At 45.5% G+C, this 513,508-nt stretch overlaps 1 protein-coding gene across 3 annotated transcripts; it reads left to right on the forward strand.

Annotated features, from left to right (window-relative positions):
• The first annotated feature begins 11,982 nt into the window (after nt 1-11,982).
• On the forward strand, nt 11,983-391,738 carry PIWIL4 (piwi like RNA-mediated gene silencing 4). Of its 3 annotated transcripts, XM_029602363.1 has the most exons (21): nt 11,983-12,111; nt 14,476-14,567; nt 31,489-31,594; nt 69,763-69,888; nt 82,145-82,359; nt 84,461-84,582; nt 88,135-88,215; nt 119,098-119,295; nt 130,324-130,435; nt 142,289-142,415; nt 162,702-162,819; nt 198,218-198,329; nt 219,224-219,408; nt 232,239-232,311; nt 252,976-253,176; nt 269,416-269,519; nt 299,990-300,060; nt 336,167-336,320; nt 363,340-363,465; nt 380,619-380,766; nt 391,006-391,738. In XM_029602363.1, the coding sequence occupies exons 2-21, from the start codon at nt 14,481-14,483 to the stop codon at nt 391,120-391,122; spliced, it is 2,583 nt and encodes an 860-aa protein (XP_029458223.1). In that variant the 5' UTR covers nt 11,983-12,111; nt 14,476-14,480; the 3' UTR covers nt 391,123-391,738. The 3 variants fall into 3 exon arrangements, with proteins under 3 accessions (XP_029458223.1, XP_029458224.1, XP_029458225.1); XM_029602364.1 differs by lacking the exon at nt 363,340-363,465; XM_029602365.1 differs by lacking the exons at nt 198,218-198,329; nt 219,224-219,408.
• Nucleotides 391,739-513,508: the final 121,770 nt, after the last annotated feature.

A 513,508-nucleotide genomic window follows, 5' to 3' on the forward strand; every position in this document is an offset into this window, starting at 1 on the left:
AGCAAGTTGCCACATCTCTTGCTTTCCATCTCCCCTTTTTCTTATTTGCTTCCCTTTCCTTTCTCCCTGCTCCTCTAGCCTTCCAGCTCTTATGCATTCACCTTTCCTTCATCTCAGAGCCATAGGTGCCAGCTCTGTGGGTGCAGTGAATGCTTGGCCCCCCCCCCGATATTACGCAAACTCTTTCACTGTGTCCAGGGAAGGGTAATTTTTTGTTGGCACCCATCATTTTTAAAAGTTGGTTCCCAGTGGGGGAGTGGCCAAGATGATGCTGGTGAGAGGCGTTGGTGTGTGAAGCTCCGACAGCGTTGTTTTTTGTTCCTTTTCTGATACTGCCTGCTGTTGGTATTTGAAAGATGCCGCATACAAAACGTAAAGGCCGGGTAAGAGAGGGAGCCCCGACCCTGCTGATCCAGACAATGCTGACAGGCTTCCAACCTCAGACGGAGGTAATAACCCCGGAGTGTCCCGCTGAGCAGTTAGGTGGAGAGCAAGCACCGCTGCTCTTGAGAGATACCACGCTAAGTCCCGGGGCTCCCACAACCCCTAATCCACCAGGTGACGCTGAGACCGCTGTGGACTTTGGCTCAAGACAAGGACGGATGGCATCGCTGGAATTGAGCCCTATTGGGGAAGCTGCAACTGGAGAAACTGTGCCATCAGAGAGACCAGGAGGTTCCCTTCATTTCCTCCCCACAAGCGGAGGTTGACTTTGGCTCAGACCGAGCTGCAACCAGCGAAATAGAAGCTGGATTGGCAGTGAAGATTTCTCAGTCTCAAAGATCTCCGGAAGCTCGAGGTATTTCTCTACCGCAAGTTATAAATATAACAACTATTTTACTGAATGAAAAACCTAAAGTTGTGACTATGGAGTTAATATGGCAGGCATTAATGTCGACGCAAAAGGCTTTATTAACTTTGTCTTCAAATATAAAAGAAATGCAAACAACTTTATACAATTTGACCCCAGAAATAAACAAACATACTGTCAATTTGATGAAAGTGGATGAAGAAATAAACCAGATAAAGCAAGTACAGTCTTCTATAATTCAAGGAGAATTTATGTTGGGGAAAAAGGTGGAAAATATAGAGAACTCTCTTAGGTATAATAACAAGACCGACCAGAAATCAATACCTAGCCACCCTAAGCACACCCTCGCTCAAACTGCACAACCTTGCCTCAACAAAAGCTCGTTCGCTTTCTTTAGCCGCTCCCGCCCTATGGAATTCTATGCCAGTTAGCCTATGCCAGGAAGTCTGCACAAAGAAATTCAAGCAGAAACTTAAGACCTGGCTGTTTAAACTGGCATACACTGACACTGGCTAAACACCCCACTGGCTAAACACCCCCCTGAACCTCTCTAGCCCTCACCTCTCATTCCTCACCCTCTCTATGTCCCGCTCCCCCCCACCTTTTCCCCGTCCCCTTCCCCCCCTTTTATTGAACCTATCCTTAACCCTATCTCCCTCCCTGTACATACCCTCTGTAAATACTATAAATATTGTAATTTAAGCTCACGTTAATCGCCTTTAAGCTAAGTTTAAGTGTTCTCATCTATCTGTATAAGTTACCTGTTTTATATGACTAGTTCCCTGTAAAGCGCTACCATGCCAAGTTCATGTTTCATGTAAACCGATGTGATGCTCAGAGTGTATGTCGGTATATAAAAACTTCCAAATAAATACATAAATAAACCTAAGGATATTGAATTTCCTGAAGTGTAAAATGATTTCCCCGAAAGAACAACTAAAGAATTATTTTCAAGAAATCTTATTATCATCGGATATGTTGCCAAAGATATTGAAGGCATATTTTTTTTACCAAAGAAGAACAAGCAAATGGAAATTTATTACAAGAGGGAGTGTCATTAAATGTGACTGAGTTAATAGAGTCTTCCTATAGATCTCAAATAGAAACGCGAGGGACTTTATTGGTGAAATTTCAGTCATCGGAAGATAGAGATGATATATTAAAATTATACTTAGGTAAAAGATCCTGTTTATATCTAGGGGAAAAATTATGGGTATACCCCGATGTCTCTAAAGAGACCCAGACAAGACGTAAAAAATTTCTAGTGCTTGCAAACCAGGCTAGCACCTTCGGGATTCAGATAAACATTAGATTTCCTTGTAAATGTATAATGAAAGTGAATGGAGTAAGATTTGTTTATTATGAACCTGAACAGATAGAGAAATATTTAGAGAGCAGCAGGAGTCATGAGACAGAGCAATATCATCTTCTTCGATGTAGGAAATGTGTTTACTCCTTGAATCTCTCAACTTTTGGTTTAAATTTATGTATGATTCCTTGCTTATAAATGGAACTCCCCCCACTATTGTTTGGTAATAGGGAGTCTAGATTATTTTGTTGAAGTGTAATTTATAGAATGTATGTTTTCTTTGGATAACATATTTAATGTTATATTATGTACTCCTGAAATATGATTATTTTCTGAATTTGATTTGTCAAATTTGAAATATGCAAAATAAAAATTGAAAAAAAAAAAAAGTTGGTTCCCATGCTCAGGGCCTCTTTTCATCCTTTTTTTTCGCCTCCTACCTCGCCCCATCATCCTTCCTTTCTCTGTCTCATGAACGCACCTGTGCCTCGTGCTTTCCTTTTGCTCGTTTAACTTTCTTTTTACAGAGCTATTGGATTACAACCTGTGGGCAAAACTCTAACCACCTTCTGTGTGAGCACCATATTCCTACACCTAGGGGCACTGCTAGGTACTTCAAAGATTCGGAGCATGGGCCCATAGGTCCTCTCTCTTTCACCAGGGTTGCCAGCTTTTCCACAGACCAGAAATGAACACTTGCTTTCATTAGTATAAATTTGCCACCACTGCCCCCTGATTGACTCTCCTTTCTGTTCCTCTGTTCCGTTTATTTTAGCATCTTCAGGATAGTGGCAAGGGCAATCTACCAATGGATCAATAGAGGCAACAGGGCCATTAATGAGAAGTGCACTCATTAATCAGCTTGAAACGCCATATGAATGACAGAGCATAATCTGTATAGATGTATGCATTCCATGAACTGTGTGTGCACATGGGTATTACGGGCACGTTGCTCATTTTTCCCAATGTTATGGAAATACGAGTGCATCAATCTTCCATACCCTTCACTGATCTTTTCTTAAGGTGCTCTCACAGCTGGCCGAGGGACCCAAGCACAGCACAGAATAGTACAGGACACAGCCACTTAAATAAAGCCTCTGGGTTACAATATTATAGAACTCAAAACAGCACTAACTGCCAGCAATCAAACAGAAACAACCCTATCTATAAAAAGAAAACATTTCAAATATTATACCAGGTCCTAAAATACCAAAACATCTCCTATTAGGAAAATAGAGTAAGCCAAACTACTATAGATCCCTATGTAGAAACTACTACTCCTGGGGTAATTCTGTGCAAAAAAATTGAAAATTCTGCACCAAAACATTCAAAATTTTGTGCATGTTCTAACTTCAGCAAAATTCTGCACATTTGTCAAAATAACACAATATTTTTGCAAATTATCATTCTTCATTTCAGTATTTATATTTTTCTCACTTAGCAAGGGTCTGTAGCACGATAGATAGAACAAGGTAACACCATCCTGCCAACCCATCCTGAGTTGAATGTGCCCCTCTTACAGTGGTAAGAGTCATGTTCTCCCTTGTTTTCACTCTTTCTCTCAGGTACGAAGCTATGCTGTGCTGCCTCACGCAGAATTTCCCCAGGACTAAACTGCATGCTAGCAGAATACCTCACCTTGAACGCACTTACAGAACACAGGCAGACCCTCACCAAATTCAGAATAAAGATACCATATAAATAGAAACATGCAGACAAAAACTGAGCTGGAAACTGCAACAAGCTAGATTCTGTTTTCAGGGCAACAATAGAAAAAAAAAAATAGCCATCATTTGTCATAAAACAATAAAATCAAGAAATTAAATCATCATAATAGTAGAACCAGACTAATAAAATGAATTATTTCAAAACAGAATAGCATCCAATAATTAAAAACTCATATACAAATTTTTTAATTACTTTATTCATTTTCATTGATCATGTTTAAACATCCTCCCCCCCCCCAAAAAAAATACAGCTTTACATTCAGCATCCATCCATCCCCATCCCCCAAATCATCAGTTCAGTTAAGTGGTAATCTCCTGTCTAAGTAATCTAGTAACTTTTCCATGGACTGTAGCTCCAATTATTAAAACAACAAATTTAAAAGCCCTGCCATTATAAGCAATATATGTACACTATAGCCCACATTAAGTAAGTGATGTAAACAAACTCTCAGAGGTGAGAGAGAGAGAGAACAAACTTCTATAGAAGCTGATATGTAAGTTTACTATTTATAACACAGTAAGAGTGGGCACTATTAACTCAGGGTGAATTTGGTGGAGGGTGGAGGTTTTGGGGGGGGCAGTTTTACATACAAGTAAGATGTATGAACCGCAAAGTTGACTTCAGTGAAGATTTTTCTGTCATTTGGATTTATGAAAAGGAAAATAGGAGTTGTTTTGTACAATGTACCCTCTACCTAGCTTGATGCACTCTCTACCTAGCTGCAATCAACTCCTTTTTTACCTTTCATCATTCCAAATGTCAGAAAATCTTCAGATGTCAACTTTGTTGTTCGTACTTCTGACTGTGTATGTAAAACTGACCCCCAAAACCTACCCTGCCTCCCAAACCTCACCCCGAGTTAATAGTGCCCCCTCTTGCTCTGGTATAAATGGTAAACTTACATATTGGCCTCTACAGAGTTTCTCTCTCTCTCTCATTTGCAATAAAAACCTTTTCAGTCAGAAACGCGCCTGTGGTGGTTTACTCAGCGGGCGATGCGAAAAACAGCACGGGTGCGATAAATGTATTGCGCATTGCGAAATTACCTATGTGGTGCGAAATTAGCCTAACCACCCCCCTTTTTTTTTATTGTGGGCACTATTTAACATTATATTTATAACATGTTGATGAGAAAGTCTGATACTTCACTTTCAATGCATATCCAGCGTAGCTCTCTGCTTCAATGGCAGAGGAGAACGTCTGATACTTCACGCATATCCAGCATAGCTCTCTGCTTCAACGGCAGGGGAGAAAGACTGATACTTCACTTTCAATGCATATCCAGCGTAGCTCTCTGCTTCAACCGCAGAGGAGAAAGTCTGATACTTCACTTTCCATGCATTTCCAGCATAGCTCTCTGCTTCAATGGCAGGGGAGAAAGACTGATACTTCACTTTCAATGCATATCCAGCGTAGCTCTCTCCTTCAACGGCAGGGGAGAAAGACTGATACTTCACTTTCAATGCATATCCAGCATAGCTCTCTGGTTCAACGGCAGGGGGGGATGAAGAAAAGGGGATCTATACAGACAACAACCAAGGACTGAATTACATAGTCTTGGTAAACAAATAAGCATGGGTGTAGCTTGCTTATTGCGGCGGTTAATACCCCTAACTAATTAAACTATTTCACTTAGATACAGTTCCAACACTACTCTCTACATTAATGGCGGGGGTGGAAGGGAAATAGAACCAAAAGGTTACTAAGGGCCAAGAGTAACAGATAAGTATGAGAAAAAAAAAATGTGAAAGCTTGCTGGGCAGACTGGATGGGCCATTTGGTCTTTTTCAGCTGTCATTTCTATGTTTCTATATTTCACATGTTGAATAATGAACTTCTTCCTTTATGTGTCAAAGCCAATATATAGTCATGCCATATTTCTAAAACACAGTCATATTGCTTATCAGATACATTTTTAGCAGTCTTATGTTCAAAGACTACAAATCTATGTAACTGCAACTTCCACTGAAGAACTGTCGGTGCCTCTGTTTGCAACTAACATTCCAATATTGATTTCTTTGCAACTAGAAATGCTTTGCTCAAAAAGATTTGCTTCTGTTTTTTTTCTCTCTAGGTGTTATCTCATCAAACTTCTCGAAAAGACATAATCTCGTGGAATGGGGAAGTCACATAGAAAGTATTTGAGATAAATATTTCAATATTGCAGACCAGAAGTATTTCAATTATCAGCAGTTCCAAAAATTATGGAGATAATTCCCTCTGGAAGCCAAACATTTGATGCACTGGTCTGAGGAAAGAAGTTGTGCTTTACATACCCAAGGCTGTAGGAACTTATACTGCATCTCTCACAATGCTACGTTCTCTGAAGTCTCATTAATCTTACTGAAGCATATTTGTAACTCCTCATGTGCCAACTGTACTATGGTATCTTCATGCCACTTTTAAACAAAGTTGAAAAGGGTTCTTGTGATTTAATTGAATGAAGCGCTTTCATAAACGCCACAGAGGAACCTTCCTTAGTATCAGTAGTAAAAAAAAATTGTTCATAACTTTTTTGTCTCCCCCAATTTTTATCCAAACTAAAATAATCTTACTTACAGATAAGCAAAGAAATCCTTATTAGGCAATTGGAATTTATCAAACAAATCTTAAAAGAACAGGGACCACCTCGCCTGTCTATGGTTGAGGTGCTGGGCGTGACGAAGGTATTCTAGGTTTTTATGGTCAGTAAAAACCGTAATCTGATGTTGAGCACCCTCGAGCCAGGGTCTCCACTCTTCGAACTAGAAGCCAAATGTCCGATCTGGATGCTTTATTTGACAGAGACACAAATCTTTGGACAAGCCCAACTCAGGCCGAGTTTCGCCCTCTTACAATGGGGCTGCATCAGAGGCTACAACATACAAACAAATGACATACTAAAAAACAAATATAAATCATAAAAAACATATTTATAAAATAGACATATAAAATGGTAACATCCTTAAGTGTGGTGTGACATTTAAAACAAAGAAGTGATGTATAAAACTGTTTATCTGGGGAAATATGGAATATTAGTGATTAAAATGTATTGCCTTTACCTCAGCTTTATCATTTTAGAATTTCTGAGTGTCCGGGTTGAAAAAAATTTTTTGTACATCAAATGGTCTGAAATATGCGAATAAGAACAAGGTATTAAAATAAATAAAATCATCTTTACAAAAAATACTTTGTATTTGTGATTATTCAATCTCACAAAAAAATGTGCACCTCTGGCAGATAGTATTATCCTTTGCCGCAGTAATATTAGATAAAACGCTCTTCAATACTGTAAAAGATATTCAAAAATTCAAAAATAAAAATAGAAAAATCTATGTCTCTAAGAAATGTATATATATGCCATGATCACGCAACAGCCTATTTTGTATCCATACTATTGAAAAACAAACAGCAGGGAGTTGCAATAGTCCAGGTTAGAGAAGATGAGCAATTGAAGGGCCGTTCTGAAGTCGCTGGGGGAAAGGAATGGTTTAAATAAAACTGTGGGCTAAATTGTGGTTTTGGGTTTGAGTGATTTCTAGTGAGGGTTTGGTTGAAACAAAGTGTAAATGAGTAAGAAAATGAGACATATCAGGAGTGAAAGGTATCATTAACTATAGAGAACAAAGAATATGGGATTAGTATTTCTATGATTATAGTTAGTCATTATGGCTAATGGTATGTGGGCATTCTATCACATATCAAGCATCTGATGGTAAAATCAGAAATATTAAGAAAGGCCAATGATATCTCCAAAGCTAAATTCTGAAGGATTAATGTTTCATGCTTATGGCATATGTTACCATAATTATCATAGTGAATGATTCTAATGCTAAGCATGTAAAATGTAACATATAAAAAAGAACCTAACAAACCCTAAAAGGTTAAAGTAAACAAACCACACAGTCTTTTGTATAAAATGTTCATAACTATAACCATGGTTATAGTCCTAAGAAGTAGAGATGAACATGCAGCATAGATGGTGTTTTGTGCTTGCATCAGGGCTTGTAGTAAAATATTCATTCTGATGACAAGACAGGCAAGCAATTCACAACGTGTCCCATGATCTTTCAGCAGGAGTCTTGCAGCAGGCTGCAGTACAGATAAAAGTGCAGGGTGAAAAATCCAAACTTTAACACTAAAATCTAAGCACATGCTCTAAACTCTTTGAGGTAGATTTTAAAAACATACGCACACGCGTACTTTTGTTCGCGCTCCAGGCGCGAACAAAAGTACACTGGATTTTATAAGATCCACGCGTATCTTATAAAATCCGGGGTCGGCGAGCGCAAGGGGGTGCACATTTGTACCAATGGTACCGGTAGCCCCTGTGACATAGTAAGGGCAAAGGCTATTGGAGCCATTTTGAATACTGGTAGCCAACGGCCCAAGTGCAGGAGATCACTCTCGGACGCCCGCTGGACCACCAGGGACTGATGGCAAGTCTTGGGGGGGTCAGGAGGGTGGGGGGTTGTAGCTAATTAAATTTAAAGGGTTGGGATGGGGTTTTTTTTTTTTTGGGGGGGGGGTTCCAACAAAGAGAATTGCTAAAAGTTTTCTGATCCAGGGAATGGCCAGAAATGGCCCTCCCCAGAACCAAAAACAAAATGGGGACAAAAAAACATTTTATGCCCTCCCCTAATTTGCTCCATAAGACACATAGACGCCCGGGAACAGAGCCGGTTTAGCAAACCATTTTATTTTATTTTTTTAATTTTCCAGCTCTGAATCCTAGGTGCGTCTTATGGTCAGGTGCGTCTTATGGAGCGAAAAATACGGTAAGTGCTGGCCTCAATAAATTGGTTGTCTATAAAGTGCCACCCACCTCTTGTCATTTTTCCTACAACAGACTACACAGCTGCTATACCTGTGAAACTCTCTGTTGAGTTTCTTCCACTTTCCTTCTAATATCAACTAGTACTACATTAACATCCTCGATCTGTTTGGGTATTGTACCTAATGTCTCTTCCAGCGCTTTCACTACTGCAACCATGACTTCAGCTACTTGCATATCCATATAGTCTGGGCCATGTGCGCTAGGAGACCTACCTGCCATTTTAGGCTCTGCTTGCTTCCCTGCTGTTTTCTCTCTTTTCTGTGTTTTTGTAGCCATATCTGAGCCTTGCTTAACAATGAAGTTATCCATACACTGCAAGCTTAGCTAGGGACAAGTCTTTTATCCAATTTTCACTAGGAGGACAAAATATTTCGGCTGATATCATGAGAGACACCCTGGGTAGGCTTACTCTGCGTCTTTCCTGCTCATTGTGTCACATGATCTCCTTCATATACAAATGTTTTAAAATATCTCAAAGACCAATAAAAATATTTCAAAATGGCAAGCAGATCAAATAACACCCAATAATTAAAACTGTATAAGGATTAAAAAATACCCTATTCTCCACATCTGGGTACTTCTTTTTTATTCATTTATTTATTTATATTCTGCTTTTCAGACACTTCAAAGCAGATTACATTCAGGTACTGTAGGTAATTCCCTATCCCCAGAAGGTTTACAATCTAAGTTTAAACTTAAAGCAATGGAAGGTGAAGAAAGTTGCCCAATGTCACAGTGGCAGTAGGATTTAAATCCTGTCTTCCCTGATTCACAGCCTGCAGCTCCAACCACTAGTCCACTGGTTAGAGCAGCAGGCTGTGAACCACCATCTTTGTGTCATCTGTAAATTTCATTTGCTAATTACATACAGGCCGATACAGGCCACTCTCCTGTGATCATGATTCAGTAAATTAGGGCCCGTGATAAAAAGAGGCGCTAGGGACACTAGCGCGTCCCTAGCACCTCTTTTTGGACAGGAGCGGCGGCTGTCAGCGAGTTTGACAGCCGACGCTCAATTTTGCCGGCGTCGGTTCTCAAACCCGCTGACAGCCATGGGTTCGGAAACCGGATGCCGGCAAAATTGAGCGTCCGGTTTTCAACCTGCGAGCCGATTTCAAAAATTTTTTTTAAACTTTTTTTAACTTTCGGGACCTCCGACTTAATATCACCATGATATTAAGTCGGAGGGTGCACAGAAAAGCAGTTTTTTTACTGCTTTTCTGTGCACTTTCCTGGTGCTGAGAGAAATTAACACCTACCGCCGGAGTGCACTGTACGGTATCGGCCCAATAGATAGGGGAGCGACTAGTAACCATATTTGCAGATGACTCAGAAATATTCAGGGTAGTTAAAACACAGGCAGACTGTGAGGAACTACAGAAGACCACGTGAGACTGGAGACATGGGCATCCAAATGGCAGATGAAACTGAATGTGGACAAGTGCAAAGAGACGCACACAGGGAAAACAACCCCAGTCTCAGATACACAATCATGGATTCCATTTTTGGAGTAACCACCCAGGAAAAGAAATGATGAATAAAACAAATGGAAAAATTCATAATACCTCTGTATAGAACAATGGTATGGTCGCACCCTGAGCATTGTCTGCAATTCTGGACATCCCATATCAAAAAGGGCACAGCAGAAATAGAAAAGGCACAGAGAAAGGAAACAAAAACAGTCAAGGTGCTGCAACAGCTTCCACATGAAGAAAGGCCAAAAGAGATGATTGAGAGGGGACATGACAGTGGTCTACAAAAAGTGAGTGGGATGGAAGAGTGGAGTGGAAGAGTGGGGTGGAAGAGGCAAACAGGGAATAGTCATTCACCCCCTGAAACAAATGCAAGAACCAGGGAACACCCCCTGATGGCTTTCTTTCCCCATCTTCCTGGAAATCTGCAGGCAGAAGCAGCTCCCTGCTTGGGCCCATACAGTGTCTTTCATACACACATGCTTGCAATCTCACACACTATTTTCTCTCTGATACACACACACACACACACACACTGTCACATGCTATTTTCTCATACACACACATCCTCTCACATGCTATTTTCGCATACACACACACACTGTCACATGCTATTTGGTCACATACACACACACTCTCACATGCTATTTTCTCATACACACTCACACACACACTGTCACATGCTATTTTCTCATACACACACACTGTCACATGCTTTCTCATACACACACACACACACTGTCACATGCTATTTTCGCATACACACACACACTGTCACATGCTATTTGGTCACATACACACACACTCTCACATGCTATTTTCTCATACACACACACACACACACACTGTCACATGCTATTTTCTCATACACACACACACTCTCACATGCTATTTTCTCATACACGCACACACACACACTCTCACATGCTTTTCTCATACACACACACACTCTCACATGCTATTTTCCCATATACACACACACAGTCACATGCTATTTGGTCACATACACACACACTCTCACATGCTATTTTCTCATACACACTCACACACACACTGTCACATGCTATTTTCTCATACACACACACACACTCTCACATGCTTTCTCATACACACACACACACTCTCACATGCGATTTTCGCATACACACACACACTGTCACATGCTATTTTCTCATACACACACACACTCTCACATGCTATTTTCTCATACACACTCAAACACACTCTGTCACATACTATTTTCTCATACACACACACACACACTCACATGCTATTTTCGCATACACACACACTCTCACATGCTATTTGGTCACATACACACACACTCTCGTGCTGTTTTCTCATACACACTTACACACACACTGTCACATGCTATTTTCTCATATACACATACTCTCATATGCTATTTGGTCACATACGCACACTCTCTCACATGCTATATACTCACACATATACATACATGCGCTGACACACTTTCACTCTCGCTCTCCCTGAAACATGAAGGGTTTAGGCAGCAGTAGCCTCTTTTCTAGAGCGATGCAGGTAACCCTACCAACGCAGCAGCAGCCCGCCTTCTGTCGCGCGCCTCGAAGACAAGTGCAGTCTCCTTTGCAGCGCGGGCCTCGCCGAGAGCAGCAGCTCCCTCTTTTCCGTCAGCAGGGAGCACAAGCGACCTCGACTCTCGAAGCAGCACAGCAACAGTAGTGCCAGCAGAATACGTCCGGGCCACGGCTGACACTCGGATCTTTGGGTTGGGGGCATGAGCTCCGCGCTAACCACGCCCTTGCCTACACCTCTCGCACACTTTGACAGCGCAGGCACGGATCTTACGCTGGGTGATTGACAGGAAGCTTAGAACGTGGCTGGCACGTGCCGCGAGCGGAAGGCGGAGTAAAGGGGTGGAGCTCGCACGGTTGGAGTGCGGTCAGCAGAGAGAGACTGAGGTGCTGGAGGGCGCTACGGAGGCTGAACGCGGGTGAGTGGGGTATGGTGGGAGATAGGGAACCGGGTGCTGTCCGACCCGTCGAGTGAGAAACCTGTCGTGGTCTTAGGGCGCACAGGAGGAAAACGGTTTGTGTATTTTACTTCTTGGCGGGAAGTATGCTTTAGTCAGTGGCTTTCGGGAGGTGGAGGGGCCAAGGCTCCGGGGCTGTAGGGGACTCTACTGAAAACTCCGGGCTCTACTGCAGAATCATGCCCGGATACAAACGTCACCTAGGAGGGCCTCGCGCGGAAGGTATGACGAAGATGCCGTAGGACCCGTGCAGAAGACGGAGCAGGGGCGTCCTTCCCGCGAAGAAGGAGAGGTCCTTCGAAATCGCCGCGGATCCCATTTCGCTGCTGCCGTGAGGCGGCCTGAATGAGGAGGAAGCCGTGGAACCCCATCCACTTTCTCCGATACCATTAGACGGAGAGGCACCAGTGAGAGGGAAGTGTGAGTTTGAGAGAGAGGGATCTTGTGTTTGTGTGTGTGTGAGCACGTGCATATGAGAGAGGGAGTGTACTTGTGTGCGAGAGCATGCACATATGAGAGAGGGAGCTAGGGCCAAATGATGACCTGCTGGTTGGCTTCTGCTCTAGGCCAACAGGAAGAAGACTGTGACCGCGGGGGAAGGGTGAGTCATATGGTGGGTTGTGACTTTAGGTGAAAGAGAGAGGGTAAGTGATTGGGAGAGAAGAGAGGAGAGAGAGAGAGAATGGGAAGAGGGTGAGTGACTGAGGGAAAGGAAAGAGGGTTAAGTGACTGAGAGGTGAGTGAAAGGGAGGGAAGGGAGTGAAAGAAGGGGAAGAGAGGTGTGAGAAGGAGGGAATAAGGGTGCATGTGTGTGTATATGAGAGAGAGGGAAATAGAAGAAAGTTTTTGTGTTAAATCCTCTCCTGACCCCCCCTCCCCCCCCCCACTCCCAACTGCCCTCCACTAATCCAGGACAATTTTAGGGTGACTGGAAATCCAAAGTTCCCAGATATGGAGAGGGGAACATTTTTTATCCTTATAGTTCTACTTATTGGATATTGTGTGATATGCCAGCTGTTTTGAAACATTTAATTGATTTTTTGGAAATGTTTAAAGTTGGTTTTATCCTTATTATTTATTAGATGCTATTCATCATCTGTTTTAAAATATTGTTTTTATTAGTATAGTTTATTAAATCAATGGATTTTCTTGGTTTTGTTTTATGAGGCATGGTGATGTTTCTGTTTTTGCATTATTACACTGCATATAAGTTTGGCTGGGAGGTCTGGGAAGGGAGAGAGGCTGGGGAGCCCAATTGCTGGGGACTGGGAGGTCTGAGAGGGGAGAAAGTGCTGGGGAGCAAGACTGCTGGGGGCTGGAAGGGTAGAAGAGTGAGTGCTATTGCTTCTGTTTCTCTGAGATAGTGGGAATAATTTTATTTTCTCAGTGTCATTTTAGAGAAATGTGCATGTGAAAATTTCTATATTTTTATAGTATAGGGAAAATGCAGTTTTTATTTCTCTGGTGTTATACTGCAGGCAAAGTATGGCTTTTTGGGATTTCCAATTTTGTCTCAATGTTTCTCTTTTTAATATGTGGTCAGTTATTCTGTATTTGGTGAGGGGACAAGCAATGCACTGTAATGAGACTAAAGTGATGTGAGCAGGTCTGGAGAAAAGGACACATTTTCCTTTTTTTCTCCTGATGGTAAGAAGTACAAAAATTTGAAATTTTGGAAGAATTTATAAATTTTACATCACAGCCTTTGACTCTATGGTTGCCAACTGGCTTCAGATTTTCAGGACAGGTTGCATGTTGGAACTTATTCTGATTTCCTCAAGAAAAGCAAGACTATAAAGTATCTGCATGCAGGGGAGTAAAACCAAGACTGGATCAACCTGTCCTGAAAATCTGGAGCCAGTTGGCAACCCTATTTGACTCTTGATCTTATTCTTTATCAGAGAATGTTTTTATTTGCTTGAAAGTATCACAAGGAAAGGGGCAATGCTGGGGGCTTGACTGCAGGCAGGAAGCTTTTACCCCATAGGTTGTTCATAGCAGTCTGTCAGTTCATTTCTTTTCTGGGTTTTCTATTAGTGTGACTTTTTTGCCCTTAAACATTTCTAAAAGGTGGGGGTAGGCAACATAAATGCATTGGTTCCTGGGTGCTGGAGACCCTCGGTACGCCTCTGTAGCAGCAACAAGGGTCCTGTTTCCAAAATGTTTGGAGAATAGCAAGATCCCACCATTTCTTTAGGTGATGGGAACAGTTGGAGCAGGAAACGGGAAGGTGATTATAAATTTGAAGGAATCATTTTGCATCTCTTGTGTTACATATCTGTATACACTTAGTGACACTAATCTCCTGTGTCTTTGTCCACGTAGGTACCATGGAAGGTCGGGCACGAGTACGGGCTCGTGGACAAGCCCTTTGGGAGGATACCCCCAAGGCTGGACAACCAGCATCCCCTAAAGCGGTTTGTGTTACATTTACATACAATTATGCTTTATCCAAAAATTAGCTTTTTAGACATTTATAGTGAAATTCAGCATTTATATTGACTATTAACATGCAAAAATGAACTTTGCAAATAAAATAAAAATGCATGTTTTATGTACAGAATCTTTTATGTGAATCAAAACCCAATGTATTTAAAATGCTAAGGAGATCAATATTCAAAGTTATTTAGCTGAATACATTGTGAGTTATTTGGCTAAATTCTTACTCTTGAATATTTAGGGAACTTATCCGGCTAAGATTTAGCTGGATAAAAAAGGGGCAGTCTGGGGCGGAGCTAAGTTATCCTACTAACTTAGCCAATTTTCAGCTGTATCCGGCTAAGTTAGCCGGACAACTTTAGGCCTGTCTCAGAGCAGTCCTAAAGTGCCGGATAACTTAAAACTTAACTGGCAAAAGTCTTTAAAAAATGTCGTATGGGCCGGTCGGCCTGACTCCCAGCCCGACACCCAGCCCCCCAATTCAAAGTTTAAAAAAATATGCCACCCCCAACCCTTCCAAATAATATTTTAAAAGAAAGGTAGTGTTGGCCCTGGGCCCTCCTCCCCTTCCCGGGTTGGCAACATCTGAAATCAGTGCCCCCTCCATTCCCTCTATTCTTGCCTCTAATCCTCCCGCCTACCTGGTACCTTAGCAAGCCCCTTTCTGCGCTATCCCATTGGCTTCCAGTGTTCTGACAGCAATGCTGTAAGTATAAGCTACTGGCATTGCTGTCAGAACAATCTCTGACAGTAATATTGGTAGTTTATGCTTCCAGCATCGCTGTTAGAGCAACAAAAGGTGCTGGGACTGCAGGACGAGCATACTATGATCCCAGCGCAGAAAGTAATTTGCTAAGGTACTGGGTGGGTGGGAAGATTAGGATATGAAGGGGAACAAGGGACCCATTGATTCTAGATGTTGCCTAACGGGGAGGGGGTGGGAGAGTGGGGAAGCCAGGGCTGACCCATCCTACTTTTCATTTTAAACAGTATTTGAGGGGTGAGGATCCGGGGCTTGGCCTAGCAGGGCACATTTTTTATACTTTGAGTGGAAGGCTGTGAATTGGGCTGGCAGGCCCATGCAATACTTTCTTTTTAAAGTCTGTTGCCACTTAACCAGCTATATTGGGATTTCAGTACTCCCTTTCTACTAGAGTACTGTGTACTACTTTTGTTTCATTGTTACCCAGCAGATTGGTACTTATTAGCCTTTGATTAAAGATGCCAGCTAGCTTGCTATGAAGTTGGCATCTACTGCGCTAGGTCTGCTTCCATTTTTGTGATTATCAGATTATCAGTGGAACACTTTTTGACCATGTAATTTTTCAGCCAGAGTACAGCATTTGCATTTTTCAGCACAATGTACCTGCTATCCTAAAAGTAAAATGCATTGTGTACACAGTAATTATTTCATTCCAATACACATTAAAAGAAAACACTTTATTTTAAATTTGTTCTCTTGAAAATAGCAAAGCTTGTTTTTTTTTATAGAATGCAAAAGAACATTTTGGCAGTATAATTTCTTTAAATGGCACATGAATGTTGTGCCTTGTAATATTTTTTGGTTGGCAGAAAATTTTCTTGAAATGAAGTGTTGCGTTGGAGGTGGACCCTTAGCCCGAGGTGGGGTTGATGCTACCCGCAGGGCAAGCCCTACGGGTCCTCACCATCGGGAGGCAGAACTGGCTGGAAGACTGAGGCCGACTGGAGCTTCACCAATACCAGCCCACGTCCCCCGCAGGTTGAGCCCTGGGGTGCTGGGGCCGGCTGGTCTTAGGCGGGCCTCCGTCAGACGACTCCCAGTTGAAGAGGTGGTAGATAGCCAGGGACCAGCAGAGGTATCAGGAAGACTGAAGCAGGTCCGGATAAGCCAGGGATCCGGAGGGCCAGGAACAAGAACGGGTGGTGCCTGGGTAGTAGTAGGCTGGAGCCTGAGATGACCAAGTCCAGGAATATATCAAAAGGCGTAATGAAGAAGAGGCTGGCATCAGGGCAGGCAGCTGAATAGGCGAGGTACCAAGTTCAACAGAGCAACGGTCAAAGCCGGGGATCAATCCAAAGTGTAGTCCAAAATGTAGCAAAAGTCAAAGCCAGACATCAGTCCTGAGCGTGGTCCAGACGTAGCAAGGGTCAAAGCCAGAGTCAGTCCTGAGCGCGGTCCAGGCGTAGCACTGGTCAAAGCCAGAGGTCAGTCCAAGCAAGGCTAGGAAGGGAACAGGAACAGGAACCTGGAACAAAGTCAGGAACAAGCAACGAGCACACGACAAGCATGGAGACCTGTTTTCAAGGCAAGGAACTAGTGGCGGGCCCTGCCTTAAATAGCAGGGCCTGGTGACATCATCATCCGGGGCCGTGGTTAGTTTCCCACTGCAGCCCCTTTAAAAGATGGCACGGTGCATGTGCGCGCGCCTAGAGGGCAGCAGGACACTGGACAGCGGCGTCTCCCTGCGGGACACGAGGGGAGACCCACCGGGAGCTAGGGAAGTCCGTGGTGGAGCCAGGAACGGCCGAGGAGGCAATGGAGGCTTGGGAGCATAGGCGGCTGCCCACAGCCGTGAGGGCCAGGACCGGGAGCTGGGCGCCGGAGGAGAGTAGGCCCGGTCATGGGCCTGCCGCGGATGGGACACGCAACATGAAGTTTTTGAATTTTAAGCATATTAAATACATTTTGTACTGAGAACATTATTTTGAGCTGGATAATTTTCTGCTCTGTAGTACACTTATGTACTTATCCCTGTTAAATTCTTTGGAAGTGTCTAAGTTGAGATTTTAACATTTTATCATCCTATTTAGTGGATGGGGAGTGGGTGGTTGGAGTCACAATCTTATCAAACAGATTATGCAGGAAATGTTAAGCAAACTGTCTACCTCCACTGTATGCAAAGCAAAACTGGATAGTGCCAAGGATGTTATAAAGGAGTTTGAGACATTACTACATAACCTCAGGAACCAAACTGAGAGTCTACCTAGAGATGATAAGAATTGCCTTACTGAGTCAGCCTGAGGATCATTGTACTGAGTATCCTGTTTCCAGCAGCTGCCAGTCCAGTTCACAAGAACCTGGCAGGAACCCAAATTGTAGATAGATCACATTTTGCCAATGCCCAGGAATAAGTAGTGGGTTTCTCCACGTCTGTCTAGTTAATAAAGGTTTATAGACTTTTCTTCAAAGAATTTGTCCAAATTTTTATTAAACTAGCTACACTAACTGCCTTTACCACATCCTCCAGCAATTAATTGGAGCATAATTTTGAGTTGTTAAAAAAAAAATTAATTTCTCTGATTGTTTTAAATGTGCTGCTTACTAACTTCATGGAAGGGCCCTGAGTTTTGAAAGAGTAAACTCCTGATTCACATTTAACCTTTTCTACTCCACTCATGATTTTATAGACTTTAGCATATGTGCCTTCAGCCATCTCTTCTTCGAGCTGAACAGCCATAACCTCTTTAGCTGTTCCATCCCCTTTATCATTTTGGTCGCTCTTCTCCGTACCTTTTCCAGTTCAGCTATATCATTTTTTGAGATGTGGTGACAGAATTGTACACAGTACTTCAGATGCAGTATCACCATGGGGTGATTTAGTAGTATTATTGACATTCTCTGTTTTATTCTCTGTTCCTTTTCAAATAATTCCTAATATTCTGTTTGCTTTTTGATTGCTGCCACACACTGAGTCAAGGATTTCAAAGTGTTGTCCAAAATGGTGCTTAGATCTTTTTCCTCTTTAAGCTTCTACGTTGTGAACCACGCGCTTTCTCCTTTTAGTTCCCCCTTGTAATGCAATGTAATCTCTGAGTATCATCGTCCCTAATCTGTTACAGTCATTATCCCAGGACAAGCAGGATGCTAGTCCTCACATATGGGTGACATCGGTAATGGAGCCCTATGTACGGAAAAAACTTCTTTAAAAGTTTCCATGAAACTTTTGAATGGCACTGGAGTGCCTACTGAGCATGCTCAGCATGCCATGATATTCCCTGCCACAGGGGTCTCCCTTCAGTCTTCTTTTTTCCGCGAAGCAATTAGCATCGCAGGCTATTGGAGTCCTGAGGTGATTTTCACCTACTTAAAAAATTTAGAAAATTTCGGAAAAAATTACTTCCACCGCAGGGGTTTCCCTAAGTATCTTTTTCCGTTTTCGTTTTCCGGCCGGGACCGATATTTTTAGGTCATCGCCGTCGACGGCTGTCCGGCGCCATGGCCTCCGGGTTTAAAAAATGCCCGAACTGTACGCGGACGATGTCTGTCACCGATCCGCATTTTGAATGTGTTCTTTGCCTAGGCAAAGACCACAATATTCCAACTTGTAAATCCTGTGCAGAGATGACTTCCAAGGGTCGTCGTCTCAGAGCAGAAAAAATGGAACAACTGTTCAATATACAGTTGCTTCCAAGGGCCTCAACTTCAGGTCAGTCATCGCCTGCAGGATCAGTCCGACAAGCTCTTCTGATAAAGACTTGTCCGGAGGCGGGAGATGCCTCAACGCCATCCCCTTCACTGTCATCGAAGGCATCGACTTCAGGTAGCGAGAAACAAAAAGAGAAACATTGCCACCAGCATCGAAGATGCCTAGCACCGATGACCGGGGACCCATCGTCAGGTACGGCCTCACCCGCGAAGAAACCCCGGACGGGACGGGAGCAGAGGCTTCGAGGCCTACAGACCCAGGGCGATCCCCACCGATATCGGTGCCGGGCTCCGTACCTCCTCAGGGCTCTGAGGAGGTATCGGCATCGCCAACACCGCCTCCCTCCATAGCTGCTCTGATATCACCAGCTATGAGAGTGGAACTTGACATGTTTTTACGTCAAGCGGTGCAACAGGCTCTGTGCGATGCGATTCCGCCTCAGCCATCGACACCTCCATCGATACCGAGCCTGATGCCGAGGGATCCGTCAACATCGATTCCGGGGGCACCGATGATGCCATTGGAACCGGTCCCGATGCCTACTCCGGTACCCTCACCGGTGCCACCAGTTCCTACACCGATGCCAAAAGAAGATGTGTCGATCCTCCATCCGGTCCTCTCCAAATTGGACACACTCCTGGATATTTTGTCCAATAAAGTACCAGAGGAGCCCGTTCCAGGTCCATCTGGCATACCGAGACCTCCAAGGCCTCGTTCTCCACTTCTGCCATCAGGGCCTAGGGAGCCACTTACTCATCACACTCCACGAGAGGTGCCTGTGGACACCAGTTCTGAATATTCTTCGGATGAAGACATCTTTTCAGAACCATCTCCACCAGATGACCACAGGAAGTCACCTCCTGAGGACCTCTCCTTCACAAATTTCGTTAAAGATATGGCTGAAACCATCCCCTTTCCCATACAAACGGAGGTGGATGCAAGGCAAAAAACCTTGGAGGTCCTACAGTTCGTGGACCCTCCTAAAGAAATGCTGGTAGTCCCTGTCCATGAAGTTTTCCAGGAACTGCAATACAGAATTTGGGAGCATCCAGGATCTGTGTCGGCAGTAAACTAGAGAGCAGAGGCAACTTACTTGGTGCAGCCTATCCCAGGATTTCAAAAAACCCAGTTGCCTCACCAGTCAGTTGTCGTCAAATCCGCCCAAAAGAAGGCAAAAAGACTAAAGTCCCATTCCTCTGTACCACCTGGGAAAGAGAGTAGGTTTCTGGACAACCTTGGACGAAAAATATTTCAAGGTTCTATGCTGGTGTCTAAGATCTCATCTTACCAATTATATATGAACCAGTACCAAAGGAACCTTTGGAAACAGGTTCAAGAAATGTCTCTCTCTCTTCCCGAACAGTATCAGGAGCCTTTCAACAATATTATTCACAAAGGCCTTGAATCAGGGAAACATGAGGTCAGAGCCACCTATGACTGTTTCGAGACTGCGGCAAGACTTTCAGCATCTGGTATAGCTGCAAGGAGGTGGGCATGGCTCAAGGCCTCTGATCTGCGCCCAGAGGTACAGGAACATTTATCAGATCTGCCTTGCTTGGGGGATAACCTTTTTGGAGAGAAGGTAAAAGAAGCTGTGGCAACCATGAAGGACCACACAGAAACACTAAAGCAGTTATCTTCACTACCACAAGATACACAGCCTTCTGCAAGGAAGCTTCCAAGACGGGACACTAGACGGCCTTATTACCGTCCACGTCAATATTACCCCCCAGCAAGTAGGCCCAGAACTGGCCGGCCATCTCAACGCCAACAGCCTAGACAAAGGCCTGCAAGGGCTCAACCTCCACCACAAACTGCCACTACATCTGGTTTTTGAAAAGCCCCAGAGAGCAGCAGCCAGATCAACCCATTCCCAAATATGCCAGTAGGGGGTCGAATAAAATACTTCCACAGCATTTGGACCTCCATCACCACCGACCAGTGGGTGTTATCCATCATAGCCCACGGTTACAAACTGGATTTTCTTACTGTTCCAAAAGAAAACCCACCACTTCCATCTTGGACAATAAATCAACATTCCATAATTCTTCAAACAGAATTATCCACCCTTCTGAAAGCCAGGGCCATAGAACCAGTTCCTGGACCTCAAAAGGGCAGAGGATTCTACTCCAGATATTTCCTCATTCCAAAGAAAACAGGAGGCCTTCGTCCCATTCTAGACCTCAGAAATCTCAACAAATTTCTCAAAAAAGAAAAATTCAGGATGGTGTCCTTAGGCACCATTCTACCGCTTCTTCAAAGGGGAGATTGGCTCTGCTCTCTGGATCTTCAAGATGCCTATGCTCACATCCCTATCTTTCCGCCTCATCGCCAGTACCTGCGATTTCGGGTAATGGATCAACACTTTCAATACAAAGTGCTGCCATTCGGCCTTGCATCAGCACCAAGAGTATTCACAAAGTGCATGGCGGCAGCAGTGGCACACCTCCACAAACAAAGAGTGCACGTGTTCCCTTACCTGGACGATTGGTTCATCAAGAGTCAATCAAAAGAAGGAGCTCTCACTTCTCTCAAGCTCACTATCCATGTGCTTCACTCCTTGGGATTTCTCATCAACTACCAGAAATCCCATCTGTCACCAAATCATCTTATACAGTTCATAGGTGCAGACCTAAACACTACGATAGCAAAAGCTTTTCTTCCAAGAGATCGAGCTCAAACACTTGTCCTTTTGACTCACAATCTTCGCAACCAATTCCAGGTAACAGCTCATCAGTGCCTAATCCTTCTAGGGCACATGGCTTCCACGGTTCATGTAACTCCCATGGCCAGATTGACCATGCGGCTACTGCAATGGACACTCAAAGCACAGTGGATACAAGCCACTCAACCAATGTCCACGCCCATTCATATTACACCAGAACTCAGAGCTGCACTCATCTGGTGGACATCAATGAACAACTTGCTCAAAGGCCTACCTTTCCAGCAACCAGTTCCACAAGTAACCTTGACTACAGATGCATCCACCTTAGGGTGGGGAGCACACATTGGTCATCTAAAGACACAGGGCAAGTGGACAAAACTCGAAGCTTCTTTTCAGATAAACCTCCTGGAGCTTCGAGCTATACGCTATGCGCTACATGCATTCAAGGACTGCCTATCACACAAGACTGTTCTGATACAAACGGACAACACAGTAGCCATGTGGTACATCAACAAACAAGGGGGGACAGGTTCCTACCTCCTTTGTCAAGAAGCAGCACAGATTTGGGACTGGGCCCTAACACACTCAATTCTTCTACGGGCCACCTACCTAGCAGGCATCCACAACACAGTAGCGGATCGCCTCAGTCGTCAGTTCCAACCACACGAATGGTCATTGGATCCAACAATAGCATCCAAGATCTTCCAACGCTGGGGTCAACCGACGATAGATCTCTTTGCATCCCAGCTAAACTACAAAGTGAACAATTACTGCTCTCTACTCCGACAGCAGAACAGCCTACCAAAGGATGCCTTTGCTCGCCATTGGAATTCAGGCCTGTTATACGCGTATCCACCGATATCACTCATAACCAAAACACTAGTGAAACTACAACAGGACAAGGGGACTATGATACTCATAGCCCCATATTGGCCTCGACAAGTATGGTTCCCCACACTGCTAGATCTCTCAGTCAGGGATCCAATTCACCTGGGAGTAGCTCCCAACCTCATAACTCAGGAACAGGGTCAGTTGCGCCATCCCAATCTTCAATCCCTGTCCCTGACAGCATGGATGTTGAAAGCTTGATCTTACAACCTCTCAACCTTCCATCCACTATATCTCAAGTACTTATAGCTGCACGTAAACCTTCCACTAGAAAGAATTATTCCTATAAATGGAAACGGTTTACATTGTGGTGCACTCAGAAAGATTTAGATCCTTTCACCTGCCCCACTACCTCACTACTAGATTACCTTTACCATCTCTCAGACTCTGGTCTTAAGACATCATCTGTAAGGGTACACTTAAGTGCAATCTCAGCTTACCATAACAAGCTGGGAGATGCACCTATCTCCACACAGCCTCTCGTCAGTAAATTCATGAGAGGCCTAACTCACATTAAACCTCCAGTTCATTCCCCAAGCATACAATGGGACCTGAACGTAGTATTAACCAGACTTATGCGTTCTCCGTTTGAACCCATAAATACCTGTGACCTTAAATACCTTACTTGGAAAACGGTATTTCTCATAGCCGTTACATCAGCTAGAAGGGTCAGTGAATTACAAGCACTAGTCACATACGAACCTTTTACAAAGTTCCTCCATGACAGGGTAGTCCTACGTACACATCCAAAATTCCTTCCTAAGGTTGTCACGGAATTTCACTTGAACCAATCAATAGTTTTACCTACATTCTTTCCTAGGCCTCATTCCCACCAGGGTGAAAGAGCCTTACACACTTTGGACTGTAAGCGTGCGTTGTCCTTCTATTTAAACCGCACAACAGCCCAAAGGAAATCCAGTCAGCTGTTTGTATCCTATGATCCAAACAAACCAGGTAAAGCAGTGGGTAAGCATACTCTGTCAAACTGGTTAGCAGATTGCATACAATTTTGTTATGAAAAAGCAGGCCTTACTCTGCAAGGGCGAGTAAAAGCACACTCAGTAAGAGCGATGTCAACCTCAGTAGCACACCTTCGCTCTGTACCTATTCTGGACATTTGCAAAGCAGCAACATGGAGTTCTCTTCACACCTTTGCAGCTCACTACTGTTTAGACAAAGAAGGAAGACAAGATTCAGCCTATGGACAATCCGTCTTAAAGAACTTGTTTCCAGTGTAATCCCAACTCCTTCTACATCCAACCTGCTGTGATCTTCGGCTGATTCATTTCAACAACAATACTTCACTGTTGCTCACTTCAAAATGACTCAGCCTCTAGCTTGCTAATCACCCATATGTGAGGACTAGCATCCTGCTTGTCCTGGGATAAAGCAAAATTGCTTACCTTGTAATAGGTGTTATCCCAGGACAGCAGGATGTAGTCCTCATGAAACCCACCCGCCACCCCGCGGAGTTGGGTCCGATACGTTTTATTATTTTATTTTTGCTAACGCTTATTGCTACAAAACAAGACTGAAGGGAGACCCCTGTGGCAGGGAATATCATGGCATGCTGAGCATGCTCAGTAGGCACTCCAGTGCCATTCAAAAGTTTCATGGAAACTTTTAAAGAAGTTTTTCCGTACATAGGGCTCCATTACCGATGTCACCCATATGTGAGGACTACATCCTGCTGTCCTGGGATAACACCTATTACAAGGTAAGCAATTTTGCTTTATGTTGAATTGTTGTGATTTCAGTTTTGAATTTGCTATTTGATTGTGTTATTTACTCTTTTTCAAAACTGTACTTTCGTTGCCCAGTTGGCATTTGATTCCCTGCCCTTAATTCCTTGTTACAATGTATTTTCCACTCCTTTTGTTAAAATGTGAACTGGCATGATGTTTCACACTAATGCCGGTATATAAAAGCTATTAAATAAATAAATAACTCTTAGTATGGAACCTAACATCATGTAATTGAAGTTTGGGATACTTTTCCTTATGTGCATCACTTTGCACTTGTCCACTGAGAGGGTTTCCAGCCCTAGAGAGGACTTAGTAGAGCCCAGGGGGAGAGGTAAATTTTTTCATTTGAATACCTGTGGCAGTTTTTGACCAAAAAAAAAGAAACCACCGGATTTGAGTCTGAATTTCTTCTGACTTCTCCACTGCCCGTCCCTTCTCTGGCTATTTCTTAAAAAAAAAAAGACTTGCAGTGCTGAGTGTTTTCAGGACTGAGGAGTGGCAAGAGGCTGGTGAGTGCTTCTTCTCGGGGTAAGTTGTGTGAAGGAGGGTGCATTTGAGCTGATTTGGAGGCTCTCTGGTTGTGTTGGGGAGGGGGAGGAAGTGGGCCTGCTCATGGATAAAATCTCAGTGAGGCTGTGGAGCTTGCAGCTGGAGGCCCTCCACTTGTGCTGCAGGGTCACTGTACACATCCTGCATCTGGGCGTGAGAGATCCCTGGAGAGTTGTCCAAGGCCTCGGGAAGGTTGGCTGTGGTTTCTGTCACTATGGGGAAGTTTCTTTCACTGCCTTGTGATTGAAGCACATATAGGGGGAAACAGTCATTTCAGTGGTTGAGACGGGAGTAGCCACCATTTTGGAATCATCTCCCGTGGATGCCACCTCTTCTCAGCAGTCTTCAAATACTGCTGGGAACTTTGGGCGTCCCCCGATTTGTTCCCATAGAAGAGTTGCTTCAGAAGGATCTTTATGTTATAAATCACTACACAGAAGCTACAAGCTTGCAGAATACCCTTACCTTGGTCACACATGCAGAACACAGGCCCTGACCAAATTCAGAATAAAGTGACCATAAAATTAATGTTTTGGGGTTTTTGTTTTTTTTTTTTTAACAGAGTATGACTTATTGCTGTTTCCAGTTCAGTTTTTGTCTGCACATTTCTAGTTATACATTCCTCAAGAAATATAAAATAATTGTAAAACTATACTAATAAACAGAATAATGTTTCAAAACAACTGATGACTAGAATAAAATCCAATAATTAAAAGCTAATATAATTTATTACAAATTCTCCAAATACCAATAAAATATTTCAAAACAGCAGACAAATCACATAATACCAAATAATTCGCCCCAGAAGCAGCAGAGGGTGCTGAAGCTCTGTCCTCGTGGTCTCCTTCCTTTGGGTCCACGACCAGTCTCTCACACACATACATACACATACACACACACATATCAGTTAGACCCTACGGCCAGTCTTTGTCTCTCACACACCAGTCACCTCCCTGATCAGTCTCTCTCTCACGCACACACACAGTCACTTCCTTGACCAATTTCATTCTCACACACACTACAGTCACCTCCCTGACCAGTTTCTCTCTCACACACACACACACACACACACACACTCTCTCTCTCTCTCACATCAGTCACTTCTTGACCAATCTCTGTCACACACAATAATCACCTCCTTGACTAGCCTCTCTTTCACACACAATAGTCACTTCCTTGACCAATCTATCTCTCTCACACATACACAAGCTACCTCCCTGTCCAGTCTCTTTTCCACACATCAGTCACCTTCCTGATCAATCTCTCACACACAACAGTCACCTCCCTGTTCAGTCTCTCCCTATTTCGCACACCAGTTATCTCTCTGACCAGTCTTTCTTTCTCATACACACACCGGTCGCCTTCCTGACCAGTCTCTCTCTCACACCAGTCACCTCTCTGACCAGTCTGTCTACATACACACACAAATCACCTCTCTGACCAGTCTCCCTCAATCACACAATGCCCTCTCTTATAGACACACTCTCAATCAACACACATGCTCTCTACTCTTACACACATGCTATCAATCACACACATTCTCTTTCACTTTCAGGCATACTGGCTCGCTCTCTCTGTCAGTCACTATCCCACCCCGGAGCACAAATGACAGCTGCAGCAGCCTCTTCCTGTGGCCCAAGAAAGAAGAGCCCCATTGGCTCTGCCTCATCTAGTTTAATCGCTGGCTGATTGTCATTTTGCACCGAGCCTGCGCTGCTCCAATTGTGATCTCTGACTGCTGCTGCAGGCCAATGCTGCTGCTATTTTTGAATGCAGCATGGACCTTTCTTCTTTCTGCGCACCCCACTGCATGGCCCTTCCTTTTCTGTGTTGGGAGCAGGAAGGAGAAAAGCCGTGAGGGTAAAACAAGAAGAAATAGATGCCGGAAGTCCTTTAAAATGTTTATTGTAGTGGAGATGTATTAAAATTGCCTGACTCTGGCCGAGTCTTGCCACCTAATGAGTGGCTGCCTCAGGGGCTGTATACGTTAGAATTTGAGGAATCAAGTAGAGGTCATGTTAATTTAAATTTTACATTTTGATGCAACGAGTGGAGACTTGTCATCCAGCTACGGCTTAAATGACATGCCCCTACTGTGGATGATGCAATCAGTAATATTTCTTCTCTAAATTTATGTTGTCTGAATGAACACGTGGTCCAGTATCATGTCAGAAGGTGATTTAAATTAACATGACCTCTACTTGATACCTCAAATTCTAATGTATACAGCCCCTGAGGCAGCCACACATTAGGTGGCGAAACTCAGCCAGAGTCGGGCAATTTTAATACGTCTCCAATACAATAAAACATTTTATTTCATTTTTTTTTTCATAATTTCAATTATAAATATTCAATTTACATTGAACATCTCAAAACAGGAAATAAGTTTCTTTAGATTGCATCCCATTTGTAACAATTTACCACACAATAACTATTTCTTATTTCCTTATTATAAAACAATATGGGAGATCCAATACTAGAGCAATTTTAAATTACAAATCAATTTTTTACCAAAACATTATGAGAGTTGGCAAAGTTATATTATTTCTCATTCCAACTATATGGAGGGTGAAGTTCTGGTCTCATCCCCTTGGTTCCGACGGGCCTCCAAGAACTTCTCTAGCTGCTCCGACTCATAATACACATATCTTCTACCGTCAATACACATTATACATTTATACAGAAACCTTATCACTAATTGTATACCAAAAGTTCTTGCTTGATTTGCCAAGGCTAGGAATTTTTTTTTTTTTCCGTCTTGATTGAGTTTCTTTAGAAACATCCGGATAAATCCGTAGTTTTTCTCCCAGGTATAGAGAGGTCTCCTAAGTAAGCAGGATGGCAGTACTCACATATGGATGAATACCAAGCTACAGGCTGTCTGAGCAGGACAAAGCAGTAAACCACATAGTGCTGGAGCACTATTCCTTCCTTTGCCTCAGATGCAGCCGACCCATCAGGGGTACAAGCTGGAGAAGAGTTGGGTTCTACAAGGAAAGCCAAGATAAAGACTGAGACACCTCATACATAGCAGGGATGCCTAAGGCAGGGGAGTGATGCGAGTGCAAGCAGAAGCAACAGCGCATGACGGAAAACAGAACAAGCAGGGTTTCTGACAAAAACAGTGGATCTAGATCCTCCTGGATACAAGTAGCAACCAGAAATGAAAACAAGAGAGAATCTAGGATGAAAACCATATAGTTTCTTTGTTGCAAAAAAAAAACAAAAAAACCCCCGAAAAAACAAACTGGGGTCCAAGAGCCCTCCAGAAAAAGACTGTCAACCATTGACAATCACAGGTCTGGAGAAGAGTGCCCAGGTATGGCTGGTAGGCCGAATGGGCAGAAAAAAACCCACATCATGCTTGAAGAACAAGCGGTAAACCATGGCAGAGCATGGGACAGACATTACATGCCAAAGCATCAGACCTAGCTGACCGCACAGTACAGCGTCAAGGGTTTCAGGGGATGAGAACAATCCCTGAAAAAGACCTGTAAAAGCTTTCCAGCAGGGAGATAAAATAGGCCTGAAGCTCACTCAAGAGCACCTGCCAAAACCAGTTCATCTATCCTGTCACAGGATAGCAAGGGGAGCAGTAAGACCATTTGGGCAACCCAGAGAATGAGAAACACTAAGGCAGTATCTCTCCCTGCAGGTATATGGAGAGATACCACAGGCTTCTCAGATTCATCTCCACACCCCCCGACAAACCAATCAGAAGTCCGAAGGAGCAAAGAACACAAGGAGGCAGAACAGTGAAGCGCCAGAGCAAGCATAAGTCGCCCACTTGTCTATCAACCCCAAGTGAACAACTCACTGCTAAAGAGAGTAGGGAGTATCCCACTGAGATGGAGCCCTCAGTCTTCTTGAAACAGCAGAAACAGAGCGATTGCCCCAAGGGAGAAGTCCCAAAGGTTCAACCAGGAGACGGGAAGCTGGGGAGAAACACAAACCCCGGTCGAACCTGATTGTAATACCAGCCCAGAAACCCAAAGAGCATCATGGCAGGCCAGGGCGATCTTGGGACAGAGTACCAAGTCACCCAGCTACATAACGTAATTGCACACCTCAGCAAAGATGCTAGCCTTCTCCCGGTTTCCGGGTTTTCTGCACCCTTTATATTCATGTTTTTACAATGCCTTGCATGCGGTTTGCAGTGCCTTGCATGTGAACGACCTTTACCTCATTGTGCCAGAATACATATTTTCCTATGTCCTATCTTAACTTCTGGAGGAGAGTGAGACAGCTGGAGGATATGGGAAGAGAAGAAGAGAGAGAGTTGGGGTGGGGTTGGCGAGAAGAGAAGAGAAAAAGGGCTGCTGGGGTGACTGGAGTAAGGGAGTGGGTAATGTGTCTCTGTTTTAGTCCAGGCCTGGGAGAAAAGTGAGATGGCTGGAGGGTGGTGCGGAGAGTGAGAGAGTTGGGTACAGAGAGAGGAGCAAAAGGGTAGGGGGGGACTGCAGGAAGAGGGGATTGCATCTAAGAAGGGTGAAAGGGGGAGGGAAGTGGTTGTGGCATGGAAGAGGAGAGAGTGAGGGTTGCACCATGGTGGAGTGAGAGAGTGTGCACTTACCAGAGTCCAAATCAACTTTCATTCTTTTCAGTCCCCTTCCTGTCAACACAAATACAGGTGACAAATACATGCAAGTGAATTTTGTCCCTTTCAACTAAATACTGGAGTAATTTTAGAATCCCTGGTTTCTGTGGACAGATCCATTTGAACTTTGATAGTAGGTCGCTGGTGGTGGAGTTAAATACAGTTGTAGATTGATATATTCTAGTTTTGTAGTTAATCAGGCTGAGATCCCTTGGATGGTTTCCTTGTGGATGGTGTTTTGGGTAACTATCTCTTTCAGGAGTGTATGTTGCAGGGGGATGGGAATGAACGATTCCTCTGGTGAACTCTTGATCTTGTAGAACTTATAGTCCACATGTTCTCTCACACTTTTCCACTTGTATTGGGCTTTCTCCACCACCATGGATGTCACCTCAAAGCTATCAACAGTAGTACGAGTTTGACTCCATATATGCTGTTGGACTGTACTATCAGTGGTTTTAGAGTGCTCCCCATGAGGACATGGGAAATGTGAGACCACTTCTAGAAAAACCTATACTCTTCTGGAATGGCAGTTGCTGCTGGCCTTTTGTTTTTGTTTTTTTACTTTTTTACTCGATTGCCAGCTCAGCAGACCTCGATTTGGAGCTCAGCAGACCTCTGTTCCCTAGAGCCTAAGAACTGGCTGAGGTCATTCATGTTTATTGAAAGCAGTTGGCTGGTCTTTATTTGTTGAGGTATCTGTATTCTCCTCAGTCTCCCTGAAAGTGGGGTCTTGGTTTGCAGCATTCATTCTACTGTTCTGCAGAAAAAAATGAAATTAAGTGTATGGAAATTCATAGCATGCAGATATGTACAAAAATGTGTTTGTTGTTTTATGAAATGTAATTGAAATAGTACCAATCTTAGTATTGAAGTTGAGGTTTTAACTATTGCATGTTACTTCTCCAGATTCCTCAGGAATTCTTTTGGCTGTTTTTTTTTTTTAAAGAGGTGCTTACTTAGGTCTGGATTTATCAAAATGCACTAAATATCACATGCGATAGGAAAAGGGGTGTGTTTCATGATCATAGGCTGTTTATTGCAAAGTGCGCTATCTTAGCGCTTTGCATAGGTATTAGTGCAAACTGTGATAACTTTTTTGTGCTTTGCGATAAGTGCCAGAATTGTTGTGTTTCCTACCTACAACGAGAGAGAGAACCTAGCTATAAGGCTGTCATCCTAGTTAGGTATTTTTTACTTCTATACGAGGTCCACCTAGCTACTCGAGGTGAGGTTTAGGTATTAGTGTAGGGGTTAGGGGCCACTTTGATATTCAGAGTGCGACGTACGAACAGAACAGTGCACTCTTGTGAAGATTTGATGACCTTCGGAGTGAGGAAACTCACCCAAAGATGAGATTTGTGCAATGTTCTCTCAACCTAACTTGATGTACTCTCCAAGTTAGGTTGAGAGAACATTGCACAAATCTCATCTTTGGGTGAGTTTCCTCACTCCGAAGGTCATCAAATCTTCACAAGAGTGCACTGTTCTGTTCGTACGTCGCACTCTGAATGTCAGTGGCCCCTAACCCCTACACTAATGCCCAAACCTCATCTCGAGTAGCTAGGTGGGCCTCATATACAGGTATAAATACCTTCCTAGTATGAGGGCCTTATAGCTAGGGTCTCTCTCTCCCCCCCTTAGTGTGAGGGCCTGATAACTAGTCTGTCTCTCCTTTGCAAATTGTGAAGTCAGCCCACTAGGCAACAAACTCCTCCCCTTTTTCTGATTTGCATCGCACCATGCGTTAAAGGTGCTTAACGCATGTGAAAACGCCATATAACACTTTGATAAATGACCCCCTTAGTTAAGTAGTTGTAGCCTGTGAGATGGGAAGCCCTAATTCTGTTTAGGATATGCATATTCCTGAGCACTCATTTGTAGTTTAAATTCATCTGAGTCACATGATTCCATGTTTGCTCACATTTATTTATTTGATTTTAGCCACATGATAACACATCTATATATAATGAAAAATTTTCCTTTTTAAATGTATTCTGCTGGACAGCTAAAATCCAGCCTAATTTGTTGTCTTATCTTAAACAGAGCTGTTCTGGATATAGTGAGCCCTTCTCTTTGGTGACCTCACAGGGTGGAAATGAAAGTTCAGGTGGGAGTGGCCGCCCAGTACCATCAGTCACTGCTCAAAGAAGTAAGTGTTTGCAGCACATAATTATGTTGTCAAACTGTAAAATGACTGTACTTGTTTGTAGTTACTTATGCTGTAATCTGCCCTGAGTTTGTATTGGAAAGGTGGACCATAATTTCAACTATTTATGTGTTTGAAACTCAGCGAGCAATAGTGCCAATTGTCAAGGCTTCAACTTCAGTTGTGCATCTTAGATGAATTCTGAAAGTTTATTAATCTTAAAAAGTACAAATAAAAATAAAAAAATCTTTCATTCACTTACTTCGTGCTTTGGTAAAGGTTTTGAAATGGGGATTCTGGGATTCATTGAAAGCGAGGGAAAGGCTCAGATAATACTGTTATAAGTTATTTTTTGAGATTATTCATAATATTCGTTCTGGCTGTGGGATTTAATGATTTTGGTAAATAGATGTCAATATCTGTTGTCTTTATATATACCCCCTGATGAATCCCCGTTGGGTGAAACAAAAAAGGGCTTTATTGTGGTTCTCCGAATACTGGTATTTCTGCATTTTTTATCTCAACGCTGCTTCTATCACAGAGGATTTTCCTCAGTTTCAATTAGATATTTAGCACCATTCATTGTGGTTACTATCAGCAACAGAATACTTTGAATTTTGGACTTATAACAATTTGTTTATTTCCAAAATTCATCCATTGACTATATTGAAGTATTGAGGAAAAGAACAAATCATGAACAAATGCCCGACTGGCCGAGTTTCGCCACCAATGGTGGCTGCCTCAGGGGCTTATTAATCACAGAACAGTGTTCAGGTGATGGTCCGGATAAGGTCAAATGTATACATACATCAATCGTGTATGGTGGCGAAACTCGGCCAGAGTCGGGCATTTGTTCATGATACTTTACGTCTCCAAGATTAAAAATTGAAAAAGACTTTTGTGGCATCCACTATTTTGTCTTTTCCTCACGGCTTCACTGGATCGGCTACCCTGCTGTTTTTTGGGCCCATCCCTATATTGAAGTATATCACGCTATTCAAGTTAGCTGCCATGTGAGATTGACCACCTGCAATCGTTCTTTGCTATTTGTATTTTGAAAAAACTGCTTATGTGTATTTTTTTTATGTGATTTGATGTTATGCATGTTATTTGTAAAAATTAAAAAAAAAATTTTGCTTTTAAATAAATGCAGATTTTTAATATATGGATATGAATTAGCTCATTAGTGGTCTTTTTGTTTTTCTATTAAATATTGTTTCACTCACAAAACACTTTAATTTTTTGTTTTTTTTGCCTATTGTTTCTTTCACTAGTATGTATATATGTATAAATTATACATTGGTAATATATCACAGAAGGTACATTTAGTTTCCTAATACAATTATTCCTACATCACACAAAGGAAACACTTATTTGCTTTATTGCAAATAAACCATTTATTAATACATTATTGTATACAAACAGCACATAATTTAAAACTACCCCCCATATTCCCACTTCTAATCTCATTCGCACATCCACTCCAATCATACAATACTATATTCTTAAAACCCATAATTTCCAGATGTCCAACACCATAGGATCCTATTTGTTTCGCCCACCCAAGGATTCCTCAGGGACTATATCTCACACCTTTTACATAAATTGTCCACATTCAGTGCTTCTTATATTGATTACTTCTTCTCTTGCAATATTAGCAGTCACCCAATGTTCTTCAATCATTTGTGCACTGAGGGCCGGATGTTCAAAGGGTTATGCGTGTTGGGCCTATTTTCAAAAGGTAAAGCCCCAGGATGCGTGTAAGTCCCGGGGCTTGCAAAAAGGGGCAGTCCAGGGGTGGGAGCGTGGCCAGAGGCCTCTGCATGGCCGCTGTGCCGGGGATCGCTGGCCGGCGCATGCAACTTACTTCAGGCCCAGGGCTGAAGTAAGTTTTACAACAAGAAAAAAAAAGAAAAAGGTGGGGAAAGGGCGGGGGAGGTAGCGGAAGGGAAGGGTGGGGTGGGGGGGGGGGATAGAGAATGGGGGAAGGCAGCATGGCTCGGAGCGGGCTCGGCATGCGCAATGTGCACAATTGTGCACCCCCTTGTGCGCGCACATGTTATAAAATTGGGCGTACATGTGTGCGCGCCGGGTAGCGGGCACACATGTACGCCCGCGCACACCTTTTAAAATCTACCCCTTAGATTCCATGTTCCATATTCTCCAAATCCCCTAACTCCATTAATGAGACGATTGATATATGTTTTTCCTCCAAATCTCCTTTCAAAACTGAAGTCTGCCAAAACTATACAAGAGCAAAACTGTTCAAATCACAATCAATAATACACACTACCATTGTGCACAACCCACTCATACTAACCTACATATTCTTACTCACAACAATTTTACATACCCAATTTTTCATACAATAAATTTCTCAACCACATCCGGTCCCGTTCCACCAACCGGATGCTGTGCCATGAATCTCACTGCTTCTTCCGTTACCCCAAGCACACATGTTGCTTCTTTAAACATCTCTATATAAGAATATAATTTTTAAAAATTGCTATTACAATTTTACAAAACCAAAAACTCAACCCCCTCATTTGAGTTATTCATAATAAAATTGCGATAATTACCTAAGCATTCCACATCCTTTAACTTCCAAATGCGCATCCCTAATATTTCCTCCCTGCTATTTTACTCTATAAGGAAGAAAATATTTTTGTCATTGTAATATATAATCAAAACTCCTTATAGAAAAGCTTTCCACAAACTATGCCTCATCAACAATTACCTTCTCTACGCAGCTCCTTTCACACTGTCACTATCTCAAAAATGCTGCACCTGCGCTCCACACTACTTCCTCCCATTTTTACACCACCTTTATTATGCAAAAATCCCCAAGATGCATCACTCCTCCTACAGATTTTAATCACTATAGGGGGTCATTTATCAAAGTGCTATATGGTGTTTTTGCATGCAAAAAATGCCATTAATGCATGCGAAAACACCATAATGTTTGGTGTGATGCAAATGAGAGGATATTGGGGTGGGAATTTTGGCCGAGGCTCACAGTTTTGTGAAGCTGTGTTGCATAGCTTTAATGTGAATTTTAACTACACCTTTTTTTATTTGTGTAAAGCTGTGCAATAGGGCTTTATTGTGGTGTTGTTTTGCACATGCCATTTTGGAGAGAGAGACTAGCCATAATGCCCTCCCGCTAGATAGGTATTTATATCTCTATGGGAAGCCCACCTAGTCACTTGAGGTGAGGTTTAGGTATTAGTGTAGGGGTTAGGGGCCACTTTGACATTCAAAGTGAGATGTATGAACAGAATAGTGCTCTCTTGTGAAGATTTGATGACCTTCGGAGTGAGCAAACTCACCCAAAGATGAGATTTGTGCAATGGACTCTGCTGGTCTCCTGGAACAGAATGCGGGAAGCTTGTAATTCAGGGATATTGCGAAGAGGTCTATTTACAGAGTGCCCCAAAATTGGAAAAGTTCCTGTACTCTCTCATTGTGTAGCAACCATTGGTAGGTTTCCTGGAAGATAAACAGTGTGGAGAAACAGGGGGTCTATGTGCACTGTGGTTCCTTGTTTTGCCCTGGGACTTGTGTTTTCCCCAGAAAAAGCTCAATTCCCTTAAGCCAGCCTGCAAATAGTGTTGTGAACTTTACAACAATGGAGTTCAAAAGGAGGCTTGAAATGCCTGTTTGACCCAGTGAGGCTTGAACCCAAATGAATGTGTTGCTCTTTGATGGGGGCAGCTCGAAGATAAAGTCAGTAGAGATGCTTGACCAGGGTTTGGTGGGAGCCGGAAGAGGTTGGAGGAGTCCCCATGGACGGCCAGTCGGGGGTTTTTGCTGTGCACAGATGGGGCAGGAGTCCACATAACTGCGGGAGTGTTTAACCATGCTAGGCCACCACTAATGTCTTCTTAACATCTCGAGGGTCCGAGCCTGGCTAGGATGGCCAGCCAACTTCGAGTCGTGGGCCCAGCGGAGGACGCGCTCCCGGAGATGGTGTGGGACCATAGAGGCCACAGAGGCCATAGAGGCAAAAAGTCATAATAAAAACTTTTTAAAATATATCCAAAGCAAGAAACCTGTGAGGGAGTCGGTTGGACCATTAGATGACAGAAGGGTTAAAGGGGCTCTTAGGGAAGATAAGGCCATTGCAGAAAGACTAAATGAATTCTTTGCCTCCGTGTTTACAAATGAGGATGTTGGGGAGATACCAGTTCCGGAGATGGTTTTCAGGGGTGATGAGTCAGACGAACTGAACGAAATCACTGTGAACCTGGAAGATGTAGTAGGCCAGATTGACAAACTAAAGAGTAGCAAATCACCTGGACCGGATGGTATGCATCCTAGGGTTCTGAAGGAACTCAAAAATGAAATTTCTGATCTATTAGTTAAAATTTGTAACCTATCATTAAAATCATCCATTGTACCTGAAGACTGGAGGGTGGCCAATGTAACCCCAATATTTAAAAAAGGCTCCAGGGGCGATCCAGGTAACTATAGACCAGTGAGCCTGACTTCAGTGCCGGGAAAAATAGTGGAAACTATTCTCAAGAACAAAATTGAAAAGCATATAGAAAGACATGATTTAATGGAACATAGTCAACATGGATTTACCCAAGGGAAGTCTTGCCTAACAAATCTGCTTCATTTTTTTGAAGGGGTTAATAAACATGTGGATAAAGGTGAACCTGTAGATGTAGTGTATTTGGATTTTCAGAAGGCGTTTGACAAAGTCCCTCATGAGAGGCTTCTACGTAAACTAAAAAGTCATGGGATAGGAGGCGATGTCCTTTCGTGGATTACAAGCTGGTTAAAAGACAGGAAACAGAGAGTAGGATTAAATGGTCAATTTTCTCAGTGGAAAAGGGTAAACAGTGGAGTGCCTCAGGGATCTGTACTTGGACCGGTGCTTTTCAATATATATATAAATGATCTGGAAAGGAATACGACGAGTGAGGTTATCAAATTTGCAGATGATACAAAATTATTTAGAGTAGTTAAATCACAAGCAGACTGTGATACATTGCAGGAGGACCTTGCAAGACTTGAAGATTGGGCATCCAAATGGCAGATGAAATTTTATGTGGACAAGTGCAAGGTGTTGCATATAGGGAAAAATAACCGTTGCTGTAGTTACACGATGTTAGGTTCCATATTAGGAGCTACCACCCAGGAAAAAGATCTAGGCATCATAGTGGATAATACTTTAAAATCGTCAGCTCAGTGTGCTGCAGCAGTCAAAAAAGCAAATAGAATGTTAGGAATTATTAGGAAGGGAATGGTTAATAGAACGAAAAATGTCATAATGCCTCTATATCGCTCCATGGTGAGACCGCTCCTTGAATACTGTGTACAATTCTGGTCGCCGCATCTCAAAAAAGATATAGTTGCGATGAAGAAGGTACTGAGAACGGCAACCAAAATGATAAAGGGGATGGAACAGCTTCCCTATGAGGAAAGGCTGAAGAGATTAGGGCTGTTCAGCTTGGAGAAGAGACGGCTGAGGGGGGATATGATAGAGGTCTTTAAGATCATGAGAGGTCTTGAACGAGTAGATGTGACTCGGTTATTTTCACTTTCGAATAATAGAAGGACTAGGGGGCATTCCATGAAGTTAGCAAGTAGCACATTTAAGACTAATGGGAGAAAATTATTTTTCACTCAACGCACAATAAAGCTCTGGAATTTGTTGCCAGAGGATGTGGTTAGTGCAGTTAGTGTAGCTGGGTTCAAAAAAGGTTTGGATAAGTTCTTGGAGGAGAAGTCCATTAATGGCTATTAATCAATTTTACTTAGGGAATAGCCACTGCTATTAATTGCATCAGTAGCATGGGATCTTCTTAGTGTTTGGGTAATTGCCAGGTTCTTGTGGCCTGGTTTTGGCCTCTGTTGGAAACAGGATGCTGGGCTTGATGGACCCTTGGTCTGACCCAGCATGGCAATTTCTTATGTTCTTATGTTCCTAGCTGGTACTGTGTTGGTAACTGCAAGGGATATGCACGCTGGGTCAATGTTGTGCCTAGGAATCTCGGGCATATCTTCTGGCTTGAGGGAGCGAGAGAGAGAGCATCCGCTCGGGTGTGCTTTGCTGCTGGACGGTAGCGGACTTCAAAGTGGAAGCGTTCAAAGAACAGCGCCCAGTGGGCCTGTCTAGGATTCAGTAGTTGGGCTTCCTTTAAGTGTTCGAGGTTCTTGTGGTCTGTAAATATCGTGAACTTATGCTGTGCTCCTTCTAACCAGGGACGCCATTCCTGAAGGGCCAGTTTCACAGCTAACGGTTCATGATCCCTAATCGTGTAGTTTTGCTTTGCGGCAGAAAACTTGTGTGAGTAGAAGGAGCAGGGTACTAAGACCCCTTTGGAAGAATATTGGCTCAGGACCACCCCTGCTCCAATGGCGGAGGCGTCAACTTTGACAATGAAGGGGCGGTTAGGATCTGGATGACGTAGACATGGTCCAGTGCAGAAGGCCTCTTTCAAGGCATGGAAAGCAGATTGAGCCTTGGGGCTCCAAACTTGAAGGTTACTACCTTTCCTAGTCATGGCCGTGAGTGGAGCAGCTAGCGTGGAGTAGTTAGCGATGAAGTTTCTGTAATAATTTGTAAATCCAAGGAATCTTTGTAAGGCACGGAGGCCTACTGGCTGGGGCCAATCTCGAATACCTTGGAGTTTCTCAGGGTCCATGGTGAAGCCACAATTGGAGATGATGTAGCCCAGGAATGGAAGGCAGGTCTGTTCGAAAATACACTTCTCTAATTTTGCGTAGAGGTGGTTGTCTCTGAGGCATTGGAGGACTGTTTGAACATGTGAGCGGTGGGTCTTCAGGTCTTTGGAAAAGATCAGTATATTGTCCAGATATACCACGACAAATGAGTGTAGTACGTCCCGGAAGATCTAATTCATCAAACGCTGAAAGACCGCAGGGGCGTTACAAAGTCCGAAAGGCATTACTACATACTCGTAGTGGCCGTCCCTCGTATTGAAGGTGGTCTTCCAGATGTCCTCTGGCTGGATTCGTACAAGATTGTATGCCTCTCGGAGATCTAACATACGTGCCGATACAGTACAGTGTCCTCTGATGGAGCGCACTGTTAACCAGCCATTGGACGTGTGTTTTCCCTTACCCCTTACTGAATAAGGGGTGGAAAACACACGTCCAACCCGCCGAACCTAATAGCGCCCTCAACATGCAAAGGCCCCATTAGGTATTCCTGCGCGATTCAGAAAGTAAAATGTGCAGCCAAGCCGCACATTTTACTTTCAGAAATTAGCGCCTACCCAAAGGTAGGCGCTAATTTCTTCGGGCACCGGGAAAGTGCACAGAAAAGCAGTAAAAACTGCTTTTCTGTGCACCCTCTGACTTAATATCATGGCGATATTAAGTCGGAGGTCCCAAAGGTTAAAAAAAAAAAAAGAAAAAAAAATTTTGAAGTCGGCTGGTGGCTGTCGGGTAGAAAACCGGACGCTCAATTTTGCCGGCGTCCGGTTTCCGAGCCCGTGGCTGTCAGCGGGCTTGAGAACCAACGCTGGCAAAATTGAGCGTCGGCTGTCAAACCCGCTGACAGCTGCCAGTCCGGGCCAAAAGGAGGCGCTTGGGACGCGCTAGTGTCCCTAGTGCCTCCTTTTGCCCGTTTCTACCGCCGGACCTAATTTAAATACTGAATCGCGCGCACAGGCGAGTGGCCTGTGCGTGCGCCGGGAGAGCAGGCGTTCGCCCGCTCTCCCGTGGACTTTACTGAATCGGCCCGTTTGTAAAGATCTGAGCTCCTTGTAGGCGATCAAATAGTTCGCTAATGAGTGGCAGAGGGTAACGATCTTTGCGAGTCACGGCATTTAGCCCACGGTAGTCTATGCAAGATCGTAAACTGCCATCTTTCTTCTTCACGAAGAAGAATCCGGCTCCTGCCGGGGAATCGGAGGGTGTTATGAATCCTTAAGAACATAAGAACATAAGAACATAAGAAAATGCCATACTGGGTCAGACCAAGGGTCCATCAAGCCCAGCATCCTGTTTCCAACAGTGGCCAATCCAGGTCATAAGAACCTGGCAAGTACCCAAAAACTAAGTCTATTCCATGTTACTGTTGCTAATGGCAGTGGCTATTCTCTAAGTGAACTTAATAGCAGGTAATGGACTTCTCCTCCTCCTCCTCCTCCTCCTTTATTCAGATTCTCCTTAATTAACTCTGACATCACTTGGGTTTCCAGAAGCGAGAGCAGGTAGGTCCTGCCCTTGGGAGGCGTGGTGCCCGGTAGGAGCTCAATGGGACAATTGAATTTTCGGAGCGGAGGCAGGATGTCAGCATTTTGTTTGGAAAATACATCTTTGAAGTCAGAATATGGAGCAGGTAACCCGGTAAGGTTTGTAGAGTTCAGAACGGTAAGCGCTGGAGCCACCTGTCGCAGACAACGGTTATGGCACTGGGGTTCCCATTGAGTTAACTGCAGGGATTGCCAGTCGAAGTGGGGTGCGTGTACCTGGAGCCAAGGAAGTCCTAGGATTACCGGATGTGTGGAAAGCTTCAAGACGAACAGAGAAATTTCCTTTCATGGAGGGTTCCCACGGTGAGGTGGAAGGCCACGGTGCGATGAGTAATGCGTCCGGGGAGGTGCTCTCCCTGGATTGATATGATGTGGAGAGGTACTTCCAGAGGTTGAAGTGGGATCTGGAGTAGTGTGACGATATAGTCCAGAATAAAATTGCCACTCGCCCTAGTGTCCACGAGTGTGGCAGTGGCAAAGGAGCGTGATTCCTTAAAGAGGGACACAGGGAGTAATAATTGGGGGCCAGTAACAGTAGCACCCAAGCTCGGGACCCCTGCCGGGCTCAGGCTCTGCAGTTTCCCGGGCATATGGGGAAGGATTGCAGGAGGTATCCGGAACCACCACAATATAAGCAAAGGTCTTGTTTCTTATGTTGGAGGCGCTCTTCAGGAGACAAGCGCCTGCAGTTAATCTGCATCAGTTCCTCTGGTGATGGAGGAGGTGCTGGCAAGGCCTTCAACTGGAGACTTGTAGCATGAGCTGGGTGTACGGCAGGAGGCCGGAGGACCTTTACCTCCTGGTGTCGCTGATGTAGGCGATGGTCAATCTTGCCAACTAGGGAAATCAGGTCTTCAAGAGATGTGGGAATCTCACGAGCAGCCAGCTCGTCCTTGAGGGCAGGAGACAGGCCCTCTAGATAGATTGCCTGTAGGAAGTCCTCTTGCCACCCCAGTTCTGTGGATAATGTTCTGAATTCTACCGTGAATTCGGTGAGCGAATGCAAGCCTTGGTGGAGGTGAAGAAGATGTTGACCCACAACTGCCTGTCGGCCGGGATCTTCAAAAGTCTGCTTGAAAATGGAAATGAAGTGGGAGAAATGGCAGAGGATATCATCAGATCGCTCCCAGAGTGGGGATGCCCATGCCAGGGCTTTCCCTTCAAGGCGTGAGAAGATGAAGGTGATCTTGGTGGTCTCACTCAGAAACAGTGAAGGCTGTAGTGCGAATTGCATAAAACATTGGTTGATGAAGCCTTGAGAGAGGTGCGGATCCCCATTGAAATGGTGTGGAGCTGGAGGGCCAATGATGCCCGCGGGGGCAGGGTTTGTGCCAGACCCCCTAAATTGGCCATAACAGAATCCTCTGGTAGAGACTGTAGTCTCTCCACAGATGAAGCCAATGCTTCCATGGTTCGCTGCTGTTCTCGGACATGAGCAGCTAGGCCAGGGATGGCCTGCAAAGTGGGAGACTCCTCTGAGTCCATGGCCTTGGCAACCTGTTGCGCTGGAGGTGGACCCTTGGCCTGGTGCAGGATTGGTACGGTCCTCTGGTCGGACCCAGAGAGCGCCTGCCACCAGGAGGCGGAGCACAGGAGGAGACAGAGGCTAGCTGGAGCTTCACCAATAGCAACCCCGGTTTTCCGCAGGTTGAGTTCTTGGGTACCCGGGCCACCTGGTCTTAGGTGGGCCTCGCAGGGCCTCGTAGAGAGGAAGCGCAGGGGAGTGCCCACCACAAACAAGGGTGCACGGTCGATGTCCAAGCAAGAATGTCCAGAGGTCACAGGAGGCCAGAATAGAGTGTCCGAGTGGATAGCAAGGATCAAGGCCAGAGTATCAGTCCAGAATGGTCAGCCGAAGCAGGGGTCAGTACCTGTAATCAGTCCGGGAGTAGTCAGGTCAGGCAGAGGTCAAGTTCCAGGCAGCGGTCAGACGTGGTCAATGGACAGGCAGAGGTCAGTTCCAGGCAGCGGTCAGACATTACCACGACAAATAAGTATAGTATGTCCCGGAAGATCTAATTCATCAAACGCTGAAAGACCGCAGGGGCGTTACAAAGTCCGAAAGGCATTACTACATACTCGTAGTGGCCGACCCTTGTATTGAAGGTGGTCTTCCAGATGTCCTCTGGCTGGATTCGTACAAGATTGTATGCCTCTCGGAGATCTAACTTTGTAAAGATCTGAGCTCCTTTAGGCAATCAAATAGTTCGCTAATGACTGGCAGAGAGTAACGATCCTTGCGAGTCACGGCATTTAGCCCACGGTAGACTATGCAAGGATGTAAACTGCCATCTTTCTTCTTTACAAAGAAGAATCCGGCTCCTGCCGGGGAATCGGAGGGTGTTATGAATCCTTTATTCAGATTCTCCTTAATGTACTTTGACATCGCTTGGTTTTCCAGAAGCGAGAACAGATAGGTCCTGCCCTTGGGAGGTGTGGTGCAGAGGTCGGTTCCAGGCAGCAGTCCGACGAGGTCAGGAGCAAGCAAAGGTCAGTACTGTGAGATCAGTCCAAAGGGGTACTACCAGGAATGGAGAGACGCTGGAACAGGAGACACTGGAACAGGCAAACTAGAGACATCGGCGTATACGACCCGATTGCCAAGGCGAGGAACAGGAAGCAGGGCCTCGCCTTAGGCCGGATACTTATGTGACATCATTGGGAGGTGCCCCTGCGGGTTTTCCCACTGTTGGCCCTTTTAAGGGCTGCAGGTCGGCCGTGCGCGCGCCAAGGGACGGGGCTGAGGACGCCGAGAACACGGAGCCCCGACGGGAGCTCTGCTGTGAGGCCTGCACGGGAGACTGCAAGCAGGGGAGCCTGGGACGCCGCCAACTGGCTGCAGAGGAGGAGAGCCCGGAGCTCGTGGACGGGAGAGTGAGGTGAGTTTGGCTGGCCGCGGAGCGGACGTGGCCGAGACGCGGCCGGGACACGCAAGAATAGTTGCCAAACGGATGGACACACACATTGCTTTGTCCTTTGGGCTCTAAATGTAGTTCTTGATCAGCTCCCGAAACCACCATGTGACAGCACACCTAAAATGTATTTCTTGGAAAGTTTTATTTTTAATAACTAACCTCTGCCTGAAAAGGAAGCAGATTGCAAGCACTGGTCTCATACTCTCCTTATCTTCAGTTTTTTTTTCCACAATAGAGTAGTGTTGAAAATTGTTCCTAAATTTTTTCCTAAGGTAGTTTCCTAATTTCATTTACATCAATCCACTGTATTACCAACATTTTTTCCAAGACCTTACTGCCATAAGGGCAAGCAGGCTCTCCACACATTGGACTGCAGAGGAGCATTAGTCCTCTGTTTGGAAAGAACAATATCCCACAGGAAATCTTAACTACTATTAATTTTTATAATCCCAAAAGAGGGATTTTTCTGTAACAAAGAAGACTCTTTCAACTTAGATCTCTGATTGCAACTCCTATTTATTTATTTATTTGTTTTTGTATACCGGCATTCGATCGAGATATCACATCGGTTCACATAAACTGAACAGCAAATAAGACATGGGCTGCTTATTTTACAGTATAACTTAGAACAGTTAACAAGGAACTAATTATTACACATGTGCCAAGGAAACTTGGTGGCTTGCATATTGGAACATAGCTTAGGAACAGTTTACAAAGAACTGGTTTTTTTTTTTTGAAATTTACGTTTTTATTAGTTTTCAGCGGTGACATACAATCAACCAACATATTGAAACACACAGGATATAAAAATCCATTGATATCACAGCTGTCAAACATGCTTACAATTGAACCGAACTAATGAATCAACCCAAAGAACTGGTTTTTATAGGGTGCAAAGGCAACTTGGAGGATTGAGGATTTAAGCATGACAACTTGTTTGAGGATAAACTTTTACCTACTGCTTCAATCAGCAGGCCAGAATCTTCAAAATAAGGTGAAAGCCCATTAGCTAGGGCTGCAGCAGTATCCTTCGCACAGCTGCACTTTCATTGATAATGTTTGCAGAACTGCCAGTTGGTCTTCCATTCATATGTTCACTGCTCATTACTGGCTAGATTATAATTTTTTTTCTGCCAAGACAGCAATTTTGGTCAAGCAGTTCTGCAAAGCTTATTTAAGTAATTCCTTCATCTGTTCCAGTATGGATTGTGGACCCTTGGCCCGAGGCGGAGTTGGTGCTACCTGAAGGGGTAACCCCCCCCCAGGTCCCCACCGTCGGGAGGCGAGGCCGGAGAGATGTAGGGGCCAACGGGAGCTTCACCACTATCAGCCCACGGTCCCCGCGGGTTGAGCCTTTGGGTACCGGGGCTGGTTGGTCTTAGGTGGGCCCCTGTGAAGACAAGTCGAGAAGACGTGGATGACTGAAGGTGAGGTGGAGTCTGGTCCACGGCCAGAGGAAGGAGGCTAGAGAATATCACAGTCTGGTCCAGAGGTCGAGGCAGGTGGAAAGCGGCAAGGTGAAATCTGATTCAAGAGGTCAGGGGCTGGCGGCGAAATAGCAGGAAGAAGTCTGGTCTGAGGTCAAGAGGCTGGGAGATCCGTCCAAAGGGGAAAAGGAGAGAGGCTGGATAAGGTGGACTGGAAGGAAGGGCTGGAGGCTGGAGGCTGGAACAGGCAGGCTGGATCAGGAACGCAGAAACAGGAACCCAGAGCGAGGAGACCTGTTGCCAAGTCGTTGGGTGGATGTCTACCGCCAGTTTATATAGGGCAAGAGCCCTGACATTATCTGAAGGGGCCCGTGATGTCTTTCCACCGCGGGCCCTTTAAATCCCTGCAGGCGGCACACGCCTGGGGGAAGGACCAGGAGAGGAAGGAGTCTGCGGTGTCCCACGTGCTGGTCGGTCCGGGGTGGCCCCGGCGGCGTAGGAGAGACATCAGCCGCGTCGGGAGGAGCTGGGTGCCGCGACCCGAGAACCAAGGGTTGGAATGGAGTATCGGAGAACCGGGGAGGCTGGCTGGGTCGTCCCACGGTCGGTGAGTGTAACACAGGCTTTCAATATGGGTTGCTGTGATCTCCTGAAATGCAAACTAACAACCCAGTCATATGCAACTTTCAGCTTGGGAGTCCCCACATATATCCAGTCCCTAGGTTAGTGATATTATACTCCTTGTCTGAGCTCAGTATTTTCCTGTTAACTGAGTACTTGAATGTTATGGTCCCGACCCGCAGAGATCCGCGGGCCAGTCCCCCACCTACCTCTGGACACCTCTCAGCGGCAGCAGCGTCCTTGAGGCCTGCTCGGGTCTGCCTAGCTCCTTTGCATGGCGCTCCCACTGCGAGGGAGGCGCCGCCAACGTCCTCAGCTCGCCCCGCCCCTCTAGGCGTACGCACACGGGAGCACTAAATTTAAAGAGGCCAGCGCGGGAAGAGACAGCTCCGCCCCCGAAGGACGTCAGATGCCGGCAGGGATTTAAACCCTGCAGTCAGCTTTACTCCTTTCCTTGCAACGAGGTTAGCTTCTCTGAGTATGCTAGTTATTGTTCCTGCCTTGCTTCCCTTCCAGCACTTCAGCTCGTCCTCTGGCATCTGACTTTGGCTCGTCCTCTGGCTTCTGACGTCGCTCATCCCCTGACATCCTGCTCGCAGCCTGCCTTGACCTTGGTTCATCTTCAGTCTCTGCTGTCAGCTGTCTGCCCTGAATACTGGTTTTTTGTTCTTCCTGCTCTTCGTCTTCCGAACTGCTCCGTCCAGGAGGCCTCGCCTATGTCCAAGCGGCTCGGGTCCTTAAGGCTCCTCCTGGGGGGACCTCGGGCTTCCAGTGGTGAAGTTCCGGTTGGCCTCCTGGTTTCAGCTTCTCCTCCTCTCCATACTCCTGGACTACTCTTTGGATACTTGGCTCTTCCTTCAAGCTTTCCCAGAGAGCTAAAGCAGGAAGAACAAACATCCAGCCTTGTCTTACCACAATAATGTAATGCTCACATTGAGTCAGTTTTTTGTTCCAAGTTGTTACCTAAGTTGATCTTAGTTGTTTCTTAATATAATATATTACACTGTATTATAGTTCTTCTGTTCATTATATTATATTTGATATGTTCCATGTAAACCGCCTACCCGGCGATAGCTATATCTGTTAAATGTGAACCGGAGTGATATGTATTGTATACAGGAACTTCCGGTATATAAAACCAATAAATAAATAAATAAATAAATAAATAAATAATACTCGCCCTCAGGAGACCACCTGTAAGTCCAAGCGGCCCGGATCCTCAAGGGCTCCTCCTGGGGGATCTCGGGTCTCCAGTGGTGAAGATTTGGCTGGTCTCCTGGCTTGAACCGCCTCCCAGCTATGACCTCCACTGTGGGCCTTCCCACCGTGCGTCATCATCAGTTCTAGCCGGCTCAAGGGTCCATGAACTCAACATTGAATGGTTAAGAACATAAGATATGCCATACTGGACAGTCTTGGATCCAAGATGGCGCTGTAGAGCAGTCTGTGGGAGTCTCGGCGTTTTTTGTTTCCTGACTAACCTGTTTTGAATGCCACATACAGCCTGGAAGTGTCGGGTGAAGGAGAGGGCTGACCCCGCAGTCCTCTCGGGAACTCCTATTTCAGGACCTATGGACGCCCATGTTCAGCGAGCAAGATTGGAGGCGTTGTCCTTGGGGGAGGCGGCAGGAGGAGAGCTACCGGCCTCGCCCCCGGACCTATCAAGATCTCTATCCTCGATCTTTAGGGCTCCACAGGCAAACTCGGTAGCCTTCAGAGCCTGGGGTGAGCCGACGGCGGGGGCGATAGCTGAAGGTGCAGACACCCCTCAATTCTGCGCAGGGTTGGAACACCCTATAAAGCTTGGAGGAGAGGCTGGAGATGACCCTAGTGTGGGTAGTGCTGGCTCATCGATGAAAGGAGGAAATCAGAAACAGCCTGAACAAGTAATAACTATGGATTTGAACCCACTAAGTAGGATTGCTGGGCCTAATCTGGTAAGACCAAGTTTAATTAATTTGGACACGATTTGGGAAGCTATTGTGAATTTGGGAACCTCCATGGCATCGCAGTTTAATCCAATAGTGGATAAAGTTAATAATATTGAAGATAGAATTGTCATGTTGGAGAACTCAAAAATTTCCCTCTTAAAAGAAACTGGGGATTTAAAACAAGATATAAGGAAACTGAAACCTATCCAGGATATCCTTATAAAGGAGAATGAACAGCTTCATGCTAAAATTGAAAATTTGGAGAATGTAATACGAGAGAAGAATCTTCGTTTTATCAATTTTCCTAAGCTCCCACACATACCGGTGAAGGATATGTTCAGAAAATATCTCTTAGAAATTCTTAAAGTAGTGGGAATTGATACTACAGTTTTGTTCTGCCTCCTGTACGATGAGTGCCTTATAAAATATAGTATACTCGCTGTTTAAATACTGCTCTTTCCTTAAATTTCCTTTGGGAAATTTTTCTTCAAATCATTATTTTTGTAATTGGATCCATTATTGTGGACTTGTAGAATTGAAGAAGTATGTATTTAATTTCCTATTCTTTTTTCAATGTTATAAGTATGCAATTTCCTGGTCTTCTTTCTTTTTCCGATCAAGATTATTTTCTTAAAACTTTGTAGTAAATTCCATAAATAAAGAATTAAAAAAAAAAAGATATGCCATACTGGGTCAGACCAAGGGTCCATCAAGCCCAGTATCATGTTTCCAACAGTGCCTAATCCAAGTCGCAAGAACCTGGCAAGTACCCAAACGTTAGATAGATCACACGGTACTATTGCTTGTTAATTACCGTCAAAGCAGTTTATGGATTTATCCTCTAAGAACTTATCCAAACCTTTTTAAAACCCAGTTATACCAACTACTGTAACCATATCCTCTGGCAGTGAATTCCAGCGCTTAACTATGCGCTGAGTGAAAAATAATTTTCTTCTATTTGTTTTAAATGAGCTACTTGCTAACTTCATGGAGTATCTCCCTGGTCCTTTTGTTATCTGAGAGAGTAAATAACTGATTTACGTTAACTTGTTGAAGTCCTTCCATGATTTTGTAGACTTCTGTCATATGCCTCCTCAGACGTCTCTTCTCCAAACTGAACAGCGCTAACTTCTTTAGCTTTTCCTCATAGGGCAGCCGTTCCATGCCCCTTATCATTTTGGTCGTCCTTCTCTGCACTTTCTCCAGTGCAGCTGTATCCTTTTTGAGATGCGGTGACCAGAGCTGCACACAGTATTCAAGGTGCGGTCTCACCATGGAGCGATACAAAGGCATTATGACATCCTCCGTTTTATTTTCCATTCCCTTCTTAATAATTCCTAACATTCTCTATGCTTTTTTGATTGCCATAGCACTCTGGGCCGATGATTTCAATGTATTATCCCCTATGACGCCTAGATCTCTTTCCTGGGTGGTAACTCTTAAGATAGAACCTAACATTGTGTAACTACAGCAAGAGTTATTTTTCCGTATATGCATCACTTTGCACTTGTCCACGTTAATATTTATGTTCATCTATTGTTAGTAGTTATGTTTCATCTTTATATATTGTGATGTCGGCTTTGCTCCATTACCATCTGCTGGTAGAGGTGCATAACCCACTGATGTGGATTAACCTGTCATCATTAAAAAAAAAAAAAAAGGAAATCATCAGGTAAGTAGGAATTTCTCTTTCGGTGCAGTTCAATATTTGCCTGTATGGATGGTGCCTAATTATGTTTTGTTGAAACAACTGCACAACAGCTGAGCCTTAGTGAGGTGTTCCTGGGTCTGCTAATAGTATTCAGTCTGAATGACCTATTTAGCATGAATTTTGAAGTACTTAAAGATTGAGACCTTAGGGCCGGATTTTCAAAGCCCTATGCACGTAAATCGGGTTACGTGCGCCAGGCCTATTTTCAAAAGGCCCAGCGACATGCGTAAAGCCCCGGGACGCCTCGATAGATGAAATAGCTAGGTTGAAGCTTTAACAAATGGTGCTACTGCTCACAAGTTATAGCCAAGAAAAGGCATGGAGTCTTTATGAAATTCGCACTTGGATAGTTTGGTGTAGAGCCGGTGTTCACGGAGTCGGTGTAGTACTTGCTTGATATCCTCTAGATGAGTGGACAAATCCTAAAAAAATATCAGGATATCATCCAGGTATACCACGACACTCTTGTACAACAGGTCCCGCAAGATGTCATTCATCATGTTCTGAAATATAGCGGGTGCGTTGCACAGGCCGAAGGGCATTACCAAGTACTCAAAATGGCCATCTCGAGTGTTGAAGGCTGTTTTCCATTCATCGCCACTGCGAATGCGAACTAAGTTGTAGGCCCCCTTCAGGTCAGGTTTTGAGAATATTTTGGCCCCCTGAAGCCGGTCAAACAGCTCTGAGATTAAAGGCAGGGGGTAGCAGTCTTTAATCGTGTTCTTGTTCAGACCTCGGTAATCGATACAAGGACTAAGGTACCGTCCTTCTTTCCCACAAAGAAGAAGCCTGCGCCGGCTGGAGACTTCGATGGTCTAATAAACCACTTCTGTAAATTCTCCTCGATGTATTCGGACATTGCCTTGTTCTCAATCGCTGAGAGTGGATAGACACGTCCTTTAGGAGGTTCAGTATTGGGTTTCAGTCTTATGGCACAGTCATAGGACCTATGCGGAGGAAGAATGTCAGCAGCTTCTTTGGAAAACACATCACTGAAAGATGTGTATTGGGGCAGCAGTCCCGGCATCACTGGAGTTGTAGGCATGCAGATGACAGGAGCAATCTCCTTAAGGCACTTTCCATTACAATCTGGGCCCCAGCGGGAGAGTTCCAAGGATGCCCAGTCAAATTGGGGTTGATGCGTCTGCAACCAGGGTAACCCCAGGATGATAGGGTGCATGGCCTTCTCTATCACAAAAAAGGGAATTGACTCTGTATGGAGAGCTCTGGTGCGAAGAATTACTGGTACAGTTTGGCAAGTCACATCACCCGGTAAGGGCTCCCCAAGGATGGAAGATAGGAGAAGTGGAACCTTCAAAGTGACGAGGGGAATCCTCAAATGTTCCACTAGGCGTCGAAGAATAAAGTTGCCTCCTGCCCCTGAATCCACCAGGGCAAGAGTTTGAAACTCAGACAGTCCGCAGATCAAGGAGACTGGGAGAGAGAGCGGAAGAGAGGGCGTTGTAAGGCCTAAGAACAGTCCTCCTGCAGGACTTAGGCCCGTCCATTTCCCGGACGAATTGGGCATGTTGGGACATCGTGACTAGCCTGCCCACAGTACATACACAGACCATGCCTCTTCCGAAGTCTTCTCTCTTTCGAAGTCCAAATGACTGTGACCAAGCTGCATCGGTTCATCTCTACTGGCAGCAGGAATTACTGGAACCATCTGAGGTGCAGGTTTAGCACTAGCCTCCTTCTGACCTGGTCCTCTATTAGACCGGAGTTCTTTCACCTTATCACGAAGCCGGTGGTCGATCCTAGTAGCCAAAGCCACCAGTTCATCCTGCGAGTCAGGTGTTTCACGAGTAGCCAGCTCGTCTTTCAAGCGAGTATCCAGGCCTCTGAAGAAGAGAGTTTTCAGGCATTTGGGGTCCCAGCAGAGTTCTGTAGCAAGAGTCTTAAACTTTATTGCAAAATCAGCCAGTGGTCGGTTGCCTTGCTTCAGGTCCACCAGAGAAGAACCGGCAACGGTCACTTGGGCAGGATCATGGAAACGGATTTGAATAAGTCCAAAAATCCATCTGTATCTTGCAAAATAGGATCCTTGCGTTCCCACAGTGTAGAGGCCCAAGACAAGGCCCTTCCATCAAGATAAGATAGAATGTAAGTAGTCTTGGCAAAGGCTGTGGGGAAGTGAGAAGGCTGTAACGCAAAATGCATGCAGCACTGGTTTAGAAAGCCCCTGGTCTTCTGAATCTCTCCCGAGAAATGAACTGGAGCAGCCAGCCGAATGGCAGTCTTTAAAGTTACTTCAGGTAACTGACATTCATTACTGGAAGTTGGGTCTTCTATGCGTGCAGCTGATGAAACGCTGACGTGAATTTCTCCAATGCGTCTTGCTGTTCCGAAATGTGCAGGGCAGGCCCGGAATGGCCTGCAGGGCAGTTATCTGTGCAGGATCCATGGCGTTAGCAATCTATTATTGTTTGTAAGGTTTTGGGTGGACCCTTGGACACTGTGGCAGATGACCACGCCTACGGGGGGGAAGTCCCGTGAGGGGCCACAGGTCAGGCTCAGCTTTAGGATACACAACACAGAATTATCTTTTATTAAACAGAGTTGAGAAGCCACCAGAGGTGGCAGTAGTGAGTAGAGATGAAGCCCAGCAGGGCTTGTAGTCCCTCAGGACACTGGAACAGGGATCCCTCAATACCTGTGCTGTAGTGGAGAGAAACTGAGATAATGAGTACAGTGGAGCATACACAGGGTTCTGGTATAGAGCCTCGTTGGTTGATTACTCACACAGCGGTTTCTCCCGGAAGGTAACACAGAAGCTGGAATAGAGGCAGGCCCTCGAAGAGCGAGTACCTGGTTCCAGGGGACAGCTCTGAGAGAATATAGATGGTAACTCACTGATGGTGTAGGCAGCGGTTTCTTCCAAGCAGAATGAGCTCAGGCAGCAAGTCCGGGAACATGGGCCCTCGAGGAGCGAGTACCGGTTCCAGACAGCGACCTGAAAGAAAAGAGAGAGGCCCCCAAGGAGCGGGTACCCCGATAGAGTACGTCCAATAAGGAGAGGCAGAGTAGCTAGGTACGGAGAGCGAATCCCATCCATAAGGAGTCCCTTGCTAACTCGATTAGCTAGCAAACAGAGTAGGCTTTTGTATCCGGGATGAATGAAGTCATCACAGGGGGAACCCCCTGAGGTTCGCGCCAAAGAGAGAATAAGAAGCAGGGCCACATGGCGCGTGCGCCCTATGGCAGCTGAACAACATGGCAGGATGCAGCGCCTAAGCCGGACCGGGGACGCCGGAGAGGACGGCAGGCAGACGCCGCGGCAGCCAGACGTCCATCAGCCGCGGGAGGAGTCGTCAAAGAGGTAAGGAGGGTGGAGTGGAGACGTCGGGCAGCGACAGTCGTAACACTGGTAGACCTCAGCTTGTTCCTAACCTCCCTGCCGCCTGCCAAAGACCTCAGCTTGTTCCTGACCTGCCCGCCTGCCTGCCGCCTGCCAAAGACCTCGGCGTGTTCCTGGCCTGCCTGCCTGTCGCCTGCCAAAGACATCAGCTTGTTCCTGGCCTGCCTGCCGCCTGCCAAAGACCTCAGCCTTCTCTTTGACCTTGCCTGACCTCTGGATCTTGACCCTTGCTTCGTTGACCACTCCTCGGACTGATTCTTGGACTTTGACCTTGCTCGCCTGACCTTGCTTGATTCTGGCTCTGTCCCTAGCCTTGTCCTCACCAACTCTATTCCCTAGCCTTGTCCTCACAGCTCTCTTCCAACCTGTCTCCAGCTTCGAACCCGATAGCGCTCTTCCAGTGTCTGTGGGCACGCCGGACTCTGACTCTCCCAGGAGACCCTGTGAGGCCCACCTAAGTCACAGCGGCCCGGGTCCCTACAAGCTCCTCCTGGGGGGACCTTGGGCTTCCAGCGGTGAAGACCTACACTGCCTCTGTCTTCTTCCGTGCTCTGTCCCCTGTGGCCAGTCCCTGTACTGCCACAGGACAGGGGTCTACCCCCGAGTGCAACATATTCAAAGACAATTAACTGGATAGCTCACAACTTACTTTGCTAATTGCTAAGATTTCAATGCTGTTGTTAATTGGCTAAATTTTAGCAGAATCATCATTATCCGACTAAACATAAACACACATAGAAACATAGAAATGACGGCAGAAAAAGACCAATCGGCCCATCCAGTCTGCCCAGCAAGCTCCCACACTTTTTCCCATACTTATCTGTTTCATCAACTACCATGATCAGGGCCCTTGTTGGTAACTGTTTAATTCAAATTTCCTGCCCTCCCCTGTTATTGATACAGAGAGTAATGTTGGAGTTTAATCAAGGGTGAGCATAAGGCTTAATGGTTAAGGGTAGTAACCTCCATATCAAGCAAGTTACCCCGATGCTTATTTACCCTGACTGCACAGATCAATGCCTTGTTGGGTGTAGTCTGAATGTAATCCTGTTTTCCACATTTCCCCCTGCCGTAGAAGCAGAGAGCAAAGCTGTTTATGCATTCAAAGTGATGTATCAGGCTTAATTGGTTTAGGGTAGTAACCACCGTAATAAGCAAGCTACCCCCATGCTTATTTGTTTAATCAGATTGTGAAGTTCAGACCTTGTTGGTAGTTATCTGAATGCAAATCCTCTTTTCCACATTTCCCCTTGCCATTGAAGCAGAGAGCAATGTTGGAATTGAATTAACCGTGCAAAGGCTTATTGAGTAAGGGTAATAATCACCAGGTACTAGTCTCCACTCCAGTAATCCACCCCCATGGCTCTTCTCTTCATTCCCCTCCTCTAGCCTTTATGGATGCACAGTGTTTATCCCATGCCCCTTTGAAATCCTTCACAGTTTTAGTCTTCACCACTTCCTCCGGAAGGGCATTCCAGGCATCCACCACCCTCTCCGTGAAGAAATACTTCTTGACATTGGTTCTGAGTCTTCCTCCCTGGAGTTTCAAATCGTCGCCCCTAGTTCTGCTGATTTTTTTCCAACGTAAAAGGTTTGTTGTTGACCATGGATCATTAAAACCTTTCAAGTGGGGGGCGCTGTTCGCTGTTCATGAAGATGGCTGCTCTAGTCTGAGGCTCTGCTCTAATTTCAACAGGCACACTAAATTCCACCCGAAAATACCTTTAAAGGTGGCAATTAACGACAGCAGCGGGCAGAGCACGCGAAGCGGAACATTTTCATCTAAAAAAAAAAAAAAAAAAAAGCGGCTGGATCGTGGCGAGACAGCGAGACAGGGAAGTTATTCATCTATTCTAAAAGTTCCCCCGGTCGCCATCTTGTCGCTGATTCCTCGACGCGGGCCGGCTACAGCAGAAAGACTGAATGAGTGTTTGCAGTAGCGAAATTTACAGGCTACAAGAGACATAGGATCTGCTGCAAATAAAACAAAAATGAAGCCCTCACCAACGATGTGCTAGGCGCTGCGGGCTGCCCTGACTGCCTGGCGCTAAAACGCCGTCCCCCAAGTTACAGTACAACAGCGTGAGGTAAATCTACATCAATAAATTTGACCCACTTATATGCGGAGAGGGAGGTTTGCCGCGAGACAGGGTGGCTGCACGTGGTTGAAGCTCCAGCCCTGCTTTTTACCCGATTCACTTTTGCCTTGGAAGTTCTCATAAAAGGAGTGGAGAGAGGGGAGGAGAGAAGAGAAAAAAAAAAAAAAAAAGGAAGGAAACACAAAACTGAGTCTTGTTCCAGCATTGGATTGGGCATGAATAGGTGGAAAGCTATGGGGGGAAAAGGAGAGCTGACTGCCGCGGGACAGGAGAGCAGTTAATGTTTTGAAGCATTGCTCTGCTTCTGCCGGGTTGCCATTCTTGCTGCAGGAGATAAGAATTACAGCCCTCCAATTAAGAAACCGGTCGCGGTGTAGGATCGGGCCATACTGGGGGGATCGCAGGTGTGCTGTCTCGCGGTACATCGAAGTCCCCTCTCTGCCTCCTTCCCGCCCGCCATTTAGCCGCGGGAAACGCCATAAACATTATCAGGGCGAAACGGGCTGGCTGAGGAAGTCAGGGACTAGTGCACAACTTTCTCCCAGACTACAGTTTGAGTCATCCTAAATTTATACCACCCAGTCTCCTTCTGCAAAGACTGATCAGGCAGGAAGAGATACCTTAAGCACTTCAAAACGTGGGGGGAGGAGGAACATTAGAAGTCCCTGCTGATAATGACCGCATGATCGTTGAGCTCCCGGTCCCCTAGTGACAAAAGCTTCCTTTAACGGGCGAAAAGGAACAAACAAAAGCAGCAGCAGCACCATAAAAAACTTAAATAAAGTACAACTAGGGGCTTACTGTTTTGGAGCGGGCACCGTGGGAGGAGCGGGTGACCCGCTGCTGAGATAACACGCTCTTCCCCTCCCCCTTCTCTCCTGACAAGCATCAGAGAAGCAGGAGATAAACAGAGTTGATCGGCATAACTAACTGACTTTTGGAGACTCCTGTCCTCCTGCTCCCTCCCTCGAGAGTGTCGTGGGGGCGACAGGGTTGAGAGGAGTCGGAGAGGAGTTACGGCTGACAAAGTACTGCAGCCATAGATGTTTGCTGCGTGCAAAGCTGGCTGTCACAGCCTGAAGCTCCAAAAAGAAATTTCATTTTGTTCCGGCGATTACCTGAGGTAAAAAGTCCCAGCAAGCAGGCAGTTTAAAATCACTAGCACGGGACCCGGCTGTTCGCTGTGCAGGAGGAGGGCTGCTTGAGTCTGAGGCTCTACAACACCTATAAACGACGCCCTAAATATACGCAGCAAATACATCTACAAGCGGAGCTTAATTGCAGGAACAGACTGAGCAAGTGCTGTGGGGCATTTTCGTCTCAAAGGGGGGGGGAAGGGAGGGAGAGAGAGAGGAGAGGAAAGAAGAAAATAAACAGAAAACAAAGGTCAGCACACATTGAGATGAAAAAATTGAGCCAGGACTGTTTGCATATCTGAGTCCTCTAATCACCATCTTGCAGCGTCTCCGTAGTGGGTCAGCTGCGGGGGGGGGGGGGGGGGGGGGCTGACTACTTGAGTGATTTAAAGTAGTGTATTCTACTAGATAAAAGGGAGGGAGGAGGAGGTGACATCACTTCCCATGCCGGCTGCTTCTTAGCGGGGCTCTCTGCCCCCGGAGCGGTTTTTTTTTTGGTTTTTTTTTTTTTTTTGCCAACCAAACTGAAAACCCACCCAAATCGCAGCGTTTCTTCACGCTCTGCAAGCGGACAGCAACCAGGACCATGGCGCAAAAAAAAAAACCCGTGGATTTTGCTAAGTTCTCCTACATGAAAGGGGGAGATGCCTCGGAGCTCCAGGACCCTAAAATGTCGGCGGCGGCCGCGATGGAAGACACGGAGCATGTGGATTCCGATCCGGACTTCCCGGACTCGGAGCGCCCCCTTCGCTCAGAGATGCGAGCGTGGTTTATGGAGCTGCGGCGTGATATTAAGGGGTTCAAAACAGAGATCACAGAAACACTCCAGGAAATGAGGGAGGATAACGCAGCCCTGGGCCGCAGAGTGGACGAAGCAGACCTTCGCTTGGATGAACACGAGGAGCGATGGCAGCAGCAACAGCAGGAGGTCAAAGCCCTAAAATTAACACAAACGGAATTGGAGGACAAACTTGAAGATCTGGAGAACAGATCCAGGCGCTGTAACTTAAGATTTAAGGGTATTCCAGAAACCGAGGAATATCAGGACTGTACATTAATTATTCAAAAAATTTGTCTTTGGATTCTGGGGACTCCTGAGAGTGGACCTGGGGACACTACATCTGACCCTGGGATAGAGCGTGCCCATCGGTCACTGGGACCTAAACCTGGCAATAAGGCACGTGACATTGTCGTCTGCTTTCATTCCTATGCTTATAAGGAAAAGCTTGCAGCAGCGGCTAGGAAGCAGCGGGTCTGGAGTTGGGAAGGGAATGAAGTTTCTATCTATGCAGATTTAGCTTCCAGCACTCTACGCAAGCGAATGACTCTTCGACCGGTTACCACTGCTTTGGCTCAGGCATCCATTCGCTATAGATGGCTGTTTCCTTTCAACCTTTGGTTCCAAGTGGATGGGAAATCTTATAAGGTCCGTAGTTTGGATGCAGCGGTGCAAGCCCTGAAGGCAGCGGGCATCACAGCGGACATACCTGTGCCAAAAGAGGTGGCTCCTTCCAGTTCCAGACCAGCAGCGCCACGCTGGCAACGTGTTACCAAGGGAGGCCGCAGACTTCGACGGAATGCCAGCGACATCGGGGTGGCGGAGACTCTCACCTGATATAACTAGACAGTTTGTTTGTTGAGGGTCTTTATGACTGTTTCAAAAACTGGTTGCTTATTCAGTTTTGCTTTAGCATATATGGTCAGTTATACCATATGGTGGGTACATTCAGTTACTGTTATGTTTGCTATTGTTATTGGATCATTTGGTGACCGCTCCGGGGGAGGGGTAGAATCCACTACCCGGCATGGTTTCTTCCTCCATATTCCTCTCTGGAGGGAGAGAAACCCTCCAGGATACTTGGTGGGAGGGGGGGAGGGGGAGGGGGGAGTTGGGCTTCACATTGAACGGTTTCGCACATATATGGAGAGTTGTTAGGTGGGTGGTATGGTCTGGGGTTCCCCTTATATTGGATGGAGTTAAGAGCCTTTTTATGGCACCGCAGGGTTTGAATTTTCTTTTTTGGCACAAAACATGCTGGCCTCTTTGGTTCCTGGCATTGGGTTATGGGTTGGGTAGAGGGGAGGAGATGGGATACTAAGAATATGGCCACAATTACTTTCCTCTCCCTTAATGTTAAGGGTTTAAACTCTGGTAGGAAAAGGAAACTTTTATTTCAGGAAATGGAAAGACTATCAGCACACGTGGTTTATGTACAAGAAACTCACCTTCTTGAGCGCTATGAGGGCCTATTACGTTCTGACAAATATCCGAATCAATTCTGGGCGGCAGCAACACCTGCCTCTAAATATTCGGGTGTGGGTATTTTAATACACAAAGATATTCAATTTGAGGTACAGAATATACTATCTGACCCACAAGGCAGATACCTTCTCCTTCATGTGGTTTTGGGTGGGGAGTCTTATACACTTTGTTCCGTGTATGGTCCTACTTCTCAGAAGGAAGCTTTTTATACTAAATTGCATAAGATATTAGCAGACCACATGGAAGGCAGTGTTATCCTGGGTGGGGACTTTAATTTGACGCTCAATCCTCGGATTGATAATTCGGCGGGATCCAGTTCTGACCCGGCTTTGGCTCGGAGGGCGTTTAAACAGGTGATCACGCTTATTGCCGGGGTGGATATCTGGCGTTCTCGCTTTCCTACCTCTCGTAGCTATACCTATTTCTCATCCCCGCATAACAGCTATTCTCGCTTAGATATGTTTTTGCTTGATCGGACTAAACTTAATACAGTTACTGCGGTAGATATTGAGCCCATAGTTTGGTCCGATCACGCACCTATCTGGTTTAAACTAACTACTGGCCTCGCTGACTCAGGTCAACGTTATTGGCGGCTGAATGATTCGCTGCTGGAGGATGATACCTTCCAGAAGCAGCTGACTCAGGAAATTCAAGATTACATCCGTCATAATGATACCGGGGAGGTGGGAGCTGGGACCTTATGGGACTGTTTAAAATGTGTAATCCGAGGTTCCTGTATTGCGCGGGCTTCATATGTTAAGCGACAACGAGAGCGAGAACGCCAGAAGCTTTTGATGTCTTTATCTAAGTTGGAGCGGGCCCATATGAGGGATGGAGCTAGTTCTACGTCCCGGGGCCCCATTCAGGAGTTGAGGGATAAGATCATGGCGTTAGATTCAGCTCGTATTGCCCACCACTTGGAATTAGCCCAACAGCGATTTTTTGAGGGTGGGAATAAGGCAGGACGGTATTTAGCTCATAGCCTCAGACGGAAGCAGGCACAGGCCACTATTTCAAAAATTAAGGATTCTTCTGGGGGGCTCCTCACAGATAATATCTCCATTAGGAGTTGCTTTCAAAAGTTTTATTCTGATCTATATTGTGGGGACGCTGACATACCGATAGCTTCGATAGAGACCTATCTTTCTCGGATTCCCCTCCCTACTCTGACGACGGCTCAGAGACAATTTTTAGACAGGGACATTACCGCTGTAGAAGTACAGGAAGCTATCGCCTCACTTAAACTGGGAAAATCACCAGGCCTCGATGGGTATACTCCACGGTTTTACAAATTATTTGCTACAACCCTTACCCCCTTGCTGTTGAATTACTTTAACTCTTTGAAGGCGGGGTCTACCTTGTCTACACAGGCCAATTTAGCGGGGATTACGCTCTTACTTAAACCTGGCCGGGACCCCTCAGTCTGTGGTTCATACAGGCCCATTTCTTTGTTGAACATTGATGTTAAATTACTGGCCAAAATTTTGGCGAACCGTTTAAATTGTTTTATAACCCAATTGGTGGGGGTAGATCAGGCAGGTTTTATCCCTGGGAGAACTACGGCTGATAATGTTCACAAAATTATGGACACTATCTGGTATGCCCAAAAACACATAATCCCTGCCGTGGCATTGTCGATCGATGCGGACAAAGCATTTGATCGAGTGCACTGGCCTTATCTTTTTCAAACCTTGGAGTATATGGGATTTGGCTCCTCCTATCTACAGTGGCTGGGGCAGCTTTATCATTCCCCCAGGGCCTGCTTGAAGGTAAATGGAGGCTATTCAGCTCCTTTTGAGGTGGGAAGGGGGACTAGACAGGGTTGCCCGCTGTCCCCTCTACTCTTTGCTTTATTTCTTGAACCGTTTGCTATTTCTATTCGTGGAAATGCTGATATCTCCGGAGTGACTATAGGTAATATTTCTACTAAGATATCCCTCTATGCTGATGACATTTTGTTTACGCTCTCCGACCCAGCCAATTCCCTTGAATCAGTTATTGCTGAGATGGAGACTTTCGGTAAGGTCTCTGGTTTCACAGTAAATTGGGATAAATCAGAAGTTCTCAATATCAATTTACACTCCCGTACGGTCCGTCTACTTCAAGAGCTGTTTCCCTTTAAGTGGGCCAAAACGCAAATTAAATATTTGGGCATTCAGCTCAGCGCTACGCACGATTTGCTTCCCATTAACTATACTCCGCTTTGGAACAAACTATCTAAGGATATGGAAGAGTGGAATCGCTATCAGATATCCTGGCTGGGTAGAATGGCTGTCTTTAAGATGACTATACTTCCGAAATTATTGTATCTTTTTCAGACACTCCCAGTACTGGTTTCTGTGTCTATGTTAAAACAGTGGCAAAGACGGTGTATGGCTTTTATTTGGGCAGGAAGGCGGCCCCGGGTAGCCCGCAGGGCACTCACACATCCTAAAAGTAGAGGTGGACTGGGCGTACCGGATTTGATCCGTTACTACCGTGCTGCTCAGTTTAAAAAACTGGTTGACCTGAACTCGTCTCGCAGACAGAAGCCATGGGTTCTTATTAATCAGGAACTTCTAGGTACTGTTCCTCTTGGTAGTCTTATATGGCAGCCCAAGCACACCTGGGTGGTAGACCTGGGTGCGGTGTTACCTCCCTCTACGCTTCTGCTGCTTTATTTGTGGCAGCATTATGGTACATTCCTGGTGGGAAATAGGGAATACCATCTCAGTACACACTTATTCCACAATAAAGCTTTTCGTCCAGGCTATGAGAGCTCGGCTTTTTTAGCTTGGAGGAAACGGGGCATTACAACATGGGGACATATTTGGGGTTCTGCAGCTTTTACGTCCTTTTGCTGATCTTAAACGAACTTATGACTTACCTGAATCAGCAATATACTCTTATATGCAACTAGCCCATTTTGCCAAGGCCAATATGCTTTCATCTCACTTTGCTCAGGAACAATCCGACTTTGAGAAGTTATGTGAGAGGGCTCATAGCTACCCTAAAATATTATCCAGACTTTATCAATTGTTATTGGTACAAGACCCCCCCAGTTATACCTTTCAGAAAGCTTGGGAGCAGGACCTTCGGGTAAGCTGGTCGCCCCGGATATGGAAGTCTATTTTTCAAAGTATGGGTAAGGGGCATATTGCTGCTTCTCTTATTGAGAACTCTTACAAGATGTTATACCGCTGGTACAAGTGTCCTTCACAGATACACAAATTCATGCCTCTCTATCCAGATGTTTGTTGGCGAGGCTGTATAGAGGAGGGCACGTTTTATCATATGTGGTGGACCTGTTCCCAAATTCAGGTGGTTTGGAGGCAGGTCTTTCAATGGCTGAGTATTCTTTTTCCAGGGCTGCCATCTCTCACACCGGCACAGGCATTGCTGGGTCAGGCACCCCCAGGGCTGTCGCAGGACTCCAATCAGTTAGTTCAGTATATCTCCACTGCTAGTCGTTGTGAGATAGCGCGCTTATGGAAGGCTACTAGTATTCCCAAGTTAGAGGACATTCAACACAGAGTGCGTAAAATCTTTTTATTATCCAAAATCACAGCATTTAAACATAAGAAAGTCTCTCGCTTTACATCAATTTGGCATCCCTATCACACTTGGCTTTCTAGTGTATCCCTGGGTATTCCGACTTAAATAGTGAATGTGTAGCGGAAATCCTTTGGCTCCTTTAATCCTCTTGGGGGTAACCCTATAGGCATATCTATTCTCTCTGGTGTGACACCATTTATACTATGTTTGTGCAAATTTTGACATTGTAACTGTGAAGCATGGGGGGTGGGGGGTGGGGTGGATTATATAAATTCAATGTGAACAACTTCGTTGCAAACCTTTGATGTATAACCTACAGCAGATAACGGTTTTGTTTTCATATCCGGGCTGTTTCTTAAGCATGTTGTTCTCCTGATTATATGGTCCGGTCTGTAGGTTGCTTTATGTTGTTGTTTCAATAAAAATCTTTAAATTAAAAAAAAAAACCTTTCAAGTATCTGAAAGTCTGTATCATATCACCTCTGCTCCTCCTCTCCTCCAGGGTGTACATATTTAGGTTCGTAAATCTCTCTTCATAAGTCATTTTATGTAGACCATCCACCATTTTGGTTGCCCCTCTCTGGACCACCTCCATCCTGTCTCTGTCCCTTTGGCAATACGGACTCCAGAACTGAACACAGTACTCCAGGTGAGGCCTCACCAAGGCCCTGTACAAGGGGATCATCATTTCTTTTCTGTTACTAGATATTCCTCTCTCTATGCAGCCCAGCATTCTTCTGGCTTTAGCTATCGCCTTGTCACATTGTTTCACTGACTTCAGGTCATTAGACACTATCACCCCACGGTCTTTCTCCTGCTCTGTGCACACCAGCCCTTCACCCCCCATCAAATACAGTTCTTTCAGATTTCCACACCTCATATGCATGACTCTGCACTTTTTGCCATTGAATCTCAGCTGCCATATCTTTGACCACTCTTCCAGCTTCCTTAAATACCGTCTCATTCTCTCCACTCCTTCTGGCGTGTCCACTCTGTTGCAGATCTTTGTGTCATCCGCAAAAAGACAAACCTTACCTTCTGTCCCTTCTGCGATGTCGCTCACAAAGATATTGAACAGGACCGGTCCCAACACCGATCCTTGCGGCACTCCGCTTAACACTGCTCTCTCTTTTCAGAGTAAGTTCCATTTACCATCACACATTGTCTTCTGTCCGTCAACCAGCTGAATAAGTAATGGATGTTTTGGGTGTGTTGTGGGGTGGGAACAAGTTAGCCAGGAAACTTATATGGTTAACTCCAAATCAAGTTCTCTGTAAACTATTATGTTACCCCCTCCAAGTTACTGCACCCTGTTCTTTGTACAATGTTTCAAGTTCTATGTAAACCGATATGATGAACCCACAAATACCGGTATTAAAAAACTTTAAATAAATAAAATAAAAAAATAAATATTAGGAGTTAGCCAAATACGTTTTACAACTAACTCTAGCTGTGCCGTCAAGGAGGTTTAAGTTTATCCAGCACTGACTTCTAATAATTTAATCTTTATTGATTTTTAGTTTCATAACAAAGAAATTTATCAACGTTACATATATTTCACCCAGATTACAATAAAGACAAAATAGACATTCTCTATCCATTCACACAAAAATGAATAATACAAAGAAATTATACATGTATATCTGGGGACATGTACATTGAACCATCTATATTTTAAGAAATATGGGGAGATCAAGGGTGACTATAGCAGATTAAAATAAAGAAAAATTACAATACAAATATTATTTGCAAAATATCTGTGAGTTTTGCCAAAACAATTTACTTAATTCCAGCTACTTTAGGATTCTCTCTAGGATTGCACAAGGGAATCAAGATGTTTACGTAAATGCTCCGGGTCTGTAAAGATATACTTTACATCTCCACGGGTTATTAGGCATCGACAAGGAAACCGCAATATAAAACGTTCTCATCTCTCCACTGCTTCTTTCCTTAATTCTAGGAATTTTTTCCGCTTAATTTGTGTCGACCTTGCTATGTCGGGAAAAATACGTATTGGCTGACCAAAAAATTTCACATTTTGATATTTGAAATACAGTTTTAATACGTTATCTCTCTCTATCCTTGATGAAAATTGAACTATTAACGTTGCTCGTTGAGCAATATCCATTTCAAATGACTTTTCCAAAAAATTGGTAATGTCCAAAGTATCTTCTTCTTGTAATTCTTGATTTTCTCTCTGTTTAGAATCTCCACTTCCCCGAGCATGTAACATTTGGTAGTAAACAGTTACTATTACTGGGATATTTTCCAATGAGAATTTTAGAATATTCACAAAATAAATCTTCAACAATTCCAGAGGTGTCTGCAATTTTGTTTTGGGAAAATTCAAAAATCGCAAATTTGCTCTTTTAGATATATTTTCTTGAAATTCCAATTTATTCTGAGTCATTTTTTCCGATCTTATAAGATTTCCTTGTATTTTCTCTATTTCTTTCATTTTATCTTCCAACATTGTTACTTTTTGTACAGCCAAATCCACTTTTTCTTCCACTTTGGTAGTTTTATTCATAGCTTCTTTCACAGTTAGCGTCAGTGTATTTATAGATTTTTGCATTACAATCAAGATGTTTTTTATTTCCTCCAGCGAGGGAGCTAGGGCTGCAGTTGAATTAAGAAGAGAAAAATTGCTCATAGCAACTCCTACCTCCAAAAGTCCTTCGCCACTCGACTTGTGTTGTTCCGGGCCCTGCTGTTGGGCCTCCTTTTCAAGGTCCCTGGAGCCCGATTCCTTCGGGCTCTCCGAGGAGAGGTTTCCATCTTCTCTCGGGGTACCTTCCTCTATGTCGGTTGTTCTCCTTGGTGGGTCCTTGGTGGGTCCGGCACCGCTGGATATCCCGGGCTCAAAGATGTCTCAAAGGTTTGGGGGCTAGGCTGCTGCTCCAACCCAGCCCCAGCGACTCCAACATCCGGGTCTAAGTTTGGCGTTTGTGCGAAAGCAGCCTCGATCCGCATCTGTTTCAGGGAATCTGGAGTTGAGGTAATTTCACGCACCCGTGCCTTCCTCTTAGTATGGGGCATATTAAAGTTAAATTTCAACAAGAAACTTCAAATAAGGAAAAGTTTACTAAGAGTCAGGAAGAAAAATGTCTAACGGGTCAGGAGCTGCGATCTGCACACCCTCACAGTTCGGCGGCTATCTTGATCTCCCCCTAATACTTTTATATGTAAATAATACTTGGAGGGGTTTGGAGAGGGAGAGGGGGCCATAGTCTGGCAGGCTGCTTTTCATTAACATTGAAAGGTGGGCAGGGATTTGGGCTGCCAGACTGTGTACACCTTTTTAAAAATTTTTTAAAACCATTGCTTCTTAACCTGCTATATTCTTTTGAATATAGCTGATTGACTAAAGTTATCTGGCTACCTGTAGATGGACAATTTTAAACCTAACAGCGACATTCAAAGGAAGGCTGGTTAGGTTTAAATTTATCCAACTAAAAGTAACCAGATAAATTTATTTGGGATATTCAGCGAGATATTTATCTCGCTGAATATCCAGTATAATTTATCCGGCTAACTTTAGCTGGCTAAGTTATCCACTCAATGTCTTTTTGAAAATTGACCTCCAAGTCTTCTGAAGAAAGGCAAAATAAACAAATCAAAGGATAGCCTTCTGTGCAAGTCTGATATACGCAAGGACCTAATGTCAAAAAGATTCATTCTTTAGCTGACAAAAATCTTTAGAAACTAAGACTTGCATTTTTTTTTCTTTATTCCCCTTAGCTGATATTTTGTTTGCACGTACAGCCAAAAATATGATGGTAGATCAGGGTCGACTAAGGGGCTTAGCTGCTTGTCAAAAGGTATAAGATCTTTTCAGTGCTTGACAATCTGAATCAGTCTGCCTCAGGTAGCTAGTAACAGAAAATGGCTGTCATTTGACCTTTCTGACCTCTGTGAAATGAGTTGGTAGTTTCTATAGTGTTCTTAGTGCCTGAGTATCCACATGAAAAATTAGTTATCGTTGGCAATTTGAGTGCAATTGATAGGGGGAATAAAGAAACTTGTCCTTGCTGTCATTACTAGAAGTGGTCCTTCAGAACATGGTTACCTCATTTTGACTCTGTGGTGTACAGAAACGTGCCCTGCTTTTACCCCATGCGGCACCTGTTCTGTGACTTTATGTAAGACTTCAATTTCTAGTGTTATAAATAGATAATTTTATTTATTTTAATTAATTTATAAGGTCTGCAATGTCTAACAAGGTTTTCTCAAGCCTTCGAATGATGTTTTAATATGCTCATGTTAAAATGTCATGGTAATTTCTCAGTTATTTTAAATTTGCTTTTGGTTATGTATGTTTTGTTATTATGCATCCCAACCTATTCCTCACAAAAACCACTGTATTCTAGTGTACCGTAATGTGTGTCCACAAATACAAATGACTGGTACAACCAGTAAATCTAGAACTAATACCAAAATCTTTCGCCAGATATATATGTGGGCCCCTTACTCCAAGGGTCTGTATAATATCACAGACGCTGTTTCGGTCCAGGGTCATAGAAACATAGAAATGACGGCAGAAGAAGACCAAACGGCCCATCCAGTCTGCCCAGCAAGCCACGCAGTTCATCCATTTATTTATTTATTTTTCCCACCCTTTTTCTCCCTCCACCCTTTTTTTTCCCCACCCTTTTTCTCCCTCCCACCCATCACTATTGGCTTCCAGCACCCTCCGGCCCCAACTCCCTTCCACCCCTCCACCATGCAGAGAGCTTCCAGCACCCTCCGGCCCCAACTCCCTTCCACCCATCCACCATGCAGAGAGCAGCACTGTATCCGCATCCCAGTGAACATCCAGCTCAAACAGGGGTAGCAACCGCCGCAACAAGCAGGCCACACCCCTGCCCCATACTCCTACCCACCCCTGCTTTGTTTGTTTGTTTCTTGTTTTAGTTTTATTTGGAGATGGCAGCCCTCTGTGAAGGCGGAACACCAACTACTGGCCACTGGCATCCCGCTCCGTGAATGCCTCTGTGGCTACTGCCGCTCCGTGCAGTGTTTTGCTGCCTGAAGGTGGAACACAAACTACAGGCCACTGGCATCCCGCTCCGTGAACGCCTCTGTGGCTACTGCCGCTCCGTGCAGTGTTTTGCTGCCTCCTCTTTATTTACGCCCACTAGACTTGATGGATCCACAGTGTTTATCCCACGCCCCTTTGAAGTCCTTCACAGTTTTAGACTTCACCACTTCCTCCGGAAGGTCATTCCAGGCATCCACCACCCTTTCCGTGAAGAAATACTTCCTGACATTGGTTCTTAGTCTTCCTCCCCGGAGCCTCAGCTCGTGACCTCTGGTTCTGCTGATTTTTTTCCTACGGAAAAGGTTTGTCGTTGTCTTTGGATCATTAAAGTTTTTTAAGTATCTGAAAGTCTGAATCATATCACCCCTGCTTCTCCTTTCCTCCAGGGTGTACATATTCAGATTCTTCAATCTCTCCTCGTACGTCATCCAATGAAGGTCCTCCACCTTCCTGGTCGCCCTTCTCTGTACCGCTTCCATCTTGTCTTTGTCTCTTTGTAGATATGGTCTCCAGAACTGAACACAGTACTCCAGGTGAGGCCTCACCAAGGACCTGTACAAGGGAATAATCACTTCCCTTTTCTTACTCTATATTCCTCTCTCTATGCAGCCCAGCATTCTTCTGGCTTTTGCTATCGCCTTGTCGCATTGTTTCGCAGACTTCATATCATTAGACACTATCACCCCAAGGTTCCTCTCCTGCTCCGTGCACATCAGCCTTCCCCCCCCCATCGAATACAGTTCATTCGGATTTCCACTCCCCATATGCATGACTTTACACTTCTTGGCATTGAATCTCAGCTGCCATATCTTCGACCACTCTTCCAGTTTCCTTAGATCCCGTCTCATTCTCTCCACTCCTTCCGGCGTGTCCACTCTGTTGCAGACCTTAGTGTCATCCGCAAAAAGACAAACCTTACCTTCTATCCCGTCCGCAATGTCGCTCACAAAGATATTGAACAGGACCGGTCCCAACACCGATCCTTGCGGTACACCACTTAAAACCGCTCTCTCTTCAGAGAAGGTTCCATTTACCATCACACATTGTCTTCTGTCCGTCAACCAATTTGCAATCCAGGTCACCACCTCGGCACTCACTCCTAAGCTTCTCGTTTTATTCACCAGTCTCCTGTGCGGAACCGTATCAAAAGCTTTGCTGAAATCCAAGTTTATGACATCGAGTGCTCTTCCTTGATCCAATTCCTTGGTTACCCAGTCAAAAAAGTCAATCAGATTTGTCTGACAGGATCTTCCCCTGGTGAATCCATGTTGCCTCTGGTCCATCAATTCTCCGGACTGTAGATAGTTCACTATTCTCTCTTTCAGCAGTGACTCCATTACTTTTCCCACCACCGAAGTGAGGCTAACCGGTCTGTAGTTGCCAGCCTCCTCCCTGTTCCCACTCTTGTGAAGCGGGACCACCACCGCTCTTCTCCAATCACTCGGCACCACTCCCGTTTCTAGGGATCTATTGAACAGGTCACACAGCGGACCCGCCAGAACATCTCTGAGCTCCCTCAATATCCTTGGATGAATCCCATCAGGCCCCATGGCTTTGTCCACTTTCAGGTTCTTTAGCTCTTCCCACACATTTTCTACTGTAAAAGGATTTTCATCTATTCCACTTCTCTCTAGTTTCTTGTTGTGTAGAGATGGTCCTTCTCCAGGTCTTCTTTAGTGAACACAGAGGTGAAGTATTCGTTTAATATTTCTGCCATTTCTTCGTCTCTCTCCACACATTGATCATTACCACCTTTCAATTTCACTATACCACTTTGGACCTTTCTCTTTTCGCTGATGTATCTGAAAAATGTTTTGTCAACATTTTTTATCTCCCTGGCAATCCTCTCTTCTGCTTGACTTTTTGCCAACTTGATTAATTTCTTTGTCTCCCTCAGTTGATACAAATATTCTTCTTTGTGCTCCTCCCTTTGGGATCTTTTATATTTCTTGAATGCTGTTCTTTTAGCTTTAATTTTGTCAGCCACCTCCTTTGAGAACCAGATAGGTTTCAATTTTCTTTTGCTTTTCTTTACATTTCTAACATATAGAGCAGTTGCCTTGGTGATTGCTCCTTTTAGATTGGTCCACTGCTGATCCACATCTCTCTCGTTCTCCCATCCTTTAAGTTCTTCCTCCAGGTACTTCCCCATTTCCTCAAAGTCTGTGTTTTTGAACTGTAAAACTCGGGTCTTTGTGGTTCTTTTCCCTATTCTTTTAGTGATATTAAACCATACCGTTTGATGATCACTGGTGCTGAGGTGGGCACCCAAGTGGACATCAGAGACCTTATCTGCATTAGTGAGCACTAAGTCGAGTATTGCTCCTTCTCTCGTGGGTTCCAACACCATTTGTTTGAACAAAGATACTTGTATGGCATCCACTATCGCTCTACTATTTTTAGTTTCTGCAGATGGGATTTTCCAGTCTACATCTGGCATATTAAAGTCACCCACAATCACCACTTCTCCCTTCTTACCTATCTTATGGATGTCTTCAACCAGATCTCTGTCCAGCTCTTCCTTTTGGTTTGGAGGCCTGTAAACCACTCCAATATAAATGGACGCTCCGTCATCTTTTTTTAGGTCGACCCATAGAGCTTCTTCCTTACCCCAACTTCCTTGCAGCTCAGATGCTTGGATGTTGTTTCTGACATAGAGCCACACCTCCCCCTTTTCTATCCTCTCTGTCCTTCCTTAACAAGTTGTAGCCTGGTATTGTTGTATCCCATTCATGAGAATCTGTGAACCATGTTTCTGTGATAGCAACAATGTCCAATTCTGCCTCAGTCATTAGGGCCTGCAGATCTGGGATTTTATTTCCCAAACTATGAGCATTTGTGGTCATAGCCTTCCAGGTACTCTCTTTAAGGTTATTGCTTTTCCTGGACTCCTTATGAGACTTTAGTTGAGATTTGTTATTCACTTCACTCTTTCTTTTTGCAGTTGTGCCACTGTTGACAGAGTTATCCATCTCAATTAGATTTTTCTTTTGGTTATGAATCTTGACTGGGTCACCTTTGCTTTAATTTATAACATCATTTTTTTGTTTTTTATAGTTTCTATAATAAAATCTCTAAAGTCTCAATGTACTCTTATTAATTCTCACTTCTTCTCGCTTTTCTCAAAACATTCACACTGTCCACAAATATAAAGAGGAGCTCTAATACTCATCTATTCATATGTTAGTTGGTCACCCGACTTGATCATGTTTCGGACAAAAAGTCCTGCTTCAGGGGTTACCCTTCGATATTCCCGTTATATGAGAATCGTCCCGTATTCACTAATAAAACTCGAGCCTTCTTGTCTTCTGTTTTAATAAATGCGAGAATTGACTGGGGCAAAACGAGCCTTTTTGTCTTCCATGTTGACTGATGCAACTTGAGCCTTCTTATCTTCCTGGCTTTCGTATCCGTCCTTAATTCACGTCAGCCCCATTGAGCTGCGTGTGCTCAAGACCCTTGGAGTAAGGGGCCCACATATATATCTGGCGAAAGATTTTGATATTAGTTCTAGATTTACTGGTTGTACCAGTCATTTGTGTTTGTTATTATGCATGTCAAGCACTTGAGAAGGTTAAATGTAATCTGCACTGAAAAACTTGTTGGATATTTGGTACTAAATTTAGTGTCAAAATCTTTAAAAAAAAAAAAAAAATTACAACTAATTAATAAATCTGAGAATGTCCAGCAGTGTGTTTGAATGCAGTGAAGGTTGTTTCATACACTCGTGATCCTGTGATTTACACTGCAACTAATAATGTGTCTTACCTATACAGTTTACTACCCAACATTTCATGTGCTTTTGTGACCTTTCTCCTTACCAAATACATTAAGAAAATATTGCAATGTTACTTTGGGAGGCTCTGTGTTTGATTTTATCTGTTTATTTCTCACCAAGGAACTCTGTCTGGTGGCATGGGCGAGTACATAATTGCTGAGAGAGGAGGAAAGATGGGACGCAACTTTTATGATTTGGGGATCAGTACCAGAATGAACATGGCACACGTGAAGGAAAGCAAATCAGGTAAAGTTGACTAGTGTCTTTTACTTTTGTTGCACATAATGTTGCCTGAGTGTTCAGAGTTTCTAGATATGAAAGCAATGTATGAAGACTTGCTGCTCTTTTGAATGAAAACTGCAGATTTAAAGACAAATTTTAAATGTTACACCTGCAAAAATTAGCATGTGCATGCGGAAGTAGTCGCTGTGCGCATATTCTATATTTTATAATAAAAAGCCCAAAATACAAGTAAGCACATATATTCAATTTTGCACGTGAATATACATGTGTAAAAAAAAGGGCAGTCTAGGGGTGTTCTGGGACAGAGCCAGCAGGTGTGCATTAAGTTGCTATTTTAAAAGACATATATGCACATACCTTTTCCAACTTACTTGTCTATTTTCACACCTGCTAATTATATGTTGTAAGTGATAATAAATGTATTTATTGTGTAGTACTTACTGGGGAGCAAGTCTAGGTAAACCTTTGGGAGTTCAAGCTGAAGAAATAGGAGGGTCTCGGTGGCTTGAAGAAGGACTGGGCAAATTAATGGAGTAATTCCAAGAATGCAGACAGATGGACTCAGGACCAGTGGATTCAGGACCAGTAGGTTATGCTCCCCTGCCAGAAAATGGAGACGGAGCAAGCTGACATCATAGTATATATACTTCTGCAGGGACCCAGCCTGCCAGTATTTTTCGTCTTCAGCAGATAGTGGACGTGCATCTCCCTATGGGGATTGCTTCGGGTTATTTGAAAGGAGAAATTTGAATTAAGAAAAAGAAAATCCCACTCTCCTGCAGTGATACCAAAAGATCCCTCCCCCAGTTGAGAATTCCTGAGGTGATTTCTGCGGTCTCTCAGAGGTGTGCCTTGGCCTGGTAGTTGGGTCTCCTGGCATGGACTTAGCTGCTAATTCAGCTGAAAGGCAACAGGTGCAGGAGGCCGAGCGCGGCAGTGACGGCAGATGCCCTCTCCCCCTGCAGCCAGAGACTGTCTCTGAATTCAGCTGGTAAGTGCTGAGCTCAGGTAAGGTTAAAAAAAAAAAAGAGAAAATGTACCTTCCGAAACAGTCACTTAAAAATAACTAGAGTGGGACTTAGTGTTATTGTAGAAAAGTGTTGGGAACAATCAATACACATACAATAACCCAGAGCTTTTCACACGATGTGAATATTTAGCGACGCTGCACCACCAAAAATATTTAGGCAATGACCTTCATAATAGGCTTCCTCGTTAGGGCTTTCGCCTATTCAACTCGGCCTTATGCATAATCATAGGTCATGATGTTGAAGTTATTTTTTTCAAGAAAGTTTTCTTCTGCAAATTAAAAGTAATAAAGTCAATGACTATTTCAAACTCTGACTGGCATTATTCCATATATGTAATCCATCATTTAAATGGTTAGACTTATCTTGAATTGTTGCCCTTTTTCAGTCCAAAACCATGATAGTGTTCACAGTGCTGACGGGTCATGACCTATGATTATGCATAAGGCCGAGTTGAATAGGCGAAAGCCCTAACGAGGAAGCCTATTATGAAGGTCATTGCCTAAATATTTTTGGTGGTGCAGCGTCGTTAAATATTCACAGCCTTCCGAAACAGTGACAGACGGAGATGGTTTTAGGACTTCCTCCGGTCTCCGTGCTCGGCACACAGTCTCAACGTTCGTTCCTGCTTCCGTTGGGGTTGGGGAACTGGGCAGCCTGACGGGTTGAGCAGCTCCAGTGGGCTAGGCCCCACAGTTAGGCTTTTGGATTGCACGCTGCTTGGTAGGCCGTGGTGGTGTTTTTGCATGCTCCTGTGTGTGTTTTGCTGCCCTCTACAGGCTGTCGGTATGCGCAGTGCGTTGGCTCTGCACACGTGTTGTGTGCTGTGTTTTGGGCGCGCCTTTTGCGCGCACACGTTTTGAACTGATTTAAATGCTTTCACTTAGCACACAAATTGTGCATGTGCCTTGCCGCGCCTACTTCTTCAGCACATAATTTTTGTGCACATAAATTTTTGAGCGCGAGCCAATCAGATGCATATTTACTGCTGCGATGGCACCGGTAATCAAGAAGCCTAAACGCATTTCTCTTTGTGTTGCCTGTCATATTAGGTCTTCTTAACTTGACCTGTCTTCTAACATGTGTCATCACTCTTCTGATGCTCAAAGGGAGTTGTCTTCCTCGGATTTTGCTAAGCCTCGCTCCTCCCATTTTGATGATGGGATGGCTTTGGCTGGAGAGACGCCAGACTTTGGTTTTCCCTTGACTGGCTCCTCTGCAGGAGAGGGCAGTTCTGTGAGCCCCACTCCAGCTCCTCCTGGGCATAGTCTGAATCCGTCTGATTTTTCTTGGGTGAATTTTGTAAAGGCTTACAAGCTTTTCTTCAGGCGCAGTCCTCTGTTTCACCCAATCCTGTCAAGTCGGATCCTCAGCCAGTAGCTCGTCCTCCTTCCAGTCCTATGCTAAAGCGCTGGAGGTTGCCTCGGCTCCCTGCAGGTATTCTCGACAGGAACCCGGAAGGCACTGATGACAAGGTAGATCCTGATTTCCTGGAAGATGGGGAAATTCCTCCGGGACTGGAACCCTATTGAACCATGTTGCATTTTTTTTTTCATAGAGATGAACTGCTGGCCCTGATTTCCCAGTCTTTGAAATGGCTTGGTGTTCCTGGTATGGATGCCATGTCAGAGCCGAAGAAGAATCCCATTTTGGTTTCCTTGCAAAAAGCCTCTTGTATTTTCGCGGTGATGGACACCATTCAGGAACTGATTGATCTTGAATGGGACACCCCAGAGGCAAATTTTAAAGGGGTCAGACGTTGGAAGGCCTGTACCTATCCCGCTGTGAGTGTTTGCGTTTTCCCAAAGTGGATGCACTGGGTTAGGAGGATTGAGGCTATTCTTAAGCAAGCCTTTGAGGCAGTGGCGATGAATTTACAGATCGCTTCCTGTTACACCCTAGTGGCATGATCTTGTCTGCTTCTCTCTCAGGAGATTTATGATTCTGGAGGGAATTCCAGAGTGGTTATGGAGCCCTCTGCTGCCTTTTTAGCAGACCAGGCTATGATTTTCTCCGTACCTCAGCCAGAGGAGTGACTTCGGTGATAGCGGCCAGTTGTCAGCTCTGGTTGTGAAATTGGTCAGCTGATGAAGCCTCCAAAGTTAATCTTACAAAGATGCCCTTTAAAGGTTTGCTCTTTGGGAGCGAGTTGGAGAAACTGGCCAGTAAGTGGGGCAAATCTCCGGTTCCTCGGTTGCCAGAGGATAAGAATCAATTGCAGCACCCCTTTGCATGAGGGGTCATCACTGGGATTCCAAGCAGTTTCGTCCCTATAGAGGGTCAACCTGAGTCCATCTATCTACATGCTAGGAAATGGAGAAATTACTTACCTGTTAATTTTGTTTTCTTTAGCATAGACATATGGACTCTTATACACGTGCGTGCATGTTTCAAAGTTATCCTCTTTGTATTTCCTGCATAAGAGTTCATTGCTCTAATTACTGGGCCATCAGGTGGTCTTCATCCATTTGAAATTCTTCTGTTCTTGCTTCTCAACATGGTTTCCTGCAGATGCTGAGACCTTTTACTGCACAAAACAGGACTTATCCACCGATGTATTAGTTCTTATCTTCTAAGATAATATAGGACCTTCTTTCGATCCATTTGCAAATGCTTGATCTTCATGAAATCCTAATCCACTGAGGCAATCACAGACCGCAGTATTTGAAATTAAAGCAATCCTTCAATGAAAAATTATAACTGAAACAAACTACAGTTCTCTGCATGGTTCTTTCAGGAGCTACTTGCAACAGATTGTAGGCGGGCACTGACTTCTGGGGAAACCTCTGCCAAGAAATAATGGTTCTGTGCAGATTTTTTTTCTTTATTACTACATATTTTATATTTCCAAATAACACAGGTTGATTTTCAAAGCAATTTCTGAGGGTAAAGTGTTTTACCTATGTAAATTGGTTGTCCGAAAATTGCCTATGCTCAGTGTGGCTATAAAAAGAAATGCATACTTTTAATGATATTGGGAAGAGGTGTTCTTACTGATGTTTAGATTGGGGGAGGAAAAGTATGCACGTAGATTGCATTTTCATATTTACGCGTGTACTTTTCCAGTAAAATTCTACACAAAAAAGCAGGTACAAGTAAGCATTCATTCTTTGTAATCACGGCAATTTATAAAGGGAGAGTGTGCATGTATTTTGGTTTTGAGAATTGATGCAAAACCCATTGGTAGAAAGTACATGTGGTTTTTGTCTCAACTTGGATGGTTTCAAAATTGCTCCCAGTATAATCTTTGACTTTGAGTAATAATTTAAACTACAATATAGAAAATGTAGCTCATAGATATAGATGATACACCAAACCACCCACTGCACTCACGATTGCAAATTGTGCCAGCCTCAAGGAAATATGCTTCATAAGCACCAGAAAAAGAGGGATCTTTTGAGTTTCAGCCCCCACTTAATGGAACTCTCCCTCACCAGACACTTACTGAAAATCTGACTCTTTCAAACAGCATTTAACCCATAGCGACAAGCAGAATTTTGATCCCACTTCCAGTCAACTCTTTGCAGAACTTTCCCTTTCTCTCTCACACCCATTGGAAGAATTAAAATGTATATAATTGTTGCTGTGCTAGTACAGCTCTGTGCCTGTGTAACTCTATACCTATGTAACTATAACCTATTGACACTGTGCTCATGGCCTGTATTTGCACATGCAAATCTTAGAATGTACCCCTCGATTTGTGTAGCACACTTTGAACTCCTTGGCTGGAAAAGTTTGAAACAAATAAATGATAGTAATTTTTTGGTGTACAGTTTCCCTACTGGTATAATGTTACACCATAAAGCAGTGGACCACTGTCTCATCTAGAGCTTTTCACCGTCACTGCCTCTTCTGCACCAGCTTATTCATCAGTTTCTTTTCCTGCCCCAGCCCATATTCACCATTCTCTCTACCCGCAAGTCCATCCCTTCACTCCTCCTCTCCCCCTCCCCCTTCCCCATTTTGGGCCTCCACTGTCTTTTGCTCAGCTCACTTCATCAAAAGCAGAGATGCTTTTGAGGCTGGTCCTGATGCTGATTACCCTCAAAGAGTGGCAGGTGGGCTAGTGACAGCAATAGTATTCAGTGAATCAACATAGGGTCTGTGATCTGGCACACTCACAGATCCCCACAGCAGCTCTGACCTCACAGGGATTATCCCAAGATAAGCAGGGTCTGTGTTTTTTAGCATAGGTTGTGATTATTTTTATTTGATAAATAACCTTTGGCTATAAATTTCCCTAAGTTCTCATATTAGATAAATAGTGCCCTAAAATTTTTATTGCTTCATCAATATGGTCTTGATATTTTGGCTCAAAAATCGGGCTTATATATTGATAGTAACATAGGGGACTTTACATTTGTGTCCAGTAGGTAAATACTGAAATGTGTGGGGTTTTTTTTTAATAATCTTTTTATTTTATTGCAAGTGTGAGCAAACTGACATCACACATGACAAAATATGTCCAATTCTTGAGTACAAATAATATTGAAAACAATATATCATAAAAATAAATATATAAATAGATTAGCAAATTACATAAGACCTTGTTACTCTTCATTATAAAATTTCAAGAACGGAGTCTTGATTCGCTTAAACTTTGGTTTTTTTCCATTTTACTCAATGAGAAAGTCTTTCTGTAAAAGCTATTTCTCAGAATTGATGTCACCTGTGTGTAATTATAGGAACATATTTTCATTGAAGTGCTAGTATAAAGTGTGCTGCCAGCAGTATTTGCAATTGAAAGAGTCAGTCCAGCATCCAAACAAATCCAAAAGAGGGGAAATATCTATTGGATAATTGATCAATCTAGAGATTTCCAGTTTAACCTCCCCTAAAAAGAAGTTGTACATATATATGACCTCCATATTTGAATGTAAGACCCAGCCCTACCACAGCTCTGCTAGAACAAATTATATCCATCTACTTAAAAATTAAAAAAAAAGCTGTTGGAGTTTTGTAAGTTCTATGTACAAGCCTAATCATTAATTTGACCCTCCATAAACAGACATTTTATGCATTGTCTTCCATAATTTTCCCCAGTCCCTTTCATCTAAACTAAGACCCAGATCACTGTCCCATTTGTAACCTCCTATCCGTCTAGGTTCACTTTCTGACTTTTGGGGAGCCTGGGGTAACTCAGGCTCCCCAAAACAAGATCTCCTGGGTTGTGGGCTGGGGGCAGGCATATCTGCAGGGCTAAACTGAGCCGAGGACACCCTCCCAAAAACCTTCACAAATTCACTGCCACTACAGATGGTGTGCTCCAATGAAAGATAATTTATTTAAATAAACTATTCAATCAATCCCAAGATAAAAAAAACAACACACACACACTACCAGAAAAATCAGCAGTTTCACTCTCAGTCCTTTTCCTAGAGTTCAGAACAATTCAAATCACCGTTCTATGTACAACTTTCTCTTCAGCCTTGAACTAGTCCCAACTTCCTTAGCATTCAAAACAGTTTAATTCCAATTTGTTACTCACAGCTTTTAGGATGGCTGCAAGGCAACTCACTCCTTCTATAGATGGAATGCAGCTCTCCAACCCTGCTCAGAGACTCCAATCAGGTACAGGTTCCTTTCTGGTTCTGATGGTCCTCTTTACAGTTTCCTTAATTCAGTCTGTAAATTCTCAGATTAACTTCTTTAGATATCTCTTCACATTTCTCAGGCTTCCTAAGACACCTGTGGGGTATCTCTGCCCAAATCCTCTTCCTTTCCCCTGCAACCCTGGGAGAGGTTCACAACTGCCTCCTCCTGGCTTGGTGACTCTGATGGAGCCCTCTTCCACGTCTAATGGTAATATACCATTTCCAAACTCCAACCCTTAGGGTCTGAACCAGTCTGTTTGTCAGAGAGTTAGAATACACTCCGTCTGACCATTGCATGATCCTACACTTTCTGGAACCTTTCCCCTTTCATAATACCCTTGCCAGTTTTCCTTAGGAGGAAGCACCAATCTCTCAAAAATTATACACTCTGCATCTTCTTGTGGCACACTCTGTGGTATATACTGTCTAGGCCAAATTTGATTTTCAAAATAAGAATAAGTTGGGCTTGTGAATGCTGAGTGGATTTTAAAAGCCGCCCAGATACGCGCGTATCACCCGTAATGTGCACATCTCCAAAGATTCCAAAAGGGTCAGAGTGTGGGCATGGTCTGGGTGGGGAATGGGTGTTTCAGGGTGTGAACTAGAGTTGTGAACATAAATACGTACCCCGGCGTGCACTGAGGTCCCCTGCTGCGTAACTTTACTTCTGCTGTGGATGACCTGTAAGTTAAAAGGTAAAGAAAACTAAGCAGATCTGCAGGGTTTTAAGAGACTGGGCTAACTGGGGGGAGTGAAGACTATTAAACCAGGGAGGTTTGGAAGACCTATATCTTAACTGGGCAAACTGGGGATTAACTGGTAAAACTGGGAATGGCATTGGTGAGCACCCCTGTTAGAATCCTCAGATTTAAGTGGTAGAAGTGGGATTTGCGTGCACATGTGTGTGCGGCCAGACTATTTTATAACATGTGCGTGTATGTTATAAAATGGCTGCATCCCTGGGCGCGGGCCGATGTATGTGCGCAAATGTGCACCAATTTGAAAGCTTCTGTCTCTGTTTTCAAAGAAGAACAAGGAAGCCAAAATTCCCTTTTTAAAGAGTCAAAGGAGGTCAATAAAGAAGCATCACAAAGCTGCCAAAGTAATCTCTACTCCTTAGCCTGCTATTTACATAGACTTGGAAAACATGTATAAACATTTAGGGGCCGATGCCAAAAAAACACCCTGCCTATCAGGGGACCCGGAACCACACGGGCTAGCACCGCCAGGGGTAACCATCTGCGAACTGACGGTCGTCCATCCCGAGCAAATTTGGCTCGGGAGGATCTAGCAGGTGCAGTTGACCAGCAGGGGAACGACTCCACTCTGCCCCCAAGGGACACCGCTGTGGATCAGGGTGAGGTCCCTCCAGACGTAGATATGGGCGACGACGATCAGGATCCAGTAGAACCTAGTACGGAGGGGGATCACCCCCTCATAGTCCAGCTGTTGAAGAGGGAGAAATTGCGCCCCCTTATTCCCCAGGTGCTTGAGGAATTGGGGATAAGACCCTTGCTGGAAGATTCCGACAGCGAGGGAGTGAACCCAGTCTTAGATGGTCTCCGGGGTCAACCTAGTGCTTTTCCCATCCCAAAGAAGATTCAAAAGCTCATCAGCTGGGAGTGGGAATCCCTGGAGGCGGGGCTTAAGGTCGACCAGGTGATGCAAAAACTCTACCCGATAATGGAGGAACATTTAGAATGCCTCAGGGAGCGTGTTTATGTTGGATTAAAAAACCGCAGGACCCTTCATCTTCTGGGACTTTGTCAACTTCTCAGGTGGCTTGTCTGGAGGCGGCGGTAGCATATGTGGCGGATACCTTATATGACTTGCTGCATTAGGTGGCTCGGACTATGGTCTCCTCACTGGCAGTTCGGCGACTCCTATAATTCCGCAGTTGGGCAGCGGATGCTTCCTCCAAGTCACAACTGTGCAGTCTGCCTTTTTGAGGGAAGTTGCTGTTTGGAGAAGATTTGGATCAGCTGATGAAATCTCTGGGGGATTCCAAGGGCAATAAACTGCCGGAAGATAGAAAGCCCTACAGGAAATCATTCGTCCCTCAATCCCGTTTTCGGGATTTCCGAAAAAGCAGGTCGGGGTGGAGTATTCCACCCTCTTGTTCCAGACAGACCTCTTCCTGTACACAGTCCTTTCGCGGCTCCAGTCGTCCTTTCAGAGGTGGTTTCGGTCAGGGAACCAGAACTGGGAAGCCTGCCCAATGAAATCAGGCCCGCCCACTCCTCGGACGGGAAGATCGGGAGCAGGTTGTCCCAATTTGGCTCTCAACCTAGCTTGATGGACTCTCTACCTGGGTAACATCAAGCTAGGTTGAGAGAACATTGCGCAAATCTCATCTTTGGGTGAGTTTCTTCACTCCGTGTTATGGTTTAGCGGTGTTTGGGTGGATTCTTGGGTACTGTGGCAGATGACCATGCCTACGGGGAGGAGCCCCGTGGGGAGCTACAGTACTGGGCTAGACTCAGGATGCACAAACACAGAATTAGCTCTTTTATTGTACAACTTGATGCGTACCACCAGAGGTGGCAGTAGTGAGGTTATCCAGAGGTTGCAGTCCCGGGACCCTCTGCAGAGGGAACTCATCTCACCACGTTGGTGTAGGCGATTCCGTTGTAGGTTTCCCAGGCAAGGCAATGCTGTAGATGAGACAGACTGAGAGTTAGATTACTCACTAGATGGTAGCTGTAAGGTTGGCGATTCCACCAGGCTGAAGTAGATGGTACAGGCACCGAGGCAGGGAGAGCAGGCCCTCGAGGAGCGAGTACCTAATCCCAGTAAGGCACCTGAAATGAAGCAGAGGGCCCCCAAGGAGCGGGTACCCAGGTTAGACAATACCCCGAAGGGCAGAGAGAGAGCTTCCAGCGGCAGCACGGAAGCGGCAGAGTAGCTTAGACCGGCCGAGACCAATCCTTGCTAACTCAATGAGCTAGCAAACAAGTACAGGCTAAATACCCAGATGGCGTGATGTCACTTGAGGGGGATGCCCCTGAGGTTCGTGCCATAGCTGGAATAAAGACGTGGGTAGCGCGTGCACCCTAGGAGGCCCTTGGGAGAAACATGGCGGGAGGCAACGCCACAGCCGTTCCGGGGACGCCAAAGAGTGAGGCTTGCAGATGCAGCGGTAGCCATCTTCCCAAGGCTAGCGGGAGAGCTGAGAAAAAAGTGAGGCACAAGGGTTGAAGCCGTCTGAGACCAACGGACGCAACACTCCGAAGGTCATCAAATCTTTATAGTTAAATATAATATATTTAACTATAAATAGTTAATATATTTAACTATAATATATTTATAGTCAAATATTTATAGTTATTTATAGTTACTGCCTAGTTCGATGTAAACCGAGTTGATTTGATTTGTATCAAGAAAGTCGGTATATAAAAGCCTTCAATAAATAAATAAATAAATACATCTTCACAAGAGAGCACTGTTCTGTTCGTACGTCTCACTTTGAATGTCAAAGTGGCCCCTAACCCCGACACTAATACCTAAACCTCACCTCGAGTGACTAGGTGGGCCTCCCATAGAGATATAAATACCTATCTAGTGTGAGGACATTATGGCTAGGTTCTCTCTCTCTCTCTCTCTCTCTCTCTCTCTCTCTCTCTCTCTCTCTCTCTCTCTCTCTCTCTCTCCCCTGATAGCTAGGTTGGTATGTAGGAAATACAACAATTCTGGCACTTATTGCAAAGTGTGAAAAAGTTATCACAATTTGCACTGATAGTGCTTCACATAGGTATTATTGCAATAAACAGCCTATTACCATAAAACACACCCCTTTTCCTATCACATGCGATATTTAGTGCATTTTGATAAATCCAGGCCTTAGTAGCCGCACTGTTATGACAGTCTGATAGTTGAGCCACCCTGGCCTCTCCTCTCCACATGTTTTTTTTTTAATTCTTAATTTTAAAAAAAATGTTTTCAAAATACATAGTCAAATCTTGACATTTATGAAATATCGAACAAATAAAGAAGAAATAAAAACAAAATAGTAAATTTCTGTCATACAGAAAAAATAGAAGCAATTGTTCTAATGAGACCTCTATTAAATGGGGGCTGCACAGCAAATGAAATTAGAAAAGGAAATATGACCAGAAAAAACATCATAATACCGCTGTTTCATGAAGACTATTATTAATATTAAGTGGAAATAGGTATGGGACCCTCTCTATTTTGCAGAAACCCCTCTAACTGATTGGGTTTGAAAAACATATACTTAATGGTACCCATTTTAACTATATTGTAAATTACTCGCACTTTTTCAAAGTCGACAAATATTGCAAAATAATTGTAAACTCTACGTCAACAAATTGGTTTGTTGAAATATTTTAAAAAATTTTTGGAACCGGATCCCATTAAACAAAATCCCGTTATTTATACAAATGTTTTATAGACCTTCATAACATCCCGCAGTCTTTTTGAGCATCTCTGCTCTTTGTTTAAGCTGCTTATGGGATCATCTTTAATCATAGGTCTTTGATTCACCCGTGTTCAAATTTGTTTTTTGTTTTTATTTTTTTTTAGACAATTTTTCATTTAAATAAAATGTGCATACGGTATTAGAGTCTTATTTCACTTTTTAAGTGATAAAATTCAAGGTACTTCCTTTCCGATGGTAGCAGAGTACAGTTCATTCAGGGTACTTCCCTTCCGATGGTAACAGAATACAGTTTGACGTGACGACATTTCGCGTCCAAAGCTGCCTCAGGAACTTCTCTGGCTGTATGTCAATTCTCCATTGTTGAATGGGATGTTCTCTGTTACATTTTAATTCTTTAGGGCCGCGAACGTATACATCGCGTCGTCGCGCACCGCACCTCTCTCTCTCGCTCTCTCTCCCAGCCCCCGAATCACACACCGCTGCAGGACCATGTAAGAAGGCTCCTCTAAAGTCCCCGGCAGATAACGTCAGGGTCGGGTTTAGGCTGCCCATGGCTGGGGCTCCATCAGAGCTAGTTCCACTTGGCTCCCGGTTGGGAGTCAGGGCCTCCGCTCACCTCTCGCTCTCTCCCAGCCCCCGAATCCCATGTTTTAATAAAACATAAGAGCATATGACTCTGCTGATCACTTTTTAATAAGAACATAAGAATATTTGACTCTGCTGATCACTGAGCAAGACTATTGTGAGAGGATAAGCTCCACTAAGGTTTCTTACCTTAAAACAGCTCCAGCAAATGTAGCACCAGTACTAGGGTGCAAGTATTGGTTGTAGGATATAAAAACATATTTGGTAGATTAATAAGTGCTGCTCTTAACTGTGTTTCCTATTGAAAATATTTTTAGATTTCAATCCTTTTCATAGTGGGGCTCAGCTAATTCGAAGTGTCTGGCATTAAGGTGCATTTGCTAAAAGTATTGCATCTAGTTTGCTGTTTTCTCTGTAAGATATTTTCTGTAATAAACGGTGTATAAGCAACAAAATGAGAGATAAGCCTGAGGGAAGTGAGCGATAAGATTGGAGATCAAACAGGGACAGCAGTATTGCAAGAGGAAGGGAAAATGAGCAGACTAAATTGCGCTTGTGGGGTTTTTCCGGGTAGGATCTTGTTCTATGTTGCTGTGTATGTATATATTCTATTCGTGTAATTGTTTGTTTCAATATTGGTGCATATTCCTCAGGATCTAGTGGCATTCCTCTGAAAATGGTCACAAACCTCTTTGGTTTGGGTTTGCCTAGCAATTGGCGGCTGTTCCAGTACCACGTGACATTCAGCCCAGTTCTTGAATCCAAACGCCTGAAGATTGCTTTGATCTACAGCCATAGTGAGTTTCTTGGTAAAGCCAAAGCATTTGATGGAGCCATTCTTTTTCTTTCCCACAAACTGGAAAATGAGGTAAAATGCTTTGTATTACCTTTGTGTTAATCTTTACTTGCAAAAGTAATTATTCTGACAACTAATTTTCTCAGTTATTGAATGATATTTTTGCAGGCAGATTATAAAGGTTCAGAGAGTTGGCAGCATTAGGGTGATTTTGTGGGAGTTGTTACTTTGTGATAATGTTATTTAATGCCTAGAAGGAATCATCTGGTTTTCTGCAGGCCTCAAAAAATCTACCAGAGGCTATGGGAGGGAAGGTGGGGGAATCACTTATTTGGCAACCTTACTTTATTTCCCCCATCTCTTTCTCCCCTTTAGGCTGTCTCCTAGTCCACCTCTCCATCTGTCTCCCCTTACATCTTCCCACCGCTGCTCCCCAATCTTTTAACCCCCCCCCCCCCCCCCGCCCTCTGTAACTTCCCATCAGCCACTTATCTGTCTGCCTCCTCATCCCACACATCCTTTCCCCTCCATGTGGTCTGTCAACTCCTCCCCAGCCCCCCAGAGCAGCTGGAGCCCATCCCTGATGCGCCTGACACTACAGGCTCTGCTGGTACAAGATGCTGCCATTTACAAATATACAAACTAGTGTGTCTCCATCTCCATCTCCTGGTAGGGGAACATAACCCAGCTGTCTAGGTTGGTCTAGGGGGACTCAAGGAAATCAGCAGGTAAGACTAAATTTCTCTATTAAAATGCATTGTAGGACTAAGGGACATTTTTAATATTACTAATATTTGAACCTTAGATGGGTTCAAAACTTAAATTGCTGGCTACAGTGTTGCTGTCAGATACAGTCATTAGAAAGAAAAAGTTTTAGCACAGCATAAATGTTGGTGAAATGAATAATTAGTGAAAAATATTGAGGGCAATATTGAGTTTCTGTGCAGCTTGACTAGTTATCTGGCTAACTTAGCTCATATATTCAGCCACACAGCAATGCTGCTGAATATATCCTGCTATCTTAGCCTGGATTCATCATTCAGAATGATGAATCCTGCGAAAAGGGGGGGGGGGGGGCAGGCCTGTGAAAGCCCGCAGCCTTCGCACCATGGCGGTGCGATTTTGGCAGCTGCGGTGTGCCGGCTTTCACACTGAATAGCGCCACCGTGAAAGGTGGCGCTATTCGGTGTGCTACTGTCTACAATAACGTTAGTAACATTATTGCCGGCAGCGAAGCCACCACCGACTCCGCCCCTCCCCGCCACGACTCCGCCCCACCCCGACTCCACCCCACCCTGACTCCGCCCGCAGTCTAATTTGCATGCTATAGCAAGCAAAAAGGACCTTATCACATGTGATAGAGGCTTATCACACGCGATACGGCCGTATTGTGTGCGATAAGCCTTTGGAAAATAACCCCCTTAGTTAGCTGGATATGTTTATTTGGCTAACTTTACGATAGTTCTATGGCCCGACCAGACTTACAAGGTCATTCTTTATTATGTGATGTGCCAGTATCGTGGTGGTATTCTAATTAGGGGAAGGGGAGGAGTGTGGATGGGATTTGGGTGCAGTTATCTCCCGGCATTGCTGTAGGCGATAATGTTTTTCACATTATTGCCAGTAGCACCGTGAGAAATAACTACACCTTTTCCTGTGGTGCCATGGGGGTGATAGTGTGCAGCGCGGCCACACTGCAGCAGGCGAAACCGCACCTCCATGATGTGGCCGGCTGCCCTTTATCACCCCTCGCCCCCTTTTTTTTTTTTTTTTGCATCTCATCATTCTGTTATAAATGAATCTAGGGGTTAGCCGGATAAGTTATCTGGCTAACTCTGAATATCCTAGTTAGCTGGATAATTTAAGTTGGCTCCTCCCCGGAACGCTTTCACCCCGCCCACCACTTTGCTGACTATTTAGCTGGATAAGTAGTTATCCTGCTAATTGGCGACTGTTCAGCAGGGCTGGATATTCAGCTGCCGCTGCTTAGCCAAATAAGTCCCAACTTATCCAGCTAAGTAGTGCAGAATATCACCCTCAGTCAATTTAAGTCTTGAATGTTTATCTGTATGCTCATCTTTAAGAAAACCTCCCTATATAAGAAAATGCTGTTTGAAGCTTAAAACTTACACAGTCCCTAGAACTATAGTTAATTAAACATTTTTTTCTAAAGGTCACAGAGCTCTCAACTGAAACCAAAAATGGTGAGACTGTAAAAATAACCATCACGCTAATAAGTCAGCTTCCACCTGGATCCCCAGTGTGCATTCACTTCTTCAATATCCTTTTCAAGAAGTAAGTTGTTGCTTCTGGTTCTTAATGTTCTGATGAGTAACAGTGAAAAAGATAGAAAGTTTTTGATATCTAAACACAGTTTACAATACAAATTATTATGTAAATAGTTATTGTTATGGTTAAGCGGTGTTTGGGTGGATTCTTGGGCACTGAGGCAGATGACCATGCCCATGGGGAGGAGCCCCGTGAGGCGCCACAGTACTGGGCTAAATGCAGACACACAAACACAGAGTTAGTTCTTTTATTAAACAGCTTGAAGTGTACCACCAGAGGTGGCAGTAGTGAGATAGTCTGGATGTTGCAGTCTCAGGACCCTTGGCAGAGGGAACCCTTCTCACCCCGTTGATAAAGGGGAATTCCGGTACAGGTTTCCCAGCAAGGCAGCGCTGTGGATGAGATAGATTGAGCATTAGATTATTCACTAGATGGTTGCTGTTAGTATGCGATTCCACCAGGATAGAAGAAGTTGGTAGCGGCACTGAGGCAGGGAGAGCAGGCCCTCGAGGAGCGAGTTACTGATCCCTGTAAGGCACCTGAAATAAAGCAGAGGGCCCCCAAGGAGCGGGTACCCAGGTTAGCAATACCCCGAAGGGCAGAGAGAGAGCTTCCACTGGCAGCAAGGGAAGTGGCAGAGTAGCTTAGACCGACCGAAACCAATCCTTTGCTAACTCAATGAGCTAGCAACAAAGTACAGGCTATATACCTGGATGGCGTGACGTCAGTAGAGGGGAACACCCCTGAGATTCACGCTAATGCTGGAATAAAGACGTGGGTGGCGTGTGCGCGAGCACCCTAGTAGGCCCTTGGGAGGAGCATGGCAGGAGGCAGCACCATAGCCATTCCGGGGACGCTGGAGAGGTCGGCTTGTAGACGCGGCGGCAGCCATTTTCCCAAGGGAAGCGGGAGGAGCCATGAACAAGGTGAGGCAAACGGGGCGAAGCCGTCTAGCACCGACGGACGCAACAGTTATTAATTTTGAGGATAGTTTTGAAAGCCATTTCTACAGGTAAAACAGTGCCGTGCCCATGGAAATGGGTTTTTACAAAATAGCCCGCCCGATATTCAGTCAAATGTTTGTGCTTATAGCCTGTACGCACATAAGTTTACCTGCGAATGCATTCCGAGAGGCAAGAGTGGGGAAAGGTTTATATTTATGTGCATACTTTCACATTTTTAAAAGAGTAAGAGTATTTTTCCCTTAAAAATCTATTTATACACATTAGCTGGAGCAAGTGTGTATGGGTAGTTTTCTGGGATAATTTTCAAAGGAAAAGTATCATATTTTTTGCTCAATAAGATGCACTTTTTTTTCCCCAAAAGTGGGGGGAAAATGTCTGTGTGTCTTATGGAGCGAATATAAAAAAAAACAAATCAAAATCTAACTACAACCCCCCACCCTCCTGACCCCCCCCAAGACTTGCCAACGACTTGCCAAAAGTCCTTGGTGGTCCAGCTGGGGTCCAGGAGCGATCTCCTGCACTGGGCCGTTGGCTGCCAGTAATCAAAATGGCCAAGATGGCACCGGCCGTCCATTGCTCCTACCATGTGACAGGGGCCGACCAATGGTGCAGGTAGCCCCTGTGACATAGTAAGGGCAAAGGGCCATCGGCGCCATTTTGATTACTGGCAGCTGATGGCCCAAGTGCAGGAGATCGATCCCGGACCCACGTTGGACCACCAGGGACTTTTAGCAAGTCTTGGGGGGGGGGGGGGGTCAGGAGGGTGGAGGGTTGTAGTTAATTCAATTTAAAGGGTTGGGATGGGGGTTTTTTTTGTTTGTTTTTTTTCCCCACAGAAAGAGAATGATAAATGTTTTCTGATATGGGGAGTGGACCGGAGTGGACCGAAATGACCCTCCCCAGACCTGAAAACGAAATGGGAACAAAAAAGATTTTTATGCACTCCCCTAATTTGCTCCATAAGACATACAGATGCCCGGGAACAGAGCTGGTTCAGCAACCTTTTTTTTTTTTAATTTTCCCCCTCTGAATCCTAGGTGCATTTATGGTCAGGTGTGACTTATGGAGCGAAAAATACAGTATATATGGCAGAGCCAAAACTCTTGAATGGAGCATCTGGAAAACAGATCTGTTTGGGCAGGGCACTATTTGAAGGACTGAGAAGTAGTGATAACTACAGTAATCGTGTCCAAAATATAGTACTTCATTAAAATTGGAACTGCAGATACTATTTAAGTGGTCTTGCAAACACCTCTCATTCATCTGCTCACCCAAGGACAAATCAGAACTAAAATTTTGATTGTGTCTTGAATAAGTGGAGCAATAAAATGTAGTAACCCATATAAAAAATGAAATAATCAGACTGAGCCATTAGCTGTGTGTGAGACCCAGATTTGATTTCAAAACTCAGATCCTTGCCTCTTGAGCTGATAGTCATAGTCCACAGGAGAGAGGGAATCTGGGCTATTGTACAGCAGTGATACCTGCAGTCTGGTTTGAGTGCACCTATGCTAGTTTCCAGAAGAGAACTGTGGTCAGTACCTCTCATCTAGAGGGCTATCACTGCAAAATGACTTTTCTAGGAAGGAGGGAAGAAAGGAATTTAAACAATGGGTTAAATTCCTGGATAGCCTTCCTGGATAGCCAGTGGTAGAATCCAAACTGTCCAAACTGTTATAACAACAGTTTGGACAGTTTCCAGTTGGACTAGAAGCTCATAGAGTTGGAGGACATTGCCAGGCAAAACAAAAAAAAATGAAATTAAGTTATAAGTACAAGCTTTTTGTCCCATCTAAAAAATTCCTGGGTAAAAATTTAAGACATCACATTTCTTTTTAACAGTCAAAAATGTTCATTCTGCCAATTTTAGGGGTGTTGATTACAGATCTAGTAGTTGCTTTGGTTTAGGCATTGTTCTGAGGGGTTTGAGACATTCATTCTTTTTACCTGGCAGTTTTGATACATTTTTAAAATGTCTCTTTCTCCATATGATGAATTAAACTATATTAATGGTCATATTTCTGTTTAACATTCTCAGTCTGTTCTATTGCTAATATTTCATGCTTGTGTGAACTGTTGGCATACTTCTAATGAAAAATAAACAAAACAGCTGGTTTGGAGCGAAACATGGTCCATGTCGGCAAGTTTTTGAAATAAGTACTGCACCATTTCTTGGTATTGTTTAAGGTCTTTTGAGAACAACAGTGCACCAGTAATTGGTGATTTTTTATATTAGCACAGATTGCATTGCCAGTTTTAAGGCCAGGTTGAATAATACTGCCCATTGAGATGCTGGACTTTCTATTTATTATTGGAAATTTGAAATGTTTTTTTTCACCTATGATGGCTGTAAAAGCATTTTTGAGTACAGATGAGTCTTGATTTGAGTGCCTGAGTCTGAGGTTTTTCCTTTTCATATTTATATATCCAGTGAGATGCAGTCATTTTTGATACTTAGAATTTTGAATAAATTGTTTTTGACAAAATTTGTTAGCCAGTGGTGTTAATTTTATTTTTGTATTTGTTCCACTGGGAAAATGTTTATACTTGTCTTTTATTTGACATTTTTAACCAAACCATTTCATATTTCTAGGATTTTGAAAAAGCTGTCCATGTACCAAGTTGGAAGAAACTACTACAATCCCTCTGATCCTGTGCATATTCCCCAGCACAGGTATCTTTACTCTTTTATATTATTATTGTAAAATGTATTTATTTCCTTCCAACCTACATAAAAATAATTTATCATAAAATTATACAATATAATTTAACATCAAATAACAAATAAAAACAATCAATACTCACAAAATACATTACCAGACAGCAAAAATCCCGACAGCAAAATTTAACATACTCATTTTATCAAAAGTCTTCCTTAAACCTCCAACCATACTCCATTAATCATGAATCACATCATTCAAAAGCTGGGTAAATAACCAGGTTTAAAAATTTTTTCAAAAGCACAAAAGATCTCAGTAAATCTCAATGCTAGAGACAGAAAATTCGATTTTTGGAGCTACCACCAATAATACTCTAGATAGATGTCTTTCCAACTTGATCTCTCTAATTGTTGGAAACATAAGGAGATCGAGTTGAGAGGAACATAGTAATCTTTGTGGCACATACTTCAAGATTTTCCTTACAAGATACTGCAGTGTCTGTTTATGAAAACTCTTAAAAAGCAACATCAAAAGCTTAAACTGAAAACAATATTGAATCAGGAACCAATAAAGCTTCCGAAGCATTAGGTGTAATACAGTCATTCCTTTTTATGCCCCAATTAGTCTAGCCGCCTTGTTTTGAATAAATTGCAACTGGGCTAGCAAATTTTTTGGGAGCCCAAGAAAGTGTTATGGCTATGGCTGCTGTGCAACCGCCTCACCACCAGGGGTCCCTCTAGAGCTGGCTCTCCTGACAGGCCCAGTCTATCTCCCTTCTCCTCTCTATGTTCTGGGCTTTCCCTTATAACCCTGCCTGACAGTTCCCTCAGGGCTTCGGCATCGAGCTCGCCTGGGCTCCCTGCTCTAGCCTTCCTTGCTTGCTGTGCGTGTGGTCCTTTGACCTTGCTTTGCCTAGCCTTGCCTTGCCTTCGGGCCTTTTCTCTTGCCTTGCCTTGCGTGGCCTTCGGGCCTTCTGTCTTGCCTTGCCTTGCCTTGCGTGGCCTTCGGGCCTTCTGTCTTGCCTTGCCTTGCCTTGCGTGGCCTTCGGGCCTTCTGCCTTGTCTTGCCTTGCCTTGCCTTGCGTGGCCTTCGGGCCTTCTGCCTTGCCTTGCCTTGCGTGGCCTTCGGGCCTTCTACCTTGCCTTGCCTTGCCTTGCCTTGCGTGGCCTTCGGGCCTTCTGTCTTGCCTTGCCTTGCGCGGCCTTCGGGCCTTCTACCTTGTCTTGTCTTGCCTTGCGTGGCCTTCGGGCCTTCTGTCTTGCCTTGCCTTGCCTTGTGCGGCCTTCGGGCCTTCTACCTTGTCTTGTCTTGCCTTGCCTTGCGCAGCCTTCGGGCCTTCTACCTTGTGCTGTGTATGGTCTTCGGACCTTCTGCCCTGACCTGCCTTGCCCTGCTTACTGTGTGTGGCCTACGGGCCTTCTGTGTGTGTGTGTGGCCTACGGGCCTTCTGACCTGCCTTGCCCTGCTTACTGTGTGTGGCCTACGGGCCTTCTGACCTGCCTTGCCCTGCTTACTGTGTGTGGCCTACGGTCCTTCTGTGTGTGTGTGGCCTACGGGCCTTCTGACCTGCCTTGCCCTGCTTACTGTGTGTGGCCTACGGGCCTTCTGTGTGTGTGTGGCCTACGGGCCTTCTGACCTGCCTTGCCCTGCTTACTGTGTGTGGCCTACGGGCCTTCTGACCTGCCTTGCCCTGCTTACTGTGTGTGGCCTACGGGCCTTCTGTGTGTGTGTGGCCTACGGGCCTTCTGACCTGCCTTGCCCCGCTTACGGTGTGTGGCCTACGGGCCTTCTGTGTGTGTGTGGGCTACGGGCCTTCTGACCTGCCTTGCCCCGCTTACGGTGTGTGGCCTACGGGCCTTCTGACCTGCCTTGCCCCGCTTACGGTGTCTGGGCTACGGGCCTTCTGTGTCTGTGTGGCCTACGGGCCTTCTGACCTGCCTTGCTCTGCCTCCTGCCCTGACCCAGCCTGAACCTAGACACTGCCATCTGCCGCCTGCCCTGATCCAGCCTGAACCTAGACACTGCTATCTGCCTCCTGCCCTGACCCAGACCCTGCTAACTGCCGCCTGCCCTGACCCAGCCTAGACCCAGACACTGCTACTTGCTGTCTGCCCTGACCCAGCCGGGACCCAGACACGGTTTCCAGCCATCCCTGTCTCTCCCCACCTGGAGCCACCCTTTTGGGTGGTGTTCACTACCCCTGAACTCAGCCCAAGCGTAACAGAAAGACTATATTACAGTAATCTATTCTTGAGATAACTAATAACTTGCATAACCAGTCTTAAATCTTGTGACAAATAATATTGGATTTGGCAAATTAGCCTCAGATAATAATATGCAGCCTTGGCTACTAATGATATGTCATCATGCATTGTTAAATCAGATTCAAGCCATACCCTCAAATTTCAAACCAATCCTAGTAGGTGTTAGCTGTTGAATAAACAATAAAATGGAATAATCAGGCTTTAGATGGGGTGGGCCAACACAACATTTCTGATTTTTGAGGTTAACTTGAGCCTGTTTTCTTGGCACCGGTTTGAAATTTTAGACAAACTTATTAGTAAAAATTTGTTCCTCAAGAATTCACTGGAAAAAAATTAGCAAATTTTCTCTCATGCATATTCATTGTGGATATCCTGAAAACTCGGCTGCCTGGGGGTCCCCAGGACAGGGTTGGGAACCACTGGTCTAAGCATTGCAAAAAAAAAAAAAGTACAATGTAAGAGATTTTAACAAACTACACACAGAAAGCATAAAAATATTAAATCAACAAGGGGAAATCCAGCGCCAAGAAAAAAACTGCCCATCAAAACCATCTGAAGCTTCTCAATCCACTGCAGAGCAACACCCTCCCATTCTATGCAATGTTAGCTAAGGCAGTAAAATATTGTTCTCTACCATATTAAATGCAGCAGTAAAATCTAAAAGAACTATAAAAGCTTCTTCCCTATGATCTAACCTTCTATGTAAATCATCTATGTAAACAATATGGGGTAGGTTTTAAAAGATGCGTGCACGTCCATGTTCGTGCAGTTCCCGGCGCGCACACATGGATGCACTGATTTTATCCACAAACCAAGGAGAGAGGAGATTCAACTCACTCACCAAATCTAAGCAACGACTCTCAATGAACTTGTTATCCAACAATTAATTTCCCGGCAAATGACAATATCATAAAGATTGTTGCTCTAGTGTTGTAATCTGCAGCCTCTCACCACGCAATGGGTCGCAGGCCGTTATCAGCTTACAGAGCTTAGTGTAGTATAATCATTTACTGTCATTTGTCCACCCACCAAATACCTTTATTCAATAACCCATCTTATAAAATTATTACTATATTTCTCAAATTGTAAACTTTAACTGAACAGAAACGTTCTTTAAAAGTCAAGTTCATCACACATAGGAATACTTAGCCATAAATTTTCATCGAGCAGCTACAATGCTTTGCTGTTCAATTTCAACATCCCAACATGTTTCGACTGAAATATCAGTCTTCTTCAGGGGAAACGTAATATCTCGAATCAGGCCAACATATTCATTTTATCCTAAAAGTTAAAAACCAAAAATTAAAAGGACACACTCAAAGCAGACCACACAGCTAGAAATCTAAGCTAAACCAATGAATAGTATGAAATTCATTGTTGCAACATATAGAAATATGCTACACTTACCCGGACCAAAGTTACAGGTCTCTCTAGAGATTCAAAAATGGCGCCTCAGCGTTCTAGTTGGTCACTACAGTCGTACTCACGCTGAATTTAAACACATCCCATCCATTCCAGCAACCGGAAATCCGGATACTCTGTGCCCAATAAACTACATTGCCCATAATTCTATGCTCTTAAACCACCCTAATTTCTTTAAAAGACCGACCAGTCGATGTCTTTGTTTAATCCTTCTGGATCCACCGTGTTAAAATAGTAGATCCATTTTTGCTCTCTTTGAAGAAGATACCCATCAAAGTCTCCTCCACGATTCTTAGGCAAAGGTTTTTCTATTACAGCAAATGTGAGATCATCAAACGTGTGAAAATGTGAAAGGCAGTGCTGCACTACCGGCGCTTCTACCTTACCACGTGTGATGGCGCTCCTATGTTCGATCATGCGGGTCTTTAAAGAACGTATGGTTTTACCAATATATAAACGAGGGACACGGGCACCATAACCCGTAGATCACGCCTTTAGACTCGCAGTTGGTGAGAGAACGAAAATGAAATTTACCATTGCAAAAAACGGTTAAAACACTGCCAGCAAAAGATTGAGTGCATACAGTGCAATTCCCACAAGGGAAGTGTCCATTAATACCAAGGTCTCTGTTCTCTCCATCACCCTTTTCATCTGCGAAATCAGAATGTACAATCATGTCCCTCAGGTTTCTTCCTCGCTTAAAGGCAAACCTGGGAGGTTCATTGAACCCTTCATGTAGATGTAAAATGTGCCAAAAATTTTTTATGATGTTCTGGACTTTATAGACTTGGGAAGAGAAAGGCAATACACACACCAGCCTATTATTGTCTTGTTGAACACTCTTAGGCAGAAACAATAAATCTCTGTTGATCCAGCGTGCTCGCTTATACGCCTTCCTAACAATCTGAGGAGGATAACCTCTTTGTTGGAAATTCTGGCTCATCACTTGGGCTTTCGATTTGTACTCTCTAATGTCTGAACACAATCTTCTTAACCGCAAAAATTGACCGTAAGGTAGATTGTTGCGTAAATGATGAGGATGACAGCTGTCATACCGTAACAACGTGTTTCTGTCGGTCGGTTTGCGATATATAGAAAATTTGAACCCCATAGGTTGTAACGTAATTGAAATGTCCAAGTAAGCTACTCGGTTCTTATCAAAAGTGTATGTAAACTTCAAATTGGTATCACAACCTTCCAACCATTCCATAAATACTGTAAATTCATTAAGTTCACCCTCCCATACCACCAGAATATCGTCAATGTATCGTCTCCATAATTTTATATGGTTGTTAAAGGGATTGTCTTTCACAAATTTTTCTTCAAAATTCCCCATATAAAGGTTAGCCACATCAGGTGCCATTGTGGCACCCATAGCCACCCCTTTCCTTTGGAGAAAAAATTCATTGTTAAACATGAAAAAATTTTGTTCCAGGGCTATACGTGCCAGATTGACTAAAAATGTAGATGGAATACGAGATGCCAGTCCACTCAATTTGGCTGCAATAATTTCAATGGCCTCTTGCTGTGGAATATTCGTATAAAGCGAAACCACATCAATTGTAGCCAGCGCCAAACGGTTATTGGGGAATAATTGTGCCGTCAAAAAATCTAACTGACACATCAAATCAGACGAGTCCCTAACATATGATGGGAGTTTACTCACCATCGGTGCTAAAAATTTGTCGACGAAAATAGATAGTGGTTCCAACAGTGAACCCCTGGTAGACACAATGGGTCTACCAGGTGGATTCACTAATGTCTTGTGAACTTTCGGCAATATGTATAATACAGGTATCTTTGGAAAATCAACTGTCAAAAATCTCTTCTCACGAGACGTAATCCAAAACCTAGAAAAGGCCATTTCAACCAAACAATCAATGTCTTTTTTCATTTCTATGGTGGGGTCTTCTGATAGTCTAGAATAATAAACTGGATCGTTCACCTGACGCATCACTTCAGTCCGGTATTTCTCTACGTCCATTACAACCACCGCTCCACCTTTATGACAATTGAAGAATCTTGTTTAAGTTCAATTAATGCACTGTGTTCAGACTCAGAAATATTAGATTCGTTTATGAATACCAACTTCTGTAGATCACGTATCTCTTTCACCACTAAATCTCTAAACGTACTAATAGCAGGATCCATGATACCCGGGGGACACCACTTAGTTTTAGGAAAAACTATTGAGGAATCACTCTGCCACACATGATTTTCAAAATAGACCCTAAGCCAGAGTTGGCGAATGAATTTATACAAGTGTTTCTCGACTTCAAAAAGATCAAATCTTACAGTTGGTACATACGATAATCCTTTCTCTAGTACAGCTATTTTCTTATCACTTAATGTACAAGAAGATAAATTGATTACCGTTGACTCACTTAATCTTGATCCTGTTGCGAGCGCGTGACTGGACGGGATCGAGTTTGTTGTTGACTCGTTTTGGATCCTCGACCCACAAACTTGGAGTTTTTTTGCTCTTGAAACTTCACTCGTCTATTCTGTTTTCCATCATTGGAATTTGTGCCGTCTTCACCAGACGACGACGATGAACTTGAGTTCTCAAAATTGCGTGATTTTTTATTCTGGTTGCGCTTATAATTCGGTTGCATCCAGTAATACACAGAACCCTTATTATAATCGCGTTCATTGCGTAAAAATTTTTCCATTTTAGTCTGTTTGATTTGTCCTGCCATAGCCTCTACTGCCTTCTCGGTTTCATCAAATTTAAGCTCAAATTCCTGAGCAGGCAAAAATGGATCTACTATTTTAACACGGTGGATCCAGAAGGATTAAACAAAGACATCGACTGGTCGGTCTTTTAAAGAAATTAGGGTGGTTTAAGAGCATAGAATTATGGGCAATGTAGTTTATTGGGCACAGAGTATCCGGATTTCCGGTTGCTGGAATGGATGGGATGTGTTTAAATTCAGCGTGAGTACGACTGTAGTGACCAACTAGGACGCTGAGGCGCCATTTTTGAATCTCTAGAGAGACCTGTAACTTCGGTCCGGGTAAGTGTAGCATATTTCTATATGTTGCAACAATGAATTTCATACTATTCATTGGTTTAGCTTAGATTTCTAGCTGTGTGGTCTGCTTTGAGTGTGTCCTTTTAATTTTTGGTTTTTAACTTTTAGGATAAAATGAATATGTTGGCCTGATTCGAGATATTACGTTTCCCCTGAAGAAGACTGATATTTCAGTCGAAACATGTTGGGATGTTGAAATTGAACAGCAAAGCATTGTAGCTGCTCGATGAAAATTTATGGCTAAGTATTCCTATGTGTGATGAACTTGACTTTTAAAGAACGTTTCTGTTCAGTTAAAGTTTACAATTTGAGAAATATAGTAATAATTTTATAAGATGGGTTATTGAATAAAGGTATTTGGTGGGTGGACAAATGACAGTAAATGATTATACTACACTAAGCTCTGTAAGCTGATAACGGCCTGCGACCCATTGCGTGGTGAGAGGCTGCAGATTACAACACTAGAGCAACAATCTTTATGATATTGTCATTTGCCGGGAAATTAATTGTTGGATAACAAGTTCATTGAGAGTCGTTGCTTAGATTTGGTGAGTGAGTTGAATCTCCTCTCTCCTTGGTTTGTGATTAATTCAGGAGAGGTAGTTGCTTCATAATAATTGATTATTGCACTGATTTTATAACATGTGCACGCTGGCACACGCATGTTATAAAATTGGGTGGCCGCATGCACTTGTGCACTGGATTTTACAATCCGCATGTGCGGGTGGCGCACACAAGGGGGGTGGTGAACTTTTGCAATTTCCGCACGACGACGCAATCAGGCTGTTACACCTGTCGGTCGCAGATGGCTGCGAACACTGTTGCTCACCTCTCTTTACACTTCCCTGACTCCATGGAGTAGACTGGCAGCCTTCGCCAGCTGCTGACGGCCTGCCTCTACAGCTCCCAGGCCTCCCATGGTGGCATGGACGCTGCTGACCGCCATCTTGCCATTGGGATTCTTTAGGTGCGCGCACGGGCCAGTCTTAAGCACGTCATCCGGAGGGGGCGTCCCCTCCGGATGACGTCATCCCTTCAGGATATTTAAACCAGCTGGCCATGCTTACTGATGACTTGGCAAAGAGAACCATCCTTGCTAAATCCGCCTTGCTCTCAGAGGACCTGTGTTCCAGTTCCTGTTCCTGGCGTAGACGTCTCGGGTACCCGCACCTCGGGGGCCCTCTTCTCGTCTTTGGCTATCCGCTCCTCGGAGGGCCTGTTGCCTGGGACCCTGCCTGCCCCGCTCCCCGGGGCTTTCCTGGAACCATCACTACTCTCTTCGTGAGTACCCCGCTCTGCGGACCACTTCCTGTTCTACCGAGGACCTCTGGCGTACCCCGCTCTGCGGACCATTACCATCTCTACGGAGGAATCCCTCGGACGTATCCCGCTCTGCGGGCCTTTACCAACTCTACTGTGGACCTCATTGGTGTTCCCCGCTCTGCGGTCTAGTGTCACCTCTACTGAGGATCCTCACCAGTGTACCCCGCTCCGCGGACCATTACCATCTCTACTAAGGACTTCATCGGTGTACCCTGCCCTGCGGGTCACTACCATCTCTACTGAAGACCTCATTGATGTACCCCGCTCTGCGGACCATTATCAACGCTACGGAGGTATTCACACTGGGCTTCCCCCATTCCACTGACCCTGTGTCTCTGGGTCTGTGAGACCTCCTCTCTGGCACTCCCGCTCCACGGGTAGTGCGTCTATCTCTTTAATAAAGACTCTAGACTGATACTGTGTCTGACATCACTGAGACCTCGCCTCCCAATGGTGAGGCTCACGGGGCTCCTCCCTGTGGGCGGTACCATCTCTCACCTCTGCCTAGGGCCCACATACTAACTAAATCCTAACACAGGCCATTTCCAGTTCCCTACCCCCTTACCTAAACTGCTTCCCTCTTTCCCTCTCTTTCCCACCCCCTAAACCTTACCGATCTATCTTTTTTTTTTGATTCACAACTTACTTCATGGCCGGAGCTGAAGTACGTTGCACGCGCTGGCCAGCTGCTGGCGCATGAGTGATCAGGACAGAATACAATGGCGCTGCCTTGGCCCGCCCCTTTGAAGAGGCCTAGCACTTGTGCGTGTACCGGGGTTTTTCCCAGGACAAGCAGGATGGTAGTCCTCACATATAGGTGATGTCACTGGACGGAGACCTATCACAGAAAACTTTCTGTCAAAGTTTCTAGAAAGCTTTGACTGGCACACTGAGTGCAGTGAGCATGCCCAGCATGCCATTATTCCTGTGTCCACAGGGGCCTCCCCTCAGTCTCTTTTTTTCTGTGCTGCAGTTTGCCTCGTGTTCAGGAGCTCTGTGAGAGATTTCTCACCACCTTTCCTTACGGAAATACTTGAAGTTTTACTTCACAAATAATTTTTCATAAGAACATAAGAAACATAAGAAAATGCCGTACTGGGTCAGACCAAGGGTCCATCAAGCCCAGCATCCTGTTTCCAACAGTGGCCAATCCAGGCCATAAGAACCTGGCAAGTACCCAAACACTAAGGGGCGGATTTTCAGAGCCCTGCTCGCGTAAATCCGCCCAAAACCGGGCGGATTTACGCGAGCAGGGCCCTGCGCGCCGGGAAGCCTATTTTACATAGGCCTCCCGGCGCGCGCAGAGCCCCGGGACTCGCGTAAGTCCCGGGGTTCTCCGAGGGGGGCGTGTCGGGGGCGGGCCCGGTCGTCGCGGCGTTTCGGGGGCGTGTCGGCAGCGTTTTGGGGGCGGGTACGGGGGCGTGGCTACGGCCCGGGGCGGTCCGGGGGCATGGCCGCGCCCTCCGTACCCGCCCCCAGGTTGCGGCCCGGCGCGCAGGAGGCCCGCTCGCGCGCAGGGATTTACGCCTCCCTCCAGGAGGCGTAAATCCCCCGACAAAGGTAAGGGGGGGTTTTAGACAGGGCCGGGTGGGTGGGTTAGGTAGGGGAAGGGAGGGGAAGGTGAGGGGAGGGCAAAGGAAAGTTCCCTCCGAGGCCGCTCCGATTTCGGAGCAGCCTTGGAGGGAACGGGGGTAGGCTGCGCGGCTCGGCGCGCGCCGGCTATACAAAATCCATAGCCTTGCGCGCGCCGATCCAGGTTTTTAGCAGATACGCGCGGCTCCGCGCGTATCTACTAAAATCCAGCGTACTTTTGTTTGCGCCTGGAGTGCAAACAAAAGTAGGCTATTCGCGCGCCTTTTAAAATCCGCCCCTAAGTCTATTCCATGTTACCATTGCTAATGGCAGTGGCTATTCTCTAAGGGGCGGATTTTAAAACGAGCGCGAATAGCCTACTTTTGTTTGCGCTCCAGGCGCAAACAAAAGTACGCTGGATTTTAGTAGATACCGCTAAAATCCTGGATCGGCGCGCGCAAGGCTATCGATTTCGTATAGCCGGCGCGCGCCGAGCCGCGCAGCCTACCCCCATTCCCTCCAAGGCCGCTCCGAAATCGGAGCGGCCTCGGAGGGAACTTTCCTTTGCCCTCCCCTCACCTTCCCCTCCCTTCCCCTACCTAACCCACCCGCCCGGCCCTGTCTAAACCCCCCCCTTACCTTTGTCGGGGGATTTACGCCTCCCTCCGGGAGGCGTAAATCCCCGCGCGTCAGCGGGCCTCCTGCGCGCGGGGACGCGACCTGGGGGCGGGTCCGGAGGGCGCGGCCACGCCCCCGGGCCGCCCCGGGCCGTAGCCACGCCCCCGGGCCCGCCCCCGGAACGCTCCCGACACACCCCGAAAACGCCGCGCGGTTCGGGCCCACCCCCCGACACGCCCCCCGACACGCCCCCTCCGAAAACCCCGGGACTTACGCGAGTCCCGGGGCTCTGCGCGCGCCGGTAGGCCTATGTAAAATAGGCTTACCGGCGCGCAGGGCCCTGCTCGCGTAAATTCGCCCGGTTTTGGGCGGATTTACGCGAGCAGGGCTCTGAAAATCCGCCCCTAAGTGAACTTAATAGTAGGTAATGGACTTCTCCTTCAAGAACTTATCCAATCCTTTTTTAAACACAGCTATACTAACTGCACTAACCACATCCTCTGGCAACAAATTCCAGAGTTTAATTGTGCGTTGAGTAAAAAAGAACTTTCTCCGATTAGTTTTAAATGTGCCCCATGCTAACTTCATGGAGTGCCCCCTAGTCTTTCTACTATCCGAAAGAGTAAATAACCGATTCACATCCTCCCGTTCTAGACCTCTCATGATTTTAAACACCTCTATCATATCCCCCCTCAGTCGTCTCTTCTCCAAGCTGAAAAGTCCTAACCTCTTTAGTCTTTCCTCCTAGGGGAGTTGTTCCATTCCCCATATCATTTTGGTAGCCCTTCTCTGTACCTTCTCCATTGCAATTATATCTTTTTTGAGATGCGGTGACCAGAATTGTACACAGTATTCAAGGTGCGGTCTCACCATGGAGCGATACAGAGACATTATGACATTTTCCGTTTTATTCACCATTCCCTTTCTAATAATTCCCAACATTCCCTACACGGGTCTCCCTTCGCGTACATTTAATCGACGCTCGGTGAGTACTATGCCCTGTTTTTCGGTCGGTTCCTGTCACCTCACTAACTGTTTTCCCGGCTTATCAATCGAATTGCGGCCTCCCTTCTCCCTATGTTTTCATTTTCAGTTAGCCCCACAAAGCCTGCGAGTGTCCTCCTGCAATCCTCCACTGGGTTATTGGGGCTAGAGGGATAGGGACGTCCACGGTTACCGTTGCCACCAGGGCCGCTATCGAGGCCATCGATGCTCTCATCGTTTCCATCCATGCCTCCATCGATTCCCTCTGCCTTTGTAGCGGTCGATGCCCCCCATCGATGCTGTGGGTGCCTCCATCCATGCCATCCTGCCTCCATCGATGCCCCCATCGATTCCATCGATACCCCCTTTGGTTCCATCGATGCCATCGATGCCCGCATCGATTCTCTCAGTGCCATCGGTGTTTACATCGATGCCACTGATCCCTCCATGAATTCCATTGATGCCATCGACGTCCACGTCGATACCATCGATGCAATCGATGTCCGTATCGATGCCATCAATGCCATCGATGCATGTGTCAATGCCATCGATGGCAGTGTCCATTCCATCCATACCATCGACGCCTTCGTTGATGCCATCGATGCTTTTGTTGATGCCATCGATGCCGCCGTCAATTTTGTCCATGCCGCCGTCTATTCCACAGATGCCATCGAAAACATTGGTGCTTCCGTCAGTGTTATTGGTGCTCCGCCCGTGCCATTGATGCCATCGACGCCTTCAGTGCCGCCATCGATACCGTCAATACTACTGGAGCACTTAAAAGCAATGCCCTTGACTAAACTAAACGCTCCATACTTCGGGTTCTTAACCAAAGCCCCATATAATCCTAGGGCACTAGACAGTGCCAGGAGCAGTGCAGGCATGGTGATAGTCCGTCACCACTCACCATCCGAGACAGCGAGGGCATCCACCTCAGTGCTGGGGAAAGACCGGGCTGAGCACCGTGGCAATCATCGTCACCAGCACGGTGACCGTCCGCCACTGATGCAATCTAGGACAGCGGTGGCATCTTACTTGGTGCTGGAGAATGACCGGGCCGAGCTCCGAGGGATACTTATTCCGTACTGGCGTCAGTGTCCATTGAGCCAGTTGCGAAGCGGGCCAGGGTTCATGAGTCCTGTGCTCCTCTGCACCTGAGGCGCCGAGGCATTCCCCACTGACACCAGTGCCGGGTACTGAGCCACCACAAAATAATGTGGAAGCTCCAGTAACGCCTGCCATACCAGCTTTCAGAGTTGAGCCAGATGTTTATGTCCCTCAGGCTGTCCTCGATGCCTCCCGAAATCCACGGAGCCATCGATATTCACTGACTCGTCTTTCTGCGATCCACCACGAAGGACGGTAAGTACTCTAATCCCCCTTCAGCAACAATCCCATCGAGAACTGGTTGCTAAATCGGGCCACATGGTTTCGGAAGGTTCTAGGTCGTATTCTCTTCCAAGAACCATATTGGTGTCAAATATCGCTATTGCTAGCTATGTTGGACACAACACCAAGAGAGAACCTCACTACCAATAATTTGAGATTGCATCGAGACGTCCTCCCTTTGCCAGCAACGGGACTCCGTACTCAATAATTCTCTGGCTTCTGGTTCCTAATTACGGCCCGAAGTCCCAGATACATAGAAACATAGAAATGACGGCAGAAGAAGACCAAACGGCCCATCCAGTTTGCCCAGCAAGCTTTGCACTTTTGTTTTTTTTTCCCTCATACTTATCTGTTTCTCTTGGCTCTTAGTAACCTTTTGGTTCTATTTCCCTTCCACCCCCACCATTAATGTAGAGAGCAGTGTTGGAACTGCATCTAAGTGAAATATCTAGCTTAATTAGTTAGGGGTAGTAACCGCCACAATAAGCAAGCTACACCATGCTTATTTGTTTACCCAGACTATGTAATTCAGTCCTTGTTGGTTGTCTGTATATAGATCCACTTTTCTTCATTCCCCCTGCCGTTGAAGCAGAGAGCTATGCTGGATATGCGTGAAGTATCGGTCTTTCTCCCCTGCCATTGAAGCAGAGAGCTATGCTGGATAAGCATTGAAAGTGAAGTATCAGGCTTATTTGGTTTGGGGTAGTAACCGCCGTAACAAGCAAGCTTCTCCCCACTTTTTTGTGAATGCAAATCCTTTTTTCCACATTTCCTCTTGCCGTTAAAGCTTAGAGCAGGGGTAGGGAACCCTTGGCTCGCTAGCCAGATATGGCTCTTTTGATGGCTGCATCTGGCTCGCATACAAATCTCCTAAATCAGTGTGTCGCCACACTTTCCAGTCCCCCGCTGACCCAGCTGCTCCCCGGTCCTCCTCTGCCCGGGCTTAAAATGCTGTAAGCCCGGGCGGAAGGCGGCAGAATAGCTGGAGTCGGCGGCACCGGCGTGCTCTCTTCTTCCCGCCCCCCCTCCCCTCCGCCGCGGCCCGGAAGAGGAAGTGGTGAGCAGTGGGTGCGTGCGTGGGAAGAAGAGACCACGCTAGTGTGGGCAGCGTTGGTCCGACGAAAAGAAGACTGTGCAGCGCGGCTCGGAGGAAAATAAAGAAGAGCTTCAACCGCGGCCGATGGGACTCCTCCTCCGCCCGGGCTTAAAATGCTGTCAGCCCGGGTGGAACGCGGCAGAATAGCTGGAGTCGGCGGCACCGGCATGCTCTCTTCTGACAGGATCTTCCCCTGGTGAATCCATGCTGCCTCTGATCCAGCAATTCTCCCGACTTTAGATAGTTCACTATTCTCTCTTTCAACAGAGACTCCATTACTTTTCCCACCACCGAAGTGAGGCTAACCGGTCTGTAGTTACCAGCCTCTTCTCTGTTCCCACTCTTGTGAAGCGGGACCACCACCGCTCTTCTCCAATCATTCGGCACCACTCCCGTTTCTAGGAATCTATTGAACAGGTCACATAGCGGACCTGCCAGCACATCTCTGAGCTCCCTCAGTAGCCTAGGATGAACCTCATCAGGCCCCATGGCTTTGTCCACTTTCAGTTTCCTCAGCTCTTCCCATACCTTCTCTACTGTAAATGGAGTTACATCTACTCCACTCCCCTCCAGTTTCTTGTTAACTAGCGATGGTCCTTCTCCAGGGTCCTCTTTAGTGAACACAGAACTGAAGTATTCGTTTAATATTTCTGCCATTTCTTCGTCTCTCTCCACACATTGATTCTTTCCACCTTTCAATTTCACTATACCACTTTGAACTTTCCTCTTTTCACTGATATATCTGAAAAATGTTTTGTCACCTCTCTTTACGTCCTTGGCAATCCTCTCTTCCGCTTGACTTTTTGCCATCTTGATTAATTTCTTTGTCTCCCTCAGTTCTACCAGATATTCTTCTTTGTGCTCCTTCCTTTGGGATCTTTTATATTTCTTGAACGCTGTTCTTTTGGCCTTTATTTTGTCAGCCACCTCCTTTGAGAACCAGATAGGTTTCATTTTTCTTTTGCTTTTCTTTACTTTTCTAACATATAGATTAGTTGCCTTGGTAACTGCTCCTTTTAGATTGGTCCACTGTTGATCCACATCACTCTCATTCTCCCAGCCTTTTAGTTCTTCCTCCAGGTACTTCCCCATTTCAAGTCCGTGTTTTTGAACTGCAAAACTCGGGTCTTTGTGCTTCTTTTTCGTATCTGTTTTGTGATATTAAACCATACCGTTTGATGATCACTGCTGCTGAGGTGGGCGCCCACCTGGACATCAGAGACATTATCTCCATTTGTGAGCACTAAATAGAGTATAGCTCCTTCTCTCGTGGGTTCCATTACCATTTGTTTGAACAAAGCTACATGCAGGGCATCCACTATTTCTCTACTATTATTGGATTCTGCAGATGGGATTCTCCAGTCTACATCTGGCATATTAAAGTCTCCAACAATCACCACTTCTCCCTTCTTTCCTATCTTTTGGATGTCTTCAATAAGATCTCTGTCCAGCTCTTCCTTTTGGTTTGGAGGCCTGTAAACCACTCCAATAAAAATGGATGCCCCATCTTTTTTTAGGTCGGCCCATAGTGCTTCTTCATTGCCCCATCTTCCTTGCAGCTCAGATGCTTGGATATTGTTTCTGACATAAAGAGCCACTCCTCCCCCTTTCCTATCCTCTCTGTCCTTTCTTAAAAAGTTATAGCCTGGTATTGCCGTATCCCAGCCATGAGATTCCGTAAACCACGTTTCTGTGACAGCAACAACATTCAAGTCCGCCCCAACCATTAGGGCTTGCAGATCTGGGATTTTATTGCCCAAACTACGAGCATTTGTGCTCATAGCTTTCCAGCTTTCTTCGTTCAGTTTACTGCTGTTCCTGGATTCCTTTTGTGACCTCTTTAGTTGAGTTTTGTTATCCACTTTTCCCTTTGCATTTGTGCAAGGGAAAAGATTAGTGCCTCTGATGACAGTCATCCATCACAGTGAGCTTTTTTCTTTGGTTTTTGATCTGGAATTTCTGTATGCATTGGGTTTCTGCTCTCTTTTCAGATAACACTTCAATCTTTTTCTCAAGAACTTCTTCAGTATTTAGTACAGAGAAGGCATTTTGTACTTGTTGCACTTGATACAGTGTGTGTCTCCGGTTCACAGGTCTAATTCTTCCAGAGCCCACTGTAATACTGTTTTCTGAGTTCCTTAATGCCCTGTGTGAGTGTAGGGGTAGAGTTGTGGGCTTCAAGGCTGTCAATAACGGGTGTCTGTGGGTCACAGGTCTTATCCTACTTGAGCCCACAGTAAATCTCTTTTTCCTTGACTTTTGGTTATTCTGTGGTAATGGGAAATTAATTCCTGAATAATGTAAAGTGGCTGGGACTTTCTTTATTGAAGCTAATTCAGCTTTAACTTCAGCCAGTTCCTTTTCCAAGGTAGAGAGTTCTGAACAAATGGGGCAAGCCTTAAGTTTCCATATGATTACCCTCAATATAAAGGCTCCACAGCAGTTACATTGAATAGTCCTCATTTTTGTAACATTGATGGATAACACTTAAGTAATTACCAAATTACCAGCCTATAAAGGTGACAAATTATGTATGCAGGCCGAATATATCAGAAACAAAACCCCAGGGGTGGGAGAGAGTTAAACAGTTATCCTTGGTCAAGGTTGCTCTCAGGACCCTGTATATGCTATAGGGTTTGACAATAGCCTCCCCCAGATTGGCTTACTATGTTAAACCTTTTTACTTAGCTGGACACAAGAAGCTTTAGTATTTCCTGTGTTCTGGCTGAACACATCCCTCAAATGATCTAATTGCCCCCTGCTGGGTCTGTGAGTCTGCTGCCCAAGCTGGTTACAGCAAGGCTGTTTCAGTAATGCTTTCAGTTTTGCTTTAAAATTCACTCCACATCAAATTTTGGCCCCAATGTTTATATCTAGACAAACAGTGATTTTTAATAACAGCTATATGTAGTTAAAGATAGAGATTAAAGTGTAGAGTGATTATAGAGACAGGAGTATCACAAGAGGAATTTATTTTTGTTCTTTTTTTTTTTTTTTTTTTTTTAATAATTAATCCACAGCAAAATTAATATACAATCTCAATATCTAAAAGCAGAGAGAGAGAGAGAAATATGAAGTACAGACAGCAATATATTCTATCACAAAAGCACTCTGAAATTAGAAATTAAAAATATTCCTTATCTGTTAGCTGGATGCTTGAACAAAGTCTATTCTGCTTAGACACAGCCCTCCAATGTGCTGTCTCCTGTCTATTCACAGCCCTTAAATGATCTAATTGCCCCCTGCTGGGTCTGCTGGGTCTAGCTGATCTGCTAGACACAAGATCCAGCAGTCACTGCCTCAATTGCAAGCCCACCTCGAGCCTGGCGACAGCTCTCAGCGTTTTCTTGTACAGCAGACAGAGATGCGGGTAAGACTTTTACTGCTCGCGCTCCCGCATGAGACCAGCTGATATCCAGATTACATCAGCTCCATCAGTTGGACAGCCTCCTGGTCTCTCAACCTTGCCGGATATCAGAGCGGCCATCCCACTTAGTACCAGGGCTTGAGGAACAGTCCCCCGGACGTTACAAGGCGGGGGGGGGGGGGGGGGGGGGGTTGGGGTGGGGGTGGGGGTGTTAATCCCACTATTCCTTCTTTCAACAGAAAGCACATGCTCTCCGCCCATCCTGGACCTCAGAAATGTCAACAACTTTCTTCAGAAGGGACAGGTAAAATGGTGTCTCCCGTCACCATGCTTCCCTTACTGCAATAAGTGGGTTGCCTCTCTCCTCTAGTCTTTCTATGTGCTTCATAGTGAGTCAACAACATTCCAATGCCAAGTTCTGCCGTTCGCACTAGCTTCGACAACTTGTGTATTTCACCAAATGCCTAGCAGAGACTGCGTTTCTCAACGGAGCAAAACATCATTCATGTTTTTCCTTGCATGGACAACTGCCTAATAATAGTCAATCCAAGCAAGGAGCTCTAAATTCTCCAAGACTCACTATAAATCTACTACATTTCCCTGGGATTTCTGTTTAACTACCATAAGTCCCATATGGAGCAGTTCTGGGCACTACAGTCGCAACGAACTTCCTGCCCAACAACCGCGCAGTCATCCTGTCAAATTCCTACACATCTCTGCTCGCATGCAACATAGCCTCAGACCCTCAATTCTTTCATTGATGGGCTATGGGGTTTTTCACTATCCACTTCACTCATATGTCCAGACTGGCTATGAGTAAGATTCAGTGGATTTTCAAATATCAGTGGCTCTAAGCTGTTCAACCGCTTTCGTCCCTGATCCATATTACTGATCCAGAACCAAATCCTCAGATGATCCTGGTCTTAGTTGCATTTACTTAGGGTTGAAGAGTTTGAATCCACATCTTCCCAACCCAATATGTGTCTATTCTGCTCCATACAGAGTTTCACATCAACTTCCTGGAGCTTTGGGCCATGAGTTATGCCTTTTATGCCTTAAAATACTGCCTCTGCAACAAACTTTTGTGCATATAGACAAATAGCATAGTGGCAATGTGGTATTCCAACACACAAGCACGCACAACCTCTTAGCTGCTCTGCCAGGAAGCTGCGCAGCTCTAGCCTTCGGCCCTTGCACACTCCATGCAGTCCCGGACCACTTATCTAACAGACTTACCGAACGCACTAGCAGACCTTCTCCATAGATGTTTCCATCCTCTCGATTGGTCTCTGACTACATAAGAACATAAGAAAATGCCATACTGGGGCAGACCAAGGGTCCATCAAACCCAGCATCCTGTTTCCAACAGTGGCCAATCCAGGCCATAAGAACCTGGCAAGTACCCAAAAACTAAGTCTATTCCATGTAATCATTGCTAATGGCAGTGGCTATTCTCTAAGTGAACTTAATAGCAGGTAATGGACTTCTCCTCCAAGAACTTATCCAATCCTTTTTTAAACACAGCTATACTAACTGCACTAACCACATCCTCTGGCAACAAATTCCAGAGTTTAATTGTGCGTTGAGTAAAAAAGAACTTTCTCCGATTAGTTTTAAATGTGCCCCATGCTAACTTAATGGAGTGCCCCCTAGTCTTTCTACTATCCGAAAGAGTAAAGACTACATATGTAGCGAGCAAAATCTTCTACTGACCTTGCCCTCTGCGTCCAAATCGAACCATACTGTGGACAGATTCTACTCCCTACACATGTATCGGAATGCGTTCCCATGGACGCCTTTGCTTGCTCTGCAACAAAGGCCTCTTACATATGTCTTTTTTGACACCTCTCAAAGCCAAAACTCTCATTATGCTACAACAGGCCGGGGTTCACTATTTCTCAGACCCACATCCAGACCGCGACAAGTATGCTTTCCCATACTTCTCAACCTATCACTCCAGTAACCAATCCACCTGCTCACAGGTCAGTCTCATATCACAGACTCACTGGTTAAGCCGCCTCTATGTTTACTGGTTACGGAATGGGGCCTACATTTAGTGCTAACAAGATTCATACGTTCCCCGTTTGAGCCTTTGCATTCCTATAACTTTAACAGTCTGACATGGGAACTTCTTTCCCTCGTAGCCATCACGTCTGCTAACAGGGTCAGTGAATTACAAACCCTTGTTGCATACTCACCTGACACTGTGTTCCTCTGTGACCGAGTAGTCCTATGTTCTCACCCTCATATTCTTCTTAAGGTAGACGCAGCCTCTCATCTTACTCAGAATATATTCTGCCCACTTTTTCCCAATGCCTCTCTCTTACCAGGGCGAGAGGGTTTTCCACTCCTTGGACTGAAAGAGTGCACTTGCATTCTATCTATACCACACTACACTCCATAGGAATTACACCTAACACTTTCCTTCTTTGACAAAAGACAAGCTGTGAGTTCAAGTGGGCAAACAGACTCTCTCCAACTGACTAGACTGTATCGAATTCTGCTATAAGGCACCAGGCCTTCCTTTCTAGGGGTGAGTGCAGACACATTCTATAACCGCCATGACAACATCAGTACCACACTATTGTTCAGTACCAATTGCTGCTATTTCCTAGGCTGCGACTTGTAGCTATCTTCACACATTTGCAGTCCCCTACTACTTATCAGTGAAAGTCTGTCAAGACTCTACCTTTGGCCAACCTGTCTTGAAAAGCTTTCTTCCACGATCCTTAAGTTAGAGCGTCTGGACCTGTTCTGTAGGTCCTCCAATTTTAATTGAATATCCTCATACTGGTTCTGTATTTCTTGACTTCTATGGCAAGCGCTGCCATCTTCAAAACCTGTCCTTCTACTATCCCTTCAGTGTCCTCCACCCTGCTGCCTAAGTCTCACATGTCCTGCCGGATGACTTCCAAATTAGTATTTACATCTTCTTTGAATGATCGGATATCAGCTTTAATTTCTGCGAACCATTTATCAAAGTCCTATTTAGTGTGGGAGTTCACCGCTGCACCATTAATCATCTCCACCAGTATGCCAGGGTCTGATTGGGCCTGCATATTTGTTCCTAACGGTTCTTTACCCAGGGCCACATACTTGGATCCGTCGGCATCATAGGAATAGCAAGCGAGGTCCACCGGTTTTTTTTTGCTAGCCATAACCTCTAAAGTTCTCTGCTTCCTATGCTGTAGTTCTGGGAGCAGCAGGATGAGATTCTAGACCAAAAAGCTTATAGTTGCTGCCATGGGAGGGAGAGACGTAGGGCTAGACGTCCATCCTGCTTGATGATGTCACATTCCTCTCTCGTTGAGATTTTAAAGTCCCCTTTTGAATTTTACTGATTGGATGCTTAGATTTCCCTTATGTATTTTACGGTGTAGATGTTATGGCTTAGATTTTGCTGTTTAAATTTGACTGCTTAAATTTTACTGCTTAAAGAATGCTCCTTTAAGTTAGCTGCGGAAATGTTGCTGCTTGGATTTTGCTGCGTAAATTCTGCTGCGTGTATTTGGCTGCGCAAATTTTTCGGCTTATATTTTGCTGCTGAAAGTTTGCTGCGTGGATTTTGCTGCTGCCTATATTATGCTGCTTGAAGATTACTGCTGGTAATTTGCAGCCTGCAGTTTGCTGCTGTAATTTTCTGCGTGGATTTAGCTGCTGATACATTACTGCTTAAATCGTGCTACTTGGATTATGCTGCTTGAATCTTGCTGCTTATAGTTTTCTGCTGCTGAAAGTATGCTGCGTGGATTTAAATGCTGCAAGTAATGGATGACGATCAAAAACTGTGACAGCCACGCTGCTGGGCCACAGGGAACAGCTCAGTCCTGAAAAGTTACCTGCTTTGATAAGGTCTGGATTTAGTATTTAATATTGACAGCCCCCTGCAGGAGAGCTGCTCTTCCCCAGTGCAAGGTGATAGCTAAGTGCCTGTAGGTATGTTTCCCGTTCTGGTGCCCCTGCTGGGTTATGTGTTCCCAAGATGGCTGCCCAGAAGAAAGCTGACTTATGCTGTCACTCTCCCTCAGCTCCCCTGCTGCTCCACAGTCCTCGCTGCTGCCTTTAGATGGTCTGCAGTCCCCTTCTCTGGTGCAACCCGACCCTGCATCCTGAATCGCGATGGTAAGGGCCAGGAGAGTAAAAACGCCCCGTTTTTACAATTTTAAAGTGTGGCTGGAAAGTTTTCCCGCGGCTCCAATGGCAGTTGATAGGGGGAAAAAGCAGGAGCTTTGGGTGCTGGCAGCCTGCTCGTCCCTCAGCGATCAGCTCTGCAGCAAATTTATTTTTATTTGATTGTGAATAAATGAAAGCTGGAGGCCGCTGCTTAAAACCTGCTGCCCAGGCTAACCTGCGTCGGGAGGCAACGCTTTAGTTTCACAGCTAAGATGGCGGCCGAGAGGGCAGTGAAGTAAGAGCTGTACTTATTGGCAAAACTCCCGACCCGCAGCGAGTATCACCTGTTGTGTCCAGCGATTTTTGCCTGCGATTCTTGCCCAAGCCGGGGCTGTGTTTTAAATAAAATTTCAGCGATTTTTTTGCGGCAGAGTTGTTTTTTCGTGTAGAGGCAGGGCTGGAGCCTCAAGCACAAGCAGCCATTCCTTCTTGCAGCAAACAGCGCTCCCTTCTGAGATATTTAAAAGTTACTAATTCCTTTAGGAAATTGGATCTTTTATTTGTCCTTTTCAGTGGTTGAGCCGATAGTGAAGCAGCTTTAAAGGCATCCATCGCTCGTTGGATTAAAGAAACAATTGGTTTGGCCTACATTACTAGGGGTGTTTCTCTCTCCATAGGGCTGAGGACACATTCAATTAGAACATGGGTCTGCAACCTTTCAAAGAAGAAGAGCCATTTTTTAATTGTGTCTTTGATCAAACTATCTTGAGAGCCACATCACACACTTGAATATTAATACATCCCCCACCCACGATACATGCATACATATAGAGTAATTTTCAAAGGCATTTACAAGCAATTGTAACCCCCTGGGCAGGCTGGAACCCTTAGACTTGAACCAGGGGCACACAGAAATAGAGATGGACTCTCTCTGTACCCAATTCTACACAGATAGTTTCTGCTTATGAGGCCCAGAGCTCCCTTTGGGAGCAAAGCATAGCTTCAAGGCCCTTTTGCATTCTCCAAAGTACACAGCTCTTTCCCAGTCTTTGTATAAGCACTGATAATCTCCACAATCTCCAGCAGCAATAAACACAAGTACTATGTGGTTTCCAACTTCTTTACTGATAGATGATAAACTGATTAAATAATATTTAACAGCAATTACAAATAAATTTTAAGACCTGCGCGTGGGCGCACATGTGTGGACATTTGCTGGCACACTCACATGGATGCAATGATTTTATAACATATGCACATGTGTTATAAAATCAGCTATGTACATGTGCGCACAATTTTATATTGACCAGCGTATCTGCAAGCAAATGGCGACTAGAGTGCGTAAGTGGGAGGAATTTTAGTAAATACGCATGCCAACACAATTACCTGTTTCCCCAGTTCGTTCTTAGTTCGCCCCAGTAAAGGGGAGGACTTCATAAACCCCCTAGCAAAATCCATCCCCTCTTCACTAAATCTCTGTGCACATTCCTAGCTAGTTAGAACTTTCCTTCTGTAAAGAAACCAGAGGTTCGTTACACATTTAAACTGTTTTATGCATGTAATTGGCTCCTTAGAAAATTTGCCTGTCTTTGCTGCATAAACATATGCACATAACTCAGTTTTGTGTGCATTTTTGTGCACACAAAAAAGAGCTGCTCTGGTGGCAGAGCAGAGCTGGAGTTCAGAAAATTTTGCAAATGGTTTAGATTTTGGGGAGTTTGTGTGCACATTTTCTGAGAATTTTCAAAGTGTATGCACTTAAAAAATTTGTGGAAAGTCTGCAGTAAAAAGTACCTGCAGACTTGGATGTTTTTGAAAATGACCCTCTCTGAGAGCAATTTTCAAAGTAATTTCTGTGGGTAAAAAAGTGTTTGACCCGTGTAAATGGACTTTCTGAAAATTGCTCATGATCTATGCAGGTAAAAGTATGCATGTTGTCCCATAGTGCACATACTTTTGCCTGCATAATGCAGAGGTGTTTTTCACAGGGCAAGCAGGATGGTAGTCCTCACATATGGGTGACATCACAGGATGGAGCCCAATCACAGAACACTTGTGTCAAAGTTTCTAGAACTTTGACTGGCACCTACTGGGCATGCCCAGCAATGCATCAACCCTGCATCCAGCAGGGGTCTCCCTTCAGTCCCTTTTTTTTTCGCGCAGCAGTAGCCAAGCGGGTTAAGGAGCTCTCTTAGAGATTCCTGACAAGAATTTTCTTCACGGAACGTCTTTAAAAATTTTTCAAAAATTTCTACCCCATAGGGGTCCCCTTATCGATATCAGTACTCCGCGGTCGAAAGGTAAGGTTTTACCCCTTTTGCAGTCTATTCCCGGCAAGGCCTACCGGCCATCGACAGCACCGTGGCTAAATTTTTGTCGAAGCCATGGCGTCGGGTTTTCGTTGGTGCTCCGATTGTCCTCGGACAATGCCCATCACAGACCCACACAGAGTTTGTGTATTTTGCTTGGGGTCCGGCCATGATACCCTATCTTGCACCAAATGTGCCCAAATGGCGCCGAAGGGCCGAAAAGCCCGCTTAGAAAAAATGGAGTTGCTTTTTAATTCAAAACCCCCAACTCCATCGACTGTTTCGACTTCATCTGGGCCGGTGCCATCAACCTCTCGCCAGCAGCGGGACACCGGTGCTGCCCGACCGGCATCGACTACTCCGAAGGTGTCGACATCTTCCTCATCGCCTCAGGAGAAGGACCGAGGAGAACATCATGAAAAGCGTCAACACCGGCATCGGAAGGCTCAATCCGCTGTTATCAGGCAAGCCCTCGGCATCAGCGTCGACAGAGCCACCATCAAAGAAATCCCGTCTAGAGAAGGCCCCATCCTCCTCTGTTACTGGGTCACTGAGTCGTTCCCCCACCTTCATCGGTGCAGGGAACAGTGACTCCACTTTTACCGGTGGACCCTCTGGCTATGCCTCTATTGCCTCCTACTCTGGAGCCGGGGTTACTCGCCCCAGGCCTCCATGAGGAATTGGATCAGATGATCCAAGAGGGCATCGGAAAAGCACTGCAGGGATTCCAACCTCCATCGACGCTGGTACCGGTACCTGAACCGTTCACCGATCTGATTCCAGGGGCGCTTGCACCACTACTGGGTAAACTGGATGCATTGATCGGTGCCCTTCCACCACTGGTACCAAGGGCACTGGTATGCCTTTTTCCTTCAACGCCGATACTTTGTCGTCGGTTGGCAAGGGAACACCGATACCCATACCACCATCTGGAATCCTGCCACCGTCTCATACATCTATGTCACCATCGATGCCGTCGATGCCTCTCCCAATGCCGTCGATGCCCAGGCCTGGTCCTTCGGGAATAATGCCATTTCTTCCCTCAGAAGATCCTCAGGGAACTGGTGATCAACCGTATGATCCTTGGACTGATGATTCGTCCCAGGATACAGATGATCAGCCTTTACAGCCCTCTCCCCCTGAAGAGAGAAGGCATTCTCCTCCAGAGGATCTCTCTTTTATTAATTTCATTAAAGAAATGTCTGAGACAATTCCTTTTCAGCTTCAGACTGAAGAGGATTCAAGGCCCAAGATGCTGGAAATGCTCCAGTTCCTTGATGCCCCTAAGGAAATCATGTCTATTCCTATTCATGAAATCCTAATTGATCTTCTAAAGAGAAACTGGGAACACCCAGATTTGGTTCTGCCTGTCAACCGTAAGACAGATGCCACCTATCTTGTGCAGTCAGCTCTTGGATTTCAGAGATCACAACTGGATCATCACTCAGTGGTTGTGGAATCGGCCCAGAAAAAGGCACGGCGTTCCAAACCTCATTCCTCCATACCTCCAGGGAAGGAGCAAAAATCCCTGGATGCTTTTGGCAGACGGGTCTTTCATGGCTCAATGCTTATATCTCGCATTGTTTCTTACCAGTTATACATGACAGTAGACTAAAACTGAACCCTACTAGAACCGAACTACTTAACATCTGTATCTTGTTCCACAATAGGCTCTCTATCCAACCTATCTTTCAATGGTACTTCTATTCCGATTCAAAATAACGTCACTAGTCTAGGAGTGATCATTAACTCTGATTTATCGCTGACAAAACACCCCCTTACAGTCATAAAAAAATCTTTTTTCAAACTTCATCTTTTGAAGCATTTATGTCCCCTTTTATTTCCTCAAGATTTTCGTACAATATTTCAATCATTAATATTCTCAGGTATAGACTATTGCAACGCCCTCTACATCGGCTTGCCTGACTCCTCAATACACCCATTACAATTAGTACAAAACTCAGCAGCCAGAATTCTTGTCAGTTCATCTCGCAGAAATCATATCTCGCCTATACTTGCTTCCCTTCACTGGCTTCCGATAAAATTTAGAATCATGTATAAAGTTTTAACAATTATTCACACTCTCATCCATAATACTTCTTCTATGTGGCTTTGTACGACACTATGTATTTATAAACCAGCTAGACAACTGCGATCTTTGTCAAAAAAATCTCTTAGATGTCCCTACTGTCAAATTAGCAAGACTTGAATTTACTCGGAAAAGAGCTTTCTCTGTTGCAGGCCCCTAACTTTGGAACTCTCTACTGGACTCCTTGCGACTTATATCATCATTGCAACAATTTAAGCAATCCTTAAAAACATATTTGTTCCAAAAAGCTTTTAGTATTTCCTCTTCAAAATAATCATTCAATACACTCATTTATAATTATTATCACAACTGTTTCCCATTAATTCATACCAATATTTCATTATGGAAGTGTCTTTTTTGTTTGTTTTGTCTGCTTAAGAAAAAGGATGTGTTTAAGCTTTTTGTTTGATTATTGTTTTTAGTGACAATTTTTATTTAAATTATGTATGTTTTATATTGCGACAATGAAGACACATCAGGCAGGATTCATGGCAAAAAGGAAGAGAAGGGCCGACCACTCCCGTGGGTCCCTTTTTATTGTACATACATCCATAGCATATAATGTGCCATCACATCATTGGCTCCCCTCTCCATAGCATACAGACGTGTCATTAGACCATTGGCTCAGGGGGTGTGTACAGATCATTTCATTGGCTGCTGAAGCTTATACCATATATGTGTCTGTCTTTTGCCTGCAGCTGAATACGCGGCAGCTAGGTATCCTCTCCTTAGGCAGTGAAGGTTAATTATAAGCTAGAGAAATACGTGGCAGCTAGGTATCCTCTCCTTAGGCAGTGAGGGTTAATTATAAGCTAGAGATTTAAGATGTGCTAGTCTTGCTGCATTCAGTGCAAAGGTCAGAGAGAAGGGAAGTTAGAGTTAACCCCTGACATGGCCTGCTGGCAAAGCTCATAATTCCCCACAGTTTTAAATATGTAAACCGTTTTGACTAAATCTATTTGTAAAGGCGGTATACAAACATTTTTAAATAAATAAAATAAATGACTCAGTATAACAGAAACCTTTTTAAGAAAATCCAGGATTTCTCTGAGTCTTTACCTGATCAGTTCCAGGATGACCTGAATGCTCTAGCTCAAAAAGGCCTGGATGCGGGCAAGCATGAGGTCTGTGCTGCGTACGACATATTTGATACTGCCTCTACTGTGTCCGCAGCGGGGATTAGTGCACGAAGATGGGCCTGGTTGAAATCTTCAGACCTAAGACCAGAGGTACAGGACAGATTGGCTGACCTGCCCTGTACTAGTGATAATCTCTTTGGAGACAAGATCCAGGAGACTGTGGCGCAGCTAAAAGACCACCATGAAACGCTGCGTCAACTTTCTTCAGTATCTGCTGATTTCTCATCCACCTCTAGGATATTCAGGCGAGATTCTAAGAGGCCGGCTTATAATCCAAGAAGGTATTATCCTCCGGCTTCCCGAGGTCGCCCTTCCAAGCCTTATCAAAAAGGTCAGTCCAAGCAATCCCGACCTCAGAAGACCCAACCTGCTCCTCAACCAGGACCAGCGTCAGGGTTTTGACTCTATCCTGGAGAGCATAGGCCAACCTCCTCTACCATCTGTACTGGTCAGAGGCCGATTGTGCCACTTCATCAACATTTGGCACACGGTCACCACCGATCAGTGGGTACTTGCAGTGATCACCCACAGTTCCCATCTCAATTTCCTGACTGTATCGGCGGACTCCCCACCTCGACTGACGTGGGGATCGTCCGACCACTCTCTCCTTCTGGAATAGGAGGTTTCAACCCTCTTCCACTCACAGGCAATAGAACCAGTCCCCTCTTTCAACAGGGGCAGGAGTTCTATTCCCGGTACTTTCTAATCCCAAAAAAGTCAGGTGGCTTTCGTCCAATTCTGGACCTTCGCGTCCTAAACAAGAATCTACAAAGAGAGAAGTTCAAGATGGTAACCTTGGGTTCGCTACTTCCTCTTCTACAAAAAGGAGATTGGCTATGCTCTCTAGATCTCCAGGACCGCATACACACACATCTCAATTATTCCATCTCATTGCAAATTCCTGCAATTCTTGGTCGGTCCTCGTCACTTTCACTATCGTGTCCTACAATTCGGCCTAGCGTCTGCTCCACGAGTATTCACCAAGTGCCTCGTAGTAGTTGCCGCCTTTCTCAGAAGTCAGGGTGTCCATGTTGCCCCTTATCACGACTCAACCGGCCGCATTGGCGTCCTTGCGTCTCACTCTTCATACCCTGATCTCCCTAGGGTTTCTAATCAACTATCCCAAATCCAAGATAGTTCCATCTAAAACCCTAGCCTTTATAGGGGCCGACCTAAACACAATACAGGCGAAAGCTTTCCTTCCTTAGGATCGGGCTTTCACCCTAGTCTCTCTGGCGCATCATTTACAGACTCGAGTATCCTCAACTGCTCGTCACTTCCTCATACTGTTGGGCCACATGGCGTCTGTGGTGCATGTCACTCCGATGGCCCACCTAGTCATGAGAGTTATGCAATGGACCTTAAAATCCCAGTGGTTTCAGGGTTGTCAACCAATGCCCAACATTATTCATGTTACCACACAGCTCCGACTATTGCTGGCCTGGTGGATGCAACACTCCAGTTTACTTCAAGGCCTTCCATTTCAAGCTATGGAACCTCAAATTACCTTGACAACAGATGCCTCCAACCTAGGGTGGGGTGCTCATGTCAGCGACCTGCAGACTCAGGAAATCTGGTCTCCAGAGGAAGCCAAACACCAGATAAAATTCCTGGAGCTTTGGGCAATCAGATATGGCCTCAGAGCCTTTCAGGATTGCCTTTCAAACAAGGCCATCCTGATTCAAACCGACAATCAGGTGGCGATGTGGTACATCAACAAGCAAGGGGGAATGGACTCCTACCTCCTGTGTCAGGAAACTACACAGATATGGTCGTGGGCCCTTTCCCACTCGATGTGCCTCACAGCCACCTACTTGCCGGGCGTGAATTGCAGGCATTAGTTACCTACCTACCTTACACTAAAATTCTGCATGACAGGGTAGTGCTCTGCACTCACCCTAAATTTTTGCTGAAGGTAGTGTCGGAATTTCATTTTAACCAATCTATTATCCTACCTACCTTTTTTCTCAGGCCCCATGCAAACCCAGGAGAACAGGCTCTACTTTCTTTGGACTGCAAACATGCTCTAGCCTTCTATCTAGACTGCACGTTGACACACAGGAAAACCACTCAATTGTTTGTGTCTTTCAATTCCATCAAATTGGGAAATCCTGTGGGAAAGCAGACCCTCTCCTCCTGGTTAGTGGACTGCATTTCTTTTTGCTACCAGCAAGCAGGCATTCTGCTACAAGACCGTGTAAAAGCACACTCTGTCAGGGCCATGGCGACATCAGTAGCGCACCTACGTTCGGTGCCGCTTGCTGATATTTGTAAGGCTGCTACCTGGAGTTCTCTCCATACTTTCGAGCACATTATTGCTTAGATAAGACTGGCAGGCAAGATTCCATCTTTGGCCGGTCTGTTCTACGCAATTTGTTTTCAGTATAACTTCAGAAACATTCTTCCACCGACCCGTTCAGGGTTTAGGATGCCCTCCTAATCAAATTTCCACCCCTGTTGTTGTGCCTATTGCATGTCTTTGGGTGCATTTGGTGCATTGCTCGGGCATCCTCAGCTCGGTACTCACCCATATGTGAGGACTACCATCCGGCTTGTCCTGTGAGAATGCAGAGTTGCTTACCTGTAACAGGTGTTCTCACAGGATAGCAGGATGTTAGTCCTCACGAAATCCACCCGCCACCCCGTGGAGTTGAGTTCGCTTACGTTTTCTTATTTTATTTTTCGTATGTACTTTTACTATAAGACGAGACTGAAGGGGGACCCCTGCTGGATGCAGGATTGGTGCATTCCTGGGCATGCCCAGTAGGTGCCAGTCAAAATTCTAGAAACTTTGACAAAAATGTTCCGTGCTTGGGCTCCATCCTGTGATGTCACCCATATGTGAGGACTAACATCCTGCTGTCCTGTGAGAACATCTGTTACAGGTAAGCAACTCTGCTTTCTGGCATAATGCAGAGGTGTTTCCAGGAATGAAATTAGGTCAGGGAAGGTAATAACACACGTAGTTTGCTTCATAAAATGTACCCACAGAAAAAGCAGCACAAATCTCTGTGGGTACTTTATCCTATGGCAAACCCTTTGAGGTCAAAACTAACTGTGATATTTACATCATTGTAGGGAGTTTAATTATTGCCCTATAATGTAGATACCCAAACCCTAATAGATACAGTATATAACATATGGCAAACTAATTGTGACTGATGTAAGAGAAAGAATGTGCGGGAGAATAAAATTCCTTTCACAATATTGTCTCTTCTGTTTTTTTTTCACACAGCTCCAGTACTTTTCTCCCCTAGCAATTTCCCCTAGCTTTCTTTTCCCCTCTGCGCACAGCCCCATTTTTTTTATTGCATATCCCCATTCCCTGGACTCTTCCTTACCTGCAGTTGTAGCTCTTAAAGGCCCAGCCCTCTTTTACTCCGACAGTCCCTGCTCCTACAACCCCTCCAACTAAGAACTGCAGTTCCCTCAGCCCCCCCCCCTCCCCTCCCTCTCAAGTAATATCTGAGGTTTTCCCAAGCTGCCCATCACATTCAGGTAAGAACTGCTTCCCACTCTAGCCTCAGCTGACAGACTAGTTTTTACTTCTGTTATCCGCTGTTCTAGGTGACAGTAGAAACAAAGATTTTTTCACAGGCAGGCTAACAGCTGCATTTCCAGTCACTGCACTCCTGTGAAACACTTTTTGCTGGGTTAACAGGAGCTGCAGATGGGATAACCTGTGGTGTCCCATTAAATTGTAGGTAATCTTGTAGGACTTGGAACTGCAGCCTAACAGTGCAGGCTGCATACTGTATGTTTTGCAGGAGAGGAGCATCAGAAGTTCAGCTGCTAGTATAAGATAATGGTCTCCTCTTCTGCTAATGAGTAGCAAAGAGCTTCATGGATGTACTTAAAGAACTGCATACAGCTCAGGAGCCTGATTGCAGACCCCAGACATGGGCTCAAGCTTTCTTTTGGTCAGAGCTCCATTTGATCTCTGCTTTGGAGATTTGTAGGGTGGCTACTTGGGTTTCCTTGTATTCCTTCGTAAGGCATTGTCACTTTTCAGTGATTTAGATACTACAACTTCTCTAATTTTGTTGTTTCCTTGATGAGAAATTTGTATCAGGATTAGATCCTGATGAAGTAATTCAGATGAGTGCATTACTCAATGAACTTTAATTTTATATTTTCTGTACTAAAATACTACCTCACTATCTTCTTTTCCTTTAGATTGACTCTGTGGCCAGGATTTGCTGTTTCAGTCATGCAGTTTGAGAACAGCCTGATGTTAACTGCTGATGTGAGCCACAAAGTCCTACGTAGTGAGACGGTTTTAGACTTCATGACCAACATGTATAATAGAATAGGCCCACAACAATTCATAGACACCTGTCAAAAGGAGCTTCTTGGTCTTATTGTTCTGACAAGGTAAAGAGAAAACAGGACCTTATTATAGTGTTATTGCCAGTGGCTGCACAAGGCATTTCACCTCAGTTGCAGTGGCTTCCATGTAGTTTGTCTTTTCTACTCGTAGGTAAAGCCTTGGGGCATCAGATTTATGACAATTGCTTAAACTTCATTTAAGAAAACATCATGTTTATCTGGCTTTTCTTATATATTGTTGATTCCTTTCAGTTAGGCTTGGTATGACTTTTTTATTTCCAGAAGCTATTGTCATATGATTGGGTGAAATTACTTATCCTCTTTTCAATGTATTAAAGATTAAAAATGTGTTACTTTATTGACACCTGAGTTTATGTATGGTGAATCCCAGCATCACAGCCAAACCATAATCTGTAGCTAGACATAATGTAAATATTATACCTTCAAATCACCTGTGTTGCCCAAATTACTTGAGTTTCTCAAATTACTTACTAATAATGTTCATTCTGTGATTACAACAGCTTAGTGCAATCACATAAACCACCCTCTTCTCTTTCTGGGAATAATTTTGTATTAGTTTTCTTTTATATACTGCCACATCAAACTGGTGCTCAGGGTGGTACAGTGTGGTTCAGTATAGATGGTAACAAATAGTATTACAGTAATGGTAATACAAATAACGGTATAGATCAAGAAGATAATGGTAAAATGAATTTCTTTGATATTCTTTAAACTGAATGGTATTTGGTCATGTTACTTGGATTGCTTCCTGCACATACTCAGTTTATGCTGGAAAGCTTTCCAGATACACTGATGAAGATGAAGATGCAGGCTGTATAGCACACATGTGTGACTCCAGTGAGCAGCTGTCATCAAAGATTGAACTTTACAAGTAAGTAATTTGACTTTTACTGAAGTTGATGAATATCTTTCTATTGAACATTTTTCTGATTCTTGAATAAAGCCTATTAAAGGGTAGATCTAAAATAATGGAACTCTGTTTTTTAATAGTACAAGTTGAGACCCACTAATTTTTAAAGAAAGGTTGGAATGCTTAGGTGAAAAATGAACAGAGTTGTATTCAGGAAAGTATATTAACAAATGCAGGGCCTCATTTACTAAGCATTTTCCCCATAGACACCGAATGAGAGAAAAGCCTTATTAATCAGGCCCACAGTTAGTGCTGGACTACCTTCTCAAATAGACCTGGGAAACTTATTCCTGTCAGGGTTTTCTTTTAGCCTGTCTTTTCCCAACTACCCACCACCACCAATGCTTGGGCCCTTCTGTTTTCCTTCTTCCTCTGGCCATTCCTTGCCAAGCCCTTGGATCCTCCCTGCTCCCCCTTCCCGCCAATGCCTTTTGTCCTGTCACTTCTTTTCAGATCCTCCCTACACCTATATAGAAACATGATGGCAGAAAAAGACCGTTTGGCAATCTAGTTTGCCCATCCACCCAGTTAATTTATAGGTGGATTTACTAAGCTGTGATAAGACCATATCATGAGTTAAAGAGCATGTAACGTGTTAAATGCTATTTATTGTATGAAAGAATAAAAGATTCCTCCTTTCCTCCCAGGAAAATGAGCTGCCTTGCATGCAAATGCCTGCGTAAAATTGCCTGATGCATGCAAAGCAGCTTATGCATAGGCAGTATCATGGTAATAAATTAACATGGCTAGCTTAGAAAAAAGTCATCCACATTATTTTATTGCATTTAAGGGAGCTGAGTTACTTTCCCGAGAAAGCATCGGGATGCTAACGTGAGTCCCCGCTGCTCCTATGGGAAAATAAAAGGGCTAGTGGCCCAAAAAAATAGCCTTCCCCCAAATAAGGAAAATCGCCTTGGGGGAGGGGTCGAAGGCAAGCCCTGCCTATCGTGTCCCCGTCCCGCCACGTACCAAAGTGGCACTGGTCCTCCCAGAATTAAAAAAATGACATGTGGAAACAAACCATTCCCCATCCCCTCCCTTAAAACTCAAAAAATAAGTCCAATGTCATAGCCCCCCTTCCCAAAAAATTGACCCGACTGGTCTGGTGGAGAGCAGGTGGACCCCTACCCTTACCCCCTAACCCCAGTTTCTCAAAATGAAATCTTTGATGCTCAGTGGAGGGCCCGGAATACCTTGCCTTTTCTCTATCAACTATATAACTATATATATAAAACCCTTTTTTTCCCCCATTGTGACCAAACTTTATCTTTAAATTGCATTTGTTAAAACTCTAATGTCATTCTCCTAATGTAAACCATTATGATGGCAAAACCGAATATACGGTATACAAAACATGTTAAAATAAATAAATATAGGTGTGCATTTATCAACAGGTCCCTTGCTTGGGGGCTCTTCATCATTTGTTGCAGTGGATTGGAACAAATTGGAGGTATTAAACCAGGAAGCTCCTCCTTCGAGTCAACCAGAATCTCCTCCTGGTTCATCGTCTTCATCATTAGAGTCCTGGGTTACTGACCCTATACTGACAAAGGTAAAGGTATAGGGTCAGTAACCCAGGACTCTAATGATGAGTCTATGGACATACTCTCTGATCCTCTTTCAGATCCTCTGGACCACATCTCACTACTGGAGGATCTGACCTATTCTAAGTTTGTGGAAAAGATGGGTATTTCATTGGACATCTATGATTGCAAAGATAAAGACCCCCAATCCAAGTTCCTGGGGCTTCTTCAAATACTGGACACTCCAGTTGAATCATCAGCCCTTCCAGTTTACAACATTGATAGTGCTATACAGATAAGAATGTAGGAAACTTCCATTTCAGCCACCCCCAACCACTAAGACGTTAGACCTCTAATTCAGAGTCTAAAATCACCAGGCTTTGGTGTTGTCCAGCTGCCTCACCAGTCTGTAGTAGTTGAATCTACTATGAACATGCATGAACATAAGATATGCATACTGGGTCAGTCCAAGGGTCCATCAAGCCCAGTATCCTTTTTACAACAGTGGCCAATCCAAGTCACAAGTACTTGGCAAGTACTAAACATCAAATAGATCTTACCCAACAACAAGCAGTGGCTATTCCCTGTTGATTAATAGCAGTGTATGGACTTCTCCTCCAGGAACTTATCCAAACCTTTTTAAAACCCCGCTACAATAACTGCCTTAATCACATCATTTGGCAATGAATTCCAGAGCTTAATTATGTGTTGAATGAAAAACTTTTTTCCGATTTGTTTTAAATGTGCTACTTGCAAACTTCATGGAGTCCCCCCTAGTCCTTGTATTATCCGAAAGAGTAAATAATTGATTCACATTTACCCGTTCAAATCCTTACATGATTTTGTAGACCTCTGTCTCTTCAGCTGTTGCTTCAGCTGTCTCTTCACCAAGCTGAACAATCCTAACCTCTTTAACCTTTCCTCACAGTTCCATGCCCTTTATCATTTTGGTTGTCCTTCTCTGTACTTTCTTCAGTGCAACTATATCTTTTTTGAGATGCGGCGACCAGAACTGCACACAGTATTCAAGGTGCGGTCTCACCATGGAGTGATACAGAAGCATTGTGACTTCGTCTATTTTATTTGCCATTCCTTTCCTAATAATTCTTAACATTCTGTTTGCTTTTTTGATCACCACAGCACACTGAGGCAATGATTTCAATGTAATATCAATTATAACGCCCTGATCTTTATCCTAATATGGAACCTAACATCATATAACTAGAGCATGGGTTATTTCTCCCTATATGCATCACCTTTCACTTGTCCACATAATATTTTATCTGCATAAGGACACCCAATCTTCCAAGTCTCGCAATGTTCTCTTGCAATTTATCACAATCTGCTTGTGATTTAACCTGTGGCGTAGCCATGGGCGGGCCATGGCCCACCCACTTTTGGCTCAGGCCCAGCCAATCAGGTCTTCCCAACACCAAATGAGGTCTGAAGAATGGCTGCTGCGGACTGAAGAAGAAGAAGCCCGCCAAAGCAAGACTGCCATGGGAGTCCATCCCCGTTGTGGTGAAGAAGGTCCCACTGAAGCAAGGCCGTCACGAGAGCCCATCCCTGAGGCGGCAAAGAAGATGACCCATTGATGTAAGGCCTCAGTGGGAGCCCATCACCGCAGCAGTGAAAGAGTGAACTCGCTGGATTAAGGCCGCCATAGGACTCCATCCCTACAGCGACAAAAGAAAGGGTTTGGTGGTGAGGCCCAGTGCTTGCATGTGAGAATGGGAGCCTGAGTGTGTGGGTGTGTGTGAGAATGGGAGTCTTAGTGTGGGGGTAAGAATGCAAGCCTGGGTTGTTTGTGTGTGTAAAAATGGGAGCTTTGGAGTTTTGTGTGTGAGAATGGGAGCCTGGGTGTTTTGTGTGTGTGTGTGTGTGTGTATGTAATAATAGGAGCCTGTGTGGTTTGCGTGTGCAAGAATGGGAACTTGTGTGTGTGAATGGAAGCCTGGGTGTATATGTGTGTGTGAGAATGGTAGTGTAAGTGTTTATCTGTGTAAGAATGGGAGCCTGGGTAGTTAGTGTGGGTATGTATGAGAATGGGAGCCTGTGTGTGTGGGGGGGGGGGGGGGGGGGAATGTGAGCCCGGGTTTTTGTATGTGAGAATGGGAGCCTGGGTGTTTTTTGTGTGTGTGTATGTGTTAGAATGGGAGCCTGAGTGTGTGAGTGAGAATGAGCTTGTGTGTGTAAGGGAGTCTGTGAGAGAAAGCACGAGACTGTATGTATGTATGTGTTAGAGAGGAAGGGAAGAAGATAGGATAGAGAAGAAACCCTGGAGAAAGAATTAAGAAAAGATTTTCAAGGGGAAAGTGGAAAAAAGAGACTAGGAGCAACTGATTAGAAAAATAAAAAACAATAAAGGTTAAAAATCTTTTTGATGTTTTAGCAATTGGAATATGTCATCTTTGGGTTTGTGCATTTCTTATTTTTGTTTTTTGCTCTTTAAAGTTCCACTGTACAGGATATGGTTTCTCAGGCTTTCTATTTCAGTTTTGTTTGCATGTTTCTATTTCTAAATTTGTAGTCCCTTATTTATGTATTAGGTAAGGGTCAGTCTGTGTTCTTCCTGTGTGTGACTGAGATACAGTATTTCTGCTAGCATGTAGTTTCTCTGTTGGGATTTGTAGCAGTCCGGCTTGCCCCAGTAGGTGGTATATTAATGTTCTAGGGTCTGGTATAGTATTTAGATTGCTGCTTTTTCATAGGGTTGTGCTTATTTGAGTTCTGAGAGTCAGTGCTGTGATTGTATGGTATGGCAAGGATCTAGGAGACTTGTTTCAGGGTTGTGTATTACTTCACAAAATGTTTAGCAGTGGAGGGAGTCTTTTTTTCCGTTGATACGCAGGCTGAATTAGCCATGCTGCATGGTTTACATCATCAGGATGCACTAGGCAGAGATGTCTCTCAAAGCATAAAGGTTTTGCCCTACTGGGCATGCACGATAGCTCCTGCACAAGTGAGCCTTCCAGAAGTCTTCTCAGTATTTTTTCATCCACGCTTTGCACAGATGTGGATTCTGCCTCTCATTTCTTCTTGCTTCAGTGACCTCAAACAGCACTTTTCAGTACTATTATGTCTCAGAAGAAAACTGCTGGGTTCAAGAACTGTAGTGGCCATATAATGTCCATCACGGATGGCCACAACTGTTGCTATTTGTGCTTGAGCCTGAACCAAGATCAAACCAATTGCTGCAATTACAGCAGAGTGTCCCACAGGGCACAGAGGCTGCGACTGGGAAAACAGCAAGGCTCCAAATGGAAGAAGCCTCCAGACAGTCATCTGCTTCTCCTTCAACATCATCGGGAGAGATAAGAGAACCTTCTCGCTCTGCCCAGTTCTCTCTGAGACAGCCTTGTCCTCACCAGCAAGAGCTTCATACGGCTTCTGCAGGGATGCTTCCCGTTACAGGGCAATGCTGCATGGGTCACAAAATGACACATCAGGCAATTAATCTGCCTGTGTCGAAGCCGACCCCCAATGCCAAAGCTGACACATAATGCGTCAAAGGCACACTCTCCACCGAGGACCATGCATTAGGCATTGACAACACCACATTCCGTGCTGAAGACGGGGCACACGGTGCAAAGATTAATCGTGGCGCTGATGATGGTGCACACGATGCAAGTGATGGTGCACATGACAAGTACGGTGCAGCACACAAAGCAAACTGTGCCAAAGACACATTTGACGCATGCAATAAAGAAGACTGTGCAAAGGATACACATGACATCTCAAATGACACATAAAACTGTGCACGCAGAGCAAAATATGGCGCATGTTCTGCACCAAAAATCCAAGGCCCCGAAACCGCCCTTTTCTTAAGAGGAGGAGACAAGGAATGAACTCTTCTCCACCTACAGAGGAGAATCAGTCCCCAGCCCATTCTTCTCCAACCTCAAGCTCAACAGTGGAATGCTTTTTCACTCCCACTTCTCCAGAGCCTGTTCATGAAGAATGGCAAGAACCCATCCCACCCTTGGGTACTCCCAATCCATTGGACATATTAGCGGCTATTCCATCACCAAAAGTTCCAAGGACTGCGTATTGTCCCATCACTGCGCCACAACTGCTACCACGAACCCAGGTTCCATTGTTCCCGCCTAGCTTATGGCAGCAAGAGCTCAGGTTGCCTACTTTTCAGCCCATCTGCTCTATTTTTCCTCTTATACCAGTCTCTACATGGGATAAGGAAGACATGGAACAAGGAGACTCTATTCACCATTCTCCTAATAGAGGTTCTCAACAAGTGATGGATCAAATCACTGACATTGTCTGCAATTTTTTCTCTTCTCTATTTCCACAAGCCACGCCTCCCACGTTTCCCTAAGTGTATCCCATATATTCAATGGAGACGATACCATCGGAGCTGGGGATGCCCCAGTCACCAAGACCTGTCTCTTTCAAACATCACAGGAGGAGCTCCCTCCTCCATCTCCACCTTCTAGGGATTCTTCACTATTATCCCCGAGATCAGAGAGTCTTATGCTACCATGCCTGGGGGAGTCTCAGTTTGTAACACAAAATATCCATTCAACTCCGTTTATCCCAATTTATTCCCACAAATGTACTTCTATGAGATCCTGATTTTTTTCTTTCTATTTTACTATGAATTTTGTTATATTTACCCCACCACTTCGTGATTTTATTATTTTTCTAAAAAAATTTTAAAGATGGAGGTGGATGTCTCATTCAATGACTCACTCAATTAACTTCAAATCCATTAAGTTAATGTTGGTCCAAATCATATATTGTAATCATTGACATTCCGCCCTACTATCCTATTTTTTTTATTCAAAAATCTAAAAATCCCATTTGTTTCTTTTAACTTTATTTCAATCTAGCAAAGTGCTTAGTTAAATTTCTTAAATTTCTTTCCCGTCATTTACTTAACTTAGTGCTGTATCATCTCTGTTCAGTGTCCTCCCAACAAGGCCTTGTTTTGAAACATCCAAGTTTCTTCTTCAGGGGAGATAATGATACGATGTTCCTCCTTCAAATGTTATCTTGCACTGCGATGGTTTTTCCTCTTGTTCCTATCCCTACCTCTTTTATATTCTTCCTACTACACCAAAAACAACCAATCAGATCCTCCTATTCAACCACTTCACGATAGCCAATCAAGCTCTTCATTAAGTCCATAATGAATTACTGAGTTCAATCTAAAAATCCATCTCTGTTCCTGATGATTTAACCTAGCTGCATAGTCTCCTCTCCTTACTGATTGCATCACTTGTTCAATCACAGTCCAACGGAGTTCGTCAAACTTATGTTGTACGTCTAAGCAATGTTGAGCTATGGTTGCCGATACAGTTCCAGTGTTCAAACGTGAATGGTGTTCCACCAATCTCGTTCTTATCTGCCTATTAGTCCTGCCAACGTACACTTTTGGGCACGGACATATTATAGCATACACTACATTTGTTGATCTACAATTTGTTTGATGTCTTCTTTTGACATGTACTTTAGATACCGGGTCTTGCCATGTTTCTCCTTCTATTGTCTGTTCACAAAAATCACAACTACGGCACTTTTCATTTTTGCCCTTCGATGTTGTGTTTCGTTTGTCTATATCGGTATGTACTACTTTATCCCTAATATTCGACCCCCGAGTTGTTACAAAATGCCTTCCAGCGGAGGGGTGGAAGCAAAAATAGTAATGGAATTCAATAAAGCCTGGGATAAAGCACAGAGGATCCCTAGTGGCAAAGTGAAGGGAAAGCTAGAGAGCAACCGGGGTCTTATAATGCCAGAATAATGGGATCTTTATCTGCCATCTTATTCTGTTTCATAGAGGAGGTGCTGTCTTATTTTGTATCAGTAAGACTTAAGGGTACATGCTAAAGTGTATTTTTCTGCTTTTCTTTCATTCCTCCCTTGGCACTTGTAGGGAAACCCACATTATCATTTCCAGCTAAGAGGAAAAAAGGAGCCAATTAAATGCTATTTGGTGATACATGAGGTGGAGCACACTGTCTTGCCAAATTTTCATGATTTGTGGTACTAAATTATACCCATGGACAGCAGATGTCATCTCCAAAGCTAAATTCTTGACAATTTTAATTTCAGATAGTAGCTATTGTATGGATTATCAGCGAGGCATAAGAATCTTATCTCCACAATTTACTCTGTCCAAACCTCTAATGGGCCAGTCTACTAAATGTTTTCTCTCATTTTGTGTCTGAGGAAAATGCTTACTACATGGATTCCTTAATGATGTGTTAGCTTGACCTTATGAGTAGAAAATACCACAAAAATATTCTTCATGAAAGTTATTTTCACTTGCATTGTTTTAGATATGTTCTGTTTATATGATGCAGCTTTTGATAGAATTTTATGGGTACAAATTGGTTGTGCAAATACATTTGTTATGTTTTTAGTTTATTCAGACCATTTCAGTTCTCATTTTCACTGAATCACCCTCCTTACCTGAGTCTTCAAAATACTGTTGTTTATTTCTGTTTGTCCATTTATTATCTGGCCAGCCAGTCAGTACCCCAACTCCAGTCAGTCAATCTGCAGCAGTGAATGTGGAGGAGGCACATTATTCCTTTCCTCCCTAGAGGTGACCTACTGTCAAGCACTTCCCTGAGACTTCCTGCCTGGCAGAGCTCAGCTGGAGCCAGTTAGTAGATGCAATGATGGCAAACCTATATTTTTTCTTTGCAAGCAAAGCAAGTACTTTAGTAGCCTTTAGCTGATGCTGTGATTTTGATCTTCTAATTATGTTTTTTTCCATTTTTTTACCTCTGTCAAAATGCTGATAAAGACACCAACTCATAATTCATACTGTTTGCTTTCTAATTCCTTTGATCTCTACTTGATCTACCTATAGGAAGCCATTGTTTCTCTCACTTCTTTCAGTTGGGCTGCCGTTGATCTGCATTGTGCCCTAGAATCCTGATTTTAACACTTACACATTTACCTTTAATTATTGGCACGTCAATGTTTTTAATTCACTTTCTTAAGTTTGCTATGTAGCTGTTTGTGCTAATCCATTACATGTACCAGTGCAGTGCCTGCACGTAGTTCTGATGAGGATTTCTATGGCAGCTATTACGAGAGTGGATCCTTGGGCCGGCGGAGTAGGGAACCAATGGGGAGGAGCCCCAGAGGGCCCTTCCGACGGCAGGCGAGGCTATAGGAGAGCCGAGACCCTCTCGGGACCTTCACCACTACCAGCCCTCGGGTACCGGGGCCGGCTGGACTTTTGTGGGGTCTCAGGCTGGAGGTGAACTAGTCTGCAGGCAAGGACATAGGTAGAGGGCGTACCTCGTAGCGAAACTGGCAAGGGTCTTGGTAGGCAGCGTATCTCGTAGTCAGGCAGGCAGGGGTCTTGGCACGGAGAGGCAGAAGACAGGAAACAGATAACAGACGGCAGATCCAAACAGGAACTGGAGCCAGGAGTAGCCAAGGCAAGGCCTGAGAAGCAGGCCCTGGCTTAAATACCTGCAAGTTTGGGAGGAGGAGTCCGGGCCCTCCCGCGGTGACCCCCCTGAAAAGGGGTCAGGTGGCACGCACGTGTGCCTGGGAAGCAGGGTATCAGGAGGAAGGCCAGATTAGGAGCTGCCGGCATGCCGTCCTGCACGCGGCGTCAGCATGACGGTCCGGAGGGAGGGCTGCGGTGCGGCTTGCTGGCTACGAACTCCGGCTGAAGCAAGTTTCCCGGGTCCGAGGAGACAGAGTCGGCCGAGCCAGTAGGTAGGTGGGGGGGGGGGGGTCTGGCTGCGTCCCATTCGGCCGACTTTTGCAACAGCAGCTCCACAATTTATGTAGATTCATAATGATGAGAAAGGCAGAGTAGGAGTTTTTAAAATGTAAGTCAAAGAGTTTATACCCAGACAGAATCTGAGATTTGAATATTTCCCCATGCTACCCAGCTAAATTTTATCCTGATAACTAATTACCTGCCCAAAATTTTGCCAGATTAAAAGAAGCAGTAATGGAGGAATTCTGGAGAGTGGTTACTGGCAAACAAATTGACGAAAGTTTGCCTGCTATGTCTGGTTGGGAAAAATACCTGTCCTAAAATTACCCTAAAAACTTCATCTAGATAATTTAACCAGTATATTCCACTGAATATCTGGATTATTACCCAGGTTACATTTCCACTCTGCGGCCCACAGAATATTGACCTCTTAAGAGGAAAATAGGGATTTTAACCCTAGTTTATATCTGCCAACTGAATTTTCAACTTTTTTTGTTTAGTTTGCTAATGCCATTGCTATAAATCCAAACTTCCTTACTTGCTGCGAACACAATTGATCCTGAAAATAATTAACAATGAATATAATGAAGTTATTTTTATGGTGGAAACAAGGAGTTGTACAGAAGCTCTGCAGTTATAAGGTAGTTTCTTGACATAGTCCAGCAATATATATCCTTTTATTTCTTAAATATGTAGACAGTAAATATATTATTATAATAATTAATTATGATTTAGAAATTTCCACCTGAAAAGGAATTCTATTTGAAGCTAATTCTGTGAGCACATGTATACTCAAATTTTGTGTGCTTGCTGCATCTACTTGTTCGTTGCTTGACAGAGGCAGCAAAATAATATATTTTAGAATTCTTATGTATCTGGAAAAAAAAAACCCCCTTATTTTTTGTCAGGTATAATAACAAAACTTACCGGATTGATGACATGGATTGGTCTGTGAAGCCAACTAATACATTTCAGAAACGTGATGGTACAGAAATAACCTATGTGGACTATTACAAGCAGGTAAGCTGTGTTGTTGACATCATTAATGTAGTCAAAAGCCAAAGAAGAACTAGTGGTATGAATGGTGCCTTTTGACTGCTGTATATTTTCATTGTAGTTGATAATCTTCCTATAGAAGCAGAAACATGTATTTTATTTAATTTTTTTTATTTGCAATGTGTACATCGCATTCAAGAAAAGTTTATTTATTTATTTGTAAACTTTTATATATCGAAGTTTAGCAAAATAAGTCATTCTATCAAAAGAAATCAGTCTATAATATAAAGGAGGGGCAAAATCATGTTTCAAAGAAAATATCAATTATCACAACTTACATAAAAGTCAAACCAGGAGTAGAAGTAGGTATAGCAGATGAAGCAGGGAGTATTCCAGCAGTTGGCTTAGAATTCAGGAACATAAAGGTCCATACGTAGTCTGTCAGCCAATCTGCATTCATTTCCAGTCTAAGCCCCGCCCACTCTTTGCTCACACCCCTCCCACCCCTAACTCCACCCACACCTCTTCCACCCCAAGGAAGTCAATGGAGTGGCCCCTCCCATGTCCAGCCCCAAACCAAACCCCCTATGATGTCACTGGTATGACCGCTGGAAGTCCAACCGTCATCACACCCCCAAAAATGCTCCCTTCCTGGAACGTCATCAGAAATGTCCCTGTCACTTTTAATGATAGAGTTAGAAGCAGGTTTTTTTCTAGCCCCTCTTTTTTAAAAGTTACTAGCTGTGTCGTGACAGGAAGCTTTCTCTCATTCTGTACACAGTGACAGGGAGAATCTCTTTCTTCTCACAGGACAAGCAGGATGGTAGTCCTCACATATGGGTGACATCACAGGACGGAGCCCTGTACGGAAAACTTTTCTGTCAAAGTTTCTACAAAGCTTTGACTGACACTGGCACACTGAGTGCACTGAGCATGCTCAGCCTGCAATTATCCCTGTGAACCACAGGTGTCTCCCTCAGTCTTCTTTTTTCTGCTCTGCAGTAAGCATAGTGGTTAGGAGCTCTGAGAAATTCTAACACTTTTTCCACACGGAAATACTTAAACTTCACAAACACTTTTCCCTGCATGGGTCTTCCTTTGCGTACGTTTATTCAACGCTCGGTGTGTACTATGCCCTGTTTTTTTGGTCGGTTCCTGTCACCTCCCTGGTCTGCCAACCGACTGCAGCCTTCCCTCTCCTTATGTTTTCAGTTAGTACGGGTACACATAGCCTGCAAGTGTCCCTCTGTGACACTCTGGTTATTAGCGCTAGTGGGACAGGGACTTCCACGGTTTCCGTTGCCGTCAGGGCCCCTTTCGAGATCAGGTCCTTCGATTTCTTCAGTACCCTCGCGCAGTCGATGCCCCCATCGCTACCATCAGTACCCTCTTTAGACCGTCCTTGTTTCTTCGACTGACCTCTTTTGGACTCTGGCTCTGACGCTTCACTCGGACACTCTCTTCTGGCCTGCTTGGAATCCGACTGTGGCCTCCACTTGTCTAGACCCACAGGCGCTGCCTGTTTTGTCTGGAGAACCTTCCTGAACTGTTGCCTCCCTGAGGTCTCCGGAGCTTCCAGCTCGGGTCTAGTCCATCCTCTCCGCATCAGCCGCGCACCCTTGCTTGTGGTGGGCACACCCCTCCGCTACCTCTCTGGGAGACCACCAGAGGCCCACCTAAGTCCAGGCGGTCCGGGTACCCAAGGGCTCAACCTGCGGAAACCCAGACTGTTATTGGTGAAGCTCCAGTTAGCCTCTGTCTCCTTGTGTGCTCCGCCTCCTAGTGGCAGGCGCGCTCTGGGTCCGACCAGAGGGCCATACCAATCCTGACGCCAGCCCAAAGGTTCCACCTCCAGCGCAGCAGCTAAGCCCTGTTTTAAAAAGGGGGCTCAAGTTAGTCTGTCAAATACTAAAGGGAAATTTGAAAAAGGTCATGCGCAAACATGGACAGATGAGATATTTATAATGAATGTCCTAAACAAGGGGCTGAAAACAGTGAACAAGATACAAGATTATGGTGAAGAAGCCGTTCATAGTTGTTTTTATCCTCAAGAATTATTGAAAGTCAGCCCTCGACAGGATAGAATATACTGCATTGATAACATTCTAAAGGTAAAAGTGGGAAGTAGGAACAAGCAATGTTTTGTGAAATGGCGGGGGTGGCCTGAAAAATGTAACAGTTGGATAAAAACCATCAGCGATTTTAAGACGTTTGATTTGAAAAGGCCTTATATCATAAAAAAAGAAAAAATGAATGAAGGGGGTTTATATATAAGATGCCTAGTAACATCTCTGTGGGGATATTTCCACAAAATTCCAGCTCTTATTTCACGATACAATTAGCTAAGCCTTTGGACTCACAGGGACCTTAGGAAGTTGGGTTGGTGGAAATACAGTTCCCACATACATGGGATAATATTAAAGAAGGAAAAATTTGATTCCAAAAAGTCGTGTCACCTATTACTTGAGGGAATCATTACAGTATAACTGCTAAATTCAATAAACAATGAATGAAAACAAACATTAAAATGTATCACAAAAATGTAACATCAAATGTACGGTGAAATTGAGCTGTTACATATATTGTCATCTGACACAAACATTGAGAACTAACTCTATTGTAAAAATCATTCACACACATGCATTTACACTTGCAAATACAGCTACAAAGTACAATATGAGAGTTACACCTTACTGTGAAAACATATGAAAATTGAACAAACAGCAAAAAGCTCAAAGTAGAACTTCTCTCTTCTCAAATAGAACAACTGTATCACTTCAATCAAATATAACAACGTTTCACTAGAAGATAATGTGATTAAACATCAAGAAATAAACAGTGTAACAAATTGTAAAATGTTTAAACATTATTGCCTATTTTATAATGCTACAAAAAAAACTCCTCAATGCTAGATTGCAAATAGATGTCCTAAATAGGTAAACCAGGTCTCAGTGTTTGCAGCTAATAAATTGCGTCCCACATCACAGTGTTTCAAGTTGATGAATTACTTCCCACTGTTACAGACTGATGAATTACATCCCAACAAAGATAGAATTCTCTTTGTTTCACCACATGGGTTTCCTCGGGATATTTATCAACAGGCTTAGATTATGGTGCAGTTGTCAGGCAATATCAGATTAAGGCAAACCTAAGAAAAATTGCCCAGCACAACTGACATCTATATATGGAATACAAATATACACTGATTAGCTGAAAAAAGAATAAGAAATAAATTGAATGTAAAACTATTATCTTTTATCTTGTATGTCTTTTGTAGTCATGACAGTATATTCAAAAAATATTTAGGAGTGAAAACGATCTCTCCCTGACTATCTGAAAAATAAAATTTATGATTATTGTGTTGATGCATATTGTATTAGAGCTGTTAAATCATAAAATCAATGGATGTACAATTTTACCTCTAGTTCATGGATTGTTTAGAACAGGGGATGTAACGCGGTGTGGCACAAAACTTCAATGCAGTTTTAGCTGTTGTGTCCAATTACAACATAGTATGAAATGTTTAGAATTTCAAAGTACTTAGAAAATCTAATGGCTAAACAAAAAAGAAAATAATTGAATTTACAAATACTTTCAAGAGAATTTAAGCAAATATAAAGAATACTCCAGAGGAAATGTCGAGCCCAGTACTCACCAACTTCTGCCAGAACATAGTGCTTCTAAAAAAAACGCCGCAGCTGTATGTTGAAACAAGGCTGTATTTATATAACCGACGGCCAATTGGAACCACAAGAAGCCCTGTGTCATAATAACCAAATAATGGAGCTTAATAGAATAATCACTTGAGTAATCAAAAAACAAAACTGAAGACCATGGGAAAAATAAAAAGTATGGCAAAATAGAAAACTGACTGCCATTACAAAAAAAAACCAGGAAAGTGGATACCAAAAAATTGAATAAAACAGATGACTGCTATAATTAAATGAAGGTTGAAAAAAAGGGATAATAAAACAATGTGCAAAAGATGCCGTGTACTAAGCACTCCATTATAAAGCAGTGCACTCTATAAAAGTGCATAAGAATACTCTATAGTTCTGCATAAAATTTAAAGATGATCTTGTGTGACCAAAAGGAAAGAATTACAGGGGGAAAATCATTGATTAAAGTTCATATTAATGATAGCCATTCTATCTCATGATTGAGTCCAAAAGGAGAAAGAGTATTCCATTGGAAAATAAATCTCTGCTCGACCTGTACTAAAGTCTTGGAAATATCTCCTCCTCGAGTACTATCTGTTGAATCACAAAAAAATTAATGTCAGACTCGCAGTGTTGCATAGTGGTCCAGTGTTCTACTAAAGGGGCTTGTTCTTTATTGGTACATATGCAGCTTAGATGTTCTTTAATATGAGTGCCCATATATTTAATTGAAATGATACAATTGTTCTCTTCTCAAATAGAAGTTCTGCTTTGAGCTTTTTGCTGATTGTTCAGTTTTCATATGTTTTCACAGTAAGGTGTAACTCTCATATTGTACTTTGTAGCTGTGTTCGCAAGTATGAATGCATGTATATGAATGATTTTTACAATAGAGTTAGTTCTCAGATGTTTGTGTCAGATTATAATATATGTAACCGTTCAATTTCACTGTACATTTGCTATTACATTTTTGTGATACATTTTAATAAGTTTGTTTTCATTCATTGTTTATTGAATTTAGAAGTTATATTACAATGATTCCTTCAAGTAATAGATGATAATATTAAAGAAGACCATAAGTATGTTGTCACCCTGGGAGAAGGAAGCATGGAGCATGAAGCATCATTTTATTGTACGAAAAGGGTATTCAAAGCCTAGTGGACCAAATGAGCCATGACATGAATAGTCTCCTTAAACCCATGCCACCACAAATCTTTTATGACCCCAATATCCAAAGAGTCAAATTAATATCAGAGGACAATGCAGTAATTTCTGCAGAGGGTGATTTGGCGACCATTTTGGGGCTAGAAGCTAAAACGAATATGCAGCGCTTGCTATTTCCAACAGATACCATGGGAGGGTTTAATATGCTATACCTGTACACAGATATTGTAGAACACCAGCTGGTAGGAGATCATTTTGTGCAGCTACTTTGCTGTGTTCCCACTAAAACGGGTAAGGATGAGTTTATCACCTTCACTTATAAGCCACATAATGTCCTTGTGAACAAGCAGCACACAGACACCTTAACGTTTGAAATAGTCAGACCAGAACCAACACATCTCATTTAGCTATGGGAAATTGATCCTTAAGCTACACTTGCGACCCTGGAAAGTTGTTTTTTAAAATGGTTGTGGTTAAAGACTATGGGGACTCTGACGCATGCAGAAATTATTATGCAGGCAGGCCGGTCACAATCTTTTGGGGTATTACGGGGCTCAGGTCATGTACGAGGCGGGGATAGGTGGTGTGTTTCATAGTCTCTTTAGAAAAGCAATACCTCTTTTGAGTTGGAGTTTGAGATTGTTAAACTACATGTGAAAAGTGCAGCAAAAAACATTGCCAGAGATGTTATGGGCTATGTCACAACAGCCATTCTGAATAAAATGAACAATAATACAGAACAGGAGGGGTCAGGATTAGTGGTTATTAGAGCTGTTGAAAGAGAACCAATCAACAAAGGCCTCCTGAATCTTTTAAACAAAGAAGCTCAAACACGCCAAGTCTCCAAAGACTAACTGCAAGGCTAAGAAGAGAAACATCTCCACCAGGAAGCAAGATATATTCTAAAACACTATGGGGCAGATTTTCAAAGGCTACATGCGTAACCCGAGAAAATCTACCCCTGTGCGCGCCAAGCCTATTTGCATAGGCTCAGTGGCGCGTGCAAGCCCCGGGATGCACGCATGTCCCGGGGCTCTGAAAAAGGGGCGTTCCGGGGGCGGGACCGAGGCCTCCGGAACAGCCGCCGTGCTGGGGGATGGCGCGCCGGCAGCTGGCCGGTGCGCGCAAGTTACGCCTGCCCAGAGGCAGGCGTAACTTCAGCGATAACGGTAGGGTTTTTTTTTTTTTTTAATAGGGCTGGGGGGCGGGTTAGATAGGGGAAGGGAGGGGAAGGTGGGGGGGGGGGGGGGGGGGCGGAGGGAACAGAGGAGGCCTGTGCGGCTTGGCACGCGCAAGTTGCACAATTGTGCACCCCCTTGCGCGTGCTGACCCTAGATTTTATAACATGCGCGCGAACAAATCTACACCCGCGCGCAGGTTTGAAGATCTGCCCCTATGGCTTTTGAAGATGAGGGGGTCTGAAGAATGCTTGAAATCAGAATTGGATCTGTTTCAGCTGGCCCCCACACAAACCAGCATAGAAAAAAAGTATTTATGTGGAAATTCTGCTATTATCTACCTTGTCAGAAATAGCCCCTTTAGATTTTTATATCGTCGAACATGGCGAGGATTACCTGGATTTTTAGACAACCCTTTTCTGTACCTGACCTGTAAAATTGTGAAAGAAGATGGGGCAGATCTTGATGTAGGGGCCAAAGTAGCTCTCATGAACTATCCCGTAGCCTCTGGTTTTAGTCAACTGGTTGTCACTCTCAGAGACAGACTCATTAGTCAGAGCAACAACTGCTACCCTTACAGAGCCCTCATAGAGCTGCTTTTCAATTATGGTGAAGGACCTCTCAAAACACAATTTACAAGTGGTCTGTTTTATAAAGACACAGCCAAAAACCACGAAGTGAGAGACTTGGGGCCTCGTAATGTCGATTTTAACGAAAGAGCTTTTTTTTTTTTACAGCAGCTAGCCATAAAGTAGAGCTTCTGGGGCATTTACATATCGATCTGTTTTTTCAAGAAAAGCTGCTCATAAATGGCATAGATGTGAAAATTAAGCTAACAAGGAACAAAGATACATTCTGTTTAATGAGCAGCGATGCTGATGAGCACTACAAACTATTTTATCTGCAGCCCTCTTTGTAAGGAGAGTGAAAATAAAATGTCCCCGGGAGTGCATTTGGGGCATGCAGAAGCTCTACTAAGATCTAATGCTAAGTATGTGGTGAACTGCGTAGGGCTGAAAGTCTTTAGCATACCTGCTGGCACCGATGTGACTAACCAGGAAAACCTGTTTTTGGGACAGTTACCCAAACTTTATCGTATTGGGGTTTGTGAATAACGACACTTTTAGCGGTAATTACACTAAAAACCCCTTCAATTTTAAACATTACGATATTAACTTTGCTGTGCTGTATGTGGATGGTGAGCAAGTCCCCGGGAAACCTCTCTAACTGGATTTTGAGAATGGATGCTGTGTCAGAGAATACATGCAGCTGGTTCAAGCGATGGGTAAACATTTGAAAGACAGTGCTCTGTTGATTGATCATCACGAGTTTTACCAAAGTTATACCTTACTGGCCTTTGACATATCACCCAACTAGGAGTGTATGGACCACTACTCCTTATAAAACTGGTAATTTGAGGGCTGAAACCCATTTTGCCAAAGCTTTGTCCATACGGTGAATTTGATTGTGTATGGCATCTTTGACAACGTGATAGAAATTAACCACAGAAGGAACATCCTTTTTGATTATCTATGTTAATGAACACCTTACAGATCTTTCGTATTTTAAAGAAGGACCTGTATGTTTTCAAAATGTTTTGTAGACTTCCTACCCAGAGACTGGCTGTCAGATGTACAAATAGAAAGGAAACCTGCAAGTTTGGTAGTAAATACCCACCCCCATGACTTTCCTGGAGAACACTGGTTAGCAATATGTGTGACTGAAAATGGAATAGGAGAATTTTTTGATTCTTATAGGCAACAGCCTGATAGCTTATTCTTCCCTAACAGTATTATGAATGTTTTCAATAAACCATTGTGTGTACATCAGCGCTGTAAAGGGCTGTCTTTTGAAAATATTTTAAAATTGTATTCTAAAGAACCATTGCAAAATGAGAAAATGGTATTACAATTTGTAAAAAAAAAAAACAGAGAAAACACTGTGGGGCGGATTTTCAGAGCCCTGCTCGCCTAAATCCGCCCAAAACCGGGCGGATTTAGGCGAGCAGGGCCCTGCGCGCCGGGAAGCCTATTTTACATAGGCCTACCGGCGCGCGCAGAGCCCCGGGACTCGCGTAAGTCCCGGGGTTCTCCGAGGGGGGCGTGTCGGGGGCGGGCCCGGTCGTCGCGGCGTTTCGGGGGCGTGTCGGCAGCGTTTTGGGGGCGGGTACGAGGGCGTGGCTACGGCCGGGGCGGTCCGGGGGCATGGCCGCGCCCTCCGTACCCGCCCCCAGGTCGCGGCCCGGCGCGCAGGAGGCCCGCTGGCGCGCGGGGATTTACGCCTCCCTCCGGGAGGTGTAAATCCCCCAACAAAGGTAAGGGGGGGGGTGTAGACAGGGCCGGGCGGGGGGGTTAGGTAGAGGAAGGGAGGGGAAGGTGAGGGGAGGGCGTTAGAGGATTCCCTCCAAGGCCGCTCCGATTTCGGAGCGGCCTTGGAGAGATGTCCATAGTCTTTTTTTTTTTTAAGTTTTTTTTTAATTGAAAAGATATCATTACACATTCAGCCATCTGTATTTGTCAAGCACTTTATGCCTTTTTCTGGGAAGGGGGTGCTAATTTGCATATTTACATTACCTTGTAAACTAAACCTGTTTGCAGCTATTGAGGATCAGAGTTGAATATCCCTTTTGTAAGTACTTATTAACCTTTCACCTTTGTGGACTTGAGTTTAAAAATTGAATCCTGGTTTAGGAAGCCATACAAATGAATAAACATATTGTAACTGCTCACCGCCAGCGCTGCCCTGGGTGCCGGTCCTCTGCCTCTCGGACAGGCCTTTCGTGAGTTCCTGATATCCCTGGAGTCCGTCAGCCGCTCATAACTCCCTGGGTTCGGGTCTCCGAAGGCCCTGGGTTTGCTGGGCTTCCAGGTTCTCCTTGTACGGAGTTGGGGGGTGAAACAGCCCCCAATCCCCAAAGATAACACAGAGAGACAGTTTCTTCAAAGCATTTTTATAAGGCAATAGAAGGATCTATTACATTTACTCCTTCCCATCCCCCGCCTCCACCAGTTCTTGGTGGCTCAAAACCTGGACAAATGACCCTGCCCCCAAGTACTCCGGCTCCCTTACAACCGGTGCTTGTGCAGAGTTGCCTTTCGAATCGCCCACATCTATATTTAAATACCAGACACACCAGACTCTTCAGAGCCCTTCTCCCCAACTTCCTTTAAGGTGTAAGTTATACCTCTCCCCTTTCTGGCTACTCTGTATCCTTATGAGAGCTGGAGGATTCTTCTCCCCCAGAACCTACCTCCAACTCCTCCTCCTCCTGCCTCCCGGAGCTGGCTTTTTCTGGCCATTGCCACCATGTAGGCACGCCCTCTTCCTCTAACTCAGGGGTCGGGAACCCATGGCTCGCGAGCCAGATATGGCTCTTTTGAGGGCTGCATCTGGCTCGCAGACAAGTGTCGCCATACTTCGCGGTTCCCCGCTGACCCAGCTGCTCCCCGGTCCTCCGCCGCCCGGGCTTAAAATGCTGTCAGCCCGGGCGGAACGCGGCAGGACAGCTGGAGTCAGCGGCACCGGCGTGCTCTCTTCTCCTCCCCCCCGCGGCCCGGAAGAGGAAGTGGAGAGCATCGGGTGCCTGCGCGGGAAGAAGAGACCACACTAGCGTGGTCTCTTCTTCCGCGCAGGCACCCGATGCTCACCACTTCCTCTTCTGGGCCGCGGGGGGGGGGAGGAGAAGAGAGCACGCCGACTGGAGTCATCCGGGTGCCTGCGCGGGAGTCATCGGGTGTCAGCCGGGTGCCAGCGCTGGAGTCATCGCGCAGGCACCCGATGCTCTCCACTTCCTCTTCCGGGCCACGGGAAGAAGAGAGCACGCCGGTGCTCTCTTCTTCCCGCGGCCCGGAAGAGGAAGTGGAGAGCATCGGGTGCCTGCGCGGGAAGAAGACTGCAGCGCGGCTCGGAGGAAAATGAAAATCTTCAACCGCGGCCGATGGGACTCCGCCTTCGCCTCCACGAGGGCTGAAAATGAAGGAGGTTAGCGTTGGGAGGTGGCTGCTGCTGCCGCGAGTTCCCGGGGGGGGGGGGGGGGGGGAGAGTGAATGAGCGAGCAAGCATGTGTGTTTGAGATCCTGTGTGTGTGAGTGAGAGATTGCATGTATGTGAATGATTGATTGAGAGCCTGTATATGTGAAAGAGAGTATGTCTGTGATTGAGATCCTGCCTGTGAGAGAGAGAGCATGAATGTAAGTTTACCATTGGGAACCTGTATGTGTAAGTTTGTAATTGAAAACCTGTTTGTTTGAAAGAGTATGTGTGTATGATTGAGATCCTTTGTGTGTGAGAGAGATCATGTGTATGTATGATTAAGAGCCTGTGTGTATAAGTAAGAGAGAGATCATGTGTGTCTGTGTCTGATTGACAGCTGGTTTAGGTGATGGAGCATGTGAGTATGTGATTGAGAGCCTGTGTTTAAATGAGAGAGAGAGACCATGTGTGTCTGTGTGTGATTGAGAGCTGATTTAGGTGAGGGAGCATGTGAGTATGTGATTGAGAGCCTGTGTGTAAATGAGAGAAAGAGAGGACATGTTTGTAAGCATGTGAATGAGAGTCTGTGTGTGAGAGAAAAAGACAGCATGTATTTATGTGATTGAAAGCCTGTGTGTGTGTGTAAGCGTGAAAAGATAGACAGCATGTGTGTAAATGTGTAATTAAGAGCCTATATAAGTGAGAGAGAAAAAACATTTGTATATGTGAGTGACTGAGAGCATGTGTGTATAGGTGTGTCATTGAGAGCCAGTGTGAGAGAGAGCGCTGGTATGTGACTGAGAGAGGAGAAAGTTCCAAGCAAACCACCCCACCTCCTGCTAATTCAGAACAATCTCAGGACACCTGGATATCAAACGTTCCCAGGTATGCAGAGCAAAAAAAATTTTGTATCCTTATTATTTTTCATTACTTTATTATTTTTCATTACTGGATCTTTGTGTCTGCTATTTTGAAATATTTTGTTGGTATCTGGAAATGTTTTATATGAGTTTTTAATTATTGGATATTCCACTCATCAGCTGTTTCGAAATATGTTCTTTTTGTTAGTACAGTTTTACTGCTGATGATTTTATATTTCTTGATTTGTTTTATAAGGATGTGTGATGTTTCTTTTTTCCTTTGTTACACTGCATACAGAGACTCTGGCTTGTTGCAGTTTCCAATTCAGTTTTTGTCTGCATGCTTCTTGTTATGCGTTTTGGTCTCTTTATTCTATGTTAGGTGAGGGACAGCACGTGATTCAGGTGAGGTTTTCTGCTGGCGTGTAGTTTCTGTGTAGGACTCTATAGCAGCCTGACTTGGTCCGTTTTCCTAATAGGAGATGTATTGGTGTCTTAAGGCCTGGTGTAATATTTTCAGAGACTTATTGTACTTTAAAAGTGTGATCTTACATAAAATGCACACATTTACTTGTATTTAGTTTTAAACATATTGTATGGCTCTCATGGAATTACATTTTAAAATATGTGGCGTTTATGGCTCTCTCAGCCAAAAAGGTTCCTGACCCCTGCTCTAACTCCATCGGGTCACCTGTGTCTGACTCGTTATTCTCTGAGTCTGCCACCTGTTCGCCTTCAGGCTCTCCCCACGGGTCAGGTGGTGGCTCTAAGAACCTGAGCTTTGTAGTTTTCCTTGTTCTCCCTTGCGCCCTCTGCTGTCTGGCTCTGGTATTACCTGCCGTCCTATGTTGTCTTGTCTGTTCCTGCCCCTGGCAGTGCTGCACTGCATCACAATATATATGATTTGGTTTGCCAAACTCAGCTTTTTGAATAATCAGTCTTTATATTGCACAGTATGGTGAGCATGCATAGCTTATTATGTTACTCTGTGCAGGAAAGGATGCCATGCTAACCTTCCTTACTCATTAATCTTCTATTTTGCAGCAATATGAGGTTATTGTGACTGACTTAAGCCAACCCATGCTTGTAAGTCAGTTGAAAAACAGGAAGGATGAAGCCACCATCGCTGCCCGTGTGGTCCATCTGGTTCCTGAGCTATGCTTTCTAACAGGTTTGCATCATTGAACAGGTCAACCTGAAAAGTTTAGCAATACTGTTACTAGTCAGGGGAGGTACTTGTAAAGAAATATGGGGTAGATTTTAAAAGAAGCGCGTGCGATCTACATGTGCGTGCACATGTACGCCCAATTTTATAACATGCGCACATAGGCGCATGTACATATTTTAAAATCCAGCCCTATATTATTAAGCAGTTAAGAATCTACCACAGTATGGTAGTTGGTTGACTGGTGTACACATGAATTTGATTTATACAGTTTGAAGCTAGAAATGAGGCTGTACTCAATAGCTATTCAGAAAGTCTATGAAATAAAAAAAACCCAGGGATTCAGACCTTGAGCAGGGTTTGGACAATAGGTCTAAAATGGTAGATTAGGTGATTATGAGCATAGGATGAAGCATTTGGGGCTGGCATGATTCTGAGTTGCAAAATGCATTAGTAGTTTCATTACAATATGCATGACAGTTATTGTCTCTTACCCAACATGTAAAGTCACTTACAGCAAATGGGTGAACTACACTGAGCATGTGTAGTTTGTGCTAAGTAAGGACAAGAAGCTAAAACTGCATTTCTATATTTCAGTCTCCATTATAAATTGAATGTCTTATTGGACTATATTTCTCAAATTGTATTAAGATGCACTTAACTTATGATAGTAGGAGATGACAATTTTCATAGTGGTTTTTTCTTTTTTAAAAATATTGGTTTACAATTATTAGTGGATTTCCCTACTCATAAAAGAGGCCATATTGAGAGTTTGATTAATAGAAAAATGTTATTTGAAAGTGGAAGGTTTTAGGAGTATCCTATGATCCAACCATTACATTTTATTTTTTGGAGAGGGGGGGTTTCAGATTTTTTTGTCAGGATATAGCTACTTGTAAAAGGAAGATACATTCCTACTATTTAATTAGTGGTATAATTAATGAAGATGTTTTTAATGTTGAGTTGTTAGAATGTTTGGAGTTAGCTGAAGAGAATGATTGCAAAATTTTGGTTCATAAATATAATCAGAAGATAGAATAGACTTTTGATGAGAACACTGTTAGGAAATTAAGGAAAATGAACAGACCTAAAATTAGTTCTTGGTTTACAAAAGAGCTGAGTAATTTCAAAAAAAAAGTGCAAAGCTTGGAAAGACATGGAGGAGTTTTGCCTTCCTTGGATGTCAGGAGAATTGTCATGCGGTATCTGGAAGTTTCTGAACCTTTTCAAAAGTCAGATCGCCTGTTGTCCTTCATAGTGGAAGGAAGCAGGGTGAACCTGCTTTGTGGGTTACCATAGCTTAAGGAGGTGATCATGGCCGCGTATGTGGATGCTGAGAACTGTTACTGCTTAGGTTAAGGCTCATTTCACTATAGCTCAGGCAGTGTCATGGGAGGAAGTTCATTTGTTCTCTCCCATCGAGATGTGCCATGCTGTGATGTGGTCCTCCTAACATATTTTTTCCTGGTTTTATCGTCTGGATGTGCAGGCCCGGGAGGATACAGCCTTTGCACATGCGGTGTTGACTGGACCGAGGGCAGCCTCCCACCCTGTTCTGGAGTAGCTTGGGTACATCCCACTGGTCCTGAGTCCATCTGACTACATGCTAGGAAATGGAGAAATTACTTACCTGATAATTTTGTTTCATTAGTGTAGACAGATGGACTCAGCTTCCTGCCCTCGGCTGCTGCTTGATTGTTCATGGTCCTTCTGTAGGGATATGGATCCCATGGGATTACTGGTTAAGTGTTTCTTCAGCCCCTAGATTGGGGTACCTATGTTTTTACTCAAGTTCAGTGTTTATTGATGGTTGAGTACAGTTATGGTTAACTGTTTTTAATCAAGATTTTTGCTAGTCTGTCCACAGTTGCTTTTTGAAGAGAATACTGGCAGGCTGGGGTCACTGCAGGAGTATATATACTGTGACGTCAGCTTGCTCCATCTCCATCTCCATCTGCTGATGGGAGCATAACCCAATGGTCCTGAGTCCATCTGTTTACACTAAGGAAAACAAAACTATCAGGTAAGTATTTCTGCAATCTGCATATCAAGGAATTATAGGTAACAATGCTGAAATGAAATTAGCTGAGCTTAAACAGGAAGGGAAGGGAGGAGAGGATACTGTGTTAACTTTAGATCTTTGACTTTTTTTTAATTTAAAAAATTATTGGCGGATTTGAGACTGACTTTTTGCTGACTGGATCCATGTGCAGCAAAATTGGTGAAAAGTCTTTCTGATGATATTCTGGGGTTTTTATTAGAAATAATTAACAGGTGGGGGGCAAGATGGCGGAGTGAGTCAGACGTGCATGATTGCTCCTTGTATCTTCAACTTTTTACCTTTATCAGATGCTGTCTAAGTGCAAGGGAAGGGTTCGAATTTGCCCCTTGGATTCCCCTCTTCCCTCCGGTCAGCGATGTATAACCAGCTATGCTTCTGGACAGGTTGCAGTTGAGGGGGTGTTTTCTCACAGGACAAGCAGGATGGTTGTCCTCACAAATGGGTGACATCGAGGATGGAGCCCACCACGGAAAACTTCTGTCAAAGTTTAAACAGAACTTTGACTGGCCCCTACTGGGCATGCCCAGCAAGGCACTGACCCTGCAGCCAGCAGGGGTCTCCCTTCAGTCTTCTTTTTTCCGCGCAGCAGTTGCCACGCGGTGAAAGGAGCTCTCTTACCACGTTCCTGACAGGAATTCGGTATTTTTCTTTCCGAAGAAAATTTTCCCCTCAGGGGTCTCCCTTCGACAAATTTTTGTCACCTCCGCGGAAACCGGTAAGTTTTTTGCCTTTTTTCTTCGACTACCGTCGAATTTGGCCCTCGAGGCCTGTTGGCAATTACCGAGCCCGCGACTAAATTTGGCCTTAAGCCATGGCGACGGGGTTCCGTCGATGCCCGGATTGTACCCGGACTATGTCAATCACAGACCCCCATAGGGTTTGTGTTTTGTGTTTGGGTAGTGAGCATGATGTCCTGACTTGCACCAAATGTGCCCTAATGACACCTAAGGGTCGCAAAGCCAGGATGGAGAAGATGGGGCTCCTCTTCCATGCACCCACCCCAACGCCATCGATAGCATCGACGTCATCGGAACCGGCACCGTCGAAGTTGCACCACCATCGTCAACCCTCCGGTGACCGTCCACCATCGATGACTTCTCGGCCGTCGACTCCTGTCCCCTCCCCGGATGGGCGAGGAGACCGGAAGGACAAGCATCGCCATCGACGGCACAAGTCTCGGCCTGTCGAGGATCCACAGTCATCGACCTCTGAACAAGCCGAGCCACCGACTAAGAGGCCTCGTTCAGACTTGGCACCGTCCACGTCTCGTTCGCAGGCATCGAGGAAACCCTCACCCTCTCGGGGTGTGGGAGCCGTGATCCCACCGGTTACGGTGGTCCCTCCGGCTCTGCCTCAGCCTCCCTCTCCCGTCGAGCCGGGTATTGTTACCCCTGGTCTCCGGGCAGAACTGGACCGGCTGGTCCAGGAGGCCATCGAGAAAGCGATGCAAAGATTCCAACCTCCATTGGCACCGTCTCCGGCACCGATTCCGGCACCGCCACCGGCATCGACCCCGGCACCGACTCCGCCACCGAGGAAGGAACCGACCACCGAACCTTTGGTGGAAGCGCTGGCACCGCTACTACAACGTATGGAGGCACTTGTACATGCCCTCCCATCGATAATTCCAGTAGCACCGACAGCGCCATCGTCTCCGACTGGATTTTCATCGGCGGGAGAAACACCGTTCCTGATTCCCCCTTCCGGGGTGGTCCCATCGGTGTCTTCTCGTATATCTCCACCGATTTATCCTTTGACTCCATCGGTTCCAAGACCGGCACCGACTCCATCGGCAGCACCGAAACCCTCGATGCCGTTCCCAGTACCGATTGTACCACCGGTTCCTCCAAGGTTTCCTTCGATGCCTTCGGATCCTCAACCAGGTCCATCGGGGCTTCAACCCCCAAGTGATCCCTATGATACCTGGGGTGATGATACATCTTCTGACACAGATTTACCATCACCGCCTTCTCCTACAGAGAGTAGAAAAAGATCTCCTCCAGAGGATCTCTCCTTTATTAATTTTGTAAAGGAGATGTCCGAAATTGTACCTTTTCAGCTGCAATCTGAGACCGATGACAGACACCAGATGATGGAACTGCTTCAATTTTTGGACGCTCCAAAAATCATCGCTTCCATCCCCATTCACCAGGTGTTTCTCGATCTCTTAAAGAAAAACTGGGAATCTCCTTCATCTGTATCACCAGTTAACAAGAAGGCTGACTCCACATACCTCGTCCAGTCAGCACCAGGCTTTCAAAAGCCTCAACTGGATCATCGCTCTGTTGTGGTGGAGTCCGCACAAAGAAAAGCCAAGCGTCTCAAGCCACACTCCTCCACTCCGCCGGTCAAGGACAATAAATTCCTAGACAGTGTGGGACGGAAAGTGTACCATGGAGCTATGCTGATTTCTCACATAGCCTCATATCAACTCTACATGACGCAATATAACAGAGCCATCCTTAAACAGATGCAAGATTTTGCTGACACATTACCTGACCAATACCGGCCACAGCTTCAGGCCCTTCTTAACAAAGGGTTTGAAGCGGGGAAGCACGAGATCAGAACGGCTTATGACATCTTCGATGCCTCCACAAAGGTTTCAGCTACTGCCATCTCGGCCAGACGTTGGGCTTGGTTAAAGTCATCCAACCTTCGCCCAGAGGTCCAGGATCGTTTAGCGGATTTACCCTGCTTAGGGGACAATTTGTTTGGAGAACAAATTCAGCAAATAGTAGCTGAATTGAAAGATCACCACGAGACGTTGAAACAACTTTCTTCTGTTCCGTCTGAGGTTTCCTCCAAACAACCACTTAAGAAGGACTCTAAGAAGTCGTTCTTTCGGCCACGCCGTTACTACCCTCCATCGGCCAGGCCTCGTCCAGCTCGATCCTCTACTAGGCCTCAGCCGCGTCAGCCTAGGAAACAAAGGCCTACTGTAGCCCCTCCTCCTGGGCCTGCGGTTGGCCTTTGACTCCCCTGTAGGGAACACATGCCAAACCCCTCTTCCAGACATTCCTGTAGGAGGTCGACTGTACCATTTTCTACAACCTTGGTTGCAGATCACCTCAGATCAGTGGGTGCTAACAATTATCGCACAGGGTTACCACCTCAACTTCATAACTCTTCCGGCAGACTCCCCGCCTCTTCAAGCGTGGAGTCTATCCACCCATTTGGCTCAATTACAACAGGAAGTGTCTCTTCTTCTGCAATCAAATGCTATAGAACCCGTTCCTCCCTCTCAACGAGGCAAGGGATTCTATTCCAGATACTTCCTAATACCAAAGAAATCAGGGGGACTACGTCCCATTTTGGACCTTCGAGCCCTCAACAAATACCTTCAAAAAGAGAAGTTCAAAATGGTAACCCTAGGCGCGCTGCTCCCTCTGCTACAAAGAGGGGATTGGCTGTGCTCTCTCGACCTCAAGGACGCTTATACCCACATTGCGATCACACAATCCCATCGCAAATATCTGCGGTTTCTCGTAGGCCACGACCATTATCAATACCGTGTCCTACCTTTCGGTCTGGCTTCTGCCCCACGAGTCTTTACCAAATGTCTCGTAGTGGTAGCAGCATTCTTAAGGAAGGAAGGTGTCCACGTCTACCCCTACCTGGACGATTGGCTAATCAGGGCCTCCACCCAACAGATAGCTCAATCCTCCCTAAAATTGACAATTCAAACACTCCTTTCCTTAGGGTTTCTTGTCAATTACGAGAAATCTTGCTTAGTCCCGTCTCAAACCTTATTCTTCATTGGAGCAGACTTGGACACCTTACAGGCAAAGGCTTACCTTCCTCTTCAGAGGGTCCACACCCTAATGTCCCTGGCTCGCCAGCTCCAGTCTCAGAACACTGCCACGGCTCGCCAGTTCCTCATTCTCCTAGGACACATGGCATCCTCGGTTCAAGTCACTCCCATGACCCGACTAGCCATGAGAGTAACACAATGGACTCTACGACACCAATGGATTCAAGCTTTTCAGCCTCTGTCCTCCATAGTCACAGTCACACAAGCGCTGCGCCTATCCTTAACCTGGTGGACGACTCAGGTCAACCTCCTTCAGGGCTTACCTTTTCTTCCACCGGATCCGCAAGTAATCCTAACCACCGACGCTTCTCACATCGGTTGGGGAGCCCATGTGGACGACTTTCAAACCCAAGGGTTATGGTCCAAAGAGGAAGCCGAACACCAGATCAATTTCCTGGAACTTCGAGCAATCCGCTATGCGCTCCGCACTTTCAAAGATCATCTCTTTCATCAGATAATCTTAATCCAGACGGACAACCAAGTGGCCATGTGGTACATAAACAAGCAGGGAGGCACAGGCTCCTTCCTTCTGTGTCAGGAAGCTGCGCAGATCTGGGCGGAAGCCCTCTCCCACTCCATGTACCTCAGGGCCACTTACCTGCCGGGAGTAGACAATGTATTGGCAGACCAGCTGAGCCGTGTCTTCCACCCACATGAGTGGTCACTCGATCCTCTGGTAGCGACCTCTCTGTTTCACAAGTGGGGTTCTCCCCGCATAGACCTCTTTGCGTCCCCTCAGAACCACAAAGTGGACGATTACTGCTCTCTCATTCGGAGCCAGCACTCTCGGCCGAGGGATGCATTCTCCCTCAAGTGGACAACCGGTCTGCTCTATGCATTCCCTCCACTCCCTCTTGTGTCAAAGACTCTCGTGAAGCTACGCCAGGACGGAGGAACCATGATCCTGATAGCACCTTACTGGCCACGCCAAGTATGGTTTCCAATACTCCAGGATCTCTCCATCCGCAGGCACATTCCTCTGGGAAAGGACCCGCATCTGCTCACTCAAAACGACGGATGCCTCCTCCATCCCAACCTCCAAGCCTTGTCCCTGACGGCATGGATGTTGAAAGGTTAGTCCTTCAACCATTTAACCTTTCAGATTCCGTTTCTCGGGTCCTGATAGCTTCACGAAAGCCTTCCACAAGAAAGTCTTACTCATACAAATGGAAAAGGTACACATCATGGTGCACTTCTCAGTCCCTTGATCCCCTTTCCTGTCCAATCTCCAAATTCTTGGACTATTTATGGCATCTCTCTGAATCAGGTCTTAAAACCTCTTCTATCAGAATGCATGTCAGTGCGGTAGCCGCCTTCCATAAGGGTATTGGGGGTAATCCTATTTCAGTGCAACCCCTAGTAACACGCTTTCTTAAGGGCTTACTCCATCTAAAGCCACCCTTGCGTCCTCCGGCCCCATCCTGGGACCTTAACCTGGTTCTTGGTCGTCTAATGAAACCTCCTTTCGAACCTCTGCACTCCTGTGACTTGAAATATCTCACTTGGAAAGTGTTATTCCTTTTGGCTGTTACTTCAGCTCGCAGGGTTAGTGAATTACAGGCCCTAGTTACCTATCCGCCTTACACTAAGCTCCTGCAGGACCGGGCGGTACTCCGCACTCACCCTAAATTTTTACCTAAGGTAGTTTCGGAGTTTCATATCAATCAATCTATCGTACTACCTATCTTTTTTCCCAGGCCCCACTCAAACTCTGGAGAGCAGACCCTGCATACCCTAGACTGTAAACGGGCTCTAGCTTTTTACCTAGACCGTACAGTTTCCCACAGGAAGAGCACTCAATTATTCGTCTCTTTCCATCCTAATAAGTTGGGACAACCTGTGGGTAAGCAGGCTCTTTCTTCCTGGTTGGCGGACTGCATTTCTTTTTGCTATGAGCAAGCTGGCATTCCTTTTCAAGACCGTGTTAAAGCACACTCTGTGAGGGCCATGGCGATGTCAGTGGCACACCTTCGATCGGTGCCGCTTCCTGACATCTGCAAAGCTGCAACCTGGAGTTCTCTCCATACTTTTGCAGCCCATTATTGTTTGGACAAGGCTGGAAGACAGGACTCCATCTTCGGCCAGTCTGTCTTGCGTAACCTTTTTCCAACCTGATGTACCAACACCCTTCCACCTACCCGGTAGGGTGCGGATGCCCTTTCCCAAATTTCTCCTCAGTTGTTGTGCCTGCTGCACACCGTTGGGTACATTTGGTGCAGGTCGGGACATCCTCAGCTCGGTACTCACCCATTTGTGAGGACAACCATCCTGCTTGTCCTGTGAGAAAGCAAATGTTGCTTACCTGATGTAACAGGTGTTCTCACAGGACAGCAGGATGTTAGTCCTCACGAAACCCGCCCGCCTCCCCGCGGTGTTGGGTTCGTTTTATTTTTACTTTCTAGGCACTGCCTGTAGCTTTGAAAATCAGACTGAAGGGAGACCCCTGCTGGCTGCAGGGTCAGTGCCTTGCTGGGCATGCCCAGTAGGGGCCAGTCAAAGTTCTGTTTAAACTTTGACAGAAGTTTTCCGTGGTGGGCTCCATCCTCGATGTCACCCATTTGTGAGGACTAACATCCTGCTGTCCTGTGAGAACACCTGTTACATCAGGTAAGCAACATTTGCTATACCCCGCTGCGATAACCGGTATCGCTTGGAGAAGTCACACTTAGACCCCCGGATCTACGGCTCTCGCTGGTGTCAATGACTGCCGACGCTCCACTTCCGACCGTGGCGCAGGGCAATAATGCGACCCACACGCCTGCAGGGGGGTCAGTGTGGATTCTGGACGCAGGCCTTTCTGCCTTCCTCGACTCTCCCTGCAGCTTTGGACATCTCTGAGGTGGCTGTATGTCCTGCCACCTCTTCCCCGGTTGAGACTGAAGTGTTGCATGGAACCTCTACGGAGCTGGCAAGAAGTGTTCCTGAACAGGTCAGCTATGGCATTTCAGGTGAGACATTTCATTGCCCTCCCAAGCCAGCAGTTGAAACCCTTGAAACCCTATGGGACCTGGGTTTGGCTGCTATTTGCAAGCCTGTCAGGCAAGATAAAGGACCTGGATACAAAAGTGGACACTGTGGAGGGGAAGTGGGAAGAGAAATATAGGAACTTACAAACACAGATAAAGTCTTTGGATTCTGTTACCTCTGAAACTCAATCCTGTAATGCCAAATTGATTAAAGACTTAAATATTTGCTCTAGAAGGTTGGAATTTTTAGAGAACCACATCCGGCATTTGAATCTCCGATTTTTGAATTTTTCCAAGGTAGTAGGTGAAAACTTCTACTGAACTCTTAAGAAATATTTCTTAGAAATATTGCAGTTTGAGGAAGGGAAAATACCTTCTATTAATAAATCATTTTTCTTATCAGATGTGAATAAAAGAAGAGTATTACAAGATCAATGTCCTGATTTGCCACAGTCGGGGGAGTGGGGCCACCCCAGAATCAAACTAATCTGTAAGCAACAAAAGCGACTGAAAGATTGTAACCAGTCCATCAAAGTCCTTCCCACAAGCAGATTGTGATAAATTGCAGGAAGACCTTTTGAGGCTGGAAAATTGGGCATCAAAATGGCAGATGAAATTTAATGTGGACAAGTGCAAGGTGATGCATATAGGGAAAAATAACCCATGCTATAGTTACACAATGTTAGGTTCCATATTAGGTGCTACTACCCAAGAAAGAAATCTAGGCGTCATAGTGGTTAACACACTGAAATCGTCAGTTCAGTGTGCTGCGGCAGTCAAAAAAGCAAACAGAATGTTGGGAATTATTAGAAAGGGAATGATGAATAAACGGAAAATGTCATAATGCCTCTGTATCGCTCCATGGTGAGACCGCACCTTGAATACTGTGTACATTTCTGGTCGCCGCATCTCAAAAAAGATATAATTGCGATGGAGAAGGTACAGAGAAGGGCGACCAAAATGATAAAGGGAATGGAACAGTTCCCCTATGAGGAAAGACTAAAGAGGTTAGGACTTTTCAGCTTAGAGAAGAGACGGCTGAGGGGGGATGTGATAGAGGTGTTTAAAATCATGAGAGGTTTAGAACGGGTAGATGTGAATCGGTTTTTTACTCTTTCGGATAATAGAAAGACTAGGGGGCACTCCATGAAGTTAGCATGTGGCACATTTAAAACTAATCGGAGAAAGTTCTTTTTTACTCAACGCACAATTAAACTCTGGAATTTGTTGCCAGAAGATGTGGTTAGTGCAGTTAGTATAGCTGTTTAAAAAAGGATTGGATAAGTTCTTGGAGGAGAAGTCCATTACCTGCTATTAGATAATAACCACTGCTATTACTAGCAGTGGTAACATGGTATAGACTTAGTTTTTGGGTACTTGCCAGGTTCTTATGGCCTGGATTGGCCACTGTTGGAAACAGTCTGACCCAGTATGGCATGTATGGCATGTTCTTATGTCATTACAGATTTAATACAGTTTCTGGAAGATTCCACTACAGAAGTCTACGAATGCGCAACTCTGTTTCTTTTATTTCTGAAAAGGAGTTGAGTGAGGTGATGAGATATTTTAAAAATATATTGCTTCTCTTTTATGGGCAGAATATTCCAATTTTTCCGGATTTTGCCCGTGTTACCCAAGAACAAAGAAGTAATTTCCTTGCTCTCCGGCCCTGGATCACTTCACTGGGTTTTTCTTTTGTTCTAAGGTATCCTTGTAAATGTATAATTCGTTCTTCGAACGAACGTTTTGTTTTCCTTTTTCCAGATCAGCTCAAAATCTTTGTTAACTGAAGGAGTATAGTGCCTTTTTCTCCTGGAGAAACCGGGTTAACCTAGATCCAAGAAATTGTGTAGTCTTTTTTTCTCACTTTATTTATTTATTTATTTTTTAAGGTTTTTATATACTGGCATTCATGATACAATCACATCATGCTGGTTTACAGTTAAACAGGGGGGTGCATAATAAACTTAAAACTGGAACTTGTGTGAAGAAAGAAAGCAGTTACAATGAACAAGGATGATCAAACTGGGAGAAGAGAGAAATACTATAGGTAGAAAAAACATCAGAGAGAGTTATTTACAATGAACTGAAATGGCTGCATTATCGATGTTGATGGGGTGAAAATTAGTTGGAATCCGGAAATGCTTGTTTAAACAGCTAAGTCTTAAGTCTTTTTCGGAAGGTTGGGAGGCAAGGCTCCTGTTGGAGATCAAGGAGGATGGAATTCCATAGTGGTGGTCCAGCTGTAGAGAGGGCCCGTTGTCTTAAGGTTATATGTCTAGTGGTTTTGGTATGAGGTACCTGGAGAGATCCTCTGTATGCTTCTCTGGTGGGTCTTGTGGAGTTATGTTGGCAGAGCGGGATTTGTAGGTCAAGTGGAGCATGGTGATGGATGGCTTTATATATAATGGTAATGGACTTGTAGATGATTCTGAAATGAATTGGCAGCCAGTGTAGGTTTTTTTAGGATTGGGGTTATGTGGTCTCTTCTCCTGGTGTTTGTCAGTATTCTTGCATATTAAGCATATTTCCTTGTATATTTAATTCCAGTCTTTCTCCCTTAATTCTGCCCCCCTTCTTTATTTGTTTTTTTTCTTTGAAAATGATTTATTATTATTAATAGGATTAATTGCTTTGTAAATTGTTTCATTTTCTTTTCTTCGATAAGTCATTTGATTTTCTGAAGTAAGATATTGTCTTGCTTGAATTGATGACATTAATAAATAAATAAAAAAAGAAATAATTAACAGTTCCCTGTACGTACCAGGATCAGTCCAGACTGCTGGGTTATGCCTCCCGTCCAGCAGATGGAGTCAGAGAGAAACTGAAAAGGCACCACTCATATACCCTGGTGCGCCCCCTGCGATCCTTCAGTATATCTCTGACTCCAGCAGATGAGAGAGCATAACCTGCGGTCCTGATCTCCTGTAAATTGGGAGGGGGTTTTCCCTATCAGGTTTGACTTACGATTTTCTGAGGAATCCTGTGACTGGATCAATTTAATTACAGGCCTAGTTTAACACTGTTATTTTCTGAGGAATCCTGTGACTGGATCAATTTAATTACAGGCCTAGTTTAACACTGTTAATAGGAGCAGTAGCAGGCAAGGCAGGGCACTGCCCTACAGCCTTTTCCCGGAGTTTCTCTCTGCCCTGCCCAGTGAGAGGAGGGGAGAATTAATCGGTGGGCCGGTCACTCTCCCTCTCCGCCTCCTGAGAAGTTTAATTCCTCGGAGAAGTTAGTCAGATGGGTATGCTACACCCTCTGCAGGCTCCATTGTATAATTGAATTGTGAGGTTTTTCATAGCTGCCGGTAGCAGCGCTATACATGTTTAAAAAAAAACAAAAAAACGAGGTAATTTATTTTTACTCTGCCTGCCTTACTCACTGTGGTCTCCGGAAGGGGTGGCTTGTCACCCGGCCCCTTTTCGCACCATTTTTTCTTCTTAAAAAAAAAAAAAAATGCCCAGAGGGTCAGTTTGTACTGCATGTGGGGAGTCGGGCCGCCGGCTCTCCCGCGAGGGCCTTTGCTCCCGGTGCCTTCCCGGGGGTGAGGGCTCCTCGCGGGGGCCAGCCGTGGCCGGGAGCTCTCCCTCACCGCGACTTGGGGCTCGGGCAGCGTCGGGCAAAACGCGGCAGTCCTCGCTGCCGGTATGAGGGAAAATTCGGCGGCCATTTTAGAAGTGCCTGATTGCGATGCCATTTCGTCGGAGGAGGGAGAGGACCTCCCACCGCTGTCCCCACCGGACCTTAGCCCCCACAGACCCCGCGGTTTATCGGGGCTTCTAGATTTGCCACCTATGGGAGCCAAGGGAGGTTCTTTAAAAAGACCTCATCCATTTACCTCACAATTTGTTCTTTTGCTCCATAAGGCCTATATGGAGGCCGAAGCTGAATGGGAGCAGGGTGCTCCTGCTCCAGATAAATGTGGCAAAATTTCTACTAACTTGGGAGGGGATCCAAATCCAGACCCTCCTCCTCCTCCTCCTCCTCCTAAACCTTTACGGCATATAGCTCCGGACCCTATTTCACCGGACCCACCCGTTCCAGATTCTGGTACGGAGGTGGGGGGTACGGACCCAGCTGACCCAGTTGAAGGGGACGATCCTCTCATTCTTCGGTTATTTCATAAAGAAGAATTAGATCTCTTGATCATTCATGTTCTTCAAGAACTAAGAATTCCGGTACCCCAGATTGAAACGAATTCCCAGCCAGGGGATTTTGAGTTAGACGGGCTTGCACACCCTCACATGCTTTTCCTTTTCACAATAAACTGTTTCAGCTTTTATCCAAGGAATGGGATAATCCGGAGGCTACTCTGAGTCAGCCGCGCTATGGATAAGCTTTACCCACTCCCTGCTGATTCTTTGGAGCTCCTTAGGGTGCCAAAGGTGGATTCGGCGGTCACTCCCATGGCAATACATACCACCATCCCCGTAACTGGGGGTACGGCCCTTAAGGATCTTCAAGATCGGAAGTTGGAGATGTTGCTTAAGCGAATCTTTGAGGTTTCAGCATTGGGAGTACGGGCGGCCGTTTGCAGTTGTATGGTACAAAGGGCTACCCTTCGCTGGGTACAACAGATGTTGACATCTCAGGATCTGCCTCCGGGGGAAGCTGAGCAAGCAAACCGCATAGAATCCGCGGTGGCTTACGCCGCGGATGCCTTCTATGATCTCCTCCGCACTTCGGCACGGTCTATGTCTTCAGCAGTGTCCGCACGGCGGTTACTCTGGCTGCGTCACTGGGCAGCAGACTCTTCCTCCAAGGCCCAACTCGGTTCCTTTCCTTTTCGGGGCAAACTATTATTTGGCACCGAGTTAGAAGACCTTATTCGATCTTTGGGGGAGAATAAGGTGTTCAAGTTGCCAGAGGACAAGCCGAGATTTTTTCGTACTTCGGGTAACTTTCGCGGGCGATTTCGCGGGCAGCGCCGTTTTCGATCGGGGAGGGGTTCCTCTTACGCTTCAAGACAGCCGTCTATGCGTTCCCAAGCATGGACTCCTTCCTTTCGTGGTAGAAGGCCAGCCCACGCAGGGGCGTCTCATACCTTCGCCACCTCTAAGGCGGCTCAATGAAGGGACGCAGGTCCATTCCTCCGTCCCGGAGGTCGGAGGACGACTCTCTTACTTTCGGGAGGAATGGGCCGCAATTACCACCGACCAATGGGTCCTCGACATTATAACTCACGGATACGCCTTAGATTTTGCACGGCCCCTGCGCGATTTGTTCCTTATCTCTCCCAGCGGTTCTCTGGTAAAACAACAGCGGATTGCTCAAACTCTGCAGCGGTTGCAGGCGATGGGAGCCATAGTGCCAGTACCGCCCGCCGAACAACGCACAGGCCGTTATTCCATCTATTTCATCGTTCCCAAAAAGGAGGGCACATTCCGCCCTATTCTGGATCTCAAGCGGGTCAACAAGGCATTGCGCATTCCGCGGTTTCGGATGGAAACCCTGCGCTCAGTCATCGCTGCGGTCCACAAAGGAGAGTATTTGGCTTCCTTAGATCTCACAGAGGCTTACTTGCACATAGGAATACAAGAGTTCCATCAACGATTTCTCCGCTTTATGGTCCTGGGATCTCATTTCCAGTTCTGTGCCCTTCCGTTCGGACTGGCGACCGCTCCGAGAGTATTCACCAAGGTAATGGTGGTGGTGGCAGCGAGCCTCCGGAGGGACGGAGTATTGGTCCACCCGTATTTGGACGACTGGCTCATTCGGGCAAAATCGCGTCGTCTCTGCGAGGTCGCAATTCAGACAGTACTCCACCGACTACACTCTTTGGGTTGGGTAGTCAATTATCCCAAGAGCCAACTGATTCCCTCCCAGAGTTTGGAATTTCTGGGCGCCTCGTTCGATACAAGAGTGGGAAAAGTTTTCCTGCCGCAGGCAAGGATGGAGCGTCTGATGGCGCACGTTCGTCGTCTCCTAGCCTTTCCCTTGCTAGTGGTATGGGATTATTTACAGGTTCTTGGTTATATGGCGTCCACCCTGGATTTGGTTCCGTGGTCTTTTGCGCATATGCGGCCGCTACAGAGGGCGCTTCTGTCGCGTTGGGATCCCAAATCAGAGGAGTTTCAGATATCTTTGCCACTCCTACACCCAGCAAGGACCAGTCTGCAATGGTGGTTGGATCCGGTCCACTTGCTCCAAGGCATCGATTTGGAACCACCCCAATGGATCATTGTCACGACCGATGCCAGTCTGACGGGGTGGGGAGCAGTCTGTCAGTCTCAATCCGCTCAGGGACGTTGGACGCTTGCTCAGGCCAAGTGGTCTATCAATCGTTTGGAAACCAGGGCGGTTCGCCTAGCGTTACAGCACTTCCTGCCTTTGATTCGGAACAGAGCGGTTCGGGTTTTGTCCGACAATGCAACCACGGTGGCGTATATAAATCGGCAAGGCGGTACAAGGAGTCTTCCGGTAGCAACCGAAGCCAGCCAACTGATGGATTGGGCAGAGGAGCACCTGTCTCGGATTGCTGCGTCGCACATCGCCGGAGTCGACAACATTCAAGCAGACTATCTCAGCCGGCAGCGATTAGATCCGGGAGAATGGGAACTATCTCCCGAGGCACTCAGACTCATCTGTCACCGGTGGGGGACCCCCCGGTTGGACCTCATGGCGACTCGTTCGAATGCCAAGGCTGTTCGCTTCTTCAGTCGCAGAAGGGAACACGGGTCAGAAGGCGTGGACGCGCTAGTTCTTCCCTGGCCCGCGCAAGTTCTTCTGTACGTGTTTCCACCGTGGCCATTGGTGGGAAAAATATTGCGTCGGATCGAATCCCACGCAGGACCCGTCGTTCTGGTAGCTCCGGAGTGGCCAAGGAGGCCATGGTTCGCCGACCTCATCAACCTAGCGGTGGACGGCCCCTTGCGTCTCGGTCATCTGCCTCGTCTCCTACGGCAGGGTCCAGTATTTTTCGACCAGGCCGATTGCTTTTGTCTAGCGGCTTGGCTTATGAGAGGCGGCAATTGAGAAAGAGGGGATATTCTGAGTCGGTCATTACTACTCTTCTACAGGCTCGGAAGCCCTCTACCTCGGTTGCTTATGTCAGGGTATGGAAAGTTTTTGACTCTTGGTGCCAGGGTTTGAAAGTGTCGTCACGGCAGGCTACGGTCTCTCATATTCTGGCTTTTTTGCAAGAAGGTCTAAAGAAAGGTTTGTCCTATAATTCTCTTCGTGTGCAGGTGGCAGCCTTAGGCTGTTACCGCGGTAAACTTGACGGACTTTCCATTGCCATGCACCCGGACGTTGCACGATTTTTAAAAGGAGTTAAACATTTGCGACCTCCGGTACGCCCTATCTGTCCTTCTTGGAGTTTAAATTTGGTTCTCCGGGGTCTATGTACTTCTCCGTTTGAACCGCTACGAAGGGCTACTCTCAAAGATCTCACTCTCAAAACAGTTTTTCTCGTCGCTATTTGTTCTGCTCGCAGAATCTCTGAACTTCAGGCGTTATCCTGTAGAGAACCTTTTCTCCGTATTTCTGACTCGGGGGTTTCTCTGCGTACCGTTCCTTCCTTTTTGCCTAAGGTAGTTTCCGCCTTTCACGTCAACCAGACTGTGGACCTACCGGCCTTTGCGGTGGATGGTGCTGAGGTGTCTCGGCACCCGGAGCTTCGCAGGTTGGATGTTCGAAGGACACTCTTACGGTACCTGGACATTACCAACCCTTTTCGGTTGTCTGATCATCTTTTTGTCTTGTGGAATGGTCCAAAGAAAGGCAATAAAGCTTCCAAGGCTACTATAGCCCGCTGGTTGAAGGAGGCGATTGTTTCTACTTACATTTCTCAAGGTCGCGCCATTCCGGACGGTCTTAAGGCTCATTCTCTGCGTTCCCAAGCGGCGTCTTGGGCTGAGAGTGGTTTTATTTCCTCTCAGGAAATTTGCCGGGCGGCTACTTGGAAGTCGTTGCACACTTTTGCTAGACATTACCGATTGGACGTCCGCGCTCCGCCGGTAGACTCGTTTGGCAGTGGTGTGCTTCGTGCGGGACTGTCAGGATCCCACCCCGTTTAGGGCAGCTTGGGTACTTCCCAGCAGTCTGGACTGATCCTGGTACGTACAGGGAAAGGAAAAATATGTTCTTACCTGATAATTTTCGTTCCTGTAGTACCAAGGATCAGTCCAGACGCCCGCCCATGTCAGTGCAGAGTCCCGCGTCTGTCGTGTTTCCTTTTCAGATTCCATTGTTTTTTCCGAGCACTTGTTCTATTTTTCATATGGTTATGTTTCATGGCTTTTGCCTGGTTTCCTCGTTTTCCACATGTTCATATTTATCTTGATCTAGTCACAGAGTTTGCCATTGTCCTAAATTCATACTGCTTTGTTATGGATTATACTGAAGGATCGCAGGGGGCGCACCAGGGTATATGAGTGGTGCCTTTTCAGTTTCTCTCTGACTCCATCTGCTGGACGGGAGGCATAACCCAGCAGTCTGGACTGATCCTTGGTACTACAGGAACGAAAATTATCAGGTAAGAACATAATTTTCCTATCTTTAATAGAAGGAATAGTTCCTATATTGTACTCGTTGCATTTGGCTGGTCATGTGTCCGTCCCGCGACCAGCAGCTCTTTCCTCCAATCCCGGGTCAGAGGGGGCCCACCAATGCCATGGCTAGATCTGGACAAAGATGCGGCCATCCGCTGTGCAGGCCTGATGTGCCGCACTAGGAACGCTGCTCAGCTGAGCAGGTCGTCCCTAGGCCCACGTACGCACGGCTCAGGTGCATTTAAAGGGCCCATGGCGGGAAATTCACCGCAGTGCCCATGGATGACATCCCAGGCCTTCCCTATATACTCTGCCTTGCCTCAGATGCCTCAGCAATAGGTCAAACTCCTCGGAGTAGCTGATTGCCTCTTTGTTCTTGGTTCTGCTTCCTGCTCTTGTTCCAGTGCCTCATCTTCGTGTTCCTGGTTCAAATGAACTGCAGTGTAACATAGCAATTGATGGCAGATAAAGACTGTGGCCCATCCAGTCTGCTCAGATTAAGAATTTTTCTCTTTGGTTTTCTACCACTTTGGGTAGATGAGCATATAAATCAACCTCAGGCCGCTCTCCGCTTCCTCAGGATTCCCCTCAACCTCTCAACCCTGCTCCCTTCTACACTAGATTTTCCTCTCTGGAATTTCATATCATGACCACGGTGAAGACAGGAATAAAAATTGTGATGTAACTAAAATATTTTCTCTTGAATAGTACCAGTTCTTTTACAGTCATCGTCTTATTACTATTTTGGTCAATGAAACAGAATTCCAGTATCAAAGCACAGGTTCTGAGATTTAAAAGGAAGTATCCATATTTTTTTTCAGTGGGCTCCTGTGGAAAACATTTCTTCTGCTCATCTATTTTGCACTGACATTCAAAGTTCATAATATGGTTGTCCCAGTATTTGCCTCTTCTGTCCAGTTGCTCACTGAAAACAAAATATGGATTCTGCTTTTAAAATTTCAGAATCTGTATTGTAGCCTCTTGAGTTTGTCATTGACAGGGTCATTTATCAAATTGCTAAAAGGCGTTAAGCCCCTTTAACGCCCGTGAAAGCACCATAACGCATGGTGTGATGCAAATCAGAAAAAAGGGAGGAGTTTGGGGTGTGATTGAGTTCATAATTTTGTGAAGTTGTATTGCATGGCTTTAACTATATCTTTTTCACAGGGGGAAGGGGAGGGGGAGAGAGAGTAGATGCAAGACCCTCACACTAGATAGGTATTTATATCTCTATGGGAGGCTCACCTAGTAACTCGAGGTGAGGTTTAGGTATTAGTGTAGGGGTTAGGGGCCACTTTGACATTCAAAATGAGACGTACGAACAGAACAGTGCTCTCTTGTGAAGATTTGATGACCTTCGGAGTTAGGAAACTCACACAAAGATGAGATTTGTGCAATGTTCTCTCAACCTAGCTTGATGTTACCCAGATAGAGAGTCCATCAAGCTAGGCTGAGAGAACATTGCCCAAATCTCATCTTTGGGTGCGTTTCCTCACTACGAAGGTCATCAAATCTTTACAAGAGAGCACTGTTCTGTTCGTACGTCTCACTTTGAATGTCAAAGTGGCCCCTATCCCCTACACTAATACCTAAACCTCACCTCGAGTTACTAGGTGGGCCTCCCATAGAGCTGTAAATACCTATCTAGTGTGAGGGCATTATGACTAGGCTCTACTAAACATGGTCCCCCAGTGGTTGTATGAAAGAGAGACAATTCTGGTACTTATCACAAAGTACAAAAAAGTTATCACAGTTTGCACTTCACATAAGTATTAGCACAAATTGCAATAAACTGCCTATTACCATAAAACACACCCCTTTTCCTATCACATACAATATTTAGTGCATTTTGATAAATCCAGGCCTGAGTGTGCTAACAGGGAGGCCGATGTAATATTGGGCACGGAAGTCAGCGCACCGCTAAACATGCAGTTGTATGTGTGTTTTGGATGTGCTAGACTTATGCCCGATGCAATACTGGGATCAGCACGTTCAAACCAGTGCATAGCTAATAGCGCTTATCACATGTAAATTCCATGTAGATGAGGCTATTAGCTATTACTGCCCGATTAAAAAAATTCCTGCATGGCCAATGCACCTATTGTAACCCGGGAGCTGGAATTAAGACTTGTCGCAGTCAAGGGCTGTACCAAAAAAACAAAAATCCTGCTTTCTGTGGTTCCTCCTATTAGTATCATTGTAATATAAAATAGGAGGAACCACATAAAGCAGCATCACGCAAAAAATAAAATCTTGAAAAAAACAATTCGGGCTGCCCAGTATACATGCACAATTTACATGGTCCAGGCAATTTATATTGTGCACGTTTTTTGTGCCGGCAGCTGGAGAAAATGGATGTTTGTATTGAGTGTCCGTTTTCCTAACCCGCACTGACAGCTATGTCTCCTGGGTGCCCGATACAGAGGAGGCGTTAGGGGTGCACAATTTCCCCTAGCGCCTCCTGTTATGCATGGCAGCTCATTACCCTATTGCATTGTGCGCACGGGAGAGGTAAGTGGGCGCACATTAGGAAATCGGCCTGAGGGTGTGTTTTCCTGGAAGTATTTACAGGAACTGCACTACTGCAAGCCTTCATCAGTTCATAATGATATTTATATACCTTATAAATCCCATTTCAATGATTTTTAAATCTTTCCAAGGATTTAACTATTAAAATTGATTATGCTTGCATTTATTTTTGGAGCTCATTAACTTTGCTTGAGTATTCCTATAATTGTGGTCTTGGAATATTTTTGGTGTAAATGTTTTGCATTTAGCTTTCGCAGTGCCAGATTACCACATTTTACTGTTGTATATTTATGAACGTTTCTTCTTGTTGCTGCTATATACATTTTTTAAATAGATAATATATGCAGAACACTTAAATATTCTGAATGACAAAATGAATACAACATATGTTTTTGCTGTTTTACATGATATTTTCTCTTTATTTAGGTTTGCCCAACCAGGCACGTTCAGATTTCCGTCTGATGAAGGATCTGTCATTGGAAACTCAACTGAACCCACAACGTAGACAGCAGCGGTTGCTGACGCTGGCTGACAACATTCAGAGGTAATTTATGATATTGTATGAAGTTCTAGCTTGTCAACAGGATTTTAGTATAGATTTGAAAACCAAAGTGCAAAACATGGAATCTTAACATTTGCTCTGTTGCACAAATGCCTGAGGCCAGTATTCAAAAAAGCCTCAAATGGATGACATATCCAGCTAATGCTAGTTGGATAAGTTGCCCTGGGTATTCAGCAGGATAAAAGTCCTGCTGAATATCCCTGATTACATTTATTTGACTAAATTTAAACCTAACCAGCTGTCTTTGGAATATTGCTGATTAAGTTTAAAGTTATCCAACAACGCAAAACATTTGGTGAAGGAAAATAACTAAAGGCCAGATTTTAAAAGGCCCGCATGTGTAAAAACCAGGGTTTACATGTGTGGCTGGGCCTTGCGTGCAGCGCACGCATTTTAAAACAGGCCCAGCCCCGCACATAAACCCCGTTATGTGCACAAGTGCTGGGCCTCTCTGAAGGGGTGGGCCAGGACATCGCCATTCTATACTGTCCCGGGGAAGGGCATGCTGGCAGCTGGATGGTGAGAACAGATTACTTCTGCTCCAGAGGAGCAGTAAGTAATAAAACAAAAAAAAATTAGTAGATAGGAAGGGTTTAGGGAGTGGGGAGGAGAGGAGAGGGGAAGAGGGAGGAAGCTTAGGTAGGGGGTAGGGAAGTTCCTTCCCAGTCCGCTCCTTAATTGGAGCAGACTGGGAGGGAACTGGGGCAGCCCCGGTTGCGTCGCCGCATGTATTAATGGAAAATTCAATTCCCCCCCCCAGTGGGCCGGATTTTAAAAGGGTTACGAGCATAAGGTACGTGCGTAACCCTTTTAAAACGCCCCTGCACATGCCGAGCCTATTTTGCATAGGCTCGGCAGCGCGCGCAAGCCCCGGGACACACGTAAGTCCCGGGGCTTCGCTAGGGGGGGGCGTGTCGGGTGAGCGGCGCGACGTTCGGGGTGTTCCTAGTGGCGTGTCGGGCATGGTGCTGGCCCGGGGGCACGGCCAAGGCCTTCGGAACAACCCCCGGGTCGGGAGATGGAGCGCCAGCAGCCTGCTGGAGGCAGGCGTAACTTTTGCAACAACAGTAAAGGGGGGGGGTTTAGATAGGGCCGGGGGGGTGGGTACAGGGGAGGGTACAGGGGGTGGGAACAGGGGAAGGTACAGGGGAGGGAACGGGCAGCGCGCGCAAGTTGCACAAATGTGCACCCCCTTGTGAGCGCCGACCCCGGATTTTATAAGATACGCGTGGCTACGCGCGTATCTTATAAAATCCACGCGTACTTTTGTTTGCACCTGGTGCACGAACAAAAGTACGCGTGCGCGCTGTTTTTTAAAATGTACCCCAGTGCGCCCGCCCGCATATATGTGCAGATTTTACAGATTTTATAACATGCGCGTGCCAGTGCGCACATGTTATAAAATTGGCACGTCCATGTGCGCGCACCGGGAACCACACGCTCCTTTTCAAATCTACCCCTAAATATTCTCACATTACATAAATAAAATCAAAATAGAACAATTGTACTTCAAAAATTTTATAAATGTATTTTAATACATGTAGAAAGATTAATCAATTGCTTCTCACAGATTTTCACAATATACACAAAAATGTACATCAGTGTATATACTTAAATATGATAGAGTATGAATAGCGTGTGTAATCTTTTCCCTTATTTATAAAACTTAAACAAAGGAGTTTCTAAAATTGTTGATCAATTACATCACTCATACAGCTAACTCATAGATACCAAACATACACATACATGTACATGCAATTTACAACAATTGAAATGATAATACTTAATAAAATTATTATAATGATGTACTCATGATGATGACAATATTCTTTATACATTTTATATTGCAATAAATGGTGAAAAGCCTGCCACTTCTTCAAGCGCTTCCCACTTGTTGCTATCTCTGAATATTATAGCGAGTATTTTGATTTCTATGCATATTCTGAAAATAAGCACGTTAGTTTGTTATAAACTGGTAGTTTTATGTTTTAGTTTGAGATATGATATATGTGAGAACCGGCAACAATTTCAGCACTGACTATTTCTTATATGCTTTTTAGCTTTGTCGGTGATGATTGTTCTCAGAATTAAAAATAGTCACACTGGAGACAGTCCGATTTCATGTAATAATCCTTTTGATGTGAGGTAGGATTTTCATAACCATTACACCTCTTTTATTGATTTTGAGGTAAAATTATTTATAAACATTTTATAAATGTCGCATATTTTAGGTATTCCCCCTGATGAAGCCTTGTATAAGACGAATTGAAGATGTCTTTGTCGGGAATTTTTAAGGATCAATAGTAGAGAAAACATTTGCTATCATATGCTGAGATAGCGACAAGCAGGAAACGTTTGAAGAAGTGGTAGGCTTTTCACCATTTATTAAAATACAGTTGAGAAAATACTCGCTATAATATAAAAAGATAGCAACAAGTGGGAAGCGTTCATTGCTATATAAAATTTATGAAGAAGATTGTCATCATCATGAGTAACATCATTATAAAGGAAAATTGGTTCTTACCTGCTAATTTTCGTTCCTGTAGTACCAAGGATCAGCCCAGACTGCTGGGTTATGCCTCCCTTCCAGCAGATGGAGTCAGAGAAAAAGCTGAAAGGCACCCCCTGATAACCCAGTGTGTCACCTGCGATCCTTCAGTATAATCAATATCAAAGCAGAATGAAGTACATTTAACAACCAATGACTAGATCAAGAGGATTTACCTGAACAATAACTTGTGAAAACTACATACATGAAAAGAATACTGAGTGAGATGCTTTTATATATAAGCTTGTCTTAAATTCTTCAGAGCCGTCGAAACACTGCAGGAAGAAAAATCAATCGAGTGGACTCTCCGGAACACTATACCCCTGGGCGGGCATCTGGACTGATCCTTGGTATTACAGGAATGAAAATTAGCAGGTAAGAACCAATTTTCCTTTCTCTGTACATACCAGGATCAGTCCAGACCGCTGGGATGTACCCAAGCTGCCCTAAATGGGGTGGGACATGGAGAGTCCTGCTCGAAGCACACTGCTGCCAAAAGAATCGACATCCGGAGCCCGGACGTCTAAATAGTAATGCTTAGCAAAAGTATGTAAAGATTTCCAAGTAACTGCTCTGCAAATCTCCTGCGGTGAAACACATTTATTTTTATTTATTTATTTAACATTTTTTATATACCGACAACCGTTTGCACATCGTATCGGTTTACATATAACTTGAAACTCAGACAAGGAATCTGTCGCATAGGCATAGCCTTTACAAAGAACGAGAAACTACAAGATAACGTTAAAGAAATAAGCTAAATAAAAGGTTAACTGGTAGAGAAATTATAAATAGGTTCACTGGGTATCGTAGTGAAAAGAGAAGGATAATTGGGAACGGTGAAAATCTATTTACAGTATATACAGCGGAGGTTAAAAATCGGAAAGGGGATTTTCAAGTGGGGAGGAGATTAAAGAGGAAATGGGAATGGGTTAACAAATGACTGGGCGGTAGGGGCAAGGTTAGTGCTTAAGGGGGGGGGGGGGGGAAATTACATAAAAGGTTCAAATGTATACAGAGATAAGTACATAAGTTTGTGAGAATACCGTGTTGACGAGGAATAGAAGATATTAGATCATGTGGGGTAAATTATAGCACGTTGAAGGGTAAATTATAGCAACTTATTCACATGGGGGTGGTATTTGAGGGAAAGGCCTGTAGAAACAGCCAAGTTTTCAGTTTTTTTTTTAATTTAGGGGTGGAGGTTTCAGTACATAAATCTGGAGGCATGGAGTTCCAGAGGGTGGGGCCAGCCAGGGAAAAGGCCCCTCTTGGTAGTGGAGGTGAGTTTGGTGGATTTGATCAAAGGAAGGCGGAGTGTTCCTTGATGGGAAGAGCGGGTTGGTCTTGTGGAGCTGCGCAGAAGGAGTGGGGGGTTGATCCAGTGGAAGTTTTCATTGACGATACTTTTATGAATGAGGGATAAGGTTTTGTAAAGGATTCGCGATTTAATTGGTAGCCAGTGCAGCTCCATGAGTGTTGGTGTAATATGGTCTCTTTTTTTTTAATTTGTGAGGATGCGGGCTGAGGCATTCTGGAGGAGTTGTAAGGGTTTGGTGTAGGTGGTAGGGAGGCCAAGCATGAGGGCATTACAATAGTCTATCTTAGAAAAAATAATAGACTGTAGAACGGTGCGGAAGTCAGTGAAGTGTAGTAGCGGTCGTAGTTTTTTAATTATTTGCAGTTTAAAGTAGCAGTCACTGAGAATGGATTTGATGAAAGGTTTAAGAGTGAGCTGATTGTCAATCAGAACACCGAGATTTCGCGTGTGAGTAGGGAAGGTAGTGGAGGAGTAGGATGGGGGAAGGGAGGGTGAAGGACGTTGAGAGGAGATGATGAGGAGTTCAGTTTTTTGGGGATTAAGAGCAAGGTGCATGTCAGCGAGGAGTTGGTTGATGGTGGTGAGGCATGATTCCCAGTTTTGGAGGGCAGTCTGAAGCAAATCAGTAAAGGGAAAGAGAATTTGAACATCATCTGCGTAGATGAAGTATTTGATGCCAAGATTGGGAAGGAGATTGGTGAGAGGGAGCATGTAGATGTTAAATAGCGTGGAGGAGAGGGAGGAACCTTGGGGGACACCTCTGTCAAGACTAATTGGGTCAGATTCGTTGTCAATGCTGACTGTGTAGTGACAATTTTGTAAGTAGGATTTTATGCAGGAGAGGGCAGTTCCAGAGATGCCAATACTGATGAGGATGTTGATAAGGATATTATGATTAACAGTGTCGAATGCAGCGGAGATATCTAACATAGCGATAAGATAGGAATTACCAGAGTCCAAACCTTTGATTATGCAGTCTGTAAGGGAGAGAAGTAAGGTTTCAGTACCGAGGTGTTTCCGGAAACCATATTGTGTGGAGGGAAAGATGTTGTGTTGTTCGAGATAGTCAGACAGGCGAGAGTTAACAATTTTTTCTAGAATTTTGGCTAGGAAGGGGAGATTGGAGATAGGTCTGAAGTTAGATAAACTAGAGGGATCGAGACTGGGTTTTTTGAGAATGGGTTTAACCACAGCTTGTTTTAGTATATTGGGGACTGTACCTTGTTCCAAGGATCAGTTGAGAATATAAGAAAGGGGTTTAGCAATCACTTTGGGAATAGATAGGAGGAGCTTGGTCGGAATAGTTTCAGAAGGGTGGGAGGAGGGTCTAATCTTTTTAAAGATGTTTTCTATTTCCAGGGAGGAGGAGGGTTCAAATGATGATAGTGAAGTTGAATGGTGTATAGTGGGAAGTGTCACATTTTCGGTGTTGATGGAGAATTGTGCAGAGTAAGGTGACTTTGTTATAAAAGAATTGGGCTAATTCACTGCAACATTTTTTAGATGTCGATTCTTGAGGTTGTGTTGGGGTGGACTTGGTGAGGTTAGAGATCATAGTAAAAGGGCCTTGGGGGTTGTATTGGAGATTGTGTATTTTTTTTGCATAATATTCTCGTTTGATCTGATGAATTGCTTCCCTATAAATCATGCATGAGCTGGTAGTATGACGTTTTTGTTGCTGGGGATGGGTGTTTTCGCCAACGTCTTTCGGCAGTTCTAAGGAGGGTTTTGAGATTCTTGAGTTCTGAGGAGAACCATGGTTTTTTGTTTAATTAGGCAGGTTTAATGGTTTTCAATGCTATAGGGCAGTTTTGGTTTGCAATATTGAGGGTGACGTCAAACCAGGATGAAATGGCGTTGTCAGCTGAGGAGAGGTCAATCAGATTAGGTATATCTAGGCAAGCTGTTGTGAGAGTATCTAAGGTGCAAGTCTTGCGGTATTTAAAGGATTGGGACTGTGGTGAGGGGGGGGGGGTCGACCGTTGAAATGAAAGGGTGGTTTTGATGATGGAATGGTCAGACCATGGTACATCCAGACATGATGGGGGGTTGATAGTATTAATGGCGGAGCTGGTGAAAAAGAGGTCTAGGGTGTGACCTGCTTGATGGGTTGGGGAATGTATGACTGCATAAATCCCATCACTTCAAGAGATGAGAGGAAAGCTTCACAAGCTGGAGACTGCGGATTAGAGTCAACGTGGAGGTTGACTCTAATCCAAGGAGAATAGTAGGGAGGTCGGGGAAGAGAGAGTCAGCAAAGAATTCGATAAGAGGAGAGGAGTCATTCTCTAGTAGACCGGGGGGGGGTGTAGATAAGGCAAATTTGGAGGAGTTTAGATTTAAAGAATCCAATTTCGTAGCGGTTAGGAAGGATACATTTTTGGGGAATAAGTTTTAGTTCTTTTTTGGCGATGAGGAGTAAACCACCTCCTCTTTTCTTTTTGCGTGGTATAGAGAAAATATCGTAGATGTCAGTGGGAAGTTGTTTAAGAAAGGAGATATCAGTGGGTTTAAGCCATGTCTCAGTTATGGCACAGATTTCAGGCTTGGAATCGGTAAGGAGGTCATGGAGTAGGTGTGTTTTTGTTTTTTTTTAAGTGATTGGGCATTGAAAAGGAGTAAAGATATTAGGGAGAGGCCAAGAAATTGGGTGAAGGGGGATCAGAATGGGGGTGAGTCTTCTCTGCATCTGGGTGGGGGGGTTAGGTGAGGGGAAGGGGTGTTTTGAAGGGAGTTTTCGCTGAGCAGAGAAAGGACAGTGACAAATGAAGGGTGGCATTGTTGTATAATTGGGGTGCAAAACAGAGAGGGAATCAATATAAGCAATTTAGGGATGTGCTGACGGGAGGGAGCGGTAGGGGAAAGATGGTAGCAAAATCTTGATACAACAAAATAAACTAGTTATTAGTGATTGTCAGCACCTTTAAGATCACCAATTCTAGATGTTGCTACTTCAATGAAACTCTACATTTATTTAAGACTGAAATGATTTAATATGTTTATCAATTTTTATCAATTTTTATGTGGGGAGGAGTAGACCTCAGCACCGGCCCAAAAATTCTGTTAATTAACAGAAGATTGTTTTTTTGAAAGCCGTGTTGGTACAATCTACTCCTCCCCACATAAAAATTGATAAAAATTGATAAACATATTAAATCATTTCAGTCTTAAATAAATGTAGAGTTTCATTGAAGTAGCAACATCTAGAATTGGTGATCTAAAAGGTGCTGACAATCACTAATAACTAGTTTATTTTGTTGTGTCTATTTTATACTAGTTATATCCCTTATTTTGTGTTTTGTGTCATAGCAAAATCTTGATATACAGAGAAAGGAGCAGATTTTTGATAATAAAGCAGGGCACGTTGGTGGGCGCACAAAGGGGCAGGCCTCTTTGTTGCGCGACGCCGGGAAGAAGGCTGCGATTTAAATCCCTCAGCTGTTGCGGATTGTTGAAGACACCATGGCGCCTGGAGCTGGATTGGCTGTGGGGATGTGCAGGACATGCAGGAGCTGGAGCGAGGCCCGGCGGGATGGCAGGTGAGGAAGTATCCGCCTCTTGGTCGGCGGGGGAGCCCGAAGGGGGTAAGTGCGGTTTAAAAAGGCCTTACCCCGACGGGCTTTCAGCGCCGACCGCGCAGGCCCAACTACCGCTGCCCTTTATGTCCGGGATGGCATAGAGTCCAACAGGATAAACATCCTGCATAAGACTAAATACAAAATTGAATCTTTATGGGTAGAAATCCCTTGTGTGTTGGGGAAGACTATAGTGATAGGGGTATACTACCGTCCACCTGGTCAAGATGGTGAGACGGACAGTAAAATGGTAAGAGAAATTCGGGAAGCTAACCAAATTGGTAGTGCGGTAATAATGGGAGACTTCAATTACCCCAATATTGACTGGGTAAATGTATCATGCACTCTACCCCAACCTACACGGGTATATATTCCACCTTTATTTTTAAATTTTTAAATGTTATTTTTAAATTTTTAAATATGTTATCTCACAATTTAAAATATGAGACAATAAAGAATGGACATGATAGAACATGATAACACTCACAATTATGAGTAATTATAAACGAGCTATGTTACCATATAGTCTTGGCACTTGTTTAGTGATAGATTTTTATCTGTTTTCCAATATTAATATTGGTGCCTTCCTGTAAACCATTATGATGGTACTTAACTTAATGACGGTATAGAAAGGTTTTTAAATAAAATAAAATAAATATCATCAGGACACGCTAGAGAAATAACGTTCCTGGATGGAATAAATGATAGCTTTATGGAGCAATTGGTTCAGGAACCGACGAGAGAGGGAGCAATTTTAGATCTAATTCTCAGTTGAGCGCAGGACTTGGTGAGAGAGGTAATGGTGGTGGGTCCGCTTGGCAATAGTGATCATAATATGATCAAATTTGATTTAACGACTGGAAGAGGAACAGTGTGCAAATCCAAGGCTCTCGTGCTAAACTTTCAAAAGGGAAACTTTGATAAAATGAGAAAAATTGTTTGAAAAAAACTGAAAGGAGCAGCTACAAAAGTAAAAAATGTCCAAGAGGCGTGGTTATTGTTAAAAAATACCATTCTACAAGCACAGTCTAGATGTATTCCACACATTAAGAAAGGTGGAAAGAAGGCAAAATGATTACCGGCATGGTTAAAAGGGGAGGTGAAAGAAGCTATTTTAGCCAAAAGATCTTCATTCAAAAATTGGAAGAAGGAACCAACAGAAGAAAATAGGATAAAACATAAACGTTGGCAAGTTAAATGTAAGACATTGATAAGACAGGTTAAGAGAGAATTTGAAAAGAAGTTGGCTGTAGAGGCAAAAACTCACAGTAAAAACTTTTTAAAATATATCCGAAGCAGAAAGCCTGTGAGGGAGTCAGTTGGACAGTTAGATGATCAAGGGGTTAAAGGGGCACTTAGAGAAGATAAGGCCATCGCAGAAAGATTAAATGATTTCGTTGCTTCGGTGTTTACTGAAGAGGATGTTGGGGAGGTACCCGTAATGGAGAAGGTGATTTGATTCAGATGGACTGAATCAAATCACGGTGAACCTAGAAGATGTGGTAGGCCTGATTGATAAACTGAAGAGTAGTAAATCACCTGGACCGGATGGTATACACCCCAGAGTTCTGAAGGAACTAAAAAATGAAATTTCAGACCTATTAGTAAAAATTTGTAACCTATCATTAAAATCATCCATTGTACCTGAAGACTGGAGGGGATAGCAAATGTAACCCCAATATTTAAAAAGGGCTCCAGGGGCGATCCGGGAAACTACAGACCAGTTAGCCTGACTTCAGTGCCAGGAAAAATAGTGGAAAGTGTTCTAAACATCAAAATCACAGAACATATAGAAAGACATGGTTTAATGGAACAAAGTCTGCATGGCTTTACCCAGGGCAAGTCTTGCCTCATAAATCTGCTTCACTTTTTTGAAGGAGTTAATAAACACGTGGATAAAGGTGAACCGGTAGATGTAGTATACTTGGATTTTCAGAAGGCGTTTGACAAAGTTCCTCATGAGAGGCTTCTAGGAAAAGTAAAAAGTCATGGGATAGGTGGCGATGTCCTTTCGTGGATTGCAAACTGGCTAAAAGACAGGAAACAGAGAGCAGGATTAAATGGACAATTTTCTCAGTGGAAGGGAGTGGACAGTGGAGTGCCTCAGGGATCTGTATTGGGACCCTTACTTTTCAATATATTTATAAATGATCTGGAGAGAAATACGACGAGTGAGATAATCAAATCTGCAGATGACACAAAATTGTTCAGAGTAGTTAAATCACAAGCAGATTGTGATAAATTGCAGGAAGACCTTGTGAGACTGGAAGATTGGGCATCCAAATGGCAGATGAAATTTAATGTGGATAAGTGCAAGGTGATGCATATAGGGAAAATTAACCCATGCTATAATTACACAATGTTGGGTTCCATATTAGGTGCTACAACCCAAGAAAGAGATCTAGGCGTCATAGTGGATAACACATTGAAATTGTCAGTTCAGTGTGCTGCGGCAGTCAAAAAAGCAAACAATGTTGGGAATTATTAAAAAGGGAATGATGAATAAAATGGAAAATGTCATAATGCCTCTGTATCGCTCCATGGTGAGACCGCACCTTGAATACTGTGTACAATTCTGGTCGCCGCATCTCAAAAAAGATATAATTGCGATGGAGAAGGTACAGAGAAAGGCTACCAAAATAAGGGGAATGGAACAGCTCCCCTAAGAGGAAAGACTAAAGAGGTTAGGACTTTTCAGCTTGGAGAAGAGACGGCTGAGGGGGGATATGATAGAGATGTTTAAAATTATGAGAGGTCTAGAACGGGTAGATGTGAATCGGTTATTTACTCTTTCGGATAATAGAAAGACTAGGGGGCACTCCATGAAGTTAGCATGGGGCACATTTAAAACTAATCGGAGAAAGTTCTTTTTTACTGAACGCACAATTAAACTCTGGAATTTGTTGCCAGAGGATGCGGCTAGTGCAGTTAGTTTAGCTGTGTTTAAAAAAGGATTGGATAAGTTCTTGGAGGAGAAGTCCATTACCTGCTATTAAGTTCACGCTGGGGTAGATTTTCAAACACGGCGCGTTCGTGTACTTTTGCTGGCGCATCAGGCGCGAGCAAAAGTACGCGGGATTTTAGTAGATACGCGCGTAGTCGCGCGTATCCGCTAAAATCCTGGATCAGCGCGCGCAAGGCTATCGATTACGTATAGCCGGTGCGCGCCGAGCCACGCAGCCTACCCCCGTTCCCTCCAAGGCCGCTCCAAAATCGGAGCGGCCTTGGAGGGAATCCTCTAACACCCTCCCCTCACCTTCCCCTCCCTTCCTCTACCTAATCCACCCCCCCGGCCCTGTCTAAACCCCCCCCTTACCTTTGTCGGGGGATTTACGCCTCCCGGAGGGAGATGTAAATCCCCGCGCGCCAGCGGGCCCCTAGCGCGCCGGGACGCGACCTGGGGGCGTGTACGGAGGGCGCGGCCACGCCCCCGGACCGCCCCGGGCCATAACCACGCCCCCGGGGCCGCCCCCAAAACGCTGCCGACACGCCCCGAAAACGGCACGGCACTCGGCCCCGCCCCCGACACGCCCCCCTCCGAAAACCCCGGGACTTATGCGAGTCCCAGGGCTCTGCGCGCGCTGGTAGGCCTATGTAAAATAGGCTCACCGGCGCGCAGGGCCCTGCTCGCCTAAATCCGCCCGGTTTTGGGCGGATTTAGGCGAGCAGGACTCTTAAAATCCGCCCCTTAGAGAATAGCCACTGCTATTACTAGCAACGGTAGCATGGAATAGACTTAGTTTTTGGGTACTTGCCAGGTTCTTATGGCCTGGATTGGCCACTATTGGAAACAGGATGCTGGGCTTGATGAACCCTTGGTCTGACCCAGTATGGCATGTTTTTATGTTCTTATGACATAGTCCGCAGGCACTAGTGGCACCGGCGGAAACAAACGATGCCATCAGAAAAAGAACGCAATGCGCAGTCGATGGCTGGCTGGTATCAGAGGCAGCGCCATCAGTGATTGACTGCAAAGACCCAAGGAAACTTACCGATCTCCGAAAAGAGGGAGAGGGATCCTACAAGATGCGTAGAAGCAAAGAAAAATTAATGTTTTAGGAAAAAAGAGCGCGAGCTCCTGAACCTCATGGCGACGGCTTTGCGGAAAAGTAAAGACTGAAGCATGGTTAGCAGCATACTGAGCACGCTCGGTGTGGCAAAATTTCAAGAAACTCTGAGAGAAGTTTTCTGTGCTGGGCTCCATCCGAGGATTTCACCCAGTTGTGAGGACTACCATCTTGCTTTTCTTTGGAGAAACCCCCATTCCTTCTACTGTTACTGTTTCATCAAGCTCCCTCTGCAAGTACTCAGCTAAACCAGTTATCAAGGCTTGATCCTTCTGAAGTTTGCAAAACTGATACCATTTAGCAATGGAATTTTCCCCCTTGCAATCTGCACCATCTCAAATGCCAATTTTAGCTCTACCTTAAGTTCATCCCCTGACATCCCCAAAGAATGAAATTAATGCCGTACCTGTAAATAACCATAAAAAATGTGTATTTGGAATTTGAAATGCCTCTTGCAGCTGTTGGAAACTAGAAACTTTCCTGATTCTTATCCACCAATTGTCTTAAAATGATTATTCCCTGGTTTTCCAATCCTAAAAAATGTTACTTTTATGCCCTGGTTTAAAGAGGAAAATTAGTTCTTACCTTATAATTTTCATTCCTGTAGTACCACGGATCAGTCCAGACTGCTGGGTTTTGCCTCCCTTCAGCAGATGGAGACAGAGAAAAACTTGTAAAGCACCCCCTCTTAACCCTGTGTGCTACCTGCATCTCCTCAGTATAAACCTTATCAAAGTAGAAATAACTTGGAGGATAACAGTGCTTCCAAAAATCTAGAACTTTGCAGATCAAGCAATAAAACAGAACTAGAAAAGTATTGAACTGATCAAAGTCGAATAAACATGTAGCCTTCTTTTGGTTTCTGCAGTAGAAATAAATCACCGAGCTCCTTTAAAGGGTGGGCGTCTGGACTGATCCGTGGTACTACAGGAATGAAAATTATCAGGTAAGAACTAATTTTCCTTTCCCTGTACGTACGCGGATCAATCCAGACTGCTGGGATGTACCAAAGCTTCCATACACAGGGTGGGACGTTGAGAGTCCCGCTTGAAGAATACCTTTGCCAAAATTGCCATCATCTGGAGCTTGGACGTCCAAATGGTAGTGACACACAAAAGTGTGAAGCGTCTTCCAAGTCGCCACCCTGCAAATTTCCTGTGGCGACACCGACTGACATTCAGCCCAAGAAGTCGCTTGAGCACATAGAGAATGCGCTTTCAAGCTTTCCAGAACCGGCGGGCCCCAAGTGTAAGTTGATGAGATAGCCTCTTTCAGCCATCGAGCTATAGTCATCTTGGAAGCTGGTCTTCCTTTATTAGCGTGTACCGATGAGACTCTCTTAAATTTATATAGTGTGGAGACAGCAGACTATAAATCTCTCAAAAAATTCTGTACAACCACATATTAAATACCATAATACTTAAACACCTCAAGTGAGAAAAAATATTTTTCCAAGTACCAGACCTCATACAACGGCATAGTAAGTAATGCTAGTTTAGCATATATTGAGTCTGCCAACGTATATGATCATAGGTCTTTGATGAATGAATTTTTCTTTTTGTTTTTTTTGCTTCCGTGAAAACAATATTCTAAATCATGTGAGTAAAATAGTCACTTAAATAAACACAACTATTTTCTGTTCATTTAGTCGTATTTGACCAGCACTTAGCTTAGTTATAGTGGTGAAGAAACGCCATATTTCTTCATGAGAGGCTAGTGTGGAAAAAGCCCGACACTGGATCCGTGTTTCGGCGCGTGCCTTCGTCGGGGGCCGAAATAGCTGTTGAATATAAAAAATGTACATCAATAAAACTATTGTACCAAAAATTGTAAATACTTATCACTTGTAGTGGCAGACTCAATATATGCTAAACTAGCATTACTTACTATGCCGTTGTATGAGGTCTGGTACTTGGAAAAATATTTTTTCTCACTTGAGGTGTTTAAGTATTATGGTATTTAATATGTGGTTGTACAGAATTTTTTGAGAGACTTCCTTTATTAGCACCATTCCACAAGACGAACAAATGGTCCAAAACACGGAAAGAATTGGTGACCTCCAGATATCGTAGAAGAACGCTCCGTACATCTAGATGCTTCAATTCCCTAGAATGCGGGGTATCTGAATCCATATGTGAAAAGGCCAGAAGCTCCACAGACTGATTCAGATGGAACAAAGAAGTCACCTTCGGCAAAAAGTACGGAAGTCCTAAGATAAACTTCTGAATCCGTAAAGCGTAAAAATGGTTCCCGACAAGAAAGAACTTGTAGTTCTGACACTCTACGAGCTGAGCAAATATCCACCAAAAACACTGTCTTAAGGGTGAGGTCCTTTAAAGTAGCTCTTTTAAGGGGCTCAAAAGGGGCATCACCAGATTCAGGCTCCAAGACGGACAGACCGAATGGACTGGAGGATTCAAATGCTTCCCCCCCCGAAGGAAACTAACATCAGGATGAGACACGAGTGAACTGCCATTAAGCTTGCCTAGGAGACATCCCAACGCTGCAAAAGGCAAGTCTTTGGCTAGGCCTTTCTGTAAAAACGTCAAAATCTGTGGTATCGACAAACGGCGGGGAAGGACCTCCTTGCACCATAGCTCGAACACCTTCCATACTCAAACATACGTCAATGAGGTAGAGGTTTTACATGCCTGTAGGAGGGTAACCCTGCTTCCTCAATCGCCTCCGCTCAGAAGCCAGGCCGCTAGACAAAAGCGATCTGCCTGATCGAAAAATATGGGGCCTTGACGTAGCAAGTGGGTAAGATGACCCAGTCAGAGAGGACCGTCGACTGCCGGATTGACTAGGTCCGCAAACCACAGGCGCCGTGGCCATTCCGGGGCCACTAGTATCACCTTCCCTGGGTGAACCACTATGCGGCATAAAAACTTGCCAATCAGCGGCCTCGGAGGGAAGACAAAATAGAATCCCAGACAGCCACGGAAGAACCAAGGCATCGAACCCTTTGGCTCCATGTTCCCATCTGCGACTGAAGAAGCGGGCAGCCTTGGCGTTCCTTTGCATTGCCATCAAGCCCAGATGGGCTACCCCCCACCTGCGAATGATGAGAGCCATCGACTCCTCAGATAGCTCCTACTCCACGGGATCGATCCGTTGTCGACTCAAGTAATCCACCTGCATGTTGTCTGTGCCTGCGATGTGCTGCCATAATGGTGAGGTGCTTCTCCGCCCAGACCATGAGCTGCGCCACCTCTGCAGCTACCGGATGACTTCTGGTGCCGCCCTGATGGTTGATATAGGTCACAGTCGTTGCATAGTCAGACAGCACCCGTACTGCTCAGTTGTGCACAAGCGGCAGAAACAGTTGGAGCGCCAGTCGGACTGCCCTCGTCTCCAGGCGATTGATAGTCCATTGTGACTCCTCTGTCGACCAGGTTCCTTGGAATGCCTGTGATTGGCACACTGCTCTCCAACCTATCAGGCTGGCATCCATGGTAACCACTATCCACTGAGGAACCTCGAGATCCACTACTCGAGACAGGTGCTCTGGGGTCAGCCACCAGCCAAGACTGGATCTTGAGGATTCAGTGAGCGGCATTAGGATCTGAAACTGTTCCGACTTTGGATCCCATCGAGAAAGTAATGCTCTTTGTAACGGTCTCATATGAGCAAACACCTAAGGGACTAACGCCAGAGTGGATGCCATAGAACCGAGGACCTCCAAGTAGTCCCAAACCATGGGGATCGGAAGAGACAGGAGGCGTCCGACTTGCTTCATCAACTTGGCAATCCTGTCCGCTTGGAGAAAAACCTTCCCCAACCGGGTATCGAATCCCAAGACGTCCAGCACCTGAGACAAGAAAAGGTTGCTTTTTGCCTGATTGACTACCCATCCCAGCGATTCCAGAAGCCCCACAACTCTCCCGATTGCCACCTCGCACAGCTCCTTCAACTTCGCCCGGATGAGCCAGTCGTCTAGATACAGATGAACTAGCACACCCTCCCTCCGAAGGGCTGCTGCGACTACCACCATCACCTTGGTGAAAGTACGAGGTGCTGTCGCAAAACCGAATGGCAGCACACAAAACTGGAAATGGTCGCCGAGAATCTTGAAGCGAAGAAACTTCTGATGCTCCTCGCGAACGGCTATGTGTAAATACGCCTCGGTCAAGTCCAGGGAAGCCAAGAACTCGCCGCTGCGGACCGCCGTTATGACTGATCACAGGGTCTCCATCCTGAAACAAGGAACCTTGAGGGCTCTATTCACTTTATTCATGTCTAGGATCGGCCAGAAGGATCCCTCATTATAGAAACATAGAAATGACGGCAGAAGAAGACCAATTGGCCCATCCAGTCTGCTCAGCAAGCTTCACACTTCTTTTTTCTCATACTTATCTGTTTCTCTTGGCTCTTAGTAACCTTTGGTTCTATTTCCCTTTCACCCCCACCATTAATGTAGAGAGCAGTGATGGAGCTGCATCCAAGTGAAATATCAAGCTTGATTAGTTAGGGGTAGTAACTGCCGCAATAAGCAAGCTACACCCATACTTATTTGTTTACCCAGACTATGTTATTCAGCCCTTATTGGTTGTTTTTCTTCTCCCCTGCCGTTGAAGCAGAGAGCTATGCTGGATATGCATTGAAAGTGAAGTGTGCATTGAAAGCCACATTAACTATCAACAAATATTGAATAAGCCTAATAATTGGTAATACCTATAGCCTTTGAACTCTCCGTTAATTTTACATACTCTTACCCTCCCCTGGGTTTTGTTTTTTTTAAATTTGGAGATGGCAGCCCTCCATCCTTCCGCTCCGTGAAAGTGGAACACCAACCACTGGCCACTGGCATCCCGCTCCGTGAATGCCTCTGTGGCTACTGCCGCTCTGTGCAGTGTTTTGCTGCCTCCTCTTTATACACGTCCTCTAGACCTGATGGACCTTATCTGTTACTCTTGGCTCTTAGTAACCTTTTGATTCTATTTCCCTTCTACCCCCACCATTAATGTAGAGCAGTGCTGGAACTGCCTCTAAGTGAAATATCTAGCTTAATTAGTTAGGGGTAGTAACCGCCGCAATAAGCAAGCTATACCCATGTTTATTTGTTTACCAAGACTAAATAATTCAGACCTTGTTGGTTTTTTTCTGTATATAGATCTACTTTTCTTCATTCCCCCTGCCGTTGAAGCAGAGAGTTGTGCTGGATATGCATTGAAAGTGAAGTATCTGACTTTCTCCCCTGCCGTTGAAGCAGAGAGTTATGCTGAATATGCATTGAAAGTTAACTATGAGACTTTCTCCCTGCCGTTGAAGCAGAGAGCTATGCTGGATATGGTGATGTATCAGTCTTTCTCCCATGCCGTTGAAGCAGAGAGCTATGCTGGATATGCATTGAAAGTGAAGTATCTGACTTTCTCCCCTGCCGTTGAAGCAGAGAGTTATGCTGAATATGCATTGAAAGTTAACTATGAGACTTCCTCCCCTGCTGTTGAATCAGAGAGCTATGCTGGATATGCGTGATGTATCAGTCTTTCTCCCATGCCATTGAAGCAGAGAGCTATGCTGGATATGCATTGAACGTGAAGTACCAGGCTTATTGGGGACAATGAAGTAGATGGAATACCGCCCTTTTGTACATTCCGCATAGGGGATGGATACGATGGCCCCCAGACCTAGGAGCCGGTCGAGGGTCTGACGCACGAACCAGCGCTTGCGGAGACCGCAGGGGGACACCAGAAACAGATCGCGGATGGGCCAAGCAAATTCCAACGCGTAACTGTGTTTTATGACATCAAGAACCCAATGGTCTGTTGTTATCTTGATCCATTCCCCATAAAATTTGGACAGCCGCCCTCCACTCTGGGAACTGAGGAATGGGCCGACCGCATCTTATTGTGCTGACTTGGCCCCAAGGGAAATGGATCCAGTACTGACCCTTCTGGGTCTTCGGCCTCGAAAGGAATGAGAGCAAAGCTGGGCCCTGCTGGCGGGTTGCCGCTGAGTCGCCCCCGGGGTCCTGTTCTGCTGGAATCTTCTTTGGCTGCGAAAAAGAGCGCAGGCCATAGGAAATCCTCTGGATGACCTCGGTCTATCTTCTGGCAGCCGGTGAACCTTATTCTCACCCAGCGACTTAATCAACTGCTCTAAATCATCTCTAAAGAGGAACTTTCCCTTGAAGGGCAAGGAACTCAACTGGGCCTTAGAAGAGACATCAGCGGACCAGTTGCGCAGCCAAAGAAGCCTTCTGGCGGAGACTGCCGACGCCATGGTACTAGAAGAAGTCCGTAGGAGGTCATATAAGGCATCCGCCCCATATGCCACCGCCACCTCCAGGGGCTCTGTCTGAGCCGCTTTATGAGGCGGGAGGTCCTGGGAAGTTAACAACTGTTGGACCCAACTTAAACTGGCCCAAAGCATAAAGCTACTGCAGACTGCTGCCCAAATGCTCAGGGCGGAAGCCTCAAAAATTCTCTTTAGGAGAACCTCCAGCTTTCTGTCCTGGAGTTCCTTCAAGGCCGCAGCTCCTGTAACTGGTATCGTAGTCCTCTTTGTGACTGCCGACACCGAAGCATCCACCTTGGGAGACCTAAGGAGCTCCAAGACCTCCTCAGGTAACGGATATAACTTCTCCATCGTCCGCCCCACTCTGAGGCCGGCATCCGGAACATCCCACTCCCGAGTCATCAATTGTTGGAGCATGGGATGAAGAGGAAAGGTCCAGGAGGGACCTCGCAACCCAGCTAAGACCGGGTCCACTGAACCTGGGGGGAGCACCTCTTGAGGGAGGTCCACTACGAGCTCTGCCAAGACCCACAGAATAAGTGGGTCCAACTCCTCTTTGTGAAACAGGCGGACCACCTTAGGATCATCACCTTCCAGAGGAGCCGTCTTCCCAAGGTCCCCTCCAGGAGGGGGTGGAGGAGCCAGGGACATATCCGCCGAGCCCTCTCCCGTGAGGTCGGATATGGAGGCTGCAGCACCCGGCAGGGTGGAGCTCTTAAGCTTTGTTACTCAAAAAGCCCTCTGGGGGTCTTAAGATCTCAGCATTTTCCTGAGGGGTCCCCTCAGACTGCCTCTGCACAGCAGTCCCTCTGTGATGAGCCTGTGTGGCCAGAAACGCCTTGTGCATAAGTAGGACAAAGTCCAGTGAGAAGTCCTCTGCACCGCACCCCCCGGCGGGAAATTATCGTGATCACCCCCCGATTCCTCCCTGGACCGCTCCCGCGGGTCCTCTGGGCTGCCGGGGACCGGAGGAAGATCAGGAGGGAGCTCCCCTCCCCCTAAAGCTCTAACTTCTGCTCCGTCAAATGTTTCCAAGATGGCTGTCGTTCCCGCGCTCAGCGGGAACGGATTGGCCTGACTACCCTGATCAGCCTGCCACTTCCTAGAAGCCGGCAGCAAGACTGAAGTGCCTTCCCCGCAGGGAAGGCACCTGGATACAGAGGCCTGTGCGCGAGAGCCGAGAATCGGACTCCCCACAGGCCGTGCAACGTGACGGGCGCGGCATCACAAAGGGGGGGGGGGGGGGGAGGTCGCCAAGAAGAAGAAAATGGCGTGAGCCTCGCGGCTGCCACCAATAGCATGCGCCCTGCCGGCCGAATGCTCCCGCAGGCAGCGCTGTGCCTAGCCCCGGTGAAAGGCTGAGTCCCCAAAAGAAAGCCTTTTTTTTCTTTTCTTTGTACAGCTTAATTTAAATCTTTTTTTTTTTTTTTTTTTGCAGCCGACCAGGACTGAGGGGGAGGGACCGGACTACCGGTATCACCCCTGAAGCCTTACTGTGTGGGAGCCACGCAGGATCGCCAACCCCAGCTCCAGAATTGCCTGCTACCAGGGGGGATAGTTTCCCTGAGACCTGCCAACCCCCTGGGAGGCTGAGCATCTATTTCCTCTTGATCTGCAGATTCCTTTTTTTTTTAAATAACTTTATGCTCTCACTAAGGCACTGTTAAAACTATCCTCTCTCTTTTTTTTTTTTTAAGATTAGCCTACACCTTACCTAAAAGGGCAGACCGCAGGTTTTGCACCACCTCCATCTGCTGGAGACAGAGAAATACTGAGGAGATGCTGAGGATGTTTTACAAGTTTTTCTCTGTCTCCATCTGCTGGAAGGGAGGCAAAACCCAGCAGTCTGGACTGATCTGGGTACGTACAGGGAACAAGGATTATTTTGGATCAGGAGGAAGACAGAGGCACCCATCAGCCTCCCCAATCATCTGCGCAAGTATTCCCATAAACACATGATGGAATGCAAAAATATATCCTCCTTGATTTCACTTGCTAAGGAAGTAAACGATAGATGAATTAACCCCGGGGGGGGGGGGGGGGAGAATGGAGTGCATGCTTCCTCTAATAAATGGAATGCATCATATTTAAATGTAACTCACCTAAATATCTCATTTGACATGCTAGGCTATATAATAGAAAATTTGGAGCATCTATACCACCCACTTCTTTATTTCGAATTAGCTTCTCATATCCGTTTTTGGGTAGTCTCCCTCTTCACAAAAAATGAATAAACATAGCTTTAAGTCATGCTAAATCTTGGTGCGGTAGCCAACAGGGCAACACCTACAGCCGATATAAACGTTTAGGGAAAATGATCATTTTGAATAGCGCATTTCTCCCCATGGAGTAACTTTTTTAATTTTTATAAATACACCTCGAGAAGTTTGTGAGGGGTCGGGTGCCACAGCCTGATTAACACTTTTTCTTTTCAACAGTGAATGGAGGGTTTCAACTAAGTCTAATGTTGCATTGTCATGTGTGTGTTTTTTTAATCATTTATTTTATGTATTTTATTATGTATGTAACCTTGTAAATCGCTCAGAGCCTTGTACAGCAAGCAATCCACAAATTTTAATATACTACAGTAAACTAAACTGGCCCACCAGGCCCGCTTGAATAATTTTTTAAGGCCTATTGCCAATTAAATGGTTATGTACTTTTTGAATGCAGATGGTTAAGGCTAATGTTTAACAATATGTAATATGCATAGCGTGAACTCATTATAAGCAGAATATTGTTTTAAATAAAATAAATAAATAAAGTTATCCGGCGAAACGAGACTGGATAATTTTCAACCTAAAATCAAAATAGAGAGAACAATTGTACTTAAAAAAATTTTTTTACAAAAATTAACCAATTGCTTCTCACAGATTTTCACAATATACACAAAAATGTGCATCAATGTATACACTTAAATATCATAACAGTATGAATACCATGTGTAACTTTTCCATAATTTATAAAACTTAGAACAAAGGAGTTTCTAAAATTGCTGATCAATTACATCTCTCATACAGCTAACTCATACATACCAAACATACACATAAATGCACATGTAATTTACAACAATTGAAATAATACTTCTTAAAATATTGTTCCCTGGTCGTACCAGGATCAGTCCGGACCGCTGGGTTATGCCTCCCTTCCAGCAGATGGAGTCAAAGAAAAAGCTGAAAGGCACCCCCTGATAACCTGGTGTGCCAGCTGCGATCCTTCAGTATTTCTCTGACTCCAGCAAACGAAGGATGGCATAACCTGTGGTCCTGATCCTTTACAAAATTCTTGATTATTCATTAAGTGAAGGGATTATTTATCCTTAGCTCCTTTGACTAGATCAACTGGTAGTAAGTAGTGATAATAAAAAAAAAAAAATAGGAGAACAAATGGACAGATGACAGATTACTTTATAGTAGCAGGCAAGGCTGGGCTTCTGCCCTACGGCCTTAATACCCGGAGAATCTTGACACAGCCAGGTGAGTTGGGGGAATTTACCGGTGGGCCGGTCCCTCCCCCCATTGAATTCCAGGGACGGTTAATTCCTCTGATGAGAGCTATTGCTTGTGGTTTAAGCCCAGGGACATACATTCCCCTGATTGAGCAGCTCTGAGAAAAAAAAATGAACTTTTGAAATAGAGCGAGCTGCTGAGGTCTTCCGGGTCTCCGGAGCGGGTGAATTTCTTCCCTCAGCTGATTTTGCTTCCCTGCTTACCTTATCATGCCGCGGGGATCGCGGTGTGCAGCTTGTGGAGAGCCTGTAGCATGGCTCTCACGTGAAAGCCTCAGCTCCCGCTGTATCCCCAGGTGCCGATTTCAGGGACAAAATTAGCTCTGCCGCGATCGTGCGACTTAGGTAGGAGTCAGCCGGCTTACAAACAGAGGCCTGCCCCGTTCCCGATAAACGCGGGAACTGCGGACATTTTGTCCGACTCGGGCTCCGATGCTGCACTGGGCTCAGGGGGAGGAGATTTCCCACCGCTTACTCCACCCACGTTGAGCCCTGAAAGGCCTCACAATCCGGGGTCCTATCCTTCTCCTCCCCCTACATTGCCTCGGGGGGGGGGGGGGGGCCTTAAAGAGACAGCATCCGTTTTCTTCACAGTTTATTTTATTACTGAACAAAGCTTACATGAAAAGCTGAGACAGACTTATATTTGCAGTATGCTCCTCCTGCAAAGATCCCCAGACCTGCGGAGGATCAGGAGGATCCTAGAATTCTACTACACCATCCATCCCCTGATGCGGAGGTACCTGTACCTGCCACTCCTCCTGGGCCCACACTACCGGACCCCCCCCCCCCCCCCTCGGAAGACACGAGTGATGACGTGGATATTTCCGTTCAGATTGAAGGGGATGACCCGTGGTTATTTTGTAGGGAGAAGCTGGACCCTTTGATTCCGCATGTGCTAGCGGAACTGGATATTCAGGCTCCACAGCAGGTGGCAGATGTTTATTCGGGGATCCTGTTTTGTCGGGTCTTCGGGATCCTCCTAGAACCTTTCCTTTTCACCCGATGCTCTTATAGCTTATGACCCGGGAATGGGACGCGTCTGAAGCCACCCTACGGGTTAGTAGGGCCATGGAAAAGCTTTACCCGCTGCCGGACGAGTTCTTAGATCTTCTTAAGATCCCTAAGGTGGACGTGGCCGTTTTGGCCATTGCCAAGCGCACGATTCCGGTGACGGGAGGGGCAGCTCTTAAGGATCTCCAGGATAGGAAGCTGGAGTTTCTCCTCAAACGTATTTTTGAAGTTTCAGTGCTCGGAGTGCGAGCTGCCGTCTGTAGTTGTCTCAAGCAGAGAGCTACCCTTAGATGGGTCGAGCAATTGCTCACGGCTCAGGCACTCCTCCGGCGGAGGCGGAACAGGCGGACCGCATGGAGGCAGCAGTGGCTTATACAGCAGATGCTTTGTAATATCTTCTACGTACCTCGGCACGCACGATGTCTTCCGCAGTTTCGGCGAGGAGGCTTCTTTGTCTCTTCTAAATCTGAGTTGGGTTCCTTCCCTTTTAAAGGAAAGCTTTTGTTTAGGGATGATCTGGAGCAACTTATTAAGTCCTTAGGGAACAACAAGGTTTATAAGCTCCCTGAGGGCAGGTCCAGGTCTTCTCGCCCCTTCAGTCCGTCTTGGGTTCGTTTTAGGGGTCAACGCCGTTTTCGTTCGGGTAGGGGCCCATCCTATGCTCCTCAGCAGTCATTGGCAAGGTCCCAGGCTTGGGCTCATTCCTTTCGTGGTAGATGGCTTCCTCGCGATGGATCCTCCCAAGGATTCTCCGCCAACAAGGCTCCCCAATGAAGGTGCGCCGGCCCATTCCTCCGTCCCGGAGATGGGGGTCGTCTCTCCCTGTTTCGCGAGGAATCGGTCAAGATAACTTCAGACCAGTGGGTTCACAGAACACGGTTACACTTTGGATTTTGCTCGCCCGCTACGGAATCTGTTCCTGGTGTCTCCTTGCGGGTCTCGGGCAAAGCAGCAGATGGTGCTCAAACCATGTGTCGGTTAAAGGCTCTGGGTGCCACCGGACGAACATCGAACCGGCAGGTATTCCATTTATTTCGTGGTCCCCAAGGAGGAGGGCTCCTTCCGGCCGATCTTGGACTTGAAAAAGGTCAACCGAGCGTTATGGGAACCTCGTTTTTGCATGGAGACGTTGAGGTCCGTCATTGTGGCTGTCCACAAAGGCGAATTTTTGGCCTCCTTGGATCTGATGGAGGCTTACCTTCACATAGGAATCCGAGAACGGCACCAAAGGTTTCTGCGGTTCATGGCCTTGAGCGAACATTACCAGTTTTGTGCTCTGCCGTTCGGTTTAGCGACGGCTCCCCGCGTTTTCACCAAGGTGATGGTGGTAGTAGCAGCATGTCTCCGGCAGGACGGAATCTTAGTTCATCCCTATTTGGACGACTGGCTCATTCGGGCGAAATCGGAGGATCTTTACAAGGTGGCGGTTCAGTCAGTACTGCATTGCCTTCATTCGCTCGGATGGGCAGTCAATTATTTCAAGAGCCAGTTGGTGCCGTCCCAGGTGTTGGAATTTCTGGGAGCGCGTTTCAACACAGCTGTGGGCAAAGTTTTCCTAGCTCAGGAGAGGATGGGCAAACTAATGTCTCAGGTTCAACATCTTTTGGCCCTTCCTTTGCCCAAGGTATGGGATTATTTACAAGTTCTTAGTTCTATGGCGTCTATGCGTAGATGAGACGATGGTTCAAGGAAGAGGGATTCAGTTTTGTTAGGAACTGGGGAACCTTTTGGGGAAGGGGGAGTCTCTTCCGAAGGGATGGGCTCCACCTTAACCAGGGTGGAACCAGACTGCTGGCGCTAACCTTTAAATAGGACATAGAGCAGCTTTTAAACTAGAACAAAGGGGAAAGCCGACAGTCGCTCAGCAGCGCATGGTTCGGAGAGAGGTATCTTCAAAGGATACTAATGATGCATTAGAATTAGGACATCCCGACAGTGAGGTTCCAATAATAAGAAAAGTAGTCCTAGTGCCTGTAACAAAAAACTCACCTGAGCTAAAAAAATTCTAACTTATCCCTATCAATTAAAAAGCAGAATGAAAAGACAAACAAAAAACAAACTTTGAAATGTTTGTATACTAATGCCAGAAGTCTAAGAAGTAAGATGGGAGAATTAGAATGTATAGCAGTGAACACTATTTTTCCTGGCACTGAAGTCAGGCCAACCGGTCTGTATTTTCCCGGATCGCCCCTGGAACCCTTTTAAAATATGGGGGGTTACATTAGCTATCCTCCAGTCTTCAGGTACAATGTCCCTCACAGACCCCGATGAAGTCTGCGTTCTTTGCCTGGGAGCCTCCCACGATGTCCGCGTTTGTGATTTTTGTGCCCGAAGGGTCGCAGGGCCTGCCTCGACAAAATGGAGAAATTGTTCGGGGCCAAACATTCGGAGCAATCCCCGATGTCAGTGACCTCTGCACCACTCAGTAAGAAGGCCCAGGCCCCAAATTCTCCTGCGCCTGTTGGTCCAACTGCCGAGGTGGCCGTAAGAGACTATCCATTGTCTGTATCTTCTTGCTCCCCTTCAGGTTCCTCAACGTCCCCCTCGGCTTCGGGGAAGGATCACGGGGGCTACTGGGCGAGTTCCAGGAAACAGCGACATCGATCTTCCTCTTCTAAAAAGGACCGTGAGAGGGCATCAAGCTCAGTGCCTCCCACGAAGCGGTCAAGGGCATAGGACGTCATCCCCTCCGACCCCACCAATGCCTTCAGGCAGCCTCTACCGGTTCTGGTGGAGGGATTGGTTCCCCTCCAACCAGAAGGTCTCCCGATTCTGCCTGCTCCTCCTCAAGCCATGCTTTCTTCACAAGCATGGAGGAGCTCGAAAGGCATGTGTGGATGGCAGTTGGCAGGCATTACAGGGCCTCAAGCCTCCGGTTCCCTGGGTACCACCTCCTCTGCAAGAACCTGCTCACCGGTGCTCACACCGGTGCTGGAAAGGCTTGATATGCTGCTCGGTATGCTTCCTAAGCAGCTCGTGCCAGTGCCTCAAGCCCCTCAGAGGCCCCTGAGCGCACTGCTGCCATCGCCACCACCCCCTATACTGGTGAGCGACTCCTCGGAAAAGGACAGGCCATTGGGCTCGATGGTGGGCCGGAGGCTCGCAGTGACCTTCACTGTCCAGCTCTCCCCGGGCCCTCGGGGTTGATTCCACCAATTTCTTTGGTGCCCCCGATGCTGCTGGCACCATCGGATCCCTCTAGAATTTGAGCCCCTCCGATGCCCCCGGTGCCTCCATCAAGGCAAGGTCCCCGCATTCAGGTGAGCTTCCCCCCTCCTGCCTCCCTGGAGGTTCGCAGTGAGGGTGAGCCCCCTTACGATCCTGGGAAGGGGAAGCTTTTGTCTCTTCGCTGGATGAGTCAGAAGATTTACCTTCTGAACCATCCCTTCCAAAGGAACAGCGGCAATCCCTCTCAAAGGATCTCTCTTTTGCGGGGTTTGTCAAGGCCAAGGCCGATTCCGTCCCCTTTCAGCTGTTGGCGGAGCAGGACTCTAGACACAAAATGCTCAAGATCCTGCAGTTCATGAACGCACTGAAGGAAGTAGTGGCAGTGCCTGTTCATGACGTTTTCAAGGACCTGGTAACTCGCTTATGGGAGCATCTGATCTCAATGCTACCAGTCAACAGAAAGACGGACCGCAAAGTACCTGGTTCAACCCTACACTGGGTTTGACCACGACCAACTCCCACTCCAGTCGGTGGTGGTAGAGTCAGCCCTTAAGAAGGCTAAGAGGGTGCGCACCCATGTGTCAGCGCTACTGGGGCGTGAGCACAAAGCCCTAGATTCCTTGGGTCGGCGTGTATTCCAGAGTGCCATGCTCATTGCCCTCATAGCATATTATCAGCTCTACATAGGGTAGTATTCTCAAAACTTGTGGAAACAAGCTCAAGAATTCGGTGAGTGCCTACCTCAGCAGTATCACGAGGATTTCAGAATGTTGTTAAGCAAGGCCTCAAATGTGACAAACTCAAAGTCCGTGCGGCGTATGACGTGTTTTAAATGGCACAGCATGTTACGGGCATGTTACGTTCGTGGATCCTTGGGCCGGCTAGAGGAAGATGATGAAGCGGTGGGAAGGACCCACCGCGGAGTTGTAGCCGGGAGGCGGACTTGTAGAAGAGATCCAATGGAAGAAACATAGAAACATAGAAGTGACGGCAGAAGAAGACCAAACGGCCCATCCAGTCTGCCCAGCAAGCTTTCAGACCTAATTGTTTTCATACTTATCTGTTACTCTGACCGCTGAAGTCAGGGCCCTTATTGGTAACTTTTTGGTTCCAATTCCCTTCCACCCCCACCATTGATGTAGAGAGCAGTGCTGGAGCTGCATCTAAGTTAAGTATCTAGCTAATTGGTTTGGGATAGTAACCGCCGTAATAAGTAAGCTACTCCCACGCTTGTTTACCCTGCCTGTGCAATTCAGTCCTTGTTGGATGTCTGAATATAAATCCTCTTTACTTCATTCCCCCCTGCCGTTGAAGCAGTGAACTGTGCTGGATATGTATTCCAAGTGAAATATCAGGCTTAATTGATTCGGGGTAGTAACCGCTATAATAAGCAAGCTACACCATGCTTATTTGTTTACCCAGACTATGTATTTCATTCCTTGTTGGTTGTTGTCTGAATATAAATTGTCTTTTCTTCATTCTCCATTCTCCCTGCCGTTGAAGCAGAGAGCTATGTTGGATATGCATTGAAAGTGAAGTATCAGGCTTATTTAGTTTGGGGTAGTAACCGCTGTAACAAGCAAGCTACTACCCTGCTTTTTTGAGGATGCAAATCCTTTTTTCCACATTTCCTCTTGCCGTTGAAGCATAGAGCAATGTTGGAGTCGCAGGTAGTAGCTGTCATTCCCGCAAGCAAGCCATCCCCGAGCCTCTTCTCTTCATTCAGATCCTCTAGACTTTATGGATCCACAGTGTTTATCCCACGCCCCTTTGAAATCCTTCACAAGAAGCAGAGTTCCGATGACATCTTCACCACAGGAAGCCCGCGGTCCCCCCGGGAGGAGCCCGTGAGGACCTGAATCGCTTGGACCTAGGCGCAAAGAAGAAGTTGGAGCCGGGAGACCAACAGGATGTTCACCACACTGTAAGTCCATGGTCCCCCCGGGAGGAGCCCGTGAGGACCCGAGCCGCTTGGACTTAGGAGCGGTCTCCGAAGGACGAGGAGATAGAAGTACTGTAATACAGATGGGATGAAGAGAAGTCAGGCCAAGGGTCAGGGCAGGCGGCGGACAGCAGAAGCTAAGGACGAGCCAGAGTCAGGAACCAGGAAGACAGTCCGAATCGAAGTCAGCAGGCAAGCCGGGGTCAGAAGCCAGGAAGACGATCCAAAGTCGAAGTCAGAAGACAAGCCGGGGTCAGAAGCCAGGAAGACGCAGGAACAAGGACAGAACAGCAACTAAGCGACTCTGGAGAGTGGAACCCCGTTGCAAGGCAAGGGAGAAGACTGCCAAGCAAGTTTTTAAAAACTGGCAGTGTCTGACGTCACTTCAGGAGGTGGAGCTGTCCTTTCCCGCGCTGGTCCCTTGAAATTGTTGCGCCCCTGCGCGCGTGCGCCTAGGGGGGCGGGGCCAGGTGCCGAGCGTCGGCAGCATCTTGGTGAGAGAGGCCGCAGGAAGGGCCTAGTGAGGCCCGGATGTAACACTGCGGTCCCCGGAGCAGCGTGGGGTAAGTGAGGGGGCCGGCCGCGGACCTCCGCAGTCTGGATCACAACAGTACCTCCCCTCTTACGCCCCCTTCCTGGGCTTAGCAGGATGGTCCAAGTGAAACTGGCGAAGAAGGGTCTTAACCAAGATGTTAGAGGCTGGCTCCCAAATATTCTCTTCGGCAGCCATACCCTTCCCAGGAGAGAAGATACTCCCATCTTCTATGAAGGAACCGAACATCCAAGACTTCCTTCACCTGATAGATGACGTCTTGTTCAGCTGTCGGTTTAGAAGGCGATTGTCTATCTCAATTTTATCAAAGGTAGACCCATATTACCTCAGACTAATGGGTTCTGGATGTGGTGAGAATTGGCTCTGCCATGGAGTTTCATCAGTTTTCTGCAGATGCTTTTATGGTTTCCCCATGCAACTTGCAAGAAAAGAAAGCCACTGTACAAGACACTCTGCAGAGGTTACTCAGACTAAAGGCTGTAATCTTGATCCTGATGGGACAGAAATGTATGGGGTGTTATTCCATTTATTTTTCAGTACCCCCTTTACCCCCTTTTGGACATAAAGGGAGTCAAGTTCTTGCAGGTGACCCACTTCAGATCGGAAACTTTGCGTTCAATAATTTTAGCTGTACAGCAGGGAGAGTTTCTCACATCTTTTGATCTGATGGAAGCCTATTTACATATTCCCATACAGGAGGATCATCAGCACTTTCTGTGTTTTGCGATGCTCAGTTGGCACTACCAGTTTCAAGCATCGACATTATATTCAGGAGAATGGGAGCTGGCAGACGAGCCCTTTCAGCTCATTGTCTCAGTGGGGGTCACTGCTTTCTAGATTTGATGGCGAACCATGACAATACAAAGGTTCAATGGTTTTTCAGTTGAAAGAGGGACTCCAAAGCTCTTGGGATCGATGTCCTTAAAGTAGTCATAGCCGAAGACAGAGTTGCTTTATGTTTCCTCCATGGTCAATGATCAGCAGGTTACCGCAGAAGATAGCACGACATTCTGGATTAATTCTTCAGGGGGCTCTGGATTGTCCACGCAGACTGATTTGCATATCTCCAGCATCTGATAGTCAATCGTTGCGATTTACCAATTTGGAAGGATCTTCTACATCAGGGACCAATTCTTCACAAAAATCCGGATCAGTTTTGTCTTACGTGTTATGTTCTGTGTGTCTTGAACTAGTAGTGGGCCCTTGGGTTGTGGCGAGTGAAGACTCCGCCCATAGGGAGGAGCCCTGAGGGCCCTTACCACAACAGGCAAGGACTCAGCAGTGATGGACAGTGGAAGAAATAACTTTATTATACAGCAATGTAGATCCAAAAAACGAAGCAAAAGAGTCAGTACTGTAGCTGGTCAGTCCAGTAGTAATCCGCAGCGCGGAGTGGTCCGGTGAAAACCTTCTCTAGGCTTAGCTTGTGCTGGAAATCCCAGTAGTGGTCCGCAGCGCGGCATAGGCCGGAAGCCGCTGGTAAAGTTGCACAAGACGAGGGATCCGGTAGTGGCCTGCAAGCGGGGTAACCCGAGAATCCATGCCTCGAAGGTAGTGTACTCACATCGGTACTGTAGAGGCAGATGGAGAACAGGCACCGAGGATGACTGGAACAGGAACAGCCGGAGTCGTCTGAGAATGATGCAGGAACTCACTGAAACAGAGAGAGACAGAGAATGGCACTCCGAGGAGCGGATAACCCTGAGTGCGGCAAGGCCCCCGAGGAGCAGGTACCTAGGTCACCCAGAAGTCAGTGAGGCGAAGTTCCAGAGAGGTGGAACTAGCAGGATGAGATTCCTTGCTAACTCGTCTTCCAAGAAGTCAGCTGAGTTTAAGTATGGTAGGTGGATGACGTCATGCGGTGGGGACGACCCCAAGGTTCCCGCCATGACTCATTTAAGAAGGCAGGCGCGCACGAGCGTGCCTTAGGTAACCCTGGATGTAAGATGGCTGCTGGGAGTGCCCACGCCGTCCCAGGCATGCCATGAGGGTTGGCGTGTGGAAGCGGAGGCCGCCATTCTGCCCAGACTCGGAGCTGCATAGAAAAAGGAGGTGAGCAGCAAAGGTTGCAGCCGCCTGCGACCGAAGGGTGCAACATTACGGTTTTGTCCTAGTGAGGGCTCGGCTGTTGAAATGTGGTTATTCTTTGGTGGTACTGAATACCTTGTTATCGGCTTGAAAATTTTCTACTTCTTTGGCCTACATCAGAATCTGGATAATTTTTGAGAACTGGTGCTTGGAACACTCGTGTCACCCTCTTAAAGCAGTGTTGCTTTTAATCTTATATTTTTTGCAGGAAGGTGTTACGCTCCTGCCCACAAGAAGCGTGTGCAGACTCTTACCTTGTTACAGCCACAGCCATCCGGGCTGCTTCTGTCTCCCTGAATCAGCTGGGGCCGTTCCCACAGCTGCTGCCATGTGGTCTGCTTCTCTGCTGCTGTCTCTGCCTTTCCCCGACGTGCTGCTGCGATCCCGGGACCTTTAGCGAGCAGGCCGTCTCTCCCAGTGCCTGCTTTAGCCCGGGTCCTTGCCCAGCAGGGAAGCCGTCCCTGCCGGTGCCTGCAGTCTCTCACAGTTCCCTGCAGCCAGCACTTCTCTCTGCCGGTACCTAAAGCTCTCTACTCTCCCTGCAGTCTTACCTCTCCTCCTGGGGCGGTCCTCACGGCATGGAGCCGTTCCTGCAGTCAGCCCTTCCCCCGCAGCCAGCCTTGCCTCTCTCTGCTTCTGTCCGTGCAGCTGGGAGCTGCTCCAGTGACCTGCCTTCACCCAGCTCCAGTCCAGGGCTGCTCCGCGGCTTCCTTGGGCCCTCCACGTGGCTGAGGACGCCACCAGCTTCCAGCTCTTCTCTCCAGCCTCCTAGGGCGCGAGCGCGCGCTTCTCTACTGCTCTTCAAGGGCCAGCCAGGTGTGGCCCCCTGCTGACCCCTCCCTGGGCGTTGTCCACCTCAGCTCTACTAAAGGGCTCAGCTTTCATTGTGTCTTTGCCTTTGCAAGGAGTTGGTCACTCCTGAGTTCCTCGTTCCAGGAGATGCCTTGTATTCCAGCCTTCTGCAAGGTCCAGTGTTCCATGTTTACTGTTGAAGCTTCTTGTCAAGTTGTTCCAGTCCTGATGTCTGCCTGCCGTTCCAGTCTCAAGGTCTGTCTCTTGTTCCAGTCCTGATGTTCCTGATGTCCATGTTCCAGCCCAGAGGTGTGTCTCCTATTCCAGTGTATGTGTTCCAGTCCTGATGTTCCTGCTGTTCCTGATGTCCATGTTCCAGCCCAGAGGTGTGTCTCCTATTCCAGTATATGTGTTCCAGTCCTGATGTTCCTGATATCCTTGTTCCTGATCCTGATGCCTAACCTGCCTTGTGCTGCCAGGAGTGCAGCGTATTCTCGCCTTGTGCTGCCAGGAGTGCAGCGTATTCTCGCCTTGTGCTGCCAGGAGTGCAGCGAACCTGCTTCCTCTTTCCTGTGCTCTCCCGCTCTCTGCGTGGTCCGCGACCAGCCTTCCAGGGCTGAGTAGGGCTCGCATGGGACAGGGTGGTCCGCGACTCAGTCCCGCGGGTGGCCTGAGTAGGGCGCCCTGAGGGTCAGTGCCCATGTCTACCTTCAGCCCTCGTTCCTGCATCCACGTCTATGCATCCTGCACCTCGTTCCTGAGTCCACGTATTTGCCTGAGTCCACGTCTAAGGATCCTGCATCTGTGCCTGAGTCCACGTCTATGGATCCTGCACCTCGTCCTGAGTCCACGTCTATGCCTGAGTCTACGTCGTTCCTGAGTCTCGTCTGAATCCATGTTCCAGTCTTCACTGTCCTGGCCTCCATCTGGCCTGCCGCTTCGTGCCGTACCCTGCGGCAGGTCCGAAAGGGCTGGGAACGGTCGGAGGACTGTTCACAAGACCAACATTGCGTTGTTGGGTCTTCCGAAGCGCTCAGGTACAGAGGAGGGCCTGTCAGCCAGTCTTCACTCCAGCCCTGCTCCCGTCCAGCCCATGCTCGGGCATGCCACGCCTCCAGCGGCACTTCTTCAGAGCCCTCTGGGGTCGAGCCGTGGCCCAAGGACACACATCACCCAGGAGTGGGATCGCTCTCCTAGCGCTCCACAACAGAAGGTTTGGTTAAAGCGTTGTCTCTGAATACGCTCAAAGTGCTGGCAGCTGCCTTGGTCTGTTACAGAGGGCGTGTTCAGGGTAAATCTCTTCGCATCTGAATGTTTCTAGATTTTTGAGTGGTGTTAAACAAATTTGGCCTCCGTTGCATTTTCTGGTGCCGCAGTGGAATTTGAATCTGGTGTTATCCTTTTTGATGGGTTCCACCTCTTTGATGGGTTCCACCTCTTCCAGACAATGGATCATTTGTTTGTCCTGTATAGTGGGATTAAGAAAGGGGGAGCAGCTTCTCGGGCCACAATTGCACATTGGATTAAAGAGCTCATAACAGCGGCTTATGTGGCAGAGGATGAGCCTTTGCCCAGGCAAATTAGAGCACATTCAACTGGTCTGCAGGTCATATCCTGGGTAAATTAAAGTTGGTATCTCCATTGGAGGTTTGTAGAGCTGTGACATGGTCTTCCTTAAATACCTTTTCCAACCACTATCGTTTGGATATTCAGGCACAGGAGGACATATCTTTTGCAAGGGCAGTCCTTTTGAGAGCGTGAGCAGCCTCCCACCCCTTTGGGGAGTAGTTTTTGTTACATCCCACTTGTGTGGACTGGCCTGCCTAGACGATAAGAGAGGTGAAATTACTTCTTACCTGATAATTTCTTTTCCTTTAGGATAGGCAGGCCAGTTCATACTCCCACCCAGGGCTGCAGCTGTTCTTACTCTTATTCATCTTTTTTTGCTGCAGCAGGTATTGTAAACCATTAAATGCTCCTGATATTTGAAGTTTTCTGGGTAAATGACAGATTTGTACTTTGTGCTGTCTTCCGATCTCCTGGAAGTAAAAATAATTGGGGTTCAGGATATATTGATTCTTTCAATTTAAGTGTTGTTTAGTTATCCACAGTTGGCTTTTTCAGGAATACTGGCAGGCTGATGTAGGTGCAGGACTATATAAAGGAACAATGTCAGTGAGTCAGTGACCTCCATCTCCATCTGCTGGCAGGAATGCATAACCCACTTGTGTGGACTGGCTTGCCTATCCTAAAGGAAAGGAAATTATTAGATAAGGAGAATTTTCACCTTTTCTAAACCCACTGAATCATTTGCTGCTTCCTAACTGGTATAAGAGGTCATAGATTTAATTTTTTTAAACAAATATACCGTATTTTTCGCTCCATAAGATGCACTTTTTTTCCCCCAAAAGTGGGGAGAAAATGTCTGTGCGTCTTATGGAGCGAATGTAGCGTCTCTTCCTCTCGTGCGCCGTCCCCTTCCTCCTCCCCCCAACTCAGCTCAATCAGCATGGTGGCTCAGGTCAAATGCACACCGCCCCCATGACCCTCTGGTGCATCTGGACAGATGCGAGGGAGATGGCCCGCGCCAACCATGGGCCCCGATACTGTGTGTCGTCCTCCGCCAGTGGAGCTCGAGCTCCCTGCCAGTCTGCTGCTCCTGGGGCGCACCCCGCTGCAAGGGCCGGCGCGGCACAGACCCAGACATCAGCCTCCCGAACCACATGGGCTACGGAGGCCCCTCCAGTTCAGACGGCTGGCATTTGACCTGCGCTGGCCTTCGCAGCAAGATGCACTCCGGGAACAGCAGACCGGCACGGAGCTGTTTGAACTGGAGCACGCGGTTCTAACAATTGATATCTGACCTGCGCCACGCCAATCTTCGCAGTGAGATGCACCCCGGGAACTGCGGACCAGCGGGGAGCTCAGGCTCTGCCGGCGGAGGGCGATACATGGCAACGGGGTTTGTGTTGGTGCAGGCCATTTCCTTCTCATTTGCTTGGATGTATTGGAGGGTCATGGGGGTGGTATACTGCCTGGGATGGAGAATACATGACACAGACTTTGCTTTTTTGGTTCTTTGTGTGTTTCAGTGATTTCTGATAAAATGTTTCTTGCATATGAAGCAATGTGGCTTTTCAGAACTGATTAGCAGTTTGACAGCTGAAATTAATGAAAAGCAAATAGAATTACTGCCTGTGCTGATTAAGTGGCTACCTGTTGAAATATTAGGAGCAAATTGCTCTTCTAATCAATATAATATAGCCCTGACTATTTATTATTGAACTTTGGAGCAGTCATGAAAGTTTAAAATAACTGGTGTGAGAGAGCTGTGTGTATGAGGGAGAGTCTGAGTGTGTGATTGTCTGTGGGTATGTGTATATGTGAGGGAGAGCCAGTGAGTTGAGTGGGGGAGAGAGCTAGTGAGTGTGAAAGAGCCTATGTATGTATGTGAGGGAGAGAAAACCAGTGAGTGTGAGTACTTCTGTGGATGTTCTCTGCCTTACTATAAAAACCAAAACCCAAAAAATATCCCACAGACAGCCACCAGGGGGGAGCTCGTATAGAGCCCCTCATGGGGACAGAATTTTTTTTTCTTATTTTCCTCCTCTAAATCCTAGGTGCGTCTTATGGTCAGGTGCATCTTATAGTGTGAAAAATACGGTACATATTTCTTACAGTAAGTTATAAAGATTGGAGGAGGGTGGTTAAAGACCTTTAAGTTATGATTTTGGAGATTCTTTTTATGTTGGGTTGCATTATTAAAATAATCTCATTTGGTTTAGGTTCTTGATGTGGCTGGGCATTTTGTCAGGTTGATACTAGAAATGTGACCTGATGAAGATCTTTGTCCACGCTGTGATATGTTATGTGCAGCCATTTCTGGATGTCATAATTGTTTATCTTTCTATGTGGAATGATGCTGTCTCACTGCCCTTGCCGTTGTTTTTACTTGGAAATCATAATAAAACTATTTCAAAAACGAGAGCCACAATTTCCTTCAGAAAAAGTGGCACTGTCTGTTAAAAGTCTGCTATCTGTCCCAGAAATATTCCAATGTGAGGCAGAGATAAATAGAAATGGTCTGAGAGCGCCAGGATGTGAATAAAAGATGTATATGTGGGTGGGTAGATAACTTTTGGTTGGCCAATTCATGGGCTAGAAGAATGTTTGAGTGTCTCTGACTCCACCACTTGAGCACCCCAAATATATTTTCTTTGGATCATGCCAAATATTTTTAGGACTTCCCCAAGTGTCTCTCAAATATCCCCTCTTGCAACAGGTACCAGTAGGGAAAACCCATATATCTAGAGAGATTTACCCGCCAAAGCTGAAAAAATCAGGGGAGACTCGCACCCCTCTTGAATTAGCCCCAGGTTTCTTACTCAGAAGTTGGTGCTTATAGATTTTATTGGAATCAATAACAGCATTTCAAAGAAAAAGGTTTTAAGACAGAAGTTTTCTGCTGATATCTTGCTGAATAAATGCTTAACATCCTGGCTACTGAGTGTTTTATTGTCATTTCTCTTTATCGTTGATAATTTGACATTAAATCTCTTTACAGGCATAGGGAGGCCCGTTTAGAATTAGAGACCTGGGGATTACACCTTGAAACTCAAGTGGCCCTTACTGGCCGGGTTATTCCACCAGAAAAAATCCAAATGCTGGACCAGATCGTAAGTGTACACAATCTAGAGTCCTACTCCGACTATCACTGCTTATAATACAGAAGGGAAATCAGTGCCTGAAAAGTCAATTAATCCAATCAGATTGGTATATTTGGCTTTTGTAGAGTGGATCTACACAGGAGATGTGTAGTGTTTATGATAATTTGAAAGAGTATTTTTGTATTTCACAGCTTAATTTTGGAAGATTGTTATACCATATTTTTTGTACAATTTCAGATAATGAAACTGAATAATTAATAATGGTCAGGAATAGTCCCTAATGACGAGACTTGGTTGGTTAAAACTAGGTCCCATATCATCGTAAGTTTACATAACTTATGTTAGTCATGGTCACATTACAAAACATTTTTGCTAGAGATTTCACGAAGAATAAAATTTTTATGAACTTATGAATAAACAAAAATAAAGATGAGGCATTTAATATAATATATTTGGATTTTTAAAAGTCATTTGTCAAAATCCCTCATGAGAGGAAATTAAAAAGCAGTGTCTTATTGTGAATTGGTAACTGGATAAAAGATAGGAAACAGTTAGACAAAATGATCAGTTCTCCAAATGGATAAAAGTCAATAGTGCCCTACAGATCTACACTGTGATAGATTTTTCTCTCCTTGTCTGGAACCAATTCTAGGCCAATCTGCTTATTCAAAGTCAGAACAGTGTATGGTGCAGCAGAGATCCTCAAGTCTCCAGGAAAAACACTGTGAAGCAGAGCTTTTCTGTGGAAGCATGCAAGGATTCTTTACTTGGGAAACTGGGATAGAAAACAATAAATATTATGAGGCCGATATTTAGCACTACTTAGCTGGATAAGTAGCGATTTATCTGGTTAAGTGGCAGCCGCTGAATATTTGTCTATGTTCGGTGGCTGCCACTTAGCCAGCTAAGTATTTATCTGGCAAAGTAAATAGCTGGATGTCTTCAGGGCGGGCAATGGGTGGATCAGAGCAGGGCTACTTATTAGGTTATTGTAACAGGATAAATTCCAACATTCAGACCTATCTGGTTAAATTAAATTACGTTAACAAGATAAGTTAGACCTGCCATAGTTGGATTTAACTTATCTGGCTAAGTAGCAATTTTTTATGGGATATTCAGCAGTATAGCCATGCTGCTAAATATCCCATGTTGTGCTCAATCATCTATGGCATTTGTTGTCAGAGGATGTTCTCAAGTTGACCAGCATAGCTGGATTTAAGTGGTTTGGACAAGTTCCTGGATGAAAAGTACATTAATAATTATTAGCCAGATGAACTTGGGAAAGCCATCACTTATCCCTGGGAGTGAGCAACAAGAAATAGATCCATTTTTTAGAATCAGCCAAGTATTTGAGACTGGAACTTGTCATTGACAGAGACAGGATGCTGGTCTGAACCAGTATTGCATATCTTATGTTCTTAACGCCCGATGCTGGCCCCAGGGTAATATTTATTTATTTATGTTATATAGTGCCAAAGCCCTAGGTGGCATACAATAGAATAAACAAAAAATAAACATCATAAGTCAAAATTAGAAATGAAATGTAAGGAATGAATCAAACTTCAAGAAGGATGCGCTTGACGGTGTACACTTGTATTCCGTGGACAAGCAAGATAGTAGTCCTCACACATGGGTGACATCTGTTATGACCACGACGTAGGTTGTGGACCCTTGGCCTGAGCTGGAATTGTCACCACCTGGGCGGAAGACCCACTGCAGGTTCCCATCGTCAGGAGGCAAGGCTGATGGACGGCAGGGGCCAAAGATAGAAGCGTCACCAATACCAACTCCATTCCCCGCAAGTTGAGCCCTTGGGTTCCGGGGCGCCAGTTGAACTTAGGTGGGCCCCTGTGATGAAGCTCTGACGAGACATTCCGAAGTCTTAGGCTGGCAGCGAGCATGAGGCGTGTGGTACGATCTGAAGTCCAGGGCAGGCAGCAAACAAGAGGCATGTATTCCGATCCGAAGTCCAGGGCAGGCAGCAAACAAGAGAAGTGAGGTCTGGTCCGAAGTCAAAGTCAGGAAGATCCATCTGAGGGACAATCAGAAGGAGCTGGAACAGGACTGGGAGACAGGAGCAGGTACAAGGAAGACAGGAACTGGAACATGGGACACAGGAATGGGAACTCAGGAAGCAGGAACAGGCACAGCACTAGTAATGAAGCCAAGCAGATCTGTAGCCAAGTCGATGTGTGGCCGGGGAAGCTTCCTTAAATAGGCGGTGAGTCCTGACATCAGCTAGGGGCTGGGTTTGGTTTTCCCACTGCAGCCCCTTTAAGAGGCGGGTTTTTGGCATGCGAGCAAGCTAGGGGACGCCCCGAGGAATTGGGACCGGCAGCGTCTGAGCTCCGCGCGGGTGCAGGATGGCCCGGGGAGTGGCGGCACGGATCCTTGGGGAGGCCCGAACTGGCGGACTGTGGGTAAGGGGAGGTGCCCCGCGGCCTGTTAGTGCCAGTGGCACTAACAGTACCCCCCTTCTAGGCCCCCTCCCAGGAGGTCTAGGCTTCAGAGGATGAATGGCATGGAATTGTGCAATGAGATCCTTGTCCAGGATATTGGACGACGGTTCCCAGGAGTTTTCTTTGGGCCCGAAGCCCTTCCAGGAGAGGAGGTATTCCCAGCGTCGCCCTCATCTCCTAACATCCAGGACATCATGGACTTGATACGTGAGGTCCTCGGAAGCCAGGGGTTGAGGTTCTGGCGGTTTCCTAGAAGGCCAGGACAACACCAAGGGCTTTAGGAGGGGTACATGAAAGGAATTATGAACTTTGAGACCCGATGGTAACCGGCTCTGATAGGAGACCGAGCCCAGGCGGCATAATACTACAAAGTGTCCAATGTAGTGAGGGGGCTAAGCGCATGGAAGGGAGCTTCAGTCGGATGTAGCGCGTGCTAAGCCACACTTTTTCACCTGGTTTGAATTGTGGGCTAGGCCTATGATGGGCATCTGAGAATCTTTTAGAGGTCTGTCCTGCCTTGCACAGTAGTTGTCGAGTGAGGATCTGGAGTTGATAAAGTTCCAGTTAACTGAGCCATGGGTGAGGGCATTGCTATGGGCAAAGTGTTATTATTTGTGATAATTGTGGGTGGATCCTTGGGCCAGTGGCAGGTGACTATGCCCCCGGGGGAAGATCCCGAGAGGGGCCACCGGTCAGGCTCAGAGTTGGGAGACAGACACACACTAGATCTTTTATTAAACTGCCACCTCTGGTGGACCACCAGAGGTGGCAGTAGTGAGCTGGAAGAGCCCGGCTGGGCTGTTGTCCCTCAGGCACTGGAACAGCCATCCCAGGATGGCTGAGTGCTGTTGTAGGCAGTGGTGACTTCCTGGCAGAAGTTGTATTTGGTAGCAGATCCAAGAACATGGGCCCTCGAGGAGCGAGTACCGGTTCCAGACTGCGACCTGAAAAGCAAGAGAGAGAGCGAGGCCCCCGAGAGTACCCCTGGTAAAGTCTGAGGAGGCAGAGTAGCAAGGTATGCAGAGAGCGAATTCCATCCGCAGCGATACCTGGAGGAATCCCCTTGCTAACTCGAATAGCTAGCAAAAACGAAGACCTTAAGTATCCGATGAGGATGACGTCATCTCAGGGGGACATCCCTGAGGTTCGTGCCACAGCTGGTACTTGAGTCGGGGCCGTGCACGCGCCCTTAGGCTTCAGGAGAACATGGAGGAAGGCAGCATCTAGCCGGTTCGGGAATGCCGTAGGAGATCGGCAAGATGACGCCGCAGCAGCCAAACTTCCATCAACTAAAGAGGGAGTCGCAAAAGAGATAAGGTGGGCGGAGTGGAGACGTCGGGCAGCGATGGTCGCAACAGTACCCCCCTTCAAAGGGCGATCTCTTCGGGTACCAGGCTTGGCTTTGGAAGGATGCGCGATGTGGAACTGACGAAGCATCTCTTTGTCAAGGATATTGGTCTGAGGCTCCCAAGAGTTTTCTTCGGGGCCGAAACCTTCTCAGGAGAGAAGATATTCAAAAGTATTGCCTCTTTTTCGAACATCCAGAATCTCTTTGACTTTGAACTCTAAGTTGTCTTCTGCATTGATGACAGGTGGATCCTAAGATTTGGAAGAAAATTCGCTGAGTATGAGCGGTTTCAGAAGTGAAACGTGGAAAGCATTATGGATGTGGAGACCAGGTGGTAGCTTCAGACGGTAGGTGACTTTGCCAATACGTTGAAGGACTGGGAATGGTCCCACGTAGCGAGGAGCAAACCGAGAGGAGGGTAGTTTAAGTCTGAGGTGCTTGGTTGAAAACCAGACCTTGTCCCCTGGCTTGAAGACTGGAGTTTGCGAATGGTGCGCATCGTAGTACTTCTTAGCATGGTCACTCGCTTTGATTAGCATGTCCTTTGTCTGAACCCACAGATTATGGATATCATCAGCAGTGGATTGAGCTGCTGGGGATGTCACTTCAAAAGGTGACAATCCAGTAGATGTTGCTGGATGAGAGTTGAAGGCGAATTCAGCCCATGGAAGCAATTTGGCCCAGTTATTCTGTCGGGACGTGACATAAGCTCGAATAAACTGCTTCATTGTTTGATTCATCTGTTCCGTTTGGCCATTCGACTGTGGATGATAGGCTGAGGTGTAGTCTAGAGAGATGTCAAACAATTTGCACAAGGCCCTCCAGAATCGTGCCGTGAATTGGGACCCACGGTCGGATACGATGTGAGAAGGTAGTCCATGGAGGCGGAATATGTGAGTTATGAAGAGCTTTGCAAGCTCCAAGGCTGAAGGTATGCCAGGGAGCGCCACGAAGTGTGCCATCTTGTTAAATCGATCCACTGTCACCCAGATGGTGTTCATTCCTCCGGAAGTGGGTAAATCGACTACAAAGTCAGTAGTGATGTGCGACCAGGGCCGATCCGAAACTGGCAGTGGTTGCATCTGACCCCATGGTTGTCCAGAAGCGGGATTGTTCTTGGCACAATTGGTGCAGGATGCCACGTAGGAATAGGTATCCTTTTTGATAGTAGGCCACCAATATAGTTTCTGTATCTTGAGCAGGGTACGGCATTGGCCAGGATGGCCAGCCAGCTTGGGATTGTGTGCCCAAAAGAGCACTTTCTTCCTGAGACTTTTAGGAACGATTGTTTTACCAGCGGGTAAAGACTGGGTGGGTGCCAAGACTATCTTCTTCGGGTCAGTTATGTGCTGTGGCTCATCAGGCACATCCTCCGAGTGAAAAAGAGTGTGACAGAGCATCTGCTCTGGTGTTTCTATCTCCAGGGCAGAACTTCAACACAAAATTTGAAATGATTAAAAAATAAGGACCATCTGGCTTGTCTGTAATTCAGACGTTGTGCGTGGCGGAGATACTCTAGATTTTTATGATCCGTGAATACGGTTATTTGATGTTGAGCACCTTCGAGCCAAGGCCGCCATTCCTCGAATGCAAGCTTTATTGCCAAGAGCTCTTTATCGCCGATCCCATAGTTTTTTTCGGCTGCAGAAAATCTTCGTGAGAAGAAGGAACAGGAACGTAAGGCTTTCGAGTCTCCTGTTTGGCTCAACACAGCCCCTACACCCACATCTGAAGCATCATCTTCGACGATAAAGGGCTTGTTGGGGTCTGGATGCCGCAAGCACGGTTCTGTGGAGAAGGCAGTCTTCAATTTCTCGAACGCGGAAATGGCCTCCGCTGACCATTTTGAAGCGTTGGCATCCTTGCAAGTCATCACAGTCAAGGGTATGGTTAAAGAAGAATAGTTCTGTATAATTTGGCGTGTAACACTCGCTATGTGCGGGACTGGCTCTCCTCCACATCCACTTATACACCACTTGCACACCTTTTGGAGTGGTATGGGGTGCATTCGCTAAATCCCCTATTGCAAATAGACACCCACCTACTACCCATCCATCTTAAGGCTCATGAATTCCTGCGTACCTGCAGACGGACCTGGTTAGCGCTTTGTAACAGCGGGCATGTGCCCACCCATCTGACGTCCTTGCTCCAGATAACTGGGCACGCTTTGTTCCCTCCAGGACAAGAAACGGCAGCTTTTTTTAGATGGCAAAAAGTAGGACTTACTTATATTTATGATATGTATGATGCCACGACGGGATCTCTTCTTTCTTTTGGCACACTACAACAAAGATATAATTTACCTACTACAGATTCCTTTGCATATTGCCAATTGGTGCATTTTATAATGGCCATGAAACCGAGATTGCAGGACACTCCGCATACTCGGAAGATCCGCGACATGATTCACATTAGTAGTATGAGAAAGCCATCCCTTTCCTTTTTTTATAAAGAAATCCAGACATGGGATACCACTTCACAATTGCTCCCTGTTTACACCAAATGGGTTGCCTGGACACTTTTTTCATTAACGCTAGCAGAATTTACACAGTGCTTTAAAGACTTATATGTTATTACAGAGAATGTAGTCTTACGCGAAGTCCAATATAAGTTTCTTTGGCAGTATTATATTACCCCTACTCGAGCAGCTCAAATGAAGATTGCTGCCTCAGCAGCCTGTCCCAAATGTGCGTCACAAGACAGTCATTATTATCATTGCTTCTGGGACTGTGGGGAAATCATACAATTATGGCGGAAGATAAAGCGATTCTGTTCTGTATTACTCCATGTGGTGTTACCTTTAGACCCTAGCCTGTGGCTATTTGGGGTTCAGTCCTCGCCATACTTGCATTTATCCCTGTCCCAGACCCTATTCATTCGAAAAGCTGGAGTGCTGGGGAAACAAATCATATTAACCCACTGGTTGGCTTCTCAAAGTCCCCCATTTGAACATTGGTTTAGTAAAATGGTAAGACTGTGTGCCTTAGAGTACTCTATGCTGGATCCAGCTGTCTCACATCAGCGGATAGGTACCTCTCAAATATGGGCGGGATTTACAGCATATCTAACCCCTGCTACTGGGCTTGTCTGTGATCCTTGGAATGAGACTACACATCGTCTGTCATCTGCAGACCCTTCTGATGATGGTAGCAGATCAACATAAGAACAAGTACAATTTGGACTTTTAATGTTTTATGAATGCCGACTTCGACAACTCACGAATGTTGGGCAACCGGGGAGGGTGGGAGAGGGGAGGGGGGTATTTCTTTTCTCAAAAAAAAAAAAAACAAATATTGTTAACCTGGATATATATGCTGTTATGTTTGTTACTGTTTATATATAAATAAAGTTTCAAAAAAAAAAAAAAAAAGAAGAATAGTTCTTTATAAAGCTTCGATAATAGTTGGTGAACCCCCAGGAATCTCCTTAGTCTTCAGGCTGGTAGGTTGGGACCAATTCTTCAAGTTTATGAGGGTCCATTTGGAAGCCTTCTTTCGACACTATGTAGCCTAGAAAAGGCACTGCATCTTTGTGAAATTCACACTTAGAGAGTTTGGCGTACAGCCGGTTTTCACGAAGACGGTGGAGTACTTGCTTGACATCTGCAATGTAGGTGTCCAAATCCTGGGAGAAGATTAATATGTCGTCAGGGTAGACCACAACATTCTTGTACAGCAGATCCCGCAAGATGTCGTTCATCATATTTTGGAAAATGGCGGGTGCATTGCACAGCCCGAACGGCATTACTAGATACTCGAAGTGGCCGTCTCGCATGTTGAAGGCCATTTTCCATTCATCGCCGCTCCGAATGCGAATGAGGTTGTAGGCCCCCTTCAGGTCGAGCTTTGAAAATATCTTGACCCCTTGCAGCCGGTCAGACAGCTCCGAGATTAATGGCAAGGGGTAACGGTCTTTGATCGTAATTTCATTTAGACCTCGGTAATCGATACATGGACGAGGGGTACCATCCTTCTTCCCCACAAAGAAAAAGCCTGCGCCGGCTGGCGACTTTGATGATCTGATAAAGCCCTTCTGGAGATTTTCTTCAATGTATTCCGACATTGCTTTATTTTCAATGGCTGAGAGAGGGTACACCCGTCCTTTCGGTGGCTCAGCATTGGGCTTCAGTCTTATGGCACAGTCATAGGGCCTATGTGGAGGAAGAATATCAGCCGCTTCTTTGGAAAATACATCCCTGAAGGATGCATATTGGGGCGGCAGTCCTGGCATCACTGGAGTCGTAGGCATGCAAATGATAGGCGAGATTTCTTTAAGGCACCTCCTGTGACATTCTGGACCCCAGCGGGAGAGATCCAAGGATGCCCAGTCAAATTGGGGTTGGTGCACTTGCAACCAGGGTAACCCCAGGACGATAGGGTGCATGGCCCTTTTCAGTACAAAGAAGGAGAGCGATTCCATATGGAGAGCTCCGGTGCGGAGAGTAACTGGTACAGTTTGGCAAGTCACGTCGCCCGGTAAGGGCTCTCCATGAATGGAGGATAACAATAGTGGATCTTTCAACTTGATGAGGGGAATCCTCAAGTATTCCACTAGACGTCTGAGAATGAAGTTGCCTCCTGCCCCTGAATCCACCAGGGCAGGAGTCTGAACCGTGACTGGTCCGTAGGTCAAGGAGACTGGGAGAGAGAGCGGTGGAGAGGGCGTAGTGAGGCCTAAGAACAGTCCTCCGGCAGGACTTAGGTCCGTCCGTTTTCCGGTCGAATGGAGCATGTAGAGACATCTTGGCCAGGCTGACCACAGTACATGCAAAGGCCGCGCCTCTTCCGAAGTCTTCTCTCTTTGGAAGTCAAACGTCCATGACCAAGTTGCATCGGTTCATCTTTATCAGCAGCAGGGATTACTGGAACCATCCGAGGTGCAGGTATAGCACTAGCCTGTTTCAACCCAGGTAACACCTTAGGCCGGAGTTCCTTCACCTTGTCCCAAAGGAGTTCCTTCACCTTGTCCCAAAGCAGCCAGCTCGTCCTTTAAACGGTTATCCAGGCCTCTGAAAAAGAGAGTCTTGAGACATTTGGGGTCCCAGCAGAGTTCCGCCGCAAGAGTTTTAAACTCTGACAAATATAGCCAATGATCTGTTGCCTTGCTTCAATTCAACCAAAGCAGAACCAGCGACAGAAGTTCGAGCAGGGTCATCAAAAACGGATTTAAATAAGTCCATAAATCCTTCTATGTCCTGCAAAATGGGGTCCTTGCGTTCCCACAAGGTAGATGCCCAAGACAAAGCCCTACCATCCAGGTATGAAAGGATGTAGGTAGTCTTGGAGAGAGCCGTAGGAAATACAGATGGCTGTAAGGCAAAATGCATGCAGCACTGGTTTAAAAAACCCCGAATCTTCTGGATTTCTCCAAAAAAACGAGTTGGATCCGCCAGTAGTACAGCAGTCTTTAAAGTTACCTTCTGTAACTGACCTTCATGGCTGGAAGCTGTGCCTTGAACCTTCTGTGTGTGTGTAGCTGATGGAACGCTGAAGTAAGTTTCTCCAAGGCGTGTTGCTGCTCCGAAATGCACAGGGCCAGGCCCGGTATGGTCTGTAAGGCATTGAGCTGTGCCGGATCCATGGAGTTAGCAATCTGTTATTATTTGTGATAATTGTGGGTGGATCTTTGGGCTGGTAGCAGATGACCACGCCCCCGGGGGAAGATCCCGAGAGGGGCCACCGGTCAGGCTCAGAGTTTAGAGACAGACACACACTAGATCTTTTATTAAACTGTATAGTGGACCACCAGAGGTGGCAGTAGTGAGCTGGAAGAGCCCGGCTGGGCTGTAGTCCCTCAGGCACTGGAACAGCGATCCAAGGATGGCTGAGTGGTGTTGTAGGCAGCGGTGACTTCCTGGCAGAAGTTGTATTCGGTAGCAGGTCCGGGAACATGGGCCCTCGAGGAGCGAGTACCGGTTCCAGACTGTGACCTGAAAAGCAAGAGAGAGAGCGAGGCCCCCGAGGAGCGGCTACCCCTGGTAAAGTCTGAGGAGGCAGAGTAGCAAGGTATGCAGAGAGCGAATCCCATCCACAGCGATACCTGGAGGAATCCCCTTGCTAACTCGAATAGCTAGCAAAAATGAAGACCTTAAGTATCCGGTGAGGTTGACGTCATCTCAGGGGGACACCCCTGAGGTTCGCGCGCATCCTTAGGCTTCAGGAGAACATGGCGGAAGGCAGCGACTAGCCAGTCCATGGACGCCGGAGGAGGTCGGCAAGATGCCGCCGCAGCAGCCAAACTTCCATCATCCAAAGAGGGAGTCGCAAAAGAGGTAAGGTGGGTGGAGTGGAGACGTCGGGCAGCGACGGTCGCAACACAAAGGTAGGGGCGGAAGAGGCTGTTTGCCGTAGAGTAGCTGGAACGAGGATGACCCGGAGGTGGGCAATGGATGTGAGTTGAGAGCGAACTCCGCCCAAGGAAGCAGTTCGGCCCAGTCGCCTTGCTTGACATTCACATGTGATCTCAGGAATTGTGTGAGAGTTCGATTCGTTCTTTCAGCCAACCTGTTGGATTGCGGGTGTTAGGCAGTGATGAATTCGAGAGTAATGTCGAATTTCCTGCATAGAGACCTCCAATATTTAGCAGTAAACTGAGACCCTCGATCTGAAAGAATGTACTTGGGAAGGCCATGAAGCCGGAAGACATGGTGAACGAAAAGCTGAGGTAGCTGAGGAGCAGATGGAAGGGTAGGCAGTGCGACAAAATGTGCCATTTTGGAAAATCGGTCCACTATCACCCAGATAGTGGTGTTACCTTTAGACAGAGAGAGATCGACGATAAAGTCAGTTGAGACATGGGTCCAGGGTTCATTAGGGGGCAGGCAGTGGGTGAAGCAGTCCCTACGGTCGACCAGTAGGGTTCTTCTGTCGTGCGCAAGTGTGGCAGGATTCGACGTAGGTTCGGACGTCCTTTTTCATGGTAGACCATCAGTAGTATCTCTGGAGGAGCGCCAGAGTCCGCGATTGACCAGGATGTCCGGCAATACGTGAGTCGTGGGTCCAGTGGAGGACTTTGTTCCAGAGACTGAGAGGTACCGCGGTCTTCCCTGGTGGGACAGGAGTTGTGGTGGCAAATTCTAGTGGGCTTGATGATATGTTGAGGGGGTTCAGGTTGGTCTTCGACATTGAATGATCGAGAAAGTGTGTCTGCTCGCAGGTTTTTACAAGCGGGTCTATAGCAGAGCACGAAATCGAACTATGTGAAGAAAAGTGCCAAACGTGCTTGCCGCGGGTTAAGGCGTTGAGCTCAATGTAAATATTCCAAATTTCTATGGTCTGTGTAAACGGAAATTTGGCGCCTTTCCTCAAAGGCCATTTTGATGGCTAGCAACTCCTTGTCGCCGATGGTATAATTCCGTTTTGCTGGGGAGAACCGTTGCGAGAAGAATGAGCATGGGTGAAGGGTATTGGTAATGGAGTACTGACTTAGGATGGCTTCTACCCCTTCGGAGGAGGCATCAACTTCAATAATGAAAGGCCACCTGGGGTCGGGATGGCAGAGGCAAGGTTCACGGAGGAATGCAGCTTTTAGGTTGAGGAAGGCCGTAACCACTTCAGGAGACCTCTGTTTGGGGTTGGCTCCTTTATGCGGTGAGCGGGGCCGCCAAGGTGGAGTAGTTATGGATAAAGGATCTGTAGTAATTAGCAAATCCTAAAAACCTTTGTAGCGGGCGTAGACCTGTAGGCTGAGGCCAATCTTGGATAGCTTTGAGCTTCTCAGGATCAATGTGGAACCATTGACTGGACACCACGTATCCCAGGAAGGGCACTGTCCTCTTTTCAAACAAGCATTTTTCGAGCTTAGCATAGAGTTGATTCTCACGCAGCCACTGCAAGACCCGAACCACATCCTTGCAGTGCATTTGCAGGTCTTTGGAAAAGACTAGTATGTCGTCCAAGCAGATCACGACACAGTCATATAGCATGTCTCGAAATACCTCGTTCATCATATTCTGGAAGATGGTGGGGGCATCGCAGAGTCTGAGGGGCATCACGAGGTATTCATAATGCCTGTCCCGGGTTTTAAAGGCTGTCTTCCATTCGTCACCCGCTTTAATGCGAATCAGGTTGTACGCGCCCCTGAGGTCGAGTTTCAAGAATATCTTGGCTCCCTGGAGCCAGTCAAAGAGCTCAGAAATGAGCTGTAGAGGGTAGTTTTCCTTAAGCGTTATGGAGTTTAGACCACGGTAGTCAATACATGGCTGGAGACTACCATCCTTCTTATTTATTTATTTAAATTCTTTTAATATACCGATGCTCAAGACAAGTCTTATCGTACCGGTTTACAATAGAACTAGGGGGGGAAAACACATTAACAACTATAGAGAAGACAAAGTTACAATAAAACAGGGAGCATAAACTTGGGCATTGGAGAGATGGAGAAGAAGTTCAAAGTAATACAACTGGAGAGTAAAATAGTTGAGCAGCGAACAGTAGATTAAGTAGCGGTACATATATATTTAAACATAGAGTTGCTTGATTCAGTGTGTAATTTATCAGAGCAGTTCTAGGATAACATTTCCTGTAGGTAAAGAAGCATAACATTTCTTGTGGGTAAAGGAGCAGGGAGGTAACCAAGTGGGTGAGGGGAGGGCAGGGACCAGGGCACGGAGTGATGAGGTGATGGGGAAACTGGTAGGAAGGTGGGGGGGAGGGATGAGAGAGTCAGTATAGATTGATATGAGGCTCCTTCAGCGGTATGCTTGAGCGAATAGCCAGGTTTTCAGTTTCTTTCTGAAGGAACGATGGCATTGTTCCTGGCGTAGATCAGGGGGTAGTGAATTCCAATGGAGCGGTCCCGCTGTCGATAGTGCTCGTTTATGTATGGAGTTGTGAACCGAGGATTTGGTTGGGGGAGCCTGAAGAGAACCTTTGTATGCGGATCTAATCGGCCTTGTGGAAGAATGTAGTTCGAGAGGAATGGCAAGTTGGAGTGTGGATTGCTGGTAGAGAGATTTGTGGATGATGGTAAGAGTCTTGAAGAGTATTCTATATTGGATGGGTAGCCAGTGTAGGATTTTTAGGATTGGTGTGATGTGGTCCTTACAACGAGTGTTTGTAAGGATCCTGGCCGCTGCGTTTTGCAGCATCTGTAGAGGTTTAGTAGATGAGGCTGGGAGACCGAGTAGTAGTGCGTTGCAATAGTCGATCTTTGAAAACAGTATGGCTTGAAGAACTGAACGGAAATCCTGGAAGTGTAAGAGCGGTCTTAGCTGCTTCAGGACCTGTAGCTTAAAGAAGCATTCTTTAGTTGTGGTGTTAATGAACTTTTTGAAGTTCATTCTAGAGTCAAGGGTGGCCCCAAGGTCTCTAACCTGGCTTGCTAGTGGAATAATTGCGTTGTTGGTGAGGGGGTTGTTATCGCTAGGGGAGATAACCAGGAGTTCTGTTTTGGACGTATTAAGGACCAGGTTGAGACTCGAGAGAAGGAGGTTGATGGCGTGTAGGCAGCTGTTCCAAAAGTTTAGAGTAGAGGAGATGGGGTCCGAGATGGGGATTAGGATCTGCACGTCGTCCGCGTATATAAAATGGGTGAGGTTTAGGCTATTGAGTAGCTGGCATAAAGGAAGTAGATAGATATTAAACAGGGTAGGGGAGAGTGATGAACCCTGTGGTACTCCTTGTTTAGAAGGTATGGGGTGGGGTTCTTTGTCATTTATTTTAACTTTGTAGTGCCTGTTGTTCAGAAATTGAACCAGAGCAGTGCAGAGCCAGAGATGCCTATTTCCATTAGATGGTTGATGAGGATAGTATGGTTTACTGTGTCGAACGCCGCAGAAATATCGAGAAGGGCTAGAAGGTAGGATTGTCCCATGTCTATGCCCATCAGGATGTTGTCCGTTAAAGAAAGAAGGAGGGATTCTGTGTTTAGGCGTTTCCTGAATCCGAATTGAGAAGGGTAGAGAATGTTGTGAGAGACAAGGTAGTCTGTGAGTCGGATGTTGACCAGCTTTTCCATTAGCTTGGCTATAAAAGATAAGTTTGCAATGGGGTGGAAATTTACAGGGTTAGCTGGGTCCAGGTTAGTTTTTTTTAGTAAGGGTTTCAGGGAAGCAATTTTTAAAGAGTCAGGGACAGATCCTTGCGTGAGGGAGCAATTTATGATATCAGCCAGAGGTTTAGCAATGGTGTTAGGAATGGTGAGAAGGAGTTTGGTTGGTATTACAATCCTGCCCCTGCCAAAGATGTAGAACGGCATATGAAGCCCTTGTCGAGGTTTTTGCGGATGTACTCCGTCATGGCTCTAGTCTCGGCAGGAGATAATGGGTAGATATGACCACGGGGGGGCTTCGAATTAGGCTGCAGGTTGATGGCACAATCGAAAGTGCAATGAGGAGGCAGCATATCTGTGGCATCTTTGGAGAATATGTCAGCAAAGGTGGCATACTGAGGCGGTAGATCAGGTAATCGGGAAGTCACGGTGGCGCAACAGAGGGGCATGACTAGTTCTAGACACTTGGAGTGACATGCGGGTCCCCAACTGGAAAGCTGCATTGTTGACCAGTCGAAACAGGGAGAATGTTTCCAAAGCCAGGGTAGCCTTAGGACTATCGGGTGTATGGCTTGGTCCAGAACATGGAAGGAGAGAAGCTCTATGTGAAGGGCCCTGGTCCGGACTGTGAGCGGTTTGGTGGTCAAAGTTACCCGACCAGGCAAGGGATCCCCTTGGATGGAGGAGAGCACCAGAGACACAGGTGAACAGTTGACAGGGATGCGGAGGTGGTCCACGAGTTGTTTCATAATGAAATTGCCTCCAACCCCAGAGTCCACCAGGGCTAAAGTGTGGAAATTATGTTTGCTCACTGTGAGGGATATAGGCAAGGTGAGTGGAGGAGAAGGCGAAGTGTGACCTAGGACGAGTCCTCCTGCAGGACCTAGGTCCAGGGGTTTCCTGGCCTTACTGGACAAGTGGCTAAGAGGTGACCTTCCTCCCCGCAATAGAGGCAGAGGCCAGACTGCCGACAACAAAGACGTTCTTTAGTAGAGAGCTTCCCGCGGCCCAGTTGCATGGGTTCTTTGCCGGATGCCCCAGAGGCAGTGGCGGGCTCGGTGGGCGAAGGAGAACGTCGGGGATGCTGCTGGGATGAAGCTGTACTTCGTGGGAACATTCCTGAAGGCGTCGGTCAATGCGTCCTGTCAGGTTGATGAGTGAGTCTAAGGAGCCTGGCAACTCACGTGCCGCGAGTTCATCCTTTATCCTGGGGCTTAGACCTTGGAGGAAGACAGCCCATAGGCAACCGGCGTCCCAGTGGAGTTCGGAGGAGAGAGTCCGGAACTGAATAACATAATCGGCCAGGGGTTGGGAACCCTGGCGCAAGTGGAGCAAGGTGGATCCGGAGAACGTTTGCCTTGCAGGGCTATCAAAAAAACGTGCGGAAGAGGGTCAAGAAGCTGGGCAGGTCCTGTAGAACTGGATCCGCGCTTTCCCTCAGTGGTGATGTCCAGGCTAGCGCTCTCCCATCCAGAAGGGAGAGGATGTAGGTGGTCTTGGTTATGTCATCCGGAAAGAGGGGAGGTTGTAAGAAAAAGTGCATATTGCACTGATTCAAGAAGCCACGGCACAGCTGGGGATCTCCAGAGTAGTGCGGAAGTGCAAGCAAAGGAATCACCGGCTGGTTAACTGGCAAGGGAGCCACCTGAGCGGCCATGGAAGGTCCAGAATCGAAGCAGAGACTTAGATTCTCTACTGCCAAGGCCAAGGTGGCCAAAGTCTTTTGTTCCACGATTTTTTGGGCCAGGCCCGGAATGGCCTGAATTGCAGAAGCCTCTGCCGGGTCCATGGACTTGGCAAACTGTTATGACCACAACGTAGGTTGTGGACCCTTGGCCTGAGCTGGAATTGTCTCCACCTGGGCCAAAGACCCACCGCAGGTTACCAGCATCAGGAGGCGAGGCTGACGGACGGCAGGGGCCAAAGGTAGAAGCTTCACCAATACCAACCATATTCCCCGCAGGTTGAGCCCTTGGGTTCCAGGGGCCAGCTGGACTTAGGTGGGCCCCTGTGATGAAGCTCCGACGAGACAATCCAAAGTCTTGGAGTGGCAGCGAGCAGGAGGCGTGTGGTCCGATCCGAAGTCCAGAGCAGGCAGCAAACAAGAGGTGTGTAGTCCGATCCGAAGTCCAGAGCAGGCAGCAAACAAGAGGTGTGTAGTCCGATCCGAAGTCCAGGGCAGGCAGTAAACAAGAGGTGTGTAGTCCGATCCGAAGTCCAGGGCAGGCGGCAAACAAGAGGCATGAGGTCCAGTCTGAAGTCAAAGCCAGGAAGATCTGTCCGAGGGAGAAGGAGCTGGAACAGGACTGGGAAACAGGAGCAAGTACAAGGAAGACAGGAACTGGAACACTGGACACAGGAATGGGTATGCTGGAACAAGCACAGCATCAGTAACGAAGCCAAGCAGACCTGTTGCCAAGTCGATGTGTGGCCGGGGAAGCTTCCTTAAATAGGTGGTGAGTCCTGACATCAGCTAGGGGCCGGGTTTGGCTTTCCCGCTGCAGCCCCTTTCAGAGGCGGGATTTCGGCACCCGCGCGAGTTAGGGGATACCCAGAGGAATCGGGGCCGGCGGCGTCTGAGCTCCGCGCGGGTGCAGGACGGCCTGGGGAGCGGTGGCAGTGGCTTGCTGTCGTGGCACGGATCCCTGGGGAGGCCCGAACCGGCGGACCGCGGGTAAGGGAAGGCGCCTGCGGCCCGTTACTGCCGGTGGCACTAACAACATCATTAGATGCAGCCCGGCCTGGAACTTTGATCTCAAAGATTCTAGAACTTTCAAATATGCCCTACTGAGAATGTGCAGCTGTAGTTATCTCCCTGCCCCCTAGGCAGAGTTCCTTAGTCTCTTTTTTTCCATGGAGCCGTGTGGTCGTGGGAGCCAAGTGTGTCATGGTATTCAGCTTTGCTCTCTTCTCACAGTTTTTGTAATGTGATTTTTTCTAGATCTGTAGCTGTTTTTCTTTTCCTTCATCTTACAGTAGTTTTTTTTCTTTTCCCTTTTTTCCTCTATCTGCCAGCCGCATGGTGGGCCTTAGTCGCTTTGCAGCCTGGCAGAGTCTAATTCTATCCCTTATTAAATAAATACTGTACCTGTAGTTTAGTTTCTGTGTCCTCTCCTTGTTCTGTCTGTTTTTGTACCTCTGTCGGGTACAGGCAGGATTGACAGAATGCAGTCCATGGATGATCTGTGTAGGCCGCTGAGCTTGGATTCTACTCGGACAGGAGTTCCATGTCATTTCATGATCGATCAGCATTGATGGAGGTTCGGACAGTGAAGAGATTGAGGACCACACCATTTCTGTTGGGGGGGATTGGACCTGAGGCAGCATGTATTCAACAGGGAAAAGTCCTATCAGACAAATCCGATTGATGTTTTTTGATTGGGTGACTAGAGAATTAGATCAAGGAAGAGTGTTCGATGTGATTTACTTCGATTTCAGCAAAACTTTTGATACTGTCCCACATAGGAGGCTAGTGAATAAAATGAGAGGCTTGGGAATCAGCACCAAGATGGTAGAGTGGATTACAAACTGGTTGACTGACAGGAGACAGCATGTAATGGTAAATGAAACCTACTCTGAAGAGAGAACTGTGTTAAGTGGAGTGCCACAGGGATCAGCATTGGTACTGGTTCTGTTCAGTATCATTGTGAGTGACATTGTGGAAGGGATAGAAGGTAAAGTTTGTCTATTTGTGAATGATACTAAGATCTGCAACAGAGTGGACACGCCTGAAAGAGTAGAGAGAATAAAACATGATTTAAGAAAGCTTGAAGAGTGATCGAAGACTTGGCAGCTGGGATTCAATGCCAAGAAGTGCAGAGTCATGCATCTGGAATGCAGTAATCCAAAAGAGCTGTATGTGATGGGGGATGAAAGTCTAATGTGAACATCTCCTCTGTAACCAATCTATGGCCTATATTCATCATTTTGCTATCAATTTTGCATGAATAGTGCCCAAGATAAAAAAGGTGCATGGCTAGGGTAATTTTTGAGTTACTGCATCATGCATATTGCACAGCATAATGCCAGGAAAAAAAGGTATAGTTATTTCTGGCATTAAAATGTGTGTTATGCTATTGCATGCAATGTTAAACAACCCTCATTTTCATAAACTCAACCTAAACTCCTCCCCTTTGACTAACATGATTTGATAAATGATCCTGTTTGTTTGTTGGTTGGTTGAGTTATAATTATGAATAAGAACATAAGAACATGCCATACTAGGTCAAGCCAAGGGTCCATTAAGCCCAGCATCCTGTTTCCAACAGTGGCCAATCCAGGCTATAAGTACCTGGCAAGTACCCAAAAACTAAGTCTATCCCATGCTACTGATGCTAGTAATAGCAGTGGCTATTTTCCAAGTCAGATTGATTAATAGCATTTAATGGACTTCTCCTCCAAGAACTTATCCAAACCTTTTTTAAACCCAGCTACACTAACTGTGTTATGATCTACATACGGAACGACAGTATATAAAATGTCTAAATAAATAAATAATGTGCGCGGACTGGGAAAAGGACCTATGGGTGATAGTATCGGGCGATCTGAAAGCTGAAAAGCAATATGACAAGGCGATAGCTAAAGCCAGAAGAATGCTGGGCTACATAGCGAGAGGAATAACTTGTAAGAAAAAGGAGGTGATAATGCCCTTGTACAGGTCCTTGGTGAGGCCTCACCCGGAGTACTGTTTGTTTCTGTAGATCGTATCAAAAGGATAGAGTCAGGACAGCAGCAGTCCAGAGAAGTGTTTCGGGTTCAGACCGTGCACACTGGTATTCTGCTCAGGAGCTCTGACCTTGGGGGGTGGGGGGGGGGGGCTAATCTCACTGAGGTCTACACTGGTGGCTACCTGAAGAGCTTATCCCATATAAACACTCACAATTACTGAGATTATACCTGGGGGCTTGAACTCAGGAGCTAATTCCCTACACAAATAGCCACTCACAATTACTGGGATTATACCTGGGGGCTTGAACCCAGGAGCTAATTCCCAACACAAAGAGCCACACACAAACTTTGATTCAGTACATCACGGTTCCAGGTAATTAGGAAAGTGAGTTTATTTGAGCAATAGGAGGATAGAACAAAATAAAATCAGATTACACAGAAGAAGTAATGGTAGATGATAACAACTGCTACATAGATATACAAAATTTATATGTTCCCAAAGGATCAGCCTATACCATCGTGTCCAGCATGCTCTTCCCTCTCTCTTTCTCTCTCTCTCTCTCTCTGCTATTTTTCCTTATACACTAAACATGTTTGTGAAAGCAGTGATGTTCCCTTCCTCTGATTTCTTATCAAATTTCAGGCACATCTGTGTGGCCTTCATTCTCTCTCAGGCTTTAATTGCTAGCTTTCTCATATAGATCTAGAAGAATAACTAAATAAACAGACTCTTGCCTGTTCGTAAACATTTCACAGTGCAAGAAAGTACATAAGAGTTCACTCAGAGGTTGGCTTGTGGCATTCAAACTAGTTTGTGTCTGGGTGAAAACTCTGGATCCATACAGCCTATCCTCTATATACATCCTCAGCAAAAGTAACAAAAAATGACTCCAACAAGAAGAGCGATCAAAATGGTATGGGGTTTGTATCAGAAGCCTTATGAGGAGAGGCTGAAGGATCTAAATGTATATACCCTGGAGGAGAGGAGGTACAAGGGAGATATGATACAGACCTTCAGATACCTGAAAGGATTTAATGATGTATGAACTTCAAACCTTTTCCATTGGAAAACAGGTAGTAGAACTAGGGGTCACGAAATGAAGCTTCAGGGAGACAACTCAGAATCAACATCAGGAAAGGATGGTGGATGCCTGGAATGTCTTTCTGGAAGAAGTGATCAGGTCAAAAACAGTAAACAAATTCAAAAAGGCATGGGGTAAATACTGTGGATCCCTAAAGGCTAGAACATGGAAATGAAGAAAAGGGTACATGGAGGTAACCTGCATGGAGCGGTAGTTATTACCCTTAACCAATTAGCTTTCATGATTTTGTCACAATTGCAACATCGCTCTCCGCTTCAATGGTAAGAGTGAAAGAGGAATTTGATTCAGATGACAGCCAATACTGGGCCCTGACTTTTAAGGTCCAGAGTACTGACATTAGGGTAAAAGTGCAGGACTGCTTCTATCACCAAGTCCAAAAGCAAAGCACATTCAAGCACCATTGTCTGAATTATCAAGGCTGCTCACTCCATAAAAATGTTGCTAGTAGTATTACTACCCTTAACATAAGGCTTGGGGAAACCTGCACGGAGATGCAGTTTCTTTCCTTAACAGAAACATGGGGTAACTTGCATGGAGCGGCAGTTACTAGAAACTTGCTGGGCATCAGTAACTTGCTGGTCAGATTGGATGGATCATTTGGTCTTTTTCTGCTGCCATTACTAAGTTATTATATTACTATGTTCTGATTTTCCTTTTCTGGACCTACTTTCCCATTTTTAAAGGAAGTCTTTTTGGCTTTAATAGTTTTGCACAATACCCTTTGAATTTGTTGATAATTTTTGCTGTTCTTTTAATCTTTTCTAATGTGTGGAATACATTTTATCTAGGATAGACTTTATCTGGGCTAAACTTTATCTGGAATAGACTTAGTTTTTCGGTACTTGCCAGGTTCTTATGGCCTGGATTGGCCACTGTTGGAAACAGGATGCTGGGCTTGATAGGCCCTTGGTCTGACCCATTATGGCATGTTCTTATGTTCCAAATTTTTAAACAATTCCCATGCCTCATGCAAACGTTTAGCCCTTTCAGCTGCCCACATGGACAGTGCCATAAGATCAGATGTTCCACATGTCACAGCAAATATGGGGCTTTGCAAAAAAACTGCAAGGAGGTCCACAGCCAGACAGACCTATAAAAATGACTTTGGTTTATTTTGTCTTTAAAAATGCAGTTTTCAGGCTTTTTCTAGACCCTCATCTATCTCTAAAAGGAAGAGGATATTGTTTCTGGCTTAGAGATGATTTAAGGTGGTTACTCTAGCTGCATGCACTGTTCTAATTATTTTTAGGACTATTTTTGGTGTCTGGTTTTCTTTCTTGTTGATTAAGCTACACAATCATTTTGTTACATTTTATTGTTATTTTTTTGTTGTAGTGCCTGCCAGTTTCTGCTGTAGACTGGTCACGTGATATCCGTAATTCCAAGATACTTGAAGTACAGCCCTTGCAGAGGTGGCTAATGGTATTCGGTAGAAGAGGTGAAGAGGTAGCTGAGAAGTTTCTAAACTGCCTACAAAGAGTTGGATTTGGAATGGGATTCAGGATTGAACATCCAAAAGTGTAAGAATGGGGTATCCATTTGGAACATTAGAATAGGCAAGTTCAGTATATGTTTGAAATGGATAATACTTGCCAACAATACCTGGGAAAAAGATCTGTTTATATTAGTTGATAATAAACTGAGAATGAGTGTGCAGAGTCAATCAGCAGCAACCAAATCTGGAGACCTGTTGGTATGGCCTGGAAACGAGAAATAAGAATATCATCCTGCCATTATAGCTAGTATTTGTCAAATCATTTTTTGAGTAAAAGGTGCATTTTTGAGCATTCACCTTTTAAAAAGATATCAAAATATTCTGAAAGTATAAAAATCTACCCGTACACTTATAAAAAAACTTAAAGGGGATCTAAACTAAAGTTGCCTGCTTCACAGAACAAAGGGTAGGATTATGTTCTTTCTTTTATACACAAATACAAGAAGTGCACTGATTTAGCTCAAACCTAAAATCACAAAAAATCTTTAGAGCTCATGAAACAAACTTTGTAACACACTACAATTCTGATAATCATGAAAATCGAGGGTGTCAATAAGCAGAACATGTGAGACCTGACTCAGTCACCACTGGTCTTCTTGATCATGCAACCAGAAATTACTTACCTGTTCTATGTTTTTGGTGAAAAATTTTTATGCACAAAAAATCCAAATATTATAAAAACGTTGTCATTTCCGATCAAACGTTGGTACTGCCTACCCACACCAGACATCAGCTGACATTTTGTTAGCATAGTAACAGTTGCAGGGGTATAGAGTAAAACCAAATACTTAGCTTTAGAGGTGTTCTGACTTGGTCGCTAGCATCGCACCCTGGCACATGCACACATGATCATATATGTAGTATAATGGCTGTATCAAGGATGTCCCTTTTTGATTTTACATGCTACAGAAGGACCAGCCAATTAGTTGAATTGCACGTGGCCATGCAAGAAAACTGGGTTTTAATCAATGATTTGACTATTGCTGGTGGACTAGCAGGGACTAGGAATGCTGCAAAGGCAGTACTATAGTCCCAGAGGAGGAAGGAGTGCTGGCTGTTGCCAACAGCAACATATATTGGTATGATTCATGATGCACCTATACCACATTACAAAGGGAACAGCACTCTGTGGCCCCCTACTAAGGTCTGTCCCTGTGGAGTTGGAGTTACAGAGAGAGGTGGTTGAAGTTTAACCAATGAAAAATTGCTGGTGCCAATGACTGAAGACCTCTATTGCCTCAGCTTACCAGAAATGTAATAAACAGGACTGAGGTAAGTGCCAGCTGAACTGAAAGCTCATTCATGAGGAAAGACAAACTAGGCCAAAAGAAAGGACAAGCTAAAGATGAAAGAAGCCTATGGAGCCATATAGAAAGAGAGTGGATTCAAATCAATTTTTTAAATTAACTTCCTTGTCATTGTGCTATACACCACTCCAGACATGTGAGTTTTCTGTCCCTACTACCAACTGGAGACCAGAGGACACACCTTTTTCCATCATATCATTATTACTGGTAGTTACCATGGTTCAATTCCAGCAAAAAGACAGTATCCTCTATCTCTAACAGATGGCAGGATATACAGTACTTGTCTGGTGCAGCAGGAACTTGACTGATTTTTGTAAGGCAGGCATTTAGCTTACCATCTTTTATTGCCCTTTTATTTATTTATTTCCACTTGATTACCTTCTTGACACTGTAAGTCTTCAAACAGGAAACAAAAATAAATAGTAAAATAACCATAAAGTACAAAAACACATAGAAAAACACTAATAATTATGGCAAATATTCCAAAAAATTCTACATCAACAGAACCTTTTTTCAGGGGATATCAGCCTAAAAATTACTGTATCAAATAGGACCCACTATAGGGAAATACAATAATAAAAATCTCATCTAATCAAATAATTAAAATTATCTGGAATTTTTTGCAGGTTGTGACACCATTTATTGGATCAACAAAATAGGCAAAATAGAGACAGAGAAAATCATGGCAGTTAAAGACAATAAAGCATTTTTGGCCTGCTCAATTTGCTTCTTTATGCAGTGCCATGAATCTAGTGGCATAAATAGATAATGTTGCTCCCAGGATTACATTCACTTGCAACCCCTTCCCCTCTCCCTACATTCCCCTTTCCTTATACTGCTGTCATCTTCTCTCAGTTTGTATCTCATGAGGTAGACAAAACTGTTAGGATAGATCTTTGGCCTGGCAGCAGTGGTGGCAGTAGCATTGAGGGAGTGTGGGGCTGAGCCACCATGCACTTGCAGGCACTGCCTTCCCCACTGGCACCAGTAGTTTCTTGCAATTTAAAGGAACTTTGCACCCAGGGCAACTGCCTCATTCACCTTACCTTTGCTACAGCACTGCATGGGCTATAGTTTATTTCGGACTTTCCCTTCGCTTTTTTGCAACTAAGTATCCTCTGTGCTTACTTCAGATTTTCTGCAATTCCATTACTGTATTTACCTCTACTGGGAGGCTGTACCATGCATCTACCTCTTGTTTTATGAAGATATACTGTAAACCCTCACTATTTATTTATTTATTTAAAAACTTTTCTATACCGTCACTAAGTTATATACCATCGCAACGGTTTACAAATAGGCACATAGACTAAGGTTAGTAAATCTAGGATATCGTACATTCTAACAGGTGCCAAAAAGTTCAGTTACAATTTCATAAACAAAATCATTATTTGAGTAATGTTGGTCAAGTCCAGGTATATTATTGAGTTACTATCTCTTTGAGATATTACTTCTTAAATGTAGGATTGAGTAAATTCATTCTCATCTGCATTCCTCTGTACTTTCATTCTCTACCCTCCACACTCTTTAGTGAAGGCTTTTTTAAAGAACCATGTTTTTAAAATTTTCTTAAAAGGCTAACAGGCTGATGCAATAAGAGGTGCAGGAGAGCCGGCGCTCTGAGTCGAGCACCTGCTCTTCCGACACTAGCACATCCCTAGCACCTCCTTATTAGCAGAAGTAGTGGCTATCAGCGGGTCTGACAACCAATGCTCAATTTTACTGGCATCGGTTTTCGAACCTGCTGACAGTTTTGGATTTGGGAAACGGATGCCGGCAAAATAGAGCATCCATTTTTTAACACGCCAACTGGCGGGCAGACTTTTTTTAAATGCTTTTTTGTACACTTTTCCTGATGTTTTCAAAGGTAAGGCAGGCGTTAATTTCTGAGAATAAAATGTGCGGCTTGGCCGCACATTTTACTTTAAGTATTCCGGGCGAATAATTAATAGGCTCATCAATATGCGTAAAACGCACGGCTAAACAGGAGCTAAATGGTGCGCTCGGCTGGAAATAATGGGACTTCCAGGGATGGGGAGGTGAGGCTGGAGTAGAAAATAAAAATAATATTCAATAAAATGAAACCCACAATGTATTATTATTGCAAGTAATGCAAACAACATCAGTGCATGCACATCTAGATAACACATTAGGATTCTTATACTCTATAGCAGAGCTTTCCAAACTGTGTGTCGCAACATTAGTATGTCGCCTGCAGTGTGCAGGTGTGTCGCACGCCACACCGTCAACTTCAACGTGAGTTTGGGCTTTTTTTTTCTAGCGATTCACTTTTTTTTTCCAGTTCGTGGGTTGCTTATTATTGGGCGATTTTTGCTGTCAATCGTGTTTTTTTGGGCTTGGTGGGTGAGACTTGAACCCAGCTGTCCCTGTCATTTCTGCTGCCGATGAGGCCTGGCCACGAGGAGTACTGACTGCAAGCAAGTGTCTGGTGATCATGGAAGGTGACCACGGCAGGCTTGAACCCTGAAGGGAATGAAGCACTTAAATGGCAACAATCAAAAAGAAGAGGTACATGAGTGTGGGGGCCAGACATGTGCTGGGGGGAGAGAGATGAGTGTGTGGGGGACAGACGTGCTTGGGCTTGTTTTTTTTGGAAAATAGCGCTTGGAATATTATATATTTTTAATATAAATGAAAGGTTTTCATGAGATAGGTTGTGTCGTGAAACATTTTATTTAAGGAAACATACATAAATTGTCGAAATACGTTTCGTTCGTTTAACCTTTAACCTCTGGTTTCCTAGTAGACTGAATAAGAACATAAGAACATAAGAAAATGCCATACTGGGTCAGACCAAGGGTCCATCAAGCCCAGCATCCTGTTTCCAACAGTGGCCAATCCAGGCCATAAGAACCTGGCAAGTACCCAAAAACTAAGTCTATTCCATGTAACCATTGCTAATGGCAGTGGCTATTCTCTAAGTGAACTTAATAGCAGGTAATGGACTTCTCCTCCAAGAACTTATCCAATCCTTTTTTAAACACAGCTATACTAACTGCATGAACCACATTCTCTGGCAACAAATTCCAGAGTTTAATTGTGCGTTGAGTAAAAAAGAACTTTCTCCGATTAGTTTTAAATGTGCCCCATGCTAACTTCATGGAGTGCCCCCTAGTCTTTCTACTATCCGAAAGAGTAAATAACCGATTCACATCTACCCGTTCTAGACCTCTCATGATTTTAAACACCTCTATCATATCCCCCCTCAGTCGTCTCTTCTCCAAGCTGAAAAGTCCTAACCTCTTTAGTCTTTCCTCATAGGGGAGTTGTTCCATTCCCCTTATCATTTTGGTAGCCCGTGTCATGAAATTATATTTGTCATGAAATTATATTTGTCTAAAAGTGTGTCACCAACATGAAAGGTTTGGAAAGCTCTGCTCTATAGGAAATATACTACATAACAAAATCGTCACTTGGTTCTAATGTTTTAACTAAGATATTTACTGTAGCCTTGCTCAAGATTTGTTTATGAAATCAAAAAATTTTTTGGAAGGACGGGGATGGTTTCATATAGTTAATGTCCGGCAACCCCCTCTGTGCCTTTATCGTTTAATCATCAACACACCCTCCAACCTCCGTGTTTTTATTTCAAAAGTATATTTTAAAAACTTTTCAGAGATAGGCATCAGTAAATGCCATTCTTTATTTTTTTTTTTATTATTCTTTATTTTGTCTTTATTTTCTTCGTGCAAAAACACTATCTATTGTTACCCCAAACCGTCAGAAATTGAGTTGCTATACTTAGCTTTGAAATGTCTCGAATTAATCCCGACTTGCGCAAGTTTCGACATCCAATGTCTTCCTCAGGGTTTATCCATATGCATTTTCTTTTCACCAAAAACCAGTAAGGTATTCGCTTGTTTTTACTTTCCCGGTGCTTGAACAAGCCTCCGCCTAATGCTCTTCCTGACTGGTTTTATTAAAAAATGATAATAACCCCCCCCCCTTTTTTTTTTAAAAGAAAAAAACAACTATATCGTCGGTTTTGATAGGTAACTATATGTACCCGGACATTTGGCTACCAAATTGTTTGGACTCTCAGTGCTGTTTATCATAGTCTGAACGAGATTGAAAGGACATGGAATGAATATAGTTGTTAGGTGAGAATTGTGTCTTCCTTATTTATTCAGATATATACATTTTCACTCCCATTTTTACTCTAATTTATGTTTTTATACTTAAATTTGACTCCCCCATTCTGAATCACTAATGACTCTGGCTATAGATAATTTAATACAGGTGGTGATGTCATCACGAGCACTAGAAGGAGGGGCGGGGTATATTTAAGCCCTGAGCCGGCTCAGTCTAGTTTTCACAGCATTTGCTAGGGCGGCGAGTAGCTGCATGCCGTTCTATCCAAGGTAAATATCTGAATATGTATGGCTAATACTAATTTGTTTAGAAAATGCTAGTCTATTGTCAGAATAGTAGTGAATCTTACCCTCTACAAGGTAGAATTTGCATCAGTTTGTCCCGTTTTTTAATATCCTTTTGTTTAAAAGAGCACTGTCATTTTCAACAGATACAAGCCAAGCACTAGTGGCACACCTCATTAAAATCAGGTGTGTTTGCTATCGCGATCATCAGAAGGTGAGGTGAAGCATAAGTGTGCCGCAGGACAGCTGGTTTAAGCTCCTTTAATATATGTTTTAGCGGAGAGTAGCAGCATGCGGTCTGCTTAAGGCACGAAAGACAAGGGTTCTATACTATTTAATGTTTATTTAGAACATAGTTGACGTTTTATAAGAAAATTTTCTTTGTGTCCTTTGTTTCTCAGGGTTAGATTTAAGGAGCATGATATACTCCACCTTTTTTATGGAATGGTATTTAGTTTCTATTTTTAGTGACTACATATTAATCTTTAGTGACTACCCTTCTTACAGAGCTTTTATATATTCAAGGTAGAGTGTTTGAAATAACTGCCATACAGTCCTACATTTATTTAGTTTTAAAGTTGTAAGGAATCATACATGATCCTAGTGAAAAAACCTTGGATTGTTTTAACGTTTGTTTATTTTTTTCTTTTGAAAGAATTTACGATATCACTGCCTGCATAGTGATCTATGGTTGAAAGTATCTGTTCTTAGAACAGGTTGATATTCAGCTTGCTTACTCATGTCTCTTCAACTACGACACATATGATACCTGCACTGATCTGAGCCAATTCAAGTGGTTCAAAAAGGTACCTTTGCTATATAATTGTTATCACCTTCATTATATACAGTTCATCATATGGAGCTCAAATAGTGACCTACAAGTAAAACCATCCATTCTAATTCATTGATTCTTTTTCACTTTTTTTCATTGTTTTTGTTTTTTTCCATCTTTTCATTTTTTTTCAGTGTTTTCATTTTTTTTCTAGATCTTGGTTATTATTTTGTGTTTTTGATTTCTTGTTTTTTCGTCTTTTTCTAATTCCATTCGTTCACATATCTTAATTCACTTTACTTTAAGTTACACATATAATATTTCTCCATTTTTTAACAAGGCTGTTTGGTTGCGCTCATTTTTTAGACTCTGAAGTTTTTACACCCATACATGTACTCCTTTATATGTACTTCAGATATTTGTAATTGTTTGTATTCAATATTTTTTTACATATATTTCATACATTTTACAGTTAGTTCTGTTTGTCATTTTTTCATTTTGTTACATTAACATCTGTACATTCAATACACACTTGTCTTATTGGATTTTTATATATGTATTTTCTACACACAAACCTGCTATCAATTTAAAGTGCAATATGTTTATTATTGTTACATTTTATTTTGTATCATTTTATATGATTTATACAAGTTTTTATTGCATTTTACTTGTTATTACAATATTTATGTTTGTGTGTCTTTTTAATTGTTTTTATTTGTTTGCAATAGCCCCTGAGGCAGCTCGTAGAGCGAAACTCGGCCAGAGTCGGGCAAGTTTCAATAAAGTCCATGTTTTACCGATTCCACCTCATTGTTCTTTGCTGCCCACCTAAATGTTGGCCAGAAAATTAGCATTTAGTTCTCAGTTAAATCTTCTGTGTAGATGAGTATTGTATTGAAGTGAATATGTTTGATTTCATATTTAGATGTGACATTATTTTATTTTCTCTTTTATTATTCTATTTAATTTATAATGTTTGTTTGTTTTAGTCCTTGTGAAACTTTGTGATTTTATTATTATGTATGTAATTTTGTATATCGCTTAGGCCATTTGTGTTAAGCGATTAATACATTTTTTCAAATACAAATACAAATAAATACATGATCTTTGAATCATTTAGACAACTTCTCAGCCATTTAGATAATTGATGAAGCAGCTGCTGCTTGGGAAGACTTGTTTCCAGCACTCCACATGCATCCAGAATTAACTTGCTTCCCAGAGAAGAATGTCCAAATGTCTCAAAAAGAATTTCCCTCTCTCTCTGAATAAAATTGCAACAAATCTTTTGAAATTTCTGTGAAGTAAATTAGTCTAAACAAAACCAAATTTATCTAAGACAGTCAATTTAATTATTTTGCTAAAAAACATGGCAAAAGGCTATGTTTGTTTCTTCCTGCTGCCAGAATAGGAAAGCAACCAAAGAAGAAAGTATTTTATTTCTTAGTCTGCAGCCAGCTGCAGATGAACCTCAGGTGTTAGGAAGTGCTAGGAGAGCGGTTCTGCTTTCCAGGGATTTGTGTGTTCTTGGACCACGGCTCGACCCCAGAGGAACTCTGAAGAGGTGCCGAGGCAGGCGAGGCATGCCCGAGCATGAGCTGGACAGGAGCAAAGCTTGACTGAAGACAGACGATGGAATCCGGAGCAGGAACAAGACTGGAAAGAAGACAATGATGATCAAAGGTACTGACCCTCCACCGGACCTGCACGCTTCAGAAAGACCAGCAATTCAATGGTGGTCTTTTGAACAGTCCTCCGACCGTTCCAAGTGCTTTCGGACCTGCCGCTGGGTAACGGCAAGAAGCAGCAGGCCAGACGGAGGCCAGGGGCAAATGAAGACCTTGGACAAAGACTCAGGCGAAGACATGGGTACTTGGACGAAGACTCAGGCGAGGACACTTGGACGAAGACTCAGGTGAAGGCAAGGTGTCAGGAGCGAGGTTCAAGAACTGGGTTGAGACTGCAACGCAGCGCGCCCTACACAGCCCACCCACGGGCTGGTCATGGACTACGCAGGGAACGACATAGACTCTAGATGAAATAGTGGAGTAACTGAGAAAGGCATGTTGCAGAAACTGAAGAGGCCTGCACCGGGGCGCGCCCTACACAGCCGCCAATGGCTGGTCACGGACCACGCTGGTACGGTACAGGTTCTGGCAGAGTCTTTACCATGGACAGAACAGGCACAAGGAATTCCGTAGACCAGGGATAAGGATTCAAGCAGAAGTCTCCCGGAGGCTTGTGGTGCAGCAGTAAGGAAGGCCGTGTACCACGAGGCGCCCTACTCAGCCCACCCGTGGGGCTGGTCACGGACCCCGACATGGCATGCCAGGAAGGTGGCGATGAGGAACCAGGGGTTCAGGACATGTGGACTGGAACACGGACATCAGGAACATGAGACGAACATCAGGACTGGATCACGGACATCACGGACATCAGGAACTGGAAGACAGACACTAAGACTGACCGTGGACATCAGGAGCGGAAGACAGGAATAGGAGACGGGCATCAGGACTGGATCACGGACATCAGGACAAGACAAGGAGCTCCAAGGAAGAACAGGAAACACAGGACCTTGAAGAAGCAAGGGAACAGCGAGACTCCTGGAGCGAAGGACAGGAAGATCCTAGGAGCGTCTAACTCCTTGCGAAGGCAAAGCTGGAATGAACGCTGGGCCCTTTTGTAGGGCTGAAGAGGACTACGCCCGGGGAGGAGCTAGCAGGGGGCCACACCTGGCTGGCCCTTTAAATACAGAAGAGAGGCGCGGGCCCACGCCTAAGGAAATCCAGGAAGCAGAGCAGGATCGTTGGTGACGTCCTCCCAACCACGTGGAAGGCCCGAAGAAGAACAAGTCAGGCAGCGGGAGCAGCCCTGCCATGAAGCTGGAGGAAGGCAGGCTGCAAGAAGAGCAGGAGGGCTGCAGGCACCAGCAGGGACGGCCTCCCTGCCGGGAGATGGACAAGGAGCACAGGCAGTGGCAGAGACGGCCTTTCTGCTGCTTGAGGACCCCGGCAGCGGTAGGAGGAAGCAGGAGCGAGTGCGGCGGCCTCAGCCGCTTGGAGAGGCTCCTGGCAGCTCAGCCCTGCCATGCAGGGCAGGAGAAGAACACGGCTCCCATGCCGTGTCAGGGACAAGGCATCAGCGGCCTGACTGGCTGCGATCGGGGGGAGCAGCGTCAGTGGCCCAACTGGCCGCGTTCGGGGCGAGCAGCGTCAGTGGCCCAACTGGCTGTGAGAGGTAGGGGACCTGCCCGCACTCCTCGCAGGCAGGTTCACAACACCAGGACTATATCTCCGTATTGCCCCCTTTAAGCAAAATGATCAGTACCTTTTATACCTAATTAAACAGGTTCAGTATTAATCAGTCCCTTGCCCTTCAATGACTCCAGACAGGTATTACTCACCCAAACTCTCATTTTCAGTTCAAATTTAAAATAGCATTTATGTAAAGTTAAACTCATAATACATTTTAATATTTTTCTTTCCAGTCATATCCACTGGGTGTCAATACAGTACTGGCTTCTAGCCAAAGCACCCCCTTGAATATCGCAGGAAATGTAAATAACATTACACTTAAATGACAAATGAAAGCTAGTGTATGATAGAAGCTGTAAGGCTGGAACAGCCCAGCCCAGTGGCCCAAGTGGCAAGTGCTGCACATCTATATGTAGAAGACTGATTCAATTTTTAGGCCGGGCTTATGCTCCCAAGACTGGACAAGTGCAAAGTGATGCATATAGGGAAAAATAACCCTTGCTGTAGTTACACAATGTTAGGTTCTAACTTAGGAGTTACCACTCAGGAAAGAGATCTAGGCATCATAATGGATAATACATTGAAATTGTCGGGTCAGTGTGCTATGACAATCTAAAAAGCAAACAGAATATTAGGAATTATTAAGAAGGAAATGGCAAATAAAATGGAGAATGACATAATGCCTCTGTATCGCTCTATGGTGAGTCTGCACCTTGAAATCTGTGTGCAATTCTGGTCACCGCATCTCAAAAACGATATAGCTGCACTGGAGAAAGTGCAGAGAAGGGCGACCAAAATGATAAGGGGCATGGAACGGCTGTCCTATTAGGAAAGGCTAAAGAAGTTAGGGCTTTTCAGTTTGGAGAAGACTGAGCGGCGATATGATAGAAATCTACAAAATCATGACAGGGCTTGAACAAGTTAATGTAAATCGGTTATTTACTCTCTCAGATAATAGGATCGGGGGCACTCCATGAAGTTAGCAAGTAGCTCATTTAAAACAAATTGAAGAAAATTCTTTTTCACTTAGCACATCGTTAAGCTCTGGAATTCATTGCCAGAGGATGTGATTACACATGTGATGTGATAACACATGTGATGTGATTAGTGTAACTGGGTTTTAAAAAGGTTTGGATAAGTACCTCAAAGAAAAATCTATAAACTGCTATTGCGGTAATTAATAAGCAATAATAGCTAGTTTTATCTAATGTTTGGGTACTTGCTGGGTGTTTGTGACTTGGATTGGCCACTGTTGGATGCCGGGCTTGATGGACCCTTGTTCTGACCCAGTATGACATATCTTATGTTCTTATGACTGTCCAAAACTGGGGATGCAGCAGAGAAAGCATTCACAATCCTTGAAGGGAGGGAATTTCAGTTGTGCCTCAATGGCAACACCTATTGGGCAGATTTAGGGAGCCAAAGCTCGTGATCTTGGCTACGGACCAATCCGAAAATGGTTGGGCTGAGTTGGGAGAGGGTATAAAAATCGAGGAAAAAACGTGTGAATGAAGACTCATAGTTCTTTTTATCCTTTAAGTTTGACCTGGGTTATGTGGCAGCTGTGCTAGAAGCCATGAATGTTGGCTGGCTGAACCTTGTAGAGGGTTTTTGTTTTTTTTACCTCACAATTTCCTTCTGCTCCTTTGGACGCGAATCAAAAGGATTGGTTAGCATAGAGGATCTTTACAACCTCTCAAATCAGATTCTGAGCTCCCCTGCAAAACATTGGTTTCTCCCTATTCAAGCCTCTCCTGCTCACAGCCACCCGCCCTGGCAAGGTCCAATAATTTTCAGAGGGCAAGCAGTCTTCACGCTTGAGGTGACATCTTCAGACAGAACCCGGCACAGAAATTTGACTTCAAAGTTTCTAGAAATTTTGAGCATGGTATACTGCTACATGTCCATGCAGAGGACCTTTCAATCTATAACTTAGCTTAGGCTTGGCGAAATCAACTCCAAAGAGATTTGAGCAGGTTTTGTGAGCACTAACATCCTGCTGTCCTCAGAGAACATTTAGTACAGGTAAGTAACTCTGTTTTTTTCGAGGATAAGCAGGATGGCAGTCCTTTATTCATGGAAAAGCCCTAGCTACAGACTTTAACAAAAAAAAAGGGGGGGGGGGGGACGACAAAACAATGACAACAAGCAAAAACTGTTTTTGATGGCAACAAGACCATTTTTGCATTTTCTTTAGAGGGGCAGCATGGAATAAAATAGGAGAGATGGAGTTGGGTTCTAAACCACAAGGAGATTCCTCAGGATAGACAGGCCAAACCTACTGTCATATTGGGAGTCCTTGTCCAAGCAATATGCAGTGTCAGTGTGTGGAGAGAACACCACATCACAGCCCTGCAGATCTCCTCCATGATGGCACCTGACCTTAGGTGGGCTACCAACGCCGCCATAGCTCTGACACTATGAGCCTTGAATGGCCCACCTGGGCATAACAGAAGATGCAGTTTGCTAGCCAATTTGAAATGACAATCCCAGTTTGGCTAGTGTCAAAAAGAAACATACAGCTGGGTGGACTTTCTTAGGGCTTCATTCATCTCCAAATAGAGGGCTAAGGTTCTCTTAAGTCCAAACTGTGTAGCACTTCTTCACCTCTGTGGGCATGTGGCCTGGGAAAAATTGTCGGAAGGATAATTGACTGGTTAAGGTAGAAGTCCGACACTAGCTTAGGAGAACACCTGTTTACAGGTTATTAACGCTGCCATCTGCACCCCTCCCCTTAACATGGGAGTCGGGCTTGAACAGAGGGGTGATCCAATGTTCTGCGGGGGGGGGGGCAGGGGTTGGGACCTAATGGGGTGATGTCTGTGGTAACTGGTCCTTTAATTTCAGATTGGTTAGCATAGGGGATTTCGAAAGGCAGCTACCAAGCGTGTTATACTTTTTGAGTTAATGTGCACCTTAAACATGGCTTTTTGCTAAATGTTTAACATTGCATTCTAAACTTAGTACATTGCTTATTAAGTAGTATTTTAGCATGCACATTGAATTTTTACCAGTTTGAACACAAAAATATTTGCAGAAGTTGTACTGCATAGACTACAGAAATAGGGAAACCCTCTTTAAATAGACTCTCTGATATTTCTGCCTCTTTTCATCTGTTTTTTTAATAGGTTACAGGTAGAAGATAGCACGTCAGCATTTCTTCGAGTGCTACAACAACATGTGAATACTGATGTACAGCTGGTATGTATTTTACTAGTTTTTATTCAAGTGACACATTTTGATAGGCATGTAAGAATAAAAGATAAGTGTTCTCATTGATGATTTTAAAATAGCATTCCTTTTCCAATTTTATTATCTAGATTCTTGAAAGAGGAAAATGTAGATTTCACTTATTAAAATATGCACTTATGAAGGGCTCCTTAGCAGACTAAGACTGATATGGTAAATTTTTACCATGCTGCAAAGTTGTAAGGGTATTTTTAATTACACACAAGATAAGTTACCTGCATAAATTGAGTTGAAATATCAGGTTGTTATGCAGCTAAATATATTTGTGTAACTTTACCCATATGTCGATTACATACACAATTTTTGAAAATGTAAGTTACACACATAAATTCATAACATGCCTCCAAGAACACCACTTTTATAATACAGACAAAATTATGTACATTATGAAATTGTGCACATTTTTTCAAGTGACTGAAAATCCTCTTAAGGGCATATGAGCAACTTAAGTGCATATATAACTCCTTATTTTTATATGTGAACACCCTAAACTTTTGAAAATTTACCCCATGATATTGCAGAATTTCTTTTTACTTCCCAAAATGTTGGCTATTTAGATTTAAAAATTAATTTCTATAGCAAATTACTTAACAGTATATGAGCACTTACACAAACAAAACTTTCAATCCACAAAATAATTTTTCTAAATAGATTTTATTATTTATTAAATTATATTTATCTGGGGATTCTTTCAGTATTATTATATCTTAGTTTTATTAGAGATCAATATTCAGAAAACAGGCAAGCGAACAAATTCCCTGTACGTACCAGGATCAGTCCAGACCGCTGGGTTATGCCTCCCTTCCAGCAGATGGAGTCAGAGAAAAAGCTGAAAGGCAACCCCTGAAAACCCGTTGTGCCAGCAGATGAAGGATGGCATAACCTGCAGTCCTGATCCTTTACAAAATTCTTGATTATTTATTACGTGAAGGGATTCTTTATCTTTAGTGCCTTTGACTAGATCAACTTGTAGTAAGTGTTCCGCAAAGTAGGTAGATCAGAATGTGGACCCTTGGTCCAGAGGGTACTCACCAAGGCAGCAGCCTGATGGGTTCTTCTCTGGAAGGGGGAGTACCGGAGTCCAAGCAACTCGAGTCCGGGTCCAACCAGAGGTCAGGGTAGGCGGCAGGCAAACTCAGGTTCGGGTCTAGGCAGGCAAACTCAGGTCCAGGTCCAAACAGAGGTCAAGGCAGGCGGCAGGCAAACTCAGGTCCGGGTCCAAACAGAGGTCAGGGCAGGCGGCAGGCAAACTCGGGTCAAAGTCCAAACTGAGGTCAAGACAGGCAGCACAGAGAAGCACAGGAACAACCACTCTGGAACCTTGTTGCAAAGGCAACTGCAGAGTCCCAGGGAGAGATTTAAATCTCCCTGGGTGATGACATCATCTTCCGGGGCCGGCCCTAGCCATCGCGTCCTGGCCCCTTTAAGAGGCGGGGTTTTCGGCAGTCTCCCTGACACTGCAGTCTTGACGTCGAAGAAATCACGCTGCAGTCCGTGGCTGCCTGCCGCGCCGAAGAACGGACCCGCACCACGGCGTCGAGAGAGGTAGGGGGTCCTGGCTGAGGGTTTTCCCCGGCCAGGAGTGTAACAGTACCACCCTCTTACGCCCCCTCCTGGAGGGGCCGGGTTTCTCAGGATGTAGTAGATGAAAGTGTTGAAGTAGGGTTTTATCAAGAATGTTCACTGATGGTTCCCATGAATTCTCTTCTGGACCAAAACCTTCCCACGCCACCAAATATTCCCATCGCCGGTGATGGCGACAGATGTCCAGAATTTCGCGCACTTGATAGATCGAGTCCTCTTCGGATACCACCTCCGGTGATCGAGGTGGAGATGCGTGGAAGGAAGAAGAAACTAGTGGTTTCAACAGGGAAACATGAAAAGAATTATGAATCCGAAGACTGGTCAGGAGTCGTAGTCGATAGGTCACTGGTCCCAAGCGCTTGCTGATCAGAAATGGTCCAGTGTATTTAGGAGCAAGCCTCATGGAAGGAACCCGGAGACGAATGTGGCGTGTACTGAGCCAGACTCTATCTCCAGCATTAAACAGTGGGGAGGGTCGACGATTCTTGTCTGCCCTCCATTTGGCAGAATCAGCGGCTTTCAGTAGACTGGCATTAGTAGTCTTCCAAAGGTCCTGTAGCTGTGAAGCAGAAAGCTGTGCCGCTGGAGAGGCAACTGATAGAGGTAGAGGTAGAGGAGGACGGGGTTGTTTGCCAAAAACGATCTGAAACGGTGAGGTTCCCGTAGCAGAATTTGTATGCCAGTTGTGAGAAAACTCGGCCCAAGGTAATAGTGTAGACCAATCATCCTGGCGTTCATTGACGAATAGGCGAAGGAACGTCTTTAGGCCACGATTGACTCTCTCAGCCTGCCCATTTCCTTGGGGATGAAAGGCAGTCGTAAAATCCAGCTGTACTCCAAACTTTTTGCATAACGACCCCCAGTATTTGGCAGTAAACTTTGGACCCCTATCTGAGGTTATGTGAAGCAGGAGACCATGAAGACAGAAAACATGAAGAGTGAAGAGTCCAGCCAATTCAGGAGCAGAGGGTAACTTAGGCAGAGAGGTAAAGTGAGCCATCTTAGAAAACGACCCATATGACCTGATGACCAGAAGAGGGAGGAAGGTCCACAATAAAATCAGTAGATATATGAGTCCAAGGTTCCTGAGGCGGTGGAAGGGGTTGGAGGAGGCCCCATGGCCGACCAGGTAGCGGTTTCTGCTGGGCACACCTTGGACAAGAATCTACATACGCCTGCACATCTTGGCGTAAAAAGGCCACCAATAGAAGCGAGATAATCTGTCCAGTGTACCCATCCTCTCAGGATGGCCGGCCGTCAGGGAATCATGGGCCCAAGAAAGTACCTTAGTACGAAGACGGAGGGGTACTACTGTCTTCCCTGGAGGTGCTGTGTCAGTAGTGGCCAACATCACTTTCGCTGGGTCGATGATATAGTTGGGAGAGTCAGGTACGTCCTCGATCTCGTGCAGTCGGGAAAGAGCATCAGCCCGAATGTTCTTAGAGGCAGGGCGGTAACGTAGAACAAAATCGAATCGGCAGAAAAACAGTGACCATCAAGCCTGGCGGGGGTTTAGTCTTGTGCTTTACTAAGATATTCCAGGTTCTTATGATTGGTGTAGACTGTAATTGGATGTTGTGCTCCCTCTAACCATTGCCTCCATTCCTCGAAGGCCAGTTTAATAGCTAACAGCTCCTTGTCCCCAATCCCGTAATTCTTTTCAGCTTGGGAGAATTTGCGAGAGAAATACGAGCAAGGAAGTAGCTTCCCTTGGTTGGAGTGTTGGCTGAGTACGGCTCCCACCCCTAAGTCAGAGGCATCCACTTCAACAATAAAAGGACGCCTGGGGTCTGGGTGACGAAGACACGGTTCCTGTAGGAATGCGGTCTTAAGATCCTTAAAATACTGTACTGCCTCACTAGGCCAATTTTTTGGATCCGCTCCTTTCTTGGTTAGCACCGTGAGGGGTGCCTCAATGTGAGAGAATCTGAGAATGAAAGTCCTATAAAAGTTAGCGAATCCCAGGAATCCTTGTAGAGAACGGAGCCCTACCGGTTGCGGCCATTCCCGGATACTGGCCAGTTTATCAGGGTCCATTTGAAAACCAGTATTTGAAATAATAAATCCCAAAAAGGGTAAAGCACTTCTCCAATTTCACAAATAGTCGATTCTCTCTCAGACGTTGCAGGACTTTACGGGCATCCATACGATGGCTGGCCAGATCCTTGGAATAGATTAATATGTCGTCCAAATAAATGATTACCCCCTGATTCAGCATGTCTCATAATATTTCATTCATAAGATTCTGAAATACAGCTGGTGCATTGCAGAGTCCGAACGGCATTACCAAATATTCATAATGTCCATCACATGTATTGAAGGCGGTTTTCCACTCATCCCCCTGTTCTATTCGTACCAGGTTATATGCCCCGTGTAAGTCCAGTTTGGAAAATATACTAGCTCCATGAAGGTGATCCAATAATTCCGAAATTAGCGGGAGCGGATAGTGAACTTTACAAGCAATTGCGTTAAGTCCTCTATAATCAATGCACGGCCTTAATGATCCATCTTTCTTAGGGACAAAGAAAAATCCTGCGCCTGCTGGTGAAGATGATGGTCGAATGAACCACCGTTCAAGATTTTCTTTAATATAGAGAGACATGGCCAGAGATTCTGGCCCGGATAAAGGGTATACCCGCCCTCTAGGTGGACAGGTATTCGGCATAAGATTTATAGCGCAATCAAAAGGCCGATGTGCCGGAAGAATCTCTGTATTTTCTTTGGAGACAACGTCCATAAAATCTGCGTATTGCGGAGGTGGTTGCAGGACAGTAGTAGCTATCTGGATCTTGGGTTGAGGTCTCTGCTTTAAACAAGTAGAAAAACATCCTGACCCCCAGGCTGCAATTTGTAGAGTCTCCCAATCGATGACAGGTGTGTGTTTCTGTAACCAGGGGAGGCCTAGAACCACTGGATGAACTGCCTTTTCCAGAATGAAGAAGGATATCTCCTCCTTATGGAGGACCCCAGTGTGCAGTGTTATCGGAGCGGTATAGGCTGTGACTTGCCCCGGCAGATTCTCTCCCTGGATAGACGAAATGTATAGAGGCGTTTCTCGATGTAGTACAGGTAGCTGAAGTTGGTGGATAATCTCTGCCAGAATGAAATTCCCCCGGGACCCAGAATCAATGAGAGCCAAGGTGGTCAAAGTTCCCTGGTGGTAGTGTAGAGTTACCGGAACCGTAAAATGAGGGGCAAGGGTGCTCCCTAGGGTCAGCCCCTCTACGACACCTAGGTTCGGAAGTTTCCCGGGCGTTCGGGGCATTGGGCTAGAAGGTGTCCCTTATTGCCTCAATAGAGACAGAGTCCTAATCTTCTTCGGCGTTGTCTTTCTACAGTAGTCGGATGACTCCTTCCCAGTTGCATAGGTTCCTCATTGCCCTCGGTCGATGTTTCTGAAGTGGCAGGGTGCACCAAAGGATGAGAGAAGGTTGGTGCCAGTGGGACGGTACGACGGTATAATCTGGACTCTTTAGCACGTTGTTGTAGCCGTCGGTCAACACATCCCGCAAGGTCAATCAAAGCCTCGATCATCTGGGATCTCCCGTGCCGCTAATTTGTCCTTGATACGAGGTGAAAGTCCCTCTAGAAAAATTCCTCTTAGGTAGTCATCTTGCCATCCTAACTCGGAGGCCAAAGTACGGAACTCCACAGCGAAGTCTGCTAAAGTGCGGTTACCTTGACGGAGATTGAGGAGTTCTGAGGAGGCAGTGGATAACCATCCTGGTTCATCAAACACTTGACGGAACCTTCGCACAAACCGCTGCAAATCATTCAAGATGGAATCTCCGCGTTCCCAAATCGGAGATGCCCAGGCCATGGCCTTCCCATCCAGCAAAGAGATGATAAAGGTCGTCTTAGCTCGGTCCGTGGAGAATTGTTGTTCTTGCAGGGAGAACCGAATGAAACATTGGTTCAGAAAACCACGACATTGCTTAGCATCACCGGCGTATCGGGATGGCGCGGGCAAGTGTGTGACCGAGCTCTGAGTACTGGAACTGGCCGGAGAGGGTCCGGCAGCCTCTGCCTCTCGAGTAAAGTCAAGTTGGTTAGCTAATCGTTCTACTGTTGCTGACAATGCTTCAAGACACTGTTGTTGTTGCTGTTGTTGCTGTCTTTGTTGCAATAATTGCTGGGCTAGGCCGGCAATGGCCTGGAGGCCTGACAAATCCCCCGGGTCCATGGCCTTTGCAATCTGTTCCGCAAAGTAGGTAGATCAGAATGTGGACCCTTGGTCCAGAGGGTACTCACCAAGGCAGCAGCCTGATGGGTTCTTCTCTGGAAGGGGGAGTACCGGAGTCCAAGCAACTCGAGTCCGGGTCCAACCAGAGGTCAGGGTAGGCGGCAGACAAACTCAGGTCCAGGTCCAAACAGAGGTCTAGGCAGGCGGCAGGCAAACTCAGGTCCAGGTCCAAACAGAGGTCAAGGCAGGTGGCAGGCAAACTCAGGTCCAGGTCCAAACAGAGGTCAGGGCAGGCAAACTCTGGTCCAGGTCCAAACAGAGATCAGGGCAGGCGGCAGGCAAACTCAGGTCAAAGTCCAAACTGAGGTCAAGACAGGCAGCACAGAGAAGCACAGGAACAACCACTCTGGAACCTTGTTGCAAAGGCAACTGCAGAGTCCCAGGGAGAGGTTTAAATCTCCCTGGGTGATGGCATCATCTTCCGGGGCTGGCCCTAGCCGTTGCGTCCTGGCCCCTTTAAGAGGCGGGTTTTTCAGCGGTCTCCCTGACGCTGCAGTCTTGACGTCAGAGAAATCGCGCTGCAGTCCGTGGCTGCCTGCCGCGCCAAAGAACGGACCCGCACCGCCACGTCGAGAGAGGTAGGGGGTCCTGGCCGAGGGTTTTCCCCGGCCAGGGGTGTAACAGTAAGTAGTAAAAAAAAAAAAAAGAACAAATAGGTGAGAGTACAGATCACTTTATAATAGCAGGCAAGGCTGGGCTTCTGCCCTACGACCTTAATGCCCGGAATATCTTGACACAGTGAGTTGGGGGGATTTACTGGTTGGCCGGTCCCTCCCCCCATTCAATTCCAGAGACATTTAATTCCTCTGGTGGGAGCTACTAATTGTTGATTAAGCCCAGGGACGTCCATTCCCCTGGTTGAGCAGCTCTGAAAAAAAAAGTAAAATAATAAATAAATACTTTTAAAAACGGGGAGAGCCTGCTGAGTTCTCCTGGGTCTCCCGAGGGGGTGAATTTCTTTATTCAGCTGATTTTTGTTCACTGCTTAGCTTACCATGCCGCGGGGATCACGATGTGCAGCTTGTGGAGAGCTGGCAGCACGGCTCACGCGAAAGCCTCTGCTCCCGCTGTATCCCCGGAGGCGAAGATTCTTCACAGGTGCTGATAGCAGGAACAAGATTAGCTCTGCCGCAATCGCGCGACTTAGGACTCAACCGGTTCAAAAGCAGAGGCCTGCCCCGTCCCCGATAAATGTGGGAACGGTGGCCATTTTGCCCGATTCGGGCTCCAATGCTGCACCAGGGCTCAGGGAGGGGATTTTCCTCTGCTTTCTCCGCCTACGTTGAGCCCTGAAAGGCCTCGCAATTCAGGGCATGATTCTCCTCCTCCTCCTGCCTTGCCTCTGGGGGAGCCCTTAAAGAGGCAGCACTCGTTTTCATCGCAGTTTATTTTACTACTGCACAAGGCTTATATGGAAGCTGAGGCAGACTTGGATTGGCAGAATACTCCTTCTGCGAAGATCCCTAGGCCTGTGGAGGATCAGGGGGCTTCTAGGGCCCGACACCCTCCCCAGTGGACACGAGCGATGATATTGACAATTCCGCTCCGGTTGAAGGGGATGACCCGCAGGTGCCCCGGTTATTTCGCAGGGAGGAACTGGACCCTTTGATTCCTCAATTGCTAGCGGAACTGGATATTCAGGTTCTGCAGCCAGTGGCGGATACTTCTTCGGGGGATCCTGTTTTGTCGGGTCTTCAGGCTCCTCCTAGAACTTTTCCTTTTCATCCCATGCTATTGCAGCTTATGACCAGGGAATGGGATGCTTCCTATTTGCTTCTGTTGGATCCTTCTTCCAATTTTTGAATGAAGATCTTTTGGCTAAAATAGCTTCTTTCACCTCCCCTTTTAACCATGCCGGTAATTGTTTTGCCTTCTTTCCACCTTTCTTAATGTGTGGAATACATCTGGACTGTGCTTCTAGAATGGTATTTTTTAACAATGACCACGCCTCTTGGACATTTTTTACTTTTGTAGCTGCTCCTTTCAGTTTTTTTCTAACAATTTTTCTCATTTTATCAAAGTTTCCCTTTTGAAAGTTTAGCACGAGAGCCTTGGATTTGCACACTGTTCCTCTTCCAGTCATTAAATCAAATCTTCACATGGACGTTCTCCCCTATCTAATAACTGCCAAACACTAGTTGACATAATGATGGCATTAGGTTTCAAACTGATCACAGACAAACCAACACACAAAGCAGGCCACTCATTAGATCTAACCTTCATTAACAGTTGCTTCCTTGAAAACATAAAAACCGAATATACACAAATCCCATGGTCAGACCATTTCCTCATTAACTCTCAGATCAAGCACAGAAGTCCAATAATAAAGCCAAACATAGAACCAGCTGAATTCTCATACCGTCCCCCTTTCAACACCGATATACTCAAAGACCGACTAACTGAAGAATTAACACACATTAACTACGCAAATAGCCACAACGCAACAACCGACTGGTTAAACAGAACCACTACTATGGCTCATGAATTAAACCCTATGCAAATGGCCCGCATAAAAGAACCAAAGCTAAATAATCCATGGTATAATGAACAAATCAAAGAAATAAAATGAAGCCTTAGAAAGAAAGAAAAAGAATGGAAAAATAACAAAACTTCTGAGAATTTAACAAAGTACAGGAAACTAGCATACTACAAACAAAAATACTATAGCTCAAAAATAGAAACATTTTCAAATAACGACAGAACCCTATTTAATATAGTAAAGAATCTAACAAGTGACAATACAAACAACCACCTAACACTACAAGAGAACCAATGCAACGAGGTAGCTCATTTCTTTAAAGATAAAATTGAGAACCTGAGAAAATAAATCCCTAACTCTACAAAACAAGAGATTAAAATGCCCACTAGAGACGTTAGTATCTGGTCAGAATTTGAAGAGGTATCACAAGATGAAGTCGAGAAAATGATAAATCAAATGAACCCTGCCACTCACGTAATTGACACCATTCCCATTTCTGAACTAAAAAAACTAGCCAACACAATAACCCCAACTCTAACTAAGATCATCAACCTCTCACTAGATGAAGGAGTAATGCCGGAGACTTTGAAAGGAGCCATTATCAAACCAATAATTAAGAAAAAGAACCTTGACCCACTAAGATGCATACAAAGGATCGCTACAGGTACCACCGTCCAAATCTACCAGACACATCACACTAAGAGATCGGGCATTCTCTACAGCCATTCCACCGTTATGGAACTCCATCCCTTCAAACCTCAGACTTGAAACATGCATCTCAACCTTCAAAAAAAGACTAAAGACATGGATATTCACACAAGCATTCCCGGACTCAAACTGATCTACCTTCCACGCCAATCCTTACCTTCACATACACCATGACTAACCTTCTTGTTTGAATTTTATATTATTTTACACTATCGTTACATGTTTGAATTAATAACCTGTCCTTTCTCTTCTCTCTCTGCCAAGTTCTAATCTCCCTGTTATTTGTAACTGCCTTTTTCCGCACCATTGTTTTAGTTTTGTTTACGATGCACACTTGTTTTAATGTGAACCAGCATGATGGGACTGCGTTCTCGAATGCCGGTATATAAAAACCCTAAATAAATAAATAAATAATTCTCAATAACTATAGACCAGTCTGAAACTTACCCCTATTAGCCAAACTAATAGAAAAAACAGTACAAAAACAATTGTCAAACCACATTGAAAATAATAACATATTATACCCAACACAACATGGGTTTCACAAACACTACAGTACTGAAACTCTGCTATTAGCTTTATCAGACAATATCTTAAGAGGTTTTGACAGTGGAACACACTACATTCTAGTTCTACTAGATCTCTCCGCAGCATTCGACACGGTAAATCACAAAATACTACTCAATAGACTGAAAGAAATAGGTCTCACTAATAAAACAATAAAATGGTTTGAGTCATACCTAAGCAATAGATGTTTTCAAGTACAAATCAAGAATACTCTCAGACAAAGTCACACTGTTAACCGGTGTCCCACAGGGATCAGCCCTGTCGGCAACACTATTTAACATTTATCTCCTCACGGTATGTCACCTACTAGCGGGACTTGGAATCATACATTACTTATACGCAGATGATATACAGCTATTGCTACCCATTGTGAACACCAATGAAGAAACAATGAAACTTGCCAATATGTATCTTGAAATAATCAAGCAGCTCTTAAATCAGATGGAACTGGTAATAAACATCGACAAAATGGAATTCCTACACCTTGAACGTACCACATTCAACCAACACTCACAATTAAAAATAACCAAGCCGTTGAGCTAGCAACAAAAGTACGAAATCTAGGAGTAATAATTGACCCTGAGCTAAACATGAAACAACACATCTCATTGAAAATAAAAGAAGGATATGCGAAACTAATGATCCTGAGAAGACTAAAACCTCTACTAACACTAAACAATTTCCGCACAGTTCTGCAGGCAATGATATTCGCAAGCACAGATTACTGTAACTCCCTACTTTTAGGACTACCACAATCTACAATTCGGCCACTACAAATATTACAAAACTCAGCTGCTAAAATTTTGACTGGAAAAAAAAAAAAGAATACAACATAACAGGAATGCTCGCCGAATTACACTAGCTTCCAGTTGAACAAAGAATTCAATATAGGAGAATGGTTAATAGAACGGAAAATGTCATAATGCCTCTATATCGCTCCATGGTGAGACCACACCTTGAATACTGTGTACAGTTCTGGTCGCCGCATCTCAAAAAAGATATAGTTGCGATGGTGAAGGTACAGAGAAGGGCAACCAAAATGATAAAGGGGATGGAACAGCTTCCCTATGAGGAAAGGCTGAAGAGATTAGGGCTGTTCAGCTTGGAGAAGAGACGGCTGAGGGGGAATATGATAGAGGCGTTTAAGATCATGAGAGGTCTTGAACGAGTAGATGTGACTCGGTTATTTTCACTTTCGAATAATAGAAGGACTAGGGGGCATTCCATGAAGTTAGCAAGTAGCACATTTAAGACTAATCGGAGAAAATTCTTTTTCACTCAATGCACAATAAAGCTCTGGAATTTGTTGCCAGAGGATGTGGTTAGTGCAGTTAGTGTAGCTGGGTTCAAAAAATGTTTGGATAAGTTCTTGGAGGAGAAGTCCATTAATGGCTATTAATCAATTTTACTTAGGGAATAGCCACTGCTATTAATTGCATCAGTAGCATGGGATCTTATTAGTGTTTGGGTAATTGCCAGGTTCTTGTGGCCTGGTTTTAGCCTCTGTTGGAAACAGGATGCTGGGCTTGATGGACCCTTGGTCTGACCCAGCATGGCAATTTCTTATGTTCTTAAAAGGCTTTATGCATAATTCACAAACTAATCCACGATGAAAAAGCTGACTGGCTTAACACTGCACTGCCACGTACACGTCCCGCAAAGAAGCCTGAGATCTGCTAATAAGGCTCTACTAACTGTCCCTTCTGTCAAAACAGCATGCCTCACGCAAGTAAGGGAAAGAGCACTATCACTGGCTGGCCCCATGCTATGGAACACCATGCCACTCGAAATAAGGCTGCAGAGAAATTTGAAAATATTCAAAACCAATCTGAAAACCTGGCTCTTTAAACAAGCTTTTTATAAAGATAAAGAGAAGGAGAAAAACAGTTGATTGATAAGGACGCACCAAACTAGAAGTTGTTACTTGTAACCTACAAATGCATATTAATGTTAATTTCAAACCGCCTAATATGTTCCCAATAGACAAGCTTAACTTACACACATAGTCTATATTGGAATGAATTGTTACCGTACTATGATGGCACATGATTAATTTGTAATCTATACCACTCATATTTTCATTATCATGCCTTGCTGTAAACCGTTGTGATGGTTATCTAACTTAACGACGGTATAGAAGAACTTTTAAATAAATAAATAAAAATAAAAATAGATCCCGGAGAGTGGGAGTTGTCCGAGGAGGCAATGCGGCTCTTGACTCGCCAGTGGGGAGTCCCCCATCTGGATTTGATGGCAACTCGGCTGAACGCAAAGGTGGCTCGGTTCTTCAGTCGCAGAAGAGAACACGGGGCGGAAGGGGTGGATGCCCTGGTCCTTCTGTGGCTCCAAGACGCGCTCTTCTATGTATTTCCTCCTTGGCCGTTGGTGGGGAAAGTCTTAAGGCGAATAGAGACCCACCGGGTCCGGTTATTCTCGTAGCCCCGGAGTGGACACAGAGGCCGTGGTTTGCAGACCTGATCAACTTGGCGGTAGACGGTCCCTTGCGTCTTGGTCATCTACCGAATTTGCTTCGACAGGGTCCAGTATTTTTCAGTCAGGTGGCTCGCTTTTGTCTAGCGGCTTGGCTTATGAGAGGAGACAGTTGAGAAAGAAGGGTTATCTGGATGCGGTTATTACCACTCTACTACGCGCATGAAAGGACCTCTACGTCACTTACCTACATTCAGGTATGGAAGGTTTTCGATTCTTGGTGCAGCGGGTTGAAGATGTCTGCGCGCCAGGCCACTATTGTGCACATTCTTGCAGGAAGGCTTAAAGAAAGTATTGGCGTACAGCTTGCTCCGGGTTCAGGTAGCGGCGTTAGGCTGTTTAAGAGGTAAAGTTGACGGTACGTCCCTTGCAGGACATCCTGATGTGGCGCGTTTTTTGAAGGGAGCCAAACATTTACACTCACCGGTGCGTGCAGTGTGTCCTTCGTGGAGTTTGAATTTGGTTCTCCATGGGCTCTGCTGTCCTCCCTTTGAGCCTATCAAGCAGGCTACGTTGAAGGATTTAACACTCAAGGTGGTGTTCCTCATGGCTATCTGTTCGGCCAGACGAATATCTGAGATTCAAGCGTTGTCCTGCAGAGAGCCATTCTTGCGGATCTTGGACTCTGAGGTTTCGCTTAGGACAGTGCCTTCTTTTCTGCTGAAGGTGGTATCGGCGTTTCATGTAAATCAGTCAGTTGAGTTACCGGCTTTCCCAGATTTGGATCGGAATTCTCCTCAGGCTCATGATTTGAAGAGATTGAACGTCCGCCAGATACTTCTGTGGTACTTGGAAGTGACTAATGCTTTTCGATTGTCAGACCATCTTTTTGTCTTATGGCACGGTCCTAAGAAAGGATGTAAGGCCTCCAAGACTACTATTGCCCAATGGTTGAAGGACACTATTACTTCGGCATACATATGTCACGGCCAGCAAGTACCAGATGGTCTTAAGGCTCATTCGCTCAGATCTCAAGCGGCATCTTGGGCAGAGAGCCAATGTGTTTCACCGCAGGAGATTTTCAAGGCAGCTACTTGGAAATCTTTGTACACTTTTGCTAAGCATTACCGTTTGGACGTCCGGGCTCCAGATGCCGATTCTTTTGGCAGCAGTGTGCTTCGAGCGGGACTCCCTGTGTCCCACCCCATTTAGAGCAGCTTGGGTACATCCCAGCGGTCTGGACTGATACTGGTACGTACAGGGAAAGGAAAATTGGTTCTTTCCTGCTAATTTTCGTTCCTGTAGTACCAAGGATCAGTCCAGATGCCCGCCCAGGGGTATAGTGTTCCGGAGAGTCTGCTCAATTGATTTTTTTCTTTCTGCAGTGTTTAGGCAACTCTGAAGAATTTAAGACAAACTTATATATAGAAGCATCTCAATTCATACTCTTTTCATGTACGTAGTTTTCACAGGTTATTGTTCCAATAAGTTCTCTTGATCTAGTCATTGGTTGTTAAATTTACTTCATTCTGCTTTGATATTGATTATACTGAAGGATCGCAGGGTTATCAGGGGGTGCCTTTCAGCTTTTTCTCTGACTCCATCTGCTGGAAGGGAGGCATAACCCAGCAGTCTGGACTGATCCTTGGTACTACAGGAATGAAAATTAGCAGGTAAGAACCAATTTTCCTTTATCTGGCCAAAGTTATCAGGATAATTTGTCACTGATATTCAGTGGGACAAGTCTCCTGCTGAATGTACTCGCCTAAAGTTAACTTTCAAACCTAATCAGATATGTTTTAATATAGTCGATTAGGTTTAACATAACTGATTAAGTAGAGTTAAAAAAAAAATTTAAAAAACAAAACAAAACACCTTGAAGGACTACAGGCCTGATTCCCCACCCCCTGCCCATTGAGAAACTTAAATTTACATTGGGTATAGTGCCCAAATTTCTTCCCTCCAATCCCCACAAAAGACTTTAAATGGCACAAGGAGCCTCCCTACCCCCTAATTTCTGTATGTGGTCTCTAGAACACCCTCCTAAAACCCACCTACCCAACCACATCTCATACCAGAAACCTTTAGCACCCCCAAACCCTCATGGATTGTAGCACTCCCAGCAGTGTCCAGCATTGTTTTGACAACAATGCTAGCAGGATTTTATTTATTTATTTATTTAAAAATATTTCTATACCGTCTTTTCAAACTAGTTTGATCAAGACGGTTTACAAATTTCGATTATATAGAGCCATTAACCAAAGAAAAAACAAAAATAAAAAATAAAATAAAATAAAACGTCAAATTTAAAAAAGTATAGATAAGAAATAGAAAGAATAAAAATACATTATATCACATAGCCACCAGGGTTGCTATGTGATAGTATTATGATAGCAGTGCTGTCCACTGCCAGGAGCACTGTGATCGTACTGCATTCCTGGAAGCGTCAGGGGTTTCGAGGGTACTAGATGGGGTAAGAGGCTTCTGGTACAGGTTGCAGGTGACAGGGTGGACTTTAGGAGGAGACCACAGATAATTTCAGAATTCAGGGGGACAGGTGGGGAGGCTTCTTAGGCTGAGAAGCCTGCAACATTTAAAATCTTTTGGGGGACTAAGGGAAAGGTTAAGTTGCTATGCCCGACATAAGTTGAATTTCTCAGTAAGGTAGGGAGGAGGATTAGGCCTGTAGGTCCATAAGGGTTTTTTAATTTAATTTTTCCTCTACTTAACCGTCTATATTCTAATGTAGCTGTTTAAGGCTAAAGTTATCCAAATATATGTACCTGGACCTGCTTTCACGCTGGATAGACTTAGGCCTAGATTTATCATTTTCCTATAAATTTCATATGAACAGTGCCCACAATAAGAAAAAGGGGCGTAGTTAGGGTGGTTTTTGAGTTATCGCAACGTGCTATTTTACCACAAAGCGTGTTAAATTTATCGCACTCATGATGTTTTCACTACCCACTTGCGAAGTGCCCAGACAGGCATTTTCATGGTTTGGGCTGCTCCTGGAGAGAGAGAGAGAGACACTTTATAAGGCTCTCATATTAGTCAACTATTTATACCACTGTAGGAGGGTCAACTAGTAACCTGAGGAGAGGTTTTGGTGGTGGCCTAGGGTTTTAGGGCCAGTTTTACATGCACAGTCAGATGTGCGAACAGCCCAGTACACATCAGTGTACTGGGCTGTTCGCACATCATTTGGAATGAGGAAAGGTACACAAAGATGAGATTTCTACAATGTACTCTCGCCCTAGTTTGATGGACTCTACCTAGGTGCTATCAAGCTAGGGCAAGAGAACATTGTAGATATCTCATCTTTGTGTACCTTTCCTCATTTCACAGTTTAAAGTAGCGGCTTGATGAATCTAGGCCTTAAGACCTCATTTACTAAGCATTTTTCCCATAGACACAGAATGGGAGAAAGGCCTTAGTAAATCAGGCCCTTAGCTTGGTACAGGTTATACTGGCAAGCTGAGGTCAGCATGGATGCCTGTGAGGGGTGAAATCAGCAAATCTGTTAGTCTGTGTTTCCATCTTCTGATCAGTCAACATAATCAGTTCATCTGGACAGGTCTGACTGGATTTAAGGAAAGGCAATTATTAGGTAAGATATTTTTTTATTTGCAGAAATCAAAAAGCAAAACCCACAAGTGCTTTGCAGTTGGTTCCCCCTTTGGGTAATGGGCTGTGGTATGGCCAGTCCACTTTTCAAAATGAGAGAAACAAGATTTGAGCGAGAGTACTTATTCTGTATGGACAAGCAGGACTATAATCATCTTTACAAGTGAGTGATATCATTTGACAATGCTGAGATGGTAAAGCTCTCTCAAAGCTCAGAGAAACCAAGGTGGTTTTTCTGAGTATCCATGAGTTTTTTCAGGTCTCTTTTATTTACCATTCTTTGTGTGAAAGACCACATTTTGCTCTCTCTCCTTCAGCCATTTGTTGCATTTTTGCCTTTGGGTTTATTGCTATTTCTTTACAAAGTATTTTTTGTTTCTTTTCTTTTCACAAATCTTCAAAACAAATATGTATTATATTTCAAAAATTTCAACCTAGCATTAGCTTTGTTAACAATGGTGGACAGTAAACCAGGTTTCAAAGGTGTTCTTGCTGTTCCTATAGGATGACTTCATCTGACCAGCATGACCACTGTATTTGCTGCCTAGGCTTATTGCATGATGTATCTAACTGTGCAGCATGTGCTGGAATGTTCCCCACAGCCAGAAGCTACATGCTCCTCTAAATTGGCACTTGTTAATTGGTTGGTTATAGTTATGCTTAGTTCGATGTAAACCGAGTTGATTTGATTTGTATCAAGAAAGTCGGTATATAAAAGCCTTACCGTATTTTCCGGCGTATAAGACGACTTTTTAACCCCTGAAAATCTTCTTAAAAGTCGGGGGTCGTCTTATACGCCGGGTATCGCCTTATAGGGCAGCTGTGGCGTCCGCGGCTGGCCTTTTCTTCTTCCCGCCCCCTGTCGCGTGCTCCCGGTTTCTCCCGCTGCTCTTCCTTTCCTGCTGCCGTTGCCGCTGGGCTATCAGCATGTTCAAGCCCAGCAGGAACGGCAGCGGTGCAAAAAAAAAAAAAAAAGCTGTGGCATCCGCGGCTGACCTTTTCTTCTTCCCGCCCCCCGACCCGGAACAGGAAAGGATACACAGTGCGGTGCGCGGGAAGGAGAAAGCCGTGCCGCATGAAAAAATCGCAGCGGCGACAGCAGCATCGGCCCCCGAGCAATCGAAGCAGCTGATAATAGGGAAATGAGACAGCAGCATGAGCCTCCCGCGGCCGATGGGATTCTTCTTTCTTGGCCTGCAGGGGCTGGAGGAGGTGGCTGCCGCAGCTACTATTTGTTCTTGGGGGGCGGGGGAGGGGAGAGGAAGTGAGTGAGAGAGAGAGAAGCAGCCAGCCAGCCTGTGTGTAAGTGAGAGAATGCATTTGATTGAGAGCATGTGTGTGAGTGAGAGAAACTGGTCAGAGAGCTCATGTGTGTGTATATGTGAGAGACAATGAAAGTGACTGCTCAGAGAGATGACTGATGTGTATGTGAGTGTGAGAGAGAGAAAAAGCATGGAAGTGAGAAATCTGGGTATGTGAGAAAGCATGGGAGTAAGAAGCCTGATTATGTGAGAGAGAGCATGGGGTGGGAGGCCTGTGTGTGCGCATGCATGAGAGAGAGACTGGTTGATAAGGTGACGGTGTGTGTGAGAGAAAGAGACTGGTGTGTGTGAATGTGAGAGAAAGAATGTGATTCAGGGAATGAGAAGCCTGTGCACGTGGAGAGCGAGCATGGAAATGAGAGAGAGACGTGTGTGTGTGTGTGTGTGTGTGTGTGTGAGAGAGAGACAGAGAAAGTGATTATGAGTGAGAAGCCTGTATATGTACGGTAAGCAGAACACGGGAGTGGGAAGCCTGTGTGTGTGTATGACATGAGACAAACTGTTCAGGAAGGTGTCAAAGACTGTTTGGGAGATGATTGTGTGTGTGTCAAAGACTGTTTGGGAGATGATTGGTGTGTGAGAGACAGAAACTGGTCATGGGGGCATGACTGGTATGGTGTGTGTGTGTGAGAGAGCCATGGGCCCTAAGGAAGAGGACCATGAGTATAAAGCTTAGCCACTACTGCTGCTTCTGATGTGTGCTACGGAGCTGCTGGAGGGGGTAAGTAAAGGTGGCTTTTTAAGTTTATTTTTCTTGATTGACTGCCATTTTAATTATTTAATATTATGTGATGTGTCTGCTTTTTTGAAATATTTTATTGGTGTTTGGAGAATGTTTAATAGTTTTTATGAGTTTTTAATTGTTGGATGTTATTCTGTTCATAGCTGTTTTGAAACATTTATTCTGCTTATTAGTATAGTTTTACAATTATTTCTGTGTGGGGATCTATAGCTGCTTGTTAGTTCTGTTTTCCTAATAAGAGCTGTATTGGTTTTTAGGGCCTGATATACGGTATTTGTAGTGTTGCCTTTTCATAGATAGGGTTGCTCCTGTTTGAGTGTAAAATTATTTTTTTTCTTAAAAATATGTATAAAAAAGGGGGGGGGGGTCGTCTTATACGCCCAGTCGTCTTATACGCCGGAAAATACGGTAAATAAATAAATGATGAGAGTTTTTAAGTTCTCTTTAAGCCTCCAGGTCAGTTAAGAGGAACCCGTCATCAGCTGAGGAACCAGCTAACTTTAGTCAAATAAATTATCCATTTTATGTTTTGGGTTTTTTTTATCAAAATTTACCTCCTAACAAAGTCTCAGCTTGGGAGTCTCCACAGTGTGGCAGATTATTGTCCTGCTTGTCCACAAAGAAAGCTGAGTTGCTTATTTGAAACAAGTGTTTCTGTAAACAGCAGGAGAAATCAGCCACATAAGAGTTGAAGGTTAGTTTTCTTTAAAGACTTGAGGAGATTCATGAGGCGGCAGTGGCTGCATAAGAACACCTTACTTTTTGTTTTTTTTCTAAGCTCTGTGAGAGCTTTTCCATCTCAGCACCATCAGATGACATCACCCACTTGTGTGGCTGATTTGTCCTGCTGTTTATTGAAAATAGCTGTTAAAGGTAAGCAACTTAGTTAATCTTTTCTGAAACCCTGCCTAACTACATATATATATATATATATATATATATATATATATATATATATATATATATATATATATAGTTAATTATTTTGTAATTTTTTTAGTTAAGATTTTTTAGTCAAGATTGTTATTAAGAGCTATTTATTTATTGTCTATATGGGGTTTCATTTAATTATGTTTCATTTTAACTTCATTTTAATTTATTTTAATTTCATTTTACTACGAGTGTTTGGGATAAAGTGTTAATGACTTATCCAACTTTTATGTAAACCAACATGAAGTGCATATGATATGTTTGGTATACAAAATGCCTAAATAAATAAATATACAATCCCATCTTTAACAGTAGGCCTACTGTAACAGAAATAAAGCATCCAGGCGAAGGACCTAGTAGCAAACAGTAATAGATAGACAATAGAAGAATAGCTGAAAAATCTATAATAAAATTATATAATTATAAAAAATATATATATATTATATATGCATTATTATATATTATATTATATCATTATAAATAAATTACTTAACATTTTAACCAATGACATCCAATTGTGTAACAAGGAGGGAACAGAAAGTTTGTAACACTTTGAAGAATGCAGATACTAGCACAGAGCATGTGTACTCCAAAAAAGCAACCGCTACAAATAGAGCATAAATTCACGCTTGTATACAGACACACACATAACCTTAAAGGCCTTCTAAAATACTGGGTGAACTATCCTATTGTACACATACCATAGACTCCCTTAATGCAATGTACCTTCCTAGGCCTTTATGCAACAATGAAGACACTCTATAATTCATCTAGAGGACAATTTTTAAAACCAGTTAATTGGGTAAATAGTGATTTTCCCAAGTAAATTGACCTGTGAAAATTTCCCTCAGACCAGCTAAGAAGTATATGCAGAATTCACAATGTGTATATTTTTTGTTGCATAAAACACAGCATGTGTTTGTCAAGGGAGTACAGGGCAAACGATGACCTTTAGCTCCATATTAACTGCAAAACAGCACTAATGATTTTCCTCAAGGTGGCTTGAGATGAGTTCTATGATGGGAAATGAGCAAATTGATAACAGAGCGAGGCAGCACCAATTTAAGCACCTGCCTTTTGGGAGGTTATAATAGCTTTACTCTGGGAACAGAACTGAACTAAAGAACTGCCATTACATCTTCTAGTAAAACACTTCAGTGTTAGACCTAATGTGTCTCATAAACAGAATTGGAGCATCTGAATCAGTCAATATTGCTTTGAGGAATTGAAATTACTTTGACACCAAACAGTTGTAGCCTCAGTGGCATTTATGCAATGTTACTAATTACTGTACTGGCCCAATCATGACAATTTGAGTTGTCTATTCAGCATAATACGGTTTGAGTGGTCTATTCTATTATTGCTGGCTCCTTTTCCCACTGAGCTGAGCAATGTGCTGCTGCCTTCTGCCAGACCCAGCCATACACCACTGCTCTTTCCTACACTGGGCCCTGCAGAGTGCTGCTGTCTCCTGCCCGTGCCAAGCCTAGTGGTGCACCACTTCCTCCACCAAACCTAATGGAATGCTATGATCAGCAGCAGCAGCTTTGACAGGAAATATAGTGAGGAACCTGGGATTTGGTAGCGGGGAGCTGCAGATCAGCTATGTTGTCTGTAGTAATCCCTGCTGCTATATAGTAGGGAGCACTGCAGTAAGAGAAGCTTGGTCACAACTATAAGACAATATAAGCTTTTCAACATGCAGAATTTCTATAAAAAAATAACACCTGATCTTATCGTTGGGTCATACATTAATTTCTGCAGTGTTGCGCTGTAGTGGATAAAAGAGATAGGAACTGCCACAGCATGAAATTAAGTCAACATTTCTGATATAATGGAAAGCAACCTGCATAGCTTTCTAGGAATGTTAATGGGAGCTAACTTTTACTGAATCACAGAGCTGCTTCTGCATCATGTGTGAGGCTATATTCATGGACATTTGCTTCTAATTTTGGACATATGTTGTCTTTCTACTTCTGTTTAGGTACTGTGCATTCTTCCTTCAAATCAAAAGGATTGTTACGATGCAATTAAAAAGTTCCTGAGTTTTGATCGACCTATCCCAAGCCAGTGTATCACAATCCGTACTTTGAGCCGACAGCAGATGCTGATGAGTGTTGCCACAAAAATCGCAATGCAGATTATCTGTAAAATCGGAGGAGAGTTGTGGGCAGTAGAAATCCCTGTAAGTAATTCCATTTAGGTTTATTTATTTACATTGCATTCCGAAATAATTCATACCTCTTCGCTTTTTCTACATTTTGCTACGTTACAGCCTTATTCGAAAATGGATAATATGTATTTTTTTTCTCTCCTCAATCTACACACAATACCCCATAATGACAAAGCAAAAGCAAGTTTGTAGAAATTTGTGCAAATTAATTAAAAAGAAAACTGAAATAGCACATATACAATAAGCATTAAGACCCTTTTCTCAGTACTTTGTTGAAGCACCTTTTGCAGCGATTACAGCCTCAAGTCTGCTTGGGTATGACACTAAATCTTGGCACACTTGGATTTGGGGATTTTCTCCCATTCTTCTCTGCAGATCCTCTCAAGCTCTGTCAGGAGGGATGAAGAGTGTTGATGCACAGTTAATTTTAGGTCTCTCCAAGGATGTTTGACAGGTCCAACTCCAGGCTCTGCCTGGGCCACTCAAGGACATTCACAGACTTGTGCTGAAGCCATGCTCGCATTGTCTTGGCTATGTGCTTAGGGTTGTTGTCCTGTTGGAAGGTGAATCGTCGTCCCAGTCTGATTTTCATCAAGGATGTTGCTGTACTTTGCTCCGTTCATCTTTCCCTCGATCATGACTAGTTTCCCAGTTTCTACAGCTGAAAAACATCCCCACAGCATGATGCTGCCACCACCATGCTCCACCATAGAGATGGTTTTTGGTAGATGATGAGCGGTGCCTTGTTTCCTCCAGAGATGACGCTTGGCGTTCAGGCCAAAGAGTTCAGTCTTGGTTTCATCAGACCAGAGAATTTATTTATTTATTTTTATTTAAAATCTTTTCTATACCGTCGTTAAGCTAGATGCTGTCACAACGGTTCACAATAAGGCACATAAATTAATGTTGCTTAATGTATTAAATTCTATTAACTAAACAGGTGCCATCAAAATACGGTAACATAGTTTCATAATAAATACTGATTGGTGGGTGTGATAAATCATGTCCATTCTTATCTGTATCAGCTGTAAAAATGAATTAATTATATCTCATCCTTTGGTGTTGAAACTAAGATATAAAATAAAATACACACCTGTTGAATAAGGTGATGTTGTGTGGGTGTTCTATTGACCGCATCCTACACTTCCCTGGATTCTACTCTCCATTCTCTTTGTGATATGCTTGCTTAAATACACACTAGACCCCTCCAACTCTTACAGAATGCCGCCGCTCGGATATTGACAAACACAAAGAAAAGAGATCACATCACCCCCACACTTATTCAATTACACTGGCTCCCTATACAGTCACGAATTCTTTATAAAACTCTCTCGATCATACACAAGAGTCTAATTAACTCCAACCTCAACTGGATTAACCCCCCCTTCTTACCCCGTACTTCCAAGAGACCCACCCGTCTTGCACTCCAAGGAACACTCCATGCCCAATCTATCAAACCTTTTAAACTCTCCTCCACCATGAACAGAGCTTTTTCCCTTGCCGGCCCAACCATATGGAACTCACTGCCACATGATATTCGCATTGAGACCTATACCCCAGCCTTCAAAAAGAAACTTAAAACTTGGCTCTTCCAGCAAGCTTACTCCATCTCACCCCCCATTACTTAACTGCCCCTTACTAATTGTTTATCTGATATCCTGGTATGAACGCCTTTTTGCCTGATGATTCTGTACTGTGCAATAATCTGTATATAGGTTCTGTTAGAGCTCAATCCCTTAGCATATACCCTTAGCATATACCCTTAGCATTTCCTCTTTGATGTTTGTATTTAATGTAAGAGCTCCTTCCAAAATAAATTTTTATTTTTTTTTTCTTTTTTATATGTTACCTAGCTACTATATTATCTGTTATTTGTAAGGGCTCCGCCCAATGGTTTTTTGTTCACTGTAAACCGATGCGATGTGCGAACGGACATCGGTATATAAGAAATGTTAAATAAATAAATAAATAAATAAATAGCCATGTTTTTAAACTTTTTCTGAATGTTTTGATGTCCCTTAGCAATCTGATTTCTAAAGGCATGGTGTTCCATATTATAGGTCCTGCTAAGGATAGAGCCCTTTCCCTTACTTGGGTTAGTCTTGCTGTTTTGACTGAAGGAATAGTTACTAATGCTTTGTTTGCTGATCTCAGGTTCCTGTGAGGGACGTGTACGCAAAGGGCTGTGTTCATCCATCCTGCTTTTTCGTTATGTATTAATTTATGTATGATACATAGTGTTTTGTATTGTATTCTTTGCTCAATGGGTAACCAGTGTAGTTCAGCTAGGGTTTCGGTGATATGGTCTCTTTTACTTTTACCAGTCAGAATTCTTGCAGCCATGTTTTGCAGTATCTGGAGTGGTCTTATCGTGGTGTATGGTAAACCCAGTAGAAGAGTATTACAATAGTCAATGCTCTGAGAGTCCTTAAGGGTATTACAATACTCTCATGCTCTGAGAGTCCTTAAAGTACCTTTTGGCAATCTCCAAGTGGCTGTCATGTGCCTTTTACTAAGGAGTGGCTTCAGTCTGGCCACTCTACCATAAAGGCCTGATTGGTGTAGTGCTGCAGAGATGGTTGTCTTTCTGGAAGTTTCTTGCATCTCCAAAGCGGAACTCTGGAGCTCTGTCAGAGTGACCATCTGGTTCTTGGCCACCTCCCTGACCAAGGCCCTTCTCCCCCAGTTGTGCAGTTTGGGCAGGCGGCCAGCTCTCGGAAGAGTCCTGGTGGTTTCAAACTTCTTCCATTTAAAAGTAATGGAGGCCACTGTGTTTTTTGGGACCTTTAATGCTGCAGCAATTTTTTTGATACCTTTCCCCAGATCTGTGCCTCAACACAATCTTGTCCCGGAGGTCTACAGACAAATCCTTCAAATTCAATGCTTTGATTATGCTCTCACATGCACTGTCAATTGTGGGACCTTATATTGACAGGTGTGTTCCTTTCCAAATCATGTCCAATCAATTGAATTTACAACAGGTGGACTCAGTCAAGTTGCAGAAACATCTCAAGGATGATCAATGGAAACAGGATGCAACTGAGCTTAACTTTGAGTGTTATAGCAAAGGGTCTGAATACTTATGTAAATGTGATATTTCAGTGTTTTTAATTTATTTGCACAAATTTCTACAAACCTGATTTCACTTTGTCATTGTGGGATACTGAGTGTAGATTGAGGAGGGAAAAATGCATATTGTCCATTTTAGAATAACGCTGTAATGTAACAAAATGTGGAAAAAAGTGAAGGGGTCTGAATACTTTCCGAATGTACTATATTTATTTAAAATATCTTATTTCCCTGTACGTACCCGGATCAGTCCAGACAGTGGGTTAAGCCTCTTGTACCGCAGATGGAGATAGAGAAAAACTAAAAGGGTATCCTATATCAGGACAGTGCTCACCCTGCATCCCTTCAGTATTTCTCTATCTTCAGCAGATGCAGATGGCAGGCCCTACGGCTCCCCTCTAGACAGCTAGATTGTTTGGGAAAGTCTACTTTCTCCCTCTTTCTGTCTTATTTGGATCAAGCAAGTACTTAATTTCTATTTTCAGTTTAAAAAAAAAATCTTAAAGTTTTCATTTCTGGTAGGGAGCAACAGTGTTTGCCCCTTGCTCTTACTGGGTGCCTAGGGGGGCTTTGCCCCTTGAGATCCTCAGCCTAGCACCCTACCCAGTGGTCTGCCTGGCTAGGGGTGAAACTGGTGGTCCAGTTCCTCCCCCGCACAGACCCAGAGACGAAGCATACCTCGGGTCTGCTGCAAAGAAGTTCATTCCTCTGCTCCTTCAAACTTACCAAGAAGTTAAAAAAAAAAAGATAATAATAACCCTTCGATCAGGGGAAAGAGCGAGTAGCTGAACGTTTCCTCTTCCCTGCTCTCAGCCAGGCACCAGTGATTCTTCCCGTCTCACACGCGGCAGATCTGCTCCTCCCCCTCTCTCCCTCTATGCCTTGATCGGCTTTTTGCCTCGCGTGTGGAGTTCCTGCCTCGCGGCTCTCCCGCGAGGGAGTATGTTCTCGGCGTTTGAACAGAGGGGAAGGCTCCTCTGTGCCGGAGAGATCAGCTGGTTGTTCCCGGCCCAGCAGACACACTGCAAGGACGGCCCCATTCCTGCAAACCGCGGGAACGGTGGATTTGTCTCCAAACCTCGCTGAGGAATCTGAGCCTGATGCGGGAAGGGACCCGGTTTTTCCTCACTCTCCCTCCCCCCCCCCCCCCCGATTTAAGCCCTGTGGACCCCCCAGATGCCAGCTCTGACCCCCTGCCCGCTGACACCCCCCCCCCCACCAGGAAAATCTCCAGGACTTTTTTCAGCTGATTTTGTTCTCCTTATGCATACGGCTTATGTTGCCAGCCTTCTACAGCAGGATGACCCCCCAGATCCTCAACTGCCTGCCTGCCCTCCTCCTGCCAAGGCCCCCAGATCGTCTGCAGTGCAGGGGCCCAGGACCCCAGACTCTCAAGGTGGTCCCAGGGGTCCCGGTCCCTCCGGCCCCACTGAGCCACCCGCTCAAATACCAGACCCCGACCCGGATGCCGATGTCCTCGCCCTGAATCCACCGATAGAGGGAGACAACCCCAGGGTATTGCGTCTCTTCCAGCTTGAAGAGCTGGACCTGTTTATACCCCATGTTCTGGCCGAATTGGGCTTAGATGCGCCTCCGGAGGACAACACATCTGCTGCAGCTCCTAGCAACCGTTGACCCGGTCCTCGCCGGCCTGAGGGCACCCTCATGCACCTTACCTTTTCATCCGATGCTAATGCAGTTACTGCTCCAGGAATGGGAGACACCGGAAGCCGGTTTGCACGTGGGAAAAGCCATGGACAATCTCTACCCTCTTCCAGACCCATGTCTGGAACTGCTCCGGATTATCAAGGTAGACGCCTCGGTCTCCGTTATCACGAAGCGCACTATTGTCCTGGTCGTGGGGGTGACTGCATTGAAAGGCCTTCAGGATCGCAAATTGGAGGTCTACCTCAAAAGAATCTTTGAAGTATTGGCGCTCTGGGTCCGGGCGACAGTCTGTAGCAGTCTCATACAGCGGGCAAGCCTTAGGTGGGTTCAACAGCTACTCAGCACCCAGGACCTCCCGTCTGCAGTGGCGGAACTGCTAGAAGCCGCAGTTGCATATGGAGCGGATGCTCTTTATGACCTCCTTCGGGTACAGGCCAGAGCCATGGTTTCGTCGGTGTCGGCCCGGCGCCTCATCTGGCTGCGTAATTGGGCGGCGGATTCCTCTTCTAAAGCACAGTTGGACACTCTCCCCTTCAAGGGTAAGTTGCTTTTTTGGGAGGACCTGGATCATCTTATCAAATCTCATGGGGACAATAAGATTCATAAGCTGCCGGAGGACCGCCCTCGGCAATCCAAATTCATTTTTCCTTCGCGCTCTCGGTTCAAGGGCCAGCGCAGGTACAATAGGCCGAGAGGGGCTGCCCAAAGGTCCACCTCCACTAGATCCCAGTCTTGGTCTCACTCCTTTCGTGGCCGATGGCCATTCCGAGATGCTAACCCTTCAGGTTCCACCTCGAAGTCCTTCCAATGAAATGAGGCCGGCCCATTCCTCCGCTCCCACCTTAGGTGGAAGTCTGTCCCTTTTTCTCGAGGAATGGGCCAACATCACGTCGGATCAGTGGGTCCTCGATGTGATTGCCAGTGGCTATGTGTTAGACTTTGCTCGGGAATTCCCCGACCACTTTTTGCGCCAGTTTAATTCTCTGAAGCATTCAGCGGTGTGCCAGACCCTGGACAGGCTACAGGAGCTGGGTGCCATAGTCCCTGTACCCCTGGAGGAACAGGGATCCAGCCAGTATTCCATCTACTTCATCGTTCCCAAAAAGGATAGCTCCTTCCGACCAATCCTGGACCTCAAAAGAGTCAACCGAACCCTCCGGGTGCCCCATTTTCAGATGGAGACTCTGCGAGCGGTCATAGCGGCAGTTCGCTCAGGCGAATTTCTGGCCTTTCTCGACTTGACAGAGGCTTACCTGCATATCCCAATCCGCCACGACCATCAGAAGTATCTCTGCTTCGCCATCCTGGGGCATCGCTTCCAGTTCCGAGCGCTTCCATTCGGCCTGGCCACTGCGCCGCGTACGTTCACCAAGGTCATGATAGTGGTGGTGGCCTCCCTTCATCGGGAGGGAGTCCTGGTCCACCCTTACCTGGACGACTGGCTCATCCGGGCCAAGTCGGAGAACCTGTGCACTGCAGGGTCTTGACATTTCTCTCCTCCCTCGGGTGGATTGTCAACTTCTCCAAGAGTCACCTCAAGCCCTCCCTGGTCCTAGAATTCCTGGGAGCCCGTTTCGACACCAGTGTGGGCAAAGTCCTGTTGTCCGAGCACCGAGCGCTCAAGCTCATGGACCAGGTACTAGGGATGTGCATTCGTTTAATTTGTTTCATACGTTTCCCATTACATGCCAATTAGATGTGCATTCGTTTCATATTACATGCTTGTATAGGAAACGTATGAAACGAATGCACATCCCTACCAGGTGTACAACATCTCTTATCTCTTTTGATACCCACGGCCTGGGACTATCTTCAGGTCCTGGGCTCCATGGCTTCCACCATAGATTTGGTTCCTTAGGCTTTTGCACATATGCGTCCTCTACAGAAAGCATTGCTGTCCTGCTGGAAGCCGGTCTCAGAGGAGTTCCAAAAACCCCTACCGCACTTAGACTCTACCATTGCCAGCATGCAGTGGTGGCTTTCACTCGCCCACCTCTTGAAAGGGGTGCCTTTGGAGACGCCCCAGTGGATCATTGTGACGACAGATGCCAGCCTCTCCGGCTTGGGGAGCAGTGTGTCAGAACCAGTCTACACAAGGACTGTGGTCTCCTGTGCAATCCCGATGGCACATCAATCGTCTGGAAGCCCGAGCTGTCCATCTGGCACTCAAGACGTTCTTGACCTTGCTCCATCACAAAGCCGTGCGGGTCCTCTCCGACAATGCCACCACAGTAGCTTAAATCAATCGCTAGGGTGGCACCAGGAGTCGTCTGGTGGGTCTGGAGGCCAGCAAGCTGCTCTCCTGGGCCGGAGAGACACCTGAGTCGTCTGGCAGCTTCCCACATTGCGGGGAAGGAGATTGTACAAGCGGACTTCCTCAGCCAACAACACCTAGACCCCAGAGAGTGGGAATTGTCCGAAGAGGCAATGAATCTTCTGGTGCGCAAGTGGGGGGGTTCCTCACCTGGACCTGATAGCTACCTTGAAAAACGCAAAGGCCCCCAGATTCTTCAGCCGCAGAAGGGAGCACTGCTCGGAAGGGGTGGATGCCCTGGTTCTTCCCTGGCCTCACGACGTTCTTCTCTACATGTTCCCACCTTGGCCTCTGGTGGGAAAGGTACTCCGAAGGATAGAACTCCACAAGGGGCCGGTCATTCTCGTAGCGCCAGAGTGGCCTTGAAGACCGTGGTTCGTGGATCTGGTGAACCTCGCAACAGACGGACCTCTTCGCCTCGGTCACCTCCTCAACCTGCTCCGCCAAGGGCCAGTATTTTTCGATCAGGCGGATCGCTTTTGTCTAGCGGCCTGGCTTTTGAGAGGCGGCGCCTAAGAAAGAAAGGGTATAAGGAGGAAGTTATCTCCACTCTCTTGCGGGCACGGAAGACTTCTACCTCTCTCGCTTAAGTCCGAGTATGGAAAATGTTTGAGAATGCGTGTGCAGAGTCTGGAGTCCCGGCACGCAAGGCTCCGGTGTCTCAGGTCCTTTCCTTCCTGCAGTCTGGTCTCTCCAAAGGTTTGTCTTTCAATTCTCTGCGGGTGCAGGTTTCGGCCCTCGGTTCCCTCCTAGGGCGTATCGATGGTTACGCTGTGGCGACCCATCCGGATGTCAATCGCTTCTTAAAGAGGCCAAACATTTAAACCCACTTGTCCGGCCTACTTGTCCATCTTGGAGCCTCAATTTGGTGCTTTGAGTCCTTTGCAAGGCGCCTTTTGAATCCCTCCAGCAGGCCACGCTTAAAGTCCTCACTCTTAAGACTGTATTTTTGGTCTCTATTTGCTCGGCCAGGAGAGTGTCCAAGCTCCAAGCCTTGTCTTGTAGGGAGCTCATCTCCGCTTTTCTGACTCAGGTGTTTCCCTCAAGTCAGTTCCATCCTTCTTCCAAAGGTCGTGTCTTCTTTTCACGTCAGTCAGTCAGTGGAGCTTCCTACCTTTTCTCCAGAAGACATTGCGAGCACGCCTGGCGGTGACCTCCGGCGTCTTGATGTGAAGAGAGTCCTACTCCAGTTCTTACAGGTTACAAACGAATTTCACATTTCTGATCATCTCTTTTTCTTATGGAGCAGCCCAAATAGAGGTAATAAGGCCTCTAAGGCTACCATTGCTCGCTGGCTGAAGGAGGCCATTGCGTCGGCTTATATCTGTCGTGGGCGGTCGGTTCCGGAGGGCTTAAAGGCCCATTCTTTGCGTGCACAATCTACTTCTTGAGTGGAGAGTCAGTCGGTCTCTCCACAAGAAATCTGCAGGGCAGCTACTTGGAAGTCTCTGCATACTTTTGCTCGTCATTATCGCCTCGACGTCCAGGCGCCAGTGTTTGGTTCCTTTGGTTGGCAGTTCCTGAGATGGTTTTCAGGGGTGATGAGTCAGATAAACTGAACGAAATCACTGTGAACCTGGAAGATGTAGTAGGCGAGATTGACAAACTAAAGAGTGGCAAATCACCTGGACTGGATGGTATGCATCCTAGGGTACTGAAGGAACTAAAAAATGAAATTTCTGATCTATTAGTTAAAATTTGTAACCTATCATTAAAATCATCCATTGTACCTGAAGACTGGAGGGTGGCCAATGTAACCCCAATATTTAAAAAAGGCACCAGGGGCAATCCGGGTAACTAGACCAGTGAGCCTGACTTCAGTGCCAGGAAACATAGTGGAAACTGTTCTCAAGATCAAAATCGTAGAGCATATAGAAAGACATGGTTTAATAGAACACAGTCAACATGGATTTACCCAAGGGAAGTCTTGCCTAACAAATCTGCTTCATTTTTTTGAAGGGGTTAATAAACATGTGGAAAAAGGTGAACCGGTGGATGTAGTGTATTTAGATTTTCAGAAGGCATTTGACAAAGTTCCTCATGAGAGGCTTCTAAGAAAACTAAAAAGTCATGGGATAGGAGGCGATGTCCTTTCGTGGATTACAAACTGTTTAAAAGACAAGAAACAGAGGGTAGGATTAAATGGTCAATTTTCTCAGTGGAAAAGGGTAAACAGTAGAGTGCCTCAGGGATCTATACTTGGACCAGTGCTTTTCAATATATATATAAATGATCTGGAAAGGAATACGACGAGTGAGGTTATCAAATTTGCGGATGATACAAAATTATTCTGAGTAGTTAAATCACAAGCGGAGTATGATACATTACAGGATGACCTTGCAAGACTGGAAGATTGGGCATCCAAATGGCAGATGAAATTTAATGTGGACAAGTGCAAGGTGTTGCATATAGGGAAAAATAACCCTTGCTGTAGTTACACGATGTTAGGTTCCATATTAGGAGTTACCAACCAGGAAAAAGATCTAGGCATCATAGTGGATAATACTTTAAAATCGTCGGCTCAGTGTGCTGCAGCAGTCAAAAAAGCAAACAGAGTGTTAGGAATTATTAGGAAGGGAATCTACCTTATAAATGGGCTCTGACCGACGGCCCGCAAATGCGCAGTAGAGAGCAGCTCTACCGCGCATGCGCGGGCGAGTACGTCGGTCAGAGCCGAGCGTGCCCGAAAAAAAAAAAATGGCGCTGGGGCCGCAGGAGCAGCGGCGGTGAGAAGCAGGAGCGGCGGCGAGAAGCAGAAGCGGCGGCGGCGAGAAGCAGGAGTGGGAGGAGCAGTAGCGGCGCCGCGCGTGCGGGAGGGACCCCCCGGAGATCTTCTGTCTGCCGGTTGTGGATGATGTGAAAGGGGAGGGGATTGAGAGAGGGGGAGTGACTGAGGAGAGGGAGGAGAGAGTGAGGGGAAGGGGAGGGGGGAGGAGAGAGAGAGAGGGGAGGAGAGAGAGAAGGGGGGAGGAAGGGGAGAGGGAGGAGGAAGGGGAGAGGGAGGAGGGGGAAGGAAGGGGAGAGGGGGAGGGAGAATAGAGGGAGAGGGGGAGGGAGAATAGAGGGGGGGGAGGAAGAGGAGAGGGAGGGAGAATAGAGGGGGGAAGGGGAGAGGGAGGGAGGGAGACTAGAGGGAGGAGGGAGAATGAGGGGGAGGGAGTGGGAAGGAAATGGACCGAAAATTTTTTTTTAAATGTAGCCCGTTGTTACGGGCTTAACGGCTAGTGGTTAATAAAACGGAAAATGTCATAATGCCTCTATATCGCTCCATGGTGAGACTGCACCTTGAATACTGTGTACAATTCTGGTCGCCGCATCTCAAAAAAAATATAGTTGCGATGGAGAAGCTACAGAGAAGAGCAACCAAAATGATAAAGGGGATGGAACAGCTCCCCTATGAGGAAAGGCTGAAGAGGTTAGGGCTGTTCAGCTTGGAGAAGAGACAGCTGAGGGGGGATATGATAGAGGTCTTTAAGATCATGAGAGGTCTTGAACGAGTAGATATGAATCGGTTATTTACACTTTCGAATAATAGAAGGACTAGGGGGCATTCCATGAAGTTAGCAAGTAACACATTTAAGACTAATCAGAGAAAATTCTTTTTCACTCAACGCACAATAAAGCTCTGGAATTTGTTGCCAGAGGATATGGTTAGTGCAGTTAGTGTAGCTGGGTTCAAAAAAGGTTTGGATAAGTTCTTGGAGGAGAAGTCCATTAATGGCTATTAATCAAGTTTACTTAGGGAATAGCCACTGCTATTAATTGGTGAATCTAGTGAAGAGCCACCTACTTCTGTCCAATCACTGGAGTGTTTAGGGGCTCGTTTCAGCACCAGGATTGGCAAGGTGTTTCTTACAGCGGACAGGGTGATGAAACTGTAGAGCCAGGTTCGCCACTTGTTGCAGCTCTCGGTGCCCAGGGTTTGGGATTATTTGCAGGTCCTAAATTCTATGGCATCTGTGCTAGGTCTAGTTTCCTGGGTTTTCGCTCATATGCAGCCCCTTCAGATGGGCACTCCTATCCCACTGGAACCTGTTATCGGAGGAGTTTCAGATTCCGCTTCCACTCAGAGAGGAATCCAGGTCCAGTCTTTTGTGATGTCTTTCTCAAGCCAATCTAGAATGAGGAGTGGAGTTGGAAGTCCCAGTCTGAGTGATAGTGACCACCAATGCCATCCTTTCAGGTTGGGGAGCCTTGTGTCAGAGAGAGACGGTGCAAGGCCAGTGGTCAAAGGAGGAGGTGTTATGGTCTTACAAATCAGTTAGAAACGAGAGTGGTTCACTTTGCATTGCTTTCATTTTGGCCATAGTTGTAGGGGCGAACGGTGCATGTCTTATTGCACAATGCAACGACAGTGGCTTACACTGACCACCGGTAGGGGGGGGGGGGTGTGGAACCGGCGGAACCAAGAGTCAAATAGTTTCTCAGGAGGTTCAAGAGCTGTTTCACTGGGTAGAACAACACCTGGTGGTTTTGGCAGCATCTCACATAGCCAGGGTGAACATGTTCTGGTGGACTTTCTCATTCGGCAAAGGCTAGACCCCGGAGAATAGGAGCTGGCAGAGGAAGCGATGCTCCTCATTCAGGCCAGGTGGGGCATACCCCACATGGATTTGATGGTGTCAAGCTGGAATGCCAAGGCACCCTGACTTTTCAGTCGCAGCCTGGAGAATAGATAAGAGGGAATCAACGCTCTGATTCTACCATGGTCTTCGGGGATCCATGTTTCCTCCATGGCCCTTAGTGGGAAGAGTGTTAGGTCAAATAGAGAGACACCCAGGTAAAGTGATTCTCGTTGCTCCGGAATGACCATGTCAACCGTGATTCATGGATGAATGTTAAGAGTGGAGAGTATTCGAGACATGGTGTCTTGAGCAGGGTGTGCAGCCTACTCAAGCTTCAGTTTTGCATATTTTGACATTTTTGGATCAGGAGTCTGGTGAAGGGTCTAGCTTTTAATTCCCTTCAAGTGCAGGTGGCAGCCTAGGCTATCGTCACGGTAAGGTGCAGGGAGTATCCCTGACTTCACATCCAGACGTAGTTCGTTTTTTTTGTGGGGTGACACATTTGCATCCTCTGGTGAAGAAGATCTTAATCTGGTTCTGCATGTTCTGTGTGAAACCCCATTTGAACTATTGAAGAGAGCTTCTCTAAAAAATGTAACTCTGAAAGTAGTCTTTTTGGTGACTATTTGTTTGGCCAGAAGGATTTCAGAACTTCAGGCGTTATCCTCTAGACTAGAGACATGTTTCTACAGCTTACAGAGACAGGCATGTCATTGCACATGGTGTTGTCCTTTCTGCCAAAAGTTTTATCTACTTTTCATCTCAGTCTAGAAAGTGGAGCTTCCCGCTTTTCAAAATTTGTATTAGTCTATGCTGCATGCCAAGGAACTTAATTTGTTGGATGTGCATCTGGCATTGTTGAGGTATGTCAAGGATACCAACAGTTTTTGGAGATTGGATCACCTCTTCATGCTTTGGAATAGACCAAGGAAGGAGAGTAAGTCTTCCAAGGCTAGCATTGCATGGTGGCTGAAGGAAACAATTGGATTGGCTTACATTTGCAGGGGTCAACTGGTGCCTGAGGGTCTTTGGGCTCACTCGACTCGGGCACAGACAACCTCGTGGGCTGAGTGTTAGCTGGGTTCTCCGCAGAAAATCTGTTGGGCGGCTACTTAGAAGTCACTACTCACTTTCGCCAGACATTACCAGCTGGATATCCAGGTACTAGACTTGGTGGGGTTTGGGGAGAGTGTTACTGCGAGCGGGGCTGTCACGCTCCTGCCAGTTTAGGGGAACTTGGGTACATCCCAGGCATCTGGACTGATCTGGGGTATGAATAGGAAAGGAAAATTGGTTCTTACCTGCTAATTTTCATTCCTGGAATACAACAGATCAGTCCAGAACCCCACCTGATCTGAAAAGTCTGTTCTTGCTTTTAGTATGTAAATAGTGCACAGTAGGTTGCTGGTTGGAAGGTTTAATTATCCATGTTTGTCCAAACGGAGCTCTGGTGGATGCCTCTACCTCTCTCCTGCTCATTTTAAGAGAGGGATAGAGGGTTTTCAGTTATTGTTTATTGTTAATATCATCTTGGCTTGGGTACAGGTCATGCTGAGGGACTGCAGGTGGCACACTAGGTTAAGTAGCAGTGTTAGTAAAGCTTTTCTTTTCTATCTCCATCTGCTGGCAGGGAGACAGAACCCAAGTACCTGGACTGATCTGTGGTTTTCCAGGAACGAAAATTAGAAGGTAAGAAACAAATTTTTTTTCCCGCACATAAAACACTGTTTTACCCTGCAGAAATCCATTTGAAAATGACCCTCTCTATGTCTAATTTATTTATTTACAAGCCGTTAAGCCCGTTAAAACGGGCTACATTACATTTTTTTTCAGTCCATTTTCTAACACAGCACCCTTCTACACTTTTTCTCCCTCTCTTCCCCTTCCCCTCGTTCACTCCTCCCCTTTCCTCCACTCAGTCTTACTCACCCTCTGTCTCCCACTGCCTCCTTCCCCTCACTCTCACCTCCCTCCCCTTCCCTCAGGCACTCCCACCTCTCTCCCCTTCCCTCAGTCACTCCCCACCCTCTCTCAATCCCATCCCCTCCCCCTCATGCCTCCTCTACTCCCTTTTTCTCTGCTCCACAACTTCTTACCCTTCCACTTACTCACATCCCTGTCTCTCACCTCTCCCTCATTCTCCCTCTCCCCCTTCCACTTACTGACATCCCTGTCTCTCACCTCTCCCTCATTCTCCCTCTCCCCTCACTCTTCCCACCCCCTACCTCCCTCCCACACACTCACCCACTCCTCCCTCCCTCCCACTCAGTCCTCCCCCTCACTCAATCCCTCCCTCCCTCCCCCTCACTCAGTCCCTCCCACTCAGTCACTCCCTCCCCCCTCCCTCGCTACTGGCCCCCGCTGCCACCCGACGCTGCCGCCGTTGCTGCCACCCTGCCACTCGACGCCGCCATATTTTTTTTCTGACGCTGGCTGAGACCGACGTGCTCGCCCGCACATGCGCGGTAGAGCTGGTCTCTACTGCGCATTTGCGGCACGTCGGTCAACCTTCATTTATTAGGTTGATTTTGACTGTATTATCCACTTTTTCAGAAGCCACTCAAAACAATTGCAATAAAAATTGTTATGTACATAAACAACTTATATACCACCCTCATTCCTTGTTCACACATCCAAACCCAGTCCACCAAACCTAACCTCAATAAGTCTTCCCTATCAATTTTCCCTTCCAGCCCATAAACCCATGCAGCTCTAACAAAACAGAGCATGGTCCTCCTGTGGGATTTCTGTGCAAAAAAATGTTAAATTCTGCGCACACAAATTTAAAGTTCTGCATACTTTATATTGGTCAAAATAACACAATATACATGACATTTTAAATTAATACAGAAAAAAGGTATTACTTAAAGATACAGAATTTTAAATATTTTGAGTAGAAATTCCCTGAGAGTTCCTTTCACTCTCTCTCCCTACTTCCCTGGCTACTTTGCCCTCTCAGGCTGCAACTTCTCCACCTGCCAGTATCTCTCCCCTCCACCTCTAGGCTCAACCCCTTCTACTCTATCTCCACTCCCAGAGTTTGACCCCTTCTCAGTACTGCCCCTCACACAGGCTCCCTCTGGCCCCCTCTCTCACACACACATGCTCACTCTCTCTAGTGCACATACACACCCCCTCATATAGGATCCCTCTCTCTCACGCACACACATCCCCACATACAGAGTCCCTCTCTCTCGCACACACACATCCTCTCAGAGTCCCTGTCTCTCGCACACACACATCCCCTCATACAGGGTCCCTCTCTCGCACATACACATCCCCTCAAACAGGATCCCTCTGTCTCGCACATTCACATCCTTCATAAAGGGTCCCTCTCTCTTGCATACGCACCCACATAGGCTCCCTTTCTCTCTTACTCATACACCCTCACACAGGCTACCTATTTCTCTCTCACAGACCCCTTCATACAGGTTCTCTCTCACACATGCACAATCCCTTTACACAGGCTTACTCCCTCACAAACAAACAAGCACCCTCACAAACATACAATCCCTTTTTCATACACAGCAGCTCCCAGTCTCTCACGCACATACACATTCCTTCACAATCTCCTCACATAGGCTCCCTCTCTATGGCACCCACACTCAAGCAGCACCCCCCCCCCCTCCCCGGCTCACCCTCATATCCCTCTCCCTGCTCTCTTTCACACACCCCTGCTCATCCCCTCTGGTCTCTCTCACACCCCCTGCTCTCTCTCACCCCCAGTTCACCCTCCTTTCTCTCTCTCACACCCTCTCTGCCCTCTCTCACACACCCCCTGTTCACGCCCCCCCCCCCCCCCCCCCCGCTCTCTCACACCTCCTACCCCCTGCTCTCTCGCTCAACCCCCTTTGTTCTCTCTCAACCCCCCCCCACTGGGGCCTTCATCTTTGCCACGAGCAGGACGTATTCCACTTGTGGTATGCCGAGGCCTTCATCTTCACCATGAGAGGTGTGCGCTCCGCTCGTGGCACGCCAGGGTCTCCTCTGCTATTTTCTGTGCAGATTTTGGCAATTCAGCGCAAATTCTGCACTCCGCAGCACATAATTCCCCCAGGACTAATTTCCAGTACAGATGGGAATCTTTAGTTACTTAACCAGTCAAAAAAGCTTGGTCAAACTGTGAGTTGAGTGATGTGTTTTGCTGAAATAATCTTTTTTTTGCCCAGTTGCTTGTCACAGGACACAAGTAGCACATTTAAGACTAATCGGAGAAAATTCTTTTTCACTCAACGTACAATAAATCTCTGGAATTTGTTGCCAGAGGGTGTGATTAGTGCGGTTAGTGTAGCTGGGTTCAAAAAAGGTTTGGATAAGTTCTTGGAGGAGAAGTCCATTAACTGCTATTATTCAAGTTTACTTAGGGAATAGCCACTGCTATTAATTGCATCAGTAGCAAGGGATCTTCTTAGTGTTTGGGTAATTGCCAGGTTCTTGTGGCCTGGTTTGGCCTCTAATGGAAACAGGATGCTGGGCTTGATGGACCCTTGGTGTGACCCAGCATGGCAATTTCTTATGTTCTTAAATTGATTACTTACTTCCATAAAAGATTTAGCAATCATTTTGATTACTCAGAAGAATATGAAATGCTTCATGCTGGATTTTAACCTGGCATTTACGTGTTTTGTTTCACAGCTGAAATCACTGTTGTTAGTTGGCATTGATGTCAACAAAGATGCACTGAATAAGGGGCAGTCAATAGTTGGATTTGTATCCAGCATCAATGCCAAAATGACAAGGTAAGCCATTCATTACAATCTCTGGCAAATCAGTTTTTCTGCATATTTCTCTGATTTTACTCTCTCTTACTATTTACTCATTTACTTCTCCTTTGATTCATGCCTGGACATTGTCACTTTTACTGATATAGAATTCTCCATATAGACAATCTAAAATACCTTCCATCACAATGATAAACCTTCCTATTCAAAATCTAGGCTAAACATTGACTTTTTTTCCACTCAGATGTGTAATGAGAAAGGAATTTGCATCAAAGTTGTAAATTCAAGATTAAATTGCATAATGAAAGGTAAATGATTAATATCTACCATCTCACTGTGTTAGAACTTCTTCAGCCATCTGGTCTTCTTCCAAAGATGAGGCCTCTTTTAAGCAGAGGCTTAGCTGTTCATGTTATCCAAGGGGAGCCCCCAGTCACGTCATCTGAAGGTGGCCCACTTCCTGATCATATCACTGGGGAACAGCCCCCTCCGCCCAAGGTGCTCATTAGCCCCATGACAATCCAGGTCATGTCAAGGCCTTTTCTCACAGGACAAGCAGGATGGTAGTCCTCACATGGGTGACATCATCAGGATGGAGCCCAATCACGGAACACTTTTGTCAAAGTTTCCAGAACTTTGACTGGCACCTACTGGGCATACCCAGCATAACATCAACCCTGTAGCCAGCAGGGATTCCCCCTTCAGTCTTCTTTTTTCTGCGCAGCAGTAGCCACGTGGGTTAAGGAACTCTTCAGAGATTCCTGACAGGAATTTTCCTCACGGAACTTTGTTAAAAAATTTCAAAACATGTTATCCTACAGGGGTCTCCTTATCGATTACTTTGCTCTGCGGTTGAACGATAAGTTTTTGCGGGTTTGCAGTAGATTCCCGTCGGGTTTTTCCATCGGGGCCTACTGGCCATTGACCACACCACAAATAAATTTTGTCAAAGCCATGGTGTCTGTTTTCTGTCTGTCCCCCGACTGCACTCGAACAATGTCCATCACTGACCCTCACACGGTCTGTGTCATGTGCTTAGGGTCCAGCCACGATGTCCTTACTTGCACCAGATGTGCCCAAATGACACCAAAGGTTCACAAGGCTCAGCTCGATAAGATGGGTCTTCTCTTTCGGCCAAAAACCGATAGCTACGTCGTCTGAATCAGTGCCGGTGGACCCTCCGGTTACGCCAATGCTACCTTCCACTCCGGAACCGGGTATTCATGCCCCAGATTTCCGTGAGGAATTGGATCGGATGATCCAAGAAGCCATCGGCAAAGCACTCCAGGGCTTCCAACTTCCATCGATACCAGTACCGGTTCCTCCTCTGTTCACCGACCCGATACCCATGGCACTTGCACCGCTATTGGTTAGAATGGACAAGTTTTTGATACGCTAATCTCCTTATTCTCCTAGGGACAAGCAGGATGGTAGCCCTCGCACATGGTTGACATCATCAGATGGAGCCCGGTACGGAAAACTTACATCAAAGTTTCTAGAAATTTTACTGGCACACTGAGCACGCCCAGCATGCCACTGTCCATGAGTTCATCTGGGGTCCCTCTTCAGTCTCTTCTTTTCCACAGAGATATCGTCTTGCAGTTGTGGAGCTCTGCTCTTTCTTGCATATTTTTTCAAGTATTCCCGGTCAGTTCTGACTGTTCCTGCGCTGGGTCCCTCTTCTCCCACAGCAGCACAGTATGTTTTTTTCCCCTTCTGTGCGGTCAATTCCCGGTGGTTTCCCTCGATCAGTTTCGCTGTCATCGACCGCTCACCAGATCTTTTTCATAATGGCATCGTCAGGTTTTTGGCCCTCAACGGATCCGCATGATGTTTGCATCCTCTGCCTGGAGGCATCGCACGACATCAGAGGGTGTTTTGCGACCAGATGACCCCCAAAGGCTGTCGCACTTGTCTGGACAAGATTGGAGAAGCTCTTCGGTTCTAAGAAATTTTAACCCTCGACTCTGGCATCAGGCCGCATCAACTCTGAAAGGCCATGGAGAGCCAATGGGCACTGAGCCTTCACTGTCCACTCCATTACCGGGGCCCTTTAAGGAGAAAGGAGCTGGGGATTGGCAGTCATCAGTGTCTTCCCGCTCCAGGACATCGGGATCGTCTCCATCATTCTCAGCACTGGGGAAAGACTGGGCCGAGCATTGAGGGAAGTCCCGAAAGCATTGTCACCAGTCGCTGTCCTTGCATGGCACCAGACTCAGGTCGGCACCAATGCCCGCTTTGATGCTTCTATAATGACCCCACAGAGAGGAAGCATCGACCTCCATCAAACCCGGAAGTCCCACTGATGCCAGTGCAGGGCACTGATCTCCCTTAGGGCTCCAAGGGTGCAACTGCTGGTGGTCCGAGCCCTACAGGGCATCGAGCTGCCGGACCCACCGATGCTTCCACCGGTGCCGGAGCCTGCGCCCTCCATGTTAGCATCGCTGCTGGAGTGTCTCAGTGTCCTCCTCAGCATCCTGCCTATGCAGCCACTGTCTGTTCATAGGCAGGATGCCGAGGAAAACATGAGACTCGGTTCCCGGGGTCCCTCTATATCCCAACGGCCACTGTTGCCTCCTCCCTCTGGTGCGATTCCCATCATGGGTTCTGAGGAGGAGGATGAACCGGCGCAGCCCGCGGCACTGTCGAGGTCCCTGGTACCACGACCGGCATTACCTGATCCAGTTCCCGGTCCCTCGGGGGTTTCGATACCCTCGGTGCACAAGCCAAGGGGCCTGCATAGGGGTCCTCCATTGGTATCTTTGGGTGATCTTAGTGAGGAAGACTCCCCTTATGACCCGTATGGAGATGATACCTCCGAGTCTTCCTCGGATGGCTCAGGGGATCTTTCCACAGAGCCATCCCCTCCAGAGGAGTGGCACCGGTCTCTGCTCGAGGATCTGACATTTGCGGGCTTTGTCCATGCCATGGCAGAGGCCATTCTGTTTCAGCTTCTGATGGAAGAGGATGTCAGGCACAAAATGCTGTTCCCTTCCACGACATCTTTAAGGAATTGCTCCTTAGGATTTGGGAACACCCTATATCCATACCTCCGGTTAGCTGGAAGGCTGATGCAGTCTATTTGGTTCAACACGCCTTGGAGTTTGAAAGACGCCAACTCCCATATCAGTCAGTTGTGGTTGAGTAGGCCCTAAAAAAGGCCAAGTGTTCCCGGACCCGCACCTCAGCCCGTCCAGGTCAGGAGCACAGAGCATTGGATGCATTAGGTAGGAAGGTATTCCAGGGCACCATGTTAATCACCCGCATCACTTCATATCAACTGTACATGACACAGTACTCTAGGAACCTATGGAAGCAGGTCCAGGAGTTACCTGAGTGTCTATCTCAACAGCAACAAGCATTGCTGGACAATTGCTAAGCCTTGGCACTTGTCCAACAAAGCTTGGAATATGGCAAATAGTGCCCACAGGATGGCCTGGCTTTGAGCCTCCGATCTCCGGCCAGAGGTCCGGGAGAAGCTCGCGGACCTGCCATGCATTGGCAAGAACCTTTTTGGTGATAAAGTACGGGATGCTGTGGTTCAGTTGAAAGATCACTATGAGACCTTTCAGCATCTTTCAGCCAGTACATCAGACGTGCCATCCTCTGCCAGAAAATCCTTACCGCAGGGTTCACGAAGGTCTTTTTATTATCAGAGGAAATATTATCCTCCTTCCTCTCGTGGCTATTCTCAACATGTGGGCTGTAGTGGCCACCCTAGACAACAGCGGACCCCCAAGGCCCAGCCAGCACCTCAGCCGAGCCCATTTGTGAGGGAGCATAAGCCAGTCGCCCACATCCTTGGTGTCAGGCCTTCCGGTTGTGGGCTGGCTGCAGTTCTTCGTGGACTGCTGGCCCGATATCTCCTCTGATCGGTGGGTTCTGAACATCGTTCTTCGAGGATATCAGCTGAACTTTCTGAGCGTGCCCAGGGACTCTCCAAGTATCCTCCTGGGGTCAGTCCTTGCATCAGGTAATACTCTTGACGGCGCTCTCCACCCTCGTAACAGCAGGGCTGGCAAACCCGTTCTGCATCAGCAAGAGTGAGGATTCTGTTCTTGCTATTTCCTGATTCCAACGAGAACAGGGAGACTCCATCCTATTTTGGACCTGAGAGCCTTGAACAGGTTTCTAAAAAGAGAAAAGTCCAAGATGATCTTTTTGGATACCCTGATTTCCCTCCTACAAAGAGGGGACTGGCTTTGCTCCCTCGATCTCAAGGATGCCTACGCCCAAATTGAGATCTTCCCCAATCACATCAAGTATCTTCGGTTCCTCGTGGGCAACAAGCATTTCCAGTACAGGATGCTGCTGTTCGCCTTGCCTCGTTCCCCCAAGCCTTCACCAAGCGCTTGGCAACAGGTATCTGGGGGTACAAGTGTTTCTCTAGTTAGACGACTGGCTGGTCAAAAGTACTATCCAGCAGGGAGCAATTTGGTCCCTGCACCTGACCATTTGGGTTTTAGAGTCCCTTGGGTTTGTTATCAACTACCCGAAGTCCCATCTGACCCTGTCATCTCAGTTGAGTTTCATCGGTGCCAGGTTAGACAAGGCTCAGGCCAGAGCCTATTTTCCTTGCAATCGAGCGCTTGCACTGGTGCCTCTTGCAGGTCTGCTTCACCAGAGCCGGTACATTTTGGCCCGCCTCATACTCCGTCTTCTGGGTCACATAGCAGGCATGGTCCATGTCACACCCATGGCTCACTTGCATATGCGCAAAGCCCAGTGGACTCTGCGGTCCCAGTGGCAGCAGGCCATCCAGAGCTTCCATGTGCGAATTTGCAATACTCCCTCTCCAGTCCTCCTTGTCCTGGTGGGAGAGCTTGCCCAATTTGGAGCAGGGGGGTCCCCTTCCAGCTCCCCCTCCCCAGGTTATGCTCACTACGGATGTGTCGACCCTAGGATGGGGAGCCCAAATGGAAGGCCTCCACATGCAGGGAGGTGTGGTCTGCTCAGAAAGCACAGTGCCAGATTAACTTCCTGGAGCTTTGAGTGATCCACCACGTGTTGTGGATGTTCCAGGACCACTTATCCAACAGAATGGTCCTAATCCAGACTGACAACCAAGTGACAATGTAGTACATCAACAAACTGGGAGGTAAGCAGTCGTTCCTCCTGTACCAGAAAGCGGTTCGGATTTGGTCTTTGGCTCGGTCTCAGGGCATACTGCTCTGAGCTGTGTACCTTGCAGGGACGAAAAATGTGGTGGTGGACCCGCTGAGTTGAGAGGTCCCTGAATCCGGCAGTGGCAGACCAGATCTTCCACCTTTGGGGAACTCTAGACATGGATCTCTTCACCTCCCCCTGCAACAGCAAGGTGAAAAACTTCTGCGCCCTGTACAGGAAGGATGGCAAACCAGCTTCAGGTGCCTTTGCCAACCTTTGGGGCAGGGGTGTCTGTATGCATCTCTGCTTCCTTTGATGCTAAAGACTCTTCTGAAGCTCCGGCAGGACAGGGGAACCACGATCCTCATAGCCCCTCATTGGCCGAGGCAAATCTGGTTACCACTTCTGCGAGATCTCTCGATCAGGAACCCGATTGTTCTGGGGACGTCCCCCACCCTCGTCACGCAGAATCAGGGCAGGCTGCGCCATCCCAACCTCTGGGCTTGTCTCTCAATAGCCTGGATGTTAAGAGGCTAATTCTGCAGCCACTTGATTTGTCCAGCAATGTGTCTCAGGTCCTGGTAGCTTCCAGGAAGCCTTCAACTAGGAAGTCTTATGGCCTGAAGTGGAGGAGATTTGCTATGTGGTGTGAGCGTCATGGCTTGGACCCATTTTCCTGCTCCACCTCAAAACTGCTGGTTTACCTTCTACACCGTTTGGATGCTGGCTTGAAGACCAACTCCGTCAGGGTACACCTGAGTGCCATCGGGGCTTACCACCACAGTGTGGACAGCTCACCCATCTCTGTGCAACCCTTAGTAGGGTTCTTTATGCAGGGCTTGCTTCAGTTGAAACCTTCCCTGCAGCCTCCTACAGTGTCCTGGGACCTCATTGTAGTATTGTCCCAGCTCATGAAGACTCCTTTTGAGCCACTGCGCTCCTGTGACCTGAAATACCTGACCTGGAAGGTCATGTTTTTGGTCGCGGTCACTTCAGTGCATAGAGTCAATGAGCTTCAGGCTTTGGTGACGTACCCGCCCTACACAAAATTCTTTCATAATAGGATGGTTTTGCATATTCACCCCAAATTCCTGCCTAAGGTGGTGACTGATTTCCATTTTAATCAGTCAGTCATCCTTCCCATCTTTTTTCCCAAGTCTCATTCGCACCAGGGTGAATGGGCTCTGCACAGCTTGGATTGCAAGAAAGCTGTAGCCTTCTACTTGGAGCGGACAGCAGGCCACAGGCAGTCCATGCAACTCTTCATCTCTTTTGATAAGAATAGATTGGGAGTTGCGGTGGCTAAGCAGACTCTGTCCAACTGGCTGGCGGATTGCATTTCTTTCTGCTGTGCTCAGGCGGGACTGCACCTTGAGAGCCATGTCAAGGCTCATTCTGTCAAAGCCTTGGCGGCTTCGGTGGCTCACTTGCGAGCAGGCCCCATGTGTTGCGGCCCGCGGGTTTCCTACCTCCGCTGCCGCTGCCCCCTGTCGCCACGGCCCTGCCCGACACGCCCTGAGTAACTGCTCCTCGGGAGCTCTCCTGCGTCCATAGGTCACCCGCTCCTCAGGGGGTCGTCCGGCCGGATCATCGGGACCAGGCCTGTGGGTCCTCTTCTTCCTCCATGCCACCTTCCGGAGTCGAGTCCTCACCGAGAAGACTTCCTCGGCAGTCGTCGCCCTCTCTCGCTCCGGCTCAAGGGTCCACCTCCTCAACACCATGGATGAGATCTGCAATGCTGCGACATGTATTTCTCTCCATACATTCACCGCGAACTACTGTCTGGACAGGGATGGCCAACGTGATAGCCGCTTTGGCCAATCTGTCTTCCGGAATATCTTTCAGCTGAAACACCCAACTCTTCCTACCTATGGCCCATTGTTCAGGTTCAGGCTGTCTCCCTCTGTTACCAACAGCACCAGTGTTGTTGTGCCTGTTGGCACCTGGTTAGGTGACTGTTAGTTTGATTTATTACTAGGGAGAAGCCTTTAGCTAGGGATTCACCCATGTGTGAGGACTACCATCCTGCTTGTCCTAAGAGAAAGCAGAGTTGCTTACCTATAACAGGTGTTGTCCTAGGACAGCAGTATGTTAGTCCTCATGAAACCTGCCTGCCACCCCACGGAGTTTGGTTTCTCCTGTGGTTATTTTATTTTTATTTTTTATAGGCTTTATTTGTCATTTTGCAGAAAAATTATAACATACAAGATTGTAAAGTGAGAGCCAATCACCCCTCCCCCACCCTAAGTGCAAGCAGAACTTGATCGGGAGCATGAGAAATATGTGGATAGTGAGCATTGAATCCCCCTTCAGGTAAGAGGGACAATCCATATCTTCCAGCTTTACCCTTAACTAAGAACTGATCAAAATTGAGATGAAGGCAGCAGTCCAGCAGCAAGAGGGGGGCTTCCCAGTCTTTTGCATCGAGTGTCACATGTATGATTTTTTACCCACCGGTGAGAAGTTGTACATGTGTATGCGATGCAAAGAGCTCCTGGCTCTCAGAGAACGAGTCCGATCTCTGGAGGCTAGAGTGGCAGACCTCGAGGAGCTGAGGCAGACAGAGAGGTATATAGATGAGACTTTCAGGGACATAGTAGTCAAGTCCCAACTTCAGACTGGCAGCCCTGGTGCTGCCTTGGAGGAAGAAGGTCTCATGATGGGAGAGCACCAACCAGGTGCAGCAGGAAAGGATCCTGTAGCAAGGACCTGCTCTCCAGGTGATGCATTGTCCTTTCGCACTGAGGATATCTCCCCAAAGCCTACTGCCCAGGAGGGAAGGGTTAGGTCGGCTGTCATAGTTGGTGATTCGATTATTAGGAATGTAGATAGCTGGGTGGCTGGTGGGCGTGAGGATCGCCTGGTAACATGCCTACCTGGTGCGAAGGTGGCGGACCTCACGCGTCACCTAGATAGGATTTTAGACAGTGCTGGGGAGGAGCCGGCTGTCGTGGTACATGTGGGCACCAACGACATAGGAAAATGTGGGAGGGAGGTTCTGGAAGCCAAATTTAGGCTCTTAGGTAGAAAGCTTAAATCCAGAACCTCCAGGGTAGCATTCTCTGAAATGCTCCCTGTTCCACGCGCAGGTCACCAGAGGCAGGCTGAGCTCCGGAGTCTCAATGCGTGGATGAGACGATGGTGCAAGGAAGAGGGATTCAGTTTTGTTAGGAACTGGGGAACCTTTTGGGGAAGGGGGAGTCTCTTCCGAAGGGTTGGGCTCCACTTTAACCAGGGTGGAACCAGACTGCTGGCGCTAACCTTTAAAAAGGAGATAGAGCAGCTTTTAAACTAGAACAAAGGGGAAAGCCGACAGTCGCTCAGCAGCGCATGGTTCGGAGAGAGGTATCTTTAAAGGATACTAATGATGCATTAGAATTAGGGCAGCCCGACAGTGAGGTTCCAATAATTAGAAAAGTAGTCCAAGTGCCTGTAACTAAAAACTCACCTGAGCTAAAAGATTCTAACTTATCCCTATCAATTAAAAAGCAGAATGAAAATACAAACAAAAACCAAACTTTGAAATGTTTGTATGCTAATGCCAGAAGTCTAAGAAGTAAGATGGGAGAATTAGAATGTATAGCAGTGAATGATGACATAGACTTAATTGGCATCTCAGAGACATAGTGGAAAGAGGATAACCAATGGGACAGTGCTATACCGGGGTACAAATTATATCGCAATGACAGAGAGGCGCACCTGGCAGGAGGTGTGGCGCTTTATGTCCGGGATGGCATAGAGTCCAACAGGATAAACATCCTGCATGAGACTAAATACAAAATTGAATCTTTATGGGTAGAAATCCCTTGTGTGTTGGGGAAGAGTATAGTGATAGGGGTATACTACCGTCCACCTGCTCAAGATGGTGAGACGGACAGTGAAATGCTAAGAGAAATTAGGGAAGCTAACCAAATTGGTAGCGCAGTAATAATGGGAGACTTCAATGTTATAAATTTGTAAGTTTGTAAATATGTTTTGTAAATGTTTGTAAATTTGTAAATATGTTCATCTCCCTTTTCCCCTTCCCTTGCTTGACTTTTCTGGCTCCTTGAGCCCCTATTCTCTTACGCATATCCTCTCCCAGTTCTCCCCCCCCCCCCCCCCGTTCCATGTAATTTCAACCTTTCATTACAATGTAAACCGATATGATGTGTATTTTAATGTCAGTATAAAAAAAGATATAAAATAAATTACCCCAATATTGACTGGGTAAATGTATCATCGGGTCACGCTAGAGGGATAACTTTCCTGGATGGAATAAATGATAGCTTTATGGAGCAATTGGTTCAGGAACCGACGAGAGAGGGAGCAATTTTAGATCTAATTCTCAGTGGAGCACAGGACTTGGTGAGAGAGGTAACGGTGGTGGTGCCGCTTGGCAATAGTGATCATAATATGATCAAATTTGATTTAATGACTGGAAGAGGAACAGTGTGCAAATCCAAGGCTCTCATGCTAAACTTTCAAAAGGGAAACTTTGATAAAATGAGAAATATTGTTAGAAAAAAACTGAAAGGAGCAGCTACAAAAGTAAAAAATGTCCAAGAGGTGTGGTCATTGTTAAAAAATACCATTCTAGAAGCACAGTCCAGATGTATTCCACACATTAAGAAAGGTGGAAAGAAGGCAAAACTATTACCGGCATGGTTAAAAGGGGAGGTGAAAGAAGCTATTTTAGCCTAAAGATCTTCATTCAAAAATTGGAAGAAGGATCCATCAGAAGAAAATAGGATAAAGCATAAATATTGGCAAGTTAAATGTAAGACATTGATAAGACAGGCTAAGAGAGAATTTGAAAAGAAGTTGGCTGTAGAGGCAAAAACTCAAAGTAAAAACTTTTTAAAATATATCCGAAGCAGAAAGCCTGTGAGGGAGTCAGTTGGACCGTTAGATGATCGAGGGGTTGAAGGGGCACTTAGAGAAGATAAGGCCATCGTGGAAAGATTAAATGATTTCTTTGCTTCAGTGTTTACTGAAGAGGATGTTGGGGAGGTACCAGTAATGGAGAAGGTTTTCATGGGTAATGATTCAGATGGACTGAATCAAATCACGGTGAACCTAGAAGATGTGGTAGGCCTGATTGACAAACTGAAGAGTAGTAAATCACCCGGACCGGATGGTATACACCCAAGAGTTCTGAAGGAACTAAAAAATGAAATTTCAGACCTATTAGTAAAAATTTGTAACCTATCATTAAAATCATCCATTGTACCTGAAGACTGGAGGATAGCAAATGTAACCCCAATATTTAAAAAGGGCTCCAGGGGCGATCCGGGAAACTACAGACCAGTTAGCCTGACTTCAGTGCCAGGAAAAATAGTGGAAAGTGTTCTAAACATCAAAATCACAGAACATATAGAAAGACATGGTTTAATGGAACAAAGTCAGCATGGCTTTACACAGGGCAAGTCTTGCCTCACAAATCTGCTTCACTTTTTTGAAGGAGTTAATAAACATGTGGATAAAGGTGAACCGGTGGATATAGTATACTTGGATTTTCAGAAGGCGTTTGACAAAGTTCCTCATGAGAGGCTTCTAGGAAAAGTAAAAAGTCATGGGATAGGTGGCGATGTCCTTTCGTGGATTGCAAACTGGCTAAAAGACAGGAAACAGAGAGTAGGATTAAATGGACAATTTTCTCAGTGGAAGGGAGTGGACAGTGGACTGCCTCAGGGATCTGTATTGGGACCCTTACTTTTCAATATATTTATAAATGATCTGGAAAGAAATACAACGAGTGAGATAATCAAATTTGCAGATGACACAAAATTGTTCAGAGTAGTTAAATCACAAGCGGATTGTGATCATTTGCAGGAAGACCTTGTGAGACTGGAAAATTGGGCATCCAAATGGCAGATGAAATTTAATGTGGATAAGTGCAAGGTGATGCATATGGGGAAAAATAACCCATGCTATAATTACACAATGTCGGGTTCCATATTAGGTGCTATAACCTAAGAAAGAGATCTAGGTGTCATAGTGGATAACACATTGAAATCGTCGGTACAGTGTGCTGCGGCAGTCAAAAAAGCAAACAGAATGTTGGGAATTATTAGAAAGGGAATGGTGAATAAAATGGAAAATGTCATAATGCCTCTGTATCGCTCCATGGTGAGACCGCACCTTGAATACTGTGTACAGTTCTGGTCGCCGCATCTCAAAAAAGATATAATTGCGATGGAGAAGGTACAGAGAAGGGCTACCAAAATGATAAGGGGAATGGAACAACTCCCCTACGAGGAAAGACTAAAGAGGTTAGGACTTTTCAGCTTGGAGAAGAGATGACTGAGGGGGGATATGATAGAGGTGTTTAAAATCATGAGAGATCTAGAACGGGTAGATGTGAATCAGTTATTTACTCTTTCGGATAGTAGAAAGACTAGGGGGCACTCCATGAAGTTAGCATGTGGCACATTTAAAACTAATCGGAGAAAGTTCTTTTTTACTCAACGCACAATTAAACTCTGGAATTTGTTGCCAGAGAATGTGCTTAGTGCAGTTAGTATAGATGTGTTTAAAAAAGGATTGTATAAGGTCTTGGAGGAGAAATCCATTACCTGCTATTAAGTTCACTTAAAGAATAGCCACTGCCATTAGCAATGGTAACATGAAATAGACTTAGTTTTTGGGTACTTGCCAGGTTCTTATGGCCTGGATTGGCCACTGTTGGAAGCAGGATGCTGGGCTTGATGGACCCTTGGTCTGACCCAGTATGGCATTTTCTTATGTTCTTATGTTCTTATCCTGGAGGCAATGAGCTCTAGGGATGATTGCAAGAACCTCTATCACCATAGAACCAACAAAACATTTAGTGCCTTGTCATTTAAGGATGTTAGGTATGCTTGCCAAATGTCCAAGAAGAAGGCATATTTCCACGGTGATGTCCTGCCAGCCGTCAAGTTTTCATAAACCGCCATTTTAGGTAATTTTAACCTTCAATAGGTAAGAGAGGGACTCTCTATAACTGTCCAGGCTTTTAGCCCCCTCCCTCCGCAGACTGAAGAAGTTGCTTCCAGCTGAAGTAGGAGGCTTTGGGCTCAAGTTCTCCCTGTGTTGTTTTGTTTCACTCTGCTGCTTTTTTCTCCTCCGGTCTGCGGAGGGAGGGGGCTAAAAGCCTTCACTACCGAGCTCCTACAAAATGACCCAAGGACCGTCTGCTCAACTGAGGAAGAAAGGGAGACTATCACCTCATGAGCTGTCCATTATCTATCCCACACCTGACAGGCCTAACTACATCCACAGAAGGTATGCATGTCTGCAATGTGCTGGAGATGGAGAATAGTGGCAGGTTGTCAGGTGCAGACTGGAATTGCCTAAGGAGCAGGAAATTTTAGGATGTTTGGTTCTTATAGCGCTGCACCGCTGCTTCTCTGTTTACTGGCAAGAGCACAGGCTTTTGCATGAGGACTGGCATCGACTTCCCACGCAGCTTAGAAAGGCATAAGCGCCATTTTGTGTTTTTGGCAGCTGCATGTGTGAGTCATGTTGCTAGGCAGCAAGCATGGGAAAAGGCTTCCCATTTGCATTGCCTGCTGCATGCAACCAATCCAGCCCTCTCTTTCACTCGGCTTGTGCCATAAGTGTTATGAGGCTCAAGGGCAATTGCCAACAACAGATTTTGTTGCTGCAGGGGGCCTCTTCTTCCAGAATGGAGAGGCCAGCTGAAGGAGACATCCAAGAAAGGGGGGAGCCTCTGGAATCACTTCAAGAGGGGAAGGGCTCTTCCCCCACCCCTTTTGCCTATTTCCACAGAAACTCAAGGCTCGGGGTCTGAGATTGCTTGTCTCATCCTATGATGCTGGGAATAGATCTGGTGTCATTCTCTTGGGTGGAATTTTTTAAAGGTCTGCAGATTTTTTGCAGAGCTCAGGAAGAAAGGCATCTGGAGTCAAGAGAAAAGTTTTAGATGAGATCACTTTCCCCAAGGAGCAGGAAATACTTGAGACTGCCCTCTCCCCCCTCTGAAACTTAACAAGCACCAGAGGGGATGGAGGGGGATCAGATGGGAGAAGAGGAAGATAATGCTGTCTTGGAGAACTCTTCTGGTGACTCTGCTTCTTCTCCAGGTGACTCAGCAGAGGTAGTCTTGAAGGAAGGTGAGATACCGCCAGACATGGAGCCGCACAGAACTATTCTGCATTTATTCCACCTTGACTAGTTGCCTACCTTGTTGTCTCAAACACTAAAGTAATGGGAATGGAGGCAACTGAGCTGGAAGTGACGAAGGTGTAGAAGAAAGATCCCATTATGGTCAGTTTACAGAAGGCATCCTGTCTCTTTGCTGATTGATTTGGAGTGGAGTTCACCAGAGGCGAATTTTAAGTGGAGGGGAGGTCCCTGGTGGTCATTTACCCTCTGGACCCTATGGCGAGAGATAAATTTCAGTTTACAAAAGTGGCTGCCCTGGTTTGTGCCATCACCAAGAGAACCACAATGCCATTGGAAGGTGGAGCAGCTTTAAAGGATGCTCAGGATAGAAAGATTGAAGCTATCATAAAGCAAGCCTATGAATTTGCAGGTGTCTGTTTGCTGCTGCATGGTAGTGTGGGTGAGTTTGCATTTGACCCAGGATGCCCAGGAGGTACTGGGCAAAGATGATCCTTACAGGCCGAGGAAAGCTAAGAGCAGCCTTTTTGGCAGATGCAGACTATGATTTGATACACACCACGATGCAAGGAGTGGTGTGAGTGATAGCAGCTTGATGCCTCCTGTAGGTGCACAATTGGTCACCAAGGTGCCTTACAGGGGCCTCCTTTTGTTTGGGGACCAGATGACGAAACAGTGGGGAGGCTCCTCTTTCTCTAGTGGTTGTTTTTGAGATTCTCATCGTTTCCCTCCTCCAGCTGTTTAGGAATGCAGATGTCTCGGTCCTTTGGGAGGTCTCAGTCATTTCAGATGAAGAAGATTGGAACGGATGAAAACTCCAGTTCTAGAGCTTGCCATGCCTCGCAATGAAGCTTTGGGGTCCTTCCTCAGATTCCGGACCAGTGGGTCACTCATGTGGTGAGATACAGCTATGCCCTGGAGTTCTTTCAGACACTTTGATGGTTTCCCCATGCAACTCACAAGAAAAGAAAGCCACTGTATAAGCCATTCTGCAGTGGTTACTCAAACTAAAGGCTATAATTCCTGTCCCTGTGGAACAGGAAGGTACGGGGCGTTATTCCATTTTCTTTTGTTGTACCAAAGAAGGGAGGGTACTTTTTGCCCCATTTTGGACTTAAAGGGAATCAACAGGTTCTTGCAGGTGATCCACTTCAGAATGCAAACTTTGCTTTCAGTAATTTTAGCAATACAGCAGGGAGATTTCTCACATCTCTCAATCTGATAGAGATAGAGCTTTCTGAGCTTTGCAGTGCTCAGTCGGCATTACCAATTGCAAGCATTGCCATTTGGATTGGCTACTGCGCCAAAAACCTTTTCCAAGGAGATGGTGGTGGTGACAGCTTCCTTGCACAAGGAAGGCATCTTGGTCCACCTGTATCTAGGTGATTGGTTGGTCAGAGCAAGTTGGCCGAGGAAAGCCAGATCATGTCTTGCAAGGTGGTTCAGCTGCTGCAGGATCTAGGTTAGGTAGAAAATCTAGCCTAAAGCAAGCTTCAACCAACTCAGACACTGGAGTATTTAGGAGTCAGGTTCGATACAGCTCACAGCGATATATTCCTGCCAGAGCACCGTATCCAGAAGCTTTGAGGACAGATTTGGGCCCTAAGGGTGAAAATTTGTTTACTGGTTTGGGATTACCTGCAGACATTGGGGTCCATGGCGGCAACTCTGGAGGTTATTCTCTGGGAGTGGAATCCTCAGTCTCAAGAGTACATGGTGAAACTATCACTTCCAGCAGTGGTGAACCAGAAGTTGCTATGGTGGATGAAAAGGGATCATCTTGCCAAGGGAGTGGACTTGGAGATTCCCATTTGGTTAGTAGTTACAACAGATGCTAGTCTCCAGAGGTGGGGAGCCCACTGCCAAAAGCTGGTAGCACAAGGGCAGTGGTCTTCCAAAGAAATGTTATGGTCCATCAATTGACTGGAGCTCGAGTGATTTGATTGGCATTGGTAAGTTTCGCAGACTAGATAAGAGGAAGAGCAGTAAAGGTGATGTTGGACAACACCACCACAGTAGCATACATAAATCATCAAAGGGGAACATGGAGTCAACAAGTTTCTCTGAAAATAGATGAATTGCTGCCCTGGGTGGTCCTTGAATAGTCGCGGCCAAAGACAGAGTTACTTTATGTGTTTTCCCCCATGGCCAGTGATCGTCAGGTTACTACAAAAGATAATACGGCATCCTGGGCTAGTTCTTCTGGTGGCTCCAGATTGGCCACACAGGCCGTGGTTTGCAGATCTCCAGTGTTTCATAGTCAATAGACCATTGCTGTAGGGCCTTCTACTTCATGACAATCCAGATCAGTTTTGTCTTACAGTTTGGCCCATGAGAGGGCTCCACTGTTGAGGCTTGGTTATTCTTTGGCAGTAGTAAACACCCTGTTATAGGCTTGAAAATTTTCTACATCTTTGGCATTTCATCAGACTCTGGAAAACGTTTGAGAACTGGTGCAAGGCACACTTTAATTTGTAAAATGCCATTTTTACTAGATGACGAATATGAGATTTTTTTTTTTAATTTGACAATTTTTATTCATATCCTTAGTGTAACAAATAACCATAACATCAGCTGAGAAAGCAGACATTGAACATTCCAGAACAGAGGATCGCTCAAACCCCAATAACGATCCCAAGAACTAACCTCCCTCCCCCCCTCCCTCCCCCACCCCTTCCCCCTGACAGGGTACCATTACACAGCTCTTTATCCATCCGCCCGCTATGGTTACATAGTTTGGTAAATAGGTATCGTACATCCACAGTCTGCCTTTATAAGTAGACAAATCATCCTGATTAGTATAGAGTATCACATCTAGTACAAATTCCCATAGGAGATTATACATACACCATAGGAAGGAATGCCTGTCAAGGGTAATGCAGTATCATCCCAATATCAGACCAACAATAATAGTGACTATCCCATGCCTAAAGCGGTGGCAAAGGGCTTCCAAGAGATGTTGAAGGCAGCCAAGCGGTGGTGGCAGGCAGCTGTCAAATGGGCTAAGCGATAGTATGAGAAGAATTTAGCTTTAACCTCTGTGAGTGAGGGAATATTCCCAGATTTCCAGTTAGCGGCTATCAGGCTACGAGAGGCAATAAACAATTGGGCACAAACCCTGTGATATTTCTTGGGCACCTGGTCGGGAAAATCATGTAGCAGTGCCACTCTAACACTTGGGCCAATATGTAATTCCAGTATGTTGCAGAGCCAGTCAAATATCTCCTTCCATAAGGAGGCAATTATGGGGCAGTGCCACCAGATATGTAAATAGGTACCCACTGCTCCGCAGTTGCGCCAGCATTTATCTTCGATGAGGGGATAAAATCTATGTAATTTATCAGGGGTGTGGTACCACCGGTACACCATTTTATAACAATTTTCCTGGAGCTTAGCTGATATCGAGCATTGTCTAGCCAATTTCAAGATATCACCCCATGCTTGTTGCCCCAGTTGGGTATTCAGATCAGCCTCCCATTATTTGACAAATTTGCACTGTTCGAGGCCGAGTGGGAAAAATAGTTGATAGAGCTTAGAAATGGCCCCCTTGAGAAGGTCACTATAAAGGAAGTAGGACTCTATGATAGATCTGCCCAATAGTGAATATCCCCTTCTCTCGCCAGCTGTGAAAGTAAGAGGAGGTGCTGCCCGATTTAAATCGGTCATTGAAAGCTAAAGACGATTGATAGAAGTAATGATAATCGACGAATATGAGATTTTAATATTAGTTGAGGGTCTAAAATGACTCATAAGCAATGAACGTCAGACAACAATGGCAGCAAAATACCTGAAAAACTTATTGTAATTACAGATGCATCAGATAGTCTCATGTCCACCAAGAAAAGCCTAGTTTTCGATACATTCAAAGATAGACCATTATTATGCAGAACCATGTCAAAGGCCTTACTGAAATCCAAATATACTATATCTAGCGCTCTCCTCTGATATAATTCTCTAGTCACACAACCAAAGAAATTTGTCTGACAAGACCTACATTTGGTAAAACCATGCTGCCTTAGATCTTGCAATCCATTGAATTTCAGAAACTGTACTAGTCTCTGTTTTAGCAGCATTTCCATTACTTTGCTCACCACAGAGGTCAATCTAAATGGTCTGTAGTTCCCAATCTCATTATTTCCACTTGTGAATATGAAACATAACCTCCTGTTTCCAGTCCTGTAGAACTACTACCAACTCTAAAGAAGCACTGAAAAGGTCAGCCTGTGGAGATTCCAGAACTTCTCTTAAGTTCCCTTAATACCCTTGGATCTATTGCTTTATCAGCTTTTTTTAGCTAGTTCCTTATGAACACTCTTTTCTGAAGGTAGATTGAAGTTTACCTCACTTCCAGCTCTATTTGTGTTCATTTTATGTGGTCCTCCTGCTGGCTGAGCAGAAATATTTGTTAAGTAATTTTACTTTTTCTCATCATGTCTACATATTCCTCCCCTTCACCTCTGAGTCTCATAATGGCACTTTTGCACTTCCTCCTGTTACTAACATCTAAAAAAAGTCTTAGAACATAAGAACATAAGATATGCCATACTGGCTCAGACCAAGGGTCCATCAAACCCAGTATCCTGTTTCCATCAGTGGCCAATCCAAGACACAAGTACCCGGCAAGTACCCAAACATTAGATAAATCACAAGCTACTGTTGCTTATTAATTACTGTAATAGCAGTTCCCTGTGTACGTACCTGGATCAGTCCAGACCCTGGCTTATGTCACCAATCCAGCAGAGGGAGGCAGAGAAACGTTCTCCTGACTCTGACGTATACCCTGGAGCACCACCTGCAGTCCATCAGTATTTCTCTGTCTCCCAGCAGAGGTGGACGTCCCTAACCCCTGCAGTCTGTGGTAGTTTGTTATTTTTTAGTCAGGTAGTTAGGAGTTAATTCCTTTGCAGCCTTTCTTTTTTTCTCTATTGTAGAGAGGCTGTTCTTTTCAATTAAGTTAATTAAAAAAAAGAAAAAAGTTTCTTCACAGGGAGATTGTCAAGTCCTGGGAGGACTATCCCTCCTGGTTGAGGCTGCCGGAGTTGGGGAGGTTTGAGCCCAGCAACCACTCATGGCAGGGGTGATACCGGGGAGCCCGGCTCACTCACCCTACTTGGAGCAGCGCCGAGGGTCCGGTTGGTAAGGTTAAAAAAAAAAAAAAAAAAGAATAAATTATTTTTGGACAGCTGAATCGTGGGTTATTTACCTTTGGTGTTGGGTCGGTCTGCGCGTTTATTCTTTTTAGCGGAGTTTCTATTTATTTCTTTTAAGTTTCAGGTTTTCTTTCCTTTCGCGGTTTTTTTCTTTGCAATGCCGCAAGGTGCGGCCTGCCGTGCTTGTGGGGACGCACGCGCGCGTCTTTCAAGAGAGAGTCTCTGCGCTTCCTGTCTCCCCGGGGGGGGGGGGGGGAAGGTTCGTCAAATTTGCCGGTTAAAAAAAAGAGCCAGGCTACCTCGCACGACTCCAAAACCTCAGACCAGCTGCTCTCCTGCCCCGGGCTCATTTCCCTGCAGTGCTGGGACTGAAGCGCTCTTGTCTACTCTGAGGGCAGCAACACAGCAAGCTATTCAGAGTGCTGCAGACCCGCCTTCGTTGTCGCCGCAGCCGGCTGTCCCTGGGGGGGATAAGCCGCGTGAAACAGGCCCATATTTATCTGCTGATAGCCTGGAGGAGATTTCTGATTCTTCTTCTTCTTCTTCTGCCCTTTCGGGGGATTTTATTCGTTTTCTTCGCAAAGCGTATAAATCTAAGAAATTTCATAAGAAACACAGGGGTATCTCATCTGGTCAGAATTTAAAACCACGTTCCTCTAAAAGGACTAGATCTAAGCATTTGGGACTGGGGTCAGCTCCTAAGCGTCCCCTTCGTTTGGGTCCGGACCAGTCAAGTTTTTCTTCCACAGATGATTCTGAGCATGACTCTTTGCCTATCCCGGACAAGTCCCTACCAGAGGGGGATATAATTGAAGATCCCGCTTTGGGTACTACTTCAGACCCTCATTTGCGGATGGGGATGATCCCAAAGTGGTCCGAATGTTTAGAAGAGAGGAACTTGGTCCTTTTATCCCAGCAATTTTACTGGAGTTGGGTCTAGAGGCCCCAGTAAAGGATTCTCGGATGGGTGACGTTGACCCGGTATTGCTTGGCCTTACGGGTCCCACTAATTCTTTTCCCTTTCATCTTTCTCTCACTGATCTTCTGTACCGGGAGTGGGATACTCCTGAGTTGGGACTTAAGGTAGCTCGAGCTATGGATAAATTGTATCCTTTACCTGAGGAAGCTTTGGAAATTTTAAAATTTCCTAAGGTAGATGCTGCTGTATCAGCGGTCATTAAGAAGACAACTATTCCGGTAACCGGAGCAACGGCTCTTAAGGATCTCCAAGATCGTAAGCTGGAGGTTCAGGTTTTTGAAGTTTCTGCTCTTGGTGTGCGGGCGGCTATGTGTAGTAGCTTAGCCTTGCGAGCTGGGCTAAGATGGGTACAGGCTTTACAAAATAATTCTTCCCTCTCTGAAGAGGAAGCTGCGCAAGCTGGTAGACTGGAAGCTACTGTTGCTTACAGTGCAGATGCTTTATATGATCTCCTTAGGACCTCGGCTCGCTCTATAGTTGCTTCAGTGCCGGCTCGCAGACTTCTTTGGTTGAGGAATTGGTCTGCAGACGCATCCTCCAAAGCTCAATTAGGGGCTTTACCCTTTAAGGGAAAATTGTTATTTGGTAAGGAATTGGAAGATTTAATTTTGTCCCTAGGAGAAAATAAGATTCACAAATTACCAGAGGACCGTCCTAGACCTAGAAGCTCTTTCTCATCTCGCTCTCGTTTTAGGTCTAACAGAAGATTTCGTTCTTCTCGTCCGTCAGCTCCTCCAGCTAAACAGTCCTCAGGTAGACAACAGAATTGGTCTCAGTCCTTTCGTGGTCGTTGATTTGGCAGACCAGGAACTTCCCAAGTCTCAGGAGGCGCAAAGTCTGTCCAATGAGATGAGGCCGGTCCTTTCTCCGGTTCCCATCATCGGGGGCAGGCTGTCTCTGTTTTACGGAGAATGGGCCAGATGTACATCAGATCAATGGGTTCTATCAGTGATAAGTCAAGGTTACGCTTTAGATTTTGTTCGAAGGCTTCATCACCTGTTTCTAATTTCCCCATGTTCTTCCCTACAAAAGCGTCTCATAATCCAAGACTCGCTACAGCATTTAAGTGACCTAGGAGCCATAGTTCCAGTTTCAGAGCGTCGGAGAGGTCGTTATTCAATTTTCTTCGTTGTTCCCAAAAAAGAAGGAACCTTTCGTCCCATTCGCGATCTCAAAAGAGTCAACCGTTGTCTAAGGATTCCAAAGTTTCGGATGGAAACTCTCAGGTCTGTCATAGCTTCGGTACACAGAGGAGAATTTCTAGCATCTCTCGACCTCACCGAAGCTTATCTTCATATCGGCATTCAATCCGATCATCAGCAATTTCTCAGATTTTGCATTCTAGGGCAACATTACCAATTCCGGGTTCTCCCATTCGGTTTAGCCACAGCTCCCAGGACATTTACCAAGATAATGGTTGTGGTGGCCGCACAACTCAGGAAGGAGGGCCTGTTGGTACATCCGTACCTGGACGACTGGTTAATTAAAGCAAAGTCGGAATCTCTTTGCCATTATACAATCTATTTATTTATTTATTTATTTATTTATTTATTTGAAGCTTTTATATACCGAGGTTTAGCACATGCCTTCACCCCGGTTTACATTGGAACGAAACAATGATACATAGAACAATTTGAGAAACAAAAGTATATGCAACTAGCATATGGAGAAGGATGTAACAGGAAATAACTAATCTACAGAGTAATCACCCTCTTGCAGTCTCTAGGTTGGGTGATCAACGAAGACAAGAGTCACCTGTTGCCTTCCCAATCTCTGGAGTTTTTGGGGGCACGGTTCGACACTCATCAAGGGTTAGTGTTCCTTCCAGAGCATCGCCTTCTCAAACTCCAATCGCAAATTCGAGATTTACAATCTATTCCTATTCCTTGTGTTCGGGATTATCTGATAGTCTTAGGTTCAATGACCTCTACTCTGGAATTGGTTCCCTGGGCCTTCGCTCATATGAGACCATTTCAGTCTGCATTGCTTTCACGCTGGAATCCGGTTTCGGAACTATACCACCTTCCCCTTCCTCTTACAGAAACGGCTCGTTCCAACCTGGTTTGGTGGTTGCAACCAGCGAATCTACAACGGGGTGTTCCTCTAGAGATTCTGGAATGGACTCTGGTCACTACCGACGCCAGGCCTTCAGGCTGGGGAGCGGTATGTCTGAAAACATCTGTTCAGGGTCAGTGGTCTGAAGAGGAAGCACAGTGGCCAATCAATCTATCGGAGACCAGAGCGGTCCATTTAGCCTTAATCGCTCTTCAACCTCTCCTCTGCGGGAAGTCAGTGCGAGTTCTTTCCGACAATGCGACCACGGTAGCGTATATCAACCGCCAGGGAGGAACTCGAAGTTTACTGGTAGCTCAGGAAGCACAATAGCTGATTGCCTGGGCGGAGTAACATCTGCTCAGCATTGCAGCCTCACACATTGCCGGGGTAGACAATATCCAAGCCGACTTTCTCAGTCGACATCATCTTGACCCAGGCGAATGGGAACTGTGCGGGGAAGCTTATCAAATGATATGCAACAGATGGTCCACTCCGGCAATGGATCTCATGGCCACATTTCAGAATGCCAAAGCTCCTCGGTTCTTCAGTCGCAGAAGGGAAAGAGGAGCAGAAGGAGTAGATGCTCTAGTACTCCCTTGGCCAAGAGATGTTCTTCTCTATGTTTTTCCTCCTTGGCCTCTAATCGGCAAGATCTTGCGTCGGATAGAAGTTCAACAAGTCAACATTATCTTAGTGGCTCCGGAGTGGCCACGTCGTCCATGGTTTGCGGACCTTGTCAGTCTAGCACTGGACGGTCCCCTTCGATTTCGAAACATACCGTGCCTTCTGTCTCAGGGTCCGGTTTATTTGGAAGAGGTCAAACGCTTCTCTCTAGCGGCTTGGCTTTTGAGAGGCGTCTGTTAAAGAATAAGGGTTATTCAGATGCTGTAGTAACTACTTTGTTGCGTTCTAGAAAGCCTTCTACATCTTTGGCTTATGCAAGGGTGTGGAAGGTTTTTGAGTCTTGGTGTAATGAGCATCAAATAGATCCAGTTCACTCTTCTGTTTCAAATATTTTATCTTTTTTACAAGACGGATTAGCCAAGGATTTGTCCTGTAGTTCCTTAAGAGTACAAGTAGCAGCGCTTGGATGTTTTTGACGCGCTAGCTTTACCCCTTATTCAGTAAGGGGTAATAGCGTGTCGAAAATGCACGTCCAACCCCCCGAGACTAATAGCGCCCGCAACATGCAAATGCATGTTGATGGCCCTATTAGTCATTCCCACGCAATACAGTAAGTAAAATGTGCAGCCAAGCCACACATTTTACTTTAAGAAATTAGCGCCTATCCAAAGGTAGGCGTTAATTTCTGCTGGCGCCAGGGAAATGCACAGAAAAGCAGTAAAAACTGCTTTTCTGTGCACCCTCCAACTTAATATCATGGCGATATTAAGTCGGAGGTCCCAAAAGTTAAAAAAAAGTTAAAAATAAAATGTAAAATTTTTTTTTAATGGGCCCACGGCTCGCGGGTTGAAAACCAGATGCTCAATTTTGTCGGCGTCCGGTTTCCGAACCTGTGGCTGCCAGCGGGTTTGAGAACCGACACCGGCAAAATTGAGCATCGGCTGTCAAACTCGCTGACAGCCTCCGCTCCTGTCAAAAAAGAGGCGCTAGGGACGCACAAGTGTCCCTAGCGCCTCTTTTTACCGCAGGCCCTAATTTAAATAAATTAACTTACTGAATCGCGCGCACAGGAGAGTGGCCTGTGCGCGCGCCCTCCTGCAATTTTTATTGTATCGGCCCAATAGTAATGACGGCAGAAAAAGACCAAAATGGTCCATCTAGTCTGCCTAGCAAACTTCACAAGGTAGTAACTTCCACTCCAAGCAGGTTACCCTCATGTTTCTATTAAGGGTAGTAACTGCCACTCTGTGCAGGTTACCCCCATGTTTCTCTTAAGGGTAGCAGCTGCCGCTCCGTGCCAGCTAAGCTTTTTTATTTATTTCTATCCTCTAGCCTTTTAGGGATCCACAGTGTTTATCCCATGCCCCTTTGAAATCCTTTACAGTTTTAGTCTTTACCACTTTCTCCGGAAGGGCATTCCAGGCATCCACCACCCTCTCAGTGAAGAAATAGTTCCTGACATTGATTCTAAGTCTTCCTCCCTGAAGTTTCAAATCGTGACCCTCTAGTTCTACTAAATTGTTTCCAATGGAAAAGGTTTGTTGACAACCATGGATCATTAAAACCTTTCAAGTATCTGAAGGTCTGTATCATTTCACCCCTGCTCCTCCTCTCCTCCAGGGTATACATATTCAGGTTCTTCAACCTCTCCTCATAAGTCATTCGATGGAGACCACCCACCATTTTGGTCACCCTTCTCTGGACTGCCGCCATCCTGTCTCTGTCTCCTTTGAGATACGTTCTCCATGACTGAACACATTACTCCAGGTGAGGCTTCTCCAAGGACCTGTACAAGGGGATTATCACTTCCCTTTTCTTATTAGATATTCCTATTTATTTTATTTTTATTTATTTTATTTAAAATTTTTATATACCGACATTCATCCAGGATATCACATCGGTTTACAGTGTAACACAAACAAACGCCAGGCATGGCGCTTTATATTGAACAAGTAAAACAAGTTAAATGAATAAATGAGGGTGTGAATAACAAGGGGAAGTTTGCATTAAATAATCAACGAGGTTTGTAAATATATACATATGTACAAAAGGAAGACACTAAGAGATAAGCAATTTAGGAGTGCTCTATGCAGCCCAGCATTCTTCTGGCTTTGGCTATTGTCATGTCACACTGCTTCATTGACTTTAGGTCGTTAGACACTATCACCCCAAGGTCTCTCTCCTGTTCCGTGCACATCAGCCCCTCACCCCCCAATGCATATAGTACTTTCGGATTACCACACCTCAGATGCATGACTGCATTTCTTGGCATTGAATCCCAGCTGCTATATCTTCGACCACTCTTCCAGCTTCCTTAAATCCTGTCTCATTCTCTGTACTCCTTCCGGCATGTCCACTCTGTTGCAGATCTTAGTATCATCTGCAAATAGACAAACTTTACCTTCTATCCCTTCCGCAATGTCACTCACACATATGTTGAACAGAACCGGTCCCAACACCGATCCCTGTGGCACTCCACTTAACACCATTCTATCTTCAGAGTAGGTTCCATTTACCATCACCCATTGTCTTCTATCCGTCAACCAGTTTGTAATCCATGCAACACCTTGGAGCTAACTCCCAAGCTTCTCATTTTGTTGATGAGTCTTCTGTTTGGGACCGTATCAAAAGCTTTACTAAAATCCCAGTAAATTACATAGAGTGCTCTTCCCTGGTCCAGTTCTCTAGTCACCCCATCAAAGAAATCAATTAGATTCGTCTGAAAGGACCTTCCCCTGGTGAACCCATGCTGCTTCTGATCGACCAACCCACTGAATTGTAGATAGTTCACCATCTTTTCCTTCACAGAGTCTCCATTAATTTTCACACCATCGAGGTGATGATAACTGGCCTGTAGTTTCCAGCCTCTTCTCTGCTCCCACTCTTGTGAAGCGGGACCACCACCACTCTTCTCCAGTCACTAGGCACTACACCCTTTTCCAAAGATCTATTGAACAGGTCACACAGTGGACCCGCCAGCACATCTCTGAGTTCCCTAAGTATTCTGGGGTGAACCTCATCAGGCCCCATGGCTTTGTCCACTTTCAGTTTTCTTAACTCTTCCCATACATTATCTTCCGTAAATGGAGTTTCGTCTTCTCCACCCCCTTCTACAGTCTTGATAACAAGTGACGGTCCTGCTCCAGTGTCGTCTTTAGTGAACACTGAACTGAACACTGACTTTTTGTTTTCTTGATTACTTTTTTCATCTCCCTCAGTTTCGCCAGATAATCCTCCCTAAGTTCCACTTTTTGGGATTCTTTATATTTCTTAAAAGCAGCTTTTTTTGCTTTTATTACATCAGCCACCTCCTTTGTGAACCAGATTGGATTCTTATTTTGCTTACTTTTGTTTATTTTTCTAACATCTGTCTACTTCTGGTAGATTCTGCAGAAGGGATTCTCAAGTCCACATCCAGCAGATTAAAGTCACCAACAATCAACACTTCCCCCCTTCTTTCCCACCTTTTGGATGTCTTTGATCTGATCTATGTCTAGTTCTTCCGTTTGAGTCGGAGGCCTGTACACCACCCCAGTAAAAATGGATGAACCAACATATTTTTGTAGGACGGCCCATAATGCTTCTTCTCTACCCCACTTTCCTTGCAGTTCAGTTTCTTGTTGTTTCTCAATTCAGGGTGATCTAGGGCAGGGATAGGCAAATCATTTTGTACTGGGCCCACAATACTGGCTCTCATTTGCAACAGGTGCCAGGAAGGAGTCCTCCTTGGAGTTCCTCGAGCAGAGGGTAGAATTTCCCTTTGGAATTCCTCGAAGAGGATGGGAGGTGGTCTCCCTTTGGAACTGCTTAATAAATAATACAACTACTACTGTTTTCTGAAATCTCTTTATTTCAACACTGAAAGATGCACAAATATAAAAACCTGTGTTACAGAATTTCTTCAGGTTTTTTTTCAGTACTGAAAGATGCACAGCCATACAATAACAATTTTGAAATGAAAACTGAATAAACTGTGCAACGCAGCAAACCATAAAATTGTATTATCAATTTTAAACTGCCAACAGTGGCATGTATACCCCAAGACACAGTAAGAGGGAAAAGCAGCATCAGCAAAGAGATTTATTAGCCATTACCAGCAATATTATGAGAAGGCAGAAGCAAAAAAGATTTAAAAAAATAACTAGCAATATTAGGAGAAAGCAAGAATGCAAAAACATTGAAAATATATTACACGAACATCTTATGTTACTCACCAAGTTGCTGTTACAAAATAGTGTTCCATTGTGTCCACAGGCCAGCGATAATGGAGCGCTGGAAAGAGGTAAGCGGACCACAGCTATAGTGATGGACCAGTTCTGGCCCATGGGTCATTGTTTGCCCATCCTGATCTATGTATGCATTACCTACATTTACACGTTTCAAAAACTATTCAGAAACTGAGGAGGGAAGAAGGAAAATTTATTTTGAGAGCCCCTTTTTGGCCTTATTAAGGTTTTCCAGACTCCAGTGCCTAGCTATTCAACCACCAATAAAGTTGCTGATATTCCCACACCTCCTTATACAGTGCAGTGGGAATCCTTTACATCCCAACTTTAATTTTTTGGCTCTGATGCCTTGGATGTTGTAAGTCAACTAATTTCATTCATGCAGTTGCCTACCAGAGTAAAGGAAATTATTTTCTTTTCAAGGAACTACTCTACTAGAAGATCTTGCAACTTTAAATGCAAAAGATTTACTATCTGGTACTCATTCAGACAGGACTCTTAAGTGACCTATTCCTCTATTATTTGAATATCTACTAAGCCTCTCCAAATCCGGTTTGAAAACTAACTCTGTCATAGTTCATCTTAGTTCCATCGCAGTATACCATGAGAATTCAGAAGGGGTTCCTATTTCCACTATCATACAGTTGCCAAATTTATGAAAGGTGTCGCATCTGAAATCTCCAATAAAAGATCATCCAGTATTTTCGGATCTGAATGTAGTCCTTACTCAGCTCATAAAAACACTGTTTCAACCCTTGGCAGCGGCAGAACTATAATTCATTTCTTGGAAAGTTCTTTTTTTGATAGCAGTTACTTCTGCTTGAAGAATAAGTGAATTACAAGCCCTTGTCTCTCAACTCTCCTGTTATTCATTTCTTTCAAAACAGAGTTGTCTTAAAATCTTCCTAAATTTCTCCCAGAAATGGTTGCTTAGTTTCATTTAAATCAATCCATTGTGCTGTCATTATTTTTTCCAGATAAGGAAGGACCCAAAAAGCAAAGCAGTAGTCTGTCTAGAATAGCCACGGATGTGAGAAAAACAGAAAACAAGACCGATGCCTTGGAAAGATTTATTGAACAGAACCCGCCCAACTCAGGCAGAGTTTCACCTTTACGGCTGCATCAGGGGCTCTAGAAAATACAATAAATATAAACTTTAATATTAATAAAATAAACCCAATAATAATAATAAAGTAAAATAAATAACATTGATATAAAATGAGATCAAATGGGATGAGAACTATACACATCTCAAAGATAGTGAGCATAGGAGACAACATGTTCAGTGTTAGAATCAAGAACAGAGAAAAACAATTTTAAAAGGGTTACCTTAAAATTGATGTATAGAGTATGTACTCGGGCAAAACGTATAGTTTATTGAAGTATCTACTAAAAATTAAAAATTCAATTTAGAATTCACCATAGGAAGATAAAAAAAATGAAAATTAAAAATTGAAAATGAAGAATAAAAAATAAAGGATAAGAAGCAAAAAATTTAAAAATTAAAACCATTTTATATCAGTTATTTATTTTACTTTATTATTATTTTTATTGGGTTGATTTTATTAATATTAAAGTTTATATTTATTGTATTTTCTAGAGCCCCTGATGCAGCTGTAAAGGCGAAACTCAGCCTGAGTTGGGCGGGTTCTGTTCAATAAATCTTCTTTCCAGTGCATCGGTCTTGTTTTCTATTATTTTTTCCAGGGCTTCATGCTCGGTTCTTCATAGATTGGATTCCAGAAGAGCTTTACTTTTTGACATACAAAGAACACAGTCCCACATAAAATCTATGCAACTATTCCTTTCTTTTAATCCAATCAAATGGGGTTTTTCAGTTACAAAGAGAGGGATTGCATCTTCAAAGTAAAGTAAAGGTCCATCAGGTTAAGGCCACAGCGACATCTTTAGTTCATCTGTCCTCTGCTTCTGTACAAGGTACCTGGAAAGCTGCTACATGGTCTTCTATCCATATCTTCACTGATTATATGGAAACTGTACAGACTTGATTGGGAAGAGTTAAGTTGTTAAGTCCTGAATGTGAAGAAAACTGTTGTATTGCGTTTTAGTTGGTGATCCTAATGCACAGGAAATTAGATTCAGAGACCTTCCAATTCTGATAGTTTCGTAGGCAAGAAATTTAGGAGTTGTATTAGATTATAGATTGACAATGAGATCTGATATTAAGTCGGTGGCGAAGGCTGTCTTTTTTTAAATTAAAAATGGTTAGACAGCTAAAATTATGGTTGACTCAGTTTGATTTCTGGACATTGGTGCAATTATTTGTCTTAAGCAAAATTGATTATTGTAGCGCATTATACTTAGGTTTACCAAAGAAACTGACTAGATTGTTACAGCTGATATAAAATGAGGTGGCACATTTATAACTGGAACTTGATGTCACGAACATATTAGTCTAGTACTGGAGGCATTACATTGACTTCCATTTTCTAAAATAATTAAAAATTTTGACTTTGATATTTAAAGCTATTTACAATGGATGAGCATCCATTGGCCGGGTTATTCCAACCATATGCTTCTAACTATATGCTCCAGTCTGCAGCCCAAAGTATTGAATGTCCGAAGTTAAAATAATTTTCATTTTCAGGAGACACAGAATAAGACTCTTTTAGTAGCAGGACCTTATATGTGGAATGCATTGAATATTGTTCTTAGGAATGAAGAGGAGTATATATTTTTTAGGAACAATTCAAGGCAAATTTTTTAGGAAACATATAGAATTGAGTTGTATATGTATTAACTGTTGGCTTGTTTTTATGTGTGTTAATTGTTCTCTGCACTAATCAAAATTGTTGTGAATAATAGGTGCAAAAAGAAATAAATAATACAATCCTCGGCTTGGAAATCCCCACTTGTGTAACTAAACTTATCCTGCTTGTCCATAGAGAAAGCTAAGTTGCTTATCTGTAACAAGTGTTCTCCATAAACAGCAGGATAGATCAGCCACACACTCTTATCCTAGTGCATTCTGGTACTTGTAGTCTTATTTTTCCCAATAATACTGGAAAACTTGAGTATTCACAGTAATTTAATTGATTTGAACAAGTATGAAAAACTTCCTCAACATGTTATACCTGTGTTGATGCTAGAGAAGATGCTACATTCTCACACAAACTGGTAATTGATTCTTAGTTGGTATTATTGTAGGGAAAAAATTGTTGACAATGCCAATTTTCCTATGACAAAGGAATTTCAGACTCTGAATCCATAAAATCATCAATGAAGCTAACAATCCAAAACTCCTTGACAGCTCTTGGATAGTGTAGAAAGCACACAAAGGAACTCAAAACAGTGATGGTATAGTGAGGAATTGTCTTTCCAATAGGTATACTAACATTGGAAAAAGCAGCAAGACTCTGTGCCTGGAGTGGGGATTTTTCAAAGAACATGTATCTGTTGAAAATATGACAACTACAGTGCTGTCTAAGTCATTGAGACTTATGGCAGTGTGATGCACTGAGAAATGCCCCAATATATTATTCAATATACTGCATTCATCATAACAGTATAAGAGATTTACATATATGCCTTGAAAAAAATGAATAAATAGCAAAAGATCTCTTTATATTGAGCCAAGGGTAAAAAAAAATGCCCCTATATATTATTCAATTTACTGCATTCATCATAACAGTACAAGAGATTTACATATATGCTAGAAAAAAATGAATAAACAGCAAAAGATCATTTTTTTAGCCTTGGCTCAATATGAAGAGAGGCTTATCAGATCATACCGAGGTTTGTATATGGTGCAGTTTTTGTTTATGTCTCACTCCCCGTCCCCCTTTACAAATTTTAAATGGCTGGATCTAGCTGAACAAGACTTGTTATGGTGCTAGGTCTGTAGGAAAATGTTAGGCAGTTTGAGTTTTGAAAGTCATTGGGTGCAGGAGGGGGGAGTAAAGTTGGCAGTATTGGTATATTGAGACTGGAACCAAAAATATATATAAAATGTTGCTCCTTCTACTTGTTTTCATTCAGATCATGTGAAAATCCACCACATGTTATAAAAGTGCTTCTGACAGGCAGAGAAAGCACAGAATAGCTACCTTCTGTTGTCATCGTATCTATTAATGCAATGGTGGCATTCTGTCGCCATAGTAATAAAACATTTTGCTTACATTTTGATAATGCATTAAAGTGTGAAAGCTTTACAGGAAATGTAATTTGCATATATTGTGGCATCTCTTCAATTTTCTGTTTTAACTTTTCCTGTTTTTTCAGATGGTACTCACGTTGTGTTGTTCAGAATTCAAGCTCAGACATTGCTGATTGTTTGAAACTCTGCATGAAAGGTATTAAAGTTCAGTCATTTCTCCAGCAGTGAGCTGCAGAAAGATGAGATCCCATTTGTTTTATATTTTACAGTTGCTACAATAGGTTTTCCTGTTGTTAAGATGCAAGAGGATTCCTGTTCAGGGATTTATTTTTTTCCCCTGTAATAGAATACAAAACTGATAATTTTCAGGGTCTAATAGGTAGGAAGATACTGATAATGCAAGCTCCTAAAACAATCAGCCAAAGCCCTAACTCACTTTGGCTCTGCAAGCACTAAAAATACAAAAGTTATTTCTAACTTGTAAGCTGAGAAGATAAGAAATATATATCTTAGCCCAAACTCATATAGACTATATCCAGAGGCCAGTTTGAAAGGAAAGGTCACAAACTATACTTATAATACAGCAGTGTTAATTACTGAAGGTAGGGCTGGGGGTGTTTGCATCCTCTTGCTTTTTTCTTTTTAGCATAACCTTTCTTTACTTTCTCCTTGATTTTCGGTACCATTTTACTGAAATTGCTTTCCATTGGAAAGAAATCAGTAGAACTAGAGGTCATGAAATGAAACTCCAGGGAGTACAACTCAGAACCAACATCAGGAAATATTTCTTCATGGAGAGAGTGGTGGATGCCTGGAATGCCCTTCCAGAGGAGGTGGTGAAGACAAAAACAGTAAAAGAATTCAAAGGGGCATGGGATAAACACTGTGGATCCCTAAAGGCTAGAGGATGGAAATGAAGAAATGCGTGCATGGGGGTAACTTGCTGGAGTGTTGTTTCTACTCGTAACCAATAAGCCTTCATACTGTTGATGCTACTCCATCAGGGCTCTCTGCTTCAACGGCAGGGGGAAAAGAGGAAAAGGGGATGTAGATTCAGACAGCAAACAAGGACATTGAATTTTGCGATCAGGGAAAGCAGATAAGTATAGGGGTAACTTGCTGTTCCTTGTACGTACCAGGATCAGTCCAGACTGCTGGGTTATGCCTCCCTTCCAGCAGATGGAGTCAGAGAAAAGCTGAAAGCACCCATCATATAACCTGGTGCGCCACCTGCGATCCCTCAGTATTTCTCTGACTCCAGCAGATTGAGAGGCATAACCTGCGGTCCTGGTTCTTTCTAAATTTCCTGGGACTCGTTCCCGACAGGTTTGATTTCTCACCAACAAACAACCTTTGACTAAATCAATTAAAAAAAAAAAAAAAAAAAGGGCGGCCACCTGGAAATCATTGCACACATTTGCTAGACATTACCGATTGGATGTCCAGGATCTGAAGGTGGATTCCTTCGGCAGCAGTGTGCTTCGTGCCGGATTCTCCACACCCCACCCCTTTTAGGGCAGCTTGGGTACATCCCAGCAGTCTGGACTGATCCTGGTACGTCAGGGAAAGGAAAATTAGTTCTTGCCTGTTAATTTTCATTCCTGTAGTACCAAGGATCAGTCCAGACGCCCGCCCATTGACAGAAGAGTCCATTCAGCTGTTTGTATTTCTCTTGGCAGATTATTTCACAGACTACGCATCTACGCGACATCGTTATTGTTGGTTTAAGACGTTCATATAAGTTCTACTTCTTCAAGACATTTAGGTTTGACTTGGTCTAGTCATTGGTTGATAAACTAAAATAAAATAAAATAGTTATAATAACAGCCATTCATTCTGCTTTGATATTGATTATACTGAGGGATCGCAGGTGGCACACCAGGTTATATGATGGGTGCTTTTCAGCTTTTCTTTGACTCCATCTGCTGGAAGGGAGGAATAACCCAGCAGTCTGGACTGATCCTTGGCACTACAGGAATGAAAATTAACAGGTAAGAACTAATTTTCCTATACAGCCATTACTACCCTTAACCAATAAGCGTGAAACTCTTGATGCAGCTGCAACATTGATCTCTGCTTCAACAGCAGGAGGTAATGGGGAACTGGACTCAAACAGAAACCAACAATGGCCCTGACCTTGACAGTCTGGGAAACTGATAAGTGCAAAAACTACCATAAGTTTGCTGGATAGACTGGATGAACCATTGTTCCTTTTCTGCTGTCAGTTCTAAGTTTCTGTGTTTCTATAATTTGATCCTATTGATGGTGCTGTATAGTTGGTGGGGAAAGGGGTTTTACCCAGGACAAGCAGGATGCTAGTCCTCACATATGAGTGACGTCACTGACGGAGCCCTATTGCGGGAAAACTTCTGTCAAAGTTTCTAGAAACTTTTGACTGGCACTGTGAGGGCACTGAGCATGCCCAGCATGCCATGATATTCTCTGCCACAGGGGTCTCACTCTAGTCTTCGTTTTTCCACGCTGCTGTAAGCATCGCGGAGATAGGAGCCATGTGAGTTTACTCACAATTCTGACTGAAAAGTCAATTATTTTTCACATATTTTCCCCATTTGGGATCTCACTCTCCCTTTTGTCACCGAACGGTGACAAATTGATAGCATTTTTGCGTTATAAAAACGAGATTTTTCTCACAAAATTTTTCATCGACAGCTGTCGATACTGACATGGCTTCGGGTTTCAAAAAATGCCCGATTTGTAATCGGACCATGTCAGTCACAGACCCACATCTAGAATGTGTAGTCTGTTTGGGTGAGAAGCATGATATTTCATCATGCCAACAATGTCAGGAGATGACCCCGAAGGGTAGGAAACTTCGGCAAGAAAAGATGGCACATCTTTTCCAACTTCAACTCCTTCCATCGCCTTCCACCGCAACCAAATCATCTCCAACAGGAGTTACAAAGAAACTCCTCCTCAAAAAACGTCGACTGGAAGGATCTGGAGATGCGGCATCGCCAACCCCATCGACATTATCGGCAAGGTCAGTCACCGATCCGCGGCCTAAACATAAACATCGACATCGTCGAGCCTCGGTGTCACCGTTGCTCCCCCCCTCCCCCCCGGGGTACCGAGCGCAAAGCGGCATAAAGATACGGATCTACAGCTACCGTCCGCACCTACTCCGGTACCCCCGCCTTCACAGTCACCGCTATTGACTCCTCTATCGGTGCCGATCCTCCCACCTAGTTCACAAGACTTATCTGCACTCATCAGAGAAGCAGTGATGGAAGCCTTGAAGAATCAGATTCCGGCGACCACACAGATGCCGGCGATCACGCCGATGCCGTGACGTCTCCTATACCACTCACGTCACCGATGCCGGTAGTACCGATACCGATGACACTTTCGATGCTGGTGACATCACAGATACCGGGATTGTTCCTGATGCTGGGGAAATCCCGATGCCGGCGACGTCGATTCCGCCGATGTCATCGATGACGATTCCCACATCGATGTTCTCTTTTTTACCAACATCGATGTCGATGGCTTCATCGGTTCCACAGCCGATATCCATCTACACTACGGCCCCGATGATACAACACAGCAAAAAGACATCGGTATCTACCAAGAAGGCATCGACCACACTAAAATCTTCGATGCCGAAACATCCGCCAACAGTGCCATACCTTCCTGAGGCTTCAGGATCTACAGAAGCAGCACTACATAGTATCCTTACCAAACGATACCAGAAGTTATTAGCCTCCTTGCCATCTGATCCCAGAGAAGAGGATCCAGAAGACACTCCTCTCAAGGAACCTTTACCAGGACCTTCTAGTCTTCCTCCTCCTCCTAGGACTACAACACCTCATCAACAAACTCAGGAGTATGACACTTGGTCTGACACCACCTCGGATACATCCTCAGAAGCCTTTATGTCTGACCCGTCACCACCACATGTCAGAAAAAAATCTCCTCCAGAGGATTTCACTTTTACAACATTTCTCAGGAGATGGCGGACTCCATCCCCTTTAAATTGCAAGCAGAGCAGGACACCAGACAGCAGACTTTAGAGGTACTCCAGTTTGTCGACCCTCCAAAGCAAATTGTTGCAATTCCTATACATGATGTTCTTTTGCAACTGCAACACCGTCTCTGGGAACATCCCTGCTCTGTCCCAGCAGTAAATAAGCACATGGATAGTACTTACCTTGTACAATCCACGCCTGGATATCAGAAGCCACAACTTCCCCACCACTCTGTAGTTGTGGAATCAGCACAAAAGCGCTCAAAAAGAACACGAACACATTCCTCTAACCCCCTGGGAAAAGAACATAGGTTTCTCGATTCCTTGGGACAAAAAGTCTTCCAAGGAGCTATGTTGAACTCCAGGATTTCTGCCTATCATCTATACATGACACAGTATCAGAGGAACCTATGGAAACAAATTCAAGAATTTGTCCCATCTCTTCCTACTGAATACCAAGAAGCTGCCCAAGCCATCATTCATAAGGCTATGGAAGCCGGAAAGCATGAAGTCCGGGCAGCCTATGACGGATTCGAGACTGCTTCAAGAGTGGCTGCATCTGGCATCAGTGCCAGAAGATGGGCATGGCTCAAGACCTCAGGTCTGAGACTCGAGGTGCAAGACAAGTTGGTGGATCTTCCCTGTCAGGGGGACAACCTCTTCGGCTCTAAAGTCCAAGATGCCGTGTGTCTGTTAAAAGAGCATACAGAAACACTCGGACAGTTGTCTTCCCTTCCGCAGGATCCCCCTACGCACAGTCGGCGTAGGCCTCAAAGGAGGGATGCCACAAGACCTTTTTACAGGCAGCGGAGATATTACCCTCCTTCTTCTCGACCTCGCCCTGCCAGGACACAACACAGACCGCAGCCACGACAGCAGAGACAGTCTAGGCCTCAGCCTGCTCCACAAACAAGTACTACCACTGGCTTTTGAAATTTTATCCAGAGAACTCAGCCTTCTCTCAAATCCCGACCCACACCTCCCAGTGGGAGGCCGGATATTTCAATTCTACAACAATTGGCTAACATTAACAAACGACCAATGGGTCCTCTCCATAATATATCGAGGATACCAACTAAATTTCCTCTCACTTCCCAAAGATTTTCCGCCCACACAACTACATCTAAGCGAAAATCATATCCTTCAGTTACAAGTAGAATTATCCACCCTTCTAAAAACCAGGGCTGTAGAGCCAGTACTCCGGTCTCAGAGAGGCAGAGGATTCTATTCCTGTTATTTCCTCATTCCAAAGAAAACCGGAGGAATACGTCCCATCTTAGATCTCAGAAATCTCAACAAATTTCTGAAAAAAGAAAAGTTCAGAATGGTCTCTCTAGGAACCATGCTCCCACTTCTTCAAGCAGGAGATTGGCTTTGTTCTCTGGATCTACAGGATGCTTACGCTCACATCCCAATCTTTCCTCCTCATCGCAAGTATCTGCGCTTCATGGTGGGCCATCAACATTTCCAATACAGGGTACTGCCATTCGGACTTGCCTCTGCTTCCAGAGTATTCACCAAATGACTGGCAGTAATAGCAGCACACTTACGCAAGGAAAGTGTCCATGTTTTTCTGTATCTAGACGACTGGCTCATCAGAAGTCACTCTCAACAAGGAGCAATAGCTTCCCTCAACAGAACAATTGCTTTACTTCATTCCATGGGCTTTCTCATCAATTATCAAAAGTCCCATCTCACACCGTCACACCTACTTCAATTCATAGGAGCAGAATTGAACACCATGCTCTCAAAGGCCTTTCTACCCGAAGATCGAGCAGAAACGCTGGCCTTATTGGCAAAATCAATTCACTCAAAGCACAAGCAACAGCTCATCAGTTTCTAACCTTACTAGGCCACATGGCCTCCACAGTTCATGTCACTCATATGGCAAGGCTCACCATGAGAGTTACCCAATGGACTCTAAGATCACAATGGATTCAAGCCATTCAACCACTGCATTGTCCAATTCAAGTAACCCACCAACTACTTTCCTCTCTACTTTGATGGGTGAACAAGGACAATTTGCGCAAGGGCCTACCCTTCCAACAACCAGTCCCACAGATAACATTAACTACAGATGCATCCACCTTGGGTTGGGGAGCACACACAGACACACTCAAAACCCAGGGTACTTGGACGAAACTCGAAGCAACCTTTTAAATCAATTTTCTGGAACTTCGAGCTATACGTTATGCTCTGCATGCGTTCAAGGACTGCCTTTCACACAAGACTGTTCTGATCCAAACAGACAACACAGTAGCCATGTGGTATATCAACAAACAGGGAGGTACGGGCTCGTATCTCCTTTGTCAAGAAGCTGCACAGATTTGGGGCTGGGCCCTGAACCACTCAATGTTCCTCCTGGCCACTTATCTGGCAGGCATTCACAATGTGGTGGCGGATCGACTCAATCGTCAATTTCAACCACACAAATGGTCCTTGGATCCCTCGTAGCGACCAGGATATTTCAGAGTTGGGGACAACCGACAATAGACCTCTTTGCGTCACATCTGAATCACAAAGTGGAAAAATTCTGTTCGCTACACAAACAGAAAAACCAGCCAGCCAAGGACGCCTTTGCTCGCCCTTGGAACTCAGGCCTTCTATACGCGTATCCTCCGATACCGCTCATCACCAAAACTCTAGTGAAGCTACAACAGGACAAGGGGTCCATGATACTCATAGCCCCGTATTGGCCTCGACAAGTATGGTTTCCCACACTTCTAGACCTCTCAGTCAGGGATCCAATTCGTCTGGGAGTAGCTCCCACTCTCATAACTCAGGATCAGGGCAGGTTGCACCATCCCAACCTTCAATCCCTATTCCTGATAGCATGGATGTTGAAAGCTTGATTTTACAACCACTCAATCTTTCAACCCATGTATCTCAAGTGCTTATAGCTTCACGTAAACCTTCCACACGAATATATTATTCTTCCAAATGGAAGAGATTGACTTTGTGGTGCAGACAAAAGAATATTGATCCTTTCACTTGCCCCACTACTTCTCTACTAGACTACTTATACCATTTTTCAGAATCTGGTCTCCAAACTTCATCGGTAAGAGTACATTTAAGTGCAATCTCAGCTTATCATAACAAGATGGGAGATGCACCTATATCCTCACAACCGCTTGTCAGTAGGTTTATGAGAGGTTTAACTCAAATTAGACCACCAATTCGGCCTCCAGTCACAGAATGGGACCTGAATCTGGTTTTAACAAGACTAATGCGTTCTCCTTTCTAACCCATAGATTCCTGTGATCTTAAATTTCTCACATGGAAAACTATCTTCCTCATAGCCATTACATCAGCTAGAAGGATTAGTGAGTTACAAGCACTTGTCACGTATTCACCTTATACAAAGTTCCTACATGACAGAGTGGTTCTCCGTACACATCCAAAATTCCTCCCCAAGGTAGTTACGGAATTCCACTTGAACCAAGCCATAGTTTTACCCCCATTCTTTCCAAGGCTTCATTCTCACCAAGGAGAACGGGCCTTACATACTTTGGACTGTAAACGTGCACTATCTTTCTACTTAAACCGCACTGCAGTCCACAAGAAATCCAATCAACTTTTTGTTTCCTATGATCCAAACAAACAGGGTAAAGCAGTGGGTAAACATACTCTATCCAATTGGCTAGCAGATTGCATACAGTTTTGCTATGAAAAAGCAGGCCTTCCTCTCCAAGGGCAAGTAAAAGCACATTCAGTAAGAGCAATGTCAACCTCAGTAGCACACTATCGTTCAGTGCCAATCCTTGACATATGTAAAGCAGCAACATGGAGTTCTCTTCATACCTTTTACAGCTCATTACTGTTTGGACAAAGAAGGATGACAAGATTCAGCGTATGGACAATCTGTCTTAAAGAACTTGTTTCCGGGGGGGCGCTCTAACCCATCGATGCTGACGGACGCATAGCTGCAGAGCTCTGCTCTCCCCGAGCCTAATTCAGCAGCGATTTCGCTCAGAAACCCCGTTTTTTCTTCTAAAAATAACCTGTAAGAGCAGGGGAAGCGTTTCCCCCGCAGCAAAAATGGCATCGAAGCGCAAAACGACTGATCTCCGTCAGTTCTCATACGGGAAGGGCACGGAGGAAGCCGGACAAGATGGCGCCGACCGCAAGGGCCCGGCACTGGAGGTAATCGCGGCGGCAGTGGAAGGCGAGGGAGCAGTTTGCCTCACAGAGAAGGGGACAGCTGCAGCGCTTCTCACAAGAGACGAGGCGAGGCAGTGGTTTATGGAGATACGTGCCGACATGAGGCAGAATAAGATGGACATTATGGCATCAGTAGCAGACCTCAGGGAGGATATGGCAGCGCTTGGGAATCGGGTAGATGAGATGGAAACCCGCACCGATAGCCACGGGGATGCCCTTAACCGCTTACATACTGCACACGCAGCTACAACTTCGGAGTTGCAGGCATTACAAGACAAAATGGAGGATCTTGAAAATCGGAGCCGGAGGAACAATCTTCGAATAAGGGGGGTACCGGACACCCCAGATTATGAGAATGCCAGGGAGGTGGCCTTACAAATATGTCAGCACTTGCTTTCACAGGACACAGCACACTCCGCGGATCCAGTGTCAGAGACTGCGCTGCCGGAGATCAGCTTTGAAAGGGCTCACAGAGCTCTAGGGCCCCGAAGGGAACAGAGGCCCAGAGATATCGTTCTGTGTTTTACTAGCTTTCCTGTGAAAGAAAAGATATACAACATAGCGAGGCGCCTGAAAGATATTAAATGGAATAATATTACACTGTCCATTTATCAGGATTTATCTCCGGCCACTCTCAAAAAGCGTTATGAACTTCGTGACGACACGGCGGGCCTGCGAGCTAAGCTAATGAACTTAGATACAGATGGACTTTTCCTTTTGGAATTGTTTTTCAGCATCAAGGCATATCCTATAAAATTACCACGCTGGAAGAGGCGGCGGAGGCATTCACGAAGGCGCAGCTTAAAATTCCACTACCAGTATCCAAACCGCCGGCGGCTCAACCACCGATAGATTCAGCTCCTCGTTGGCAACGGGCAGAAAAAGGCGGCAAGAGGCTTCGTAGACAACCTGACTCCAGGCGTGCCCCCCTTGATGAACAGGGCTGATCAGGGATGGCCTGAGTCCTAAACTTTGGCTCTTCACCTGGTTCAACAGAGGGGCACTGAGCTGTAGCGGGGGAGTCCGCTCCCTAACTATCGGGCAGCTGCAGTGCCAGGTCTTATTTGTTTATGATGCAAACAGGTTATATGGGGGTTCATTTTTTCAATTGCTAGTTGCAATGCTGGTTTACAGTTACTGAACAGTTTTCGTTTATTCTTTAGAGGATCGGGGGGGGGGGGGATGTGATGGGAGTGGTCCGTTATGCGTAGAGGGCTACTACCCCTCCAGAGGTTGGTATCCTGTCAGATGGAAAGGGGATACCCTAGGACCAAAGGGGAACAATCCGGATACAATGGGTATAGTCTCACTATCAGGTCAAGACTGGGAAGGCAGGAAAGTAGCTTGAATTCACAAGGCGGTGTTCTGGGCAGATCTGTGCACGTTTTATACTGCACCCCGCCTGGGCGGGGGTTCCGGTCACAAACTATTACTGCCATTTCATATCAGATGAATGGCGATTAAAGTTAGCTCACTTAATGTGAAAGGCCTTAACACGCCCAGAAAACGCATACTCCTCAGAAGGGAACTCCAAAGGCAAAATGCGGAAATTGTGTTTGTTCAAGAAACGCATGTTCGTAAACACCATCAACGTTTATTAGTATTTCCGCAATACCCTACCACACACTGGGCAGCTAGTACAAAAAGTCAAAAATATGCACGGGTAGGCATTCTTCTGTCCTCGACCCTAGTGGCGGATGAGCTTCTACATGTCTATGACCCTCAAGGTAGATATGTCCTGCTTAAACTTAAAATGGGCAAGCAGGTGTTCACGTTCCTCAATGTGTACTTTCCGAATACTAGGCAGCAATCTTTCATACAGGAGCTAGACGATGTACTGCAGAAGCACGCTGAGGGGGTACTCATCATGGGGGGCGATTTTAATTTTGTACTTAATCCAGCAATGGACTCCTCATCGGGCAAACAGACCATCACAGCTGTTGGGCAAAAGTGGGTAACCTTTATGGCTAAATGGAGTGTAGTAGACATTTGGCGAAGTCGATACCCACACTCTCGCTCATATACTTTCTACTCAAATCCGCACTGTACATATTCCAGAATTGATTATTTCTTTATCTCGACACATTTCCAGTCACGGGTTAAGCGGGTGGACATTGACAACATTACATGGTCTGACCATGCCCCGATTTGGGTGGAGTGTCTCTTCCACGATAATGACCAGGGTTTTCGTCCCTGGAGACTTAACGATGCTCTTCTTAAAGATCCGTCTTTTGCATCTAGGCTTGAGGATTCCATTGCCACATACTTTAGAGAAAATCAGACTGATGACCTATCACCTTTAACAGTGTGGGAATGTTCCAAAGCCGTTATACGTGGCCAATGTATAGCCCGTGCAGCCTATTGCAACAGGCAGAGGGAGGCACAGCGGGAACTGCTGCTCAGGGAGTTGACGCAATTGACACAACGCCACAGTATTAGCAATTCGCCCGCGCACTACCAGAAAATTTTGAGAGTCAAGGACAGGTTGAGGGCCATAGAAGATACGGCTATAAGCCACCATCTCATGCTCTTAAAACAACAATATTTCGAGGGGGGCAACAAAGCTGGAAAATATATGGCAAACCAGTTGCGTTCTGCGCGGGCGCATACTGTAGTGGACAAATTATTGTCCAGCTCAGGTCAGATCGTGACCACCTACGCCGAAATACGGCAAACCTTTACAGATTTTTATGCCATTTCCTTCCTTCTCCACGCGGCGACCGAAGACCTGCGCGACCGGCGCCGGAGCCCCGCCGGGGGAAGGTCAGGTCAGTGCTCGGCCTCCCCACCCGGGGGACCCCCAACGCCAGCCGCGCGCGCCGAGGCCCAATCCGGCGATCTCAACGGGGAAACGCGCTAAGGCCCGCCCAAAAGAGAAAAAAAAAAACAAAAAACCAGCCAACCAGATAGAGCCCGGCAGGGCTTTAAATCCCGTCTGCAGGCGCCATTTCCTTCCTTCTCCACGCGGCGACCGAAGACCTGCGCGACCGGCGCCGGAGCCCCGCCGGGGGAAGGTCAGGTCAGTGCTCGGCCTCCCCACCCGGGGGACCCCAACGCCAGCCGCGCGCGCCGAGGCCCAATCCGGCGAACACAACGTAACAAAAAAAAATATATAAAAAAACAAAAAGGAAACAAAAACAAAATCAGGGAAACACGCTAAGACCCGCCCAAAATAAAGGAGCCGACCAACTAGTTAAAGCCCGACTGAGCTATAAATCCCACCCTGCTAGGCGTCGCTCGCCGAGCGTCGCGCGCCGAAGGAGCACAACAAAGGGGCTTGCCCCTTTGTGTGCCCCTTCGTGTGAACCAGAGCACAACCAGAAATCACCCACGCTAAACGACTCTGTCACGAAACTTTATCTCTACAAGCAAAGCACGCTACATCAGTTTCACCCAAGCATTCCTCCAGCGATCTCATTCTCCAGGTCTCATACACATACCTGCCTCTCCAGCATTCACCCAGCCTCTCCAGCATTCATCCAGCTCCTTCAGCATTCATCCAGCCTCTCCAGCATTCATCCAGCTCCTTCAGCATTCATCCAGCCTCTCCAGCATTCATCCAGCCTCTCCAGCATTCACCCAGCTTCTCCAGCATTCATCCAGCCTCTCTAATACTGAGTGCAACATCTGCTACATCGCAACATTGTTCCCAACCAATTGAGCCACAATAATGCACCTCTGCACCATACCAAAAATCTGGCACATTATCAGAAAACACACATCTCCTGCAACTCATCACATCGCCAGACAACAAAGGCTTATTCCAATAATGATATCACCGATAACACAACTCCTAGGACTCTCTTTGTTTTCCTTAACCCTATTCAACGCTCAGTTTCTTTCCAAAAAAATAGACATCCTCAGTGACTATCTCATAGAAGTCAACCCAGATATCTGTGCAATTACAGAGACATGGCTAAAACACACAGATACTGTACTTACAAACCAGCTGCCCATACAATATTATGATTTATTCCCTGTCCCAAGACCCAAAAAAAGAGGTGGGGGACTCCTCCTTGCAGCAAAAAAAGAACTTAATATAACCTTACAACTTACCAACACCTCCACCAAACTAGAATTCTCCCTCTTCAAATCTGATCAAATCCAAATAGCGTTAGTCTACGCCCCACCAGGAACCCTAGAATTGGATCCCTCCTCACTGATCGAACTTATAGCCAAACACATAAACGCTGACAAACCTGCTATAATCCTCGGAGACTTTAATTTACATGTAGACGCTACTCCACAATCCATCAACTGCCATACAGTACTTTCTTCACTCAACCATTTGGGCTTTACTCAAATTATCAACAGTCCTACCCACAAGGCAGGCCACACTTTGGACCTCATCTTTATTAACGAACCTGTTAACATTCACACCAACCCTACTTGCTCACCAGTTCCATGGTCAGACCACAGAGTCATCCACACAACCCTTAGGATCAACAACCCACCACCTCAAATCACTACCAAATCCACCATCCACTTCAGGAAACCATGCTCTCCAGACATACTCAGTGAAAAGATGTCCGAAGCATTAAATCAACTAGACCTCACAGACGCAACAACGGCTACCACCTCATGGATCAAGATCAACAATAAAATTGCAGATCAAATCTGCCCAACTACAACCAAAACCATACAACCTACATTAGACAATAGAAAACCTTGGTTTACATCCGAATTAAAATCCCTAAAACAATCGCTTAGAAAAAAGGAACAAAGCTGGAGAAAAAACCCAACCACTTCGACACATGCCATTTACAAATCCCTCCTCAATACCTACAGAAATTCTATCCTTCGAACAAAGAAAGAATTCTACGCAAAAAAAATACACAACTTCATTTTCGACTCTAAGGCTCTTTTCTCTTACGTCTCCTCTTTAACCAAACCATCACCTCCCACTATCCCAGACCACCAAGCTCTCAACAAAGCAAACGAACTAGCCAACTACTTCAAGACAAAAATCACCAACCTTACCCAATCTATCACATCCAACAGCCTCAACTTAACACACCATCTCACAGCCTTGCCGCAACAAAACACAAGCCTGGATTCATTTGAGCTCACCTCTTCACTGGAGATAGAAAATACACTCAAAAAACTCAAACCATCCTCCCACCCATCAGACCCATTACCAACAAATCTCCTCATTGCCATACCAAACACCATCTCAAAACCAATTTCAGAAATTATCAACACATCCCTTTCTCAAGGTCTAGTTCCTAATCAGTTAAAATTGGCAATCCTGAAACCATTACTAAAGAAACCAAACGCCTCTCCATCAGACCCAGCTAACTTCCGACCTATTCCGACCTATCGCTAACTTACCTCTCATCGCCAAACTGATGGAAAAAATTGTCAACAAGCAACTGTCAGAATATCTGGAAGATCATAACATTCTATCCCCAGCTCAATACGGCTTCCGAAAACGTCTAAACACCGAATCTCTCTTACTATCTCTCACTGATACCATCCTCGTTAACCTGGAGAAAAAACAATCTTACCTGCTTGTTCTTCTTGATCTTTCTGCTGCGTTTGATACGGTAAAACACACTACACTTATAGACCAACTAGCCAACATAGGGATCAAAGGCACAGCTCTCAGATGGTTTCATTCCTTCTTAAGCAACAGATTCTACAAAGTCAGGATAAACAACAAAGAATCGCATCCAATCCTTACAGAGCAAGGAGTCCCGCAAGGATCCTCACTTTCTCCCACCCTTTTCAATATCTACCTTCTCCCTCTCTGCCACCTACTCTCAAACCTCAAGCTTACCCATTATCTCTATGCAGACGACATACAAATCCTTCTCCCGATTACAGAATCCCTTCAAAAAACTATCACATACTGGAACGAATGCCTACAGCCTATTAAAGACTTACTCTCAAGCCTCAACCTAGTATTGAATGCTAATAAAACCGAAATGCTCATTGTCTCTCAGGATCCCCTCACAATCTTTTCTAGCCTCTCTCCTCAAAACGTAAATAACATGTTCTCACCTGATGACAGAGACCTTGGAGCATGGCTTGACAATAATCTAAACCTAAAAAAGTTCGTAAACAATACCACAAAGGACTGCTTTTACAAACTGGAAGTCCTCAAAAAACTCAAACCCCTCCTTTACTTCTCCGACTTCAGGCTAGTACTACAATCCATCATATTATCTAAGCTCGACTATTGTAACTCCCTGCTACTAGGTCTACCTACCAACACCATCAAACCATTACAGATGGTACAGAATTCTGCTGCTAGAATTCTAACAAGCACAAAAGAAAAGATCACATCACCCCAATCCTTCGTAACCTACATTGGCTTCCCATTAAACAAAGGATACTCTATAAGGTACTCACTATCATCCACAAAGAGATAAACAATCTAGCTCCCATCACGTTAAGCGCTCAACTACAACCGCACACATCTTCTAGACCAATTAGAAGTACTTACAGAGGAACACTGCATGCCCCGCAAGTAAAATCATCATTGAGCAAACGAGCGCTATCCTCAGCAGGCCCCCACCAGTGGAACTCGCTCCCCCCTGATCTAAGAATAGAACCCAATCATCAAGAGTTTAAAAAAAGATTGAAGACTTTTCTTTTCCAACAAGCCTTCCCTGACTCTCAATTCAACTGAAACGGAAAGACCTCCTAAATATGAGATATCCACTATTTATGGACACCGCACCAAGTCCTTCTTTCAGGACACTGCAACTGGACAACAATCTTTGAGCTCTAAAATTCACTTTACCCTATTATATATATTTTGCATTCTTTATATGCCATTATTCTACTTTAATTAGTTAAACTGTATAGATTATATCATATAATATAATTTTTATTTATTACTATGTTAAACTATAATATTTATTTATCACTATGTTTAATATGTTAATTGTCATCTAGTTATATTGTTCCATCGGTTCTTCTGTTTTATGTAAAGCCCCTCTCCCTGTTGGGCAGTTTTTCATTTTATGTAAACCGGAGTGATTTGTAGTCCCTACAAGAATTTCGGTATAAAAAAATTAAAAAATAAAAATAAATAAATGCCCAACTATATTCGCCTGATGCTGCAATACAGCCTGGTCGTATCGACTCTTATTTGCAATCGGTGTCCTTGCCATCACTTACAGAAGCCCAACAGGCGTTTCTAGATAAACCCATTGAGATTACGGAAGTCCTCGCAGCGATTAAAACGCTGAAGCCTGGCAAGGCACCGGGCTTGGATGGATATTCGGGTACTTACTATCGTAAATTTGCTAAATTGTTAGTCGGCCCTTTAACTGAAGCTTTTAATTCGCTTCTAGAGGGAGCTTCCTTCACCAAGGATGCCAACACTGCAGGTATTACTGTGTTAGCTAAGCCGGGCAGAGATCCCATTAAGTGTAGCTCTTATAGACCAATCTCTCTAATTAATATAGACTTCAAAATCCTGGCCAAAGTGTTGGCTGCAAGGCTTAATGGGGTACTCCCGGGATTGGTCCATAACGATCAAGTTGGATTTGTGCCAGGCCGCTTAGCAGCAGATAATGTGCGCAGAATAGTGGACATTATAGATCTTGTTCACCATGACCATTCTCCGTCGATTCTGCTTGTGCTGGACGCCGAAAAGGCTTTTGATCTTGTCCATTGGCAGTTTTTATTTCAAACTTTACGAACCATGGCATTTGGCTCTTCTTTTCTCACCTGGCTCACCTTTTCTCACCTGGCTCACCTTTTCTCACCTAGCACGGGTCAAGGCCAACGGAAGCTATGGACAGCCCTTTGACATTCAACGGGGAACCAGGCAGGGATGTCCGCTGTCACCCTTGCTGTTTGCTCTCTTTCTTGAACCTTTTACCACCAGAATAAGGGGGGCGGCGGATATTCAAGGGATATACAAGAGTGGGTATCATTTTAAGATATCTCTTTTTGCGGATGACGTTATGCTCACACTCACTGACCCAGAGCGTTCGCTACAGGGGGTGATGACTGAACTGCAGAAATTCACGGAAGTCTCGGGTATGAAAGTGAACTATGAAAAATCTGAAATCTTGAACTTGACCTTGCCCCCACAGGTTGTGCAATCCCTTAAACCAAGGTTTCCTTTTATATGGGCTGAGACTTCGCTTAAGTATTTAGGAGTCCACATAGGACAACACACCAAACAGCTATACACCTTGAATTACACACCACTTCTTGCCTCCGTCACCAAAAATCTATCATCATGGTTACAATACACTCACTCATGGCTAGGATGGATGGCCATCATTAAGATGAATATCCTACCTCGATTTTTGTATTTTTTTACAACAATTCCAATCCTACTACCAGCTGCGGTATTGAAAAAATGGCAACAAATTCTATATGGGTTTATTTGGCGCAAACGTCCACCCCAAGTGGCTAGAACTGTCTTATATCAGCCCAAGGCCCGGGGAGGACTGCAGGTTCCCAATCTCCTGTGGTACTATGGTGCGGCACAATTAAGGGCTCTAGTAGCCTTACACAGCACTTCTGACATCCCACAGTGGGTAAAATTGGAACAGGCTATGTTGGGGACCTTTCCGATATGTGCTTTGCCTTGGCAACCACTCTCGACGTGGGGATCTATTTCTTATCTGCCATTTGCCTTAAATACCACATTGGTGGTGTGGCGCCGGTGGAAGACTATTCTGACTGGCCCGGAGTCATACTCTCCCATGACGCACCTGTTCACCAACATGGTGACACCTATCTCAGCCTATTATCTTACCCAACATAGATGGGCCCAGTCAGGAATTACAAGAGTCGAGCATGTATATCGTCAGGGGGAATTGTTAACTAGAGAACAGCTGGATGACCTCTATCCTGCAGCTAGGGGGGATTTCTTCCTATATGCGAAGGTCTACCACTTTCTACACAAAACTCGGAGGAATGGGTCGTTGAGAGTGATAGGCACTCTTTTTGACAATTTTTGCAAACATGCCTCTTCTATGCGGGGAATAATCTCCAAAATATATGCCCTTCTAAATAATAAATTTGTTAAGGAACATATATATCGATCACGTTGGGAAGTTGACTTCCAGCAGCCCCTTGATGATCAGGATTGGGATCTTATCTATGTGAATGCTTATAAATGCTCTATGTCGGCTGGGCTTCAGGAGAATTGTTATAAATTATTATATCGCTGGCACTACACTCCAACGACCTTACATAGAATTAATCCTTCAATTCCCGAGCAGTGTTGGAGGGGCTGTGGGGAGGCTGGAACTTACTATCATATTTGGTGGAAGTGCCCCAAAGTAATTGCATATTGGGATACGGTGAAGCGCTGGATATCCCAAGTTTTGGACACTGAACTAGACATACAAGCATGGCACGCCCTACTGGGATTACCAGTTCCCGGACACAATCAAGAGACACAACGTTTTATGCTGCAGGTCTTTATTGCGGCAAGGGCAGAAATAGCGAAGCAATGGAAACATATACATACCCCCAGCTTGGTTAACATACAACATAGATTACATGCTTCTTATCAATTAGGTAGACTAACGGCAGTACATCACGATCGTTTAGATCCTTTTACTAAAATATGGGCACCCTATTGTCAATGGTTACAGGCACAAATGACAGAGGAGGCAATGAATCAGACATAGTGTGAAATCCTTCGCAGGCTATTTTCTAGCAACCTTCCTTACTTGTCTTTTCAGTACTTTAATAGTCTCTATCAGTGACCTTTTTATCCTAATTTGTTTTACCATTGTGTATCTGGTGAGGGTGGGGGGGATGGGACGGGTGGGAGCAGGGGAGGTATACATTGCTCGAATAGAGCTTTCTGAACCTATGCTTTATTGGTATTGTTAGGTACTTTAATAATTGTCGTCCTTTCAGCATCATAGTGTTAACGTGTTCAAGTTCCAATGTATCTGTTACGTATTTCTAATATGATTACAGATGTGAATGTTGTTTTTGAAGGTGACAATAAAAAAAAGGTTAAAAACAAAAAAAAAGAACTTGTTTCCAGTTTAATCCCAACTCCTTCTACATCCAACCTGCTGTAATCTTCGGCTGATTCATTTTCAACAACAATACATCACTGTTGCTTCACAACAAAATGACTCAGCTTCTAGCTTGCTATTCACCCATATGTGAGGACTAGCATCCTGCTTGTCCTGGGATAAAGCAAAATTGCTTACATTGTAATAGGTGTTATCCCAGGACAGCAGGATGTAGTCCTCACGAAACCCACCTGCCACCCCGCGGAGTTGGGTCTCATACCTTTTATTATTTTATTTTTTGCTAAAGCTTATTGCTACATACGAGACTAGAGTGAGACCCCTGTGGCAGAGAAAATCATGGCATGCTGGGCATGCTCAGTGCCCTCACAGTGCCAGTCAAAAGTTTCTAGAAACTTTGACAGAGGTTTTCCCGCAATAGGGCTCCGTTAGTGACGTCACCCATATGTGAGGACTACATCCTGCTGTCCTGGGATAACACCTATTACAAGGTAAGCAATTTAGCTTTATTTTTTTGACATTCTGAACTGCTCATTTCTAACATTAATAGAAGTATGGAGTACAGTCTTTAACAGTGTGGCTGTATTTCTTAGCTTTCAAACATTTTCTCAGCTTCTTTCTATACTTGACATTCATACATGTCTTTGTCACTTTGGGCTGTGAGACATAATCACTTACAATGCATCATGGGAGTTTGGGGTTGTTTGAAATTTAGGTGACTGCCCTTCTGTCTCCTTATATTTTCTAGCTTTGTTTAACTCAGTTCATTTAAGCTGCACCTAAATGACTGTCTTGATTTAATTACTCCTCCTTGTTTTATGTACAATTAACTATATTATAGTTAATTGCGATGGAGAAGGTACAGAGAAGGGCTACCAAAATGATAAGGGGAATGGAACAACTCCCCTATGAGGAAAGACTAAAGAGGTTAGGACTTTTCAGCTTGGAGAAGAGACGACTGAGGGGGGATATGATAGAGGTGTTTAAAATCATGAGAGGTCTAGAACGGGTAGATGTGAATCGGTTATTTACTCTTTCGGATAGTAGAAGGACTAGGGGACACTCCATGAAGTTAGCATGGGGCACATTTAAAACTAATCGGAGAAAGTTCTTTTTTACTCAACGCACAATTAAACTCTGGAATTTGTTGCCAGAGAATGTGGTTCGTGCAGTTAGTATAGCTGTGTTTAAAAAAGGATTGGATAAGTTCTTGGAGGAGAAGTCCATTACCTGCTATTAAGTTCACTTAGAGAATAGCCACTGCCATTAGCAATGGTTACATGGAGTGGACTTAGTTTTTGGGTACTTGCCAGGTTCTTGTGGCCTGGATTGGCCACTGTTGGAAACAGGATGCTGGGCTTGATGGACCCTTGGTCTGACCCAGTGTGGCATTTTCTTATGTTCTTATGTTCTTATATTATAGCCTTTGTTAAATGTATAACGTTCCTAAATTATTGTTTTGATTTAATTTCTCATACTAGTTTTTTGTTCAATTACCTATATTTTAACCATTGTTAAATGTATAACGCTCCGGCGTAAGTTCTGTTCTCTGTACACCGACGTGATATCTCTGATGAGCGGCGGTATATAAAAAATTATAAATAAATAAATAAATACATAAATATTTTATTGCTCGTTAACTTGTACTGTATTTGGCAAATGACATCAGAAATTAACAAAATTCCTAAGAGATATAAAGTAAAAAATGTTCTTGCTTTTCAGTTTGTGTGACTTTTCCTTTATAAACAAGGTAACAGAATTCCCCATGTCCTTTAGTAAAAAATGAGCGATATTTACATTCCACTTTTTCAGAAGATTAGGATAATGAACCCCCTTCATGAACATTTTTAGATGAAAAGAAACTAGTATTATCCCAGGACAAGCAGGATGCTAGTCCTCACATATGGGTGACGTCATTCACGGAGCCCTAATGTGGGACAACTTCTGGTAAAGTTTCTAGAAGCTTTTAACTGGCAGCCTGGGGCTACTGAGCATGCCCGGCATGCCATGATATTCCCTGCCACAGGGGTCTCACTTCAGTCTTCTTTTTTCCGCGCTGCTAACGACATCGCGGGTCACAGGAGCCCTGTGAGGTTTTCCTCACAACTTCACAATTTTTTGTGTAAAATTTGCCCATCGCAGGTCTCATACACTTTGTCACCAGCTGGTGACAAATACCTTAATTTTCGCTAAAGAAAATTCCTATTTTCCATCGACGGATGTCGACCGAGAAAACATCAGGCTTCAAAAAGTGCCCGGCCTGCAACCGAACAATGTCCATAACGGACCCGCATACCGAATGCGTTCAGTGCCTTGGAGGAGAACATGACATCGCTGCCTGTTCAAAATGCCAAGAAATGACGGTAAAAGGCAGAAAACTCCGCCAAGAAAAAATGGCACAAATTTTCTAAATTCAATCAGGGCCTTCACCGACGACGTCCACAAAATCATCGCCGGTAGGCCTCACAAAGAAGATACTGATCAAGAAAAGACTTCCGGAGGGTTCGGGGGATGCTTCCTCTCCAACACCCTCCACATCATTGACAAGGTCGGTATCTGAACCACGTTCCAAGCATAAACACCAACGGCATCGATCGATTCCACCGCTTCCGCCGCCAGAAGAACCGATCCATAAGAAGCAAAGAATTTCCTCCACTTCGGTGCCATCGGTTCCGGAATCAATACCATCGACAACGCAGCAAGTATCAACTCCGATTACTGACTTGACTGCTTTAATTAAACAAATAGTCACTGATGCCTTGCAGCATCAAATACCGGCGTCATCGCCGATGCCGACCACCGTGTCGATGCCGGCGGAATCGCCGATGTCTCTACCCTCGATACCGGCTTCACAGCCGATGCCGGCGACTCCACCGATGATGCCGACACTTCCGTCGATGCCGGCATATACGCCGATGCCAGCGATGACTTCATCGATTCCGCTGATGACTTCTTCGATGACAGTTCCATTTTCATTACACGCACCATCGATGCCATCGGTTCCTTCACAAATTCCGATGCCCACGATGCCTGCCAGGCCGATTTCATCGATGATTCCAATATCGATGTTCACCTTCAATACTTCATCAATGCCACCTATTTCACAATCGATGTCTCTCTACACAATGGCACCGTCTAAAGCACCTGTGCCAAGAAAAACATCTTCCACTCAAAAGTCATCGGGAAAATTTAAACACTCTTCATTTACAGCTCCAGACACTTCCACTTCTGAAGCACAGTTACATAGCATCCTCACTAAGAGGTATCAAGACCTCCTGGCCTCATTGCCCATAGCACCTGGACAAGAAGAAGAGGACAGAGAGCATTCACCGGATCCTCAAGATCCCTTACAAGGACCTTCAGGGGTTCCTCCACCTCAAAGGCCGGAACCTCCTCAGTATCACCTTCCTACTTCTGATACTTGGTCAGACACAGAATCTGAGCATTCCTCAGAGGATTTCTTGTCTGAGACTTCTCCACCTCAAGCCAAAAAGCAGTCACCTCCAGAGGACCTTTCATTTTCCTCTTTTATTCAAGAAATGTCTGAGTCCATACCTTTCCAACTCCAGGCTGAAAAGGATGAGAGGCCGCAGACGCTTGAAATTTTACAGTTTGTAGATCCTCCTAAGCACAATCTAGCCATTCCAGTGCATGAAGTGCTATTACAGCTTCAGCAGAGGATATGGGAACATGCATGCACAACCCCTGCTGTAAACAGGAGAGTAGACTCTACTTATCTCGTTCAAGCAGCCCCAGGATTTGAGAAACCTCAACTTCCTCACAATTCCCTGGTTGTAGAATCTGCTCAGAAAAAATCCCGCAGATCCAGGACTCATGCCTCAATCCCTCCAGGAAAGGACAGTAGATTTTTAGATTTAATGGGCAGAAAAATCTACCAGGGAGCCATGCTCAACTCTAAAATTGCTGCATATCAGCTCTACATGACGCAGCACCAGAGGAATCTCTGGAAACAAATTGAAGAATTTCTACCCTCTCTGCCTCAGCAATAACAGGAGGCAGCACAACAGATTATCCAAAAGGGTTTAGATGCAGGAAAGCATGAGGTAAGGGCAGCCTATGATGCTTTCGAAACATCATCTAGAACAGCAGCATCTGGCATCAGTGCAAGAAGGTGGGCCTGGCTAAAGGCTTCAGATTTACGCCCTGAAGTCCAGGACAAATTAGTAAACCTTCCATGTCAGGGGGATAATTTGTTTGGCACCAAAGTGCAGGATGCCGTCGCCCAGCTTCGAGAACATTCGGAAACATTGAAACAACTCTCAACGTTACCTCATGACCCTGCAACTCATACAACTCGCAGACCACCACGTAGAGAGGCTAAACGTCCCTTCTATCGACCAAAGAGATACTATCCTCCGGCCTCTAGGTCAAGACCTCCAAGGTCTCAACAAAGACCGCAACAGAGACAACAACGGTCTGCAAGGCCACAACCACCTCCTCAAACAGGTTCTACCTCGGGCTTTTGAAATAAATTTCAGAGCACAAAGCCAATTACCCAATCCCTATCCCACCTTACCAGTTGGAGGGAGAATTTCCCATTTCTACAAAGAATGGACAACAATTACAACCGATCATTGGGTCCTGTCCATAGTTCATCAAGGCTACCGCCTAGACTTCTTATCTCTCCCTCAGGAGTTTCCACCACAAAACTCCCATCTCAATCACATACCTCAGTTACAAACAGAATTATCTGCTCTTCTGAAGGCAAAAGCTGTGGAACACGTACCACACGCTCAGAAGGGAAGAGGATTCTATTCCCGGTATTTCCTAATTCCAAAGAAAACCGGAGGCCTACGTCCCATTCTAGATCTCAGAAATCTCAACAAATTCTTAAGAAAAGAAAAATTCAGGATGGTTTCGCTAGGCACCATGCTTCCACTAATACAAAAGGGAGATTGGCTTTGTTCTCTGGATCTTCAAGATGCTTACACACACATTCCTATATTCCCGCCTCATCGCAAGTATCTGCGATTCACAGTAGGACATCAGCATTTCCAATACCGAGTGTTACCATTCGGCCTGGCTTCAGCTCCCAGAGTATTCACCAAATGCCTTGCAGTGATAGCGGGACATTTGCACAAGCAAGGTGTTCATGTTTTTCCTTATCTCGACGATTGGCTAATCAAAAGTCAATCACAACAAGGAGCAGTAAATTCTCTGCATTACACAATAAAGTTACTTCACAAGCTGGGATTCCTCATCAATTATCAAAAATCCCACCTGAACCCTTCTCATCTACTCCAATTCATAGGAGCAGAATTAAACACAAAGATTGCACAGGCTTTTCTTCCAGAAGATCGTGCAGTCACACTGACCTGGTTGGCGTACTCAATTTCCATACAACAACAAGCGACAGCTCATCAGTTTCTAACCTTACTAGGCCACATGGCTTCAACGGTTCACGTCACTCCTATGGCATGACTTGCCATGAGACTAACCCAATGGACTCTTCGATCACAATGGATCCAAGCCATTCAACCACTACATTATCAAATCCAAGTAACCCACCAACTACGCTCCTCGCTACAATGGTGGACAATCAGGGACAATTTACGCAAGGGCCTACCCTTCCAAAAACCGATCCCTCAGATAACATTAACTACAGATGCATCCACCTTGGGGTGGGGAGCTCACATAAACTCTCTTCAAACTCAAGAAACTTGGACAAAACTCGAAGCCACATATCAAATCAATTTTCTGGAACTTCGAGCTATACGTTATGCGCTGCATGCGTTCAAGGACTGCCTTTCACACAAAACTGTGCTGATCCAAACAGACAATACAGTAGCCATGTGGTACATCAACAAACAGGGAGGTACGGGCTCGTATCTCCTTTGTCAAGAAGCTGCACATATTTGGGACTGGGCCTTGAGTCACTCAATGTTCCCTCAGGCTACTTATCTAGCAGGAATTCAAAATATACTAGCAGACCGACTCAGTCGCCAGTTCCAACCACACGAGTGGTCCCTGAATCCCTCGATAGCGACCAAGATATTCCAACGTTGGGGACAACCAACAACAGACCTCTTTGCGTCGCATCTGAATCACAAAGTGGACAACTTCTGTTCCCTACACAAACAGAAGAACCACCCAGCCAAGGACGCTTTTGCTCGCCCTTGGAACTCAGGCCTACTATATGCATATCCTCCAATACCGCTTATCACCAAGATGCTGGTGAAGCTACAACAGGACAAAGGGTCCATGATACTCATAGCCCCATATTGGCCTCGACAAGTATGGTTTCCCACACTGCTAGACCTTTCAGTCAAGGATCCAATACGCCTGGGAGTAGCTCCCAATCTCATAACTCAGGATCAGGGTCGGTTGCGACATCCCAACCTTCAATCCCTATCCCTGACTGCATGGATGTTGAAAGCTTAATCCTACAACCACTCAATCTTTCAACCAATGTTTCTCAAGTACTCATAGCTTCACGCAAACCTTCCACAAGAAAGAATTATTCTTTCAAATGGAAACTGTTCACTTTCTGGTGCAAGCAAAACAATATTAATCCCTTCACTTGCCCCACGATTTCTCTTCTAGACTATTTGTACCATCTTTCAGACTCTGGTCTTCAGACTTCATCAATCAGAGTACATTTGAGCGCAATCTCAGCTTATCATAACAAGATAGGAGATGCACCTATATCCACACAACCTCTCGTCAGTAGGTTTATGAGAGGTCTAACTCATCTTAAACCACCAATTTGGCCTCCAGTCACAGAATGGGATCTGAATTTGGTTTTAACAGGATTAATGCGTTCTCCTTTCGAACCCATAGATTCCTGTGATCTTAAATTTCTCACTTGGAAGACTATCTTCCTCATAGCCATTACATCAGCTAGAAGGGTTAGTGAGTTACAAGCACTTGTCACGTATGAACCTTATACAAAGTTTCTCCATGACAAAGTGGTTCTCCGTACACACCCAAAATTCCTTCCTAAGGTAGTTATGGAGTTCCACTTAAATCAAACCATAGTTCTACCCACATTCTTTCCAAGGCCTCACTCTCACCAAGGAGAAAGAGCTTTACACACTTTGGACTGTAAACGTGCATTGTCTTTTTATTTGAATCACACTACGTCCCTGAGAAAATCCAATCAACTTTTTGTCTCTTATGATCCAAATAAGCCAGGTAAAGCAGTGGGAAAGCATACTCTATCCAATTGGTTAGCAGATTGCATACAGTTTTGCTATGAAAAAGCAGGCCTTCCTCTCCAAGGGCGAGTAAAGGCGCATTCAGTAAGAGCAATGTCAACTTCAGTAGCACATTTTCGTTCAGTGCCAATCATTGACATCTGTAAAGCAGCAACATGGAGTTCTCTTCACACTTTTGCAGCTCATTACTGTTTGGACAAGCAAGGACGACAAGATTCAGCCTATGGACAATCTGTCTTAAAGAACTTGTTTCCAGTTTAATCCCAACTCCTTCTACAACCAACCTGCTGTGATCTTCGGCTGCATCATTTCCTCAACAAAGCATCACTGCTAGCTACATGGACAATGACTCAGCCTCTAGCTTGCTAATCACCCATATGTGAGGACTAGCATCCTGCTTGTCCTGGGATAAAGCAAAATTGCTTACCTTGTAATAGGTGTTATCCCAGGACAGCAGGATGTAGTCCTCACAGAACCCACCCGCCACTCCGCGGAGTTGGGCCTCAGACTTTTATTATTTTCCTTTGCTAACGCTTATTGCTACATACCAGACTGAAGTGAGACCCCTGTGGCAGGGAATATCATGGCATGCCGGGCATGCTCAGTAGCCCCAGGCTGCCAGTTAAAAGCTTCTAGAAACTTTACCAGAAGTTTTCCCGCATTAGGGCTCCGTGAATGACGTTACCCATATGTGAGGACTACATCCTGCTGTCTTGGGATAACACCTATTACAAGGTAAGCAATTTTGCTTACCCTAACATTACTTTGATTGCACCAGAGGCAAATATTTTTCAATGAATAGGAAGTTCTAGTGCAGAGATTCCCAAACCAGTCCTAGAGGACCCCCAGCCAGTCAAGTTTTCAGGATATCCAAAATGAATATGCATGAGATAAAATTTGCATGCTGCAGATTTATCTCATTCATATTCATTGTATATATTCTGAAAATCTGACTGGCTGGGGATCCTTCAGTACAGATTTGGGAACCACTATTTTAGAGCAATGTGTCATGATATGAGGCTGGAAAGATTAGATTCATAAGTAACAGAAGGAAGTGTTTTTCTCTGAGGACAAGCAGAATGGCAGTCGTGACATCATCCGATGGAGCCCAGAACAGAAAACGTATGTCAAAGTTTCTGGCATGGAAAACTTTGTCAAAGATTCTAGAACTTTGACTAAGTCCTACTGAGCATGCCCACACATGCATTATGCCATGCAGCCATCGGCGGGTCCCTTCAGTCTTTCTTTTTCCACAGAGCGCTTTTTTATTTTTTTATTTATTGCAATTTTACATTAATACAATCAGGAATACGACCTTGGAAGAAATGGAAATCTAACATCGACAATTATACAGGAAAAGAAAACTCAGCATATCTGATTATACACTCCAGTATTTAGATATAAAATGTCAATGTAATCAAAGTCCTCAAATTAGGGTATTCTAAACACCTAGAAGGCTATCTTATTCAAAGAAACAAAAGAATTTAAGCAAGCACTAGCATATAGAATTGCAACATTCGTTTATAAAGAACTTCTCAACTTAGTGAGGTTGTGTAGTATCAGGCCTATCATCTAGATTGACTGAAGACATTCTATCAGAAATAATTTAGTAAATTGAGATGGATGAAAAAATATATTCTTAATATCACGGTACCTGATAAAACATTTACATGGAAACTTCAACATCATTTGTAACAATTTAGGTCTCATAATCAGAAACTGCTTTCTTCTTTTTTGGGTGTCTTTGGCCACTTCTGGAAATATTTGAACTTTCAACTGAAGAAACTTTTTTTTACGATTTCTAAAATACAATTTCAGTACCCAGTCTCTATCTGAATCGAGTACAAAGGAAACAACGTTGCAGGTTGGGCAACTGTTATATCAGAAGATTCCAAAATTTCTGAAACATTCAATGGTGATAATAATTAAAAATCCTGTCCCTCATTTGAATTTATCTTCATTGAAGGTGCATAGTAAATCTTTGATAACGGCGAGAGCATTTGCTGAGGAATCTTTAAAACCTCCAAGGCATATCTGTTCCACCTATCCTTTGCTGACACTAGAGGAATTTTAGGAAAATTTATCAATCTAAGATTTTTTTCCTCGGATCTGATTTTCTAAATTTTCAATTCTTTTGGTTAACAGTTGATTCTCCTTTATTAAAGGTGTATGTGTTGCGGCCGGGTTCTGCAGTAGAATAGTGGACCCTTGGGCCAACCTACTACAAGGGGCAGGATAGGTTGGGAGGCGGAGCCAAGATTCAGAGAGCTAGGAAGTCCAATAGTAATAGAGTCTGGTACAAGGCCTTCACCCGGGTACACAGGACCCCCCAGGAGGAGCCCGTAGGGTTCTGGCACCTTGGGAGTTGAGTACCAGCGAGAGAGTCCAGCAACAGAGAACTAAGCAGACCAGAGAGGATAGAGTCCAGTGCAAGATCTTCACCCGGGTACCCAGAACCCCCCAGGAGGAGCCCGTAGGGTTCTGGCACCTTGGGACTTGAGTACCAGCGAGAGAGTCCAGCAACAGAGAACTAAGCAGACCAGAGAGGATAGAGTCCAGTGCAAGATCTTCACCCGGGTACACAGAACCCCCCAGGAGGGGCCCATAGGGTTCTGGCACCTTGGGACTTGAGTAGCAGCGGGAGAGAGTCTATAGAGCAGGCGTAGGTGGATGCAAGTAGAACCTGGAGCGGAGTCCGCAGGAAGCAGGAGGACGCTGGACTGGAAGCTCTCGCAGGAACAGAGACGAGCCGAAGTCGAGGCAGGCAGCTGGCAGAGAGTAGTCAGGACGAACCGAAGTCAAGGCAGGCAGCAGGCAGAGCGTAGTCAGGACGAACCGAAGTCAAGGCAGGCAGCAGGCAGAGCGTAGTCAGGACGAACCGAAGTCAAGGTAGGCAGCAGGCAGAGTGTAGTCAGGACGAACCGAGTCAAGGCAGGCAGCAGGCAGAGCGTAGTCAGGACGAACCGAAGTCAAGGCAGGCAGGAACACGGCAAGTAGACACGCAACTCAGAGCTACAGGACTGTAGTGAACCTCGTTGCAAGGCGATGAGGAAAGGTCCGGGCGCCGGTTATATCTGGGTGGAGAGTGACGTCATCAGCGCGGGCGGAGCCAGACTTCCGGGTTCTGGACGCACAAAGTGGCCGTACTCGCGCGTGCGCGCGAGGCCACTGCGAGAGAGACAAGGAAATGGCGGATGCCACATGGGTCTATGTGCGTCCCTGGGACCTGGAGACCGCGGAGTGCGGCGTTTCCTGACATGGAGATAGGCGCCGGTCACTGGGTAGAGAGGGGAAGCGGTGCAGACCGCAACAGTGTGTTGTTCACTCAAATTTCCTATATAGAGTCCACAACTCGATCCCTTTTAATATTTTCATCTTGCAAGTTTTTAACTTGAACTTCAATGTCACCCATTTTCTTAATTACTGGCTTCAACTGTGAAATTACATTTTCATTCAAGATGACCAAAGTCTCCCAGATAATTTCTAAAGAAAAGACCTGTGGTCTTACCATGGATATTATTTCTATTCCAAGGTTGGAAATTTCAGGTGTCGCAGCACTAAGTTCAGCTTGAGACTGCAGCAATCCTCCCCCCGAGATCCCTCCAGATATGCCATCCACAACGGCTTCCACTACAGTTTCTCTCGATGTTACTCACAGCTCCTCCTGTGCCACTGACATCATCAGCATGCGACGAGTGAGTAACCTGGGTAGCTGTCCTAGTTTCCACAGGGTTCTCTGGAGGAGGTTTTTGAACCAGGGACAAAGATGTCATTGAGTCAAGGAGAAGGTCCGATGTCTCGTCGCTTTCCTGGCTCTTCTCCAGCAACTGCATTTCTCCTGGGTAAGCAATTCTATGCACAACATGAGCATCCATCGGGCCGGTTACCTGACTTGCTGGGGAGGCTTCTAAAACTAGCCTCTCCCGGGCTCGTCGCTTTTGACCCGAATGCGGCATCAAAGCTTGAGGAAACAGCAGATTCCAAGAAGAAAGAGAAAGACGCTCAGTGTGACCGAGCTAGTTCGCCATCTTGGATCCCCCCCAGATTTTTTTATTTTTGAGTCCTGGTCGTCGTGGGGTCCCACAGTTCTTCCCGTAGAATCCCTAGATAGGTTTTTTGGTCGTTTTTCTTAGTTTCCTTTCATTGTCAATTCCTCCAGGTGGTGGTGCCATCAGTGTCTGCTGGCCATCGACAGGCCTGCCACCATCAAATTCAATTTAGCCTCTCTTTTGTTTTGAATCGATATATCATCCAGTTTCCAGCGATGTCCCCAATATACGAGGACCATGTCTATTATGGATCCCACTGGCCCTTTAAGAAGGGCTATTGGGCGCAAGCCGAGATGGCTGCAGCATCGGGCCCAGGAGGAGAGTGGCAGCTTGCTGTATGGGCAGGAGACAGTGGTGGTCAGCCATGTCCAGCATGGGGGTCTCCCCCGGTAACAGGTGATTGCAGCAGGGCCTAGGGCCGGAGGTTAGTGCCATGGCTCGCAGAGGCTGCGAGCCACCAATCGCAACAGTACCCCTCCTCTAAGCTCCCCTTCTGAGGTTTAGGTTTCTTGTGGTGTGTGGCATGGAATTCCTTGAGGAGGTTTTTGTCCAATATATTGGAGGCAGGTTTCCTTGTGTTCTCTTCGGAGAAATAACATAAGATATTTCTATCTCTTTCCTCAACATCGGATATTCATGTTTTACCTGATAGGTAATGTTGTCCTTAGAGGAGAATTTTTGTGGCTCCAGTGGTGGTCTTGTGGGCCATGAGAGAATTAATGGCTTTAACAGAGAAACATGGAAGACATTGTGTAAGCCTAGGGAGACAGGTAGTCATAGCTGGTAGGTCATTAACCCCACTTGCTGTAAAATTGGGAAATGCCCAATATATTGGAGGGAGAAGTCATAGAGGTCACAGAAAGACGAATATGAGCCAGACTTTGACCCTTGGCATAAATTGAGGTGCTGGTCTCCGATGCCTATCAGTGGTTTTCTTGATCCTCTTTGCTGCCGTTTTGAAGCATCTCCGTGGTGTTCCTCCAGAGTTCTTGAAGTTCCTGAGCTGTCATGTGCACCGATGTTGAAGGGACAGCCAGAGGAATTGGCAAGGGAGGCCATGGTAGTTGCCTATATACAATCTGGAAGGCGGAAGATCCTGTGAAAATTGTGAAAGAATTCCACCTATGGGAGCAGAGATGCCCAGTCATCCTGGAGGGCGTTGGTATAGGCTCATAGAAAGTTTTTCAAAGTTCGATTGGTCCATTTGGACTCTCCATTAACTTGAGGGTGATAGGCCGTTGCGAATTCTAGTGAGATGTTGAATTTTTAGCATAGAAATTCCCAGTATTTAGCTGTAAACTGGGCACCTCGATCTGAGACAATGTGACTGGGCAATCTGTGGAGATGAAAACCATGCTACATGAAGAGTAGAGGCAAGTCTGGAGCCATGGGAAGACCAGGTAGCAGTGTGAAATAAGCCATCGTAAAAAAGCGGTCAACTACAACCCAAATAATCATGTTGCCATTAGAGAGGGGGAAAATGGTTCCAGAGTTCCCTGGGGAATGACAACGGCTGTAACAGCCCCCAGGATTGTCCCGTCAATGGTTTCTGCTGCACATAGGTGGGACAGGAGTCCACATAGGCTCGAACATCTTTCTGCATTTGGGGCCATCAGTTGTATTGTTGGAGCAAAGCAAGTGTCTGGGCTCATCCAGGGTGACCTGCAATACGGGAATCGTGGGACCATTTTAACACTTTTTCTCAAAGTTTGCGGGGAACAACTGTCTTCCGTGGGATGGTCAAGGTGGAAGCAGGACAGTCTCGGTGAAAGCGTGGAGGATCCAAGCCAGATCAATGATGTATATGAGCAGTTCCAAGGTATCTTGAGACAGAAATGAGTGGGAAAGAACATCCACACAAGCATTTTTGGCTGCGGGTCTATATCTGAGCTCGAAATTGAAGCGGGTAAAAAATAAGGTCCAGCGAGCCTGTCGGGTGTTGAGATGTTGTGTTTAGTGGAGATGCTCCAAGTTTTTATGGTCGGTGTAAATGGTTATGTGATGTTGTGCTCCCTCCAACAAGTGATGCCACTTTTCCAAAGCCAATTTGGTGCTAGAAGCTCTCTATCGCCAATTCTGTAATTGCTTTCAGCTGGAGAGAATTTTTTTGAAAAAAGGAACAGGGGTATAGGACGCCTTTGGAGGAGTGCTGACTTAAGACAGCCCCTACCCCCACAGAGGAGGCATTTCCTTAACAATGAAGGGATGCGTGGGATCTGGGTGATGAAGGCAGGGCTTTTGCAGAAAGGTGGCCTTTAGGTCTTAACAGGTCATCACGGCTTCCAGTGGCCAGAGTTTGGTGTTGGCTCCCTTTTGTGTGAGGGCAGTGAGAGGCACGGCCATCTTGGAGTAGGATGCTGGGCTTGATGGACCCTTGGTCTGACCCAATATGGCATTTTCTTATGTTCTTATGTTCTTAGTAAAATGTATGTAATAGTTGGTGAAGCCCAAGAATCTTTGCAGGGCTCGTAGTCTACTTGGCTGAGGCCAGTCCTGGATACTCTTAAGTTTATTGGGGTCCATGTTAAAGACTATGTTACTGGAGATGATTTTCCAAGGAAGGGGAGGCTTTCCCTTTCAAATAAGCATTTTTCTAGCTTGGCATATAGCTGGTTGTTCTGGAGACGATGGAGTACCCAGGGGATGTCCCGACGATGTGACACAAGATATTTGGAAAAGATTAGAATGTCATTGAGGTACACTACAACACGTTCATAGAGAAGGTCCTGGAAGATCTCATTTATCATGTTTTGGAATACAGCGGGAGCATTGCATAAGCTGAAGGGCATCATGAGCTACTCGTAGTTACTATCTCTTGTGTTGAAGGCTGTTTTCCACTTACTGCCGTGTCGGATATGAATTAAATTGTAAGACCCCGTCCAGTTTGGAGAAGATTTTTGCTCCCTGCAGCTAGTCAAACAACTCGGAGACTAAAGGTAAGGGATAGCGCATTTAGGCCCCGATAGTATATGCAGGGGCAGAGAGACCCGTTCTTACCAACAAAGGAAAACCCTGCGCTTGCCATGAAGGTAGCATGATGGATGAATCCCTTGTCCAGGTTCACTTGAATGTATTCCAACACTGCTTTCATTTCTGGAAGAGACAAGGGGTATACCCTTCCAGGGTGTGGTTTGGCATTAGGTAGCAATTTGATGGAGCAGTCATACTCTCTGTGAGGGGGTAAGATGTCAGCCTTCTTTTTTGAAAAAATGTCGGCAAATTCCGTGTACTGCAGAGAAAGGCCTGACAAGATAGCAGATGCTGAACGACATTGAGGGGTCTCTACCCTTTCCAGACAGGAACTGTGGCAGTTGGGGCCCTATTAGGAAAGTTGTAGGGAAGCCCATTCAAACTGAGGGGAATGTTGCTGAAGACAGGGTAACCCCAGGACCATGGGGTGGATGGCCTTGTCTGTCACATGAAAAGCCAAGTATTCGACATGGAGAGAGCCAGTACTTAGTTTCATAGGAACTGTGGTGTGGGTAATTTTACCCGGCAATGGATCCCTATGGATGGAGAAAAGAACAGGTGGGGCTGGGCATGAGAGCGTGGGTATCTGAAGGTGATCCACAAGGGCCTTCATGAGGAAATTCCCTCCTGCTCCATAGTCTACTTGGGCCAAGGTAGTAAAATTCGGTTTACCCTTTGTAGATTGTCACAAGGAGAGTTAATGGGGGAGCCGGAGAGGTAAGGCCTAGGGTCAGACTCCCGCTGTGCCCTAGGCCCGAGAGTTTACCGGCTTCACGGACAGCAAGCTATTCGGTGGCCTGACCCACTGCAGTAGAAGCAGCTCAGCATGGTAGCGCCAATGGTGCTCTTCAGTAGTCAGGTGCCCTTCACCCCAGTTGCATTGGCTCTTCAGCACAGGTCCCGAAGGAAGGAGGCAACTTTGATATGGAGGATAGGCGCTGAAAGCAGCTAGCAGTGACTGCGCGTCTTCTATGGGGTTGGAGCTCCCGGCTATGCTCCTAGAATCGGCGGACAATCTGGCTTGTCATGTCAATGAGGGAATCTAGAGACTTAGGGAGTTCACAGACTGCCAACTCATCTTTTATGCGGGGCGACAATCCTTCTAAAAATATGGATCATAGACAGTCCTCTCCCCAGTTGAGTTCCATAACCAGGGTCAGAAACTCGATGGCGTAGTCTGAGAGGGACCAAGCCCCCTGGCAGAAGTGGAGGAGATCTGAGCCGGCCGCCTGGTGACCAGGGTCATTGAAGACCGTCTTAAAGGCTGCGATGAAACATTGGAGGTCCCAAAGAATCGGGTTGGAGCATTCCCACAGGGGGGAAGCCCAGGCTTTGGCCTTGCCATCCAGAAGAGAGAGTATGTCTGTCGTCTTCACTGAATTGTCTGGAAACTATACTTATTGAAGGCCAAAGTGCATATAGCACTGGTTGATGAAAGCTCGGTATTGTCTTGGTTTCCCAGCATAGTGGGGCGGAACTGGCAGCGGAATGGTGGACTGTGGAGGTGCCGCGGGAGTGGCGGATGCTGGCGTAGGAGGTGTCGAGGCGCCTAGGGAGGCTGAGCAATCTAGCGGGCACTGAGACGTTCCATGGAGACTGCCAGAACCTCAAGGATACGCTGTAGCTCCTGGATCTTCTGAGCCAAACTGTAATGGCCTGTAATGCGGCGGCTTCTGCTGGGTCCATGGCCTTGGCAGTCTGTTGGCAAAGTGGACCCTTGGGCCAAGGGAGAGTTGGCACTACCTGTGGGGAAGGGCCCCGTAGGTCCCCACCATTGGCAGGCAGAGCTGGCTGAAGTAGAGGCCCAACTGCAGCTTCGCCAATACCAGCCCATATTCCCCTTAGGTTGAGCCCTCAGGTGCCACGGTCGGCTGGTCTTAGGTGCAGGCCTCTATGCTCATGGAGAATCGTAGAGGTGAAGTTGTTGCAGGCCAGCATAGTAGGGAAGCAAGGTTGGTTCAGAGCGCAGGGTGGCAAAGGTCTGTGGCAATCGGAGACCCTCCAGGTAGTGGCACAGGCGCAAGTCCCAGGCAGGCTGAGACTGCACGGTGTCGTGATCCTCAGTCACAAGCGAGGCAAGGTCTAAGGTTAAAAGCAGGAGGAGAGTCAGCAACGTCGAGGTCCAGACTCCCAGCTTGGACTCCCAGCTTGTCCAGATCCCGGGGACAAGCTGGGAGACCAATAGAGAACACTGAACAGAAGGACAAGAGAAGCTGACACCAATGATTGAAGACTGACCACGAAGAAGAGATGAGGGGAATACCAAGACACAGAGAGACAGCCATACAGGAACAAGAAACAGTAGACGAAGACATGGACTGGAACGCAGGAACAATGCTGGGGCAATTAGCTCGCGGGAGGCGCAAGCCACAAATGCAACAGAGATAAAGAGGTCATGAACGTAGGCAAGCTTACTAGAAATAGGGTGAGCATTCCAAAGGAAATAAATGAGAAAGAGAAGAGGAAGGAAGGGAGGGATAGGGATAAGGTTGGAGGGGTGACTGACTGAAATTCTCAGCATGACTGTTGCCTTGGGGTACAAGGATTGGGAATGATGTCTCCAGCAGAAAGGAGAAGGAGAAGAATACAGAGATAAAAAAGAGGTGTGATGGCAGTGACAAGAACAAGAAGCTGTCAGGGAGAGAAGTGAAGGCTAGATGGAAGTAAAAATACTTTGAAGCTCTAGATCATTAGATATGTTCACAGTTGGAATCTGTAGTACAGAGAGGTCTCTTTAAATTGAAGAAATTACGCAAATTAAAATATGTGATTGATACAGCTTATTTTAGAAATGTTTTGCAGGCATTCTTGTTGTCCTGTTTAAACTATTACAATGCCCTCTAGGTTGGAATTCCAAAATGCTATTTGATGGCATTGCAGATTTTAATGAATGCAGCAGCATAGGTGATCTTAGGTTGCTAAATGTCCGATCATATTTCGCCAATTTTGTTGCAAATTCATTGGCTGCCAATTGAATTTCGGATTCATTTTAAAATCTTAACGTTAGTCCATTAAACTATTTATGGAAATGTCCTGTTTATATGAAAGTTTTAGTTGGTTGTATTATCCCCAACAAAATTTGCGCTCCGCAAACCATCAATTGCTTTCCATTCCTGGGAATAAAGAAATGCATTTAAAGCAAACCTCTCAGAGACCTTTTCCCTTAATAGTCCCCAGTTTATGGAATTCTATTCCTTCAGATTTATGCTTGATTAAAGATTATAAACTCTTTAGGAAACAGTTGAAAGCCTATTTGTTTAAAGCTGCATTTAAATGATTTGGTTTTAACACGTTTTATTTTATTTTAAATTTTATTATGTATGATTGTTTTTGAATTGTTGTGATCTGTTTTGAACAGTTTTTTGGCAATAAATGTGGAATTCAAGTACATGTAAATAAATAAAAATAATAAATAGATAGAGTAGAATAGCTGGGTAGGTGAAAAATGTAGACAGAGGACTTGATGCTTGCAATTACTAACCTTGGTGGCTGTGGGTATTACTATAAATCTTAGTAATAAGACAGAAGGGGGCCTGGGTGATGGCTTAAGTATTGGTTTTATAAGAAACAAAGTTAAAGATGATAAGGCCTGAAATAGGTACTAACAGAGGTGGTTAGGGCTATCCCTGTGACATATATTTTAGGCATGCTTGGGACAAATATGGTAGAAAAGGGGTTGCAAGGACAGGTAAAAGACTTGAATGGGGTGTTTGTATTGGTTTGCATAAGAGAATTTATATGTGTATCTACCCAAATTGAATGAATCTGAAACTAGGTAGACCTTTTTGGTCTTTATCTGACATCCTTTACTACATTACTGAATTAATAATGTTCTGTATTACACAAATGTAGCAATATCCTACAAAAATTGGAAGCACATGGTTGCACAGATCCCTAAGGGAAAAGTTATGTGAGTTGTGTGATGAATTATAAGTAATTGTCATTTGATTTACCTGTACTACTTCTCATTTATTGATTTTTACTATAGGTGCTCTTAAAAAGTGGCAAACATGTAATAGTGAATTACCTGGTCGTGTCATAGTTTATCGTGATGGTGTAGGAGACGGACAGTTGAAGATGGTGATAGATTATGAAATTCCACAGTTCATCAATAGCTTCCGAGAAACCAATGTGGAATATAGGTAATTGTAATTTATAATAATTGTACAAAAAGGTACTGAGCACTCCAAGAAGTGAAAACAAAATATTAATATGTGAAGTTTCTCTCTTTGTTTTGTCTTTCTGTGGTTTCTCTTTACTTATTGTTGCTTTGTTTTGTTTGCTCTCAGTTATGATAGAAACAGTAAGTATAGCTCAGACTAATATACGTAAAATACATATACAATATTCACACTAGTAGATTGTCAACTTGTCACATGCTGCCTCCACCTCCAGGGACTTCCTTAAACTTAGAGTTCTAAACCTTAAATTTCTTAGCATCTGGTCAGATGAATCCAGAACCATTGGGTTATGCACCTCTACCAGCAGATGGTGATGAAGCAAACTGACGTCAAGAATATATATTCCTGCAGTGACATCAGCCTGCCAGTATTCTCCATCTCCAACAGATGGTGGACGTGCGTCTCCCTAATGGGAATTGCTTTACTTTGAAAAGGAGAAATAAAGAAAAATAAATTTGCCTCACTCTCCTGCAGTGATACCAAATGGTCCCTCCCTCCCCATTGAGAATTCCTGAGGTGATTTCCGTGGTCCTTCAGATGAGTCTCTTGGTCCGGTAGCTGATTTTTCAGCTGGTGTGGACTTAGCGGTTCAAACAGCTGAAAGGCCGCAGGTGCAGGAAGCCGAGTGCAGCAGTGACAGTATATGCCCTCTCCCCCTGCAGTCAGAGACCATCTCTGTACTCAGCCAAGAAGGGATGAGCTCAGGTAAGTTTAAAAAAATAACGTGTATATATATATATATACATATATAGATAGATATATAGATATATAGTATAATCAAAAAAGACAGATCACTTATTCATTAGCAAATCCTCACCTTAATTAACTGTATAATCATATATGAGGATACATCAAACACATCCCATTCAATTTTTAACCTTTTTATTTCTTCGATTTTTCCACACAAATTTTTATCAAAAAATTTCCATATAGCAGAATAACTTTCTAAAACAGAATTCACTCTAAAGTCATTACAAGCATTATTGTTTCTCAAAAGAGCCCACCACTCTGGAAACTGTCCACATTTATCTTTCACACCCAGTCAGGCTTAATCAAGTTGTATCTTCCTTGTTTTCTTTTTCTTTATGATTGCACCATTCTACAGGACAAGCAGGATGGTAGACCTCACATATGGGTGACATCATCAGGATGGAGCCCAATCATGGAAAACTTCTGTCAAAGTTTCCATAACTTTGACTGGCCCCTACTGGGCATGCCCAGCATGGCACTAACCCTGCAGCCAGCAGGGGTCCCACTTCAGTCTTCTTTTTTTCTGCGCAGCAGTAGCCTCGCGGTTTAGGAGCTCTGAAGAGATTCCTGACAGGAATTTTCCTCACGGAGTTAATTAAATTTAAACTGCCCCACAGGGGTTCCTCCTCTAACTTTTCTCAGGCTGTGGTACTCCGGTACATTTTTCACCGTTTTTCTTCGATTACTGTCGAGTTTGGCCCTTGTGGCCTACTGGCCGTCGACCGTAACGCGGCTCGATTTTTCTATGGCCATGGCATCGGGGTTTCGTCGGTGCCCGGACTGTACTCGCACCATGTCTATCACAGACCCTCATGGAGTCTGTGTAATGTGTTTAGGCCGTGAGCATGATGTCCTGACTTGCACCAAATGTGCCCTCATGACCCCAAAAGGTCGCAAAGCCAGAATGGAGAAGATGGGACTCCTTTTCCGTGCTCACACCCCGACACCGTCCATCGTATCGACGTCATCGGAACCGGCACCGTGAAGTCGCACCAGCATCGACCACCATCCGGTGACCGCCCGCCATTGACGTCTTCACGGCCATCGACTCCCGTTTCTCCCCCTCAAGATCGAGGGGATCGTAGGGAGAAACATCGCCATCGGCATCGTAAGTCTCGGACCGTCGAGGGAGCAAAATCATCGACCGAGCCACCATCGAAGAAGCCCCGTCCAGGAACGGCACCGACCATTCCTGCGACCGGGACATTGTGGCCACCCTCACCCGATCGGGGTTTGGGAGTCGCGATTCCACCTGTAAAGCTGGTCCCTCTGACTGTGCCTCAGCCTCCCTCTTCCGTCACGGAGCCGGGGCTGCTTGCCCCAGGTCTCTGGGAAGAACTGGACCAGCTGGTCCAGGAGGCCATCGACAAGGCGATGCAACAACTCCAGGTTCCTCCAGCACTGACACCGGCACCGAGAGTGGAACTGGTCACCGACCCGATTCCAGCATATCAGATTGCGAACTCCTCCTTTCAAAGGAGCCAGTTCATAACAGATTGCTAACTCCTCCCTTTTTGAGGAGTAGAGCATAACAGATTGCTACCTCCTCCCTCTACAGGAATCAATTCGTAACAGATTGCTAACTCCTTCCACAGGAGCCAGTTCATAACAGATTGCTAACTCCTCCTTCCACAGGAGCCAATTCATAACACACACCATCTAGAGGCTTGCGCCTAAGTGCAGCCAGCCCCGGCACCCAAGGGCTCATCCTGTGGGGAATGTGGGCTGGTGTTGGTGAAGTTCTGGTTAGGCCTCTGCACCAACTAGCTTTGCCTACCGATGGTGAAGACCTGCAGTGCTTCTCCCTGCAGGTGGCACCAACCTTACCTCGGCCCAAGGGTCCACCAATTGCAACAGTTTGCTGCGGCAATGGAGCTGGCGATTTAGCTGCACTAAAAGCCATTCCAGCCTTGCTCAGAAATTCCCAATAATTACAGACCTATTGTATGACATTAAACCAAATTTCATCACTATCACTGAAACGTGGTTAAAAAAATCCGACATTATCATCAAAAATCAAATAGCACACAGAAGCTATGACATATTCTCAATTCCAAGGATTAATAAACGCGGAGGCGGCATAGCATTAATTATTGAAAAAAAATTTAAATGTAAACTGATTCCAACAACACCCCCCCCCCCAAACCACGAAATTGCACTATTTGATACAGAACACACACAAATATGCATTATATACTGCCCACCCAGCCTGCTTGACCTAAACCTATCCCCTTTAATAGAATATTTAACAATTAACCTAAACACATCAAAACCTACCATCATAATGGGAGATTTTAACCTTCACATGGACGTGTTTCCACTAACAAATACATGCCAGACACTAAACGATACGATGGAAGCACTGGGGTTCACATTAATTACAGATAAACCCTCACACAAAGCTGGCCACTCCCTCGACCTGACATACATTAATCATAACTTCACTGAACACTTAAATACCAGCTATAATCAAATTCCATGGTCGGATCACTTCTTAATCCAATCCGACATCAAACTCATAGAACCAAAAGAAATACAGAAAAATGAACCCATAGAATTTAAATATCGTCCCCCCTTTAACCATGACATTCTAAAAAATGAATTAGAAGAAACTTTAATAAACCTCAACCACCAAAACTGTATAGACGCAACAACAGAATGGATAACTAAAACAAGTAAATTAGCAGATGACATTAACCCCACTAGAACAATACAAATCCATGAACCAAAACAGAAAAACCCTTGGTTTAATGAAAAATTAAAGGAAATTAAACAAAATCTAAGAAAAAAAGAAAAAAAATGGAAAAAAGACAAATCAGTGGAAAATTTAACCAAATTTAGGAAACAACTAGCCTTTTATAAAAAAATAATTCTTGAAGCAAAAAAACAATTCTTCAATTCAAAAATTGAAAAATGTTCAAACAACCCACGAACATTATTCAACATAGTTAAAAATCTAAGGATAAAGCAGATATGCCCCAAGCCCCACAAGAGAACAAATGCAACGACCTAGCACACTATTTTTCAGACAAAATCACAAACCTTAAAGCAAAGATTCCATCCCTAACAAAACAGGAAATCAAAATGCAAAAAAGAGATGTGACACAATTCTCCACATTCGACGAGGTATCCCAGACCGAAGTTGAATGCATGATAAAAAAACTGAATCCCGCACCACATAAAATTGACACCATTCCCACCACAGATATAAAAAAACTAGCTGATATAACCTCATACACACTAACCAGAATAATTAACCTATCACTCAGTGAAGGAGTTATGCCAGACTCACTCAAAAAACGCAATAATAAAACCAATTCTGAAAAAGAAAAACAGTGACCTAACCGTCTTAAGTAACTATAGACCTGTTTCAAACTTGCCCATGATCGCAAAATTAATAGAAAAAGCAGTACAAAAGCAACTAGCAGAACATCTAGACAACAATAACATACTCTTCCCATCACAACATGGTTTCAGAAAACACTATAGCACCGAAACGTTACTAATCTTTCTAACAGATACTGTACTTCGCGGATTTGACAGCGGAAAACACTACATCATGATACTGCTAGATCTGTCAGCAGCATTTGACACGGTAAACCATGACATACATGAAAAGACTGGAAGAAATAGGATTACAAAACAAAACAATTGAATGGTTCAAATCCTATCTTAACAATAGATCTTACCAGGTACAGATAAAAAAACTCAATATTAGACAAAATCACACTAGAGACAGGAGTCTCCCAGGGTTCAGCACTCTCAGCAACTCTATTTAACATTTACATGCTCCCCCTCTGCCACCTACTGGCTGGGCTAAGTATCATACACTACATATATGCTGATGACATTCAATTGATTCTACCGGTTGAAGAATCAATTGAAAAACACTAAACTTTGCAATGTTATACCTAGACATAATTAAACCAAATGGAACTAGTAATCAACATTGAAAAAACAGAATTGATACATCTTGAACGAAAAAACATTGAAAGAATTCAAAATCCCATTCGACTTAAAAATGACAAATCAATAGAATTAACTGATAAAGCTAGAAACTTAGGAGTAATTATAGACACGGAACTGAGCCTTAAGCAACACATATCAATAAAAGCAAGAGAAGGCTACGCCAAACTAATGGTCCTTAGAAGACTAAAACCCTTATTAAATCAGGAACACTTTCATAGAGTACTACAAGCATTAATATTTGCCAGCACGGACTACTGTAATTCACTTTTCCTAGGATTACCATACACCACTATCAGACCACTGTAAATACTACAAAACTCGGCTGCCAGAATACTTACTGGTAAAGGCAGAAGAGATCATATCACCCAAACACTTGCAGATTTACACTGGCTCCCAATAGAACAGAGAGTTCAATTTAAAACATTATGCACAGTTCATAAGCTAATAAATGATGAAAATTCTGACTGGCTAAACACCGCATTACGATTACATGTCCCTCAAAGAAATCTCAGATCGGCCAATAAAGCTCTGCTAACCATACCCTCAGTCAAAACAGCAAAATTGACCCAAGTTAGAGAGAGAGCACTATCTTTGGCAGGACCATTATTATGGAACACATTACCACTGGAATTAAGACTAATGAAGGAATTAAAACTCTTCAAAAAAGGCTTAAAAACATGGCTCTTCAAAAAAGCATTTCACAATGAGGTAGCAGAATAACAACACATACACAAAGCAGAAAGTCACCAAGAAAAAGCAGAACTGCTTATTTTTTATTATATCCTCACAATTAAGTATTAAATGAGAGACAGTTAATCGTAAATGGTAACCACACCCATTCCCCAATTAGAGTATATTATTGAACTATGTAACCGTATAATAATGGCACCCCATGGATAATTTAGAAACCACATATTTGTGCCTAACTGTAAACCGTTGTGATGGTGCACTACTAAACAACGGTATAGAAAAGCTTTAAATAAATAAAATAAAAATAAATAAAATTGAAAACCCTCCAGTCAGCCTTAGAACTTCTTGTGGCAGACGTGAATCACCTTGCCACATGCCTGGATTCCTTGCCCCTCCCCACTACCATATCATCGTCTGCTGCAGTTCCAGTGCCGTCCCTGACACCCATCAGGCAACAATTCCATTGCCCACACATGCCCCGTAATGCTGGAGATCCTAAGCAGTGTCGTGGATTTTGAAATCAATGCTATGTGCATTTTGCTCTCCAGTCGGCACTCTTCCCAAGTGACTCGGTAGGACGACATTCATCCTCTCCCTTCTCAATGGTAAAGCTCTGACCTGGGCTTCCCCACTGTGGGAGTGCTCTAATCCTTTTCTCTCAAACCTCTAGCAATTTATCTCTGTCTTCAAGCAGGTCTTGGATCAGCGTAGCCGGCTGCCCACGATGGGCTCTGATCTCTTGCACCTGTGCCAGGGAAATCGATCATTAATGGATTATGCTATCGAATTTCGAACCCTGGCCACAGAGCTGAACTGGCAGGGAGACAGTCTACATGCAATAATCTTGGTGATTTAGCTTCCCAGATTAAGGATGAGCTAGCGGCATGAGAATTGCCCACCTCTCTCAAAGGTCTCATTAATCTCATGGGGAAGATTGACAGATGCCTCCAGGAGTGAGCTCGGGAGACCCACTCAGTTCAAAAGGGTCCCTCCAGGATTTTGTCTCCTTCTACAGTTGGTCCCATCATGTCTTTAGGGGAATTGCTAGAGGAACCCATGCAACTGGGCTATTCCCACCTTACAACTGAAGAGAAGACTCAATGCCATCAACTAGGTCTCTGCCTGTAATGTGGAACACCTAGTCACCTGTTGGCTCAGTACCCAGAGAGAAGGGGAACTCTCCCAAGCCGTGATGCATTAGAACAAGTGACCCTCAGTCTAGCGATGCCATCGTCCCAGTTCCTGCTGTCTGTCTTCCTGGAACAATCCTCCATCCAGTAAAAGTGTTGCTAGTAGTAATTTTTTATGGGTTTGACAGTTACATGGTTTTGATTGTAAATATTATAAACCTTTTCATAAGGCTTGGGAATAACTGCATGGAGCAGTAGTTACTTCACTTAAGTGAAATATGGGGGTAACCTGCATGGCACAGCAGATACTACTAGAAGAAGTTTGCTGGGCAGACTGGATGGACCATTTGGGCCTTTTCTGCAATCATTACTATGTTGCTGTATTACAAGAGAGTACAGTTAATAACAAGGTCAGTCGGGAGGGACAAGAAAGTGTGACAAGCACCTCAAACCTAGAAGAGATAGATAACAGTTGTAAGGACAGCATTGGCACTACAGTAAGAAATACATGTGTGTCAGTTTACATACAGTATAACTAAAAAGAGCTAAATGTATATGTCACAACCAAGATGTTACAACCCAGTCGAAGCATGTTGCAGACACACCTTTCTGTTTGGCCAAATTATAACCCAACAAAAATATTACGCTTCAGCAATAAATTCATTACAGACATACCCTTGGCGCGCTGTGCTCCTCTGTATCCTCTCAGTTGTTTCTTTAAATCTCAGCGTTCACATTCATCCTGTAAGTAAAGGCTTCCATTTTACAAGTTGTCTCATAAAAAGGGTATGACTGTAACATTTTACTGCTGGGATATAACTTTGGTTCTCCAAGGGCATGCAGGAAGGCAGTCCTCACATATGAGTCACATCTGATGGAGCCCAGCATGGAAAACTTATGTCAAAGTTTCTAGAACTTTGACTGAGCCTCTCTGAGCATCCTTGAGCATACATTATACCATGCATCCACGTGGGGTCCCTTCAGTGTCTTCTTTTCCATAGAGCCTCATCTGTTGTGACAATTTTGGAAGGAGAAAATTTCCCCAGTGACAGGGACGACACCGGGGCCTGACCCCCACGGCCAGTTGAGTCGGTTCCTCTACTGATGGCCAACAGCCAAGCACCCAGGGCCCCAACCCTGCATATGACAGTGAGGACAAAGGCCCTTACAACCCTTAAGGAGACAGCTCCTCCAATGTTTCCGATGAACCATCAGATGGTCTCCCCTCAGAACCATCTCCTTCTGCCAACAGAAGGAAGTCCTTTCCGGAAGACCTCTCCTTCACAGGGTTTGTTAGGGTGATGGCGGAAGCCATCCCATTTCATTTGCAGACTGAGGAGGATACTCAGCACAAGATGCTAGATATCCTCCAGTACATGGAGTCTCCCAAGGAAATTGTGGCAGTCCCACTACACAGGATCCTTGAAGAGTTGCTGTTGAGGATGTGGGAACACCCATTCTCAGTTCCTCCTGTTAACTGGAAAGCGGACATGATTTATCTCATCCAGAAGGCTCTTGGATTCGGTAAGCGTCAGCTGCTCTACCAGTTGGTGGTGATTGAATCTGCTCTCAAGAAGGCCAAGTGCACTTAGACCCATTCTTTGGTGCTCTCAGGGAAAGATCAGAGGGCCATGGATGCTCTTGGGAGGAAAGTGTTTCAGGTGCTATGCTCATCACCCACATAGTAGCCTATCAGCTCTACATGGGCAAGTATATGTGGAACATTCTGAAGCAGGTGCAGGAGGTGGCCAAGCAGCTGCCTCAACAGCAGCAGGACACCCTCCAGTCACTGGTGCATAAGGGCCTGGAATATGGAAAAAACAAGTTCCAGTTGTCCTATGATGTTTTCGAAGCAACATTGAGGGTCTCTGCTGTAGGGATCGGCACCCGTAGACTCACATGGATGCGAGCTTCAGATCTCCATCAGGAGTGACTCACTGATGTGCCGTGCAGTGGAGAGAATCTCTTCGGAGATAAGGTAAATGACATGGGGGCCCAAATGAGGGACCACCATGCAACACTCCACCAGTTCTCTGCTGGCACTTAAGACCCGTCCTTCTCTGCTAGGAAATCCTCGATGTCTGGTCAGAGGAAATAATGTTCTCTGCTTCCTTGGCCCCATCAGCAGCAGCAGGCCCCCTTGTAGCCATCCCAGGCAACAGAGGGCCTTTGCTAGACTATTAGTAGGGACAAGGAAATTTGACCACATCACCCCTCGCTGATGGCACTGCCCTGGCTTCCGGTACAATCCAGAATTCATTATAAACACGCTGACCAATGCTTATTAGGAATGACACGTCAACACTGCTCACCACAGAGAACCCTGATATCACAAAACAAAGGACTTATAATGGTGCCTTCTACACAAAACACAAATCTAACACAAATAAGGGACCAAATATTTTCCAAAGCAAGCCCCAAGTTGTGGAACCTCCTTCCAGAGTCATTACGCCAGATAAGAGAGAGAATTTCAAACGTGAACTGAAAACATGACTCTTTAGAAAAGCTTACGATTTAACATAAAATACCAATATACTGATAACTTCAATGTCAGTACAAGAGACAATAGTAGCGAAGTGAGCAATAAATAATGAATGATGTAAAGTGTATAGATAGTAGAATTGGAATCCGCATTTGCTGTAATGTCAACTTTGAAAATGTACAAATATGAAGTCTATAAATCTGCTGTCATGGCGACCAAGAATATGTATGAATATAAACAAAAACATATAACTGCCATGATGTTGAGCTAAATTATGAATGCTGACACAAAATGTGATTGTTAACCAAGAATATGAAAGCTGATTTTGTAAACCGTTGTGATCTTATTCTGGAATGACGGTATATAAAACATCTAAATAAATAAATAAAGCCCCAGCTAGTGCCTCAGTCAACTCTGGGAACGGGTTTTGAATGGATTGTGTGGATCATAACCACATCTGCCATATTTGTGACAATGGACCCTCTGGTTGGGGGGAGGCTGCGGTTCTTCACGAATCAATGGTCCAGTGTAACCTCAGACCAGTGGGTTCTGGCCATCGTCCGCAGAAGGTACAAATTAAATCTATTGAGTACCCCACCAGATTGCTCCTCAAGTCCTTTTTGGGGACTTGAGAGTGGTCAAGCCCATTCCACCAAGGCAAAGAGAACAGGGATTCTACTCCCAGTACTTTCTGATTGCAAAGGAAACAGGAGGACTCCATTCCATCCTAAACCTGAGGATCTTGAACAAGTTACTAAAAAAGGAAAGTTCAAGATGATTTCCCTAGGCACCTTGATCCCCTTCTTGCAAAAAGGGGACTGGCTATGCTCCTTTAATCTAAAAGATATGTACACTCACATCGAGATCTTCCCCAGTCACTGCAAATATCTCTGACTCATGTTGAGAAAGCGGCACTATCAGTACCGCATTCTGCCATTTGGGCTAGCGTCAGCCCCACAAGTTTTCATGACATGTTTAGCTGTGGTGGCAGCACACCTTCGCAGGCTGGGAGTCCATGTTTTTCCCTATCTGTACAATTGACTGGTCAAGAGCACCTCTCGGGCAAGAACCGTAGAGTCCATGCGCTCGACTATCTGGGTGCTGGAGTCACTAGGTTTCATCATCAACTACTCCAAGTCACATCTCAGCCCATTTCTGAAATTGGACTTCACTGGAGCCCTGCTAGACATAGCTCAGCCCAAGGCCTTCCTTCCCCAGCAACGGACCCATTAATCTGATGGCCACTGTGGCAGAGATTCAAGTGAGCCAGCAGGTTTTAGCATGGCACATGTTGAGATGGTTGGGCCACATGGCTGCATAAGTACATGTTACTCACTTGGCACATTTGCACATGAAAAGAGCCCAATGAACCCTAAGGTCCCAGTGGCGACAAGCCACACAGGATCTACAGGACTGCATTCACATCACCCCCATCCCTCCAGGACTCCTTGTTCAATCTGGAATGGGGGATATCCTTCCAAAGTCCTTGGGTCCAAATTTTGCCAATGACAGATGCATCCACCCTGAGCTGGGGGGCTCATGTCGATGGGCTTCACAACCAGGGTCTATGGTCTTCCCAGAAATGACTGTGTCTAATCAATTTCCTGGAGCTCCGGGTGATCAGGTGTGCTGTATAGGGTTTCAGAGATTGGCTGTCCAACAAAATTGTGCTGATACAGACTGATAACCAAGTGGCAATGTGGTATGTCAACAAGCAGGGAGGTACGAGATTGTACCTCCTGTGTCAGAAAACGGTCCTGATATGGTCATGGGCCTTCTCCTGTGGTGTGGTGCTCAGGGCCATGTATCTAGCCAGTATGAAGAATGTGATTGCGGACAGACTGAGTCGCTCTTTTCGACCCCCACGAATTGTCTCTGGACCAAGGGGTAGCGAATCGTATCGTCCACCTGTGGGGAAGCCCAGAGGTGGATCTGTTTGCTATGCCTTGGAACAGGAAGGTTTCTCAATTCTGCTTCCTGTATAGGACACACTGCAATCTAGCTTCAGAAGCCATCGCCCCCTATTGGGGTGCGGGTCTCTTGTACACATGTCTTCAAACTTCACTGATGGTGAAGACTTTTTTAAGTTTCGCAAGGTCAAAGGGACTATGATTCTCATAGCTCCTCATTGGCCGAAGCAGGTCTAGTTTCCACTCCTTCGGGAGATGTCCATCAAGAAACTGATTAGCCTGGGGTATTCCCGGATCTCATCACCCAGGATTGGAGCAGGTTGGGGCATCCCAACCTCCAGGCCCTATCGCTCACAGCTTAGATGTTAAGAGGTTGATTCCACAACCACTCAATCTCCCAGAGGATGTCTCTGATCCTTGTAGCTTCTAGAAAGCCTTCCACTAGAAAGTCTTGTGCACTGAAGTGAAAGGTTTTCCATGTGGTGTGAGCAAAAGGCCCTAAATCCTTTATCCTGCTCTCCACAAAAATTGCTTGACTACCTTCTACACTTTGTGGAGGCTGGTCTCGAGATTAACTCTGTTAGGGTTCATCTAAATGAGATTGGTATATTCACCATGATATAGAGCGTAAGCTCTTCTTTGTACAGCCTATAGTTATATGCGTCATGCAAGGTCTGCTTCAGTTGAAGCCTCCCCTAAGGTCTTCTGCTGTGTCCTGGGCCCTCAGCTTGGTTTTTGCTCCACTGATGAAAGCTCCTTTCAAGCCACTGTGTTCCTGTGACCTAAAGTACCTGACCTGGAAAGTCATATTTTTTTTATAATTAATTCTTTATTGATTTTACTAATATAATGCAAAAAAAGGTACATAAAAATGAAAAACATGAGGTGAGGAGAGAGAGAGGCTCAAGTGTGGGAAGCTGCCCGAGTCCAGTATTGCCTGTTCGAGGCAATTTTGAGAAATAAATAAATAAATAAATATGGTTCTAAAAGTTCTAGGTCATGTACCTTCCAAGAACCGTATTAGTGTCACATATCGCTATGCCAGCTATGTCAGCCACAATACCAAGAGAACCTCTCTATCATTTCTTTGGGATTGCGTCAGGACATCCTCCCATTTTCAGCAACGGGGCTCTGTTCTGATTAATACTCTGGCTTCTGGTTCCTAATTCAGAACCAAAGTTCCAGATGCATTCGCTGATCTGCTAAACACGAGATCCAGCAAATACTACCTCAAGTGCAAGTCCATCTCGAAGCCTGAAGACAGGTCTCAATGTCTCCTTATACAGCACACAGAAATGCGGGTAAGACTTTACCGCTCACGCTCCCGTGGGAGATTACATGATATCCAGATTACATCAGCCCCTCCAGTTGGACACATCCTGGTCTCCCAACTGGCTGTATATCAGAGCGGCCACCCCACTTTGTACCAAGGTTCCCGGTACACTCCCCCAGACGCTATAAAGCGCGGGGGGGGGGGGGGGTTTGGGGAGTTTTAATTACACTATTCTTTCTTTCAACAGAAAGTAGTTACTCTCCGCCCATCCTGGACCTCAGAAATACCAACTTTCTTCAGAAGGCACAGGTAAAATGGTATCTCTCGTCACCATGCTTCCATATCGCAGTAAGTACATTACCTCTAATCTTTCTATGTGCTTCATGGTGAGCCAACAATATTACAGTCCCAAGCTCTGCCGGTTGCACCAGCTTCGGCAACTGGGGTATTTCATTGAATCACTATCGGTGACTGCTGTTTCTCTACGGAGTGCATCATCATTCACGCTTTTCCTTGCATGGACAGCTGCATAACCACAGTCAGTCCACACAAGGAGCTCTAACTTCTTCATGATTCACTATACATTTACTACCTGGGATTACTGTCACTGCCATATCCCTTATACAACACTTCTGGATACCACAGTCACAATGACCTTCCTGTCCAGCATACGCGCAGACATTCTAATAAAATCTTACATGTCCCTGCGCGCATTTTCCATAACCTCAGCCCCTCAATTCTTCATTGTCGGGCCATGGGGTTTTTTCACTATGCACTTTCCTAATAGATCCAAAACTGCTATGGGTTAGATTCAGTGAATTTCCATTCTCAATGGGTCTAAGCCAGGGGTGGGCAAGTCCGGTCCTCGAGGGCTGCAAACCAGTCGGGTTTTCAGGATACCCCTAATGAATATGCATGAAATAGATTTGCATACAACTGAGGCAGTGGGTATGCAGGTCTCTCTCATGCATATTCATTAAGGATATCCTGAAAACCCGACTGGTTTGCAGCCCTTGAGGACTGGAATTGCCCACCCCTGGTCTAAGCTGTTCAACCGCTTTCGTCCCTCATCCATATTGCAGATCTAGAACCAAAACCTAGTCTGATTCTGCTCATGCTCGCAAAGTTTCACCTAAAATCTTCTCAACCCAATATGCGTCTACTCCACTCCAGGCTCAGTTTCACATGAACTCCCTGGAGCTTGTAGCCATGCGTTATACCCTTATGCCTTCCAATACTGCGTATGCAACAAATCTTTGTGCATACAGACAGACAGCATAGGGACAATGTGCTTTCCAACACACAAGCACGCACAACCTCTTAGCTGCTTTGCAAGGAAGCTGCGCAACTCTATCCTTGGCCCTTGCTCACTCCATGCATCCTCGGGCCACTTTTTTTTTTTTTTTACATTTTATTTATAGAATTTTTACCAATCATTACAGGTAGAATTAATGGAAAAATACAAATAGGAATTGCAGTTTTACTTTACATAAGCACAACTAAGTAAAGAAAATGTTATAACTAACATCATTCCTAACTGCTGGATCGTCTTATCCTATGTAATATTAAAGTAATAAAGAAATTCCAAGATATGAAAAATTAAGCGGAATATTAAAGAAATATAATATGCTGAATTATTAGAGGCTGTCATGAACCATTTTATATACATTCCGTAATCAAACATTTTAATCTGGAGATATCGAGTTACGTACATCTAAGAAATTACGCAAATGTTCAGGTTCAAAGTATACATTTTTGAGACCCTGCATATTCACTACACATTGACATGGAAACCTGAGATTAAATCTGGCCCCCATACCCACTACTTCAGGTTGCATAGCTAAGAATTTTTTTCTGCGCTCCTGGGTGGAGTGTGTAATGTCTGGAAAAACCCAAACCAACTGACCAAAGAACTGGGATGTTCTGTTACAAAAAAAAGCTTTCAATAACATTTCTCTATCCTGAGCAAAAACACACTGTAAAAACAAAGTTCCCCGTCTATTTATCTTTATTTCTGTGGATGTCTCCAGGAACTGTGTAAGATTCAGGTCAGGTTCAGACATTTGATCAAGATGTTCCACCTTTTCAGTTTTTGTCATATAAACCTTGGCTATGGTAGGCATTATTTCATTAGGAATTTTTAAAATTTCCGTTATGTATTTTTTTACCATTTCCAAAGGGGATATCCACTTCAAAGTTGGAAAATTTAATATGCGCAGATTTTGATATCTAATAGAGTTCTCTATATTTTCCACTTATCTAAGAGATTTACTGAACGCACTAGCAGACCTTCTCCATGTAAGTTTCCATCCTCTCGAATGGTCTTGGACTACATGTGTAGCGGGAAAATTTTTCTAACACTGAGGTCAACCGAACTTGCCCCCTGCGTCCCAATCGAACCATACGATGCACAGATTCTATTCCCTACACATGTTTCCAATGCGTTCCCATCAAGGGCCTCTTAAATGTGTCTCTTCTGCTGCCTCTCATAGTCTAGGTAAATATACACACAGGGTAATGAGATCACAATGTATCCTTTTAGGTACACAGTTATATTTGACAAAGAATACTACACTTTTAGAATAATGTGCAAACTTTATTAATTCTTTACTCTAGACAATAAAATACTCACTATCACATTCAAACCCATTCACACTCACCTAAAAACATGTTAAAAACATTCCCAGAACACACAAAATACCATTGGTATAAAAGATTTTCGGGAATTTCGTGTGATGATGAAATTGGAGAAAAAGCGGATGTATATACTCCATTGAATTTTTGGATATCAGTAGTCTACGTTTGATTATATTGGAGAATTATATTGTGAAATTCAGCCTTCGTGTATTTATAACACAAGTCCCTGAGGAAGCCCCATGAGGGGAGAAACAAAGATCTTTTGTTGGACAGTGATGTGAATTTGGTTTTGGAATGGCACAACGATCATGGCGAATATGATACAATGAAGATAAAGTTATTGTAATCTGACACATGCAAAATTCTGTATTTTGTTACATTGATTGTTAAAAACTTAATAAGCCTCTCATAGCCAGCACTCTTCTAATGCTGGACCGGGACGGGGTTCACTGTTCCTCAGACCCACGTCCTGGCCAAGACCAGTATGCTTCTCATACTTCTCAATCTATCACACCAGTAACCAATTCGCCTTCCCACCAGTCAGTCACAAATCGTAGACTCACTGATGTTCTCAGGTACTGGTAGCGTCACAAAACCTTCCACACATAAATCCTACCATTCAAAATGGCATGATTTACCTCATGATGCATACAAAAGGGTATTACCCTTTTTCTTTTTTCTACACCACTCTTTTCTCTTGCTCCCTCGGATTCTGCTCCCCAGACATCCTCCACATAGGTACACCTCTGTTTCAGTTGGTGTATCGTTTGGGAGTGGGGATACCCGATTAACAGTAAACCCCTTTTGAGTCAGCTTGCCATGGATTATCCACTGATCAAGCTGCCTCTATTTTCACTAGTCACGGAATGGAACCTATATTTTGTGCTTATAAGTCTCATACGTTCTCTGTTCGAGCCTTTCCATTCCTCTCATTTCACAGTTTGGCATGGAAAATTCTTTCCCTCATAACCGTCACTTTTGCCAACAGGGTCAGTGAGTTACACACCTTGTTACATACTCATCCGACCCTGCGTTCCTCCGTGACAGAGTGGTTTTACATATTCAGCTTCATATCCTTCTTAAGGTAGACTTTGCATCTCACCTTAGTCAGAATATACTCTGCCCATTTTTCCCAACACCTCTCTCTCACCAAAGTGAGAGGGTTTTTTCCACTCCTTGGACAGTAATAGTGCACTTGCTTTCTATCTAGATCCCACTATACTCCATAGGAATTCCACCTAACTCTTTCCTTCTGTGGCAAGAGTCAACCTGCGAGTTCCAGTGGGCAAACAGACCTATTCCTCCTAATTGACGGTCTGTATCTCTTTTCCTACCAACAAGCAGGCATTTCCCTATAACACTGTGTGTAACCACACTCTGTTGCGTCTCTCCCAGCCTCAATAGCTTCCCTTCGGCCGGTGCTGCGTGTACATATTTATCAGGCTGCAACCTGGAACTCTCTCCATACCTTCGCAGCCCATTATTGCTTAGATACGACTAGCCAGCATGCTCCATGTTTGGCCAGTCTGTCTACTCCTATTCTTTTCGGTTTAACCACCCCAACATCCTTCCACCAACCTGTTAAGGGTTTCAGGATGCCCTCTGTTCCAAATTCCACCCCTGTCATTGCGCCTTTCGTGCGTCTTGGGTGCATTTGGTGCACTCTCGGGCATCCTCAGCTCGGTACTCACCCATGTGTGAGGACTACCATCCTGCTTGTCCTGTGAGAAAGCAAATGTTGTTTACCTGTAACAGGTTTTCTCACAGGACAGCAGGATGTTAGTCCTCACAAAACCCACCCGCCACCCCGCGGAGTTGGGTCCGTATATGTTTTTACTTTTATTTTAGTTTCACTTGCGCTTTTAGCTATAAGATGAGACTGAGGGAGACAACTGTGGTCACAGGGATAATTGCAGGCTGAGCATGCTCCGTGCACTCAGTGTGCCAGTGTCAGTCAAAGCTTTGTAGAAACTTTGACAGAAAGGTTTTCCGTACAGGGCTCCATCCTGTGATGTCACTCATATGTGAGGACTAACATCCTGCTGTCCTGTGAGAACACCTGTTACAGGTAAGCAACATTTGCTATCTTTAATTCCCGTTGTTGACACTGTCTGTAAATTAGAAATAACAGAAGATTGAACAGACATTGCAGTATCTATAGAAGACAGCCCAGTATCAACTTTTTAAATTTTTTAACATTCTTGTGAAAACTGACACAATTGAGTTATTGAATTTGAAAGTTTAGAGTCTATTCCTATAACTTCATTCCAAAGATCTTTAAGTGAAATCTCATCAGAAGTAGATAAAGGTTTGACTCCTCCATGGCACCTCCAGACAACACTTGCACTGGGACCAGAATTGGAATAACTGACTTTGTTTCAACTGTCTGACCCATATTTAAATCCAATAAACAGCGTCTAAAGGCTGAGAAGAATTAGAACCACCACTATTCCAGGAATAGTCTCTTATTTCACAGATAGACCACACGGAATAGGAGGTGGAAGCTTAGCTTCTGGACTCAAGGAGACATTCTCCAATTCTGTACTCACTGTGTGTAGTGATGAACTGTAGATCACGTGATGATCCATGGGGCCACTTATGGGAGTAGAGCTGGAGGCTTGAGTCAGGTAGGGAGGTTTCCCCTTCCTTTTTCTCCCCATTCGCAACCAAAATCAATTCTTGAAAAAAATCAGCATAAGGGACATGCCCCATGGCGGCGCACCACAGGGCGCCTCCTTTAATAGGCCTCCGGCACTGTGATGGTGTCGGCACCAGGCAGCCACAATAGTTCCCATTCTTTCTCCGGGTCCTTCCTCCTCACCGGGTCTAGGCGGCAGGTAGGCAGCTCCGGAAGGTCATATTTTTGGTGGTGGTCACTTCAGCATGCAGGGTCAGTGAGCTCCAGACCTTAGTGACATCCACCTTACACAAAGTTTTTTCATGATAGTGTGGTCCTGCATACGCCACTCTTAAGTTCCTGTCTACAGTGGTGTCGGGCATCCATCTTAACCAGTCCATCGTTTTGCCAACATTTTTTACTAGACCTCATTCGCACCAAAGCGAATGAGCCCTGCACAATCTGGACTGCAAAAGAGCCTTAGCTTTCTGTCTGGAGCAGACTGAAGCCGATAGACAGTCCACCCAACTTTTTTTTTTTTTTTTATCAGAACAAGCTGGGGATCACCGTTGCCAAGCAGATGCTTTCCAGTTGGCTAGCAGACTGCATCTCCTTCCGTTAGCCCCAGGCGGGATCACATGGGGCCAAATCAAGGCTCACTCTGTTCGAGCCATGGCAGCGTCAGTTATCCACTTGCGAGCAGACCCCATGGAGGAGATCTGCAAAGCTGCACCATGGAGTTCCATCCACTCATTCACATCTCATTACTGTTCAGATAGAGATGGCCAGCATGACAGCAGGTTTGGCCAATCTGTCCTTCGGAACTTGTTTGAGGGGTAAAACCCAAATCTGTTCCCTCCTGGGGTCCATTATTTCAGTTCAAGCTCCCCGCCTACTGTTACCAACAAAACATTGTTGTTCTTGTTGTGCCCCTTGTTATTTCTTTTGTTGGTCCCCTTTTTTTGTTGGAGGGGGGCCACCTGTAACTAGGGATTCACTCGTGTGAGGACTGCCATTAGACGCTGTCCCAGAGAAGCGTGTGCTGGATATTATTTCTGTTCCAGAGGAGCAGTAAGTACAAAGATTTAAAAAATGATGATAGGTAGGATTAGTTTAGGGGTCGGGGAAGAGGGAGGAAGGATAGGGTTAGGAGTAAGGAAGTTCCCTCCCAGTCCGCTCCTTTACTAGAGTGGCCTGGGAGGGAACTGGGGAAGCCCTACTCGTTTCACCGCATATATTATTCTAATATTTCCCCCCTGGGCGCGGAGCAGGCCACCAGCCCACACATGCGCACATGGACTTGAAAATCTGGTGCACATGTACATGCAGGAGACGTATTTTATAATGTGCTCTCGCCAATGTGTGCATGTTATAAAATCGGCATGCACCTTTTAAAATCTACCCCTAAGGTTTTAGCTCAATACATATAACTGGAGCATTACAGAACTCTGCAGTTAATGTTCATTTTATCTGTGCAGTCCATCTACGTTAGATGATTTTTCATGCCTCATTTTTGTCTGCTTTTAAAAGCAGGGCTCAGCATTTTTCATGTCATTATTTGGGGGCTATGTTATATTTCCTTTTGTTTGTAGGTTTGTATGTGGAACGTGAAGATGATTCTTGTGAAAACTCAAGGAATATTTAAAATCATGGAATGGCAAAGAGCATTCTGCTCTATGTGTTTTCTGCAAGCACGATTCCTTTCTTGGGCAAGTTCAGTTACCCTGATTTTCCTATTGCTCGATCTGCTTGCTCTTTGCAAACCATCAAATTGGTAGTAGAGCTCTCCTCCTGCTAGCATAGATAAGATATCTTCTTGAGCCCATAATTAGATATGCATACACAATGTGCATAGTATTTTTGTAGCTTACATTATGTAAATAAAATTTATTATAATGTTTTTTCCCTGTACGTACCAGGATCAGTCCAGACAGCTGGGTTATGCCTCCCCTCCAGCAGATGAAAACTGAAACACCCCCTAGATATACTGGTGTGCCACCTGCGATCCTTCAGTATATTCTCTGACTCCAGCAGATTGAGAGGCATAACCTGCGGTCCTGGCCTGGTCAGTTATTTATACTGGGGGGGGGGGGGGGGGGGGGGGAAATTCCAAAGAAAAAATTTGGGGACAGGATCAACTAGTCTCTTTCCTTTTCTCCCTGTTGTTATCCTTTGTCTGTTTGGTTTCTTTCTTTCAAGGGAGAATATTGTGCACAGTGCACAGCGCAGCTTGGAGCTTAGCGCCAGGCAGGTACAGAGGGCGCTATCCTCTTCACTTTCCCGGACTAGCGTGTCCCTGAGGCTGGGGGAGAGCTTACCGGTGGGCCGGTCACCCTCCCCCCACTTTCCAGGGGTCCAGCCCTGAAGGGGGTTTTACAAATAAAATAATTAACCAGGAGAGCAAGTTAAAAAAAAAAAAAAATTGCTCGGGAGCCACTTAAGGCCTGTTGGGTACAGGCAGTGAGCTCTTCTACTTTCAGCCCCGGCCTGCCAGTGCCTCTACGGACTCCGGAGGGGGTGGCTGGTTCACCCGGCCCGTTTTTGCTTGAGGGTGTTTGTACCTGATTTGGCGAGCTTTTCTTCTCCACAGCTTCTTGCCGCGATGCCTCAATCTTCGGCCTGCTCAGCCTGTGGGGGGGGCGGGGGCGCGACTCTCTCGGGAGGGTCTCTGCTCCCGATGCCTTCCCAGGGGCGAGGGACCCTCCTGGGGGCCGAGCGCTGCCCGCAGCGGTTCTTCCCTTCCCCCGGTGTCGCGGCACCGCGTGGCTTCGGGCAGCCGTTCCCCGGCCCCTCCTCCTTTGGGGAGGAGAGCGGCGGCCATTTTGGCCACGCGGCACTCAGACCCGTCGGCATCGGAGGAGGAAACCTCCCCTCCCCCTTCTCCGGACCTGAGCCCGCGCTCCCCGCCCGATTTGGAGGGCTTTTGAGCACCCCTCCCCCCTGGAGCCCCGAAAAAAGATTTAAAGCGAGCGGTGCCTTTTTCCTCAGAATTTGTGCTCCTAATGCACAAAGCATTTTTGCAGGCAGAGTCTGGCTGGGAGGCGGAAGGTCCCTCTCCCCCGAAGTTCCCCAAGGCCCCCTTGGACCAGGGAAGCTCCCTGGGGCTGGGGTCCTCCGGGGCCACTGTCATCCGCCCACGGGGGGGGGGGGGGGCTGAGGATTTGGGGGACGTGGGGGCCGCTCCGGATCCTCAGGGGGCTCCGGATTTACTCACAATGGACGAGCAGGGGTCCGTAGAGGGGGACGACCCCCAGGTGCTGCGATTGTTTGGGAAGGATGAGCTGAATTTTCTCATCCTCCATGTCCTGCAAGAGCTAGAGCTGTCAGCCCCGCCTCCGAATGCGGACACTTCTACGGGGGACATTGCTATGGCGGGCCTTCGGGCCCCCCCTCAGACTTTTCCCTTCCATCCCAAAGTTTTGCAAATTGTTTCAAGGGAATGGGAGCTGCCAGAGGCTTCGCTGCGCGTGAATAGAGCTATGGAAAAGCTTTACCCGTTGCCCGCGGAATCCTTGGATCTTTTGAAAACGCCCGCGGTGGATTCGGCGGTCACGGCCGTGGTCAAGCACACGACTATTCTGGTTACGGGGGGTATAGCTTTAAAGGATCTCCAAGATCGTAAGCTGGAGGTCTTGTTGAAGTGCATTTTTGACGTGGTGGCTTTGGGTGTCCGGGCAGCGGCGTGCAGCAGCCTCGTCCAGAGGGCCAACCTGCGCTGGGTTCAGCAGCTACTGACCGCGCAGGAGTTTCCTCCTGGCGAGGCGGAACAGGCAAATTGTGTTGAATCTGCGGTCGCTTATACAGCGGATGCCCTATATGATTTGTTACGCACCTCAGCTCGCATTATGTCCTCGGCAGTTTCAGCAAGGAGGTTGTTGTGGCTCCGTTGCTGGTCGGTGGACGCCACCTCTAAGGCGAGATTAGGTTCCTTCCCCTTCAAGGGCAAGTTGCTATTTGGCGAGGAATTGGATCAGCTCATTAAGGACCTGGGGGACAATAAAGTTTATAAATTGCCCGAGGATAAGCCCCGTCAGTCTCGGTCCTTTGGGAATGCCAGGGCACGCTTTCGGGGTCAAAGGCGATTCTGGGCGAGTAGAGGGGGGTTCCTTTCCCCAGAAGCAGCAGTCCACCAGGTCTCAGTCCTGGTCTTCTTCCTTTCGTGGCAGGCGGCCTCCGCGGGGAGGAGCCTCGCAAGGGTTCGCTGCAGACAAGCCCGCGCAATGAAGGCGCGCAGACCCATTCCTCCGTTCCGTTTATCGGAGGTCGCCTGTCCCGGTTCTGGGAGGAGTGGGTCAAAATAACTTTGGATCAATGGGTCCTCGACGTTGTTCAGCACGGTTACGAGTTACATTTTGCACGTTCCCTCCGGGATCTTTTTATGATTTCGCCGTGCTGTCCTCCGGAGAAACAGCGGGCTATAGTTCAAACCGTCCACCACCTGCAAGCTATGGGCGCGGTGGTCCCTGTCCCGCCGGCCGAGACCAGGACAGGGCGGTATTCCATATACTTCCTGGTTCCCAAAAAGGAGGGTACCTTCAGACCAATCCTGGACCTAAAAGGTGTGAACAAGGCGTTGAGAGTACCGCGTTTTCGGATGGAGACGCTATGGTCTGTTGTTGCGGCCATCCACAAGGGAGAGTATTTGGCTTCTTTGGACCTGACCGAGGCGTATCTCCACATTGGAATCCGAGAGCATCATCAAAGGTACCTGAGATTTATGGTGTTGGGGTCCCATTACCAATTTTGTGCCCTCCCCTTCAGGTTGGCGACCGCTCCGCGAGTATTCACCAAGGTCCTCGTGGTGGTTGCGGCTTCTCTCCGTCGTCAGGGAGTCCTTGTACATCCTTATCTCGACGATTGGCTCATTCGGGCAAAGTGGCAAGCGTCTTGCAAACGGGCGGTTTCCTTGGTGGTGCGTCAACTTCAGTCGTTGGGATGGGTAGTCAACTTCGCGAAGAGCCGACTCGAGCCCACCCAACAGTTGGAATTCTTGGGGGCTCGGTTCAATACCCTGGTGTGCAAGGTTTTTCTTCCACATCAACGCATGCTCAATCTCATGGAACAGGTGCGGCGCCTGATGGACCTTCCCACTCCCACGGCTTGGGATTATTTAAAGGTCATTGGTCATATGGTGTCTACTATGGAGATGGTACTGTGGGCTTTTGCGCATTTGCGGCCGTTACAAACAGCACTTCTGTCTCGTTGGGATCCCAGATCCGAGGATTACGGACTGGAATTGCCCTTGATGGAGCCAGCCCGCTCCAGTCTCTCCTGGTGGCTAACTCCAAGCAATCTCCTGCAGGGGGTGGACCTGGAACCTCCATCCTGGATAGTAGTGACGACGGATGCCAGCCTCTCCGGCTGGGGGGGCGGTCTGTCAATCCCGAGCAGTCCAGGGCACCTGGTCAGCGCTCCAGTCAACTTGGTCCATCAATCGCTTGGAGACCAGAGCGGTACGTCTGGCCTTGCGTCGTCTTCTTCCGATTGTGCGCGGCCGAGCGGTCAGAATTCTATCGGACAATGCGACCGCAGTGGCGTACATAAATCGCCAAGGCGGCACAAAGAGTCGAGCAGTGGCGACAGAGGCGGCGTTGATGAACTGGGCGGAACAACATTTGTCGCGCATCGCGGCCACCCACATTGCCGGGGTGGACAACGTTCAGGCGGATTACCTCAGTCAGCAGCATCTAGATCCGGGAGAATGGGAGCTGTCGGCAGAGGCGATGCATCTTATCACTCAGCGTTGGGGAATTCCACGCTGCGACTCGGCTAAATGCGAAAGCGGCGCGTTTCTTCAGTCGAAGACGGAAACACGAGTCGGAAGGTGTGGATGTGTTGGTGCTTCCGTGGCCCCGTCGCCTCCTTCTTTATGTGTTTCCTCCGTGGCCCCTTGTGGGGAAAGTGTTATGACGCATAGAGGCCCATCAAGGCATGGTGATTCTGGTGGCTCCGGAATGGCCGCGTCGCCCGTGGTTCGCGGATCTCGTCAATCTGGCGGTCGACGGTCTATTACGTCTGGGTCATCTTCCCAACCTTCTCCGTCAGGGCCCGGTATTTTTCGATCTGGCAGATCGCTTTTGTCTGGCGGCCTGGCTTATGAGCGGAGGCAATTGAGGAAGAGAGGTTATTCGGACGCCGTTGTTGCGACTCTCCTTCGGGCGCGCAGATCTTCCACTACGCTTGCCTATGCTAGGGTTTGGAAAGTTTTCCACGACTGGTGCGCTGCGCTCAGTATTCCACCCAGACGTTCGTCCGTGGGTCACATCCTTTCGTTCTTACAAGATGGCCTGAAGAAGGGTTTGGCATATAATTCGCTTCGAGTTCAGGTAGTGGCGCTGGGCTGTTTGAGAGGTAAAGTTGAGGGGTCTTCCCTTGCGAGTCATCCTGATGTTGCACGGTTTTTGCGAGGGGTCCGGAATTTGCAGGCTCCTTGTCCTTCATGGAACTTGAACTTGGTTCTCCGTGGCCTGTGTGTGGCACCTTTTGAGCCTATTAAGACAGCTTCGTTAAAGGATTTGACCCTCAAGACGGTTTTTCTAGTGGCCTTTTCCTCGGCCCATCGCGTTTCGGAGCTGCAGGCTCTTTCTTGCCGGGAACCGTTCTTGCGTATTTCAGCGTCAGGAGTCTCCTTGCGGACCGTACCTTCCTTTTTGCCTAAAGTGGTCTCAGCGTTTCATGTTAACCAGACGGTAGAATTGCCTTCCTTTTCGGAAGAGGAGCTGCAGTCGTCTCAAGGCAGAGACTTGAGACATTTGGACGTCCGGCGGGTTCTTTTGCGCTATTTGGAGGTTACAAACGACTTTAGGAGGTCGGATCACCTTTTTGTATTATGGAACGGACCCAAGAAGGGACTACAGGCGTCCAAGGCTACAATTGCACGCTGGTTAAAGGGTGCTATGGCTTCCACGTATATCGGCTGCGGCAAACCTGTTCCTGATGGGCTTAAGGCTCATTCATTGCGTTCTCAAGCGACTTCGTGGGCAGAAAACCAATTGCTCTCTTGCCAAGAGATATGCAGGGCGGCCACTTGGAAATCTTGGCATACGTTTTCCAGGCATTATCGCCTGGATGTCCGTGGTCCGTCTGCGCAATCTTTTGGGAGCAGCGTGATCCGAGCGGGACTCTCAGGTTCCCACCCCAGTTAAGGCGGCTTGGGTACATCCCAGCTGTCTGGACTGATCCTGGTACGTACAGGGAAAGGAAAATTAGTTTCTTACCTGATAATTTTCGTTCCTGTAGTACCAAGGATCAGTCAGACGCCCACCCACTGTTCTGGGAGTCCGCTCGTCTTCAATATTTCTTCACTTGCAGATTATATTCTCTATGTTTGGACCAGTTTCACTGGTAAGTTGGTCGTTATTTACTGTTTTTTCTGTACACTCTTTGGTGTCATGTTTGTTCTACCTGGTTTTCTATGTCCTCAAGGAGGTTTCTGTTTGATCTGGTCACTGAGTTTAAAAAAGAAAAGGAACAGATATTTCTTGGGGCACTGTCGGAAGTGGTTAATCATTACTTCTGCTTTGATATAACATATACTGAAGGATCGCAGGTGGCACACCAGTATATCTAGGGGGTGTTTCAGTTTTCATCTGCTGGAGGGGAGGCATAACCCAGCTGTCTGGACTGATCCTTGGTACTACAGGAACGAAAATTATCAGGTAAGAAACTAATTTTCCTTTTTCTTATCCTAAATCCAGCTTACTATTAATGTAAAGATACAAGAGATTATGATAATTACTTCCTTTTTTTCTCTTTTTCATTGGTGTAAGGGATGCCTTCTCCTACTAAAGAACATTGGATTAAAATGCTGACCTGACATTTCTTGCAAAACATTAGGGTGGCATTGTTTTTTCCACAGCACTTATTTCTCCATGAGTTGTAAGTGATACTGGATGGAAAGAAGGTTGGAAAGATAAAGAATGGATCAGATGCAGTCAGGGAAATAAATAAGGGTGGTTTTAAACTTCCAGGTTTTCTACAAAATATGTATCAAATATTTTATGAAAATAAAACACTTCGTCAATGAAGCTAAATTGTGAGTTTGTTTGTGGGGTTAAATATTTTCAGACTTCTTATGTCGATGTCTGATTAATGATCATCATTAGAATTTCTGTTATCACTTTCAAAAAATTGTAGGATATGCACAAATACATAAACTTTGGTGGCAATTGGAATGAGAATACTTTGTTGTGAAATATAAAGGACCTGGTTACGGACTTGGTAACTCATTGGCAGTACTGCACACTGCCATGCTGAGGATCCCTGGTTTGATTCCCAGATTGGGTCTTCTGCACTTTGGGTTGGCCAGGGCTGGCTATGCTGTGGAAGCAATGTTCACAATCCTCAGAGGAAGGGAGTCATGGTCATCATTAAGGGACTGGATTTAGATCCCATAATATAGGGATTCTGAAGGAGACCTAGTGCATGGCTCCTAACCTCAGAACCATTGTTGCACTGACCTGACTAAGAACAGTGAAAGGACGGATCTATTAAAATAGGGAAAACAAAATTCCCCAAGTAGTTGCTTAGGAAAGCTCATGGTGCCAGGATCCTAGCATAGGTTCAGACCAAGTTGGAAGAAATAGAAGAAAAGAGGAACTAAAAAAAGAAAGATATGATTTTCACTATTCTTATGTTCACAAAATAATCCACAATGTGCAAATCTTTACCCAAATTTAGAAGAGGCTTTCCTAGGTCAGGGGATGAAAAGTACATGTGTAGGCATTTTCAAATCTACATGTCTACTTTTCCAGGAAAAATCTACCTACAGAAAAAGCAAGTGCATGTGACCACGTACTTTGTCCCCATGGCAATTTTCAAAGGGACAATACACTCATGATTTTGCTTGAAATTGGTGCAAAGCCTGTAGATAAAAGATACAAGAAGACTTTATCCCATATTGAAAGTAGACCCCTATAATTTATATAGCATATATTGCTATGGGTTTATAAAGTGCTTCACAGGCGAGGAACAGGAGATGAAATAGGGCAAAGTGACTACTAGATTGCTAAATGTGGAGGAGGGGGAAGTTAAGCGATTCCTTTCCGTGAACAAATTGCACACAAATTTCATTTACTGTGAAACACCAAGCTTGAAAGAGGATTACTTCATTTTTTATAAGAGCAATACTGTAAATGAATGTTGTTTTCATTTACTGGAGGCAGCTGTGATTGTAGGAAGCTGGCTTCTCATGTTATTGCAGTCATGAAATTCCTACACTGAGGCCACCATAATGTTATAGCACAAATTTCATCCATAATGCTGAGCAGAAGTTTCGTTCTTAAAGTCACAATGCTGCAATAAAAATATTTTTAAAAGACTATTTTTCAAAACAAGCTGTTTCCAAAATCACTGCTTCTTACTATAGTTATAACAGTGTTCATTTACAGTACTATTATTGAAAATAGCAATAATCAACAATAATTACTACGATATCTTGAATCAGAACAACAGGATTGCTGGCTCAAATTGTAGCTAAAGTGGTTTTTTTTTTGTTTTGTTTTGTTTTGTTTTTATTTCAAGCCCCAAGTTGTCAGTGATTGTGGTTAGGAAGAAATGCATTCCTAGATTCTTCTCAGAGGCAAACCGACAACTACAGAACCCCCCTGTGGGCACTGTTGTGGATAGAGAGGCCACGCGTCCAGAATGGCAAGTAGATGCTTAAAGGGAAATGTCAATAATATAACAATGCCTTTTTATTTTTCCGAATGCAGTTTATAGTGAGTTGGGTTCCTTTTAAGTGTTGGAAGAAGAAAAAGACTAGTGTGCTGAAAGCAACTCCATCATTCATCAGGTTTCCCATAGCTGGATTTTATGCAGGGAATAATACACAATGACAAGTGCAGTCAGAGAAATATGCACACATCTTGGGCACACTTTCAAACACAATGCTGAAGCATTAACAATAAATGGAATGTAGTTCCTAGAACATTATTTTCAGCCTTTTCACTCCCAAAAGCTTGGGATTTTAGTGTTATGTTTGTTCTCACAGGACAAGCAGGATGGTAGTCGTCACATATGGGTGACATCATCAGGATGGAGCCGAATCACGGAAAACTTCTATCAAAGTTTCCAGAACTTTGACTGGCCCCTACTGGGCATGCCCAGCATGGCACTAACCCTGCTGCCAGCAGGGGTCCCCCTTCAGTCTTCTTTTTTTCCACGCAGCAATAGCCTCGCGGTTTAGGAGCTCTGAAGAGATTCCTGACAGGAATTTTCCTCACAGAGTTGATTAAACTTAAATTGCCCCACAGGGGTCCCTCCTCTAACTTTTCTCAGACCGCGGTACTCCGGTAAGTTTTTTGACCGTTTTTCGTCGATTACCGTCGAGTTTGGCCCTCACGGCCTACTGGCCATCGACCATACCGCGGCTGGATTTTTTTCGATTGCCATGGCGTCGGGGTTTCGTCGGTGCCCAGACTGTACTCATACCATATCCATCACAGACCCTCATGGAGTCTGTGTAATGTGTTTAGGCCGTGAGCATGATGTCCTGACTTGCACCAAATGTGCCTTCATGACACCAAAAGGTCGCAAAGCCAGAATGGAGAAGATGGGACTCCTCTTCCGTGCTCACACCACGACGCCATCCATTGCATCGGCGTCATCGGAACCGGTACCGTCGAAGTCGCACCAGCATCGACCACCGTCCGGTGGCCGTCCGCCATCGACGTCTTCACGGCCGTCGACTCTCGTTACTCCCCCTCAAGATCGAGGGGATCGTAGGGAGAACATCGCCATCGGCATCATATGTCTCAGACCATCAAGGGAGCGAAATCATCAACCTCGCCACCGTCTGAGCCACCATCGAAGAAGCCCTGTCCAGGAATGGCACTGACCATTCCTGCGACCGGGACATCGAGGCCACCCTCACCCGATCGGGGTTTGGGAGTCGCGATTCCGCCTGTAAAGGTGGTCCCTCCGACTGTGCCTCCGCCTCCCTCTTGCGTCACAGAGCCAGGGCTGCTTGCTCCAGGTCTCTGGGAATAACTGGACCGGCTGGTCCAGGAGGCCATCGACAAGGCGATGCAACGGCTCCAGGTTCCTCCGGCACCGAGAATGGAACCGGTCACCGACCCGATGACAGCAGTGCTGGCACTGCTGCTATCCCGGATGGAGGCTCTCATGACCGCCCTTCCACCGGTGATTCCTGGGGCTCCGATGGCTCCGGTGCGCTCCCCGTTGACAGCTTCATCGGGAGGAGAAACACCGTTCCGCATTCCTCCTTCGGGAGTACTGCCTCAGTCATCGATGCCAATTCGTCCCTCGCCACCGATTCATTCATTGGGGGCGATACGCACATCGGCGCCATCGATGCCTTCGATACCGGCACCGATGCCTTCCAGGCCGTCCACGGTGCCCCCGGTGATTCCTTCGATTTTCTCGGAGCCTCAGCAGGGGCCTTCGGGTATCCAACCCCCTTCTCGTCCTACAGGTCAGTCTGCTGATCCTTATGACACCTGAGGTGATGATACTTCCACAGACACTGATGATTTACCTTCACCTCCCTCTCCTACTGAAAGTAGAAAGCGTTCTCCTCCAGAGGACCTTTCTTTCATTAATTTTGTGAAGGAAATATCAGAGTTGGTCCCTTTTCAGCTTCAAACGGAGCAGGATGATAGGCACCAGATGATGGAGCTCCTCCAATTCCTGGATGCCCCTAAAGTGATCACTTCTATTCCCATTCATCAAGTTCTTCTTGACCTCCTCAAAAAGAACCGGGAAAACCCTGGATCCGTTGCCCCAGTCCATAGAAAAGCTGACACTACCTATTTAGTACAATCAGCCCTCGGCTTTCAAAAATCTCAGCTCGACCACCACTCAGTGGTGGTGGAATCGGCTCAAAAGAAAGCAAAAAGGACGAAGCCTCACTCATCTACCCCTCCTGTTAAGGAACACAGGTTCTTAGACAATATTGGTCGATGAATGTTCCAAGGGGCCATGCTCATCTCCAGAATGGCTGTTTACCAGCTGTATATGACCCAATTCAATAGGGTCATTTTCAAGCAGATACAGGACTTCTCTGAAACCCTGCCTGACCAATTCCAACAACAGCTTCAAATCCTTGTCAACAAGGGGTTTGAGGCAGGAAAGCATGAGATAAGAACAGCTTACAATATCTTCGACACCTCTTCTAGAGTGTCTGCAGCTGCCATTTCGGCAAGACGCTGGGCCTGGCTCAAATCTTCTGACTTTCGCCCAGAAGTACAAGACAGGCTATCTGACCTGCCATGTGTAGGAAACAATCTGTTTGGTGAACAGATCCAGCAAATAGTGGCTGAATTAAAGGACCATCATGAGACCCATAAACAGCTCTCATAGATACCTTCCGACTTCCCCTCAAGACAGACCTTTAGGAAGGACTCTAATAAGTCATTCTTCCGTCCAAGGAAGCACTATCCTCCACTAGCAAGGTCCCAAACTACAAGGCCTTCTCAAAAACCTCAGCCTCACCAGGCCCGAAAACGAAAGCCGCAAGCAGCTCCCCAGCCAGGGCCTGCTTCAGGTTTTTGACTTTCCCTTGGAGAGCAGCAGCCTGATTCCTCTGCCAAGCATACCAGTGGGAGGTCGATTGTGCCACTTTCACAGCATGTGGCAATCAATCACAACCAACCAATGGGTGCTAGCAATCCTTGCTCAGGGTTACCACCTAAACTTTCCTGCTCTTCCACCGTACTCACCACCTCTGCAAGCATGGAGAGTATCCGACCATTCTGTTCTTCTGGAGCAGGAGGATTCCCTTCTTCTCCAGTTAAGAGCAATAGAACCCGTCCCTCTCTCGCAGCAAGGCCTAGGGTTCTATTCCCGATACTTTTTGATCCCCAAAAAATCCAGGGGAGTTCGTCTAATTCTGGACCTACGTGCTCTCAACAAATACCTACAGCGAGAAAAGTTCAAGATGGTAACCTTGGGCTCGCTTCTACCTCTTCTGGAAAGAGGAGACTGGCTCTGCTCTCTGGACCTTCAGGACGCATACACACACATTGCGATAACTCCAGCTCATCGCACCTCAGGTTTTTAGTAGGCCCAAAGCACTATCAATACCGTGTGCTTCCCTTTGGCCTAGCATCGGCACGAGTCTTTACCAAATGTCTTGTGGTTGTCACAGCTTTTCTCAGGAAAGAAGGTGTTCACGTCTACCCCTATCTCGAATATTGGTTAATCAGGGCCCCAATCCAGCAAGCCGCTCGGTCGTCCCTCAATTTGACTCTACACACTATAATTTCTCTAGGATTTCTCGTCAATTACGAAAAATCCTATTTAGTCTCATCTCAAACCTTGTCGTTCATTGGGGCAGATTTGGACACCTTGCAGGCAAAAGCCTTTCTACCTCAACAACGAGCGCTAACTCTCGTGTCTCTCGCTCACCAGTTGCAGTCTCAGCATATAGCAACAGCTCGCCAATTCCTCATCCATTTAGGACACATGGCGTCCTCAGTCCATGTCACACCAATGGCCCGCCTGGCCATGAGGCTCATGCATTGGACTCTGAGGTCACAATGGATTCAAGCTGTTCAGCCTCTGTCGACCATTGTCCACATCACCAACTCACTTCATCTGTCTCTCACCTGGTGGAAAAATCACAACAATCTCCTCCAGGACTGCCCTTTCAAGTGCCAGATCCTCAACTCATCCTCACCACCGACGCTTCCAACCTTGGGTGGGGAGCCCACGTGGACAATCTACAGACCAAGGGTCTTCGAGCAATGCGATATGCTCTCAGGGCTTTTCAGGAACGCCTGTCAAATCATGTCATCCTGATCCAGACGGACAACCAGTTGGCCATGTGGTACATCAACAAGCAGGGAGGCACAGGCTCCTTCCTTCTGTGTCAGGAAGCTGCGCAGATTTGGGCGGAAGCGCTCTCCCACTCGATGTACCTCAGGGCCACCTACTTGCCGGGAGTGGACAATGTCTTGGCAGACAAACTGAGTCATGTCTTCCAACCGCACGAGTGATCTCTCAACCCCTCGGTAGTGGATTTAATCTTCCAACAATGGGGTTATCCCCAGACAGACCTCTTTGTGTCCCCTCAGAACCACAGAGTCGCCAAGTTCTGCTCCCTCATTCGGAGCGAGCGCTCTCACCACAAAGATGTATTCTCCCTCTCGTGGGCAACCGGTCTGCTCTATGCATTCCCTCCACTTCCTCTTTTTTCGAAGACTCTCGTGAAGTTACGTCAGGACAAGGGAACCATAATCCTGATAGCACCTCACTGGCCATGCCAAGTGTGGTTTCCAATACTTCAGGATCTCTCCATCCGCAGGCACATTCCCTTGGGAATGGACCCGCATCTGATCACTCAAACGAATGCGTGCGCCATCCCAATCTTCAGGCCTTGTCTCTGACGGCATGGATGTTGAAAGGTTAATCCTTCAACCACTTAACCTTTCAGATTTGGTTTCTCATGTCCTGATTGCTTCACGGAAGCCTTCCACAAGAAAATCTTATTCCTATAAATGAAAAACGTACACATCATGGTGCACTTCGCAGTCCCTTTATCCCTTTTCCTGTCCAATCCCAAGATTTTTGGACTATCTCTGGCATTTGTCGGAGTCAGGTTTAAAGACCTCTTTAATCAGATTGCATGTCAGTGCGGTGGCCGCCTTCCATAAAGGTGTCGGGGATGTTCCTATATCAGTACAACCCCTTGTAACACGCTTTTTAAAGGGCTTGCTCCATATCAAGCCACCTTTACGTCCTCCGGCCCCTTCTTGGGACCTTAACCTGGTTCTTGGTCGGCTCATGAAACCACCATTCGAGCCTCTTCACTCCTGTGACCTAAAATATCTCACATGGAAAGTGATTTTTCTTTTAGCTATCACTTCAGCTCGCAGAGTTAGTGAGTTACAGGCCCTAGTAACCTATCCGCCTTACACTAAACTCCTGCAGGACCGGGCAATACTCCGCACTCACCCTATGTTTTTACCCAAGGTAGTTTCGGAGTTTCACATTAATCAATCCATCATACTACCTACCTTTTTTCCCAGGCCCCATTCCAGTCCAGGGGAACAGGCTCTGCATACCCTTGACTGTAAACGGGCTCTAGCTTTCTATCTAGACCGTACACTTGCCCACAGGAAGAGCATTCAGTTATTCGTCTCCTTCCAGTCCAACAAATTAGGGCAACCTGTGGGTAAGCAGACTCTCTCTCCTCCTGGTTGGCGGACTGCATATCTTTTTGCTACCAGCAAGCAGGCATTCCTTTTCAAGACCGTGTTAAAGCACACTCTGTGAGGGCCATGGCAACTTCAGTAGCATACCTAAGATTGGTGCCGCTTCCTGACATTTGCAGGGCTGCCACCTGGAGCTCTCTCCATACCTTCGCAGCCCACTATTGCTTGGACAAAGCCGGAAGACAAGATTCCATCTTCGGCCAATCTATCCTGCGTAACCTATTTCCAACGTGACGTATCAACACCCTTCCGCCTGCCCGGTGGGGTTCAGGATGCCCTCTACCAAATTCCACCCCAGTTGTTGTGCCTGTTGCACACCGTTGGGTACATTTGGTGCATGTTCGGACATCCTCAGCTAGGTACTCTCCCATATGAGGACTACCATCCTGCTTGTCCTGTGAGAAAGCAAGTGTTGCTTACCTGTAACAGGTGTTCTCACAGGACAGCAGGATGTTAGTCCTCACGAAACCCGCCCGCCGCCCCGCGGTGTTGGGTTCGTATCGTTTTGTTGTTTTATTTTTTCGGCATTGCCTGTAGCTATCAAATAAGACTGAAGGGGGGACCCCTGCTGGCTGCAGGGTTAGTGCCATGCTGGGCATGCCCAGTAGGGGCCAGTCAAAGTTCTGGATACTTTGATAGAAGTTTTCCGTGATTGGGCTCCATCCTGATGATGTCACTCATATGTGAGGACTAACATCCTGCTGTCCTGTGAGAACACCTGTTACAGGTAAGCAACACTTGCTTTTTCTTGTATTTTTTGTTGGTTTCCATTTCCAGACAGAGGATGTCATCTAAAGGGACACAGAACAAATGCAGGCTTTTACATTTATGACTTTCTCATATCTTTTCATTCCTTATTTGTATTCAGTTCCCGTGTAATATAGCATCAGATCTTGGCTTCCGTCTTTACAGTAAGCAGGATTAAAGTTTATAATCATTTTCATTGCTTAGAATGCTAGCAAAGAATGATTTCAAATTGTTGGTGTAGCAGTTATTTGAAATCATATGAAATATTTGTCATTCAGATTTGTTCTGAAATGATATGCACTTTTCATATTTAGGGGCCTGTGCACTAAAGCTTAGTCAGTAGAAAAAGATCATTTAGTGTTCAAAACAATAGCATGCTAAGAATAAATGCTTAGTGCCATGCCAAACTAATCTTCCAACAGTATGTGCTAAAATTAGTGCATAGCCGCGTACATATTAAGCAACAGTGTATGCAAATGAGGAATTTCCTAGCATGTAGACAGATGGACTCAGGACCAGTGGGCTATGCACCTCTGCCAGCAGATGGAGAAGGAGCAAATTGGCATCACAATATCCATACTCCTGCAGGGATATCAGCCTTCCAGTATTCTCCGTCTCCAGCAGATGGTGGACATGCATCTTCCTACTGAGTATTGCTTCAGATTTCTGAAGGAGAATTTTATAAAGTACAGTAATGGTTGATTGTGTTTATTCAAGTTTTTTGCTAGTCTCTTCACAATTGCTTTTGAAGAGAATACTGGCAGTCTGATGTCACTGCAGGAGTATATATACTGTAACATCAGTTTGCTCCATCTCCATCTGCTGGCAGAGGTGCATACCTACTGGTCCTGGGTCCATCTGTCTACACTAAGGAAAACAAAATTATCATGTAAGTAGTAATTTCTCCTTAGGCTCGTGTGAAATAGCATGGTATACTGGCAGTGTTCCCTCTAAGCTGTGCGTGTGTGCGCGCGCACGGCCAGTGAAGGCTGCGCACATGGTACAAAGTTTAGCGCACAGAGTTTTTAATCCTAGAGTTTTTCCAAAAACTAGGCAAATTATTAGGCATAAAATCATCATACTGGCACAGTAATGATGGGAGACACCTACCGTGCACTACATAATGGGGCGGATTTTCATACTCCGTGAATAGGCCTACTTTTGTTTGCGCTCCAGGCGCAAACAAAAGTACGCTGGATTTTAGTAGATACGCGCGGAGCCGCGCGTATTTGCTAAAAACCTGGATCGGCGCGCGCAAGGCTATCGATTTTGTATAGCCGGCGCGCGCCGAGCCGCGCAGCCTACCCCCATTCCCTCCGAGGCCGCTGCGAAATCGGAGCGGCCTCGGAGGGAACTTCCTTTTACCTTCCCCTCCCTTCCCCTACCTAACCCACCCACCCGGCCCTATCTAAGCCCCCCCTTACCTTTGTCGGGGGATTTACGCCTCCCTCTGGGAGGCGTAAATCCCCGCGCGTCAGCAGGCCTCCTGCGCACCGGGACGCGTCCTGGGGGCGGGTCCGGAGGGCGCGGCCACGCCCCCGGGCCGCCCCGGGCCGTAGCCACGCCCCCGGAACGCTCCCGACACGCCCCGAAAACGCCGCGCGGTTCGGGCCTGCCCCCCGACACGCCCCCTCCGAAAACCCCGGGACTTACGCGAGTCCCGGGGCTCTGCGCACGCCGGTAGGCCTATGTAAAATAGGCTTACCGGCGCGCAGGGCCCTGCTCGCCTAAATCCGCCTGGTTTTGGGCGGATTTAGGCGAGCAGGGCTCTGAAAATCCGCCCCAATATCTGTGCCACTCTATGGGTTAAGAGATCTCTGACTCATCTCTACACAGTCCATAGTATTGGTTTAAACACTTGCTCCAAAGTTTCTGTAACCCCAGTGAATTTAGGCCTAAGTGCACACACTGATTCAGCTCTCTGACAGAGGCCAGGATGCCTCCTGTTACTTAGAACTGACTGCTAGCCTGCTAGGTCATTAATGGGATGAGGTCAGGGAGAGTTCATGCTATGAAAGTGGACCCCTGTTTCGAGGTAGACAGCTACCGTCGAAGGGCGAGGCCGTTTGGACAAGAGTGACTTGACTGAAGGCTTCACCCTGGAAGCACGCAATCCCCCCAGGAGAAGCCTGTAGGGGTCCGGCCACTGGGACTTACGCGACTCCTCTGAAGACTGTAGAAAGGTCTGGATGCAGGCGCCTCCTGCAGGTCATGGGTTCCAGACGGCTGGCACCTCCAGCAGGTCGTAGAAGAATCCAAAGCCGGTCCGAGGTTCGATACACAGGCAAGGTCCAAGTCCAGTCCAGGGTCTAAGCAGGAGAAAGGTCCGAAGCCGTACCAGGATCAAGCCAGGAGAAGGGTCCAACGCCGTACCAGGATCAAGCCAGGAGAAGACACGTCCACCAGTCCAGAAGTCAGGAGCCAAGAATCAATCCACGGAGCAGGGAAGCAGAGCGGGACGAAGAACCAGGAACAGAGAACACCGGAGCAAACTCAACAGGAACCTCAATACCAAGGCAAGGTCTGAATGCTCAGACCTTGCCTTAAGTACCAGAAGCCAGGGGAGGAGACTCAGGAGGAGCCATGACGACTTCCTGTCATGGCTCCTTTAAGAACAATCTTCAGCCGCGCGCGCGGCCCTAGGGGAAGCCATGGGGGCGGAGCCGAACCCCGAGGAACCAGCCAGCCTGGCAATGCGGCGGTGGCAGCCGCAGGGAGAAGCAGGAGAGCAGCCTGCCCCGCAGGAGCCCCGAACGCCGTCAGTCGTCCCGGGTAATTATTTCTTCTGCACCCACCGGCCCGGCCTCAGTCGCGGTCCTCTGCGGCCGGCGGCCATGACACCCGGCCCGGTCGTGGCTTGCCGCGGCCGGCGGTGCTAACAGTACCCCCTCCTTTAGGCCTCCCCCTAGAAGGTTTGGGTTTACCGGGGTGTTTTGCATGAAAGTCCTTGAGCAGAGATTTGTTCAATATATTCTTTGCCAGCTCCCAAGAATTCTCCTCCGGTCCAAATCCCTGCCAGGCTAGGAGGTACTCCCAAGTGGTGCCCCATCTCCGGACATCCAGAACGTCACGAACTTGATAAATAGTTTCGTCCACTGCTTGATGGTGCGTAGCCTCGGGCGGCTTCCGGCTAGGCCACTTGAGGACCAATGGCTTCAGGAGAGATACATGGAATGAGTTGTGAATTCGCAATGTAGCAGGTAACCGAAGTTGGTAGGTCACTGGACCCAACTGTCGCAGTACCTGGAAAGGTCCAATATAACGAGGAGCCAGTCTCATGGAAGGGACTCTCAGACGGATATGCCGGGTGCTGAGCCACACCTTCTCCCCGGGATGAAACTGAGGAGCCTGTCGATGTAGATCAGCAAATTTCTTAGCGGAGAGAGCTGCATTTTGTAGCATCTTTTGAGTATGGACCCAAAGCTGTTTCAGCTGTGTAGCTGTTAACAGAGCTGCTGGAGATGGAACAGGCAGGAGTACAGGCAAGGGAGGCCTGGGCTGACGCCCGAAGACAATGTAAAAGGGGGATGCCCCCGTAGAGGTCCCAGCATGCGAATTATGTGAAAACTCAGCCCAGGAAAGAAGTGACGCCCAGTCATCTTGTCGAGAGTTGACATAAAAACGTAGAAACTGTTTCAGCTTGCAATTTGTACGTTCCACCTGACCATTAGCCTGAGGATGGAACGCCATAGTAAAGTCCAGCGAAATCCAGAATTTCTTGCAGAGGTTGAGCCAGTATCGAGCCGTGAACTGAGGACCCCGGTCAGAGGTGATGTGTTGAGGCAGTCCATGAAGGCGAAAAATGTGAAGCATGAACAATTGAGCCAGTCGTGGAGCAGACGGGAGGGAGGGGAGTGGAATGAAATGAGCCATTTTAGAAAAGCAATCTACTACTACCCATATTACAGTGTTGCCATCAGATGGAGGAAGTTCCACTATAAAGTCTGTGGAGATGTGCGTCCATGGTCTAGTGGGAATGGGTAATGATTGTAGCAGACCCCAAGTTTTCCCGGTGAGGACTTTATGTTGCGCGCAGACTGGACATGAATCTACGTAGGCTCGTATATCTTTGTGCATCTCAGGCCACCAATAGTACTGTTGTAAGAGAGCCTGCGTTCGTATTCGTCCGGGATGTCCCGCCAGCCTGGAATCATGGCCCCACGCCAAAACTTTATTACGAAGCTGTTTAGGCACCACCGTCTTCCCTGGTGGTATCGTAAAGGTAGCAGACAGAATGATACGAGCCGGATCAATGATATGTTGTACAGGATCCTCAGTATCCTCTGTGGAGAATGATCGAGATAAGGCGTCAGCCATAATGTTCTTGTCGGCAGGACGGTACCATAATTCGAAGTCAAAATGAGTGAAAAAGAGGGCCCAACGGGCCTGACGAGGGTTCAGACATTGAGCCTGGTGAAGATATGTTAAATTTTTATGGTCAGTAAAGATGGCTATGCGGTGTTGTGCTCCGCCCTCTTGGAAGGGAAAGCCTTGGCATGGGCTTCTCCCTATTGGTGACGATCAGATCCAGTCCTGCAAGATCTTCAAAAGTTCTTGGAGCTATTCCTCGCTGTTTTCGATGATCCTGGGAAACAGGTAGTAGCCGGTTCTAAACTTCTGCAACTTTGGCAAGGGAACCGAGCCCTCGCAGATTACACCATCGAGTTTAGAACACTGGCTTCAGAACTTCAATGGGAGGAGAATTGTCTGCGCTCCATATACTTGGAAGGTCTGTCATCTAAGATTAAGGACGAGATGGTGGCTCGAAAACTACCAAGGTCTTTGGACGCTATTATAGACTTAGTAACTCGAATAGACCGTCGACTGCAAGAAAGAGCTCGTGAAGGAGCCAATTCCAGAAGAACCACCTCATGGAACCCTCCTCGTCCAGTATCGACCGTCTCCTGAACTACACCTGCTTTCGAAGGAATTGTGGAAGAACCCATGCAATTGGGACGTGGACCTCTCTCTCCAGAGGAACGACAAAGACGCCGTCGATCGGGCCTCTATATATATTGTGGAGGAACAGGTCACCTCATAGCCCGTTGCCCGATCCGTCCGGGAAACTCCAAAGCCTAGGCTCTGGCGGGGGAGTAACCCTAGGCATTACCTCTCCAGCTCCCCCACTCACTCTACGGATATCTTTGGAGCTGAAGGACCTTCAATTTTCTACCGTGGCTTTAGTAGACTCCGGGGCAGGAGGGAGTTTCATCCTTCAAGATATCGTGGAAAGACTCCATATCCATCTTCGACCTTGCCCCAGGCCATTGATCATATCATCTATCTATGGAGATCCTCTACCGGGAAGGATAAACCATCAAACTGTTCCTCTGGTGTGTCGCATCGCTCCCAAGCATTCTGAACAAATTTCATTTTATGTCATCCAGAGAGCCATATATCCCGTGGTGTTGGGTAGCCCCTGGTTACAACGTCATAACCCTCAGTTTGACTGGACGACTTTGAAACTTCTGCAATGGGGATCTGTTTGTCAAGAAACCTGTCTACGAGGAATCATGCCAACCGACAGTTACGTCTGCACCGCCCTGCTTGAGGGTTTGCCCGCACAGTATAGTCAATTCACAGATGTTTTTTCTAAAAAAGCCGCTGATATCTTGTCTCCGCATCGAGAGTTCGACTGTGCCATCAATTTGGTTCCAGGGGCCTCACCTCTCCGAGGGAAGGTCTACGCATTATCCGTCTCAGAGACTCAAGCTATGACTAAATACATTCAAGAAAACCTACAGAAGGGGTTCATTCGACGCTCTACTTCGCCAGCCGGAGCTGGTTTCTTCTTCGTGGGAAAAAAGGATGGGACACTGCATCCATGTATTGACTTCCGTGGACTCAACGCAATCACCATCAAAGACCGCTATCCACTGCTTCTTATTGCTGAACTTTTTGATCGTTTACAGGGGGCCCAGATATTTTCCAAATTGGATCTCCGAGGAGCCTACAATTTAATCAGAATTCGTGAAGGTGATGAATAGAAAACAGCTTTTAATACTAGAGATGGACATTACGAATATCTCGTTATGCCGTTTGGATTAACCAATGCCCCTGCAGTGTTTCAACATTTTATTAATGAAATATTTCGAGACCTACTTTACGTCTGTGTTGTGGTCTATTTGGACGACATTCTTATTTTCTCTGCCAGTTTACAATCTCACAGACAACATGTCCTTCAGGTGTTACAACGTCTAAGGGAAAACAGACTGTATGCTAAGCTTGAAAAATGTTTCTTTAAAAAGGAATCATTACCCTTCCTGGGTTACATTATATCTAAGCAAGGGTTTCATATAGATCCCGCCAAGCTGAAATGCATTAAAGAATGGCCTCAGCCTAATGGATTACGTGCGCTTCAACGCTTTCTGGGGTTTGCGAATTATTATCGCAGTTTTATCCAGAATTTTTCTAAATTAGCTGCCCCTCTGACTGCTCTGACTCATAAAGGAGCCAACATCAAGGCGTGGCCGGTCGAGGCTGAAGAAGCATTCCAAGCACTCAAAAACTCCTTCCTTCGACAACCATGTTTTCGGCATCCCGACCCCAAGCTCCCATTTATTGTTGAAGTAGACGCATTGGCTGAAGGGGTTGGAACTGTTCTGAGTCAGACTAATACATCAGGAGTTTCCCATCCTTGTTCATACTTCTCCAAGAAATTCTCAGCGGCAGAACATAATTACTCCATCGGGGATAAGGAGCTTCTCGCTATCAAGATGGCACTAGAAGAGTGGCGACAGTGGTTGGAAGGACATAAGAAGAACATAAGAAAATGCCATACTGGGTCAGACCAAGGGTCCATCAAGCCTAGCATCCTGTTTCCAACAGTGGCCAATCCAGGCCATAAGAACCTGGCAAGTACCCAAAAACTAAGTCTATTCCATGTAACCATTGCTAATGGCAGTGGCTATTCTCTAAGTGAACTTAATAGCAGGTATTGGACTTCTCCTCCAAGAACTTATCCAATCCTTTTTTAAACACAGCTATACTAACTGCACTAACCACATTCTCTGGCAACAAATTCCAGAGTTTAATTGAAGTTAGCATGTGCCCCATGCTAACTTCATAGAGTGCCCCCTAGTCTTTCTACTATCCGAAAGAGTAAATAACCGATTCACATCTACCCGTTCTAGACCTCTCATGATTTTAAACACCTCTATCATATCCCCCCTCAGTCGTCTCTTCTCCAAGCTGAAAAGTCCTAACCTCTTTAGTCTTTCCTCATAGGGGAGTTGTTCCATTCCCCTTATCATTTTGGTAGCCCTTCTCTGTACCTTCTCCATCGCAATTATATCTTTTTTGAGATGCGGTGACCAGAATTGTACACAGTATTCAAGGTGCGGTCTCACCATGGAGCAATACAGAGGCATTATGACATTTTCCGTTTTATTCACCTCATTCTGCTTGGACTGAGCTAGTTCTCTGCTCACTGGCCAACTATCTCTTCAACCATGGATTCATCTCAGCTCAGAGGCCCCCGCCTGTTGCGGTCTCCACCGCTTCCCCCTTGCTAGCCGTGTTCAGGACTCACCTCCGAGGCCGGGAACGCCGCCTCCGCGGCTCTGCTGCGCATTCAGGGCGTCCGCCATTGCTGGGCCGTCTCGCTGCCGCCCCGCGCGCACGCGGGGACGCGCGTTATGGACGTACGCTCACCGGAAGCCTGACCCCCGCCTGAGCTGACCACGCCACGCCCCAAGCCCGATATAAGTGGCGTCTCTCAGTCCTCTCATTGCCTTGCAACGAGGGTCGCTACAGTGTGTAGTTCTTAGTTGCACTTCCGTTGTTCTGCTTCGGCTACCGACCTCTGCTTGTTCCTGACTCTGCTTCTGCCTGCCGCCAGCTACCGACCTCTGCTCGTTCCTGACTCTGCTTCTGCCTGCCGCCAGCCACCGACCTCTGCTCGTTCCTGACTCTGCTTCTGCCTGCCGCCAGCCACCAACCTCTGCTCGTTCCTGACTCGACCGCTGCCTGCCGCCTGCCTCAGCCCACGGCTTCTCTGCCGCAGCTGCTTCACTCCTGTCCTCCGGACTGTGCCTCCTGCAGGCCTGAGCTGGAACTACTGCCAGACTGCCTTGGGTCCCGAGACCTTCTACTTCCTGCCAGGCTCTGGCCTACTCGCTGCTAGCTCCTGTCTTGCACCCTGCAAGTTCCAGTCAAGACATTACTGACTCTGATCCTGCTTCCGCTTGCTCTGTGCTCCCAGGCCTATTGGCTCTTGCTACTGGACTCTGTGCTTACTCCTTGCCCGGGCATTCCTAGAGAGACTACACTGTGCAGAATTCCCAAGGGACTAGGACCCTACGGGGACGCCCCTGAGGTTCGCGCCACTGCTGGTACTTGAGTCGGGGCCGCGCCGTGCGTGCACCCCTAGGCCTCAGGAGAACATGGCGGAAGGCAGCATCTAGCCGGTCCCGGAACACCAGAGGAGGTCAGCAAGATGACGCCGCGGCAGCCAAACTTCCATCAACCAGAGAGGGAGTCACCAAAGAGGTAAGGTGGGTGGCGTGGAGACGTCGGGCAGCGACAGTCGCAACAATCCCATTAGTAGCCAATTTACCTTAGTAATGTATCAGTTCTTTGGGTTGGGTAAATCTTGGATCTTTATTGTGGGCTTGTTGCATGATTTGTAACTTTGTAATTTTGAGTATGTGTTTCCTAGGAGATTAGGGCTATTTACCTATACATGTTACTATTTGGAAGTGTAATTTTTTCTTTTTCTTATATTGAAAATGTTACCCAATACATGTATTTCCTTTCAAGTTAATATTTGATAAAGTTTGTAAAATGAATAAATATAAAAAAAAAAAATAATACTTGGTGTAGTTACATGATGTTAGGTTCTGTCTTAGGAGTTAGCACCCAGGAAAGAGATCTAGGCATCATAGTGGATAATACATTGAAATTGTCGGCTCAGTGTGCTGTGGCGATCAAAAAAGCAAACAGAATGTTAGGTATTATTAAGAAGGGAATGGCAAATAAAACGATGGATGTCATAATGCCTCTGTATCGCTCCATGATGAGACCGCGTCTTGAATACTGTGTACAGTTCTGGTCACCGCACCTCAAAAAAGAAGTAGTTGCACTAGAGAAAGTGCAGAGAAGGGTGACCAAAATGATAACTGGCATGGAAATGCTGCCCTATGAGGTAAGGCTAAGGAAGTTAGGACTGTTCAGTTTGGAGAAGAGACAACTGAGGGGGGGGATATGATAGAGGTCTACTAAATCAAGAAAGGACTTGATCAAGAAATCTGTTACTTACTCTCTCAGATAATAGAAGGACTAGGGGGCACTCCATGAAGTTAGCAAGTGGCTCATTTAAAACAAATCAAAGAAAATTCTTTTTCATTCAGTGCATTGTTAAGCTCTGGAATTCATTGCCAGAGGATGTGGTTACAGCAGTTAGTAGTGTAGCTGGGTTTAAAAAAGATTTGGATTAGTTCCTTGAGGAAAAATCCTTAAACTGCTATTAATTATTAAGCAATAGTAGCTTGAGATTTATTTAATATTTGGGTACTTGCCAGGTACTTGTGACTTGAATTGGCCACTGTTGGAAACAGGATACTGGGCTTGATGGACCCTTGGTCTGAGCCATATTGTAAGGGATACCAATTTGATTGTTGATCATTAAAATGAACATGCTGTTCTCTTCTTAGAAGGAATGATTCAACCCATTGAATGCCCTCTAACTGTATCAAATGTATCTTTGCCTCATTCTGCATAACATTTTATTGCATCCATGTATACCTTATAAATAAACATCTTTGAATGTTATTGATTACTTAAAAAATCTCCGACCACCTAATTCAATTGTATTATTCCAAAAATAATAAAGAACCTCAAAAATACCATACCGTTCTGGTGAGAACAGGTATAGAGGCTCTGAGGTCTTTTTCCTCCTCATTATAACATCCTTTCAACAATATCTATATTAAATGATTTACATATATATGTGAAGTTTTTTGCCTTTTTAATCTATAGAAATAAAGGTTAGCAAACCCGCTGCAGGTATTACATTTTCATTAGACTGTCCTAATATATTTGTGAAAAATGTACACGAATTATGCTCTGTTCTCAGATTTTACACTGACCTGGTAACATGACTAAAACTCTCGAAAGTTACTCACTAGTATAGAACGTTAGACCAGTAATAAGGTATCACCTGCAAATTATTTACCGACCTACTGGAGTCTTACTGTAGGTTGTGATATCTTATACAAGACTAGAAAAAAAGATGTTATAGTACACAAGTTGACTCAGCATTATCCTTTGTTCTAAAATAGATTTTCAAATGCTAAGGGCCGGATTTTAAAAACGTACACGTGTAAAAATCTGGGGTTTACACGCGTGGCCGGGCGTTATGCATGCCGGGCCAATTTTCAAAGGGCCCAGCCACGCGTGTAAACCCCCGGGACACGTGTAAGTCCAGGGGCTAGCCAAAGGAGCGGGGCAGTCTGGGGGCGGGGCAGGGTGGGGCTCGAGGCGCCCGGCACAGCGGCCATTTACTGCTGTGCTGGGGGATCGTGCGCCGGCAGGGTGCCGGCGTGTGCAACTTGCTCCTGCTCAGAAGCAGAAGCGAAAGATAAGATAAATTTGGGGGTATTTAGGATAGGGATAGGGGAAGGGAGGTTAGGCTAGGGGGTTGGGAAATTCCCTCCCAGTCCGCTCCTTAATTGGAGCGGACTGGGAGGGAACTGGGAAAGGCCCCCAATGCGTCGCCTCGCGTAATTGCAATAGTCTATCCCCCCTTGCATGCGCCGACCCAAAATTTTATAACATGTGCGTGCCAGCGCACGCATGTTATAAAATTGCACGGCCATGTGTGCGCACATGCATACCTTTTGAAAATCTACCCCTAATTGTGTTCTCTCTTATCCTTAGGTATGATTTTTATCTCATCAGCCAAACAGCTCGTCAAGGGACAGTCAATCCCACATATTATAATGTTGTATATGATGACAACGGATTAAAACCCGACCATATGCAGAGACTTACTTACAAAATGTGCCACCTTTACTACAACTGGCCAGTAAGTAAAAGCATTAATTTATGTAGAACTGATTTTTCTATAGCCCTTGTTAGAAATCAGTAATTTGTCTTTTATACTCTAGGTAAAAATAAGGAGTTTGATATTCAGTGCCACTTAGCCAAATAAGTAAGGCTAGGTAGCAGCAGCAAAATATCTGGCCGCATTTAGTAGCTGCCATTTATCCAGATTAGTACTTAGCTGGCTAAGTGGTGGGTGGGAAATGGTCTTTTTGGGGAGGAGTTACTTATCTGGTTAACTTAGCTGGATAAGTGTGATATTTGGACTTGGCTAGTTAAGTTAACCGGATAAATTAGACCTGCTCAATAGCAGATCTAAAGTTAGCCGGTTAAGACTTATCCAGCTAACTAGCGATTTTTACAGGGATATTCACCAGCAGAGTCATGCTGCTGAATATCCCTTGTAAGTTTGCAAGATAAGTCTTATCCGGGTAACTTACTTAACCATTTAATTTTGAATATCTGCCTCAAGGAAAGAAAGTCATATATTATGTTTTAAAGTCTCAAGACTCAGTTTGTGTGTTTATTTTTCACCTTTATATATTGATATAGTGGATGACATTTTGCTGTACTATTCAATGAGACAGTATTGATTATGTGGAGATATGTAGCTAATATGAAAAGAGGTTTTTCTTTTGGTAGATAAAGAGCAGTCTGAAATAGATTAAAGTATTAGAAGCCTAAAGGCCCAAATTTAAAAGGGCCACATGCGTAAAAACTGAGGGTTACATGCGTGGCTGGGCTTTGCATTCACCGCACACATTTTAGAACGGGCCCGGCCATCGCGCATAACCTGTTACAAGTAGAAGTGCTGGGCCTTACAAAAGGGGCGGGCTGGGGGTGTGGTCTGGGTGGGGCGGGGCGGGCCAGAACAGCACCATTAGCCACTGTGGCTGCCAGGACGTGGAACTTAATACTGCTCAAAGGAGCAGGCAAGTTCAAAAATTAAAAAAAATAGATTAGTTAGGTTTAGGGGTCAGGAAGGAAAGGGGAAGAGGTAGGAAGGATCGAGTTAGGGATAGAAAAGTTTCCTCCCAGTCCACTCCTTGATTGGAGCGGATTGGGAGGAAACTGGGGGATGCCCGATTGCGTCACTGTGCTAGGCCTGCGCATCCGGCGCTGAAGCCCGTCGGGGCAAGGCCCTAACTAAACGCACAGCACTCGCCTCCGGGGCTCCAGCGCCGGCCACGCAGCCGGTCCCTCCACTCCGCCCCCTCCCAGACGCAGCCGAGCAGCCGATTGGTCATCTCCTTACCTCCACGTCAGCGGTAAGCGGGGGCTTTAAATCTCAGACGCCCCGCTCGGCGTCCTTTCTGCCGCGATCCTCTCCACGTGGCACACGATCGAGTCTGCTGCTAGGCCTGCGCATCCGGCGCTGAAGCCCGTCGGGGCAAGGCCCTAACTAAACGCACAGCACTCGCCTCCGGGGCTCTAGCGCCGGCCACGCGGCCGGTCCCTCCACGCCACCCCCTCCCAGACGCAGCAGCAGCCGATTGGTCATCTCTCCTTACCTCCACGTCAGCGGTAAGCGGGGGCTTTAAATCTCAGACGCCCCGCTCGGCGTCCTTTCTGCCGCGATCCTCTCCACGCGGCACACGATCGAGTCTGCTGCTAGGCCTGCGCATCCGGCGCTGAAGCCCGTCGGGGCAAGGCCCTAACTAAACGCACAGCACTCGCCTCCGGGGCTCCAGCGCCAGCCACACGGCCGGTCCCTCCACTCCGCCCCCTCCCAGATGCAGCAGCAGCCGAGCAGCCGATTGGTCATCTCCTTACCTCCACGTCAGCGGTAAGCGGGGGCTTTAAATCTCAGACGCCCCGCTCGGCGTCCTTTCTGCCGCGATCCTCTCCACGCGGCACACGATCGAGTCTGCTGCTAGGCCTGTGCATCCGGCGCTGAAGCCCGTCGGGGCAAGGCCCTAACTAAACGCACAGCACTCGCCTCCGGGGCTCCAGCGCCGGCCACGCGGCCGGTCCCTCCACTCCGCCCCCTCCCAGACGCAGCAGCAGCCGATTGGTCATCTCCTTACCTCCACGTCAGCGGTAAGTGGGGGCTTTAAATCTCAGACGCCCCGCTCGGCGTCGCGCACCGAAGGAGCGCAACAAAGGGGCTGGCCCCTTTGTGCGCCCCTTCGTGCACCCCTGAGGCACAACTCAGAACCATCCTCCAAGCCCTCATTTTCTCTAAATTGGACTACTGCAGCTCCACTTTACTTGGCCTCCCTTCCTCATACACAAAACCGCTCCAAATGGTCCAAAACGCAGCAGCCCGTCTACTGACAAACACTAGGAAAAGAGACCATATCTCCCCAGTGCTACAAGACCTCCACTGGTTACTAATTCATTTCAGAGTCATTTATAAATCCATCACCTTGATATACAAAATCATTCACCAACATACCATAATCGACCTACAAATTCCTCCCCGTTTACACAAATCCACAAGACCGACCAGGGAAGCCTACAGAGGATGCCTCATTGTTCCACCCACGAAAACCACTAATCACAGCACCTTAAGAGACCGAGCCCTTTCCACAGCAGGCCCACCGTTATGGAACTCCATTCCTCCAGATCTCAGAAACGAACCATGCCTCCTAACCTTTAGGAAAAGACTCAAGACATGGCTTTTCAGGCAAGCCTTCCCGAACTCCACCTAACATGCACCATCAATAAATTCTCTGCTCAGAAGCTGTATATATGGGACGCCATATTTATATTGTACACTTGTATATAATTAACCTCCTCTATCTCTCTCTATTTCTTACAATCCCAGTTCATTAGCCCTTGTTAATTGTAACTGCTTCTCTTCATCACGTTATTTATGTTTTTGGTTGTATTATTCGCACCCCTGTTTTCTGTAAACCGACATGATGTGAATGAGTTCATGAATGCCGGTATAAAAAAACCTTAAATAAATAAAAATAAATAAATAAAACTCCTAACTAGAGAGAGTGCATATTGCAACACTTAATCAAATAAAGAACAATTACTCCACGCCATCATATCACCATCTCTCTCACAACCACCGGAACTATCACAGCCTACAACACTCAACCAAACTCCTGCCAGCTCTCATCTTATCACACATTCCTCGACCGTACAATCTACAAGCAAACAGCAACCTAAAACTTCACCAGCTTAAATCCTCTGCTATTCTCCTTCGGCTATTCCCACCCGCTCCTTATTATAAGCGCCCTACAACCTTCATGTCAAGCATTCTTCCCTGCCACTCCTGCACCCAGATTTTGTCCAGCCTCTCCAACATCCAGCATTCGTCCAGGCACTCCAGCCTCCAGCATTCGTCCAGGCACGCCAGCATCCAGCATTCGTCCAGGCACGCCAGCATCCAGCATTCGTCCAGGCACTCCAGCATCCAGCATTCGTCCAGGCACTCCTGCAATCGTCCAACCACGCCAGCAATCTCCCAATGATCCTCACTGCCAGCAATTCACTCCAGCACCCAAAGTCTCCTGCACCCCACACTCACATCACTCAATTCCTCAAGCAGCTATATTTCCCCCCACAATCCTAACCGTCATCCACTTTCTTCAAATAAAACATGATTCAAACCTACCCCATACCGATCATCCCTCGCTCACTTTCCAACAGAGTGAATTCACCCCTACTCAATATACGCTCTAAGAGATCCCTGATTCCAATCATGATCTCCCCACTAACACAATTCCTAGGTTTATCTTTAATTACCTTAACCCTTCTCAGCTCGCAGTCGATCTCAAAAAAATCCCACATTCTCTATGACTACCTCATGGATACCCAACCGGACATCTGTGCCATTACCGAAACATGACTGAAAAACACTGATACTGCCATAATTAACCAACTACCTATACAACAATACGACATCTTCTCTATTCCCAGACCTAAAAAAAGAGGGGGGGGGGGGAATAATGTTAATTGCAAAAAAAAGAACTGAGGATATCACAACAAGCCTTCAAATCGACGACCAAACTTGAAATCGGACTATTCAATTCCTGTCAGCTTCAAATCTGCCTTATTTACGCCCCCCCCCCAGGGCTCCCCTTCTCCCCTCATCGAAGTCATAGCAAAACACCTCAACATTAACGCACCTGCTATCATTTTAGGAGATTTCAACATCCATGTTGATTCTCCCTCTCCATCATCCAACTGTGAAGCCCTTCTATCCTCCCTCCAAGCGATGGGCTTCAAACAAATTATAAACAATCCCACACACAAGGCAGGCCACATGCTTGACCTGATATTCACGAATGAAACCATCTCGCCCATCTCCCCACCTTCTTGCACCCCCATCCCATGGTCAGATCACTCGCTAATAGTGACAGAATTAACTATAAAACAAAAACAGAATCCCATTGCTAAGAAATCCTCTATCCAGTTCAGGAAACCTTGTTCCATGGACACTCTCAACAACAACCTTGCCAAAGACCTAACCAAACTGGATCTCTCCGATGCTGACTCCGCTATTAACTCCTGGCAAACCATCACACATTCAGTAGCAAACTTAATCTGCCCCTTATCTTCAAAAGTTATCAACCCTGCCCACACGAACAAAAAACCCTGGTTCTCTACTGAATTAAGAAAATTAAAACAAGACCTTCAACACAAAGAACAACGCTGGCGAAAAGATCTCTCCCCTACCTCACTGGCGTCTTACAAAACAGCAATGAACTTTTATAGGACATCCATCACTCGCAGTAAACGAGATTTCTACGCCAAAAAAATACACGGCTTCCTCTATGACCCGAAAACTCTGTTCTCATACGTTGCAGCCCTTACCACCTCTATAACCCCTACCTTCCCAGAAGAAGAAGCCCAAAGCAAATCTACAGAATTGGCAATCTTCTTTGACAACAAAATCAAAAATCTTCTTGCCCCGCTGGCAACATCCAACACTTCATCTACTCCCTCGCCCCCACCAAGCCAAAATCATCCAACCCCTTCCACGAACAGTCACTAGAATCTCTTGAACCTACATCAGCCCTGGAAATCGAATCAATCATCAAGAAAATGAAACCTTCTTCACACCCATTGGACCAAATATCGACCAAACTACTTCTCACCATTCCTAACACCATTGCGAAACCTCTGGCCGACATTATAAATTGCTCCCTCAATCAAGGATCCGTCCCTGACTCTTTAAAAATTGCTTCCCTGAAACCCCTACTAAAAAAACCCAATCTGGACCCAGCTAACCCGGTAAATTTCCGCCCCATTGCAAACCTACCTTTTATAGCCAAGCTAATGGAAAAGCTGGTCAACATCCGACTCACAGACTACCTTGACTCTCACAACATTCTCTACCCTTCTCAATTCGGTTTCAGGAAACGCCTTAACACAGAATCCCTCCTTCTCTCTTTAACAGGCAACATCCTAATGGGCCTTGACAAAGGACAATCATACCTGCTAGCCCTACTCGACATTTCCGCGGCATTCGACACGGTTAACCATTCTATCCTCATCAACCGTCTAAAGGAAATAGGCATCTCTGGCTCTGCACTGCTCTGGTTCAAATCTTTTCTAAACAACAGGCACTACAAAGTTAAAATTAATGACAAAGAATCACACCCCATACCTTCAAAACAAGGAGTACCACAGGGTTCTTCACTTTCCCCTACCCTGTTCAATATATATCTACTCCCTCTATGCCAGCTTCTAAACAGCCTCAACCTTACCCACTTTATTTACGCGGACGATGTGCAAATCATAATCCCCATCTCGGACCCCATCTCATCTACTCTAAATTTCTGGAACAGCTGCCATCACGCCATCAACCTTCTTCTCTCGAGTCTCAACCTGGTCCTTAATACCTCCAAAACAGAACTCCTGATTATCTCCCCTAACGATGACAACCCCTCCGCCAATAATACAATTATTCCGCTAGCTAGCCAGGTTAGAGACCTTGGGGCCACCCTTGACTCTAGAATGAATTTCAAAAAGTTCATTAACGCTACAACTAAAGAATGCTTCTTTAAGCTACAGGTCCTGAAGAAGCTTAGACCGCTCTTTCACTTCCAGGATTTCCGCTCAGTGCTGCAAGCCATACTGTTTTCAAAGATTGACTATTGCAACGCTCTACTACTCGGTCTTCCCGCCTCCTCTACTAAACCTCTAGAGATGCTGCAGAACGCAGCGGCCAGGATCTTTACAAACACACGTCATAAGGACCACATCACACCTATTCTAAAAATCCTTCATTGGCTACCCATCCATTTTAGAATACTATTCAAGACTCTCACCATCCTCCACAAATCTGTATACCAGCAATCCACACTCCAACTCTCCATCCCTTTCAAACTACATACTTCCGCAAGACCGATCAGATCCGCCTACAAAGGTTCTCTCAAGGCCCCCCCTAACAAATCCTCGGTCCACAACTCCATTCATAAGCGAGCACTTTCGACAGCGGGTCCGCTCCATTGGAATTCGCTTCCCCCGGATATACGCCAGGAACAATGCCACCTCTCCTTCAGAAAGAAACTGAAAACCTGGCTGTTCACTCAAGCTTACGGTTGAAGGAACATTTTATCAAACACATTGTCTCTCACCCTTGACCACCTCCCTACTCCCCCCACCCATCCCTGCCCTCCCACCTCCCCCCCTGCTTACCCCTCCATGCTTCCCCCATCCACAAGATTTATGAATAATTATGAATAATTACCTAAGATTAACCCACAGCCGAGCTTAATCTAGCTGATTTTGTATCGCTGTCTTTTGTTTTCATTGTTTTCAATGACTATTTTAGCACTCTTCAGTTGATATCGTTTTAAAATATCTTTCCTGTCCTCCAGCTCCCATGTTTTTCGCTCCCTGTTTGATGTAACTTTTACCTTCTATATAGTTGTTAATTGGTTTCCCCTGTTCTATTGTAAACCGGTACGATAAGACCACGTCTTGAGTATCGGTATAGTAAAAGAATTTAAATAAAAATAAAATCCAATTCTCTGGTCACTCAATCAAAGAAATTTATCAGATTGTCTGACAAGATTTATCTCTAATAACATGATCCAAGGCATGCAATCCAATGGATTGCATGCCTTGGATCATGCAATCCATTGGATTCCAGAAACTGCAATATCCTCTGTTTTAGCAGCAATTCCATTAATTTACTCATCAAAGAGGTCAGTTTCCAGCCTCCTCCTTACTTCCACTTTTCTGAATAGGAACACATACGAACCTCTCTACAGCCCTCCACTACTACTTCCAGCTCTAAGAAAACATTGAAAAGGTCAGCCAGTGGTGCTGCCAGGACTCCTCTAAGTTCCCTCAGTACCCTCAAGACATATCCCATCGCCTTACCTACTTTAAATTTAGTTAGCTCCTCATGAACACACTGTTAAGAAAATCAATTGAGTTCTACCTCACTTCAAATCTTACTTGAATTCACTTTATGTGGTCCTGCTCCAGGCTTTCTACAGTGAACACCAAACAAAAATATTTATTAAACAATTTTGCTTTTTCTTCATCAACTTCTACATATTCCTTCCATTCACATTTGAGACTCATAATGCCACTTTTGCATTTCCTTCTAGCACTAACACCCCTAAAAATAGTCTTGTCCTCAATTTTACCATATTCACAATTTTTTTTTCCATTTGAATTTTTGCATACCTGACTACTTTCCCAGCTTCTTTTAGCTTTTCCAGATATTGTTTCTGGTCTTCCACGTTTTTAGAAAACCATAGTGACCTTTTCATCTTTTCTTTATTTATTTTCCTATCAAAAAGGTTAGTTGCCCTTATGATATCTCCTTTTAGTTTTGCCCACTGCTTCTACTTCCCCTAGATTTTCCCAATCGATTAACGACTCCTTGAGATACTCCCCAGTTTAACAAAGTTAGTTTTCCTGTAATCTAAGACCATTGCTTTGGAATGAACCACACCATCTGTGATCACTGGATCTCAGATGATCATCAACTACAACATCAGGGATAACTGTCCCCATTAGTAAATATCAAGTTCAGTATCGTTCCCTCCCATATAGGTTCTGTTACCAGTTGACAGATCTGTTCTCCTTGCAGAGAATCCAGGACATTGCAGCCGGGAAGTCACAATCAACATCTGGTAGATTGAAATCCCCTAACAAAAACACCTCCCCTTTCATAGCAATTTAGTGAATATCCTCCATTAAATCTCTATCCATTTCCTCAGTGATAGAGGTCTGTTTACAATAAAATATTCAGTGCATATACTAATATACAGTAGGTGCTGTTGAACCTCTATATTAGTATTGTACCAAATATTTTAATGATTCACCTAAGTACCATTTTAGAATGCATGTGAAAATTGTAATGTGTATTGCTAAAAACAGTTTTAGCACAAGTTTTAGTGCATAGGCCCTATGAGGGTAATTTTACAAACCATTTCCACAGGCAAAACAGGGCTATACTTACTGGAAATGGGTTTTTTGATACTTACCTATCATATATGTGCATAAAAGTATGCACGTAGGGCCTCTACTTTTACTTGCAACAGGGGGAGGTATTCTTGAGAGTCAGATTGGAGAGAGGTTTGCACATACACACATGATTTTGAATCGTATTATTTATTTATTTATAAACATTTGATATTCTGCCTTTTACCAAGAATGGTCTCAAAGTGTATTACAATCAAATTTAAATCTAACAGTTGTGTTAACCTTGATCAAAGGTCACTTATGATCACAACTGGATCAAATTTATAGTTAACAATATCACAGAACAAAGAAAAAGTATGCAGGTAACTTTTCTCAGAAAAACTACCTGCACAAAGTAGCAGGTATAAATGTAGTTAGCTTTTTCTGGGATAATTTTCAAAGGGAAAGTACATGTGTGCTTTCCCTTTGAAAATTAGTGTAAAGTATGTGAGTAAAAGGTACCCACAAACTTTTCGCCAATGCAGGTAGCTTTTAAATTATCCCCTTTATATGTATCTGAAACTTTGCAAAAGGACAACATTCACAAAATGTATCTTACGTTTTATATTTGCTTTTCATTGATAATTAGATCTTGAAACATGCAAATGTTCTGCAAATTGATAAATCCATTATAATTATATGCTGCACAGTAATTATTAATAGTTCCAAGTGGGAACTCGTTAAGAGACCTTTTAAGTTGACCAACAAAAAAGATGTCAAAGTATAGCTAGACCAATGGTCATACAACAAAATGCATTAGGGCGTTACTGCGGGCGTTAGGGCCCTCCTAATGCCCGCAATAATGCCATCATGCATGCGTTATTTATCGCATTACGAGATACATATGCAAATTTTACAATTTAGTCAAAGGGGAGGAGTTTTGGCGGTGTTTATGAAAATGAGGGATGTTTAACGTTGCATGCGATAGCGTAACGCATGTTATTGCACGTTTAAATGCCAAAAATAAATACACCTTTTTTCCTAGTATTAAGCTATGAAATATGACCAAAACGGGATTTGCGATAAATGTTGGAAATCCCATTTTGGGCAGCAGAGTGAGGAGGGAGAGGAGTAGAGTGGGGAGAAAGAGAAAGAGTAAAAGAAAGAGAGCCTCTAAGATAACACACCTATTAGTCAACTATTTATATGACTGTAGGAGGGTCAATTAGAAACTCGAGGTGAGGTTTTGGTGGTGGTCTAGGGTTTTAAGGCCAGTTTTACATTCACAGTGAGACGTATGAACAGCACAGTACACATCAGTGAACATTTGATGTGATATGGAATGAGGAAAGGTACGCAAAGATGAGATTTCTACAGTGTACTCTCGACTTGGCTTGATTAGCTCTCTACCTAGATGCTATCAACCTAGGGCGAGAGTACATTGTAGAAATCTCATCTTTGCGTACCTTTCCTCATTTCAAATACCCTTAAGAGAAACATGGGGGTAACCTGCACAGAGCGGCAGTTACTACCTTGGGAAGTTTGCTGGGCAGAGTAGATGGACCATTTTGGTCTTTTTCTGCCTTCATTACTATGTTACCATCACCAAAACCTCACCTCGAGTTACTAGTTGACCCTCCTACAGTCCTATAAATAGTTGACTTATATGCAAACTTTATAAAGAGTTAGTCTCTCTCTCTCTCTCTCTATAATTTTCAGCAATATAAATAAGTTTGATAGTAAAAATAAGAAGTTTGCCTGCTCTTCAGGACTTAATCTGAAGTTGTCAATGATATTGAAGAATCTTGGTAATGGAACATTTTATAAATGATATATATAATTCAGCTATTTAGCAGAGAGCAGTTGAGAATTTCTGCTATTCTTTCTTCTACAGGGTGTAATCCGTGTGCCAGCACCTTGCCAATATGCTCACAAGCTGACATTCCTGGTGGGGCAGAGCATCCATAGAGAACCCAGCATGGAACTAGCAGAATATCTGTACTATCTCTAGGAAGGAGAAAAAGTGCATTTTAAAATCAGATGTAACTTTTAAGGGGTTTCAAGTACATGTTACTGTTTTTATTTAGATTTTTCTAATTTTTCTAAGAAACTCACAGCTTTAGCCTTCAAAAAAGAAAGGTAGCTCACAGCACATTCAGTTACTGCCATTGGGATGTGCTGTGACAAGTAAGGAGTTTAGAAATACAGCGTCTTACTCAAGGCATATCTTGGGTTTTTTAAGTTTTGTAAAGGATTTGAATTTGATTTCATGTTGTATTTCAAAACGAAGTGACTTTACGATACAGACATTTTAATACTGAAATGTCATTAAAGTTGTCAGAAGTATGATAAAGATGACATAAAGTAGCTTTATATTTTGTAATTAAGGAACTGAATTTAACTTTATAGTGAATAAAAATGACAGCAGAACACCAGAAGAGAGTTAACTTATTTCTTAAGTAAATTGGTGATTCTTATAATATTGCTTACTCTAGAATTTAATATTGTGTAGGAATAGAAAGAATGTAGGAAAGTGCAATCTGTCTAAAAAAATTGTTGCTGTACCTTAAAATTGGTAATAACTTAATATAAATGGAAATTATTATGTTTCCTAGAAAAAATTCAGATTTGAGTAGTGATTTTGTGTGTTTTTATTATTTGTGTAAAATAAAGTTGGTTGTGAATTTAAACTTGTATTGATTTTGAACTGAAAAGAAAATTGTTTGCACCTTCTTTGTAAGCTTATTTTATTTGGTGTAATGGGATAAATTACCTTTCCAAATTCCAGCTCCTCCAATTGTGCTGACCAGTTTGGGCTGGGGTGATTCATACCTTGATACTGTGCTCTCTCCAGGAAACCAGATACCACATCAAACGTTTGTTTATGTTCTAAAATATGGGTCCCCAAACTATGTCCTGCAGGCCACATCTTGGCCTATAGAGAAATTTCATCCAGCCCGCCATGCTGTGTGGGATGGATGGTGGGGGGCTCCAGCCCAGTCAGAGCTCAGAGGCAGAAGACAACTTGAGGATAGTGGCATTTATCAGTCTTAGCAGCCAGCAGGATGGGTGTGCCAGCAGCCTGTTGGGCTTCCCTCCATCTTCACTTCCCACAGACCCCCTATTATATAATTTGGCGGACGCCTAGGGGTCCACGGACCAGAGGTTGGAAACCACTGTCCTAGAAGAAAGGAAGTTATCAGGTAAGAAATAATTTCACTTTCCCTGGTTTACAACCCACTGCTCTAACCACTAAGCTGCTACTCCTCCACTCAATACTTCAATAATTGACATTATCAAAATACATAAATATATGAGCAAGCTACATAGTTGATCAGTAGTTTGAGCTTTTGGGTCATTATTGGAAATATTTTTATTTATGTAGAGAAGTTTTACAAATTTTTGTTCAGCCAACTACATTATATATCAGAGTCTCGATTCATATGATATATATATTCTTAATACTTTTCCTCCAATTTCAGAATAAAGTTGGTTGGTTATGCTAGGTACATTGGGGTATATATTCAAAAGCCATTTAGACGGATAACGGGAAAGTTATCTGTCTAAATGGCTTAGCCGCATACTTAAGGCCAGATCTCTTTCACACTGTTATGGTTTCGAGGTGTTTGAGTGGATTCTTGGGTACTGCGGAGATGGCCACTCCCACAGGAAGGAGCCCCATGAGGAACCGCAGTACTAGGCTAGACTCTATACAGACACAGAAAATTTGTGTTTATTATACAGTTTGGTGGTACTGCCCAGGGGGTGGCAGCAGTGAGGAAACCCAGTAGCGTAGTCCAGGGGTCCTTGGTGGAGGAGACCCCGTCCCACACTCCAATGATGGTAGGCTGCACTGGGTAAAGGAGAGAGTCCCGGATGTAGACTCGCAGCACTGAAGCTGAAGATGACACAAGCTGACAAGGTTAGTTTACTCACTGAATAGATAGCTGTATTTGATGAAGATGTGGCAGGCAGAAGTAGTTGGTTTGCAGGCACCAAGGCAGGGAGAGCAGGCCCTCGAGGAGCGAGTACCCGGTATCCCAGATAGGCACCTGAAAGAAAGCATAGGGCCCCCGCAGAGCGGGTACCCAGGTTAGAGGTGAATGGCCCCGGAGGGCAGAGAGAACTTCCAATGGCAGCACAGAAGCAGCAGAGTAGCTTAGACTGGAGGCATTCCAATCCTTGCTAACTCACCTGAAAGAGTGAGCTGAGCATTTAAATATCCCCAGGAAGAGGGCGGAGAGCTCTCGGGTGTGGACGGCATTCCAGCGCTGACCTCTTTAAGAAAGGGGCTGACTTCGCTGCGTGGGTCTAGAGGACGTCGGGGGCGGGGCTTCCGCTGCAACGGGGTCCCGGCCGCAGGAGTAGGCCTCTCTGTGTCGCGGTAGGTCTCAGAGCCTGAGGAGGTGCCCATGAACCCAGCCTCAGGGATCTGGAGCGCGGCGGTCCATGGCCGGAAGGGGTAAGCTCGGTCAGCCTCGGTCTCCCCGGCTGACGGGCATAACACACACAGATGCTGTGATGAATGGAGGAGTTATTCTTGAAGGGTCCCTCAGATTGTTGTCACCCTCTAGTGCTTTGTCATGTGAGAATCACTAGTTCATAACAGTGTACAGGTTTGACTTTCATAAATAAATAATGAAAAACTGTGGTAGGCATACATTCAAGAGGGAAGCTGGGGAAACATTTAGAGACAGAGGGTTAAAGGATAGATTCATTTTGAAAAGACATAGCTGGGCAATAGAAGGGCCAAGGGTAGGGGGAATTAAGAACATAAGAAAATGCCATACTGGGTCAGACCAAGGGTCCATCAAGCCCAGCATCCTGTTTCCAACAGTGGCCAATCCAGGCCATAAGAACCTGGCAAGTACCCAAAAACTAAGTCTATTCCATGTTACCATTGCTAATGGCAGTGGCTATTCTCTAAGTGAACTTAATAGCAGGTAATGGACTTCTCTTCCAAGAACTTATCCAATCCTTTTTTAAACACCGCTATAATAACTGCACTAACCACATCCTCTGGCAACAAATACCAGAGTTTAATTGTGCGTTGAGTAAAAAAGAACTTTCTCCGATTAGTTTTAAATGTGCCCCATGCTAACTTCATGGAGTGCCCCCTAGTCTTTCTACTATCTGAAAGAGTAAATAACCGATTCACATCTACCCGTTCTAGACCTCTCATAATTTTAAACATCTCTATCATATCCCCCTTCAGCCATCTCTTCTGCAAGATGAAAAGTCCTAACCTCTTTAGTCTTTCCTCATAGGGGAGCTGTTCCATTCCCCTTATCATTTTGGTAGCCCTTCTCTGTACCTTCTCCATCGCAATTATATCTTTTTTGAGATGCGGCAACCAGAATTGTACACAGTATTCAAGGTGCGGTCTCACCATGGAGCGATACAGAGGCATTATGACATTTTCCGTTTTATTCACCATTCCCTTTCTAATAATTCCCAACATTCTGTTTGCTTTTTTGATTGCCGCAGCACACTGAACCGACGATTTCAATGTGTTATCCACTATGACGCCTAGATCTCTTTCTTGGGTTGGAGCTCCTAATATGGAACCCAACATTGTGTAATTATAGCATGGGTTATTTCCCGTCGATAGCAGGGATGAATTAGCCATGCTGTCCTGGGATCTGTCAATCAGGTCCGGGAGGCGGAGCTTGATAAAGCAGAGGATAGATCTTTGTTCCCTCTGCGGCTGCGCGTGGGTTCCCGCGCAGGAAGTACAGATTCTCCTCAGTCTGTTCTTTCCGCGCGCGGGATCGCACGCGGAGCCAACACTCTCCTCAGAATGTCAAAATCGGGCTTCAAGCGCTGCCGCTGTGGTAAGGTGATGTCGGTCACGGATGGCCATGACCGGTGTTACCGATGCCTCGGCGGTAGCCACGATGTCCCGAACTGCGAATTCTGCTCCAAAATGTCTCCCAGAGCCAAGCAACAAAGAGCATATCGCTTACAAGAACTTCTAAGTACCTCAGACCCCTCTGAGGTACACTCTTCACCGGGCCCGGTGAAAAAGTTAAAGTATTCCGCTCCAAGGACGGCGTCATCGGACACCTCACGCCCCAGTGACAAAAAGGTAGGGAAACAGGGCTCTGTTTTTCCCGAGAAGCATGGAGCGCCCAGTATGTCGAGCAGAGACTCGAAGTGTGGCCTATCGCCAAACAAGCGCGCAGACATGGAGCATAAGAAAGTGCATAAGACGGCGCCGGAAACTCCACGGAGTGAATCGGCGCAGAAGATGGCGCTGAGTCCAGGGGCGCAGACACTCATGGCGCCGAAGATACGTCACGAGGCGGCGCCAAGTTCAACGGCGCCGAAGATACGTCACGAGGCGGTGCCAAGTTCAACGGCGCCGATCTCCAAACACCGTACGGCGCCGGGATCAAAATACCATAGAGTTCCGAAGCAGACGGCGCCGAAGACATCTACTTCCTCGGCGCGGGGAAAATCCAGCCACGCGCCGTCTCTTTCGGCGCCGTCTAAAACGCCAGCGCCGACACGGGCGCAGGAGATATCGGAGCCGTCGAAAGTACAAGAATCACCGGCACCCATACCAGTGCAAGAGACGTCGGTGCCGACAACGGCGCGGAAGCCAGGCTCCAGGGCTGATTCACCAGAAACTTCAAAGAGGGTACCAATTCCGTCGGCCTCACACAAGACAGGAGTACATAAGAAGAGAACCTCCGAGTTGGGGTCAAAAACACGTCCAAAGAAGCGACCACTCCCTGCCTCACCTGACTCTTCCTACAAAAGTGACAGAGAATCAGGAAAGAACTTGACATGCCCAGAGGGAAGGTTTGTCACGGAACATGCGGGAAACCGTCCAGAATTGTACTCCCTCTCAAAACATCATAGGGAGCATTCCCACAAACGTAGTAGGAAATCTCCTTCCAGAGAATCTAGGGACTACAAGAGACAGTCTTCCCATGACTCAACTATCTCAAAAACAAAACATTCTACGCATGTAGGGGAAGCTCACCATCGACGCAGACGAGACAGGGCTGTCAGCCCTTCCACCTCCAGATCATCCAAACGATCCAGGTCACGGAGATCACATTCCCCTATTTACGTGACTTCCTCCCAGGCATCCTCTCCATCCAAGACCTCCAGCACACCAAAAAGTGCGACTGGACCTAGTACTAGCCAACATAGACCAGAAATGACAAAAGCCACCAAGGATGCGTTCTGGCAACTATCCCAATCCTTGGCGGGATTTTATAGCACATTGGAGTCATCATTCAAGTTGGGGAAGGATCCCAGGAACACAAAACCGGGATCGGAAGACACACCCCCATCGCCTGACAGGGATGATACACCAACCTCGCCTGATCGGGACACTCCACAACCCTCTCCACATCATTGGACCTCATCAGAACACTTCCAATCACCGGCTGAGTCCCCCACTTCATCCACAGGGTATCCCTCGGATGTTCCAGACACTCAACCGGAACCATACTCACCTCCGGAGGACTTGTCATATCCTCGCTTTTTAGAAAAGATGGCGAACATTCTCCATTTACAATTTCTAAAGGAGCCTGACCCTAGAGCAGAGACCCTAGGACTGCTAAAAACTTTTGATGTACCGGGGGAACCCACCACTCTTCCGCCGCATGATCTCCTGCATAAACTCATGCTAAAGTCATGGGAAACTCCCTTCTCTCTGCAGGCAGTATCTAGGAAATCAGATATTAAGTTCCGTATAAAGAAGGAAGCTCCGTACACGCTCCCTCAACTACCTCACGAGTCAGTAGTGGTGGAGTCGGCAATGCAGCGATTTCGAAAACAAAAGCTTCATGCCACATATCCCCCCACTAAGGACCTTGAGTACCTAGACGAAATTGGTAGAAAAATCTATCAAAATTCAATGCTCACTACTCATATCATCCACCACCAATTTTACATGATTCAATACATGTACGAGTGCATACAGGCCACTAAAGGATTCCTCTCCACAACAGCGGAGAAATTACCACAAACACTTCATGATATGGAGGAATGCTCAAGGCATCTCCTACGTTCCATGTACGAGGGAATGGAGACTTCATCAAGAGCGTCGGCCACAGCCATAGCGGCACGGAGAACCGCGTGGCTACGTTCCAGCTCTATTAGAGAGGATGTGCATGAAAAACTCGCTAACCTTCCATGCACTGGAGAACACCTTTTCGGCACCAAACTGCAAGAGACGGTGGGAAAACTAAAGGAAGAAGCATTAGCGGTACAGTCGCTACAATCACACCAACCTTACCAATCTTCCAGACGGGGCTACCCATACCCTCGCAGATCGTCATATGGACGTCGTCCATATCGCTCTTATCAAGGATACCGTGCTCAACCGTATTCTACATACCAAAGACCACAAACTAACAAGCACACGGCTCAAATTCCACGAAGGGGCAAACAACGTGCGCCTCGCCAACAAACCCAACCACAACCGGCGGCAGCTAAGCCGGTTCAATCTTTTTGAATCTAATGCCACCACCACATCCATCACCACCGCCGGGACGAATCCAAGCTCGTCTACAGGTGTGGGAACATATAACATCGGACCAATGGGTTCTCGACATTGTACGTCAGGGGTATCATCTACATTTTCAGTCAAAGCCTCACCTTCCACAATTCACCTCTCCAGACCAGCTGCGGACGCACCCACAGCTTCAACAAGAAATATCCCTTCTTTGTCAAGCAAAGGCCATAGCACTTCTTCCCAAGAACTTTCACAACCAAGGTTTCTATTCCCCATACTTCCTCATCCCAAAGAAATCAGGCGGCCTACGTCCGATCCTAGATCTGCGGGAACTCAACAAATTTCTGATAAAGGAAAAATTCAAGATGGTATCCCTGAAGTCAATCCTTCCACTCTTGCAGACCAACGACTGGATGTGTTCAATCGACCTGAAGGATGCATACACCCACATTCCGATGCACCCCTCTTCCTGGCGTTACCTATGCTTTCGTTACAAGCACAATCATTACCAGTACAGAGTACTCCCCTTTGGGTTATCAGCTGCACCCAGAGTGTTCACCAAGGGGTAGATTTTAAAAGAAGCTCGATCAGCCTACTTTTGCTTGCGCATCAGACTCAAGCAAAAGTACGCTGGATTTTAGTAGATACGTGCGGAGCCGCGCGTATCCACTAAAATCCTGGATCGGCGCGCGCAAGGCTATCGATTTTGTATAGCCTGCGCGCGCCGAGCCGCGCTGCCTCCCCCCGTTCCCTCCAAGGCCGCTCCGAAATCGGAGCGGCCTCGGAGGGAACTTTCCTTTGCCCTCCCCTCACCTTACCCTCCCTTCCCCTACCTAACCCACCCACCCGGCCCTGTCTACACCCCCCCCTTACCTTTGTCGGGGGATTTACGCCTCCCGGAGGGAGACGTAAATCCCCGCGCGCCAGCGGGCCTGCTGCGCGCCGGGCCGCGACCCGGGGGCGGGTACGGAGGGCGCGGCCACGCCCCCGGGCCGTAGCCACGCCCCCGTACCCGCCCCCAAAACACTGCCGACACGCCCCCGGAACGCCGCGACGACCGGGCCCGCCCCCCGACACGCCCCCGACACGCCCCCCTCCGAGAACCCCGGGACTTACGCGAGTCCCGGGGCTCTGCGCGCGCCGGGAGGCCTATGTAAAATAGGCTTCCCGGCGCGCAGGGCCCTGCTCGCCTAAATCCGCCCGGTTTTGGGCGGATTTAGGCGAGCAGGGCTCTGAAAATCTACCCCCAAGTGCATGGTAGTGGTGGTGGCTCACCTCAGACTACAGGGAATGACAATCTTCCCTTATTTGGACGATTGGCTAGTAGTAGCTCCGACCCGAGAACTGCTCAACTCTCACCTACATCGCATCCTACAATGCTTGCAACAATTGGGGTTGATAGTCAACTACCAAAAATCTCACTTACAACCGACGCAACAACTCCAATTTATAGGAGCATATCTGGACACTACGCGAACCAGAGCATATCTGCCACAGGACAGACAACTTCAGTTACGACAGCTCTTACTGAAGTTACGCACAAAGCAAACAGCATCGGCACGTCAGGTGCTAGTAGTCCTCGGCCACATGGCAGCAGCCAATTTCCTTGTTCCGAATACCAAATTACACATGAGAAGATTACAGTGGGGACTCAAACGACAGTGGAAACAGCATTCGCAGCCTCTCACTCAATCAATCCTCTTAACAAGGGAAATGCTCAGGGACATAGCTTGGTGGCTCCTTCCTTCCACCCTAGTGAAGGGAGCTCTCTTTCGACAGCCCATACACAACACAGTCCTCACGACAGACGCTTCCCGAAAAGGCTGGGGAGCACATCTAGAGGTATACGAGACGCAGGGATTATGGACGTTAGCAGAACAATCCCTGCAGATCAACTTACTGGAACTGCGAGCCATTCGCCTGGCGTTGCAGGCATTCCAGACATTCTTGCGTGGCCGCAGACTCATGGTATATACGGACAATCAAGTAGCAATGTTCTACATAAACAAACAGGGGGGCTCAGGCTCCTGGATCCTGTGCAGAGAAACACTGCAGATTTTTCACCTAGCTCAAAAACAGAGCATCCATCTGCAGGCTACTTATCTGCCAGGAATTGCAAACACAAGAGCGGACAAATTAAGTCGTATATTTCATCCCCACGAATGGTCCCTCAACGGAGAAGTAACACTCCACATATTCAACAAGTGGGGAACTCCGACAATAGACCTGTTTGCTACGGAACATAACACGCAGCTTCCCAAGTTTTGTTCCATCCATCCTAGCAGGCTCAGGATAGCGCAGGATGCTTTTCTGATCACCTGGTCTTCAGGCCTTCTATATGCCTTTCCACCGATTCCCCTGATTACCAGGACCATACAAAAGTGCATAGCAGACAGAGCACAAATGATACTCATTGCCCCAGCTTGGCCACGCCAACCTTGGTACAGTTACCTCCTTCGCCTTTCAGTGGAGGATCCGATCCGACTCCCGAATCGGCCAGACCTTCTACTTCAGGAACAAGGAACCCTGCTCCATCCGCTACACTCCTCCCTCCATTTGACAGCCTGGAGGCTGACAGGTGGTTGCTAACGCAACAAGAGGTTTCTCAGAGGGCACAGCTCATACTTCTCGAATCCAGAAAACCCTCCACTAGATTGAACTATAGTTACAAGTGGAAGAGATATACCTCATGGTGTCTTTTGCATCAGATTTCTCCCGTGGATTGCACACCACAACAATTACTGGATTATCTGCACACCCTTTACGAAGCGGGCTTAGCAACAGCATCCATTCGAGTCCATCTGAGCGCTATTGCAGCCTACCATAGGCCAGTTAATAATGTAACAATAGCGGCTCATCCTCTTCTTGCTCGATTTCTCAAGGGCATGCTCCACATTAGACCACCTTCCAAGAAACCGGCAGTTCCATGGAACATCAACATCGTATTAGAACAACTTATGCGTTCTCCATTCGAACCTATGGAATCCGCACACTTAAAATACCTCACCTGGAAAGTAGTATTTCTGGTCGCAGTCACTTCAACGAGGCGTGTAAGCGAACTACAGGCATTGGTTCATTATGAACCATACCTACAGTTTTTCCATCAGAAGGTAGTACTAAGGACGCATCCCTCCTTCCTGCCAAAGGTCGTGTCACAATTTCATATTAATCAAACTATTGACTTACCAACCTTCTTTCCAAAACCGCATGCCAATGAACGCGAGTCATTACTACATACCCTAGATTGTAAGAGAGCATTAGCTTATTACAGAAATAGAACGGCTGCTGCATCACGACCATCTCAACTATTTTTGTCCTTTGACCCTAAAGGGCCTGGACTTCCAGTCACAAAGCGGACCATATCGAGCTGGATAATCCAATGCATCCAGTTCTGCTATAACAAACAGAACTTACCATTACTTCCAAAACCTACGGCTCACCAGGTGCAAGCTCTATCCACCACGTGGGCTCACCTCAGGAATATTCAGCCCATAGATATATGCAAGGCGGCGACTTGAACATCGCTTCACACTTTCACAGCACATTACTGCTTGGATCAACAAACTATGGCGGATACGATGTTAGGTCAGATAATCCTACAATCCGCAACAGCTCAGACAAAGTGATTGCCACAACCATTTCACGTTCAAAAAAAAAAAAAAAAAAAAGATACATGGAACGTGATCGGGAGCTTGGAACTCCCAGGACAGCATGGCTAATTCATCCCTGCTATCGACGGGAAAAAACAAGTTTGCTTACCGTAAACGTTGTTTCCGTAGATAGCAGGATGAATTAGCCATGCTGACCCACCCTCCTCCCTGGCAATCAACTGTTTTGCGATCTACCACTGCTTAATCACAGACTGAGGAGAATCTGTACTTCCTGCGCGGGAACCCACGCGCAGCCGCAGAGGGAACAAAGATCTATCCTCTGCTTTATCAAGCTCCGCCTCCCGGACCTGATTGACAGATCCCAGGACAGCATGGCTAATTCATCCTGCTATCTACGGAAACAACGTTTACGGTAAGCAAACTTGTTTTTTTCCCTATATGCATCACATTGCACTTATCCACATTAAATTGCATCTGCCATTTGGATGCCCAATTTTCCAGTCTCACAAGGCCTTCCTGCAATTTATCACAATCTGCTTGTGATTTAACTACTCTGAACAGTTTTGTGTCATCTGCAAATTTGATTATCTCACTCGTCGTATTTCTTTCCAGATCATTTATAAATATATTGAAAAGTAAGGGTCCCAATACAGATCCCTGAGGCCCTCCACTGTCCACTCCCTTCCACTGAGAAAATTGTCCATTTAATCCTACTCTCTGATTCCTGTCTTTTAGCCAGTTTGCAATCCACGAAAGGACATCGCCACCTATCCCATTACTTTTTACTTTTCCTAGAAGCCTCTCATGAGGAACTTTGTCAAACGCCTTCTGAAAATCCAAGTATACTACATCTACAGGTTCACCTTTATCCACGTGTTTATTAACTCCTTCAAAAAAGTGAAGCAGATTTGTGAGGCAAGACTTGCCCTGGGTAAAGCCATGCTGACTTTGTTCCATTAAACCATGTCTTTCTATATGTTCTGTGATTTTGATGTTTAGAACACTTTCCACTATTTTTCCTGGCACTGAAGTCAGGCTAACCGGTCTGTAGTTTCCCGGATCGCCCCTGGAGTCCTTTTTAAATATTAGGGTTACATTTGCTATCTTCCAGTCTTCAGGTACAATGGATGATTTTAATGATAGGTTACAAATTTTTACTAATAGGTCTGAAATTTCATTTTTTCGTTCCTTCAGAACTCTGGGGTATATACCATCCAGTCCAGGTGATTTACTACTCTTCAGTTTGTCAATCAGGCCTACCTGATTTGATTCAGTCCATCTGAATCATTACCCATGAAAACCTTCTCCATTACGGGTACCTCCCCAACATCCTCTTCAGTAAACACCGAAGCAAAGAAATCATTTAATCTTTCTGCGATGGCCTTATCTTCTCTAAGTGCCCCTTTAACCCCTCGATCATCTAACGGTCCAACTGACTCCATCACAGGCTTTCTGCTTCGGATATATTTTAAAAAGTTTTTACTGTGAGTTTTTGCCTCTACAGCCAACTTTTTTTCAAATTCTCTCTTAGCCTGTCTTATCAATGTCTTACATTTAGCTTGCCAACGTTTATGCTTTATCCTATTTTCTTCTGTTGGATCCTTCTTCCAATTTTTGAATGAAGATCTTTTGGCTAAAATAGCTGATTTCACCTCCCCTTTTAACCATGCCGGTCTTGTAACATCCATACTTTATCTATCAGTTATAATTTTGGTATGAAATATTTACATATGATCACCGGTTTGCGTTTTTGTTGGCTACAATTCCCTTATTTATCAGTATGGTCCTTCCGAATAGTGATTATTTACATTTGCCTTTACAGAATTAGTTCCTACCTGTGCTGTCCCTCCCGATGCAGCCAGTTTGGCGAAACACGGGACCCGTGGAATTATATTGAAATGTTTTGCACTTAAACAGTGGAGTTGCCATATTTAAGATTAAAAATATTTAATGCAAAAAATCTCTGGACCTACAAGACTGTTTGCCTGCGCGTATCGTTTATAAACTGATATATAAAATGCAGTTCTGGCTCGTGCTTTATTTCTTGCCTTTCCAGCCCTAGCAAGGGACATACTATTTATAAATGATGTTAACATCTTAATGCACATTAAGGGCACCGTTCCCTCTAAGCTGTGCATGTGTGCACACACACCCCCACACAGGTCATGAACTTTGTGCACATGGCAAAACATAGTGAGCATAAGAAATCCCGATCTCATTTGCATTATACTGGTTCATAATGCACAAACCTCAACTCGGCTTATAAAAAGTTGCACGAAAGAACATTTTTGCACACGTAGCCTTTCAAAATTTAGAATGAAAATTGATTAAGGAGGTAACTTTGTAACTGCCCACAAGGATTCAAAGAATGCACGTACTTTCCTTTTGGAAATTATCCCAGAAACACTACCCACTCATATTTACAACTGCTGACTTGTGCAGATAGTTTTTCCAAGAAAAAACTCAGCTCACAATTTTCAAAAGTCTACACGTAAGTACAAACCCTGCTTCATCCCTGGAAACATCTCACTGTAAGTAAAGGTACATGCACAGTGGCTCTACATACAGTACATACTTTTATGCACATATTTTATTTAGAGATTTTTTATATACCACAGCACGTACAGCACCTCACCTCGGTTTTCAGCAAACAATTCAGCAACAGGCTTTACAATAAGATATTAAACGGAGCAAAACATGCAGCATGCTTAACAGTCAACTTAGCAACTAGAACCTTTTTTTTTTTTTTAATAAAATAGATATCATTGACGTATATGAAACACAAAATACCAAAAGTTTGATCTATACATAGGAACAAATACTGTAGAGAGCTTTTTCTAGGGAACAAGAGCCGGAAGGGATGGGGAGGGAGAAACAGGTGGGTGTTTAACAGTGACATGAGCGGCCGGTAGAGGGCCTAGTCAGTCCTGGGTATGCTTTTTTGAACAGCCAGGTTTTTAGGTTTTGTTTAAATTTTCTGTGGCAAGGTTCCTGGCGCAATTCAGTGGGCATACTGTTCCATATTGTGGTTCTTGCTATGATGATTGAGCGTTCCTTTATAGATACATGTTTGGTAAGTTTAGGAGAGGGTGTCCGCAGTTTGGCCTGGTGTTGTGTTCTTGTTGGTCGGTTTGTCTTATTGAAATACAGGTGTTCAGAAAACCATTGCATGTTTTGGTTATGAATGGCTTTGTGTATTAGCGAAATGGATTTGTATATAATCCTGGAAGCAACGGGTAGCCAGTGTAGGGACTGAAGTGCAGGAGTGATGTGGTCGTGGCGATGAGTGTTGGTGAGTATGCGGGCAGCTGCGTTTTGTAGCATTTGTCATGGTTGTAATTTTCTAAAGCCGATTTCCACGGATAAAGGGGTAGATTTTCAAAGGGGTACGCGCATACGAATCACGCGTACCCCCCGAAAACCTACCCCAAACCCCCCCTGCGCGCGCCGAGCCTATTTTGCATAGGCTCGGCGGCGTGCGCAAGCCCCGGGTCGCGCGTAAGTCCCGGGGCTTGCAAAAAGGGGCGGTCGGGGGCGCGGTTAGGAATCTGGGTGTGTGGGTGGTCCGGGGGCGTGGCCGAGCGCCCCGACACAGCAGCCTGTGTCAGGGCCTCCGCACCGGCGCGCATAAGTTACTACTGCCCGGAGGCAGTAGTAACTTCTCCAATAAAGGTAGGGGGGGTCTAGATAGGGCCGGGGGGGTGTACGTCAGGCTCTCCAAAGAGCCTAACGTACATATGTACCTTTTTGCGAGTGAATGCGTGCACATTTACAAAGCTAACTTGCATGTGTTAAGTTCACTTGGAAAATACTCAAAATCTGTGGATGTTAATCAGAAGGCTTGATGATTCTTGGCAATTTCTCTGTATTGTCTCAGATTTTGGCACCCTGCAGATAGTACACTTCTGGGACAATATGTATGCTTGCAAGGTAGATGCCTCTGTGACCCTGAAAAGCAAGACACCAACTGCCATTACTTTCTGCCTCCTACTAGGTGCAGTAGTTGAGCCTGAAACTTTGGTGTTTGAAAGTTTTGGTTCCTCGTTATCCACTTCCAGGGCTGCATAATGGTTCTTCAGCTAGAAGGATTCTAGTGACTGTAGTAATCTGGGTCCATCTGTCATGCTGTGGTTCAGTTTTGCCTTCCTTTCTGCTTGAGTTATCCATCTTTGATGCCTCAATACACAAGTCACCAATGTAGTCCTCATTCTCCCAAATCCTTCTCAGTCTTGCCACTTTCTTTCAATTCTACCACCTATTTCCCGAGGAAGCTGATCTGAAGACATTTTTCATACTGAACGGGTTCCTCACTGTGGATCAGGATATTCACCTAGACAGCATTAGAATATAAACAGAAAGCTGTTACAGGTTCACTGTGTGCTTTCAACAAGACACAAACTCAAAATCTCCCAAGGCACTTCCCTGGTGAGATCCATCCCTCCCAAACACAAAGAAGTATTCTCCAGGCTCCCCCTCCTCTGGACAGGACCCACTATCCCAAAGCATACTTATACTCAGAGTCAGTATAAAGTAGATTCCAGAATAGCAGTGTTTTTTTATATGCCCAGCAGAAAGCAATGCAGCAAAGATTAAACATACATATAGAGCAAAGGCAATAGTTACAATAATAAAGCAATGCCATACTCTGTTGTCACAAGAGCCCAATAGAGCAATACAACTCTATTGCTTCTAGTTGTTCAGGATTGCAAAAATCTCTTCTTCACATATACCCTCCTTTCTATCTTTGCATCTGAAAGTATGTTTTCAGATTGCATACAGTTTTCCCAAAACAACTGGTTTTTTCTTGTTATTCTGCACATCTGCTGTTTACTTCTTCTTTTCCCACACTTGTTGACAGTCGCATGATGTATGTCAGTATGAAAACCCCGAGACCACTAAAGGCCAACTTCTGATTACACTCTTAGCCATAGTAGTCAGACTCAGGCAATGTAGTTCTATTACGGCTACCAATCAAGCTCCCCCAGAAATTTACTTAATTTTTATTCTGTTTGCAGATGACAAACATTTGACCTAAATCACTTACTTCCCCTTCTGATATAAAGCAATATATTCTCCAGTTGAATACTAGTAATTTTCCTAATCTGTAATAGACCTAATGCTTTTTTAAATTTTAGGGTTATTTTTGCATTTCTGTAAGGACACTAATTGATATTATGCAGAATTATTTTCATAACCCCCTTAAATGGGCAGTACTCTAGATATCAAGTATGAGTGAGGAATTAATTTGCGTTTAGTTGTTTTTTGGGGGTTTTTTTTTAGAGAAAACATACATACTACCCTCACCAGCCATGTTCGCATGACACCCGCACTCCATAAACGTAGTATGTACGTTTTCTCTAAAAAAAAAAAAAAAAGGGGGGGGGGGAGTAGGTATGATTCAAAAAGGTTGTGGTTTAAAGGGTTTAGCGGTAAACCTCACAGCCATGGTTAGAAATGTCTTTTCATAATTAGTTTTTGGTGAGTCCTGTGAGAGGGTATGGTTGATTCCAAGTTGTTTTGTTTGGTATGTTTTGTTTGAATGAATGTGGTTGTTTCAATAAAATGAGTTATAGAGTGCGGTTGATATAGTTTATAAAAAAAAAGGGGATGGGGGGTGTGTGTGTGCTGTAAAGCAGATCTCTTTGGAGAAGTAGAGTGTGTGACCATCAACTGCAATTAGCAGCTTTTTGCATTTAAAGTGGGTGCTCTCTGGAGGAGCGGAGCTTGTGACTTTCAACTACAATTAGCAACTTTGTTGCATTTGAAGCATAATCCTTTGGAGTATTGGAGTATGCGATTATCAATCTGTTGACCAGCAAGTTCTCTCTTGGAAGGGATAAGTCTTATTTACACGGCAAAAAACAAGTGGACATGGTTGATGGACCAAAGTGACTTACCATACTCACCTTTGGTGAAGAATCAATGTGTTATCCATTGCAACTTTGATGTTTACAAAATAAGTTGGGAGTTGGGGTAGCAGTGGTATATGTTTTATGGGGATGTATGCATGGGGTAAAAGATGTGTATGGGGTATGTTGGTGTGAATGAAAAATTGAGACATGTTAATTGGTCTGTTGAGAAAATAATATATATTTCCATTTGGAAGCTTTATAGGATAATATTTATACATGAAAGTTTGATCTAATAAAAAAAAACTTTTTCACTTAAAAAAGTGATTTATCGTTTTGATATAAATTAGTGAGCTGGGGAAAGATATGTTGGTGGCCTGTATAGTGTGTATTCATGTCTATCATACACAAACATACAATCCAGTCAAGCTCCCATTCACACCCAGATTCCCCAGGCAGACTCCCATTCATACCCACCCACCCCAGGCAGTCTCCCATGTATGCATAACACATACACATACACACATCCAGCCATCCATCCCAGGTAGGCTCCCATTCACACACCCACTCATCCCAGGCAGAATCCCATTTACAAACCCACTCATCCCAGGCAGGATCCCATTCACACACACAAACACCCCAGGCAAGTTCCCATCCCAGGCAGGCTCCCATTCACATACAAACACAAATCCTAGGGAGGCTCCCATTCACACACATACATTCCAAGCAGGCTCCCAATCCCATACCCACTCATCTCAGGCAGGCTCCCAATCACACACACGCATTGCAGGCAGGCTCCCATTAACACACAAACATACATACACCCCAGACAAGCTCCCATCCCAGGCAGACTCCCATTCACCTACAAACACCCATCCTAGGGAAGCTCCCATTCAAAGCAGGCTTCCATTTACACAAGCTTCTTCTGGTGCTGGTTTCCTTGGGTCCACTGGCGGCCACACAGGCCTTTCCTTGCTCCCAACGCCACCACCCCATGTGTACCGCCCTGTGCAATTGCACAGTTTGCACACCTAGTGGCGCCGGGCCTGGTACTAGGGGTGCTGCTGGAAGAGAAAAATGTATAATGTACAATTAGACAGATCTATTACTTGAAGATCACCAAAGTGCATAAAATACTGTATATTATGCAATGTAACAGTAAATCAAAATATTTATTTACACAATGTTAAACCAGGTGAGCAATAAGAAAACACAGTTATGGGGAACAGTATCACTTTCACTATAACAAATGTAAATTGCAGTATTCTATTCTGACCATTATAAGTCAGCTAGAGTGCAAATCAGGTGGTTATTATGTTTGTCCTGATATATAGAATATATCAATGGCTATTCCCCAAATGTTCACTAGATGGCAGAGTAAGCCTGAAAGTAAAAGTATTTATGGGCACAGGCACCTGAGTCTCAGCATGAGTAACAGAGCTCTTCCCAGAGTTCAAAGAAGTATGAATTGCCCTCTCACTGGGTGCAATTCCTTTGGTAATTAGAGCTCATTCAGGGAATGTTGCCATCACTATCTCCCTTAGGATTTTTAAGCACAAAATTCAGAGAATTCTCCTGGTTTAGAAATAGATTCCAATAAATAAACTTCACCCTCCCTGTCTAATTATTTTTGCTTCTCTAATGGAGATTTGAGTGTAGCTCAGGAGTTCCCAAACTCAGTCCTTGAGGGCCGCAATTTAGTTGGGTTTTCAGGATTACCACAATAAATATATATGAGATCTATTTGCATGCAGTGGAGGCAGTGCATGCACCTACCAGTAGATCTCATGCACATTTATTGCGGCAATCCTGAAAACCAGACCGGGTTGCGACACTTAAGGACCAAGTATGGGGATCTCTGAGGTAGGTGCTGCACAATTGTCCCACATTTCAGTCTCTGGCTGATGCACAGTCTTTACTATTTAAACGGGATGAGTCAGACAAATCCAGGAACATGTCCTCTGTGATCTCCAAGGAGGCTAACATGTGAGCTAATTGGAGGGCCTCCCAAAATCCTGTGGCACAGTTAAGGTGAGGGCCAACGAGTGCCAGCTGAGGTGGACTCCTGACATGTTCAGGAGCCCACCTCAGCTTGCCCACCCCATCAGGGAGGTGTTGCATGATCATGTATGACAGGACCTGAAAGATGGTGAACTATGCATGGGCAGAATGAATACAGAGGAAACTGGTAGAGGTCCATAGCAGTCCTGATGTGTAAGTCGGTCATCTGATATGGGTATAGGGGAAAAAGGCCTACCAACTCGGGGGTAGGAAAACGTTTTTTAAATAGGGCCGCATTACTGGTGCTTATCAAAACCAGGAACCAGGAGGGGTTCCTCCTTAGAACTCCGTGGGGTGGGGGGGGGGGGGGGGGAGAGAGACAATCAGTGGCAAATATACACACAGTGAAGACCAAAGCAGCAACCATATCAATAAGAATATTAATTCAAACCAGTTAACAAATAGAATGACAATTTAAAAAACGTTCCAAACACCTAAAACATTTTTCAACACATGCACATCAAATACTTCCCAATAGTTAAAACTAATAAGGATTTTAAAAAATTCCCCACTCTCCATACCTGGGAACTTTTGATTTCCAGATGCCCTGAGATTGTCATGGATTAGCTGTGCAGACAGAGAGGAAGGAGGAGTTGTTACAAGCACAAGTGCTCTCTTTCTCTCACCCACACACATATACACATGCTCTCATTCACCCATACAAACATACGCACATACAATGCTCTCTCTCACCTATACACACACACACAATGCTTTCTGACCCATCCATGCACACACATGCTGTCGCTCACCCACCTATACATACAGTGCTCTCTCACCCATACGCACACACATAATATTTTCTGACCCATTCATACACATACAATGTTTTCAGACCCACTTATATACACACATGCTGTCTCTCATCCACCCTTACACACACAATGCTGTCTCACCCACCCATACAAACACGCAATGTTTTCTTACCCATCCATGCACACACACACAGAATGCTTTCTGACACACCCATACACACACACACACAATGCTTTCTCTCACACACCCATACACACACACACACACACAAACACAATGCTTTCTCCCACCCATACACACACATGCTGTCTCTCTCACCCATTTTCTCCCACTCCAGCAACAAGCAATGATCCTCTTCTAAAGCTCCACCAGCCACGCAGTCAATTTCAGCAGGCATGTGATGCATCTCTTCGTGCCTGCTGGCCACGCAGTCAATTTTGCTGGGGATGCAACACATCTTTTCTTCCTGCCGCAGTGCTCCTCTTCTTCCTGCCCCGCTGGCCATGCAGTCATTTCCACTGGGGATGTGACGTATCTCTTCTTCCTGCTGTGACACCACTCCTCTTTCTGTCCCGCCGGCCGTGCAGTCAATTCTGCTAGGGATGCAATGCTTATCTTCTTCCTGTGACGATGCTTAGCTTCTTCCTACCACGATGCTCCTCCTCTTCCTGCTGCAATGCTCCTTCTCTTCCTGCTCTGCTAGCCACGATGCTCTGCTAATGCTGCTATACCTGAGGGGGACATCACTGCTGGTTGCCGACACCGAGATTGACAACATCAACACAGGCCTGCGATATCAGGCCATTGTTGATGACATTGATGTAAGGTGCCGGCAGACTGGTTATAATGGGGCAAATTTGATAGAAAGGAGGACCTGAAAAACGTTGTCATCAGGCCAGGTTTGGCCTGCAGGCCGTGGTTTGTCCACCCCTGTACTAACTGATTCCCTCTGAAGTCCCCTTTAGGATACTTGGCGCTCAGCCCTCCCAGTTGTTTCTGGTAAAGCGAATTATTAAAGGTCTTAGGACTGAACCAAGCTTATCCTATGGGTACAATCTATTTAAATGGAGATTCAGTGTATGTAAATCTATTTCATACATATTCATTATGGCTATTCTGAAAACCAGACCGGTTGGGTGTTCCTCCAGGAATGGGCTGGGAAACAGTGCCCTAGATATTGTATTGTTTCTCCCAATGACACTAGCTGGGCGAAGGTGAAGGAGTCTGGAATAGGAGTGACAATATAAACCAATGATGAGCTGACACTTATTTGCTAAATTTATAAGCTGCCACAACAAACAAAAGTTCTAGGTAAGATGCAACATAATAAAGAAGCACATAATCGTAAAACAAACAATTAAAAACCTATTCATGAAGGAGGAAGTGACGTCACTCCTCATGAGAGCAGCTTAACATTTCTGCTCCCTGGGACCGCTGGGCTGTACGCCTGCCTTTCGCGTTTTAGTGCGTCCGAAACTGGATTAATTCACGGCCAAAGCTCCCCTGACTCGATTGGCAATATCCACTAAAAAGAAACTGACCGAGTTGCGTAAGTTTTCCTTCTCCCGCGGTGAAGATTCAGCAGACCCCGAGAAATCCAAAATGGCATCGGGAGACCTGATCACCGAAATGGAGGAAGCATGAGGCGATTCACCCGACTTAGAATGCGCATATCCCACCCGTTCCGAAATGAGAGGGTGGTTTGGGGAAATCAGGCAGGGTATTAAAACCTACAAGGCTGAGGTTTCTGCCTTAATCGCGGAAATGAGGGAGGATACTGCAGAGCTGGGCTGTCGGATTGATGAGGCCGAGATCAGGCTAGACACACAAGGAGAGGAGTGGCACACGCTGCAAAAAGAGCACACTGCACTTCAGGAGACCTGCCGAAACTTAGCGGAGAAACTCGAAGATATCGAAAACCGTAGCAGGCGCAGCAATATAAGGATGAGGGGAGTGCCCGAAACAGAAGAGTTTAATGACTGTGTCGCTGTTGTAATTAAAATTTCACTTTTTCTCCTCCAAGACAGTACCGCCACAGCTGAGGGCCCCGAGCAGCTCATCCTAATAGAGCGGGCCCACAGGACCTTAGGGCCCAAAATAGCAAACAGGCCTAGAGACATTGTGGGCTGTTACCACTCCTATGCTCTCAAAGAGAAAATCTTTAATGCTGCAAGACAACAGCGCACATGGCTCTGGGAAGGTCATGACATCGCCATTTTCACTGACCTGTCATCTGCCACCTTGAAAAAACATCAGGAGTTTCATTCTATCACTACTAAGCTTAACGAAGCTAATATTGTCTATAGATGACTGTTTCCAGGCGGGTTATCCTTCATGATACAGGATATCACCCACCGTGCTATGACAGTGCAGGAAGCTGCTGAAATTTTAAAGGCTGCAGGCTTCAATGTGGATATTCCCCAGTTGGTGTCTGGTGTACCAAGGCCCTCCAATTGGGTATCAGTCACACTACCACGGTGGCAGCGGGTCGCAAAGGGCAGACGGCAACTCCAGAGAAATCCAGCTGACAGCGAGGGCGGAGAGGCCCCTGCGTGAACTGATGCTATTTCATCTACTTTTTGCTTTCTTCCTGATGTCAAGCGTGAGACGCCATTACATATGCAAATCCACCATGGGATGCTCATCTACCACTTCTTCGGTTCCATTTTCAAGGTTCAGTTTCACCTTTCTCCAGCGGCAAAGGCAGTTCTTATTGAATTGAATCGCAAGCCATGAGGAGTGCTGTAAGACTTCCTCCATGGTTCTATGGGGCATAGAGAAAGTGCTTACATTTTCTGTGGATAGGGGGGGGGGGGGGGGTTGGGTACTTGGGTGGCAACTGTGATGGTGACTTTGTGTATTATGTTAAGATGGGTGATCATGGTATCTTTGTTTGATAATATCTCAGCTGGGAGGGAGGAGGGGTGGATTATATGGGATGGTTACGCTTAAGTTTTTCTCTCTAAATGTAAAGGGTCTTAACACCCCGAGAAAAAGGCGTTTGTTGTTTAAAGAACTAGAGCGCTTGGGAGCGGACATGGTACTCCTCCAAGAGACGATTTAAGGAAACGTTACCACAGTCTGAGACATCCAAAATTCCCTCACCAATATTGGGCAGCAGCTACGGTTGTATCTAAATATTCAGGAATGGGGATTCTAATAAACAAGGATCTTCATTTTGAGTTTAAGGAGCTTTATGCTGACACAGATGGCAGATTAATATTGATTAAAATTATAGTGGGGGGGGGGAATTTTTCCCTTTGTCTCTATTTATGGCCCTACATTACGTAAAGTGGAATTTTATCAATCTCTTACTCAGACCTTGATGACCAGAGTGGAGGGACAAATGATTATCGGGGGGGATTTTAACCTGTCACTTAACCCCTACCTGGATACTTCTTCCCGCTCCAGTTCTGACCCCAAGTTGGCTCGGACTGTATTAAAAACTTTCATGCGCAGTCAGGGCTTGATAGATATGTGGTGCTCTCGCTATCCAAAATCAAGGAACTACACCTTTTTCTCAGCTCCCAATTGCAGTTACTCTCGGATAGATCTATTTCTGGGCAGTGTGGACCTCCTCCCTAGAGTCACTACGATTGACATTGAACCTATCCTATGGTCGGACCACGCACCTATATGGTTCTCTCTACAGATTAACTATGATAGAGGTAACAGGTTTTGGAGGCTCAATGACTGTTATGCTCAGGCTTGTGGACCCTTGGGCCGAAGGAAGGATAGTATACCTTGAAGGAAGATCCGTAGGTTCTCCCGTCGGGTGGTGAGACAGGAACAGAAGAGGTGACCAACTGACCCTCGGCACTGGAGACAGATGCGACTGTGAAGGCAGATGAAGAGTTGTGACGTCAAGGAATAGAGGTGTGTCTTCGCCACTGGAAGTCCGCAGTCCCCCAAGGAGGAGCCCATAGGGACCCGGACAGCTGGGACTTAGGTGGACCATTGAGAGGTCAAGGAACAGACATACGGTGCAAGGGCTGACTGGAGCTTCCCCTTGAAGACGATGGTCAGTAAGAGGTCCAGGGTCAAGTGCCAGAGGGTCTTCGCTTACCAGTCCGAGATCACACACTGAGGGATCACCACTTGCCAGTCCGAAGCCACACACCAGAGAATCACCGCTTGCCAGTCCAGAGTCAATACCAGGAATCACTGCTAGCCAATCCGAAGTCAATACCAGGAAACACCGCTAGCCGATCCAAAGTCCGGAACCAGGTATACCAAGACGAAACTGGAACAAGGAGTCAAGACGCTGGAACTCACCGAAGCAAGCAGACTCAAACAACTCTCACAGGAGATGTTGCCAAGTCAAGGAATGGTCAGTGGAAGTCTCCTTTTATACTTCCTCTGGCCCTGTGGATAGGAATCAGCTGCAGGCAATTAAAGGGACGAGGTCCCTTTAAATCTAGTGAAGAGGCGCGGCCTCGCACCTAAGGATGGCGGCGGCCATCTTGGATCCGGGCCGCGGAGGAGAGCAGCAGCGGCCGCGAGGGAGGAGCAGGGACAGCTCCGATCCTGGCGGCCAGCCCGAAGGCCCGTGCTGCCGTGCAGGGGTGCCAAGCTCGGCGCGGGGCAGTCGGCCCCGATGCTGCTGCTGGCCTGGTCGGCAGAAGAGGTAGGGGGCCACTGGGCCAAATTGGAGTGCATTCATAAAAACACTGGCTCTTCCCGAGTTACTCCCACCTCGCTTGATGCCTTAACTATAGCACACCAGCTAGAGAGAACTCAGCAGAAATATTTTGAAGGGGGAAACAAAGCTGGAACAGTGTTAGCTCAGTTTCTAAAATGAAGGCAGGCACAAACTACTATAGTAAAGATAAAGAGCAGGGAGGGAGTAATGCTGACCAATAATACATCTATCAGGCAGAGATTCCATCAATTTTACTCTGAACTATACGTGAGGGACAAGGGTATAGATCCAGGATACCTAGATATCTTGATAACTCCCATCTGCCAGAACTTGAGGAGTCCCAACACAGCATACTAAATAAGGACATTTCGGAGACGGAAGTTCCTGCGGCCATAAAATCACTTACACTAGGGAAGTCTCCGGGACTCGATGGTTACACTGGGCAGTTTTATCAGCAATTCGCCGCGCAGTTGGCCCCTGTCCTGGTAAACGTTTTTCAGGCCCTGAAAGAGGGTATCCCACTTACAGCTTCCGTTAATACAGTGGGCATAACGATCATTGCTAAACCGGGCTGAGATCCCACTGTGTGTGGGTCTTACAGACCAATCTCGTTAATAAACATAGACCTGAAAATCCTGGCCAAAATTCTGGCGACTCGCTTGAATAGCTTTATAGCCCAGATCATTCATCCTGATCAGGCGAGATGTATACCAAGACGCCAGGCTGGCAATAATGTCCATAAGATCCTGGACATGATATGGTGGGTCAAAAAACATAACATTCCTACTGTGGCTCTCTCGGTTGATGCCGAGAAAGCCTTTGATATGTTGCACTGGCCATATCTCTTTGCCCTTCTAAGGAAGCTAAAATTTGGGGATAATTTCATACAATGGGTCCAACAGTTATATACAGACCCCCTAGCTTGTATTAAGATAAATGGAGGCTACTCTCCCTCTTTTCCGGTTAGACGGGGCACCAGGCAGGGCTGTCCATTGTCGCCACTCTTATTTGCGATATTTTTGGAGCCCTTTGCCAATGTGGTACGGCACAATCCCGATATTCATGACATAGAAGTAAAACAATTCTCCTCAAAATTGTCACTTTTTGCAGATGACATTTTACTTATGGTGACTGAACCCGAGTTTGCCCTCCCACATCTGTCTGCTGCCTTGGAAGATTTCAGCAAGGTATCGCACTTTCAAATTAATTGGGAGAAGTCGGAAATTCTAAATGTTAATATTCCTACTTCTGTAGGGGCTTTCCTTAAAGTGAGGTATCGATTTAAATGGGCTGCACACAAATTAAAATATCTGGGGGTCTATATTAGTGCCACTCAGGATCTATTCCTCTTAAACTATGAGAATTTGTGGTCCAAGATAACTCAAGAGCTGGAGGAATGGAACAGATATAGGATCTCTTGGATTGGCCGCATCGCTGCTGTAAAAATGACAGTCCTCCCTAAATTGCTCTATTTTTTTCAGACACTACCCATAGATATCCCATGGAAACGCATGGCCCAATGGCAGAAGAGGTTGCTGACGTATGTATGGGGTAGTAAACATCCACGCATAGCTCATAAAACTCTCTATAAATCTAAACTACAGGGTGGCTTGGGGGTTCCCAATCTTGAGAGATACTTCTTGGCTGCTCAGTTTAAAATGCTTATAGATTGGCACTGGCAACGCCCGCAGAAACCCTGGGTACATTTTAGTCAGCAACTTCCGAGTGAAATCCCATGACCCAGTCTACTATGGCAACCTAAGAAAACTTGGATCACTAAGCCAGACGATATTCTCCCCCCTACCATGTTATTATCACTCAATCTCTGGATGCTAGGAAGCATGTACTTTTGGGTACCCGGGAATATCATTTTGGTACCTATTTATACACTAATAATAACTTCACCCCAGAGTATAGGTCGTCCACCTCCCGGAAGTGGCTATTATGGGGGATTTGCCTGTGGGAGCATGTTTGGAGGAAGGGGGTTTCACCCCATTCCCGGATCTCCAACTCAAATACGAGTTGGAAGGTTCTGATTTGTTTATGTATTTACAATTACAACATTCCTGTAATTGTATTTACAATTACAACAGCTTAATGACCGCTTCCAACAAGGACAATCAGAGTTCAAGAAATTATGTGGTAAAACGGACAATATTACTAAAATACTATCGTTATTATATGCTCTGTTGGGTAAGGAGACATTTCTAAAACCAAAATTTGTGATCACTTGGGAAACCAATCTGAATGTATCCTTGTCACAGCGGGATTGGTAAATGATCTTTATGCATACTGGCAGGGGGTTAATTGCATCATCTATGATTGAGAACTCCTTAAAACTGTTACTGAGATGGCATTATTGCCCGGCACGTTTGCGTATGATGCCAGCTGTTTCTGATCAATGTTGGAGGAGATGCCACAACATTGGTAGCTTTCTTCACATATGGTGGAATTGTCCCTTGATTCAGACTTTATGGGCTTCCATAGAAGTATGGATTCATCAGCTTTGTGGGGACAACACAAAGATTCTCCCTCAACATGCACTATTAGGGATGCCCTTATTTCCGGGCAAGGATAGTTCCAATAGACTGGTCAACTTCATCTTTACCACTACCAGGATTGAAATAGCAAGGAAATGGAAATCTCCCCAGATTCCTACCTTAGCTGAAATTCAAAATAAACTTGAGACTGTATATCGACTGGCTGAGATCACGGCACATGTTAAGAAGAATTATGGAATATTCCAAGACACATGGCGCCCATACGGTAGATGGAAAGAGGTTTTGTGCAGTACAGCTGCAGATTGAGAACGGTCTCCTCTCTTTATCATGGTGTATTCAAGCTGTCTCCCTTCTATTTCCCATGTCGTCTTTTTTTGTATCATGTAGAGAGTGGGATTAAATAATCAGTTTTTCAGTGGAAAAGATAAATAGTGGAGTGCCTCAGGGATCTGTACTTGGACCAGTGCTTGACCTCTGCTTGTACCTGTCCTCTGAGAATCGCTGCCTGCCAAGACCTCTGCTCGTACCTGACCTCCCAGATACACTGCCTGCCAAAACCTCTGCTTGCATCCAGCCATCAAGCGACACCACCTGCCAAGCCTTGCCAGCACCTGTCTCCGACTCGCCACCGCCTGCCAAGATCTACTCCGGCACCCGGACCCTGTCACCTGAGACCCCCATGGTACCCAAGGGCTCAACCTGAGGGGAACGTGGACTGGTAGTGAAGTGTCAACGGGGTCTCAGTCTTCTCATAGTCTCACCTGCCAACGGTGGAGGCCTGTGGGGCTCCACCCCACAGGTGGTACCAACTTCCACTTGGCCCAAGGATCCATGATCTGTAACAGGTAGACAAGGCCATGAATCCGGCGGAGACTTCCACGCTTCAGGCCATCTCAGGTCTCGCTCAAAAGATCCTGGAGCAACAGAAGGTCCTGGAGTCTCTGGCGACTTCCATGGAGTGGCTTAACGCCCGCTTGGATTCAATGGTCTCTGATACTACTGCTGCTCCACCCTCGTCGGGACAATAGAAGGACTAGGGGGCACTCCATGAAGTTAGCAAGAACATGGAAAACAAGGGTGACCAAAATTATTTGGGGCATGGAATGGCCGCCCTATGAGGAAAGGCTAAAGAAGTTAGGGCTGTTCAGTTTGGAGAAGAGACGACTGATAGAAGTCTACAAAATCATGAAAGGACTTGAACAAGTTAATGTAAATTGGGGCACTCCATGAAGTTAGCAAGTAGCTCATTTAAAACAAATCAAAGAAAATTTGTTTTCACTCAGCGCATAGTTAAACTCTGTAATTCATTGCTAGAGGATGTGGTTTCAGCAGTTAGTGTTATTGGGTTTAAAAAAAGTTCCGATAATGTCCTAGAGGTTAAATCCATAAACTGCTATTGCAGTAATTAAAAAGCAATAGTAGCTTGTGATCTACCTAATGTTTTGGTACTTGCCAGGTACTTGTGACTTGGATTGGCCACTGTTGGAAACAGGATGCTGGGCTTGATGGACCCTTGGTCTGACCCAGTATGGCATTTCTTGTGTTCTTATGTAAATAAGGCAGCTTAAAATGGCTGAATATAGAAGTCTAAATAGACTTTAAGGCACCTAACCCTGAGACTCCTAAAGTTAGGCAAGATAGTGATTCTGCTAAGTTTAGATGCCCTACGTATGTAGGCCCCAGCACTATAAATCAGCTCTGCATGCCTAAATGTGTGCCCTCACTCTGTCCCCAGGCCCAGGAAGGCACCTAAATTTAGGGACTGAGCCCAGGAAAAATATTTAAATTCAAAAGTCTAAGCACCAAACTTTTAAATGTAGGCACCTAGTTCTTTTGAATACTGTTCTCTCTGCAGTTTTACAAACAGATGGATGACATCTTACATGAATATAAAACTTATTAATGAGTTTTGCTACTATTAAGGGAAGACTTTTCCACCAGGCTCTGTACTTTCTTTCTCACCCCCCCACTAGTTTGCCACTTTAATTTCCTGAGATAATGAATGATAGACTCAGGAAAATGAGGTTACGTTTGTGCACGGAAAGCTGATTGCAGGTTAGTGTGTTCTTTTCCGGCTCCTTGAATATATCAGAGAAACTTAATTCCAGGGCTTACATATTGAAAAGCAAGCAAGTCTGGGCAATGGCTGCATACTTCTGACGGAGTCATCATCGCTGCTTGAATCACAAACCGCTCAGCAAACTGAACCTCCTTTTGTCTTGTGAGCGCTCGACAATCCCAGAGCCAGAAAAGCCATTTCTGGGCTCCGCAGATGCTTCTTTGCGGCAGGGGCTGTGGAAGGTAAGAACTTAAGTTGCCTTTTAGGTAAGATGTCAGAATGTTCTCCAGTGGCCAGAAACGATGACAGAGCTACTTTTTGAGCTGCTTGAGTCTGAAACCTGCAAACTATTTAAATTTCTGTCCACCACGAGAGCAGGAAAATTATAGAGTGTTCTGTATAGAACTGTGTAGAGGTTTGAGGCATTCAAGTAGCAAAACTGTTCTTGAATATCATTGCTCATACTGAACACAGGCAGGTAAATCAATGTAGTGTTGTGCTTTGTCTGTTTCTCATGGTAAGGCAGTCTTGGAAATGGTGGATTTATCTGTAGGCACATGATGTTACCACGACATAGTGCATGGAAGGGTTTGGTTACAACGGATTCTTGGGGGAACCTTAAATAGCATATTGGTTTCCTTCGGCTTGTGCTGTCCCATTAGCACTATGGAAAGAGGGGTGCTTTCAGAAGATAGATCTCTGCATTCCCACTGCCTTATGTGTGTGTGTGCCTACGTGCTGCCCTTCTGCACACACAGAGACATTTACACCTAACCAGACGAAAATCTGTCCAAACATGCATCCACTCTCAAGTCCCAGCATAATAGAGTGGAGGATTTCTTTTGTGTGCGGACACAGGGTTCTAGCAGACATATATTGGTCCTGGAGATGCAGACTTAGTGGACTGTAATACCCAGTGCAATGACCCAACCAGTCCCGGAGAAGCCGGCGGGAGTTCTGGGGAGAGTTCTCTGTACTTATAATTAAATCGACTCGGAAGAGTGTTGTCATGCATGAACTTTCAAGACCACACACATCCCTTTTTCAGATATGAGCCCTACGTGTATTCTGTTTATTCATCCTGGCTGCTAGCAGATCCAAATGGCTCCCATCTTGATTGTTTTACCTTTCTTGTATCAGAATTCTGTATTTTATCTGTTTTGCAGTTTTGTAAATTTTGAGCTCAACTGCCGGTCTACTGACAGTACAATATAGTGTTTTTTAAGTAGCGAGGGGCCAGGCCATAAGCTGGCATTTGTTCTTTGACCTTGAGTACAGGAGAAAAATGTTTGATGAAAAAATACTAATGAATCAGTTTTATGAAAAATGTAGAATAGTAATTTGACTTTACAGTTTTTTTTCTGCAGCTCATAAGTGCAGTATTTCGTAGGAACTTCTGCAATCAGAAAATTTTAACAATAAACATATTTCTATAGTGCCATCAGTGTACACCATGCTATACAATTAAATCATGTGGTCACAAGTCTCTGTTCTAAAAGAGGAACTATGTTTTGTTATACTCTCTCTCCTCACCTTGAGGAACCACGTTTTGTTATCCTGTCTTTTCTCAGCTACCTCTTGTTACCCCCTCTCCCAGTTTTGATCTCCCTGTTAAAATGTAATTTCCAAGCTTAACCCGTTTACTGTAAACCGGCATGATGTCCACAACTAATGCCGGTATATAAAAATGTTTAAATAAATAAGTGCTCAGGAACATTAAGAGCATATGGATAATGGAAGTTTCTCCCTTTCCCTACCCAGGGCAAACAGAAAGCGAAGTTGCTTACCTGTAACAGGTGTTCTCCTAGGACAGCAGGATGTTAGTCCTCACATGTAGGTGACATCATCCGATGGAGCCTGGCACGGAAAACTTACGTCAACATTTCTAGAAATTTTGACTGGCCCACTGAGCATGCCCAGGATGCCATTATCCACTAGTCCACACAGGATCTCTCTTCAGTCTCTTAAGTAGATCACAAAAAAATAAAGCAACCAGGAGAATCCAAATCTGTGGGGTGGCGGGCAGATTTCCTGAGGACTAACATCCTGCTGTCCTAGGAGAACACCTGTTACAGGTAAGCAATTTTGCTTTCTCCTAGGACAAGTAGGATGGTAGTCCTCACATGTGGGTGAATCCCTAGCTACAGGCTGAACCCGAGACCAATGGAACTAACAGGCACCAAACTAGGTGCCTGTTAGTTCCCCGCCCTTTTTCTGTTTCCTGTAAACCGATGTGATATCTCGATCGAATGTCGGTATATAAAAGAAAATAAATAAATAAATAAATAAATAAATAAATAAATAAATAGGTGCCAACGGGCACAACAACAGAGGTGCTGTTGGTAACATCGGGAACAGCCTGAACCCAAAATAGGGCCATAGGTAGGAAGAGTTGGATTCATAGTTGAAAAAGGTTTCTGAGGACAGACTGGCCGAATCTGCTATCACGATGGCCGTCCCTGTCCAGACAATAATGAGCCGTGAAAGTTTGGCGAGAATTCCACTGTTGGAAAAGTGGACTCTAAGCCGAGATGAGGTTGGCGCTACCTCCAGGGGGTAGCCCCTGGTGGTCCTCGTCTTCAGGTGATTGTTCTGGGAGAGAAGCCCCAACTGGACCTTCACCTATACCAGCCCTCATTCCCCGTAGGTTGAGCCCTTGGGTACCGAGGCTGGCAGGACTTAGGCACAGGTCTTCCCAGTCGTAGAACCAGCAAACGAGGATTGAGGCAGCATCGGATGAATCCAGAAGTAGAGGCATGCGGAGATCAAGCAGAGTCAAATACCAGGCAAGGAGTCGGGGAAGGCGGATATCAAGCAGAGTCAAATACCAGGCAAGGAGTCAGGGCAGGCGGAGATCAAGCAGAGCCAAATACCAGGCCAGGAATCAGAACTGAGAAACCAATCCAAGGAATGAGGAGTAAGGCAGGGACCGGAAGCAAGGAACAGGAACGCTAGAATCAGGAACAAGGCAAGGCAGAGTCAGGAACGCTGGGATCAGGAACGCAGACAACTCACATTCTCTGAAGAGCAGGACCTGTTGCTGAGGGAAGTGGAAGCAGAAAGGCATGGTTTAAATACCTGCCTAACCTGAAGTCATCAGCCTGGGCTGTGGGGAACTTTCCCGCTGCTGGCCCTTTAAATCCTGTGACTTGGCACGTGCTCGCGCCTAGAGGGGAACTATAAGGTGCTGGAGTTGGTAGCGTCCAGGGCACCACGAAATCAGGCCACAGGTGGAGTCGGCGGCCGGGAGCAGCGATGGCGAGGGCTGAGCCGTGCCTCTGACTGGAACAGGTAAGGGGACCCGGTTGCAGTCCTGCATGGCCAGGGATCCTAACATCCACATCGCCGCCTTGCAGATCTCCCCCATAGGAACTGCATGCAGGTGGGCCACAGTAGTGGCCATGGCCCTAACAACCAATGCATGCAGGACCCGTAGGGGAGGCCGAAGTTGAAACAGTCCACGCATGAAACGCCCTACAAGAGGTTGCACGAGATGGGCAAGCCATCCATCACTTGGTGGTACCCACCTATGGCACTTAGGTACACCCAAACGGAGTTGGTTTTAAGCCCAGTCTCCAAAAGGTGCAGCAGGTAATCCAGGAGTTCCTGGGTCGGACTGGAGAAAGGATCCACGTCCTTCTGCTCACACCAGATTATAAACCTTCTCCACTTCAAAGCATAAGACTTCCTGGTGGAAAGCTTTCTTGAGCTAACAGGACCTGAGACACAACCTCTAAGAGATTCAGAGGCTACAGGATCAACCTTTCAACATCTAGGCCAGGAGGGACAGGGCCCAGAGGTTGGGATGGCATAGCCTGCCCTGATCCTGTGAAAGAGATCTGGGGCAGTCCCCAGGCGGATTGGGTCCCGCTGGGAGAGATCCCACAGTAGCGGGAACTAGACTTGTCTTGGCCAATGGGGGGCAACAAGGATCATGGTCCCCTGGTCCTGGCGAAGCTTTAAGAGAGTCTTCAACACCAACAAAAGTGGAGGGTACGCATACAGGAGGTGCACCCCCCAATGGAGGGCAAAGGCATCCGTGGCTGGCTGGCTGTCCAACCTGGACAGGGAGCAGTATCCTGTTGCAGGGGGAGGCAAGCAGATCCACATCCGGGGTTCCCCAGAGACAGAAGATCTGGTCCTGCTTCAGGGATCATTTGTGGGGCCAGAAGGTGCGACTTAACCTGTATGCTAGGGTGTTCTCCACATTGGCCAAGTACACGGCCTGGAGCAACAGCCCCTGAGACAGGGCCCAGCTCCAGATCTGTACCGCCTCCTGACAAAGGAGAAAGGACTTAGTGCCCCCTTGCTTGTTTATATACCACATGGCCACCTGACTGTCCATCCAAATAAGGATCACCTTGTTGGACAGCTGATCCCGGAAGGCTCAGAGTGCATACCGGATCACCCTCAGCTCCAGGAAGTTTATCTGACACTGAGCTTCCTGAGCGGTCCAAAGACCTTGGGTGTGGAGGCCATCCAAATGGGCTCACCACCTGGTGAGGGAGAGCCTGAAAAGGCACTCTCTGCTCCAGATTGGATGGGGACCTCCACCAAGCCAGGGAAGCCCTGAGAGAGGGGGAAACCTGGATGTGGACTTGAAGGCCCTGAATGGCCTGCCACCATTGGGAGCCACTGGGCTCAACACATATGCAGGCGGGTGAATGGGGACATGTGCCCTAAAAGCTGCAGCAAACACCGCACAGAGACTAGCCGGTGATGTTGGACCTCCTCCGCCAGGGTTAGCAGTGTGTGCACCCTGGCATGGGGCAAAAAGGCCTTCTCCTGTGCTATGTCCAACATGGCTCCTATGAAATCCAGCCATGATGATGGACAGAGATTGGATTTCGGGTAGTTGATTAGAAAACCCAGGTATTCCAACACCCAAATGGTTCAGCGTAGAGTCCGCAATGCCCTTGTTTGTGTGCCGCTCTTGATCAACCAGTCGTCAGATATGGAAAGACCTGGATTCCCAGCTGGCGCAGATAGGCACCCACCACGGCCAAACACTTTGTGAAGACCCGGGGCATGGAGGCCAGGCCGAATGGAAGCACGTGGTACTCAAAATGTTGACAGACCACCACAAAGCGGAGATACCTCATGTGACTGGAGAGGATCTCGATGTGGGTATACACGTCTTTGAGGTTGAGAGAGCAAAGCCAGTCTCCTCTTTGTAAGAGGGTTATAAAGATGCCCAAGGATACCATCTTGAGCCTCTCTCTCTTGAGAAAACTGTTCAATGCTCGCAGATCGAGGATGGGACTGAGGCCTCCTGTTTTTTTTTGGAATTAGGAAATAACGGGAGTAAAACCCCTGTCCCTGCTGCTCCTGAGGGACAGGTTCCACTGCTCTGGCCATTCGAAGGGCTGAGAGCTCCCCTTGCAGCATTTCTGGATGCAAGACAGGACCCCATTGTGGGCACGGGGGAGAATCTGGTGGAACAGTCACGAGATTCAGACTGTAGCCGTGACAGATGATGGACAAGACCAACTGATCCGATGTCACGGCCGGCCAAAAGTCCACAAAGAAATGGAGCCTGCCCCTGACCGGTGGCTCCTCTGGTACTGGAAGAGACGACTGGCTTATGCTCTCCCACATCCAGTCAAAACCCTGTAGCGAGGGTAGCCTGGGGCGCTGGCTGAGGCCTAGGGTCCCGCTGTTGCAGAGATCTGCCCCGGCGCTAGTCTGCTGTGACCGAGAGCGAGGGGCAGGAGGGTAGTAATTCTTTGGTCTGTAGAAGGATCACCATGACCCTGGCCAGGAGGATCTCTTAGAAGACACTAGCGAAGCTGAGGCACTGGCCAATAAATGCTGGAGGGGCTCATGATGATCCTTCAGCTGTGCGACCGCCTCCTTGACCTTGTCACCAAACAGGTTATCGCTGGTGCAAGGTAAGTCAGCTAACCGGTCCTGCACCACTGGACAAAGGTCCGAGGCATGAAGCCAGGCGAAACGCCACAGTGAAATACCGGCCGCTGCAACTCGACCCACCATCTCAGATACGTCGTAGATAGCACATACCTTGATCTTCCCACACTCCAGGCCCTGCTGGACAAGCGCCATAAGGACCTTCTGAGGCTGCTGCGCCAGGCCATCTGCAACTTGCTGGACTTGTTTCCAGAGATTATGGGTATATTGGGTCATATACAAAAGATAGAAGGCAATGTGGGCCACCAACATGGAGCCCTGAAACACTCTTCTACCCATAGCATCCCATGCTCTGTTGTCCTTGCCAGGAGGAGCTGAGATATGGGTTTTTTTACCTCTTTGCCTTCTTTAGCGCAGATTCAACTATCACCGATTGGTGGGGGAGTTGGTGCTTCTCAAACCCTATGGTCTGCTGTACAAGGTACACCCCATTAGCCTTCCAGATCACTGGGGCTACAGAGAAGGGGTGCTCCCAGAGCTGAAGAAGCAGCTCCCTGAAGATCTCGTGAACAGGCACCGCCACAACCTCCTCCGGGGCATCCACAAACTGGAGGATCACCAACATCTTATGGTGGACATCATCCTCCATCATAAGTTGAATGGGAATGGCTTCAGCCATCGTCCAGACGAACCCCACGAAGGTCAAATCCTCTGGCGGAGAATGGCAGCGCTCTTCCAAGGGGGAAGGATCTGATGGAAGATCATCAGAATTCACTGGTGGCCCGGGCCGCAATGTACCAGCCTAGATCTAGAGGGGAATTGCAGTTCCCCAACCTCACCTGGTATTATTGCGCGGCCCAGTTACGCGCCTTAGTGGCCCTGCATTGTACAGGTGAGTCCCCCCAATGGGTGAAACTTGAACAAGCTATACTGGGAGTGATGCTGATCTCTGCACTACCCTGGCAACCCAAGTCCACCTAGGGCTCTGGTATACAACTCCCCTTTGCTCCAACCACCACTTTGCAGATCTGGCGGCAGTGGAAACCCACGCTGGTAGGGACAGAACCCTATTCACTAATGTCGCACTTATTCACTAACACTGTGGGGCCAGGCGGCGCTTGCTCCGGAACAGCTGGGGGGTGGGCAGAGGTGGGCGTCTACCGACTGGACCATGTCTACCAACAGGGGGCACTTCTCACTAGAGACCAGCTTAGCACCCTGCACCCCACGATAAACTTAGATTTTCTTTTATACTCTAAGATATACTACTTTGTCCGCAGGGGGCTGAGGAATGGTACATTGAGGGGTACGGGCACTTTGTTTGAGTCCTACTGTAAACATGCTGTAACCATACATGGCATTATTTCTAAAATTTATGCTCTTAATGGGAAAAGACGTGACATACCAAAATTTCGTACTAATTGGGAATCAGACTTTTCCACCACCCTGGACGACCAGGACTGGGACACAGTATATATATCATGGCACATAAATGCTCTTTGTCTGCGGGGCTACAGGAAAATTGTTATAAGCTGCTTTACAGATGGCACTACATGCCTGTTAGGTTACATCGATTTGCCTCATCTATATCGGACCTGTGTTGGAGAGGTTGTGGGGAGACGGGTACCTACTACCATGTCTGGTGGACTTGCCCTAAGATTGCTACGGTATGGCAGAGGGTATTTACCTGGCTGGCACAGGTGCTGCATATGCCAGTTACACCACAGCCCTGGCATGCCTTATTGGGTCTACCATTGCCCGAATATAAGAAAGACACACACAAATTTATATTACAAATGTTTATTGCGACACGGGCAGAAATAGCCCTCCATTGGAAACAAGATGTGGCCCCCTCCTTGGCGAGCATTCTTCAACTCCTCCACTCTTACTATCAATTGGAGAGACTCACAGCAATACACCGAGATCGTCTGGCTACATTCCACAAAACATGGGCTCTCTATCAGGCATGGTTACATACCCAAGATCCTAACTAAACATGGTATATATAACCACCATAGCTGGTTTATAAACATTGGTTATTCTTGTAATAATGATTGCCCTCTAAGTCTAGATCTGCAATAATGATGTGAAATATTGTCCTCGCCATGTTTCATGTCCATCAGATGATATATGCACCACTATTTCTTTCCTTATTTACTGTGGTTAAGCACATCTTCCTTTGTTTATTCACTACTGACTCCGGTTATCATAATGCAGTTATCCGGTAGAGGGAGGGGATGGGAGTTAAAATGTTTGGCTGTTCTAAATCTGATTCAGTCTGTTATTTATGTCACCTATAGTTAAGGTGTGCTGCATTGTAACTGTCTGATGTTTTTGTATTTCTATGTTTTGGGAACTTGCCAATAAAAATTGATTATACACAAAAAAAAAAAAAATTACCAAAAAATGTAAAAAGAGATATATTGTTTGTAGCAGCAATAACATTTGTTACACCAGCTATTTCTTTGCTTGATTGTTATCAGACACTAGTGTTTTCCATAATTTATTGTTGCTTGGTTCATTATGAGTAGGGTCACCATAGGGTTTTGTGTCCGGGGGGATAGGCTGGGCCGGTCCTAGTGTTGCCACATTGCATGCATGGACTTGTAGTTCTGATTACCCTAAGTAGGGAACTGCATCTCATGGGGCGACATCGGGACTGGGTCAGCCTGTCTCCCTTGACATGGAGCTATATTTACTGTATATGCTATACCCCTCAAACTTTGTACTGAACTAAATGTACAACCTATATCTTTGTTTCCGGATAAATATAATACAATTAAGAATTCACTGGTGAAGCATCAGAGGTGTCCTCCCCCCAGGAGTTGTACGGGCCCTCGGGCTCATCTTGGCTGCCCATAGATGGGGCTGGGAGCACTGGGCACATCCCTATGCAGGGGTACCGAGGGACCTGAGGGCATCGAGGGACCCGAAGGCCCGGGCCCTGGTCCCAGCAGCGCTGGATGGGGGACAAGGGGACCCCATGGAGCGGAAGGCGTTGATGGACCCTCTTCCTCGGAGGAATCCCCCACAAAAACAAGCTCGGATGCCTTGTGTTTTGGTGCCCGTCAGCCCACCGAGGAATCGTGGGGCACCGGCGCTAACTGGTTTGGGAGGATGCCAAGAAGGATGTCAAGACAGTCCAACAACAGCTCCAACCCTGGTGCCATAGGTGGCATTGGCGCAGGAGCCGGCCTCAAGGGCATCAGTGACGGCACCAGTGTCAGGCAAGGCGCCAGCCTAGGTGCTCCCTGACGCACAAAAGCACTTTTCCACCACCAGGTGCACCCGACATTCCAATTCCACCTGAAAGGTCTCTGAGGAAAGGTCAGGCTGAGAGGGGAGGGAAGAGGTCAGCTCCTCATTGGAGCCCCGAGGAGGATCGATGTCTGGCATCAGAACCAGTGAGGACAGCCTCAGGCCACCAGCATCTAGGGAGAATAGTGCCTCCTCTTGCTGTAGCCACTTTGGGGGGGCAAGGCAACAAGCACTGTAGCCAGCCTGAGCCCAGCACCACGTGCTGACGGGGACCAGTGACGGTGCTCGGCCCAGTCCTTCCCTGGCTCCGAGGACGAGGAAGACGATCCTGAAGTCTGTGACTCGGAGGAGACCGAGACTGGGCGGTCCCTGGAGCATTTTTCCCCCACAAGCCTCGAGGGAGGAGTGGTCATTGAGCGATCAAGGACGAACGGCTTCCCTTGGTCCTTAGGCATGGATAATATCGATGCCAAAGAGGAGGCTTCGGACTTTCCCGAACCAAAAACCTTCTCCATCTTGTCCAGCCTAGCCTAACAGCCTTTTGGGGTCATTTGAGCGTACAATTCACAGCCCCGAACATTGTGCGATGCTCCAGGCAGAGGATGCGCACTTCATGTGGATCCATCAGGGACATAGTCCAAGGGCACTGGGGGCACCGACGGAAGCCCGAGGCCGCCACGAGGCTCACCGGGGACCACAAAAGGCCCGATGACCAGCGGGTACAGGAAAAGCGCAAAAAAAAAAAAAAAAAAAAATACTCACAGACCAAGAAAGAAGTGGGAACCGGAGAGAGACGCAGCGCAGGAGACAAAAAAAATGAAAAAAACTCTCTTTTAAGAAGTTTCCAGAGAGAAAAAAGAGCACGAGCTCCACCTCCGTGAGACGATGGCTCCGCGGAAAAGAAAGGGCTGAAGAGAGACCCTGTGTGGATAGCGGCGTGCTGGGCATGCTCAGTGGTGCCAGTCAAAGTTTCTAGAAACTTGGCCATAAGTTTTCCATGCCGGGCTCCATCGGATGATGTCACCCACATGTGAGGACTAACATCCTGCTTGTTCTAGGAGAACAAGATCAAATCAAGGGATGGGAGGAGTTTGAACAAAGTTCAAAGTTTCCTGTGCCCTAGAGAGTGCATTAATGCGTTACCTTTTCGCTTACCTTGAGGGAAGGGAGGAGGGAGGGGCAGTTGGCAGCAACAGAGGCAGGGCCAGTGCTACCTATTGTACTGCCCTGTGCAAACGATTACTTATTGCCCCTCCCCCATCGATTCTAATGAAGCCATTCAGGGGCTTCTCTTTTCTCCTAATGAGAACACCGCCTGTCTGAACATCATTTACAGGTACAGTGAGGTTATAGTAAAGGCTATCAGATCGGCAAACCTAGGACACGTGCGCCCAGTAGTGCCAGAAGTGGGCCATCAATTCATTTGGATGAAGTAAATGCTGCCCAAAGAACTGTCCCCATAGGAAAATGTTAGCAATTTATTATCAACCTACACCTGAAAAGCACTTTTTTTTTTTCATTATCTTACCACTACATATTTTAGAGCCAATATAAAAAGCCTCAAGGCTGGCTGGTATATCCTACAGGGGAGCGAATTAATTTTGCACCAGAAAAATTGAAATCAACAAAATCCATCTGTTATCAATACGTAAATAAAAGAAGCAATAAAGACTAAATGACAAAAAAAGAAACAATGTAAATTCCATTTGGGAGACACACCCTGGTCAAAGACTTTATTTACCCTGTGTACTTTCACAGAAGGATAATATTTTTTATGATATCAAGTGCAAGTATTATAAGATAATAATAACCTCCCTTTGTAAATTGTCTCCTCCTTCTCTAAACTCCTCCCTAGCAATCTCTCAGTCCTCCCCCATTCTCAGCAGTTACTATCTCTCAATTCTCCCCTGTTCCCAGCAGTCTTTCTCTCTCTCTCTCTCTGCCCCCTCCTGTTTCCAGCAGTATCTCTCTCCCTCTTCCTCCCGCAGTCCTCAGAGGTCACTCTCACCACCCCACCAGTCACCAGCAATCTCTCTCTTCCCTTTACCTGTCCCTAGCCATCCCTCTCCCCTCCACCTGTCTCCAGCAGTCATACTCTCTCTCCCTTTCTCCCCAGCAGTCTCTGTCCACAGCAGTCTCTCCCTCCCCCACCCATCCCTAGCTGTCTGTCTTCTCTCTCTGTGCCCAGCAGTCTCTCCCCTTCTCCCATATCACTCATTCTCCCCACCTGTCTCCAGCAGTCCCCCAGTAGTATTTCTTTCTCTCTCCTCACCTGTCCCCAGCAGTCTATCTCTTTCCTTACCTGTCCCTGGCCATCACTCTCTCCTCCCTCTTTATCTGTATCCAGCAGTCTCTTCCCCATCCCTCGTATCACTCTCTCTCTTTTCTCCACCTGTCCCCAGCAGTCTCTCTGTCTCTTGTCCCCAGCAGTCTGTCTTTCTCTCTCCCCACCTGACCCCAGCCATCTCTGCCCCCCACCCACCATCCCCAGGAATTACTCTCTCTCTCTCTCTGAATTAGCTGGAATGCCCTCCTCGTACAGGATCCACTTCCAGTCACGCCGCCCGCATTGGTTGGGCCAAAGAGGCAGCCTTTTCCCCAAGGACCATGCATTTTACCAGCAGGCCAAGAGCCTCCTTCATTTCTCCAGGCATGTCACCATATTGGTAGGAAAGCCGGCACTGAAAAAGAAAAAAAAGGCACCATGGGCCAAAGACACAGCCTCTATGCCTTGGTCTTGCTTGGGTGGCACTGAAAAGAAAAAAAAAAGCAGTGTCAGTGTCGTCAGGCTATGTAGAAGGGGAACTAATTAGCCTGCTCCTACCATGAGAGAAGGAGGCGGCGGGCTGATGTCTCCGCCTGCGTGGGCTGAAAACGTTGACACCGTCCCCTTTTTTTTTTGTTGTCCTCAGTGCTGCCCGCACATGACAAAGGCATAGAGGCAGTGTCTGGCCTATGCTGCCTTTTTATTTTCAGCAGCGGTAGTGAGGAGGAGTCGCGTTGGGGCATGACAAGAGCCATGGGGTTGCTGACCCCCCCTGCCCTAGAGCCTCAAGAGTGGCTCTCACCTCTGCTTTGTTCCCTTTGGCTGCAACTATCGGAGGACATGTAGGTGAGGTGTGGTGGGGACGGGAGTGGGGGGGGGGGAGGGGGGTCAGTTTGGAGGACAGAGCTCTGCTTCAGCGGACAGGAGGGAGGGACAAAGTCCAGAGGGGGAAAGCAGGTCGGTGCAGACTGGCACCAACAGGATAAACACTGTGCCACTACTAGCTTCTCTTGCCACAGAGGCAAGGTTAAAAAGGATACATCAATCTCCCCCTCCATTCCACTGTGCCTGCCTGCCACTCTGTCCTAGCCACTGCCATGTGCCATTGCACGGCTTGCACAATGGGTTGTACTAGCCCTGTCCATATGGATGAGGAAGAGGCTGCACCTGCATTGCTGGCAGTAGTAGTACTTGTTATCAAACCAGGGTGACCAGGTTTACATCACTGTGCTGCACTGTCATCCCTGAACTATGTTGAATTATGATTGATGGTGATAAGGCTCTCTCAGTGTTTAATCTCAAAAATGTATCCTACACAGTATAGCTATATAGATTGATTCATTCACAATCAGAGACCAAGAACATGAGGCAGAAAGATACAGAAATTGTTCCATTTCTACTAATTGCCACTGGCCTGATTACAACGAACTTCCAGGCTCATCTAGACATGTTACCTGTATGTATAACACCCTAGAAGGAGGCTATCTTTAGCGCAATTCAATTCAAGTATTAAGAAGGGCATTGGCAGTGAATTTGAGATACTGAAATCAGACTCATCATACCCTGGCGAATGAGTGAGGTTCACTCCTGTTAATATCTGCACAAAATTAACTCATCTGAAGACATTACCCCCAAGAAAATTGTGAGATTGCAATAATACTAAACGTACTCTGACTTGTGAGTGAGGTTCATTCTTGTCATATTATGCGCCAAACAAACCCCTTTGGAGACATTACTCGGTAGAACAAATTCCCCCTAAAAAATATTTCACTTAAGACAACCGGGAGGAAAAAAAAAGGGTGCTGTAAATTTAACAGATCTAATCAAGGGTAAAAGTCTCACCATATTTGAAGGCCACCTAATAAAATAAGAAATGAAAGATTATAGGTAAAGGGTGGTGTGCTATATCGCGGCACACTTGAATTCAACCGTTCACCCCCAAAACAGTCCTGCCCAGCTGGCTGCTGCTGCGGGCTTTCAGCAAACCTCTGGATACCCTTTATTGGACCCCGATCTTATCTTGAAGTTTCCTTCTTCTCCCTCTTCCTTTGGGATCAAGATTTGTAGCTCTTTTGGGGAGGAGAGCTTCTGCTCTCACCTCCTGCCCAAAGGCTGCCTCCAAGGACACCTACAGGGGTCTCGGTTCCATTACTGCTCGCCCAAGGGGATTGGCTTTCTCCGTGGACTGCACCAATAGTAATTCCTGTAATAAGGATTAGTGGGGAACCCAGAGGGCCCTTACATATGTTAGGATCCTCTGCACATATTTTTAGGCTATGGAAAACCCTTGTGAGCACATGCAGTCAACTTAAATGTGTAAGTTCTGGCTACGCTTTAGAAAATGTACTACTGTAGATGTACTGATAAAATGTGTCCTATCCATTATAGTCTTAATTATAAGCTATTACTGTAATCTTAATTTTTAAAAAGAATTATATATATATGTAGAGAGAGAGAGAGATGTATTTGAAAACTGATTCTCTTAAATTTCTAAAGTTGTTCAGAAAAAGACAAAAAAAAAAAAAAAAATAAGAAACAGCTGAATAAATTCAGTAAGGTCAATATTCAAAGGGATTTGTTCAGGTAACTTTCAAGTTACCCAGACAGTCCTAACCAGATTAGTTGTACCTGGTTAAGTCACTACCCGGGTAAAATTTATCTGAATAAAAGGGTGGGGCAGACCTGTATCTGGGTGGGTCAAACTTATCCGGCTAAGTTAGCTATCAAAACTTATCCAGGTACTTTTAGTTGTCCAAGAGGCAGTCCTAAAGTTATTTGGATAAGTTTTGGGTTTATCTGGGTATATTCGGCAGCATTGCTGCGCTACTGAATATCCGGTGTAAGTCACTTGGATAAAACTTGCCAGGCCAGCGCAGGGCTGAAGAGTGACCTCAATACGCCCAAAACCAGAGATAAATTGGTAAACTTCTGGGATCTGGGGATGATGGTCCGCAATAACTCACCATTCCTCCTGTTACCCTTCATACGAGTCCTTTGTTTTGCCACGGTAAGGAGGGTCCTCCATTTCTATAGTTAGCAGTATTGCTAACTGAAGACCATCTAACGTGTCACAGAAGTGCTGCATCAGCTATTATTAAAATTTCAGGCTTATGACATCAGCAGTGAAGTTATGCAGGTGTACTTTTTCCTGATACCTAACATGTCCAGTGAAAGAAGTTATATGCACTGCTATAAAGACGTTATACTGTGGCATTATAACTGTCTAGAAAAATGAATCGACTTTCATAAATGGAAGTTTCCTTTGCAGTAGTTAAAAAAAAACATATAATTTATGCAATGCTTTTTTTCTACAAAAGTGTCAATACTTGGATGCAGGGCCATCCTTAGGAGGGGAGGATTGGAGTGACCGCTTAGGGCCCTGCACGTTGGGATTCCCTGTACCCTGCAGTAGCTCCATGCTGTGCATGAAAATGCAGGGCTCATGCTCCAACTCTATTGGCTAGTGCCCTCAGATTCCTGCTCCAACCCTTCCCCTCCAAGGCAGCTGCCAGGAACGGGAGGGGAAGAGGTGAAGCTGGAGGAGACAGAGCAAAGCAAAAAAAAAGAGCAACTTTGTTCCCTAATCCCGCCCCTCCCTCCTCTTATTTCTCAAGGGCTGATACAGGGTAAAAATTGTGCCGGTCCTAGGCCCCAGCAGTAAAAATAAAAAGCTCTGAATATACGTCTCTGATACGGTAAATTGTTGTCCCTTTGGGACATTAAAGTTTTAATATTGTACTGTTTAGTTTGACCTTTCATAGCATGGGTGGCCAACTCCAGTCCTCGAGAGCCACAAACAGGCCCAGTTTTTAGGATATCTACAAGGAATATGCATGAGATAGATTTGCATACTGTTAAAAACAGTAGTAATTTTTTTTGAAGGTGTGAGTAAGTGAATCTGATAGAGTAGGTTATAACAATACACTGCCTCCATTGTATGCAAATCTATCTCATGCATATTCATTGTGAGCATCCTGAAAACCAGATGGCCACCCCTGTTTTAGTGTAGCTCACCCAAACTAGCTCAGCAGAGTGGTGTTTGGAAGGCAGAAAGGAGGATGTAAGAGAACATAGATATGTTAAAAGCCTAGGTTCTAATCATTACCCACATTCCCTCAGCACACCCAGGTTGCCTAATGCCTATAATGTGCATGAGAGGTAACTGATGCTAATTAGCTCATTTTCTCAATGTGATTTGAACCCGAAGAATCCACTAGCTAATCATGAAGCTTTCTGGGTAAAATTTCCTTGTCTTCTGTAAATTGAGTCCATACACCATGGGCAGTCCTTTACAAATGATGATTTCACAAATCTAGTGATGCAATAATTCTTCTGATGCAGTGCCTCAAGCCACTTGTCACTTGTCTGGCATTAAAAAAGGGTAGATACCCCTGACTGCTCTTCTTTTGGCACATTGCTTGTGGAACTATAGTACTACTTACCCGCCATGTGGAAAAAAAGATTGTGAGAGAAAGGAAAGTTGTTGAAACTTAAAATGGTCTTGTACCAATTGGTAAGGATTTTAGTTTTCAGTTTTTATTTTATTTTTACCAGGAATTTATCACTATTTATTGCAGCAAATACAACAATTATATTTAACTGGAAAAAAGCCGAGTCATTTTTTTCCACTAATTTCTCCTGGTTTTGTTGTTGTAAAAGACACTGATAAATTCCTGGGTAAAGTAAAAACTGAAAATGAAGGTCTCTACCAATCTGTTAATATTTTAAGAATCTATTTTGGTGCCTGTTATGCATACCATGCACTGGGCATTTCAGGAGCTGCGAAAAGTTATGCACAATAAGTGGCATCTTATAATGCACCTTAATCCTGTGCTAAACCTTCACAGGTCTCCATGGGTGGAATGCAAAGGATATTGAATGGATCAGTAATCTAATTGCTAAGGGACATATTTTATCCTTTCAAGAGTTAATCATGAAGTTCTCATTACCGTGTTCACAATTTAATTTTTTTTTTTTTTATTAAAACATTGTTTTCTGATGTGGAATCCTGGGTTATCATAACCTTTGGAGGTTCCCAGAAGTGTGATCTATGTGTATTATTTGTTCTGCTAAGGGGCACGTTGCCTCTTTTGCATGACAGAAAAGGTACCCGGTGTAATGGGTTTGAGAACATATGGAAGCAAGAGTTGGGTGTAGTATTAAAAGAGAATTGAAGGTGAATATTTTGGTATCACAAAGCTGGGTGGTAAGAGATGGGGGTGGTAGGGGGGATAAGGAGTGGAATATACCTGACAAACCCAATGTTATCTGGATAGGTTTATCTGGATAACTTTAGGGCTGTTTCTAGGCATAGCTTAAGTTATCTGGATAATGTTGCGCCCAGCGATCTGCAAGGCAGGCCCCCGGAACGCTGTCCTTATCTCCAGCCCCGAGCCCAACATGTTCCCCATAAGCGGAGAGGTAAGACCCTGGATATGTGCGCGGCTGGCTGCCACATTTCGCCAAACCCCACCTCTCTGGCTGATGATGACTCAGCCCTGTTTCCCGACAAGTGGTAGGCTCACTATCTGCCTCTGACACCGCTGCCTCCCCAGGGTTCCCTAGGCGTGCATGTGCCCAAACTGATTCTCCTTAAAGGGCCTGAGGCGGGAATCTACCCAGTGGCGCCCATTGATGACATCATTACCCTAGAGTACATAAAGCCATTCCAGCTCTTGCTCTGGTGCCTCGGCAATAGGTTGACTACCTCCTGGTAGAACTAATTGCCTCATTGTGTTCCTGTGGTCCTGATCCGTTGTCCTGAGTATCCGGTCCTGTTTCTGCATTCTTGGCCTATGTTTGTTGCCTTCTCCCTTGTCTGTCTTTGCTACTACGTGATCAGTCTTCAGTTCCTTGTCTCAGGTCCTTGTATTGTCTTCGTGGTCAGTCATCAGCCTTGTTTCTCAGGCTTCCATCTTCCGAGTTCCTTGTCTCCTGCCTTCCTCTCCTTTCGGTTAGGTCTCTGGTTTTGACGTCGGCTTGCCTCTTGGCCTTGATTAAACTTCGTCTGCCACTGATCACTGCCTGGACTTTGACCTTGATTGATCTCTGCTTGCCACTGACCATTGCCTGGACTGAGACTCTGCTCAACATCGCCTGCTCTGCCACCACTTGACTCTGGCTCTGCCTGTCTTCAGCCTGCTCCAGACACTGGCCTGTGTGACTCAACGACTTCAACGGATCTTCACCTCTACCGCAGAGGCTCACGTCTAAGTCCTACCAGCCCTGGCACCGAGGGCTCAACCAAAGGGGAATGAGGGCTGGTATAGATGAAGCTCCAGCTGGACCTCTGCCACAGCCAGCTCCGCCAGCCAATGGTGGGGACCTGAAGGTTGCGTCAATTCCACTTCAGTCCAAGGGTCCACGCCTGCAACAGATAACTTACCTTGATGCCTTTGAATATCAAATAATTTAGCTAAGTTAGCTGGAAAACTTTGGCATTAGCAGAAACAGCCCCAGAATGCCCCTCACCCTTTATATGGATACGTTTTACCTGAATAATGACTTAAACTGGGGCGGAGGCCAGCCAGGACAGTGGCCATTAGTCCCTGTCCCGGGGAAGTGCCCGCCGGAGTTGGCTGGTGCACATAACTTCTGCTCCAAAGGAGCAGGTAAGTTATGAATCAAAAGAAAAACCCCTAGTTAAAGTTAGTATAGGGTCAGGGAGGAGAGGGGAAAAGGGAGGAAGGGTAGATAGGGATAAAGGAAAGTTCCCTCCCAGTCTGCTCCTTAATTGGAATGGACTGTGAGGGAACTGGGCAAAAGCCCGATCACGTTGCCGTGCGTAGATTGCAAAACTCCCCCTCTGCGCATGTGAGTCGTGCGCCGTCTGCACATGCATGCGCGAATTTTAAAATCCAGAGCACATATGTGCATGGCAATTGGATTTTATAACATGCGCGTGCCGTTGCGTGCATGTTATAAAATCATCGCATCCATGTGCACGCTCCGGGAACCGTGTGCACTCGGACACGCGAGTGCTCCTTATAAACATTTACCCCCTAAGCAATCAAGGAAAAAATGGCAGTGTTAAATTTGGACATATTCAACTCTACCAATCATATTAATCCTTCCCACTTCAGCAACTCACAGTATATTAAATGACCATCATAATAGGTGTCATTAAGAAGTGTTTTCACACTAAGGGCCGGCAGGCAACCCGGCGCGCACAAATCTACACCCACGCGCATATTATAAAATCTGGGGTAGGCGAACGCAAGGGGTGCACACTTGTGCAACTTGCGCGCACCGAGCCCTAGGGGAGCCCCGATGGCTTTCCCTATTCCCTCCACCCCCCCCACCTTCCCCTACCTAACCCACCCCCCCGCACTACCTAAACCCCCCCCCCCTCCACTAACCTTTGTTCCATAAGTTGCGCCTGCATCTGGGCAGGTGTAGGTTGCGCGCGCAGGCCAAGTGCCGATGCACGATCCCCTGTCTTGGCCGCTGTGCTGGAGGCCTCAGTCCAGCCCCCGCCCTGCCCCCCGGACTGCCCCGCCATGCCCACTCCCGACCCCTTTTTTCAAGCCCAGGGGCATACGCACGTCCCGGGGCTTGCGCGCGTTGCCGGGCCTATGCAAAATAGTCTCGGCGCGCGCAGGAGCTGATATTCGCGGTTATGCGCATAACCCTTTTAAAATCCGCCCCTATATATTTTCTGCTGATTTTTTTCAACGATTTTTTGTGCAAATAAAAATGAGTCTCAATTAAATTCCATATGTCTTAAAACTTATCTTATTTCCTGACAGCCATTGTAATTTCAAAGCCAGTGCTTTTGAATCTCCATTGTTAACTTATAGCTAATAGCTTCCTGAAACGCTTATTTCCGCTAACACAAAATCATGTTTCAGACACATTCATTATATTAAAAAGTCTTGGTCAAGATATCTTTTTCGTATATTTGATTCATTTGATATCCTTAGGAAACTACATACTGGCATTTTCTTCCTCTTTCGATCTTGGAGTATTTCAATAATCTGTGTCAATCAAGTCAAAGAAGGCCAGTCTATTTCATTATGCATCCCATTAGGAAAAACAGAGTTAAAATAAAAGATCCAATATTGTTCTCTGAAAATCAAAAGCAGGCCTAATTAGAGATCCAAGAATCTCAGAGGTCCTACATTGAGGATTCCTTAAAACTCTAATTCCACCCTCCCACCAACATGAACAGTAATTTTTCCACTATAACTGAACTCTGGACCAGATCTTAAGTAGAAAGGTGTATTTGGGTATAGGGTCTCCAGGAGATAGATAAAAGGCACGTATGTATTTTCATGAATTGTTCTTTGTAAACAGTTCTCAGGTCAGATGGGGGGGGGGGTTGCATTACTGGAGCATCTTCGATGGCTCTTTCTCCTACACGTATGATCCACTGGGATCATTACTAATATTGCTCTGGTAACTCCTTTTAGCTACAGACATACGGTTGGAAATTGCGGGGAGGTGCCATGTCACGCAGCCCCTCCCTTTCAGGGTGCTGGGATGGCCATTCCATGGAGGTTATTTAAGCAGCTCTCCTGTGAGCCGTGGGGCAATGCAGTTTGCTTTTCGGGCCAGCTCTAAGGACTCGGGCAAACCCTGTCAGGATACTGCTCTTCCAGTCCACCTGTTGGCTGGCTGGGTCTTTTTCCAGGGTTGATTTGGATTTTTGCATTTTTCTTAGTAAGAAGCCAGCGAGACCCCTGTTTTTGCCTGGAGGGAGGACACAGGGAAACCTCTCCCTAGGGGGGGGGGGGGGGGCCCTGGCTAGGGAAGATTTGCCCTTCTGCAGCCTCCATGAGGACAAAGCAATAGTGGTGACCCGCAGCAGAAATCTTCTGGTGTTTGGATCAGTTTTTGGGGAAAAAGGACGTGTTGGTTAGAAGAGCCATGTGGAAGAGTTTTACTGCCCTCTTCCTGTCCTGAAGAAAGGAACATCAAGAGCTGTGTGGTTCCAGTGTAGATCCCTGAGAGGGAGAGAGAGATCAAGAGAGGCACTGGAGAAGAGAACTGTGAGTAAGACCAGTTGGAGATCTGTTGAGGAAACCCATTTGGAGTCTTCACCCCTGGGAAAAGAGAGAAATTTGGACTCTCTGTGCACAGATTTTGTTATTTATTTTTACCAGTTTTAGGGGGGGGGGGGTTCCTGACACACAGGAGATACCCTGTCCACTTGGGAGCCCTCATTTTATCCAAGTCCTGGAGGTGAGTGTCTCCCGGTCCGGGTAGTGAGAGACCCTTGCACAGATAGAAGAGAGGACTCTAACTGAAAAGACAAGCTGTGATGCTAAGTATTCTTTTCTGAACTGTGCCATTACTTCACCTGATTCACCTTCAGTAAAGTATTTCTTTTTTGGACACTCTCCTGTGCTTTCTTGGCACCTAACAGCACTCAAAGCAGAAACAGGATCTACCTCTCCCAGGGAAAGAGATATCAAGCCAGCCCTGTCGCTCTGGGCCTAGAAAGAAAATTCCTTCCACCCACTAACAAAGGACTCAGGCCCTGGGGAAAGAGACTTGTGCAAGAGCCAGTGTGGTGAAATCCAGCCCCAGGAAATAAAAATTACCTTGTCAGTCAACATCGGGATATGGGGTTACATATTTCTGCTGAATATCTCCTAAACATCTGCTTGTATAACAGTTGCTATTTGGCAGTGTTATTAGGTTGACTTCAAGCCCTTGGTGAATACCGGCAGACATGGGTGCATTGTGAGACATGAAGTCAAAGGCTGAGTACATTCAGTCACTATCCAGGGCACACAATTATTTGTTTCACAAAAGAAAATATGTTTTATAGTGCCTGAATTTTTGACAGTCGGTTACTGAGCAGATATTTTTGCTATCATTGATTTTAATCGTGCATTGAATGCTGATGGGTGGAAAAAGCAAGCTGAATCATTGATAATGAAACTTCGTGATGACATTTGTGTGTTGTAATCTCCAGGTGAAAGCATTAATGTGACATCGCAAAGCTTACAATTACCAGCAAATAGAATCAATTAAAATAACTCTCCCTACTATAATAGGAGTAAGTCACTACTGAAATAGGAAATCTCTTCTGAAAATCAACAGGGGTATTGCGCTCGTAACCGCTGCATCGGGAAGCAGGAAACCTACTCAGGCAACAACCCAGTTACACAAATCGACCTAGCAGGGCACTGCTGGCACATGGCAAAAATCAGTTCCACGAATCACAGCATGGAAAACAGGAATTTCATTAAGACATAGATTAAGGAAATTATGTTTGTCCTTTTAGCAATTACTGGAGGGATTATAATTATTTAAAGGCATTATGCATATTAGTCCCCTGGCTAGAAAGATGTGACTTTCAATTTAATAGCAAATTAGCACTGTACTATGGAATGTTTTAGTTACAGTATGTTATTGTTTTACTTGTATGATGATTATTATATTTTTATATAACACGCCTCAGACTTTGGAAGGTGCAGGTAATACATTTGTATTATAATGATAATAATAATAATAAAATGATGAAAATCTCACCAAGAATCGCAGGCCCTCTGCCAGGAGGGATCATATGGTCTCTTATTATAATCAGCTTACCATTATATGCTTTTTTGTTCTGACTCTGTTAGAAGTTCTTTTAAGAGAAGTGTTGTTGTAATAGGACAACAGTTATTTTATTTTTTTATTTATTTTATTTATTTATTTGTACGCTTTTATTTACCGAAGTTTAGCTAGAGGCCTTCACTCCGGTTTACAGGTAAAACAACAAATTATATGTGAAGAAACAACTGGTATAACAACAGATATGAACAGGTTATAACAATGGTTATATAGCAACAGATTGGGTTTCTTGTCAGTGGTAAAGACTTTAACTATCCGTGATAGTATTTAATCATCCGTAATAGTATGAGGTGTCATTTGTGGAGTGGGTGATTAGCCGATCCCGTCTTTGAAGGGCTTGTCTGAAAAGCCAGGTCTTGAGTTCTTTTTTAAATGTTTTAGTGTTGTTTTGTAATCTTAGGTGTTCCAGTAGTGAGTTCCAGAGGTGAGGTCCTGCTATGGAGATGGCTCTGTTTCTTACAGTAGTATGTTTGGCAGTTGAGATTGATGGTATGTATAGTTGTATTTGTTAGTTGCTCTCGTATTGCATTGAGAGACGTGTTTCTGAATAATGTTGTTTAGGCATGTGCTTTCACTGTTGTGTATTGTACTGTGTATAATGGTTAGAGTTTTATATTCAATTCTCTTTTCTACAGGTAACCAGTGTAGACCTTTTAGGACAGGAGTGATGTGGTCAGATCTTTTGTGACTGGTGAGGATTCTGGCTGAAGCATTCTGTAGCAGTTGGAGTGGTCAAATAGTGGCTTTGGGTAGGCCTATCAGGAGTGAGTTTCAACAGTCGAAGCTGGTGAATATGAGTGATTGTAGAATGGTTCTGAATTTGGGGTGGTACAGTAGTGGTTTTAGGTGTTTGAGGATTAGTAATTTGTGGAAGCCTTCTTTGATTTTCAGTGAGATGTGTTTTTTGTAGTTAAGCTCTGGATCTAACTATATTCCGAGATCTTTCATGTTGTCCTTTAATTTGATGTATGTGTTGTCAATTTGTATGGTGTGGTTCATGTTGATTCCTGAGTTTTTTCTCTCAAGTAGTATACACTCAGTTTTGTCCATGTTAAGACATAGTTTCATGTGGTTTAGCATGTTCCTTATGGTGTCAAGGTAGGTGGCCGAGATTTTCATTGCATCGTCGATGTTGTTTGTTACAAGTATGATTAATTGGATATCGTCGACATACATGTAGTATGTGACGCCGAGACTTGTGAGGAGCTGGCAAAGGGGCAGTAGGTATATATTAAACAGGGTGGCTGATAGTGCGGACCCTTGGGGTACTCCGGTTTCAAGAGGTATGGCATCTGAGGAGTGGTTGTTGATGTTTACTTTGAAGTATTTATCTTTAAGGAAGGATGTGAACCGGTTGAGAGTTTTGCCGGATAGACCGATGTCAGCTAGTCTGGAGATTAGGCTTTTATGTTCAACCGTGTCATATATATTATATATTATATATATATATATATTATACATATATATTATATATATATATGTCATATATAGTTATATATTTTTTGTATGAACAATGCTTGCACACTTCTGTTTTGCCTTAAGAATACTGATCTACTTTAAAGCCTTGAAGTGCAGACTTTGTGAAACTGTCCCAATTTGAAATAAATATTTTCTGAACTATACACTGAACCAGGAATCACTGAATAATCCAATATCATATAGGTACTCCCAGCCAAGGAAAACAGCCTTCAATTGTCTTCTATTTAATCATCAGTCAAGTCCATGTGATCGGATAGGAAATTATTTGAGCCTTTTTTCAATATATCTGCAAATAAAATATACAACTTATCTGGCTGTCGAAAATATCTACTAAGTTGTGGACTCAGTAAAACTTCCTAATTTCAACCCCAACATGGTCTGTATTTCAAATGGAACTTCTGTATCGGGTGTTTTCCACTATATGTCCGAAGGTATTAAGATTACAATTCGTCATTCTCACTTCATTATTAAATTCCACCTTATGACAGCATCTTTACACTGTGGCACCAATTCTTAACCCCCTTAAGAACTGGCGCAAAGTATGAAGCCACTGTTCATAAGGCAGAATGTGAAATATGTGAAATGGAGATTCTGAAGTCAACATGCTTGACTTTTTGAGGCAAGAAAAGGACATAAAAGTTTGTTTTTTTCTCAGATTGTCTCTCATTCTTATACTTTTACTGAGCTTGTTCCACAGCTGCTTCCACACACTGAGCTGTGAGCAAAAATCTGAAGCCCACGTTCAAGAGAAGTCAAAGCTCAAAATAAGTGCAAGGTTAACTCGTGGGTCGTGATACGTGGCAGAACTGATAGATTCTGATTTCAGCCTGCTTCTTTATTTTGTGATGTATCTATCCTTTTTTGCTCCTCAGAAGCTACTGATATCAGAAGTGTTATCCTTTGAAGCAGACCCGCACTGTGAGGCTTTTCAGGACTGCGTGAGAGCCATGGACCTCAGTGAGAGATGGATCCTGGATGAAGTCAACTGGTTGGCTCATATTGGGATTCTTCAGCTTGCCACTGCAAAAGAAGGTACAATCTAGTAAAAGTGCAAATACTTGTGTCACTCAGTGCACAGAATTACTCTAGCTGGTTACTGTAATTAGGATCCTATGTAATAACCTGTGTTAAAACCAGAGGGGTAGATTTTCAGAGCCCTGCTCGCCTAAATCCGCCCAAAACCGGGCGGATTTAGGCGAGCAGGGCCCTGCGCGCCGGGAAGCCTATTTTACATAGGCCTCCCGGCGCGCGCAGAGCCCCGGGACTCACGTAAGTCCCGGGGTTCTCGGAGGGGGGCGTGTCGGGGGCGGGCCCGGTCGTCGCGGCGTTCCGGGGGCGTGTCGGCAGCGTTTTGGGGGCGGGTACGGGGCGTGGCTACGGCCCGGGGGCGTGGCCGCGCCCTCCGTACCCGCCCCCAGGTCGCGGCCCGGCGCGCAGCAGGCCCGCTGGCGCGCGGGGATTTATGTCTCCCTCCGGGAGGCGTAAATCCCCCGACAAAGGTAAGGGGGGGGTGTAGACAGGGCCGGGCGGGTGGGTTAGGTAGGGGAAGGGAGGGGAAGGTGAGGGGAGGGCAAAGGAAAGTTCCCTCCAAGGCCGCTCTGATTTCGGAGCGGCCTTGGAGGGAACGGGGGGAGGCAGCGCGGCTCGGCGCGCGCAGGCTATACAAAATCGATAGCCTTGCGCGCGCCGATCCAGGATTTTAGTGGATACGCGCGGCTCCGCGCGTATCTACTAAAATCCAGCGTACTTTTGCTTGAGTCTGATGCGCAAGCAAAAGTAGGCTGATCGCGCTTCTTTTAAAATCTACCCCAGAATGAACTTAATCTGATGGTTCCAACTTGCACAGTGCATTGGATTTTAAAGCCTGATGTGTTGAGCTAATTAGGGGCAGAGTGCACTTTTTTTTTTTAATTTCATATTCCACCTTTTGTGACTGGTCAGCCACTTCAAAGCAGATTACATTCAGAAGGCTTACAGTAAATATGCACCGGAGGCAGTGAAGTGACTTGCTCAAGGTCACAAGGGGTGTCAGCAGAATTTGAAACCTGGCTTCCCTGGGTCACAGCCTGCTGATCTAACTATGAGGCTGCTACTCCTCCATGTGTTGAAACAGCCACATGAAAGTGAGGGCAGCCCTTTTAACACATGCTTTGTATGTGCAACTTTATCTTATTCCCTTGTGATCAATGGTCCAGAATAAAGGGGACAGTTAGCACAGGAAAAGAGCCCCCTTAGCATAAAAAAAACAAGATGGGCCATGCTGGGCCAGACCAAGGTCCATCAAGCCCAGCATCTTGTCTCTGACAGTGGCTGGGTCTGGATCACAAGTACCCAGCATATCCCTGGCCTTCCAGTCCCTGCAATCTGAACACAAGAAACCTCCAACCACCCAAGACGATCCATAATCTCCACCATGCCTTCTCTCCCCAGAAAATACTTTAAACGAATGCCACTGAATATACCTCTACCAGCTTGGCCTCCTGCCTTACAAACTGTGCCACTTAGTATTGCTTTGAAATCTGAATCACATTAAGGGCCTTGGTACTTTGGCGTTACCTGATGCATATGTTAAAACCTATTTTAACACAGCACTAAAACCATTAATTACATGGGCCTCTCTATGAACACAAAGCATGAGTGATTTCTGTTGCTGTTTGAAAAAAAAAAAAAAAGGGGTCTGTGTGGTTTGTAAAGCTCATGTAATACAACATCTCTTTGAAAGGAATCACAAACTGCAGAGACTCCAATTTGCTTCAGGACCAAACACCAGCTATTAGAGCTCTGGACTATGGTAAAGAACTAAAGCAGGAATCTACTGTGTGGCCACTGCAGTTGAAGACTGCCCAGGGCTGAAGGGACACGATTACCATGAGGCTGATATTCAAAGGGGTTTATCTGAATAGCTTTTGAGTGAGCCGGACAAACCCCGAGGTTTGAATACCCGGCCTTTTTAAATCGGATAAATATTATCTGCCTAAGTCACTAACCAGATAAAATGTATCTGGATAAATTAGAGGCATTCTGAGGGCTTTTCTGAGACAGAGTTAACTTTTCCAGATAACTTATTGAGCTAATTCTCATAATTCAGTTAGCCAAGTAAGTTATTCAGCTAAGTACGAACCTGCCTCAGAAAAAAGATTAAAGTTATCCGGGTACATGTACCTGGCTAGCTTTACCTTAACCAGCCACATTCAAATTATATTGCTGCTTAAGTGACAACAATAGCATTTTAAAAAATGGTTTGTGGCCCTGTAGGCTTGATCCTTCCACCCCGCTCACTACAACCAGATAAGACTTATCCTGATAATTTACATGAGATAATCAGTGGCATGGCAATGCCACTGAATATACCTGGATAAGTATTAAAATTAGCCGGATAGCTTATCCGACTAACTTCAAACCTGATGTGGGGCACCTCTAGCTTACCCAGTTAACTTAACAGGATAAGTCTGAATATTGCTACTTATCCGGAAGTTACGCTCACTGCCTGCCCACTGACTATCCGGTTAATTATTTAGCTGGTTAAGTGACTTATCCAGCTTAAGTGGCATAGCTGGATATTCAGCGGCCGCCATTTAGCTGGACAAGTCCAACTTATCTGGCTAAGTAGCATTTGAATATGTATCTCAAAATGCCTGAAAATAATGTTGGGCATTGCGCCCAGTCTCTCTGTCCCCCTTAAGCCTCCTACAAGATAGTAAGAAAGTTGCAGGCCTATTGGCCTGACAGCAAAATATAGCCAGTTAATATAAAGTTATCCAAGTAAATGTACTCTGAGAACTTTAGACCTAACCGGCTATATTCAAAGCAGTTAGGTTTGAAAGTTATTCTTGAGACATTACTCAGATAACATTATTCAAGTATATTGAGTGGGACTTTTATCTCGCTGAATATCTCTGACAACTTATCTGGCTAACTTTAGTTGTATAAGTGTCTGTTAGCTGCTTTTCTGAGTATTAGCCTCTGTATAATTAATCTGTTGCACCTGCCCTGTGTTTTACAGTATTAGCAACAACCAAGCTCCAACATAAGGCATTTCTGTTAGCTGTTCACTAGCAACCCTTGTATTGCGAGGTTTCATCTTGTCTTTGGGTTTGTTTCATCAGGGCACTCCTGAGATAGGTTTGGTTAGCCATATTTAAGCTCATGTGATTATTTGGCATTATTTTCTTTACTTACCATTTCTATAACCCCAGAATCAACCATCTACCTGTCCTATAGATTGTTTGTTGTCAATAAAGTTCTTATTGAATGAAAATATTATCCTTTATTCTAATAAAATATTCCATGGTAGTAGAATTTTGTAGATGCTTAGAAGTTGTATAGTCAGATACTGTATACAATTGGCCACTTGATGGTAGCACCATGCTATACTATCTTGACAACTCCTGTACGTTGAGCAAAGTTTTGTAGTTGATCTGTTAGCCCAATGAATATGTAGAAATAAGGGTCAACAAAGAAGTTTGAGGTGATATCTTTTCATTGGACTAACTCAATGCTCTGCTTTCTGACCTGATGAAGGGAGCATAGCTCTCAAAAGCCAGTAACAGATATACTGAGTTAGTCTAATAAGAAGGTATCATCTATAACTTGTCTGACACTGTACTCTGAAAAATGTAAAGAGATGAGAATCTAGGAATGCCTGAAAAGCATTTACCTCATAGAAAACATATTTATGTTCTTTAAACCAAATTTCACATTTACAGGGGTAACTTAGAAAGAATTTGGCACCCTTAACCAAGACTTCAGATTTTAATTTAAGAAATTCTTGCCTTCTTAATTGAGTTTCCTTTGCAAGATCTGGTTAAATCCAGATCTGTTGCCCGTGAAATTTCTCCATCCTATGTCTCATGAATAAACGTAAAACGGTATCTCTTTCCATTGGGAACATAAATGGTACAAATAAGGATGCTCTTATCGGTATTTCAGTATCTATCGTCATTTCGGAAACATTCAAGGATATCTCTGGTTGCGTATCTCCAGTCTGCATTCTTTTTTGAGGTAAATAATAAATTTTTGCTATGGCTGGAATAGACTGATTTGGCATTTTCAAAATATGCAGTAAATATTCCTTAAACATTTCCCTAGGTGGAATCAGTTTCTGAAAGGGGAAGTTTAAGATCCTTAAATTAGAATATTTTAAAGTATTTTCTAAATATTCTAACTTCTTAAAGTTAGATAATTCAGACTTAACAACATTTTTCTGGAAAGTCTCTACTTTTTCCAACCTTTCATCATTAGCTGCCAACTTATTACGATGTTGATATACAGAATTTTCCAACGCCAATACTTTCTGTTGTGAATTTACATTGATATTAGTCAATTTTATAATTGCTCTTTCTAACGACTTAATCGCAGCCCAGAGAGTATCCATTGTAATTTCTGCCGACTTTACAGGTATAATTATTTCTAATTCAGGCTTGTTGACCTTTTTAAAGTCAATGCAAAACATTATGGTCCCATCTGGCTTCAGCACCAAAACTACGGGTGAGACCAATTACTGTTAGACTCCTCTATCACTGTGAGCCAGAACATCTCCTTCAGTTTGGTCTCAGTGGCATGGCACCTGGCCTCGGGAATCTGATAAGGTTGTTGCCACACAACAACTCCAGGAGGCGTAATGATGTCGTGCTGCACCAGGTGGGTATGACCTAGTAGGTTTGAGAAGATCTTGTTTTGCTTCACCAGCTGCTTTAAGTCAGCTGTCTTTATGGTGGACAGCTGCTCTCCAAAAGAAATCTGAGTTTGGTCCACTTCAGGTCCAACCTCTGGACCAAACTCTTCTTCTTGTAGATCTGAGTTTTCTTTCATTTATCTGGTTGAGCTATTTTGCAATCCATGGGCCCTAATTTCTCCATAGGGTTCTTGCCAATGGGCTAACAATCTATTTTCCGAAAATGGAAGGAGGGCAAGGATGCGGTCCCCTGGCTGGAATACTCTTTGGACCATGGGGCGATTGTAATTTCAGGCTTGGGTAGTCTGAGCCTTCTCTAGGCAAAGATGCCCGCCTGCACAGGCATTTTTAGTGTTATGATTATGAGGTGTTGGAGTAGATTCTTGGGTACTGCGGAGATGGCCACTCCCATGGGGAGGAGCCCCGTGAGGAACTGCAGTACTAGGCTAGACTCTATACACGCAGACACAGAGAAATTGTATTTATTGTACAGCTCGATGGTTCTGCCCGGGGAGCAGGCAGCAGTGAAGGTAACCCAGTGAAGTAGTCCAGGGGTCCTCAGCAGAGGAGACCAGTCTCACACTCGAGTAGGTGATAGGCAGCGAGGCGTAGCAGGGACAGGTCCCGGATGTAGACACAGAGCGCTGAAGCTGAAGGTGAGACAGACTGAAAAGGTTAGTACTCAATGAAGCAGAAAGCTGTATTGTTGAAGGTCCTGGCTGGCAGAAGTAATTCAGTGGCAGTCACCAGATTAGGGAGAGCAGGCCCTCGAGGAGCGAGTACCTGCTATCCCAAGATAGGTACCTAAAATAGAGCAGAAAGACCCCCGAGGAGCGGGTACCCAGGGAAGTGGCAGAGCAGCTTAGACCGGAGGCAGTCCAATCCTTGCTAACTCAGTTTGTTAGCAAATGAAGGGCAGGCTAAATACCAGGATGTGATGATGTCACTCGGAGGGGACGCTCCCAAGGTTACCACCATGATGTGGATAAAGACGTGGGTGGCGTGCGCTCGCGCACCCTAGGAGGCCCTCAGGAAAATCATGGCGAACACTGTCGCCATTGCCGATCCAGGGACACTGGAGAGAGCGGCATGAAGATGCAGCAGCAGCCATCTTCCCAAGGCTTGTGGAGAGAGAAGGAATAAAGGTGAGGCACAGAGGTCAAAGCCGTCTGACACCAACGGACGCAACATTTAGGTAATCCTACACTTGGAAAATGTAGTCAACAAAGTTCTGCCAAGGGTTTCCTTTGTCTTCCCAAGTCTCGTGAGCTAAGACCAAGATTCCTCTTGGCTTCCTCCCATACAGTAACTCAAAAGGGGAAAACCTCATCAAGTTCTGGGGCATTTCATAGATTGCAAACAGCGGGTAGCAATATGTCCCAGTTCTTGCCATTTTCATCCACAAATTTCCTCAGCATTTGTTTGAGCATCTGATTGAAGCACTTGATGAAGCCATCAGTCTGTAAATAACACACCGAGGTATGCAGAGTTTTTACTATGAGCAAGGTGCAGAGTTGTTTCATTACCATGGACACGAATAGGGTTCCCTGATCCATCAGGATCTCCTTAGGCAGCCCAAATTTTGAAAAAACCTCCATTAGGGTGGTCGCCACCATCGGGGTCTTCATATTCCATAGTTGTACTGCCTCTGTATATCTTGTTATCACTTCATTAGTTAAAATTTTTTGTCTATTGTATTTTACTGATGTTGAAAACAATCCTCATACCATCTTAATAAACACTATTTAACATAAAAACATTTTTTAGGGTGGAGTGGAACATTTCATTCCTTCTTACGTTTCCAATGCCAATCCTCTGGCAATGGAAATTAGACTTTTAATCATTAACGATCCATCACCAACCCCTGGGGTAGATTTTAAAAGAAGCGCGATCAGCCTACTTTTGCTTGCGCATCAGACTCAAGCAAAAGTACGCTGGATTTTAGTAGATACGCGCGGAGCCGCGCGTATCCACTAAAATCCTGGATCGGCGCGCGCAAGGCTATCGATTTTGTATAGCCTGCGCGCGCCGAGCCGCGCTGCCTCCCCCCGTTCCCTCCAAGGCCGCTCCGAAATCGGAGCGGCCTCGGAGGGAACTTTCCTTTGCCCTCCCCTCACCTTCCCCTCCCTTCCCCTACCTAACCCACCCACCCGGCCCTGTCTACACCCCCCCCTTACCTTTGTCGGGGGATTTACGCCTCCCGGAGGGAGACGTAAATCCCCGCGCGCCAGCGGGCCTGCTGCGCGCCGGGCCGCGACCTGGGGGCGGGTACGGAGGGCGCGGCCACGCCCCCGGGCCGTAGCCACGCCCCCGTACCCGCCCCCAAAACGCTGCCGACACGCCCCCGGAACGCCGCGACGACCGGGCCCGCCCCCCGACACGCCCCCCTCCGAGAACCCCGGGACTTACGCGAGCAGGGCTCTGCGCGCGCCGGGAGGCCTATGTAAAATAGGCTTCCCGGCGCGCAGGGCCCTGCTCGCGTAAATCCGCCCGGTTTTGGGCGGATTTACGCGAGCAGGGCTCTGAAAATCCGCCCCCCTTTGTATATATATTTTATGCGTGCAAAAAATTGTAAAAATATCAAAAACTGTGTCCACATATAACTTATTTGTTTCAAAAAATTGTTAACTCCTAACTTTTCATAATTATCTACTTCTTCAAGCTGAACGTTAAAGCGCTGTGGTTAACTTAAACAATGCTTCATCTGTACGCTATCCATAAACGACGTGAATCTACAATGTTATCTCCATTATCTTATATATATCCTTATCTCCACCTACACCATGATTAACCATCTCCACTATTGTTTACATGTTTGAATTAATAACCTGTCCTTTCTCTTCTTTCTCCGCCAAGTTCTAATCACCCTGTTATATGTAACTGCCTTTTCCGCACCATTGTTTTTAGTTTATGTTTACGATGCACCCCTGTTTTATGTGAACCAGCATGATGGGACTGCGTTCTCGAATGCCAGTATATAAAAACCCGAAATAAATAAATAAATAAATAAATGTTACCAAACGCCCAACGGGGCCACATTTCAGACCAGCCAGGTCTTTCCTCAAGGGTTGTCAATGTCCCAAAACCATCGTCTTCTTTACCAGTCTGTTCAGCGCATATAGGGGCAGATTTTAAAACCTGCGCGCGGGCACAGATTTGTTTGCACAACTCGGCGCAAACTTGGCGCAGACAAATCTACACCGGATTTTATAAAATTTAATAAAATCCAGGGTCGGTGTGCGCAAGGGGGTGCACAATTGTGGAATCCTCCAGGTCCATGTGATCCATTCATTCGGACATTTCACCAGGTGATTTTACAGGATTTGCATAAATATGAAATCTCTGAATATAGATGGTACCATAATCTCTCATTTGAGTTAAGGGAGGTACTACATTCATTAGAACAATCTACTCAATTAGTGATTAAACCCGCTGATAAAAGTGGAGCCGTGGTCCTACAGGATTGGAGTCAGTATAATAATTCGGTTATAGCACTTATTTATTTATTTATTATGTTTATTGATTTTCAAATAAAACAATGTACATTGTAACATGCTCCTTGTAAGAAAACAAGATATTTCTGGACATGACAATAAACCTGAGAAACCAGTTATAATACATGGTGAAGTATTTCGGCATAAATGTTTGTATGCGTCAACATTACAATCAGAAGTAACTGTTGCAACCGTCGCTGCTTGACGTCCTCACTCCACCCTCTTTACCTCTGTGGCGACTCCCTCCGGGTCTGATGGATGGCTGGCTGCCGCGGCGTCTCCTTGCCATCTCCCTCTGGCGTCTCCGGACTGGCTCGACGTTGCAGATCCGCCATGTTGCCTGAAGACCTAGGGCGCGTGTGCGCACTCTGATTGAAGTACCAGCAAGGGCGCGAACCTCAGGGGCGTCCCCCTGAGATGACGTCATCCGCTTCCTATATTTAAAAGTCTCTATTTCGCTATCTAATTGAGTTAGCAAGGGGATTCGTTACCTAGCTTCCTCCTGGTCGCTGCGGATGGGATTCGCTCTCCACAACCCTAGCTACTCTGCCTTCTCGGACTTACCAGAGGTACCCGCTCCTCGGGGGCCTCGCTCCTTTTCTTTACTTTCAGATTACAGATAGGAACCGGTACTTGCTCCTCGAGGGCCCATGTTCCTGGATACTCTGAAGATTCTCTACTGCCTGGAAGCTATCACTGCTACAAACAATTGTGAGTTACCATTGCTCTCTCAGAGCTTTTCCTGGAACCAGGTACTCGCTCCTCGAGGGCCTAAACCTTTCCAGCTCCTGAGCTTCTTTGAGACCTTATGTGAGTTTTGTCATCTAGTTCTATTCATGAACTCTGTCTACTCTGCCTACTCACTTTCTACAGTTTCTCAACAGCTCAGCCATCCTGGATCGCTGTTCCAGTACCTGAGGGACTACAGCCCTGCCGGGCATATCAGCTCACTACTGCCACCTCTGGTGGTTTCAAAACCCTGTTTAATAAAAGAACTAATGTGTGTCTGTCTCCATACTCAAGCCTAGCCGGTGGTCCCTCTCGGGATATCCTCCCAGGGGCGTGGTCATCTGCCACCGGCCCACGGATCCACCCACAACTATATCAGATCCTGAACAGAGTGCTAACTACGTAGCAAGACGATATCTGAGACATTACATGATTGCTGACTCATCCTTCTTTAGGAGCTAATAATAACAGATTGCTACTCCGCAGTCTAACTAACAGCAGATTCTTAACAGATTGCTACGCCCATCAGGCATCAGATTAATAACAGATTCTAACTCTCAGCTCTAACACAGAGCTTTCCTAACAGTAACATAAAGTAACCCCAAAACACATAGGCAAGGTTACAGTAGATCAAATGGCCCTTCTCCCTCCTTTCCTCCCACCCACCCCCCATACCGACAGCTTTCAGCAATAAAGTTAGTTAATTAATCTGTTTTTTTATAGACGTCCAATGTCCTCCACCGCAGTTCAGGAGAAATCTGCATAGTCAAGTAAGTCCAAGAAAAGTCTTCAGAGCTCAAAGAGACATAGATGTTAGCCAGGTCTTTGTGAGGGAGAAAACTACAGCATACCCTATAACGATGGCACCTGGGGAGGTGCTATTGAATAAGAATATTAGTAGGGCATAGCTGACCTTCGTGAAACAAGTAAAAGCTGGTAAGTATCTAGAAAACCATTAAGACTCATTTGAAGTATCCCCAGACTGGATGGTGGTCTCTAAATAGATGTAAAATTTTTCCCAGATATCTTGAATCAATTTAAATTTCTTTAGGGAGGTATTTCTAGCCGTTGCGTATTCAAGGGCACTCAAATTAATCATCTGGTAAACCATAAATCCACACTAGGTGCCTTGTCTTCAAGTCAATGTATCAAAATCACTTTTTTTCCTATCAAGCTCGCCCTGTGGAGGTAGAGTAAAGTTTGCGGCATGGGGGTCCCATGTCAGTGGGTTTGGGGATCCAAATAGCCATAGGTTAGGGTTTATTGGTAATGGTCGGTTAAGAATTCGGGAACACATGTGGGCTACCCCACCCCAAAAAGAAAGAATTGTCGGGCAGTCCTAAATGCAGTGGACATACGTACCATCACTTGTGTGGCACTTTGGACACTGTGCTGTTTTAGTCAACTGAAATTGGTATGCCTTAGAGGGGTAGACACCAAAGGAATTTATAATGGGATTCTCTTAGAAGCACATTTTCGGAAATATCTCTAATCAAGCTGAAAAGATGTTTAAAATCCTTAAAGGATAATTGGAACAAAGACCATGCCACCCATCGTTTATATATCCTCTGTATATGGTCCTGTGAGCCCGTCGCCGAGAGCGCTGTATAATACCAAGTAATGTTAGGCTTCTGGGTGACATGCATCGGAAACAGCCCCTGGAGTTTTGTGGTGGATGGATGCTCTGAAAAGTACATTTGATTGCACGTTAAGTAGTGTTGAATTTGCAGAAACGCAAAGTAATCCTTCAGTGTCAGCTCAAACTGAGATTGCAAAGAGGAAAAATCATAGTCTGTGAGTGCCTGGATCATATAATTGATAAATGTATTTAAGACCACGCCAGTGCCAGGTTTGAAATATTGAACTATGGAATCCAAGTAAAAAGTCCGGACTAAAGGCAATAGTGATTAGGGTGGTTAATCTATGCGGTATACTAAGTATACCAACTAGGGATGTGAATCGTTTTTTGATGATTTAAAATATCGTCCGATATATTTTAAATCGTCAAAATTCGTTAGAGCCGCGATACAATAACAATTCCCCCGATTTATCGTCAAAAAATCGTAAATCGGGGGAAGGGGGAGGGGAAGGGGGAGGGCGGGAAAACCGGCACACTAAAACAACCCTAAAACCCACCCCGACCCTTTAAAATAAATCCCCCACCCTCCCGAACCCTCCCGAACCCCCCCAAAATGCCTTAAATTACCTGGGGTCCAGAGGGAGGGTCCCGGTGTGATCTTTTACTCTCGGGCCTCCGGTGCGTTGTAGAAATGGTGCCGGCGCTACCTTTGCCTTGTCATATGACAGGTCAAAGGTAGCGCTGGCGCCATTTTGTTTTTTGTCCCCCGACGTCAGGAGCGTAGGAGATCGCTCCCGGACCCTCGCTGGACCCCCAGGGACTTTTGGCCAGCTTGGGGGGGCCTCCTGACCCCCACAAGACTTGCCAAAAGTCCAGCGGGGGTCCGGGAACGACTTTCTGCACGCAAATCGTTTTTCCGTACAAAATGGCGCCGGCCATACGCCTCGTACCGGAGGCCCGAGAGTAAAAGATCACACCGGGACCCTTCCTCTGGACCCCAGGTAATTTAAGGCATTTTGGGGGGGTTCGGGAGGGTGGGGGATTTATTTTAAAGGGTCGGGGTGGGTTTTAGGGTTGTTTTAGTGTCCCCGAGAGTGGAAAATCACACCGGGACCCCCCCACTGGACCCCAGGTAATTTAAGGCATTTTGGGGGGTTCAGGAGGGTGGGGGATTTATTTTAAAGGGTCGGGGTGGGTTTTAGGGATGTTTTAGTGTGCCGGTTTTCGATTTACACGATATTTAAAAAACCCAAACTGCGACAATCCGATTCCCTCCCCCTCCCAGCCGAAATCGATCGTTAAGACGCTCGATCACACGATTCACATCTCTAATACCAACATACCACAAGATCAAGTTTTGAAGGTATTACAGGATGTGTTAAGGGGGAGATTGGGTATTCAGCATATTTCTTCATCATTTTTTATACAGCTTGCTGAAATAGTCATACAAAATAACTATTTCCTTTTTGAATCGGTCTTTTACCAGCAAATCCATGGTATTCCAATGGGATCCCCTTTGGCACCCACCACAGCCAATTTATACATGGCATCGTTTGAAAACAATGGGGTAGATTTAAAAAATTTGCGTGATCGCATACTTTTGTTCGCGCACCAGGCGCGAACAAAAGTACGCTGGATTTTATAAGATACGCGCGTAGCCGCGCGTATCTTATAAAATCCGGGGTCGGCGTGCGCAAGGGGGTGCACATTTGTGCAACCTGCACGCCCCGAGCCCAGCGCGCACTGCCTGTTCCCTCCGAGGCCGCTCCGATTTCGGAGCGGCCTCGGAGGGAACTTTCCTTCGCCCTCCCTTCCCCTACCTAACCCACCCCCCTGGCCCTACCTAAACCCCCCCTTACCTTTGTTGGCAGATTTACGCCTGCTAAAAGCAGACGTAAATCTGCACGCGCCAGCGGGCTGCTGGCGCGCCATCACCCGACCCGGGGGCTGGTCCGGAGGCCTCGACCACGCCCCCGTGCCGGTGCCACGCCCCCAGGCCCGCCCCCAAAATGCCGCATCACGCCCCCGAAACGCTGCATCGTTTCAGGAATGCCCCCGACACGCCCCCTCCCCGCCCCTTTTAGAAAGCCCCGGGACTTACGCGCGTCCCGGGGCTCTGCGCACACCGGCGGCCTATGCAAAATAGGCGCGCCGGCGCGCGAGGGCCCTGCGCGCGTAAATCCAGCCGGATTTACGCGCGGAGGGCATTTAAAATCCGCCCCTATATGTACACAATTCGAATTAGTGGCAATACATTAATAGTTGGTGCCGGTATATTGATGACATCTTTTTTGTATGGAATGCATCAGAAGCCATGTTGATAGAATTTTGTGAATGGATCAATACTGTAGATGACAATTTGAAATTCACAGCACACAGATCAAGACACTGTGTTACATTTTTGGATGTACGGATACAGTTGGTTGATGGGGCGTTTATCACGACAGTATTTCGCAAACCCACTGACTGGAATAATTTGTTAAAATTTCATAGCCATCATCCATATGCTTTTAAGTGCAGATTACCGGTCAGTCAGTTTTTTCGCATCAGGAGGATTTGTTCTGATACAGACAATTTTGATCAGCAAGCCAGGGTATTAAGTAAACGGTTTCAACAACGACGATATCCTAGGAGAGCTGTTAAAAATGCTTATAAAAGTTCTCAGATCAACAATCATTATTACAGTATAAGCCAAAAAAAGACAATCTATCATTGGTTTGTGTATTAAAACAAACCATGGCAACTTCTACTACAGCAGCATTGATCTGAAAGCACTGGCATATTTTGTCTTTACATGAAATCTTTTGTGATCCTCCATTAATTGTAACAACGCGGGGGAAGAATATACGGGATCGGCTAGTACATGCTCAATCACCGGTGGAAGTACACAATTATGTGAGGGGACATTTTAAATGTGGACAGTGTTCCCATTGTGATAACTGTATTGAAGGTGAGCAATGGGTTGAGCCGGTTACCAATTACAGAGTGTCGCGAAAGTCGTGCACAGATTGCAGTTCATCTTTTGTAGTCTACGTATTGATTTGTCCTTGTCCTAAAATTTATGTGGGCCGGACTACCCGTACAATACGGACTAGATTGAATGAGCATAAATCACGGTTAAAGAATGTCCAACATTCCACGCCTATTGTACAACATTGCGTACAATTTCATCATGGTTTCATGCAGTTGAAATGGACTATTATTGAGCAGGTCAAAGCATCAGTGAGGGGGGGGTGAAAGAGTACAAACATTAAATTTTCGAGAGGCTTTTTGGATTTTTACATTGAAAGCACAGACCCTCGGGGGTTTAAATGAGGAACTGGATTGGGCAGCTCTAGTTTGATGGAGACACAACGTTGTGACATCAGTGCAAGATTGGTGATTGGATGGTTTGAATCATCCTCATGACTATAAGTGCATCAGAGAGGGGAGTGATGATATTAAGTATTTGGCAATTCAATCCGGAATAGTGTCGATGACAAATGAGAAAATATATACGCTGAACAGAGCTGGTAAAGAAGACGATGGTTTTGGGACATTGATAACCCTGGAGGAAAGACCTGGCTGGTCTGAAATGTGGCCCCGTTGGGCGTTTGGTAACATTTGGTAACATTGTAGATTCACGTAGCTTATGGATAGCATATAGATGAAGCATTGTTTAAATTAACCACAGCTCTTTAACATTCAGCTTGAAGAAGTAGATGATTATGAAAAGTTAGGAGTTAACAATTTTTTGAAACAAATAAGTTATGTGTGGACATAGTTTGATATTTTTACAATTTTTTGCAGGATTAAAATATATATACAAAGTGGTTGGTGGTGGATCGTTAATGATTAAAAGTCTAATTTCCATTGCCAGAGGATTGGCATTGGAAACGTAAGAAGTTATGAAACGTTCCACTCCATTCAAGAAAATGTTTTTTGTTAAATAGTATTTATTAAGATGGTATGAGGATTGTTTTCAACATCAGTAAAATACAATAGACAAAAATGTTTAACTAATGAGGTGATATCATTTAGTATCAATTTAGTAGAGTATGGGTCCCTCAATAGGATTTGTGCGGTATTTTTTGGTTTCTGGATATCTTGTGGCATAGTCCAAAATGACAAGGATGTACTTATTTCCTTGAGTAGATCTTTCTAGTGGCCACACAAAGGTCCATGGCAAACTTTTCAGAAGGGGTCTCTATTTTGGAAATTGATATGATGTTAAGTTTGGCAGCCTGTGGGACATCCCCGCAGGTCGCCGCACTCACCATAATCCTGATCTGCTGCTGGTCCAGTGGCATGGACACTGCCATGCTGCTCCTCCAGACAATGGTTCCTCTAAGCGCACGTGCATGACGCATGCTGTGTTAAGAAGACCCTGTGGCAGGAAATCTTGACCTGAAGCTCAGTGATGAAATCAATGCGGCTGGGTATTTAAACCCCAGGCCATCTTGTAAGGCACTGCCCAAACAAACTGGGAAACTAAAGGACCTAGGCCTGGTGCAAGAGGCTACCGTAGGTCATCTTTGCACCTCTCCACAACTACTGGTTCCCGTATGTCTGTCTCATGAAGACAGACATGTCTCCTTGTTGATGCTCTTGACTTCCTGGACACCAGTGCTGAAAGTAGCTTTATCCATGAGGCTCTGTTCTAGCACTATAACATACCCACAGTTCCCTTGAATTCCCCGCTTTCGATATCCTCCATTTTCGAAGATCCTCTGCATGGACAGATTACTAAAATTACAGTACCACTAACTTTATAGACTGGGGTCTTACATGTAGAACAAATAGCCTCTATGTGTTGCCCTTGGCAATCAATGCCATCATTCTGGATCTGCCATGGTTTCTGCACCATCAGCCTTACATCAATTGGGCAATAAAACAAATTGCCAGGTGAGGTCCTAAGTGCCATGAATAATGTATTACCAGAGTGTCTCCTGTGGTTCTTCCTGCCTGGACTGTTACCTCTGAACTTTCAGCACTGCCACCACAATATACTGTCTTTGCTGATATATTCAGCAAACAGTCGCCTCACGGCTCCTATGATTGTACCATAGATCTCATCCCAGGCAAGGTTCCACCAAGAGGCCGAGATTATCCACTCTCTGCTTCTGGAACTGAGGTGATGTCTAAATACATTAAGGAGAATCTGGACCGAGGCTTTTTTCGCCCCTCGTCAACGCTTGCAGGGGCTGGATTCTTTTTCGTTGGAAAGAAGGACAGGTCATACATCTCTGCATTGATTATCATGGTCTCAACTCAATTACAAAAAAAAAATAAATTGATACCCACTGCCTTTGATCTCAGAGCTCTTTGACTGCCTCCGGGGTGCACAAGTATTCATGAAATTAGACCTCCGGGGGGCGTACAATTTGATCTGAATTCGAGAAGGCAATGAGTGGAAGACCGCTTTCAACGCCCTTGACAGACATTATGAGTACCTAGTAATGCCCTTCTGGCTGTGCAAAGCTCCCGCGGTCTTCCAATTTATGATAAACAAGATCTTCCAGGACCTACTATACTCCTATGTGGTGGTTTACCTAGATGACATCCTGGTCTTCTTGAAGTCACAACTGGACCACTGACACTATGTGAAACAGATTCTTCAAAGGCTCTGTGAACACCATCTTTACACAAAGTTAGAGAAGTGTATCTTTGAGAAAAAAGAACTCCCTTTTTTGGGGTATATTGTCTCATGTCAAGGCCTACAAATAGACCCAGAGAAATTGAAAGCTATATCAGAGTGGCCCCAGCCAGTAGGCCTTAAAGCGATTCAATGCAAACTATTACAGGCAATTTATACCTGAGTACTCTATCTTGGCGGCCCCACTCAGCCCTCACAAGGAAGGGTGATGACCACCAGGAATTGGACCCGGATGCATTTTGGGGCTTTAAACAGCTAAAGAAGGAGTTTACCTTTGATACATGCTTACATCATCCAGATCCGTCTCAACCCTTTATTCTGGAGGTAGATGCCTCTTCCCCCCGGATAGGCGCTGTCCTTCTACAGCATAACTCTAAGGGTACTCTCATGACTTGCTCCTATTTTTCAAGGAAATTCTCTTCTGCAAAGAAAAATTATACCATTGGTGATTGAGAGCTGCTAGTGGTCAAATTAGCCTTAGAAGAATGACAACCTCTGCTGGAGGGGGCCAAGCACCAAATAACCATTTGTATGAATCATAAGAACCTTGAAAATTTGGCACAGGCTCAAAAGCTAAACCCCCAGAAAACCCGTTGATCTTTATTTTTCAGTCGATTTGACTTTGAGCACGGTATCAACCAGCTGACAAGAAATGTTGAGCTGATGCTCTATCCCAGTCATTCGATACTGATGGGCCCCTGGAACCCCACCATTATTGATACAGCTAACATTGTGGTTGCTGCCACTTTCACAGTTCCCCCCCGGCAAGACGGTGGTACACCGATGCCTACATCAGAAAGTTCTCAAGTGGGCACATGACTACCGTCTATCTGCTCATCCTGGCATTACTCAGACAATGGATTTACTCATGTGACACTATTGGTGGCCACTTATGAAGACCGACATTCAGCATTATGTAGGATCATGCGCTATATGCACTATGCATAAAAGTGTCAGAGCAGTGGGAACACTGAGAGGAGAGGATCACCTTGCTGGTGGCTGAAAGGAATCAGTAAGTTTTTGCTTGGGACACTGTCTTTTTTAAAAGTATTGGGGCAAAGTTAACTATCTGGGAATATTATTTAGTGTGTTTGTGTGTTTGTGCCTTTAATAGTCAGAAACGCAGTGAATAAACAAGTTAGACTGTTTGTATTTTTAAATAGTCAATCAATAAGGTAGCTAGTAAGCAGTAGGTAGTGTGTTTATTTTTAAAAGTCTGCAGAACTGAGTGTTCTGCAGACTTTTAAAGAACTGAGTGTTTGTATTTAATACAAACTGAGTGTTTGTATTGAAAAAAAAACCCCCACACAAAAAAAAAAACCCAAAAAGTAGCCAGAAGCTAGAAATAAGCTAGGAGCAGTGTAAACCTAAGTTAAAAAATTTGAATAGTTCAGCTCAGTTACTCACCTTGGAAAGGTGTTGAGGTAGTGTGATTGGGTTTGAATAGGGACCAACATTTGTTAATCAAGAGAGCAGTGAGTCACTCTGGCTGACTAACTGAAGTTAGACTGTTTGTATTTCCCAACCCACCCCTAGCTCATCCCTTAATTTATAGGCAGGTGCCACTTTCACAAAAAAAAACAAAAAACATCAACAAAAACTTTATTGAGAATTCGATCAGACCCCAGTAGGCCACTACCAGACACATAGTGAATTCACTAATACATTTAAAGGATGTTAGACACATTCCTACTCCCATAGCAACCTAAAACTTAACTAGGAACTGATCAAAATTGAGATAAAGGCAGCAGTCCAGCAGCAAGAGGGGGGCTTCCCAGTCTTTTGCATAGAGTGTCACATGTATGATTTTTTACACACCGGTGAGAAGTTGTACATGTGCATGCGATGCAAAAAGCTCCTGGCTCTCAGAGAACGAGTCCGATCTCTGGAGGCTAGAGTGGCAGACCTGGAGGAGCTGAGGCAGACAGAGAGGTATATAGATGAGACCTTCAGGGACATAGTAGTCAAGTCCCAACTTCAGACTGGCAGCCCTGGTGCTGCCTTGGAGGAAGAAGGTCTCATGATGGGAGAGCACCAACCAGGTGCAGCAGGAAAGGATCCTGTAGCAAGGACCTGCTCTCCAGGTGATGCATTGTCCTTTCACACTGAGGATATCTCCCCAAAGCCTTCTGCCCAGGAGGGAAGGGTTAGGTCGGCCGTCATAGTTGGTGATTCGATTATTAGGAATGTAGATAGCTGGGTGGCTGGTGGGTGTGAGGATCGCCTGGTAACATGCCTACCTGGTGTGAAGGTGGCGGACCTCACGCGTCACCTAGATAGGATTTTAGACAGTGCTGGGGAGGAGCCGGCTGTCATGGTACATGTGGGCACCAATGACATAGGAAAATGTGGGAGGGAGGTTCTGGAAGCCAAATTTAGGCTCTTAGGTAGAAAGCTTAAATCCAGAACCTCCAGGGTAGCATTCTCTGAAATGTTCCCTGTTCCACGCGCAGGTCACCAGAGGCAGGCAGAGCTCCAGAGTCTCAATGCGTGGATGAGACGATGGTGCAAGGAAGAGGGATTCAGTTTTGTTAGGAACTGGGGAACCTTTTGGGGAAGGGGGAGTCTCTTCCGAAGGGATGGGCTCCACCTTAACCAGGGTGGAACCAGACTTCTGGCGCTAACCTTTAAAAAGGAGATAGAGCAGCTTTTAAACTAGAACAAAGGGGAAAGCTGACAGTCGCTCAGCAGCGCATGGCTCGGAGAGAGGTATCTTCAAAGGATACTAATGATGCATTAGAATTAGGGCATCCCGACAGTGAGGTTCCAATAATTAGAAAAATAGTCCAAGTGCCTGTAACTAAAAACTCACCTGAGCTAAAAAATTCTAACTTATCCCTATCAATTAAAAAGCAGAATGAAAATACAAACAAAAAACAAACTTTGACATGTTTGTATGCTAATGCCAGAAGTCTAAGAAGTAAGATGGGAGAATTAGAATGTATAGCAGTGAATGATGACATAGACTTAATTGGCATCTCAGAGACATGGTGGAAAGAGGATAACCAATGGGTCAGTGCTATACCGTGGTACAAATTATATCGCAATGAGAGAGAGGAGCACCCGGGAGGAGGTGTGGCGCTTTATGTCCGGGATGGCATAGAGTCCAACAGGATAAACATCCTGCATGAGACTAAATACAAAATTGAATCTTTATGGGTAGAAATCCCTTGTGTGTCGGGGAAGACTATAGTGATAGGGGTATACTACCGGCCACCTGGTCAAGATGGTGAGACGGACAGTGAAATGCTAAGAGAAATTAGGGAAACTAACCAAATTGGTAGTGCAGTAATAATGGGAGACTTCAATTACCCCAATATTGACTGGGTAAATGTATCATCGGGACACGCTAGAGAGATAACGTTCCTGGATGGAATAAATGATAGCTTTATAGAGCAATTGGTTCAGGAACCGACGAGAGAGGGAGCAATTTTAGATCTAATTCTCAGTGGAGCACAGGACTAGGTGAGAGAGGTAATGGTGGTGGGGCCGCTTGGCAATAGTGATCATATTATGATCAAATTTGATTTAATGACTGGAAGAGGAACAGTGTGCAAATCCAAGGCTCTCGTGCTAAACTTTCAAAAGGAAAACTTTGATAAAATGAGAAAAATTGTTAGAAAAAAACTGAAAGGAGCAGGTACAAAAGTAAAAAATGTCCAAGAGGCGTGGTTATTGTTAAAAAATACCATTCTAGAAGCACAGTCTAGACGTATTCCACACATTAAGAAAGGTGGAAAGAAGGCAAAATGATTACCGGCATGATTAAAAGGGGAGGTGAAAGAAGTTCTTTTAGCCAAAAGATCTTCATTCAAAAACTGGAAGAAGGATCCAACAAAAGAAAATAGGATAAAGCATAAACGTTGGCAAGTTAAATGTAAGACATTGATAAGACAGGCTAAGAGAGAATTTGAAAAGAAGTTGGTGTAGAGGCAAAAACTCACAGTAAAAACTTTAAAAAATATATACGAAGCAGAAAGCCTGTGAGGGAGTCAGTTGGACCGTTAGATGATCGAGGGGTTAAAGGGGCACTTAGAGAAGATAAGGCCATCGCAGAAAGATTAAATGATTTCTTTGCTTCGGTGTTTACTGAAGAGGATGTTGGGGAGGTACCCGTAATGGAGAAGGTTTTCATGGGTAATGATTCAGATGGACTGAATCAAATCACTGTGAACCTAGAAGATGTGGTAGGCCTGATTGACAAACTGAAGAGTAGTAAATCACCTGGACCGGATGGTATACACCCCAGAGTTCTGAAGGAACTAAAAAAATGAAATTTCAGACCTATTAGTAAAAATTTGTAACCTATCATTAAAATCATCCATTGTACCTGAAGACTGGAGGATAGCAAATGTAACCCCAATATTTAAAAAGGGCTCCAGGAGCAATCTGGGAAACTACAGACCGGTTAGCCTGACTTCAGTGCCAGGAAACATAGTGGAAAGTGTTCTAAACATCAAAATCACAGAACATATAGAAAGACATGGTTTAATGGAACAAAGTCAGCATGGCTTTACCCACGGCAAGTCTTGCCTCACAAATCTGCTTCACTTTTTTGAAGGAGTTAATAAACACGTGGATAAAGGTGAACCGGTAGATGTAGTATACTTGGATTTTCAGAAGGTGTTTGACAAAGTTCCTCATGAGAGGCTTCTAGGAAAAGTAAAAAGTCATGGGATAGGTGGCGATTTCCTTTCGTGGATTGCAAACTGGCTAAAAGACAGGAAACAGAGAGTAGGATTAAATGGACAATTTTCTCAGTAGAAGAGAGTGGACAGTGGAGTGCCTCAGGGATCTGTATTGGGACCCTTACTTTTCAATATATTTATAAATGATCTGGAAAGAAATACGACGAGTGAGATAATCAAATTTGCAGATGACACAAAATTGTTCAGAGTAGTTAAATCACAAGCAGATTGTGATAAATTGCAGGAAGACCTTGTGAGACTTGAAAATTGGGCATCCAAATGGCAGATGAAATTTAATGTGGATAAGTGCAAGGTGATGCATATAGGGAAAAATAACCCATGCTATAATTACACGATGTTGGGTTCCATATTAGGTGCTACAACCCAAGAAAGAGATCTAGGCGTCATAGTGGATAACACATTGAAATCGTCGGTTCAGTGTGCTGCGGCAGTCAAAAAAGCAAACAGAATGTTGGGAATTATTAGAAAGGGAATGGTGAATAAAACGGAAAATGTCATAATGCCTCTGTATCACTCCATAGTGAGACAGCACCTTGAATACTGTGTACAATTCTGGTCGCCACATCTCAAAAAAGATATAATTGCAATGGAGAAGGTACAGAGAAGGACTACCAAAATGATAAGGGGAATGGAACAGCTCCCCTATGAGGAAAGACTAAAGAGGTTAGGACTTTTCAGCCTGGAGGAGAGACGGCTGAGGGGGGATATGATAGAGATGTTTAAAATTATGAGAGGTCTAGAACGGGTAGATGTGAATCGGTTATTTACTCTTTCGGATAGTAGAAAGATTAGGGGGCACTCCATGAAGTTAGCATGGGGCACATTTAAAACTAATCGGAGAAAGTTCTTTTTTACTCAACGCACAATTAAACTCTGGAATTTGTTGCCAGAGGATGTGGTTAGTGCAGTTAGTATAGCGGTGTTTAAAAAAGGATTGGATACGTTCTTGGAGCAGAAGTCCATTACCTGCTATTAAGTTCACTTAGAGAATAGCCACTGCCATTAGCAATGGTAACATGGAATAGACTTAGTTTTTGGATACTTGCCAGGTTCTTATGGCCTGGATTGGCCACTGTTGGAAACAGGATGCTGGGCTTGATGGACCCTTGGTCTGACCCAGTATGGCATTTTCTTATGTTCTTAACTGTGGAGATTATTACAGTCAATGCCAGCCCCCACAGAACCCTGGACCCATGTGGCTACAGATTTCAGCTGTGACCTTCCCCTCTCTAGTAGCAATACCACTATATGGGTGATGGTGGTTAGAATTTCTAAGCTGGCACATTTGATTCCCCTTCCTGGACTCCATCTGCACCTGAATTAGCTAAACTCTTTGTGCAATACATCTTCTGCCTGTACGGGCTACCACAGCATATCCTCTCTGACTGAGGGGTTCAGTTTACAGCCCAATACTGGAAAGGCTTATGCAAAATGTTTGGGATTATGCTTGATTTCACCTCTGCTTATCAACCTCAGAATAACAGACAAACTGAACGGGTGAATCAAAGCCTCAAGGCTTTCCTGTGGGCTTATGTTAATCTATGCCAAGACAACTGGGCTTCTCTCCTTCAATGGGCCGAGTTTGCTCATAACAGCTATGTGAGTAGCTCCACAGGTTCATCCCCATAAGAACATAAGAATGTAAGAAATTGCCGTACTAGGTCAGACCAAGGGTCCATCAAGCCCAGAATCCTGTTTCCAACAGTGGCCAATCCAGGCCATAAGAACCTGGAAAGTCCCCAAACACTAAGTAGATCCCATGCTACTGATGCCAGTGGCTATTCCCTAAGACAACTCAATAGCAGTTAATGGGCTTCTCCTCCATGAATTTATCCAAACTTTTTTAAACCCAGCTACACTAACTGCACTAGCCACATCCTCTGGCAACATATTCCAGAGTTTAATTGTGCATTGAGCGAAAAAGAATTTTCTCCGATTAGTTTTAAATGTGCTACTTGCTAACTTCATGGAGTGCCCCCAGTCCTTCTATTATCCAAAAGAGTAAATAACCGATTTACATTTACCAGTTCTAGACCTCTCATGATTTTAAAGACTTCTATCATTTCCCCCCTCAGCTGTCTCTTCTCCAAGCTGAACCGCCCTAATCTCTTTAGCCTTTCTTCACAGGGGAGCTGTTCCATCCCCTTTATCATTTTGGTCACCCTTCCCTGTACCTTCTCCGTCGCAACTATATCTTTTTTGAGATGCGGCAACCAGAATTGTACACAATTTTCAAGGTGCGGTCTTACCATGGAGCGATACAGAGGTGTTATGACATTTTCTATTTTATTCGCCATTCCCTGCCTAATAATTCCTAACATTCTGTTTGCTTTTTTGACTGCCGCAGCACACTGAACCGACAATTTCAATGTGTTATCCACTATGACACCTATATCTTTTTCCTGGGTGGTAGCTCCTAATATGGAACCTAACATCAATATCTTACCCCTTATTGTATTCTGCTCCTGCTTTTTTTTGTATTGAATCTTTACTGATAAAGCACTTGACCATCGCTCGAGCTTTCTTAAATCACTGCTCAAGTTGCTTACTCCCTGAAGGGAGTCCACTCTATTGCAAATCTTAGGGTCATCAGCGAAAAAACCAAACTTTTCCTACTAACTATTCAGTAATATCGCTCACAAAGATACTGAACAAAACTAGCCCCAGATGAATCTCCTATGTGAAACAGTATCAAAAACCTTTGGAGCCCCCTGCTTCAGGGTTGTAGCTGAAATGGTGCAGGGGGTCACACTCAGGCCTGGGGCTAAATCCTCACACAATCCTCAACAGCCCAAGGGCATCAGTTCTCTGAATGGGGGGGAGGCTGAACCTCCAGGGCCAGAAGTGTAGGAGGAATTCCTCTCTCTTGTGTCTTTTTCTCTCTTGATATGCTCACTGTTTGATGAACTTGCTGCCAAGTCTTTTCTCTGGTACCAATAATGCGCTGGACATTCGAGCAGGGTGTTCCAAAAATAAACTTTACTGAAGCAAATCTTCAAAATAATTCACATGGCATCCATTCATTTCATCTTCAAACAAACTCCAAGCCTAATTACAGTCTCAGTCTTCATCCTCTGAATAACGCTTCTTAAGGTGGCCAGATATTAATGACACCCTTCCGTCCAGGTGATAGAAGCCAGGCTCTAGTAGGCTACCGAGGTTTCCTGTCTCTCCTCTGGTGTTTAAGCTTGATCTCTCAGGTGGAAAGTCCCAGCTGCAGCAAACAGATGAAATCCTACAGTGCTTATCTTAGGCAGTCATGGTGGGCAAAAATTCCTCCCAACAAAAAGGAAACAAAATCTTCTCCAAAACCCAGATAAATTTTCTCTGTGGCCAGACACTGCTGTCCCACCATTTGGTGTAGGATGAGAACCACAGCTCTCTTCCCTGATCTCCTCCAGGCAAGGAGGAAAAAATCCTCCCAAAGGCAGGACCAGAAATCCACAATCCGCTTTCCAAAAATTCTTCTCTCAAATACTACTCTCACAACAAACCCTGCCAGACCAGTTGGGTGCTGGACCAGGGATGAGTCTCTCCCTTCCTTCTAGGTATCTGGCTGTGGGGCCTGACAGTGGGAGCTCTAATCAGGGGACTCTCCTCTTTCTCCAGAAACTAAAACCAAAAGCGCCACTCCGCTTTCTCGTGCTGCCCGTTTTTATTATTTATTTATTTCTAAACATTTGATATTCTGCTTTTTTTCCAAGAAAGTTTCAAAGCGAATAACAGTCAAGGATAGGTTTAAAAGAGGCTTAGGCAAATTCCTGGAGAAAAAAGTGCATAAAACATTATTAGACAGGCAGACTAAAAAAATAGCTGTTGCCATCCCAGGAGCGAGTGACAGGAAACAGGTCTGCTTCATGGGATCTGCGACACAGACTGGCCACTGTTAGAGACAGAAGGCTGGCCCAGCCTGGCAGTTCTTATGTTCTTATTTCTGGGTTTGTCAGCTCCAAAAATCCCTTTATTTCTCCTCTCAGTCTCACATCATCCCTCTTGTTCCTCCTCTTTTGACTGGCATACCTGAAGGCTGTCAGTTAGCTTTATCTCCATAACTTACCTTTCTTTCACTTTCACCTTTGACCCCTTTGTCAGGTTTTACCAGGTATTCTTTCCTGTTCATCATTTTTTTTTTTTTTGCATTCTCTTGTACTTTTTAAATACTAATGTCACCTCCTTTGTAAACCATGCTGGTGTCCTTTTCTTTTTATTTATTTGTCCAACATAAAGATGTATTGCTTCTTTTGGTTTTCTCCATTGTTCTCCTGTTTTACTAGAATTTTTCCATTTCTATCAGTACTGGATATTCTCCCATTTTTACAAAAGTTGGTGTTCTTGTGCTAACTTTTGTGAGCCCCCTTTCTGCCTTGGATCTTTTATAAGATCAGACCATCTCACTCAGGAAAAGGATTCTAGAGTAATTGCAGATAATAAACGGAAATCCTGAGCCCAGTGTGTGTTAGGGATGTATATTTGTTTCAAATAAATGGGCAAAATGCAAATAATGATGCCATTTTTGGGTCATGTGAATGATATGAAACGAAAATTAGACTTGGATGAAACTACCTAAAAATTCTGAGTATTTTAATTTGTGTGTTTAAAAAAAAAGGGGCCTCTAACGGGATCAAGCCTCGATCTAGTCTAATTGCCAAGACCCAGGCCTAGGCCTGGGCCTGACAACGTGTCATATGCCAAGGCAGGGGCAGCTGAAGGCAATCTGCTGCCTGAGGTGAAGGATGAAATGGTGCCTCCCCCACCCCCTCACCCCCATGGCCCGGTGCAGGTGAAATCACCGAGGGCCAGGGCAGGGGGAAGTCAATGGATGGTGAAGTTGAAGGGGTCTGAACGCTTCAACCTGACAAAGGACTTCATGTACCAGAATTCCCTGCTTCATGACGGGTTTACTTACAGTCTGCAATACAGCTGTAATTAGGACATTGAGAAACTCTCTGTCAGCACATTGCACATTTTCATCTTTTGGCTTCGCTGTTCTTATTCTCTGATAAGCTTTCACTGCTGTAACCTAGATTAGAACAATGGATGTATTATGTGATGGGCTGTATTACTGCAGACTCGCGAATTCCTTTCCAGAACTGCAAGTCCCAGCAGCCTCTCCTGCAGAACATGGGAGAAGTTTCACGAAAGTTCCAGGGTGTCGAGGGAGGGGGTCAGTAGCCCCTTCAGCCGGAATATGCTTGCTCAGCAATGCTTAGAACGCATGTGTAAAAGATAAGAACTGTAAAGTGCATAAGAGTCTGCTCCTGGAGGGGAGGGGCATGCAGTTGTACTAAGCCGTTGTCTTAGCTGCATCTTGCTGGCAATAAAAGTCTATCTTTGCGGATCAGTTGTCTGGACCTCCTTACTGACAGAAAAACAGACGGTTACATTGGCGAGCTCAGCCAGGAGGTACCGGAGACGCTATTTTAGCTCTCCAGAAGGTCCGGTAGTTTGGAGGCGGAGCAGTCCCCCAGACATACCTGGTGAGTGGCCACCGCTGAGTTCAGCGATCAGGTTTCTGAGGGGATCGTTCCACAGAAATTCTGCCGGAACCTCTGGATTGATGATCCGGGAAGAAGGCTTTCATGATGATCGGAAGACCCCTGCAGGCGAGTATTATGGGAATCTGGAAATAAGTAAAGACTAGCTAGCTCAGGAAATAGCCCGGTCTTTTCTGGCTGACCGAGGGGGCCTTGATCACACCCCACGCAGTGTGTTAGTAGGAATTATGCTCCGAAGACCACGCGAATAATCTGTCTGGAAATAATAATCTGTCTGGAAATAATAATCTGTCTGGAAATAATAAGTAGCGTATACGACAGTGGGAATAGGTTTCTTGTTGTGTGAAAGAGAGTGAATGGCCTCGCAGTTCTAGACCGGGCGACCGCGTTCTAGTCGGGGCAATTGTGACCCTTTGTGTCTGACGGATACGGACCCCTTACCTATCCGTCTTCCCTTCCCTCCTTTGTCTGTGAATTCTATCCTAATGGGAGGGAGCGGGTCGACTCCATTAAAAGTCATGACGGAACACTATAGTGAAGTGTTCGATGACCATAAATGTACAAAACCCGGAATGATTCAACGATGCACCCATAAGTGGCCCGGTTTCTGTGTAAATTGGCCTCCTACAGGAACCTTTAATTTCCAAACGGCCACACGGGTTCAGAAAATAGTTATACGAGAAGGGAATCCGGGTTGCCCTGAGGATATACCATATATAACCGCGTGGATCGCGGTTATTGAAAATCCTCCATCCTGGGCGAAGAAACTAGTAGAGGGAGCCGCCCTCGTAATGGTGGCTCAAGCATGTAAGATGGGAGACCGGAAATCCCCAAACCGGAAGAGAAAGGGCAAAGCGGCCATATTGGACTCTACAGAGCATGCGTCAGCTGAGGCGGCCATATTTGTAGTACAAGGGAATCCACGGACTCCAGAAAAAAAAATTAAACCCCTGCCGCCTCCAGCATTGCCCGACGCTGAAAATATTTTGCCGCCGCCATATGCCCCTAGTTACCCCCCCACATATCCCACGCCACCAAGCCCCCCAGTCCCCTCCAATGCGCAAGCTGATCCAAGGATGGCACCAGCTCATGAAGAACGACCCGGAACGGCGACCGCAAAGGAAGAAGGCAGCGGCGAGGCATCCGTGTCAGACGGAACTCGCAGTAAGACCCAAGCCGCAGCTAGTTTGCAATTACCAATCAGGGAAACATCAACTGTTGTTCCCGTAGTCCCAACTGAAGAAAACGAGCATCGTACTACACAAACAATAAGATTATTTACTTATATACCTTTCACATCCAGCGATCTTTTTAATTGGAAACAGCTGGGGCCATCATATGCTGAAAAGCCAGAACAGATGGTAGACTTTTTACGGGGCATTTTCGCTGCCCACAATCCTAACTGGGCTGACATCCGGCACCTAGCCTCTATTCTTTTCACCACTGAAGAACGCCGGCAAATACAATTAAACATGGAGGAGGCAGCTCGATTAGGAGCCGGATCAGACGGACGTCCCGAAGACACAGTAAGAGGCTTAGCCCCGACCGCGGATCCCAACTGGGATTTCCAGACTGCGGCAGGGCGGGAGCGCATAACCGCCTATCAGACCGCATTTCTTGAAGCTTTGAAGAAAGGAAAACAGAAGGTTGTAAATATGGGAAAAATCAAAGACGTGGTGCAGCAGAGAGATGAATCCCCCGGAAACTTTTTGGAGCGATTAATGGACGCATATCGTCAATACAGCCCATTCGATCCTGAGGATCCCAAGTATCAATCTATTATACTGATGAGCTTCGTTAGTCAGTCCTGCCCAGACATCCGCCGGAAGTTGCAAAAGCAGGAAGGGTTCGAGGGCATGAATATCAGCCAATTAAAGGCAATGGCTGATAAAGTGTATGTAAACCGAGAACCGGATGGAGACGGCACAGAAAAGAAAGAAACTAGAAAGTTAAGAGAACGTGTTAGTCTGTTAGCCGCAGCGTTGGAAGAAACTAATTTCGGGAACCCGTCTAGGCAGTATAACGGGTATCCCGGATTCCGAGGAAGGGGCAACCCACCCTCAAGAGGGCTGCCAAGAGGACGAGCGAATAGAGGAGGATTGGTTAGAGGTGGAAAAATGCCATTGGGAACCAACCAATGCGCATATTGTAAACAAGAAGGGCATTGGAAGTCTGAGTGTCCGGTGCGCCGGCAAGCAAAACCGGGAGAATACGCACCGCCCAAATCTAAAGAAACGGAATGGCAGATGACTGTAGGCGAAACTTCCGGCGAGGATAGTGAAGCATGACTAGAAAGGGGAACTTTTCCTCTAGACCCCCTTGTGGAGATAAAAGTGGGGGCTGAAACGTTCAAAGGACTGTTGGATACGGGGGCTCAACGATCTGTGATGACCACAGCCATCACCACGCCTACTTCAAGAAACATCTCTATAGTTGGGGCTTCCGGAAAACCATTAACTGCTCCTTTCCTTCAGAAACGGCAAGTTACAATAGGAGGACAGTTAGTGTCCCATCAATTCCTCTACGTGCCAGGGTGCCCAGTACCCCTCATAGGAAGAGACCTCCTATGTAAATTAAGGGCTACCTTGCAATTCGAACCTACCGGTGAAATAAAGGCATCCTTTGCCGATAGTCCAGTTTCCCTGATATGTCCACTACAAGAAGAATGGAGACTACATCTCCCCGTTCTTGAACAAATCACTCTGCATCGATACGAAAGGGATACCCCTCTTAATGAACAGCGCAGACAACTGATGGATAGTGTGCCCCAAGTATGGTCCGAACAGAACCCGGGAGGAATAGCTATCGACGCTACCCCCATATGGATAGAAATGAAGCAGAATGCACAGGTGATCAATCAACCTCAATACCCCATTCCATACATGGCCAGAGAAGGAATTGAAATACATCTGCAAAGACTGTATGATTTGGGAATTCTCAGGCGAATCCGATCTGCTTGGAACACCCCTCTACTGCCCGTAAAGAAACCCGGTTCTTCTGACTACCGACCTGTACAAGATTTACGGAAAGTGAACAATCAAGTAGCAGATCTAGTAGCCCTTGTACCAAATCCATACTCAATCTTGGCTCAAGTTTCCCCTACCTCTAAGTGGTACAGTGTCATTGACCTCAAAGATGCTTTCTTCTCCGTTCCAGTAGCAGAAGAATGCCAGAAGATCTTTGCCTTCACATGGGAAAATGCACAAACTGGAATCAAGCAGCAGTACACATGGACTCGCTTACCGCAAGGATTTAAGCACTCACCCACGATGTTCGGGGAGCAACTGGCAAAAGACTTAAAGATGTACCAAGTAACGTATGGGCCAGTCATACAGTATGTGGATGACCTTCTGTTGTTTCGTGAAACGTATCACGAATGTGCTATAGCCACACTCCACTTGTTAAAGACGTTGTACTCAAAAGGATACCGTGCAAGTAAAAAGAAGGTACAAATTTGTGAATTGGAAGTAGAATACCTGGGATTCCAAATCCGGGAAGGTACCCGCTGCCTTGGAATATCCCGTACCAGTTCAATACGAGGTCAACCTGTACCCACTTGCAAGAAAGAGCTCCGAGCGTTCCTTGGAGCTGCAGGATACTGTAGGCTGTGGATTGCTAACTACGCTGTTATCGCCCAGTCCCTGTACGACAAGCTGCGGGGAAAGGAGGCAGAATCTCAGCCTTTTCAGTGGGAAACCCATGAGCTGACAAGCTTACAACAACTGAAAGATGCCTTGATTGAACCACCTGCACTAGGATTGCCAGATGTAATGAAACCATTCCATCTATTCGTCGACGAGAAAAAAGGCATGGCCATAGGGGTATTGACTCAAACTCTAGGCTCATGGGAGCGACCTGTTGCATATCTCTCGAAAGGAATGGACAATGTTGCAAAAGGATGGCCAGGTTGTCTAAGAAGCATTGCGGCTGCATGCTTACTAATTCCAGAAGCAGTCAAATTAACTTTTGGACAAATCTTGAATGTAACGACCCCCCACACCATTCAAGGACTGCTAGAAACTCATGGACCAAAATGGATGACTAATTCACGTCTTGTAAAATATCAAGCTCTGCTATGTGAAACTCCTGAAATCCAAATACAGGACAGCAAAAACTTGAACCCGGCCACTCTTATGCCGGCACCTGAACCCGTCGCACATGACTGTGAAGAGGTCATGACTACAATACATTCCAGCAGACCAGACTTGAGAGATCAACCATGGCAGGGAGCATGGACATTATTTACTGATGGAAGCAGCCAGGTTATTGATGGGATTCGAGTTGCTGGATATGCTATAGTTTCTGAAGACGATATTATTGAAGCTGAGCCCTTACCACCTGGGACATCAGCCCAAAAAGCTGAACTAATCGCTCTCACCCGAGCTTTACAATTGGCAGAAGGACAGACTGTGAATATTTATACAGATTCCAAATATGCTTTCCTCACAATCCAGGTACATGGAGCCCTATATAAGGAGCGAGGGTTCCTAACAGCCGAAGGAAAGCAATTGGCCAATGCATCTGAAATACATCAATTACTAAATGCTGTGTGGGCACCACAAAAGGTAGCTGTCATGCATTGTAAAGCCCATACCGGAAAGTCAGATCCCGTTGCAAAAGGAAACCAATGGGCAGATAAAACAGCAAAAGAAGCAGCCCGTGCACATTTATTATCAATTCCAACTACGACATGTCCACTTCTACAATTCCCAACAGAAACTCCCACCTATTCAACAGAGGAGAATGACTGGGCACAGGCTGAACAGATCCACCATCACAATGGCTGGTGGATTCTGCAAGATAACAGAATATGGATTCCAGAAACATTAGCTTGGACTATTGTCAAGGAAGCACATAACAAAACCCATCTCGGACGAGATGCACTGGTAAAGTTACTGGGAAAGACGTATTACATCAATAAAATAATCCAACTAACAAAACACGCAATCAGCCAATGTGTCACATGTGCTAAAAATAATCCCAGAAGTGGACCTGGTCCATCACCTGGACATATTTTAAGAGGAACTACACCTTTCCAAGTTTGCCAAATTGACTTTACTCACATGACTCCGTCCAAAGGTTACAAAGCAATGCTGGTGGCTGTTTGCACCTATACAGGATGGATCGAAGCCGCACCAACACGAACTGAAACCTCCAAAGAAGTTGCATCCTTGCTCCTTCACCAAATCTTACCACGCTACGGATTGCCAAGACAAATCAATTCAGATAATGGACCAGCATTCACTAGCGATGTTATCCAAAGACTAAGTAAAATCCTCGGTATCACATGGCATCTGCACTGCGCATGGCGACCGCAGAGCAGTGGATCTGTTGAACGGGCTAACAGAACACTGAAGAATCAGATAGCTAAACTATGTCAAGAAACGAAGACCAAATGGCCAGACATCCTACCCTTAGCCTTGCTACATCTCAGATGCAGTCCAAAACGATCAGGGCTAACACCGTATGAGATGATGTATGCAAGACCTCCACCTCTCCCTTCTTTTCCTGAATCATTGCAGATACAAGGAGAGTTGTCACTAAGTAATCAGCTCAAAGGACTATATAACACAGTCATTGCAATTCAGGACTATACATGTGACGTTGAACCGCTAGTTTTGTTGACCCCAATTCATCCATTCCAAGTTGGAAATTCTGTATGGGTGAAGGACTGGGATGAATCCGATTTCCTTAAACCACGTTGGAAGGGTCCATACACAGTATTACTCACCACTCCTACTGCTGTAAAGGTCTCTGGATGTCCTTCCTGGATTCACTGGACTCGCCTAAAACCTGCTGCCTCCAATTGGCAGGTCTCCAGGATTGGAGACCACAAGTTAAGATTCACTCAAAACAGGCAACAAGATAGTCCAGATTAGATGGTTATAGTACTTTGCTAAAGAGTACTAACATATACATTTTTTCTTCCTTTCAGAATTAATCTACTGAACTACTTACAACTCAAGTCCACCGTGTTCACCCTCAACTTTCGGCTATGACAACCAGACTATTACTAGTTATTCTACTACTTTCCTGTTCTACAGCTACATCTCTTGTTCTACCTCTAAGCAAAAACTGCACTGAATGTGTCAAGTTAATCCATACCACTACTCCAGATGGATTCCAGATTGTCTCTACCATTATACACCAATCTCAGCCACCTGACTCATGTGCAACTCAGCCTGCGTGCTCATTAAATACTACTCAAGGGTACCAATCTTTTCACCGGTGCCTACAAAATGACAAGGTCATTTGTCATACACCTACAACTCCCAAGTACTACAACATCACCTTGACCGCCGGATTACCAAAGAGCTATACCTCAACCATCGTTCCAGAAGGGAAAGGCATCCTGTACTACATCAACTCAACCAAAGTCCTTGTTGGAGGAGAATCTACTACCACCATTATCTTCAACGCCTGTGAAGCCATTGGAAAGCACCCGAACGCCCTCCACTGCGGATCCAAAGCCTGGAAACAGGCCTATGCTCACAACCATAAGTACCTTTGCCCTTACAATCGGGTGGCCAATCCATCTCAATGGCTACCATGTCAAGGAGACTTAGTTTTATCAGGATGGGCTCTGGTATGTGACTATACAGGAGGAGGATATCATGGTTGCCATGGAATTGGCCGGTTAACTGCAGTAGCTGGTAATACCATGTCCATACAGTGGCCCATACGGGGTGAAGGATATCCTTGGCAAGATACTTGGGGCTTTGGAATCGATGGAACAGGAAAAGACCCCATGACCTATATAACAATTACCCAACGTCGAGACAAACCTCGACCAATTATTCATCAGACTACTGTAGTGGGCTATCAGTCCTTCTTCGATGAAATATCCCACGCATCAGAAGAATTGAAAAAACATGCATTCTCCAAGCAAGCAAAGAATATGTTTGTCAATCTGGCTGAGAATATAGCTCTCTCTCTTGAAATTAAAAATTGTTTTGTCTGCGGAGGAACGCACACTGGGGAACAATGGCCATGGGAAGCTAAAGAGGTCTTCCAAACCGATCTCAATCAATTGAACACGACAATAACTTACAAACGAAAACCTCACCCATATGAATGGGCTCTCCAAACAGATGTCATTGGCAGACATTGCATATCTCGACAACATTCCCGAGTATATACTACCTCTGTTGGTAATTCCCCATGTACTGGGGTGCTTACTGCTAACCTAACAAAACAAACCTGGTGGCAAACTGAGAATTTGACAATGCCCACCACCATGTGGACTGAAGCAGTCCTCAACAAAACGTGGACTGATGCTGGAGTGCCAACCACCCTCTTCGCTGCACCAGACGGCTATTATTTCGTTTGTGGCCGCCGGGCATATGAATTACTCCCGCTAAACTGGTATGGCACCTGTTTCCTAGCCACCATACGACCAAGTTTCTTTCTCTTACCAATCACAGCGGGTGAAACATTGGGTGTACCTGTCTATAGCCCTATGAAACCAAACAAACGTCGCAGAAGTCCTAAAGTTTCCATTGGTGATTGGAAAGATCAGGAGTGGCCCCCTGAGCGAATTGTACAATACTACGGCCCTGCCACATGGGCTGAAGATGGATCCTATGGATATAGAACTCCAATATACATGTTAAATCGCATCATTCGCTTACAAGCAGTACTAGAACTCCTGACCAATGACTCCGCTATGGCACTCAATATCTTGGCCAAACAAAACACCAAAATAATAACAGCTGTCTACCAAAACCGTTTAGCCTTGGACTACCTCCTTGCACAAGAAGGTGGTGTCTGTGGCAAATTTAATCTCTCCAATTGTTGTTTACAGATCGATGATAAGAGCAAAGTTATCGAAGAGATTACTGATCGCATGATACGATTAGCTCATGTCCCTGTACAAACATGGACCGGTATCCTTGATTGGACTTCCTCACTACCAAATTGGCTTACTTCAATCCCCGGATTGAAGGACATCTTCATTCCTCTTTTATTTTTTATTCTAACTTGCATTCTGTTCCCTCTTTGTTTACCTCTTATTTTCAGAAATCTACGATCTATGATTGAAACCATTGCTGATCGCAGGGCTGCAGCACATATTATGATGATCAATAAGTATGTGTCGATTTCTACTTTCCCTGATTCTGATGCATCTGACTCTGATGATATCTCTTTTGATTCTGATAATGATTATTTTGATACTAAACTCTAAAACCACCTAATCCACCGATAGGACCACTTTTGTTGCTAGGGAAAGCCGGGCTACAAAGGGGGTTGATGCCATTAGGGCCCATCCGTCTCAAACCCGTGAAGAAACCAACGACCTAGTAACATTTTAGGGTCCACCTTAACAGTTATTAGTATTGATTTTTGCTTCTCTTTTCAGTTACTTAACACCTGCGAGTGATACTTCCACTATCCATCGCCGTTGAAGTATCAAAGGGGGAATGAAGGAGTTCGATTCCATGAACCCCTGAACAATGCACAGCTGTGACGCCTCTCGTCTCATCATGCTGCAGTGAAACGCACAGCCATTTTTGATTTACTAACATTTGCAACGCAAACGGAACCTAATACGTAATGACGTACTTACGCACTAACGTTTAGTGAACGTAACTCCATTTTGGATTTATATTTTGTATTGTATTAATACGAACGCTATCGCGAATGTCTAACCCGTCAATTAAATGACGAAACAATAGTCTGATCATAAGCTACACCTACTAGAGACCACGCTAGCTATTGCTTGCTCAGCAGTTTGTAAAATGTTTGTTCAGCAAAACCAGAACGCATGTGTGAAAGATAAGAACTGTAAAGTGTATAAAGGTTTGCTCCGAAGGGGGCGTGGCATGCAGTTGTACTAAGCCGTTGTCTTAGCTGCATCTTGCTGGCAATAAAAGTCTATCTTTGCGGATCAGTTGTCTGGACCTCCTTACTGACAGAAAAACAGACGGTTACAAAGTGACTTGCCCAAGGTCACAAGGAATGGCAATAGGATTTGAACCCTGGCTTCCTTTGTTTGCAGCCCACTGCTCTAACCACTCAGGTTTTGGGCCTGTTATTTTTATGTTCTCAGCCTTCAGCATCTGCACTAGGGGGCGCCGGAGAAATGTTTAATGTGTCTAGAAATAGGACTCCTCCATTGTGAGAGCTTGGTGATGGTAGGAGTCTGTGTGTGTGACACACTCTCTCTTAGGACTGATATAAGGGTATTAGATGCCCTAGACAAACCTTACACCCTTTCATTCCCCCTTCCCTCTCCTCCCCACATAATTAAAATGTATGCATTCTTTTCCATTTTAAAATTTAACTTCCCCAACCTAAAAAGGCAGATTGCATATGGAAAATAAACAAAGTATAATCTTCTGAAGTAAAAATATAATTTCCAACAACATATATATTATATAGGCATGCACTGCAAAAAAAAAACAAAACACACTTTCAATAATAATATTTTAATAGACTTACGGCTGAATTTTAATCCCCCTGCGCGTGTAAAAAATGGTTATGTGCGTGGCCGGGCCTTGCGCGCGCATCTTCAAAAGGGCCTGGCCACATGCGTAACCCCTGTTAGGTGCCGAAGTGCCGGGCCCAGATAAAGGGGCGGTCTGGGGCTGGAGGTGGCCAGTACAGCAGCCATTTGCCGCTACTGCTCCAACAGAGTAGTAAGCAACAAAATAAAATGTAAAACAGGTAGGAGAAAGGGTTTAGGGGGTGGGGAAGTTCACTCCCAGTCCGCTCGAAATTTGCTGAAGTCTACCCCCCCCCGCACATAAGCACACGGATTACAAAATCCGGCTCGCATGTGCGCCCAGCCTGCCGATTTTATAACATGCGCACGCCGGCGCAATCTTGTTATAATATCGGTGTGTCCATGTGTGCTCGTCGGGTAGCGCTTGCACATGGACGCACGTGCTCCTCTTTAAAAATCTACCCCTTAATAAACTACCTTTCTCATAGTAATCAAGGTGGTTTACTGGATTCCATATAGTATTAAGTCTATGGTAAAGTGCACTGGGTGTGGACTTGGTCCACAGAAAGCCAGGAATAAACTGAACCACAATTCCACAACAGTAAGCCTACTATATCAAAATTGCCAGCACTCAACCTATGAAAAAGCCATACTGCAAATATTACATCAGGCCCTAAACACTAATACACCTTCTATTAGGAAAACAGATTAAAGCCAGGTTGTTGTAAATCCCTACACAGAAACTACATGCTAGCAGAATACCTAAAGCCTCAGTCACACAAACAGAACACAGAGAGACTCTCACCAAATTCAAGATAAAGAGATCATAAAATATAAATTGAAATGTGCAGACAAAAACTGAACTGGAAATTACAAGAAGCCAAACTCTGTAAGCAATGCAAACACAATCAAGAAATATAAAACATTAAACATACCAATAAAAAGAATGTCAAATCTGCTAATAAATTCAGCCAATTAAAAACACGTATAAAAATGTTTAAAATATTACCAAACACTAATAAAATATTTCAAAACATCAGATTCATCACATCCAATAATTAAAACTAAGAAGGATAAAAAAAAATCTCAAACTCTCCATACCTGGGAACTTTAGATTTCCAGTCCTTCTGAGATTGTCATAGATTGAAGGAGAGTGAACAAACTTTAACCTTCTCATACACATATATACAGGTACTCTCACACAGGCACACACATGTGCACAGGCACTCTCTATCATAGACACACAGATACACATATTCACACACAAAAACCCTCTCATATATGCACATACACACACACCAGTACTCTCATACACATACATAATCACACATACATACACACACACACACACCCTCTCAAATATACACATACACACACACACACACCCTCTCATATATACACATACCCACACACGTACACCCTCTCATATATACACACACACACACACACACCCACCACCCTCTCATACACACACATCCCCCCTCACCCACACCCCTTCACACACTCACCCATACATACACACACCCTTACCCACACACAGGCTCCCACCGCCCTCCCACTCACACACAAGCAGTCACCCATCTACACAGGCAGTTACTCAACTACACACATCCATAGGCCTTTTTTTCAGCCGCCAATAGGATGGGGTCCACTGTCAGCCATTGCATCTTCCTCCTCTCTTTCCAGTTGGGTGGGCGACAGCAGAAGTCGCGTTTATCCTGACATCATCTTCTGCTGCCGGGGGTCAGTCTCACTGATGCTGGGGGCCAGTCTCACTTCTGCTGCTGGAGGTCTCTCACTGGCCCCCAGCAGCAGAAGATGACATTGAGATAAACGTGACTCCTGCTGCCCGGGGTTAGGGACATATGTTGCCACTGAGCGGATCGGGCAGGGGTTTGGTTTAACCCTGCCCAATCCATTGTTTGACTCTGGAGGCAGGGTGAGTTGGCAGCTGCAGTAGAGATGTTTTGGAGGGGCAATTTTTGCCGCTTCAAAATTCTGCCACCTGAGGCCGCCACCTCACCCTGCCTTATGATAGAATCGCCCCAGCGCCAAGGCCTAGCGCTGGGGACCAGGTCCTGTTGCAAAGCCCTGGCCTGGGCCTAGACCTAGGCTAGGCACCAGGGCCTGGCCGGAGACAGGGTCGTGTTGTTGAGTATGGGTCCCATCGTCAGAGCCCACACAGGCCTGAGCCCTACACCCAGGCCTGATGCTGGGACCCAGCCAAGGCACGAACTGTCGCCAAGGTCTGGGTCTAGGCCTAGGCCAAATGCTGGAGCCCTGCCAGAAGTCAGGTCCCATCTTTGAGGCCCAGGCCTGGACCCAAGGCTTAGGCCTGGATCCAACAATGGGACCCAAACTTAGGCCTGGGCTTGGCCTGAGGCCTAGACCCAGGGCAAGCAGAAACCGGATCCCATCACTGAGGCCCAGGCCTAGAAGCAAGACCTAGGCCTGGGTCCAACAATGGGGCTTGAGCCTAGGCCTGTCCTGAAGCCTAGCCCGAGCCAAGCCAAGCCTGGATCCCTTTGGCAAGGCCCAGACCTAAGCCCGAGGCCTAAGACTGGGTCCAATGCCAGGGCCAAGGCCCAGGTCTGAGCCCGGGACCAGGGCCCAGGCCTAAGCCCGGGACCAAATCTAGCGACCAGGCAGGGCATGGTAATAGGCCCAAACCCAGGCATAGAGGCCTAGGACCAGGCCTACTGAAGGTCTTCTTTCTTCATCTGTTGAAAGAACTTTATGCTATCCAGTGGAAGGGCACGCCTTAGTGACATCATTGGGCCACTTTCCTCCTGACTGGATGGCATATGGCGGCCATAATCCAAAATAATGCCGTCCGGTCTAGAGGAAGGCACCCCAATGATGTCACTGAGGAGCATTCTTTCTTTCTTTCTTTATTTAATTAAAAGTATTTCTTAGCCTCTCGCTCCACATTCTCACTCTACAGCTCATGGTGGCATTCCATAAGAACATACACAGTAATTTGTGACAAAACTTATACATAAAAACATACTAAATATATAAAACAATTGAGATACACATTTATACGGTTTTTTTTATCACTTTATGTTACTTGCAGTACATTACTTGTTATTTGCATTATATTCCTCTTTGCTCTGTCTCCGGCTTCCTCTCGGCCTCTTTCTGTTCATTGCCCATCCCCATTACCTGTTTTTTGTACTTTCCACCTTTTAGTTTGGATGTAAACCGGTATGATGTTCCACACTAATGTCGGTATATAAAAGCTTTAAATAAATAAATAAATATCAACCAGCCATCCTCACTAGACTGTGTCAGTTTTTGTACAGAAGAAGAAAGAAGACCTATGGTAGGCCTGGTCCTGGGCCTTCTGGCCCTGGCAATAGGACCCAGCCTCAGTCAGGCCCTGGCGTGGGACCCAGCATAGGCCCTGGCCCTGGCAATGGGATCCAGCCTTGGCTAGGCTCTGGTCTCATGCCCGGGCCTAGGCCTGATTCTCGGTAAGTCTCCCAGCCTCAGGCCCGGCCTTGGCATTGAACCTAGGCCTAGGCTTAGGCCTGGTTCTCCCGGTCTCAGCCAGGCCCTTACATCGGACATAGGCCTAGATCTTGGCTGCCTGAGAGAAGCCGCAGGCGTTAGAATTCCAGGTAGAATATAGAGCTGTAGTCGTACTTCATTCATATCTCAAAGAGCCTCCAAAGAAAAACAGAAAAACAAAGTGGTTTGAACTGGGGTTCTACCAACTACAGACTATCAAATCCTACACTTGAGCTCTGAGCTATAGTTTAAAAGTAATATAACCAAGTCCCTCTCACCCAGCCTTTTAGGCTTCTGGACCCAACCTTTTATTGTCCTTATAGTTCAAAGCCGATTCCAGATTTGCTTTTATGACCCAATGCAGCTGTGGCAGCAGAAAAATCCTCTTAGCACAGAATAAGCGAAACTCTATTTTTGCCAAGACCAGGTTCTGTTTTGTTTGTTCTTTTTTTTTAAATAATTTTGAAGAGAGAGAGCGCACGCGAAAAGAGAGTTTAGGCTTTGCTGCGTCTCCCCGGTGCTTCTGCTGCGGCAGTTGCTTGGCAACCAGCGGGTGGTGGGTCTGCATGGCAAGGGGGGGGGGGGGTTCTGAATTTACAGAGGGGGCGTTTGCAACAGCACAGGTGGCTACAGGAAGGCTTCGTGATTAATGGGCTTCTTCTAAATCCTGAGCTGGAGCCAACTGTGGTCTGACTCCTGAACATGGAAAATGTCATCATAAATTTGTCTTCCTGCCACAAGCGGATGAGGAGGTGCAGCGCAGACTTCTGCTGCTCCCCCAGTACAAAGTTGAGAATAGCAGGAGCAACAGTGCATCCTCTTAACAGCAACAGAAATGTTTCCGAGCAGATTTATTCCCGTTTTGCTATTAGAAATCATTTTTTGTGTTCCTATATTAATATGGTAAGCTATCATATGTAGCGTGCACCAAACACACAAAAGGCACGCAGGAGGGGGGAAAGAGAGGAACAACGGCACTTAAAGCAGCCTTTGTTTGTAATGTTCCTTTGACTTTAAGTACTAATGCATGTTTTTTGTTTGTTTGTTTTTAACTGTTTCTAGAAAATGAGATTTCTGAGGCTCCACCTCCACAGTTCAGTCCAGACCAGTTAGGTAAGTCCCCTTCTTTCTATTTTCTGTCTTGTGCTATTTTGTGCATCTTATAATTGAGTGGCTAAGTAAAAGCAGGAGAGTTGTCCTGTGCTGCTTAGTGCATGAAAGATTATTCCTAGCGGCTCTCAACCAGAGACAGATTAGCACTCTTTAGTACTAGAAGGCAGTCTTGTGTTTTGTTTTTCCGTATGAATTTGCATCTTTTGTTCTTCAGCCTTTCCTGTTATTGCTGCTACTTTCAGTGTCTGCACAGCTGGCACACTATTAGGAGAGACTTTGGTGAGGAAAAGAGGGGACCCTATTAAAATCCATTGGTCAGAATGAAGTCTTCTGTAGGGACATAAACACAAAGTGACCTTCTCAACCAAAGCTATAAGAATAATGTTTTCCAACTACTGGCATTTTTAGTTATTGAAAGATTTTAGCTTGTTCCTAGATAAAGAATCCGCTTTGCACCTTTTGAATTTATAACTACAGATGACTTGTGGATTAGTTTATGGTTATTATAAATAGTAATATGCTGTTCAAGAACTGTACATGTTGTGTGAGGGTTGTTTTTTTTTTTAAAGATTTTTAACCCCATCACTCAAAATAACCCAGTATTCTCTTGCAGCTTTCACTATCTTCTGTACTAATTCCAACCCCTTCCTCACAGCATTCTCCAGCCCCTATAAACCTTTCATACACACTATTCTTCAATTCCTAGTAATACCACCCCTAACTCAGAGCATTCCCCAAACCCTACAGTAATTTATATGGGAGCTCAGAATTAGTGATTGGGATTAGTACAGAAGTTAGTGGATCCTGTGTTAGGGTGCTGACAGCAGAATTAGTACCAGGATGAGAACATTGGTAAAAACTAACAAGCACATTTTCAAACGGCCACACACGTAAATAACGGAGGTTACGTGCCGGGCCCTGAAAAAGGGGTGGGGCAGGAGCATGGTCAGGCGGGAAGGGGCGGGGCAAGATGGAGGCCAGCCAGGACAGCGGCCATTAGCCGCTGTTCCAGGGCAGAAACCACTTGTGCTCCAGAAGAGCAGAAAGTAGCAAAATAAATAAAACTGGCGATAGCTTAGGTTTGGGGGTGGGGGAGGAGAGGGAAAGAGGGAGAAAGGTTAGGTAGGGGGGTAGGGAATTTCCCTCCCAGTCCACTCAATTGGAGTGGATTGGGAGGGAACTGGGGGAGGCCTGATTGCATCGCTGCACGCTGCATGCGCCACGCGCACATGCGCACGTGGATTTTAAAATCCGGTGCACATATGCGTGCAGCCATCAGATTTTATAACATGCACGCGCCAATGCGCACATGTTATAAAATCCACGCATCCATGTGCGCGTGCCGGGAACCGTGCGCACATGGACGGCTGCGAGCTTCTTTTAAAATCGACCCCTAAGTGTTAGGGGTGAGAATGGAATATATAAAAAAGTGAGCAATTGGCTATTATAATTCAATGTAGAATAGTGCAGAATTGTGCATAGAGGTGCATATATCTGAGGAAGCAGTACATGATGGGGGTTGAGATACTGAAATGCACTAACCAAAAGCAAGATCTTGCGGTAATTATGTCTGATGATCTCAAGGTAGCAGAACAGTGTGATAAAGCAGTAGCAGAGTTATAGTGATGAGAAGGAACATAAGGAAAGGCATAATCAGTAGTTAATGCATCTGTACAGGTCACTGATGAGACCTCAACTAGAAGATTATGCTCACTTCTAAAAGCTGTACCTCTAAATGGATATAGGTCAGATGGAGATGGTCCAGAGAAAGACTAACAAAATGGTGCAGGGTCTATACCAAAAGCCGCATAATAATAATGATAATACTTTAATGATCTATCAATCACTTTCCTAACAAAGTTACACAAAAAGATATACAAGTAAAAACATGTATACAGTAGATTAGAGAGAACATACATAACAATACAGCAACAATGAACAGATACAATAACTAAGCACTGAATTACCAGAACAAGGCAAAAGCAAAAAATTGGAGCAAAAGCAATTATGAATGTGCAGTATAAAACCAGGTTTTCTACCCCTTTTCAGAAATTCTATAATTTGTTTCGTGTCTCAAGTCCTGGGGCAGCTGATTCCCCAGAGTGTGTGCCAAAAAAGAAAAAGCAAGTTTACTTACCATAAACGATTTTCTGTACAGACAGCAGGATGAACTAGCCATGACATGTGAGTGACATTATCCATGTTCTACTGAGCATGTGCAGAAGTTCCCACTTTGGAGTTGCCTCATGAGCCTCCTCATTTAATTTTAGAGCTTAATCTAGCTATAAGTAGTTGAGTTTCCAGGGAGACAAGTGCATGGCTAATTCTTCCTGCTGTCTTCGGAGAACATTGTTTATGGTAAGCAAACTTGTTTTCTCTATCGACAAGCAGGGCTGAATTAGCCATGACAAGTGGGAAGTCCCAAGCTGAGGGTTGCAGTGGAGCATTTACTGAATAAGAAGCCTGGACCCCACTGTGAAGAGTAGACTACTGGGTGAACAGACTACACAAATTGCTTGTTCAAATTTACTGTTGCTTCTTGATAGATTATCCAGATACTAATGGGATGTGAAAATGTGCACTGATGACCAAATTGCAGCTTTGAAAATGTCTTCAATAGGCATGGTTTGCAGATGAGCCACTGATGCAGCCAGGGCCCTAACCTGATGACCGTTAAGTCTATAATCTGGATGCTAGTGAGCTCATAACAATGCATGATACAGTCTGCTAGCCAATTAGACAATATACATTTGGCCACTGCTATGCCTTGTGGTTAGGATTGTAAGAAATGAACAGTTATGAGGCTTGATGATGTGGTCCTGTTCTCTTCCTATAGTAAGCCAAGGCTCTTTTACAGTCTATTGAATGAAAGGCTTTTTCACCTTCATTTGCATGAGACCTTGGAAAAAAAGGTGGGTAACATGATGGCTTGATTTATATGAAAAGCTGACACCACTTTTGGCAGAAATTTTGGGTGGGTGTGGAGCACCACTCTATCGTGAAACAACTGCATATAAAAAGAGCAATGTACCAATGCCTGAAGCTCACTGTCTTCTGGCTGATGTGATCACAACGAGAAATAATATTTTCCATGTGAGAAACTTCAGAGATGCTGATTCTAATGACTCAAAATATGGCTTAATAAGCTGTGCATGAACCACATTAAGGTCCTATGGAATAGGTGGATTGGTAACTAACTGGAGATTTAGAATGCCATAAGCCTTTCATAAACTTTGACAATAAAGAATGTGCGGAGATCAGTTTATCTTCTATCTGAATATGGTAGGCCACTATGGCACTGAGATGGACTCTCACTGATGAGATACTGAGACCTGAGGAGGAAAGAGAAAACAAATATTGGAGCAGCTCTTGCAGTTCACCTGCAAACAGGTCAAAGGAGCTTTGTTGACACCAGGACGAGAATAGTTTCTATTTGAATCTGTAAGCACTTTTAGTTGAAGGCTTTCTGGCAGATACCAATATGTCCTCAACCTCCATGGGTAAAGAAAGTGAAGCGATCAGAGAGTTCTCAAAGTCCAGGCTGTCAGGTTGAGAGAAGAAAGGTTTGAATGATAAAGATGACCTCTTTCTTGAATCAGTAATGATGGATTGGCCCCTAGATGGATCAAGGAGCTGATGGACAGTTGCACTAAGTATGTTAACCACACTTGTGTGGGCCATGCAGGTGCAATAAGTATCAGGTCCTTTAGCGCTTTTTGCACTGTTTTGGCTATTAGCGGAATTGGTAGAAAAGTATACATGGGATCTGTATTCCATATGAGCAGAAATGCATCCTGAGTGGACCTGAGTTCACTGGGAAGAATGAAACAAAATTGTTCAACTTTTCTGTTTTCCTCTGACACAAAGAGGTTGATTGAGGGGTATCTCCACGAGCTAAAGCCTGCTGACAAATGTAAAGAGCATTCTTTTTTTTTTTTTTTTCAACATTTTAAAAATTACAAGCAAAAACTTGCATAGAAATATCAGTACAGTAAAGAAATTCCATACATTGGCAAACATATGATTCATATACATCATAATGCTGTTCTAAAAAAAAATAAAAGAAATATAGGGGAGGCCCTGGAATATGAGCATTTGATAATTACAAGAAACAAAAAGAAAAAAGCAATGGTCACTAGAGGAGATAGCAATATCTCTCAATACCAAGCCTACTAGGGATACATTAGGCGCGTGAATCCAGGAATGCCCTTAGTTGAGGAGAATCAAAAAAGATGTAATTCTGATTTTGATATTTGATACAACATTTACAAGGGTAGCGCAATAAAAACTGTGCCCCCATTTGTAATACATCTGAACGCATATTTAGAAGACTTTTCCTTCTAGATTGCGTAGCTTTTGAAGGCTGGATAAAACCAGAGCTTTTGGCCATAAAACAGGACATGCCTATTGCAAAAGAAATTCCTAAATACATTATAATGATCGGCTAAGAATGCAAATGAAATTAGGAGTGGTCGCCTTCTAGTCACCGTAGTCTCCTGAGACATCTTGAGTATCTCAGAGATGTCTAAGGATGGCACCAGTTCATCCAATTCTTCACGGGTATCCGTGGTTTGAGGTAGATAATACGCTTTTGTTACAACAGGTTTAATAGAATCAGGAAATTTCAAAATCTGAGAAACATATATTTTAAAGAGTTCCATTGTTGATCACGGGGAAATTCAGAATTCTCAGGTTATGAGACCTCAAGCTATTTTCAATGTTCTCCAGCTTTTTATTGTAAACCAATTCAGTTTGAACCATATTATGCTGTATTTTTTCAACATCAGCCATTCGTTGCTCCAATGCTTCAATTTTAGTATTTTGTTGAGAAATCCCGTTAGCGTTTAATATCACCAGATGTTTAGTTTCCACAGTTATTTTTGTTAAAGATATTATTGAGGCTTCCAATGATTTTAAGGCAGTCCAGATTGTATTTAAAATCATCTCTACAGGAGGTTGATTGTTAACTCCTAAACCAAGCTCTCCATGGATATTGCCACCTATTCCAATAGTAATGCCTGTCCCATTCTCCGTGCTTAGAGACCTCAAAGGGTTTGACGATGTTCCCATTTGCTTGTGTATACCAAGTCCTCTTCCACTCCTAACCCCATGGGGCTGTATATGCACGTTGCCTTCACTCCCGCTGGTCTCTTGCGAGGCTTCTTCATGCAATACCTCGGCCTCGCCTCCCCAAGAATACTCCAGTGGGACCGAAGTTGCCAGTTGTTCTCCACTTGTCTCTCGGCATGGTTGGGCAGGCCTGCTCGGTGATCCAGGGCTCAGTGAGATGTCTAAGGTCAAGGGGGATGGTGCACACCCATCAACCATCCCCTCCGTGATCAGCTCTCCCAGCGTGTTTCTTGCTGTTGCCGCAAAGAAACTCCCGATTCGCGGCTGTATGGACTCCAACAGAGAGCTCACCCCGACTCTCCTCACTCTTGCTTTTTTCTTCGTATGCGGCATTATATCGTATAATTCAAGAAATAAGGTAATAGAACCGGGAGCTCTCCACCAGCGTGTCTCCTCAGGCGGCCATCTTCTATAAAGAGCATTCATGAGGATGAAACAACCTGCTGAAGTGATCTGCCAAAGTGTTGGAAATCCCTGGAAGGTAGGTCACTTTAGAACAGCGTGATGGCTGCACACCCATTCTCATATCCTTATTGCCTCTTGGCAAAGAATCTATGACCCTGTTTCTCCTTGCTTGTTGACATAAAACATAGCGACTTGGTTGTCAGTTTAAATGAGAATTCTCTTTCCTTCAAGGAGATGTGAAAGCACACTTAACTGTCTGATTACTCGTAGTTTCAGCATGTTGATTTGGAAATGGTTTTCTGGTAAAGATCAAGTCCCTTGTGTTTGAAAGGGCCCCATGTGGGCTCTTCATCCCTTGTTGGAAACATCTGTCGCTAATGTCACCTAATGAAATAGTAGATGTCGGAGTGCCCCTCCTGTAAGATGTGGGGGTCTAGTCACCAACGGAGCTTATGCTTCATTTTCTGTGAGACATTCACGAAGGTTATCAAGTGTTGAGTTAACAGGTCCCATTGGGATGCAAGCATAAGTGGGTTAGAGATGCTACATTATCTGTGGTGGCCAATTGATGAACCAGAATCTGATAATGTTCACTTGATCTGTTAGAAGAAATGGGATTAGGGTTGATTTTTTGAAATTTACTAGGAATCCTAGATTTTGTAGAAGTTGAATTGTCTTCTGCAGGTAGGTCAAGACTCCTTCCTGGGATGTTGTAGTCACCAGCCAGTCGTACAGGTAAGGGAAACTGTTATGGCCGCCAGCCGCGGCAAACTGCGACCGGGGCCGACCATCATGGCTGCCGGCCGTGGCGGTCCGCAGCCGGGAACTAGTACTCACCCGTGACGCTGGGGGGGAAGGGGGCTTGGGGGCTCCTGCAGGAGCAGGGAGCCTCCTTCGGTGTTCCTCTCGTGGCCTTGGCCGCTGCCCGGGCTGGCTGCGAAGCCCAGCAGGGCTGCAATGACTCCTCCCACTTCCTGGCTACATAGGGCTGTGCGCGCGGCTGAAGAACAGATTTAAAGGGGCCACGACAGGAAATATCGTGGCTCCCTCCTGAAGACTCCTCCCTTCTTCCAGGTATTTAAGGCAAGGTCTGCTCCTCAGACCTTGCCTTGGTATTGAGGCTCAGTTCCTGGTTTCCTGTTTGGTGTTCCGGATCCGCTTCTTGCCCCGCTTCTGCTCTTCTCCTCGTTGGACTGATTCTTTGGCTCCTGACCCTTGGACTGGTGGCGGTGATTTTCTGGCTTTGACGTGGACTGGCTCTGGACCCTTCTCCTTCTTGTTCCTGGATTGGCTTTGGACCATTCTCCCGTCTGCTCCTGGACCGGCTCTCGACCTTCCTCTGGACTTCGACCCTTGGACTGGACTGGGATTATTCTTCAGGACTTCTCACGACCTGCTGGAGGCGCCAGCCTTCTGGAAACCACGACCTGCAGGAGGCGCCTGCATCCAGACCATCTTCATTCTTCAGGGAGTCTCCTAACTCCCAGCGGCCATGCCCCTATGGGGTCCTCCTGGGGGGGTTCACGAGCTTCCAGGGTGAAGTCTTCTGCTCTACTTCTCCAACAGGCCTTGCCATCCGACGGTAGAGACCGACAAGGGTTAACTCCCTTCTCGGCAGTGCTGACTCTACCTCGGAGCAGGGGTCCACTCTCCAATTCATAACAGAAACATTAGGGATGCCCTAATGGCGGAGACTTCTTACCACTACAGTTAGGAATTTGGTAAAGACCTTCAATGCCCTGAGACACCACAAAGCAAAGATAATGCCAGTGGGAGGTATGGATGTGTATGTGGCATATGCATCCTTCAGATCCAGGGCCCATATCCATGCCCTATCTGGATGAAGGGCAGAATGCTGTGATTTCATCTTAAATCTCTCTTATAACAGATTCTTGTTCAGACTTCTTAAATTCAGAATAGGTCTCAAATACCCGGATTTTTTTTGGGAAAAGGAAATAGTGAGAGTAGAACCCCTGGCCATGTTGATAGGGTGAGACAGGTTCTGTTCCCCGCTGTGTGAGGAGTGACTGCACCTTCAGGTGGAACTGCACTGAGATGGATCCAGGTTAAAGGCTGAGCAATGAGGAAGCTTGGGAAGTTGGGAGAAGCACAAGTGATAATCAGATTCCACTGTTTTGAGAATCCAATTATTTTTGGTGATCTTGTACCACTCCCACAGGTAGCAACATATTCTCCCAGAGAGGATGAGTGCTGGGTCTGGATGCTGGTCAAAACTTGGGTCAGGTTTTGGCTGGGTCTGCAGTGTAGCTTTTGGTTGGCACCTTTCATGCTGTTGGCCCTGAGCTAGAAGCTGCTGTTGCTGCAAAAGTAGAAGAGGAATTACTAGAAAGGCATCTTTGAAAGTATGACTGCTTAAAAGTGAAGTAGGGCTGCCTCACAGTCGATTGTTGATCAGAGCCATTCAAGAGTGATTAGACTGCCAAATGTTGTTCCTTAATCTGAGCAACTGTTTCTCTGAGTTTGTTTCCAAAGAGATGATCTCCTAGGCAGGGGACGTCTGCTAGTTTATCGTGGACATCATCGGCAAACTGCTGACTCTAAACCAAGCCATTTGGCGTTCTCTGATGAAGGATGAGGAGCAGACTGTTGTATCAAATGTCTCATAAACAGATTGAATAAGATGGCGTATACGCTTCTCTGCATCCAGAAGCGACTGCAGGTATGCTGAGGTGAGAGGTTTCAGTTTTTGAATGTAATCATGTAAAATATTGCACCATGTAAAACTGGTGTGCAGAAATGCGCATATTAAGCATGGAACTTTGGAAAACTTTTTATATCAAAATTGTCCAGCAGTCTGGGATCTTTTCCTGGAGAAGGGTTGGAAAATATTTTGTTTTCTTTGCTTATTTCAATGCTGACTTCATCACAACTGATTGGTGACGTAGCTGTACTACCCCAAATCCCGGAGTTTTCTGGACTCTAACTTTAAGTCCAATTTTCTGACTACTAGGACAAAAGAAATTGGGTTCCCCCACATTCTCATCTGTAATTCTTGCAGTTTGGAATGGATTACAATGGCTGCCAACTCTGCCAGAGTGTCTAAAATATGGAGAAGATCGATGACTACTGTGCAAGGGTCCTTGTCCATACGGATGTTGACTCCTAGGGCCATACCCAATTTATCCAGAAATCTGGAATATGAGAGGTCCTCAGGTGGCGACAAGTGTTTCAGAAGCTCAGGAAGGGAGCTGGAGGAGATTCCCATCAATCTTCCTCTGATATGAGGGTAGAAGAGACACTGATCCAGGACCCCATGGTGAAGCAGGTGACTGAGGAGAGGTCCTTGATTGCCTTGGAGGGGAATGTTCCTGGTGAATATCCTCTGACTGGCAGGACTCTGCTGCAAGAGAGTGAAGAGTACTGGAACCACCTTGTGAGGTTCTAATGGTGTACCCCTTGGGTCCAGGGGTATAGGGGACTCCTTCTTGAGGGAGAAAATTCAATATTCTGGAAAGGAGAAGATGAAGAGTGCTTTGCTTGTCCTTGGTTGCTAAGGAGTTAAAGAAAGTCTTTACCAACTCTGCCATGTCATCCAAGAGCTGGCATGCTCTCTGGCCAGGTGTTGGGGGTGGAACATCTGCAGAGACCAAGATGGGATCTCCTTATAAACTCTTTGGACTTTGCAAAATTTGTCCCCAGGATTGGTCAGAAATTAAGTGTACCACGGAGCAGACTGGATCTGGAGTGTCCAGGTACAGGCCTTGCTCCAGAAGTCTCGATGGGGAAAGCACCCTTGAAATAGGAGGAGGTAAGTAGAGTGTATCTCCTTGTGCAACTCTCCTGCTCCATAACAGTTGAATTTTAAAAGGAGTTAAACATGTAAATTTAACATATTATCATAGCAATTTTAAAAAGCCATTTATGCATGTAAAGTGCACTTACACGTGAATACCCTATGGACAATTCAACAGCATATAAAGTGAGCAATATTCAAAAGCCTACTTACACAGGTAAAGTGTATTTACATGTGTAAAACACAATTTTAAGCGTGTAAATGCTTTTTAAAATTAGGCCCTAAGTGTATGAGAACTGGTTATTTGATAATAGCTGCATCAGCAGCGCCAAGGCTTGGTGTGCCAATTTTGCTGATTCTCATTCTGAGGCTCAAGGCGTCAAAGGAGGAAGCATTGTTGATGTCAAGGCTCAATGCATTGAGCATTCCGAGGTATGATACACCAGAGGTCAATAGTTGATGGTGCCGAGTCTCTATGCATTGCTGGTGCCAAATTTCTTATGTACCATCTGCACCAAGGCTTGAAGCATTGACAGTGCTGGACCTCCATGTGTTGACAGTGCTGAGGCTCCATGTGTTGATGAAAAAAAGGCTCTATGCAGCGATGGTGCTGGAGTTTGATGTGCCAGTGAATGGTGTGTCAATGGCACTGGTGCTGAATGCATCAACTGCATTACTGGTGCCAAGGTTCAGTGCTTCTTTGGCACTGATTGTGCCAGTGGATCCGAGGAATGATGCTTCTTCTTTTTATTAGGCCCTGGGTCCCGCAACATACACAAAGGGCTTGCAATGCTTGAGAATGGCACTTTTTGTTTATTCAACCCCAGTGAGGTGAAGAGGCCCCAGACCTGCTCCAACGAGGGGGAGGCTTACTTAAGGAGCTCCTGCTCATCTCGGCACCCAAGGAGCTATAAGAGGTTCTGATCCAGGAAGAGGAATGACTGCAGCTCTTCAGATACTTACACTACTTCTCCATTTTCCAAGCTCAAGACTTCTAAGAGTGTGGGGATATCCAGCCACAGTGGTAGCAGTTAGACTGGTCAAGATTTGGTCCTAGGCATCGATAGCAGATATTGTGTTCATCAGTAATGGACATTTTCCTACCAATTATGCAGTCCTTGAAGCAGCTAATGGTGGGCTTCTTTGTGCCAGACAATCTCTGTGAAGGTTTTGGGTTTTTTTTAATTAGCACTCAAAAGTGCTGTTTGGGGGATGCCAAGGCAGTGAGGCAATGTAGCAGTAAAAGAATTTAGAAAAACTTTCAAGATACTAGGAATGTCCCTTAAAGAAAAATGAGCAATTGGGTACATATCCGTGCTGATGCTCGGACTAAAAAAGACTGAGGGGCTTATGAGGCAATGCCTGTGTGGCAATTCCTGCACATTCTCAGTAGAACATAAAAACTCTATGAACCAAGATGGAAGGCCCCATTCAGCACATTGCATGATGTCACCCACTAATTTAGCTCTGCTTATTAATGGAGAAAGATCTATTTATTTATTGTTTTTTTAATATACTGACATTTGATCTCAATTGAGATATCACACTGGTTTACATTCAGGTATTGTAGGTATTTCTCTATCCCCAGAGGGCTTACAATCTAAGTTTTTGTACCTGAGGCAATGGAGGATAAAGTGACTTGCCCAAGGTCACAAGGAGTGACAGCAGGACTTGAACGCTGGTCTCCTGGTTCATAGTCCACTGCTCTAACCACTAGGCTATTCCTCCTAGGTTACTTACCCATAACAGGTGTTCTCACAGGACAGCAGGATGTTAGTCCTCACATATGGTTGACATCTCAGGATGAAGCCCAATCACAGAACACTTTTGTCAAAGTTTCTAGAACTTTGACTGGCACCTACTGAGCATGCCCAGGATGGCACTAATCCTGCAACCAGCAGGGGTCTCCTTCAGTCTTGTTTAAAAGCTATAGTAAGTGCCAAAAAATAAAATACAAAAACGTAACGAACCCACCATCGCGGGGTGGCGGGCAGGTTTCGTGAGGACTAACATTTTGCTGTCCTGTGAGAACACCTGCTACAGGTAAGCAACTTCTGCTTTCTCACAGGACAAGCAGGATGGTAGTCCTCACATATGGGTGAGTACTGAGCTGAGGATGTCCGAGAAATGCGCCAAATGTAACCAAGATGTGCAATAGGCACAAGGACTGGGATGGAATTTGGTAGAGGGCATCCTGAACCCTAATGGGTAGGCGGAAGGGTGTTGGTACATCAAGTTGCAAATAGGTTGTGCAAGACAGACTGGCCGAAGATGGAATCTTGTCTTCCAGCCTTATCTAAACAATAATGGGCTGTAAAGGTATGAAGAGAACTCCAGGTATCAGCCCTACAAATATCAGGCAGCGGTACCGAGCGTAGTTGCGCTACTGAAGTTGCCATGGCCCTGACAGAGTGTGCTTTAACACAGTCTTGAAGTGGAATGCCTGCTTGCTGATAGCAAAAGGATATGCAGTCCGCTAACCAGGAGGAGAGAGTCTGCTTACCCACAGGCTGACCCAATTTGATGGAATGGAAAGAAACAAACAGTTGAGTGGATTTTCTGTGGGTAGCTGTACGGTCTAGATAGAATGCTAGAGCCCGTTTACAGTCAAGGGTATGCAGAGCCTGTTCTCCTGGATTGGAATGGGGCCTGGGAAAGAAGATGGGTAGTATAATGGATTGATTAATGTGAAATTCCGATACTACCTTAGGCAAAAACCTAGGGTGAGTGCGGAGTACTACCCGGTCGTGCAGAAGTTTAGTGTAAGGCAGGTAGGTAACTAGGGCCTGTAACTCACTAACTCTGTGAGCGGATGTGATTGCCACAAGAAAAATCACTTTCCATGTGAGATAGCGAAGATCACAGAATTGGAGAGGCTCAAATGGTGGTTTCATGAGCCGACCCAAAACCAGGTTGAGGTCCCAAGAAGGGGCTGGAGGGCGTAGTGGAGGGTTGAGGTGGAGCAAGCCCTTCAGAAAACGTGTTACAAGTGATTGTACTGAAATGGGAACATCCCCAACATCTTTATGGAAGGCAGCTACCACACTGACATGCATTCTGATGGAAGTCGTTTTTAGACCTGATTCTGACAAGTGCCTGAGATAGTCTAGAAATTTCTTGGTGGAACAAGTGAAAGGATTAAGGGACAGGGAAGAACACCATGACTTAAACCTGTTCCATTTGTAAAAATAAGATTTTCTCGTGGAAGGCTTTCGTGAAGCAATCAAGACACGGGAAACTGGCTCTTAAAGGTTGAGTGGCTGAAGAATTAACCTTTCAACATCCAGGCAGTCAGGGACAAGGCCTGAAGATTGGGGTGGCGTAGGCACCCGTCGTTTTGAGTGATCAGAAGCGGGTCCTTCCCCAGGGGAATGTGTCTGCGAATGGAGAGGTCCTGAAGAATCGGAAACCACACTTGGCGTGGTCAGTGAGGGGCTATCAGGATCATACTTCCCTTGTCCTGATGTAACTTCACAAGAGTCTTTGAGAGAAGTGGAAGTGGAGGGAATGCATATAGGAGACCAGTTGCCCATGAGAGGGCGAACGCATCTCTTGGTAGTGAGTGTTGGCTGCGAGTGAGAGAGCAAAAGTTCTCTACTTTGTGGTTTTGAGGTGACGCAAAGAGGTCTATGTGAGGGTAACCCCAACGTTGGAATATTGAGACCGCTACTGTGGGGTTGAGGGACCACTTGTGCGGCTGAAAGGTGAGACTCAGCTTGTCTGCCAACACAGTGTCCACTCCTGGCAAGTAAGTGTCCTTGAGGTACATCGAGTGGGAAAGAGCCTCCGCCCATATCTGTGCAGCTTCCTGACACAGGAGCCCGTTCCTCCTTGTTTGTTGATGTACCACATGGCCACTTGGTTGTCTGTCTGAATCAGGATGACCCTTTTGGAAAGGCGATCCTGAAAAACCCTGAGAGCATATCTGATTGCTCGTAGCTCCAGAAATTTATTTGGTGTTTGGCTTCCTCTGGAGACCAAGTGCCTTGAATTTGCAGATTCGCAACATGTGCTCCCCAGCCGAGGTTGGAGACATCGGTTGTAAGGGTTATTTGAGGATCTAGAGCCTGGAAAGGAAGGCCTTGGAGGAGATTGGACTGATTTTTCCACCAAGCCAGAGATAGGCAAAGTGGGTTGGTGATGGGGACAATGGCTGACAGTGGTTGAGATGATTGAATCCACTGTGACCTTAGAGTCCACTGCATGACTCTCATGGCAAGACGAGCCATTGGAGTGACATGTACTGAGGACGCCATGTGTCCTAGCAAAACTAGGAAGTGACGTGCAGATGAACGTTTTCGAGACTGCAGTTGATGGGCGAGAGAAGTGAGAGTGAGAGCTCGTTCTCGAGGAAGAAATGCTTTTGCTTTGAAGGTGTCCAAGTCTGCTCCTATGAACGACAGGGTTTGTGATGGGATTAAGTTGGACTTTGGGTAATTGATGAGAAACCCTAGAGAGATCAGGGTATGCAAGGTGAGACGTAGGGACGTCAGAGCAGCTTGCTGTGTGGGAGCCCTGATCAGCCAATTGTCGAGGTACGGGGAGACATGGACACCTTGAGTCCTGAGGAATGCTGCTACTACTACAAGGCACTTAGTGAAGACTCGTGGTGCAGATGCCAGGCCGAATGGTAGCACTCGGTATTGATAGTGCTTTGGGCCTAGCAGGAATCGCAGAAATTTGCGATGAGACGGAGTTATTGCGATGTGTGTGTAAGCGTCCTGGAGGACTAGAGAGCAGAGCCAGTCTTCCCTTTGCAGAAGGGGAAGGAGGGAACCCAAGGTTACCATCTTGAACTTTTCTTTTTGTAGGTACTTGTTTAAGGCACGAAGGTCTAGTATTAGGCAAACACCACCTAACATTTTTGGGATTAGGAAGTACCGAGAATAGAAGCCGAGGCCCTGTTGGGAGTAGGGCACTGGTTCGATTGCTCTGGATCGAAGGAGGAGGGAGACTTCCTGATCCAGGAGTGGTGAGTGATCGGATGTTCCCCATGTCAGCCAAGGTGGGGAGTCCGGCGGAATGGCAAGAAAGTTGAGATAACTTTGAATGATTATGGCCAGAATCTACTGGTCTGAGGTGATTGTGTGCCAGATGTTGCTGAAGTGGCACAATTGACTTCCCACTGGTACATGCAATAGTGGAGGCTGAATGCTGCTCTCTAGGAAAGAGTCAAAAACCAGATGCTGGACCTGGCTGAGGGGTTGTCTGTGTTTTTTGCCTGCGAGGTTGCCTGGACTGGCCTTTCTGGTAAGGCATAGTAGAGCGACCTTTGGATGTGGAGGATATGATTTCCTTTGGAGGTAGAAAGACTTTTTGGGATCCTTTCTGAATGTTTGCTTAGCAGGATATTCAGAAGGCAACAAGGAGAGTTGGCGAAGAGTCTCATGGTAATCTTTGAGCTGTGCCACTGCTTGTTGTATTTGTTCACCAAAAAGATAGTCACCAGTGCAAGGCAAGTCAGATAGTCTGTCCTGGACCTCAGGTCGTAGGTCCGAAGACTTTAGCCAGGCCCACCTCCTCACAGAAATAGCTGTTGCTGATACCCTGGATGCGGTGTAAAAAATGTCATATGCTGAGCTTATTTCATGTTTGCCCGCTTCTAATCCTTTTTGAGCCAGGGCATGTAATTGTTCTTGAGACTACTGAGGTAGGGACTCAGCAAAGTCCTGTATTTGCTTAAAGAGGACCCTGTTGTACTGGGTCATATAGAGTTGGTAAGAGGCAATGCGGGATATAAGCATTGACCCCTGAAAGACACGCCGACTTATGGCAACCAGGAACTTTTGCTCCTTCCCTGGAGGGAAAGAAGAGTGAGGCTTGGAGCATTGGGCTTTCTTTTGGGCTGACTCAACAACCACTGACTGGTGATCCAATTGGGTTTTTTGGAAACCTGGAGTTGACTGGACTAGGTATGTGGTGTCCGCTTTTCGGTTAACTGGTGCCACTGAACCAGGATGCTCCCAATTCCTCTTCAGAGGATCCAAGAGGACATCATGGATAGGGCTAGAGGTGATTTCTTTAGGAGCATCCAGAAATTGCAGAAGTTCCATCATCTGGTGCTTATCATCCTGTTCTGTCTGAAGTTGGAAAGGAACCAATTCAGACATTTCCTTCACAAAGTTAATGAAGGACAAGTCCTCTGGAGGAGAACGCTTCCTGCTTTCAGCAACAGAGGGTGTCCTGGGACGAGTCATCGGTCCATGTATCATAGGGTTCATCACCAGCACCCCTAGGATCCTTAGAGGGACGGAATGTTGGTATTCCTGAAGGTCCTGGTTGAGGCACCAAAGGCATCGAGGGAGTCACCGGAGGCATCGATGGATGCATCGGGGGCACCGATGGTAGCAAAGACGCTATCAGTGTTGCAACCGTTGCTGCCCGACGTCTTCACTCCGCCCTCTTTACCTCTGTGGCGACTCCCTCCAGGTCTGAAGGACGGCTGGCTGCCGCGGCTTCTCTCTGCTGTCTTCCTCCGGCGTCCCCGGACCGGCTCGACGCTGCAGATCCGCCATGTTGCCTGAAGCCTAGGGCGTGCGCGCGCTCCGAGTGAAGTACCAGCAAGGGCGCGAACCTCTCGGGCATCCCCCTGAGATGACGTCATCCACTTCCGATATTTAAAGGTCTCTGATATCGCTAACAAACCGAGTTAGCAAAGGATTTCCTAGCTACTCTGCCTCCTCGGACTTACCAGAGGTACCCGCTCCTCGGGGGCCTCGCTCTCTCTTTGCTTTTCAGGTTACAGACAAGAACCGGTACTCGCTCCTCGAGGGCCCTCGTTCCTATCTGCTAATTCTCTTCTGCCTGGAAGCCATCACTGTTTACAACATTGTGAGTTACCATCGCTCTCTCAGAGGGCCTATCCATCACTCTCTCTTCGAGGGCCTATATGTGAGTGTTGTCATCTAGTCCTATTCTTGAACTCTACATACCCTGCCTACTCACTATCTACAGTTTCTCAACAGCTCAGCCATCCAGGAATCGCTGTTACTGTATCTGAGGGACTTCAACCCTGCCGGGCACTTCAGCTCACTACTACCACCTCTGGTGGTTTCAAAAACCTGTTTAATAAAAGAACTAGTGTGTGTCTGTCTCCATACTCTAAGCCTAGCCAGTGGTCCCTCTCGGGATCTTTCCCCGGGGGTGTGGTCATCTGCCACCGGCCCAAGGATCCACCTACTACTATCTCCAGCAGTCTTAATACAACAGACTGCTAAACTCCACTTGCGGAACATAACAAATTGCTAACTCCGCCCACAGAGTACTACAGATTGCAACTCCTATCTGAGTGCTCCTCCCATCAGATAGCGGAGTACAGAACAGATTGCTAACTCTGCCCACGGAGTACTACAGATTGCAACTCCCATCTGAGTGCTCCTCCCATCAGATAGCGGAGTACAGAATAATCGGTGACATTGATGGCTGAGGCATCTGCAGGACTCCCGATGGAGGAAGGTATAACGGTGTTTCTCCTTCTTCTGTCGATGAGAGTAATTGGGGAGGAGGGCACCGGGCCAATCGGTGCCCCCAGATCCATCGGAGGAAATGTGGCGAGCAGAGCTTCCATCCTCGACAGTAGCAGTGCCAGCGCTACAGGAATTGGATTGGTGGCCGGTTCAGGAATCGGCACCGGCATCGTAGGAATCTTGAAGCCTTGCATCGCTCTGCGATGGTCTCTTGAGTCATCTGATCCAATTCCTGATTTAATTTCCACCAGCTTCAGTTACTGTATACTCCTGTCACACAAACTCGTAAAAAATAGAAACTCTTCCTTTTACTGCCATATTTTAGCTACAGATGGAGTGTGATGAGGAAAGAGTTAGTTCAGAGAGGCACCATCAGTGGCATCTCTAGGTAGAAGTATTTGGGATGACAAAAGGGTAGCAAGCTAGGTATGGAATGAGGACAACCCAAAGAGACATCACACCACTCCCCCCCCATCGTTATATTAGCTATAAAAGATATTAATATATAAAAATTCCAAGGGTCTTCTAGGCCCTGAACAGTTTGAACTATCAATAAAATTACTTTTATAATTATTCAATAGCATCAGTCAACTAATTCTTCTATATGGGAGCAACATCTGGAGTCTATACTGGATGGGACAGAATCTCAATATAAACCCTGTAGCTCCAGTTCTCTACCACTGTTATGACTACCGGCTGCGGCAAGCTGCGACCGGGACCAGTCACTTACCCCAGCACCCGGACTGACCGCCGACGCTAAGGCCAGCGTCGGGGGTTCCTTCAGCGGCAGCAGTCGCTGCTGCTCCAAGATGGCTGCGGCGTCTTTCCCCGCGCGGCTAAGCTCCGCCTCCTGTCTGCTAGGGCCGCGCGGGCGGCTATGGCCTGGGTTTTAAAGAAACACCCACAGGAAGTAGGTTGGTCCCTTCCTGCTGTCTCCAACCTGCTGGGGTCTATTTAAGGCAAGGTCTGAACCCTCAGACCTTGCCTTGGCTTCTTGGCTCCCGAGTTTGTCTCTGCTCTTGGTTCCTGTTTGTTCCCTCCGTGCTTGATTCCTGGACCGGCTGCCATATCTTCTGGATCTCGACCCCTGGATTGTCTGCGATACTCTCTGGCTCTTGACCTCCGGACCGGCTATGATACTCTCTGGCTCTCGACCCCTGGACTGGCTGCGGAACTCTCTGGCTCTCGACCCCTGGACTGGCTGCGGAACTCTCTGGCTCTCGACCTCGGACTGGCTGCGGAACTTCCTGGTTCTTGATAAATGGACTGTCAGCAGTACCCTCTAGTCCCTGGTTCCTGGCTGGGCTACTGAGGAATCCTCAGTTTTGGCTCTTCGACCTGCTGAAGGCATCAGCAACTGCTTTCTCGACCCGCTGGAGGCGCCAGCTATCTGGAAAACATGACCTGCAGGAGGCGCCTGCATCCAGATCTTCTTCAACCCTACCTGCAATCCCGAGGACCGGCCTCGCCTACCGACGGTGGCCTAAATGGACATCGCCGGACCAAGGGTCCACACCTCTAAGCGTAACAGTAAGCCAAGGCCATGGACCCGGCAGAGGCCTCAGCCTTACATGCCATTCCAGGCCTGGCCCAGAAAATCATGGAGCAACAGAGTATGCTCGAATCCATGGCAGCAGCCATGGAGCAGCTCAATGCTCGACTAGATGCAGTAGTGGCTACCCAGCCTGGTATGTCAGCCGCAGCTCCACCGGTCGCATCTGTTCCGCTTCCAGCACAGAGCAGCCTTCGTCCGGTTCTTCCAATTCCAGCACCACCACGATACGCCGGAGATCCCCGTCTCTGCCTGGGTTTCCTGGATCAATGCACGATGCATTTTCGACTACAATCACCCTTCTTTCCAGGTGACATCACCAAAACCACATACATTTTATCTTTGTTAGAAGGCAAAGCCCTCACCTGAGCCTCTCCACTATGGCAACGCTCGGATCCAGTATTACAGAACTATTCTCAGTTTATTGAACTATTCCGGACTACCTTTGAGGAACCCGGAAAACAAGCAGCAGCCGCCGCCACTGACTTACTTTGTCTCCGTCAGGGAGGACGCTCTCTCACGGACTATAATATCGATTTCCGTACCTTAGCCAACGAACTCCATTGGGAGGAGAACGTTCTTTGGACCATTTATCTAGAAGGTTTAGCTGCAAAGATCAAGGATGAGCTGGCCGCTCGGGAACTTCCATCTTCCTTAAATGGCACCATTGAATTGGCAACCAGGATCGACCGTCAGCTGCAAAAAAGGGCACGAGAGGGTGGAAACTGGAGGAGACGGTTTGCTATATCCCAGGTCCCTCCGTCCACTACGACTCCTCGTGAAACCCCCACCAGTGAAGGTCCAAGGGAGGAACCTATGCAGCTCGGAAGGGGTCCTTTGTCACCGGAGGAACGCCTGAGACGTCGCAGATCTGGTCTTTGCTTGTACTGTGGCGGTTCCGGACATCGTCTAGCAAACTGCCCTATTTGTCCGGGAAACTTCAAAGCCTAGGAACTTTAGGGAGTGTTTCCCTAGGCCTTACATCTTCTAAACCCCCACTCACTCTATCGATGACCCTTCGTATTAACGGACTGGAGTTTACCACCCTGGCATTGGTGGATTCAGGAGCCAGAGGAGATTTCATCTTACAAGAACTTGTGGATAGACTCCAAATCCCCGACTTTGTCAAAAACCCTTAGTCATTTCCTCCATCCACGGGGAACCTTTACCTGGAAGAATTATGCATCATACGGAACCTCTGGACTGTTATATTGCACCGGACCACTCAGAACAAATTACTTTTTACGTCCTCGAGAGAGCCATTCATCCTGTGGTGTTGGGCATACCTTGGTTGCAACACCATAATCCCCAATTCGATTGGGCTTCCCTACGTCTGACACAATGGGGATCTGAATGCCCTAGGACTTGTTTGAAGGGCACGGATTCTGCTTCCAACTACATCTGCGCCTCGGTCCTGAGGGAATTACCCACTCCTTACAATTTGCAGATGTATTCTCCAAGAAAGTGGCTGATGCCTTGCCGCCACATCGTGCGTTCGACTGCGCAATCAAGTTGGTTCCTGGTTCCACACCCCCGCGTGGACGAGTTTACCCTTTGTCTGCTGCCGAAACCCGAGCTATGTCAGAGTATATTCAGGACAATTTACAAAAAGGATTTATCCGGCGATCCACCTCGCCCGCGGGGGCTGGATTTTTTTTTGTGGAAAAAAGGACGGGACTTTACGCCCTTGCATCGACTATCGAGGACTCAATGCTATTACCATCAAGGATCGATATCCCCTGCCTCTCATTGAGGAATTATTTGATCGTCTGCAAGGAGCTCAAATTTTTTCCAAGTTGGACCTCCGTGGCGCTTATAATTTGGTACGTATTCAAGAAGGGGATGAATGGAAGACCGCTTTCAACACCAGAGATGGACACTATGAGTACTTGGTAATGCTGTTTGGTTTAACTAATGCTCCTGCGGTCTTTAAAAATTTCGTTAATGAAATCTTTAGAGACCTGTTGTATATCTGTGTTGTGGTATATCTTGATGACATTTTGATTTTCTCAAAGGATCTACTAACTCATCGCCAATACGTGTTACAAGTATTACAACAACTCAGGGACCATCGGTTTTATGCCAAACTGGAGAAATGCGTTTTTGAAAGAGTCTTTACCGTTCCTGGGTTACATTATTTCTAAACAAGGTTTCCAAATGGACCCGACAAAAATAAAAAGCATACAAGAGTGGTCTCAACCGAAGGGTCTAAAGGCTTTGCAGAGATTTCTGGGATTTGCCAATTATTACCGACATTTCATTAAGGACTTTTCCAAGTTATCCGCACCACTCACCGCACTCACACGAAAAGAAGCTAATATCACCAATTGGTCCTCAGCTGCGGAGGAAGCATTTCAAGCTCTCAAGGACTCCTTTTTACGACAGCCCTGTCTCCGCCATCCTGACCCGAGACGCCCATTTACTATTGAAGTCGATGCATCCACCGAGGGGGTAGGAGCAGTGTTAAGTCAGAACGATGCTAAAGGTTCGTCTCATCCCTGCTCCTACTTTTCAAGAAAATTTTCTTCTGCTGAACGCAACTATGCTATTGGCGACAAAGAATTATTAGCCATTAAACTTGCCTTGGAGGAATGGCAACAATGGCTGGAGGGGGCCCAGCACAGAATCACTATCTTTACTGATCACAAGAATTTGATTTATCTACAGCAAGCTCAACGTCTAAACCCGTGTCAGGCTCGTTGGGCATTATTTTTTTCACGTTTGGATTTTGAACTCAGGTAGCGACCAGCAAATAAAAATATTAAGGCTGATGCATTATCTCGTTCATTTGTCTGCGAGGATGGAGAAGAGGCCTTGCAGAATATCATCGATCCAGCCCATATCATCCTTGCTGCTACCTTTTCAGTTCTGATCGGGAAAACCGTGGTTCCCAGCAGACTCCGTAACAGGGTACTGAAATGGGGACATGATTCCCAGTTCGCTGGACATCCTGGACGTAAGCGAACTCAGGACCTACTTCAACGATTCTACTGGTGGCCGGGAATGTGCAAAGACATTTGTGCTTATGTAGATTCTTGCCCTGTTTGTGCCCAACATAAGAATCCTGTGGGGAGACCGTGGGGACAGCTACAACCACTGCTGGCACCAACCAAACCTTGGACTCACATCTCCACCGACTTTGTGGTTGATTTACCTGCTTCTGAAGGACACACTGTTATCTGGGTGGTGATTGATCGTTTCTCTAAAATGGCTCATTTTACACCCCTGCCCGCCCTCCCCTCTGCTCCCCGTTTGGCTCAACTATTTATGTCGCATATATTCCGGCTTCATGGCCTACCCCTGCACATCACATCCGACTGAGGTTCGCAATTCACAGCCCGATACTGGCGGAATCTCTGTGCCAAATTTCACATTGCCTTAGACTTCACTACCGCCTTCCATCCGCAAGCCAATGGACAGGTAGAACGAACTAATCGTGCTCTCAAACAGTTCTTACGTTCCTACGTAAATGCACGACAGGACGATTGGGCAGCCTTGTTGCCCTGGGCGGAATTTTCGCATAACTTCCACCATTGTACCTCGACTGGGTCCTCCCCTTTTCAAGTTGTTTTTGGCTATCAACCTACACCGCCGGTGCCTCTACCCCTGTCGGTTCCCTCTCCGGCGGCTCAGCTCACTGCCACACAGTTCAAGCAATTATGGATACACACTCGACAAATGCTACGAAAAGCAGCACATACGGCTAAGAGATTTGCGGATAGACATCGGAGACCGGCACCACAATTTGATCCAGGAGACAAGGTGTGGCTTAGCACCAGAAATATCCATTTGAGGGTCCCCTCTATGAGACTGGCTCCCCGGTATATTGGCCCTTTTCCTGTGACTAAACAGATAGGTCCCGTAACCTATCAACTACGTTTACCCACCTCCCTTCGCATCCATAATGTTTTTCACGTATCTCTGTTGAAACCGTTGCTCCTCCAATGGCTATCTCGGAAGGTTCCAGTGTCTCCACACTTACAGCTGGAGGAAGACACGACGTATCAAGTCCGGGAGGTTCTCGATGTCCGGAGACGAGGCCGTAGATGGGAGTATCTTGGCGTGGGAAGGATTTGGGCCAGAGGAGAACTCCTGGGAACCTGCTACTAACATCCTGGACAAGGATCTTCTCAAGAATTTTCATATCAACCACCCGGAGAAACCCAACCTTCTAGGGGGAGGCCTAAAGGAGGGGGTACTGTTATGACTACTGGCCGTGGTAAGCCGCAACCGGGACCGGTCACTTACCCCAGCACCCGGACTGACTGCCGACGCTGAGGCCAGCGTCGGGGGTTCCTTCAGCGGCAGCAGTCGCTGCTGCTCCAAGATGGCCGCGGCGTCTTTCCCAGCGCGGCTAAGCTCTGCCCCCTGATGTCTGCTAGGGCCGCGTGGGCGGCTATGGCCTGGGTTTTAAAGAAACACCCACAGGAAGTAGGTTGGTCCCTTCCTGCTGTCTCCAACCTGCTGGGGACTATTTAAGGCAAGGTCTGAACCCTCAGACCTTGCCTTGGCTTCTTGGCTCCCGAGTTTGTCTCTGCTCTTGGTTCCTGTTTGTTCCCTCCGTGCTTGATTCCTGGACCGGCTGCCGTATCTTCTGGGTCTCGACCCCTGGATTGACTGCGGTACTCTCTGGCTCTTGACCTCTGGACCGGCTACGATACTCTCTGGCTCTCGACCCCTGGACTGGCTGCGGAACTCTCTGGCTCTCGACCCCTGGACTGGCTGCGGAACTCTCTGGCTCTCGACCTCGGACTGGCTGCGGAACTTCCTGGTTCTTGATCACTGGACTGTCAGCAGTACCCTCTAGCCCCTGGTTCCTGGCTGGGCTACTGAGAAATTCTCGGTTTTGGCTCTTCGACCTGCTGAAGGCGTCAGCAACTGCTTTCTCGACCCGCTGGAGGCGCCAGCTATCTGGAAAACACGACCTGCAGGAGGCGCCTGCATCCAGATCTTCTTCAACCCTACCTGCAATCCCGAGGACCAGCCTCGCCTACCGATGGTGGCCTAAACGGACATCGCCGGACCAAGGGTCCACACCTCTGAGCGTAACAACCACATATTCCTTATCCACAGAAATTCCCCCATCAATGGGTGCAGAGCACAACTAGAGCAATTCCCCTTACAATTCACCATACAAAAAAATATATTCTTGTTATGGTGTCACCTCAGTATCTGCAACACATACTTTGTGAGATAACACAAAACCCTAAAGAAAAGGCACTCAGAACCTATATTGCAAGTGTCATACTGAAATTGTTCCCTCTTCCTTTTCCATTTGTTTCAGTTCTCTCACTTCCTTGCCTCGTTCCTTCAAAGTTGATATTTATTTAAGGATTTTATATACCGACAGTCGTTGGGAACATCCTACTGGTTTATACTTGTCTCTCCCTTCTCCTGCCTCATTTGTCTCTTCTTCCTATTCTTCGATGATCTCCTATCCTCTTTCCCCCCACTCTTCTCCATTGTTTCCCAGTTTTCCTTGCCTTTTACCCGCCCTTCCCCCAATCCAGTCCTCTCTCTCAACCCCAACCCATCCTCTCCATCTTCCATATCCCCAGTCCTTTCCCTCTCATTTTGGGGTTTTCTTAGCATGGTCTTTGTCTTTTCATTTTTTTTATTTTCTTTGCTTCTCCTCCCTCTTTACCACTCCTTGCTTCCCTTACCTCCCTACTTTCTCTTTCTCCTTCCAAAAACTATCCTTCCCTTCTCCCTCCCTCACTTCAGGCACTCTTCCCTTCTCTCTCCCTCTCATTCCAAGCATTCTCTTTCCTTCTTCCTCTCATTCCAGGCATTCTCTTTCCCTTCCACCCTCCTCCAGGCACTCTCTCCCCCTCCTCTTTTCCCCCTCCAGGCCACTCTCTTCCCCTCCCTCCTCACATAAAGCATCCTGTTTCTCTTAGCACTCCCTTCCCCTTTCACTCCAGGCACTTTCTTCTCCTCCTCCTCCACCATCCCTCTCAGTACAGGTACTCACTCCCCTTCTCCCCTTCCCTGTGACATTCAGAATGAGAAGACAGACACTTTTAAAAACAAGTTGTGAGGATTTACTTTAAATAAGCCCACCAATATTTTTGTTATTTTCCCAGTTTGTTGCTGTGCGCTTCCTTCTATAGAATGGGATATGAGTTTCTGTTGTCTAGATACCATGTCTTGGAATGCTGTAAATTGAGAAATAGCTATGGTAGCTCCAAACCTAGGCTGGATTGCTTAGGAAAAGAAAAATTCTTCAAAACTGAAAAATTAGAACATAAGAATGGTCATGCTCGGTTAGATCAGTGGTCTGTCTTGCCCAGTATCCTATTTCTAATAGTGGCTGGAGTCACTAGTAACACCCAACATATGAAACCAGAGTGCATTTAAGTGTGCCCTCTAGTATAGAAGAGTGTGAAGCAACTTGGCCTCCACTCAAAACCAACATCTGTTTATATCCATCTTCCAGGAATGCATCCAGACCCCTTCTTGAACCCTGCTATGCTGCTCACTGTGATTACATTTGGTGGCAGCAGATTCCACAATTTAACTATTTTCTGAGTAAAGAAATATTTTCTTGTGTTAGTCTTGAAACTGCCAACAGTTTCATTGGAACCCTCTAGACAAGTATTTTTGGACAGGGTTAACAATTGTTTGCTTGAGGTTTGTTCTTTTCAATTCACAATCTTTTAGACCTCTATCATGTCCCCAGTGTCCTCTTTTCCTAGCTTAAAATCCCTAAATTCCAATCCTGTTACCATTCTAGTTGCACTTCTCTGTACCTTCTTGAGCTCTGCCACCTCTTTTTTGAGATGGGATGACCAGAACTATATGCAGTAGTACTTCAGATTTGGTTACACCAGAGTTCTAGGCATGATAATATCTTTGGATTTGTCGACCCCTTTCCAACGTATCCCTATCATACAGTAGGCTTTTTAGTCCGTTGCCTTAAACTGTGCTGATGGTTTCAACATGTGCTCCAAAGTAATTCTAAGATCTGTCTTGACAGCAATTTCTCAGAGTGGACCTCCAACAAACTGTACTGGTAGTTTGTATTTTTTCTCCCAATGTGCATCATTTTGCTACCCCTTCTTATTTTCTCCCCCTATCGCCACCACCCATTATCCCTCTCCACCCTTCCCCCTTCCTCCGCACCCCATCAACACCACCTCCTCAGCCCTGGATTACATGTTGGAACAACCAAGGTCATCACAGATGGGGTCTCTTTCTAGGGATGCCCCTATTGGTCAATGGACCAATATGTCCACTGACACTCCTCCATTCCACATCACAGAGTAGTGAGTGCTGCTGGACAGTGCATTTAAAAGAGCAAGAGCTCTTATAGCTGTGCTAAGATGGGCAGATTTGCTTTTCCTTTTTCTGGTTGTTTTTGTCACACCACTGTAATAGCTGCAATAGAATGAACATTTTTTCTGATTGGCTCCAAAAACATTGCTGCTTTAACAGAAAAAAGCCCAGATTGAAAACATCATTACTGATGTCTGTGGAACTGCTGCAGAATTCCCCTTCTGACTCAGAATCCTCTCTTACTCTCGCTTCCTCCCCCAGCTGTGCCAGACTTTCTTAACTTGTCCCTTCTGTCATTTGCATGGCTGCTTGGAATCTCTAACTTACATGGCACTGACTATGTATGGAGAGGTGTGATGAGGAACGATTGTCAGGAAGTGGGAAGAAGGCAAGTGGCACACAATGGGGAAGGAAAAGAAAGGGAAAAGAGGCTCTTTGGGAAAGAGAGCAAGAGATGAGTCTGGGAAGTGGTGAGACAAACTGGGTTGGGGAAGGGAGACAAATAGCTTTTGGGAGAAGAAAGAATGGTTGTGTTGGAGATTGGGAGAGCCTAAGAGAGAGGTTATTGAGAAAGAGAGAAAAAAAATATAGCACATTATTTTTAGCAAGCTTTAACCAGGAAGACCCCCCCTTATAGATTAGACTAACATAAACAATAAGTAAGCTAATAGAACACTGTTTGCTGAGATGGAATATGATAACATACAGTGATAAGCCTATAGCCTTGAGTGCAATGAGTTCAAGGTCAGGTTTAGGAATGGAGAATGCAATGAGATCTTCACCTTTCACAGCCCCATGATCTAAGTACCTGGCCTTGCTGCAGCAGGAATAGACAGTTTATTGATGAGCTCATGACACATGTCCAAAGAAGTGATGTGTTAATTTCTTGCTAGTTCTGCTTCCCCCTATGAAACACTCTGTTTTGTACATAACATAATTTAGCAAGGCTGCTGAGAGCCCCCCCCCCCCCCCCCCCTTCAGCACATCACTGAGTCAAGGCAATTCTCAGGCCATTCAAGAGATGTAACTTCCAATAAAAAAATGTATATGTTCCCAATAACCATTTCTTTCAACTACCCAGTAACGTTATAGTTAGCATTTTTTTTCTAACATTTAAGCTTATAAGATTCACTTTGGTTGTGATACTGGCTTCTCCCATTTTGTGGCTGTTGGAAGAATCCTTAGTAAATATGAAATTTAACATATAAAAAGAAGAAAGCTAAAGACTGTCAAAAAAAAAAACACCTTCTCCAAATTGATCTAGTTACAGGGTATGCTAAGAAATGGTTTTACCCTGCAGTAATCCTAATGCATTCGATTAGGGAAGCACCCATGTCCTTTCTTTCAGCCCCCTACGGTCTCCTTCAGGAAACCGGCCCTACTTTCAGTGTACTAAGGTCAATTAAAAAAACAAAACCCCAGACCAAAAGAAAACAAAAAGCACACCACTCCTCTGTCAAGATCAGTTTCACGGTGCCGGTATCTAATTTAAGCGCAAGGTTGCGAGTCCAAAGAGAAGCACTACATGTAGAGGGATGCTGCGTGGCCCAGGCTTGACGAAACTCCCCCGCTGTCCTTCACTCCTGCCTCTTGCGCATCTTCAGCGCCACCGAGGTGAGGGAGAAGTCGCAGCAGCAGCAGCGCTGGCCGCCCTTCCCGTTGCCGTTGCCGTGGCCGTTGCCGAAGCCGGCGCCGCCGCTCTTGCCGTTGCTGAAGCCGCTGTGGCCGCCACCGCCGCCGCCGCCGCTGCTGAAGCCGCCGTTGCTGTAGCCGGCGTGGCCGCCGCCGTTGCTGTAGCTGCTGCGGCTGCTGCCGCCGCCGCCGCCGCCGTTGCTGTAGCCGTTGCCGGTCACAAAGCCGCTGTGGCTCTTGCCGTTGCCGCCGTAGCCGCCCTGGAGCTTGCCGTTGCCGCCGTAGGCGCCCTTGCCGTTGCCGTAGGCGCCCTTGCCGTTGCCGCCGGGGCCCTTGCCGCCGCCCGAGGTGATGGAGGTGGAGGCGCAGCAGCAGCGGCACTCGGTGGTCATGCCCTCGGGCGACGTGGAGCGCGCCGAGCTGACGCACGAGCGGCACTCGCACACCATGCCGTCGGCGCCCGTGACCGAGAGCGAGGAGCTGCAGCAGGACTGGTAGTCGGAGTCGCCGTCGTCGGGGGCGGCGGACGGGGCGGGCGCGGGTTCGGGGGCGGTGGGGGCGGCCGCCGTGCTGGAGCCGCTGCAGTAGCGGCACTCGGCCATCAGGTCGCAGGTGGCGGAGGAGAAGCAGGCGCGGCAGCTGACGCTGTAGCCGCCATTGTCCTTATCTTTCTCCATCGCCTCGGGCGGCGGAGAGGGCGGAGAGGGCGGCGAGGAGCAGCAGGCGCGGCAGTGGAGGACCAGGCCGGAGGTTTTGGAAGAGACGTTGCCGGAGCGGCCGCGGGATCCCATCCTGCCAGATGTTGCTGTGAAAGAAGAAAGAGTCACAGCGGGCAGAGGCCGTCAGAGCCCATCCCGCAGGTGCTGATGTGATAGCAGGAGTCACAGCGGGGGCGGCCGTCAGAGGGGGGGGGGTGTCACAGCGGCCGCGGCCCGAGAGGCCGCCCCGGGTTGCCCGCGCCCCACAGAGCTGAGGCAGCAGCGGGCGGGCAGAGCCCGGCGGGGGCTGGAAAGGATAATCGGACGGGAGGGAGCCCAGCCAGGGCTGAAAAGTGGAGGCAGAGCCTGCCGGGGCCGAAAAGGAAAATCGCAGCAGGAAGGACTGAAAAAGTAAAAAATTCACAGCAGGAGAGATTGAGAGAGCCCAACAAGGGCTGGAAAGTAAAATCACAGCAGGAAAGGCTGAAAAATAAAAAATTCACAGCAGGAGAACTTGAGAGAACCCAACAAGGGCTGAAAAGTAAAATCACAGCAGGAAGGGCTGAAAAGTAAAAAAAAAAAAAAAAAAAAAATCACAGCAGGAGAGTCTGAAAAGTAAAAATCACAGCAGGAAAAGATGAAAGTAAAAATTCACAGCAGGAGAGATTGAGAGAGCCCAACAAGGGCTGGAAAGTAAAATCACAGCAGGAAAGTTTGAAAAATAAAAATTCACAGCAGGAGAACTTGAGAGAACCCAACAAGGGCTGAAAAGTAAAATCACAGCAGGAAGGGCTGAAAAGTAAAAAAAAAAAAATCACAGCAGGAGTCTGAAAAGTAAAAATCACAGCAGGAAAAGATGAAAAGTAAAAATTTGCAGGAGGAAAAGCTGAAAAGAAAAAAATAAGTGTAGGAGAGCCTGAATTCACAGCAGGAAGGGCTGAAAAGTAAAAAAAAAAATCACAGCAGGAGAGGCTGAGAGAGCTCAACATGGAATGAAAATTAAAAAAAATAAAATAAAAAGAAGCAAGAGAGGCAAGCAGAGACCAGGGACACACACACACACACATGAGGAAACTTCAGAGGGTGGAACCCTGTTTCTCTGTAGCAGCAAAAACACAAGCAGACTGGTGGCTCCTTACAGACTAAGGAGATTTTTTAAGGCTTGAGCTTTCCAGGACAAGGTTCTTCTTTCTCAGACTGCTTGTGTTTTTGCTGTTTGAGAAAGGAGTCACTACACAATGTACCGCATGTTGATATGAGGAATAAGAACAGGAGACAGGAAGAGTCCTTTTCACACTGATACACAGACATAGCTCTGTCAGAGGCAAGCTGCTTACAGGAAAAAACTCAGCAAGAGAAGCTGAGAGAGCCCATCACACCCTGATATAAGGAAAGAGTTAACAGCAGGCAAGACACAGAGCCCCCTCAGATGCTGGAGAGTCAGGCAGAGCATATCACATGCTGAAATGCAGAAAGAATGGCAGCTGGCATGAGTGCAGAGCCTGAGTAACTGCCCAGTGAAGGAGGTACAGCAGAGGAGGAGGAAGAATTGGGAGAGCAATGATATGGCAAAGATTGAAAGGAAGAGAAAGAAGGGAAGGGAAATAGGATCTGAGAAAATATAGGAGAGAACGGAAGAGAGGAATTTAATGGCAAAGGGATGAGGGAGTGGGGCTAATAATGAAGGGGAAAGGGATAAAAGTG

This window comes from Rhinatrema bivittatum, chromosome 5 (assembly GCF_901001135.1).
Source record: "Rhinatrema bivittatum chromosome 5, aRhiBiv1.1, whole genome shotgun sequence".
NCBI classification, from domain to species: Eukaryota; Metazoa; Chordata; class Amphibia; order Gymnophiona; family Rhinatrematidae; genus Rhinatrema; species Rhinatrema bivittatum.

Coding starts and splice junctions, on each gene's coding strand:
- PIWIL4 (XM_029602363.1), top strand. CDS start 14,481: ATGGAAGGTCGGGCACGAGTACGGGCTCGTGGACAAGCCCTTTGGGAG. Junction 130,436..142,288: donor ATGTGGACTATTACAAGCAG/GTAAGCTGTGTT, acceptor TCTATTTTGCAG/CAATATGAGGTTATTGTGAC. Junction 162,820..198,217: donor CTGGCTGACAACATTCAGAG/GTAATTTATGAT, acceptor ATCTCTTTACAG/GCATAGGGAGGCCCGTTTAG.